The sequence below is a fragment of the Sorex fumeus genome, unplaced genomic scaffold (assembly GCF_029834395.1).
Source record: "Sorex fumeus unplaced genomic scaffold, SorFum_2.1 ptg000050l, whole genome shotgun sequence".
Lineage (NCBI taxonomy): Eukaryota > Metazoa > Chordata > Mammalia > Eulipotyphla > Soricidae > Sorex > Sorex fumeus.
This window is the reverse complement of record NW_026606107.1, coordinates 11,268,419-11,845,134: the sequence shown is the minus strand read 5'-3', so window position 1 is coordinate 11,845,134 and position 576,716 is coordinate 11,268,419. Positions and strand designations below refer to the sequence as shown.

The 576,716-nt window shown below is 39.0% G+C and overlaps 3 protein-coding genes, 2 non-coding genes and 1 pseudogene across 5 annotated transcripts; 3 read left to right on the top strand and 3 right to left on the bottom strand.

Moving 5' to 3' along the window:
- The first annotated feature begins 56,810 nt into the window (after positions 1-56,810).
- On the top strand, positions 56,811-58,622 carry PABPC5 (poly(A) binding protein cytoplasmic 5). Its single transcript, XM_056124181.1, has one exon. It carries the CDS (start codon positions 56,876-56,878, stop codon positions 58,022-58,024), a length of 1,149 nt encoding a protein of 382 aa, XP_055980156.1. The 5' UTR covers positions 56,811-56,875; the 3' UTR covers positions 58,025-58,622.
- Positions 58,623-182,972: 124,350 nt separating this feature from the next.
- Positions 182,973-513,919, top strand: PCDH11X (protocadherin 11 X-linked). The gene is made up of 5 exons (XM_056124116.1): positions 182,973-183,122; positions 237,202-237,785; positions 295,985-298,468; positions 380,346-380,544; positions 513,251-513,919. Exons 2-5 carry the CDS (start codon positions 237,246-237,248, stop codon positions 513,442-513,444), a joined length of 3,417 nt encoding a protein of 1,138 aa, XP_055980091.1. The 5' UTR covers positions 182,973-183,122; positions 237,202-237,245; the 3' UTR covers positions 513,445-513,919.
- On the bottom strand, positions 225,224-226,082 carry LOC130032596 (kidney mitochondrial carrier protein 1-like; annotated as a pseudogene).
- LOC130032694 (U6 spliceosomal RNA) lies at positions 288,987-289,093 on the bottom strand. The gene has a single exon (XR_008793870.1). It is a non-coding gene; the product is annotated as a U6 spliceosomal RNA (small nuclear RNA).
- LOC130032702 (U7 small nuclear RNA) lies at positions 295,331-295,390 on the top strand. Its single transcript, XR_008793876.1, has one exon. It is a non-coding gene; the product is annotated as a U7 small nuclear RNA (small nuclear RNA).
- Positions 513,920-533,336: 19,417 nt separating the features above from the next.
- Positions 533,337-535,633, bottom strand: NAP1L3 (nucleosome assembly protein 1 like 3). Its single transcript, XM_056124099.1, has one exon. The coding sequence runs from the start codon at positions 535,577-535,579 to the stop codon at positions 534,203-534,205; it is 1,377 nt and encodes a 458-aa protein (XP_055980074.1). The 5' UTR covers positions 535,580-535,633; the 3' UTR covers positions 533,337-534,202.
- Positions 535,634-576,716: the final 41,083 nt, after the last annotated feature.

Here is a 576,716-nt window from a genome sequence, read left to right as displayed (position 1 = left end):
TAATCCTATCACAGGTGTCAACTTTCCTCTATGTCCCAGGTTCCCTCTTCCAGTACCCACAGTGTGCTTTCTTGATAAGACATTTTTAAGTTTGATTATTTTATCTTGGCTCTCATAATATCTCATATTGTTCTGTAGTCTATACATTTAGATTTGTTTTTATGGTAGGGTGGAATACTAGACAATGGCTAGGATTAAGTCCACATGTAGACATACCTGTAAGTCCAACCTAAATTTCTATGTGTTGCACGGTAGACTAGGTGCTCTGAGGTGCTGAGACAAGGACCTCGAAGGAAATTATGGTTCATGGAGAAACAGAGATTCCCTCAGGTCTTGTGACAAAGAGCATTCCTTTCAGACTCCTTTATTTGCTGACTTTTTGTAATAATGTCCAATGAAATGCAACACCGTAGGAAGAATCACCAATGAAATTCAACAGCTTCAACAGCGTGGGAAGAACAAAGACCCCAGATAATGAAAACATGATCAATTACAGGAAGAAAAACTTAGTTATAAGAAGAAAAACATGGTCAGTTACAGAAATGAAAATTTAGTCAATTACATGGGTCACGACCTTCTCACACCTGTGGTCTGTGATAAATAGGAGAAGATGTTTACATCTAAAATTTAGCTAGGTCTGAAATATGTGAGAAGGGGAAGCAGTTGCTTTGTGCTGCAGGAATTTGCGGGCCACAGAGGAACAGTTTTGCTTTTCCATATCAATCAGACTCTCAAGCTCGCCTACTTAATGCAATATGGGGTCCGGGTTCTGCTTCCTGCTTGCAGGGCAGCATCCAAGAACTCATCTTCATGATATGGTTGGACACCAACAACTATGCTCAATTGTTGTTCTCAGATTTAAATATTGAACATTTCTTCTAAGGCAAGTGGCAAGGGAAAGGAAATCCACTCAATACTTAGTAGTAAAGAATGTTAGAAGTCTACTTGGTACTTAGTAGTTAAGTTTATTTTCTTAATTTTGGTTAAATTGTTTTTTTAATATAGGAATACTGCAACAAGGTTAATACCTTCACTATTTGAAAACTTAACAGTGTTTCTGTGTTTTAAGAACATTTAAGTTATAGACTCTTACTAACTTTCAAATATATAGTATAATATTTAGTATAATTAATGCTAGTCAACATGGTATACATTAAAGCCTTCTAAAAATTATATTTGTAAGAAATCTTGAACCAACAGATTCCCCCTTTCATTTCTATACAATCCCTGGCAACAACTTTTTTTTTCTTGTTTTCATGAACTCAGATTTCTTAGATTCCACATATAAATTAAACAGTGCATGTCTTTTTCTATCTGATCTATTTAACTTGACATCATGTTCTTAAGGTCCACCAAGATGGCAGAATTACTGACTCCATATTAATAAATAACATATATTACACATATAAAATTAAATAACTTGAATGAACAAATGATGTACATGTTATAAAGAATTTGTACAATTTATACATATAGTAATATATGCTAACATTTTCTTTTTCCTTTATTCTGTTAATGGGCACCTTTGTTTATTTCATGTCTTGTATTTTGAATAATGCTGCAGTAAATGTAGGAATACAGATATGGTAGAAGATACATATTTAAATTTCTTTGGATATATATTCAGAGGGGCTGGAGCGAGCCCGGCAAGCTACCCAGAGTATTCCACCTGCACGGCAAAGCCTGGAAGGCTACCTGTGTCATATTTGATATGCCAGAGACAGTAATAACAAATCTCACAATGGAGCCGTTACTAGTGCCTGCTCGAGAAAATCGATAAACAATGGGAGGACAGTGCAGTGCTATATATTCAGAGATGGGATTACTGAATCACATAGAAGTTACAATTTTAATTATTAAGCAATCCCCACACTATTTTTATATATGTGCCAGTTTACATATGGGTTCCTTTTTCTTTATATTATCACCAAACACATTTCTCCTGCCTTTTTTACATTAGTGCTCTAATGGGTGTTAGATAATGTAGTATTGATTTTATTTTTTATTAATAGTATGTTTAATATAATTTCACATACCTGTTGACAACTTGTAAAGATTTGGAAAAATCTTGTGTGGTTTAATGTAACATTTATAATTGTATATTTTTGCTCTTGAGAGTTCATTATGCGTTCTGGATGTCAACCCCATGTCAGATCTATAGAATGCAAATAGAACTTTACCATTATGTAAGTTGACATTTTATACAGCGATTCTTTTTATGTTTAGTTTTAGGTAGGCCAATTTAGCTTTTTTTTTTCTTTGGAGGAGGCGTATACCTTTGCTGCCATATGAAATTATTTACTAAGAATAAGTCAGAGACTTTTCACTATTTTCTTATAAGAATTTTAGAGTTTTACTTTATTCCACTTCAGTTTCTTACCTGACGTATAAAATAGAGGTTTTATTTCACAGCGGTTTTCTGAACCCCATAAGGTTCCCTGAGTACAGCCAGGAGTGAGCCCTGAGCTTTGAGCCAGGAGGAAGCCCTGAGCAATTACATGTGGCGAAAAAGTGAAGAAATAAAGATATTCCCCAGAATCTTCCTCCCTCTACAAAAAATAAGAATTTTCTAAATGGGCACTGATAAAGGTTTGGTTTTTGGAACAATATACACCTGAAACTCAAAACAAATATCTTTGTAACTTAGTAATTAACAATTATTCAACTAAAAATAAAGAAACTCTTCAAAAATAAAAATGAATGGTTAAAATTAGTACTTAAGAGAAAAGGAAAATTATAATTACCAGCAGCTCCTACTGGCTATAAGGGAAAATTACATTAAAGAAGGAACAAATGAAGGAAAATTTTTTTTAGCTATTTAAAAGATTGTACAAGGGCTCCACAGTGGTGCTGAGTGTTGGTGATTTCTTCATTATATTAGACCTTTGAAATTCAGGCCTGAAAGTCTGATGCTCTAGTTCTCTGATGCAGTGTTGTTCAGGCCCAGTAGTTCTGGGATCTACATGGTCTACCCCTACTTTGATAATGGACCACCAGAGTTAAACTCAGTGGGGACTAAGGAATATATAATGCTGAATTCTGGGCCCTACATATACAATACCTGTGCTGTCCTGCATCCATTTAAGCAATGTGTTTATCCCCTATTTTGCTATTCTTACTGATTTTACACACAGTGATATATATCAAGAGATATCTACAGAGAGATAAAGAAATGCATATAAGATATATATATATATAAAGAGACTGAAATATGTATACAGTGGTTTTAACTTATGGATAAATGAAATAAAAGACAGCAAAAATAACATGAAAGAGAGAAATTAGGAATATTTTATTATAGGTACTTTTAGTACTTGTAAACTACATAGAACTATTTTTTGTTGAATCATGGTGAAATAGTTACAAGCTTTCATGATTGAGTTTCAGTCATACAATGACTGAACACCCATCCCTCCATCAGTGTACATTTTCCACCACCAATGTCCCCAGTAGCCTTCTCACCTATCCCATTGCTCCACCATCTCCTATGGCAGACAATTTCCCTTCTTTCTCTCTACTTTGGGGCATTATGGTTTGCAATACAAATACTGAGACGTCATTATGTTTGTTCTTTTATCTACTTTCAGCATACATCTCTGATCCCAAGCGATCCCTCCAAGCATCATTGACTTAGTGATCCCTTCTCTATACCAGCAGCCTTCTCCACCCAGTTTATGAGGCAGGTTTCCAACTATGAAGCAATATTCCTGCCCCCTTTTTAGCTATTTAAAAGATTGTACAAGGGCTCCACAGTGGTGCTGAGTGTTGGTTATTTCTTCCTTATATTAGACCTTTGAAATTCAGGCCTGAAAGTCTGATGCTCTAGTTCTCTGATGCAGTGTTGTTCAGGCCCAGTAGTTCTGGGATCTACATGGTCTATCCCTACTTTGATAATGGACCACCAGAGTTAAACTCAGTGGTGACTAAGGAATATATACTATACTATATATAATCTTAATATATACTTATGTATATAAGGAATATATACTATACTATATGTAATCTCTACTGTCCTTGGGTGTTCGTCTCATATTATGGTATTTTGTATTCCACATTTGAGTGCAGTCATTCTATGTCTGCCCCTCTCTTTCTGACTCACTTCACTTAGCATGATACACTCTCTCTCCATGTCCATCCACTTATAAGTAAATTTTATGACTTCATCTTTCCTAACAGCTGCATAATATTCCTTTGTGTAGATGTACCCAAGTCTCTTCAACCAGTCATCTGTTCTTGGGCACTTGGGTTTTTTCCAGATTTTGGCTATTGTGAACAGAGCTGCAATAAACATACAGGTTTGTATGTAATTTTTACTGTGCTTGCTTGCACCCCTTGGATTCCCAAATATATTCCCAAAAGTGGTATTGTTGGGTCATATGGAAGGTCAATTACTAGTTATATGATGAATGCCCATATTTTTTTCCAGAAGCACTGGACCACTTGGCATTCCCACCAATGTGAGAGAGTCCCATTCTTGCCACAGCTGCACCAGCACTGGTTGATCTTGTTCTTTTTGATGTGTGCCAGTCTCAGTGGTGTAAGATGATAGCTCATTGTTTTGATTTGCATCTCCCTGATGATAATGGTGCAGAGCCTTTTTTTAATGTGCCTTTTGGTCATTTGCATATTTTGAGGAAGTTTCTGTTCATTTCTTCTCCCCATTTTATGACTGGGTAGTGGGATTTTTTGCACTATTCTACTAATGTCTTGTTATCCTGTATATTAACCCCTTATCTCATGAGGTATTTCTCATTCAGTGGGCTATCTATAGAGATATTTTAAATTTATCTTGTTTTTTATACTGTTACAGCATAATGCATACACTAAATAGTTTTTAAAATATATATGCTAGAAAAATAGATATTATTCAAATGCTTTGTTAAAGAAAGATTGTAAAAAGTAGAAGGCATAAACAAAAATACAGAAGACACTGTATGGGAAATAGTAACAAACGAAGTACACATTAATAAAACCTGTTAGTAACCATTCTAAACATCACTGACCTCTATTAACTGAAGTAATCATCACTGTGAAATGATTTTGAATTTTTTTAGATGACACCCGGCAGTGTCCATCCATCATTGTTGGCTCTGCATTCAAAGATCACTCCTGGCAGTGCTTTAAAGAATATATGGGTGCCAGGGATCAAACCGGATCAGCCAATGTGCAAGACAAATGCCCTAGGTGCTATACTATCACACAGGTCCTTGGCTAATATTTTTAACAGACAGAACAATGCCTTAACCTACAACTAAAGGATATATATGGTTAGTATGGTTTTTTGGTTAGTATGTTTTAAAAACAAAGACTCAAAAATATGTTCACTTAATCACTTAATCCCCGTTATTCATCAATTTATTCGAGCGGGTGCCAGTAACGTCTCCATTCATCCCGGTTGAGTGCTAGCATAGCCCAATGGTATCTGTTCATTCTAGGAACATGCAGAGCCTCAAACCGATCATTTAGGGTCTTGACGAAGAAGTCTGACCATCTTATAGGTGGGCGTCCACGTGATCTTTTGATGTCCCGTGGAATCCAATCAGTATTGGCTCTAGTCCAGCGGTTGTCTGTAAACCTCATTACGTGTCCAGCCCATCTGATTTTTGATGTCTTGGCAAATGAGACAGCGTCCCTGATTCTTGAGCGTTGACGAAGATCAGAACTCCGGATTCTATCTCTCATTTGAGTGAATCGTGATATTCCAAGCATAGTTCTTTCGATTCCTCTTTGAGAGACCCGAATAGCGTTCTCATCCTGTTTTCGTAGGGTCCAGGTCTCTGAGGCATATGTTAATGCAGGAAGAATAGTGGAATCAAAGAGATGTGCTCGTAGCTGGAGGTTCTTTGTTCTTTTAGTTATTTCTTCAATGCTCTTGAAGGCATTCCAAGCCACTCTCTTCCTCCTGCGCAACTCAGGTGTCAGGTCATTCATCATATTGATTTCTCGACCTAGGTATATATAAATGTTGCATTCGGAGATGGTGGTTCCTTGAGAGCGAATGGAGCGTCAGGAACAAGGCTGTTTCTCATAAACATTGTCTTCGTAAGATTCAGCTGTAGTCCGACATTTCCACATTCACGTTCAAAGTCGTTCAGCATTTGTGCCGCTTGGCTGATGTTTGGTGTTATTAGAACAATGTCATCAGCAAAGTGGAGGTGGTGTAGTTGCCGATCATCTATCTTCACTCCCATGTTTTCCCATTCCAGTCATCGCATGATGTTCTCGAGGGTGGCACTGAAGAGTTTTGGTGAAATGGTATCACCCTGCCGAACCCCTCTCTTAATATGGATGATTACTTCTTTGTAGAATGGTGAGATCTTGGTAGTGAATCCGCAATAGAGCTCACGAAGGATCCTGATGTATTGAGTTTGTACGCCCTGATTGGCTAGGGCTTCCATGACCGCTTCCGTCTCAACAGAATCAAAGGCCTTCTTTAAATCAATGAACGTTAGACAGAGCGGCATCTTGAACTCCCGAGATACCTCAATGAGCTTGGTTATTGTGTGGATATGTTCGATGGTACTGAATCCTTTTCGGAATCCAGCTTGTTCATATGGTTGTCCTTCATCTAGTGTTCTGCTAATCCTATTCAGGATGACTCGAGTGAATAGTTTGTAGATGACAGACAATAGGCAGATTGGGCAATAGTTGCCAATGTCGTGGATGTCTCCTTTCTTGTATAGTAGTACAGTCCTGCTGGTTTTCCATTGGGATGGAACCTTGTATTCAGACAGGTAGCATGTGAAGAATCGAGCCAATGTATTGATGAGTACTGATGGTAAGTTCTTCAGGTGTTCAGGTCTGATCTTGTCTGGGCCAGGTGCTCTTTGTTTCTTTACCGACAAGATGGCATGTTGGATTTCGGAAGGGAGAACATTGGGAACGACATATCCATCATGTGGTATGTGGTATGTGGGCAAGTGGATGTGGCTATTAAAGAGATCTGAGTAGAAGTCATGAATAATCTTCTCCATTGCCCTTCTGGAAGATGTGATAGATCCATCATGATGTCGGAGGGCAGTCATCTTGGTTTTGTAGTTGGTGAAGGACAGGCAGGCATTACGAATGTTTTTCCCAGCTTCTGCTGCATCTACCAGTACTGCTGCTCTCCTGTTTTTGAGGTCATCCTTGATGGCTTCTCTGCACTGTTTTGCCAGTTCGGATGTTCGCTTGTGGTTGCCTGAGGCATGTGCCAAGCCACGTTGGCGAATAAGTTCAAGAGTGTTCGAAGAAAGACGGTTTTTTGTGGTTATCTCTCTCTTGGCATTCCTTGCACAATCATGGAGGTGCTGAATCATTCGATCGTATTCCTCATCAATGTTTTCAATGACGGCATCTTCCCATGTTGCCGCAATAGAGCCAAAGATCTCCCAGTTGGTGGTTGTTCTGGGAGTCCTCTTCTTAAACCTTGCATTCTTTTCTCCTCGTTCTGTGAGGTAGAATTTTGCACGAAGAAGACGGTGGTCTGATCCCGTTTGGAATTTTGGGACAACAGCAACATCGGTTAGGCAAAACCGCCGATTGAATATGATGTGGTCTATTTCATTGTGGAACCGTCCATCGGGAGACTCCCATGTCCAACGTTTAGATTCAGCCTTTTGGAATTGTGAGTTACCATGGAAGGTTTTGGTTGACATGATGAACTCAGACAGTCTGTCACCCTGTTCGTTCCATTCCAGGACATGGGTTCCGATGTGGAGTTCATCGACTGATCTTCTTGGTCCTATCTTGGCATTAAAATCACCGACAATGATCTTGTAGAAGGTGTGATCTTCTTTATAGAACTTCTCCAGCTCCATGTAGAATTTCTCAGTTTCTCTTTCACCATAACTGGATGTTGGTGCATAGACAACAAAGATAGAAACTGCCGGTAGTGAGCCACATTTATTCAAGTGTAATCGTCCGATTCGGGTTGTTAGGCATTCGAATGAGTCAATGCTCGTGACTAAGTTTGTGTTGACAAGGATACCGACACCACCGACACCTCTTTTATCACATGTTCCAAGGAACAGTTCTTCTCCAGTGTCGAAAACAGCATGATGGGATTGATGTCTTCTCGTTTCGGTCAGACCAATGATGTCGTACTTGATCTTTCGTGCTTGTACCATAAGGTCTTCAATGGATGCAGCAGATGCCAGCGTACGAGCATTAAAAGTATAGACAATCATTTTTGTTTTTCTGCGTTTTGGCAGCCTATGTCTGCCTTGGTGTTTTATCAGCCTCTCCTTCCATATCCTTCTCGACTCTGCATATTCAGGGTTAGGGAAATGAGATCCATTTATTACTGGATTTGGCATATCAATTTGGTCTATTTGGCATAGACCACGGATAGCTTGCCAGGCTCTGTCGTGCGGGTTGGATATTTAAGGTACCCTGAAAACTTAGAGAAAAGTATATAAATAGTTGCGCGGCCGCGATTGTGGCCGCGCGCTCCCAGGAGCTTGTTGTGATAATCTCTGGATCCTGGCCGTTGTTGGGGTTACACGGCAGTTGGAGGGTGTAACTGTCTAGCTACTGACAGGTCCAGTCCCAAACCATGCAGGCTTGGAGATCTCAGCCCCGGGTCCCACACACCTGGGTTCCTCTGCCAGTTCTGTTATGTCTGAGGCTTATCCAAGTGTGTGGAGAGTGGCCCCAGTAAGGCCTTGGTTGGGGCCTGGAGGTCTTCAGCTGTTGGGCCCTGGCGAGGATAGTCAGACACAGGGTAGGAGACTCTGCCTTGTGCTCTCCCGGGAGCTTGTTGTGATAATATGTTACCTACAAGAAATATATTTTAAATATAAAGACATATACAACAAAAAATAAAGGAATAAAAAGATATAGCATAATAGTAAACAAGAGAAAACAGTATAGTTATAAAGTTATCATCTGAGTGAGGAAACCTATTAAAATTAAAGAGATACATTACATATGATAAAGGAATCAGTAATTGAGAAACAGGAAACTTTTTTCATTTTTAAATTGAATAGCATAATTGCATCATTATATATATTATATATATATTTCAGGAGTGCTTTCTTACCTCTTCATAAGTAAGTTGCCACACTATACATCCATCATACTGTAAAAAATGTCCTTTCACGATTGGACATTCACCAACCTTTATGCTTCCTACTCCCACCTGCTCTGTAACCTTATTTCTGCATTCAAATCCAATGTTAGTTATAGATTAACTGTGTCAGTTCCCTTGTTGAGTTTCTCCTTTTTGACTTTTTGGGTCACATTGGCAATGCTCAGGGATTATTACTGGCTTTGCACTCAGGAATCCGAGCATTTCTCGGAGAACCAGTGGGATACCGGGGATTGAACCCTGGTCAGCTGCATGCAAGGCAAATGCCGTGCCTGCTGTAGTATAATTCCAGCCCTTGTTGAGTTTCTTTATATCTCACATATAAGTGAGAACATCTGGTATTGATCCTTCTCTTTCTGACTCATTTAACTTTACATTAAACTCAATAATTTTATCCACGTTTCTACCAAGTGGCAATAATTCATCTTTTCTTATAATTAAGCAATATTATATTTTGTGTATTTACTAGAATTTCATTATTGTCTTATCCATCATTCAACATTTGAAGTGTTTTCATAACTTTTATAATGTACAAATTGTTTCAATAAACATTGGCATACCTATATCTTTTCACATTCATCATTTTTATTATTGTTCATGTAGATACAGAGGAGTGGAATTACTGGACTGTAGACTAACCTATTTTAACATCTTGAGAATCTCCTATACTGCATTTAAAGAAGTTGACTAGTTTATGTACTACTCAAGAATACACAAGGATTCATTTTTCTTCACAATTTCACCAATTCCTATTTCTGTACATTAAACTATACAGATGATTCTGATCGATGTGAGGTGATATCTCATTGTGCAATTTTTACATATTTTAGTAGTGATAATTTGTGATTATTCATGGGCCTGTTGATCCATTTGTTGTAATTAAATAAATGTCTATCAATTCTGGCCATTTTAAAGGTTTTTTTGTTAACATTTCTGAGTTATTTATATATTTTAGATATTATAACACTGCAGAATGTATGATGGACATTTTCTGCATTCAGTATAATATCTTTTCACTTTACAATCATTTATTTGATTATGCAGAAAAAAATTTTTTTAATTAGTGAAACACCATGAGGTGCATTTGTAGATTTACAATTTTTTGTGCTTGGGTTTCGATTATACAATGATCCCTCCACCATCCCTCCACCAGTGCCCATTTTCCACCACCATGGATAATATCCCTCTCACCCCCATTCCCCCCATCCCACCCTGCCTCTGTGGCAGGGAATTCCCTTTTGTTTTCTCTCTCCTTTTGGGTGTTGTGGTCATGCAGAAAAAGTTTAGTTTGACGTAACACTATCTTTACATTTATTCAGTTTGCCTTGCAAATGGTATCATGTCCACAAAAACAAGACTGAAACAAATTGGGTGAATTGACTATATTTTTTAATTTGTTTTTAATTTTTTTAAATCACAGTGAGATACAGTTACAAAGTTATTCATGATTTTCAGTCATAGAATGTACCAACACCTGTCCCTTCAACTGTCATTTCCCACCACCAATGTCCCCAGTTTCCCTCCACAGTCTCTCTCTGACTCTGTCTCTGTTGTTGTCTCTGTCTCTGTCTCTCTCTAATTTTGGGCCTTATGGTTTGCAATACAGATAATGGAAATTATCAGGTATATCCCTTTACCTATTTTCAACATTCGGTTTCTGTCCAAAATGATCATTTCTAATTATAATTTTTATACTGGTCCCTTATCTATCCTAACTACACTTTGCCCCCCAGACACTCCTGTGGCACACTTCCAACCACTGACCACTCCTTCTAGCCTCTCTCTTTCCTGGCATGGATATTAGTCTCATGTACTATATAATTTTTATATCCCACAAACAAATGCAATCATTCCATCTCTGTGCCTCTCCTCCTGACTCATTTCATTCTGGATGTTACTCTCCCTGTCCATCCATTTATAAGCAAATTTCATGACTTCATTGTTCCTAACTGCTGCACAGTATGCCATTATATATTAGAAACTCTACTAAGAGTTTCTTTATCCAGTCTTCTGTACTCGGGTATTTACGTTGTTTGCAGATTCTGGCTATTGTGAATAGTGCTGCAATGAACTAAGGTTCAGATAACATTTCTATCGTGTGTTTTGGGTCCTTAGGGTATATTCCCAGAGGTATTGCTGGGTCACATGGGAGCGCAATTCCTGGTTTTTTGAGGAATGTTCATATTGCTTTCCAAAAAGGCTAGACCAGTTGGCATTCTAATCAACAATGAAGAAGAGTTACTTTCTCCCCGCATCTGCACCAGCACTGGTTGCTTTTGTTCTTTTGGATGTGTGGCAGTCTCTTTGGTGTAGTATGATATCTCGTTGTTTTCCTGATTAGTGATATAGAGCATTTTTCATGTGCCTTTTGGCCATTTGAATTTATTTGTTGAGGTAGTTTCTGTTCATTTCCTCTCCTCATTTTTAATGGGGTTGGAGGTTGTTTTCTTGTAAAGTCCTACCAGTGGAATTGACTATATTTTCAAATATTCATTTTATTGTTTTAAATTTAAGTTTTTAATACACTATAAACAGATAGAACTGAATAAATAAACATAAAAATCTGATATTATATTTGCAGACCTCAGTATCCCACTATCAGTAACAGAAATTTCCAGTAGAAACGACATAATTACATACACAGCTGAACTCAGTAGCATGATCCCATTTATCTTTAAATTCTAATAGAATTTAATTGGAACTTAAATTATGCTTTACACAACAACAGCAAAAATACAAATACCTCTTACACTCACATGGTACATAGAGTAAACCAAGAAAACAAACCCATAGATTCGGAATGAAGGGGTAAGGTTATCAAAAAAAAAGATTAAATGTGGAGAAGGTTTCAAGGGAATGTTCCAGAGAGACATCATTATTTTGAAAGTGTTTATAACAATGCCCAAAAGGGAGAGACAGAGAGAGAAAGTGGCTGCCATAGAGGCAGGCTGGGTGGTGATGGGTAGGGGAGGTAGGAGTAATACTAGGAATATTGGTGGTGGGGAAAGTACATTGGTGGAGTGATGGGTGTTGGAACATTGTATGACTGAAACCCGATAATGAAAGCTTTGTAACTGTGTATCTCACGGTGATTAAGTTAGAAAAAGAAAGTAGTTATAGGTTGCTAGCATATATTCTGAAGAGGTATGATATTGTATCTCTGAATCATGCAGTCATATGGATTGTTACCTTTTAAAAATAATAAACACAGGTGGAGGCAAGGGTGGTGGAACACTGTATGACTGAAACCTAACCGTGAATAGCTTTGTAACTGTCTATCTCACAGTGATTCAATTAAAAAAGAAATTGTAAAGGAAAAACAACAATATAAAATATAAAAATAATAAAATACATAAATAATTAAAGACGATATTTTCAGCTAAATGAACTAAGTTCAATTTATCAAAATTTTTAGAATGCAACAAAACCATATGAATTTTCTTAAGAGAAAACTTATAAAATTGTATGCAAATAGAGAAAAAATAAAGATATGAAATCAGTAAAAACTTACACATTAGACTATAAGAACCAGAGATATTAAATACAAAATTAAGCAAAAGAAATCAATTAATTAAAATTAGGGTAGAAATCAATGAAACCAGAAAGCATTAATAAAATTTGTAACTTTAAGCCATGGTACCTAAAGATAAATAGAGAAGAAAAAAGCAACTAATATCCAAATTAAATACAGGATGACACTAAACACATATTTAACATTCAAATAATAATACAAAATATTATGAACAGCTCTATATCCACAAATTTGATATATGTATGTAATGAGTCACTGCCTTAAAAGACAAAATATGGGCCATGTAAACTCATCAATCAGCCTAGGTCTACAATTCACAACTAAATCTCAGAAGACATGTAAGCCAAACCACTAAAATTCTCGGGTACATGGGTCTCCCAGCTGAAAACTCTAGGTTGCCCTTGAGAGGTGGGCAGAATAGTTTTGCACTCCTGAAGCCCTGGCAGCTGTACCCTTCCCCACGGCTGCAGCCATACCAACAGCCCAAACCCTCTGCCTCATGACTAATCTTCATGGAGATATCAAACTAACAAAAAATCCAAATACACTGTTTTTCAGACTGAAAACTTTGGAGACTTCTCAGTCTGGGGCAGGCATCCTCCTCCAACCCACTCTATAATTGGAAGCCCTAGCAGCCATACCTACATTCCACATACCTACATTCATCACCTCCCAGATGAAACTAATCTATCCCAGTACTACAGATACTGGAGTTCCCAGACACCTCCAAATTCCACAAAACTGACATCTCAGTAGGAGCACACCAAATTAGATGGGAAAATAACACAGAAGCCAACTAAGCACTATAAACAGGAAAAACAGTAACACGAAAGATTCAACTAGCAAGGAACAGCTTTGTTTAAAAACTCAGACAAGCACAAATGACATCATAATGAGATGTAACAATTTTCACTTACTAAAGCATGTTTTTTAATAATTCCATTAGGCATTTAATTATAACAAGCAATACAAAACAAATTATTTTGTATATGCAAAGGGGGTCAGCTTGGGAGTGGTTGGGAAAATGCAGACAATAGTGGAAGGAAGGTCATACTTGTGGTGAGACTGGTATTGGAACATTGAATGCCTGCAACAACTGTATTGTAAACAACTTCGTAAATCATAGTGTATAACTGAAAATTAAAAATAAAAAAACAAAATATTACAAACACACACTCAAGGATGCCTATAGCTAGAAAAGTAATCGAATCAATTTAGTAACTTTAAAAATAGAGAACAATGGTCATAGATAGCTTCACTGATGGATTACTACAAACTTTTAAGGAAATATCCTAATTATCTGCGTTATTATAGAAAACAGAAGCAGAGGAGTCATACAGTAGCTTATTCAATAAGGCCAAAACCAGGTGAAGACATTTAAACCAGGTAATGCTATAAAGCAATATCTCTCTGAACACAGAAATAAAAGCTCAATAAAATATTAGCAAATTAGACACAATGTTGTATTTTAAAACTGCAAGATTCCAGTGAACATTTAAAAAGGAATGAAAACAATCTATCACATCAACTGACAAAAGAATAAAAGTCATATAAATACATCAACTGATATAGGAAAAGACATAACTCTAGAGCCCTTTTATGATAAATATGCTCAACAAGATAAGTATAATGAAAAAAATCTTTAACTTCATTGATAAAGTCTATTTAAAAAAGCTATTATCAGGACCAGAGCTATGGTACAGTGGGTAGTTCATTTGTTTTGCACACAACCACCTGGGTTTGGCCCCCAGCATATCACGTGGTCGCCTGAGCACTGGCAGGAGTAATTCCCAAGTAAAGAGCCAGGAATAACCTCTAAGCATCGCTGAGCGTAGCCCAAAATCAAACCAAACAGAAGCCTATTATCATAATTAATATAAGAAACTATATGCTTTACCACTAATGCCAGAAAGAGGGTAACAATGATTCATATCATAACTCCTATTCATTGTATTACTAAAAATCCTCAGTAATGAAATAATTCTAGAAAGGAGCACAGTGGGTCGGGCGTCTGCCTTGCACGCAGCCAACATGGCTGACCCAAGTTCGATTCCTCCACCCCTCTCAGAGAGCCTGGCAAGCTACCGAGAGTATTCGATATGCCAGACACAGTAACAACAAAGTCTCCAATGGAGACGTTACTGGGCCCGCTCGAGCAAATCGATGATCAACGGGAGGGCCTTTACTTTACTACTTTACTATAAAAGGAATATATTAGCTATGTTTATAAATGTTATGATTACTATGCAAATAATCCTAAAATGTATAAAAATAAAAAGAAGCAACTACTGAAAATAATATTAATTGTACCAAGGTTCCAGGAAACATAACCTTTTGTAAAAAATGCTTAGAAAAGTCAACTGCTTTCCTCTATGCTTAAGAATAAAGGCTGCTCAGGGCCAGAATGATAATACAGAGGGTAGAGTGTTTGCCTTGTATACGGTTGACCCAGCTTTGAATCCCTGAATAAAGTCCCCCAAGCACTGCCAGGAGTGATTCCTGAGTGCAGAGCAGGAGTAAGCACTGAGCACCGCTTGATATGGCCCAAAAAACAACAAAAAAGAGGCTCCTCATCATCAATTATTTTTAAATAGGGTTGGGAGATAATATAGGAGTTAGATGATTTACCTGCACATAGCTGGCCCACTTTGATTCCTGGCATCATATATGGTTCCCAGAGCCCAAGGTTTACCAGCTATGATCTCTGAACACTGAATCAAGAGTAAACCCTGAGCACAAACATGTTCGATTCCAAAAAGAAACCAAAACAATAAAATAAAGCAATTGTGATTTGAAGGTAAAAACAGAGACATTTTACATAACAACCAAAGTACAGAAATTTTTTGCTAACATTACTGTGTTTCACAAAGTATACAAAAGTCCTCCATAATGAAATTTTAAAAATTATGATTAAAGGAATCAAAGTAAATGAACGGAGAAATTTACTATTTCTTGAATGTAAAGATTAAATACGGTGAGCTGGCTTTAGTTACTAGCTTAATATACAGATTCACTATAGTACAAAAAATAGGGATTGGAAAGATAATACAGGGATTAAGGAACTTTCACTGCTGGATATGGTCCAAAAATTAAGACAGAACTCAGTGGGTTAAATATGATGTGCATACTTTGCCTGCAGGAGTCCTAGGTTCTATCCCTGGCACCGCATAGCACCCAAACACTGTTGGAGTGTGACTCCCAAGTACATAGCCACGAGTAACCCTGAACAATACTGGATGTGGTACCAGAAAAAAAAGTATAATATTGGCAAAGGCATAAACAGAACAATGTAATAGACTAAAGAGCTGTAAAATGAACCCACACAGATAATCAGTCAAATAATACTTGATAAAGAAAAAGCATAAAGTGGGGGTATAGTGCACCAGCAGGTCAATCTCTACCTGTGAGGCAAGTGCATCAGCAGCCTGATGGCGCCTTCAGACTTCCAGATACCCCCAAATTGCTGCTGTGCCTTTGGCCAGACCCCAAAATCTTGGGGTAAAGTTTACCAAGAAATAAAACAACCAAAAGTTAGGTATGTGGGAGATACACCCACAAACCACCTCCAGCACAGCTATATAATTGGAGGCATGGCCTTTCTGGTTCCCAATCTAACTGCTTAATAGCCATGATTCCAGAGACTCAGAAACAAATCTTAAAACCCAATGGCGTTTGGCAGAAATGCGTCCAGTCCCTGCAGTAGGTTACAGGCGCTGGGCCACCCCAGGTGGGAATAGGTTTCATGCCTTGGTCTGTTCCCCCTGGCAGCCCGGTGGCCACCATCCTCCAGAGGCCACTGGACAGTTAGTTTGTGCTCGCAGTGACAAGATACGTGAGGCCTCACTGGATGGGGGTGGAGCCAGCCCTTTCCTACCCATCCCAACGAGACCCTGAGTCGCCTCCAATGGACGGCCTTTTTGGCTCCTGATCAAGCTGCTTAACGGCCATGATCCAAGAGACTCAGGAACAAATCTCGGAACCCAGTAGGTTTTTGCAGAAATCCCTCCAGATTTAATTGTAAAATTTCAGAATTTCAAAATCGCATGGCCACTACTGCAGGCGTGTGATATCATATATGTTATTCATAGCCAGCAATAGAAAACAAATTGTCCTCTGTTGTCTTTTCTGCAGACTTGAGTGTTGGGGTAAAATTGCAAATAATAACAGTGGGTCTGGTGTCAAAATAATGAATGTAATCAAAGCAGAGAGAGAGTAATGTGGAGATCATCTGTCCCACAGGTAGGAGGAGGTTGTGGGATGGGGATATACTGGAGTTTTGGGGGGTGGAGAATGAGCACTGGTGAAGGTACAGATGTTTCATTGTATGACCGAGACTTAAACCCAAAATCTTTGTAAGTGCTCTCACAGTGATTCAATAAATAAAATTATAAAAAATGAAAAAAAAAGTAAGGTAGAGTTCATGCCCAATTCAATCAGTTAAACAGTGGCTGAATAAATAGCAGTATTCCTACATTAAAAAATAAAAATAAATTTAAAAAGCATAAAGAATTTAACAGATAAAATAGTTCTTTAAACAAATGATGCCAAAAAAAGGACACTCACATACAAACTCAAAGATACTCAACATTGCTGCAACACAAAGATCCAAAGGAAATGTAATGGGACTACTGGTCCATGCAATTGAGTTGGGAGGGTGATTGGAGGGAGTGATTTTGGGGTTCTTGGTTGAGACTTATTTCATGCAAAAAATCATAAATAGTTTTATAAGCCTACAATAATAATACAATTAAAAAATAAACCTTGGAACGTGAGCACAGATTGCACATCTTTTATAAACACTATTTCATAATGAAACATAGAAATGAATGCAAATGCATTAAATAAAAAATTCCTAAAGTTAATTTGGAATATCTTGAAAATCTTCAATTTAGCAAAGACAAAGGTATGAATCTATTAAGAATAAAAATGGACTGTGCGTTAACCCATGGTACCATGCCTCCCCGCTAGGGAAAGGGTGTCACTCCCTTCTGCCTCCCCCGCCCCCACAGCAAGGTTGCTGCCACCTCAGAGCTTGTTGGAAAGCTGGGTATGAGCTGGTGGTGACGGGGAAACTGCAACCTCATGGGAAGGGGTGCGTTCCAGCTCGTCCTTCACTCCCTACCGAGGTCATGAGCAGCCCCCACAAGTGGCTCTCTGCCATGGCCATGGCTCCAGAGCCACAGAAACCAATCTCGTAATTATCTAGCTCTTGGCAGAAATCCCTCCAGATTTAATAAGTAAAATATCTAAATGCAAAATCGTGCGGCCGCTATTGCGGCCATGCGATATCATATGGTCCTCATAACTAGCTGTAGAAAACAAATTATTTCACTATACCTTTTCAGCAGTTCTGATTGTTGGGTGGAAACTCTAAACAATAATGGTATATCTTTTGTCTGAAGTGATGAATGGAATCAAAGTAGATAGAGAGTTAAGTAGAAATCATCTGCCTCACAGGCATTGGAGGGGTGGGAGGGGGTATATTGGGGTTCTTGGTCATGAAAAATAACTACTGGTGAAGAGAAAGGTGGTTTATTATTGTATGACTGAGACTTATAACCTGAAAGCTTTGTAACTCTTCCAACAATGATTCACTAAATAAATATAAAAGAAAAAGAATAAAAACTGGACTTCTATAAATTTAAGTATTCTCCTTAACTTCAGTAAAATAGGAATGGTTATACTATACTCTCCAACTAAAAATGATATTACCAAGCTATAATAGTTAAAGCAGTATTATACTGGAGTCAAAATAGACATACAGAGAATCCAGAAAAAAATCCACACACAAACTGACAGCTAATTTACAACAAAGGAGCAAAGACTAGAGAATAGAGAGAAGAAAATATCTTCAAAAATCTTTGTAATCTTGATGAAATTAAAATGTCATATGAAAAAGCATAAACTGATCAGTATTTCACGTGGTACAGAAATATACTTCAAAATAAGTGAAAGAGTTAAATTTAAGAACTGACACCATAAGTACATAGTCAGAAACATAAGCGATACACTCCTGAGGTTCTAGTGATGCTTTTAAGGATTCAATTTCAACATCAACAGACCTAAAAATAAAGAAAATGAACTATATCAAACTGAAAAAATTCCTGCTTAGTGGATGACATTATCTATAAAATAAAAGTTACTATTGAAAGAGACGACCTCCACTACCTCCACTACCCAGCCACCGCCATGCTCCAGGCTGCTTTCCAGACACTCTGGCTGAGATTCACGCACAAGTGAAGCCCAATAGAAGCATATAAGCGGAACTTTGTGACCTTGGACTCCAGGCTTAACAGGACCTGGAAACAGAGATCCTCTGCCTGCTCCCACCAATCTCCGGAGACCCAGGGATCAAACCCAAAAGCCCCACACTGCCCTGCCTTCCTGCTTCCACCAATCTCTGGCGACCCAGGCAGGGATCACACCCAGAAGCCCCACTCTACCGGTACCAGATAAATACCTCATCAGCAGACCTCCACTACCTCTACTACCCAGATGCCAACATGCTCCAGGTCGATTTCCAGACAACACGGCCACAAAGCGGCTGCACAACACATCATAAGACACTTAAAACCCATCTTCCAAGATTACCACACCATATTTAATGGGGTTCAAATATGGTTTGAACTATGGGAACACATTCCAGAGCGATAAGAGGCCGCCCTAAAAGCCTCCATCCCTTTCGGAGAGCCTGCAAGCTGTCGAGAGTATCCTGCTCACACGGCAGAGCCTGGTAAGATATGCATGGCCTATTCGATATGCCAAAACATGATGAAATACAATGGGTCTCATTCCCCGGACTATGAAAGAGCACCAATAGGGCAATGTTAAGAAGGATGAGGAAGGAGAGGCTGATAAAATCTCAAGGCCGAACTAGGCTGTCAAAACTTCGAAGGACTAAAATGACAGTCTGTAATTTCAACGCATGTATGCTGGCATCAGATGCATCCCTCGAGGACCTGATGGTACAAGCGCGAAAGACCAAGTATGACATCATTGGTATGACTGAGACAAGAAGGAATCAACCAAATAATGCCATTTTTGATACTGGAGAAGTACTGTTCCTTGGTACATGTGACAAAAAATGGCATCGGTGGTGTCAGTGTCCTTGTCAACATAAACTTGGCAATGAGCATTGATTCATTTGAATGCCTAACAACGCAAATAGGATGGCTACACATGAATAGATGTGGCTCACTGCTGGCAGTTTCTATCTTCGTTGTCTGTACACCAACATCCAATTGTGATGAAAATTGAGAAGTTCTACATGGAGCTGGAGAAGTTCTATAAAGAAGAACTCACCTTCTACAAGGTCATTGTCGGTGATTTTAATCCCAATATAGAAGATAGAAGCTCGCCTGAAGAACTCTACATCAAGACCCATGTCCTAGAATGGAATGAACAAGAAGAGAAATTTTCTGAGTTCATTATGTCGACCAAGACCATCCATGGTAACTCACAGTTCTAGAAGGCTGAATATAAACGTTGAACATGGTAGTGCCCTGGTGGACGGTTCCACAAGAAAAATGACCACATCATATTCAATCAACGGTGTAGCCTGACCGATGTTGCTGTTGCTCCAAAATTCCAAACGGGATCGACCTACCGTATCTTTCATGCAAATTTCTACTTCACAAAGCGGGGAGAAAGGGCTGCAAAATTAAAGAAGAGAACTCCCAGTATGACCACCAACTGGGAGCTCTTTGGCACTATTGTGGAAACATAGGAAGATGCCGTCATTGACAACATTGACGGAGAATACGATCGACTGGATCAGCACCTTCATGATTGTGTGAAGAACTCCGAGAGAGAAATAGCCATAATAACTTCTGTCTTCGAAAACACTCGAGCTCATTCATCAATGTGTCTTGGAGCAAGCCTCAGCAAGCAAACATCCTGAGCTCACAAAGCAATGCAGAGAAGCAATAAAGGAAGACTTCAAAGAGAGAAGAGCAGCAGTGCTGGCAGATGTGGCAGAAGCTGAGAAAATCATTTACAACGCCCGACTATCCTTCGGGAATTACAAGACCAAGATGACTGCCCTCTAACATCCTGATTGATGTATCACATCTTCCAGAAGGGCAATGGAGAAGATTACTCATGACTTCTACTCAGATCTCTTCGATAGCCACGTCCACCTGCCCACATACCAAATTCCGCAGGATGGATACGTCATTCCCAAGATTTTCCTGTCCAAAATCCGACACGTCATTTCGTAGGTAAAGAACAGCACCCGGCAAGACAAGGTCAGAACCGAACACCTGAAGAGCCTGCCGTCAGTAATCAACAATACACTGTCTCGGCTCTACACACACTACCTGTCTGAATGCAAGGTTCCGTCCTGATAGAAAACCAGCAGAACTGTTCTACTGTACAAGAAGGGATACATCCATGACATTGGCAACTATTGCCCGATCTGCCTGTTGTTCATCGTCTACAAGCTGTTCGCTCGAGTCTTCCTGAATAGGATTGGCAAAACACTAGATGACAGACAACCATATGAGCAAGCAAGGTTCCGAAAAGGATTAAGCATGATCAACTATATCCACACGGTAACCAAGCTCATTGAGGTTTCTCAGGAGTTCAAGATGCCGCTCTGTCTAATGTCCCACAGAGGCAGGGTGGGACGGGAGGGATGGGGGTGGGAGGGATATTATCCATGGTGGTGGAAAATGGGCACTGGTGGAGGGATGGGTATTTGATCATTGTATAATAGAAACCCAAGCACAAAAAATTGTAAATCTACAACTGTACCTCATGGTGTTTCACTAATAAAAAAAATGCAGAGTCAAGCAACAAACTGGGAGAAGACATTTCTTACAAGTCAAAAATAACAATATTAACAACCCAATTAAAAATGAAAAATATATATCAACTCTTTCTGATAAATAGCAAAAGTGGGAACACATAATTATTATTAGTTATATTAGGGGGGTGGCACACCCAGTAATTCATGGTTCACAGGGCTTATTCTTAACTCTGCACTCACAGAACACTACTGGCAGTGCTCAGAGGACGACATGTAGTTCTGGGGACTGAATCCAGGTTGCTGCTTGCAAGTCAAGTACCTGACCTACTGTCGTATCTATCTGGCCCCTTATGTTAGTTATTAACAGCGATAACTAACTCTCTGTTCCCATAGTATACATGTTTAAGTTCCAATAGCAGTGTTTGAGGATTGCAATTTCTCCAGAACACACTTACTTTTGCTTTCTTTTTTTAAGTTAATCACCGTGAGATACAGTTACAAAGCTTTCATGTTTGAGATTCAGCCATACAATGATTGAAAACCCATCTTTCCGCCAGTGCAAACTTTCCACCACCAATCCCCATTATTCCTCCGACCCCATCCTAGTCCTCACCCTGCCTCTATGACAGAAAATTTCTCAGATACTCTCTATTTACTTTGGGGCATTGCACTTTTCTCAAAATTTCCCACCATTATTCAAGCCTGCCTCCCAGGGTCAGATACTAAATCATTTATTTTCCATTTCTCATTTTGCATATCATGATAGGTTAGACGACCACATAAGTGGGCACACTTCTGAAATTCTAAGATTGTAGATGGTTGGGTTTCAGACACATCTCTGTAGGAAGTTAATTCATTTTCAGATTCAATAGGGAGTTTCTGGGCCCAGGCTGTTGGTGTGCTAAGATGGCACACAGAGGCGGGTTATGGGCATGACATCTGGCATCGGGAGTGTACCAGGAGATAGGAGAGATGGCCCGGCTCCACTGCTGCTATGCGCCTTGGAGAATTAGTTCTGGAACCCACATACCTGGGCTTTGCTTGTGTAAGCTCATAGTCTCCAGGATTCCATCTGGAGTAGGCAAGGAGACTGCACCTGCTCCATCTAGGGTGCCCTGGTGAAATCGGCTCAGTATGGGGCCCAGAGAAACCTCCAGTGTTGTGGTGCCCTCAGGGATAAACTGATGCCTTGTCTCTTACTTTTGCTTTTAAAAATAAAAATGCACCTACATCTGCTTTTAAAAATAATAATACTGAAGACGAATAGGCAATACAAGCCAATGGTGATTCAATCCATGGTCCTATATATAATACCTCATGCATCGACCTGGTTGATCCCTGAGCACACAGCCAGAAGTAAGCCCTGGATACTGATTGGTGTGACCCAAATACAAAAATAAACAAATAAAACCATAACGACAATACTGACATACATGAGACCATATATTGCTATGATTTTGATTTGCATTTACCTAGAGAATAGTTATGAGGATTTGTTTGCATACATTTTGGGCATTTGTAAGACATCTTTGGAGAAATATATGTCTAAGGCTTTTTCTCATTTTAAATTTAAGTATTAGCAGATTTATTTGTTTGATTTACTGTGAGTCATAGAATTTCCTTATATATTTTGGAGGTTAGTCCTCTACCAAATAAGTATTTTGAATATTTTTCTTCCACTTGCCAGAAACTTTAGCTCTCGCGAATTCAAGGAAATGCTAATAAGAATGACAAAATTAACAAATTAATTCATTGAAAGATAAACATATAAAGAAAGATCTACTTTTATTCATAGGGAGATTCTTTCTTAATTACTGCTTCAGTGTCTTTACTTGTAATTAGTCTGGTCAGGATTTCTACTTCCTCCTGATTTAAGTTTTGGGAAAAGTAAAAAATATATAAGTTAATTATATTTTTTTAGGAATTTGTTCATTTCTTCTAGGATCTCCAGCTTAACAGAGTAGAGCTATTCATAGTAAAGTCACATGTTGTCTTGGATTTCTGGGTGTTCTGTTGTAATTACTTTCATTACTGATCTGATTTATTAGAACTCTCTCTTAACTCATGAGTCTAATCAACTGGTTGTCTATCTTTACATTCTTTCAAAGAGCTAGCTCCTGGTTTTATTGATTCTTTGTACTGCATTTTTGGTTTCTATGTCATTAATTTCTGCTCTGGTTTTTATTATGTCTTTTCCATTACTGCTTTGGATTCATTTGTTGTGGGCCTGCCAGACATTTAAGGTGTGCATTTAAGTTGCTGAACTTATCTTGTTCTTTCTTCACATAGGCCTGTACTGCTATGAGTTTCCTCCTAATTATTGCTTTTGCTGTGTACCATCTGGTAATTTGTTTTTCCATTATCATTATTTCATTATCATCATTAAGGAATTTTGTTATTTCTTTCTTGATTTCCTCTTTGATCCAAATGTTGTGTAGCAGCATGTTTTTCAGTCTCCAGGTGTTAGATTCATGAAGTCTTCTTATGTTAATTTCTATTTCCATGGCAGTATGGTTTGATAGATAGTTTGATATGATTCTTATGTTTGTGGATTTATGTAAGTTATACTTATGTAATGAAATAACATCTATTCTAGAGAGTGTTTCAGGTACACTACAGAAGAGCTAGTATTTGGCTTTCTAAGGATGAAAGGACCTATATAAATCCATTAATCCTGTCTCTTCTTCCTAGTAAACAATGCTGAAATCATGAGACCCAAACTTTAACAATCAAACTTAAAATGGTGAATGTCAAGATAACAGGCTGGTGGGAGGGAGTTTGGGAACTTTGGGGGAGAGAAATTGTCACTGGTAGTAGAATTGGTGTTGAAACACTATAAGTTTATAAACCAACTGTGAGTAAGTTTAAAACTATACAATCACAGTGCATTAACAAAGAAGAAATTAAAATGTTTAAAAATAAATAAAAATAAATTTCCTGCTAGCTGCCGACTACAGAGCACTGAACTAACTTCTCCAAAAAGGTGTGGGGACCCCAGTGGCCTGGGCTGTCAATGCTCCCACCTGAATTACGGGCCTCCACCCTAAGGAAAGCTCCTGCTCCCAGAATCGTGTCTGAGAACTGCCCTTGCCTGTCAGCCGTCAGCCCAGAGAGCCCAACTAACTTATCCAAGCAGGTATGTGGACCCCTAGTGTCACCCCTCCAGATCTATCCCTGACGGCATATACTTAAAATCTCTAACCACAAAACCAAATAAGTTATTTTGTCTGCACCCCACATATGAAGTAGTAGTGAACCCAAGCCTTACATTTATTTACCTACCTATAAGCCACGGTAACGCACAAAGATTGCCCCACTGCAGGGGCCAAAACATACAACAACACATGGCAAAAAAAATTCAAAATGCAAAGGTCACAATAGTAAAACAATACAGAAACTCGCCAGGCTTAGTTATTGAAGTTGCTAGCCCAGATTCAAAAAGTAATAGTGAATTATATAATCTCTTAGCTAAGGAACTTGAATGTAGCTTGTAAGGATATATAAGGAGCTCAAACAAGCAGAGGAAGGCACTGCTGATAAAATACAAGAGGAAATGAAAGTAGAAGTGAGGAAAATGCAAATGAAAATACAAGCAGAAATGACAGACCTAAAAAACTGGGTAGATGAAATGAAAAACTCAGTAGGAAAGTCCCAGCAACAGAATAACAGCTGCTGAGGACAGAATCAGTAAGCTCCAAGATAAGGTGCAGGGACCCTGCAGAAAACAGCAGAAAATAAAAGGATCCTCAAAATAAACCAATAGATGTAAAGAGAAAATAAGGATGAAGTCAAGAGGAAAAACATAAGAATCACTGAAGTCCCAGAGGGACAGGAAGAAAACCCCGATGAAGAAGAAACTGTCAAAAACATAATTGAAGAGACATTCCCAGAACTGAAGAGCACATGCAAACAGATTCAGGAGGCCCAAAGTGTACCAGCTAAAGGAATGCCAAATAAAAATACTGCAAGACACACCCTTATCAGCATGACAAAAACCATAGATAAAATTCTGAAAGAGCAAGATCAAAGACTGAAATTGCTTATAAAGGAGCATCCTTAAGATTCACAGCAGGCTTATCCAATGAAACTCAAAGGGCTCAAAGACAGTGGTTGGATACAGAAAAAAACTCAGTAAAATAAATACCTCACCAGAATATTTTATCAAATTTATAGCTCCGGAAGCATTTCTCAGGAAGGAAGAAAGGGCCCACAAAAATTACTTGACTTTACAACTCAAGATATTAGAAAAGGACAAACAAAAAGAGCCCAAACCAATCAGGAAGAAGGAACTAATAAAACTTAGAACAGAAATTAATGACATGGAAACCCAAGAAACAATCCGAGAGATCAATGAAATCATACACTGGTTCTTTGAGAAAATAAACAACATTAGTAAACCAATAGCAAGACTCACAAAGAAAGAGAGAGATAACTATAATAAACCGAATCAGAAATGAAAAGTGGGGCATCACTACAGAAACCAAAGAAACTCAAAAGATCATTAGAGATTATTTGAACATCTGTATGCCATGAAACAAGAGAACCTAAAAGAAAATGGATAAATTCCTGGATTTCTATAACCTCCCAAGGCTGAGCCAAGAAGATTTGGAATACCTGAATAGATCACCATAAAGGAAATTGAAACAGTAATCAAAATATTTCCCAAAACAAAGGCCCAGGTCTGAAAGGATTCACTAGTATATATTCCTAGCATTTAAAGAAGACCTCTAGACCAAACATGATTGTCACCCATTGCCTCTTTTGCGACCGACAACACCCAATAAGAGAGAGAACAAAAGGGAATGCCCTGCCACAGAGGCAGAGTAGGATGGGGGCTATGGGGGGTGGGAGGGATACTGGGATCCGTGGTGGTGGGAAATGGGCACTGGTGGAGGGATGGGCATTTGATCATTGTATAATTGAAACCCAAGCACAAAAATATGTAAGTCTACTACTGTACATCATGATGTCTCACTAATAAAAATTAAAAAATTAAAACATACAAAAAAAATAAAGAGGACCTACTGCCAGTCTTTTTCAAGATTTCCAAGAAATTGAAGAAACAGAAACTCTGTCACCAAACAGTTTCTATGAGGCACATATCACCCTAAACAAAAGCGACAGAGACATCACACACAAAAAAATTACAGGCTGATATCCCTGATGAACACAGATGTAAAGATCTTCAACAAAATATTAGAAAATAGAATCCAATATCTCATCAAAAAGATCATACACCACACCCAAGAGGGATTCATCCCAGGGATGCAAAGATGGTTTAACATTCACAAGTCAATCATCATAATTCATCATATCAATAAAAGAAAAGATAAAAACCATATGATCATATCAAGAGATGCAGAAAAAGCATTTGACAAGGTCCAGCACCTGTTTATGATGAAAACTCTCACCAAAATGGCAATTGAAGGAATTTTCCTCAATATATTCAAAGCTATTTCCCACAAGTCCATAGCAAGGATTATTTTCAATGGGGAAGGACTTCCTCTAAGATCATGGAAAAGACAAGGATACCCACTCTCACCACTTATATTCAATATAGTACTGTTATTACTGACCATAGCAGTCACAGTCACAGTCACGGTCCTCCCGTTGTTCATCGATTTGCTCGAGCGGGCCCAGTAACGTCTCCTTCGTGAGGCTTGTTGTTACTGTGTTTGGCATTTTGAATATGTCACGGGTAGCTTGCCAGGCTCTGCTGTGCAGGTTTAAGGACATCTGGATTTGAATGGAAGAATCAAGCTCTCACTATTTGAAGATTACATGATACTATACTTTGAGAACCTTAAAGCCTCTACCAAGAAGCTCCTAGAAAGAACAGACTTGCACAGTAAAGTCATGGGCTATAAGATCAACACGCAAAGGTCTGTCTTTCCTATATATAAAAATGAGAGAGAAGAAAATGATATGTAAAAAACTATCCTGTTCACAATAATGCCTCAGAAAGTCAAGTACCTCAGAATAAACTTAACGAAAGAGTTAAAGGACCTATACAAATAAAACTACAAAACGCTATTTCAAGGAATAAAAGAAGACATGAAGAAATGGAAACACATTCCCTGCTCATGGATAGGGAATATTAACATTGTCAAAACGGCAATAGTCCCCAAAGCATTATACAGATTCAATGCGATCCCTATAAGAATACCCATACCATTCTTCAATAAAACTGATCAAACACTCCTAAAATTCATATGTAACAAGCCCCATGAAGAGCTAAAGCAATTATTTGGGGCAGGGGAGATGGGAGGCATCATCCTCCCCAACCTGAAACTGTACTACAAAGCGTTAATAATTAAAACATCATGATATTGGAACAAAGGCAGATCCACAGATCAATGGAATAGGGTTGAATATCCTTACGCACACCCTCAAGTATATGATCAGGTAATCTTTAATAAGGGAAGAAGAAATATAAAGCGGAGCAAAAAAAGCCTGTTTAACAAATGATGTTGGTAAAACTGGACAACTACTTGCAAAACAGGGCTCAGAACTCTAAATCCATTCAAAAGAGTCATATCAAAATGGATTAAAGACCTCAACATCAGACCGGAATCCATAAGGTACATTGAAGACAAGTTGGCGAAACTGTCCACGACACTGAAGCTAACAGTATCTTCAAAGATGACATGCCACTGGCCAAGCAAGTGAAAACAGATATAGAAAAATGGGACTATCTTAAACTAAGAAGCTTCTGCACCTTCAAAAGAAACAGTGACCAAAATACAAAGACAGACTACAGAATGGGAAAGGATATTCACCCAATACCCATCTGATAAGGGTTTGATGTCAAGGATATACAAAGCACTGGTTGAACTCCACAAGAAGAAAACATCCAAACCCATCCAAAAATGGGGTGATGAAATGAACAGAAAATTTCTCAAAGAAGAAATCCGAATGGCTAAAAGGCACATGAGGAAATGCTCTACATCAATAATCATCATGGAGGTGCAAATCAAAACAACAATGACATATCATCTCACACCACAGAAACTGGCCCACATCCTAAAGAACAAAATCAACCAGTGTTGGTGCAGATATGGGGAGAAAGGGACCCTCCTTCACTGCTGGTGGGAATGCCAAATGTTTCAGCCCTTTTTGAAAACAGTATGGACGATTCTGAAAAAAATTAGAAATTGAGCTCCCATTTGACCCAGCAATACCACTCCTGGGAATATATCCCGGAGACACAAAAAGTACAGTCAAAATGACATCTGCACTTCTATGTTAATTGCTGCACTATTCACAATAGCCAAAATTTAGAAAAAAAATCTGTGTCTGAGAACAGATGACTGGTCAAAGAAACTTTGGTACATCTACGTAGTGGAATACTATGCAGCTGTTAGAAAAGATGAAGTCATGAAATTTACATACAAGTGGTTCTAATGAAAAGTATCATGCTAAGTGAAATGAGCCAGAAAGAGAGGGACAGACAGAGAGAGTCTGCACTCATCTAGGGAATGTAAAGTAACAGAGTGGGAGACAAACACCCAAGAATAGTTGAGATAAGTAGAAGGAGGTCTGCTCCACAGCATGGAAGCCAGCAGCACATGCTGGGGGAAAATATCTCGGATATAGAAGGGAAAACCAAGTAAAGGATGTTTTGAGGATTCTCTCGGGATACGAGATGTGTGCTGAAAGTAGACTATAGACCGAACACGATGGCCACTCAATACCTCTATTGCGAACCACAACACACTAAAGGAAAGAGAGAGCAAAAGGGAATACCCTGTCACAGGTGGGGCGGGGTGGGGAGGGATAGGGTGGGGGTTAGGAGGGCTACTGGGATCACTGGTGGTGGAGAATGGGCACTGGTGGAGGGATAGGTACTCAATCATTGTATAACTGAAACCCAACCACGAAAGTTTGTAAGTCTGCAACTGTACCTCATGGTGTTTCACTAATAATATATGTATATATATATCTTTTATTGAGTAACATTGTATTAAACAATATGCTTCTATGTACATCATTCAATATTACTATATGTATATACTGCAGTAAGAATAGTATTGAATAGCCAGAATCTGGAAAAAACCTGAGTGCCCGAGAACGGATGACTGGTTAAAGAAACTTTGGTACATCTACACAATGGTGTACTATGTAGCTGTTAGAAAAGACGAAATCATGAAATTTACATACAAGTGGTACTACATGGAAAGTATCATGTTAAGTGAAATGAGTCAGAAAGAGAGGGATAGACACAGAAAGATTGCATTCATCTGGGGAACATAAAGTGAAAAAATAGGAGACTAACACCCAAGAATAGCCGAGATTAGTACCAGGAGGTTTACTCCATGGCTTGGAGGCCAGCCACACATGCTAGGGGAAAACGCAGCTCAGATAAAGAAGGGAGCACCAAATGAAGGGTGATGGGAGGATCCTCCCAGAATGGGAGAAGCATGCTGAACCGTAGACTATAGACCATACATGATTGCCACTCAATACCTCTTTTGCAAACCACAACACCCAAAAGGAGAGAGAGAGAGAGAGAGAGAGAAAAAAAAAGGGAATGCCCTGCCACAGAGGCAGGGTTGGATAGGGGGGATGGGAGGTAGGAGAGATACTTGTATCTGTGGTGGTGGAAAATGGGCACTGATGGAGGGATGGGCATTTGACCATGATATAATTGAAACCCAAGCACAAAAATTTGTAAGTCTACAACTATATCTCACGGTGTTTCACTAATAAAATTTTTTTAAAAACTTGGTTCAAAACATTTTCCACAAAAAAATAGTATTGAATAACATAAGAGAGTAGGTATATAATTTTTTATAATAGTGGTAGAAATAGTAAGAAGTTTTATAAATTTATTAATATTTTTGTGATTATCTTCCCAAAAATACAGAAAGTACATTCAATAATGAAATCATTTTACTTTAAATCACTTATCACTTAACTTCCCGTTAGTCATAGATATGCTCGAGCGGGCGCCAGTAACGTCTCCATTTGTCCCTGTCGCGTTCTAGTGTAGCCCAATGGCATCTGTTCGCTCCGGGAACATGAAGGGCCTCAAACCAATCGTTCATGATCTTGACGAAGAATTCTGACCATCTGGTAGGTGGGCGGCCACGTGGTCTTTTGAAATCCCGTGGAATCCAGTCAGTAACAGCTCTAGTCAGGCGGTCGTCTTTAAATCTCATTACGTGACCAGCCCATCTGATTTTCGACCCTTGGCAAATGAGACAGCATCCCTGATTCTTGATTGTGGACGGATGTCAGAACTCCGGATTCTTTCTCTCATTTGAGTGAAACATGATACTTCAAGCATAGCTCTTTCTATTATTCTTAGGGAGACCTGAATAGCGTTCTCATCTTGTTTGCGTAGGGCCCAGGTATCTGAGGCATATGTTAATGCAGGAAGAACAGTGGAATCAAAGAGATGTGCCCGGAGCTGGAGGTTCTTCGTCCTCTTGGCTATTTCTTCGATGTTCTTGAAGGCGTTCCAAGCCGCTCTCTTCCTCCTGCGCAGCTCGGGTGCCAGGTCATTTGTCATGTTGACCTCCCGACCTAGGTACACATAGCTGTTGCATTCGGAGATGGTAGTTCCATTGAGAGCAAATGGGGCATCAGGAACAAGGCTGTTTCTCATAAATATTGTCTTCGTAAGAATCAGCTGTAGTCCTACCTTTCCACACTCATGGTCAAAGTCGGCCAGCATTTGTGCCGCTTGGCTGATGTTTGGTGTTATTAAAACAATGTCATCAGCAAAGCAGAGGTGGTGTAGTTGCCCAAATGATCGTCTGTACTTTCAATGCACGTACGCTAGCATCAGATGCATCCATCGAGGACCTGATGGTACAAGCGCGAATGATCAAGTACGACATCATTGGTCTGACCGAGACAAGAAGGCACGAATCTCACCATGCCATTTTCGACACTGGAGAAGAATTGTTCCTCGGAACATGCGATAAAAGAGGTGTTGGAGGCGTTTGTGTCCTTGTCAACACAAACTTGGCCAAGAGCATTGATTCATTCGAATGCCTAACAACCCGAATCGGACGTTTACATTTGAATAGATGTGACTCACTGCCTGCAGTTTCTATCTTCGTTGTCTACGCACCAACATCTCATTATGATGAAAGAGAAATCGAGAAGTTCTACATGGAGCTAGAGAAGTTCTATAAAGAAGACCACACCTTCTACAAGATCATTGTGGGTGATTTTAATGCCAAGATAGGACCGAGAAGATCAGCTGAAGAACTTTATATCGGGACCCATGACCTAGAATGGAACGAACAGGGTGAGAGACTGTCTGAGTTCATCATGTCGACCAAGTCCATTCATGGTAACTCACAGTTCCAGAAGGCAGAATCTAAACGATGGACATGGGAGTCTCCCGGTGGATGATTCCACAACGAAATAGACCACATCATATTCAATCCACGGTTTTGCCTGACTGATGTTGCTGTTGTCCCAAAATTTCGAACGGGATCGGACCACCGTCTCCTTCGTGCAAAATTCTACTTCACAGAGCGGGGAGAAAGGGCTGCAAAGTTCAAAAAGAGAACTCCCAGAATGATCACCAACTGGGAACTCTTTGGTACTGTTGCGGCAACATGGGAAGATGCCATTGTTGACAACATTGACGAGGAATACGTTCGACTGGTTCAGCACCTCCATGAATGTGCAAGGAACGCCAAGAGAGAGATAGCCACAAAAAATCGCCTATCTTAGAAAACTCTTGAGCTAATTCGCCAGAGTGGTTTGACGCATGCGTCAGGCAACCACAAACTAACGTCCGAGCTTGCAAAGCCATGCAGATATGCAATCAAGGAAGACCTCAAAGAGAGAAGAGCAGAAGTACTGGTAGATGCGGCAGAAGACGGGAAAAGTATTCGTAACGCCCGCCTGTCCTTCACCAACTACAAGACCAAGATGACTGCACTCCGACATACTGATGGATCCATCACATCCTCCAGAATGGCAATGGAGAAGATTATCCATGACTTCTACTCAAATCTCTTCGATAGCCATGTCCACTTGCCGACATACCAAATTCCACAGGATGGATATGTCGTTCCCAACGTTCTCCCTTCCAAAATCCGACACGCCATTTCGTCCGTAAAGAAACAAACAGCACCCGGCCCAGACAAGGTCAGACCTGAACACCTGAAGAACCTGCCGTCAGTACTCATCAATACACTGGCTCGGCTCTTCACTCGCTACCTGTCTGAATCCAAGGTTCCGTCCCAATTGAAAACCAGCAGGACCGTACTACTGTTCCAGAAGGGAGACATCCATGACATTGGCAACTCTCACCCTATCTGCCTATTGTCTGTCATCTACAAGTTGTTCACTCGAGTCATCCTAAATAGGATTGGCAGAACACTAGATGAAGGACAACCATGCGAGCAAGCCGGGTTCCGCAAAGGATTCAGCACCATCGACCATATCCACACAATAACCAAGCTCAATGAGGTTTCTCGGGAGTTCAAGATGCCGCTCTGTTTAATGTTCATTGATTTAAAGAAGGCCTTTGATTCTGTTGAGACAGAAGCGGTCATTGAAGCCCTAGCCAATCAGGGCATTCAAGCCCAATACATCATAATCCTCCGTGAGCTGTATTGCGGATTCACTACCAGGATCTCACCATTCTACAAAGAAGTGATCGTTAATGTCAAGAGAGGGGTGCGGCAGGGTGATACCATTTCACCAAAACTCTTCAGTGCCACCCTCGAGAACATCATGCGACGACTGGAAAGGGAAGGAATGGGAGTGAAGATAGATGGTTGGCAACTACACCACCTCCGATTTACTTTAAAATTGTATTCTTAATGTTTTGGCAATGGAGAGTCACTAAACAATTCAAAAGTCAAATGAAAATGAAGACATTTCACGCACAAATTAATATTCACTTAATGCAAATACTGTTGTTTATAAAAAAGCATGAAGATAATTATTAATTTTGAAAAAATTAACTCATATTTTCTATTGTTTATTATAAGAGAATGACCAAGAAGTATGCCAGAGAGATCCAGAAGCTTTCAAAATAATTATCTGAATGGTTTCACCCCTGGTCTGCGCGGGACAGGCACGGAGGCCCAGCTCTGGGCAACCAAGCTGAACGGCTTGTATTCCAACCAGGTACAGCCCACCCCCATGGGCCTGGGACCCTCTGTGCGCATGCACAGCTAGCTCTACCTCCTCGAAAGCCGGTTTCACCCCTGTTCTGCGCGGGACAGGCACGGAGGCCCAGCTCTGGGCATCCAAGCTGAACAGCTCGTATTCCAACCAGGTACAGCCCACCCCCAAGGGCCTGGGACCCTCTGTGCGCATGCACAGCTAGCTCCACCTCCTAGAAAGCCGGTTTCACCCCTATTCTGCGCGGGACGGGCACGGAGGCCCAGCTCTGGGCAACCAAGCTGAACGGCTCATATTCCAACCAGGTACAGCCCGCCCCCAAGGGCCTGGGACCCTCTGTGCGCATGCACAGCTAGCTCTACCTCCTCGAAAGCCGGTTTCACCCCTGTTCTGCGCGGGACAGGCACGGAGGCCCAGCTCTGGGCAACCAAGCTGAACAGCTCGTATTCCAAGCAGGTACAGCCCACCCCCAAGGGCCTGGTACCCTCTGTGCGCATGCACAGCTAGCTCCACCTCCTAGAAAGCCGGTTTCACCCCTAGTCTGCGCGGGACGGCCACGGAGGCCCAGCTCTGGGCAACCAAGCTGAACGGCTCGTATTCCAACCAGATACAGCCCGCCCCCAAGGGCCTGGGTCCCTCTGTGCGCATGCACAGCTAGCTCCACCTCCTAGAAAGCCGGTTTCACCCCTGGTCTGCACAGGACCGGCACTGAGGCCCAGCTCTGGGCAACGAAGCTGAACGGCTCGTATTCCAACCAGGTACAGCCCGCCCCCAATGGCCTGGGACCCTCTGTGCGCATGCACAGCTAGCTCCACCTCCTAGAAAGCCGGTTTCTCCCCTGGTCTGCGTGGGACGGGCACGGAGGCCCAGCTCTGGGCAACCAAGCTGAACGGCTCGTATTCCTACCAGGTACAACCTGGTCCCAAGGGCCTGGGACCCTCTGTGCGCATGGACAGCTAGCTCCACCTCCTAGAAAGCCAGTTTCACCACTGGTCTGCACGGGACGGGCACGGAGGCCCAGCTCTGGGCAACCAAGCTGAACGGCTCGTATTCCAACCAGGTACAGCCCGCCCCCAAGGGCCTGGAACCCTCTGTGCGCATGCACAGCTAGCTCTACCTCCTCGAAAGCCGGTTTCACCCCTGTTCTGCGCGGGACAGGCACAGAGGCCCAGCTCTGGGTAACCAAGCTGAACAGCTCGTATTCCAACCAGGTACAGCCCACCCCCAAGGGACTGGGACCCTCTGTGCGCATGCACAGCTAGCTCCACCTCCTAGAAAGCCGGTTTCACCCCTAGTCTGCGCGGGACGGCCACGGAGGCCCAGCTCTGGGCAACCAAGCTGAACGGCTCGTATTCCAACCAGATACAGCCCGCCCCCAAGGGCCTGGGTCCCTCTGTGCGCATGCACAGCTAGCTCCACCTCCTAGAAAGCCGGTTTCACCCCTGGTCTGCACAGGACCGGCACGGAGGCCCAGCTCTGGGCAACGAAGCTGAACGGCTCGTATTCCAACCAGGTACAGCCCGCCCCCAATGGCCTGGGACCCTCTGTGCGCATGCACAGCTAGCTCCACCTCCTAGAAAGCCGGTTTCTCCCCTGGTCTGCAAGGGACGGGCACGGAGGCCCAGCTCTGGGCAACCAAGCTGAACGGCTCGTATTCCTACCAGGTACAACCTGGTCCCAAGGGCCTGGGACCCTCTGTGCGCATGGACAGCTAGCTCCACCTCCTAGAAAGCCGGTTTCACCCCTGGTCTGCACGGGACGGGCACGGAGGCCCAGCTCTGGGCAACCAAGCTGAACGGCTCGTATTCCAACCAGGTACAGCCCGCCCCCAAGGGCCTGGAACCCTCTGTGCGCATGCACAGCTAGCTCTACCTCCTCGAAAGCCGGTTTCACCCCTGGTCTGCACGGGACGGGCACGGAGGCCCAGCTCTGGGCAACCAAGCTGAACAGCTCGTATTCCAACCAGGTACAGCCCACCCCCAAGGGACTGGGACCCTCTGTGCGCATGCACAGCTAGCTCCACCTCCTAGAAAGCCGGTTTCACCCCTGATCTGCGCGGGATGGGCAAGGAGGCCCAGCTCTGGGCAACCAAGCTGAACGGCTCATATTCCAACCAGGTACAGCCCTCCCCCAAGGGCCTGGGACCCACTGTGCGCATGCACAGCTAGCTCCACCTCCTAGAAAGCCGGTTTCACCTCTGGTCTGCACGGGACGGGCACGGAGGCCCAGCTCTGGGCAACCAAGATGAAGGGCTCGTATTCCAACCAGGTACAGCCCGTCCCCAAGGGCCTGGGACCCTCTTTGCGCATGCACAGCTAGCACCACCTCCTAGAAAGCCAGTTTCACCCCTGGTCTGCGCGGGATGGGCACGGAGGTCCAACTCTGGGCAACCAAGCTGAAGGGCTCGTATTCCAACCAGGTACAACCCATCCCCAATGGCCTGGGACCCTCTGTGCGCATGCACTGCTAGCTCCACCTCCTAGAAAGCCAGTTTCACACCTGGTCTGCGCGGGACGGGCACGGAGGGCCATCTCTGGGCAACCAAGCTGAACGGCTCGTATTCCAACCAGGTACAGCCCGTCCCCAATGGCCTGGGACCCTCTGTGCGCATGCACAGCTAGCTCCACCTCCTAGAAAGCCGGTATCACCCCTGGTCTGCGTGGGACGTGCACGGAGGGCCAGCTCTGGGCAACCAAGCTGAACGGCTCATATTAAAACCAGGTACAGCCCGCCCCCAAAGGCCTGGGACCCTCTGTGCGCATGCACAGCTAGCTCCACCTCCTAGAATGCCGGTTTCCCCCCTGGTCTGCGCAGGATGGGCAAGGAGGTCCAGCTCTGGGCAACCAAGATGAACGGCTCATATTCCAACCAGGTACAGCCCACCCCCAAGGGCCTGGGACCCTCTGTGCGCATGTACAGCTAGCTCCACCTCCTAGAAAGCCGGTTTCACCCGTGGTCTGCACAGGACCGGCACGGAGGCCCAGCTCTGGGCAACGAAGCTGAACGGCTCGTATTCCAACCAAGTACAGCCCGCCCCCAAGGGCCTGGGACCCTCTGTGCGCATGCACAGCTAGCTCCACCTCCTAGAAAGCTGGTTTCACCCCTGTTCTGCGCGGGAAGGGCACGGAGGCCCAGCTCTGGGCAACCAAGCTGAAGGGCTCGTATTCCAACCAGGTACAGCCCGTCCCCAAGGGCCTGGGACCCTCTGTGCGCATGCACAGCTAGCTCCACCTCCTAGAAAGCCGGTTTCACCCCTGGTCTGCGCGGGATGGGCACGGAGGCCCAGCTCTGGGCAACCAAGCTGAACGGCTCATATTCCAACCAGGTACAGCCCACCCCCAAGGGCCTGGGACCCTCTGTGCGCATGCACAGCTAGCTCCACCTCCTAGAAAGCCGGTTTCACCCGTGGTCTGCACAGGACCGGCACTGAGGCCCAGCTCTGGGCAACGAAGCTGAACGGCTCGTATTCCAACCAGGTACAGCCCGCCCCCAATGGCCTGGGACCCTCTGTGCGCATGCACAGCTAGCTCCACCTCCTAGAAAGCCGGTTTCTCCCCTGGTCTGCAAGGGACGGGCACGGAGGCCCAGCTCTGGGCAACCAAGCTGAACGGCTCGTATTCCAACCGGGTACAGCCCGCCCCCAAGGGCCTGGGACCCTCTGTGCACATGCACAGCTAGCTCCACCTCCTAGAAAGCCGGTATCACCCCTGGTCTGCGTGGGACGTGCACGGAGGGCCAGCTCTGGGCAACCAAGCTGAACGGCTCATATTAAAACCAGGTACAGCCCGCCCCCAAAGGCCTGGGACCCTCTGTGCGCATGCACAGCTAGCTCCACCTCCTAGAATGCCGGTTTCCCCCCTGGTCTGCGCAGGATGGGCACGGAGGTCCAGCTCTGGGCAACCAAGATGAACGGCTCATATTCCAACCAGGTACAGCCCACCCCCAAGGGCCTGGGACCCTCTGTGCGCATGTACAGCTAGCTCCACCTCCTAGAAAGCCGGTTTCACCCGTGGTCTGCACATGACCGGCACTGAGGCCCAGCTCTGGGCAACGAAGCTGAACGGCTCGTATTCCAACCAAGTACAGCCCCCCCCCAAGGGCCTGGGACCCTCTGTGCGCATGCACAGCTAGCTCCACCTCCTAGAAAGCCGGTTTCACCCCTGTTCTGCGCGGGAAGGGCACGGAGGCCCAGCTCTGGGCAACCAAGCTGAAGGGCTCGTATTCCAACCAGGTACAGCCCGTCCCCAAGGGCCTGGGACCCTCTGTGCGCATGCACAGCTAGCTCCACCTCCTAGAAAGCCGGTTTCACCCCTGTTCTGCGCGGGACAGGCACGGAGGCCCAGCTCTGGGCATCCAAGCTGAACAGCTCGTATTCCAACCAGGTACAGCCCACCCCCAAGGGACTGGGACCCTCTGTGCGCATGCACAGCTAGCTCCACCTCCTAGAAAGCCGGTTTCACCCCTAGTCTGCGCGGGACGGGCACGGAGGCCCAGCTCTGGGCAACCAAGCTGAACGGCTCATATTCCAACCAGGTACAGCCTGCCCCCAAGGGCCTGGGATCCTCTCTGCGCATGCACAGTAGCTCCAGCGACGTTCCCAACTCCTCGCTCAGTGCCAGGGAGTCTTTCCCGAGCCAGAAATATTTTCCCACTATATATACCTTAGGAACCATAAGCTACCTTCTTCGATGGAAACTTCTCTAGTTTAGCTCAGTCACTAGAAACACAGTAGCCAATAACTCATCAGCCTATCTTGACTCACACTGCATATCAAGCAGAATAGTAACAGTGAATGTTAAGGACTAAACCACAGTTTTCACAATGGTAAAGCAATGCAAAAGCCCACCAAACTTTCTTATTGAAGAGTCTAGCCCAGATGTCACCAACAGTACTGCAGTGTTAGACAACCTCTCTGACAAGGAATTCAGGAGGGAGCTACATAGGATGCTTAGCGAATTAAAAGAAACAATGGAAACCAATGCCAATAGAAGACAAGAGGATTTGAAGGCAGAAATGAGGAAAATGCAATCAGAAATGTCAGACCTGAAAAATCTCGTAGGCGAATTGAAAAACTCAGTGGAAGGCCTCAGCAGCAGAGTAACAGCTGCTGAGAACAGAATCAGTGAACTCGAAGAATAATTTCAGAGACTATCCAGAAAAGAGCAGAAAATGGAAAAGAGACTCACAATTCGGGAACAGATGGCAAGAGAAGATCGTGATGAAGCCAAGAGGGGTAACATAAGAATTATTGGAGTCCCAGAGGTACAGGAAGAAAACCCTGATGAAGAAGAAACTTTCAAAGACATCATTGCTACAACGTTTCCAGAGCTGAAGAAAACTTGTGACCACATTCAGGAGGCCCGAAGGGTACCAGCTAGAAGAAATCAAAATAAAAATACCCCAAGACACATTCTGATCAAAATGCCCAAAACCTTAGACAGAGACAAAATTCTGAAAGCAGCAAGATCGAAGAAAGAAATCTCTTACAAAGGAGCATCCTTAAAATTCACAGCTGATTTTTCTGATGAAATCCTTATGGCCCGAAAACAGTGGTGGGACATAGTGAAAAAACTCAATGAAATAAATGCCTCCCCGAAAATACTTTACCCAGCGAGACTCTCATTCATAATAGAAGGAACAACACACAATTTCACAGACAAACAACAGCTCAGGAACTTCATAGACTCAAAACTGTGGTTACAAGAACAACTAAATGGGCTACTTTAAGGCAAGAAAGGCCCCTCAAATACACCAAATTTCAACAGAACAATGGGACAAAATCCCATAACAATAATCTCTCTCAATGTCAATGGGCTAAACGCACCAATTAAAAGATATAGAGTGGCAGGATGGATTAGAAAATTGAACCCAACATTCTGCTGCCTGCAAGAAACACATCTCAATAGTCAAAGCAAACACAGACTCAGAGTCAAAGGCTGGAAAACAATCCTACAGGCAAACAGCTCCCATAAAAAAGCTGGTGTAGCCATCCTAATATCAGACCACATCGAATTCAGAGTGAGGAAGGTCATAAGAGACAGTGAAGGCCATTTCTTATTGATCAAAGGATCTGTACAACAGGAAGAACTTACAATAATAAATGTATATGCACCTAATGAGAGACCAGCAAAGTACTTAAAACAACTACTCATAGATTTGGAAAAAGACATCAACAGCAACACAATACTAGTGGGAGACTTCAACACTGCTTTGTCACCTCTTGATAGATCAACCAGACTCAAGCTTAGAAAGGACATACTTCATCTGAGGGAAACAATGGAAGAAAGGGACTTAGTAGATATATACAGGACACTTCATCCACAAAAAGATGAATACACATTCTTCTCAACCGTACATGGAACATTCTCCAAGATAGACCACATGCTGAACCACAAAACATGCCTCCAAAAAATTAAGAAGATAGAGATTGTATCGACAATCTTCTCAGACCATAATGTGCTGAAATTAGAAGTAAATCACATACAAAAACAGAAAACTAAATCAAACACCTGGAAATTAAACAGTGCTCTACTGAACAATGAGTGGCTTAGACAGGAAATCAAAGAGGAAATCAAAAGATTCCTAGAAACGAATGAATATGAGGACACGAGTTACCAAAACTTATGGGACACAGCAAAAGCTGTGTTAAGAGGAAAGTTTATAGCTCTACAAGCATTCCTCAGGAAGGAGAAGGGAGCACACATAAGTAACCTAACCTCACAGCTTAAGAGCTTGGAGAAGGACCAAAAAAGGAGCACAACCCGAACAGGAGAAAGGAAATAATAAAACTCAGAGCAGAGATTAACGAGATGGAAACCCAAAAAAACAATCCGAAAGATCAATGAAACCAAGAGCTGGTTCTTCGAGAAAATTAACAAGATTGATAAGCCTCTAGCAAAACTCACAAAGAAAGGGAGAGAGAAAACCCTAATAAACCGAATCAGAAATGAAAACGGGGTCATTACAACAGAAACTACAGAAATTCAAAGGATCCTCAGGGAGTAATTTGAGAAACTGTATGCCACGGAACATCAAAACCTCGAGGAAATGGATAAATTCCTAGACTCCTACAGACTCCCAAGGCTGAACCAAGAAGACCTGGAATACCTGAACAGACCTATCACCATCAGGGAAATTGAAATGGAAATAAAAAGTCTCCCCAAGCACAAAAGCGCTGGTCCGGATGGATTCACTAGTGAATTCTTCCAAATCTTTAAAGAGGACTTACTCCCAATCTTCTTTAAGCTTTTCCACGAAATTGAAATATCAAACACACTTCCAAACAGTTTCTACGAAGCAAATATCACACTGATACCAAAAGCAGACAGAGATACCACAAAGAAAGAGAATTACAGACCGATATCGCTGATGAACACAGATGCAAAGATCCTCAACAAACTACTAGCAAATAGAATCCAACTACTCATCAAAAAGATCATACACCATGACCAAGTAGGATTCATCCCAGGGATGCAAGGATGGTTCAACATTCGGAAATCAATCAACATAATCCATCATATCAAAAAAAGAAAAGATAAAAAGCATATGATTATATCAATAGATGCAGAGAAAGCATTTGACAAGATCCAGCACCCCTTTATGATGAAAACCCTAGCCAAAATGGGTATAGAGGGGACCTTCCTCAACATAATTAAAGCCATCTACCACAAGCCTACAGCAAGCATCATCCTCAATGGGGAAAAACTGAGAGCCTTCCCTCTAAGATCAAGGACGAAACAAGGATGCCCACTCTCTCCACTGCTGTTCAATATATTACTGGAAGTACTTGCAATAGCGATTAGGCAAGAAAAAGATATTAAGGGCATTCAGGAAGGAAAGGAAGAAATCAAGCTCTCACTATTCGCAGATGATATGATACTATACTTAGAGAACCCAATAACCTCCACCAAAAAACTCCTAGAAACAATAGACTCGTATAGTAAAGTTGCAGGCTATAAAATCAATACCCAAAAGTCCATGGCTTTCCTATATGCAAACAGTGAGAGAGAAGAAAGCAACATGAAAAAAACAATCCCGTTCACAATTGTGCCCCAGAAAATCAAGTACTTAGGAATCAGCTTAAATAAGGAAGTAAAGGACCTATACAAAGAAAACTACAAAACGCTACTTCAGGAAATAAAAGAGGACATGAGGAAATGGAAAGATATCCCCTGCTCATGGGTCGGGAGACTTTGCATTGTCAAAATGGCAATAATATCGAAAGCATTGTATAAATTCAATGCAATCCCTATAAGGATACCCAGGACATTCTTCAAAGAAATGGAGCAAACACTCCTGAAATTTATATGGAACAATAAGCCCCCACGAATAGCTAAAGCAATTCTTGGAAAAAGAAAATGGGAGGAATCAACCTCCCGAACTTCAAACTGTACTACAAAGCAGTAATAATTAAAACAGCATGGTACTGGAACAAAGGCATAACTGCAGACCAATGGAACAGGGTTGAATACACTGACATCTCCCCTCAATCATATGATCATCTAATCTTTGATAAAGGTGCAAGTACTGTGAAGTGGAGTAAGGAAAGCCTCTTTAACAAATTGTGCTGGCATCACTGGAAGGATACATGCAAAAAAATGGGCTCAGAACTCTGCCTAACACCGTGTACAAAAGTAAGATCAAAATGGATTAAAGACCTCAACATCAGACCAGAAACCATAAGGTACATTGAAGATAAAGTTGGCAAAACCCTCCATGACATTGAAGCTAATGGTATCTTCAAAGATGCCATGCCACTGTCTGAGCAAGTGAAAACAGAGATAGATAAATGGGACTATCTTAAACTAAGAAGCTTCTGCACCTCCAAAGAAACAGTGACCAAAATACAAAGACAGTCTACAGAATGGGAAAGGATATTCGCCGAATACACATCTGACAAGGGGTTGATATCCAGGATATACAAAATACTGGTTAAACTCCACAAGAAGAAAACATCCAACCCCATCCAAAAATGGGGCAATGAAATAAACAGAAACTTTCTCAAAGAAGAAATCCGAATGGCAAAAAAGCACATGAGAAAATGCTCTACATCATTAATCATCAGGGAGATGCAGATCAAAACCACAATGAGATACCATCTCACACCTCAGAGACTGGCCCACATTCAAAAGAACAAAAGCAACCGATGCTGGCGCGGATGTGGTGAGAAAGGGACACTCCTTCACTGTTGGTGGGAATGTCCACTGGTTCAGCCCTTCTGGAAAACAGTATGGACGATTCTCAAAAAATTAGAAATTGAGCTCCCATTTGACCCAGCAATACCACTCCTGGGAATATATCCCAGAGAGGCAAAAATGTATAGTCGAAGTGACATCTGCACTTGTTTGTTCATTGCAGCACTCTTTACAATAGCCAGAAACTGGAAGAAACCTGAATGCCCAAGAACAGATGACTGGTTAAAGAAACTTTGGTACATCTACACAATGGAGTACTATGTAGCTGTTAGAAAAGATGAAGTCATGAAATTTACATACAAGTGGTACAACATGGAAAGTATCATGCTAAGCGAAATGAGTCAGAAAGAGAGGGATAGACATAGAAATATTGCATTCATCTGGGGGACATAAAGTAACAAAATATGAGATTAATACCCAAGAATAGCTGAGATCAGCACCAGGAGGATTACTCCATAGCTTAGTGGCCAGTCGGGCATTCTAGAGAAAGGGCAGCTCAGATAGAGAAGGGAACACCAAATAAAGGGTGTTTGGAGGATCCTCCCAGGAGGGGAGATATATGTCGAAAGTAGACTATGGACTGAACATGTTTGCCACTCAATGCCTCTTTTGCAGACCACAACACCCAAAAGGAGAGAGAGAACACAGGGGATTGCCCTGCCACAGAGGCATGGGGGGATGGGGGATGGGGGTGGGGGGATATTATCCATGGTGGTGGAAAATGGGCACTGGTGGAGGGATGGGTATCTGATCATTGTGTAATCAAACCCAAGCACAAAAAATTGTAAATCTACAACTGTACCTCATGGTGTTTCACTAATAAAAAAAATTTAAAAAAATAATAATTATCTGAGAATTTAATGATCTCCTTAGGCACAAACAGGGATTTGAGGGGAATGGGAATTTCAAAGAGAAAGAAACTATGATATTGCCATCTATATTGGTTAAACAATAGCACATTGCTTAATATTAAACTCTATGTTAGAAAAGGAGAGGCCAGAGAAACAGCACAGCAGGTAAGGCACTGGTCTTGCACACTATCTGAATTCAATACCCAATACTGTATACAGTCCCCTGAGCCCTGCCAAGAGTGATCCCTAAGCAGAGACATTAGTAAGCCCTGAGCCCAGTGTGGCTCAAATCTCCTATACATGAAAAAAAGAAGAAAAGGAAAGTAAAATTAGGAATTTTCCATAGTCTTCTAATTATGTAAAATTTCAGTTTTTCCTTATCTGTGGAAAACTGTTCTCCATGCCTAAGATTCCTAAAATTGACAGTTCAGAAAGTAAAGACATTATATTTTAAAAAGACTGTCAGTCTCTGAAAAATGTTCTGTTTTTCATGTCATCTTAAACCGAAAGTCCTAAATTATAATCTGATTATATATCACTTATAAAATATTTAACCTATACTGAAAATTCTCCTACTTTCACACACACACACATCTATACCTGACTCATTATTTATTCAAATTCTATGACTACATGAACTGATCATCTATTTATAATTTTATAGTTTGAATAACTGGGCTTCAGGGAATTCTGGCTTTGGTATAATATTGTAAAGTGATTAGGGAGCTCTTTGGGACTACAAATATTCTGAAAAACATTGGGCTTACATATAATTGCCAAAATTTTATATATAACAGTGATCAACGGTTAAACTATATGTGCTTATTTGTTTTTATCTGTAAGAATTCTCTAATATGTTCTATGACAGTTGTTGACCCACTTCACCTTACATCAATTTTATTATTGTTTTGCTAGAAATGTTATTTCCTTTAATTTTCACATTGTTGATAAAAATAAACTGCTGTATCATTTTGAAATGTCTGACATGCATATTAACATTTAATATACTCATACCATTTTTTCATATGAGAACCTACAAATATAAATAGCATTATAAAATATTATGTAAATAAGGATGTTAATTATAACACTATGAGCAATGAAAATAAAATAATGAAAGAGGTTGTATTGATAAGAAAGGAGAATTAGACACTTGTCTTGTATACATCTGACTCCAGTTAAATTCCTAGCTCTGAATATGGTACCACAAACACCACTAGGAGTAAACTCTGAGCTCCACAGGGTATGGCTTATTCCTCTGAAAAAAAGAAAAGTTTTAATGCCCAATAAAAAGAATTTATTTACATATTTTAAGTATCATATAAAGCAAAGACTAATGTGTATAGCTTCTTCTTGCTAAGATAAAAAGTTCAGAAGATGTGTCGTAATGCACAATGTCAATGTACCTAATGTCCATGAAGTTTATACTTAAAACTTGTTAAAATTATAAATTTCATTGTGTTTATTTTTACCGCAATTAAAAAATTTGTAAGTCTACAACTGTACCTCATGGTGTTTCACTAATAAAATATTTTTTAATTTGAAAATAAAGAAGTTGAGCATGAAGTTTACATTTGTTACAGATAGTTTTATTTCTTGTCTATATCACATGTAATTAATCACTGTCACTGTCCTCTCGTTGTTCATCGATTTGCTCGAGTGGGTCCAGTAACATCTCCATCGTGAGACTTCTTGTTACTGTGTTTAGCATATCGAATACATCAAGCTCTGCTGTGCAGGAGAGATAATCTCGGTAGCTTGCCGGGCTCTCCAAGAGGGGCGGAAGAATCGAACTCGGGTCAGCCGTGTGGGCGGCATGCAAGGCAAACGCCCTAACCACTATACTACTGTTCCAGCCCATGTAATTAATATAACTCAATAATTGTAACCAGTAAATGCATCCTGTTTGTGTGTGTATATCTTCTTTATTGAGGAATGTATTCAGTTAACTGGTCTTAGTAAGGAGAGAGAAATCTGTTTGAGATTATAATGCAACTTAAAAGGCAATACTTTTATTCTTCACTATACTGAGTCCAAGTATACTGAAAGATGAATATATATCAACTGCATAAATTCACATATAGTACCTATGAATTTATTTTAGAGAATGCTATATAATTTAAAGGGAAACCTAAGGAGACACCTAACTAAACCAAAGTATATAAAATTTCTTATTTTATTATTTTTAATTCTCTTTTTTTTGCAGATGAATGCATTACATTTCAATTTAACTTTGAGACAAATAAAATTAGAATACAAGTATCAAGCTGTTTTATAAAAGTATTTTTAAATTTATAAAAAAATCTGCTAATGTTATAAATGTATAAATTATAGATAAAACCTTGACTAGATAGAATTATGTAATTTAAAATAGTGAAATTTCATATATTTATTGAAGGATGATATATTCTGGTTCATTAACAACATAATATAAACCCATTATTGCATAGTTATCTAGCCAAAGCTTTCTGTTTCACTCAGTTTCTCAATTTAGGAAGCAAATTTACAAATAAAATGTAATATTTCTTTGATCATTAGTCTTATCAAAATGCCTTAATGTCTTCCAGAGCAGAAGTAATCATACCTTGGAAAAGAATATTCTAAATTGAGTAAAACTGGTATCGAATCCAAAAATTTCTGTAGAAATAAAAGTTTATGCTATATTCTTCAAGCCATATTTTTCCTTGTAATTTTATGCTGTATCTAAAAAGGAGTCAAGATAATAAAATATTTAATTATAATATTTTATCATCTCCCACTTTATTCAAGAAAGCAATAAGATTATGTTCATAGTTAAGTCCCAGCAATTTGCACAACTGAGACTTTTAATTAAGAATTTGGGCTTCGAGAGCAGACTGCAAGCTAAAGGAACTATGGTAAATCTACACAATGGAATACACTGTGGCTGTTAGAAAAAATGAGATCATGACGTTAATTTATAAATGAATGGACATGGAGAGTATCATGCTGAGTGAAATGAGTCAGCTGAAGAGGGACATATAATCGAATAATTGCACTCATTTGTGGGATGTAAAAAAAATAATATGAGACTAATATCCAAGTACAATAGAAACAAGGGTCAGAGGGATTGGTTCACAGTTGAAATCCTGCTTCAACTGCTTGGGGAAAAGACAGTTGGGATAGAGAAGGGACAACTATGACAAAGATAGTTGGAAATTATCACCATGGATAAGACCTGGTTGTTGCAAGTAAGCAAAAGGAACAACGGGAGGACAATGCTACAGTGCTACAATATTTATTAAATATACTCTTCAAACTACATATTAAAATAATAAAGCAATAGTTTAAAATTTCTCATTTTTAAAAATAAAATTCTGTTTAGATGGAATTCTACTAAAGTTTATTTAAAAACTAGAAGAATTTCTGATTTTTCAATTTGATAAAATATCACTGGCTAATAATATTTATTCTGCATTGTAGCCATTTTCTATATATCTAAATGCACCCAAACTAGCTTTAAGGTGTAGGAGGGAGATAATTTTGAAACAATTATTTAAAAAGCAAATTTCTGAGGATTTTTTAAATTTTGGGTTTTGGGCCATACTAGCAGTCCTATGGAATCACTCTCCTACAAGGAAAGCAACCTACCTTCTGTTCTATATTTCCAGCCCTGAGAACTCAAATTTCTGCATAATATTTAAAAATGTGGACAACACATAAACACATAGATAAATAAAATAATGATTTGTTTCACTTAAGGTCATATTCTTTTTGTAGCTTTCTCTCTCTCAGTGTTCCTCACACAATCATGGATGTGCTGAACTAGTCAACAGTATTCTTCATCGATATCGTCAACGATGCCATCTTCCCATGTTGCCGCAATAGTGCCAAGGAGCTCCCAGTTGGTGATTGATCTGAGAGTTCCGTCTTCAGAAACTCTTGAGATCATTTGTCAACGTGGCTTGGCGTGAGCCTCAGGCAACCACAAGCTAACATCTGAGCTCGCAAAGCAGTGCAGAGAAGTGATAAAGGAAGACCTCAAAGAGAGAAGAACAGCAATGCTGGCCGATGTGGCAGAAGCTGGTAAAATCATTAGCAATGGCTGCCTGTCCTTCATCAACTACAAGACCAAGATGACAGCTCTCCGAAGTCCTGATGGATCTATCCCAGATTCCAGAATGGCAATGGAGAAGATTATCCATGACTTCTACTCTAATCTCTGATAGCCATGTCACCTGTCCACATACCAAATTCTGCAAGATAGATATGTCATTGCCAACATTTTCCCTTCCGAAATCTGACATACCATTTCTTCTGTAAAGAAGCAAACAGTACCTGGCACAGACAAGGTCAGACCCAAACATCTGAAGAATCTGCTGTCAGCTCTGTTCTTCACACGCTACCTGTCTGAATGCAAGGTTCCGTCCCAGTGGAAAACCATCAGGACCATTCTACTGTAAAAGAAGGGAGACAGCCACGGCACTGGGAACTATCGCCTGATCTGCCTGTTGTCCATCATCTACAAGCTGTTCACTTGAGTCATCCTGAATAAGATTGGCAGAACACTAGATGAAGGACAACCATGCGAGCAAGACAGATTCCAAAAAGGATTCAGCACAATCAACTATATCCACACAGTAACCACGCTCATTGAGATTACTCAGGAGTTCAAGATTCTACTCTGTCTAAAGTTCATTGATTTAAAGAAAGTCATTGATTCTGTTGAGACAGAAGCAGTCATTGAAGCCCTAGCAAAACAGGGTGTTCAAACTCAATGCATCAGGATACTCCGTGAGCTGTATAACGGATTCGCTACCAGACTCTCACCATTGTACAAGGAAGTGATCATCAATATAAAGAGAGGGGTTTGGCAGGATGATACCATTTCACCGAAACTTTTTGGTGTGACCCTCGAGAACATCATGCAATGACTGGAATGGGAAGAAAATGGGGTGAAGATAGACGGTCAGCAACTACACCACCTCCGTTTCGCTGGTGACATCATTCTAATAACACCAAACATTAGCCAAGCAGCACGAAGGCTGGCCGCATTCAAGCCCAATACATCAAGATCCTCCATGAGCTGTATTGCGGATTCACTACCAGGATCTCACCGTTCTACAACGAAGTGATTGTTGATGTCAAGAGAGGGGTTCAGCAGGGTGATACCATTTCAACGAAACTCTTCAGTGCCACCCTCGAGAACATCATGCGACGACTGGAATGGGAAGGAATGGGAGTGAAGATAGATGGTCGGCAACTACACCACCTCCGCTTTGCTGATGACATTGTTTTAATAACACCAAACATCAGCCAAGCGGCACAAATGCTGGCCGACTTTGACTGTGAGTGTGGAAAGGTAGGACTACAGCTGAATCTTACGAAGACAATATTTATGAGAAACAGCCTCGTTCTTGATGCCCCATTCACTCTCAATGGAACGACCATCTCAGAATGCAACAGCTATGTGTACCTAGGACGAGAAGTCAACATGACAAATGACCTGGCACCCGAGCTGAGCAGGAGGAAGAGAGCGGCTTGGAACGATTTCAAGAACGTCGAAGAAATAGCTAAGAGGACGAAGAACCTCCAGCTCCGGGCACATCTCTTTGATTCCATTGTTCTTCCTGCATTAACATATGCCTCAGAGACCTAGGCCCTATGCAAACAGGATGAGGACGCTATTCAGGTATCCCAAAGAAGAATAGAAAGAGCTATGCTTGAAATATCACGTTTCACTCAAATGAGAGAAAAAATCCGGAGTTCCAACATCCGTTGACGATCAAGAATCAGGGATGCTGTCTCATTTGCCAAGGTGTCAAAAATCAGATGGGCTGGTCACATAATGAGATTTAAAGACGACCGCTGGACTAGAGCTGTTACTGACTGGATTCCACGGGATGTCAAAAGACCGCGTGGCCGCCCACCTACCAGATGGTCAGACTTCTTCGGCAAGATCATGAACGGTCGGTTTGAGGCTCTTCATGTTCCCAGAGCGAACAGATGCCATTGGGCTACACTAGCACGTGACAGGGACAAATGGAGACGTTACTGGCACCCGCTCGAGCAAATCGACCACTAACAGGAAGTTAAGTGATTAAGTGATTAAGTGATGAGTAGCAACAACTTATACCTCTCTTTAATTTGCTTAGACTAGATCCCCAGGGTTGGTTGACATTTAAATTCCTTTCAAGTTATCTCTAGCTAAATTCCTTTGTTGGACAGAGAGATCGGAGAAAGGGTTCCTGCTTGAGGGTTGATTTTATGTTATAGTCCTCCAGAATCTTAAAGTTCTTTCACTGGTAGGTTTTCCTTGTACCCTTTCTACTGAAGTCAGTGGCTCATGGGACATACAAGAGAGGGGGTACATCATCACAGAACCAAATTTTCATACAGATATTAAACAGTACAGTCCTCACAGTAGAGATTTTTTCCCAAACAGCATACCCCACAGGAGATTTTCCTCCTTCCTCTTGAAGTTCTTCACTGCATCATTATTTCTTTTTGGTTTCCACTTAAAGATGCCAGTGGAGTTCCTGGGTGACTCATGTGAAGTTGAAAGGAGAGAAAAGGCAGACTTGAGAAGGAAATCTACCACTTTCTCTCCACCTCTGCCACCCTGAGAATGGCTGGGGAAATCTAGGACTGGTAAGAGTCTGCTGTGGCATAAATGCCATTTGCATTTCTATATTAATTATAGCACAACTCACAATAGCGAGAATCTGGAAATAACCCAAGTTTTGGTGAACAAACACTGGACAAAGAAACCATGGTACATCTACACAATGGAATAATACACAACCATCAGGAAAAATGAAGTCATAAAATTCATTTATAAATGGATGGGCATGAAGAGTATCTTGCTGAGTGAAATGAGTCAGAAGTAGAGGGAAAGACATAGAATGATAGTACTCATTTGTGGGGCACAAAAAAAACATAATATGAGATTATTATTCAAGGACAGAGGAAACAAGGGCCAGGAAGACTTACCCATGGTTGGAAGCTTAGACTGACCCATGATTGGAATCTTGCTACAAATGTGTGTGTAGTGAGGTGGGGTTGGGTGGGGAGTGAGAGCAGTTAGGACAGAGAAGGTACCACTATGACAATGATAGTAAGGAATGATCACTCTGGACAAGAATTGAGTCTTGAGACTTGATAAAGGGATATACATGGTAAACTTTCATAATCTGTACTGCAAACCAGAATGTACAGAAAGGGAGAGCACGAGAGTCAGACAGACAGACAGACAGACAGACACAGAGAGACAAAAACAGAAAGTCAGAAAGAGAGAGAGAGAGAGAGAGAGAGAGAGAGAGAGAGAGAGAGAGAGAGAAAAGAAAAGTACCTGTCTGCTGTAGAGGAAGATCGAGGTGGGGATAAAGGGAGGAAAACTGCGGACACTGGTGGTGGAAAATGCACACTTGTGAAGTGAAGGGAGTTAGAGCATTGTATCACTGAAATTTAATCATGAACAACTCTGTAACTATACATCTCACTGTGATTCAATTGTAAAACAAAAGAAAAAGCCAAACAAGAGGTGGCTGTGGGCCTTGCTCCCCACAGGAAAGGAAAGTCAGGAATAAAACACAACCACCAGGAAAATTGAATTCATGAAATGTGTCTATAAATGGACAGACATGGAGAGTATCTTGCTGAGTGAAATGAGTGAGAAGGAGAGGGACAGACATAGAATAATAGTGCTCATTTGTGGGACACAAAAATAAACATAGTATAAGATTATTATTAAAGAACAGAAGAAACAAGTGCCAGGAAGACTTACTTACCCATGGTTGGAAGCTTAGACTGACCCATGATTCGAAGCTTGCCACAAGTATGTATGGAGTGAGGTGTGGTGGGGTGAGGAGTGAGGACGGTTAGGATAGAGAAGGGACTACTATGTCGATGATAGTAGGGAATGATCACTCTGGACAAGTGCTGAGAGTAGATAAAGGGATAAATATGATAAACTTTCAGAATCTGTACTGCAAACCAGAATGCACAGAAAGGGAGAAGCGAGAGCAAGAGTCCTATTACCCAGGACTTTTGGGTCTTCGCCTTTCTGTCAATTTCAGGAGGAGCCAAGAGGTAAAGTGCAACAGATTTTATTTGAAAATTTTGAGTAAGGGTTGCGAGAGAGAATAATGCCCTCAAGAGAAAACTGGGATTTCTTCAAAGGGGGATAGACTCCTAGTACCCATCCCAGCATTAAAGTATGAAGGTTTGAAAGGATACATCTCAAGATGGGAGACAGGTGCTCAGGTACCACACGCAGACAGCAGCAACACATGGTCACAGGCAGCACATCGACTCAGGCAGCATATGTGCCAAAAATAGAACAGTTCAATGTTCTTTCCTTTTTAAAAAACAAATGAGGTAATGTACTGTAAGAATTCTATTCAATCAGCTTAACTAAGGAAGTAAAGGATCTGTACAAAGAAAACTACAAAAACGCTACTTCAGGAAATAAAAGAGGATACAAAGAAATGGAAAAATATCCCCTGTACATGGATAGGGAGAATTAACATTGTCAAAATGGCAATACTTCCCAAAGCACTGTATAAATTCAACGCGATCCCTATTAGGATACCCATGACATTCTTCAAAGAAATGGAGCAAATACTCCTGAAATTTATATGGAACAATAAGCCCCCACGAATAGCTAAAGCAATTCTTGGGAAAAAGAAAATGGGAGGAATCAACCTCCCGAACTTCAAACTGTACTACAAAGCAGTAATAATTAAAACAGCACAGTACTGGAACAATGGCAGAGCTGTAGACCAATGGAACAGGGTTGAATATACTGACATCTCCCCCCAAGCATGCGAGCATCTAATCTTAGATAAGGGGGCAAAAAAAGTGAAGTGAAGCAGGGAAAGCCTCTTTAACAAATTGAGCTGGCAAAACTGGACGGCTACATGCAAAAAAGTGGGCTCAGATCTTTGTCTAACTTCATGTACAAAAGTAAGATCAAAATGGAATAAAGACCTCAACATCAGACCGGAATCCATAAGGTATACTGAAGAAAAAGTTGGCAAAACCCTCCATGACATCGAAGCTAATGGTATCTTCAAAGATGTCATGCCACTGGCCAAGCAAGTGAAAACAGAGATAGACAAATGGGACTATCTTAATCTAAGAAGCTTCTGAACCTCCAAAGAAACAGTGACCAAAATACAAAGACAGTCTACAGAATTGGAAAGGATATTCGCCAAATAGACATCCGACAAAGGGTTGATATCAAGGATATACAAAGTACTGGTTGAACTCCACAAAAAGAAAACATCCAACCCCATCAAAAAATGGGGAGATGAAATGAATAGAAACTTTCACAAAGAAAAAATCCGAATGGCTAAAAGGCACATGAGAAAATGCTCCATATCATTAATTACCAGGGAGATACAGATCAAAACCACAATGAGATATCATTTCACACCACAGAGACTGGTCCATATCCACACAAACAAAAGCAACCGGTGCAGGCGCGGATGTGGTGAGAAAAGGGACCCTCCTTCACTGTTGGTGGGAATGCCGACTGGTTCAGCCCTTTTGGAAAACAGTATGGACGATTCTCAAAAAATTAGAAATTGAGCTCCTATTTGACCCAGCAATACAACTCCTGGGAATTTATCCCAGAGAGGCAAAAAAGTATAGTCGAAGTGACATCTGCAATTGTTTGTTCATTGCAGCACTCCTTACAATAGCCAGAATCTGGAAAAAACCTGAGAGGCCGAGAACAGACGACTGGTTAGGAAACTTTGGTACATCTACACAATGGAGTACTATGTAGCTGTTAGAAAAGACGAAATCATGAAATTTACATACAAGTGGTACTACATGGAAAGTATCATATTAAGCGAAATGACTAAGAAAGAAAGGGATAGACATAGAAAGATTGCATTCATCTGGGGAACATAAAGTAACAAAATAGGAGACTAACACTCAAGAATGGCCAAGATTAGTACCAGGAATTTTACTCCATGACTTGGTGGACAATTGACACATGAAAAATTGCTCATCAAAACTTGTTATCAAGTAATTACATATCAAAATGACAAGATCACCTCATGCCAGTAAGAACTGCCTATATCCCAAAAGAGCCAAAAACAGTAAATGCTGACAGGAGTGGGGAGATAGGAACCCTCTTTTACTATTGATGGAAATGCAATTTGAATTAGCCAATATGCAAAACTGCATCTACATATCAAAAATAATAAAAATAGAATTACAATAAGATCCAGGAATTATTCTTCTAAGCTTGTATCCCAAGAATTTAAAAAAATACTAATATATAAGTATGCATGAATACATGTCATTGTTGCAGTGGTGTTTATAGTATCCAAAATCTATAATCAATCCAAGTCCCCTACAACAGATGAGTGGATAAAAAAGATGTCTGTATACACAATGAAATGATGCTGATCTATATCAGAAAGTTGAAATATAGCTTTTTGTTACAGACTGGATGGAAATGGAAGGTGGTGTGCTTAGCCATTAAATCAGAAAAAGAAAAACGAGTACCTAAGATCTCACTCAGAGAGAGAGAGAGGTAAGTGGAAGAGAAAATGTTCGCTGAAGCAAACCATTAAAGCCTCATCACACAAATAAGGTGTCAAGGGGAGTAGATGTAGGCTAATACAATCCAATGGATTAGTGTTATTTACATTTTGGTGATAGGCATGGTGTGGTAAGGTTGTACCCCTAAAAACTATAATCACGCTTGTAAAACAATTTTACCTCAATGAAAGATAAATAAAAACATAAAAGGCCAGGGGCTGGAGCGATAGCACAGCGGGTAGGGCGTTTGCCTTGCATGCAGCCAACATGGCCGACCCAGGTTCGATTCCCAGCATCCCATATGGTCCCCCGAGCACCGCCAGGAGTAATTCCTGAGTGCATGAGCCAGGAATAACTCCTGTGCATCGCCGGGTGTGACCCAAAAAAAAGCAAAAAAAAAACATAAAAGGCCAGAAAGATAGTATAGAGGTTAAGGTGTTTGCCTTGTACTGGTCAATTCTGTTCCCAGATACTACATAAGGTCTACACTGCCAGATACTATATAAGGTCTACACTGCCAGGAGATTCCAGCACTGCCAGGAGTGATCCCTGGACAACATATATATGCACATACATATGCATTATGGGGTTAAATAAAGAATATTAGCGTATATTTGGGTAGAAAAGGAGGGATTTTCTGAAGTCAACTATACATACCAATTAAAAATGTAACTGAAAAATAACAAAGATGATTATATTTTTAAATATAAACTATAAAAAACAAGACATTAATTTAGCCTATTTAGTCTAAGAATGTTGCCTTAAGGCAATTCTTTTTGGGGTGATGTCCTTCTCTTGCCTTCTTTTTCCCAGGTTTTTCATCTCAATAGTATCAATGAAGGGTTTCTTTTTTTGGAGATGACTAGAAGAAGTGTTGCATGTTATGAACATAGGATTTTTTTTCTATAGACAGAGGGGGAAAATTCCTATCCAAAACAATTTCCACAAACTAAAGAGAGATGTTTTTGGAAAACCTGAGTTGATCTTAACCTTACAGAATTCTTCTCTGAAAAAAACTTTTAGTTGAGAATTCAAGTTGAAACTAGTGATTGTATAAAATATCTAAAAACTATGTGTTGATTTTATCTACAAATATTAATTATGTATTTTGTATTGATTCTTCAGCTTTTATCTTTTAAACTGAGATTTTATAATTTTTTAATTATGGAGGCAGCAACCCTCAACACTTTTGTGGCACAGAATACTATTAAAATCTATTTTATAGTTCTCCAATCATTAAAATAGCATTACTGGAACAGTTAAAAAGAAGTCTTTGCCCACTGGTGGGGGCAAATGCTACCCATATGTGGTAGTTAGTTTAATGGAATAAGGGAAAAAACCAAGCAGGGCGCTGTGTTTTATTTGACCCTCTGATCATTCAACTCTTCACTGGGAGTCCCTTACAGCTGTCAATGTTGACCTTCCAGTGCACTCAAGAAAGTATACAACCTGTGCCCCAGTTCATAGACAAAAATGACTTTGGAAATTAATCTTTTAAAAACGTTTATGGAAGTTTTCACCTACCTCAGAGCTTCCTTATTTGATTTTGAAATCGGCAGCCTAAAAACAATATTTTTAAGGATAAAATGTCAAAAATTGAGGAAAGAAAAAAAAAACTAGGAACATTTTTTAAATCTTTTTTCTTCTTTTAAAAAAAAATCTTGGCACTCGGCAAGCGGGAAGTTACTTAGCAAGGTTCCGGGTTCCCTCCTGCCCCGCCCGCCAGCCCGCCCGCCCGCCCTACCACAGCTTTTCTTCCCCGGGTCGGTCTGTCCTGCAGAGTGCAATCCTTGTCCATCCTCGCGCGCTCTGCCCGTCTGCAGCGCGTCTGCCGCGCGTCTGCCATGCTCTCCTGACTCCGCCCCTCATCTGTCCGGAACCACCTCGCGACTGAGCTGACCTAGTGCACCTCTGCCAGTCAGTCCTTCCGGACCTGCTGCGAGTCTCAGGCTGCCGAAATCACCACGCGTCACTCGGTCCGTACCCACTGGGCATCTTGGGTATCTGGGCGGTCTCCGGCGCCCCGCGCTTGTGTCTGTCTGTCTCTCTGTCCGATCCGCCGGCGGCAGCCTGCCTGCCGGCCCTCACACGCCGAATGTCCAGTCTTCGCTGTCGCTGACGCTGAGTCTGTGCAGCGGCCTTAGCTGCTAGACCGCCTGTGGCCGACCGGGCAGCCGGCGGAGGAATACCCATTTTCTCGGCCCGTGCCCCTGTTGCTATAATTTTAAGCCAACGGGAGCTCACGGCCTATATCTAAGCGAAAAAGAAAAGAAAAGAAAAAGAAAGAGAGAAAGCAGAAAAGAAAGAAAGAAAAAAAACGGGTAGAGAGGCCCTCTGTCAGCAATGCTCAGTGTGGGGAGCCAGACAGCTGCTTGATGATTTCTTAGAATTTAACAGGGAAATGTATTTCCTACTACTATCTTTTGAAACTGATTTTAAATATGAATGAGTGGAAATTATAATGTCCTTTAAGGATAAAAGCTTCGCTGTTGGTGGGGGGCGGGTGGAGGGGGGGATGCTTTTTGTTTTATGTGTTTGTTCTGAGCTTGCTGACCAGCTGTTTCCGAACTTCATTTTCTCAGCCTCATCGCTGATTCTGGGTCGGCTTCTATCTTCCTTTCGCACTGCCTTTTTCTGTTCCTGACCATAGCTTAGAGAAAGCAGCTCTCTCTCTCTCTCTCTCTCTCTCTCTCTCTCTCTCTCAATCTCAATCTCTCTCTCTCTTTCTCTCTTTCTCTCTCTCTCCTCTCCTCTATTTCTTCCTGGCCTCTTTCTCCTTTCTCTCTCCTCTCTCTCTCTCTGTGTCTCTCTCTCTCTCTTTCTCTCTTCCCAGACAGCAATCTCCTGGTACTCAGAAAGATGGGAAGTGGGGAGCCTAATCCTGCTGGTAAGAAAAAGAAGTACCTAAAGGCTGCTCTATACGTGGGTGACTTGGATCCAGATGTCACTGAAGACATGTTATATAAGAAGTTCAGACCTGCTGGCCCTCTGCGTTTCACCAGAATCTGTCGTGACCCTGTGACCCGCAATCCTCTGGGCTATGGCTATGTTAACTTCCGTTTTCCTGCTGATGCAGAGTGGGCACTGAACACCATGAACTTTGATTTGATTAATGGCAAACCATGCCGCCTTATGTGGTCTCAGCCAGACGACCGCTTAAGAAAATCTGGAGTTGGAAATATATTCATCAAAAACCTGGACAAATCCATAGACAATAGGGCCCTTTTTTATTTATTTTCTGCTTTTGGCAACATTCTCTCCTGCAAAGTCGTATGTGATGATAATGTTTCTAAGGGTTATGCCTATGTTCACTTTGACAGCTTAGCTGCGGCCAATCGGGCCATCTGGCACATGAATGGAGTAAGACTTAACAACCGCCAGGTGTATGTTGGCCGATTCAAATTTCCAGAAGAAAGGGCAGCTGAAGTAAGAACCAGGGATAGAGCAACTTTCACCAATGTTTTCGTTAAAAACTTTGGAGATGATATGGATGACGAAAAACTGAAGGAGATTTTCAGTGAATATGGGCCAACTGAGAGTGTTAAGGTAATAAGGGATGACTTTGGGCAGTCTAAAGGCTTTGGATTTGTGAGATATGAAACGCACGAGGCAGCCCAAAAAGCTGTGCTAGACCTCCATGGAAAATCCATTGATGGGAAAATCCTATATGTAGGGCGAGCACAGAAGAAAATTGAACGCCTGGCTGAATTAAGACGAAGATTTGAACGGTTAAGATTAAAAGAAAGAAGCCGGCCTCTGGGGGTGCCAATCTATATTAAGAACCTAGATGAGACCATTGATGATGAAAAACTGAAGGAGGAATTTTCTTCCTTTGGATCAATTAGCCGAGCCAAAGTTATGCTGGAAGTAGGGCAAAGCAAAGGGCTTGGGGTCATTTGCTTCTCTTCCTTTGAGGAGGCAACCAAAGCAGTGAAGGAGATGAATGGTCGTATAGTGGGCTCTAAACCAGTGCATGTCACCCTGGGCCAAACCAGGCGCAGGTGGTGAGAAAAAGAATTTTCTTTGTTTCAGCCTTAAACTGATGCCTGCTTAGTTTGGGCTACTTTGTGATAAGAGTTTATTTTATGCCAAACCCAGTTTGTTTGCTTTTTTTAAGTGGATGCTTTCTTTTGGAAAAAAAAAAAAACTAGAAGACTTTGTTTGTTTTAGTGAAGAACATAATTTCTAATTTTAAAATTGTCATTTTGTACTATTTTTTATATAATATCCTTAGGAATTCTTAAAATAAAGTTTATTCCTCCACTCATTTTTCTGAAAAATAGTCAATACTATAGATAAGTATATTTCCTTCCTTATTTCAGAAATAAGACCATACTTAGTTACTTCTATAAAAATGTTATCAAAATGAATTTTAGGAATATATCACAGTGAAAGCATTTAGTTTGCTTTAAAAATGTCATTGGGGGTATGTATATTATCCAATTTACATTTTTGCATAATTTCATTTTAAATTACTATTTAAAATTGATATACTTTTAAAAACATGTTTTCCTCTTCCCTTTATTTATGATTTTAATAATATATTATTATTATCTTTATTTGGGGGCCACACCTGGCAGTACTCAGGGTTTACTCCTGGCTCTATGCTCAGCAACCATTCCTGATAGTTCTCGGTGGATCATGTGAGGTGTGCCAGGGATTGAACCTGGGTCAACTGTGTGCAAGGCAAGCACCTTAACCCAAAACTGATACCATCTTTTAATAAGTGTTGGGGATTTTCTTTACTAAGTTTGTGCCCAGAGAAGTAACCATATTAATGTTTTCTCAATACTTTAGAAATTTAATATTAAAAGGCAATTATTATTTAAATTTTGAGTTACATCTTAAAAACCTTTCCTGAGATATTCAGCTAACTAAGAAAGAATAATAACTGTACTGGGTTAACTTTACATTTGGATACTTTTAAGATGTTTTGCCTTCAACTTTTAATAAGTTTCCAAATGAAAGATAAATATTCCATTTAATGATATTTAAAAGCAACTGTGACAAACATCTATTGAACTTGCCATTACCTTTAAATTGTTGAATATACCCTTGTGATAATATTCACAGATGTCTTGAAGTTAAGAAAACTGTTACTTCTCAGTTAAATCACATGGCTCCATCTATTACATGAGTGTTATTAATCCAATATAGTTCTCTTTATGTATGGCTGCTTGGATGTTTTAACAAATGCTATGGTCTACATTGTAGTTGCATTATTTAGTGTGTAATTTCTATATTACACTTACTATGTGTTTCACTTACAGTTCCCTCCTGCTTCCAACTACTTTCTATCTGTATGTCAATTATTCTTATGTGTTTTTAGATGTTTTTAGATTACCTTTATTTTAATATATGCCAGTTCAAATCCAATTTTACTGGAGAAATAAATTGTAAAATTTAAGTAATTACTTTTTAAAAATAGGACTCATTACAGATCCATCTATAATAATGTTTTGTCTCTACTCTGAGTGGTCTTTTTCTGGCTTATGTAGAATGTTTGCTTCATACATAATATTACATAAATATATGATTTTGTTAGTATTTTTGTCAGCTATTTACCATATAGTGAAAAAAGCTGTTTCTGTGTGATTATTGAGCTGCAAAGGTCATTATATTTATTATCAAATATTTCAAAATGTAAACCGCTGTTTTGATGGGTTATAAACAAAATAGATATTCATTGAAAATATATACAATGCAAAATTTATAAATAAGGAAGTACATTCCCACAGTTCAGAGATAGTCAGCGTTAATATTTTCTTTCTTCTTTCCGTTTTTGGGCCTTATCCCAGTTGTGCTAAGGGGCTACTCCTGACTCTGTAATCAGGGGTCACTCCTGGCAGTGCCAGGTATTAAACCAGGGTAGGCAGCATGTAAGAAAAGTGCCGTAGCTCTGAATTATCTTTGGGCCCACTGTTGACATTTTCAATGCATGAAATCATTCTTTTCTTTTTTTCTGTATATGCACATACTTTTACCAAAAATACTATATATATATATAGTTACTTTTTACATTTTTCAGTGAGAACATTGCTTCATGTTAATAAATTAATCTGTATCATCATTTTAATGATAGCATAGTATTCCAGTATGTACTAATGCTTATCAAAGTGGTTCATTAACAAATATAATTTGTTTTTACTGTATTTTATATTTGTAAATAATGCTGTGACAAACCTTATTGCTTAAAATCAGTGTTATATGGACTTGAGAAAAATTATCTAAAGCATGCAAAATATTAAATCTACTAGAAACATTAAAATGCACATATTGGTATATGTATCAAAATTTTGAAACACATTGAAGATACATTCATTGAAATTTAAAAAAAAAAGCTCAAAGCTAATGTGAAATAATTTTCCTATGTGTGGGCCTACTTGCTTTACACCATTGTGACCATTAAAAGTATATGAAAATAATGCAACTCTGAATAAAATTTAAAGGAGTTACATTGGTAGTTATTTATCATATGTGCTTTATGTTATTTTTAACTCATTGCCAGGTTTTATTTAAATTTATAAATCGAAGCTTCAGTGTTAACCTATAAACTTTACAAATGCTTTGACTCAATATAAATATAAACATTTCTAGAAGGTAAAAATCATCTAGTATAAGAATACATTTTTTGAACTATGTTATTACTCATTTTTAAATTTTCAACCAGTATGAGGACAACATAAAATATGCCAAAAGTATATTAAATAGACATGCTAGAACACTGTATCCCGTTGAAACAACTATGAGTTAACTTGGGAAAATGCAGGGGGAAGTTTAAAAGAAAGATAATCTCTATTTGAACACAAACACCTGGTTTACTTTTTAATCATAAGCCTTTTTAGCTGTATTTAATTGATTCTAAATAGTTAAGGTTTCCAAGGAGGAGTAAAACAACTGAACTGCTTAAATCAGTAACAAAGAATTTTTTAAAAGGTTCATTAATAAGCAAAAGATACTTTTTTAAAAATCTAAGTATGGCTATAATCTCAATTGTAAGTTTAAGAATAGACTTTTGATATGCTTTTGTTTGTGGGGACAGGTCTGCTTTTTTGTTTTTTCTGGGTCACACCCAATTGTCCTCTGCACTCAGGGATCACTCATGACCAGCTCAAGGGGCCATATATAGTGCTGGAAACCTTCCCCTCCGACCCTTTCTACTTTTTGTTCTAATATTTTAAATTTTTTGGCTTTTAAAAATCACTACTTATACAAATTTTAAATGTTCCTATGGAGAAGAAAATTAGAAAAGCATTCCTTTGTGGTTGCATATAGACAATTAAAATTTATATTAGAAGGGTTTTTCTGTATAGAATGCTTCACACATACTTATACCTCTCTGTAGGTGGATATAGGAAAAGTGAAATGTTACATATCTATGTGATAGTTTTACTTTTGCTTTTTAACCATTTTATTGAAATACCATGATTTACAGTACTGTTAATCGCACTTTTTTTACACACACCATTCAACACTGCATTCATCACCAGTGAGCACATTTCCCTCCACCAGTGTCCCAAGGACTCCTAACAATCCCTGCACCACCATAAAAGCTTAGTTTGATAGACAAAATCTTCCATTTTGTTGACTTTGACCATTTGTTGCTTTACTATATTTATTTTTTTATCCCACATATGAAAGAGATTTCTTAGTGTGTGTGTGTGTGTTAGGTTGTGATAACTATACAAGCATAAATTAATAGAGATAATCTCCTGAAATTCCACAAAACTATAAATAAATGATATATTAATAATTTTTTTCAAATCCTAAATCCTTTTCTAACTAAATTTTATATCTTGCTTCACTAATAAAAACAATATTTTAGATCTATATAAATTTAAAGAATGAGTATTATAAATAATTTTTCTTTACTGGTTCTTCATCAAATTCACCTTCCTGTTTCTCAGGGACTCTGATAATTCTTAACTTTTCCTCTGGAGCTCATTCCATAGTTTTCTTGTGTGCTGTTCATTTATTTTTAGACATTTAAAAATCTCCTCATATGAGCTTTGCTCATTGAGCTTGGTTTACATCTCTGCGTCTTCCCATTGGTTTTCCTTTATTCCTGATGTGCTGAGGGGTGTCATTTTGGTTAATCCCCCTGGGAGACTCTTAAGAGATTACACTGAGAGTTGTTCTTTTCCTTCCGTGATCATCTTCACATACAGTCAGGAAGTATAACTGTGAATAATGTGAAATTTGCTGAGTGGAACTGTAATTTGCTGAGTAGTGCTTAAAGAGCTGTCACATAGACCTGCTAATGTGGCATAGGTTGGGTGTGGAAGCTGCTGGGACCTAGCCAGAAGGAAGCTGTTCTGCCTCCTTTTACAAGTAGGGCCAGTGATGTCAACCAGTGATAAATCTCACAAAGCATAATGTGGCATGGGTGAATTCATATGGTGGAATTTGGCTATTTATGTGATATTTTACCCCGGTAAAACAAGAATTCTTACTTTTATAAGAAGTTGCTTAGGAATGGAATGAACATCATCTTACCTATAAACAAATTGTCTTATTTAAGGGAATGGTCAGAAATGAATCAATAAGGGACTGGAGAGAGATGAGACAAGTGTTCCAACACCTATTCCAGTGCCTAGATTATGATGAGCACCCCACAACTACTTGAATGCATAATCTATAGAATATTCCATTTAGAGCTTTAAATTGTAGTATTTGACAGATTAAGTACATTTTTAAATGATCTTGGGTTTTTTTGTTTGTTTGTTTGTTTTTGCACCATTACCTTGGTGCTCAGGGCTGATATCAAGTTCAGTGCTTGGAGGTTGTTCTTTGTGAGCTTTAGGAACCATGCTGAGTCAACCATGTATTCTGCATGCAAGACTTGTTTTATGGCCTTTTGAGCTATCTCACCAGCACAGAATAGCCATTTTAATTCAATTTCATCCAATGAAAAAAATTGATAAAGTATTAGCAATATAGATTGATGCTCACAACACAGTGTTACTGGTAATGCAGAATCATATTTATAGTGTTCAGATGTTGACATTGCTTTAAAACTACTTGTGCTAGTTTTGCATTTTTTTGGTTGCATGTAATTGATGACCCTGTTTCAGACAAAGCTTCTGGTATTTGACATTTTATAAATAGAAATATATTTGAGTGACAGTTTAAAAATTAATAGAGAAGTGCTGAGATATAGTATGGAGTTACGGTGCTTGCCTTGCACTCACATGATCCACGTTCAATCTGCAACACATTGCATGGTCCCCTGAATTCCAACAGTAGTGCTGAGTACAGTCGTGTGTGGCCCATAAACCAAAATTACAGTAATAGTTTTGGTTTGAGGGCCACACCCAGGCACTTCTCAGGGATTACTCCTGCTCTGAGTTCAGAAATTATAATGGGGGCTTAAGCAATAGCACAGTGGGTAGGATGTTTGCCTTGCATGCAGCCAACCCAGTTTCGATTCCCAGCATCCCATATGGTCCCCTGAGCACTCCAGGGGTGATTCCTGAGTGCAGAACCAGGAGTAACCCCTGTGCATCACCAGGTGTGACCCAAAAAGAAAAAAAAGAAAACGGGAGGAGCTTGGGGGAACATACTGGATGCTTAGGAGGGCCCTACCTGCTGTGCTGTTGTTCAAGAAAATTTCAAAATAAAATACCAGGACTTATATTCACAGTCAAGACCGTTTTATAAGGTTTTACAGCTATTTTTAACAAAGTGATCTGAATAAATTTTTAACACTAGAGTTGGCACATGTGAAATGAATTGATGGTTACATATAACAGGCAATATTTTCTTGCCATAAGTAGTCCCATTACAAATAGTTTCTAAGAAACTTTGGAGTGTTAATGTATCCCAGTTGACTCTAGGGAGTTGCAGTCACTATTTAGAAATTATTTAGCTAACAATTGAAATTTGAGAAGAGAAATATCTAATATATATATACATATATATATATTATGGTCATGGTCCTCCCGTTATTCATTGATTTGCTCAAGCGGGCCAAGTAATGTCTCCATCGTGAGACTTGTTGTTACTGTGTTTGGCATATTGAATACATCATGGGTAACTTGCCAGGCTTTGCCGTGCGGGTGAGATACTCTCAGTAGCTTGCCAGGCTCTTCAAGAGGGGAGGAGGAATCGAACCCGGCTCTGCCGGGCTGGCTGCATGCAAGGCAAATGCCCTAACGCTGTGCTATCACTCCAGCCCGATATTATATATATACATATTGAAGAAGTAATGACTATAAAATTTAAATAACTCATGCAAAAATATTTTATCCTTAAAGGCCAGGCTGGAATGATAGCACAGCAGGTAAGGTGTTTACCTTGCACACGGCTGACCTGGGTTCAATTCCTCCGTCCCTCTCAGAGAGCCTGGAAAGCTTCCGAGACTATCCCTCCCACATGGCAGAGCCTGGCAAGCTCCCTGTGGCATATTCAATATACAAAAACAGTAACAACAAGTCTCACAATAGAGACGTTACTGGTGCCTGCTCAAGCAAATCAATGGACAATGGGAGGACAGTGCTACAGGGCTACAGTGCTTTAAAGGCCAGAGTCATATATATGTCAGATATGTATCCACCAACTATAGATAACTTTGTAAATTAGATTAAATAACCATGATTTACAAAGTCATGGTTATTTAATCTAATAGAATTTTAATTGAAATAAGAAAATAATAAAATGTAAAACAAAGTCAAAGTCAGTTTTAAATTATTTTCCATTTGGCACACAGAAAATATCACATTTTAACTAAATGTCTCAACAAAAATGTGAGAGCTTCATTTAGTTAATTTTTCTAAATACTTATTATTTTAGGGAATCTCTAAGGAAAGGAATAAGGACTGATATTGTGTGCCATGATTGTCTCACTTAGCAACGTAAATTACTATTTTAGAACTAATTGTAAGTAAAACAGCAGATGTTGTCATTTATATAAAATAAGTCTTTATAATTAGAGTGATCTACATAATTTTGAGGTTGATTTGACACTTTCATAAAGGTAAGTTATATTTTTGAAAAAATGAGGACATTGATGTGTGTTTAAGAAGAAATTTAAACTGGTTTATATAGAACAGAAAACAATCCTTATAGGTTACCTGACCATATTAAACATGTGAAGAGAAAATCTTCAGAGACTGCTTTATAAGCTCTCCCCTTTTCTCCATTTTAAGAATCTAAAATATTTCATTAATTGGTTTTATGGGACGAAAAATATATGTTAACATCCTTAAAGTAGTAAATACAATTTTTATGTTGAAGGGCTGCTAAATTTCATTACAGTAAGGATGTAACAAAGCAATGTAAGCCAAGGCAAAGAATATGAAATCTTTTCCCAAAAATCAAAAATAATGTATTTTTAGTTTCTTAAGAATAAATGCAAGGAGCATGGGCAAAGTAAGAATTTAGTCGAAGTGTTCAAATGTAATTCAGTACTGAAAAGAAAACAAAATTTTGCTAATTAACTTATCCACTTTAAGACGAAGCATGGTGACATTTCTGATCTTAATACTTATGTGAATGCAGCATGAATACTGAATTTCAGACACAGTTCATTTGTAAGTGAACTGATTAATAACTGGTCCTAGTCTACTCCTAACTATGCTCTTACCTCTGTTACCTACTCTCAACCCACATACATATACCTTGCTCAACAGTGAAGTTAATATAAGGTATTTCTGATTTAAGTGGCTTGTCTTAACATATCCTCAAAAATTAGCTATGGCTATTATATTTACAAGTACGTCTTATTTAGCATATGTTTGAGATAAAGTTTCAGGACTTGTAGTTTAAACCATAGTAGGTGGGTGAATGTACCTAGCTGAAGACATTCTTTAAAAACTTAAATACAAAAATTATGCTAGTTTAACAAAAAACTAATTTATAAAATGTATTTAGAAATTTTATTTCATTCCTATACATGTTCTACAGCATCTCAGTACCAAAGATTCATCAATGCAACTAGAAGTATGATTGCTACTTTAGAATAAAATTTTAGATATAAAAGCAATGTTACAGAGCTAGAGAATCAGAACAGAATATAAGGTGCTTGCCTTGCACATGGCAGACCCAGGTTTAGTTCCAGGCTCTGCACTTTATCCCTTAAACTCTGTCAGGAGTGATTCCTGAATACAGATCTAGGATTAAACCCTGAGCACTGCCTTACATGTGCCGACCACCCCCCCCCGCCCCCAAAAAAGAGCCACTTTAGAAACTTAACAAGGCATAATGCTAAAGAGTACTGGCTATCTTTCCTGAACTGTCAACATAAGCAATAAGATACACACTACAATAATGTGATTTCTCTTGGGCAGAGTAATGTTGTATAGAAAGGCAGGTTTTTTTTTGTAATTTCTATAGTAGTTTATATAAGTGAAACAGACTGAAATAATGTAAAAGAAGTATGAAATAGGTATGTCTGTTGCCTTAGTCTTCAAAAGGAAAAAAATTTACTTTAAGCAGAGTGATTTCTCAATCACGGAGGTATTTTCATATCTTTATCCTGAGATTTTGAGAGGTACTTATTTGTAATTATATTAGTGGTCAATGAAAAATGCATGTCACAAATGTATTCTTTATGATTTTCTATATGCATGTATAGACTGAAAACCTCACAACATTTATTTAACAGCAAATTTCATCATAGTGATATTTAAACTAAGTTTTAATGCAAATAATTTCTTGCTTGAAATTTGAATTTGGGACCAAGAATTCAAAACAGCAAGCATTGCTATTTGTTGCATATATTTAAAATAAAACGTTCAGACCTCTTTGTCTTACTTAAGCTTACAGGAACATATCTAGATTAAATTTAAAATGTCATTATCTATTTGAAACAATAGGGTATTTACCCCTAAAAACAAAATTAAGTTCCACTGAATAAGAACACATTATTGAAAGTTTTTGCTACTAAGAATTCTTCAGTAAAAGAGAAAGGAGTTTCAAACAAACTGAATATACATTTTGAAATTAATAAAAATAAATTAATAGTTTGTCCATTAACTCTGGTTAAAGCTTCTATAAAATATGTAAAAATGATTATTGACTTAAGGAAATGGCAGAAAAGTAATAGAAATCCTTAACTGCGGCAGAAATTTCCTCCAATGCCTGATAAAAATCCTAGCAACACACCTTGGAAAATGGGTAAACACTGGTATATTATGCTAACAGACCTAGCAGAGTTCATGCTCCAAAAGAACTGGGTTCTGAACAAAGGGAAAAGCTCCATTTTATAGAGTATTTGATGGGAGTTAAGGCATTCACAGGCAGCTGGAAAGAGAATACAGAAACAGGAATTTCCAAGCCTGTTTTGCAAAGCAGTGTCTGGACCATCTCAAGGACATGAGCGCGTTTGGCATACATTCCCAGGTTACCAAGGCTACAAAGCAAGCTCTTACCATCTCAAGGACCTCCCATATGCACTCTATGGTTATGTTATGTCTCCCTGACTCAGCTACCCCTTGGTAGGTCCTCTCTCTCATATAAGATTGAAGTTATAATAATGGGGAAAGTGGAGGCCATAAAGCAATTCATTACCTACATTTTAGAGGGTATTCCTGGGAATACAAAAAAGGTAACATTATATGTAATACAATATGCAATAGTACGGCAGACAGGACACTTGGCCTTGCACATAGTGGAGCCAGGTTCCATTCCTGATGCCCTATATGGTCCTCTGACCCCTGTCAGGATTAATCCCTGAACACAGAGCCAGGAGAAATCCCTGATCACTGTCAGGTGTGGCCCCAAAGAAACAAAAAGAAGACTACATGCATACACCCCTATCATTGGTGGTATTATAAAACAAAGAAAATACAATAAAATACTTAAAAGTTTATTAAAATAAAGGAAGTGACTATTGTAATGAAACTCAGACCAGTCAGTTCGTAGGAAGACAGACAGGAAACCTTTGAGAATTTTACCTTCACCATATGAACAGAGTAGAAAGGAATGCACTTTTAGCTCATTTCTTTGTCACTCTAATCCTGATATTCAGAAGTAGCTCCACAATTTATAAAAGGAATCAGAGTCTCCTATGTCAGACCTGGTGGAAGGGGAAGAAAGGTAGTTTTTACTTTTTTAATGTTTTCCTTCTTTCTTTCTTTCTTTCTTTCTTTCTTTCTTTCTTTCTTTCTTTCTTTTTGGATCACAGTGAGATACATAGTTACAAAGTTGTTCATGATTGAGTTTCAGTTTATAATGTTCCAACATCAGTCCCTTAACCAGTGTACATTTACCACCACAATGTCCCCAGTTTCCCTCCCATCAATTTTGACTAAGATTCTGTGTTTTATATAGTAACAATGTTTTTCGTGCACATAATTACAACACCGCCCTGACCAGGGATCCGGCAGCCAAAGACCTCCAGGACCAGCCACCACCATGCTGAGACCACTCTCCGCACACATGAAGGTACTGGCAGAGGGACAAAGTCATGCGGGTTCCGGGGCTGAGATCTCCAAGCCTACTCGGATTTGGGCCGAGCATCCTCCACCCAGATCCTCCAAATTCCAGTAGGCGGGGGTCACACACAGCAACTGGCCCCCTGGCGCTGTGTAATCCCATCAACGGCCAAGACTCAGAGACTATAAAAAACCAGATCCCGGAAGAGAAGAGTGCAGTCTTTTGCCCCCGCGCCTGACTGTCCTCGCTCGCCGGGACCCCTTGGAGGGGAGCGGGTTGAGCTTTCCTCCCCGCCCCGACCAGGGCTCCGGCAGCCAAAGACCTCCAGGACCAGCAACCACCATGTTGAGACCACTCTCCGCACACATGAAGGTACTGGCAGAGGGACAAAGTCACGCGGGTTCTGGGGCCGAGATCTCCAAGCCTACTTGGATTTGGGCTGAGCATCCTCCACCCAGATCCTCCAAATTCCAGTAGGCGGGGGTCACACACACCAACTGGCCCCCTGGCGCCGTGCAAATGCAGCCGCGCGACATCTTATTATGACATCTTATTATCTCATTCCTACTTTGGACAAACTGGCAGGTTACCGAATGTAGCCTGCCCACAGGGCAGAGTCTGGCAAACTCCCCTTGGTGTACCCAATATGCCAAATACCGGTAACAATTATGGGTCTCATGCTCCTAAAGAGCCTTGAATATAATCTCAGGGCTAGGATGAAGGAGACGTTACTGGGGCCTGATCGAGGCAATCGACAAATAACAGGATGATTTGTGATTTGTGATTTGTGAATTTCAACACCATACCCATCACCAGTGTACCCAACTTTCAAATTCTCCCTCTCACCCTATCCTCCTTCAAACTCAGTTGTGTGTATCAGTTATCCCACTAAGTTCCCTTTTGACTTTCGTTGTTACCTTGATGTGTACTTTTAAGTCAAAAATATAAAAGAGATATCCTGTGTTCATTTCTTTCAGTCTGAATAACTTAACTTAGCATAATAAAAATGATATTCTGTATCTATCCTCATCCTTCTGACTGACTTCATTTAGTGATGTGATATCCTCTAGTTCCATCCATGTTGCTGCAAAGTCCATCCTTTTTTCTTTACTAGAACTGCATAGTATTCTATTTGTATATATACATCACAACTTCATCTATTCATCTGAAGTTGGGCATTTTGTCATTTACTTATCTTTACTATTGTACTAAGTATAGCAATTAACATATATTTGCATATATCTTTTTTAATTATTGTTTTTGTGTTCAAAGGATAGATGCCAAGAACTGCTGTCACTGGGCTGTATGATAGTTCTATTTCTATTTTTCCCAATAGATTTTCATATTGCTTTACATAATGTCTGAACTGGATGATATTCCATCAACAGTGGATGTGGCTTCCTTTCCGAGCACAACCCTGCCCAAACAGACTGCTTCCATACTTTTTGATAGAAAGCAAGTTATTTTTGAAAAATGACAAGAAAAATGAGATGAGAATTGAGGTAAAGGAGACCTGAAAAGAAAGTTTCCTGGAAAGGCAGGTTCATATCTTACCCATACAGCATACAGAAATAACTTTGGAGCCTCTTTTCATTTGGTTTCAGGGTAAGAGAGGTCATTCTTGAGCCCACAAAATTTGCCTACTGTAAGGGAAAGGGACACTGGAAGGAAAATAACCCCCACCACCCTAAAGGCATAAGCTGAATTCTTGTCGATACCTACTCCTCCTGGCAAAGATCATTAGGAATGAGGAATGCTAGGCTATATCTTGGTCATGGTACCACTAGACGATGAGCTGATCACCAGTCTTCTGGATTCCCAGGATCCCAGTAATGGTGAAAGGTTAAATATCATCTTAATTTCAAATGCTACTGAAACTGAATAAATTTTATATTGGTTTTACAATATTTGTTACTTTGATTAAATATGTATTACTTTGTGGAATTTGTGTGCTTAACCTGTGAGAGAAAGCTTCCTGAAAATAAAATTTTTAAAGCAGAATAAAATCTTAATTGTTAAAAAGTAAAATGAATGAAGTCATTATAAGAGTTCCTAAGACATCTGATTATATTTTTCTCAATGGAAGGGGAAATACATGTCACTTAGGCCCACTGATATACTGAAATGTCATGGGAAACTCCTAAATTAATACGTTCTAATCATTACTTAGTATAATTTTATGATGTCAAGTTGAATAAACTGCTGTTAGTGAACAAAAGCTCTCATATATCCATTAGGTTTACCATTTGGGCTGGAGTGATAGCACAGCACGTAGGGTGTTTGCCTTGCATGTGGCCGACCCAGGTTCGATTCTTCCTTCTCTCTCTAAGAGCCCAGCAAGCTTCTAAGAGCATCCCGCCCTCATGGCAGAGCCTACCAAGCTCCCCATGACATATTTGATATGCCAAAAACAGTAACAACAATTGTGACAATGGAGACATTACTGGTGCCCACTCAAACAAATCAATGAACAAGTGGAGGACAGTGTTTTCTTTTACCTTTTGAGGGTACTATTTTGATACTCTGTATTTATTCATGAATTCACAAGAAAGAACTCTGACATACACTACACAGTTCAGATATGTATGGAACTAAAAAATACAATTATAGAAGAAACAAAAATACCTCGATGATTGAAAACTTTAGGTCTAGATTTCTCCACAGGACTTAATAAACTATCAAAAAACCAATATATTTTAAGATTTTTGCTAAATGATAAATATTACTCCTGCAGGCATGAAACTTTTTCTCATTTAATGAATACCTATAGGAATCTGATCACATATCAAGAGACAAATCTGAAACACCTGATCTTTGTTTCCGTGATATCATTTATATACTTTGTGGCAGTATATTTGCATAAGTTTGAAAAATAAATCTTCCCGTAATCTTAAGTTTGAAACCTGGACACATTAACAAAACTTTAATTTCAATTTCTGTTTGGAGAAATTAATATTGAAGTTAGAACCAAAGGAGAAACAGTCCAATGCCTTGTTTGTAGGGTCCTGACCCTTTCTGGGAGGCAACAAAGGTTTTAATCCCTTGACAGGATTAAAAATCCCAGGACTATTTTCAAACCCCAAGAATTTGGGTTCTTAATTTTTGTATGCAAAATTAGCATAAAGAAATCCCAAGGAAGATGATATCAAAATTTCTTTTTATTTGGAGTTGGGGTCATTGGCGAGTTGTGGGGTGGGTGGGCGAGGGGGTTGAGCCACACTCTCTGGTATTCAGGGCTTCTCCTGGCACTATGCTCAGGGATCTCTCCTGGTGAATCTGTGGATTCTATCAGGATAGGCTGTGTGCAAGGCAAGCAACTTACCCTCTATACTATCTCACTGGCCCAAAGTTTGTTTTGTATAGTGTAAGTAGATAGTTCTAGGTCCCTTCCAGATGTTCAGGCCTCTCTCTCTCACTCTCTCTCTTTCATTATCCGTCTCTCTTCCTCTCTGGCTCCTGCACTCTCCCTCTTTCACTATCTTTTACCTAAACGCACACACATCCATTCCCGAAACATTCTGTGAGGCCTTGTGTCTTTCACTGTCACTGTCCTCATATAAATTCTGTTGCTCTTTAGTCTGTCCTTTGGGCCTGCCTCTCGAGTTCTATAGTCCCATGTCTCTCTGTCCTTATATTTTCAGGTCACTTGGGTGAGAACTAATCTATACTGCCCTTTGTCATGGCAAGCAAAGCTTCTTTTTATTTGGAGTTGGGGTCTATGGCAGGGTCGGAGAGGAGTGGTGAAAGAGGAAGTTACAAGCTCCTTGTTTCACCCCCCTTTAAATGTTCTAATTCTCATTTCCACTTTTTAATCTGATTGGTTATACTTATTTTGGGAACATTTAAATGATCAGTTGCAACTGAATTACATGGTGCTCCAGCCTTCCTAACTTTATCTCTACAACAACAGTCTGTTCCTGTGGGCCAGAAAGTTAAAACAAGAGGTACCACCAAACTAGGTTTAAATCTTGGCTCACCATATGATCTACTGAGCAACACTAGAAGTGATCCATGAATGCAGAGCCTAAGTATTCCTTGAACACCAACTGGATTTGTCCCGTCCTACAAAAAATTGTTTCTGTAACTATTTGGTAATATAAGGGTAAAAGTGGAGAGAAAAATTATATTTCAGCAATGCGACTCTGTGGAAGTTCAATACCTTAAAATGATCATTTAAATACTTCCAGTTTTCTAATGAATTTCTTCAATTTGACTCCTCAGAGCCCCTGAGAGTTATAATGGTTGCACAATGACCACAGTCCTCTGGAAAGATAAACTAATCAAACCCTAAAATAATATCTAATTAAGACATGCCTTGAAATCCACTATCACTGGGTTAAGAGACTGCAATTAGCTTTTATCTCAATCATGGCATAGGATAAGTTCTTTTGAAGTAATGTATGGATAACCAATTATAACAGTGGATATCTTTTGTGACAGTAGAGAAGTGTCATCTCCAAGGGTATCACCTTCAAAATAGGTCAACATTGGCAAAACTCCAGGGAATAGGCACAAAATTTCTACCTGCACCAGTCCAAGACTTAGAAAACACATGCTTCAGGGTGAAATATTAGGTGTTATTACAACTGGAAAAGTTCAGAGACCAGACCTTCATTTTATTTTTATTTTACTATGAAATGTTCTTGTCTGCATTTAGTTATTCTGTCCACAGAAACTGCCATCAAGGTATAATATCTTTTCACTTGGATTCAAAACTCATGGACTAAGCTGTACAATTTCCCAATGTCTCCCGTTGGAAAAATAATTATCCTACAGCTGTGAACCAATAGGGCATCTCATATGCATCTCTTTTCCAACTTAGCTGTGGGTGGCCAATGTGCTCAGGAGGGTGAAACCATTCCAATCCTTCATAAGTATATATAATCTTATCTGTTACATTTCTAGAATTTTGTTAATCATAAATAGACAAAGAAATTATAGTATAAGTAACTTCACCCCAGCTATACAGAGGTTCAGGACATCGAAGTCACTCCCATTCACCCTCACCCCTCTGGGAGGTCATGAACTTAATCACAGGCCCCCATTCAGAAGGAAAAATCTACAGACAGAGTTTCATATATCCAGCTAGATCCAGTAACAAAGTGAGACCTCAATATCCCACAGTATTCCATAATTGATGTATGCCAGGGTAAAATTTATTTTCTACGGTTTTCTGGTCTTTTTTTAAAATTTTTATTAGTGAGACACCATGAGGTACAGTTGTACACTTACAAATTTTGTTCTTGGGTTTCAATTATACAATGATCAAATACCCATCACTCCACCAGGGCCCATTTCCCACCAACACGGATCCCAGTATCCCTCCCACGCCCCATCCCCCCATCTCAACCTGCCTCTGTGGCAGGGCATTCCCCTCTGTTCTCTCTCTCCTTTTTAGTGTTGTGGTTTGCAAAAGAGGCATTGAGTGGCAATCATGTTTGATCCATAGTCTACTTTCAGCATGCTTGTCCCATCCTGGGAGGATCCTCCTAACACCCTTTATTTGGTGCTCCCTTCTCTATCTGAGCTGGCTTTTCCCCTAGCATGTGTGGCTGGCCTCCAAGTGATGGAGCAAAATTCCTGGTACTAATCTCGGCCATTCTTGGGTGTTAGTCTCCTATTTTGTTACTGTATGTTCCCCAGATAAATGCAATCTTTCTATGTCTATCCCTTTCTTTCTGAGTCATTTCGCTTAACATGATACGTTCCATGTAGTACCACTTGTATGTATGTAAATTTCATGACTTCGTCTTTTCTAACCGCTACATAGTACTCCATTGTGTAGATGTACCAAAGTTTCTTTAACCAGTCATCTGTTCTCAGGTTTTTTCCAGATTCTGGCTATTGTAAAGAGTACTGCAATGAACAAACAAGTGCAGACGTCACTTCGACTATACTTTTTTGCCTCTCGGGGATATATTCCCAGGAGTGGTATTGCTGGGTCAAATGGGAGCTCAATTTCTAATTTTTTGAGAATCGTCCATATTGTTTTCCAAAAGGGTAGAACCAGTCGGTATTCTCACCAGCAGTGAAGGAGGGTCCCTTTCTCGTCACATCCACGCCAGCACCGGTTGCTTTTGTTCTTGTGGCTGTGGGCCAGTCTCTGTGGTGTGAAATGATATCTCATTGTGGTTTTGATCAACATCTCCCTGATGATTAATGATGTGAAGCATTTTCTCATGTGCATTTTAGCCATTCGGATTTCTGCTTTGAGAAAGTTTCTGTTCATTTTATCGCACCATTTTTTGATGAGGTTGGATGTTTTCTTCTTGTGGAGTCCAACCAGTACTTTGTATATCCTTGATATCAACCCCTTGTCAGATGTGTATTTGGTGAATATCCTTTCCCATTCTGTAGACTGTCTTTGTATTTTGGTCACTGTTTCTTTTTTCATATTTTTTTTGTTTTTTGCGTCACACCCGGCAATGCACAGGGGTTATTCCTGGCTCTGCACTCAGGAATTATTCCTGGCGGTGCTCAGGGGACCATATGGGATTCTAGGACTCGAGTCAGCCGCGTGCAAAGCAAACGCCCTACTGGCTGTGCTATTGCTCCAGCCCCGGTTACTATTTCTTTTGAGGTGCAGAAGTTTCTGAGTTTAAGATAGCTCCATTTGTCTATCTCTATTTTCACTTGATTGGCCAGTGGCATGACATCTTTGAAGATACCATTAGCTTCAATATCGTGGAGGGTTTTGCCAACTTTTTCTTCAATGTACCTTATGGATTCCGGTCTGATGTTGGAAGGTCTTTAATCCACTTTGATCTTACATGTATGCATGGTGTTAGGCAGAGAGCCCACTTTTTTGCTTGTAGCCGTCCAGTTTTGCCAGCACCATTTGTTAAAGAGGCTTTCCTTGTTCCACTTCACTTTTCTTGCCCCCTTATCAAAGATTAGATGATCATATGCTTGGGAGGAGTTGTCAGTATATTCAAGCTTGTTCCATTGGTCTACAGCTCTGCCTTTGTTCCAGTACTATGCTGTTTTAATTATTACTGCTTTGTAGTACAGTTTGAATTTAGGGAGGTTGTTTCCTCCCATTTTCTTTTTCCCAATAATTGCTTTAGCTATCGTGGGTGCTTATTGTTCCATATAAATTTCAGGAGAGATTGCTTCATTTCTTTGAAGAATGTCATGGTTATCCTAATAGGGATCACGTTGAATTTGTACAGTACTTTGGGAAGTATTCCCATTTTGACAATGTTAATCCTCCTGATCCATCAACAGAGGATATTTTTCCATTTCCTCGTGTCCTCTTTTATTTCCTGAAGTAGTGTTTTGTAGTTTTTTTTGTTTGTTTTTTGCAAAGGTGATGTGAAAATTGCTTTTATTTTTTTTATTTTATTTTATTTTTTTTTAAAGTTGTAGATTTACAATTTTTTGTGCTTTGGTTTCAATTATACAATGATCAGATACCCATCCCTCCACCAGTGCCCATTTTCCACCACCATGGATAATATCCCTCCCACCCACATCCCCCCATCCCCCCTGTCTCTGTGGCAGGGCAATCCCCTGTGTTCTCTCTCTCCTTTTGGGTGTTGTGGTCTGCAAAAGAGGCATTGAGTGGCAAACATGTTCAGTCCATAGTCTACTTTCTACATGCATCTCCCCTCCTGGGAGGATCCTCCAAACATCCTTTATTTGGTGCTCCCTTCTCTATCTGAAAAGCCCTTTCCTCTAGGATACCCGGCTGGCCTCTAAGTTATGGAGTAATCCTCCTGGTGCTGATCTCAGCTATTCTTGGGTATTAATCTCATACTTTGTTACTTTATATCCCCCAGATGAATGCAATCTTTCTATGTCTATCCCTCTCTTTCTGACTCATTTCGCTTAGCATGATACTTTCCATATTGTACCACTTGTATGTAAATTTCATGACTTCATCTTTTCTAACAGCTACATAGTACTCCATTGTGTAGATGTACCAAAGTTTCTTTAACCAGTCATCTGTTCTTGGGCATTCAGGTTTCTTCCAGTTTCTGGCTATTGTAGAGAGTGCTGCAATGAACAAACAAGTGCAGATGTCACTTCGACTATACATTTTTGCCTCTCTGGGATATATTCCCAGGAGTGGTATTGCTGGGTCAAATGGGAGCTCAATTTCTAATTTTTTGAGAATCGTCCATACTGTTTTCCAGAAGGGCTGAACCAGTCGACATTCCCACCAACAGTGAAGGAGTGTCCCTTTCTCGCCACATCCACGCCAGCATCGGTTGCTTTTGTTCTTTTGAATGTGGGCCAGTCTCTGAGGTGTGAGATGGTATCTCATTGTGGTTTTGATCTGCATCTCCCTGATGATTAATGATGTAGAGCATTTTCTCATGTGCTTTTTTGCCATTTGGATTTCTTCTTTGAAAAAGTTTCTGTTCATTTCATTGCCCCATTTTTGGATGGGGTTGGATGTTTTCTTCTTGTGGAGTTTAACCAGTATTTTGTATATCCTGGATATCAACCCCTTGTCAGATGTGTATTCGGTGAATATCCTTTCCCATTCTGTAGACTGTCTTTGTATTTTGGTCACTGTTTCTTTGGAGGTGCAGAAGCTTCTTAGTTTAAGATAGTCCCATTTATCTATCTCTGTTTTCACTTGCTCGGCCAGTGGCGTGGCATCTTTGAAGATACCATTAGCTTCAATGTCATGGAGGGTTTTGCCAACTTTATCTTCAATGTACCTTATGGTTTCTGGTCTGATGTTGAGGTCTTTAATCCATTTTGATCTTACTTTTGTACATGGTGTTAGGCAGAGTTCTGAGCCTATTTTTTTGCATGTAGCCGTCCAGTGATGCCAACACAATTTATTAAAGAGGCTTTCCTTACTCCACTTCACATTACTTGCACCTTTATCAAAGATTAGATGAGCATATGATTGAGGAGAGATGTCAGTGTATTCAACCCTGTTCCATTGGTCTGCAGTTCTGCCTTTGTTCCAATACCATGCTGTTTTAATTATTACTGCTTTGTAGTACAGTTTGAAGTTCGGGAGGTTGATTCCTCCCATTTTCTTTTTCCCAAGAATTGCTTTAGCTATTCGTGGGGGCTTATTGTTCCATATAAATTTCAAGAGTGTTTGCTCCATTTCTTTGAAGAATGTCATGGGTATCCTTATAGGGATTGCATTGAATTTATACAATGCTTTCGGTAGTATTGCCATTTTGACAATGTTAAGTCTCCCGACCCATGAGCAGGGGATATCTTTCCATTTCCTCATGTCCTCTTTTATTTCCTGAAGTAGCGTTTTGTAGTTTTCTTTGTACAGGCCCTTTACTTCCCTAGTTAAGCTGATTCCTAGGTATTTGATTTTCTGGAGCACAATTGTAAACGGGGTTGTTTTCTTCATGTCACTTTGTTCTCTTTCACTATTTGCGTATAGGAAAGCCATGGACTTTTGGATATTGATTTTATAGCCTGCAACATTACTGTACAAGTCTATTGTTTCTAGGAATTTCTTGGTAGAGGTTTTTAGGGTTCTCTAAGTATAGTATCATGTCATCTGCGAATTTTGAGTGCTTGATTTCTTCCTTTCTTACCTGGAAGCCCTTAATATATTTTTCTTGCCTAATCGTTATTGCAAGTACTTCCAGTACTATATTTAACAGCAGTGGAGTGAGTGGACATCCTTGTCTCGTCCCTGATCTTAGGGGGAAGGCTCTCAGTTTTTCCCCATTGAGGATGATGCTTGCTGTGTTCTTGTAGCAGATGACTTTAACTATATTGAGGAAAGTCCCCTCTATCCCTATTTTGGCGGAGGTTTTCATCATAAACGGGTGCTGGATCTTGTCAAAGGCTTTCGCTTCATCTATTGATATGATCATATGATATTTATATTTTCTTTTGTTGATATGATGGATTATGTTGATTGATTTCCGAGTGTTAAACCATCCTTGCATCCCTTGGATGAATCTAACTTGGTCATGTGTATGATCTCTTTGATAAGTAGTTGAATTCTATTTGCTAGTATTTTGTTGAGAATCTTCTCATTCGTGTTCATCCGGGATATAGGTAGTTTTCTTTTCTTGTGGTGTCTCTGTTTCCTTTTGGTAGTAGAGAGATATGTGCTTCATAGAACCTGGGAGAGTTTCTGTTTTTCCAATTTCCTGGAAAAGCTTGAGAAGAACTGGCAGTAGGTCCTCTTTAAATGGAAAAATTCGCTAATGAATCCATCTGGACCTGGGCTTTTGTTTTTGGAAACAATTATGATTACTGTTTCAATTTCCTTGATGTTAATAGGTCTATTCATGTACTCTAAAACTTCTTTATTCAGCTTTGGGAGATGATAGGAATCCAGGAATTTATCCATTTCTTCTAGGTTCTCTTGTTTCGTGGCATACGGACTTTCAAAGAAGTCTCTGATGGTCTTTTGAATTTCTTTGGTTTCTGCTGTGATATCCTCATTCTTATTTCTGATTTGACATATTAGGTTTCTCTCTCTGTTTCTTTTTGAGTGTTGCTAGTGGTTTATCTATCTTGTTTATTTTCTCGAAGAACCAGCTCTTGGTTACATTCATCTTTTGAATTGTTTCTTTGGTTTCCATGTCGTTGATTTCTGCTCTAAGTTTTATGATCCCTTTCCTTCTGCCTGATTTGGGCTCTTTCTATTGGTCCTTTTCTAAGGTCTTGAGCTGTGAAGTCATGTTATTCATGTGCATCTTTTCTTCCATCCTGAGAAATGCTTGCAGAGCTATAAATTTCCCCTTAATATGGCTTTCGCTGCGTTCCATAATTTCTGGAAGCTCGTGTCTTCATTCTCATTTGTTTCCAGGTATCTTTCGATTTCGTCCTTGACTTCCTTTCTGACCCACTCGTTGTTCAACATTGAGTTGTTTAATTTCCAGGTGTTTGATTTGGTTCTCCGTGTCTGTGTGTGATTCACTTCTATCCTCAGTGCATCGTGGTCTGAAAAGGTGGTTGATATTATTTCTATCTTCCGGATTCTATTGAGGTATATTTTGTAGCCTTGCACATGGCCTATTTTTGAAAATGTTCCCTGCACACTAGAAAAGAATGTGTATTCTTTCTTTTGGGTGTGTAAATCCCTGTATAGGTCTATAAGCCCTTTCTCTTCTATTTCTTCTTTCAAATTCCTTGCTGAGTTTTGTTCTTGTTGATCTATCCAGAGCTAATAAGGCAATGCTGAAAACTCTAACTACTATTGTGTTGCTAGCAATGTCCTCCTTAAAATCTGTTAGCAGTTGTTTTCAATATTTAGTGGTTCCCTCATTAGGTGCATATACATTTAAGAATGTGATTTCTTCCTGTTGTACATATTCCTTGATGAAGAGAAAATAGCCTTCGCTATCCCTTCTAATCTTTTTCAATGTGAAATTAATGCTGTCGGGTACTAGTATGGCCACCTCAGTTTTTATGAGGGAGCTCTTTGCTTGCAGAATTGTTTTCCATCCTTTGACTTTGAGTCTGTGTTTGCTCTGGCTGTTGAGATGAGTTTCTTGTAGGCAGCAGAATGTTGGGTTCTGTCTCTGCATCCATTCTGCCACTCTGTGTCTCTTAAATGGTGAATTTAGATGGTTGACATTGAGAGAGATTACTCTTGTGAGGTTTTGTGTCATCATTTTGTAATGGTCTGCTGTGGTTGTAGGTTTTGTCTTGTCTTATAGTAGCCACTTTAGCCCTTGTTTTAGGTTTGGTTTTCAGTCTATGAATTTCCTGAGCTGCTATTTATCTAGAAAATAGTGTACAGTTCATTTGAGTTTGAGTGAGAGTTTAGCCGGATAGAGTATTCTTGGTGAAGCATTCATTTCAGTGAGTTTTTTCACTATATCTCACCACTGCCTTCGGGCTTGGAGCTTTTCCGCTGATAGATCTGCTGTGAATCTACTAAGGGGTGCTCCTTTGTATGTGATTTTCTTCTTTGACCTTGCTGCTTTCAGTATTGTGTCTCTATCGGCGGCATTGATCAGTCTAACTATGATATGTCTTGGAGTGTTTTTGTTAGGGTCTCATTTAGCTGTCACGCTTTGGGCTCCTTGAATCGGAATGTCTGCATTGTGGAGCTCTGGGAATTTTTCAGAGATGATTTGTTTAACCGTGTCTTTTTCACTGGGATTGTTTCCCTGAGCTTCTGGTAGTCCAATGATTCTAATGTTGTTCCTCTCTGAATCGTCTCCTAGGTCTCTGATTTTCTCTAGAACTATTTTGAGGTCCCTTTCCATTGTTTGTTGTTGCCTGTTGGCTTGTTGCAGCTGATCTTCCAGCTCACTGGTTCTTTCCTCAGCTGTGATCATTCTACGTTTGAGGGCACAGACTGAGTTTTTTATTTCATCTACGAAATCTTTGATTCATGACATTTGTGTGCATAGCTTTCCAATTTCTGCTCTCATTTCTTCCAGTATGTTCTCGATTGTCTGATCCATTGTTTCTTTCATATCCTCCTTCAATTTACTGGATATCTATCTGAATGTTTCGTTGAGTTCATTGAACATCTTCATGACTTCATATCTGAATTCTTTGTCAGAGAGGTCCCTTAGGTAAGCAGCACCTATAGAGGCTTCTGGACTCTTCTCATCGAACTTCCCTTGTGGTGGGGATTTACGTTGTTTCTTCATGTTGCCGTGTAAGTGTGGGGACTTGATTCCTTGGTATGACTACACTACCTGTGGCCGCATGACTGTTGGCCTGCTGAAAATTAGGCCACGCCCACTTCTAAAGTGGGCACACCCCCACAGGAACCTGGTGTGTGTGGGGTGGAGTAAAGACTGGGTGGGGGAGAAGACCAGCTCAGCTTGGGGAATGAAGAGGAAGAAGCAGAGGTTCAGAGCTGCTTTGTCTCCCAAAGTCCGAAAGGACACCTGGCGGGCTTGCAGGGAGATATCCAAGTTCCGGTTTCTAGAAGCAGCACATAAACTGACCTGGGTGGGGGGAAGAAGACCAGCTCAGCTTGCGGGATGAAGAGCCAGGTTGAAAATTTTTATTGTTATTACTGTTTTTTATTATTTACCACATATTTGTTAATATATTTTGATATTCCATATTCTGAACAGAATACCACTCTTACCACTCTTTTCATGCTACATTTAACTGCTTATGCTCTCAGGCAAAGACAAAAGTCCCTTTAAATTCCTGCCAACTTCACAATTTCCTTTCCCCCTTTTCTTTATTAAGTGGTAAAAGAACATTTTTATCCCTGTGCTCAACCAGACAACAGATTACTTCACTGCAAAGTTCTTTGTCACTGTTGGATATATCCCAAGCCAGACGTTAATATGAACCAGAGGCAGCAGTAGCTTCTTTGAGAACTTGAATTCTTCTTTATCTCCAGATATTAATTTCTGTTCTGTCTTGAAGGATATACCTCTTTTGTTTGAAGAATTTCTGTGCTCCTTAGTTTGGAGAAAGAAAAGTGACTTTCAAAGTTTAGTTCTGTCACGAATTTTTTTTTGATGTCTATAGCAATCTCGCCTGCCCAACAAAGCCTGGCAAGCTACCTATAATATATTCGATATGCCAAAAACAGTATCAACAAGTCTCACAATTTGTTGTTAAATGTTACTGGTGCCCACTCGAGCAAATATATGAACAATGGAAGGACAGTGCTACAGGACAGTGCTACAGTGGTACAGTCTATAGCAATAGTCCAGTAGCTTGGGGACTATTCTGCTGACACCAGCACTGCTGTATGCAGCCAAAACGAAACAGAAAAAAGAATTTAGCATTCATAGAACATGTTTTTTTAAATGTCAGGCTGTGACTAAAAATCTCCTATTTATCAGAAGGGGCTGAAAATGTAAATTGGGTGGGGTAATTTAATCTATACTCTTCTATGTTCAAAGGAAACATTTTCTCGTTTGCCAAGAAAATGGCCTGCATGAGAATTCACCTTTGACTTCTGTGATTATTTTTCTTACATTTAAAAATTTTTAAATTGAAATAGTGAATCACCATGAGGTACAGTTACAGACTTACAAACTTTCAGGCTTACTTTTCAGTCATACAATGATCGAGTACCCATACCTCCACCAGTGCCCATTCTCCACCACCAATGTTCCTAGTATCTCTCCCACCATCCCCACCACATTACCACCACCCCCCCGCCTTGTGGCAGGCATGTTTCCTTTTACTCTATCTCTCTCCTTTTGGGTGTTATGGTCTGCAATACAGTTATTAAATGGCCATCATGCTCGACCTATAGTCTATTTTCATCAAACATCTACCATCCCTAGTGGGCCATCCAAGCATCATTACTTGGTGGTCCCTTCTCTATCTGAGCTGCCTTTTCCCCCAGCATGTGAGGCTGGCTTCCAAGCCATGGAACAATCCTAATGGTCATTTATCTCTACTATCCTTGGGTGTTAGTGTCCTATTGTGTTACTTTGTATTCCACAAATGAGTGAAGTCCTTCTATGCCTGCCCCTCTCTTTCTGACTCATTTCATTTAGCGTGATAGTCTCCATGTTGATCCACTTATATGCAAATTTTATTGCTTCATGTTTTCTAACAGCTGCATAGTATTCCATTCTGTAGATGTACCAAAGTTTCTTTAAGCAGTCATCTGTACTCGGGCTTTTGGGTTTTTTCCAAGATTGTAGCTATTGTGAAAAGTGCTGCAGTGAACACACAAGTGCATATGTCATTTCTACTGTACTTTTTAGCATCTCTGGGATGTAGTCCCAGAAGTGGTATTGCTGGGTCAAATAGGAGCTCAGTTTCTAATTTTTTAAGAAACGTCCATACTGTTTTCCAAAAGGGCTGAACCAGTCGGCATTCCCAACAGCAGTGATGAAGAGTCCCTTTCTCTCCACATCCGCGGCAACACCAGTTGCTTTCGTTCTTTTGAATGTGTACCAGTCTCCATAGTATGAGATGATATCTCATTGTTGTTTTGATCTGTATCTCCCTGATAATTATTGATAAATTGCAATTTTTCATGTACCTTTTGGCCATTCAGATTTCTTCTTTGAGAAAGTTTCTGTTCATTTTGTTCCCCCATTTTCTTATTGGATAGGATGTTTTCTTCTTGTAGAGTTTAACCAGTGCCTTGTATATCCTTGATATCAAATACTGCTATATAAACTTATGGTAAATGAATAAAAATGAATTAAAAAGAGTTAAGATTGACTGCTTAAAACTGAAACGTACTATAGTGTTTTGAGTTTTTAAATCTATGTTGTACCGTATTTATTCAGATTTACCAACATTTTCTCTTCCCAGTACACACTGATAAATTTAGAAATTTGTTGTTACAAAAGCAGGAGATGATACTTATTACAAATTCACTATTTATTATTTTGTGGATAAAAATTAGTGCTAATTCTAATGAAGTTCGAATCTTTTGTTTGCTGGGAAGTTAATTGGATATATATTACCTCTAAACTAAAATAACACTGTTTTGTGGATTAAAAGGGATACTTTTCAGACATTAATAGTTATTACTGACCCAGATCAAGATACAAATGGAGACCCTCCCATAACTGCCGTTATGTCGACTCACCCACCAGCCCTACTTTTCAGATTCAAGGACTAAACCTTCAAGGAGATGCAAGCCACAGAGCTGAAATTCATGGGAACTTGTTACTAGGCTCATAACTCTGGGGTGTCATTGGGAAGGGCTCAAGCAGAGTTCCTCCCCTGTTGAAGCTTTAGCAATTGCACCAACACCCCAATATCGCTGCCAGTGCAATGGCCCAATTCCATGGCTTCACTAAAGTATCTCTGCAGACTCATCTCAGTTCTACAGATTCTGAAATTTCTGAGCCCGAGACACTTCCAAATTACACAGAACTGAAATTCCAGCAGGAGTACATCAAATTAGATAAGATAGTAACACAGACATCAACTAAACTCAACAAACAAAAGCAATGACACAGAATGTTCAACTAGTGACTAACAGATTGGTAAATCCTCAGACAAAGATTTAACTGTGGGGTAAGATACAAAAAAATTAAGAAATTTTCTTTTACTGAAAAATTTGATAACTCCTTTAGCCATTTGGTTGTAACAAGCAATATGAAAGAAATTATTGTGTGCCTGCTAAGGGTACAGTCTTGTTGGGAGAGCAGTGGAGAAAATGGGTAAAATAGTGGTGGTGGGATTGGTGTTGGAATGTCAAAAGCCTCTAACAATTGTATTAGGAAAAACTTTGTAAACCATGGCGTTTAAATAAAGTTAAAATATAGTGGAATGATATGTGGGGAGTAATGAAGAAATTGACTAGAAGTAACATAAAGACATTGCTAGAAGGTCCTATACACTTTGGTAGTGAAATATGATAACTATATATAGCAAGATCTTAAATATCAGTATTTTTGCAAACATGTTAGGTAAACTGTAGCACTGTAGCACTGTCCTAGCTTTGTTAGGTAGCACTGTAGCACTGTTCTCCCATTGTTCATCAAGTTGCTCAAGCGGGCCCAGTCTCCATTGTGAGTGTGTTTGGCATATCGAATATGTCACTGGTAGATTTGTTAGGTAAACTGTAATAATAAAATTAAAAGTTGTCAATAATTAATTGATGTTACAGGTATAGGGCATCTTTTCATTTAAGTGTTAATTCAAAAAATAAAATTATTTAAATTAATTCAGAAAAAAATGTTAATAGCAGTGTGTTTAGTTACTGCACCATCACCACAATGCAAACTTAATGTGTATATATATAATTTTCACAGGTGTAACAGTCTCAATAGATGATTTTTTTATTACAAAGTAATAAAAGGAGTCAAGTATTTGTCTTTCTAGTTCTTTTTAAATTTATTATAGTTTAGGTTATGTGCTTACCATAGTGTTGACATTTATGGCATGGTGTACACAGTTACCTTAATACCACTAAAGTTTCTATGATCCACTTTCATGAACCTGAGATATTTTTAGTCCAAATAATCTCACACAAAGCTGATATTCTAAGTTGTACTCCAGTAACCAGTTTTTTTTTAATTCAACTAATATTTTCTATATTCTCTTTGCTTGGTGGGTTCACACTTGGCTGTATGCAGGACTTACTCCTGGCTATGTGCTCAGGGATCACTACTGGAGGATTTGGAAGATTATATGGGTGCAAGGCAAGTGCCCATCCCACTCACTATACTATTGCTCTAGCCCCTCTCTATATTCCTGTTTTGTTTCCCTATACACAGATGTGACATTGCCCGTTGCTTGTCCTTCTAGCTCTGGCTTATTTCATACAATATACCTTAAAGTTCCCTCCCAGTTGCCAACAGTGCATCTATTTTAGATCTGTTAGCAGTTGCTTTATAAACTTGCTGAACCCTCATTGGATTCATATATGCATATGAGTTAAGTCCTGTTGATCTGTTGTCCTTCTGTTTGAGTGCAGCATTAGATTGCATGCATGATTCCCCCCCCCCCCCCGCAAATCACTTTAAGCCTGTGATTTTATCATGCAAATCAAATACATTGTGTTTGATTTTTCTCATTCATCCAGCTACTCTGTATATTTTGATATGAGAGTTAAGTCCACAAACATTGAGAGAAGAGGTTGATTCAATAGCCATTGTTCTAAGAATATTTTGGTTGTCTTTCCAATTGTTATCTGGTTTATTGTTGTTTTAATTTTATTTATTTACTTATGTTTAATATATTTATTTTTAATTGAATCACAGTAAGATACACAGTTACAAAGGTGTCCATGATTGGGTTTCAGTCATATAATATTTCAACACCTGTCCCATCACCAGTGTGTATTTCACACAACTAGTGTCCTGAATTTATTATCTGCCCTCCGTTCAGCGTCTATGGCGGAACTTTTCTTCTCTCTTTCTTTCTCTCTCTGTCTCTCTGTCTCTGTGTCTGTATCTCTGTCTCTGTTTCTATATCTCTCTCTCCTTTTGGCCATTATAGTTTGCAATACAGATACTGAAAAGTTATCAGGTACATCCCTTTACTTACTTTCAACAATCAGTTCCTTTCCAAAGCGATCATTTCCAGCTACTATATTGGTCCCTTTATTATTTGTTTTTTATAGTAGGTCATTCAGAATTCTTTTCAGAATTGATATAGATGCACTAAATATCTTTAGTTGCTATTCGTTTGAGAATGTTTTTATCCTCCTGAATTTGTGGAGTAGAGGGCTCTTATTTGTTCCTTCCAATCAGTATTTTGAATATATCATTCCATTCATGTCTTGTTTTTATAGATTCACTTTCAATATCTGATGTAAATTTTACATTATTTTCCTTGTATTCGAGACTTTGTTTTTCTATTGAATCTTTCATTAGTCTATCTCTTTAGTTCTTGCCATTTTGATAGAATGTATCTTCGGGTTGTGTTTGAGTTTACTTTTACTTGTTTTGGCATACTATAATTAGTTTAATTTTGTTATTTAAAATGATTAAGTTTACATACTATATATCATTAAAGATAATACATAAACTTCTTCAAAATAATACTATACTCACTCAATTAGCATTCCTATTCATCGGGTTTAATCACTTGATCACTTGACTTCCCGTTAATCATCAAGTTGCTTGAGCGGGCACCAGTAAAGTCTCCATTCGTCCCTGTAGCATGCTAGTGTAGCACAATGGCGTCTGTTTGTTCTAGGAACACAAAGAGCCTCAAACTGATCGTTCAGAGACTTGACAAAGAAGTCTGACCATCTTGTAGGTGGGCGGTCACACAGTCTTTCGATGTCCGATGGAATCCAGTCAGTAACAGCTCTAGTCCAGCAGTCCTTTCCAAATCTCATTACGTGTCCAGCCCATGTGATTTTCGATGCCTTGGAAAACGAGACATTGTCCCTGTTTCTTGACCATCGATGGAGGTCGGAACTCCGGATTCTTTCTCTAATTTGAGTGAAGCATGATACTCCAAGCATACCTCTTTTGATTCCTCTTTGGGAGATCTGAATAGAGTTCTCATCCTATTTTATTAGGGCCCAGGTCTCTGATGTGTATGTTAATGCAGGAAGAACAGTGGAATCGATGTGCCCACAGGCGGATGTTCTTTGTCATCTTAGCTATTTCTTTAATGCTCTTGAAGGCATTCCAAGCCGCTCTCTTCTTCCTGTGCAACTCAGGTGCCAGGTCATTCGTCATGTTGACTTCTCTACCTAGGTACACATACTGCTGCATTCGGAGATGGTCGTTCCATTGAGAGTGAATGGAATGTCAGGAACGAGACTGTTTCTCATAAACATTGTCTTCGTGAGATTCAGCTGGAGTCCGACCTTTACACACTCACCGTCAAAGTCGGCTAGCATTTGTGCCGTTTGACTAATGTTTGGTGTTATTAGAGCGATGTCATCAGCAAAGCGGAGGTGGTGTAGTTGCCAACTATCTATCTTGACTCCCATTCCTTCCCATTCCAGTCGTCTAGGATGTTCTCGAGTGTGGCACTGAAGAGTTTCAGTGAAATGGTATCACCCTGCTGAACCCCTCTCGACATTGATGATCACTTCTTTGTAGAATAGATTTAAATAGAGTTTAATGATTTGTTTTAATGATCTGATAGTTATACTTTCTATTGTTACCATCAAATGATTATCTTAAAATATGGATGTATAATAACTTATGACATTTAGAGTTACTTCTGCTATGGTTTTCTTTTACTAAGAATAAAAATAAAGAAAAAAATTACCCAAGATTTTTTGTTTTCCACTATAAAAATACAAGATTTCTATTACCACTCGTCATCAAGAAACAATTGTTCTTACTGAAAAATTGATAAAGCTATTTAAAATTCAGTATTCATGTATCAATTTAATACAGAAAATGATATCCTAAACTTTTATTTCTTGGTTTCTAATAACACAATTATAAATCTACTATAAATATCATCTCAGTTTAGATACTGTGAAATAATTCTCAGAATGAAGTAGCACAGTAGCACTGTCGTCCCATTGTTCTTCGATTTGCTTGAGCAGGAACCAGTAACATCTCCATTGTGAGACTTGTTGTTACTGTTTTTGGCATATCGAATACATCATGGGTAGCTTCCCAGGCTCTGCCGTGAGGGCGGGATACTCTTGGTAGCTTGCTGGGCTCTTGGAGACGGATGGAGGAATCGAACCCAGATCTGCCATGTGCAAGGCAAACGCCCTACCCGCTGTGCTATCATTCCACCCCACTGTGCTATTGCTCCCTCCCCACCTCCCCGCTTTCCTTAAAAGCGAAAGTACCTGAGTCTCTGGGATCATTGCTGCTAAGCAGCTTGATCAGGAAACAGAGAGGCTGTTCATGGGTGGTGACTCGGAGTCTCATTGGTGCGGGGAGGAAAGGGTCAGCACCACCCCATCCGTGAGGCCCCACCTGTCTCGTCACTGTAGGCCCAAAGCTGACTGTCCAATGGCTCTGGAGGATGGCAGCCAGGCCAAGGCATGAAACCTATTCCCACCTGCGGTGGCATGGCACCAGTAACCTACTGCAGGGACTGGACGCATTTCTGCAAGAAGTCGCTCGATTCCGAGATTTGTTTCTGAACCTCTGGAATCATGGTCGTTAAGCAGCTTGATTAGGAGCCAGAGAGGCAGTTTGTTGGTGCCAACTCGGGGTCTCATTGGGGCTGGGAGGAAAGGGCCGACTCCACCCCCATCCCGTGAGGCTCTGCGTGTCTCGTCACCATGGGCCCAAACATGACTGTCCAATGGTCTCTTGGAACCCAATTGGTTTTGGCAGAAATCCATCCAAATTTAATTGTTAAAATTTTGGAACTCCAAAATTTCGCTCCACTACTGTGGCTGCGTGACATCATATGTTATTCATAACCAACAATAGAAAACAAATTTTCTACAGTTGCCTCTTTGGAAGATCTGAGTGTTGGGGTAAAATCCCAAATAATAATGGTGGGTCTGGGGTCAAAATATTGAATGAAATCCAAGTAGAGAGTAATGTGGAAATCATCTGCCCCACAGGTAGGGGGAGGGTGTGGGATGGGGTGTACACTGGGGGTTTTGGTGGTGGAAAATGAGCACTGGTGAAGGGACAGGTGTTTCATCATTGTATGACTGAGACATAAACCCGAAAGCTTTGTAATTGTTCTCACAGTGATTCAATAAATAAATTTATAAAAAAGAAAAATTAATAAGTAAAAGTGAAAGTACTCAGAATGAAGTATAATTATAACACCAAGTTCAATAAGTCTGGTTGGGATGGTAACAATAAGCTGTTGCTAATATGCCTTGATTCAAGGGATGGAAAGTTACCTGTAAGGGGAGTAGTGTCAGTGGTAGTGCCAGTTAAGCTCTGGAATTCATTCTGCCACCATTCATCCAACTGACAACCTCCTGTGCCAGCCCTTCCAGGATGTTCACAAGATTGGATGTACTGGTACTGTCCCTGTGGGCTGAATTGAGACTAGTGTTATCTCACTTTAGTCAATGTTACAGTCTTTTGAAATGCACCATGAAATTTTCAGCAAAGCCCTTCCTGGTGCAATGTGGGCTTCAATGTCAAGAAATGTTAAAGATGTTTGTCTTGGCAATGTGGCTGGTGTCAGCAAAAATGATCCTCCAGGATGTGGTAAAAATGAATTCTTATTCACTGCTGGCAGTAATGTTGTCTGGTACAACCTCTGTGGAAAACAGCATGGAGAGTTCTCAGTAAACTTAGAAATGAACTACCAAATTGCCCAGCAATAACAGTTTGGGCATATACCACTGAGATATGAAAACACTAGCTCAATAGAACATATTTACACCACTATTCATTGCTTCACTCAGTACAATAGCCAAGATACAGTATCAACCTAGATGTCCAATGACAGAAATAGATTATGAAGATATAGTGTATACACAATGGAATGCTATGCCACTGCAAGAAACAATGAAATCATGCATTTTGCTGCAACATGGTTGGAACTCAATAATAACATGTTGAGTGAAGTAAGCTAGAAGAAGTAAGAAAAACACAGGATGATGTTACTTATATGTAGTATATAGAATACTAGATGAGGAAATGTACTGTAGTAAAAGGGGTTGCTTAGGTCACCTTTGACACCCGTGTTTAGAAAGGAGAAAAGCAGAGAAGGAAATAAGTCTAAGGGGGGAATAAGAAAACAAGAAATAATGGGTGAACATGCATCAGCAGGGCTTCAGTTATACTGATGATATGGGTTAGTGGTATAGCCATATATCCAAGCCACAGCCTCAACAAATATGAAAACAGGAAATATTAAAAGGTAAAGGTAAAGGCCCTCCCGTTGATCGTCGATTTGCTCGAGCGGACCCAGTAACGTCTCCATTGGAGTCTTTGTTGTTACTGTGTTTGGCATATCGAATACTCTCGGTAGCTTGCCGGGCTCTCCGAGAGGGGCGGAGGAATCGAATTCGGGTCGGCCATGTTGGCCGCTTGTAAGGCGAACGCCCTACCGCTGAAACTTTGTAATGTACCTGTAAAATTGACAGGTGGGGATAGGGTGGGTGTTGTGGTGGGGAGAGAATATAAGAACACTGATGGAGGGAATTTTATGCTGGTGGTGGGGGTTAGTATTGAAATATTATATACCTAAAATCACAGTTATTTAATGTTTTAAAGGAAAAGGAAAGAAAAAAGAAAAATGGGGGGGAAGAGGCAGAAAAAAAGAACCCTCCACTAGCAGCAGCAGACTTCACATCTCAGGTGATTATCCTGAACCACCCAGGTCAAATCATTTTTAGTAATGCACTTGTGCTATTTTGTCACACAGCCAACAGTTTTTCAAGTTTGCTGAGCTAAAGAACATTTATAGTCATTCTTGGAAAAAGTTGGAAGGTGGACCAAGTTCTTGAAATCTGGTGATGCTGCTATTGTTGATATGGTTCTTGGTAAGCCCATGTGTGTTGACAGCTTCTCTGACTACCCTCCTGTGGGTCGTTTTTCCATTTGTGATATGAAGCAGACCACTGTTGTAGGTGTCATCAAAGCAATGGACAAGAAGGCAGCGGTAGGCAAAGTTACCAAGTTTGCCCAGAAGGCCCTATAGACTAAATGAATATTGTCCCCAGTACATGCCATCTCAGTCTTAATCAGTGGTGGAAGGATGAGCTCAGTAAAAGTTTGTTTCAATTGACCGATTAAGTTTTATAGTAAAAGACTGGTTAATAATAATGTGTAATAAAACCTGTTGAAGAAATGAAAATGTTTGTGGATAATTGGCTTATTTGAGGGTGTGGCAGTTTAAGTTATTGGTTTTTAAAATCAGTACTTTTAGTGTAAACAACTTGACCAAAAATCTATCACAGAGTTTTTATACCCAAAATCTATCACAGAGTTTTATATTAAAAACAATATTTAATGAGAAAAATAGTAATACTAATTAAAACACTATTACTGATCCTATGAAACAGTCTAAAATATTTTAAATGTTTATTTTATCTGGTAAGAGCTGGAGCGATAGCACAGCGGGTAGGGCGTCTGCCTTGCATGCAGCCAACATGGCCAACCCGAGTTCAATTCCTCCACCCCTCTCAGAGAGCCCGGCAAGCTACCGAGAGTATTCGATATGCCAGACACAGTAACAACAAAGTCTCCAATGGAGACGTTACTGGGCCCGCTCGAGCAAATCGATGATCAACGGGAGGGCCTTTACTTCCCTCTCGGAGAGCCCGGCAAGCTACCGAGAGTATTCGATATGCCAAACACAGTAACAACAAAGTCTCCAATGGAGACGTTACTGGGCCCGCTTGAGCAAATCGACGATCAACGGGAGGGCCTTTACCTTTTACCTTTTTACCCCTGCCAACTGTTCTTCTTTGACCCCTCCTTTATTTGCCAAAAGTTTTTCACTATTTTTTAAATAATTTTTATTAGTGAAACACCATGAGGTACAGTTGTAGACTTACAAATTTTTGTGCTTGGGTTTCGATTATACAATGATCAAATACCCATCCCTCCAACAGTGCCCATTTTCCACCACCATGGATAATATCCCTCCCACCCCCATCCCCCCATCCCACCCTGCCTCTGTGGCAGGGCATTCGCTTTTGTTCTCTCTCTCCTTTTGGGTGTTGTGGTCTGCAAAAGAGGCATTGAGTGGCAATCATGTTCCATCCATAGTCTACTTTCAACATGCATCTCCCATCATGGGAGGATCCTCCAAACACCCTTTGCTTGGTGCTCCCTTCTCTATCAGAGCTGCTCTTTTCCCTAGAATTACCGACTGGCCTCTAAACCATGGAGTAATCCTCCTGGTACTGATCTAGGCTATTCTTGGGTATTAATCTCCTATTTTGTTACTTTATGTCCCCCAGATGAATGCAATCTTTTTATGTCTATCCCTCTCTTTCTGACCCATTTTGCTTAGCATGATACTTTCCATGTAGTATAAATTGGATGTATATTTCATGACTTAATCTTTTCTAACCGCTACGTAGTACTCCATTGTGTAGATGCACCAAAGTTTCTTTAACCAGTCATCTGTTCTTGGGCACTCAGGTTTTTTCCAGATTCTAGGTATTATAAAGAGTGCTGCAATGAACAAACAAGTGCAGATGTCACTTTGACTATACATTTTTGCCTCTCTAGGATATATTCCCAGGAGTGGTATTGCTGGGTCAAATGAGCCCCCCTCCTTTTTTGCTCCCCTGGTAATCCTATAAATCTGTGATTATTCTTTTTTTATTAGTGAAACACCATGAGATACAATTTTAGACTTAAAAATTTTTGTGCTTGGTTTTCAGTTATACAATGATTGAGTATCCATCCCTCCACTGGTGCCCATTCCCCACCTCCAATGCTCCCTGCATCCCTCCCACCTCGCCACCACCCAATCCCACCCCACCCCACCTCTGTGGCAGGACATTCCCTTTGGTTGTCTTTCTCCTTTTGGGTGCTGTGGTTTGCAAAAGAGGCATTGAGTGGCAATCATGTTCGGTCTATAGTATATTTTCAGCATGACTCTGAGATCATTCTTCCTGAAATGTAAAATATCCTACATTTTACATTTTCTTCATTTAAAAAATGCTAGTCTCCGTATTTAATATGCTATTAATGGTAGGGTTTCATGCATAAAACATGCTGCGCAACATCCTCCACCAGCATCCATGCTTCTTTGAGCACTATTTCAGTTTCTCTCCCATTCTACTGCCTCTGCTGTGGTCAGCTTCCTACTGACGACCAGTTATCAGTTTCTGTTGCCTCTGAAAATTATTTATTTCCGTATTATGTTTTTAATATTCCACTTATAAGAGAGATCATTCATAATTTTCCATTCAAACTCCTGAGTAACTTCACACTCTCTGGTGTTCTCCAGATCTTCATATTATAATCTGTTTTCTATTACTTATTTTTTATCGTAACTTCGGTTTTTCTTTTAGATTACTGATTCTGTTTTTTTTTTCTTTCTCAATTTTGCTGATGTACTTGCTATAGTATTACTAGCTCATTCAGTATGTATGATTTACAGTATAGGTGGACCGTGCTAAAAGACCCAGTGTGGTTCTGTAAAATAATGAGGTAAAAAGAACCCTGCCCACATTTCACAGGTGATAACTTTAGGCTGACTAACACCACAGAGCAAAACCTATCAAATGTAGATATAATCAAACTATGAAGAACATTTGGGATGTCCTTGAAGTGGTCAGAGTCTCTCTTTGCAATCTTGGTACCTTAGTAACGTATGGCAAATGTGCTCATGTCCTTGAGGTGGTCCAGAAACTGCTTTTCGAAATATGCTTAGGAATTTCTGCTACTGTACTCTCTCTTGTCAGCTGCCTGCAAATGCCCCAACCCCAGTCAGATATTCTATAAAACAGAGCTTTTGCTGTTGTTCAGAATTCAGTTGTTTTGAAGCATCAGCTCTGCTGGGCCAAGTAGCATAATATAACAATATTTTTACAATTTTCAAGGTGTGTATCTTGTTTTTTTCTTGCTATTATAGGAGTTTCTGCAGAAATGCAATGGTAAAAATTTAACAGTTTCATGTTGAAAAAAATCAGATTGTAAGTCAAAAGCACTTGCTTCAATTCCTACCTTGACACTAACTGAAATATAATTCCCCTGATCCTTATATTTTACTCCTGAGGTCCATCCAGGTTTTACCTGTAAAATATGCATGGTGGACAAAAGCTTGTGATCATTAAAACTCTAAAAACCTGATTCTGTGAAATAACTTACAAAATTGAGTATAATTATCTTATAAAACCAATTTCAGTCAGTTTAACAAAGTTAATAAAAGGAACCTCTTATTTCTTTGTTGGCTATATATACACAATTAAAACATACACATTATTTATCACATATTTGGGTAGTAAACATATGTCTATTTATAAAATTCAAAGCATTCATAATTACTGCCTTTAAAATATCTATATTATTTCACACAAAATCAGGAAATTACCATTATAATTCTGGTAAACTGAGTGTTCAGTGTATTAATTACTAATCAGAGCTAATGAAAAATGCATGCATATTATTAAAAGTTCTATTTTCAAGTGCAGATATACTCTAATACAACTAATATCTTTTTTTAATGTAGAAGTACTGCTATTTATTCAGACACTGATTAGGTTGATTGAATTGGGCATGAACTCCACCTTACTTTTTTATTTTTTATAATTTTATTTATTGAATCACAGTGAGAGCAGCTACAAAAAGCTTTTGGGTTTAAGTCTTGGTCATACAATGAAACACCCATAACTTCACCAGTGCCCATTCTTTACCACCAAAAAATCCAGTATACTCCCATCCCTCACCCTCCCCCTACCTGTGGGACAGATGAATTCCACGTTACTCTCTCTCTACTTTGATTACATTCAATATTTTGAAACCAGACCCACCATTATTATTTGGGATTTTATCCCAACAATCAGATCTATTGAAAAGGCAATAGTAGACAATTTGTTTTTTATTGCTGGTTATGAATGACATATGATGTCACACGGCTTCAGTAGTGGCCGCACGATTTTGAAATTCCAAAATTTTAACAACTAAATCTGGAGGGATTTCTGCAAAAACCTGCTGGGTTCCGAGATTTGCTTCTGAGTCTCTGAGATCATGCCCCAAAAGCAGTTTGATCAGGAGCCAGAGTGGCCGTTTGTGGGTGGCGACTCAGAGTCTTGTTGGGACGGGAGGAAAGGGCCAGCTCCACCCCCATCCATGAGGTCCCGCGTGTCTTGTCACTGAGGGCCCAAACCTGACTATCCAATGGCCTCTAGAGAATGGCAGCCTCCGAACCACCAAGGGGGAGAAGGCAGAGGGACAGCACCATTTCCCCCCTGGGGTGGCCTGGCAGCAGTAATCTTCTGTGGTGTCCGGACACATTTCTGCAAAAAGCCACTGGGTTCCGATTTGTTTCTGAGTCTTTGGCATCATGCCCATTAAGCAGCTTGATCAGAATCCAGAGAGGCCGTTAGTTTGTGGCAACTCAGGGTCTCGTTGGGGTGGGGAAGAAAGGGCCAGCTCAACCCCCATCCTGAGAGGACCCGCATTTCTTGTCACTGTGGACCCAAACCTAACTGTCCAGTGCCTCTGGAGGATGCTGGTCACCGGGCCGCCAGGGGGAACAGGCCAAGGCACGAAACCTTAACCTACTGCAGGGGCCGGATGCATTTCTGCCAAAAACCGCTTGGTTCTGAGATTTGTTTCTGAGTCTCTGGGATCATGGCCATTAAGCAGCTTCATCAGAAGCCAGAAAGGCTGTTTGTGGGCGACGACTTGGGGTCTCTTTGGGATGGGGAGGAAAGAGCCGGCTCCACCGCCATCCCATGAGGCTACACATGTCTCCTCACTACGGGTCCAAACCTGACTGTCCAGTGGCCTCTGGAGAATGGTGGCCACCAGACTGCCAGGGGAACAGGCCAAGGCACGAAACCTATTCCCACCTGGGGTGGCCCAGCACCTGTAACCTACTGCCGGGACAAGATGCATTTCTGCCAAAATCCACTGGGTTTTGAGATTTGTTTCTGAGTCTCTGGGATCATGGCTGTTAAGCAGTTCTATTAGGAACCAGAGAGGCCATGCCTCCAATTATATAGCTGAGCCGGAGGTGGTTTGTGGGTGTGTCTCCCACATACCTAACTTTTGGTCGTTTATTTTCTTGGTAAACTTTGCCCCAAGTTTTTGGGGTCTGGCCAAAGGTACAGCAGCAATTTGGGGGTATCTGGAAGTCTGAGGGCACCATCAGGCTGCTGATACACTCGCCTCACAGGTACAGATTGACCTTGACGGCACCCTACCCCTGCAACTAATGTCTTTTAATGAAATATTACATTTCTGGAGCCCAGGTATCAAAAAGAAATCTATGGCACCAGTGAAAGATATTCATGATTCCTCTCTAGCTCAAACAACCATGGTCTAGGCTAGATCACACTATGAGTTTCTCCTTCCTCTATAAGCATTGTGTAAAATAATAGGAAATATCACATTTAAACAGTGAAGTTCACCAATATCCTGAGTGAAGACAATATAAAAATATAAAGAGATAAAACAATGACTCTAATAGCTTTCTATATAAATTATATTTTAGCAAATATTCACAGTACAAAGAAGTCATTTATGACAGAAACTCAGGAAGAATCAAAATTACTAATCATTTGTTTTTAATGCTAGTAAAACAGAAGTGAATGTACAAAAATATTACCATAATATAAAACTGAAATTTATAAAGAGAACATATTTTATTTTAATAAGAATAAAACCATGAATAACTTGTAGCATTTCTTTAAAATATGAAGCATACTCCTTTTCTGAATTAAAGTTATTTTAACCTGTAAGGTGATGGCCTTATTAATAAAGAGAACACCTGTTAATGGTAGTGGAGAATTGCCTGTTAGAATGGGTGGAAAGTGGGGACTACAAATAAGAGGTCTGGGTTAACAGTACTGAGTATTTCTGAAAATAAATACTGAAGAAAATTGCAATTAAAGTTGCTTCTTCATTGCACCATTTTACACATATTTTTACAGCATTTTTACACATGTTTTCCATGGTCTTAATGGTCCAAGGACATTCACAGAAAAAATATCAATTTTTGAGCTGCTCTTAGGGAGAAGTATTCTTGAAGGGTTGTTAAAAACCTTCAAATAACATACACTAGATATGGGATTCTAATGTTCTTGAACTGAAATAGGAGGTTAGATATCTTTAATTCACCCTTGAAAATTTTTGAAAGGAACAGTTTTGTTTCTTTGAGTAATCTCTCCAGTCAGATTAGCCAGTGCTACAAAGAAGAACACAATGAACAGAATCAACCAAAACAAGAAACTGCTTGGGGAAAATAGGTTCATGACAGGTAATACATTTTTTGCAATCACTTAATCACTTAACTTCCCGTTAGTCGTCGATTTGCTCGAGCGGGCACCAGTAACGTCTCCATTTGTCCCTGTCGCGTGCTAGTGTAGCCCAATGGCATCTCTTCGCTCCGGGAACATGGAGGGCCTCAAACCAATCGTTCATGACCTTGACAAAGAAGTCTGACCATCTGGTAGGTGGGCGGCCACGCGGTCTCTTGACATCCCGTGGAATCCAATCAGTAACAGCTCTAGTCCAACGGTCGTCTTTAAATCTCATTACGTGACCAGCCCATCTGATTTTCGACACCTTGGCAAATGAGACAGCGTCCCTGATCCTTGATCGTCGACGGATGTCAGAACTCCGGATTCGTTCTCTCATTTGAGTGAAACGTGATATTCCAAGCATAGCTCTTTCTATTCTTCTTTGGGAGACCTGAATGGCGTTCTCATCTTGTTTGCGTAGGGCCCAGGTCTCTGAGGCATATGTTAATGCAGGAAGAACAGTGGAATCAAAGAGATGTGCCCGGAGCCGGAGGTTCTTCGTCCTCTTAGCTATTTCTTCGACGTTCTTGAAGGCGTTCCAAGCCGCTCTCTTCCTCCTGCGCAGCTCGGGTGCCAGGTCATTTGTCATGTTGACCTCTCGACCTAGGTACACATAGCTGTTGCATTCGGAGATGCTCGTTCCATTGAGAGCGAATGGGGCGTCAGGAACAAGGCTGTTTCTCATAAACATTGTCTTCGTAAGATTCAGCTGTAGTCCTACCTTTCCACACTCACGGTCAAAGTCGGCCAGCATTTGTGCCGCTTGGCTGATGTTTGGTGTTATTAAAACAATGTCATCAGCAAAGCGGAGGTGGTGTATTTGCTGACCATCTATCTTCACTCCCATTCCTTCCCATTCCAGTCGTCGCATGATGTTCTCGAGGGTGGCACTGAAGAGTTTTGGTGAAATGGTATCACCCTGCCGCACCCCTCTCTTGACATCAACGATCACTTCTTTGTAGAATGGTGAGATCCTGGTAGTGAATCCGCAATACAGCTCACGGAGGATCCTGATGTATTGGGCTTGAATGCCCTGATTGGCTAGGGCTTCAATGACCACTTCCGTCTCAACAGAATCAAAGGCCTTCTTTAAATCAATGAACGTTAAGCAGAGCGGCATCTTGAACTCCCGAGAAACCTCAATGAGTTTGGTTATCGTGTGGATATGGTCGATGGTGCTGAATCCTTTGCGGAACCCTGCTTGCTCACATGGTTGTCCTTCATCTAGTGTTCTGCCAATCCTATTCAGGATGACTCGAGTGAACAACTTGTAGATGACAGACAATAGGCAGATCGGGCGATAGTTGCCAATGTCATGGATGTCTCCCTTCTTGAACAGTAGTACGGTCCTGCTGGTTTTCCATTGAGATGGAACCTTGCATTCAGACACTACTTCCACTACCCAGCCGTCGCCACACTCCAGGACGCTTTCCGGACCCGCGCGGCAGCTCCGGCCGAGACCCACGCACAACTGAAGACCCACAGAACAAGGTAAGCGGAACTCTCTGAGACCTTGGACTCCAGGCTCGGCGGACCCAGGGACAGAGCTTCTCTGCTTGCTCCCACCACCACAGGTGACAAAGGGATTCTAATCAGGAGCCCCACCCTACCCTGCCCTGTCTGCTTCCATCAACCACCCAGGGATCGAATTGTGCACAGGAGACCCACCCTACCCAGATAAATACCCCACTGGCAGACTTCCACTCTCGACACTACTTCCACTACCCAGCCGTCGCCACACTCCAGGACGCTTTCCGGACCCGCGTGGCAGCTCCGGCCGAGACCCACGCACAACTGAAGACCCACAGAACAAGGTAAGCGGAACTCTCTGAGACCTTGGACTCCAGGCTCGGCGGACCCAGGGACAGAGCTTCTCTGCTTGCTCCCACCACCACAGGTGACAAAGGGATTCTAATCAGGAGCCCCACCCTACCCTGCCCTGTCTGCTTCCATCAACCACCCAGGGATCGAATTGTGCACAGGAGACCCACCCTACCCAGATAAATACCCCACTGGCAGACTTCCACTCTCGACACTACTTCCACTACCCAGCCGTCGCCACACTCCAGGACGCTTTCCGGACCCGCGCGGCAGCTCCGGCCGAGACCCACGCACAACTGAAGACCCACAGAACAAGGTAAGCGGAACTCTCTGAGACCTTGGACTCCAGGCTCGGCGGACCCAGGGACAGAGCTTCTCTGCTTGCTCCCACCACCACAGGTGACAAAGGGATTCTAATCAGGAGCCCCACCCTACCCTGCCCTGTCTGCTTCCATCAACCACCCAGGGATCGAATTGTGCACAGGAGACCCACCCTACCCAGATAAATACCCCACTGGCAGACTTCCACTCTCGACACTACTTCCACTACCCAGCCGTCGCCACACTCCAGGACGCTTTCCGGACCCGCGTGGCCGCAAGCGGCCGCGCGACACATTATAAGACACTAAATACCCATCTTCTGGAATTGTCGTACCATATTTGATAGGGTTCAAATATGGTAACACCTACAAGGGTGATTAGAGGTCACCCCAAAAGCCTCTATCCCTCTCGGAAAGACTGGCAAGCTACCGGGAGTATTCCGCCCGCACGGAAGAGCCTGGCAAGCTATCCGTTGTGTATTCGATATGCCAAAACCAGTAACTACAACTGGTCTCATTCACCTGACCCTGAAGGCTTCACCGACATGGCAGCACTGAGAAGGATGAGAAAGGAGAGGCCGACAAAATCTCAAGGCCGACCTAGGCTGCCACAACGAAGGAAGACAAAAATGATCGTCTGTACTTTCAATGCACGTACGCTAGCATCAGATGCATCCATCGAGGACCTGATGGTACAAGCGCGAATGATCAAGTACGACATCATTGGTCTGACCGAGACAAGAAGACACGAATCTCACCATGCCGTTTTCGACACTGGAGAAGAACTGTTCCTCGGAACATGCGATAAAAGAGGTGTTGGAGGCGTTGGTGTCCTTGTCAACACAAACTTGGCCAAGAGCATTGATTCATTCGAATGCCTAACAACCCGAATCGGACGTTTACATTTGAATAGATGTGGCTCAATGCCTGCAGTTTCTATCTTCGTTGTCTACGCACCAACATCTCATTATGATGAAAGAGAAATCGAGAAGTTCTACATGGAGCTAGAGAAGTTCTATAAAGAAGACCACACCTTCTACAAGATCATTGTGGGTGATTTTAATGCCAAGATAGGACCGAGAAGATCAGCTGAAGAACTTCACATCGGGACCCATGGCCTAGAATGGAACGAACAGGGTGAGAGACTGTCTGAGTTCATCATGTCGACCAAGACCATTCATGGTAACTCACAGTTCCAGAAGGCAGAATCTAAACGATGGACATGGGAGTCTCCCGGTGGACGATTCCACAACGAAATAGACCACATCATATTCAATCGACGGTTTTGCCTGACCGATGTCGCTGTTGTCCCAAAATTTCAAACGGGATCGGACCACCGTCTCCTTCGTGCAAAATTCTACTTCACAGAGCGGGGAGAAAGGGCTGCAAAGTTCAAAAAGAGAACTCCCAGAATGACCACCAACTGGGAACTCTTTGGTACTATTGCGGCAACATGGGAAGATGCCATTGTTGACAACATTGACGAGGAATACGATCGACTGGTTCAGCACCTCCATGAATGTGCGAGGAACGCCAAGAGAGAGATAGCCACAAAAAATCGCCTATCTTCGAAAACTCTTGAGCTAATTCGCCAGCGTGGTTTGGCACATGCCTCAGGCAACCACAAGCTAACGTCCGAGCTCGCAAAGCAGTGCAGAGATGCGATCAAAGAAGACCTCAAAGAGAGAAGAGCAGAAGTACTGGTAGATGCGGCAGAAGCCGGGAAAAGTATTCGTAACGCCCGCCTGTCCTTTGCCAACTATAAGACCAAGATGACTGCCCTCCGACGTCCTGATGGATCCATCACATCCTCCAGAACGGCAATGGAGAAGATTATCTATGACTTCTACTCAAATCTCTTCGATAGCCATGTCCACTTGCCGACATATCAAATTCCACAGGATGGGTATGTCATTCCCAACGTTCTCCCTTCCGAAATCTGACATGCCATTTCGTCGGTAAAGAAGCAAACAGCACCCGGCCCAGACAAGGTCAGACCTGAACACCTGAAGAACCTGCCGTCAGTACTCATCAATACACTGGCTCGGCTCTTCACTCGCTACCTGTCTGAATGCAAGGTTCCGTCCCAATGGAAAACCAGCAGGACCGTACTACTGTTCAAAAAGGGAGACATCCATGACATTGGCAACTATCGCCCGATCTGCCTATTGTCTGTCATCTACAAGTTGTTCACTCGAGTCATCCTAAATAGGATTGGCAGAACACTAGATGAAGGACAACCATGCGAGCAAGCAGGGTTCCGCAAAGGATTCAGCACCATCGACCATATCCACACGATAACCAAGCTCATTGAGGTTTCTCGGGAGTTCAAGATGCCGCTCTGTTTAACATTCATTGATTTAAAGAAGGCCTTTGATTCTGTTGAGACGGAAGTGGTCATTGAAGCCCTAGCCAATCAGGGCATTCAAGCCCAATACATCAGGATCCTCCGTGAGCTGTATTGCGGATTCACTACCAGGATCTCACCATTCTACAAAGAAGTGATCGTTGATATCAAGAGAGGGGTGCGGCAGGGTGATACCATTTCACCGAAACTCTTCAGTGCCACCCTCGAGAACATCATGCGACGACTGGAATGGGAGGGAATGGGAGTGAAAATAGATGGTCGGCAATTACACCACCTCCGCTTTGCTGATGACATTGTTTTAATAACACCAAACATCAGCCAAGCGGCACAAATGCTGGCCGACTTTGACCGTGAGTGTGGAAAGGTAGGACTACAGCTGAATCTCACGAAGACAATGTTTATGAGAAACAGCCTTGTTCCTGATGCCCCATTCGCTCTCAATGGAACGAGCATCTCCGAATGCAACAGCTATGTCTACCTAGGTCGAGAGGTCAACATGACAAATGACCTGGCACCCGAGCTGCGCAGGAGGAAGAGAGCGGCTTGAAACGCCTTCAAGAACGTCGAAGAAATAGCTAAGAGGACGAAGAACCTCCGGCTCCGGGCACATCTCTTTGATTCCACTGTTCTTCCTGCATTAACATATGCCTCAGAGACCTGGGCCCTACGCAAACAGGATGAGAATGCTATTCAGGTCTCCCAAAGAAGAATAGAAAGAGCTATGCTTGGAATATCACGTTTTCACTCAAATGAGAGAACGAATCCGGAGTTCTGACATCCGTCGACGATCAAGGATCAGGGACGCTGTCTCATTTGCCAAGGTGTCGAAAATCAGATGGGCTGGTCACGTAATGAGATTTAAAGACGACCGTTGGACTAGAGCTGTTACTGATTGGATTCCACGGGATGTCAAAAGACCGCGTGGCCGTCCACCTACCAGATGGTCAGACTTCTTTGTCAAGATCATGAACAATCGGTTTGAGGCCCTTCATGTTCCCGGAGCTAACAGATGCCATTGGGCTACACTAGCACGTGACAGGGACAAATGGAGACGTTACTGGCGCCCGCTCGAGCAAATCGACGACTAACGGGAAGTTAAGTGATTAAGTGATTAAGTGATATGATATCCACTGGAAGAAACACTTAGCAAGAAACCTTAAAACCAAACATAACTAGTATATTCTTTGATTTTGGGGATAAACCTTTAATTCATGTCTTTGCTCTTCAGTTTTTGTTGTAATTTTCTGCTTCCTGTGCCCATATTAAAGAGATATGTGATTAAGTTAATGAGTTAATGAGAGGTAAACATTTTTATTTCTATGTATTTAACCATAAGTTGTACACTCATTACAGTTATAACTAATACATTTGAAAATAAATGATTATGAAGTGAAAGTATTCTAGAACACAATTAAAAATTAAATTGCTGGTATAACAGAGAGAATCATGAATTATAATAATTTAAATATCTATAAGGATATTTTACTAGTTAAAAATGTATATTACAGGCATGTGGTCACAAGTTCAAATCCTTAGTGTGTCACATTTGCCTACAAAGTTATGACCATTGCTATTTGATCTTGACAGCTCTGTTCTCTGTGATCCACAGGACTTCAAGGTATTTATGGCCACATAGCTTCCAGGTATGTGCAAACACAACATAGATTAAACTTCTAGTGACTATAACAATTAAAAAAATATTCATGAGTATGATGGCCTGCAAATGTGTGAGCATATGTGTGAGCACCAGAGTGATTCGTGCTAAGGACTGCCAACCATAACTTGAATAACTCAACTAAAAGTCCAAGTCTTGGTAACTACATGTGCATTCTCTATAACTAAAAAGTAGAAACTTTGCTGAGAAACATGAATGAATGTACAAGCGCCACAGCCTGAAGTGCAACCCCTTACAAATAGCATAGCCAGGCATATATGCAATCCTCGGTCATCACAACATTAACAATAACAAGGGGAAGATATATGGGAAGGAATAAAATTACTTAAATCAAAAAATTAAAGAACTAAAATACTATTATTTAAGTATAACAGATTTTAGAAGTGTTGAGAAGGGACAAGGAGAGGAAATTGCTCAAGAGAGAACATAGGCTTCACCATCATGGAGAAGAACCCCCCCCCCCCCGTACACATCATAGCCTTAAAGTATGAAGGTAGAAAAGTTCACATCTCAAGAGAGAAGATGTGACATGTGCTCATGTACCACATTTGCTTGGCAGCAACACATGGGTATAGATAGCACACAGACTTGGGGTAACCCTAAGTATCACCATGTGTGGCCCAAAAACAAAGAACAAAACAAAATTTTAAAAGCTGTTCAACATATTAACCATCAGAGAAAAGTAAATCCAAACCACAGAAAAGACTACTTCATACCTATTAGGAATGATTTCCTTTTAAAATAACCACTTGGGCAAATTGGAAAGCTCATACCTTAGTGGTAGAAACGTAGAATGATGCAACTCCTCTGGAAAACAATCTGGCAGTTCTTCCAAAGATCAAACATACCAGAGAGAGCTTAAAGAGATTAAAAAAGATGACTAGCTTGCATGCAAACCAAGCTGGTTCAATCCCCAGAACTACATATGTCCCCAAGTACTATCAGGAGTGATCCTTGAGTACAGAGCCAGGAATAAGGCCCACACACTGACAGGTGTGACCCAAACCCTGCACAAAAAAATAAAACACAAACAAAATTGCCATGTAACCCAGCAATTATATCCCTTAGATTTACTGTTGGGTTCGGGGCCATATCTGGCTGTATTTGAGGCATAATCCTCGCAAGACTCAAGGGATAGTATAAAGTGTTGGGATAAATCTGGGTTGGCCACGTGAAAGATGAGCGGTCTACCCATTGCACTACTCTTGCCCCAGGTTTTATTCCCTTTTTTGTTATTTTGTGATTGCTTTATAAATTTGGCTATTACTCATTATATCATCTTTTCCTAGTGATCTATTGCAAACAGTGCTGCAACTAACACTGGAATGGGCTGTGGATGCGGTTCAGAGGCAGAGCACCCCAAGCAGAGGGCATGTTCGGGCATCCCTGTGTGAAAGGTGGCTGGTCTGGCACTGCCCAATGGGGCTGGAGCGCTAAATAGGAGGTTTGTGTATGGAGAAGGTGATGGCCCTCACTCCCCAAGAGGTCATACCCAAAGGCCATTTCTTTTGAGACCAAGTCTGTCCCTAACGTCCTCCCATATCTCAGATTCAGCTGGACAGCGGCACCCCGGCACAGTCCCATCCACAAGAGCTTGGAAACCCCAGTGTCCATCAGCTACCCTCTGTGTAGTCCTCTGACTTATCTGCAGAATCTGATAGACTCTCCATGCAGCTCATCCTCCTTTACCATCTGCTTGAACCATCCCAACTCCATGTCCCACATGTACTTGACAGTCACCTTGAATTCTGCTAGGAGCTTTCCAGGCCCTTCCGTGCAGGCAGGATACTCTCGGTAGCTTGAAGTCACTGTTGGAAAATCCACTTACTACCCCAATCCTTCTCCAAGCTGACAAAATTAATTATAGAAAGATCTTGAGAGTCTTTCAAAACTGCATCTGCAGCTCAGGTGTTCACAGGGTCCTTTGTTTAATGCCTTTGAGGGGCAATTGTGCTGAATGAGCGTCATTCATTCCCTGGCTTGTGAATACCATGGAGCACAACAGCACAGGCCAGTGAAGACAGGAGTGCCTGATCTCTTCTTCCTTTTGCCTTCATCAGCCCCCATCCCAGTGTGTGCCCTTAGCAAAGAGTTGTCAGGGAAGCCTGAAATCAGATGATGCTTGGCCTTAGGAGTTCCTCTCCATGCCCTATTCATTTCCAGAGACAAACCTTGACCTATTGAGATACTGAACCTGACTTCTTGGAAAAGGAACCCACCTAAACTGGCGGAGAGATAGACCCTTCATGGGGTTTCCTAGCACCTAGGTAGTACTGACGGCTCCTAAAGGCATGTGCTGTTTTGCCCAGTCTAGAATGTTTGCATTTGAATACAGAATCCTCCTGTATGTTTTCTAGAATCACTTCATCACTTGATCATTTGACATCCTGTTACTCATCGATTTGCTCGAGCAGGCACCAGTAATGTCTCCATTAGTCCCTATATCATGCTAGTGTAGCCCAATGGCATCTGCTCGTTCTAGGAACACAAAAGGACTCAAACCGATCATTCAGGGTCTTGGTGAAGAAGTTTGACCATCTCATAGGTAGGCAGCCACGCGATCTTTTGACATCCCATGGAATTCAGTTGGTAATGGCTCTAATCCAGCTGTCGTCTCCAAATCTCATTACGTGTCCAGTTCATCTGATTTTCCACGCCTTGGAAAACGAGACAGCATCCCTGATTCTTGACCATCGATGGAGGTCGGAAGTCCGGAATCCTTCTTTCATTTGAGTGAAGCGGGTTACTCCAAGCATAGCTCTTTCGATTCCTCTTTGGGAAACCTGAATAGCTTTCTCATCCTGTTTTTGTAGGTCCCAGGTCGCTGAGGCATATGTTAATGCAGCAGGAACAGTGGAATCAAAGAAATGTGCCTGGAGCCTGAGGTTCTTCATTCTCTTAGCTATTTATTCAATGCTCTTGAAGGCATCCCAAACTGCTCTCTTCCTCTTGCGCAACTCAGGTGCCAGGTCATTCATCATGTTGACTTCTTGACCTAGGTACACATAACTGTTGCATTCGGAGATGTTCATCCCTTTGAGAGCGAATGGAATGTCAGGAATGAGACCATTTCTCATAAACATTGTCTTCGTGAGATTCAGCTGTAGTCCGACCTTTCCACACTCACGGTCGAAGTCAGCCAGCATTTGTGCCACTTGGCTAATGTTTGTTGTTATTAGAACGATGTCACCAGCAAAGCGAAGGTGGTGTAGTTGCCAACCATCTATCTTCATTCCCATTCCTTCCCATTCTAGTCGTTTTCTAGAATATAGTAGGAGAAAATATTCACAATGTACATTTAAAGTTTCTATTCATTTAATTTAGATTGTTGAAAAAGGGTTAAAGTTTATGGCATCAATGCAAAAAATTGCTGTACTAACTATGACCAATGTTCTCATGGTCCTCTAGCAATGTCCCTATGTGATCTATTTACCCATAAGTCCCCAATAGCTTTTTAGTAAATTTGGTAATCTAAGGCCAACAATATATCATTGTTTGAAAACGTTATTCTCATGCTTTCTCTCTCTATTCCACAGATGACTGAGATGATATGAAATTTTCTTCCTCTGACTTAATTTTCTTAATGTGATATTTTTCAGTTCCAAACACAGTGATATGAACTATATAATGTAATCACTTCTTACAGCTTACATAGTATTTCATTGTTTATATATACCACAATTTATCAATATATTTTCTGTTAGGCCATTGTACTGATTTCATATCCCGGATGTTTTACTAAGTGCTAAAAACAATATATGAATTCATATATCTCTATTTTTTAAATTTTTATTAGTGAAACACCATGAGGTACAGTTGTAGACTTACAAATTTTTGTGCTTGGCTTTCAGTTATACAATGATTGAGAACCCATCCCTCCACCAGTGCCCATTTCCAACCTCAAATGCTCTCAGCATCCCTCCCAACCACCCACCCCCCCATCCCACCCCACCCCTCTGGCAGGGCATTCCCTTTTGTTCTCTCTCCTTTTGGGTGCTGTGGTGTGCAAAAGAGGCATTGAGTGGCAATCATATTCGGTCTATAGTCTACTTTCAGCTTGCATCTCTCTTCCTGGGAGGATCCTCCCAAAACCCTTTACTTGGTGCTCCCCTCTCTATCTGAACTGCCTTCTCCCACAGCATATGCGGCTTGCCTCCAAGCCATGGAGTGTTCCTCCTGGTACTTATTCGGCTATTCTTGGGTGTTAGTCTCCTATTTTGTTACTTTATATTCCCCAGATGAATGCAATCTTTCTATGTCTGTCCCTCTCTTTCTGACTCATTTCACTTAGTATAATACTTTCCATGTAGTACCACTTGTATATAAATTTCCTGACTTCATCTTTACTAACAGCTGCATAGTACTCCATTGTGTAGATGTACCAAAGTTTCTTTAACCAGTCATCTGTTCTTGGGCACTCAGGTTTCTTCCAGATTTTGGCTATTGTGAATAGTGCAGCAGAATTCATATATCTTTAAACAAATTATCCATCACATATTATATACATAGATCTGTTTAAGAAAGCTATTTATATTTCTTCTGGAAGGGAGCATAACATGAGCCCTGCCATAGCCATGCCACCGGACTCTGTGCCAGGCTGTTGCAATTGGGGAGCCCCAGCGGGGAGCACATGAGAGCCCTCCCCATCCTAAGGGACCCAGCCCCTCATCCGAAAACCTCCAGAACCCAACCACTGCCATGCTCAAAGCTGCTCCCCACATGCTCGGGCTGAGCCTCAAGCATAAGTGAACATATTCTTGGACCACGTGGCCAATTTTGTGGCCGAGCGACACATCATAAGACTCTCACTACCCATTCTCCATAAGTACCACACCACATTTGATGGCTGTCAGATAGTAGACAACAAATCATAGAGGGAAATATATATTCATATATTCATATATACATATTTTCATACATACATGTATATATACAAAAGCTCACATCACTCAACCTTTAACAACATGTTAGTGATATCCTAAAGAATGTCTTAATGGCTCCTGCCAAAATAGAAAAATCTTTACACCGTTTCCGTATGAATACATTTTTGTAAGCATTTTCAGCGGTTCTTCATAATAGACAACACAAAATATATTATTTCCGTTGTGCTTTGGAACAAGGATTAGGGCTTGAGATGGAAACATTCCAAATTAGATGGTGGGAAGGTGTAATGGTGGTGGGATTGGTGTTTGAATGTTAAATATAATCAAATATTGTAAACTACCTTATAAAATAAAAAATAAATTAATTAAATAAAAATTAAAAAAACATTCCAAGGATAAGTCTATCTTGTATTTGTATGCCGCAAAAAGAAAAGATAAAATTAGAAAAAATGAAAAAAGAAAAGCTCTTTAAAATTGCTAAACATAAAAACCCTCTAGCGTTTTTAGAACAGTTTAATTAGCTTTTTGAACAGTAGGAAACTACTGGATTATTTACAAATAATCACTTCTATATTTCTTGAGAATTTTCCAAGTTTCAAAATAACAAATATATTTAAATTGGACATAGAAACAAAGTGGCATTTAAAAAGATTTAATAAAAAATCTGTGATTTACAAACAGACCCACAAACCAATTGAACAGAGTTGAATATTTGGTCACAGACTTTCAAATATTAGATCAATGAATCCTTGATAAAGGAGCACGAAGTGTGAAGTAGAGCAAGGAAAGCCTCTTCAACAAGTTGTGCTGGGAAAACTGCACAGCTACTTGCAAAAAATGAACTCAGACCTCTGTCTAATGCCCGGAACAAAAGTCAGATCAAAATGCATTAAAAGCCTTAATATCAGATCTGAATCCATAAGATACATGTAGGAAAATATAGGCAGAACCATCCATTACATTGAAGCTAGGATTAAACACCACTGACCAAGCAAGTGGAAACAAACCTAACGAAATGGGACTACATTAAACTAAGAAGTTTCTGCACCTCAAAAGAAACAGTGACCAAAACACACAGAGAGAGATCCCACTGAATGGGAAATATTATTTGCCCAATACCCATCTGATAAGGGTTTTTAATATCAAGAATATACAAGACATTAGTAGAACTTTACAAGAAATAAGCCTCCATCCCCATCAAAACTGGGGACAAGAAATGAACAGAAACTTCAGCAAAAAAAGAAATACAAATGGCCAGAAGGCAAATAAAAAATGCTCCACAACACTAATTATCAGAGAGATGCAAATCAAAACAACGACGAGATATCATCTCACACCACAGAGACTGGCACACATGAAAAAGATCAAAGACAATCAGTGCTGGTGCGGATATGGGGAGAATGGGACTTTCTTTCATTGTTGGTGGATGCCTACTGGTCCAGCCCTTCTAGAAAACAATATGGGCATTCCTCAAAAAAACTAGAAATTGAACTTCCAGATTACCCAGCAATACCACTTCTGGGAATATTATCACAGGGGTGCAAAATAGCACAATATAAATTACATCAGCATTTGTATGTCCATTGCAGCACTGTTCACAGTAACCAGAATCTGAAAACAACCCAAGTGCTTGAGAACAGACAACTGGTTGAAGAAACTTTGGTACATATACAAAAAGGAATACTAAGCAGCTGTTAGGAAAGATGAAGTTATGAAATTTGCTTACAAGTGGATGGACATGGAGAGTATTATGCTAAATGAAATGAGTCAGAAAGAGTAGGGCAGACATAGAATGACTGCACTCATTTGTGAAATATTAAATATGATAATATGAGACTAACACCCAAGGTCAGTAGACACAAGAGCCCGGAATATTGCTCCACGCTTTGAAGCCTGCCTCATGAGCTGGGTGGGGGAGAAGGCTGCTGGGATAGAGAAGGGATCATTAAGTCAATGATGGTTGGAAGATCGTTCAGGATGGGAGACTTGTGCTGAAAGTAGACTAAGGATCAAACATGATGGCCTCTCAGTATCTATATTGCAAACCATAATGCCCCAAAGTAGAGAGAGAGTATGGGGGAAATTGTCTGCCATAGAGGTAAGAGGAGGGTTGGGATAGGGGGGATCGGATAATTGTTATCATAGACGCAGGGAGTGAATTTGTGTGAGGGTGGTGGGATGAATACTGGAGACATTGGTGATGGAAAACGTACTCGTGGAGGGATGGGTGTTCAATCTTTGTATGACTGAAACTCAATCATGAAAGCTTTGTAACTACATTTTATGGTGATTCATTAAAATATTTTTTAAGAATTTAAAAAACTGATTTACAAATTTATTGATAGCTGAGTTTTAGACATATAATGTTTCAACACCAATTTTACCACCAGTGTCAAATTACCTTCACCAGTGTTCCCATATACCACCCCCACCTGCTCAAATCCCCCATCACCTGCCTTTGAACTTGACAGGCACATTACGAAGTTCCAATGGTTGCAGCTTAGATTTCATGTTTTTAGTGCTGTTGAGTCTGTGTTTTGGATATATATGGCTAGACCGCCCACCCATATCACCAGTTTAATTAAAGCCCTGATGCATTTTCACCAATTACATCCTGTTCCCCTCTTCTTTTCTTGATTTCTTTCCTTCTCTGTCCTCACTAAACACTGGGGTCAAGAGTGATCACCCCTCCTTTACTACAATGCATTTCCTTATCCAGTATTTTATATACCACAGATAATTAAGATCATTCTGCGTTTGTCTTTTTTACTGGCTTACTTTTCTCAATAGGGCTGGAGTGATAGCACAGTGGTAGGGCATTTGCCTTGCCCGCGGCCGGCTGGGCTGAGCTGGGTTTGATTTTACCGCCCCTCTTGGAGAGCCCTGCAAGCTACCGAGAGTATTTCGCCAAACACATTCAATATGCCAAGTTGATATCGATACTCGATATGCCAAACACAGTAACAAGTCTCACAATGTTACTGGTCCCACTAGAGAAAATCAATGAACAATGGGAAGACAGCGACAGTGACAGTGATATCATCCCGAACAGCAAAAATAATCAGCTTTAAAAAGTCATTTGTACTTTTATCCATTGCTGCACGTTTACAATCGTCAAACTCTGGGCCGAACCCAAGTATGCAAGGCAGATGACTAGGTAAAAAAACTATTGCATATATGCATAGTTAATACTACTCAAGATATAAGAAAAGATGAAATAATGCAATTTGTTGCTATGCAGATGGATTTGGAGGGTAGCATGTTGAATAAAGTTAGTCAGAGAGAGAGAAGGGCAGACACATCTTGATCTCTCTTATATTTAGAATATGACGATACACAGTAGAAGAAAGACTATGCCCAAAGGCAACAGCAACTAAGAATTTATTTTCAGCAGGAAGCCACCACATGGGAGTGAAGGGGTTTTAAGTGGGGGTGTACACTGGGACAATGGTGGAGGGAAGAAGCCACTCTTGGAGAAGGTGAAGTAGAGGACTGTGCTGTGCATACAAACAAATCATTGGTATTATTGTAAAGCACAGTGTTATAATAAAATGCAAAATAAAATATAAATAAATAAGCACAAGACCTGAAAAAATAGATATACAAAAATGGATGCAGCTGGTTTAGAGAAACATATAAAGATGTTGAACTTCATTTGTTATTAGGAAAATGTAAACCAAAATCGTAAAATGATATTACCTCACACTAGGATGAATTGGTTTGGAAACAGTGTTAGCAAGAATATGGAGGAATGGGCCATTGAAAGGACAGTAAGTATGGCATTTGCCTTTCATGCAGCATACCTGGCATTCGATGTGATCTCTTAAGCCCTGACATATGCAGTACAAAGTGGTAGTAATTAAAACAGCAAGATATTGGAATAAAGACAGAGCCTCATATCAATGGAGTCGAGATGAATACCTGAGAAAGATCGTCAGGTATATGATCAGTTAATCATAAAAAAGGAGCAAAAAATATGAAGTGGGCAAGGAAAACCTTTTCAATTAGAGGTGTTGAAAAAATCAGTTAGATCCATTTAAAAAAAATAAATCTCAAACCTCTTTCTCATCTCATGCACAAAACTCGAATGAAAATGGACTAAATACCCTACAATTAGACCTAAATCATAAGGTACATAAAGGAAAATATAGGCAGAACACTCCATGACACTGAATCTAAAGGCATCTTCAAAAATGAAATACCACTGACCCAGGGAGGAAAAGAAAAGATATACAAATGGGACTATATTTAAATTAAGAAACACCTGCCACTCAAAGAAAATGATGATCAGAATGAAAACACAGCAGAATAGGAAAAATTATTTCCCAATATCCATCTGATAAGGGGTTAATATCAAATATCTATAAGGTACTGGTAAAACTTTACAAAAAAACTCCATCAAATTCCATCAAAAATGGGGAGAAGAAATGAACAGAAACTTCCTCACAAAAGAAAATAAAATGGCCAAAAAGCCATGAAAAATGCTCCACATCACTAATCATCAGGGCAGTGAAAATCAAAACAAGAATATCATCTAATGCCAGAAACTACTAGCACACATTCAAAGGAATGTGAAAAATCATATTGGAGGAGATATGGGGAGAAAGGAACTCTCATTCTTTGCTGATTGGAAAGTTGATGGCCAAGCCTTTTTGGAAAACAATATGATCATTCCTCAAAAAACTAGATACTGCACTTCCATATGACCCAGCAATATTGCTCCTGGGAATATAATCTATAGCCCAAACTACAATGCTGAAAAGTCATCTGCACTCCATGTTTATTGCAGCACTATGCACAATAGTCACAGCCTAGAAACAACTCAAGTGTTCAAGAGCAACGGTGTGGGAAAATAACTACGGTACATCTACACAGTGGAATGCTATGCGGCCCTAAAGAAAAATAAGTCATAAAAATTGATTATACATGGATGGACCTGGAAAGTATCATGCTGAGTGAAATGGTTCAGAGGGAGAGGCATAGACATAGAGAGACTGCAGTCATTTGTGGGATATGAAAACATGGTATGAATAGTAATACCCAAAGACAGTAAAAAGAAGGGCCAGGAGAACTACTACATGATAGCAAGCTTGCCACAAGTGTGAGGGGTACAGTTAGGTTAGAGAAGGACCCCTATCACGGTGATAGTTAGAAATGACCATACTTAACAAGAACTGAGTGCTTAAAGAAAGTAAAGTGATATACATGATAATCTTTTAGTAGTATTAGTGCAAATCACAGTGCATAAAAAGAAAAGAGGAAAGAGGGAGAAACAGAGGGACAGACAGGAAAGAAAATTGTCAGGGGTATGGTGCCACCAGAAGGTCAAGCTGCAGGGCGAGTGCATCAGCAGCCTGATGGTAACTTCAGATTTCCTGATACCCCAAAATTGCCACTGTACTTTTGGCCGGACCCCAACAACTTGGGGCCAAGTTTACCAAGAAATTTAATAGCCAAAAGAATGAATCTATAAAAAATGAAGGTCAGGGTGGCTAGAGAAATAATAAGGCAGGTATAGCACTTTCCTTGAATGTGGGAAACCAAGGTTCAATCCCTTGCACCCTGTATGGTCCCCGGAGCCAGCCAGGAAAGACTCTTGAGTGCAGAGCCAGGAGTAAGCTGTGAGCACTACCTGGTATAGTAAAAAAAAAGATGTTGATTATTGGGGGCTAATAATTAAATCTTATTGAATTGTGAGCCACCAGAGACATACACAGGCACCAATGTGTTAAAATGACAACTTCACCCAAAATATAAGTAGATTCAGTGTAATAATCATTAAAATTCCCATGGCATTTTTAGGAAGTTTGAATAAATTCTGCTTAACTGGAGCTGGGCATTAAACCTCTTGCATTGCATAAGGCTGGCCATAGTTCAATCCCTGACGGCACATACTGTTTTCTGACCATGGTCAGAAGTGGCTTCTGAACAAAGAACAAGGAGTAATCCCCAAGAACTAGAGGATATCATCCCCAAAACAATAAAGAATACTACTGAACTGTATATAGACCAATGAAAATCACTGAATAGTCAAAGAAATCATGAAAAAAAGAAAATAGGAAGTATTTTCCTTGAATTTACGTTATATAATAAAGGAATAGTAATTAAAACTGTGAAACTAGAATAAAATCAGACTATCAGACAGAACAGAGTTAAAACACAGAGATAAATCTTCAATTTACAGAGATAGAGAGCTAATATACTGTGTAGGGAGTTTATCTTGCAAAAGAACCTGGGTTCAAGGGTCCAATATCCAGCTCCACGAGGAGGGATCCCTGAACCCAGAAATCTCTGAGTATGACCAGATGTGTCCCAGAAACAAAAAAAAATTAAAAATCCTCAGTTTATGAACTTTTAATGTATGACAAAGGAGAAAGGTTTATGAAGTGGAGCTAGAAAAGTCTTTTCAACAAATCGTGCTAGGAAAATTGTTTAGCTACAAAAAAAATGTATTCTCGACCCCTATCTCACATCACATATAAAATTAACACAAAATTCATCAAAGATCTTTATATTAAACACAAATTCATTGTATGTATCAAGGAAAACATTGGCAGAACTCTCCATAGATTGACTTTAAAGGCATCTTCAATGATTTGATGCCATTGGCTAAGAACAGTAAAATAAATTAATACCAATAATATAGCATTGATAAGAGATTTTTCATAATGAAATAAATGGCCAAAATAAAAGATACCTTACTAAGAGTGAGAAAATATGTTTTCATCACACATCTGAAAAAGGGGAATATTTAAATATATAAAGCACAAAATTCAAAATAACCCCATCAAAACCATAGCACTGTAGGACTGTCCTCCCGTTGTTCATTGATTTGTTCAAGTGGGCAATAGTAACGTCTCCATTGTGAAACTTGTTGCTACTGTTTATGGCATATCTAATACGCCATGGGGAGCATGCCAGGCTCTGCTCTGCGGACGGGATACTCTTGGTAGCTTGCCGGGCTCTCTGAGAGGGCTAGAGGAATCGAACTCTGGTTGGCCGCGTGCAAGGCAAATGCCCTACCCGCTGTGCGACCGCTTCAGCCCAATCAAAACCATAATGATCAAAATAGTGAAGAGATGAACAGATACATCCCCAATGAAGACATGCAGATGGAAAAAAGAAATATTTTAAAGTGTTCATCATCACTGTAATCAGAGAATATAATGAAACAATGAAAAAATGATCACTTTACACAGAGAGAATGGATTATTTTTATTTTAATTGAGTCAATGTGAGATAACAGTTACAGAGCTGTTCATGGTTGGGTTTCAGTCATACAATGTTCCAATGCCCATTCCTCCATCAATGTACATTTCCCTCCTCGTTGTCCCCCTCCCCCAGCCCCCGCAGCCTGTCACTATGGCAAGTACCTTCCTCCCTCCCTCCCTCCCTCCCTCCCTCCCTCCCTTCATTCTTTCTCACTCTCCTTTTAAGGATTAAAGTTTGCAATACAGAAACTGAGAGGTTATTACATTCATTACCTATTTTCAGCATGCACATCTTATCCAAAGTGATCATTTCCAGCTATCATTGTCATAGTGGTCCCTTCTCAATCCCACTACCTGCTCCTCCCAGCGATTGAAGCAGGCTGCCAATCATGTATCACTCCTCCTGGATCTTGTTTCAAACAGTCTTTGGGTATTAGTCTCATATTATGCTTTATATATTCCACAATTTAGTGCAATCATTCTATGCCTGTCCCTCTTATTCTGACTCATTTCACTCAGCATGATACTCTCCATATCCATCCATTTATAAGCGAATTTCATAGCTTCATTTCCCCTAGCAGCTGCATAGAATTCCACTGCCCACTGTGTGGAATAATTTCTTTAACCTGTCATCTGTTGTCAGGCACACGGGTTGTTTACAGATTCTGGCTATTGTGCTGCAATGAGCATAGACAATGCATATGGCATTTCTGCTGTATGTTTTGTACCCCCCAGGCTATATTCTCAGGTTATCAGATTTAGTATTCCTTGGTCATATGGAAGCTCAATTTCTAATTTCTCGAGGAATGACCTTATTGTTTTCCAAAAAGCCTGGACTAATTGGCCTTCCAACTAACAACGAAAGCGAGTCCCTTTCTTCCCCCATCCACTCCAGCATGAATATGGAAATAACAAATGCCAAAGGCGAAAAAATATTTACCCACCTAATAAAGGTTACTGTCGTTCTTACTGGTGTGTGTGTGAATCTCTATGGTGTTAGATCATATCTCATTGTTCTGATTTGCAACTCCCTGATGATTAGTGATGTAGAACATTTTTCTTGTGTATTTTGGCCATTTCTGTTTATTCCTTGAGTAAGTTTTTGTTCAATTATTCATCCCATATTTTGATGAGATTGGATGCTTTTTCTTGTAAAGTTCTACCAGTGTGTTATATACTGGATCAATAGCACTGTCCTCCCATTGTTCATCATTTACTCAAGTGGTCCTAGTAACATCTCCATTGTGAGACTTGTTTTTACTGTGTTTGGCATATCAAATACGTCACAGGTAGCTTGCCTGGCTTGCCGGGCTCTCCAAGAGGGACAGAGGAATTGAACCTGGCTCGGCTGGGCCAGCCGCGCAGAAGGCAAATGCCCTATCGCTGTACTATCACTCCTTATCAGATGAGTATTGGGTAAATATTTTTTTTGCCTTTCACATTTGGTATTTCCATACTCTGCTTCTTCATATCCCAGATAAAAGAGATATATTTCTTTGTCTGTTCCTTTTCTGACTTCACTGAGCATAATACTTTCCAACTCCATGCATGTAGCAGCAGATTTGGTGATTTTCTTCTTTCTTATATCTGAGTAGTACTCCCCTGTGTGTATGTACCACAGTTTCTTTACCTAGTAATCTAATCTTAGACATGTGGTTTACATCCAAATTGGGGCTATTGTAAGCAGTTCTGCAATGAACCAGTAAACCAATAAAAGTTGACTATTTGGACTCTTTATGTTGACGATGAGAAGTGAAATGCATGGGTCATCTGGAACCTTAAAAACTAGTTTTTTTAGAAATGTCCATACTGTTTTCCATAATATTTTGACTAGTTGACATTCCCAACTGCAGTTAATACGGGTCCCTTTCACCACATCCCATCCAACACTTCTTGTTTCTATTCTTTGTGATGTCTGCTAGTCTCACTGATGTAGGAAGATATCTTGTTTCATTTTTCATTCCTCTGATGATAAGTGATATGGAATATTTTTCATATACCTTTTGGCCATATGTATGTCTTCTTTTAGCAAGTTTCTATTTATCTCTTCATCCCATTTTTATTTTTTCATTTTCGTAGAGTTCTACTAGCACTTCATATATTTTGTATATCAACCATTTATCTCATGAGTAGCAGCCAAATATCTTCTTCCAGTGTGTATAATGCCTTTTTATTCTGGCTATTGCTTTTGTGTGTGTGTATGTAAAAGATTCTTATTTTGATATAATCCCATTTCAGTTTGCTTCAACAATTGTATCAAGTCATGGATGATACCTCTGCCTTTAAATTTATGAATTTTTCTACCTGTTTCTTTAATGTAATTTAATGATGTTTACTTATGGAGGCTGGAGCTATAGCATGGGCTGGAGCTATAGCATAGCAGGTAGGGCATTTGCCTTGCACACGGCCAACCAGGGTTCATTTCCTCCACCTATCTTGGAGAGCCCGGCAAGCTACCGAAAGTGTCTCGCCCACACAGCAGAGCCTGGCAAGCTACCCATGGCGTATTCAACATGACAAAAACAGTAACAACAAGTTTCACAATGGAGATGTTACTGGTGCCCACTTGAGAAAATTGATGAAGAACAGGAGGACAGTGCTACAGTGCTTACTTATGGAAGCAGTAAGCAAGATTAGTTGGGTGAGAAGAACCACCTAAGCAAGCCACCCTGGTAAGAGAGTGGAACCAGCAGCAACTTGGCAGATTTTGGTACTATGACTGCACTGATTTGGGTGCCTCAACTGCAACAGAGGGAGCAGAACAAAGAAAAACTGGCCATAGTTTCAAGAAAGATCAAGGAAAAAACATTGTCTCCTGGCACAAAGAGGAATAGAAACATTGCTAAATGTTTCTAATCTCTTTATGGAAGTTGTCTGAGTATAGCAACTCCTAAGTCTATATCTGAGTACAAATGAGAATGAGTCAGAGAGAGAAAAAAATACAAAATAATCTCATTCGTATGAGGAATATAAAATGCGTAACAAAGAAGTTAACAATAGCCCATTGTACCAGAAATCAAAATTCTATGTAGTTACATCTGCTAATATGGGATTGCGGAAAAGAATAGAAACCTAGAATCTGTAGTTGAGGTAAGCACATACTCTGGCCTTGAGTGTGGTATTGTATTTATAACCATAAATATTAACACAAATAACATTAACATAGTATCTAGGAATAACGAATAATATATACTTCTACTATTGTTTTAGAGTTTTCAGGGGCCAACTGAGTAAGAAGTCACTCAAAAGTATACATTACTTTGTCCCTTTAAAACACAAACCCTTGGATTGGAACAATAGTATAGAGGGTAGGGCACTTGCTTTGCACATAGGTTCAATCACTAGCATCCCATATGCTCCCACAATCTGACTGCAGTGCCCAGAGTAACCCCTGAACATCGCCAGGTGCAGGTGCAAAACCAAAAAAAAATTTTACAAATTAAAAAATAAAACCTAAGGTCCATAGAGATAATAGAGTGAGTAGCAATTTGCCTTGCATGCAGATGACCACTGGTTTGTTTGTTTGTTTATATAATGTAGGAGCACTTCTATTTATTCAGCCATTTATTAAGCTGATTGAATTGGGCATGAACTCCACATTACTCTTATTTTTAATTTTTTTAAATTTTATAAGTTAGTTCACAATGGTGGCTGGAGCGATATCATAGCTGGTAGGGTGTTTGCCTTGCATGCGGCAGACACGGCTGACCAAGTTTGATCCCTCCACCCTTCTTGGAGAGCCCAGCAAGCTACTGAGAGTATCTCGCCCACACGGCAAAACCTGGCAAGCTACTCGTAAAGTACTCGATATGCCAAACACAGTAAAAAGTTTCAAAATGTTACTGGGCCCGCTTGAGCAAACTCGATGAACAATGGGACGACAGTGACAGTGAGAGTTCAAAATGATGGTTCACACCTCCATGATTGTGTGAGGAATGTTGAGAAAGTGATAGCCACAAAAGATGCCTGTCTTAGAAAACTCTCGAGCTCATTCACCAACATGGCTTGGCGCAAGCCTCAGGCAACTGCAAGAGAATGTCCAAGTTTGCAAAGCAGTGCAGAGAAGTGATAAAGGAAGACCTCAAAGAGAGAAGAGCAGCGGTGCTGACAGATGCAGCAGAAGCCGGGAAAAACATTCGTAATGCCTGCCTATCTTTAGCCAACTAGAAGACCAAGATGACTACCCTCTGACATCCTGGTCGATCTATCACATCTTCCAGAAGGGCAATAGAGAAGATTATTCATGACTTCTACTCAGATCTCTTTGATAGCCACGTCCACCTGCCCACATACCAAAACCCGCAGAATGGATATGTCGTTCCCTAAGTTCTCCCTTCCGAAATCCGACATACCATTTCTTCCGTAAAGAAGCGAACAGCACCTGGCCCAGACAAGGTCAGACCCGAACACCTAAAAAAACTGCCATCAGTACTCATAAATACACTGGCTCGGCTTTTCACATGCTACCTGTCTGAATGCAAGGTTCCGTCTCAGTGGAAAATCAGCATGACTGTACTACTGTGGAAGAAGGGAGATATCCACAATATTGGCAACTATTGCCTGATCTGCCTGTTGTCTGCCGTCTACAAGTTGTTCACTCGAGTCATCCTGACTAGGACTGGCAGAACACTAGATGAAGAACAACTATGTGAGCAAGCTGGGTTCTGAAAAGGATTCAGCACTATCGACCATATCTACATGATAACCAAGCTCATTGAGGTTTCTCAGGAGTTCAAGATGCCACTCTGTCTAATGTTCATTGATTTAAAGAAGGCCTTTGATTTTGTTGAGACTGAGGCAGTCATCGAGACCTTTGAAACAGGAAGTTCAAAGTCAATAAATCAGGATCCTCCATGATCTGTATTGAAGATTCACTACCAGGATCTCACCATTCTACAGGGAGGTGATCATTGACAACAAGAGAGGGGTTCGGCAAGGTGAGACCATTTCACCAAAACTCTTGAGTGCCACCCTTCGATAACGCCAAACAATAAATGGAATGGGAAGGAATGGCAGTGAAGATAGACGGTCAGCATCTACACCATATCTGGTTTTCTGATGATATCATTCTAATAACAACAAACATCAGCCAGGCGGCACAAATACTGATCAATTTCGACCGTGAGTGTGGAAAGGTCGAACTGCAGCTAAATGTCATGAAGACAATGTTTATGAGAAATGGTCTCGTTCCTGACATTGCATTCACTCTCAAAGGGATGAACATCTCCGAATGCAACAGTTATGTGTACCTAGGTCTAGAATTCAACATGAGGAATGACCTGGCACCTGAGTTGCTCAGGAGGAAGAGAGCAGCTTGGAATTTCTTCAAGAGCCTCGAAGAAATAGCTAAGAGGATGAAGAACCTCTGACTCCTGGCACATCTCTTCGATTCCACTGTTCTTCCTGTATTAACATACGCCTCAGAGACCTGGGCCCTATGAAAACAGGATGAGAATTCTACTAGGGTCTCTCAAGGAGAAATAGAAAGAACTATGCTTGGAGTATCACGTTTAACTCAAATGAGAGAACGAATCTGGAGTTCCGACCTCTGTCGATGGTCAAGAATCAGGGACGCTGTCTCATTTGCCAAGGCATCAAAATCAGATGGGCTGGACACGTAATGAGATTTAGAGATGACCGCTGGACTAGATCCATTACCGACTGGATTCCACGGGACATCAGAAGATCGCATGGCGGCCCACCTATGAGATGGTCAGACTTCTTCATCAATACCCTTAATGATTGGTTTGAGGTTCTTTGTGTTCCTAGAATGAGCAGATTCCATTGGGCTACACTAGCACGCAACAAGGACGAATGGAGACATTACTCGCGCCCGCTTGAGCAAATCAATGAGTACCGGGATGTCAAGTGATCTTGTTCACGATGTTTGATTACTTTCAATATTCAAACACCAATCCCACCATAATTATACCTTCCCACAACCAAATTCGTGATGTTTCCATCCCAAACCTCATTCCCTGTCCCAAAACAAAACTGGAATCATATATTTCATTTTGTCTGTTACAAAGAACTGCTGGACATGCTTACAAAAATGTGTTTATATAGGAAACAGTGTGAAGATTGTTCTATTTTGGCAGGAGGCATTAATACATTCTAAAGGATATCACTAACATGTTGTTAAAGTTTGGGTGATGTGAGCTTTGGTATATATATACATATATATATGAAAATATGTATATATGCATCACTTAATCACTTAATCACTTAATCCCCGTTATTCATCGATTTATTCGAGCGGGTGCCAGTAACGTCTCCATTCATCCCGGTTGCGTGCTAGCGTAGCCCAATGGTATCTGTTCGTTTTAGGAACATGTAGAGCCTCAAACCGATCATTTAGGGTCTTGACGAAGAAGTCTGACCATCACGTCCACGTGATCTTTTGATGTCTCGTGGAATCCAATCAGTAATGGCTCTAGTCCAGCAGTTGTCTGTAAACCTCATTACATGTCCAGCCCATCTGATTTTTGATGTCTTGGCAAATGAGACAGCGTCCCTGATTCTTGAGCGTTGACGAAGATCAGAACTCCGGATTCTATCTCTCATTTGAGTGAATCGTGATATTCCAAGCATAGTTCTTTCGATTCCTCTTTGAGAGACCCGAATAGTGTTCTCATCCTGTTTTCGTAGGGTCCAGGTCTCTGAGGCATATGTTAATGCAGGAAGAATAGTGGAATCAAAGAGATGTGCTCGTAGCTGGAGGTTCTTTGTCCTTTTAGTTATTTCTTCAATGCTCTTGAAGGCATTCCAAGCCGCTCTCTTCCTCCTGCGTAACTCAGGTGCCAGGTCATTCATCATGTTGATTTCTCGACCTAAGTATATATAACTGTTGCATTCAGAGATGGTGGTTCCGTTGAGAGCGAATGGAGCGTCAGGAACAAGGCTGTTTCTCATAAACATTGTCTTCGTAAGATTCAGCTGTAGTCCGACCTTTCCACACTCACGGTCAAAGTCCGCAAGCATTTGTGCCGCTTGGCTGATGTTTGGTGTTATTAGAACGATGTCATCAGCAAAGCGGAGGTGGTGTAGTTGCCGACCATCTATCTTCACTCCCATGTTTTCCCATTCTAGTCGTCGCATGATGTTCTCGAGGGTGGTACTGAAGAGTTTTGGTGAAATGGTATCACCCTGCCGAACCCCTCTCTTGATATGGATGATTACTTCTTTGTAGAATGGTGAGATCTTGGTAGTGAATCCGCAATAGAGCTCACGAAGGATCCTGATGTATTGAGTTTGTACGCCCTGATTGGCTAGGGCTTCCATGACCGCTTCCATCTCAACAGAATCAAAGGCCTTCTTTAAATCAATGAACGTTAGACAGAGCGGCATCTTGAACTCCCGAGATACCTCAATGAGCTTGGTTATTGTGTGGATAATGTCGATGGTACTGAATCCTTTTCGGAACCCAGCTTGTTCACATGGTTGTCCTTCATCTAGTGTTCTGCTAATCCTATTCAGGATGACTCGAGTGAATAGTTTGTAGATGACAGACAATAGGCAGATTGGGTGATAGTTGCCAATGTCGTGGATGTCTCCTTTCTTGTATAGTAGTACAGTCTTGCTGGTTTTCCATTGGGATGGAACCTTGCATTCAGACAGGTAGCGTGTGAAGAGTCGAGCTAATGTATTGATGAGTACTGATGGTAAGTTCTTCAGGTGTTCAGGTCTGATCTTGTCTGGGCCAGGTGCTTTTTGTTTCTTTACCGACGAGATGGCATGTTGGATTTCGGAAGGGAGAACATTGGGTACGACATATCCATCATGTGGTATGTGGTATGTGGGCAAGTGGATGTGGCTATTAAAGAGATCTGAGTAGAAGTCATGAATAATCTTCTCCATTGCCCTTCTGGAAGATGTGATAGATCCATCATGATGTCGGAGGGCAGTCATCTTGGTTTTGTAGTTGGTGAAGGACAGGCGGGCATTACGAATGTTTTTCCCAGCTTCTGCTGCATCTACCAGTACTGCTGCTCTCCTGTTTTTGAGGTCATCCTTGATGGCTTTTCTGCACTATTTTGCCAGTTCGGACGTTTGCTTGTGGTTGCCTGAGGCACGTGCCACGCCACGTTGGCGAATAAGTTCAAGAGTGTTCGAAGAAAGACTTTTTTTGTGGTTATCTCTCTCTTGGCATTCCTTGTACAATCATGGAGGTGCTGAATCATTCGATCGTATTCCTCATCAATGTTGTCAATGACGGCATCTTCCCATGTTGCTGCAACAGAGCCAAAGAGTTCCCAGTTGGTGGTTGTTCTGGGAGTCTTCTTCTTAAACCTTGCATTCTTTTCTCCTCGTTCTGTGAGGTAGAATTTTGCACGAAGAAGACGGTGGTCTGATCCCGTTTGGAATTTTGGGACAACAGCAACATCGGTTAGGCAAAACCGCCGATTGAATATGATGTGGTCTATTTCATTGTGGAACCGTCCATCGGGAGACTCCCATGTCCAACGTTTAGATTCAACCTTTTGGAATTGTGAGTTACCATGGAAGGTTTTGGTTGACATGATGAACTCAGACAGTCTGTCACCCTGTTTGTTCCATTCCAGGCCATGGGTTCCGATGTGGAGTTCATCGACTGATCTTCTTGGTCCTATCTTGGCATTAAAATCACCGACAATGATCTTGTAGAAGGTGTGATCTTCTTTATAGAATTTCTCCAGCTCCATGTAGAATTTCTCAGTTTCTTTTTCACCATAACTGGATGTTGGTGCATAGACAACAAAGATAGAAACTGCCGGTAGTGAGCCACATTTATTCAAGTGTAATCGTCTGATTCGGGTTGTTAGGCATTCAAATGAATCAATGCTTGTGACTAAGTTTGTGTTGACAAGGATACCGACACCACCGACGCCTCTTTTATCACATGTTCCAAGGAACAGTTCTTCTCCAGTGTCGAAAACAGCATGATGGGATTGATGTCTTCTCGTTTCGGTCAGACCAATGATGTCGTACTTGATCTTTTGTGCTTGTACCATAAGGTCTTCAATGGATGCAGCAGATGCCAGCGTACGAGCATTAAAAGTACAGACAATCATTTTTGTTTTTCTGCGTTTTGGCAGCCCATGTCTGCCTTGGTGTTTTATCAGCTTCTCCTTCCATATCCTTCTCGACTCTGCATAATCAGGGTTAGGGAAATGAGATCCATTTATTACTGGATTTGGCATATCAATTTGGTCTATTTGGCATAGACCACGGATAGCTTGCCAGGCTCTGCCGTGTGGGTTGGATATTTAAGGATATTTAAGGTATCCTGAAAATTTAGAGAAAATTAAATAAATAGTCGCGCGGCCGCGAATGCGGCCGCACGCTCCCGGGAGCTTGTTGTGATAATCTTTGGATCCTGGCCTTTGTTGGGGTTACACGGCAGTTGGAGGGTGTAACTGTCTAGCTACTGACAGGTCCAGTCCCAAACCGTGCAGGCTTAGAGATCTCAGTCCCGGGTCCCACACACCTGGGTTCCTCTGCCAGTTCGGTTATTTCTGAGGCTTATCCAAGTGTGTGGAGAGTGGCTCCAGTAAGGCCTTGGTTGGGGCCTGGAAGTCTTCAGCTGTTGGGCCCTGGCGAGGATAGTCAGACACAGTGTAGGAGACTCTGCCTTGTGCTCTCCCGGGAGCTTGTTGTGATAATCTTTGGATCCTGGCCTTTGTTGGGGTTACACGGCAGTTGGAGGGTGTAACTGTCTAGCTACTGACAGGTCCAGTCCCAAACCGTGCAGGCTTAGAGATCTCAGTCCCGGGTCCCACACACCTGGGTTCCTCTGCCAGTTCGGTTATGTCTGAGGCTTATCCAAGTGTGTGGAGAGTGGCTCCAGTAAGGTCTTGGTTGGGGCCTGGAAGTCTTCAGCTGTTGGACCCTGGCGAGGATAGTCAGACACAGGGTAGGAGACTCTGCCTTGTGCTCTCCCGGGAGCTTGTTGTGATAATCTTTGGATCCTGGCCTTTGTTGGGGTTACACGGCAGTTGGAGGGTGTAACTGTCTAGCTACTGACAGGTCCAGTCCCAAACCGTGCAGGCTTAGAGATCTCAGTCCCGGGTCCCACACACCTGGGTTCCTCTGCCAGTTCGGTTATGTCTGAGGCTTATCCAAGTGTGTGGAGAGTGGCTCCAGTAAGGCCTTGCATAGACATATATATTTCCCTCTGTGATTTGTTGCCTACTATCTGAACTTCATAAATGGTGGTGTGGTAATTATGGATAATGAGTAAGGAGTGTCTTATGATGTGTCACGTGGCCACTTTTGCGGCTGCATGGTCCAAGAGTACATTTACTCATATGTGAGGCTCAGCATGAGCGAGTGGGGAGCAGCCTTGAGCATGATGGCAGCGGTTGGGTTGTGGAGGTTTTGGGCTGCCAGAACTGGATCCCTTGGCTTGTGGAGAGTTCTCACCCACTCCCTCTAGGGTGCGCCATGTGAAACAGTCTGGTGAAAGTCCGGTGGCATGGTTATGAGGGCCTAATATTATGCTCTCTTTTTGGAGAAGCAGTCATGCAGCCTTGACGGTGGCTAATGGCAAAATCATCTGGTGCCAGCAGGAGGTGACTTATGTGCATGACCCCTTGGTCTCCTGAGACTGGGGAAAACAGGCAGAGGATCTTTACTCCTGGCCCTGTTGAGCCGAGAGTCCAAGATCACAAAGTTCTGCATTACCTGGGTTCCTCAGGACTTCACTCATGCTTAAGGTTTCGTCTGAGTGCATAGGGAGAGGCCTCGAGGGTGGCGGTAGTTGGGTTTTGGAGGTTTTTGGCTACTAGAGCTGGGTCCCTTGGGGCAGGGAGGGCTCTTGGTGAAGACAGCCTGGCGCAGGGTCAGGACATTCTGCGGTGCTCTCTTTCAGGGGTTTTAGTTTATAGTCCCTGGGTCTTGGCTGTTGATGAGATTACATGGCACCTGGGGTAATTTGTGGGTGTGACTGCCAAGCTACTGGAAAACAAGGGTCCTAGGGGGAGAAGGCCCAGTACTGATCCATGTGGGCCTGGAGCTCTTAGTCACGGGTTCCCACCTACATCTGTGCTATAGGCCCTAATTGCGTCTTTTGATCTCTTTTGAGATTTATGGGTCTCTGAAATAAGGTCAATAAATGAGCTTATATAGCTGAACTGGAGGTGGTTTGTGGTTGTGTCTCCCACATACCTAACTTTTGGCCATTTACTGTCTTGGTAAACTTGGCCCCAAGTTATTGGGGTCTGGCCAAAGGCACAAGAGCAATTTTGGAGTATCTGGAAGTCTGAAGGCACCATGAAGCTGTTAATGCACTTGTCCCACAGGTACAGATTGACCTACTTGTGGCACCATACCCCCAACTTCTGGTTTAATCCCTGGGATCCCATACTCTTCCCCTGAGAATAACCAGGAGTAATTTCTGAGAACAGAGCCAGGAGTAACCCCTAAACATAGGAAAGTGTGGTCCCAAAAACAAACTAAACAAACAAATAAAATTCAAATAAAGTCCAAAACTTTAGGTTTATGTACTTTTGTCAAATAGGCTATCTTCAGTAGAGGAGAAATTTACATCTGAAGTGATTCAGGAAGGTACAAAGAATTGATCTTTTGGTGGACATCTGTTTTTTCTAACACACAGCTGATCAAAGACCACTTTTGGGTAAGTCTAAGGTCAGATAGACTCGATGTAAACAAAATGCAAACTTTGAAATATAAATTTAATATTCAAAACATGTTAAAAAGATTTTAGTCTTTAGGGCCTACTTGTTAAAAGTAGGGCCTACTTGTTAGAAGATCCTACTTAACTCAAGAGGCTTAACTTGTACAATTGTTAGGGGTTTCTCAGTCCTATGCTCAAGAGAAGGTTTTTTTCCCTTTTAAGGCAGCACTGTCTGGGAACAATCGACTGGTTCAGTGTGTAAACTCACACAAGGGGGGGGTGGCATGGCACACAGCGGCAGTGGCTCTGTCTCTCCCGCCACCCGCGTTCGGTAGTCTCACCCTTCTCCCACCCCGGGGAGGTCGATGGCGATGGTCAGGTAGAGGAAGAAACGAGGGCCAGGCTGGTTGGCAGCAGTTTATTCTGATCCTCTCTTCATCTCTGACTCTGCTCCCTTGTCTGTCTCTGCTCCCCGCTTCCTCCCCCATGCTACTTCATTCTCCTTCTCCATCCCCCTTCATCCTCCTTCTCCTCCTTCTGATCTCTGCTTCTTCCTTCTCCCCCCTAGCCCACTCCTACAGTACAGTTAAATCCCAAAGCATGAGGGGTTGGGGTAATAATTACACATAGATATGGTCACAATCAATAGGGGAAGAAATCTTAGCCTCAGGGAAGGCCGCTCCTAGGACAGATCCTTTCTCAGCAGAAGGACCCACCCTAGAGCAGAATCCCATGGGTGTGCCTCTCCTCTCCTTGTCCGACAAGCATATAAGCATTTCATCATTTCATTTCATCATCCTGTTAATCGTCGATTGCCTCGAGCAGGCCTCAGTAACGTCTCTTTCATCCTAGCCCTGAGATTCTATTCACGGCTCTTTAGGAGAATGAGACCCATCATTGTTACTGGTATTTGGCATATTTGGTAGGCCACGGGGAGTTTGCCAGACTCTGCCCTGTGGGCAGGCTACATTCGAAAGCCTGCAAGTTTGTCCAAAGTAGGAATGAGATAATAAGATGTCATAAAGAAAAGTTTTGATAAGATGTCGCGTGGCCGCGAATGCGGCCGCGCGGTTCCGGGATCTGGATTTTATAGTCTCTGAGTCTTGGCCGCTGATGGGATTACACGGCGCCAGGGGGCCAGGTGGTGGGTGTGACCCCCGCCTACTGGAATTTGGAGGATCTGGGTGGAAGATGCTTGACTCCAATTCGAGTAGGCATATAAGCATATATAATATAAATCATTTTGTATGGATACAGTAAGAAATATCTTAAACTTATAGAATTGCTCTCCTAGGGCCATCTAGATCTCAGACTACAGTGCTCAGGCCAGATAGTCTTTCTCACCCCTAGCAGGATCCTAGTCTCGTCGTTACCTTTGGATCATGACAGCATTTGTCTATGATCAAACTCTTAACTTATAGTTAAGAATCATGGCACTTTGGCCTGGCCCATTTTGATGCCAGCACAGCTCCCCTCTTGCCCTGGGTCCTTTCAGTCCCGCGTCGGGACCCTGCTTTTGGGGTGTTAGGAACTAAGGGCAACTGAGGCTTAAGTCGAGAAAGCAGATGCCCGGGAGTGAATAATATTCAAAGCCAATCAAATCCTAAGTTACAAAGCATAATATTAATGGTCTTCCTGTATCTATACAAAAAGGATATTACTTTAAGGTAAACTGTTCATAAGGCATAGAGAGAGGAGAAAGGCAATATTTCACTCATACATATAAAATCATAGATTTCTGGGAAACTGATCTTACAAATTAACAAAGTCTGATTAAGGGGAAAACTGATTAACTGGGTGGGAAGGAGAGCATAGGGAAGACTGCTTACAGATAAACACAATGGAAGTGCTTCAGGAGCACTGTAACGGGTGTAACCAGATTGATGGGTGTAACCAGATAAACCTAAGCTTCTTGTGGAAGGACAAAGCAATGTTACCCTAGAGTTCAGCACCTCTATGATTGTGCAAAGAATACCGAGAGAGATAACCACAAAAAATGCCTGTCTTTGAAAACTCTTGAGCTTATTCGCCAACGTGGCTCGGTGCATGCCTCAGGCAACCGTTAGTGAATGTTGGAGCTTGCAAAACAGTGCAGAGAAGTGATCAAGGAAGACCTCAAAGAGAGAAGAGCAGCAGTGCTGGCAGATGTGGCAGAAGCCGGGAAAAGCATTCGTAAAAACCGCCTATCCTTCAACAACTACAAGACCAAGTTGACTGCCCTCCAAAGTCCTGATGGATTTATCACATCTTCCAGAAGGGCAATGGATAAGATTATTCATGACTTCTACTCAGATCTCTTTAATAGCCATGTCCACCAACCCACATAACAAATTCCGCAGGATGGATATGACGTTCCCAACGTTATCCGTTTTGAAATCCGACACAGCATCTCGTTGGTAAAGAAACAAAGAACATCTGGCTCAGACAAGGTCAGACCCGAACACCTGAAGAACCTACCGTCAATACTCATCAATACACTGGCTCGGCTCTTCACGTGTTACCTGTCTGAATGCAAGGTTCCGTCCCAGTGGAAAACCAGCAGGATTGTACTACTATACAAGAAGGAAGACTTCCACGACATTGGCAACTATCGCCCAATCTGCCTATTGTTTGTCATCTACAAGCTGTTCACTCAAGACATCCTGAATAGGATTGGCAGAACACTAGATGAAGAACAACCATGCAAGCAAGCAGGGTTCGGAAAAGGATTCAGCACCATCGACCATATACACATGATAACCAAGGTCATTGAGGTTTCTTGGGAGTTCAAGATGCTGCTCTGTCTAATGTTCATTGATTAAAAGAAGGCCTTTGATTCTGTTAAGATAGAAGCGGTCATAGAAGCCCTAGCCAATCAGGGCGTTCAAAGTCAATACATCAGGATCCTCTGTGACCTGTGTTATGGAATCACTATCAGGATCTCACCATTCTACATAGAAGTGATCATTGATGTCAAGAGAGGGGTTCGGCAGGTTGATACTATTTCACCAGAACTCTTGAGTGCCACCATCGAGAACACCATGTGACGACTGGAATGGGAAGGAATGGGAGTAAAGATAGATGGTCGGCAATTACACCACTTCTGCTTTGCTGAGGACATCATTCTAATAACACCAACATCAGCCAAGCGGCACAAATGCTGACTGACTTCGACCTGAGTGTGGAAAGGTCGGATTACAGCTGAATCTCGCAAAGACAATGCTCATGAGAAACAATCGTGTTCCTGACGTTCCATTCAGTATCAATGGAACAACCATCTTCAAATGCAACAGTTATGTGTACCTAGGTCGAGAAGTCAACATGACGAATGACCTGGCACCTGAGTTGTGCAGGAGGAAGAGAGTGGCTTGGAACGCCTTCAAGAGCATCAAAGAAATAACTAAGAGGAAAAGAACCTCCAGCTTCGAGCACATCTCTTCGATTCCACTGTTCTTCCTGCATTAACATATGCCTCAGAGACCTGGGCCCTACAAAAACGGGATGAAAACTCTATTCGGGTCTCTCAAAGAGAAATCGAAAGAGCTATGCTTGGAGTATCACGCTTCACTCAAATGAGGGAAAGAATCCGGACTTCCGACCTCCGTCAACGCTCATGAATCAGGGATGCTCTCTCATTTGCCAAAACATTGAAAATCAGATGGGCTGGACACGTAATGAGATTTAGAGATGACTGCTGTACTAGAGCCATTACCGACTGGATTCCACGGGATGTCAAAAGATCACGTAGACGCCCACCTATGAGATGGTCAGACTTCTTCGTCAAGACCCTGAACAATTGGTTTGAGGCTCTTCATGTTCCTAGAATGAGCAGATGCCATTGGGCTATGCTAGCATGCAACAGGGATGAATGGAGACGTTACTGGCGCCTGCTCGAGAAAATCGATGAGTAACGGGATATCAAGTGATCAAGTGATTATTTTTGACATTTTATTTTTTATTGAATCTCCATGAATCACAAGTTGCAAAGATATTTATGATTGAGTTTCAGGCATACAATACTCAACATAAATCCCTTCACCAATGTCCACTACCCTCCACTAATGTCCCTGGTCTCCTTCTTGCCCTTCAGCATGCCTCTGTGGCAGGCACATTTCCCCTCCAACATTTTCTTAGTTTTCCCTTCCGTAACTTATTCCCCACCACTACTTCCCCAATAACAAACTTCTTAGGAAAAATCAGTTCTGCTCTTAGTTTCTACTGCCTTTTTGGTATTTGATATTCCTCTAGGAAGTTACTTTATGACCTCCATATGAGATAGATCATTTTGAGTCCGCTCCTTTCCCTCTGTAGATTAATTATTATTTTGTGGTTTACTTGTTTAATTGGTGAATTGTGGCACTCCATGGATATTAATTACATATATGTATAACATACAGTTCCAGAGCCCTGCCAGGAGTGATCTCAGAATGCAGACACAGGAAGAAATAAATCCCGAGCACCTCTGCGTGTGGCCCAAACACCTGCATACAAAAAGGAGCAATTAGAATCATATGCATCGTTATTTTTGATCAAGCAAGATATTTTTCATTGAAACTTGTTTAGAAAGATGTGAGGGGAAAAAGAAAAGTATATGTTCAAGAAAGAATATAAGCTCCTCCAGAGTGGAAATAGGCAAGCACAGAAACATAGAGATTAGCAAGCAAGGTATGTGTTTAAGGGACAATATGGGCTTGAAAATCAAGTCTGTTTTCATCATTAAGCAAAATGATAGCCCATATAATTAAATAAAAACTTTAACTTTCCAGGAAGGAAATTCAGAATTGAATCACATTTTAACTTCCAAATGATCCATATTAGAGGGTAAGTTTCAAATGTTACATACTAGAGAACAATTTTCCTCATATAAATATCGCTATATTTTTTAATTTAAAACATTGTAGTATTGGGGCTGGAGAGATAGCAAGCAGGTAGGGCGTTTGCCTTGCACGCAGCTGACCCGGGTTCGATTCCCAGCATCCCATATGGTCCCCTGAGCACCGCCAGGAGTAACTCCTGGGTGCAGAGCCAGGAATGGCCCCTGTGCATCGCCAGGTGTGACCCAAAAAGCAAAACAAAAAAATTGTAGTATTACCACAAGACCAGTTAAGATATTCATAGGCTGTTACCATATACTAATTTTGTTACTCTGCATTTTCATGAATTACATTTCCTTTAATCTAATCTTTAATTTCAATCATTTCTCTATCAGAGAATATTATAAATAATAGGGCAGAACTTGGGGGAAAAGAGATAATACAATGGGTAGGATATTCGCCTTGTGACCAGCTAACCCACATTTGATTACGAGCACCACTTATGGTCCCATGAGCAATGCCAGGAATAAGCGCTGAGAACCACTATGGCTTAATAAAAACAGATAATGGGGGTGTTGTTGGAATTATGTGCACGATAAACCATTATTAACAGCACTGTAAACCACAAAATCTCAATTAAAATTTAAAATGAACTAGAAAATTTTCAAGTAGAAAAAAGATCAAAATACTATAATATTTCAACTGTGTAGAATAAAATTATTGTAATTTTTCTTGTCCATTGTCATTTAAAATATAGCAAAAATTCTAACTGACCTGAAAAAGTGACTGTATGTTTGACTGATGCTTTTTGTGAAATATAATATATTTCTATAACTAAACCAAAATTCAAGTGTTTTCTGCTCAAAAATCAATTATTAGAGTGAAAAGTACTGATGGAAAAACGGGTTTATTAAAGTACTAACAATGTGAAAAGATTTCAGATTTGTCCCTGAAACCATTTACACTCAGGAAGACTGATATTGAGCTGTTCAAAAGAAGTTACAAGAAATTTATTGTAGCAAGTTACGTAGTAGTCAGTCCTGCTTAGAGGCAGTTTGGCTCATGTCACGGTTAAAGACTTTCCTAGGAATGATGTTCCATTCCTTATAAAATACTGAGATAAGTTGGTTAAACACATGTTGAAGAGCAAGTACAGGGGTAGGGTATTTGCCTGGTGTGGCCAACCAAAGTTTAATCCCTGGCACCCAATATGGTTCCTGAGTTCTGGCAGGATTCACCTCTAAAGACATTGCCAGGAGTAGGCCCTGAACACTGGCATATGTGGCACCAAAAAAAAAAAACCAAAAAATGATTTAAAAATCTATCTCTAGGATCTGTGTCATAACTGAAAATCTTTCCAGATGGCAATGTGTTTTATTTTTTCCCCTATATTCATAAATCAACCTTGTTTGAGAAGAAAGATGGAATGTATGATAACATCCTTTAGGATTAGGATTCAGGATATAGACCGGGGATGGGGGTGAGAAGTTTGAAGATGAACATATGTAGAAAACAAAGAGAATCCTAATGATTGCCTGGCTTATACTTCTAACAATGAATGTATGGTTCCATTTAAGGAATAATCAATAATGATATGGTTACATTTTAACAGAGAGTTTTATTGGTCAAAAAATAGGACAGAGGTTGAGGTTCTTGGTCTTCAATGAAGACATCTCTGGATCAATCCCTGGCGAAACATATGGTGCCCTGAGTATCATCACCACAGAGTCACTACAATAAGCCCTGAACACTGTCAAGTATGGCCACAAAAAGAAAGAAAATGAAGAAAGAAGGAAAGAAGAAAAGATGGAAGCAAGGAGGGAGGGAGGGAGGGAAGGAAGGGAGGGAGGGAGGGAGGGAGGGAGGGAGGGAAGGAGGAAGAAAGAAAGAAAAAAGGAAAGAAGGAAAAATGAAAGAAAGAAAAGAAAGAGAGAAAGGAAGAAAGGAAGGAAGAAAGAAAGAAAGAAAGATGAAAGAAAGAAAGAAAGAAAGAAAGAAAGAAAGAAAGAAAGAAGAAGAAGAAAGATAGATTACACTTTATTAGTAATAGATTTGGAGACGGGCTCTTGTGCTCAAATTAACCATCTTGAATGCATGGTAACTATGAGCAGTTTTCATAGAAAAAGGAAGCACATTTTTGCAGGGAAGCATATTTTTAGGATGGGTGGATCGCAGACTAGTGGGCACCGGAGAAAGATCAATAAATTCCCTCTTGGGCTACTCCCTTGAGTCACAGTCCATCTTAACTGCAAACCTAAGCCAAAGGTTTCTGAGTAATTGCTGAATCTGTTCTTATTTTAGTTAAGGGAGGAGGAACAAGATAAGGAAAATTGTCCCTGTCCAGAAGAACAAGTTGGATTTGAAGTTTGAATTCAACTTTTAATTTCCTTTAGGCTGATTTTCTACCTAGTGGGGCATAGTGAAAAAAAATCCAATACCAGATAAATTTTTCATCATAGAACTAATAGGAAAGATGAATTTCATAATTTTTTATTTTATGCTCAATACAAAATTCTATTTCAACTCCTTGTTTTATCAGTAGTTTTATATATCTTTCAAACATGTTATATAATTAACTGAAAATAAAAATGTCCTATGATCAAAAGTTCAAATTAAAAAATTAAGATTTCCTGCATGATAAGGGGCACTCCCAGTTTATAGAGCTTCATATTGTACACATTACATGTTTCATTTCTTTCCTTTAAAGTTATGTTTCTCAACCCAGGGCCATATGACCCCTTCTCGACCCCCAGGATATTGTAAGGGAGTCACAATTTAAAGTCACAGATTAAATTCTGAAATAGTAAAATAGGGGAAACAAGGGTGGAAACAAGGTGAGAAAACGTTTACAGTCAGAAAAAGGTTACAAAACACTGCTTTAAAAGACTAAAATCTCTTCCATAAATATATGGCTGTGCATTCTTTTATCTTTCATTCTTTTTTTTAGTTTCCCCTTGGATATTAATGTGGCTATGAATAATATCCTAGAAAGCTATGAGGAAATATTAACTTTTGCAGAAATAAAAAAAACTTAGTTTTCTTTGTAGGCCTAAATTAAACAATGTGGGAAAAAATGAAACTGGCCACAAAAAGAATTGATAATTATAAAATGATCAAATTATTAAAAAGATCATACACCACGACCAAGTGGGATTCATCCTAAGGATGCAAAGATGGTTTAACATTCACAAGTCAATCAGCATAATTCATCATATAAATAAAAGAAAAGATAAAAACCATATGATCACATCAATAGATGCAGAAAAAGCATTTGACAAGATCCAGTACCCGTTTATGAAGAAAACTGTCATCAAAAAGGGAATTGAGCCCTCCCCTCTTCACTCCTCATGCAGCGCCCATCTCAACCCAAACCCAGGTCAGCTCAGCCACCAGATCGTGACCCCGGGACTTCCATCTCTCCCTTCAAGACCCCAGTTGTCCCCCCAGATGCCTGGAGAAAAGCAGTTCTGAGCATCTGCCCTCCCCTCTTCACTCCTCACGTGGCGCCCATCTCATCCCAAACCCAGGTTTCCGTAGAGGCGTGTCCTCTTCACAAGTGGGCATGGCCTATTTTCCGGCAGGCAGCTGATAACGCGGCAGCAGGTTGTTTACCCATTCTAAGGAACCTAGTCTCCAAGGAATCTAGTCCCCAACCAACTCAGCAATATGAAGAAACAAAGAAAATCCCCACCACAAGGGGAGGACAATGAAAACAATCTAGAAGATTCTCTGGATACTGCTCACCCAAGGGACCTCTCTGACATAGAATTCAGATCGAATGTCATGAAGATGTTCAATCAACTCAATGAAACAGTCAGACAGACAGACAGTAACACCACAGAAAAAATCGACAAAATACGCGAAGAAATGGAAGCAGAAATGCCACGTTTTAAAAGATTCCGTAGATAAAATGAGAAACTCAGTCTCTTCTCTTAACAATAGAATGACCGCAGCTGAAGAGAGAATCAGTGAGCTGGAAGATCAGCTGCACCAAGCCAACACGCAACAAAAACAGTGGCAAGGGACCTCAAAATAGCTCTACAGAGAATCAGAGTCCTAGCAAATGATTCCAAGAGAAAGAACATTAGAATGATGGGACTACCTGAAGCTCAGGGAAACAATCCCAACGGAAAAAAAAAATACACCGTCAAACAAATCATTGCTGAAAAATTCCCATAGCTCCACAATGCAGCCATTCAGGTTCAAGGAGCCCGAAGAGTGCCAGCTAAAAGAGACCCGAACAAATATACTCCAAGACATGTCATAATTAGAATGATCGATGGTGCCGATAGAGACACAATACTGCAAGCAGCAAGGGCAAAGAAGGAAATCACATACAAAGGATCACCCCTTAGATTCACAGCAGACCTATCAGAGGAAATCCTCCAAGCCCAAAAGCAGTGGTGAGATATAGTCAAAAAACTCAATGAAATGAATGTTTCACCAAGAATACTCTATCCGGCTAAACTCTCACTCAAAATCGAAGGAATGCTACACTATTTTCTAGATAAAAAGCAGCTCAGGAACTTCATAGACTCAAAACCAAACCTAAAACAAGGCTTAAAGGGGCTACTATAAGACAAGACAAACCCTACAACCACAACACACCCGCACAGAAACATGACACAAAAACCCATAACCATACTCTCTCTCAATGTCAATAGTCTAAATTCACCATTTAAGAGACACGGAGTGGCAAAATGGATACAGAGACAGAACCCAACATTCTGCTGCCTACAAGAAACTCATCTCAACAGCCAGAGCAAACACAGACTCAAAGTCAAAGGATGGAAAACAATCCTGCAAGCACACAGCTCCTTCAAAAAAGCTGGGGTGGCCATACTAGTATCAGACAACATTAATTTCGCATTGAAAAAGATTATAAGGGACAGTGAAGGCTATTTTCTCTTCATCAAGGGATACGTACAACAGGAAGAAATCACATTCTTAAATGTATATGCACCTAATGAGGGAACAGCTAAATATTTAAAACAACTACTAACAGATTTTAAGGAGGACATCGCTACCAACACAATAGTTCTTGGAGATTTCAACATCGCCTTATCACCTCTGGATAGATCAACAAGAACAAAACTCAGCCAGGAATTATTGGCTCTGAAAGAAGAAATGAAGAGAAAGGGCTTATAGACCTATACAGGGATTTACACCCCCAAAAGAAAGAATACACATTCTTCTCCAGTGCTCACGGAACATTTTCCAAAATAGACCATGTGCTAGGACACAAAACATACCGCAACAGAATCAGGAAGATAGAAGTAGTATCATCCATCTTTTCAGACCATGATGCACTGAGGATAGAAGTGAATCACACACAGACACAGAGAACCAAATCAAACACCTGGAAATCAAACAACTCGATGCTGAACAACATGTGGGTCAGGAACGAAGCCAAGGACGAAATCAAAAGATACCTGGAAACAAATGAGAGATACAAACTAACAGAAATTATAGGATGCAGAGAAAGCTGTATTAAGGGGAAAATTAATAGCTCTGCAAGCATATCTTAGTCTGTAGAAAAGATGCACATAAACAACTTGACCTCACAGCTCAAGACCTTAGAAAAGGATCAGCAGAAAGGGCCTAAATCAGGCAGAAGGAAAGAGATCATAAAACTTAGAGCAGAAATCAACGACATGGAAACCAAAGAAACAATCCGAAAGTTCAATGAAACCAAGTTCTTCGAGAAAATAAATAAGATAGATAAACCACTAGCAACACTCACAAAGAAACAGAGAGAGAGAGAACCCTAATAAATAGAATCAGAAATAAGAATGGGAATATCACAACAGAAACTAAAAAAATTCAAGAGATCATCAGAGACTACTTTGAAAATCTGTATGCCAAGAAACAAGAGAACCTAGAAGAAATGGATAAATTCCTGGATTCCTATCATCTCCCAAAGATGAATCAAGAGGATATATTGATTCAAGAAGATATATTGATATTCCTATTCACATCAAGGAAATTGAAACTGTAATCAAAAGTCTTCCCAAAGACAAAAGCCCAGGTCCAGATGGATTTACTAGCGAATTTTTCCAAACATTTAAAGAGGAAATATTGCCAGTTCTTCTCAAGCTTTTCCAGGAAATTGAAAAAACAGAAACTCTCCCAAACAATTTCTATGAAGCCCATATCTCTCTAATACCAAAAGGAAACAAAGAAACTAAAAGAAAAGAAAAATACAGGCCAATATCCTTGATGAACACATATGCGAAGATTTTCAACAAAATACTAGCCAATAGAATTCAACAGCTCATCAAAAAGATCATACATCATGACCAAGTGGTATTCATCCCAGAGATGCAAGGATGGTTCAACATTCAGAAATCAATCAACATAATCCATCATATCAACAAATGTAGAGATAAGAACAATATGATCATATCAATAGATGCAGAGAAAGCATTTGACAAGATCCAGCACCCATTCATGATGAAAACCCTTGCCAAAATGGGGATAGAGGGGACTTTCCTCAATACAGTTAAAACCATCTACCACAAAACTACAGCAAACATCATCCTCAATGGGGAAAAACTGAGAGCCTTCCCCCTAAGGTAAGGGACGAGACAAGGATGCCCACTGTCTCCACTACTGTTCAATATAGTACTGGAAGTACTTGCAATAGCGATTAGGCAAGAAAAAGATATTAAGGGCATCTAGATAGGGAAAGAAGAAACTGACCTCTCACTATTCGCAGATGATATGATACTGTACTTACAGAACCCTAAAACCTCTACCAAGAAACTCCTAGAAAGAATAGGCTTGTATAGTAAAGTGGCAGGCTATAAAATCAATACCCAAAAATCCATGGTTTTCCTATACGCAAATAGTGAAAGAGAAGAAAGTGACATGAAGAAAACAATCCCATTCACAACTGTGCCCCAGAAAGTCAAGTACCTGGGAATCAGCTTAACTAAGGAAGTAAAGGACCGGTACAAAGAAAACTACAAAACACTGCTTCAGGAAATAAAAGAGGACACGAGGAAATGGAAAAATATCTGTTCATGGATGGGGAGAATCAACATTGTCAAAATGGCAATGCTTCCCAAATCACTGTACAAATTCAATGCAATCCCTATAAGGATACCCATGACCTTCTTCAAAGAAATGGAGCAAACACTCCTGAAATTTATATGGAACAATAAGCCCCCACGAATAGCTAAAGCAATTCTTGGGAAAAAGAAAATGGGAGGAATCAACCTACCTAACTTCAAGCTCTACTACAAAGCAGTAATAATTAAAACAGCATGGTACTGGAACAAAGGCAGAGCTGCAGACCAATGGAAAAGAGTTGAATATACTGACATCTCCCCCCAAACACATAATCATCTAATCTTCGACAAGGGGACAAGAAAAGTGAAATGGAGCAGGGAAAGCCTCTTTAATAAAATGTGCTGGCAAAACTGGACGGCTACATGCAAAAAGTGGGCTCAGATCTCTGCCTAACCCCATGCACAAAAGTAACATCGAAATGGATTTATGACCTCAACATCAGACCGTAATCCATAATGTTTATTGAAGACAAAGTTGGCAAAAATCTCCATGATATTAAAGCTAATGGATTCTTCAAAGATGTCACGCCACTGGCCGAGCAAGTGAAAACAGAGATAGACAAATGGGACTATCTTAAACTAAGAAGCTTCTGCACCTCAAAAGAAACAGTGACCAAAATACAAAGACATCCTACAGAATTGTAAAGGATATTCACCAAATACACATCCGACAAGGGGTTGATATCAAGGATATACAAGGTACTGGTGAACTCCACAAGAAGAAATCACCCAACCCCATCAAAAAATGGGGCGGGGGAATGAACAGAAACTTTCGCAAAGAAGAAATCCGAATGGCAAAAAGGCACATGAGAAAATGCTCTACATCACTAATCATCAGAGAGATGCAGATTAAAACAACAATGATATATCATTTTACACCACAGAGACTGGCCCACATCCACAAGAACGAAAGCAACCTGATGCTTGCGCGGATGTGAAGAGAAAGGGACCCTCCTTCACTGCTAGTGGGAATGCAGGCTGGTCCAACCCTTTTGGAAAACAGTATGGACAATTCTCAAAAAATTAGAATTTGATATCCTATTTGACCCAGCTATAGCACTCCTGGGAATATATCCCAGAGAGGCAAAAAGGTATAGTTGAAGTGACATCTGCAATTGTTCGTTCATTGCAACACTCTTTACAATAGCCAGAATCTGGAAAAAACCTGAGGGCCTGAGAACAGATGACTGGTTAAAGAAACTTTGGTACATTTACACAATGGAGTACTATGTAGCTGTTAGAAAAGATGAAGGTATGAAATTTACATACAAGTGGTACTACATGGAAAGTATCATGTTAAGCGAAATGAGTCAGAAAGAGCGGGATAGACACAGAAAGATTGCATTCATCTGGGGAACATAAAGCAACAAAACGGGAGACTAACACCCAGGAACGGCTGAGATTAGTACCAGGAATTTTGCTTCATGACTTGAAGGCCAGCCACACGTGCTAGATGAAAAGAAAGCTCAGATAGAGAAGAGAGCACCAAATAAAGGGTGTTGTGAGGACCCTCCCAGGGTGGGAGAAGCATGCTCAAAGTAGTCTATAAGACCAAACATTATTGCCACTGAATGCCTCTCTTGCAAAACACAGTACCCAAAAGAAGAGAGAGAGAGAGCAAGGGGGAATGCCCTGCCACAGAGTCAGGGTGGGACGGGGGGGATGGGTGGTGGGAGGGATGCTGGGTCCCGTGGTGGTGGAGGATGGGCACTGGTGGAGGGATGGGTACTTGATCATTGTATAACTGAAACCCAAGCACAAAAATTTATAGGTCTATAACTGTACCTCATGGTGTTTCACTAATAAAAAAATTTAAAAAAATGGGAATTGAAGAAATTTTCCTCAATATAGTCAAAGCCATCTCAAACAAATCCACTGCAAGCATGAACCTCAATAAGGAAAAAATTAAAAGCCTTTCCTCTAAGATCAGGTACAAGACAAGGATACCCATTCTCACCACTTCTGTTCAATATAATACTGGAATTATTGACCATAGCAGTTAGGCAAGGAAAAGATATAAGGGCATCTGGATTTGAAAGGAAGATATCAAGCTCTCACTATTTGAAGATGACATGATACTATACTTTGAGAACCCTAAAGCCTCTACCAAGAAGGTTCTAGAAAGAATAAACTTGCATAGTAATGTCACGGGCTACAAAATCAACACGCAAAACTCTGTAGCTTTCCTGTATAGAGGAGAAGAAAGTGATATGAAAAAAATCTATCAGTTTTAACTAAGGAAGAAAAGGACCTATACAAATAAAACTACAAAACGCTACTTCAAGAAATAAAAGAGGACATGAGGAAATGGAAACACATCCCCTGCTCATGGGTTGGGAATATTAACATTGTCAAAATGACAATGCTTCCCAAAGCATTATACAGATTCAATGTGATCTGTATAAGAATACCCATGCCATTCTTCAATGAAATTGATCAAACACTCCTAAAATTCATATGTAACAAGCCCCATGAATAGCTAAAGCAATTCTTTGAGACGGGGGAGATGTGAGGCATAATCCTCCCAAACCTGAAACTGGTCTACAAAGCATTAATAATTAAAACACCATGGTATTGGAACAAAGGTGGATCCACAGATCAATGAAATAGGTTGAATATCCTTACACACACTCTCAAATATATGTTCACCTAATCTTTGATATTGGAGCAAGAAACATAAATTGGATCAAGGAAAACCTGTTTAACAAATGGTGTTGGTAAAACTGGACAACTACATGCAAAGAAAAGGGCTCAGAACTCTACCTAAATCCATGCACAAACGTCAGATCCAAGTGTTTTAAAGAACTCAACATCTGACCAAAATCCATAAGGTACTTTGAAGAAAGTTGGCAAAACCCTACAGGACATTGAAGCTAAAGGTATCTCCAAAGAGGAAATGCCACTGACCAAGCAAGTGGAAGAGAGATAAACAAATGGGACAATCTTAAACCAAGATATTATCTGTCTATAGTTTTTGTCATGCTGATAATGGTGTGTGTTGCAGGATTTTTATTTGGTATTCCTTTAGCTGGTACCCTTTGGGCCTCCTGAAACTGTTTACATATGCTTTTTAGCTCCGGGAATTTTTCTTCAAATATGTCGGATTTACGTTTTAGTTTCTACTCTTTTTTATTTTATTTTATTTACTTTATTTTGTTTTAAATTTTTTAATGAATCACCGTGAAGTACAGTTACAGACTTAGAAACTTTCCTGCTTACAGTTCAGTCATACAATTATCCAGTACCCATCCCTCCGCCAGTGCCCATTCTCCATCACCAATGATACCAGTAACCCTCCCAATGATACCCCATCCCCCCACCCTACTCCGCCTCTGTGGCAGTATATTCCTCTTGCTCTCTCTATCTCTCCTTTTGGGTGTTGTGGTTTGCAATATAGGTATTGAGTGGTCATCATGTTTGGTCTATAGTCTACTTTCAACTCGCATCTCCCATTCCAAGCGGGCCCTTCTAGCACCCTTTACTTGGTGGTTCCTTCTCTATCTGAGCTGCCTTTTCCCCCAGCATGTGAGGCCGGCTTCTAAGCCGTGGAGTAAATCTCCTAGTACTCATCCCTACTATTCTTGGGTGTGAGTCTTCCATTCTGTTACTTTATATTCCACAAATGAATGCAATCTTTCTATGTCTGCCCCTCTCTTTCTGACTCATTTCACTTAACATGATACTTTCCTTGTTGATCCACTTATACACAAATTTCATGACTACATCTTTTGTAACAGCTGCATAGTATTCCATTGTGTAGGTGTAACAAAGTTTCTTTAACCAGTTATCTGTTCTTGGGCACTCGGGTTTTTCCAGATTCTACCTATTGTAAAGAGTGCTTCAATGAACACACAAGTGTAGATATCATTTCTACTATACTTTTTTTGCATCTCTGGGATATATTCCCAGAAGTAGTATTGCTGACATGGGAGCTCAATTTCTAATATTTTGAGAAAAAACACATTAGCTTTAACTTTTTAATATACTTGAGAAAAGTGCCTTCTCAGGAAGATGGTAAAATCACCATATAATCCAAAGCTTTATGCAAATTTAATACAATGATTCTCAAATATACAATGACATTCTTCAAAGACATAGAACAAATTGCACTAAAATTTTTATGAGACCACAAAACTCCCCAAAGTGCCAAAGCAATTCTGAGAATAAAGAAGATGGATGGCTTTCACTGCTTGACCAAAAACTACACTGTAAAGCTATAGCTATAGAAACAATGTGGAAGAGCATTAAATTCAATGTGGAAGAGCGTTAAATTCAGACCTTCAGACCAATGGCATAGATTGGAGCCAGAAATAAACCCTCAGATATAGGGACAGCTAATATATGACAAAGAATTTAGGTACAAGGAAAGTCTTTCTTAAACACAATTGAGAAAAATAATCAGTCACAAGGAAATGACTGAAATTGGACCATACACAAGTTCACTTGAAATGTATTAAATACCTCAATGTTAGAATCGTATCCATAACCTCAATCATATTAAACATATCATAACTCCTATGATAGTGACTCAAAGGTGTATTCAATGATTCAACATCCTTTGCAAAAAAGAAACAAAAATAAGCAAATGAAACATCATTAAAGAGTTTCTGCACTGTGAAACAAATAATGCCAACATAAAAGACACCTTGTGGAAAAATACCAAAATATTCACATGCCATATATACGGCAGAAGGCTAACATCAAAAATATATAAAGCAATCTCAAGACATATTTTTAAAACTTTTCTATTTACTTTTTTTTTGCTTTTTGGGTCACACTCGGTGATGCTCAGAGATTACTTCTGGCTCTTCACTCAGGAATTATTTCTGGCAGTGCTTGGGGGACCATATGGGATGCTGCGGATTGAACTCAGGTTGGTTGCATGCAAAGCAAACGCCCTACCTGCTGTACTATCACTCCATTCCCTAAAAGTTTTCTAAAATGAAAAAAGGAGATGAATAGATGTTATCCTAAAGAGAAAATACAGACAACCAATGGATATATGAAAAGTGTTTTATCATCACTGATTATCAGGGAAATGATACTGAAAATGACAGTGACATATCATTTCAAGCCAGAGAGAATACCCTACATTTTAAAAGTTCAGACATAGTTAATACTTGTGGAGCTGCAGTGAAAAGAGAGTCCTCTCTCACTACTGGTGAAACTTTTTTTATTATTGAAGCATTAAGGAAAACAGTATGGAGAGTTATCAAAAAAAAAGAAACTACCACAAAATCTAGAAATGCCACCATAATAGCTAGAAATGCCCCCAATAAGACCTAGAAATTTCACAAGAACATAAACACATTACATTGAAAAGATCAGGCACATCTGTGTTCATTACAACTATATAGTAGAGAAAATTTAGATACAACCCAAATGCCCAAAGTCAGTTGAATGGATAAAGAAATAGTGGATTTCCCAAAGCATTATGCAAATTAAAAGCAGTTCCTATAGTGATACCCATGATATTTTTTAAAGAAATAGATCAAACACTCCTGAAATTTATACGAAACACAGTACCACCTCAACCATCCCAAATTTTCAAACCAATTCTTGGGGAAAATAGATGGGATGCATCACTTTCTCCAATTTCAAAATGTAATACAAAGCAATAGTAATTTAAAAGATGACACTGGAATAAATATGGAGCCTCAGATCAGCAGAATAGAGCTGAATATCCTGAGACAGAACCTCTGGTGTATATTCAGTTAATATTCAATAAAGGAGTGAACTAAACATAAAGTGGAGCAAGGGAAAACTCTTCAACAATAGTACCAGTAAAAAATGGTCAGCTCATAAGAAAACTGAACTCAGACCTCTTTCTAATGCCATGCACAAATGGTCAATCAAAATGGATTAAGCATGCTGAAAGTAGACTATAGACCAAACATGATTGCCACTCATTGCCTCTTTCGCAAACCACAACACCCAATAGGAGAGAGAGAACAAAAGGGAATGCCGTGCCACGGGGGAAGGGTGGGATGGGGGCTATGGGGGATGGGAGGGATACTGGGATCCGTGGTGGTGGGAAATGGGCACTGTTGGAGGGATGGGTATTCGATCATTGTATAATTGAAACCCAATCACAAAATTTGTAAGTCTACAACTGTTCCTCATGGTGTCTCACTAATAAAAATTAAATAAATAAATAAAAAATAATAATTAAAAAAATTAATAAAAAAAGGATTTCTCCCAAGACCAAAAAAAAAATACCTTGATATGAGTCCAAAGTCATAAGGTGCATAGAGAAAAATACATAAAGTACCCTCCATGACATGGCAGCTAGAGGCATCTTTGAGGATGAAACATCACTGATGAAGTAAAGGGAAGCAAAGATAAACAAATGGGACTACATTAAATTAAAAATTTCTTATGCACTTCAAAGGAAACAATAACCAGAATACAGACACAGCTCACAGAATGGGAGAAATTCTTTACCTAGTACTCATCTAAAAGGGATTAATATCCAAGATATTAGAAGGCATTGGTAGCATTTTTCAAAAACACAAGAACATCCAAATCCATGAAAATATGAACAGAAATTTCCTCAAAGAAGAAATACAAATGGCCAAAATGCACATGAAGAAACGCTCTGCATTACTAATAATTAGGGCGATGCAAATCAAAGCAACAGTGAGAATTTTTTTATATTAGCACCATGAGATACACAGTTTTAAAGTTGTTTATGTTGGGTTTCAGTGATACAATGTTCCAACACCTTTCCCTTCACCAATGTACATTTCCCCACCACCAATGTTCCCTGTTTCCCTACCACCATCCCCTCCCACTACCCGCACAAATACATCAGTCTGCTACTGCATCAGGCACTTCTCTTCTTTCTCTTTCTTCTGCTCTCTTTCACTCTCTTTCTCTCTCTTTCCTTCTGGGCATTATAGTTCATTCAGGCATTCAGTACCTGCAGTACAGGAGTGTAATATTATCATCTTTATCTGTTTACCTATTCTTAGCACTCAGTTCTTGCACAGATTGATCATTTCTGGGCAAGGTATCACTGTGATAGTGGACTTGTCTATCCTAACTGCCCTCCACTCTCCACCACTTGTAGCAAGTTTCCAACTGGGGGCCAGTCTTCCTGGCCTTTGTCCTTGTATATTAGTCTCATACTATGATTTTTCATATCTCACAAGTGAGTGTAATCATTCTATGTCTGCCCATCTCCCTCAGCTCTTTTCACTCAACATGATACTCTCCATGTCCACCCATTTATAAGAGATCCCTATTAGGATACCGTGACATTTTTCAAAGAAAAAAATTAAGCACTCTTGAAATTCACATGGAAAAATAAGCCCAACCTAATTGCTAAGGCAATCCTTGGGGAAAAGAAGACAGGAGGCATCACCTTCCCCAATTTCAAACTGTACTGCAATGCAGTGCTAATTAAAACAGCATGGTATTGGGATAAAGGCAGACCCACAGATCAATGGAATAGAGTTGAATATACTGACAATAACCAGCTAATATAGATTCACACAATCTTTGATAAACAAAAAATATGAAATGGAACAAGGAAAGCCTCTTAAACAAGTGGTGTTGGGAAAATGGGCAATGACATGCAAAAACTATGAACTCATACCTCTTTCTAACGTCAGGCACAAAAGTCAGATCAAATGGATTAAATTCCTCAATATCATACCTGAATCCATAAGGTACATAGAGGAAAACATAAGCATAATTTTCCATGACATTGAAGCTAAAGCCATCTTCAAAGATGAAAAACCACTGACCAAAAATGTGGAAGAAAAGATAAAGAAATGGGACAGTCATCAATATACAAAGACAGCCCATGGAATAGAAATATTATCTATTTAATATTTATCTGTTAAGTGGTTAATTATAAGGCACTGAGAACATCACAAGAATAAAACATCCAATGCCATAAAAACTTAGGAGAAGTAGTGAAGAAAAGCTTCCTCAAAGAAGAAATACAAGTGGCCAAAAGGCACATGAAAAAATGTCCAACATCACTAATCATGAGGGAAATGCAAATCAAAACAGCAATGAGATATCATCTCTCACCACATAAACTGGCACACATAAAAAAGAACAAGAGCAACCAGTGCTGGCATGGGTGTTGGGAGAAAGGGACTCTCCATCATTGTTGGTGAGAATGCCAAATGGCCCAGCTCTCTCAGAAAATAATAAAGGCATTCCTCAAAAAAATACAAATGAGGTTCCATATGATCCAGCAATACCACTTCTTGGAATATACCCCGGGGATCCAAAAACATACTGCAGAAAAGCCATCTGCACTTCTATGCTCTTCACGGCACTATTCAAAATGCCAGAATCTGGAAACAGCCTGAGAACAGATGATTGGATAAATAAACTATGATACGTCTACAAAATGAAATATTGCACAGTCATCGGGAACAATCAGATATTATCTCACACAACAGTGTTTGTGTGGATGCAGGAAGATAGGGATTCTTAACCACTTCTGGTGAGAATTGTTGAGTACTCCAACCCTTCTGGAAAACAATATGGACATTCCTAAAAAAAATCTAGGAATTTATCTTCCACTTGACTCAGCAATTCCACTTCTCAGAATATACACCAAGGGCCCAAAAATAAAATGAAGAAAAGACATTTTCACTTCCATGTTCCTTGTAGTATTATTCACAAAAGCCAAAATCTGGAAACAATCCAAGTGTCCAGGAATAGATGACTGGATAAAGAAATTATAATATATGTACATACACAAATGCACACACACACGATAATGGAATATTAGTAGGCCATAAGAAGAGATAAAGTCATGCATCTTGCTGCTGCATGGAGGTACTTGGAAAGTATGCTGAGTGAAGTTAGTCAAAAGGAGAAAGATTGATACAGAATGATCTCTGTCTTATGCAGAGTATAAGGAAACATAATGGAGGAATAATAAGTGCATAAAGACAAATGAAACAAAGAACATGAAAACTGGTCGTCAGTGGGAAACATACCACCTGAGGTATCTGGGAAATAGGACAGGGAAGAGGCAATGACTATTGTGGAGGGAATATCAGCTGAAAGAAGGAAGTGGTGCTAAAAGGAAGTAAAGTGTTATATATGAAACCACATTGACAACAATACATTAATGAACAACGCTAAATAAATACATGAGTAATTTTTTAAAGTTTTATTGCAAGAACCACAAATCACAAACCAGGCTTTTAGAAATGTAAGGAAAAGTTTTCAAAGCAAAATAGAAAAGAAATAGTGGAATATACATAAAATGAAATATTACTCAGCTATAATGAGAGGTGAAATATGTCCAGTTACTACTCCAACTGTACCTTTCCCAATAAAAATACTGAACGCCATGAACAAACACGGTGACCTCTTATAACATGTATTTCAAACAACAATGTACAAAAGTGTGTGTGTGTAGAGAGAGAGAGAGAGAGAGAGAGAGAGAAGAAAGGTGATTGCTATAGATGCAGGGGGCTTGGGGGGTTGGGGGTGGTGGGAGGGAAACTGGGGACATTGATGGTGGAAAATTTACAATTGTGTAGGGCGGGGGTTTTCGATCATTATATGACTTAAATTCAACCATGAAAGCTTTGTAACTGTATTCCATGATGATTTAATAATAAAAAATATATTTTTTAAAAAATTTTATTAGTGAAACACCATGAGGTACAGTTGTAGACTTACAAATTTTTGTGCTTGGGTTTCAGTTATACAATGATCCAGTACCCATCCCTCCACCAGTGCCCATTCTCTATCATTTACATTTTTTTAAAATTTTTGTTAGTGAAACACCATGAGGTACAGTTGTAGATTTACAAATTTTTGTACTTGGGTTTCAATTGTACAATGATCAAACAGCTATCCCTCCACCAGTGCCCATTTTCCACCACCACGGGTCTCAGTATCGCTCCCACCCCCATCCCCCCGTCCCACCCTGCCTCTGTGGCAGGGTATTCTCTTTTGTTCTCTCTCTCCTTTTGGGTGTTGTGGTTTGCAAAAGAGGCATTGAGTGGCAATCATATTTGGTCTGTAGCATACTTTCAGCATGCTTTAAAAGCCACCTGTGGACATAGGAACTAAATCCTGGTAAGATCTTTACCTGGTCCCAGCACAGACCCAGAGAAGGCTGGATTCGCCCTATGTGAAGCTCCAATAGGAACAAAGTCCAGGAAAGGAAAATCAAAGACCATCACATACTCCCAACTCCTTGGCAGCCACCTGTCAATGGACTCTTACCTAGATAGAAAGCCCAAGAGGGGCAGCTTGTGAGAAAGCCTACCAAAGCTAACTTCAATAAAGGAAGCATATGCATAAGCTGCCCAAGTGCATATGCTTCCCAGAGCCATGCGTTGCTGCTGAGCACATGTGGTGCCCGAGCACATGTGTCACTAGCATCTCCCCTCTTGAAATGTGGTATTATGTGCCTTCATACTTCAACACTGGGATTTGTCCTGAGGCTTTCACTCCACTCTGGGTAAGTGTTGGAACATTGTATGATTTAAACCCAAACTTGAACAGCTCTGTTATGGTCTATCTCATGATGATTCAATAAAAAGTAATAATAATATTTTTAATTGAATCACCATAAGAAGTTCCAAAGCTTCCATGTTAGGATTCAGCTGTACAATAATCGAACACCCATCCCTCCACCAGTGCGTACTTTCCACCACCAGGGTCCCCAGTATATTCCCTCTACCTGTCCCAGTCCTCACCCTGCCTCTATGGCAGGAAATTTCCCAAATACTCTCCCTCTACTTTTGGGCATTATGTTTTGCTCGAATTTTCCCATCACCATTCAAGCTTGCCTGCGAGGAGCAGGTGCTAGATCATTTATTGTCCATTGCTCATTTTGAATGTCATGGGTTCCACGGCTGTGTGATTCTGGAATTCTAGATTTTAAATGGTTGGGTTCCAGAGACATTTCTGTGGGCCACTAATCTATTTTGGGATTCGATTGGTTATCTCTGGACCAAGGCTGTTGGTGAGCTTGATGGCATCCAGAGACACATTGTGGGTGTGACAGCCAGACCTACAAGTAGGCGGGGAACTAGGGAGGGATAGCCTGGTGTGTCTGCCACCATGCAGCATGAAGATTTAGTCCTGGAACCCTCATACCTGGGTCTTTCTTGTAGAAGCTCTTGGTCACCAGGATTCCATCTGGAACAGGCAGGGAGAGTGCACCTGCTCCTTCTGGGGTGCCCAGTGAAATAGGCTTGGTATGGGGCCCAGAGAGATCTCTGGCTCTGTGTTGTCTTCCAGAACTTGCTGCTGTGTCTCTTTTTATCTCTTTTGAGATTTATTTATGTATCTCTAAAGCAGGCAGTAGTAGAGTTTACAGAGTGGTGCTGGAGTTGGTTTGTGGGGGTGACTGCCAGTGTTTCCATGGGAAGGGGGGAGGTAGCCCACCCCAACTCCATGAAATTTTGGAAATTTCAGTCACAAAACCTGCATACCCGAATTTTCAGCAGATTATATCTTGGTGAGGTCAGTGCTGAGATGGTGGAGTCAGGCCGGGGTTATGGCGGTGATTTTGGATTGTGGAATCAAGCAGCTGCTGGGGACTCTTTTTGGGCAGGCACAGGCTAACCAGTCCCCCTCCGATTTACCTCTTTCTGTTCAGCCATGGATGGGTCCAAGAATAACTATGACTTTTCATCTACTTCGAGATTGATCTATGAGTCTCTGAAATAAGGACAATAAATGAGCTTGTATAGCTGAGCCGGAGGTGGTTCATGGGCCTGGCTCCCACATACCTAACTTTTGGCCATTTACTTCATTGATAAACTTGGCCCCAAGTTATTGGGGTCTGGCCAAAGGCACAGTGGCAATTTTGGGGTGTCAGGAAGCCTGAAGGCCCCATCAGGCTGTTGATGTACTTGCCCTGCAGGTACAGGTTGACCTGTTGGCGGCACCATACCCCTCCAAAATAATAATATTTTATTTAAATAATAAAGAAGATTGCCAAACAGTAACAGAAAACACCCCAGTGATACACACTGAGACGTTAAAATTAGCATGGCAAAAATAAAAGATAATTAGAGAATCTTAAATAAACAGAATGAAAACAAAATAACAATATATGAATAACTGTCTATAAGACTATCAGCTTATCCATAGAAGTCAAAGGTGACTGATTTGGTAAAAACCACTGAGTGAAACAGGATTCAAAAAAACCCCACCACTACACATTTGCTTATCACTCCAATTTGAATAAGTATATATTCCAAAATAGCAGTTAAAGTAATCCATTACTAATAAACCATCTCTCTGAGAATTACTTAAGGGACCTTAATAAAATGAAAAGAACCACAGTTGAAAGTAGCAAGAAAAAGATGTCTTCTCTTGTTAGGACTCTAAGAATGAACTGAAGAGTCACTTCCTTTCTGTTTAAAATAATTTATAAGCTTAAATAATAGACATATGCATTAGAGGTATCTCAGAATAAAATCACTCAGACTAAATATAGAAGAAGAAAACATTATAAAAAAAGAGGATATATAAAAATAAAAGGAAACAAAATAACAGATGTAGACACTAAGCAAATTATTGCTATAAGTACCCAAATTCATAAATAAAAAACAATTATTTTTACCAATAGTTTCACTAAAGACAAATGCATAACTTCCTTAGTGGAAAGACATAATGGCCATACGGATCAGGAAAATAAATTTCCTGTTCTCTTCTCTAAACGACGCCACTTGAACTACAGTGACAAATAGAGACTCAAAGTAAAAGGTTGGAAAATAATAGCAGAGGAAAATTATGGACAAAAAAGCAGGGACAGGCATAAGTAGATCAGACAAATCAAGGTAGTAAAGACATTACATTATAATTAATAAATAAATCCTTCAAGAGGATTTAACAGAAAAGTGTGTGCATTCGTGTGTGTGCACACAGACACATATATTTGATCTATATTTTACACAGCGAAGAATCATAAAAATATATTAAGCAACTAATAACTTGCCTAAATAGACATATAAGATAAGTAGTAGAGGACTTTAATATCCCACTACTCTAGTCCAACCAGAAAACAGCTCAAGAAACAAACAGCCAAAATGAGGAGTTGTAGCACATGGAATTAATAGACATTTACAGGATTCTCAGTTCCCAAAATCTGCATGGACAATGTTCTAAAGTGAAAAATTGTACTATTTCAATTTGGGTCTAAAAAGAATATGATTATAAATAACTTTTTTCTTTTGAGGTTAGATTGGCAATACACAGGGCTTACTCGTGGATCTGCACTCAGGAATTACTCCTGGCGATGCTCTTGAGGACCATATGGGATATTAGGAATCAAACCTGGGTTGGCCGTGTGCAAGGCAAATGCCCTACCCACTGCACTATCACTACAGTCCCATGAATAACTATTTTTAATGAAATCAAAACAGGTTTTATTTGCAGGATTTTGAGCAAGGGGAATGTGAGTTCACAAAGTAAAATGAGGGGGCACTGCTGAGACACATGTGCGTGTGTGTTCTGTGGTCCAGAGCTGCCTCCCCACCTCCCCAGGGCTCCCCAGCAGAGAGCCAGAGAGACACGGAGACAGGAGATGGGGGAAGACCACAGGCTCATGGGGAAAATGGCCTGTTTAATGCAGAGCTGCTAGCATACTTATAGAACATCTGAAGAGGTGTTGAGGTAAGGATATAGGTATGATTGATCATTTACATAGATAAACATTTGGTAGAGGGAATTCTCTTGGAGAAGATTAACTCAAGGAAACATTCTGTGTCCCAGGGACATCCACATTTTTTTTATCTTTCCCTCTAGTTGTATAAGTTATCAATATTTGCAGTTGTTTGGATAAACACAGTACGAGACGAAGATCCCAACACTTAGTTCTCTGGGTTGAGAGCAAGCAAGATTTTTAACAGTTCTCTGGGCTCTGATAGCAAGCAAGGATTTTACAGTAAATCCCAGGCTAAGTCTTCAGGTCAGTTCAGCTTGTCGTTCCCCATGGGGGTCCTATCTCTCAAGTTATAACAGTTTGCATCAAGATCATGCATTTGTGCTTTCTAGAATTTTTCGTTTCGATGCTAGGGTAGCTTTGCCACTTGCCCCAGGTCTATCCCAGTCCCACGGGGAGAACCTCCCTTTTGGGGTGTTAGGAACTACAGCAACTGAAGCCCGGCTCAATTAATTATGACCAAGTAATTATGCCCAGAAGTAGATATATTTCAGAATCAATCAACTCCCAAATATTAGGAGTAAATTAATGGTCTTTCTGTGTTTAACCAAAGAACATTGCTCCATAGTAAAATATAAAAAGGCTATAGGGGAAATAGAAAAGTAGGTACAAATACACAGCACTTCAAGTACAAAGCAGTACAAATACGAAGTTCAGAATTACCAGAAAGTTTTGGCTTATAAATAATTAAGACTGACTTGAGGGACTGAGACAATGAGAGCTAAAATACAAAGGAAAGGTTAATGATAAACTTTAACTAAATTAGGGATGCTAGCAAGGACACAGTAAGCTTTTCTGGGAGGAGGGAAAGGGGCAATTCACAGATGAAGCCTAAAACACTTTGGGTTAATATCCAACAGGGAGGAGAGAGAGAAAGCGAGAGAAAGTAGTGCACTAGAGAGAAAAAATTCTAAAGACAAAGAGAGCCATGGATAACTATTGAGACAAGGAGGAATGAAAGAGGAAACCAAAAACACTTGAAAACTGGCAAGAATGAAATCATCACCTATCCGAGAATATAAAACACAGAAAAAACAATACTAAAAAGATATTCAAGTTATTACAGACTCACATGTAAAGAAGATACATCACAAACTAAAAATCTAACTGCGCATCTAAAGGATTACATAAAAGAACAAATGAACCCTAAAGTTAGCACATGAAAAAAAAAAGAATAAAAATTATGGCAGAAAAAAATTAAGTATAACTTGAGAGGACATTACCAAAGATCATTGAAATGAAGACATGCTCTTTAAATATAAAATAGACAAAACTTGAACTAAAATTGAGTAAAAGAAAAGAAGAAAACTATAGCAATTAGGATGAGAAATGAAAGGAAAGTATACTATATCCCACAGATGTACAATGGACCTTAGAATTCAACAGCTTTATGCACTGCTTCAAAACTTAGAATAAATGTTAGAATCACTGTCACTGTCCTCCCGTTGTTCATCAATTTGCTTGAGTAATGTCTCCATTGTGACACTTATTACTGTGTTTGGCACGTCGAATACATCACGGGGAGCTTGTCAGGCTTTGCCGTTAGGGCAAGATACTCTCGGTAGCTTGCCGGGCTCTCAGAGAGGGGTGGAGGAATCGAACCTGGGTGAGCCAGGTCAGCCGCGTGCAAGGCAAATGCCCTACCGGCTGTGCTATCGCTCCAACCTAATGTTAGAATAAATGTTTGAATTCTTAGAATACACTTCATCTCAAGATATTGTAGAAACAAATATACCCCAAATTAGACCATAAGCAGATAGTTTTCTTCTATCGATATTTGAAGCATAACCTATTGTTACTATCTTCTGCAAGTTGAATCTCCTTCTCTCATTTCTTTTTCATTTCCTCAATTTTCATTCTTTCCCTCCTTTAATTTCTTTTCCTCTCTTTTGTATGTTTCTTCCCTTTTCTTTTCCTTTATTTCTTTTCTTCTTCTTTCTCTTTCTCTCATTCTTCTTTCCTTCCTTTCTCTCTTTTTCTTTCCCTCTTTCTCTCATTTCTCTCTTCCTTCCTCCCTCCTTCCCTCCCTCCCTCCCTCCTTTCCGCCCTCCCTCCCTCCCTTCCTTCCTCTCTCACTTCCTTCCTCCACCCCTCCTTCCCTCATCCCCTTCCTTATTTTCTTCCTTTCTCTCTTTCTTCCCTTTCTTTCTTCCCTTTCTTTCTTTCTTTCTTTCTTTCTTTCTTTCTTTCTTTCTTTCTTTCTTTCTTTCTTTCTCTCTCCTTTATTTCTCTTACAAGTCTGAATCCCAGGGTTCATACATTCAGGATATATGCTTTACAGCTTTGTCAGAATATTTCATTCAGAGGTTTTCTCCCATTCATTAGTATGTCTTCATCTTGATAATAATGTCATTTACTGTGCAGAAACATTTCATTTTCGTGTAGTTCCATTGAAATTTGTATTTTTTGTCATAGCATTAAATCACCTATTGTTTCTTTAATGTGAATTTATACATATATATATATATACTTAAAGGTGACTTACCAGTCAACAGTGAATGATAGCTTCATTTCCACCACATCCCTACCAGCTCTGATTTTTAACATCTTTCTTTTTTCACTGCATGGAGCTAAACCAGGTATCATACACTCGAGGCATGCACTTTACCACTGAGTACATTCATCAGCCCTTGTTCTGGTATTTTTGATACAGGCCATCCTCATAATTATGGGTTGAAAACTCTGTCATCTTGATTTTTATTTCCCTGTTAATAAGCAATGATGAACATTACCTACCTATCTGTAGGCATACAGCAGTAGGTAGGTGTACTACCTTCTTCTGGCTCTCAATAGTATTACGTTTTTATAAGAGTCTGTTACCACCTCAGTACCACAATTTTTTAATTTCTGTAACTTTATAGTATAGCTTAAAGTTATGGATTGAAATGTCTCCCATTTACTTTTTTTAATATTTTTTATTTATTTGTTGAATCACCGTGAGAACAGTAACAAAGCCTTTCAGTTCAAGTCTCAGTCGGTCATACAATGATCAAACACCCGTCCCTCCACCAGTGCACATTTTCCACCACCAAGAACCCCAGTATACAGTATACCCCTTTCCCACCCACCTCCCACCTGTGTTGCAGATTTCCACTTTACACACTCTCTCTCTCTCTCTCTCTCTCTCTCTCTCTCTCTCTATTGATCACATTCAATATTATGACAAAAGACCCACCTCTGTTATTTGAAATTTTCCCCAACATTCATACCTGTCTGTTCATTAGGCTCTAGAAAATGCAGGACACCATGTTGCCGGCACAGAGGGGAACAGGCGGAGGGACAGACACCCTTCCCCTCCCAGGGTGGCATAGCACCATAGTTAAATACACTGTCCGGATGCATTTTGGTTGGGCATTATCTTTTGCTCAGATTTTCCCACCACCATTCAAGCCTGATTTTCAGGGAGAAATGTTGGATGATTTACTTTCCATTGATCACTTTGCAGGGCTGGAGTGATAACACAGCGGTAAGGCGTTTGCCTTGCACACAGCCAACATGGCCAACCCGAGTTCGATTCCTCCACCCCTCTTGGAGAGCCCGGCAAGCTACCAAGAGTATCTCGCCCGCATGGCAGAGCCTGGCAAGCTACCCGTGACATACTCGATATGCCAAACACAGTAACAACAAGTCTCATGATGGAGACGTTACTGGGCCCGCTCGAGCAAATCGATGAACAATGGGAGGATCGTGACCGTGACCGTGACCGTGATCACTTTGCATATAAGGAAATGTCTGTAGCCGCTTATGCGGCCATGTGGTTCAGAAAATTGCCCTGGTACCCGCATGCCACAGCCATGCTTGTAGAAGCTCATGGTCACTGGGATTCCATCTGGAGAAGGTGAGACTGCAGCACATACCCCATCTGGGACCTCCCGGTGATATCAGCTCTGTTTGGGGCCCCGAGCATTCTCCCTCCCATTTACTTTTCTCTTAGAATTTCTTTTGCTATAGGGCCCTCCAGCTGGTTTTCGTCTTTGCTGCTGTGTGCTTTAAGATGGCTGGGGGGGGGGGGGGCGAGTTGTGGGCATGACTTCCTGAATCAGAGGTTGCCTGGGAGCCGGGGTGGCCCCATTGCAGTTCGGAAAAATGTCCTGGTACCAGGATGCCAGAGCCATGCTTGTAGAAGCTCATGGTCACCAGGATTCCATCTGGAGAAGGTGGGATGGCAGCACCTACCCCATCTGGGACCTCCTGGTAGTATCGACTCTGTTTGGGGTCCAGAGCATTTTCCCTCACATTTACTTTTCTCTTAGATATTTTTTTGCTACGCAGGCATTTTTATGATTCCACACAAAATTTGTTAGTATTTCTTCTAAATCCTTAAAAGTATATGATGGCATTTTGATGATTATTGCATTGAGTATACATAATAATTTGAGTGGGGCACATCATTTTAACAACGTTAATTCTTCTGATCTAGTATGGAGAGAAAAGAGAATACAATGGTTAAGGAACAAGCCTTGCATGTGTTCAACCCAGGTTCAAACCCAGTCACCATATAAGGTCCCATGAGCACTGCTAGAAGTGATTTCTGAGGGCAGATCCAGAATCTTTGATCACTGCTGAGTGTGTCTCCAATGTCCCCTGACCCCTCCCTACAAAATCTTTTAATAGGAACATTTCTTTATTTTCTATATCTTTTTTATTTTTGTTTAATGGTGACTTGGTGTATAAGTGTTTATTTCCAGTGTTCAGTTGAATACTAGATATGTGTCCACATTGTAAATGAAGTTGTTTTTCACTCCCCCTTATAGTTAATTGCTGAATATAAAAATTCAGCAGATTCTGTTTGTTAATATTTTATTTTGCTATTTTACTGTGTTAGTTTATTCTAAATATTATGTAGAATCTTTAGATTCTTCTGTGTAGTTCAAATTTTTCTTTTCCAATTTAAATTCCTATGATTTTATTCTTTTTTTCTTTTTTATGTAGGAGTACTGCTGTTTATTCAGCCACTGTTTAGCTGATTGAATTGGGCATGAACTCCACCTTACTGTTTTTTTAATTTTTATTATTTTTATTTATTGAATCACCATGAGAGAAGTTAAAAAGCTTTAGGGTTTAAGTCTTGGTCATACAATGAAACATCTGTACCTTCACCAGTACGCCTTCTCCACCACCAAAAACCCCAGTATACTCCCATCCCACCCCCCTCCTCCTACCTGTGGAGAAGATGATTTCCACATTACTCTCTCTCTACTTTGATTACATTCAATATTTTGACACCAGACCCACCATTATTATTTGGGATTTTACCCCAACACTCAGATCTGCAGAAAAGGCAACAGTAGACAATTTGTTTTCTATTGCTGGCTATGACTAACATATATGATGTCACACAGCTGCAGTAGTGGCCGTGCGATTTTGAAATTCCGAAATTTTACAATTAAATCTGGAGGTATTTCTGCAAAAGCCAGCTGGGTTCTGAGATTTGTTCCTGAGTCTCTTGGATCATGGCCATTAAGCAGCTTGATCAGGAGCCAGAAAGGCCATTAGTGGGCAGCCACTTGGGGTCTCATTGGAGTGAGGAGGAAAGGGCCGGCTCCATAACCATTCCGTGAGGCCCTGCGTGTCTCATCACTGAGGGCCCAAATATGACTGTCCAATGGCCTCTGGTGGAGGGACAGCACCCTTTCCCTCTGGGGTGGCCTGGCAACAGTAACCTACTGCGCAGTCTAGATGCATTTCTGCCAAAAGCCGCTGGGTTTCGAGATTTGTTTCTGAGTCTCTGGCATCATGGCCATTAAGCAGCTTGATTTATTTTACTTGACTAAGTACTGTGACTAGGACTTTCAACACTACATTGAATACTAACAGTGAAAGTGGACTTCTTGCCTTGTGCCTTGTCTATTTGAAAGGCTTTCAGAATTTCACCATGAAGTATAATGTTAGCTATGGAGTTGTTGTATACTGTTTTTTTTTTATATTGAGTTAAGCTACTTTTATCCCTATTGAGTTGAGAGTTTTTATTCTGTTTGAGTACCGAATCTTGTGAAGAGCTTTCTCTGTATCTATTACCATGATCTTATCATTTATATAGTTTTGTTGATGTGGCATCACATTAATTCATTTGTTTAATTGAAACTTCCTTGCATTCTTGGAATGATCACCTTTGATAATAGATCTTTTAGATACAATGTAGAATTTAGTTTGCTAATGTTTCATCATTGACATTTATATATCTGTGTTCATAAGAAATATGGATCTGCAATTTCTTTCACAAGTGTCAATGCTTGATTTTGGTGTTAGAATAATATTGCCATCATAGAAACTGTTAGGAAGAATTTCTGTTTCTTTTATTTTGTGGACGACCTTAGAAGTATAGATCTTCTTTGAAGCATTTCTAGAACTCACTAGTGTACCTGTCTTGAAACATGCTTCTGTTTTGTGGAAGATTATTAATTGATCTTCTAAAATATCTTAACCTTCCACTTGCCATACCAAAGCCCTTGCAGCCAAAAACCTCCAGAATCCAATTGCCATCATGCTCGAGGCCAGACTCCACAGGTTCACAGGAGCCTCACTCATGAACGAATCTGTTGAAAAATTCAGGTATGCAGATTGAGTGACCAAAATCTCCAGGCTCCCATAGAGTCTGGGATACATGACCTAGGATCCCCCCATCCTCCAGTTCTTCTGGGAGCCTGGAATTCATGACCATGAACTGGCTTCTGTGCTGAATAAGCTCATTAACCAGCCGTGATCCCGAGATTCATTAATAAATCTCGAAAGAGATCAGCAAGCTGCAGAGGTGCTTCCAGACTCCAAAGTTACCATCAATCTGTATCATCTCATCAACATTTTAGAATTCCTGGATCAACATTTCCTACTATGCATCACTGATATACCAGGAGTAGCATACCACATTGGATGGGATGGAAAGTAGAAGGCAACCAATCTTGATTAAGAAAATATTAATACACAAGGTTTAACGTTAACAACATGTTAATAATCTTTTATACAGGAACTTAACGGATTCAGGGATAGATACAACAATCTTCACAAACTTTCTTCTAAAGAAATCCTTTTTGATCATTTTTAGTGAATTAATCAAAGCAAGCAATGCAAAATGAATTATTTCCTGTCTGCTGTTGGAATAGTCTTGGATGGTGGTTGAGAAAATAGGAAATAATGGTGGAAAGGTATAATTGTGGTGGGATTGAGGTTGGAATATTGAATACAATAAACCACTGCAAATAATTTTATAATGATAAAATTAAATTTAAAAATAAATAAATAAAACAATATGTTTTAACTAGTATTTTAAATGTTCAGGTTTTCTAATTCCTCATGATTGAATCTTTGAATGTGGTAAAATTTTAACCATTTCTTCAAGGTTGTCTAGCTTAGTGTAATAAAGTTGTTGATATCAACCTCTTATAATCTTTTAAAATTTAGATGTATCTGTTGTACTTCTCCCCTTTCATTCCAAGTATGATTCATTAGAGTGTTCCCTTTTACTCTTCATAAGTCTAGCTGAATGTTTGTCAATCTTATTCTTTTACAAAAACTGCTCCTTAATTCCATTGACCTTTTTGCCCTATGACTTTCTTGATATAGGAATCAAGGATTAAACCAGGGTTGAATTCAATTCAATTCAAGGCAATTTACTTCAGTTCAGTTCAAGGAAAACCTCTTTACTATCTCTGCCAGGTTGGCTGTATTCAAGACCAGCACCCTATCTGCTGTTCTATTTATCTAGCCTGTTTATTTTTAATCTCTATATTGTGGTCTGAAAAAGACTTGATATAATTTCTATTTTCATGATTTTATGAGCCTCTTTTTTATGTATATGCCTGGCCAAAATTTTTCTATGTGTACTAGAAAAGAAACTGTATTTTACTTTGTGAAGGTGAAAAACCCTTTATATGTTTATTAATTCCAGCTCTTCTAATTTTTTTAACTTAGTAGTCTTATTTCTTTGTTGATTTATGTTTTGTTTGTCTGTTTAATGATAAGAACTGGTGTCAAAGTCCCCAAATACTATTGTGTTCAGGTAAAAGTATCTCCTAAGGTCTATGAATTGACTTATAAGCTTAGATGCCCTTCCATTTAGTAAATATTTGTTGATAAGAATTAAGGCTTCTTGATCTATTGACAAGCAATTTACAGTATATAATGTTCAACCATGAGTCTTAATACCTTCTTGAATTGAGTGCTATTTGCTGATAAAAGTATGGATATCCCAATTTTCATTGACAGCCATTGTCTATATGATAATTTTCCAAATTTGCATTCTGAGCCTGCTACCTATTATGAGAGTTCAATGTGTCTCTTTAAGTATCAGAAGGTTGGATTTTGTTTCCTGATCCAGCCAGAAACTCTAGGTTTCTTTGTTGTTGTTTATATTTTGTTAATTTTTAGCGTTTTGGATTTTGTTGCAGAGAAGAGGCAAGTGTTGCTCATGGGAATTGTTGGACATCCCCAGCAATTCTCATCCACTGAACCAGTGGTTCAATGTAAGGGATAGAGTATAGGATGCTATTTTGGACCTAATATAACTTGAACTACCATGATCACACACACCCTGTGATGCCCATGTATCTCCAGGACTTCATTCAGCCATGCTCCCCAAACCATCAAATGCCAGGAATTATACTAGTTCTCGTCACATGCCTTAACCTCTATACTATTTTCCTGGTTCATGCTGTATGCTTTTTGGATCTGGAAGTTAAGGCAATTAAAACTAAGTGAAATTACTGACATAAATGATTGTACTTACATTTTAAAAAAGAGAATATTGGACGACTTTGCAATTTGGCTTTATTAATTTGACTTTTTTGTTTAGTTTTAACCTGAACTTTGATACTATGTAGATATTTGCTTTTTGTTTCCTATCTTAATTTGTTTCCTTTACTTATTTTTGCTTGAGGTTACTATGTAATTTTATTTTTTTATTTTTCATTTATTTTTATAATTTTTATTAGTAAAACACCATGAGCTACAGTTGTAGACTTACAAAATTTTTTGCTTGGGTTACAGTTATACAGTGATAGAGTACTCATCCCTCCGTCAGTGCCCATTCTACACCACCAATGATCTCAGTAGCCCTCCTAGCCACCCTCCATCTTTCTGCCCCCACCCCCTGCCTCTGTGGCAGGGCAATCCCTTTTGCTCTCTTTCCTTTTGGGTGCTGTGGTTTGCAAAAGAGGCATTAGGTGGCAATTATGTTTGGTCTAGAGTCTACTTTCAGCATGCATCTCCCATCCTGGGCAGAACCTCCCAACACCCTTTATTTGGTGCTCCCTTCTCTATCTGAGCTGCCTTTTCCCCCAGCATGTGCAGCTGGCCTCAAAGCCATGGAACGAACCTCCTGGTACTTATCTCGACTATTCTTGGGTGTGATTCTCCTATTTTGTTACTTTATATTTCACAGATGAATGCAGTCTTTCTATTTCCGTCCCTCTCTTTCTGACTCATTTAACTGAACATGATACTTTCCATGTTGATCCACCATTTGTTAAAGAGGTTTTCCTTGCTCCACTTCACATTTCTTGCTCCCTTATCAAAGATTAGATGTTCATACATTTTTGGTTGTCTGTAAGGATATTCCACCCTGTTACATTGGTCTGAGGCCCTGCCTTTTTTCCAGTACCATGCTGTTTTAATTATTATCACTTTGTAGTAGAGTTTGAGATTGGGGAGTGTAATGCCTCCCCACGTCTTTTCCCCAATAATTCCTTTAGCTATTCTTTGGCGTTTTTTGTTCCATATGAATTTCAGGAGTGCTTGATCTATTTCTTTGAAGAATTTCATGGGTATCCTTGTGGGATCTCATTGAATCTGTATAATGCTTTGGGGAGTATTGCCATTTTGACAATTTTAATTCTTCCTATCCATGAGCAAGGGATGTGTTTCTATTTCCTCGTGTCCTCTTTTATATTATGGAGTAGCGTTTTGTAGTTTTTGTTGTAGAGGTCATTTACCTCTGTAGTTAGGCTGATTTTGAGTTACTTGATTTTCTATAGCATGATTGTGAACGGGATTGCTTTTTACATATCACTTTCCTCTGTCTCATTATTTGCGATCATTATGTAAGATCACTAATTGTTTCTTCAGCTGTAGTCATTCTACTGCTGAGGGCACCCACTGAGTTTTTAATTTCATCTACCAAATTCTTTATTTGTGACACTTCTTTTTGTAGCTTTCTTATTTCTGCTCTCATTTCTTCTTGTATTTTCTCAACTATCCATTCCACTTTTCCTTTAATTTCTTCCTTTTATTTTCTGGATGTCTGCCTCATTGATTCTTTGAGTTCCTTGAACATCCTCAGCATTTCATCTTGGAATTCTTTATCAGAGAGATCGTATTTGTGGGTAACCCCTGTTGAGGATTTGGGACTCTTTTCTTTGTCCTCCTCTAGTAGTGGAGATTTGAGCTGTTTCCTCATGCTGTTGTGGTTGTATAGAGGTAAAATCTTCAAGTTTACTAGCACTGTTTCCTCTTATTGCAGGAAAGGATTCTAAATAAGGTCGGTCAATGGTGGTCACCCTTCTCCCCTTCTAGAATATCTGGCGCTACAGCACAGCGCACACCTGCGCACAGGGGGACTGCCCGGGAAGCAGGGATGCTGGGGGCGGGGCTCTGATTCAAGGGTGCAGGTCCTGGGGGAGTCTTCTGTGGTACTTCACCAACCTGTCACGGGAAGCAAAGTCGTGGCGCTGCAGCACGGAGCACTACTATGTAATTTTATATGAAGTTCTAAACTTAGATTTTCTTGTACATTTAAAGTACAGCTTGAATTAATTCTGGAAGTCCATTTGATTACTCTCTATCATTCACCCATTTTTTTTGTCTTTTATGAGTCTTTTTGCTTCTGGTGTTTTTTTTCTTTTTATTGAAGACCATTTAATATTTATTACAGAGGTTAGAAGAAATAAATGACTTTAGCTTTTTTCTAAAAATTGCTTTATACTCTTTCAAACTTGATAATAAGGATAGAAGTTTGATTTGTAGTCTTGGTTGGATTTTTTCTCTATATAATTCAAAACTTTGGATATATTATGTTTCTGGCCTATAAGGTTTCCCCATGAAATTCAGTGTAAGTTTTATGGGGCAAAATTATATGTAAACCTTTGCTTTTCTCTTGCTGTGTTTGAGTCTATCTCTCTCGTTTATCTTTATTTCTCACTTCTTGTCTTTTTTATTATATTTGATCATAGTGTGTCTTGGTTTTCTTCTATTTGATTTTGTTTGAAATTCTTTGAGTTTCCTGGATCAAACTACACATCTCCCTTCTCTGACTGAGGGGAATTCTCAATCCTTATTTTACCATTTTTAATCTTTCCTTTCCCCTTTTCTTTTATTCTTTTTTGTTTTGTTTTGTTTCTTTGCTGTTTGGGTCACAGCCATTGATGCTCAGGGTTACTCCTGGCTCTGCACTCAGGAATCACTCCTGGTGGTGTTTGGTGCTGGGAGGACCATATGGGATGCCAAGGTTTGAAAGGGTGAGCCACGTGAAAAGCAAATGCCTTACCTGCTAAACTATAGATCCAGCCCCTACTTTCTGCTTTTTCTTTGTTCTTCTTCTGGTAGATCTAAATGTGTTTTATAATTCTTATATCTATATACATATACATGCATACATTCTTTTTAACCTTTGAACTTCCTCTTTTTTATTGAATCACTGTGAGGTACAGTTAAACATCTTTTGTGATTGAGTTTCAGTCATACAATGATCAAACACCTATCCCTCCACCAGTGCACATTTTCTATCAACAATGTTCCCAGTATCTTTCCCACCACCACCACCCAACCAATCCCAACACTGCCTCTGTGGCAGGCACCTTCCTTCCTACTTTCTACTTTTGGACATCATGGTTTGCAATACAGATACTGAGAGGTCATAATGTTTGACTTTTAGACTACTTTCAACACACATCTCCCATGCCGAATGATCCTTCCAACCATCATTGACTTAGTGGTCCCTTCTCTATCCCAAATGCCTTCTTCCCCAGCACATGAGGTAGGCTTCCAAACTGTGGAGCGATTCTCCTGGCTCCTTATCTACTGTCCTAGGTTGTTAGTCAGTCTCATATTGTGTTATTTTAACATATATATTCTCATATATATAATTCTTATATATAAATGGGGTCTTATAGGGCACAATTACATGTAAGACTTTGCTTTTCTCTTCCTGTGTTTAAGTGTATATCTCCTTCTCTCTCTCATTTCTTGTCTTAGTTTATGATTCTTCATGCCTTTTGCTCAAGGTCATTGATTCAATTTTTGGCTTCTCTGACTCTGCTTGAGTATTTTTAATTCAGCTACTCTATTCTTTTCCTGATTCTTTTTGTTTGAACTGATTAATACTTTCTCTTATAGTTTCTCTGAAATTATTGATGGTCTTTTGAACTGATTTCTTCATTTCAATGAAAGTTTATAACCCTGTCATTTTGAAGATTTCCATGGACAATTTAGGAGTTTCTGATGTAGTTAAATACTTTCTTGGGTTTTTGCATTCATCCATAAATGTGACTGAATTTATACCTTTTTATTATGTGTGGTGCTACAAGAGAATTTTTTTTTTCATTTCATCACCCTGTTATTCGTCGATTGCCTCAAGCAGGCCCCAGTAACGTCTCTTTCATCCTAGCCCTGAGATTATATTCAAGGCTCTTTAGGAGAATGAGACCCATCATTGTTACTGGTATTTGGCATATTTGGTACGCCACGGGGAGTTTGCCAGACTCTGCCCTGTGGGCAGGCTACATTCGATATCCTGCAAGTTTGTCCAAAGTAGGAATGAGATAATAAGATGTCATACAAAGATGTCCTGATAAGATGTCATGCGGCCACGAATGCGGCCGCGCGGTTCCGGGAGCTGGATTTTATAGTCTCTGAGTCTTGGCTGTTGATGGGATTACACGGCGCCAGGGGGCTAGGTGGTGGGTGTGACCCCCACCTACTGGGATTTGGAGGATCTGGGTGGAAGATGCTCGACTCCAGTCCGAGTAGGCTTGGAGATCTCGGCCCCGGAACCCGCGTGGCTTTGTCCCTCTGCCAGTACCTTCATGTGTGAGGAGAGTGGTCTCAGCATGGTGGTGGCTGGTCCTGGAGGTCTTCCGCTGCCGGATCCCTGGTCGGGGCGGGGAGGAAAGCTCAACCTGCTCCCCTCCAAGGGGCCTCGGCGAGGAACAGCTGGGCGCGGGGGCAGAATTAAACCTGGTATTAAAAAGTACCAGAGGCTCATGATGTGCTGGTAGCTATGGAAGGGAGTTTGTGTTAACTTGGATGGTTGCTTTGGTTTTGTTGGTACAAGTGCCCTTTTACTACTAAAGAGCGGAGATATAGCTGACCTTTGCTCTGGTCCTGGGTTCTCAGTTGCTGGTTTCAATTGATATAGAGTAAAATCTGTTTTGCTTGAGCAGTAATTTGAAATTGTGATTATATGTTCCAAGTAAAGGCTGTTCAGTATGCTGATCTTTCCATTTGCCTGTATATGCTTACCATTAATGGTAGAGCTCAACAGACCTAGGTAGTCACATATGGTGTAATGTGATTGTTTACAGACACCCTTGCTGATTCCTGATGAACTAGTTTATGTGCATCTATCCATGAATACCTAAGTTCTATGTTTTATCAGGTCTGGAAAATGGTCAGGAGGCACAGTCTATGTACTATTTCATAATTCTGTGAGAAGTTTGAGTGGTTGTATTGGACCAACTGGTATACCAGATTTTGAGTTACAAGCACTGATTTGACCAGTTTTTGAAGGATCTAGACAGTAATGAAGAGGTACTTTGGGTTTCATCATGGCGAGGGAGAACATAATTAAGATTCCTTCAAACGTTGGCAATCAGAAATAGCCAAAGTCCCTGATTACTTACACTGAGTAGGTGTGATTAGCAGATAAATGTTCTCTGTCCCAGGCCTTTGAGACTGATACCTGTCTTGTTGTGTTCCATAATAGGTCTGGGTGCCGGCTCCTTGCTGGATGCCAATGCTTAAGAAGTTCTGTATACTTGTTATATAACCAACATAAGATTTTCAGGTCTGAGTCTGTAGGCTAGACTAAGGAAGTGCCAGTCAGTTGAGATCATGCTCAGCTGCAGATTGGATGGGAAGGGCTCACCTTTGAAAGGAAAGGCTGCCCCCAGTTGAACCACCAATGACAATAATAATAGTGCCCGTGATAGATCCATCCAGGTTTCACTTAGTTGCTTTCCAATTCAGTAAATTCAGAATGAAAACTGGGCTTCCAGAGAAACTATTTATTCAGCAAACTCTAATTTCCACCTCATTTCTCAGTACTAGCTGAAAAAGGTTTGTTCCTGGACCACTACAGGTCAGCTATAAGCAGTATAACTGCTCTTCATCCTGTCTTTCCAGCGCTGCCTACACTTCCACTGTGGAGCCCCTCACTGTGCAGGATGCCCAGATTCTGACACTTTTGATACTGGGCTCAGCCCTCAATTCAATATTCAGCGTGTATTTTTCCATGGTATATTGTTAGATGGATTCCACATTATTTTTCAGCTTCCAACTAAATTGCAAAGTTGATTTAACATTTTATGATATTTTATTTATAATTTTTTGATTTCTACATTTTATGATTTTTGGAGAGAATATAATAATTGATGAGATGAAATGTGGTTGGCTGGTAAATATATTGTACCATTACAATAATAAATAATATTTAAATAGCATCACTAATAGCTATTTTGAATTGTAAAATTCCAAGAAAGTCTACTGACTTCATCATCTTCCATGGAGTAGATAATATAAGAATAAAAAGCATAATATGTGACACTACTATAATGTTATGTTGGTATTTATAGGACAATTTCAGGAAAGTTGTCCTGAGAGAGACATTAGAGATAGTACTATCTTGCCCTGTCTGTGGTCTAGCTATATTCAAACCTCAGCATTCCATATGGTCCCTCAAGCCAAGTTAGGAATAATCCCTTAGCACAGATAACTGTCGCCCTAAAACAAAAAAAAATGAAATGAAAGTTGCCCTCAAGCATAGAATTATTGCACTCATTTGTGGTATATAAAAAAGCATGACATGTGAGTAATACCCAAAGATATAGAAACAAGAGCCAGGAGGATTGGTCCACGGCAGGAAGCTTGCCAGAAAAGGGGAGGAGGAATGAAGTTACAACAAAGAAAGGACCACTATGATATTGATATTTAGAAAGATCACTTTGGACAAAACCCGAGTGATGAAAGGAGGTAAGTGACATGTATAATATCTCCTCAATGATAGTTTTGCAGACCATTGTGTCTAAAAGGAAAGGTGAGAGAGAAACAGAGAGTGAGAGAGAGAGTGAGAGAGAGAGAGAAAATAAAAGTGTCTGCTACAGAGGCAGACTGTGGGAGATAAACTGGAGGGTGGCAAGCAGGAGGGACTGGAGACATTGGTAGTAGGGAATGTGCACTGCTAAAGGGATGGGTGTTGGAATATTGTATGACTAAAAGTCAATCATGAACAACTTTTAACTTTATATCTCACAGTAACTTAGTAAATAAAAAGAAAGTTGCCTGTTCAGTTTATGACTCTCAGTCAAGTACATCATGTCTTTCTGATACTCAACCTAAGGCATGATGGAAAAGACTTTTGAAAATTAGCTAGAATGACAGTTCTTTTTTATCCTTGGCAGTTGTTTTATTAATTTTCATTAGTGAAACACCATGAGGTACAGTTGTAGACTTGGGTTTCGATTATACAATGATCAAATACCCATCCCTCCACCAGTGCCCATTTTCCACCACCATGGATCCCAGTATCCTTTCCAACACCATCCCCCCATTCCACCCTGTCTCTATGGCAAGGCATTCCCTTTTGTTCTCTCTCTCTCTCTTTTTGGGTGTTGTGGTCTGCAAAAGAGGCATTGAGTGGCAATCATGTTCAGTCCATAGTCTACTTTCAACATGCATCTCCCGTCCTGGGAGGATCCTCCAAACACCCTTTATTTGGTGCTCCCTTCTCTATCTGAGCTGCCCTTTCTACTAGAATGCCCGGCTGGCGTCTAAACCATGGAGTAATCCAGCTGGTTCTGATCTCGGCTACTCTTGGGTATTATTCTCCTATTTTGTTACTTTATGTCCCCCAGATGAATGCAATATTTTATGTCTATCCCTCTTTCTGACTCATTTTGCTTAGCATGATACTTTCCATGTAGTACCACTTGTATGTAAATTTCATGACTTCATCTTTTCTAACCGCTACATAGTACTCCATTGTGTAGATGTACCAAAGTTTCTTTAACCAGTCATCTGTTCTTGGGCACTCAGGCTTTTTCCAGATTCTGGCTATTGTAAAGAGTGCTGCAGTGGACAAACAAGTACAGATGTCACTTCGACTATACTTTTTTGCCTCTGTGGGATATATTCCCAGGAGTAGTATTGCTGGGTCAAATGGGAGCTCAATTTCTAATATTTTGAGAATCGTAGAATGACAGTTATTCAAGTGACTATCAGAGGCTACACGTTGTTGTTAATAATAGATACTGGAGTGTCACTTGGGTTGCCAATATACACAAATAATTATACAAACTGTACACTCTTGTTATATTTGTAATAAAACTTGGACTTGTTTAACTCACTGCAAGCACCCTGAATACAGGGTTTTAAAAGATACAGAGGGACCAGGGTGTTGTTCAGTTTTAGAAAACCTGCATTGCAGACTTTAAGCTACACCTTGTACCCAACAACACCCCCGCATCATTGATTGTTATCTCAGGTACTGTAAGGAGTGTGCAGCTCTTTGGTGAGCACCACATCCAAATGTACAACCCCTGGTGACTATTGTAATCAATCAAGTGTGCATACACCACTAACCAAGTGTGTGGCCCATGCACATTGTAACCAAAATGAAGAGAATGAAAGAGAGGGGAAAAGGAAACATAAATTTGAAAACTCATAACTTGACAGGGTGGAGATATTTTTAAGGATTTTTTTAATGTAAGAATTTGTTTCAGCCTAAAAGGGTAGTTTATTTTGTACTCTGAGATCCAACTCAACTAAAGAAAATGCAGCTTAGCAATGAAGACATTCTCAATGAGAAAATCCAGAAGTAATGTTCTATATTCACTGTCAGTCCTCTAATATAATATTACCACCCCCTTAAAAGGAAAATATTGCTATGCTCCAAACACATTTCATTTAAAAAGATAACATGTCAAAAATAACCACAATAGGATCAATACTACATCTAACTACATTTATGATTTTATTTTATTTAGAAGTTAATTGAGAGCTAATTGAAAGATTCAAGACACATGTTTTGCATGCAAATCAAATGATTGATCTAATGTGAAAAGAACTCTAAAAGAAAAATTGCATTTTGTTAACTGAGAAAATTTTGGTATCATACTGTATCCAAAAACAAAAACTAGCATTCGTATAAGTTGCAGTAATAGTGAAACAAGATGTAGTCCATCTTAAAATAAAAATTCTATATTGGTTATATTAGTGCAAGCTTAATAACTTAAAATGAAATTGAGGCAGTGTTCAGTCAACGAAAAATGACCGTAAATTAAACATAACGTTATTATAAAATAACAGTATATTAAACACTTTGGGATTAAATTGCGGTCAGGATTGGTAAAAAAATAAAGTCAAACAATTTCAATGCAATACACAATGCATTGCTTTTATTTTTTATTTATTTTTTCTGAGAAGTTTTTAAATTTGTATTGAGTCAGTGTGAGATACATAGTTACAAAGTTGATCATGGTTGGGTTTTAGTCATACAGTGTTCTATACCTATCCCTCCACCAGTGCACATTTCCCTCCTCCAGTGTCCTCAGTTTCCCCTCCCACCATCCTCACCCCAGCCTGTCTCTAAGGCAGGCACTTTCTCTCTCTCTCTTTCTCTCTCTCTCTCTCTTTCTCTCTCTCTCTCTCTCTTTCCTGAGACTTTTAAATAAAAATTTATTGAATCAACGTGAGGTAGTTACAAGCTTTCATGTTTGGGTTACAATCACAGAATGATCAAACACCCATTCCTCCACCAGTGCACATTCCCCACTACCAATATCCTCGGTATACCCTCCCTTTCTTACTCTCCCCCTGCCTCCATGACAGACATGGTTTCCCATATTCTCTCTCTACTTTTGGGCATTAGGGTTTGCAATACAGACCCTGAGAGGTTATCATGTTTGGTCCTTTATCTACTTTCTGCACACATCTCCCATCCCTACCGATTCCTCCAGCCATCTTTTTCTTAGTGATCCCTTCTCTATTCCAGCTGCCTTCTAGCCTTTGCTCATGAGGCAAGTTTCCAGATATGGAGCAATCTATATGTCCCGTGTATCTACTATCCTTAGGTGTCAGCTCATGTTATGTTGTTTTATACTCCACAAGTGAGTGCAGTCCTTCTATGTCTGTCCCTATCTTTCTGACTCATTTCACTTAGCATGATACTCTCCATGTCGATCCATTTATAAGCAAAGTGCATGACTTCAATGCTTTGCTTTTATAGATAATAAAATACAACTAATTTCATAAACCATAAACAAGTTAGTAAACAAGTGTTAGATATAAGGATCACTTGATCACTTGACTTCCTGTTAATCATCGATTTGCTCCAGCGGGGGCCAGTAACGTCTCCATTTGTCCCTGCCATGTGCTGTTCATTCTAGGAACACGAAGAGCCTCAAACCGATCATTCATGATCTTGATGAAGAAGTCTGACAATCCGGTAGGTGGGTGGCCACACGGTTTTTTGACATCCCGTGGAATCCAGTCGGTAACAGCTCTGGTCCAGCAGTCGTCTCTATATCTCATTACGGAACCAGCCCATCTAATTTTTGACACCTTGGCAAACAAGACAGCATCCCTGATTCTTGATCATGGATTGAGGTCGGAACTCCGGATTCTTTCTCTCATTTGAGTGAAACGTGATATTCCAAGTATAGCTCTTTCAATTCCTCTTTGGGAGACCTGAATACTGTTCTCATCCTGTTTGCGTAGGGCCCAGGTCTCTGAGGCATATGTTAATGCAGGAAGAACAGTGGAATCAAAGAGATGTGCTGGAGCCGGAGGTTCTTCATCCTCTTAGCTATTTCTTTGACGCTCTTGAAGGTATTCCAAGCCGCTCTCTTCCTCCTGCGCAGCTCGGGTGCCAGGTCATTTGTCATGTTGACCTCTCGACCTAGGTACACATAGCTGTTGCATTCGGAGATGGTCTTTCCGTTGAGAGTGAATGGGGCATCAGGAATGAGGCTGTTTCTCATAGATATTGTCTTCGTAAGATTCAGCTGTAGTCCGACATTTCCACACTCACGGTCAAACTCAGTCAGCATTTGTGCCGCTTGGCTGATGTTTGGTGTTATTAAAACAATGTCATCAGCAAAGCGGAAGTGGTGTGGTTGCCGAGCATCTATCTTGACTCCCATTCCTTCCCATTCCAGTCATCGCATGATGTTCTCGAGGGTAAAATGGTATCACCCTGCCGAACCCCTCTCTTGACATCAATGATTACTTCTTTGTAGAATGGTGAGATCCTGGTAGTGAATCTGTAAAACAGCTCATGGAAGATCCTGATGTATTGATATAAGGATGCTTATAAGGAAATGAAGAATTATTGCTATCGTTTTAACCCAGAATTATTCTAAAATGTATAATTTTGAAATTGCAATATATTATTTGGTAATGTGATTGTTTCATGTCAGCATATTTCCTAAATTTATATCAGTAGCTGATACCTACTTTCTATAAAGATTATCATATAGATCATGTATAATGGAAAAAATTAAATTTCATTGTGAAGTAACAGAGCTTTGCTTTCACCTTCCCACCCAAATTTCTTTGAATCTTTCACATGAGATAACATCTGAATAACTGAATTTTTGAAGTTTCTGAAGGAGTAAAGAAAGATAGAGGTCATTAAAAAAGACACATTATTTCCCACCCATGTTATTCCATTACAACTCAGTCAAATAACATGCAGAAATAGCTAATCCTGTACAGCTTGTAACTATTCATCTATAGAGAATATAAGACTGCAGCACGAGAAACATATTCTATTGTAGAAAAAGTAACTTTAAATACACTACATACCTTTACTCAACTGCACCGATTTAAGCATTCAACAAAATTCAACCATTACATAAGACAATAAAGCCGAAGTTTCTATTAAAAATTTTAGCTGTAATTTCTGTCCTCTGCAAAAAAATAAAGCAAAGAGAGAGAGAGAATCATATGGTCATATGACTTGATTACCAAATTCTGTCCCATCGCTATCTAATGAAAAGATTCTTGGTTTCAGGATTCCCTACCTTTATTTCACAAAAAGCCTTATCCAGGTATTTTCTTCATTGTCTCTCCTCCTCGAATTTTAGACAAATTTTTCCTCATAGTTCTGAATTATTTGAAAGGTTCTCCAATTTTTTTTTCAAGCACTCTAGCAAGGTGCAATACTGTATTATTTTGGTAATATTGTAAAGACCAGTCCCAGTTTAGAAGAAAACAAACATAACAACAACAAATGCTGAAAGTAATATCCAAGAAGAAATGAACAAGTGTTAGTGTTAATTTTATTTCACAGAACAACCCCTTTCAAATTTTTATGATCTGTATTGGTAGAGATGTTGAAGACTATTCATCCTTCTAGCTCTCACCAATAGCACACTCTAGTGTCTCCAATTTAACTCTACATTTTGTATATCAGCTAGGCATAATTATTTCTTTAGTTAAACTATTGAAAGTCCGTAATAATTAAGCTTACCACCTTTCTACTATATTAATATTTATATTTTCTGTAGAAACGATATGACTTCCGTGAAACTGCACCAATTTCTGCCAAATTTTCATTTAAAACTGGAATCCTTCAACACTAGAAATATTTGCCATTAAATCTGAAAGTGCCTGGGCAAATGATGTCAAAAATGATTAGAACTGAAAAATTGTTTTTAACTTTTCAAAATATTTGCATATACATATTTTTCATGTCAAAATCTTGTCACTTCCTTCAGCACTTAATCACTTAATCACTTAACTTCCCATTAATCGTCGATTTGCTCAAGCGGGTGCCAGTAACGTCTCCATTTGTCCCTGTCGCGTGCTAGTGTAGCCCAATGGCGTCTGTTCGCTCTAGGAACATGAAGAGCCTCAAACCGATCGTTCATGATCTTGATGAAGAAGTCTGACCATCTGGTAGGTGGGCAGCCACGCGGTCTTTTGACATCCCGTGGAATCCAGTCAGTAACAGCTCTAGTCCAGCGGTCGTCTCAAAATCTCATTACGTGACCAGCCCATCTGATTTTTGACACCTTGGCAAACGAGACAGCATCCCTGATTCTTGATCGTCGACGGATGTCAGAACTCCGGATTCTATCTCTCATTTGAGTGAAACGTGATATTCCAAGCATAGCTCTTTGAATTCCTCTTTGGGAGACCCGAAGAGCATTCTCATCTCTTCCTTCAGCACTATATAAAATATGTATGCTATATTCTATTTTTAGAGAGATAAATAATGAGATAAACTTCATCTTAAAGAGAAGTTTTTAGTTCTTATGCCATTAAGGCTTGGTTTTTTAAATTATTTAACTTATTTATTTTCTTAATTTTCTTTAATTAAAGAATTGTGATTTAAAAAGTTAATAATATTTGAGTTTTCGGTATATAATATTTCAACACCAATCTCACCACCAGTGTCAAATTGCCTCCACCTGTGTTCCCTTACTCCAACTCCCCACCCGCACCTATACCCCCACCTTGAGCCCTATCTGACCTGCCACCTTGACAGATACATTACAATGTTCAGTGGTTGCAGCTTAGATTTTATTTCAGTGTTGTTGAGCCTGTGTTTTGGAAATATAGCGTACCACTCTCCCACATCACGAGTATAACTCAAGTCCCAACCTCTGTTTCCCCGTAACTTCCCTTTTTCATCTTCTACATTTATTCCTTGATTTCTTTCCTACTCTGACCTTCTGCCTAAGTTCTGGTTCAAGGTTGATTTAGGAATTCCCCCTTTACTACATTTTCTCATCAAATTATTCTACATTCCACTGGTAAGTGAGATCATCCTGTGTTTGTCCTTCTTCTGACTTATTTCACTCAATGTGAATATCTTTACTTCTTAACTCTTAGAAGTAAAGAGTAAAGAGTTGAAGTGTCCTTTTTCTTAAGAGTAGGAAGCATTACTCTCAGAAGTGAACCCAGGCAAGGCCTCAAATATATAAAGCATATGTTCTATCACTAAACTGTATCCCTAATTGAAAGTGACAATTATTAGCTTAATATTAGGTACTGTTAACTTTAGATGAACTCTCTTTTTAAATATTACTACAATCATTTGAGATGACTATGATAATCATCCCCATTTTATTTAATTTGTGGGGTGGCACACCCTGTAGTGATCAGGCTTACTCCTGACTCTGAGCTCAGGAATCACTCTTAGCAGGACTCGGAGTACTATATCTGGTGTCAGGAATCAAACCTGGGCCAGCTGCATGCAAGAGAAGTGCCCTGCACATCAATTATTCCAGCCTCTAACTGAAACTATCGGTAAAATAAAGCCACATATATAGGTTTTCACATTTTCTGGCAAGTACATTGAAAACTGTTTAAAACGAAGAGATGAACCATTTTAGTATGCATTAAACTATTTACTTTAGATATCATTTACATAATTTATGTAATGAAGTTGCCATTTTTATGTAGTTTTGGGGAAACTACATGTGCTGAATCTTTTAAAATAGATGCGTAGGGTTGACGAGATAGCTCAAAGGATTGGAGTGTATGTTTCACATCATGAGATCTTCAGATTTGATCCCAGCACTGTGACTTCCTAAGCACTGCTAGATACAGTTCTGGTAGCCCCCAGAACTACTGGGGAAATTGCACATAGAAAAGAAGGTATGCAATTTAAACTATTAGTATATCTCACTTTCAGTTAGCCAAGTTTTAAGTGCTCAATGGCCACATGTGGCTGTTGGCTATTTCATTGTAAAGATCTTGAAGATTACTTTCTCTATAAAAAATGCCAAGGGAGGGGGCCCAAGTGATAGTACAGTGGGTAGAGCATTTGCCTTGCACGTAGCCGACCCGAGTTAGATCCCTGTCATTCCATATGGTCCCCCAAGCACCACCAGGAGTAATTCCTGAGTGCAGAGCCAGGTGTTACCCCTGAGAATTGCCGGGTGTGATCCAAAAAGAAAACAAAAGAAAAACATAAAAGAGAAAAAAAAGAAAAGAAAAAAATTCCAAAGGATATACATGATAAACTGTTGGAATATACTTGACATAAACTGTTAGTACCTGTATTGCAAACTGTAGTGCCCAGAAGGAGAGAGAGAAAGAGAGAGAGAAAGAAAGTGGAGGTATAGAGGCAGGCTTGAGTAAGGGTGGGTTGGGGATGATGTCAGGAGGGAACAAGGGACAAATTCCAAGGGATATACATGATAAACTGTTGGGGTATATTTGATATATCCTGTTAGTACCTGTATTGCAAACTGTAGTGCCCAGAAGGAGAGAGAAAGAGACCGAGAGAAAGAGAGAGAAAAAGAGAGAGAGAAAGAGAGTGGAGGTATAGAGGCAGGCTTGAGTAGGGATGCATTGGGGATGGTGTCAGGAGGGAACAAGGGACATTGGTGGAGGGAACTATACACTGCTAAAAGGGTGAGTATTGGAACATTGTATGACTTAAATCCAATCATGACAACTTTGTAACTAAAAAGATAAAAAGACAATACTAAGATGTAACTTCACATATGACCTAAAGCCAAAGTCCCTTTGTACACACTTGATATCACTGCTTCTTCCTAACTAAAATGGTTGCCAATAGTTTAATATTTAATATAAAAATATGGAGAGAATTAACTTATCCAGCCTTATAGTTTTGTATCCACAAATATATCTTCACTTTTTCAATAACTATGGTTTCTTGATTGCAACATTTATTTGAAGTGTATAGTACAAGTTATGTACAGAAAGATGGATGAGTTGAATTTGATGGAGAATAACTATGATACAAAATACTCATTCTCATGCAAACAGCACTGGTCTTTCTGCCCTCTGACTACATGGGGAGGTAAATTATATTCAGATGGCAGACTACTTGATAAGTGTTGTTTCAAAGTAAGAGCAATTGAAATCTCAGTATGTGCATACAGGGGACTCAGCTTCAAAACCTGGCACCATATATGGTCTCCAAAGCACCTACAGGGGTTATAAATGAAATAGAACCAGTTTTAGTCCTTGGACACAACCAGCCATGACAAAAACTCCTCTTCCACCCACCCTCCAGAGAAAGAAATCTAAGACTAATTGACCTTATTAGCCTTGTATAAAGGGTGGCTGGACGATCAGATAAAAATGGATATGAATAAGAGTTGCCAATACTGACATTTATTCTACCTTTTTAAATGTGGGTCTATATAGATAATCAATCCTGCTTCAGATTAGCACTTGTCTTTGTTTTAATCATTTCGCAGAGGCCTAAGAAACAACTTTATGCACTGATGCATACAATATGCATTGATGCACATTATATTTTATTTATTTGTTTATTTTTATCTTTATTGGCTGAAGTATTATGAGTTAAATACTGTTAATGGTGGTGTCATGTGTACATAGTTCCAACAGCAGGTCCATCATCAGAATATCCACCCCTTTATGGTTCCTTTAGGTATTTTTAAGTATTTCTCTAATTCATTGTATGAATTAATAATATTTTTTACAGATTAGGCATACTTTAATGTTTGTACATTCTTATGTACATATTTATAATATATATAAATTTCCATAACATCATAATTTCACTATTATTCTATCAACAGAATCCTGGTTCAAACTGTAAAACAAACACAATGCAATAAATATCTATCATAGTCTTTTCAGGACATCTTTAAAAAACAGGTGCTTTTTATTTTATTTTACTTTTATTTTATTTTATATTTTTTAAGCCTCTTTGTTGTCCACTTAGTAGAGAGTATTTAGGTTCTCTTATCTATTCTGGATTCCGTCTGTTGAAATGCGATTTTTAAATTTTTGGTTGAAAGGGTATGCAATTGGAAAAGAAGGGGATATGGTAGTCTTTTCAGATGACTACGGATAATATTTGATGCTATTACCATATTTAAAATTTATTTACTATTTCGATTTTGGACCACACCATTGGTGCTTGGGGTTGGCTTCATGTGAGGCAAGCACTTTAATCTCTCTGCTATCTCTCTGGCTCCCACTATAGTTGCAATTTATTGTTTATGTTTAGGTTTTTTTGGTAGGTTTTTGGCCACATCTGGCAGTGCTGAGGGCTTACTCTTTGTTCTGCTCCCTGGATCACTCTTATTTGGCTCAGAGGACCATATGGATGCTGGGGATTGAACACAGGATCATCCATGTGCAAAGCAAGTGCCCTATCTGCTATACTATCTCTCTGGTCCTATAGTTTTAATTTAAAATAACTGACAATGCCTAAAAGTTTAATGGCAATGCAAAATATAAAACATTATCAATGAATATTTTCATCTCTGAACACTAAAACAGACCCAGTCACGGTCACGGTTCTCCCGTTGTTCATTGACTTGCGCGAGCGGGCCCAGTAACGTCTCCATCATGAGACTAGTTGTTACTGTTTTTGGCATATCAAGTACGCCATGGGTAGCTTGCCAGGCTCTGTCGTGTGGGCGAGATACTCTCGGTAGCTTGCCAGGCTCTCCGAGAGGGGTGGAGGAATCGAACTCGAGTCAGCCATGTTGGCTGCGTGAAAGGCAAATGCCCTACCGCTGTGCTAAAATTGGTTATATGCAGACATTTTTTTATTATTGAATAACCATGAGGTAGACAGTCACAATGCTATTCATGATTGGGTTTCAGTAATACAAGTTCCAACACCCATCCCTCCACCAGCTGTGAGGGACACTGAGGAATAGGTGCTGGGAAACCTATGATTTTTAACTTTGAGGACTTACATAAATTTCAAGCTTTTATTACTTATAAAGTTTTAAATACTCAAAATGCAAATTACAAAAATGATTAAACATAGTCTGAGGATTGTGTGCTAAAGTTTCCAACAGTGGACTGCAAATAACTTTCCCTAATTCAATTACATTATTGAATTAATTCAATTCCCTAATACTATATAAACCTGGGCATGTTATCTAGTCTCTGTGTCCTCATTTATTAAATGAAATACAGTCAGTAATACCTATGTAGAGTGGTTCTGAGGATTAATAGGAAAATGGATCTACTGTAGATGGGAAATAAGAGACATTCAATCAAGTAATCCTTTCTTTGTTTAAGAATAGCAAGGTCCTTATTGATTCTTTTACTGTTAGGGCCCAGAGTTGTTTCCAGGTGTTCTGGCTTTTTATTATTTCATTGCTCATTGGTGCCACTCTCAGACAAAAAAAAATAACCCAGGAAAAATAGGGGAAACATTTTCGTTATTTTCATGTGAATTTCTGTCAATCTTATCAACAAACTGAGTGTTTCTCAAATGATTTACTGGGTTTTTGAGTTACAATAGTGATCTCAGTCTATAAATAATGTTTCTGCTTTTCACAAGCATGATAGAGGTGAGTGAAGTTGGATATACTTAAATACTATTAATTTATTAAATAACAATCCACACAATTAATACATCACTAAAATCATACATATAAGTAAGCAATTCCATTCATATAACTAATACAACATTCCAAATCATATCCTCTCCTCTAGTTGACTGAAGCCACAGCCCAGGTGCTCTTAATGTGAGATTTTAGGTGTCAGATAAGCTCCACCACAGTGTCAACTCAGAGTAGTCTCGTTCACCCGATGCAAGGTTGGCAGAGGGATGGAGGTTGTCAGAGCTGCCATCCCCTCAAACAAGTTGGAGACAAGTTGGGCAGAGATGTCCTCAGTCTCAGGCACATTGGGTACAAGGTGGAGATCCAGAGCTTCAAAAAACTACTCTCTTAGGATCATATTCTACTGAACTACACACTGAAAGCTAAAGTCTGTATCATGTAGTATATAAGAATCTAGATTAAATATAAATTAATTTTATAGTTAAATTTAGGAATTATACACTATGAATAGGTATTCTATTCTGTTAACTCGGTACTAATTGTCTTCTGTGAATTTCAGTTTTTGAAATTGTAAAATTTGGATCAAAATTTTAACCTCATGAATTTGTCAAATGGTTACTATAAAGGTTTCATAACATTCACTGAATCTTTCCCTGCTTTGGATTTAAAAGAAAAGCTTAAGAAAACAATTAATTTGTGCATAATATGAATGCTGTGAATGATTATTAGTGTGCTGAGAGTTCTTCCATGAGGTGACTTTGCCACAAAGTCCTAGATTAGTCAGTTTGTGCCAGCTCCTGTAACAGAACATTATTTAGCAGTGTAAAATACTCAATTTCTAATTTTTGGAGAAGTGTCCTTATTGTTTTCCAAAAAGATTGGAATGATTTATGAAAGAGATCAACATCAACACTGTTGTAAGCCACAGTATTGTAAACAATGTGCCTAAAATAAAATAAAATTTAACAAAATAAATTTAAAATATGAGATCCAGAACCTCACAACATTAAAAAATATGTCCAAGCTGGAACAATTTGTCAAGTACTGATTTCATCTTCAAGGCACTTTCTACTCCTAAGAGGATAATGAACAGAAGAAAATGTAATAGTAAATATTTCCTTATCCTTTTTAATTCTGAACTGCAATGAATGTTACTGATTATGTGCTCAGTAGTGGTTTTGCTCGATTTGCTCGAGCGGGCCCAGTAACGTCTCCATTGGAGACTTTGTTGTTACTGTGTCTGGCATATCGAATACTCTCGGTAGCTTGCCGGGCTCTCCGAGAGGGGCGGAGGAATCGAACTCGGGTGGGCCATCTTGGCTGCGTGCAAGGCAGACGCCCTACCCGCTGTGCTATCGCTATGTACTAAAATATGAAAAGAGGTGAAAAAGGAATTAAAAATGATGTGGTGAGAACGGATATATAGAATAGCAGGCAAGGTATTTACCTTGATCAATGTCTACCAGGTTTGATCCCTGGCACTCATATGCCCTCCCACACTAAACCCATCAAGAGTAATTCTTGAGTTCAGAACCAGGAATAAGTCCTGAGCACTACCAGCTGAGGCTCCAAAACCAAAACAAAAAAGTACTAAGAGAAGCTGAACCAGAAAAAGTGATGTGAGGATGGTTTGAATCAAGGTCTTAACATTTCAAAACAACAGTAATTGAAAAGAAAACAGTTATGAAGATGGAGAGGGACATATTGTGGTAAGTCATAAAGATGTAGCCTTTAATTTAAAAGTTATTTTAAAAAATTAAAGCGTCTATGGAGACACTTTTACAGAAAATCAAATCATGCTAATTGCCAAAATTTCCTTCTTGATGTTCTATCTCTATGCAAATTAATTTTCTCTTTATATCGCATAAGAAGAAAGGAGAATGAAGAATGAAGAATAAAACTATGGTTTTAGCACATAAAACAGTATCTACTTCTTTTATTTTGGAACAGAAGCCTCCTCCTTCCCAGGAGTAAACCCTGAGCACCTCCAGGTATGGGCCCAAACAAAAACAAAATTTAAAATATAAAAATTAATTGTTTTTAATTTTAATTTTTCAATTTTTATTTTCTAGATAAAATGATCTAAAAGTGTATTAGATTCTATATCAGCTTTTGTATTGTTTAAGTGTGGGAAATGGATCTCCCTCCCACTGCTACCCCATGCCTGTCCCACACGCTGCACCTATCTGGAGATTTAAAGGAATGACATGTTTTATTCTCATGCCTTTTAAGGACTTCTCCCTTAGATCAGGCATCTAGTAGACCAGATGAGAATAGTTTGGCTGCTTTTGCCATTTTTTTTTCAAATCTCGTGCCAGGGACAGGGGGATTATTCACTACTTCTGGATACTCACAATTCATCTGATTCACAACCCAGCCACCTGCCCAGCCTGGTTCTATTGGTCTAGGAAGACCTGGTACCCAAAAGCCTACCCCATCCTCTTCCCCCTTGACTCCTAATATCATAGACTAGGCAGCCAGAACAGTTGTCAAGCTCCAATTTATCCTCTTTCCGCAAGGTTCCTCCTTTCTTGCATTCTTTCCTACCTCTTAAAGGTGCAGCCCAGGGCCGAGAGTGACCTGTCCCAGGCCTTGAAGCAGAGGGACCCCACTAGAGCAGCAGTAAGCCACTGATCTGCTTAGGTTCACTGTACTTGTTCTCTGGGTTAGTCAGAGAGACCTCCATTCTCACCCTTCTTCTCAACTGCCTCTGGTCGATTTTTCTTAAAGACAAGAGAGGTATCAGACCCGCTTGGTACAAGAGATAAATGCAGTTGGCTCCAACTGCGGGTTTGCTGGGCTCCTAGCCTTATTTCCTCTATCATTACTTAAATATCCTTTGTTAGAGAAAATGGATGCTGAGTCTGGGAAGCCAGAGGAGTCTCAGGAAAAGCACACGAAACAAGAAAAGGAAAACTTATGCAAGGTAATGTGAATGAAAACTTAAAGGAAGCCTAAAAGAGCAGCGAGAAGCGACCGAATGGAGCAATGCCCTTAGAACGGGGCTGCTTTCCTCAGCAGCTTGTCCCGCAAGCTAGTGCTCAGACTACGCCTTCTCCTGCGCTCTCTAACAGTAACTTCCTGAGCTAACCTCCATATCGCCCCCAACCTTCTCCACCCCCCACCGCCCTCTCTCTGTCAGCAGGGAGAACCCTCCTCAGAGCTGTGGGGGATGTGAAATTCAAGAGAGTGGGGACCAGAGGGGGTACTCAGCAGTGGGTGTTGCGCCATCCCTATCCCAGCAGGCGGCCTGGACACTGGTTCACTTTCTCCCCACCTCCCTTCCACTCACTCACCCCCTTTTATTCCCCCCCTTCTCCTCCTAGTCTCTAGTCCCTCCTCCTCGCCATAGAAAGGGGCGTGCTCAGCGCTGACTCTTCGCAGTTGGCGAACTGGCAGGGCGGGAGGAGCCGGGAGTCAGAGCTGCTGCTGACAGCTGCATGCTCTGCAAAGCAGAAAGCGAGCCGAACAAAGTGTGCTCAGTGGCAGTGGTTAGCGGTGACACCGGGCAATACAAGGCAGCCCCAGAAACCCTGTAGGCCCGAACAGCCTCAAAGACATCTTCGACAGTTGTAGCCGTAGAGCGTTCTACAGCAATCGCAGTTACAGTGGAGCTGGCCGAAGCCTTTTCTGTTTTTCACTTGCCACCTCATTTCTACTCTTGAGGCTTCCTTCACTGGGTAAGTAGCCCTTCCGCTGCTGCGGCATTGGAGTCAGAGTCCCTCCCTCACTTAGTGTGGGGAGGCTTCCTGCTGTCAGCGCCTGAGGTCTTGATATAACCGCGGCGTGGTTAGAGGGATACTTACCAGCTCCCTGCCTGTCCTCTTCCCTTATCCCTTCCCCCGGGATAAGAGAAAGAGCAAGCCTTGGAGGTGAGCCCAGGGGGAAAATCATCCTTTGGATACCAGCACCGCTAGCTTGGCTGGGCCTTTCTGGGGGAAATTCTCACTTATGTCAGAGAAGTATCTGACGCATGCATGCCTCTGACATTGACCCTGCAAAGGGGGCTTACATTTGAATTAACACAACCAACTTCAAAGATCCTGAGAGAAACTCTAAGCTTGGGGCAGAGGATGTGGCTGAAATCACACATTGACCTGGAAGAGTGATGTGAAATGAAGGGCAGTATCCTTATCTGAAAGCCTGTCCCCGTCCTGGCCTTCCGCTGCCCCCCCCCCCCCCCGCTGCGTTCTTATCTCAGGGCTTTGGGCTTTGGAGCCCTGCCAGGCCTCCTGGAGCCTTCCCCGAGGCGCAGAGCACAGGAGAGTACCATGTGTCATTGAAAGCGCAGGTTTCCCGGGCTATTCTGCCTAGCGCACACATCCCTGCCTTTCCTTCCCGCCCTACTTAGGCAGTTATGCTGAGCCAGTACCGACTGGATGTGGATGTGGCTGTGGAAATTTCTGACTAGCTTTTGCTACAGTAAGTTCTTCTAATTCTGCAGCCGAAACGCTGAGGCCTTTTCTGTTTTTAAAAGCTCTTTCTAAGAACGTCTTAAATGGTTGCTTTCTCTTTCTCTAAAGAAAGGACTTGTAATTCCCTAATTACTTCCCCAACCCACCCCCATCCCCCCCTCCTCCTTCCCCCATTCCTTAAGTGAAAGACGTTTACCAAGAACCCAAAAACTGTCTTTCGCTGTACAGAGGAACTATTTTTTTTTTAAATCTCATTGCCAGAAAATGGCCCCTTTTCGTGAAAAGAAGTGCCTTTAATACGAGTCTCATCTGGAAAAGTGATCTATTAAAAGCGCATAGCTTCAAATGGGTTCTTTAGAATTTAGAAGAGTGGATTGGCAGGCAGCTTAGGTTTGGGGACAAGACTTAAACATGAGTCTTCAACAGCGAATTTTGCAGCTTCCCTCGCACTCTGTATCCTTAGAACCAGCTCATTTCTTCTCCCAAGTAAAGACTTTTACAAAGGGCCTCCTCTGTTTCAGAATGAATTTCTTGATTTTCTAAACCTACCAGGAGTAATAGGTATTACTGAGCACAGAGCCAAGAGTAAACCCTGAGCACATGCCCATGCCGGGTGTGGCCTAGAAAAACAAAAAGAAACAGAAAAAAGAAGATTGAATTGCTTTTTGCTGCTTGGTTTAGGTGAGTTTTGCAGTTAGGAATCCCTGACCTTAAAAGCTTTGTGTGAAATGCTTGTGCTTCTGCGCATCTTCCAGTCAACCCTAGAGCCTCAGCCTGGAGTGCTCTTTCAAAAGGTTAACTGAGGGGGCTGGGAATTGCAATTTGCACTACAGACAGACACACCCATAAAGCAAGGACCAGAGGAAAGAAAGGCTTGGAGGAAAGGAGTTCATTTAAAATGGCCAAAGCGAAGCAACATCCTCAGAATGAATTTAATCCTGAGGGGCTATTCTTGTTTTAAGAAAAGTATGTTGAAGTAAATATTTAAAAAGCCAATGAGCACGGAAGAAGTCAGCGCCTACCTATAGGGGGACACCCACCCTCTGCTCACCCCATTCCTCAAGGTGAAACTGGCATGACTCAAAAAGAGGTGGGGAAGTACTTGCTGACACAATTCTGAATTTAGTAAAGACTAATTGGAATTACACTGTCAATCTTGATTGAAACTAATGATCTGGGTTGTCCTTCTCTCTCTCTCTCTCTCTCTCTCTCTCTCTCTCTCTCTCTCTCTCTCTTTCTGTGTGTGTGGTGGGGAGGTGGGGAGGAGGACATTTGGAAGAAAGTCTGATAGAATTTTGTAGTTTCCCTTTGTCTTTGTGCTTCATTTGAAGAAAATGAGAACAGTGTGCTGGCATTCTGGATAAACTGAGAAATGGGCATGAAAAGATCTAAACATTTCTTTCTTCCTCTGCTAAATTAAGAACTGCTTTGTGCAGCTTAGGCAGTACATGTCCAACAGCCTCTGCCATGGTGTTGTGCTTGCCAAGAGGGAGTGCCTCCTCCAGCAAGGCCAGAGAACCTTGTTTTCCAGTTCCCTTAGCACAGGCAGCTCCTCCTTGCTACACTGCCTGCCCTGGAGAGGCTCAATGGGCTGAATGGAGGACTAGTTGCAAGTTATGGACTACAGTGGTAGCCTCCCTGCCTTGAGCAGACACCTCATTTCCTTTGGCTCTTTTTTAGCAATGCCAATCTAGCTCTCTGCCCCTCCTTGCACTTTATTTATCCCCTAAAGTTGCTCAGAAGTGGTTAAGGAGGAAGGCACTGCGGTTTAGATTCGGAATGTGTCTTTTGAACATTCAGGATCAAACATAAATAATGAGGTCTTATGGATTTCCTTCCCTCCTGCAACTACTTCTGTCCTACTTCTTTTCAGTTTGCACACCCCTGTTTACAAAATATACACATTATAGATGGCAAGTTCTTCGGATGAAATAGTAATAATCACTCATGTTAGGTTTCCACTGTTTTCTTTCATCCCCCAGTATTAACAAAGGGAAATGTGCAGAACAGCTAAAATCCCCATGATTGTCTCTGCTTCTGCAACTGTGCAAACTCCCTAGAAGGCAGAAAAAGGGTCAAATAACCAAAGAAAAATGCTATAGGGGTGGGGGCAATGGAACATCAAAGCACTGGGTGGGGAGTGACCTTGACAGAAAGAGAGTACAGGAAATTGGGAGTTGGCTGGGAGAGGGTGGGGGTGGGGGACTCTAGCAGCTGTTGGGGGCAGGGGAGAAATCACCTTGCTCAAGGCTAGCTGGCACTTCTAACAACCAGCTTGTCAAATTGAGAAAATTCCTGAACAGGATTTTACAAGCTTTCCATATGGCTTCCTTGTCTTTTGATTTGCTTTTGATTTAAGGAGCAACACCTGTTTTTTTTTTTTTTTTTAGAATTTGAGGCCAGTCTGCATGATTCCAGACAATTCTTTCTTTAGCTTGTACTGAGGGAGGAGCTTAGCAGTTGAGAAGCATGCTTAAGGGCAAGAATAAGGGGGTAAGTCAGTAGGGGGTAAGTGGAGGCATGGAAGGCTTCGTTATATCTATTTTGCTAAGGTTTAAAGGAATCTCTACTTCAGTAACAGTACTGTAAACCACGGTGTGAAAACTTATATATAAAAAGCCTTTCATAGAAGCAGACTGGTAGGAGGGAGGCAAATTGGTGGCAGGGGTTTGGAGGACATTAGTGGAGAAAAGTGAACACTGTTAAAGGAATCAGAGTTGTAAAATTGTATGCCTGAAACCTAATAATGAATAACTTTGTAATTTCACAGTGACTAAAACTAAATAAATAATTTATAAGCAAATATTTTAAAAAACGTTCTCTACAAACTGTTTACCAACTGTATTTTGTTTTGGAAGCAGATGATAGATATGATGATAAAGGAGCAGGAGCAAATTCATTTATTTTGTCGGTCTGGTTATTTTTTTAATTATTCCCTTTCATAAAGTTTCCCTAACAAGATATATTGCATTGCAGGCTGCAAATTTGCAGATATGTGCGTTTCAAATAGGTATGGGAAGGCAACCCAAGTCTATAATAAAAACACAATCAATTTTTAGAGTTCAGATCTTTGTTCGGGGTTGAAAGGAATCTTAAGATATTCTTTTGTTATTTTATTATTAAAATTATTAAGTTCTCCTTAAGTAATTCTGTATGTGTTCCTGGTGAACACCTAAGTAATGTTGGGGTCAGGTTTATATGAATCATATATGAATCTTCCTAGAAGAGATTGAAGTTTCAGATTTTCTCCTTTCTTTATGTTCAAAACTCATTTTCCTCCAATTTAAAAGTCCTGGTATTTTCAGAATGCTGATGGATGGGAGAAAGCTAGTAAGAGATTTAGAAAGCAGAATATTTTCGTTTTCTTATATGTAAGCTGTCCAAAATAGCTTTTAGCCAGGATTTATAATGTTCTGGGGGGAAGGCATACCAACATAGAAACATCCTGTAAGCCACTGATTTTAAAGTTTATTAACAAAATATGTATGGCTGCCACGTTTTCTATTAGCTGGAAGAAAAATTATTTGGAGGGTGAAACTTTGAGATCTAATTGTCTTCAATAGTTTTCTTTCATGTGCTTTTGAGAAAGTGTCATATGTTTATTTGTTAACCAAAATATTTACAAACATTACTAAACTAACATCTTAAATAATTTCTGCACTTTTAAAGTAAGAACACAAATTATTTCAGAGTTGTAGAAGTCTCACAGTGAATCCTATAGTTTCATAGTCATTTAAGCACATATGTCAGATTGTAATAGTTTTTACCAAGCAGATTACCTTTAATAAATAGAGGGGGGATTTATATTTAAAGTAAATTGGAAAAGGACAGTATTTATCTTTTGGCAGGATCCTGATCATTCCAACATCTTAGGTGACCAGTATCAATTAACATTTTGGGTTTTTTATTTTTGATTTGGGGGCCTATACCATGCTCTGCTCAGAAATCATTCCTGGCTCTGAGCTCAGGAATCATTCCTGGGCAGCTCAGGACCATATGGGGTGCCAGGAATCAAACCTGGCACCCCACTGTACTACTGAAGTCTGTCGACCCCCATGGGTGGCTTCTATGACCCTGGGACCTGTTTAGTGGGAACACTTGGACTGCTAAAGTATGCATGAAGCCCTGCACAGCCAGAGCCCTGCCAGCTCTTCCAGGTAAGAGTCAAGCCACACCTGATATCTCCTTGGTCTTCTGGGCATGGGAGTTAATACCCAGCACCTGATCCCCACCACCTGATCTTTCTGGGAGCTGTGGACTCAGGCTGGAAGGAAGAATTGATTTTTGCAGGAAAGAAAGCCAGATCTAGGCCTTACCCAGGGTTTCCAGGTACTTTGTCCTGTCTTACATAAAAGATTTTCAGGAGTGGACAAGCAGTGAAGGAAAAATATATTTTATTTGGTGGTATTTAGGAAGGGGAAGGAGGTAGAGAAAGTGAGAGAGAGAGTAACACACTCAAGAAAGAACAGAGGATTCTCCAATGTTGGAGAGAGAGCCCCAGTACACATCTCAGGAGATGACACAAGGGCAACACATGTGCTTGGGGCCACGTAGGGCACAAGCAGGACATGAGCTTTGGCAGCATATGTGCTTGCTTTTCTCAAGGTTCTTCCAACCTGTCCCCCCCCCCACACACACACACATGGTTCTTTATAGCTAGGTAAGAGTCTTTTGCTAGGATGGTTGCCAAGGTGGGATGGTATTTGAAATTCCTTTCATGGCCATGGCCTTTGATCCTGCCAGAGCCTCTCAGAGAAGCTGTACCTCATGGTGTTTCACTAATAAAAATTAAAGAAAAAGATGTGTGGTTTTTTTGACAAAGGATGCTTTTGAATATGTTTTACCCAAATACTTAAACAATAGGAACAAAATGCTTAGAAAGCTGGAAAATAAGGGGTAACTTTATGTTCATTCTTATTTTATTTACTTTTATTTTTATTAGTAAAAAACTGTGAGGTACAGATATAAACTTACAAATTTTTGTGCTTGGGTTCCAGTTATACAATGATCAAGTACCCAGCACTCCACCAGCACTCATCCTCCACCACCACGGGTCCCAGCATCCTTCCCACACCCAACCCCTCCATCCCATCCTGCCTCTGTGGCAGGACTTCCTTTTTGTTCTCTCTTTCTATCCTTTTGGGTCCTGTGGTTTGCAGGAGAGGCATTGAGAGGCAGTCATGTTTGGTCTATAGTCTACTTTCAGCATGCTTCTCCCATCCTGGGAGGATCCTCCCAACACCCTTTATTTGGTGCTCCCGTCTCTATCTGAGCTTCCTTTCCCCCTAGCACATGTGGCTGGCCTCCAGGTCATGGAGCAAAATTTCTGGTACTAATCTTGGCCACTCCTGGGTGTTAGTCTCCCATTTTGTTACTTTATGTTCCCCAGATGAATGCAATATTTCTGTGTCTAGCCTGCTCTTTCTGACTCATTTCGCTTAACATGTTACTTTCCATGTAGTACCACTTGTATGTACATTTCATGACTTCATCTTTTCTAACAGCTACATAGTACTCCATTGTGTAAATGTACCAAAGTTTCTTCAGCCAGTCATCTGTTATCGGGCACTCAGGTTTTTTTTTCCAGATTATGGCTATTGTAGAGTGCTGCAATGAACAAACAAGTGCAGATGTCACTTCGACTATACATTTTTGCCTCTGTAGGATATATTACCAGGAGTTGTATAGCTGGGTCAAATGGGAGATCAAATTCTAATTTTTTGAGAATCGTCCATACTGTTTTCCAAAAGGGTTGGACCAGTCGGCATTCCCACCAGCAGTGAAGGAGGGTCCCTTTCTCGCCACATCTGCGCCAGCACCAGTTGCTTTTGTTCTTGAGGATGTGGGCCAGTCTCTGTGGTGTGAAATGATACCTCATTGTTGTTTTTATCTGCATCTCTCTGATGATTAGTGATGTAGAGCATTTTCTCATGTGCCTTTTAGCCATTTGGGTTTCTTCTTTGCAAAAGTTTCTGTTCATTTCCTCGCCCCAATTTTTGATGGGGTTGGGTGTTCTCTTCTTGTGGAGTTCAACCAGTAAATCCTTGATATCAACCCCTTGGTGGATGTGTATTTGGCGAATATCCTTTCCAATTCTGTAGACTGTCTTTGTATTTTGGTCACTGTTTCTTTTGAGGTGCAAAAGCTTCTTAGTTTAAGATAGTCCCATTTGTCTATGCCTGTTTTTACTTGCTTGGCCAGTGGCGTGACATCTTTGAAAATACCGTTAGCTTCAATATCATGGAGGGTTTTGCCAACTTTGTCTTCAATGAACTTTATGGATTCCGGTCTGATGTTGAGGTCATTAATGCATCCGGATCTTACTTTTGTGCATGGAGTTAGGCAGAGATTTGAGCCTACTTTTTTGCATGTAGCTGTTCAGTTTTGCCAGCACAATTTATTAAAAAGGCTTTCCCTGCTCCACTTCACTTTTCTTGATCCCTTACCGAAGATTAGATGATCATATACCTGGGAGGAGATGTCAGTATATTCAACCCTGTTCCATTGGTCTACAGTTCTGCCTTTGTTCCAATACCATGCTCTTTTAATTATTACTGCTTTGTGGTAGAGCTTGAAGTTCGGGAGGTTGATTCCGCCCATTTTTCCCAAGAATTGCTTTAGCTATTTGTGGGGGCTTATTGTTCCATATAAATTTCAGGAGTTTTTGCTTCATTTCTTTAAAGAATGTCATGGGTATCGTAATAGGGATTGCATTCAATTTGTACAGTGCTTTGGGAAGTATTGCCATTTTGACAATGTTAATCCTCCTGATCCATCAACAGGGGATATTTTTCCATTTCCTCGTGCCCTCTTTTATTTCCCGAAGTAGCGTTTTGTAGTTTTCTTTGTACAGGTCCTTCACTTCCTTAGTTAAGCTGATTCCCAGGTACTTAATTTTCTGGGGCACAATGGTGAATGAGATTGTTTTCTTCATGTCACTTTCTTCTCTTTCACTATTTGCATATAGAAAAGCCATGGATTTTTGGATATTGATTTTATAGCCTGCCATTTTACTATACAATTCTATTGTTTCTAGGAGTTTCTTGGTAGAGGTTTTAGGATTCTCTAAGTATAGTATCATATCATCTGCGAATAGTGAGAGCTTGATTTCTTCCTTCCATACCTGGATGCCCTCAATATCTTTTTCTTGCCTAATCGCTATTGCAAGTACTTCCAGTACTATATTGAACAGTAGTGGAGAGACTGGGCATCCTTGTCTCGTCCCTGACCTTAGGGGGAAGGCACTTAGTTTTTCCCCATTGAGGATGATGTTTGCTCTAGGCTTGTGGTAGATGGCTTTAACTATTTTGAGGAAAGTTCCTCTCTAACCCCATTTTGGTGAGGGTTTTAATCATAAATGGGTGCTGAATCTTGTCAAATGCTTTCTCTGCATCTATTGATATGATCATATTGTTCTTATTTCTACATTTGTTGATATGATGGATTATGTTTATTGATTTGTGAATGGTGAACCATCCTTGCATCCCTGGGATGAATCCCACTTGGTCATGGTATATGCTCTTTTTGATGAGTTGTTAAATTCTATTTGCTAGTATTTTGTTGAGAATCTTCGCATCTGTGTTCATCAGGGATATCGGCCTATAGTTTTCTTTTCTTGTGGTGTCTTTGTTTCCTCCTTCTGCTAGTAGAGAGATATGGGCTTCATAGAAACTTTTTGGGAGAGTTTCTGTTTTTTCAATTTCCTGGAAAAGCTTGAGAAGAACTGGCAATAGGTCCTCTTAAAATATTCGGAAAAAATTCGCTAGTGAATGCATCTGGACCTGGGCTTTTGTTTTTGGGAAGACTTTTGATTACAGTTTCAATTTCCTTGATGTTAATGGGTCTATTCATGTACTCTATATCTTCTTGATTCATTTTTGGTAGATGATAGAAATCCAGGAATTTATCCATTTCTTCTAAGTTCTCTTGTTTCGTGGCATACAGACTTTCAAAGTAGTCACTGATGATCTTTTGAATTTCTTTGGTTTCTGTTGTGATATCCCTATCTTATTTCTGATTCTATTTTTTAGGGTTCTCTCTCTGTTTCTTTGTGAGTGTTGCTAGTGATTTATCTATCTTATATATTTTCTCAAAGAACCAGCTCTTGGTTTCATTGATCTTTCGGATTGTGTCTTTGGTTTCCATGTCGTTGATTTCTGCTCTAAATTTTATGATCACTTTCCTTTTGCCCAATTTGGGTGCTTTCTGTTGCTCCTTTTCTAAGATCTTGAGCTGTCAAGTCAAGATGTTTATGTGCATCCTTTCTTCTTTCCTGAGATATGCTTGCAGAGCTATAAATTTTCCCCATAAAACAGCTTTCGCTGCATCCCATAAGTTCTGGTAGCTCGTGTCTTCATTCTCATTTGTTTCCACGTATCGTTTGATTTCGTCCTTGACTTGCTTAATGATCCACTCGTTGTTAAGCATTGAGTTGTTTGATTTCCAGGTGTTTGATTTGGTTCTCCATGTCTGTGTGTGATTCACTTCTATTCTCAGTTCATCATAGTCTGAAAATATTGTTGATACTATTTGTATCTTCCTGATTCTATTTAGGTATGTTTTATGACCTAGGACATGGCCTATTTTGGAAAATGTTCCGTGCGCACTCGAGAAGAATGTGTATTCTTTCTTTTTGGGGTGTAAAGCCCTGTATATGTCTATAATCCCTTTCTCTTCTATTTCTTCTTTCAAAGCCAATGTTTCCTTGCTGAGTTTTGTTCTTGTTGATCTATCCAGAGGTGATAAGGCGATGTTGAAATCTCCAGCTACTATTGTGTTACTAGCAATGTCCTCCTTAAAATCTGTTAGCTGTTCTTTTAAATATTTAGCTGTTCACTCATTAGGTGCATATACATTTAAGAGTGTGATTTCTTCCTGTTGTATGTATCCCTTGATGAAGAGAAAATAACCTTCGCTGTCCCGGTTTGGGACTGGACCTGCCAGTAACTAGACAGTTACACCCACCAACTGCCATATAACTCCAACAATGGCCAGGATCCAGAGATTATCACACTCAGCTCCCGGGAGAGAACAAGGCAGAGTCTCCTACCCTGTTCCTGACTGTCTCCACCAGAGCCCAACAGCTGAAGACCTCCGGGGCCCAGCCAAGGCCATGCTGGGACCACTCTCCACACACTTGGATGAGCTTCACGCATAAAAGAACTGGCAGAAGAACCCAGGTGTGTGGGACCCGGGGCTGAGATCTCCAAGCCTGCATGGTTTGGGACTGGACCTGCCAGTAACTAGACAGTTACACTCACCAACTGCCGTATAACTCCAACAACGGCCAGGATCCAGAGATTATCACACTCAGCTTCCGGAAGCTTATAAGTTGACATCTAATCATCTCATTCCTACTTTGGACAAACTGGCAGGCTACCAAATGTAACCTGCCCACAAGGCAGAGTCTGGCAAACTCCCCGTGGTATACCCAATATGCCAAATACCAGTAACAATGATGGGTCTCATTCTCCTAACCCTGAAAAAGCCTTGAATATGGCACTTTTAAAAAATCTCAGGGTAGGACGAAGAAGACGTTACTGGCACCTGCTCGAGGCAATCGACGAACAACAGGGTGGTCGTGATCATGATGGTCCCTTCTAATCTTTTTCAATGCAAAATTAATGCTGTCGGATACTAGTATGGCCACCCCAGCTTTTTTGAGGGAGCTGTTTGCTTGCAGGATTGTTTTCCATCCTTTGACTTTGAGTCTGTGTTTGCTCTGGCTGTTGAGATGAGTTTCTTGTAGGCAGCAGAATGTTGGATTCTGTCTCTGAATCCATTTTGCCACTCTGTATCTCTTTATTGTTTATTCTTTAAGTATTTGGACAAGTGAGTTTCTTGGTATAGAGAGTGAAGCAAGTAATTTACGAAGATACTGTAATACACAGAAAAGGATATGTCAAGAAGACTGAAAGTAAATTGTTAGAATTGAAGTTGTGAAGTTTAGGTTCTACTGCTACTCCAGGAACCATTCAATCTATAAACAATATAACAGGTAAATTTATTAAGCAACAAACTGGCAGCTTGAACTATTACAGACTGATTTACATCCTCAGAGTGAATTGCCTGAAGGGGAACAAGGAGCACTTTATTTTGCTTTTTGGGTCACACCCAGCGATCCTCAATAGTTATCCCTGGCTCTGCACTCAGGAATTACTCTTCTGACAGTACTTGGGGGACCATATGGGATACCAGGTAACTGATTGCAGGTTGGCCATGTGCAGGGAAAACCCTCTACCCACTGTATCATTGCTCCTGCCCCTGAGCACAATCTATGGAAGGGAGGGAGGATGGAAGGGAGGAAGAAGGGGTAGAAAAGAACTTGTGAATAAGGGTTATTTCTTGGTAGACTTTTTGGGGAAGGACAAAATAAGTGAATCATTCTTATTTTCTCAACTCTCTATATTCAGAAGAATTTGTTAATTTTAAAATTATGTATGCTTTTTCCTGTGGCAATAGGAATTGAATTCAGAGTCTTCAATATGTGAAGTAAGTGCTCTCTTTTTTGAACAAGCCATAGATTTAAATTTTTTTGGCTCTTCGGGTCACACCAGGCAATGCACAGGGGTTACTCCTGATTCTTCCCTCAGAAATTAATCCTGGCTGTGCTCAGGGGACCATATGAGATGCTGGGAATCGAACCTGGGTCGGCCGTGTGCAAGGCAAATTCCCTACCTGCTGTACTATTGCTCCAGCCCAATAAATTTAAATTTTAAATTCAATTCTAAATTTTAAAAATTATTGGTTATATTATTGGAGCGATAACACATCAGGTAGAGCGTTTGCCTTGCATGCGGATGACCCAAGTTTGATTCCTCCATCCCTCTCGGAGAACCTGACAAGCTACCGAGAGTATCCCGCCCACATGGCAGAGCCTGGCATGCTTCCTGTGGTGTATTGATATGCCAAAAACAGTAATAACAAGTCTCACAATAGAGATGATACTGGTGCCCACTCGAGCAAATTCGTGAACAACGAGAGGACAGTGCAGTGCTATTGGTCATATCCAGCTGTATTCATAGCTTATTCCTGTGTATGCACTCAGGCATCACTTTGGGAGGCTAAGGGGACAATATGGGGTGCTGTGTGCAAGACAATCCAATCCCCTAACACTCTGTACCATCTGTCCGGTCTCAAGTTCTGAATTTCTCTTGGTTTGGTTTCAGGATTAAAAATGGAAGTTTAGGAAAAAAATTTTTAGTCATACTCAGATCTGTGCTGGAGCAATAGCACAGTGGGTAGGGCCTTGCATGCAGCCGACTCGGGTTCTATTCCTCCGTCCCTCTCGGAGAGCCCGGCAAGCTACCAAGAGTATCCAGCCCGCGAGGCAGAGCCAGGCAAACTACCCATGACGTATTCGATATGCCAAAAATGGTAACAACAAGTCTCACAATGGAGACATTACTGGTGCCCGCTGGGGCAAATCGATGAACAACGGGAGGACAGTGCTACAGTGCAGTGCTACTTGTAGATCTACTTAAATATTTTGTATTCGTCTCATCTACTTCATTCAGACTCCCAAATTCCCCCATCTTCCATCATCAGAAGTAAACTTCTTTGGTTACTTTAAAGGACACTTAGTTTACCCTGAAAGCACTTAATTTCTGGTATACTTTACTCTATCATTTATGTGCCTTACATCATCTCTCCTGTCATTTATTTCATCTTTCTCCACAAACATTCTTTCTTATTATTTCTTTCTTATCACTGTTCTTAATATAGATTCTGGTTTCTCCTCCCCTTCAGTGACTCCAAAGAACATAAAAACAAAACAAAACAAAAACAGAAAAAAATCCACCTCTATTATACTTCAAACTCCCTTGTAAATTTTACAAATTTTCCTCCACTAGGCTGTGTCTTGTTGTCTATGTGTCTTTTGCTATTTTATTTCAAATAGGATTTATAATGGAATTCCTCAGATACATATTTTATTTCACCTGCAAATGTATGTTTGATTTTGGTTACAACTTTGGGTTTAAATATCTACATTGGAAAATATTTTCAACTTTTCTTGGTTTTCTCACTACATTTTCCTGAAACTTCTGAATCCCATCCTTTTCTTACATGTCGTTTTATACTAAGGGAAATTTATTTTATGTTTTAAGTGAAAGTCTCTTTCTTTATGTGGAAGTTGGGAGGGCAGGGTATGCACTCCTTACAGTGTTCTGGGGCTACTTCTGTACTTTGTCTTGGGGCCAGCAGTCATTCCTGGAGGTGCTTGTTGTTGGGGGACTCATGCATTCCTAAGGTTGAACCCAGGTTTTCTGTATTGCAAAGCATGTGTTTAAGATCATTAAACAACCTCTCTTGCCCTTCTTTCTTATTTTTATCCCCCTAACTTTTCCTTTTGTGGAATTGTCATAGTGGTTCAAATTTAATTATGTAAAAAAAGCACAGTGCATAGGAAGAACTAAACACACATATTTTTATGACCTTTGTCAAATTGTGTTCATATCAATACACATCTACCATGTTAGTCTTCAAAGTCAAAGAAACCCTTCAATATATTTCCAAAAACATATGCAAGTGTTGTCTCTGAGAAAGTAAAGCATATTTTAGGAGTGACTTTAAGTTAGAGCATTCCACATTATATGTCATCATCTAAACAAATTTCTATTATCTCATGTTTGTTGATTTGATTATACAGAATCTAGAATGAAAAGAGCTAGGTAATATGACTTGATATACCAAAGTATTTGACATAATAAAATTAATCCTGTTTCAAATAATATTATTTTTTGGTAGAAATTAATCACAAAGGCATCATCTCAAAAATGTGGGCATCTTTTGTTAGGAAAATACATAAAAGTATGTTATGGCCCCATGAGATTCATGCTCAGTGAAACAATGATTGGAAGTCACAAGTTTATCAAATGGAAAAAAGTTATTATTACTTTTGGGGACACATAGAGTGGTACTCAGGGCTTACTCCTGACTTTATGCTCAGGAGTCATTCTTGTCAGGGCTTGGGGAGCTATATGGGGTGTTGGAACTTAAATCTGGGTTGGTGGTATGCAAAGCAGGTAGTTAGTACTACCCTCTGTACTAACTCGATTCCCCCAGAAAAACACTATTTTAACGTGAAAAGTTCCTTCTGAGATTGAGTGACATCCATGGAAAGAGAACGTTGATCAAATAGCAAAATGAAATAGTCTCATTTATGTTTCAACTTAGAGTAACTTGTCAGAAACCATAAGTACTTCTATTATCTAAAAATCCTCAGCTGGTCAGAAAATATTGTACAGGGGTAAAGTGCTTCTCTTGCATTCTTCTAACCTGGGTTCAATATCTGGCACTAAAATTGTGACAAAACACAATCCAAATTGTACCCTCTGTACTGCCTGAGTAGTATAAGACTGATATGTTAAATATATATTATCAGTTAATTGGTTAAATGTAGCCTGCTTGTCTCCTATTTAGACTTTTTGTGAGTGAACTCTAAAAATTATCTGATAGGAGCCAGAGATATAGAGAACTTGCCTTGCATGTGAGACTTGATTTGTATGTGATTTTGATTCCTGGTATCACACACACACATATACACACACAAATATCCCTTCACACACATCCTAGTTACCATAACCTTTTGTTCTTCTTGGAGCTCCTTTTCTGAGGGAATTCACTTTTACCTGAGTGATGTCTCAGTTTCTGCACCTAGGTAGTGTCCTATTTTTCTTCAAAGAACTCAGTATTTGTGTCTCAAAGGGTTATGGTATCCATGCCTCTGGGCTTCAGGATTTGTGTAAAGCCAGCTTCCTTAAAAGCTCCTCCCCCACCCTGTTGTCTCTGCCTGTTGCCTTTCTGCAGGTTCAAATTGTTTATGTAGCATAGGAGCTCCTGTAGACTTTTCCCAGTCCTGCCCTCCCTAGGCACTCACCCCAAAGACAAGACAGATGCTCAAAAAGTAAGACTGAGTAGCTAAAGAATCAAAGTACTTTAGAAAGAAACAATATCAATATGTAATTTCTAATCAGCTCCATTGCTTGATATTTTAACTCCAGTTTCTAGGAAAGTGTGTTCTATTTATGTGTTTAAGAATCTTTAGTTTTCATATCCATAATATGAGAATCTATTGAAATGAAGGCATTTTGTAAAAATGCAGGTTATGGTTCAGTAATTTAAGGTGAAACCTAAAACTCTGCCTGTTATAAGAACTTTCTGAGGGTTTAGATGCTGTTACTACAAAACCTGCTCTGAGGGGTGAGGATTTGGTATTCAATCTGGAAAACAAACATTTAAAAAATAAAGAAAAAAAAACAGGTTTTTGTTTGTTTGGGGCCATGCCTGGTGATACTCAGGGACTATCTTCAAGTCAGTGTTCAGGGAATTTTCTGGCAGTACTCAGAGGTTCTTGAGGTGATAGTAATCAAACAAGGGTGAACAGCATGCAAGGATGCACTTAAATATTTTGAGCTGATCTTAAATGAGTTTTTAAATTTTTTTAAGTATTCAATTTGCAAAGGATGAAATATTTAAAATATCGGAAATATTTAAATATAAAATATTTAAAATCAATATAAGGGGCTAGAGCAATAGTACAGCAGGTAGTGTGTTTGCCTGGCATGTGACTGACCCAGGCTCAGTCCTTGGCACCCTCTATGTTTCTCTGAGCCCAGCAGCAGTTATTTGTAAGCACAGAGCAGGCACAGTCCATGAGCACTATCAGATGTGGCTAAAAAGCAAGCACAGTTTCATATTTTTATCTGCACACGGATAGGAAAAATTGAGTTATTTAATTATAAAATTTTCTCTGTTATTCAAATGGAAAGTTCAAAAGCAGAGAAATTAAAGTCAAATCATGGATATCAATCTTGATCCTATAGGAATCAGAGAAATAGTAGTCACTTAAGGTGATGGATGGCCTTGCACTAGGTTGACTCGTTTTTCATTCCCCACACCACATTAGTTGTGAATTAGTCTAGGAATTTTTTGACATGGAAATTGTTTGTTCCCTTGGTTTATTTATTTATATACCACATATCAGTGAGATAATTTAATAGTAGTTTTCCTCCTTCTGACTTAGTTTGCTTAGCATGACAGTTGCCAGTTCCATCCATGCTAAAAGAAAACTAACCATATAAACACTATTATATTGTATACACATAATACATTGTATATATATATGCACACATCACATATTTACAACTCATATTTTGTTGGATATTTTAGTTGTTTCAGATCCTGATTTAAACACAATTCTATAATTAATATGTGTATATATTCCTATTAAATTAATGTTTTTATGTTCTTGGGATAGACACCAGGAGTGAAATTGTTTTTCATTATGTTACCACGCTACATACAGATCACTTAAGTGCTGATATCCTTCCACAGTTGTATATACGACTCCTGACATCCACATCTCCCTTTCATAACCACATAAGGGTTTTTCCACTGTGCATCTTTTATTCCCTTTGTTTGTTATTCTATATACAACATATGAAATGGATCATCTGGTATTTGTTTTTCTCCTTCTGACTATTTGAGCTGAATATAATACCCTATTGTACCATCTTTTACTTACTGATTAATATTCTTCTGTTTTTATATATCACAAAGGAATTGTGATTGCTTATATATTGTTTATGTTGTTTATACATTCATCTGATCTTGGGCACTGGGATTATCCAACCCCCTCCCCTACCAACCACACAAAAATCAGAATTTGGCTGTTAAATATTTGACTGCATTGGTAAGGATGTGTGTATATATTATCAAATAAATGTTTTTGTGTTCTTGGGGTAGACATGACAGTTGCTAACAGGCACATGGGAAAATGCTCATCACTGATTATGAGGGAAATGAAAATCAAATGAGAATGTGATATCACTTCACATATATTAGAATGGTTTGTATCAAAAAGGCTGGGGATATGGAGACACAGGTTACTCATTCCCAGTTTGGAATGGAATGGAATTGTTGAACCATATTTTTTTTCTACTTGTATTGTTTGGAGAAGTCTCTACTGCTTCCCAGAGAGGCTGAAACAGTTTACATTCTCACAAACTGGAAATGAGTAACGTGTGTCTCCATATCCACAGCCTTTTTGATACAAACCATTCTAATATATGTGAAGTGATATCACATTTCTCATTTGATTTTCATTTCCCTCATAATCAGTGATGAGTATTTTCCCATGTGCCTGTTAGCAAACCCTGTATATTCTTTGTGAAAATAAATATCTGTTCTCTTCTCTTTTTTTTAAATACTTGGGATTGTTTGCCTTTTTACTATTGTTAAGTTTAGTGAGTGTTTTAAGTATCTCAGATATTAACCCCAAGTCAGATGTATGATGCGTGACTGTGGGAGAAAACATTCAAGAGGATGTCCTTTGTTTTACTGATAGTTTCATTCACTTAGAGACTTTTTAAAAAATTTTAAAAAATTTTTTATTATTTTTTTTTTCATTTTTATTAGTGAGACACCATGAGGTACAGTTGTAGACTTACAAATTCTTGTGCTGGTGTGCCTTGCATGCGGCCGACCCGGCCAACCCGGCCAACCCAAGTTCGATTCCTCTGCCCCGCTGGGAGAGCCTGGCAAGCTACCGCGAGTATCTTGCCCGCATGGCAATGCTTGGCAAGCTACCTGTGACGTATTTGATATGCCAAATACAGTAACAAATCTCACAATGGAGACGTTACTGGGCCTGCTTGAGCAAATTGATGAACGGGAGGACAGTGCTACAGTGCTTTCTTGGCAATAAAGTGGAAGCATTGAAAGCACCTCTGAAGTCAGTATTATGGAGTGTCTAACTTACTGTTTTTAGTAACTTTCATGAATTTGGTTTTAATATCAAGATCTTTAATACATTTTGACTTGTTGCGTTTTTGTATCATCTCGCACATGGTGTTGACCAGTTTTTCCAGCACTATTTGTTGAATAGGATTTCCTTTCTTTGTATTATGCTTTTGGCTACTTTGTCTTATATAAACTGGACTGCAGCTGATTTAACGACAGTGGGACATGGTCTTGAGCAGTCTGATAGTAGCACTGTAGCAATGTAGCACTGTCCTCCCGTTGTTCATCTATTTGCTCCAGTGTGCACCAGTAATGTCTCCATTCTGATACTTGTTGTTACTGTTTTTAGCATATCAAATACACCACGGGGAGCTTTCCAGGTTCTGCCATGTGGGCAGGATACTCTTGGTAGCTTGCTGGGCTCACTGAGAAGGACTGAGGAATCGAACCAGGGTCAGCAGTATGCAAGGCAAACACCCTACCTGCTGTGCTATCACTCCAGCCCTTTACTCCTTTACTCTGGTAGTAAAGCTACCGTAATTTTTACACCAACATTATAAAAGTTAATACTAATATAATCATGTTAACTATATTACAATAAACCAACTTAAAAAAATAAGTAAAATAAAATGTCCATATATTTGACTTTTTTTGTGTGTGGAATTACAATTCCATTTCATTGTTCTTTCCCCCCAGGACAATATTATTTTGATTATTATAGTTTTATTTATTGTGTAGTTTGAATCAGAGGTTCCCTAATTTATGTTGCTGACCCATTCCTTTTACCAAAAAAGAAAAATTACTCACTCTTCTCTAGAAATTTATTTTCTTTGAGTGAACAAATTTAAAGTACCTTTTAATCACATCCAAAGTCACTGCTTTCTTTGCAGATAGAAGCCTGCCTCATGAGCAAAGGGGAGAAGGCAGCTGGAATAGAGAAGGGATCACTAAAAAAATGATGGTTTGAGGAACTGGTCGGATGGGAGATGTGTGCAGAATTTAGATAAAGGACGAAACATGATAACCTCTCGGTGTCTGTATTGCAAACCATAATGCCCAAAAGTAGAGAGAGAGTGTGGGGAATATTGTCTGCCATGGAGGTAGGGGGTGGGTGGGAAAGGGAGTGTATACTGGGTATATTGGTAGTGGGGAATGTGTACTGGTGGAGGGATGGGTGTTTGATCATTGTGTGATTGTAACCCAAACATGAAAGCTTGTAACTATCTCACGGTGATTCAATAAAATTTTAAAAACAAAACAAAAGAAAACAAAGTCACTTCTTTCCCACCATGGTTCTGTCTAACACTTTCTCTGCCTCCCCATGCCCCAGAAAGCAGTATTATCCACTTTGGGGAAGACAAGTTTAAATTTAGGGATGGTGATGCTTCCTATTTCCTTTTATATATGGACAATTTTGGCTATATGAGTAACCATTCATATAACCTGTTCATTTGATCTTGTCAATCAGAATTTAAAAATATGGTTCATTAATTTACAGTTAAGGTTATTTTGTAATCAGTATGTGCGATTTATAAATTTATTCTTTCACTTTTAAAAATTGATTCATCATTATTACAGTAGTGTTAATTATTGTCAGTGCACCTCAACACCACCCACATATGACATTCAAAATAAATTTGGCCACATTGGGTAAGCAAATTGCCAAAATCTTTGAATTTTTACCAAAGATGTTATTAAATTTAAAGAATAAAATAACTGCTTCCATTTGCCTCTTTTGAAGCTATTATTTTTAATTGTTTTACTACTGTCACATTTTGCAGGAAAACAGCAATAACATTATGAGACATAGTATAGAGGATTTAAAAAAATACTTACTCTTCTTCTGATTCCTTTCAAAGCAGAACAAGCAGGAAATTAGGTAATATGCTACTTGATAATGTTCTTCAACACCTATACTAAAATGTTAAAAATATTAGTCAGCCATCTTCCAACCTACCAGCATGTTGCCAATAAAACACTTATTTTTGTCTGGTCAAAAAATGCAGAAGAGAGTTTAATCTAAGTGAACTTTTCATCCACAATTAATCTAGGAGACAAATATTCAGTTTCATTTCTTTATGTGAATTTCCATCTTGTTATGCCGTGTCATAATAAAGTTAGCTTTTAAAGTAGCTATCAAAATAAATGATGTATAAGTGTTTAAAAGTTTTTGGGGCTGAAGCAATAGTACAGAGGGTTGGGTCTTTGCTTTGCACTATGGTTGGCTGGGTTTGCATCCCCAGCATCCCATGTGGCCCTTCGAGACCACCAGGAGTGATCCCTGAGCAGAGAGCCAGGAGGAGTGAGCCCTGAGCACCACAGGTTTGACCCAAAAACAACATGGTTGCTTTTTAGAATTTATATTGAGATTCTATCAGGATTTGGAAAACATTTGAATAAGTTTTTACTACAGATGTGAGATTCATCTCTTAATTATGACCTTGGGACTTAGAAGTCACCAGTTTCTAAATGACACTTCATTAGTCTATTCTAAGCTCTGATACTTTTAACAGCAACAGTAGAACAAGTTTGGTGTTGAGGATCCCAGTGAATAAAAGGATCAATGGGTATTAAAATTTTTTGTAAGGACTACATGAATTCGATCATTCTTCTTGACATTAAAAATCTTACACCTGAACTTGGTTCTGTGTACTTGAGGAGATATAGGTAGCATCTTTTGTTTAATGGTACCACATATGGGGAAACTCCAAAATATTCAAGAAAAAAAAAAGAATATGGGAACAAAACAGAAAAAAGATGAAAAAACTGATCTCTTCAAATTCTGTTTTCCAAGATGCAGATAAAAACTCAGTTTATAAAATGTAGAAGCAGAGTTATTTGTTCTTCAACTGCCCTTCATATATTTAAACAGAGTAAGAAATAACTGAGCTATTTATAAAGACATGAACTAAAAAAGTTACATGAAAACTAAATAGTGTAATAAATTAAGTTATTTCATGGTCATGATAACTGGAAGGAAAATTGGAGATAATTTCTTGAGCTCCTAGCAAATATTACAAGTTCTGTGAATGCTAAACAAAATGCTTTTAGTAAAATATTTAAATCCTGTGGTGTAACTTTCATTCTAGATCTGCCTCTTTAATGTAGTACTGTGGCACTGTCCTCCCATTGTACAATTTGCTCGAGTGGGCAACAGTAATGTCTCATTGTGAGACTTGTTGTTACTGTTTTTGGCATAGTGAATAGGTTACAGGGAGCTTTCCAAGCTCTGCCGTGTGGGCAGGATACTTTTGGTAGCTTGCCCAGCTCTTTGAGAGGGGCAGAGAAATTAAACCCAGTCTGTCGTGTGCAAGGCAAACACCCTACCCACTGTGCTATCCCTCAAGCCTCTTTAATGTATTAGAGGAAATATGATCTTAAAACAAGATTGATTTTTAATTATGGAAAGTATTATTAACTAGAAAAAATTAAGTTAATTTCACAGATTATTTTAAGAAGATTTCAGTAAACTAATTTTAAACAAATTAGGCAACAAATCATAGAAATATATATGTACATATACATACACACACATACACACACACACACACACACACACACACACCTCTTGGAGAGCCCGACAAGCTACCGAGAGTATCCTGCCCGCACAGGCAGAGCCTGGCAAGCTACCCGTGGCTTATTCGATATGCCAAAAACAGTAAAGATAACAGGTCTCATTCCCCTGACCCTCAAAGAATCTCCAATTGTTGGGAAAGAAGAGTGGGGAAAGGCTGCTAAAATCTCAGGGCTGGGAAAAGAGAGAGATTACTGGCACCCTCTCGAGTAAATTGACAAACAATGGGATGATAGTGATACAGTGAATTTTAAACACAGGTGGCTGGGATTAAGACACATGCCTTGTATGCAACTGACCCCAGTTTATAAAAGGGAATACTTAACATTGTGTTTACTTAATTTTTTAGAAGTTTTGAATTTGTACTATTAAAATTTGGCAAGCATTCTTTGAGACTCTTACTAAGAATGGCTGGTTTTAGTAATCTGAAAAATGTGACAAATATATAATGATGTAATAGCAATAGTTGAAAATAAGTATTTGATTAAAATAAAAATTTGATTTGATAAAATTAAATAATGGCTAGGTAATATGATAAATCTTTTCTAGGGAAAAAAATGAGGATTTTTTCTAATTCACAATATGCTTAGAATCCAGAGTAAGATTCCATGAACTTTTTATCTATATGAAGATAAAACTGAGAGAATAAGTAAAAACTTAGGACATTTGGGAGGGGAAAGGAAAAATTATCATGGCTACAGTTGACTTAAATAGAATGGTAAATAATAAAATACGGTATATTGCTCTTGCTATGTCCTGCCAAAGCTTGCAACCCAGAACCCTTAGAGGTTTCATATTTCTAATTTTATCTAAACTACATTACGGCATTTCTCTAAAATAGATTTTGATAATAGTAGTCAACCACATGGGATGAATAGTTTATTCCACTGGGAAATCATACATTATTTCTCTTGGAAGTACTAGATTATCAGAAGACAATACAAAAATATCTTTTGTTGTCAGAGAAACAACCCATGTTTAGTACACTTAATGAATCTCATGAGATAATTTGGAGATTTGAAAAATAGAAATAATGATATAGTCTACCAGTATGAAAATAGTATGAATATAAAAGAAAAGCATTACCTTATTGTAAAATCTCCTTAAAGTTAATGTTTCTCTACATAAAATATTTGGTTTATTATTTTATACATATAATTATACAGCACTCAAAATAACATGGAGTTAGGTATAACACATATTCTTATCACCTATCCTTCTAATTTTTCTTTTTTTTGAAATAACAATCAGAATAGTCAAGAATTAGTATACCTAACATTGCCAAGGTAATAATAATTTAAATATTTTTTACTCTTTAATTATGCTTATAAATTTGGTTACTTGCTATAGATGTTCATCCTGATAACTATGCAATGATTGGAACATTTTATGAAAAGAGAAATAAAAAAAGAAAAAGTTATTTTCTTAGATATGGATTCTAAAAACCATAGAAATGTTAACATTTCTTTTCAGAGAAAATAAGCATTTTCTGAAACTACACTCAAAATTGGTTGAATTAGTAACATACTGAAGTAACATAACTATAGCTGTTTTTCTTTTGTATGAGTACTGCTATTTATTCAGCCACTGATTAGCTGATTAAATTGGGCATGAACTCCACCTTAATTTTTAAATTTTTTTTCTTTTTATATTTATTTATTGAATCACTGTGGGAAAAGTCACTAAGCTTTCAGGTTTAAGTCTCTGTCATACAATGATCAAACACCTTTCTCTTCACTAGTACTCATTTTTTACCACCAAGAACCCCAGTATACCCCCCTCCCATCACTCCAAATGCCTGTGAGGCAGATGATTATCACTTAACTCTTCTCTACATTGATTACATTCATTACTTCAACAAAAGATGCACATTTATTGTTTAGAATTTCCCCCCAAACAATCAGAATTGCTGAAAAGGCATTGTAAAATATTTTGTTTTCTATAGCTGGTTATGGGCTGGAGCGATAGCACAGTGGGTAGGGCGTTCGCCTTACAAGCGGCCAACATGGCCGACCCGAGTTCGATTCCTCCGCCCCTCTCGGAGAGCCCGGCAAGCTACCGAGAGTATTCGATATGCCAGACACAGTAACAACAAAGTCTCCAATGGAGACGTTACTGGGCCCGCTCGAGCAAATCGACGATCAACGGGAGGGCCTTTACCTTTACCTTTTATAGCTGGTTATGAGAATCATATAATGTCACGTGGCCACAATTTTGGATTTCTGCAAAGAGCCAGACAATGACGAGATTCGTTTCTGTGTGTCTGGTGTTATGGCCGCGCCGGAGAGCCACTCCTGGGGGGTAACTCGTGACCTCGGTAGGGAGTGAAGGACGTGCCGGTACCGCTCCCCTTCCCATGAGAGTGCAGTTGCCCCGTAACCACCGGCTCATACCTGGCTTTCCTATAAGCTCTGAGGCGGCCGCCACCTTGCTGCCAGGGGGGAAAAAGGTGGAAGGGAGCAACACCCTTTCCCTCCTGGGAAGGCATGGCACCGTAGTTTAACGCATGGTCCATTCACTTTTCTTCTGCAAGCTGCTGGGCTGTGGACTAAGTCCTTTTGCCTCTGGAGCCATGGCCATGCCAGAGAGCCGCTTGGGGGGGGGGGGGGGCAACTCATGACCTCGGTAGGGCGTGAAAGACAAGCCAGTACCGTCCCCCTTCCCATGAGACTGCAGCTGCCCCTTCACCGCCGGCTCATACCTGGCTTTCCAATAAGCTCTGAGGTGGCGGCTACCTTGATGCCAGGGGGTGGGGGAAGATGGAAGGGAGCAACACCCTTTCCCTCCTGGGGAGGCATAGCGCCATAGTTCAACACATGGTCCGTTCACTTTTCTGCCACAAACTGCTGGGTTCTGGATTAAGTCCTTCTGCCTCTGGAGCCATGGCCATGCCAGAGAGCCGCTTGTGGGGGGGCAACTCATGACCTCGGTAGGGCGTGAAGGATGAGCCGGTACCACCCTCCTTCCCATGAGACTGCTGTTGCCCCGTCACCGCCGGCTCACACCTGGCTTTCCAATAAGCTCTGAGCCGGCGGCCACCCTGTATGCAGTCCAGATGCATTTCTGCCAAAAGCCACTGGGTTTCAAGATTTGTTTCTGAGTCTCCAGTATCACGGCTATCAATCAGCTTGATCAGGAGCCAGAGAGGCCATCTGTAGGCGGCGACTCAGGGTCTCATTGGGATGGGGAGAAAGAGTCAGCTCCACCCCCATGTGGTGAGGCCCCGCATGTCCCACCACTGCAGGCCCAAACCTGACTGTCCAGCAGGCTCCGGAGGACGGTGGCCACCAGGCCGCCAGGGGGAACAGGCCAAGGCATGAAACCCACCCCCACCTGGAGTGGCCCAGTGCCAGCAACCCACTGTAGGAACAGGACGCACCTCTCCCAAAAGCCTTTGGCCTCCGAGATTCGCCCCTGAGACTCTGGGATCATGACCATCAAGCAGCCTGATTAGGAACCAAAGAGGCCATGCCTCCAATTCTATAGCTGAGCCGGAGGTGGTTTTTGGATGTGTCTCCCACATACCTAACTTTTGGCCGTTTACTTTCTTGGTAAACTTTGCCCCAAGTTTTTGGGGTCTGGCCAAAGGCACAGCAGCAATTTGGGGGTATCTGAAAATCTGACGTTGCCATCAGGCTGCTGATGCACTCACCTCAGAAGTACAGAGTGACCTGCTGGCGGCACCATACCCCCACTATAGCTGTTTTGAAAAATATATTTTTGTTGTATTCCCCTTCTATTCTTATTATTAATATTTCTGCATAAAGTGTACATATTCACTCATCTGTTCATTAATAGGCCTATATAATATATTTCGCTCTCATAGCTTTTTTTTTTTTAGTTTGGAGTGCCAGTACTTGTTCTCTAAGCATTAAAACTCAAATGTTGTTTTTATGAAATAATCAACTACACATTCTTAGGGTTTTTTGTTTTCCAGAAGGCTCTATTCTTTTTTGAAGTTATTTATTCAATGTCACAAGAACTAGTTTGTCTATTTGTATGGTATCCAAATATGTGTGGTTTTCTTTGTATTTTATTGTATCATTGTTTAAATTTTAATTTTGTTAATAGATTGGATAGTAAATATGAAATAATAATGTTTGGGTTATAGCTGAACAGTAAAATTTATACCTTCCTGCTTTGCATGTGTGAGAATTATAATCAATACCTAGCACTGCACACAGAAAGGGAGAAATAAGCAAACACAAGTGTATTAAACAGAAAAAAAGATGAATTTTTGGTCTCATTATTTTTTTATTTTTTGATTTTAGTTTAGTTTTTGGGTCACACCTGGCAGTGCAGAAGCTTTACTCCTGGCTCTATACCGAAGGATAACTCCTGGCAGGGCTCACGGGACTGTATATGGTGCTGGGGATTGAACCCTGATCAATTGTGTGCAAAGGAAGCACTCTACTCATTGTACTATCAATCCAGCCCCTTGAAGACTTATTAATTTGTTAGTAATTTTTTCTGATTGAGCCTTAATTTATAAGGGAATGTTATGTAGTTTATAGTTATGTTTCTTCTTGGACATTAGTTAATCACATGACATTTTTGTACTTACATTTAAGGGTTGCTAAAATTTCAGTAACATTTTTACTACATAGTCTTCTATAAAAGACAAACACTGTTTGATAAGTACTGGGATACTTAAAACACAAATTGAAGCAAAAGAAGAGAGTTTAATGTGGTCTAGGGAAATGTATTCAAGGTTCATGTGTTTTGAACTTAAGATGTACTATATACTCAGGACTTCATGTGCTATGTACTCAGGACTTCAGAGTTAAGTAGCACAGAATTCTTCAGACAAACACACTTAAAAGGTATAACAAGGTGAAACAAATGCAAACTGACCACAACATAAAGGACACCACTCTATGTACATGGGAATCAAGTAAAAAAAAGGCCAAAGAAACCAATGCAATTTCACAAACACCCAAATTCATATGAAAAGATTCCAATAAATTCCTTTGTTTTCGTAATTTTTATGATGTAAATGTCCTGAACTTATCAACCAATAACCACAGAGTCTCAAAAAACAAGAGAGAATCAAAAGCCACAGAGAATCAAAAAACAAGAACACAAAACACAACAAAAGACACATTTGAACTGCCATGATAAACATAGACTGGAAAACAATCATAAACATGTAACTGGTAGGATACCACTCACAATAGACTTAAAACTGAAAAAGATAATAGTGGCTAGACATGAGCAAGTGAGACTTAACATGAACATATATTCATCCAATTAAAGAATATCAAAATATATAAACAACTACTAACAAGAGTAAAGAAAGATAACACAACAACACAACGGTCACGGTCACGGTTCTCCCGTTGTTCATCGATTTGCTTGAGCGGTCCCAGTAACATCTCCATCAGGAGACTTGTTGTTACTGTGTTTGGCATATTGAATACGTCACGGGGAGCTTGCCAGGCTCTGCCGTGCGGGCAGGATACTCTCGGTAGCTTGCCAGGCTCTCCGAGAGGGGTGGAGGAATCGAACTCGGGTCGGCCATGTTGACCGCTTGTAAGGCAAATGCCCTACCGCTGTGCTAATTGGATAGATCAACAAGATAAAACATCAATAGTAAGCATTAGTATTAGCTTCAATGTCATGAAAAATTCTGCCTATGTTTTCCTCTACATACCTTATGGATTCAGGTTGACACCAAGGTCTTTAATTCATTTTGATTTGCCTTTTGTGCATGACATTAGAAAGATCTGAATTTAATTTTTTCTCTTTTGCATGTAGCTGGCCAGTTTTCCAAGCACCACTTGTTGAAGAGGCTTTCCTTGATCTACTGCATATTTCTTACTCCCTTATCAAAGACACTGCCAAGATTATTCAGTGATCCTTGGCATGGTAGGGTCTATTGAACTACTGGCCCAGATGGGGAGGTATACCAGCCAGTGGCCTTGAGGCTATCAGCACTTCTTGGGAAAGGATTCCTGAGCACAGAGCTGGTACTGAGCCAGGTGTGTCTCAAATCCTCATTCCTGAAAAAAAGGGCCAGAGAGATAGTACAGTGGGAAAGGTGTTCACCTAGCTTAGAGCCAACCCGTGTTTGATCCCTGGCAACACATTTGGTCTCCTGAGCCCTGCCAGGAGTGACTCCTAAATGCAGAGCCAGGAGTAAGTTCTGTGCCCTGCTGGTAATGGCACCCAATCAAACAAACATAAAAGAACAAAAAGGAGCCTGAGGTATGTAAGAGGAAAGTAATAAAAAATAGTTTAAATCACAATATAGAAATCCGACTCGCAATATAAATCATTAACAAAATAAATTTGAGAATACTTTAAGTATATGCTGTACACTAGCATGAAATATAGTTTACTGCAGGGATATAAGAAAGGATCAGAATATGCACATCCTTGAGAAAGTCATTGAATTCTTTTATTTGTTTTTGGATCATTTTGAATCACCATGAGATAGAGCATTACAAAGCTGTTCATGATTGGGTTTTAGTCATACAATGTTCCAACACTCATTCTTCCACCAGTGTAATTTCCCAGCACCAGTGTCCCCAAGTTCCCTCCCACCCCTCTAAGCCACCCCCCACTCCTGTCTGCCTCTATGGCAGGAACCTCTTCCCTCTCTTCTCTCTTTCTCTCCCTCTCTCTCTGTCTCTCTCTCTCCCTCTCACTCTATCTCGTTTCAGGAATTTTGGCTTGCAATACAGAGGCTGAAAAGGTTATTATTTGTATCTATTTACTTGCTTTCAGCTCAGTTCTTATCCAGAGTGATCATTTCCAACTAATGTTGTCGTAATGGACCCTCCTCTATCTTGACTATCCTCCACCCCCACACTCTTATGGTAATTTCCAACCATTGACTAGTTATCCTGGCCCATTTCCCCTGGCCTTGGGTATTAGTTTCATACTTTTTAAATATATCCCACAAATAAATGCAGTCATTCTATATCTGTCCTCCTTCTAACTCATCTCACTCAGCATGATGCTGTTCAAGTCCATCCATTTGTAGACATAATTCATGACCTCATTTTCCTAAAGGCTGTGTAGTATTCCATTGTGTATATGTTTCTTTATCCATTCATCTGCTCTTGGAAACTCACATTGTTTCCAGATTCTAGCTTTTGTGAATAGTGCTGCAATGAACTTAGAAGTGCAGATGGTGTTTCGGCTATGTGTACTCATTGGAATTTTGATGGGAGTTGCTCTGAATCTTTATAATGCTCTGGTTATGATGGTCAATTAGAAGATAATGTTAATTCTTCTAAGTTGTGAACCCGGAAAATTTTTTCCATTTCAATTTCTTTCAATAGTAGCTAACAGTGTTTAATGTGCAGTTCTTTCACATATTTTGTTAAGTTGATTTCCACATACTTGCAAGTTTTTGTCACTATTTTAAATTGAGCTGTTATAAAAAATCACTTTCCTTCCAGTTTGAAGTTTGTATATAGAAATGCAGCATATAATTTTTGTTTTGGGGGGTCACATCAGATTGTGTTTAGTGTTTACCTCTGGCTCTGTGCTCAGGGATCACTTCTGGCTCGGCTTAAGTGACAGATGCAGTACCCAGGGTTGAACTCTGCTTGGCCACATGCAAAGAAAGAGCCTTACTTGCTGTGCTCTTTCTGGCTCTGCAACATGTTTTTGTGTATTGATTTTGCAGCCTGTTATTTTTGCTGTAGTGGTTTGTTATTGTTGAGCTTTAAAAAACTGAATTCCCACTGAATACCCCAGGAAAAGTGACAGTTAAATATGCAAAAAAAACAACACAAAAACCTTATACCTCCTTTTAACCCCCTGTACAAAAATCAGATCAATATGTATTAAATGTTTCAATATCAGACTTGAATCACAAGGTACATAGAGAAAAATATCCATGACATTGATGCTGAAACAAGTCCATGACATTGATTCTGAAGGCATCTTTAAGGATGAAACACCACTGACCAAAGTAGTGGAAGCAGAGATAAACAAATGGGACTACATTAAACTTAGAAGCTTCTGCATCTCAAAGGAAAGGATAACAAGGATACAAAGAAATCCCATGGAATGGGAAAACATATTTGCTCAACACCCATCTGATAAGAGGTTAATACAATACATATATATATATGTATATATATATATACTATCACTGTCACTGTCCTCCCGTTGTTCATCGATTTCCTCGAGCGGGCCCAGTAACGTCTCCATTGGAGACTTTTGTTGTTACTGTGTTTGGCATATCAAATACATCACGGCTAGCTTGCCAGGCTCTGCCGTGCAGGCGAGATACTCTCCGTATCTTGCCGGGCTCTCCGAGACGGGCGGAGGAATCGAACTAGGGTCGGCCATGTTGGCTCTGTGCAAGGCAAATGCCCTACCACTGTGCTATCGCTCCACACCCAGTGACATACACATATACATCTCTCTATATATTTGTGTGTATATACTATATATATGCTATATACTATATATACTATATATAGTATATACTACATATACTATATATACTATATATACACAAATATATAGAGAGATGTATATGTGTATGTCACTGGGTGTGGAGCGATAGCACAGCGGTAGGGCATTTGCCTTGCATGTGGCTGACCCGGGTTCAATTACTCCATCCCTCTCGGAGAGCCTGGAAAGCTACCGAGAGTATCTCGCCCGCATGGCAAAGCCTGGCAAGCTCCCCGTGGCGTATTCGATATGTCAAGAACAGTAACAACAAGTCTCACAATTTGTTGTGAGACATTACTGGTGCTCACTTGAGCAAATTGATGAACAATGGGAGGACAGTGCTACAGTGTACAGTATATGGCACTGGTAGAACTTTACAAAGAAATAAACATAACCCTATCAAAAATGAGAAGAAATGAACAGAAACTTACTCAAAGAAGAAATACAATGGTCCAAAGCACATTATAAAATGCTCTACATCACTAATCATCAGACAGATGATTAAGAGCCTTGTTAAAAAGTGGAGTCTTTCCATGTATATTATAACTTCAGTGATAGTTTAACTACTTTTAAATTTTTGTCTTTTGCTTTCATGCCTGACTGCGGTGGTGAAGATTTCCAAAGCTATATTGAATAATAGGGGAGAAATTAAGCATTCCACTTTTGCCTAATCTTGGAGCAAGCTTTCTTTTTTTCCCCTTGAATCTTGATAATCGTGTGTCATCATTGTCTATTCTTTTGAAAATAAAAAACACCTAATTTTATCTACCCTTTGTATTGCTTTTATCATTTCTATATAACTAATTTATGGACTGTTTTTTTCAAATGTCATTCCTTCTTCCCTTTTAGGATTGTTTGTACTTTTCCTAGCTTCTCAAGTAGTGAAGTTAGTTTATTTTTTGAGATTTTTGTTGTTTCCTAATGTAAGCCTGTATTGTTATGAAATTCCCTTTAGCATTTGTTTTGAGTATCCCATAAGTTAATTTTGTTTCCTCATTTGTTACAAGAAATCTCTTTATGTCTTCTTTAATTTTCTCTTTGACCTAATAGTTGTTTAACAGAAGTTGTTCAGTTTCCAAATGTTAGAGTTCCCTCAACTTTTATTTTTTGTTTTATTTCTCTCTTTTGGCATTATGTTCTGAAATATACTTGATATACCTCCTAATTTCAGGACTTTATGGGTATGAGCATTGTTTCCCAGCATATGGTATACCCTGCAGAATGTGCCCTGGAGAATAATATTTAGTTAGCTTTTCAGGGTGGAGGGTCTAGCTCTTTGAATTCTTCAATTAGGGTCTTATTTCACTATTGATTTTTCTTCTGGTTGTTCTATTAAAGAAAATATTGAGGTGATAAATTGTACCACTACTATTGTTTTTTAATCAATGCATCTTTTCAGATTCAGTAGCAGTTGTTTTATGAACTTTACTGCTTCTTTATTTGGTGCATATATTCTGATAGGTGTTAATATTTCTTGATCTATTATCTCTTTAACCTATGTGTAATATCTATCCATATCTCTTAAAAGTTTGAGTGTCATTTTGTCTTGAAAAATGCATGGCTATCTCTGAAATTTATAGCATAATATTATACTTAATGATTATTTTCCATCTTTATATTCTGAGTTGTGTCTATTGTGAATTTATGTGTATCTCTTATAAGCAGGGAGTGGTTGAATCTTGTTTTCTGATATATCCAATCACTGTTCTTTTCTTTCTTTTTTTGGTTTTGGGCCACACTCAGTGGTAGTCCAGATTACTTCTGGATGGTCCTCAGGAATCACTCCTAGAAGGCTCGTATGGGATGTTGGGAATCAAAGGGTTGGTCATATGCTAGACCTACCCACTGTACTATCACTCAGGTCCCAATTCTATTATTTTTATAAATAAAAATCATTCCATTGATATTTAGAGAAATTATTGATATGATAAAATTTCCCTATCATTTTTAACGAGAATTTTGGTTCATTGTTCTATATGATACTTAAGTTTTTTAGGGGAACATTCAGTATTCTTTTCAGAGCTGACTTAGAGCAACAAGTATGTTTTGCCACAGTTGGTCTGAGAATGTTCTTATTGATACTTCAAATCTTCAAATATGAGTGATAGCATTTCAGGGTAGAGAACTCTTCTTTGGGGTTCTTTTTGGATCATACTTTGAATATGTCATTTTGCCTCTTTCTTGATTATTCAAATTTACTCAACTGCTAAGTCTTATGGAGTAAAGTGACCCATAGAAATGTTTGTTTCTTCTTGGAGAATTAAGGAGTCTATGTCTCCTGTTCTTGCAGTTTTTTTAAAATATATAATTGTGTTTTCTATTTCAATTTATTTTGCTTGCCATTCCTTGGACTTCATGGATCATAAAATATATCTCCCTCTTAAGATTGCAGAAGTTCTCAACAACTATTTCTTCCATTAGCAATTCTTCCCCCTTTTATTATTCTGGAATTTCTGCTTCAGAGGCTGTTTTTTTCATGTTTACCTCTACACTATCTTCATTATTTCTCACTTTCTTTTACGTCATCATTTTAAAAAAACTATTATGGTTTTTAGACCACACCTGATTGTGCTGAGGGCTTAATCCTGCCTCTGATCCAGGGTCATTATGTAGTGCTGGTGACTGAATGCTAGTCACGCAGACACAAGGCAAATACCTTACTATCTCTCTTATGCTACATTGCCTGTTTTCAAAAGTGAAGCAGAATGATTTTATTAAAATAAATTTAGAGAAAAGAGAAAGAAACAGACAGATAGATACATGTTCAACAGAGAATGCGGGCATGTCCAGAGTGTAAAAAAAACTATTGACATTCAAAAAAATTAATGATGCCTTGTACCTTATGTTTGAGGCCACTGATTAAATTTTTGGCTTCTTCTGTTCTGATACTGAGTTCTGATATTGTGTTTTTAGTTTCTTCCTTGTTCTTTTATTTTGCACCCATTAAATTTCATTGAACTTAATGATTCTATTTAAGTGTTTTTCCCCAGACAATTTAATATTGAATGTTGCTCTGAAATCTGATTACAAATATCTGTTTTAGTTGAGAATCTCCCTGGACAGTTGTGGCCAGCTATTGATGTGACTTAATTCCTAATTTTTTAACCACTCCTGATTGTTCTTGAGGGTGGACCTCCATGTTGGCCTGAGTACTGATGTAGTTCATCTATTCTGAAGATCTGGTTAGTAATTAATCACAATCCTGACATTTGGCAGCCACAAGAGCCCTTTTAACAGTTATGGAAGAACAGGATGCTCACAGCCAGTGAATTCAATCTTGTGAATGATAACGGATAACTGTGAACCAAGTTTGTTCAATCTTGAGGTTAGTATATTTCAGATTAGAATTTATCCATGTTGTGAAGGTCTGATGGGTGGATAGGAGTAGAGGTGTCCATTTCTAGTGATTTGTCAGATGCTCTATTCCTGTGCAACACGAGCAGTTTGCTTGCAGTAGAATGCCTAATTTAAAAAAATGACTATTATTTTAAAGTTGTTATTTGAGTAATTTAAGTTTATTTTTCATTCTTTTTGTTATTTTTTATTTATAATTTATTTTTAATTCATTTATTTTTTGCTTTTGGGGTCACACCTGCCAATGCACAGGTATTACTCCTGACTCTGCACTCAGGGATTACTCCTGGCGGTGCTCAGGGGAACATATGGGATGCTGGGAATTGAACTCGTGTTGGCTGCGTGCAAGGCAAATGCCCTACTCACTGTTCTATCACTCCAGCTCCTATTTATTTATTTTTAATCATTCTGAGATACACAGTGACAAAGTTGTTCATGATTGAGTTTCAATCATATAATGTTACAACACCCATTCCTTTTCCAGTTGTATATTTCCCACGGTCAAAGCGACCAGTTTTTTTCCTGCCAATTCCTCCTCCCAGGCTGTCTCTATGGCAGGATTTTTTTTCCTTTCTCTCTCATTCTGTCTCTCTCTTTCTTTTTGGGCTTTATGGTTTGCAATACACGTACCGGAGGTTGTCTGCTTTCAGCACACTTCTTGTCCAGAGTGATTATTTCAACTATCATTGTGATAGTGGCCCCTTGTCTATCCTAACTAGTATAATGCTAAATGAAGTAAATCAGAAGAAAAAAATAACATTATTTCACTCATTTGTGCTATAAAAAGAAACAAGGAAATGTAACAACAAATACCAAATGAAAACAAATGCTTAGATTCTGACAACAGAACTCAGGTAACAAAGGAGGGGTTGGCCAGAGTCCTATGGACATTGATAAAGGAATCCTGATACTTTGGTGGTGGATATGGTATGGTAACATTGTATCACTAAAATGCATGGACATTTGCACTTTTGTGAACAATTACAATCCCAATAAATACTTAAAAATCATGAATAAAGGTTAAATATAAGTATGCAGATATTTTGAACTTGCATATTTAACAAAGATTATATAAGATAGAAGATTTTTCTATACTTGATCACTTGATATCCTGTTACTCATTGATTTGCTCGAGAGGGAGCCAGTAGCGTCTCCATTCATACCTGTTGCATGCTAGCATAGCCCAATGGCATCTGCTCCTTCTAGGAACATGAAGAGCTTCAAATCGGGTCTTGACGAAGAAGTCTGACCATCTCGTAGGTGAGCGGCCATGCCATCTTTTGACGTCCTGCGGAAACCAGTTGGTAATGGCTCTAGCACGGCGGTCATTTCCAAATCTCATTTCTTGTCCAGCCCATCTGATTTTTGATGTCTTGGCAAACGAGACAGTGTCCCTGATTCTTGAGCGTTGGTGGAGGTCGGAACTCCAGATTCTTTCTCTCATTTGTGTGAAGTGTGATACTCCAAGCATAGCTCTTTTGATTCCTCTTTGAGAGACCCGAATAGCATTCTCGTCCTGTTTTTGTAGGGCACAGGACTCTGAGGCGTATGTTAATGCAGGAAGAACAATGGAATTGAAGAGATGTGCTCAGAGCTGGAGGTTCTTCATCATCTTAATTATTTGTTCCTTGCTCTTGAAGGCCTTCCAAGCCACTCTCTTCCTCCTGCGCAACTCAGGTGCCAGGTCATTCGTCATGTTGACTTCTTGACCTAGGTACACATAACTGTTGCATTCGGAGATGGTTGTTCCATTGAGAGCGAATGGAGTGTCAAGAACAAGACTGTTTCTCATAAACATTGTCTTTGTGAGATTCAGCTGTAATCCGACCTTTCCACACTCAGGTTGAAGTCGGTCAGCATTTGTGCCACTTGGCTGATGTTTGGTGTTATTAGAACGATGACCTCAACAAAGTGGAGGTGGTGTAGTTGCCGACCATCTATGTTCACTACCATTCGTTCCCATTCCAGTCGTCGCATGACGTTCTCGAGGGTGGCACTGAAGAGTTTCGGTGAAATAGTATTACCCTGCTGAACCCCTCTCTTGACATCGATGATCATTTCTTTGTAGAATGGTGAGATCCTGGTAGTGAATACGTAATACAGTGCACGGAGGATCCTGATGTAGTGAATTTGAACGTCCTGATTGGCTAGGGCTTCAATGACCGCTTCCATATCAACAGAATCAAAAGCCTTCTTTAAATCAATGAACGTTAGACAGAGCAGCCTCTTGAACTCCCAAGACACCTCAATGAGCTTGGTTATCGTGTGGTTATTTATGGTCGATGGTGCTGAATTCTTTTTGGAACCCAGCTTGCTCGCATGGTAGTCCTTCATCTAGTGTTCTGTCAATCTTATTCAGGATGACTCGAGTTACAGCTTGTAGATGACAGACAATAGGCAGATTGGGCGATAGTTGCCAATGTCGTGAATGTCTCCCTTCTTGTATAGTAGTACAGTCCTGCTGGTTTTCCATTGAGATGGAACCTTGCATTCAGACACGTAGCATGTGAAGAGCCGAGCTAGTGTATTGATGAGTACTGACAGTAGGTTCTTCAGGTGTTCGGATCTGACCTTGTCTGAGATAGGTGCTCTTTGTTTCTTTACTGACAAGATGGCATGTCGGATTTCAGAAGGGAGAACGTTGGGGACGACATATCCAACTGCGGAATTTGGTATGTGGGCAGTTGGATGTGGCTATTAAAGAGATCTGAGTAGAAGTCATGAATAATCTTCTCCATTGCCCTTCTGGAAGATGTGATAGATCCATCAGGATGTCAGAGGACAGTCATCTTGGTCTTGTAGTTGGCAAAGGACAGGCAGGCATTACAAATGCTTTTCCCAGCTTCTGACCCTTCTACCAGCACTGCTGATCTTCTCTCTTTGAGGGCTTCCTTGATTGCTTCTCTGTACTGTTTTGTGAGCTCTGATGTTTGTTTGCGGTTGCCAGAGGGGCATGCACCAAGCCACCTTGGGGAATAAGCTCAAGAGATTTCGAAGATAGGCTTTTTTTGTGGTTATCTCTCTCTTGGCGTTCCTCGCACAATCATGGAGGTACTGAACCAGTTTATCTTATTCCTCATGAATGTTGTCAATGACGGCATCTTCCTATGTTGCCACAACAGAGCCAAAGAGCTCCCAGTTTGTAGTCGTTCTGGGAATTCTCTTCTTAAATTTTGCATTCCTTTCTCCCCGCTCTGTGAATTAGAATTTTGCACGAAGGAGATGGTGGTCGATCCCGTTTGGAATTTTTGGATAACAGTAACTTCAGTCAGGCAAAACCATCGATTGAATATGATGTGGTCAATTTCGTTATAGAACGGTCCATCGGGAGACTCCCATGTTCAACGTTTAGATTTGGCCGTCTGAAACTGTCAGTTACCATGGATGGTCTTGGTCGACATGATGAACTCAGACAGTCTCTCACCCTGTTCGTTCCATTCTAGGCCATGGGTCCTGATGTGGAGTTCTTTGACTGGTCTTCTCGGTCCTATCTTGGCGTTAAAATCACCGACAAAGATCTTGTAGAAGGTGTGGTCTTCTTTATAGAACTTCTCCAGCTCCATGTAGAACTTCTCAATTTCTCTTTCACCATAATTGGATGTTGGTGCATAGACAACGAAGATAGAAACTTCCAGCAGTGAGCCACATCTATTCAAGTGTAATTGTCGGATTTGGGTTGTTAGGCATTGGAATGAATCAATGCTCATTGCTAAGTTCGTATTGACAAGGAAACCGGCACCACCCACGCCTGTTTTGTCGCATGTTCCAAGGAACAGTTCTTCTCTAGTGTTGAAAATGGCATGATGTGATTGATGCCTTCTTGTCTTGGTCAGACCAATGATATCGTACTTGATCTTTCGCACTTGTACCATCAAGTCCTCGATGGATGCCAATGTATGTGCATTGAACAGACAGTCATTTTTGTCTTTGTTTGTTTTGGCAGCCTACTTCGGCCTTGATATTTTGTCAGCCTCTCCTTCCATATCCTTCTCAACGCTGCCTTATTCAGGGTCAGGGGAATGAGATCCATTGTATTTACTGGATTTGGCATATTGAATATACCACGGATAGCTTGCCAGGCTCTGCTGTGTGGGCGGGATATTCTCGGTAGCCTGAAACACAAATAAACTTTACATATTCAGGCATATGTGCTGATATGATACTCTCAGTAGGCTGCCGGGTTCTCTGAGAGCGAGAATTAGAGAATATGAAGTCACGTTGCCGTGAATGCGGCCACGCACTTCCAGGAGCTTGTTTTGATAGTCTCTGGATCCTGGTCGTTGATGGGGTTACACGGCAGTTGGTGGGTGTAACTGTCTCGCTACTGGAAGGCACAGTCCCGGACCATGCAGGCTTGGAGATCTCATCCCTGCATCCCGCACACCTGAGTTCCTCTGCCGATTCCTTTATGTATGAGGCTCATCCAAGCATGTGGAGAGTGGTCTCAGCATGGCTTTGGCTGGGTCCCGGAGTTCTTCAGCTGTCAGGCCCTGGTGAGGACAGTCAGGCACGGGGGTAGGAGATTCTGCATTGTCTTCTCTATACATGAAAGTTAAATTGTTTCTGCATGTGAAACATTAACTATAGTTATCCATTTGTTTTCATCTAGTATATGAGTCAGTTATAACTTTCTCATTAAAACTAAGACCCCCTGTAGACCAATGGAACAGAGTTGAATATTCTGACATCTCCACCCAAACATATGATCATCTAATCTTTGATGAGGGATCAAGAAATGTGAAGGGAATCAAGGAGAGCTTCTTTAACAAATTGTGCGGGCAAAACTGGATGGCTGCATGCAAAAAATGGGCTCAGATTTCTGCCTAACACCATGTACAAAAGTAAGATCAAAATTGATTAAAGACCTCAACATCAGACTGGAATCCATAAGGTACATTGAAGACAAAGTTGGCAAAACCCTCGATGACATTGAAGGTAATGCTATCTTCAAAGATGTTACACCACTGACTAAGCAAGTGAAAACAGAGATAGACAAATGGGACTATATATTTTTAATTTGTTAAAAATTTTTATTAGTGAAACACCATGAGGTAGAGTTGTAGACTTACAAATTTTTGTGCTTGGGTTTCAATTATAAAATGATGAAGTATCCATCCCTCCACCAGTGCCCATTTTCCACCACCAAAGATCCCAGTATCCCTCACACCCCCCATCCACCCATCCCCTCTGCCTCAGTGGCAGGGCATTCAAATGGAACTATCTTAAACTAAGAAGTTTCTGCACCTCAAAAGAAACCGTGACCAAAATACAAAGTCTACAGAATGGGAAAGAATATTCGCCCAATACCCATCCAACAAGGGGTTGATATCAAGGATATACAAAGTCCTGGTTGAACTCCACTATAAGAAAACATTCAACCCCATCAAAAATGGGGTGACGAAATGAACAGTAACTTTCTCAAAGAAGAAATCCGATTGGCTAAAAGGCACATGAGAAAATGCTCTACATCATTAATCATCAAGGAAATGCAGATCAAAGCAACAATGAATTATCACCTCACACCACAGAGACTGGCCCACATCCAGAAGAACAAAAACAACCAGTGTTGGCGGGGATGTGGTGAGAAAGGGACCCTCCTTCACTGCTGGTGGGAATGCTGACTGGTCCAACCCTTTTGGAAAACAGTATGGACAATTCTCAAAAAATTAGAAATTGAGCTCCCATTTGACCCAGCAATACCACTCCTGGGAATATATTCCAGAGAGGCAAATAAGTATAGTTGAAGTGACGTCTGCACTTGTTTGTTCATTGCAGCACTGTTTACAATAACCAGAATCTGTAAAAATCTTGAGTGCCTGAGAACAGATGACTGGTTAAAGAAACTTTGGTACATCTACACAGTGGAGTACTATGTAGCTGTTAGAAAAGATGAAGTCATAAAATTTACATACAAGTGGTACTACATGGAAAGTATCATGCTAAGCAAAATGAGTCAGAAAGAGAGGACAGACCTAGAAAGATGGCATTCATCTGGGAAAAATAGAGTAACAAAATAGGAGACTAACACCCAAGAATAGACGAGATAAGTACCAGGAGGTCCACTCCATGGCTTGGATGCCAGCTGCACATGCTAGGAGAAAATGCAGCTCAGGTAGAGAAAGGAGCACCAAATAAATAGTGTCGGGAGGATTTTCGCAGGATAGGAGAAGCATGCTGAAAGTAGACTATAGACGGAACATAATTGCCACTTAATGCCTCTTTTGCAAATCACAGAACCCAAAAGGAGAGAGAGAACAAAAGAGAATGCCCTGCCACAGAGGAATGGCAGGAGTGGGGGAATGTGGGGTGGAAGTGATACTGGGATCCATGTTGGTGGAAAATGGGCACTGGTGGAAGTATGGGTACTCGATCATTTTTTATTTGTACCTCATGCTGTTTCACTAATAAAAATTAAATAAATATAAATAAATCTATGACCCCTTTTGACACTAACATCGGCTCTTGTAAAAGGACAATTTTTCAATCAAACTGATCCTAACATAAATATAACCATTTATCTATTTGGTGTAAGAGATGTATTGGCTCACACTTAATTTTTAAGATTTTTTTAATGAAAAAGACATGATTTTCTAAAAATTTTGTGAATCATTTATAAAATAAAATTTTAGTTAATTTTAATTTTAAATAAAATTTTAAAATTCTATTTAGAATTAAAATAAAGTGATCTTTCAATATAAATTTTTTATAATTTTATAAAATATAAAATTTATAATTTTATAATTTTAAAATTATAAATTTTAAATTTTTATAAAATTTTATATATCGCTGGAGTGATAGCACAGCAGTAGGGCGTTTGCCTTGCACGCAGCCAACATGGCCGACCCGAGTTCGATTCCTCTGCCCCTCTCGGAGAGCCCGGCAAGCTACTGAGAGTATCTCGCCTGCACGGCAGAGCCTGGCAAGCTCCCCGTGACATATTCGATATGCCAAACACAGTAACAACAAAATCTCCAATGGAGACGTTACTGGGCCCGCTCGAGCAATTCGACGAACAACGGGAGGGCCTTTACCTTTACCTTACCTTTCAATATAAAATTATTTATGTTTTCTTTGGAAGAGAGGTAGACACAGCTAGGCTTAGGGATTACTCCCAGTGATGATCAGGGACCATATGTAGTAGAGGAATCAAGCCTGTGTCAGCCCTATACAAGGCAATTATCTTATCCAGGCAATTTTCTCTCCAGTACATTATGAGAATCTTATTTCATTTTATTCAAAACATTTTAATAAATTTTTTGAGATATTTGATTTACAATACTTTTAATCACACTTTTCATGCATGCATAATTACAATACCATGTCCATCACCAGTGAACCTACTTCCTTACATAAGGATTCCAAGAACACCCACCTGTCAACCCAGCTATACTATGTCAATACATTTCTATAAAAAAATCTTCAGTTCTGATGACATATTGACCATTTCTCGTTCCATTATTATGTTTCCTTTTTTTATTCCTACATATGGAAGAGATCTCTGTGTGTGTAATTGGTGATACCTACACACATTTAAGTGAATGAAGCTCATGGCTTGAGATTCCACAAAATTGCAAATCAGTGATAGGTTGATAAAGTAAATTTCTTTCAAAAGGTATGTATATATATATATACACACACATATATATATAAATCACATGTCTAAATAAAATATATAAATAAGAAATTAATATTGTCGATAATTCTGTTCTAATATGTTTTAAATTTTATATGAAATAGGTAAATCCTCCAAAATGAAAATTTACTAAGGGTGAAGAAAATTTAAAAGGTACAATCTGAAAAGAATTATAAAACTATTTTATCCTTAAAATGGAATTCTGACTTTATGTTGGAAAATATTATAGATATTGTTTAAGTTTCTCCATTAATAAGTAAAATATTGTAATAATCTCTATAGAGTAGAAAATACTGATTAGATATAGAATATTCTATAAATTTGTTACTAAAATGTAGATTCTGTTTATTTTTAATGAAATGTTAATTATTTAAAATGTACAAAATCTCTTATCAATGTAGAAATAAATCTACATATATTTCTTAGTCTAGTAGAGGGCACCCATAAATGCCTTGAGTGCGTTCCATACTCAATTTAACTTGCTAGGAAGTTTGTATTCTCTTTTAATGAAGATCCTTTAACCCTTCTTGCAAAACTGTTTTCAAGGCCAACAATTCCCTAAGTTCATGCCTGTCCACGAAACTCTATAATGCTCTTTCAAATATGAATTGTAATTGAGCTGGATAAAATATCCTTGGTGAGGTGTTCATTTCATTGAGTACTCTATCCCTTTATTTCAATCTCTTTCATAAAGACTCATTTGATAGATCTGTGGTTCACATGGGCCTTCCTTTTTATGCAAATTTACTTTTTGCTGTTGCTGTTTTCAATAAAAAAAAAGGCCCTCCCGTTGATCGTCGATTTGCTCGAGCGGGCCCAGTAACCTCTCCATTGGAGACTTTGTTGTTACTGTGTTTGGCATATCGAATACTCTCGGTAGCTTGCAGGGCTCTCTGAGAGGGGTGGAGGAATCGAACTCAAAAGAATATTTTCAATATTCTTTTTTAAATAAAATTGGATAAACAGATCTACTGAAGAAATGTTTTTTAAAACATAAGCAAGTATTTTCATCTGAACGAATTAACAAGTCCAGGGTAAGAAATAATTTAAAATTTTTCCCCAAACTAAAAGTCGGAAATGGTTTCCCAGATCCTGCCCCAGTAGGAAACTATAAAACAGTGCAAGTTTTCAAGGAATTCCTCTCCCTTAAGATTAAAATGATACGATTTATTCAGCTGACAAGAAGCAAAAGTTCCTGCCAGTGCCAGAACAACTCTGTTCTGGGTTATGCTGGGACTTTTTCAGGATAGTTTGGATTCTCAGGAGCTCTCTCGGGTGAATGAGGCTCTCTCTGAGGAGATCTGAGCTGATCTCCTGTCAGCTCAACACTCCTTCCAATTTTCTCGCAAGTTTTCTTCAGTAAGAAGGAAGCATGCACTCACTTCACATGCAGTCTCTGTGCTGAAGGGCACTTTAACCATCGGGACTAAAGTCTGGATGTGAGAGTGATGCTGATGCTACCAGTCATTGGCTGCAAGGCCTGACGCTTGCACACAGTCATTGGCACTAACCCGGTCTTCCTCTGAGGTTCACACCCATGAATCTGACCAGCCAAGTAGTGAGAAGCAGTGTGAAATACAAGGAGTGTCACTGTGCCAAAAGTGAGCATTTCCCAGAGGAATGTCTCAGTGCCGCCTAGACTTGTCACAAATCCAGTTTCTTTAACTGCTTGCATGTCACAAAGAAAAAGATTCCAAGGACCAAGTCTTAACCAATTTGACCAAAACCCTTTGTACAGAGCAAAAAATCCTTCTTTCTTCCATGTCTGTAACAGGCAGTCCAGGGTCGCTCTGTAGCCAGAGCCTCTGCCATCTCGAAGGACTCTGATTTATCATGCATGTTCTTACATTGACAGAGTTGAGGCCAGGGCCACAGCGAGGACATAGGCGAAGCCTGTCAGGACATGGGTACACAGAGTCTCCCACCAGAGAGAATGAAGTGCTTCTTGGTGAGGTTATTGATGGGTCCTCTGAGCAGTTAGGGACACACCCTTCCATAATCCTCTTGTTCCTTCTTGTTGGTAAATGTTGAAGTTGCCTATCATTCCACTTTGAATGGTGTTGCTCTGTGCCTGCATCTGTATTTTCAAAACATCAGTTGAATTAGCAATGGTTGAGGAGATGATTCCAGAGAGAATTCTACACACTACATTTATCAGTAAAGTTTCATCTTCAAGCCACTCTAAAAATAACTGCTTTAGGCTCTGGTAGCTGCAGACCTTGATGGTGTTATATGATGCCTGACACAGCATAGATGGGGTGATCCCTGAATACAGTGCTTTCAGTCCTTCTTCTGCATATCCTCACTAATGCAAGCAGTATTCCTTGCTACAGCATTACTCTGAACTTGGAGTCATTAGTTTGGCCTCGAATATGGAGTCGTGTCTTGGTTAAATCAATTGAAGTGTACCAGATTCTGTTGTAATGGAGGCCAGGCCTCCGTACACGAAGGGCTTCCAATGAAGGCTGACATTCTCCCTACCATCCCTGCTCCTTTGAGTCATGGAAGCATAGTCTCCAACACAGTGTTCCTGGGCTGCTGCAGTGGCCTAGCATCTCCTCCTAACCCGGGGTTAGCAGGACCCACAGACCGCAGTGGACATGAACGGTAGAAAAAAACTGTTTTCAATATTCTGTCTCTTTTGTCATTCTGAGCACACCATGTCTTAAAGTGCCTGTATTTTAGTCTACTTTTTACTGGAACATATCGAACGTCTTATACTTAGCTGTCTATATTCCTCAATTCTGTGAAAATCTTAACTATTATTATTTTAACTATTGGTTTTTCATCAAATTCATATTCCTACTCCTCAAGGAGTCCGATGATTCCTATATTGTTCTTCCTGAACTAATCCCATAGATCTCTAGAATGCTTTTCATTTCGTTTCAGACTTTTTCTCATCTTCTGTTGTTATCTAGATGTTTCTTCCATCTCAAAAAGAAGCTTCTCAATCATTTTCTATGTATCTGTCATTTTACTGCTCAGGGCATCTGCCAAGCTTTTATATCACTTGCCATGCTCTCTATTTCTGCATGCAGTTTTCTTATTTCTTCTCTCCTACTTTCGTGTGCCTTGCTAACTATCTGTGCCACTATTTCTTTGAGTTAATTATTCATATTCACCATGGTGACAATAAAATCATTTTCTAGGGATTTATGGAAGTGATTGGTGTTGGTTGTGCCTCCTGTGTTATTTTTTTTTCACTGAATTTGTTGGGCTTCTATGTCTCTTCTTAGTGTGTTTGTTGTTCTGAGGGTGAATATTTTAGGATCACCTGGGAGACTCAGAGGGATTAGGAAATTAGCTCCTCTTTTCCTTCTATACTGTGACAGGAAGTATAAGTGTGAGCAGTGAAATTTGCTCAATTAACTGTTTTGAGTCTTCATATGTGGCCAAGTGCTTCAGCAGATGTATTGCTAGGTTAGTTAATATGGCAGAAGTTGGGTATAGAAGTTGACAGATACTAGGCAAAAGGAAGAGTATCTGCCTCCTGTTCTGAATAGGGCTAAAAATGTCAGCCAGTTGATTAATCTCACTGGATTGGTGGGCAGCAAGCGGAGGGTCAGGAGATTTGTCTCTGGGCCCTTAATGTGGAGGATGTTCTCTCAAAAGAATAAAAAAAAAACTTTCAGGTTTTTAAAAGGAAACATTCATTTATTTCTGTTAGTCAATAAAGAATAACAACTTGAAACAAACTTATTTTTAGTGGGAGAGACACTTGGCTATACTGATGGTTTACTCCTTGCTCTATGCTCAAGGCTATACTGAAGGTTTACTCCTGGCTCTATACTCAGAAATAATTCCTGGCAGTGATGGAAGTATCATTCCAGGAATTAAATGCAGTATCAGGAATTTACCTTGGGTTGGCTGTATGTAAGGCAAGCGCCAAATTGGTTCTATTATTTCTCTGGCTTAAATAAGACTTTCTTTTTTTTCCCTCTTTTTTTTTTATTAGTGAAACACCATGAGGTACAGTTGTAGATTTACAAATTTTGTGCTTGGGTTTCGATTATACAATGACCAAATACCCATCCCTCCACCAGTGCCCATTTTCCACCACCATGGATCCCAGTATCCCTCCCACACCCATCCCCCCCCATCCCACCCTGCCCCTGTGGCAGGGCATTCCCTTTTGTTCTCTCTCTCCTTTTGAATGTTGTGGTCTCCAAAAGAGGCATTGAGTGGCAATCATGTTCGGTCCATAGTCTACTTTCAACATTCATCTCCCATCCTGGGAGGGTCCTCCAAACACCCTTTATTTGGTGCTCCCTTCTCTATCTGAGCTACACTTTCCCCTAGAATGCCCGGCTGGCCTCTAAGCCATGGAGTAATCCCCGTGGTACTGATCTCGGCTATTCTTGGGTATTAATCTCCTATTTTGTTACTTTATGCCCCCCAGATGAATGAAATCTTTCTATGTCTATCCCTCTCTTTCTGACTCATTTTGCTTAGCATGATACTTTCCATGTAGTACCACTTGTATGTAAATTTCATGACTTCATCTTTTCTAACTCCTACATAGTACTCCATTGTGTATATGTACCAAAGTTTCTTTAACCAGTCATCTGTTCTTGGGCACTCAGGTTTTTTCCAGATTCTAGCTATTGTAAAGAGTGCTGCAATGAACAAACAAGCGCAGATATCTCTTCGACTATACATTTTTGCCTCTCTGGGATATATTCCCAGGAGTGGTATTGCTGGGTCAAATGGGAGCTCAATTTCTAATTTTTTGAGAATCGTTCATACTGTTTGCCAAAAGGGCTGAACTAGTCAGCATTCCCACCAACAGTGAAGGAGTGTCCCTTTCTCGCTACATCTGTGCCAGCATCGGTTGCTTTTGTTCCTTTGGATGTGGGCCAGTCTCCGAGGTGTGAGATGATATCTCATTGTGGTTTTGATCTGCATCTCCCTGATGATTAATGATGTAGAGCATTTTCTCATGTGCTTTTTTGCCATTCGAATTTCTTCTTTGAGAAAGTTTCTGTTCATTTCATTGCCCCATTTTTTGATGGGGTTGAATGTTTTCTTCTTGTGGAGTTCAACCAGTACTTTATATATCCTTGATATCAACCCCTTGTTAGATGTGTATTCAGTGAATATCCTTTCCCATTCTGTAGACTGTCTTTGTATTTTGGTCACTGTTTCTTTTGAGGTGCAGAAGCTTCTTAGTTTAAGATAGTCCCATTTATCTATCTCTGTTTTCACTTGCTCGGCCAGTGGTGTGACATCTTTGAAGATACCATTAGCTTCAATGTCATGGAGGGTTTTGCCAACTTTATCTTCAATGTACCTTATGGTTTCTGGTCTGATGTTGAGGTCTTTAATCCATTTTGATCTTACTTTTGTACATGGTGTTAGGCAGAGTTCTAAGCCCATTTTTTTTGCATGAAGCCGTCCAGTTTTGCCAGCACCATTTGTTAAAAAAGCTTTCCTTACTCAACTTCACATTTCTTCCACCTTTATCAAAGATTAGCTGATCATATGATTGAGGGAAATAAGACTTTCTTAACTTTAACAAAGGCTCAGCAGAGCTGCATATTGTAATTGGATTGTAGAAATTTCTTTGATACAAACTGGTTGAAAGCATTTGGAAATTAATAGATTTGCACTTGATTCAATGGTAAGGAAGCAGTCAAGTGTAGTCTTCATAATACTGTAAGTCACATTTTACTATTTTTGTAGTGGCATAAATGTTTTAAAACTACATAATAATATACATAAGAGAATCATATATTTTATTTTAATGTGGGGAGATGTTTGGTTGACATCTTGCTGTACTCAGGGCTTGCTCCTAGTTCTGTGCTCAGGGGATTATATGTTGTGCCAGGAATAGATTCCTAGTCTGACACATGCAAAGCAAGTTCCTTACTTGGTGTACTCTCTGGCCCCAGGTAATTGCATATTTTAAAACTTGAAATAATTATGTACTAGAGGTACATCATACTCGGGTTTTATATGTAATAACACTGAATAGCTATTATTTGTTTTGTGAAAGTATTCTTTATTGTATATATTCATCATAGAATTCTGAAATATCAGGCTTTCTATATGAAATAAAATGACACTTGTTATAGTTCCCTGGGTGTTATGTATGACTAATAGTCATGCTTTGTTGGGAAAATGTTATCATTTGCATATGCAAGAAACTTGATGGCCAGCATATGTTAAATGTCTTAATTTGAGAGAAAGAATAAAATAGGGACTGATGTCGCAAGATAACGATGCAATATCCATGCATGTTATTGGGGAAGAGGTCACTGGGAAAAAAATACTTATCTGAGTCAATACAGAAAACTGTCCTTTCAAGTGGAGCACATACATTTCCTGATATTTTTGTATATAATTAAAATATATCGATAAACATGCAAATGATATTATTATATGCATACATTAGAAGAATAATCCTTTTAGGCAGAATACTCCAGCATATTGACCTCAGAGAAGTTTTTAAGTATATGACACTATTGGCAAAGACAACAGAAACAAAAGTAAATAAAAGAGATTGCATCAAGTTTAAAAATTTCTCCATGAAAAAATAAACACATATAAAATTAAAAATCGTCCTACAAAATGGGAGAAAATATTTGCACACAATATATCAGATAATGGGTTAATATTAATATGCAGGATATACAAGGCACTCATAAAGATCATCTTTAGTGGATTTTTAGCATCTATAAATCCAGTAACTGGGGTAAGAAAATTAACAGATATTTCTCTGAAGAAGATATAAGAATTACCAGAACACATAGGAAATATGTTCATTATCACTTATTAACATGGAAATCCCAAGAAAATACACAATTAGATATCATATCACAGCAGAGAGTGATGAAAACAGTACTCTCAAGCTCTGCTGGTGAGAATGCTGTCTGATTCAGCCATATGAAAACAATATGTAGATTTCTCAAGAAACTATTCCTTAGATCTTCCATATGATCTAACATCCCCACTGCTTGGCATCTACCCACAGAACAAGAAAATATACATTCAAAAAGGTATATGCCCACCTTTGTAGCAGCACTTCTTGCAACAGGCCCAACAATAGAAAAGTGGTTAATGAAGTTGTGATACATACACACAATGAAATACTATGAAGCCATAGGAATAATGTGAAACCATGCAGTTTGCTTCAACTTGAATGGAACTGGAGGATGTCATGTTAAGTGAAACAACATAGAAAGAAGGAGAAATACTAGATTCTCTCACCAATTTCTGGTATATTGGATAACATGTCCAGGAAATGAGCAAAACATTAACTCTCGATTACAAAAAATAGACATGCCAAGGAAGGAGAGACATAGTGGTGAATCAAGAAGAGGATAGCTGGAAGTCACATAGGAACAAGGGTCATGGGCCTTATCTGTGGTGTAGAGGAGAGGTATCTATATAGTGAAGACACTAGATCCCAAAATAATGAGAGCAAGGGGCCCAAATTACAATAATTAAAATTTAAAATGTATCATTAAGGAGTCAGATTGGGGTTGGGAAGAAGCCTGTGGTCATTAGTATAGGGTTGGGGTCATAGGGATGAAGGGTTGGAGGAGGTAACATTGTATGCCTGAAGTACTATTGTAAGCAGCTTTGTGTATTATAATGCCTAATGAAGAGCAAATAAACAAGGACTAGCAACAAGACACAATATTTCATAGGGAAATTAAGTCTGTTTTAATTTCAGTGCAAAATGACTGACAATTTAGTGTCTTAGCTTATTTTAAACTCTCAGATTAAAAAATATTAAATAAGAAACGTATTTTAACAAATAAATATGAAAAAGTAGCATTTACTTTTATCTAACCTTCTTCTTAATTTGTGGGTTACAGACTAAATCTGATTAAAAAGTAAAATATGAAGAAATTGTAAACTCTAGCCAACAGTTTATAGCAGTACCCTATGTTCACATAGAGTAGAAAGCAATGTGAACTGGGGAACAACAGATATTAAGAATGAAATAATTCTAGACTCCAATTCTATTCAGATATCAGGATACTAGATAGTATCTTTTATCATAGATAAGTATTATCGAATTGATATGTATACCACAAATCCACTACTCGTTAATTTGTTTTTTGGAACTTGGGTTGTTCCCAGATCTTGGCTATTGTGAATGTTTCAATAAAGATAGATGTTTAAATATTTTTGCAGATTACTATTTTAGTGTTCTTGGGGCTATATATCCAGGAGGGATAGTGTTGGGTGATGTGAAAGTTTTATTATATATTTTTGGCTGATACACCATGCTGACAACCAGGGTGTATGAGTTCCAACTCTTTTATCCAATGGTCCCCTCCCCAACTCCCTCAGCACTCTTTGGTCACAGTGACTGTATTTTAGGGTTGTTCTATTGGGAATTATCTAGGCCTTCATTTTGTTTCCTTTCACTCTGTAAATGAGTGACACTTCTCTTAAGATGACTTCAGTTCCCTTTAGGTTGCAGCTAACTGCATGATTTAATCTACTCTCAGAGCTGAGCAGTGTTCTGTTGTGGTTATATAGCCCAACTTCTTTAACTTGTTGAACCTGTTTTATCTATTGTTGGGCACTTGGGTAGTTTCAAGATCATGGTAAATACTGTTTCAGTTGTGTGCAAAGAAACTTTCTGATGAATGTTTTATGTTTGGAGAGTGGATGCTCAGGAGTAGGACTGTCGAGTCAAAGAAAAGTTCTATTCTTAACCTTTATATTTGGTTTTGGGGGACACCTAGCAGTGCTCTGGGCTTACTTCTGGCTCTACACTCAGGGATCCCTCTTGATTGGCTCAGGGTCCTGTATGGGATGCTGGGGATTGAACCTGAATCTTCCACATCTAAGGCAAGGGCCTTATCCACTATACTATTTTTCTGATCCCTCTATTTCATTATTTTAAGATTTTTAAATTTTTTTGAAAATATTTTAATTTAAACAGCCACAATTTATAATGTTATTGATAGTTGAGTTTTAGACATATAAGATTTCAGTATCAATTCCACCACCAGTGTCATCTTCCCTCCACAGTGTTCCCGTACTCCAATCCCTTCTAGTCCTCAGGCCCTGTTTGTCTCCTCTGTTATTTGCCTGGCCCCTCTATTCTTTTTCGTTGTTGTTTTTGGGGGGCCACACCTGACAGTACTCAGGAGTTAATCCTGATTCTGCATTCAGGAATTACTCCTGTTGGTGCACGGGGCATTTTATGGGAAGACTGAAATCAAGCCCTGGTAGACCACATGCAAGGCAGCAAGCACTGTACTATCAGCTGGACTGGCCCCTCTATTCTTAACTTTCTGAGAAGTCTCCAAAATTTGTTCTCCAAAGTGGCTGAATCAAGCAACTGATCCACAGCAGTGAATAAAAGTTTTTTTTTAATCACACCCACTACCAGAAGTTACTGTTTCTGGATTTTTTGATGTCAGGTACTTTGACTCAGATGAGGTGATGTTTTATTGCCGTTTTGATTTTCATTTTGCAGATAATTAGATATTCTTTTTATTCAAAATCCCACAATGTTCTAATGTTTTATTTTTCTTTTTTTCTTCTTTCCTTTTTATTCCTTTTGGATGGTTTAATGAATTTTCCTCTTTATTTTATTTATACATTTCTATGCTCCATCAATCTGCTTTTTATTGCCTCTATTGTATTTTTAGTTATGCTGTGCTATTTGGAGAGTTCTGTATTTGTCAGTTTAATTTCTGTAATGTCATTAAAGAAATTAATTATAACATCTAAATGGAAAAACATTCTATTTAATTGGTAGGAATAATAAAAATTTGTCATTCTTGTCTTTTTTATTTATTGTTGGTTTACAATATGAATTTCAGTGTTTTAGCTTCACACCATCACCCATCAGCAAAGATTTGTTCCCATCCAATCCCAAAATAATTTCCCATACACATTTCTTCTACCACAGTTCCACATTCTGTAATGAACACCATAGTTTTCACCATGCCTAGGTGTTGTTATTCTTATTTTTAGATGATTTGCTCATTTTAGTTATTCTTATTCATAATATGAGTGAAGCCATAAGCATTTGTCTTTTACTTATTTATGTAGAAGCCTATTCTCTTTAATATACATTTCTTTTATTCCAAAAGCATACTTTCATCTTTTTAATGACAGAGTAGTGCTGCACTGAATATATACACATGGCCTTCTTTATCTAGTCATTTGTTGATGGACATGTATTGTGATTCTATTCTTTGACTATTGTGAATAATAGTAATCATGACAGGAGTGAAAACATCCTTTTGAATCAGTCTTTGCATATTCTTTGAAAAAATTCCTACTGCTGAATCATGTAGAATACTCATTTTTAAAGGAAATTCTCTACCATTTCACACAGAAACTGTACTGGTTTACATTCCCAAGAACAGTGTATCAGACTAACATCTCCAAATCCTTCTCAGAAATTTTTTTGCTAGAGTTTTTTTTTGACAGATAATTCTCAGAGGTATAGGTTTATATCTCATTGTGTTTTTGTTTATATTTCCCTAATAATAAGTGTTGAAAATTTCCCCCTTTTTCTGTTGTCCACCTGTGTTTCTTCTTTATAGAAATAGCCATTTATATCTTTTGTCCATATATTAATTGAGTTGCTTGCTTTTCTATTGTGAAGTTATGTGAACTATTTATATATTTCAGATATAATCCTTCATCAGATGTGTGTTTTGCAAACATCTGCTCCAAGTTTCTTGGTTGTCTTTTTATTTTTGTGGTATTATCTTTTGCAGTTATTGGATCCTTTGTGGTTCCAGGCTATTTTTAAATGTCTTTAAGAGGTGCTATTTGAGTTTTAAAAGGAATTGAAATTTAATATGTAGATTGCTTCAAGTAAACTAGCCATTTTAAATACTCATTCTTCCAATCTGTCAACATATGCTTGTTTCCTGTTTCTTTTTGTCTTCTGTGTCTTTCAACATTGTCATGTTCTATCTGTATGATTCTTTCACTTACTCTGTGTTTGTGGTTATAAATTATTGTTTTCTTGTTATGTTTTCTTTTTTCTATTTTTTGGGGGAAGGGCCACACCTGGCTGTGCTCAGGGTTTAATTCTGGTGCTGCACTCAGATAGCACTCTTGTGGTGTTGAGATTTATCTCAATCTACTGCATATAAAGCAGCATCCTGTCTGCTATACTGTCTGCCCCTTTTCTTTTTTTCTAATTTTTTATTTGCACATAGAAATGCAATAGATTTAATAAATTGATTTTGCATTCTATCCCTTTACTAAACTTATTATTTTTAGTATTTTAGGATTTTAGAAGATTGAAGGTTTTAGGATTTTTGGACAGGGTATTTTAGAATTTTATTTATATATTACAATCCACAAATAGAAGTAGTTTCACCTATTCTTTCCTAATTTGGAATAAGTCTGTTTTACATAACCCAGCTCTGAACTGTTTCCTGACGTCTATACTTTTCGGTGATGATAGCGAGTGGGGGAAAAGAGAATGAGGAGTAGATAGGAGTGTTGTGGTATTAGTCTCAGACTAATATATTCCATCAGTACAGTATTTCATCTTTGTCTGGAAGGTATACTTTGATTTCTACAGTTTCATACTTTGCCAGTTTGCTTAGTTTAATTCTTACCATGTTTTTTGGTTTTTTGCCACACCCAGCAGTGCTTAGTAATAATGCCTGACTCTATGCTAAGGCATAGAGCTTCTGGTGGTGCTTTGGGACAATATGTGATGCCGGATGTCAGTTTGGATTTGGCAACTAGCAAGGCAAGGGCCCTACCCTCTGTATTAGTACTTTGATCCTTATTTTTTTTAAAAAATTTTTTGAATGCATTAATAGCTTGAGACAATTGGAATTGCCTAATTAGAAATTATATTTTCTGGATACAGCTTAGTGACACAAATTTCATTTTATGCTTATATAATATATTACCCACAAGTTACTTCCAAAATAATATTAAAATGTTTGTGTTGGTACTGAAAAGAGCTCAGTGAGCTGAATGAATGAAAGCATATGGGAAGTCTGAGTTTGATCATGACCTCCAAGCATTATTAGAAGCAATCCTCTCAACACAGATCCAGGAGTAGCCCTATCTACAGGTGAGGTCTAAGAAACAAAAAAGGAAAGAAAGAAAACCTGTCCCTTATAGTTAAGTATTTCATGTCATTTTATTTATTTATTTTTTTTATTTATTTAGGCTTTTCAGGTCACACTTGGTGATGCACAGGGGTTTCTCCTTGCTCTGCACTCAGGAATTACTCCAGGCGGTCCTCAGAGGACCATATAGGATGCTGGGAATCGAACCTGGGTCAGCCGTGTTTGCAAGGCAAACACCCTATCCTCTGTACTATACCTCCAGCTCCTCATGACATTTTATAGATATAAAAACCCCTTTTTACATGATCTACATGATCTACTATATAAACACATTCCTAGTGTTGGAATGCCTTTTAGTTTAGCTCTTCATTTAATGATATTTGGATCGTTTCTGTCACATAATTGCAGTTAGAATGTCTTCTAATCTATCTCTTCACGCAGTATTTGCAAACTTTCTGTGAAACTGAAGGTGTATAGTACCTCAAAAATATGAGAATTTTTATTTCTTTTATTTGTTTTGATTTTTTGTTTGTGTTGATTTTTTTGACAGGGGTGGGGTGAGGGTTAATCCCCAGTGGCAGTGATCAGAGCTTATTCCTGGCTCTGTGTTCAAGGATCACTCCTGTAGGACATGGGAAACCATATGGAGATATTAAGAATCAAACCTGAGACTAGTGAGAGCAAGGCAAGTGTCATAGCCACTGTACTATCTCTCCAGTCCTGAAATTTGTTATTTCTTGAAAACCTGATTTCCTCCAGAATACCTCAATAAGCAGTTATTTCTAGTTACCTAAAAGTTGTTTCCCTATAATTTGTGCCTATTCAATTTCAATTTTAATTGAGCTAATAATGGTGTATAACACTAAATTTTCATTGTGAGGATTCACAGCCCTTCAAATATATGAAAGCATACCCAGTTCCAAAGTTCTAAAAACCTTTACTCAACATTTAGTAACTAATACATATTCATGTTCTTTCTTCTAAATAAATAAAATTTAATCTCTCTTTTACATGGTAGTTTTTCCCTGTTAGTCACTTGTCATACTGAACCCACAACTCTTATATAGGACTTTTCTTCCATTAAATTTCCTGAGTTTCTCACATGATTCTTTGTCTCTTTTGCTGTAAGGAATTCCTACATTCTGATGTCCAGAATTGAACAAAGAGGATATTATAAAAGTAATTATCAAAAATTGAATAATTGCACTGGAAAGCCCATAGTAAAACAAAGAACAACAACTATATTTCATGATTGGCAGTAGATATCTTTTTACTTTATTGAATCAATATTACATTCATTTTATTGCCTTTCACTTATCTTCGCATATTCTATTATCAACTACACATTGTCCTTGGAGAACATTTAAAATCTACTAGTCTCTTAATTACTGGAGGTGACTTGCTTCATTTTTGTCTTAATACAAATGCATAATGTTTAATTCAAATCAGTTATAATTTATGTAATGGTGCCTATTGAGATGAATTTTTATTTAATTATTTAAAATTGAAATAGAACATTTAATGAATATGCATCAAATGTACTCTAATCTTACTTTCTTCCTATTTCTCTTTTGTTTCTTTTCTCTTTGACAGTTTTCTGTGGGTTGATACAAAGAATTGTTCCAACTGTGCCTGGTATGGACTTGTTGTCTGGGACGTATATATTTGCAGTCCTGTTAGCATGTGTAGTGTTTCAGTCTGGCGCCCAGGAGAAGAACTACACCGTCCGAGAAGAAATGCCAGAAAATGTCCTGATAGGCGACTTGCTGAAAGACCTCAACTTATCGCTGATTCCAGACAAGTCTTTAACGTCACCCATGCAATTCAAGTTAGTGTATAAAACTGGGGATGTGCCACTGATTAGGATCCAAGAGGGTACTGGTGAGATCTTCACTACTGGAGCTCGCATAGATCGTGAGAAATTATGTGCTGGTATTTCGGTGGAAGCCCGTTGTTTTTATGAAGTGGAGGTTGCCGTTTTGCCTGATGAAATATTTAGATTGGTTAAGATACGTTTTATGATAGAAGACATAAATGATAATGCACCATTATTTCCAGCCACGGTTATGAACATTTCAATTCCAGAGAACTCGGCTATAAACTCTCGATATGCTCTACCAGGGGCCATTGATCCTGACATTGGAATAAATGGAGTTCAAAATTATCAACTAATTAAGGTGTGTGTCTTAAAAATACTTTGCTAATGACATCTATATTTTTTAAAAAAGAAGGGTAGGTCTTGTTGTACTTAATATTAGAGATTGTCATCACCCCCTAACTGTAGTGGAAAATTTAGCCATTTTTACAATCGCATGGGGTTAAAAGTATTAGGGTTTTATGTACACATTTTCAAGAAGCTATTTGTGTTTACCTCAACAATCTATTATAAAGGGTTAAGTAAAATCCCTAGTCCTGCTACATACAAATTAATAACCTACCCAGTGTCTTACTTTTGGAGTGTTTAGTCACATCTCTGCCACAAATTTGGCATAAACAAAAAAATATAATTATTAAGAATAAATCCACAAACCTGTCAATTTTTCATAGCAATCATTTTTGACACAAACGTTTGTCTCATCACTTTAAAAGATGAACTATATATGTATTTAAGGAAGAACAGGTTATTTTTAACACTAGTATTCTATGCATGTATAGAATAATTATACATAAATTACTATTCCAGGCAAAATGAGATACTAAAATATCTCTAATCAAAATAAGGTACAAATAATGCTAAATACTTCCCCCTTTGTAAAACTTCTTTGATAACAAAGAACATTTTATTTGCTGTTAAACAATAAATATTTTAGCCAAAAGTTATATTTGATCTGTAGAACATATTTAGCCTTGGTTTGGGTTGCTGGATAGGGAAAGAAAAGGGAAAACTAAATTATTTAAAATATATGCAGAGGGGCTACATTTATCAAAAAAGGGCAATTCTTTTAATTATGTATGTATGTAAATTAGTAGGAGTCTCCAATTTGACTATATGAGTAGTGCAATGCACATGAATAACCTTAGTAAATGTGTATGAGAACAAATGTATGGGTTTCCTATAACCATGGACATGAGATTTTAAAAAGTTATATATTAAACTGATTGTTCATTGCCATTATTATTTGCTTAAAGAATTAGCTTAATGTTAAAAATATTTAGTAACACAGATACATATTTTGATGCATATCATCTGAAACTTGATTTAAAAATGTGCAATACTGGAGAATGCCTCAATGCATGCCTATAGGTTGTGAACATGTTTTCTGTTTAATGCACAAATTCAAAACTTTATTGATAAAAGCATTTAGAAATTTCAGTCTACAGAAGTTGCATGCACTGAAATGCAGGATTTTATGTCATACAAATTATAAAAACAAAGATTATATGTTGATGAATACCTTTAGCTTTGGACCTTGAAATGGTTTCTCCTTATTGCTGAAACTATAAAATATGAAAGAGACAGGATGGTATGGATCACAATTTTAGAATTATTAGTGTCTTGATATATTATGTCAATGTTTGTCTTTCTGAAATTTATTTTATTCAATTATAATATAAATATGATAATAGAAACAGAGTGACAGAATTTGGAAGATTAGCATTTAAGTAGCAAATACATATACCTGTATTTATCCCTCACTTCCCTATCCTATATCATTTTTTTGCTATTGTTGATGCGATGAACAAAATCAGACAATGGGCCTTTGTGCTCAGCAAGGCCTATATTCCTTTATTTCTTTTGCTTAAATTTGCATAATTACCCGGGGTTTTATTCCTTAGTTATGATTAAGCTCACACACTCGGATGCTCACTGGTAATGTTGTGCTCACACTCATGCTTACCAGCTGTCACATATCCTGACAATAGTGATCATATATGTGTTTTTCAGGGATTGCACTTTATGGGGATTGAGCACCTATATTAGTTGTAATGCTTGTGTGTCTGTTTCTTCTGTAGTTGTAGTGCACACACACATCTGGTTGTGGTGTGGCTAGAAATTACTTTTGATGATGGGGAACAAAGACAACAGGAATACAAGAATCATGTGTGGTGCAATGACAGCACTGGGGATTAGACTTCTGGCATTATGTTTGCAATGCAAAAATGAAGACACTGAACTATATACACTGGTGAATATAGTCTTCTGACTATTTTTAGAAGTGTGAAGCTTGTAACTTTAAATAGTAAGTTGCTTGGCAGAGTGGATTCAGTGGATAGATAAAGCAGTACAATGCTAGAGATTCTGTAATTTGTGTTATTATATGTGATTGCTACTGGATACACATAGGTATTCAAAATGTGATTACCAAGGAATATAGATTTAAACTTATTTCACTTTAATTTGTAAAAAAGATTACCTCTTCTTCTCTCTTTACTGTTCTATGATGCTTAGGACTGCAGAATTGGTTGCTGTTTTTAGACTTTTTAAAAAAAAATGTTTGGACTTGCTGGATCACATTCTTTGCATGCTTTTGGTTACCGTGCTCACCAAGGGTCAGACACTATATTTGCAAGTATTCACATATTTATGTGTGATTGCATTACATTGACATACTTGGTTGTCATGTACTGTATGTCACACAGTTTTATTGTAACATTACAGAGGTTGCTTATTTGTGCTGTAGTGTCAGGGATCCCAAACAGCAAAGTTTCTGTGATTGCACTTGTGTATGTGTGTCAGTGCTAGGAATCAAACTCCAGATCTCAGGCCTTATGCATACAAAGCAGGTACTCTACTCTACTAACAAGCTATTAGTAAGTAAGTAAGTAATGTAAAGGCCCTCCCGTTGATCATCGATTTGCTCGAGCGGGCCCAGTAATGTCTCCATTGGAGACTTTGTTGTTACTGTGTTTGGCATATCGAATACGTCACGGGGATGCTTGCCAGGCTCTGCTGTGCGGGTGAGATACTCTCGGTAGCTTGCCGGGCTCTCCGAGAGGGGCGGAGGAATCGAACTTGGGTCGGCCATGTTGGCAAGGCAAACGCCCTACCGCTGTGCTATCGCTCCAGCCCAAGCTATTAGTAAAATCTTAATTTTAATAGTCACATGTGAGTAGTAGCTACCATATTGAAACAACACAGCCCGATCAAGGTAGAACACTATATTAAGAAAATAAAAGTTAACAGGCAAAATGATACCTTACCAAATTTATTACTAGTAGTCTTATTTCTTATCCAACCATCCTGAAAAATGCATTGCTTTGAAATTAAGTGCTTGACTCGAATTTTTTCCCAATTTTTATTAAAGCAGTAGTGATTCGCAAAGTTATTCATAGTTTAGCTTTAGGCATACAATATTATAGTACTGGTCCCACCAACAGTGTCCACTTCCTTCTACCTCTCTTCCCAGGTTTCTGTGCATGTTCCTTCCCCACTACTCCCACTTCCAGCCAGCCCTATTGACAGGCATCTTTCTAAGTTTGGTTTTTAAAGTTTATATCTCTTGATTTTGGTGGTGTTGACTTTGTGGTTTGGCATTTGGCTTTATTATTCCTTAACACATACCAACTTTGTACATGATTCCCGTGCCCTGTCCCCTGTTGCTTCTCATGTCTGTTCTGCCCCTCCCCTCCAATCTTTCTTTCCTTCTTTTCCCTACACTGTGAGGCCATTTGATCATGGCATTGCCCCTTTAAAGCATTACACCCCCTCATCCAGTTATTCTTTCTAGCCAAACGCTTGTTTATCTTGTTTATTCTTTGGAAGAACCAGCTTAGATCCTGGTTTAATTGATTCGTTGCATTGCTTTCTTGATCCTGTGGCTTTTTATTATTTTTTTCTTCTACTAGTCTTTGGATATATCTTATTTTGATTCTCCAGACATTTTAGGTGTGACTTTAGATTGTTGCTTTTATTGTATTCTTCTTTTCTTACATAGGCCTGTATTGCTATAATTTTCCCCCTAAGCACAGATTTTGCTGTGTCTCATAAATTTTAGTAACTTGATTCTTCATTATTATAAGTCTAAGGAATCTTTTTATTTCATCCTTGATTTACTCTTTATTTCACCCATTATGTAGCAATGTGTTATTCTGTAGCTAGGTGTTACAGTTTCTCCCCATCTTCTTTTTGGATGACCTATTTATTTATTTATTTAATTCCATCACAGTGATACATACAGTGGCAAAGTTGATCATCATTGGGTTTCAGTCATATAAATGTTCCAATACTGGTCCCCTTATGAATATGCATTTCCCACCACCAGTGTCCCCAGTTTCCGTCCTTCTTACCCCCGCCCATTTCGATGGCAGGCACTTTTCTTCTCTCTCTCTCTCTTAACATAACGCACACACTCTTTCTCTTTTTCTCTCTACTTTTGAGCATTATTGTTTGCAATACAGATACTGAAAGGTTATCACGTGTGCCACTTTATGTACTTCTAGCACTTAGTTCTTGTCCAGAGTGATCGTTTCTAAGTACTTTTTTTTTTACTTTTTAAAAAAATCTATTTATTTATTTATTTATTTATTTATTAAATCACTGTGGGAGAAGTTACAAAGCTTTCAGGTTTAAGTCTCGGTCATGCAATCATCAAACACATTTTCCTTCATTTTCACCACCAAGAACCCCAATATATACCACTCCCAACCCTCCCAATGCCTGTGAAACAGATGAATTCTAGTTAACACTTTATCTACTTTGATTAGATTCATTGTTTCGACAAAAGATGCACCATTATTATTTAGAGTTTACTCCCCCAAATCAGACCTGCTGAAAAGGCATTGTAAAATAATTTGTTGTTTTTTTAAAAATTTTTTTTATTAGTGAAACACCATGAGGTACAGTTGTAGACTTACAAGTTGTTGTGCTTTGGTTTCAGTTATGCAATGATGGAGTACCCATTCCACCACCGGTGCCCATTCTCTACCCCCACCAATCCCAGTATCCCTCCCACCCCCCCATCCCCCATTCCACCCTGCCTCTGTGTCAGGGCACTCCCTTTTGTTCTATCTCTCCTTTTGGGTGCTGTGGTCTGCAGAAGAGACATTGGGTGGCAATCATGTTCGGTCCATAGATTACTTTCAGCAGGCATCTCCCATCCTGGGCAGATCTTCTCAGCAGTCTTTATTTGGTGCTCCCTTTTCTATCTGAGCTGACTTTACCCCTGGAGTGTGCGGCTGGCCTCTAAGCCATGGAGTGAACAACCTGGTATTTATCACAGCTGTTTTCGGTTTTAGTCGCTTATTTTGTTACTTTATGTTACCCAGATGAATGCCATCTTTCTATGTCTGTCCCTTTCTTTCTAACTTATTTCGCTTTGCATAATATTTTCCATGTAGTACCACTTGTATGCAAATTTCATGACTTCATTTTTTCTAACTGCTACATAGTACTCCATTGTGTAGATTTGGTACATCTACACAATGGTTTCTTTAAGCAGGCGAGAAAGGGACCCTCCTTCACTGCTGGTGGGAATGCCGACTGGTTCAACTCTTTTGGAAAACTGTATGGGCGACTCTCAAAAAATTAGAAATTGAGCTCCCATTTGACCCAGCAATACCACTCCTGGGAATATACCCTGGAGAGGCAAAAAAGTATAGTCGAAGTGACATCTGCACTTGTTTGTTCATTGCAGCACTGTTTACAATAGCTAGAATATGGAAAAAACCTGAGTGCCCGAGAACAGAAAATAATTTGTTTTTTTTTTACAGCTGATTACAAGAACCTAATGATGTTGTGCGCTGCATTCGCGGCCACGTGATTTTGGATTTCTGATATTTTACTTATTGAGCTGGAAGTATTTCTGCTGAGAGTCAGATAATTACGAGATTGGTTTCTGTGGCTCTGGAGCCATGGCTGTGCCGGACTGCCACTCGTGGGGGGCAACTCGTGACCTCGGTAGGGCGTGAAGGACGAGCCGGTAACACCCCCTTTCCCATGAGGTTTCAGTTGCCCCGACACGACTGGCTCATACATGGCTTTCCAAAAAGCTCCAAGGTGGCCGCCATCTTGCTGTCCAGAGGGAAAAAGGTGGAAGGGAGCAACACCCTTTCTCTCCCGGGCAAGCATGGTGGTGTGGATTAACACATAGTCCATTCACTTTTCTGCCTCAAGCTGCCGGGCTCTGCATTAAGTCCTTGTGCTTCTGGAGCCATGGCCGTACTGGAGAGCTGCTTGTGGGGGGCAACTCGTGACCTTGGTAGGGTGTGAAGGACGATCTGGGAAGGCCCCCCTTCCCATGACGTTTTAGTTGCCCCATCACGACCGGCTCACACCTGGCTTTCCAAAAATCTCCAAGGCGTTCGTCATCTTGCTGTCCAGAGGGAAAAAGGCAGAAAGGAGCAACACCCTTTCCCTCCCGGGCAAGCATGGTGGCGTGGATTAAAGCATAGTCCATTCACTTTTCTTCCTCAAGCTGCCGAGGTCTGCATTAAGTCCTTGTGCTTCTGGAGCCATGGCCGTGCTACAGAGTCGCTTGTGGGGGACTCTAAATACTTTTGTCATACTGGTCCATTTCTGTTTTAACTGCCCTTTGTCCCACACACACCAAACCAGTCTTTGGGTCCCCCCAGTTTCCTTGGCCTTGGATATTAGTCTTATACAACGTTTTCTATGTTGCATAAATGAATGAAGTCATTCTATATATGTCCCTTTCCTTTTGACTTATTTCAATCAGCACGATACTCTCCGTGTGCTTCCATTTATAAGCAAATTTCATTACTTCATTTTTAATAGCTACATAGTATTCCATTGTGTAGTTGTACCAGAGTTTCTTTATCCAGTTGTTAGTTCTTGGGTACTCGGGTTCTTTTAAGATTCAGGCTATTCGGAATAATTATGCAATGAACATAGAAGTAAAGGTGACGTTTCTGCTCTGTATTTGGGCCCCCAGAATATATTCCAAGAAGTGTTATTGCTGGGTCAAATGGTAGCCAAATTTCTAGTTTTGGGAAATTTGTCCATATTCTTTTTCAAAGGTTGGACTAATCTACATTCCGACCAACTACAAGTAAGAGTTTCTTTTTCCCTGCATCTGTGCCAGCACTGGTTGTTCTTCTTTTGGATGTGTGCCAGTCTCTGTGGTGTAAGATGATGTGTTATTGTTGTTTTGATTTGCATCTCCTTGATGATTAGTAATGTAGAACAATGTACTTTTTGGACATTTGAATTTACTCTTGAGTAATGTTCTGTTCATTTTTCTCCCCATTTTTTGTTGGAGTTGGACATTTTTTTCTTGTAAAGTTTGACCAGTGCTGCCTTACATCTTTGATGTTAACTGTTTATCAGATGCGTCATCGTCACTGTCCTCCCGTTGTTCATCGATTTTCTCGAGCGGGCCCAGTAACATCTCCATTGAGAGACTTTGTTGTTACTGTGTTTGTCATATTAACTGCGTCACAGGGAGCTTGCCAGGCTTTGCCTTGTGGGAGAGATACTCTCAGTAGTTTGCCGGGCTCTCTGAGAGGGGCGGAGGAATCAAACTTCCGTCGGCCATGTTGGCTGTGTGCAAGGCAAACACCTTACCCGCTGTGCTGGTTTTCCCATTCCGTGGGCTGTCTTTTGATCTTGGTGGAGGCATTAGGTCATTAGTCATTAGGCCCGTGCATCCTCCATTACAGAATCTGTGTTCACAGCTGCTTTTAGTTTGCTGGCCCCCAAGAAATATCCCCATACTATTTTTATGTTTAATTTCTTTGTCCGGGGCCGTTTGGTCTGATGGAATGCTTGAAATGATCCTGATGTTTGTGAATATATGTAAGTTAGACTTATATCCTAAAATGTGAACTATTCTGTAGAAAATATTTTTATGTACGGACTAGACATAATAGTTTACAACAATGATAATGGCAGAGTTTAATGCATAAAATATTCCAACACTACACCTTTTACCAAGCTTTCAGCTTCCTTCACCCATTGTCACAATATCTCCCCCACACCTCCCAAGTTCCCACCACAGTTAGGTAAGCTTCTAAACTAATTATCACTCCCTGTTGGCTTTGGGTGTATGTTATTTCCTTAGTGTTTCTTTGCATAAAACATATGTGAGAGATCAATCTGTAATTGTCCTTTTCCTGACTGATTTAACTCATAATGATAGTCTCCAGATCTAATTAGGTAGGAGCAAATAACATGATTTCACCTTTTCTTATAGCCAAGTAATATTCCACTGTGTATATATACATAATATCTTTATCTAATCATCTGTTCTTGGGTGTGGGATTGTTTTGATATTTTGGCTATTCTGAATAGTGCCACAGTGAACATAAGAGTGCAGGTGTCTTTTCTGAATATAGTTTTTGAACCAGAGAAATTGCTGATTTATATTGGAAACTGATTCCTAGATTTTGAGAATTGTCCAATTTTTTTTTTCAAAAAGGTTGGACCAGCCAACATTCCCACCAGCAGTGGATGAGGGTTCTTTTTTCCACACATCCACACCAACACCAATTTGAATCTTTGTAGTTTGAGTCAATTTCACTAGTGCGGGATGACATCTCGTTGTTTTGATTTGCATTTACCTGATGAATGATGCCCATCATTTTTGTATGCTTTTGTCTATCTTACAGCACAGCGGGTAGGGCGTTCGCCTTACAAGCGGCCAACATGGCCGACCCGAGTTCGATTCCTCCGCCCCTCTCGGAGAGCCCGGCAAGCTACCGAGAGTATTTGATATGCCAGACACAGTAACAACAAAGTCTCCAATGGAGACATTACTGGGCCCGCTCGAGCAAATCGACGATCAACGGGAAGGCCTTTACCTTTACCTTTTTACCTTACCTCTTCTTTGAGGAAGTTACAGTTAATCACTTTACCTCATTTATTATGGGATTGCTTGTTTCTTTCTTATAGCATTCTATCAGTACCCTATACATCTTAGATCTCAATCTTTTGCCAGATGAGTGGTGGGCAAATATTTTCTCCCAATCTGTGAATTGTCTTTTTATTCTGGCCATAGTTTATATTTTTTCAGTCCAGAGCCCTCTAGTTTGATGTAATTTAATTTTTTTATCTTTTATTTAATTTGGTTGACCAAGCGCATTAAATCATTGTCAATACCTCTAGATTAAATGTTGTGAAGGGCCCGAGAACAGATGACTGGTTAAAGAAACTTTGGTACATTTACACAATGGAGTACTATGTAGCTGTTAGAAAATATGAAGTTATGAAATTTACATACAAGTGGTACTACATGGAAAGTATCATGTTAAGCGAAATGAGTCAGAAAGAGCGGGATAGACACAGAAAGATTGCATTCATCTGGGGAACATAAAGCAACAAAACGGGAGACTAGCACCCAGGAATGGTTCAGATTAGTACCAGGAATTTTGCTCCATGACTTGAAGGCCAGCCACATGTGCTAGGTGAAAAGGAAGCTCAGATAGAGAAGAGAGCACCAAATAAGCAAATAAAGGGTGTTGTGAAGACCCTCCCAGGGTGGGAGAGACATGCTAAAAGTAGTCTATAGACCAAACATGATTGCCACTCAATGCATCTCTGGCAAAACACAGTACCCAAAAGAAGAGAGAGAGAACAAGGGGAAATGCCCTGCCACAGCGGCAGGGTGGGACGGGGGGGGGATGGGGGGTGGGAGGGATACTAGGACCTGTGGTGGGGGAGGATGGGCACTGGTGGAGGGATGGGTACTTGATCATTGTATAACTGAAACCCAAGCACAAAAATTTATAAGTCTATAAATGTACCTCATGGTGTTTCACTAATAAAAAAATGATAAAAAAATTATCAGAGATCTTTTCCCTCCATTTCAGAGCACATAATGTCTTACATTAATAATAAAATCATAATTTTAATCTGTTTGTCTTATGTAAAAAATAAATAAAAAATAAATGTTGTGAAGGTCTCTACCTATATTTTTCTCTTAATTTATAGATTCCAGCATCATATATGGCCTTTAATTCACTTATGTGACTGACCAGTTTTTCCAGCATCAATTTTTAAAAAGGCTTTTCTTGTTTGACTTTATCCTTTTTACTTCTTTGTCTATGATTAACTGTCCATATACCTGAGGATCCATCTCTTGATATTAATTCTGTTCCATTGGTCTGAGAGTTTGTCCTTATTCCAGTGCAACATTGTTTTTGTTACTAGAGCTTTATAGTATAATTAAAAATTGGTTAATCAGGGGCTGGATAGTTAATACAGAGGGTAAGGTTCTTGCTTTGCACGTGCCTGACCTGGGTTCAATCCCAGGAAACCCATATGGTTTCCTAAGACTTCCAGGAGTGATCTTTGAGTGCAGAGTCAGGCATAAGACCTGAGCACTGCCAGATATGGCCCCAAACAGAAAGAAATATCATTTGTGAAGGAAAAACCTCCAATCTTCTTTTTCCCAAGGATTGCTTTGGCTATTCTGGGTTTTTATTATTCCATTTGAATTTAAAAGTATTTTATCTATGTCTTTTAAAAATGCCATGGGTATTTTAGTTAGGATTTTAGTTAGTTTAGTTTAGTTTAGGGTATTTTAGTTCAATGCAGTCATTGAACAAGATTACCGTTTTAAAAATTTTGATCCTTCCAAACTATGAAGAAGGGATGTACTTTCATTGCCTCATGTCGTTTTTATTTCTTTGTAGTAGTGATTTATAGTTTTGGTTTTTTTTTTTTGGTGTTAGGTCTTTCACCTCTTGTGTTAAGCTGATTCCTAGATAATACTTGATTTACCTGAGGCACAATTGTGAATGATATATTAAAATTTTTCTTTCTTTTTGATTTATTATTTTCATTATACAAGTATAAGGATTTCTGTTCATTGATTTTGCACTCTGCCACTGTTTATTGTTTCTGGGATCTTTTTGTAGACTCTTTAGGATATTTTCACTATAGTATGCGAAAAGTAGAAGTTTGACTTCTCCAATACGAATGCCCTTAATAACTCATTCCTTCCCAATTGCATATTTCTGAGGGCGGCTTGGTAAAATTCCAAGAAATGTCTGGAAGCAGCTTAACAAGTATAATTTTTTTTTGGTTTTTGGGTCACACCCGGCTATGCTCAGGGGTTACTCCTGGCTCTGCACTCAGGAATTACTCCTGATGGTACTCGGGAGACCATATGGGATGCTGGGAATTGAACCCGGGTTGACCCCGTGGAAGACAAACGCCCTACCTGCTGTGTTGTTACTCCAGCCCACAAGTATATTTAAAAAAAAATCTTTGTAAAAATCAGTTTTGATATGAGTGTCTATGAAATATTGTTAACAAATGACAAAAACACTGGCTCACTAGGGCTTCTTAGGTTGTCTTAGACATAGATACGTTCTAATATACAATATGTTTCAGAATATTATGTTAAGACAGAAATGAATTACATTATGCATTAAAATTATCAGGATACTTTTATGACCCTGTAGATAAATACTGCCTTGACATGTTTTTCAAAATGAGTACGAAACCCATGCATGAGCAAGGCCATTCAGAAGACCAACTGAGAATACATTCACTTACTATTAGTAGACACTGTTTGTACCAGGGGATAGTCAAAAGAATGAAGAAAATGTCTTGCACAAGGCTCCAAATTTTGATCTCCTATAGCAGATGTCCCCACAAACACTTCTAGGTATAGCCCTTGTGGTATCCCACACCTCTGAATGCATGCAGCACATTATTACTGAACTTAGCACCTGACCATCAGGTCCACACAGCTGGGTTGTGTATTACAAGGAATGGCCCTCAGGCCTCCAAACACTGTTAGGGAAAATCCCCCACAAAAACATCTTGCTATGAATCTGGTATGCATGCAAAGGGAGATGAGGGCAAAGCATAAAGAAAGAAAAGAAGCATGTTATGGTTTATTGATAAACTATACTGTTAAAATTTAAAAGTAAGTAATCTGGGACTGGGGCAGTAGTACAGTGGGTAGGGCATTTACCCTGCACTTGGCTATCCTGGGTTCAATCTCCAGCTCACCACATGGCTCCCTGAGCCCACCAAGAGTGATCCCTAAGTTCAGAGTCAGGAGTTAGCCCTGAACAAAGCCAGGTGTGGCCCCACCAAAACAACCCCTCCCCCAAAAGAAAGAAACAAAGTATGCTGACCACAATACTTTATTTTAGGGCCAGAGAGATAATTTAGAGGGATAGGCACATGCTTTCTATAAGGGAGGCCTGGGTTCAATCATCAGCACCACCTCATCTCCCAAGCACAGTGAGCCTTCCCTTCTGGAGCAATAGTACAGTGGATAAGGCACTTATCTTGCACTCAGCCAACCTGAGTTCTATCTCTCACCCTGCCAGGAATGATTCCTGAGTGCAGAACCAGGAGTAAATTCTGAGTACCACTGGGTGTGGCCAAAAAATGTTTACAAATGAAATCTCTTTTCCTCACACTTAAAAGTAATAATCCTACAATAACAATTTCTGTTAAAATTCTCTTATGCATTTCCCTTACTTTGGACTACCTATGTGAAATATTTAAAACTAAATATTTATATGTCTGCATGTATACATGTGCATATAGCGTTTATAGTATGTGTCATTTACTTTCTATTATATATCCATATATTTTCTGTTATATAAGAAACATTGCTTATTAAATATTTATCATATAATACATTTTAGACATACTTATAATCAACTCATCTATATTGAGTTCTTGCAGTATTTGACTAAACTGTTTGGCAGGAGTATGAAACTGCCAACTAAGATCATTACCCTAGGATTTACCATTAAAATATAATTGATAAGTAAGTTATTTTTTCAGGTAAATTAAAAATATAAGCTTTGCACCACCATATATCTATTCTACAAAAAATAGTGAAAAGATTTCTACGTGAAAAGAAGAAATAAGACCACAGACTAATGAGCAATAATTAACATGGGGATAATAAATAATACAGTAAAATAAAAAAGCAATATGAGCCAGCAACAAAACTGTTAAATGATGAAAAATGGAAAAGAAATAGCAGAGTCAAATAATTTTTGAGTTAATAGTAGCACACAAAAAGATTTATTAAAATATATAAAATGTGTAATATAATTTTGGTAACTACAAAACAAAAAAATTTTAAGTAGACACATTTTCAAGAAAAGCTGAATAAAATGACAGAATTACCAGGGAAATATTCCACATGAAAATACAGAAGGACAGAACGATACGAAAGCGGGTTGGGGTGCTTGCCTTGCATGAGGCCCACTGGAGTTTGATCCCTGGCATCCCAAAATGGTTAGATGAACTTGCTAGAAGTGCTTCTAAGCACAGAGCCAGAAATAACCCCTGAGCACTGCCAGGTGAGACAACCACCAACAAATAAGAAAATATAGGTGGAAACAAATGGAAAAAAATATACGAAGCAATCACTAAAGACAAAGATAGAAGCGAAATGAATCTTATATATTAATAAAATTCCTAACAGTGAATTTTCTGAACTCAGCAGTCAGAAAAAGACTCGGGGTCCATGAAGATAGCTTCAGTTGTAGAATACATGCTTAATATATACAAGGCCTTGGGTTCAATGCCTGCCACTTCGTGCTTCTCAGACACGGCTGACTATGGACTTTATGACTCGCCCAAGTACTGCTGGGGCCAAAGACAAACTTTTCGGGCTCCCCTTGCTAGAACAAGTATCTCCAAGATTGGCCCTGGCTCCTCAATTTATTTCTATAAATTTTTTTTAACGACGGATGAATGGAATGTTTAAAAACAAAGGATCCATGTATATAATACATGCAAGAGCCTCATATGTGATATAAAAATAGTAATCATGAAAATTTTATAACTATATCTCATGATGATTCAATAACAAAAAAGAATATACTGGAGAAAAATAGCAACGTAACTTTAGTATACATAAATGTAGATAGGTATGTATTCACCAATGCCATAGATTTAGACACATATAAATGAACAGAAGCCTATAGTAAAATGTTGGAGGAAAGTGTTCCAAGAAATTAATGCAGAAAAAGAGGAAGGAATTACTATTCTTATCTCTGTTAAATGAGACTTTAAGCTAAAAAATGTAATAGCAGCAGACAAAGACTGCTATCATATATTTATCAAATTATCAATCCAACAAGAAGATGAAATTCTCTTCAGCAGAAAGACATCTAAATGGAAACACCCAAGTATGTAGAACAAGTACTAAATCTCAAAATACACATGGCAGCAAGAGAATCATGATAGGGACTCTCAACACAGCACTTACAGTGAAAGATCATCCTTATTAAAAACAATAACAAAAATTTTTAAAAAATAATAAAGGGATTAAAGAGATGGACATAATAGGTATTTATAGAAATTCCAATCAGAAAAGTCATGAAAACACTCTTCTCAAGTGTATGGACATTAGTAAATATAATTAATACAAAACCCATTTTTTTCATAATCAATAACTTACTAAAGCATATTTAATTTAAATTTATTTATTTTTATTTATTTAAATAACTGTGATTTACAAAGTTATTGATCAGAGACTATAAAATCCAGCTCCTGAAAGAGAACAGTGCAGTCTCCTGCCCCCGCGCCTGGCTGTCCTCGCTGGGGCCCCTTGAAGGGGAGCAGGTTGAGCTTTCCTCCCCGCCCCGACCAGGGCTCCGGCAGCCGAAGACCTCCAGGACCAGCCACCACCATGCTGAGACCACTCTCTGCACACATGAAGGTACTGGCAGAGGGACAAAGCCACGCGGGTTCCGGGGCCGAGATCTCCAAGCCTACTCGGATTGGGGCTGGGCATCCTCCACCCAGATCCTCCAAATTCCAGTAGGCGGGGGTCACACCCACCAACTGGCCCCCTGGCGCCGTGTAATTCCATCAACGGCCAAGACTCAGAGATTATAAAACCCAGCTCTGGGAAGCGTGCGGCTGCACTTGCGCACTTGCGGCTGTGCGACATCTTATTATCTCATTCCTACTTTGGACAAACTGGCAGGCTACCGAATGTAGCCTTCCCACATGGCAGAGTCTGGCAAACTCCCCGTGGCGTAGCCAATATGCCAAATACCAGTAACAATGATGGGTCTCATTCTCCTAAAGAGCCTTGAATATAATCTCAGGGCTTGGATGAAGGAGACGTTACTGGGGCCTGCTCAAGGCAATCGACGAATAACAGGATGGTCGTGACTAAAGCATATTTAATTTAAATTTATTTCTTTTTATTTACTTAAATAACTGATTTACAAAGTTATTGATATTTGAGTCTCAGGCAAACAATATTCCAACACCAATCCTACCACCAGTTTCAATTTTTTTCGACGAGTGTTTCCATGATCCTTCCTGCCTCCCCTCACTCCCCACCCTTTATTGCCACCTTGAAAGTCACATTTTAAAGTTCAATGTTTGTAATTTATATCTCATGTTTTCAGTGCTGTTGAATCTGTGCTTTGGATATTTAGCTATGACACTCTTCAATATCACCCACATGTCCTAAGTTCCTGACCTCTGTTCTCACATAGTTTTCCTTTGTCATCCTCTTCCTTCCCCCCTCAATTTCTTTCTTTCTCTGTCCTTCTCTTCCCTATAATCTGGGGTCAGGAGTGATTAATAATCTCCCTTTACTATATTGTATTTCCTCATCCAGTTATTCTATATACCACAGATAAGTGAGATCATTCTGTGTTTGTTCTTTTTCTTCTGGCTTATTTCACTGCACATATCTTCCAGTTCCAACCAGGTTGCAACAACTGCATGAATTCATTGTTCCTTGCAGCTGCAAAGTATTCCATTCTTTATATATATCACATATTCATAATCCATTCATTTGTCATTGTACATGTAGGTTGATTCTATATCTTAGCTATTATACTAAATGCTTCAATGAACAATGGTGTGCATATGTCCTTATAAATGAATGCTTTATTAGCATATTTACTTTTTAAAGGAAGTTTTATTTTTTGTTTCACATCTTTAAAAAATAAATATGCTTAGGAAAACATTCATTTAAAAGGACATATGCACACCATTTTTCATTGAAAAATAAAAAGTTTGTGCATCTGAGAGCTTTTACATCTGTGACTCTTTGGGGCAGTAAAATAGCAATAACATTAAGTAACCACATTTTTATGGGGAGCATGTATAGCTGGCTCCCCTCTTTCTGTTCTTTTGCAGATACAGACTTGTGGTAGTAATTCATGCTGCTATCCAAACTTTTCTGACGTAACACTACTACATCTACATTTCCTGATTCTCAGATGGTTGTATGGGGGTTATATGATATGCTTGTCCAATGGAATTGTCTGGCAGGTATTAAGAGAAGTGAAATCCATGGAAGAGATCCTCTCTGGACCTTTTCCTTCTTATTCTGTTGATTGGTTTATGTCCCTGAATGACATTGATGTGCAGCGCCACCTGCTGATAGGAGGTGATATTGCTTCTGAGTAAGAAATCCCTTTTTGCTTTTTTTTTTTTTTTTGGCACTGTAATTTACAATTATGTAAATAGCTGGATTTCATGCCTAAAGGATTTCAACACCACACTCTGTCAGAATGTCAGCTTGCCTCCACCACTGTCCCCCAGTACCCCCAGCCTCCTATAGTGATATGTATATTTCCTGTTAAATATCAGTTCTCAGTTTCTGTTGCCTTTGAGTATTTATTGTTTCTTTATTATGTTCTGTATATTCCATATTAGAGAGATCATTCTGCATTTATCCTTTCCTTCTGACTATGGTGAGTACAATACTCTCCTGCTCCACCTTCCATGGAGCAAATTGCATAAGTTTAGAATTTTCTATTTATTATTGAATCACTATCAGATACAGTTAGAAAGATTTCATGATTGAGTTTCAGCCATAAAATGATCGAACACCCATCCCTCCACCAGTGTGCATTTTTCACCACCATGTCCCCTTTATTCCTCCTGCTACCCCCACCCGATCCCACACCATGCCTCTATGGCAGACAATTATTTTCTATTGATGCATCGTGATTTATAACATATTTGATGACTGAGTCTCAGACATATGTTTTTCTAACGCCAATCCTTTCTTGACATAGTGTATTGTAGTTTTCTTTGTACAGATTCTTTACCTCTACAGTTAAGCTGATTCGAAGGTACTTAATTTCCTGAGGTACAATTGTGACTGGAAGATTTAAAAAATAACTCTCTTCTATTTCAATATTTGTACAGAGAAAAGCCATGGATTATTGTGAATTTATCTTATAGACTGTCACCTTAATATACAAATCCATTACTTCTAGGATATCTTTGTAGAGTCTTTAGGATTTTCTAAATACGTTATCATAACATCCACAATAAGTGACAGTTGACTTCCTCCTCTCCAATCTGGATGTCCTTGTTATATTTTTCTTCTCTAATTGCTATGGTGAGTACTTCTAGTACTATATTGAAGAGAAGGCAATTTTGTCTTTTGTCTGATCTTAGAGTGAATGCTTTCAGTTTTTCCCCATTTAGTTTAATGTTTGTTGTGAGTTTATGGTAAATGGCTTTGACTATGTTGAGGAAAGTTTATTCAATTTCAAGTTTTGCTGTTAGTTTCTATCATGAATGGGTATTGGATCTTGTCAAATGATTTCTCTGCATCTATTAATATATTATATGATTTTTATTTCCTTCTTTTTTTGATATGACAAATTATGTGGATTTGACTTATGTATGTTAAACCATCCTGTATCCCCAACTGGTCATGATATATGGTATTTTTGATGAGTTTGGGGTTCTATTTGCTAGTATTTTGTTAAGGACTTTGTATCTGTGTTCATTAGTGATATTGACCTGTAATTTTTTGTGTTATTTGTCTGCTTTTGCAAGCATCAGAGTGATATTTGCTTTATATATGTATATATAATCTACTAAACCCCTTTCTTCCACTTTTTCCTTCAAAGCAAGTATTTCTTTACTGAGATTTAGTCTAGTTTATCCATGGAGGCCTGGCATTGCAGTGTTAAAGTCTCCAACTACTATTGACTTGTTATCAATGTCTTTTTTCAAGTCTATTGGCAGTTTTTTTTAACTACTTTGCTCGTCCCTCATTAGGTAAATATGTTTATGAGTGTGAATTTTTCGTGCCATATATGTCCCCTGGTCATTAAGAAAAGATGTTCACTCTCTCTTTTACTGTTTTAAGCCTGAAGTCTATGTTGTCTGATAGCAGTACTGCCACCCTGAATTTTTGTGAGGGTTGTTTGCTGGAAGAATTGTCTTTCAATCTTTGACTCTTTTTTGCCTTAGATACCATTTAATACAAACTTTTCTCCCTTATTTTTAAAAATTAAATAATTGTGAGATAAGATAAGAAGTTACAAACTTGTCTTTGATTGGCTTTTGGTCATACAATTTACCAATACTCATTCCTCTACCAGTGCACATTTCCTATCATCAATGTCCCCAGTTTCCCCCCAAACAATCTTCTGGCTTGTTTCTGTGGCAGGCTCTCTCTCTCTCTTTCTCTCTCTCTTTCCCCTTTTGGGCATTATGGTTTGCAATACAGATACCAAAAGATTATCATGTTTGTTTGTTTACCTTTTTCAGCACACTTTACTTATCCAGAGTGATCATTTGCAACTCATTTGACTTTGATTCTGTGTTTGCTGTGATTATTCAAGTGTGTTTCTTGCTGACAGCAGACTAATGGGTTCAATTTTCTAATCTATCCTGCCACTCTCTATCTATTAATTCATACGTTTTGTCAACTGACATTGAGAGAGACTATTATCCAGGAGTTTTGTGCCATATTTCTGTACCAATTTGGTGTGCTTGCAGGATTCAACTTGCCGTAAAGTAGCCCCTTCAGTTCTTATAAAGAATGCTTTATATCTATTAAGTTCTTTGTATGTTGCTTATCCATTTAATTATGTACTGTTCCTTCAAATTTGAATGAGAGATGGGCTGGGTAATGTATTGTTGATGAGGTGTTCATTCCATTGAGTAGCTTTTTTTTACATACTATATTTCCCCGTTGCTTTGGGTTCAGAGGGTTTCATTTGGTAGGTCTACTGTAAATTGTAAGGACAAGCCTTTGTATGTAATTTCCTTCTTTGACCTTTCTTGGGTTGGAGAGATAGCACAGCGGGTAGGGTGTTTGCCTTGCACGCAGACCACTTGGCCCACCAGGTTCGATTCCTCCACCTCTCTCGGAGAGCCCTGCAAGCTACCAAGAGTATCTCGCCCGCACGGCAAAGCCTGGCAAGCTCCCTGTGACGTATTCGATATGCCAAACACAGTAACAAGAGTCACAATGGAGACATTAGTGGGCCTGCTCAAGCAAATCGATGAACAACAGGAGAACAGTGACAGTGACAGTGACCTTTCTTATTCTATCTGTATTTAGTGTTTTCTTCATGCTCATTAGGATTTGTCCTGGGGCATTTTTATTTGGAATCATTTTGCCGGTACCAAAATGCATCCAGCTGCATGTGCTCTTGAACTCTGGGAAATTCTCGGCAATGATGTTTTTGACTATTGTTTCTTCTTTGGGTTGTCTTTATGGCCTTCAGGGACTCCAATGATTTCTTAAAAAAAAGGAAATTATAACGAAGTTCTCTTGGCATCTGTTCATTTATTTTGAACCTTTTTTTTCTATCTCCCCCTGATGTCTGAAGGTTTTCTGTACATAGTCCTGGAGCTCACAGATTCTCTCCTCAGCAGGTGTCACTGCTGGTGAGGTCTTCCAGTGAGTTTTCATTTCACCTACAAAGTTTTTCAGTTTTGTCATTTCTGTTTGTACATTTCTCATTTCTGCTCTCATGTCTTTTTATGCTTTACTGGATGTCTGTTCCATAGTATATTTGATCTTGTTAAATATCCTAATAACTTCCACTCTGAACTCCATTTCAGAGAGATTATATAGGGGCTTGTTACTGATAGGGTCTTCAGGATTACAATCCACTAATTTTGTTGGGATTCTGTGCTGCTTTAACATGGTATTTTCTGTAGTCTTGAGGTATTTCTTTCTCACTTCACTGTCACCTCCCCAATGGCCACTGAGGTTTCTGGGAAAGATTTTAAAATATTATTATTATTATTATTATTATTATTATTATTATTTTGGCTGGAGCAGTAGCTCAACAGGTAGGGCGTTTGATTCCTCTGTCCCTCTCGTAGAGCCCGGCAAGCTACCAAGAGTGTCCCGTTCGCACGGCAGAACCTGGCAAGCTACCTGTGGCATACTCAATACAGTAACAAGTCACAAATGGAGATGTTACTGGTGCCCGCTCGAGCAAATTGATGAACAACGGGACAGTGCAGTGTTATTATTATTATTTTATTGGATCACTGTAAGATAGACCATTAGAAAGCTGTCCGTGATTAGGTTTCAGTCATATAGTGTTCCAATACCCATCCCTCCACCAGTGTGCATTTCTCACTACCATTGTACCCAATTTCCCGCTCATTATCCTTCACCCCACCCCTCCCTCTGCCTGCCTCTATAGTAGGCACTTCTCCCTTTCTCTCCCTTTTTGTACTGATAGCACAGCGGGTAGGGCATTTGCCTTGCACGTGGCCGACCTGGGTTCAATTCCTCCGCCTCTCTCGGAGAGCCCAATAAGCTACTGAGAGCATCCCACCCACACGGCAAAGCCTGGCAAGCTACCCGTGACGTATTTGATATGCCTAAAACAGTAACAAGTCTCACAATAGAGACATTACTGGTGCCTGCTCAAGCAAATTGTTGAACAACAGGAGGATGTGCTTCAGTGCTACAATACCCCTTTATCTGATGAATGTGAATAGTTCCTCCCATTCAGTTGAATGTCTTATTTTCATTTATGTTTCTTCTGCCATTTAGGAGCTTTAATTTGGTGTAGTGCCATTTATATATATTTTTTCTGTTGCCTTAGCCAATGAAATCATATCACTGGAAACAACTTTCGAGCCCAGATTTTGGAAATTTCTGCCTATATTTTCCTCATTTTATTTTTTGGATTTTAGTCAGACTTCAAGGTCTTTTATACACTTTGAATAAACCTTTGAATAAGGTGAGAGATATGAAGTCAGCTTATTTTTCTTTTTTATATGTGGTTATTCAGTTTTCCTAGCACATTTTATTAAAAAGGCTATTTTTACTTCACTTTATGGAGCTGGATTTTTGGTTGTAGATTAACTTACCATGTGCCTGAGGGTTTATTATTTGGATATTCGTTGTAACCATTGGTCTGACAGTATACCCTTATTCCAGTTTGATTACTATAGTTTTATAGTATAGTTTCAAGTCAGGAAATGCTACAATTCCCATTTCCTAAATTTTTAGAAATGAATTTGGCTTTTCAGTGTGTTTTATAGATTCATTTCATTAATGCTCTTTTCTTTTTTTTTATGTGGGAGTATTGCTACTTGTTCAGCCACTGATTAGCTGATTGAATTGGGAATGAACTCCACCTTACTTTTTTTCCATAATTTTATTTATTTACTTATTTTTCTTCTTATATTTATTTATTGAATTACTGTGGGAAAAGTTGCTAAGCTTTCAGGTTTAAGCCTCGGTCACGCAATGATCAAACACCTCTCCCTTCACCAGTACTCATTTTTCACCACCAAAACCCCCAATATACCCCCGCCAACCCCTCCCAATGCCTGTAAGGCAGATGATTTCCACTTAACTCTTCTCTACATTGATTACATTCATTATTTTGACAAAAGATGCACCATTATTGTTTAGAATTCCCCTCCAACAATCAGAATTGCTGAAAAGGCATTGTGAAATACTTTGTTTCTATAGCTGGTTATGAGAATCATATAATCTCACATGGCCACAATAGCGGGCGCAATTTTGGATTTCTGCAAAGAGCCAGATAATTATGAGATTGGTTTCTGTGCGTCTGGTGTTATGGCTGTGCCAGAGAGCTGTTTGTGAGGGCCAACCCATGACCTCGTTAGGGCATGAAGGACGTCCCCCTTCCCATGAGTCTGCAGTTGCCCCGTCACTGCCGGCTCATACCTGGCTTTCCAATAAGCTCTGAGGCAGCGGCCACCTTGCTGCCGGGGGCGGGGGGGAAAGGCAGAAGGGAGTAACACCGTTTCCCTCCCAAGGAGGCATGCCACCATAGTTTAATGCATCGTCCATTCACTTTTCTTCCACAAGCTGCAGGGCTCTGGACTAAGTCTTTTTGCCTCTGGAGCCATGGCCATGTCAGAGAGCCGTTCGTGGGTGGCAACTTGTGACCTTGGTAGGACGTGAAGGACGAGCTGGTACCGTCCCGCTTCCCATGAGACTGCACTTGCCCCATCACCGCTGGCTAATACCTGGCTTTCCAATAAGCTCTGAGGTGGCGGCCACCTTTCTGCCAGGTGGGAAAAAGGCAGAAGGGAGCAACACCCTTTCCCTCGTGGGGAGGCATGGTGCCGTAGTTTAACGGATGGTCCATTCACTTTTCTGCTGCAAGCTTCCAGGCTCTGGATTAAGTCCTTTTGCCTCTGGAGCCATCTGGTGAGGCCCCATGTGTCTCGTCACTGCAGACCCAAACCTGACTGTCCAGTGTCTCTGGAGGATGGTGGTCACTGGGCTGCCAAGGGGAACAGGCCGAGGCACGAAACCTATTCCCACCTGGAGTGGCCCAGCACCAGTAACCTACTGCGGGAACAGGACGCATTTCTGCCAAAAGCTTTTGGGTTCTTAGATTCATTTCTGAGTCTCTGGGATCATGGCCGTTAAGCAGTTCGATCAGGAACCAGAGAGGCCATGCCTCCAAATATATAGCTGAGTCGGGGGTGGTTTGTGGGTGTGTCTCCCACATGCCTAACTTTTGGCCGTTTGCTTTCTTGGTAAACTTTGCCCCAAGTTTTTGGGATCTGGCCAAAGGCACAGCAGCAATTTTGGGGTATCTCAAAGTCTGACGGTGCCATCAGGCTGCTGATGCACTCGCCTCACAGGTATAGATTGACCTGCTGGCGGCACCATACCCCCAATGCTCTTTTCTTAAGTGTCATTTAGTTCTTCAAGTAAAGGTCTTTCACCTCTTTTGTTAAGTTGATTACTTGGTACTTGATGATTTTGGAAACAATTTTGGATGAGGTACTCTCTTTGATCTCTTTCTCTTCTAGATTGTTATTTATGTATAAAAATAAAACAGACTTATTTGTTAATTTTGTAGCCTCCTACTTTGTTGTACTGGTTTATTGTTTCTAAATGTTTTTAGTATATTCTTTATTGTCATCTTTGTATAATATTATGTCATCTGAAAATAATCATATTTTCACTTCTTTTCCAAATTAGACCTAAAATGTTTTCTATGCACATAATTCTAACAACACACCCATCGTCAGTGTACACCCTCTCCCTCCCAGGAAACCTAAGACGCCTCCAAAGCCCTCCAACTCAATTGTGTGGGTCAGTGTGTACAGTGTATTTCCTTTTGTTTCCTTTGGCCGTTTTTTTTTGCTACATTGCTAATTTGCTAATTTGCTACATTGATGTATATTTTAAGCCTTATGGATGAGAGATTATTCTGTATCTATTCCTTCCCTTCTGACTGACTTTACTCAGCATGATATCCTTTGGTTCTATCCATGTAACAGCATGTTATATGGTTTTTATTTTTCCATAGAGCTGCATAGTATTCCATTGTGCATATCACAACTTCTTGATTCATTTCCCCTGTAGTTGGGTGTTTGAATTGTTTCAATATCTGGTTATTGTACTAAAAGTGGTGATGAACATAGGTGTGCATATATCATTTCGAATTAATGTTTTTGCATTTGAGGAGTAGATGGTGAGAATTGGTATGGCTGGACAATATGGTAGTACTATACTTATTTTTTGATAGATCTCCATATTATTTTCCATGAAGGTTAAACTAGATGAAATTTTCACCAACGGTGAGTGTGGGTTTCTTTATCAACACAACTCCTCCACCACAGGCTATTTCCAGACTTTTGGATATGTGCCATTCTCACAGGTATGAGATGATATCTCATTGTTTTGATTTTCATTTTCCCAATGATGAATGACAATGATCACTTTATATATGCCTATTGGTTATCCATATTCTTTTTGTGGGAAGTGGCTATCTACTCACCCCATTTATGGATGGGGCTCATTGAATATTTGGTTGTTTAGTTTTGCAAGTGCTTTATAGATCTTGGGTATTAATCTGATGTATTGTGTGTAAATATTTTCTCCATTATAGTTGGGTGTCTCTTTTCATAAGAGCTTGAGTTTTTTTGCTTTCAAATTTGATTTAGTCTCATTTGTTTAATTTGTTTTTTGCTGCCTTTGGCACTGTGGTCACCCCATTGAAGAGTCCTCTGCAGTCAATTTTCTGGAGAATTCTGCTGATGTTTTTTAAATGTATTTTCTGGATTCTGCTCTAATCTTGATATCCTTAATACACTTTGAGTTTAGTTTTGTTAAAGATGTGAAGTATAATTCTAATTTCATTTTTTTACATGTGGCTACTCAGATTTAGACTGGGTAGATTTTAAATTGGCAGCAGCTGGTCCATATTCCCAGTGGCTGCACCCTGGTTCTGTTTGGTGCATTTTATACACAAATAATGAGTTGGATAAAAGATGAATTAGTAATGATGTGGAGAATTTTCTCATGTGCCTTTTAGCCATTCGGATTTCTTCTTTGAGAAAGTTTCTGTTCACTTCATCACCCCATTTTCTGGTGGGGTTGGATGTTTTCTTCTTATGGAGTTCAACCTGTACTTTGTATATCCTTGATATCAACCCCTTGTCGGACATCTGCACTTGTTTGTTCATTGCAGCACTCTTTACAACAGCCAGAATCTAGAAAAAACCCGAGTGCTCGCGAACAGGTGACTGGTAACTTTGGTACATCTACACAATGGAGTACTATGTAGCGGTTAGAAAAGATGAAGTCATGAAATTTACATACAAGTGGTACTACATAGAAAGTATCATGTTAAGCAAAATGAGTCAGAAAAAGAGGGATAGACATAAAAAGATTGCACTCATCTGGGTAACATAAAGTAACAAAATAGGAGACTAACACCCAAGAATGGCCGAGATTAGTACCAGGAATTTTGCTCCATGGCTTGGAGGCCAGCCACACATGCTAGGGGGAAAGGCAGCTCAGATAGAGAAGGGAGCACCAAATAAAGGGTGTTGGGAGGATCCTCCCAGGATGGGAGAAGCATGCTGAAAGTAGACTATAGACCAAACATGATTGCCACTCAATGCCTCTTTTGCAAACCACAACACCCAAAAGGAGAGAGAGAACAGAGGGGAATGCCCTGCCACAGAGGCAGGGTGTGATGGGGGGAATGGGGTATGTGAGGGATACTGGGATCCGTGGTGGTAAATGGGCACTGGTGAAGGGATGGGTATTTGATCATTGTATAATTGAAACTCAAGCACAAAATTTATAAGTCTATAACTGTACCTCATGGTGTCTCACTAATAAAAATTAAATATATATACATATATATATACATATATAAGCAGCAATCCATATAGCCAAAGGATATTACTCCTGTGCATTTTTTCAAGGTAGAAAGAAAATAAGTCAAAATGAAAAATTTTACCCTATGCTTATAGAAGCATGAAGAGCCTTAAACCTATCGTCCAGGGTCTTGACGAAGAAGTCTGACCATCTCACAGGTGGGTGGCTACATGGTCTTTTGACGTACCGTGGAATTCAGTCAGTAACGGATCTAGTCCATCGGTCATTTCCAAATCTCATTACATGTACAACCCATCTGATTTCGACGCCTTGGCAAACGAAACAGTGTCCTTGATTCTTGACCATAGACGGAGGTCAGAACTCCGGATTCTTTCTCTCCTGTGGGCCAAACATGATACTCCAAGCATAGCTCTTTTGACTCCTCTTTGGGAGACCTGAATAGCATTCTCATCCTGTTTTCATAGGACCCAGGTCTCTGAGACATATGTTAATGCAGGAAGAACACTGGAATCTAAGAGATGTACCCAGAACCGGAGGTTCTTTGTCCTCTTACTTATTTCTTTGATGCTCTTGAATGTGTTCCAAGCTGCTCTCTTCCTCCTGCACAACTCAGGTGCCAGGTCATTCGTCATGTTGACTTTTCGACCTAGATACACATAACTGTTGTATTTAGATGGTCGTTCCATTGAGAGAGATTGGAACGTCAGGGACAAGACTGTTTCTCATAAAAATTGTCTTCGTGAGATTCAGCTGGAGACCGACCTTTCCACACTCACCGTCGAAGTCGGCCAGCATTTGTGCCACTTGGCTAATGTTTGGTGTTATTAGAACGATGTCAGAAGGGAGAACATTGGGAACGACATATCCATCCTGCAGAATTTGGTATGTGGGCAGTAGACGTGGCTATCGAAGAGATCTGAGTAAAAGTCGTATATAATCTTCTCCATTGCCCTTCTGGAAGATGTGATCAATCCATCAGGATGTCGGAGGGCAGTCATCTTGGTCTTGTAGTTGGTGAAGGTCAGGCGGTCATTACGAATGCTTTTCCCAGCTTCTGCCGCATCTACCAGCACTGCTGCTCTTCTCTCTTTGAGGTCTTCCTTTATCGCATCTCTGCACTGTTTTGCGTGCTTGGATGTTTGCTTGTGGTTGCCTGAGGCAGCGCCAATCCATGTTGGTGAATAAGCTCAAGAGTTTTTGAAGACAGGCAGTTTTTGTGGCTATCTCTCTCTCATACAGACACCACTGGGCTACTTGCACGTGACAGGGACGAATGGAGACGTTACTGGCGCCCACTCGAGCAAATCGATGAGTAACGGGAAGTCAAGTGATCAAGTGATAGAAGCATTATTCACAATAGCTATGACTATCAAGAGGTTAGTTGATAAATCATTTTTGATACATTTGCTCGGTGTCATATTTTAATATTAAAATGTTGAAAACATGGAGTTTGTTACAAAATTATGGTTCTTGAAGTAATTCTTCTAAGTAAAATAATTAAGGGAGTGAAAACTTTGCAGATTGTTTCATTCACATATAAAATACATAGATAAACCTGCAAAGAAAAATAATACTACTTCCAAGATTTAGAGAAAACTGGTGTCCAACAGTAGGGAGAAGGGAGGGATTGTGACGAAATAAGTAGAGGGCTCGTTTTTGTGTTGAGATCACTATGTCACTTTGGTGATGTGAGAGTGACAATTGTATGCATTAAGAGATGGGCTAAATCCCCAAAATTGCATAGTATTTCAAATTAAAAATAAGTAATTAAAAAAATAAAAGCAACTAAATTTTAAAATGGGGCTAGAAAATGGCTCAAAGTGGTAGATACAAGCTTACGTATGCTAGGCTCTGAATTCAATCTCTGGATCTGCATGACCCTCCCAAGGAATCAGTGTACCCAGAGTGCCCCGGAAACACCAGGCCCAATGACCACAGCACTGCTTCCAAGCACTAAACTGTCAGGTCTGTACTGCCAGGTTGTTTCACTGAGTGTGACTTTCTCCAGACCTTTTTGCTATGACCTCTATAATATTTTTCAGTATAGAAAGTGATGATGTAAATTGAGCTACTTGATAATAATCCAAATGAATTTATTCTGTAAATAATGTGGGAGTATGTGAATTGGGGATGGGAGGTGGGAGTGATACTGGGATCAGTAGTGGTGGAAAATATGTACTGGTGGAGAGATGGGTACTAGATGAGTGTATAATTGAAACTCAAGCACAAAAATTTGTAAGTATACAACTGTCCCTCATGGTGTTTCACTAATAAAAATTTTAGAAAATAAAATAATGGATTATAAGTAAGTTAAGCATATAACTCTCTATAGATCACTTTTAGTTGAACATAGTACTTTGCTATATTATCTGAGTTTATGGATGAACTTAAGAGGACATATAACTAAAAAGTTGCAAAACATGAAATTGTTACAAACTGTTCAATTATTTTACAATACTATTCAAGTATCTTACAATACTATTCAATTCATTCTCATATGATCAATTTCCTTCAATAAGAAAATAAATATAAAATTAAGATTCTTATGTCAGTTGAATACACCTCAAGTTTTTAAGATTTTGATGTTGCTTTATGTTCACTAGTGTTGCTTCTCTGCATTCTCATTGAGGACTTAATTTATATTGTGTGTTTCAGGAGGTATTTAACCCTATTTATTTACTCTCAGGAAAGTGGTTCTTAAAGGATCAGCTACAGATAATAATACTATTTAATATCATATTCCATTCTTAAGTAACATCCTAGGTTCCATACTTGGTCTAGAACACTATAATTAAAGGAAGTAAGTATTCATGATCTTTCTATCAATATTAAGCATTTAGGAACCATTGTTATGGTATGGAAACGTAGCTTTCTTTATCTTGATATTCAATTTTATTAAATTAATTTTCATGAGTGTATACTTTTAGAGACTGTTTGGAATATATCCTAACAACTCCATATGTGAGTAGAATTCATGATATTTGCCACCATGAAGATCTCTCTGCCCATTCCTCCTACACACACACACACACACACACACATACACATACACACTTACTCTTCCATTAACAGCTATAGGGTTTTTTTCAAGTCTAGCTGTTAATGGTGCTGTTTTCTGTTATTTAATAATTCACTATTTAGCCATAAAATTAATAGGATTAGAAAAGTGAAAATTTTCTTAGTTGGCATAGTACATATGATATTTAGTTAGAGCAAAGCTGGCAGCCTTAGCCATAGGCCAGAATTGTTTACCTGTAACTTTTAGAATCTTTGGTATTTTCTCTGAAAACATCTTTCTCTAGAAATATTTCCATGAATTTTCAGCTATATTTAGATGTCTACACTTTTGAAGTAGGTAAGCCTCCACTGATGCCTTATGTGAGACTGAGACTAGAGAGAAGGTCACTCTCTCCCTATGGGCATCTGCCACCCAGAGACTGGTTGGAAAGTTTAGGATTGATTAGGTCTGGAAAATCAGTCGTAGGCCTTACCCAGGGTTTATAGTTTCTTTGTCTTTCTTGCAGAAAGGAATTTCAGAAGTATATAAGCAATGAAGTAAAACAGATTTTATTTGAAGGCATTTAGGAAGGGGAAGTAGGAAGAGAAAGAAACAGTAATGCTCTCAAGAGAGAACACAGGCTTCTCCAAAGGTGGAGAGATCTCCTGCACGCATCACAGCATCAGATATGAAAACATGAAAGTACACACCTCAAGTGGTCATATGAGGGCAGTATATGTGCTAGGTTGCCACATGTGCTCGGCAATTTGGGCACAATCAGCACATGGGTTTGGTCAGAATATGCACGACGTTCCTTTTTTCAAGTTGACTTTTATAGAGTTTTTTCCAAAGTTCCACACATGAGGCTACAAGCTAAGAGTCCTTTACTAGGGTGGTTTTCAACAGGGTAGAGCTGGGGGTGGTGTAAAGTTGGGAGTGGTGATGTTCCTACTTGAAGTTCCTTTCCTGGCCTTTTGTTCCTACTGGAGCTTCTTTCAGCGTGGGAGATCTGGCCTTCTCTGGTCTGTTATTGGCTCTAAGAACATCTTATCAGGCTTAGGCCTTACTTAATTCTTGCAGCTTCAGAGCTATTGGATTTATTTTCTCAGAAATTCCATTGTCATTGAGGCCCTTCCCTGTTTAGTTGCCTACATCAGTTTTGCCTTAGTCCTTTAAATAAAATTTAGGATAAAATACATAATTTGTTGTGAATCCTGGCAAACAGGTACTATACCCTCAGTCACAGAGGCTGCTCATAGAACATGAGACAAACAAACAAAGAGGAGACAGAAAAACACACATGGGTTGACAAAGCTTTAGAGTCACTTGAGCAGACATGAGTGGTCTCACTAGCAGGTCATTTATTCAATACCTTATTGCTCCCTAACCTTTGCTGACCTTGTTGAAGCTGACAGACATTAACATGTAATAGGTACTTAAAGATCAGAGACTGGGGTATTTTACATAGCTAAACAGCAGACACCTTAAAAGAAAAGAGTGAAGTCTTGACAGTTTGACAATTTCCTATTCTAATTTTGCCCACTTAGTTGCTACAACTAAAAAACCCAAGTAGTCTTATTCTGTGCTTCCTTGACTCATTTTTGCCTCTGGCAGATATTTGTTTACTACTCTATTCTTTCCTGCTACATTTCTTTTTCTATCCTGGTTCCATTTTGCAAAACCATTGCATACTATCTAAACTATTTTACCTAGGGTCATATCTAACCTTGAGGATTTTTATTATGGAGAAAAATCCCAATAATAATTGGTAAAATTAATGTTTTTCACAAAAGCAGAATGCTTTATAGAAAATGAATATATATGTAAAGTAATAAAATTAATACAATTTATTTTTCATTACTTTTATGAGTAGAAATTTTATACCTTATTATTTATCTAATAGACATGACTTAGGTTATCTTTTTAATGTGGAGAATTTAAGTAACTTAAAATTTTCTCCACTTATTTAACGGATATTTTATAAATAGCATCCTCATTATAGCTATGTCTGATCTTCTATAATCTACTCAAAGAGGGTTGAGGCAAAAATAACTCTCCTCTGACATAATGTTCTACATAAACCACAAAATGGCTGCTGGCCTAATTTGGATAATGGTGAATATAAAAATAGTGTTTTAGCAAATAACTTTATATTGCCAATCAACAGCAAAGTTGGCAAGCATTTATTTTTCTCATTTTAAGGCATGGAACCTTAATTGGATTAGACATAGCTATAAATAAACGTAAGCTAATGTTTTCTATTACCTCAAAAATTATCTCAAGTATCACAATGCATTCCTCTACAATTTTATTTGTTTGGCAGTTGTCAGATTTACAAAAATCGTTAAGCATTCTTAAACTTGTGATGATTTCAATTACGTAGTGATAGTTGGTTCACCTGTTTAGTTTGACAAAATTTACAGTTAGTTTTCCCTAGTTATTTTCAGTGACAGCAGCTTTTATGCTTTAGTCACGTGATATTGATGTTTTTGCTTCTTTCTCTTTACTTTTCTCCTATACTCTACATTTTCAAACAAATCTAACAATTTCTGTTTTATAAATGAATTGCACTCCTAGTTGCAGCTAATTGTAGTTTCTTATAAAGGTAACACCTAACTTTTAATCATTGCTGAGGCAATAATATTTAAGTGTCATTTTCTCAAGTGATTTTGACAGTTGCACTTCAGACTCATTTTATAGATTATAAAGTTATATTTTTATGTCTGGACTGGTTATTTGTCATTTTGTATTAATTTTTCATTTGGTCTACCTAGAGCCAGAGATCTGACACTTCCTATATAACATTAAGTAAAAAATTACTTGCATAATGTCAAACTTCACTCTTCATCCTCTATTTATTTTAAAAGTTCAACTCAAGTTGAGTCAATTCAATGAGAAAAAGGTTAGTTTGTGTAGAATTATGTGGTAGAAAACATGAGGTCAGAAAATTTATATAGTGTCAATCATTTTGTCAACTGGCATTGTTCACCTCCTGTACGATGTAAGCTACAGAATGGTATGGAAAATGTGCTGGTGCAACCAGCGAATGAACAAAAACACGTAGCTCAGGATAGGATAGTAAGTTTATTAGAAGCTCAGCACTGAGGACCCCAAGGTGAGCCTAGTTGCTGAGAGGTTCTCTCTTTTACCCTCTTAAAGTGGACTACAATCTATATACATTCTTATCAGTGAAACAGGGGATACAGAGCCAAAAAAAAAATATAGAAAAATAATTAGTGCATCAATCGCACATGGTACAGCCTTCAGGCGCCCAAAAGAAAAACAGTCATTGTCAGTATATCTTCCCCATTTGCTGTGGCCTTCATGTGTTGCTTCCCATGTGGCCAATCTGGCAAGCCTAGTGCACTTTCATAAATATGTTGGGCGGGTGGGTCTTTAACTCGTTTGTTTGAGGTCATTAAAGGAATCCTTCTTCCTCCCTTCTCTTGTTTAACCTAGGGGTCAGTTTCAGTTTCCCAGTCCCCATTACATTTTCTTAGTTCTCATTACGATTTTATAATTCTCGTTAAATACAGCTTCTTATTTGTCATTACAAAAAACAGATATAGTTTTATTTTAAAGTATTTTATTCTATGCATCAGATTTACTACACCATTTTTAAGAATATGAGGGATGAAGACTCAAAAATAGGATATATTAGACTTTTGGCTAATAGTCTAGATAATTATGATTTTAAGATGTTAAAAGGTTTAATAAGTTTCTCCTTTCCAACACAATTCCCATAAATAGTTATTTATCCAGAGGCATTTGAATATAGATTGAAAAGAGGATGAATTTTTATGTCTGTTAAAGATCATAAGCCTTGAGCCACTTTGTAGGAGAATAGTGATTTTGAATGGAGTGTACTTTAGAATACTGTCAATAGAACAGTTTATATTTTCTTCACTGTAATGATTTGAGAATAATTTATATCATTGATGCAATAGTAATTTTTGTATTTTACTTAATATTTTGGGACATGTAGATATATGAATTTATATTCATATATGTATACATTCCTCTCACCCCACACACATAGTGGCTTGAGAGTGCCCAGTGTAGAAAGGCTAATCATTGTCCTAAGGATAAATTTAAATTTTTGTCCCCTCAAATGTTATATATTAATTAATTTATAGAAACAGATATGTTGCAAGTTTCTATTTTATTGCTTGAAATATCTTATTATTGAGGTGATGAGCTTACAATAGTCTTAATGTTTATGTATTTTTTGGTGTAAAGTTACTTCATCACATTGTTAGCCAGTTTTTCGATTCACCAAGATGTTAGCATGCTTCCGGGTTTTTGTTTCTGCAATGAAAGATTTAAATGCAAGACATGAGAATGTGAAGGCACAGGGGGGAAGAAGTTTTATAAATGAGAAACAGGAACAAGAAACTTGATTACAGAAAAAACTCCCAAAAGGAGGGGGTCTGAATATGGCTTGCTTCTGTGACAACAGAACTTCCTTCCTTCCTTCCTTCCTTCCTTCCTTCCTTCCTTCCTTTTGTTCTTTCTTTCATTTTCTTTCTTTCCTGCCTTTTGTCTCTCAAATGAGATTAGGGTCTATCAGTTGGCTCATACTTGAAATATTGTTATAGTCTTTGACTCTTTTTGATCTAATATTTCCTGCAGATATCAGGAGGGCATTATTAGTGATATTTGATAGCAGGATGTTTTAGATGGTAAAGAAGGAATGGAAGCCTGGTTTTGAGATTCTCTATCTTATTTGTTCCACTTCCAGTGTGTCCCATTTCTCTTTAGTACCATAACCACCAAACTGCCAAAGAACTTCAATCACTGTTGTGTCACCTTTAGTCCAATTCTTCCCTCTTTACTTTTCAATCTCATATTAGTCACCCCCTCCACTGTTGTCAGAATCTAAGGTTTCTTTTCACTAGATACATCTGATATCCTTGTTCTATTTCTTTATATATTACAGATAAGTAATATCATCTAACATTTTCCCCTCTCACTCTTGCTTCACTTAACATAGCATCCTCTAGTACCATCCAAGATGTATCAAAAGGCAAGAGTTTATCTTATTGTTTAATACCTATTATTCAATAAGTTATTTTTTATTTTGTTGTCAGACTCTGTGCTTGTAGCTTTGACATTTTCATGTTAGTATTCTCCCCAATAAGGGAAACATGCTTGATCCTATCACCAACACACTGGGCACACAGGCCCTGATGACATGTTTGTTTTAGATAGCCTATTAAAAATAATCTTATTTGGAAGACAAATGGCAAGAGAGTAAAGAAACTTATAAGAGAACAGTCCAGTTGGATCCCAAGCTGCAACTCTTTTAAAGATTCCTTCCACTTGGGAGCTTCTTGTATAATCTTAATATTTTTTTTGTTTCTCACTTATAATAAAACTTTTCCCCCTGCTCAACTATCTCATATCTTCCCTTCTAAGTTTTGTTCAAGGATACATTACCTGGAAAAGTGCAAACATTTCTAGTTAGTAGAATTAATAACTGCTAATATAAACCTAGGGCTGGAGCGATAGCACAGCCAGTAGGGCGTTTGCCTTGCAAGTGGCCAACATGGCTGACCTGAGTTTGATTCCTCTGCCCCTCTTGGAGAGCCTAGTAAGCTACCGAGAGTATCTCACCTGCACGGCAAAGCCTGGCAAGCTTCCCGTGACATATTGAATATGCCAAACACAGTAACAATTATCTCAATGGAGACATTACTGGGCCTGCTTGAGCAAATCGATGAACAACGGGAGGACAGTGACAATTCAGTGACAGTATAAACCTAAATATTTCTGGCAGTATAAAAATTAGTTTATGGGAGTTGGAAGATAGTGCAGTGGGTAGGGTTCTTGCTTTACATATGACCTTGCATGTGGTTACTACTGTTTGATCCCTGGCATCCCATATGTTTCTCCCAATCCCTGACAGAAGTGAACCCTGAGTGCAGAGCTAGGGGTAAGCCCTGAACACCTCCAGATGTTACCAAAAAGAAAAACGAAACAAGAAAACAGCAAAAAAAAATCAAAAAAGAGAATTTACAGGACCCCAAGAGATATTACAGGGCTTATGACACTTGCCTTCCATGTGGCTGACCTTGATTCAATCCCAAACACCATTAGATGGCCCCCTAACCTTCAATAGGAATGATTACTGAACACAGTGCCAGGAGTAAGCCTTGAGGACCAATTGTGGTCCAAACATCCCCCAAAATAAATTTACATAAGATATGTGGTATGGAGTTCAGCTAACTTAATTATATGGTGGTTTAAAAGTACCCATATGGTTTTAGAGTAACACTGTTGTGAAATGAATGTTGCTTATTATTGTTAAACTTTTCTGTGCATACATGCATGCGTGCATGTGGAAGTGTGTGTGTGTGTGTGTGTGTGTGTGTGTGTGTGTGTGTTTGTGTTTGGGGGTGGGTATTGTGCTACACCTAACTGTGCTCAGAACTTACTCATGGAAGGGACTTGGGAGCATATGTGGTGCCAAGAATCAAACTCTGGTCGTCCACAGGCAAGGCAAGAACAAGAACAAGATCATTTCCCCTTCCTTGTGCTATCTTTCCAATCAGTTTGTTTAATGCCATGTCATATTTTCTTCTACCCCTTAGAAATTTGTTAAATCACAAACTTTATTCTCAGATAAAAGTGAACATAAAGTTGGTATTTGCCAACTATTTAGTAATCTATCATAGGTTTTTCTATATCAATATATGATAATCAAAACATAAATTTTAAATTTAAGTAAATTGTATGCTTCTCCAATATATATTATTTTTCTTCAGAATGTCTTAAAATACTTTCATGATGCCATACTATTAACAGTATTGTAAACCACGCTGCTTCAAAAAATAAAATATTTTTAAAAGAGAAAGGTTCTTTTCAAAAAACTCCTACTTTTGGAAAACATGTATCATTATTCAATACAAGTATTTTCTAATACAGAATTATTCATGAGATTGCATAAATTCATATCCATTAGATACTTTTATGTTATAAATTAGCTTCCCTTAGTTCAGTTTAGTCTTGTAGCAGTCTTGTTCTTATTTTCTAGTACATATGGACTTCTAAATGAACAGGTTAAAAGAGTTTGTGCATTTATTTTGAATAGTAGGGAATTTGAAACCAATATTCCATTTCTTAGAAAAAAACATAAAGTTGTAAATATAGTTTTTTCCAAAAATAAATCTTTTTTAGTTATAAAAATTTAGAGAATATTAAAGATGATCCGTCTGGTACTAATGCATTTTAGAGTTTACATAAAATAAATAAATCCTACAAGTTTAGAATTTAGTAAAAGCAAAGAGAATTAAGAAAATTTAAAGGAGAAATATGTATAACACATTACAGTCATAACGTGTTTATAAAATTAAGTATTTTTTGTCTGTGATTTGAGGGATTTTAAATATAAGTTAACTACAAAAAGATATGTGCAAAAATTGGTTATAATTTATTTCAACTCTAGGAAAGTGAGGTTGATTCTAATGAACAAATATGATTAATGCAAAATATGGTTAGATTCAATTTATAATTCTCAGTGTTTCTTTCTGATTATTTGATGAGCCCTACTATTATAATTAGTTATGCTAATGTTAGAAAAATTATATTTGTTTGTGATTTAAGATCATAAATCTACATGTACTGGCTTATGGTTTCTAAATTTTGCCATCACTGACATTTGGACTGGATCGTTTTCTCTGGTGTAGGACATATAGGACAGGAATGTTCATTAAATGAAGTTGCTAAAAAACATTATGCAAGGAAGCATAATGTTAACTGATAGTTAACATTACAGCATTATAGCATTATAACATTACTAGCATAGTAATGTTAGAGAGAGCCTTCTTCTAATGTTAGGTGAGATAAATTTTAGGTGAGATAAAATAATTACACGTGGGTATTTTAATATTTATTTTGTTATATTTATTATCAAGACATTAAACTTGTTTACACTAGAAAATGTCAATTTATGTAATGAATTCATATAAATTGAAATTTTTTATTTGCCACATACATTTGTTCTTTGTTACTTTAACTTAAAAATTAGCAGTAAGAAAAAATATAAAAGACTGTATTTGTAAAATGCTGTAAAATATAGTTGTTCATCACATAAAGAAACATTTACTATTTTCATTTAAAAGTTATTTTTCATTTAAAAATCAATTTGTTAATATTTTTATTTTGGATTTTGGGACACGTCAGGACTTACTTCTGGCTTTGTGCTCAGAGATCACTCCTGGTAGTGCTTGGAAACCATCTGTAGTTTTGGGGATCAAACCTGGGTATTCCACATGCAAGACAAGCTCCTTATTACCTGTGGTATCTCTCTAGTCCCAGAATCATTACTTTAAAAAATATTACAAGTATTGGAAGTATAGGGGGAGAAGGGGAGAGTTATGTTAAGATACATGCTTAAGAGAGAATGTGGATTTCTCCAGAGTGAAGAGTCCAAAGTGCTTATCTCAAGATGTAAGATGCAACAGTAGGTATACCCTCAGGAAACACAGGCTGACAATATAAATGCTCCCTGGACAATACACATGAGGGCCGGAATCATTACTTTTTATATTTTATTTCATAACTCTAAATGTTACTATTAATGTTTTTATAAACTTTGAAAAAGCTATTTGTATATTTGGTATTGTTTCTGTGAATAAGAAATGTTAAAGAAACACCATATGAATGAAACACAATTCACACTGATATCATTGTCATAATTACCTTGTTAAAAGCATTTATTGGGTTTTTTAATTTTTTTAAGTTTGTAATTTATTTTAATTTTTAAAAAAAATATTGAATCACCATGAGATGGGCTGGAGAGATAGCACAGTGGGTAGGGCATTTGTCTTGCATGTGGCCGACCAGGCCAACCCGAGTTCGATTCCTCTGCCTTTGATTCCTCTGCCCCTCTCGGAGAACCCGGCAAGCGATTGAGAGTATCTGGCTTGCACGGCAAAGCCTGGCAAGCTCCCCATGGTGTATTCAATATGCCAAACACAGTAACAACACATCTCACAGTGTTACTAGGCCCACCCAAACAAATCGGTGAACAACGGGAGAACAGCGACAGTGACAGTGACACCATGAGATACTGAGTTATAAAGCTGTTTATGGACAGGTTTTAGTCATATAGGGCTAAAACACCCATCCTTTCACCAGTGCACATTTCCATCCCCAATATCCCCATGTTCCCTCTTGACAGAACTACATTCTGAAAGTTGGTGAAATTTATAAATTTTTTCATTTTTTTCACTTTTTGGGCACACCAAGCAGTGCTTAGAGCCTACTTGCTGCTCTCTGATGAGGGATAACTCCTGGAGAGGCTTAGGGGAACATATAATAGAGTGACAGGAATTGAACCAGGGTCTTCGATGTGTACTCTACCCGCTGTAATAACACTCCAGCCCAAGGCTTATATTTTTATTTTAAAGGCTTCTCTTATATTTAACATCTTTCTATTAGTTTTGTGGAGAACAAAAATATTTTGTCTGTGTCCATGATTTGTCAGGAACATTATGGAAATAATTATGTTAAAAATAAATCACTGTGGTTCATGATAAATCTATCATTGGTAAAGCTAATATATGAAATGTTAGTCTTTTCCTTAAGCATTACTTCATCTGTAGAGTAAGTGGCTGTTATTTAATAGGTTATTTATAGGTTTTTATATTCCTATCTCTTTGGAACTGCATTCAGTACTTACTGGAATTGAAAGCATTTTCTGGGCAAAGGTACCTAATTTACAACCGTAGAAGAATTGTTATTTATTACCTTCCAATAGTAACTGAAGTGGTATCTTAAATATACATTTGCCAAAAAATGTTAATGTTTGTGAATACAATGGTTAGGTAAGTTCTTTCTCTAAAAAATAACATTCTAGTTTTATATTTGGCAACAAAATTCTTTCCCCTCCTCCACCCACCCAAACAAACACTTCTTTTAGGAGTCTCATAGTTAACACCAGACATCTCTGATTTTACAAATCACTGTCACTTGATCATTTGATCACTTGACATCCCATTACTCATTGATTTGCTTGAGCGGGTACCAGTAATGTCTCCATTCATCCCTATCGTGTGCTAGTGTAGCCCAATGGCGTCTGCTCACTCCAGGAATACAGCCTCAAACCATTCTTTCAGGGTCTTGATAGAGAAGTCTAGCCATCTTGTAGGTGGGAGGCCACTCGTTCTTTTGATGTCCCATGGAATCCTGTTAGTAACAGCTCTAGTCCAGGGCTCATCTGCAAATCACATTCTATGTCTGGCCCATCTGATTTTCAGTGCCTTGGCAAACGAGACAACATACCTGATTCACGATCATTGACAGAGGTCAGAACTCCAGATTCCTTCTCTCACTTGAGTGAAGCGTGATACTCCAAGTATAGCTCTTTTGATTACTCCTTGGGAGACTGGAGTAGTGTTCTCATCCTGTTTTCATAGGGCCCAGGTCTCTGAGGCATATGTTAGTGCAAGAAGTGGAGTAGAAGAGATGTGCCCGGAGACAGAGTTTCTTCACACTCTTAGATACTTCTTTGACGCTCTTGAAGGCGTTCCACGCCGCTCTCTTCCGCTTGCGCAGCTCAGGTGTCAGCCAGGTTGTTTGTCATGTTGAGTTCCCAACCTAGGTACACACAACTGCTGCATTCGGAGATGTTCGTTCCACTGAGAGCAAATGGAACGTCAGGAACTAGTCTGTTTTTCATGAACATTGTCTTCGTGAGATTCAGCTGCAATTCAACCTTTCCACACTCATGGTCGAAGTCGGCATTCATGCTGCTTGGCTAGTGTTTGGTGTTATTAGAATGATGTCATCATTGAAGTGGAGGTGGTGTACTTGCTGACCATATATCTTTACTCCAATTCCTTCCCATTCCTGTCATCGACTGACATTCTTGAGGGTGGCACTGAAAAAATTTGGTGAAATGGTATTGCCCTGCTGAACCCCTCTCTTTGTGTCCATGGTGAGTTCCTTGTAGAATGGTGAGATCCTGGTGGTGAATCTGTAATACAGCTTGCGGAGGATCCTGATGTACTGAGTTTGAATGCCCTGTTTGGCTGGGGCTTCGATGACCACTTCAGTCTCAACAGAATCAAAGGCCTTCTTTAAATAGATGAACGTTAGACATAGTGGCATCTTGAACTCCCAAGAAACCTCAATGAGCTTGGTCACCGTGTGGATATGGTAGATTGTGCTGAATCCTTTTCGGAATCCGGCTTGCTCACATGGTTGTCCTTCATCTAGTGTTCTGTCAATCCTATTCAGGATGACTCAAGTGAACAGCTTGTGGACGACAGACAATACACCAATTGGGCGCTAGTCGCCAATGTCGTGGATGTCTCCCTTCTTGTACAGTAGAATGGTCCTGCTGGTTTTCCATTGGGACGGAACCTTGCATTCAGACAGGTAGCGTGTGAAGAACCGAGCCAGTGTATTGATGAGGAGTGACGGCAGGTTCTTCACGTGTTCAGGTCTGACCTTGTCTGGGCCAGGTGCTGTTCTCTTCTTTACCAATGAAATGGCATGTTGGATTTCGGAAGGGAGAATGTTGGGAATGACATATCCATCCTGCGGAATTTGGTATGTGGACAGGTGGACGTGGCTATTGAAGAGATCCAAGTGGAAGTCATGGATAATCTTCTCCATTGTCCTTCTGGAGACTGTGAAATAGACCCTTACAAAGCGGTTCATCATTTCAGTCATACAGTTATTCCAACACCCATCCCTCAACCTGTGTACCTTTCCCAGAACCAGTGTCCTCAGGTTCCTTCCCATCACCCGCACCCCCACCACCCCATGCCTGCCTTTATAGCAAGCGCTTTTCTTCTCTCTCTCTCTCTCTCTCTCTCTCTCTCTTTCACTCTCTCTCTCTCTCCTTCTTGCATGGTGGTTTGAATAGTGATACTGAAAGGTTATGATGAATATCTCTTTACCTACTTTTAACCCTCAGATCTTGTCCAGCGTGATCATTCCCTGCTGTTATTGTCATACTGGTCTTTTCTCTATCTTATATAACCTCAGTCCCATACACATTTGTGGTTAGTTCCAACCACTGACCAGTCCTCCTACCCCTGTTTTCACTGGCTGTGGATGTTAGTCTACTACTATATGTTATTTCATATACCACAAATGAATGCAGTTATTCTAGTTCTGTCCATCTCCTTTTGACTCATTTCACTCAGCATGATACTCTCCATGTCCCTCCATTTACAGGAAAATTTCATGACTTCATTTTTCCTAACAGCTACATAGTATCCCATTCTGTAAGTGTGTCATATTTTCTTTATCCATTCATCTGTTTTTGGGCATTCAGGTTGTTTCCAGATTCTGGCTGTGGTGAATAGTGCTGAAATGAACATAGAAGTGCGGATGGTGTTTCTGCTGTGTGTTTTTTAGGACCCCAGATTATATTCCCTGGAGTTGTTAGGCATATAATATTTCAATATGGATTCTACTACCAATGTTGACTTCCCTCCACCAGTGTTTACATATTCCCTCCCCACCTCAGCTCCAACCCCATCCCTAACTGTCAACTTGATAGACACATTACAAAGTTTCAGTGGTTGCATCTTAAATCTCAAGTTTTCAGTTTTGTTGAGTCTATGTTCTAAATATATGGCTACATCCTCACTTTTAAAAGGTGAACTAGATTTGAAAATTTTATTTGTTTGATCTTAATTAAATTTGAATATTGGCAAACTAAATAAGTATATAATGTATTGAGTCCACTAGTGATTTACTCATTTCTCCCCTGTTAGTTTTCCTTTTTATTGTTTATGCATATGAGTTTGACAGACTGGCATTTATTTTATTTTTGTCTTTTTGAGGAGCCATACCTGACAGAGCTCAGGGCCTATGTCTGACTCTGTGCTGGGATGCTACGATCAATTTTCATGGGACTCCAAACTGATGGGATGAAAATTTTGTAAAGCATGCGCTCTAGACCTTTGACTATCTCTGTGGCAACCCAAATGCAGAATTTTGTATTTTATACGTAATACACTGACCACTAAGAAGAAGTATTAAAACCTATCATCCTTTCTTTGGAAAATACAAGTAGATAGTACATTTTTACTAGACAATGTATTTCATTCCAGTGAGAAACCTAGTTATAAATAGTAGTCAAATATTCTCTGAGTACTTTGTTGTAATAAGTTAAAATCAGTTATAGTATAACATTATTCATATCCAAACAGAATGTTAAAACTAAAACAAGCAAACTCTTCCCTTTACTTTTATCTAACAATGTAGGAATTATCCATTTAATTAATGCATTTATTTATTTAATAAATGTTTATTGATTATATTCATGCATACTAGATGCTATAAATTCTTAGAGATTATACATATCAAGGAATCTTGAAGCCATCTTCTCCTATCATATCTATTACTATATGAAGGTTTATGTAAACTACCAAGTATATATACATATATATGATAGCTAATACTCTTACCAAAAATGGAAATTTGTAAATATTCAAGAGTTTTTTCCTCAGGTAATGTTTCTTTCTAAAAACAAGGTGCCATGCTCAGTGAAATGAATCAGATGGATAGAGACAGACAAACAATAATCTCACTCATTTGCCAGATATAAAGAAACATTATAGCTGCCCTAAGACAAAAAATAAAGAGTGGGAGAATTAGGTAGAATTGAATCTAAGAGTAGAAAAATTAGCCTACAAAGGGTAGGCCCTTTGTAGCAAGCTTGCCACACTGGAAGGAGGATGGTTAGGACAGGGAAGGGACCAATAAGACAGTAATATGAGACATGGTCAGTTTGGATGAGAACTGGGTGATGAAAAGAGGTAAAGTAATATGCATGATATCCATTTAGTAACAGTATTGCAAATGACAGTACCTAAAAGGAAAAAAGAGAGGAAAAAGTGGCTGCCTTAGAGGCAGGCTGGAAAGCAGGAGGGAAACTGGGGACAGTGGTGGAAGGAACAGACACTGGTAAAGAGATTGGTGCTTTATCATTATATGCCTGAAACTCAGTTATGAATAATTTTGTAACTTGCTAATTCACAGTGATTCAATATTTATTTTTTAAAAATAAGAGAAAAAACCAAGGTGAAGTGATTTTAATTAGTCTTAGAATTGAGAATACTTTAGGTCAGTTATTACAAATTTCATTGGGGCAGGTATAGGATGTGTCTATGTTAATGTTAACTAGGTGACAGATTAAGGGTTCATATGTCTTTATCTCCCTATTCACCTTGCCCACTATTCTCAAGTCATGTTCTGACTGTGACAAAGAGGTTCAGCTTCCATGTGAGTGTGAATGTTAGTGAAGTTGTCTTAGGTTAAAACTAATGTTGCATTCATGTATTAATAGTTTTCATTCCAGAAAGACAAGGCAGAGTTATTGTTTAAGAATAAACATCAATACTGATAGTAAACTCCTAATGGCAACAGGATTTGGCATTAAGTTTAGATATCTGGCAAAACTTAGTGGAAAAATATGTTTTACAAGCGGCAACTGCCACATTCCTTCAATAATACGAACTTTAAATATATGAACAAGCAAGTGCTAAACATTTGATGTAGATATGAAAGCAATCATTTGAAACCAGCTATTTTGGGGAGGGATGTGGTGTTGAATAACACTTGCTTTGCTCAGGGATTACCACTTTACTGAATCTGTGCTCAAGGACTACTGCTGGCAGTGCTGTGCTTGAGGAGTCAAATATGGTACCATTGATGGAACTACTGGTCCACTGGATGCAAGTCAAATGCCTTATCCCTTGTACTATATCTCTGGCCTTGAATGTAGAATTTTTAACATTTAAAACATTTTCATTTTATTAAAGTGTCATGTTTGACAGTTATTCATAGTGGAGTTTTAAACATGCAGAGTTTCAGCACCGATCTTTACCACTACTGTTAACATCCTGTCACCACTGCTCTCAGGTTCCCTTCCCAAGCACTCCCTGCACCCACCCCCACCACTTCCACCAGTCTGAATCTTCTTGACAAGCACCTTTTTAAGATTGGTTGTTAAAGTTTGGGTCTCATGATTTTAGTATTGTTGACTCTGTGGTTTGGATATTTAGCTGGACCCTTCATTTACACCACTAATATACCTGAATCCCCTTTACCTCAGTTCCCCCATTGCTTCCTGTTTGCTTTGTCCCCTCCTTCACTTTGGATTTTTTTGCTTCTTCCATTAATATACTAGTTCAGCCAATGGTGAACTAGTTTCTTCCCCCTTAAGATATTGCATTTCTCCTGTGTTGGCTGTTAACCCCAAGTGTTAACTCCAAGCTTTATCAGTGAATTGCCCTTTTTCCCTCTTCCAGAGTTTGCATTGCCCTTATCAGCACTCCTAATCCCCTGAGTCTGTCTTTAACCTTTCTTTTGTACTTTGCCTCTCTCTCTGTAGATACTAACACCTGCAAAAGCTGGGCCCCACCAAGGGATCTCTGAATGGACCTGAGGCAAACAGCAAAGCTACCCTGGCCTCAATGTGGAACAGTCTAGAAATCATAAATTGATACAAGTTGTAATGATGTAAAAGACAGAACCCCAGGGGTAGTAAATGCTAAACCTGCCTGAGGACTTAGTCTAGGATTTACGGTAAAAACCCAGCTGGCTTTTAACATTACCCTCTTCCCCCTTGCCCAACCCAGAGAACTAAGTTTTGGAATCTATATTTCTTTTTTTTTCCACGAAGGAAAGCATCAGTTTTAATAATAGTTTCCTGGTTACCATGTGCCAGATACTGGGATGTATTCATTTAGCAAATTTAATCCTTTCAACAGTTCTTTTTTTATATATATAATTTATTTCTTTATTGAATCACTGTGGGAAAAGTTACAGAGCTTTTGGGTTTAGGTCTCAGTCATGTAAATATCAAACACATTTCCCTTTACCAATACTTATTTTTAACCGCGAACCCCAATAGAACCCCACCTCCCATCCCTCCCAATTCCTGTGAGGCAGATGAGTTCTAGTTAATACTCTATCTACTTTGACTAGATACATTGTTTCAATAGAAGATGCACAATTATTGTTTAGAGTTTACGACCCCCCCCCGAATCAGACATGCTGAAACAGCGTTGTGAAATGATTTGCTTTCTACAACTTGGTTTAAGAATAAAATGATGTCGCACGGCCGCAATAGCGGCCGCGCGGTTTTGGATTTCTACTATTTTACTTATTGACCCTGGAAGAATTTCTATTAAAAGTTAGATAGTTAAGAGATTGGTTTCTGTGCCCTGGAGTCGTGGCTGTGCCAGAGAGCCGCTCGTAGGGGGCAGCTGGCGACCTCGGTCGGGCGTGAAGGACGGCCCATTACACCCCCCTTCACATGAGGTCCCTGCCGCTCCCACCACCCCCAGCTCAAACCTGCTGTCCACAAGGCTCCTGTGCGGCCGCCATCTTTCTTTCCAGAGAGGAGAGGGCGGGTGGGACAACACCCTTTCCCCTCCCGGCAGGCATGGTGGCGCGGTTTAACACATAGTCCATTTGCTTTTCTGCTCCAAGCGGGTGGCTCTCTGTGCTAAGTCCTTGTGCCTCCGGGGCCGTGGCCGTGCCGGAGAGCCGCTCGTGGGGGGCAGCTGGTGACCTCGGTCGGGCGTGAAGGACGGCCCAGAATGCCCCCCTTCCCATGAGGCCCCTGCCGTCCCCCGCCCCCAGCTCAAACCTGCTGTCCACAAGGCTCCCGTGCGGCCGCCATCTTTCTTTCCAGAGAGAGCGGAATCTATATTTCTTACTGTGTTTACCCAACTAACTGAAAATATTAATAAGGAGTAAACTTAATTTTTTAAAATGTGCTAGCAGCAAGGGAAAGAAAAAATGAAACATAGATGGAAAGTCACTCCTGGGAGACAATATCCTTGAGTTAATCCCCCCAAAGGAATTACCTACATTGAAATTGCTTTACCTCTGTAAATAATTAGTCACGCCTTCATGCAGTTTTGTACTTAGGACCCTCTCAGATTCTCTGTATTAGGCTATTTGGTTCTGATTAAACTGTCCATTGACCATCAGTTCATGGTTCCTGTCTCTGTTCCTCTGAGGAGGGAAACGTGTCATACCAAGGATTTCCCCTTTCCCATACACACACATTCATTTTTCTCACATCTGGCGTCTAACACCCTGTCCAGTTATTCTAATTGCCACATATATGTGAAATCATTGTGTGTTTGTCATTCTTATGGCTTACTTTATTTAACATGATGCCTTAAAGTCTATGCATGTTGTATTGAATTGCATGATTTCATTTTTATTTACAGCTGTGTTTTATTCCATAGTGTATCTATATACCACATCTTCATTGTCCACTTATCTATCAGTAGACATCTAGGTTTATTCTGTATCTTAGCTATAGTACTAGGTGCTGTAATGGATAATGGTGTGCATATATCTTTCCGAATTAATATTTTTGCATCCTGGGGGTACGTACCCAAAATTGGAATTGTTGAATCATATGGCAGCACAATTCTAAGTTTACTGAAAACTCTCAGTGCTGTTTGTTTTACACAGAGGTTAGGCCAGACAACATTCCCAGCAGCGGTAGAAAAAAAAGTTTCCTTTTTTATCATATCCCCGCCAACAAAGATTGTTCCCAACATTATTGATATGTACCATTCTCACTGGTATAAGATGATATCTCCTTGTTGTCTTGATTTGGATTTACCCAATGATAAATTACTTTTATGTGTCTTTTTTCATGCACTTTTACAAGTTTCTGTTAGCCATACATTGGTCTTCCTTGTAGAATTTCATGTTCATTTTCTCTCCCCATTTTATTTTTGTTTTTTTGTTTTTGTTTTTGTGCTTTGGGTTGATCATTGTGAATACTTTATATATCATGGATAGCAACCTTTTATCTGGTGTGTTGAATGTAAATACTTTTTCCCATTCAGAATGCCTTCTTCTAGTTTTGTCCCATGTTACTTTTGCCATGTCAAAATTTTTTAATTTGATGGAGTCTCACTTTTTTCATTTTTTTATTTTGTAGCCTTTACCATTGGCATCATATTGTTGTGTCTACCATTGAGGTCCAGATATTGAAATGTTCTGCCTATGTTTTCCTCAATGTATTTTATACATTCTGGTGTGTTCTCAAGGTCCTTTGAGTTGACTTTTGTGCAAGGTGTCAGATCTGGATCCAGCTTTAATATCTTACACATGGTTATCCAGTTTTTTCAGTACCATTTCTTAAAGAGACTGTCATTATTTCATTCATGTTCTTTGTGGGGTGTTTGCCTTGCACGCGGCCCACCCGGGTTCGATTCCTCCGTCTGTCTTGGAGAGCCCCGCAAGCTACCAAGAGTATACTGCCCACACAGCAGAGCCTGGCAAGCTCCCTGTGACATATTCGATATGCCAAAAACAATAACAAGTCTCACAATGGAGACGTTACTGGTTTCCGCTCAAGCAAATCGATGGACAACAGGAAGAGAGTGCTACAGTGCTATCTAATTTTAAATAAATCTAAATTTAAATACATGTGGCTAATTGCTATCTTATTGGTTAGAGCAGTTGCAGAAGACAGAACAATAGGTCACGGATATCTATTTGGTATGAGTATTTCATTATCACCTTGAAAATTTTAAAAAATCTATCTTTTAAGCCTGCTAATGCCTTAATAAAATAGTTAAATGACATGAAAATACTGTTATTGGATATTACTGGGGGGATGGTGAGTTTTGAGCCACACCTAACAGTCCTTTGGACTGTTTTGTGTGTCTGTGCTCAGGGCACTATATGCAGTTCTGGGGATCTAACTTGGCCGGGTGCATTGTTCTTGAACTTTTTAACTAACATAAACTTTATTTTATTTGGTTTTGAAACAATGCTCAATTCAAAATTTAAGCCAATATATTGGCTAAAATTGAAATATGAAAGCAAACTGTACAGATAAAATAAAAAATATGTACCATTTTTTTCAGGTGTATCATAATCATAAATTAAATAATTGGATCTTAAAGTAAAGATCTTAAGAGAACTTAAATGCTTTTATACTATGGTAGTTTAGCTTTCCCTTATGCAATATATTTTTAATATATTTTATACTTTATAATTGCACTATTACCTCTTAGTAAAGTATTTTCCTGGGCTGGAGAGATAGTACAGTGGGTAAGGTACTTGCCTTGCACGTGGCCAAACCAGGTTTGATCCCTGGTATCCAATGTAGTGCTCCTAGTACTCAGAGGAGTCATTCCTGATTGATGAGCTAGGATAACCCCTGATTATTGCCAAAGAAGAAATATTTTCTTAATATAAACCTTATAGGACTAAAACCACCAATAAATACTACTATAATCCCCCCATTAGAATTTAGTTTCCATCACATTATTATCCACTTTATCTCCAATATATTGAAGAGTGTATTAATTATGTAAACCAATCAAGATTGACCACGAAGAATTAAAAAAATAATTTCAAGTGCACTGAATTATTCCTAATTGCAATTTAGAAACTATTTTTCACCCATTAATAAGGTATTCTTGATTTAAATCTTCCTTAAGTCCTAGGAGCTGAAGATATAGTAAAGAGGACTTGCATTGCACATGGCTGATTTGATCCCAGACAGCATATACAGTTCCCTGTATCAGCTAGGGGTGTTCCTTGAGCACAGAACCAGGAGTCAGTTATGAGCACCGCTGGCTGTGCCTCCCCCAATGCCTTGTGAAATGCTATTGCAGAAGAAAATTGCCAATAAATTTATATATATGTCTAACTACAATGATAAATATAATACACATTTATGTTTGATTATCATTGAAAAAATTTTGTCTCAATATATTTATCTGGAGAAGCCCTGAAGAATAGCTCAGTGGCTTAGAATACTTCTCTCCTTGTGATTGTGAGTCTTAAAATCTCCTATATGCTTCTACATATGTAAAATATGATGCTGGTAGTTCACCCATAAATTGTTTTTTTCCAAAATTTTATTTCATTAAAGTACATTGAGTTACACAGTTATTCAAGATTGGGCTTTTTGATACATAATGTTTCATCACCAGCCCACAACCCTTAAAATTGAGCTACCCTATTACCCAGCAATTCCACATTTGGGTATCTAGGCCCCTTCCAGGACAGAAAAACATTGATTCAAAAGAATGTATGCACACCACTATTCATTGTATCACTCTGTACAATAGAATATTTGGAAATAGCCTAATACTCAACTGATCAGTATATCATGAAGATGTGGTAAATATACACAATGGAATATTATACAGCTGTAAGGAATGATTAAATCATACAATTTGCTGCAACATAAATGGAACTGGAAGATACCTTGTTTTTGATTGGTGGGGTGGTTCATACCCAGCAGTACTCAGGGCTTATTCTTGACTCAGTGCTCAGGGATAACTCCTAGTATACCATTTACTATCCCTAATGTTACAGTTGATTTCCAGCCATATTGCAGCCATGTAAGTTTGTTAGCACCACGGCAAAGAGATAAACCCCTCAATGAGCACCACAACTAAGCACCACAATCAGGAATTAAGATTGCTGGTATTTGTGTAAAGACTGTACTAATTCCTATTGGGAATATCTATCAGATTGTGTGTGAGAAATAAAATTAAATTAAAGAGTATAACTCTAAGCTAGCATGCATGCAAGCACTACAAGTAAAGGAGTGCAATCCTTCACTTGCACCTTGAACAAGTGTACTAGCACTACAACCTGATATGTGACCCTGGGGAAAAATGTGTGCACACCATAACAAGGCATGTATGTGAACCCTGGTTGTTGCAACAATAACATCAATAGCAAGGCAAAAGTGGAGAAGAAAATAAAATGATTTGTTTAAAGAAAATATTACAGTTTGCTAATTTTCATAATAATACAGATTTAACATGAAAAAGTATTTAATTTGAAATATACTTTATTCAAACATTGTCCTTTAAGTGATACTTATTTTTGGTGTATGAGTTAAAAACAATAATATAAAATTGCTTAGCTCATATAATTAAAAATTAATTTTTTTAACATTTTATATATTCATTTATTAGTGAAACACCATGAGGTACAGTTGTAGACAAACATCTTTTGTGTTTGGGTTTCAGTTATACAATGATCAAGTACCCATCACTCCACCAGTGCCCATTCTCCACCACCAATGAGCCCAGTAGCCCTCCCACCTCCCATTACCCTCACTCCGCCCCACCTCTATGGCAGGGTATTACCTTTTGCTCTCTCTTTCCTTTAGGGTATTGTGGTTTGCAATAGAATTATTGAGTGACCATCGTGTTCAGTCTATAGTCTACTTTCAGTGTGGGTCTCGCATCCTGAGCGAGTCCTCCAAACATCCTTTACTTGGTGTTCCCTTCTCTACCTGAGCTACATTTCCCCCCAGCATGTGCTTCCGGCTACCAAGCCATTGAGCAGACCTCCTGGTACTTATCTCAACTATTCTTGGGTCTTCGTCTCCCATTCTGTTACTTTATATTCCCCAGATGAGTGCAGTCTTTCTATGTCAGTCCCTCTCTTTCTGGCTCATTTCACTTAGCATGATACTTTCCATGTAGAACCACTTGTTTGCAAATTTCATGACTTCATCCTTTCTAACTGCTGCATAGTATTCCATTGTGTAGATGTACCAAAGTTTCTTTAACCAGTCATCTGTTCTTGGGCACTCTGGTTTTTCTAGATTTTGCCTATTGTGAACAGTGCAGCAATAAACATGCAAGTGCAAATGTCATTTTGACTGTATTTTGTGCCTCTCTGGGATATATTACCAGGAGTGATTTTGCTGGGTCAAATGGGAACTCAATTTCTAATTTTTTGGAATCGTCCATACTGTTTCCCAAAAGGGCTGAACCATTGGGCATTCCCACCAGCAGTGAACGAGGTTCCCTTTCTTGCCATATCCGCCCCAACACCATTTGCATTTTTTTTTTGGATGTGGGTTAGTCTCTGTCATGTGAGATGCTATATTATTGTTGTTTATATCTGCATCTCCTTGATGATTATTGATGCAGAGCATTTTCTCATGTGCCTTTTTGCCATTCGGATTTATTCTTTGAGAAAGTTTCTGTTAATTTTGTCAACCCATTTTTGATGGGGTTGGATGTGTTTTTCTTGTGGCGTTCAACCTGTACTTTGTATATCCTTGATAGCAACCCCTTATAGAATGGGTATTGGGTGAATATCCTTTCCCATTCTGTAGATTGTGTTTGTATTTTGGTCACTGTATCTTTTGCGGTGCAGAGGCTTCTTAGTTTAATATAGTCCCATTTGTTTATCTCTGTTTCCACTTGGTGGTCAGTGGCATGTCATCTTTGAAGATACCATTAGCCTCAATATCGTGGAGGATTTTGCCAACCTTGTCTTCAATATACCTTATGGATTCTGGTCTGATGTTGAGGTCTTTAATGCATTTTGGTCTGCCTTTTGTGCATGGTGGTAAATCAAGGTCTAAGCCCATTTTTTGCATGTGGTTGTCTAGTTATGCCAGCACCATTTGTTAAAGAGGCTTTTGTTGCTCCGCTTCACATTTCTTGCTCCCTTATCAAAGATTAGATGTTCATACATTTGGGGTTGTGTGTAGGGATATTCCACCCAGTTTCATTGGTCTTTGGCTCTGCCTTTATTCCAGTAACATGCCGTTTTAATTGTTAATGCTTTGTAGTAGAGTTTGAGGTTGGGGAAGATGATGCCTCCCATTGTCTTTTCCCAAGAATTGCTTTAGCTATTAGTGAGCGTTTGTTGTTCCAAATGAATTTTAGGAGTGCTTGATCCTTATAGGGATCACATTGAATCTTTATAGTGCCTATAGTACTACCCAAAGTACTGCCATTTTGACAATGTTAATTTTTCTTATCCATGAGCAGGGGATATGTTTCCATTTCCTCATATCCTCTTTTATTTCGTGGAGTAGTGTTTCATAGTTTTCTTTGTAGAGTTCCTTTACCTTCTTAGTTAGGTTGATTCCAAGGTACTTGGTTTTCTGGGGCACAATTGTTAACGGGATTCCTTTTTTCATGTCTCTTTTTTTCTGTGTCATTATTTTCATATAGAAAGGTCATGGATTTTTGGGTATTGATTTTATAACCTGCTACTTTACTGTTCAAGTCTATTATTTCTAGGAGTTTCTTGGTAGAGGCTTTAGGATTCTCTAGATATAGTATCATATCATCTGCGAATAATGAGATCTTGATTTCTCCCTTTCCTATCTGGATGCCCTTAATATTTTTTTCTTGCCTAACTGCTATTGCAAGTACTTCAGTAAATATACGGAATGCTTCATGAATTTGCATGTCATCCTTGAGCAGGGGCCATACTAATCTTCTCTGTATCGTTCCAATATTAGTATCTGTGCTGCTGAAGTGAGCACAGCTCATATAATTTTTAAATCAGATAAAAACTAGTTATCTTAATATTTCTCAAATGCTATCTAAAATTTCATAATAAACATCGAATTGTATTAATATTAAAATTCTGAATTTGAATAAAGATGTTGTTCTATGCATGCCCCAAATCCAAAAATTGGTATAAATATCTTTAAGCAATTCATGAGATAATAGGTATATTTTAATATGATACAAAATTATTTAATAGATAAGTATGGAACATGCTACATCTTATGGCAGAACACATAAATGAGAGATAAATAACTGCTTCTAGTCACATATAAGCAAGCGTTATGTTATAGAATATATTGGTGAATTCATACAAATGTTGTTAGTGTGCATACTATGTGTAGAGAATACAATTTAAGGTATAGAAATCATCCATGTACTAGGAATCTTTTAAAATTTTTAATTATTGTAATTTAAGTAAAATATGTACAATAATGCTAACATTTATGATTTTTACATATAACTTTTTAATATAGGACATATTCACTTGTTTGAGATAACGTCTCATTATAGTTCTGATATTCTTTCTCTAAGTGGTGATAAAAACGTTTTCATGACTAGTGATTGCCTGTATGTCCTCTCCCCATTTTTTCTTTGGAAGTTTTTTTAAATTTATTTTACCTTACTTAGCGATAGCACAGCGGTAGGGCGTTTGCCTTGCACGCAGCCAACATGGCCGACCCGAGTTCGATTCCTGCACCCCTCTCGGAGAGCCCGGCAAGCTACCGAGAATATCTTGCCCACACGGCAGAGCCTGGCAAGCTCCCCGTGACGTATTCGATATGCCAAACACAGTAACAACAAAGTCTCCAATGGAGATGTTACTGGGCCCGCTCGAGCAAATCGATGAACAATGGGAGGGCCTTTACCTTACTTAAACACTGACTTTCATCTTTCACTTTGATATGTGGGTGTTGCTGTCGGGGCTTCCAGGAGATGGGGGCTGGGGTGAGGCACTGCTCCTGTTCTGAGACAACCCCAGAGTTTTCAATCTGAAAACGGGTGTACCTGAAATTTTCATAGGATTGGTGTCTCTGCAGAGGTTAGTAATGAAGCATTGGAGTTAGGCTTTCATCACAAAGACACCTGTGAGATGTGGGTATATATTTCAGCCTATCTCTCTCCCAACGCCACCACAGAGTTTTCAGCTGGGAGACTGGTATACCCTTGAATTTTAGCAGCTTGGCTTGCATCTCTTCTGAGGTTTAGCCATGAATCTGCAGAGCTGGACCTGTGGATGAGTTTACATGAAGGTGACTATGGGATGTGGGAGAGATCACCTGGACTTCCTGAAGCAAGGGGGCTGGGTGGGGAGTAGGGGGTGGGAGGTTTCCCAACTCCCACTCTGAAAAGTCTCAGAGATCTCAGCCTGAAAACTGGTGTATCTTGAATCTTCACTGGTTTGTTATCTCTGCAGAGATTAGTTACGGAGTTGAATTAATAGAAAGTGTTAGAAATTATTCCTGTTTTTTTTTCAATATTTTGGAAGAACTTGAGGATTGCCAGTAATACTTCGAAATTTTGTAGAATTGGCTGCTATACTCATATGGACAGCAGATGTTTTTCTTGGAATATTTTTATTTTAAAATTCTTGTTAAGTTTAATTTTAAAAAATTGTTACTTTTAGTTTAGGTAAGAGAGTTATAATATTGTTAAAGTATTGAAGTACAAAATCATCCCCCCCACATTTCTAAGACCTACTACAGCTATCAATATATCAGTTCTAGTCCAATCTTTATTCGTACTTCCCTCCTCCTCTGCTGGTACTTGGTATTTAGTCCAAAGCTAAATCATTACGTGATAGTGTCTATTCTATTGGTTTTTTTCTCTATATATTTAACAAATGAGTGATGTCTGGTATTTGTTGTTCTTCCTTTTAGTCTACTTAATATGATACCGTCCAGTTCCAAATATTTTGTAGCAAACTCATGATTATTTTTATTATTTTATTATAGCTACATTGTATTTCATTGTGCTTATATGCCATGACTTCTGTATCCATTCATTTGTTATTAGAGATTTTGGGATGTTTTCATATCCTGTCTACTGTACTTAGCACTGAAATGAATACAGACATGCATGCATCTTTCCAAATTAGTGTTTTTGCATTTTGTGACTAGATGCTCCAAGTGGAATTGCTGGATCATAAAAAATTTCTATTTATATTTTTATGAGAAATTTCTATATTGTTTTTTATCTAAATTAAGAGACTGAATTAGATGATATCACTACAAATAGTGGTTAAGGGTTTCTTTTCCTCTACATTCCTCCAGCATTGATGGTTTCCAATCTTTCTGATATACGACATTCACACAGGCTTGAAATGATTTCTCATTCTTGTTTCATTTCGTTGGTTTTTGGGTCACACCTGACAGTGTTCAGGACTTATTCTGGCTCTGTGCTCAAGGATACTCCTGGCAGTTCTGAGGAGACTGTATGCAATGTCATGGGTGAAACCAAATTTGGGCACATGCAAGGCAAGCATCTAAACCTCTATATTATTGATCTGACCCTCTGTGTTGTATTTATTTGCATTTCCTTTATCGCCATTGATAATAAACACTTTTGCATATGCCTATTAGACATTTTTCTGCTTTCTTCAGAGAAATGCTTTCTCTCCCCATTTTTTATGGTCTAATTATTTTGGGGGTTGAGGTTTGTGAGTATGTTTCATTTGAGGATATTAGCCTTTTACGTGATGTATTGTGTGAAAATATTTTCTCCTATTCAGTAGGATATATTTATGTTAGCCTTAGTTTTTTTGTTTGACATAAAAATGGATTTGATATAGTATCATTTTTTTAGTTTTGTTTTGTTGTCTGTCCCTCTGGAATCAAATCACACATCTGAGGTTCTTGGGGAGGTTTTAAATTGCTATTTCAATTCACTCTTGATTGGTGTATTTGACTGTTGGACTTTCTTCTGACTTGGTCCTGAAAAGATGTGTGATTTTCAGAATTCATCAATTTCTCTTTGATTCCCAGCATAATGGCGTACACTTTCTCGTAGAAACCACTTACAATCCTTTGTATTCCTGTGGTGTCTGTTGTAATTTGCCTCCTTTCATATCTGATCCAGTTTATTTGGGTTCTCTCTCTTGTTCTTCATGATTATCTGCTTTGCAATTCTATTTATTCTCTCCGAAAGATAGCTTGTGACTTCATTGACCCTCTGTATTATTTTCTTGATTTCTGTGCCATTAATTTATTCTCTAATTTTGAAAATTCCCTTCCTTCTACTCACTAAGGATTCATTTGTTGTTCTTTTTCTGGTTTTTTACTGTTGGATAGGGGTGAAATTATTAATTCGAACACTTTCTGTTTCACTGATGTAAGCCTAAATTGTGACGAACTTTCTCCTTAGCATTGCTTTTGCTATAACATATAGGTTTTGGGTAATTTGAGTCCTTATTCTCTGTTTTGCAGAACTTTTTAGTTCTTTTTTGATTTGCTCTTTGATATAGTGGTTATTTAGCAATATTATCTTTAGTTTCCAAGTATAGTAATCTTTCCCAATTTAAAAAAATGGTTTATTTCTATCTTCAGAGCAACGTGGGTCTACAAAGATAATTGATGTGATTTTTATTTCCATGAATTTATGTTTACTCAAGTTGTCTCCCAATATGTGATCTATTCTGGAGAATGTTTCATGTCCACTGGAAATATTATGTTTTAGACATTTTGTGTGTGAAGAGTATTGTTTATATATTTTCTTTTCATGGTCAAATTAATTTTTTATTTTTTACTTTTATAAACATTTTTATTGAATCACTGTGAGATAGAACCTTACAAAGTTGTTCATGATTGGATTTCAGTCATAAAGAATTCCAGCACCAATCCTTCCACCAGTATACATTTTCCATTACCAGTGTCCCCAGATTCCCTCACATCACCCCCCAAGCCCCCCACCCCTGCCTGCCATTATGGCAGGCACTTTAATTCTTTCTCTCTATCTCTCTCTCTCTCTCTCTCTCTCTCTCTCTCTCTCTCTCTCTCTCTCTTCTTCTTCTTCTTCTTCTTCTTGTCATTGTGGTTTGCAATATTGATACTGAAAACTTTCAGTATCAATATTGTTTATATATTTTTATTCAAATTCTTCTCACTTAATCACTTAATCACTTAACTTCCCGTTAGTCGTCGATTTGCTCGAGCGGGCGCCAGTAACGTCTCCATTTGTCCCTGTCGCGTGCTAGTGTAGCCCAATGGCATCTCTTCGCTCCGGGAACATGGAGGGCCTCAAACCGATCGTTCATGATCTTGACAAAGAAGTCTGACCATCTGGTAGGTGGGCGGCCACGCGGTCTCTTGACATCCCGTGGAATCCAATCAGTAACAGTTCTAGTCCAACGGTCGTCTTTAAATCTCATTACGTGACCAGCCCATCTGATTTTCGACACCTTGGCATATGAGACAGCGTCCCTGATCCTTGATCGTCGACGGATGTCAGAACTCCGGATTCGTTCTCTCATTTGAGTGAAACGTGATATTCCAAAATTCTTCTCATATAGTACTTTTTTTTTTAAATTGATATTCTACCTGGTCAACCTGTGTAATGATCACATTGGAGCTTTATTTTTCTTTGTAGTCACTGTAATTATGTTGTCGTTTATCCTTCTCCTGAAGTCTATTATCAGTTGCTTTATAAACTTTTTTGCCCCATGATTTGATGTTGATAAGGACCTTTTGAGGGTTTCTTACCAGAAACAAAGAGGGGGAGAGCTAGGTCAGTAGCTTTATCTGGGTGGATACTGGGCCACGTTTTCTTCACAGGCACCTTGTGAGCTCACAGTAGGAGAACTATAGTGTGGAAAGATCAACTTAGATCTCAATCAGGGTAGAAGTATAAGAAAAAATAACTTATAGTTCAAAAGTGGTTGAATGCCCATAACTATGAATTTTTAATGTTGTCTTCTAAGCTTTTTGTTACCTACTACTACGATAGTTTCCCTCCCTTAATCTTATTCATTTCTCTCCCTGTGCTATGAATAATATTGGATGAATCTGTTGCAGAAGTTCAGACAAATTCATATGTTAATTAAATTAGTACAGCAGTATTTATCTTGTTCAACTCATTGTAGTTCAGAGTAAGGCTTTAAACATTCCCATTCTTGATGCCTTTTTCAAGGAGAAAATGCAACCAATGTATCATTAGCATGAACATCTCCATTACTTGACTAATTTTTAATTAACTTTGGGTCCATGCACTTTCAGAAACCTTTCACTGTTGCCAAACCTCCCACTTTTTTGCGTGACTGGCCCCTCAATTCACTTGCATGGCTTAAAATATTAAGAAGTGAGAATTTAGAATATAGAGTTTTAATTACTATATTTTATTTTAATAGATTGATTTTTTAATATTTAACATATTTGACTGTTTAAAAGACAAGATGATTGCCACTCAATGCCCCTTTTGCAAACCACAACACCCAAAAGGAGAGAGAACAGAGGGGAATGCCCTGCCACAGAGGCAGGGTAATATGGGAGGAATGGGGGTTGGGAGGGATACTGGGATCCGTGGTGGTGGGAAACGGGCACTGGTGGAGGGATGGGTATTTGATCGTTGCATAATTGAAACCCAACCACAAAATTTGTAAGTCTACAACTGTACCTCATGGTGTCTCACTAATAAAAAAATTTTTAAAAAAAGACAATAGTTTGAGACACTTTGCTTCCTTTTAAGTGGTAGGACTTTAAAGCCTGCTTTCACAATTATTTTACACAGGTATTTTACAATTTAATATTAATTGGAATACCTTCTTGATATTTTAGGTGGAGCCTGAACCAGAAACCTTCTCATGTATGACTTCATATCATAGGCATAAGGAAAAATACATTCTGTTTTATAATATTGAAAAATGTATCATGGAACAGAATGTTCTATGATACATTTTTCTGTTTTCCATTTAACATAGGAGCTAGAGTCCATTGCACTTGCTCATATAAAAGAAGAGACTAATTAAATTTATCTTTCAAAAGGTTATCTTCTTAAAGTTTATATATTTTCAGTCTCCAAGGCTTTAGCTATATTTATTAGGTGTGATTTATTGTGAATGAATATTTAAAGTTCGTTGTCCCATTTTCCTGGTGAAAGGACATTCTAGAGAACTAAAATCGACAGTTAAATATTTTAATTCATTTGCAGTAAGCACTAGTATTTTACCTAGAACTTCATTTCTGATGTGAAACTTAGAGAAAGTTTTAAAATACCTAAAGAAGTGTTACAGCTCTTTTATAATTTGTCTAGCAGGTTTTTCAATAGCTATAACAACCCCCCAATAAAAAATAAAGCAAAATACTCAAAGAATAAATATCAACACTATCTTAAACAACGTGATCTAAATTTAAAAATAAAGATCTTGTGACTGGAGCGATAGCACAGCGGTTAGGGCGTTTGCCTTGCACGTGGCCGACCCGGGTTTGATTCCCAGCATCCTATATGGTACCCCGCGCACCACCAGGGGTAATTCCTGAGTGCATAGCCAGAAGTAACTCCTGAGCATCGCTGGATGTGACCCAAAATCCCAAAAAATAATAATAAAGATCTTTATTGGATACTTAAAATGTAAAATATATAAGGGTAAATCACACATTTCTTCCTTTTGGTAGTTTACATAAATGAGTGATATTTATTACTATAAAATGCTGGAATTAAAGCAATTATTTAGTTGTACTCATGGCTGGAAATGTTAAACTTGCTGTGTTCACAATATTAGTATTAGTATTAGTATTATAGACAACATTGAGACTTAAAACTAAATAATCTAGCACTTTTTCTTTCCTAATTGATCTTTATCATGTGGCTTCAAAAATTAGAACTGGTTCTATGGTGCAATAATATAATTTAAATATGCTTGTTTTATTTTCCAGGGTCAAAGTATTTTTGGGCTTGATGTTGTTGAAACACCAGAAGGAGACAAGATGCCCCAACTGATTGTTCAAAATGAATTAGATAGGGAAGAGAAGGATACATATATCATGAAAGTTAAGGTAGAAGATGGTGGCTTTCCTCAAAGATCCAGTACTGCTATTTTACAAATAAGTGTTGCAGATACAAATGACAACCACCCAGTCTTCATGGAGAATGAGATTGAAGTTAGTATACCAGAAAATACTCCTGTAGGTACTTCAGTGACACAACTTCATGCCACAGATGCTGACATAGGTGAAAATGCCAAGATACATTTCTATTTCAGTAATCTAGTTTCCAACATTGCTAAGAGGTTATTTCACCTCAATACTACCACTGGACTTATCACAGTCAAAGAACCACTAGATAGAGAGGAATCACCAAACCACAAGTTACTTGTTTTGGCAAGTGATGGTGGATTGGTACCAGCAAGAGCAATGGTGATAGTAAATGTTACAGATATCAATGATAATGTGCCATCAATTGATATAAGATACATCATTAATCCGATCAATGGCACTGTAGCTCTTTCTGAAAATGCTCCACTCAACACCAAAATTGCTCTTATAACTGTAACAGATAAGGATGCTGACCATAATGGTGAGGTAACATGCTTCACTGATCATGAAGTACCTTTTAGACTAAGGCCAGTATTCAGCAATCAGTTCCTCTTGGAGACTGCTGCATATCTTGATTATGAATTCACAAGAGAGTATGCCATTAAATTATTGGCCTCAGATGCTGGCAAACCTTCTTTGAATCAATCATCTATGTTCCTCGTCAAAGTGAAAGATGAAAATGACAATGCTCCGGTTTTCACTCAGCCTTTTATAAGCCTTTCTGTTCCTGAGAATAATTCTCCTGGCATTCAGTTGACAAAGATAAGTGCAACAGATGCAGACAGTGGACGTAATGCTGAGATTACTTACCTGCTAGGAGTTGATGCTCCATCTGAATTCACTCTGGATCATCATACAGGTATTCTAACTGCAGTGAAGAAACTGGACAGAGAAAAACAGGAAAAATATTCCTTCACAGTTCTTGCAAGGGATAATGGAATACCTCCCATAATGACCAATGCCACAGTATTTGTGACAGTTCTTGATCAGAATGACAACAGTCCAATTTTCACCCACAATGAGTATAACTTTTATGTCCCAGAAAATCTTCCACGACATGGCACAGTAGGACTAATCACTGTAACTGATCCTGATTATGGAGAAAATTCTGCAGTCATTCTCTCCATTTTAGATGTGAATAAGGAATTCACCATTGATCCACAGACTGGTGTCATTAGACCCAATATTTCATTTGATAGAGAAAAACAAGAATCTTATACTTTCTATGTAAAGGCTGAGGATGGTGGTAGTATTCCATGTTCTTCAACTTCCAAAGTGACCATAAATGTGGTTGATGTTAATGACAACAAGCCAATTTTTGTTGTCCCTTCTTCCAACTATTCTTATGAATTAGTTCTACCATCCACTATCCCAGGCACAGTGGTTTTTACTGTAGTTGCTATTGATAATGACACTGGCATGAATGCAGAACTTCGTTACAGCATTGTAGGAGGAAACACAAAAGGTTTGTTTCTAATTGACCAAACAACAGGAAATATTACACTGAAGGAAAAATGTGTTGTTGCAGACCGTGGCTTACATAGACTGGCAGTCAAAGCTAAGGACTTAGGACAACCTGATTCTCTCTTCAGTGTTGTAATTGTTAATGTATTCATCAATGAATCAGTGAGTAATGCTACATTGATTCGTGAACTGGTACACAAAAACATTCAAACACCAGTGATCCAAAATATTGAAATAGCTGATGCATCCTTACCAACCAGTGACTATGTCAAGATTATATTTGCCATTATTGTTGGCACTATAACTGTCATTTTTGTTATTTTTATCACAGCTGTAGTAAGATGCCACCAATCACCACAAATTAAGGCTGCTCAGAAAAACAAGCAGAATTCTGAGTGGGTTACTCCAAACCCACAAAACAAGCAGATGATAATGATGAAGAAAAAGAAGAACAATGCCCCTAAGAACTTGCTGCTTAATATTGTTGCTATTAAAGAAACTAAGACAGATGAAACTGACAATGATAGAAACAGTGTCACACTGGACCTTCCCATTGAACTAGAAGAGCAAACCATGGGCAAGTACAACTGGGCTACTACACCCACGACTTTCAAGCATGACAGCCCTGATTTGGCCCAGCACTACAAATCTGCTTCTCCACAGCCTGCCTTCCAGATACAGCCTGAAACTCCATTGAATTCAAAGCATCACATTATCCAGGAACTACCTCTGGATAATACCTTTGTGGCGTGCGATTCCATCTCCAAGTGTTCCTCAGGCTGTTCTGATCCATACAGCATTTCTGAATGCAGCTATCCAGTGACAACTTTCAAGACCCCTGTGTCTGTACACACCAGAACGGTAGGTAATGTAATTCAAGCTGGAAAACGAATGTTTCTGAATTTACTTGTACTTATTTTTTCCTTAAAATAGAATTTTATAGTCTACTGACCACCAAAGGATCGAGATATTTTATCCACAGGAGCATATGAATTAATTATAAGCCTGATAGAAAACTAGGAGCAGTTAATATTAGGTTGTGGGGGAAGTTGTTTGTGAACAATGATTATAAAGGTGGAAAGTTTGTCTGCAGATGGCATTTTTCTATTTCTTGCTCTTTATTGTATTGGGAAACTCCAATATAAAGAATCATACCACTATCATCAGTACCACTAAGGACATAGAATCAAAGCAGTTGGGGTCAAATATATCACAGTAAACATTCTATAATGTGATAAGCAGTTCTTCATACTTAATTGCTTTGGTTGTTTCAGCTTTTAAAAACTGTATGTTCAAGAGAATTAGTTAATATGTCCTCCCTACAATCTTCAAATCCAACAGAAAAGATATCATTTCCAGACTAGAAATTCACCATTATTCTAGTTCATATACTCTATAATCACACAAGACAACAAGAATGGGGTTAAAAATGAAGTCTTTTTACTAATTTTTATCTTTAAGAATGACAATGAAATATACATGTAGACTTTATTTTGTATATTTTTCTATGTGTGTTTTATAATTATGCAAGGTATTGTGAATCCTTTAAAAAACATTTTTAACAAAAATTATTTTTTGAAAAATTAAACTTGTTTTGTTTCTATAATTACATAGAATATTATTGTGGCATATTAAGGCCCAAGAAATTTGTGCACAATATAAGTTAAATCCTATTAAATTCACGGACACAACAGTTTATGCAATGCTTTTATATGGATTCATGAAAAATTATTTAAATTTATAGGTAAATAAATTACTTAAGTGTGGGTATTTCCTTATTTAACTCAAGTGATGGAATTTACTATATTTTCCTTCCCAAATTATGAGACATATTGATTTTATTATTTTATCTCTATTGCTACTAAAAAAGGACTTCTTAGCTTTATTGAATAGAGCTTTTTTGGGTTTTATTTTGGGGTCATACCCCGCAGTGCTCAGGGCTTACTCCTGGCTCTGTGCTCAGGGACCAGTTTTGACAGGGCTAGAGGACCATATGGGATGCTAGGTATATAACAAGGGTTAGCCTCATGCAAGGCAAACGTTTTACCCTCTGTATTATCTCCCAAGATTACCTGCTGTACTGTCTTGAACATAAAATTTTGAAAATCTGTTCTGGCTTAAGAAAGTATAGCTCAGCACAATTCAGCACAGTACCCTCCAATTCCCCCTAAATTGCAGTGAACTGCTTGACTTTATTTTTCAGTTGTGACTGCATAGAAGTAACTATACATCAAAATCATAAACTTGAACAATATTGTAACCATAATACTTAAACTGACAAAAAAATTAAGAAAATGCTGCAAAGTGAAGTTTAAATAAGATTTCCTCAAACCAAAATTATCAATAATAAAGAAATTTAAAAAAGTAAAGGCCCTCCCGTTGATCATCTATTTGCTCGAGCGGGCCCAGTAACATCTCCATTGGAGACTTTGTTGTTACTGTGTTTGGCATATCGAATACGTCACGGGGAGCTTGCCAGGCTCTGCCGTGCGGGCGAGATACTCTCGGTAGCTTGCCGGGCTCTCCGAGAGGGGCGGAGGACTCGAACTCGGGTCAGCCATGTTGGCTGCATGCAAGGCAAAGGCCCTACTGATTTGGATTCAAAATTATGCTGAAAATAATTTACACCGGTTCAGAAAAATGTTTAAAAAACAAGTTTGTTTAAGGACATGCACCGTTAAATTTCATAACAGTTAATTGATCTTAATCACATGAAGAAGGTAAGATATTTCAGTTGTGAGTTTGTTTTGTTATAGTTATCCAATTGTGTTATTACAAACAATAAATTAGGATGCTTGCTATTGGGTAGAGTTTTGTTAATGGTATGAATAAATTTACAAGAGTAGTAGCTATTTTTATAATTCAAATGAGTTCCATGTTTTCCTAACTAGGGGAATCTTAGATGTCTTGAAATATTTTTGGTCATATTTAACCATTCAAAGAAGAGTCTCATTTTAAAATTAACATTGATCTTATTCTAATTATTGGAAATATTTCTGAGCCAAAATAGTATCCTTCCTAATTAACACTTTATGTATGCTGTGTTTCTTAAAAGTTCATGTTTTCATGGACTTTATCTGTGACTAAATCAATAGCATATATAGGTTAGGGTTTGTTACATATAAACATTATATTCAGATATTTCCTATAAACTTAGTAAAAAGAGAAAAATACGGTTTTTGCCTTTTTCTTAAGGTACGAAAATAGATGGGCTGGAGCGATAGCACAGCAGGTAGGGCATTTGCCTTGCACGTGGCTAATCCGGATTCTATTCCTCTGCCCCTCTCAGAGAACCTGGCAAGCTAATGAGAGTATTTCGCCCGCACAGCAAATCCTGGCAAACTCCCCGTGACATATTCGATATGCCAAAAAATAGTAACAACAAGTCTCACAATTTGTTGTGAGACATTACTGGTGCCCACTCGAGCAAATCGATGAACAATGGGAGGACAGTGCTACAATGCATGACAATAGATATTTTATAAGACTAAATAAATTTAGTTTATGAACATACAGTACACAGATAATAAGCATAGAGCAGCAGGAGCATTGTTGATAAAGGAAACTATTTTAAGGTATTTTCCAAATAGCACTCTAAATTTCATATTTTATTTGTTCAATTTCTAGTCCTTAATGAATAAATAAAATTAATGTTTTTTGTGTTGACGTTATCTTTTTATATAATACTTTTCTAAACAAATGAAAAATAACTCGATGAAAAAGACCACATCTGAAAAGTAAATGCTTATCAAGATAAGTTATTGGTGATTATTACGTTTATTAAATCCATTAATTTTGCTAACTAAAGGGACAATGAGAATTAGTTGAGTTATCAGATGACGTTCTAATTTTTTACATATTTAAAAATGGTTAAATTTTGTGTTCTATATTTTGGGTTACAATTTGTTGTTACTGTGTCTGGCATATCGAATACTCTCGGTAGCTTGCCGGCCCCCCCCCTTTACTGGGTTACAATTATTTAAGATTAATCACTGAGTTTCTTCTGGAGGTGAAATTAGCAAAATTAGACAAATACAATACTAAAATCCTTGAATATTTGCATTGGTAATGTATTTGCAACATACTTCAATGTTTCTATATCCCTCTTACTTTTTACCAAGAGAGAAATCTTACATTTACTGATGTTTGGAATTCTAAAAATCTATGTTAAACTTCAAATACCGTAGGTGTCTTTTAATTTGATAATTATTGATTCTTTCTAGGCCTTCTTGATAGTTTCATCCAAAGAAAGGAGAAAGTCAAACTTTGCATGCAGGAGTCTCAATTTTGATTCTGGTACAAATTGGTCCCAAAATATATAGTGAGAAATAGCCCCTGAGCACTTCTGGATGTGTTCCAAAAACTAAAACAAAAATTATGTTTCCTTAAAAGAAAGCTGACAGTGAAATAAAATACTAATTTTAGCAGAAGATATAAATGCAACAATTTTTTTTATAATTTATTTATTTATTGAATCACTGTGGGAAAAGTTACAGAGCTTTCGGGTTTAGTTCTCAGTCATGTAGATACCAAACACATTTCCCTTTACCAATACTCATTTTTAACCCCGAACCCCAATAGACCCCCACCTCCCACCCCTCCCAATTCTTGTGAGGCAGATGAGTTCTAGTTAATACTCTATCTACTTTGACTAGATAGATTATTTCGATAGAAGATGCACAATTATTGTTTAGAGTTTACGACCCACCCCCCACAATCAGACATGCTGAAACAGCGTTGTGAAATGATTTGCTTTCTACAACTTGGTTTAAGAATAAAATGATGTCGCACGGCCGCAATAGCGGCCGCGCGGTTTTGGATTTCTACTATTTTACTTATTGACCCTGGAAGAATTTCTATTAAAAGTTAGGTAGTTAAGAGATTGGTTTCTGTGCCCTGGAGTCATGGCCGTGCCGGAGAGCCGCTCGTGGGGGGCAGCTGGCGACCTCGGTGGGGCGTGGGGGACGGCCCACAAAGCCCCCCTTCCCATGAGGTCCCTGCCGCTCCCGCCAGCCCCGGCTCAAACCTGCTTTCCACAAGGCTCCCGTGCGGCCGCCATCTTTCTTTCCAGAGAGGAGCGGGCGGGCCGGTCAACGCCCTTTCCCCTCCGGGCAGACTTGGTGGCGCGGTTTAACACAAGTCCATTTGCTTTTCTGCTCCAAGCGGCTGGTTCTCTGTTTTAAGTCCTTGTGCCTCCGGGGCCGTGGCCGTGCCGGAGAGCCGCTCGTGGGGGGCAGCTGGCGACCTCGGTGGGGCGTGGGGGAGGCCCACAAAGCCCCCCTTCCCATGAGGTCCCTGCCGCTCCCGCCAGCCCCGGCTCAAACCTGCTTTCCACAAGGCTCCCGTGCGGCCGCCATCTTTCTTTCCAGAGAGGAGCGGGCGGGCCGGTCAACGCCCTTTCCCCTCCGGGCAGGCTTGGTGGAGCGGTTTAACACAAGTCCATTTGCTTTTCTGCTCCAAGCGGCTGGTTCTCTGTGCTAAGTCCTTGTGCCTCCGGGGCCGTGGCCGTGCTGGAGAGCCGCTCGTGGGGGGCAGCTGGCGACCTCGGTGGGGCGTGGGGGACGGCCCACAAAGCCCCCCTTCCCATGAGGTCCCTGCCGCTCCCGCCAGCCCTGGCTCAAACCTGCTTTCCACAAGGCTCCCGTGCGGCCGCCATCTTTCTTTCCAGAGAGGAGCGGGCGGGCCGGTCAACGCCCTTTCCCCTCCGGGCAGGCTTGGTGGCGCGGTTTAACACAAGTCCATTTGCTTTTCTGCTCCAAGCGGCTGGTTCTCTGTGCTAAATCCTTGTGCCTCCGGGGCCGTGGCCGTGCCGGAGAGCCGCTCGTGGGGGGCAGCTGGCGACCTCGGTGGGGCGTGGGGGACGGCCCACAAAGCCCCACTTCCCATGAGGTCCCTGCCGCTCCCGCCAGCCCCGGCTCAAACCTGCTTTCCACAGGGCTCCCGTGTGGCCGCCATCTTTCTTTCCAGAGAGGAGCGGGCGGGCTGAACAATTCATTTTTATGTTACTATAATAATGTAGCACTGTAGCACTGTCTTCCTGTTGTTCATGGATTTGCTCGAGCGGGCACCAGTAACGTCTCCATTGTGAGACTTGTTGTTACTGTTTTTGGCATATCGAATACGCCAAATACGCCACGGGAGCTTGCCAGGCTCTTCCGTGCGGACGAGATGCTCTTGGTAGCTTGCTGGGCTCTCCTCAAATGCAACAATTTTAAACACAGTGGAATATCTTCCATCTCCTCCAGTCCCCTTCCCTTCCCTTCCTTCCTCTCCACTCTCCTTCCCCTTCCTTCCTTCTTCTCCCCTTCCCTTCCTTCTGCTGTCCTTCCCCTCCCTTTCTTATACTCCCCTTCCCTTCCCTTCTCTCTCCCCTCTTTCCCCTTCCCCTCCCTGTTGTTTTTGAGCCACATCATGATCAGTTGCTTGCAAAGCAAGCACCTTATTCACTGAACTATATCTCCAAGCCCGAGAAATACAATTTTGAGGGGAAAGTTTTGGTTCATATTTGTATTTAGTCCATTATATATTTGAATAAAAATATGAAGTATGAGAAGTGAAATATGGGCCAAGGTGTGTGGCTAAGCAACAAAGCACATGGTTCATATGCATGAGATTTGGTCTTAATCTCTGCATAATGCATGCCTCCCCCTCAAAAAAAGAAGAAAAATTAAAAAGAAATATTCTTAGTAAACTGTAAAAGAGTAGGGGAACTTCTCAGAAATTATGTGTTTTTAAAGGAAATCTAATGTTTTAGTAAGATAAATTTCTAATATCTTGAAACAATAAGGAACAAACATTAGAAAAATATATTGCATAAGATAATTTATACCTAAAGAATTTAATATTCCTCTTTGGTAGGTTTTTCAAAGAACCCTGGAAATCATTTTTGTATATATGTTATAGAAGAGCAGCATATAATTTAAAGATGATTCTGAAATTTATATTTTATTAACATTCTTTAGTGAAAACAGATGTCATGTGTTTGTTATGTCTCTAGAAAGACAACAATTATTACCATTTTAGAATCATGTTTGGTCATATCATTTAAAAGATATACAGCCCAAAACAAGTCTTACAAACTTAATTCTCCTGTTAAAGTATTTTGACAAATATACACCGAAAATAGTAAACATAATAACTATGAAAGTCTTGTATATATCATTCACAGACTATGATATAAGTATTTAAGTTAATTAATCCCCTCCCCCCACACACCAAATTCTAATCAATTTATGTGATCAGAATTTAAATAGCCCTATAATTTTAGAAATGACGTTGAAAATGGTGAGAGTTTTGGACTGTTATAACTTATATGTAGACCCATGCTATTGGTATTGTTCATGAATTCAGAATGGTAACAATTGTCTGATTTAGCTTGTAATATAATTGCTATTCACTATAGTCAATTTCAGTTGGTTTTTATTTGTGCATCTGTTCTAGCAATTTGAATTTTGGTCATGTAGCATGTCTGGCAACTAAAACTCCTAGAATATAGGCACTGGATTTTAATAATGTTATTCTTCTTGTCCTAGACTGATTCCAGGACATCAACTAGTGAAATCTGCAGTGAGATATAATTTACTAGAAACATCATAGTTCTACTCTCTTCCAAATATTACTAATGATTTGAGATTTTAAAATTTGACTAAGATCATTAATTTTGTAATCTGGATTTCCCTTTATGAACATAATCAAACAAATGCTTTAACCATGATGTCCCATTGAATCTTATTTATTCTTTACTTTTATTGAAAAATAGTGTGAAAGAAATGGCTCAGTTTAATAGAAGAGTTTGTCTTTGTAGTTTTCATTTGTTTGCCTTGAGTGTCTGCAACTGTGATGTGACATAATGCTGTCTTATCGAAAAAAGTGATGGTTAATATGTCAATCATGAAACATAGAATTAGATGCCCTATATGACTTCTGAGGTATTTAAAAATAATCTCAGGGAGTTTAGAAATGAAGCCGAAATATGAAAGCTACCCTCTGAGAAGCATTCAGGGAAATGATTTTCAAGACCCCAAATTAACAACAAATAAATCACTTCAGCTCATTTTAGAAAATATTCACTAGTATCTGTCTGTCTTCCCGTTGTTCATCGATTTGCTCAAGCGGGCCCAGTAACTTCTCCAATGTGAGACTTCTTGTTACTGTGTTTGGCATATTGAATACTCTCGGTAGCTTGCCAGGCTCTCCGAGAGGGGCAGAGGAATGCCACTAAATAAATAATTATAACTGTTTAAAACTATAATAATGTTATTTCATTACTTTATTCATTAAAAGATATTATCAAATCATGTTTTTCTTTTCTATAATGATGAAAAGAAAATATAATTATCTATTTTGTTTTTCAAAAAGAGAGGTAAAATTTCTTATGATTACAGATTTTGAGAAAAATATGATGATATTCCTTGTGTTATAAAATAAAACTCCATGTATAATAGAAGAAAACAAGATTTAGACAAGATATTTGAAACATATTTTATAGTCAAATAGTTATTTCCCTTGCATATTGCTGACTGCAATTTGATCCTCAGCATTGAATCCCTCAAAAATCCCTCAAAAGTTTATATTAATTTTGAAATTACTGAGAAAATAAGTATTAGAGTGAAATAGAAATAGATCTATTTTATTTCTCTTGAATAAAATTACTGAATATGTTAAACTGCTTTTATTTAATTTGCCTTTTTCAATTATCTTTCACAGTATGCTATTTAATGCATTTCTTTTACAACTGGGAGCATGCTTCATATGTTGCATACAATACTGAGGAAAGAATTATTTTATACACTATTTAAGCTGTTTATGTTTATGCTCACACTAGTAACTTTTTTTCAAATGATCATCATTCCTTGGGAGAAAAGGGAGCATAAAGGACTTTTATAATCATCACATTACATATATCTGTTGAATTTCATGCTGAATCCTTTTCAGAATCTGGCTTGCTTGGATTGTTGTCCTTCATCTAGTCTTCTGCCGATCCTATTCAGGATGACTCGAGTGAACAGCTTGTAGGTGACAGGCAATAGGCAGACCAGGCGATAGTTGCCACTGTCGTAGATGTCTCCCTTCTTGTACAGTAGTACAGTCATGCTGGTTTTCCATTGGGATGGAACCTTGCATTCAGACAGGTAGCGTGTGAAGAGCCGAGCCAGCATATTGGTGAGTACTGACGGCAGGTTCTTCAGGTGTTCAGGTCTGACCTTGTCTGGGCCGGGTGCTGTTCTCTTCTTTACCAATGAAATGGCGTGTTGGATTTGGGAAGGAAGAATGTTGGGAATGACATATCCATCCTGCAGAATTTGGTATGTGGACAGGTGGATGTGGCTATTGAAGAGATCCGAGTGGAAGTCATGGATAATCTTCTTCATTGCTCTTCTGGAAGATGTGATAGATCAGGACGTCAGAGGGCAGTCATCTCTGTCTTGTAGTTGGTGAAGGACAGGCGGGCATTGCGGATGCTTTTCCTGGCTTCTGCCACATGTGCCAGCACTGCTGCTTTTCTCTCTTTGAGATCTTCCTTTATGGCTTCTCTGCACTGCTTTGTGAGCTCAGATGTTCGCTTGTGGTTGCCTGAGGCTTGCACCAAGCCACGTTGGCAAATGAGCTCGAGAGTTTTCGAGGACAGGTGTCTTTTTGTGTCTAGCTTTGTCTCTCGGCATTCCTTGCACAATCATGGAGGTGCTGAACCAGTCGATAGTATTCTTCGTCAATGTTGTCAACGACGGTATCTTCCCATGTTGCCACAATAGTGCCAAAGAGATCTCAGTTGGTGGTTGTTCTCTTCTTAAACTTTGCAGCCCTTTCTCCCTGCTCTGTGAAGTAGAATTTAGCACGAAGGAGATGATGGTCCTATCCTGTTTGGAATTTTGGGACAATAGCAACATGGATCAAGCAAAACCATTGATTGAATACAATGTGGTCAGTTTTGTTGTGAAACCATCCATTGGGAGACTCCCATGCCCAATGTATATTTTCTCCCTTTTGGAACTGTGAGTTACCATGGATGGTCTTGGTGGACATGATGGACTCAGATAGTCTCTCACCCTGTTCGTTCCATTCTAGGCCCTGGGTCCAGATGTGGAGTTCTTTGGTTGATCTTCTTGTTCCTATCTTGGCATTAAAATCACTGACAATTATAGGATGACATTGCTTTGTCCTTTCTCCCCTGCTACAAGGAGCTTAGGTTTATCAGGTCACACCCATCCCAGTGCTCTCAAGTCACTCCCATTCTTTTGTTTATTTGTAACTACTCCACTATGCTCTCTTCCCAAACCAGTTAATCAACATTTCCCCCTAATAAGATTCTGTTAATTTGTAAGGTCAGATCTTTCTAGGACACTGAACTTTTATTGTAAATTAATACTGCCTTTCTCCTCTCCTTATGTCTTTTGAATAATTTACTTTAAAGCAATTTATAGATACAAGAAGATCTCTTATTGTGTGCATACAAAAATAACTAGTATTGAGATGTTGATAGAGTTATTGGACTGAGGAAAGGAGAAAAACACCTTAGGAGGTATTTTGCCCTTGGGCAGTCAGGAAGGGCTTTTGAATACCTTTTAGGTGGTGTTCTCTTTGACCTTGGTGGGCCCTCAGGAAGGACTTTCTTATGTTGATTTTACTACCTGACTGAGTGCAGTGTCAGCCTAGAGAGCCAGGGAGTTGGAGAGGCAATGGAGCTGGAGACACAAGAGAGGGTGAGAGAGGAGAGAAAGCAGGGCAGCAAGATGGTCGAAGGAGAGGCTAGAAGGGTGACAGAGAAGAATGTAGAAGAAAGCACATGGGGAGAATGAGCCAAGGCTCGAGAAGGAGTGCAGAGAGATAAGTGGGAGACACAACAGGAGATGGAAATGAGGGGCAGTGGAGACTAGAATGGGAGGCTCAGAGAGACTGGGGCAGGTGCATGGGGAAATGGAATAAATAGCATCTGATCAATCAACTAACTTGGCCCCCGTCTCCTCTGCTGTCTGCTCCATGGCCTGGGCTGCCCCAGCTGGGGGAGAGGCTCCAGGACCCCCAGAACCTGGGAGGTGAGGGGAAGAGCCTTCGGGGTCACCCCTGGCCGCCCTTAAATATTTTATACAAACAATGATCTTGTAAAAGGTTTGGTCTTCTTTATAGATCTTCTCCAGCTCCATGTAGAACTTCTAAATTTCTTCTTCATCACAATTGGATGTTGGTGCGTAGACTACAAAGATACTGCCAGCAGTGAACCACATCTATTCAAGTGTAATCGTCCAATTTGGGTTGTTAAGCATTCAAATGAATCAATGCTCATGGCCAATTTTGTGTTGACAAGGACACTGACACCACCGATGGTTCTTTTGTCACATGTTCTGAGGAAAAATTTTTCTCCATTGTCTAAAATGGTGTGATGTGGTTGATGCCTTCTCGTCTTTGTCAGACCAATGATGTCGTACTTGATCTTTCACTCTTGCACCATCAGGTTTTTGATGGATGCATCCGATGACAGTGTATGTGCATTGAAAGTATAAGCAGTCATTTTTGTCCTTCATTTTAGCAGCCTTGAGATTTCATCAGCCTCTCCTTCCTCATCCTTCTTAACACTTCTGTATTGGTGGCTGTTTCAGGGTCAAGGGAATGAGACCCATTGTATTTACTGGTTTTGGCATATTGAATACGCCACGGATAGCTTGCGAGGCTCTGTCTTACGGGCTATATACTCTCAGTAGCTTGCGAGGCTCTCCAAGAGAGATAGAGGCTTTTAGGCGGCCTCTAATCGCCCTTGCAGGTGTTCCCATAGTTCAAACCATATTTGACTCCCATAAAATAATGGTGCAGTAATCTTGGAAGATGGGTATTAAGTGTCTTATGATGTGTTGCGGGGCCGAGAAGCTGCTACTTGGTCCAGAAAGCAGCCTCCAGGCAGCATGGCAGCGGCTGGGTAGTGGAGGTAGTGGTGGTAGTGGAGGTCTGCCAATGAGGTATTTATCTAGTACCAGTAGGGTGGGGCTTCTCGGTGTGGTCCCTGGGTCGCCGGAGATTGGTGGAAGCAGGCAGGGCCAGGTAGGGCGGGGCTTCTGGGTTTAATACCTGGTCACCAGAGATAGGTGGGGGCAGGCAGAGGATCTCTGTTTCTGAGTCCTGGAGTCCAAGATCACAGGGTTACACTTACCTGGTTCTGTGGGGCTTCACTCGTGCGTGAGTCTCGGCCAGAGCGTCTAGAAAGTGGCCTGGACCGTGGTGGCGACCGGGTAGATTCAGCCACTGTGATGAAAAGGATTCAGCATGATTGACCATATCCACACAATAACCAAGCTCTTTGAGTTTTCTCCGGAGTTCAAGATGCCACTCTGTCTAACGTTCATTGATTTAAAGAAGGCCTTTCATTCTGTTGATACTGAAGCAGTCATAGAAGCCCTAGCCAATCAGGGCTTTCAAACTCAATACATCAGGATCTTCCATGAGCTGTATTACGGATTCACTACCAGGATCTCACCATTCTACAAGTAAGTGATCATCCATGTCAAGAGAAGGGTTCGGCAGGGTGATACCATTTCATCGAAACTCTTCAGTGCCACCCTCGAGAACATCATGCGACAACTGGAATGGGATAGGAATGGGAGTGAATATAGACGGTTGGCAACTACACCACCTCCGCTTCGCTGATGATATCATTCTAATAACATCAAACATTAGCCAAGCAGCACAAATGCTGGCCGACTTCGACTGTGAGTGTGGAAAGGTCAGAATATAGCTGAATCTCACGAAGACAATGTTTATGAGAAACAGTCTAGTTCCTGACATTCCATTCGCTCTCAACAGATCAAACATCTCCGAATGCAACAACAGTTATGTGTACTTAGGTCGCGACGTCAACATAACGAATGACCTGTCACCTGAGTTGTTCAGGAGGAAGAGGGTGGCTTGGAACACCTTCAAGAGCGTCAAAGAAATAGCTATGAGGACAAAGAACCTCTGTCTCCGGGTACATCTCTTTGATTCCACCGTTCTTTCTGCATTAACATACACCTCAGAGATCTGGGCCCTATGGAAACAGGATGAAAACGCTATTCCGGTCTCCCAAAGAGGTATTGAAAGAGCTATGCTTGGCGTATCATGCTTCACTCAAGTGAGAGAAAGAATCCGATGTTCTGACCTCCGTCATCGATCAAGAATCAGGGACACTGTCTCCTTTACTAAGCCATCGAAAATCAGATGGGTTGGACACGTAATGCAATTTGGAGATGACCGCTGGACTAGAGCCGTTACTGACTGGATTCCACAGGACATCAAAAGATTGCATGGCCGCCCACCTACGACATGGTCAGACTTCTTTGTCAAAACCCTGAACGATCGTTTTGAGGCTCTTCATGTTCCTGGAGCGAGGAGACTCCATTGGGTTACAAGAGCACACAGCAAGGACGGATGGAGACGTTACTGGAGCCCACTTGAACAAATCCATGAGTAACTGGATGTCAAGTGATCAGGTGATCAAGTGTGAGTCCTGTGAATTATTTGGGCAGTACACACTTGAATCAACCTGTTAACTAATTGTATTATTTGAAGTTTTCTTTGATGTAAAGAGACTAAGAAGATATGTATGCTCCCTTTACAAGTTTAAATTAATGTAGCTTTAACCAATTACATGAAGAAGTATTTTTTACAATATTTACTTTCTTCTCTTCAACTTTCTTCTCTTCATTTAATGTGTAAATGTTGATAAGAGTTAAGTACTCTTGATATATTGATCCCTTAATCATTATGTGGAGTCCATTCCTATCTCTTATTACCTTCTTTAAAAAAATGTATTTCTTCTGTTACAATATGGTGATTTCTGCCTTCTTTTTGATTCCATTTTGCCTGCATGTTTCTTTTTTATCCTTTCACCCTGATTCTTCCGTTTTTGCTTTGACAACACGGTTTATTGTATATACAGTAAGTTTATTTTCCCCTTAACATTGAAATAAAGTAAATGCTGAAGTCTTTCTGAGAGCTTCCCTTGTTACCCTTATTACTTTCCTCCTTACCCTATTGTATTATTTTATATATCTTTCTGTTTCCAAGAGAGCACTTTCCATTTTGCCTACAATTTGCCTTTCTTTCTTCTCTTTGGGTATACTTTGTTCAGAATTCCTGGGTCAGGATCTATGTATTCCTCTTTACATTAGGAAAATTTTCTGCTAGTATTTCTTCCATTAGCAATTTCTCTTTTTTTCTCTTTATTAAGACATTTATTGTTGTAATGCTGTTCCATAATTTTTCTTTTTTTCATTTATTTTGAAAAATTATTTTTTCTCCTATGGAATGATTTCAATTATTGGTCACTGAGATGATAATTTGTTTGTTCCATTCTACTGCTCTTTCCCATTATAATGAATATGTAAACTACTATATTCTTTAACTCATTTGTTTCTGTTTGTTTTCCATACTTTCATTATTAATTTCTTTATGTTTATTATTGCTAATTTTCGCTTATGTCTTTTTATTGAATATCAATGGAACTGTTTCTTGGATATCTCTTTATGTAGTTTAAAAATGTTTGGTATATTTAAAGATCTTGCTGGAGTTTTTTGCTATCCTTCAATGAGGCTCAATTTTTCATTTGTTCATTAAATTTGCTGCTACATGAGGGCTAGGAGTAAAGAACCTAGTATGAGCTGGCCTAAGCAATGATCAGGATCCCATCATCTCAACATTGAGTGAGTTCCCGTGGATCTGCATTTTTGTTGGCCTAATGTGAACTGAAGATTTGTGGATTCAAATGCCATGTAACTTCTGCAATTGTGAGTTCTTTGGGGCTTGTTTATGACTCAGATTTCCTTGTGTCTGGAAGAAGGTATGAATTAGTTGTTCTGAGAACTTGAGAAATCATAGTTATCATGCTCATGTGCAATTTGGGGGCCTGAACTTTCACATCACATATGTGTCATTATGGATAATCACATATTGGTAAGGCCTGGTGGTAGTCTGGACCTCTATCGTGTCAGATACTGTTAGTCCCCAATATCCTCTATATTTTATATGTTTCTGTGTGTACAGGGAACCTGCATGGTGACTCATATTTTGCAGCAGTTGATATTTCCATTATAGCAAATAAACTCCCTCTAAAGTTTAATGTGTGCAGAGCAATCTTGGACTGCTTGTTATCTGTGAATACTTTGGAAGATGTGGACTGCTTGCTAACATAACAGTGGACTAGGGAAGTCAATTGGTTTGACTAATTGTCCATCCTCTCTTAGCTCACTCTGCTATTGGACTAGAAATAGCAGATCTCTAATCAAGAATGACAGCCCCCAACCAGAACAGCAGAGGCAACGGAAGAAAAACCCAAGGATGGTTCTGATTCAAACTTCATATTTTACTGCTCCCCAATTCAGTGTTTGTGAGAGCAGAGCTGGGTGTCTGGAAAACTTGAGTGCTCAGTGTATCTTCCTATCCCCAGAACCTTAAGAAGCTTGAAGCTAAAATCTGTTCCTAGACCACTAAGGTCCTGGCAGCTTTGCATCTGCATCTCCACTGATGAAATTACTCATGATTCCACAGCAAGTGTCATTTCCTGAAAGGAACAGTATGAGAAATTGTTTCATGATTTATGACTTCTGCTAAAACTTAGTTGAAGCTCTTTAGTTAATTCAGTTTTTTGTCTAGATACTGGAGACATCAAATCACGTGTGCCTAAGTCAGTAATCTTCTTTCTTTCTTTCTTTCTTTTTTTTTATTTATTTTTCTTTATTGAATCACCGTGGGAAAGGTTACAAAGCTTTCAGGTTTAGGTCTCAGTCATGCAAATTTCAAACACATTTCCCTTTACCAAAACTTATTTTTTACCATGAAGAACCCCAATAAAACCCCACCCCCCCACCCCTCCCAGTCCCTGTGGGCCAGATGAATTCTAGATAACACTCTATCTGCTTTGATTAGATTCATTGTTTCAATAAAAGATTCACCACTATTATTTAGAGTTTACCCCCCCCCCAATCAGACATGCTGAAAAAGCATTGTGAAGTGATTTGCTTTCTACAGCTGGGTTCAAGAATTAAATGTTGGTTTTGAATTTCTGCTATTTTACTTATTGACCCTGGAAGTATTTCTACTGAAAGTCAGATAGTTAAGAAATTGGTTTCTCTGCTCTGGAGACGTGGCCGTTAGTGGGGGGCAACTGGTGGTCTCGGTAGGGCATGAAGGGCGGACCGAAACGCCCCCCTTCCCATGAGGTTTTAGTCGCCCCCACTCCCCCGGCTCATACCTGCTGTCCACAAGGCTACCATGCGGCCGCCATCTTTCTTTCCAGAGAGGAGAAGGCGACTGGGGCAACACCCTTTCCCCTCTGGACAGACCTGATGGCCTGGATTAACGCATAGTCCATTCACTTTTCTGCTCCAAGCTGCTGGGTTCTGCATTAAGTCCTTGTGCTTCTGGGGCCATGGCCGTGCTGGAGAACCGCTTGCGGGGGGCAACTGGTGGCCTCGGTAGGGCGTGAAGGACGGACCGGAACGCCCCCCTTCCCATGAGGTTTTAGTCGCCCCCACACCCCCGGCTCATACCTGCTGTCCACAAGGCTTCCATGTGACCGCCATCTTTCTTTCCAGAGGGAGGAGGGCGGAAGGGACCAACACCCTTTCCCCTCCGGGCAGACATGATGGCCTGGATTAACGCATAGTCCTTTCACTCTACTGCTCCAAGCTGTTGGGTTCTGCATTAAGTCCTTGTACTTTTGGGGCTGTGGCCGTGCTGGAGAGCCGCTCGTGGGGGGCAACTGGTGACCTCGGTAGGGCGTGAAGGACGGACTGGAACGCCCCCCTTCCCATGAGGTTTTAGTCGCCCCTACACCCCCGGCTCATACCTGCTGTCCACAAGGCTCCCATGTGGCCGCCATCTTTCTTTCCAGAGGGAGGAGGGCGGAAGGGAGCAACACCCTTTCCCCTCCGGGCAGACATGATGGCCTGGATTAACGCATAGTCCTTTCACTCTTCTGCTCCAAGCTGCTGGGTTCTGCATTAAGTCCTTGTGCTTCTGGGGCTGTGGCCGTGCTGGAGAGCCGCTCATGGGGGGGCAACTGGTGACCTCGGTAGGGCGTGAAGGACGGACCGGAACGCCCCCTTCCCATGAGGTTTTAGTCGCCCCCACTCCCCTGGCTCATACCTGCTGTCCACAAGGCTCCCATGCGGCCGCCATCTTTCTTTCCAGAGAAGAGAGGGCAAATGGGGCAACACCCTTTCTCCTCCGGCAGACTTGATGGCCTGGATTAACGCATAGTCCGTTCACTTTTCTGCTCCAAGCTGCCGGGTTCGGCATTAAGTCCTTGTGCTTCTGGGGCCGTGGCCGTGCTGGGGAATCGCTCGTGTGGGGCAACTGGTGACCTCGGTAGGGCGTGAAGGACGGACCGGAACGCCCCCTTCCCATGAGGTTTTAGTCGCCCCCACTCCCCTGGCTCATACCTGCTGTCCACAAGGCTCCCATGCAGCCGCCATCTTTCTTTCCAGAGAAGAGAGGGCGAATGGGGCAACACCCTTTCTCCTCCGGCAGACTTGATGGCCTGGATTAACGCATAGTCCGTTCACTTTTCTGCTCCAAGCTGCCGGGTTCTGCATTAAGTCCTTGTGCTTCTGGGGCCGTGGCCGTGCTGGGGAACCGCTCGTGGGGGGCAACTGGTGACCTCGGTAGGGCGTGAAGGACGGACCGGAACGCCCCCCTTCCCATGAGGTTTTAGTCGCCCCCACACCCCCGGCTCATACCTGCTGTCCACAAGGCTCCCATGTGGCCGCCATCTTTCTTTCCAGAGGGAGGAGGGCGGAAGGGACCAACACCCTTTCCCCTCCGGGCAGACATGATGGCCTGGATTAACGCATAGTCCTTTCACTCTTCTGCTCCAAGCTGCTGGGTTCTGCATTAAGTCCTTGTGCTTCTGGGGCCGTGGCCGTGCTGGAGAGCCGCTCGCGGGGGGCAACTGGTGACCTCGGTAGGGCGTGAAGGACGGACCGGAACGCCCCCTTCCCATGAGGTTTTAGTCGCCCCCACTCCCCTGGCTCATACCTGCTGTCCACAAGGCTCCCATGCAGCCGCCATCTTTCTTTCCAGAGAAGAGAGGGCGAATGGGGCAACACCCTTTCTCCTCCGGCAGACTTGATGGCCTGGATTAACGCATAGTCCGTTCACTTTTCTGCTCCAAGCTGCCGGGTTCTGCATTAAGTCCTTGTGCTTCTGGGGCCGTGGCCGTGCTGGGGAACCGCTCATGGGGCGCAACTGGTGACCTCGGTAGGGCGTGAAGGACGGACCGGAACGCCCCCCTTCCCATGAGGTTTTAGTCGCCCCCACACTCCCGGCTCATACCTGCTGTCCACAAGGCTCCCATGTGGCCGCCATCTTTCTTTCCAGAGGGAGGAGGGTGGAAGGGACAAACACCCTTTCCCCTCCAGGCAGACATGATGGCCTGGATTAACGCATAGTCCATTCACTTTTCTGCTACAAGCTGCCGCGTTCTGCATTAAGTCCTTGTGCTTCTGGGGCCGTGGCCGTGCTGGAGAGCCGCTCGCGGGGGGCAACTGGTGACCTCGGTAGGGCGTGAAGGACGGACCGGAACGCCCCCCTTCCCATGAGGTTTTAGTCGGCCCCACACCCCTGGCTCATACCTGCTGTCCACAAGGCTCCCATACGGCCGCCATCATTCTTTCCAGAGAAGAGAAGGCGAATGGGGCAACCCCCTTTCCTCTTTGGCAGACTTGATGGCCCGGTTTAACGCATAGTCCTTTCACTTTTCTGCTCCAAGCTGCTGGGTTCTGCATTAAGTCCTTGTGCTTCTGGGGCTGTGGCCGTGCTGGAGAGCTGCTCGTGGGGGGCAACTGGTGATCTCGGTAGGGTGTGAAGGACGGACCGGAACGCCCCCCTTCCCATGAGGTTTTAGTCACCACCACTCCCCCGGCTCATGCCTGCTGTCCACAAGGCTCCCATGTGGCCGCCATCTTTCTTTCCAGAGAGGAGAGGGCGAATGGGGCAACACCCTTTCCCCTCTGGACAGTCATGATGACCTGGATTAACGCATAGCCCGTTCACTTTTCTGCTCCAAGCTGCTGGGTTCTGCATTAAGTCCTTGTGTTTCTGGGGCTGTGGCCGTGCTCCAAACTTAACTATGATTTTCAGAGAGAAGTGTTGGGTAGTTTACTTTGTATATATGGATCACTTTGTATGTAGAGAGATGTCGCGCGGCCGCGTAAGCGGCCGCGCGGTTTTGAGGAAAAGTCCTAGTTCCCGGATACTCGAGCTGTGGTTGTTGAGGCTTCTGGTCACCGGGGTTCCATCTGGGGGAGGCGGGATGCGGTACCTACCCCATCTGGGGCTTCCCGATGATCTCGGCTCTTTTTGGAATCTGTTTTTTTTTTTTTTCCTTCGGGATCTGTGGGTCCCGCCCTCCATGTTGTCCTTCTCTTTGGTGAATGCTGTAAATATGGCGCTGGGGGGCGGGCTGTGGGTGTGACTTCCGGAATCAGAGGTTACCTGGGAGGTGTAGTCCCGGGAGATTTGAGGAAAAGTCCTAGTTCCCGGATACTCGAGCTGTGGTTGTTGAGGCTTCTGGTCACCGGGGTTCCATCTGGGGGAGGCGGGATGCGGTACCTACCCCATCTGGGGCTTCCCGATGATCTCGGCTCTTTTTGGAATCTGTTTTTTTTTTTTTCCTTCGGGATCTGTGGGTCCCGCCCTCCATGTTGTCCTTCTCTTTGGTGAATGCTGTAAATATGGCGCTGGGGGGCGGGCTGTGGGTGTGACTTCCGGAATCAGAGGTTACCTGGGAGGTGTAGTCCCGGGAGATTTGAGGAAAAGTCCTAGTTCTCGCATACTCGAGCTGTGGTTGTTGAGGCTTCTGGTCACCGGGGTTCCATCTGGGGGAGGCGGGATGCTGTACCTACCCCATCTGGGGCTTCCCGATGATCTCGGCTCTTTTTGGAATCTTTTTTTTTTTTTCCTTCGGGATCTGTGGGTCCCGCCCTCCATGTTGTCCTTCTCTTTGGTGAATGCTGTAAATATGGCGCTGGGGGGCGGGCTGTGGGTGTGACTTCCGGAATCAGAGGTTACCTGGGAGGTGTAGTCCCGGGAGATTTGAGGAAAAGTCCTAGTTCCTGCATACTCGAGTTGTGGTTGTTGAGGCTTCTGGTCACCGGGGTTCCATCTGGGGGAGGCGGGATGCGGTACCTACCCCATCTGGGGCTTCCCGATGATCTCGGCTCTTTTTGGAATCTGTTTTTTTTTTTTCCTTCGGGATCTGTGGGTCCCGCCCTCCATGTTGTCCTTCTCTTTGGTGAATGCTGTAAATATGGCGCTGGGGGGCGGGCTGTGGGTGTGACTTCCGGAATCAGAGGTTACCTGGGAGGTGTAGTCCCGGGAGATTTGAGGCAAAGTCCTAGTTCCCGCATACACGAGCTGTGGTTGTTGAGGCTTCTGGTCACCGGGGTTCCATCTGGGGGAGGCGGGATGCGGTACCTACCCCATCTGGGGCTTCCCGATGATCTCGGCTCTTTTTGGAATCTTTTTTTTTTTTTTCCTTCGGGATCTGTGGGTCCCGCCCTCCATGTTGTCCTTCTCTTTGGTGAATGCTGTAAATATGGCGCTGGGGGGCGGGCTGTGGGTGTGACTTCCGGAATCAGAGGTTACCTGGGAGGTGTAGTCCCGGGAGATTTGAGGAAAAGTCCTAGTTCCCGGATACTCGAGCTGTGGTTGTTGAGGCTTCTGGTCACCGGGGTTCCATCTGGGGGAGGCGGGATGCGGTACCTACCCCATCTGGGGCTTCCCGATGATCTCGGCTCTTTTTGGAATCTGTTTTTTTTTTTTCCTTTGGGATCTGTGGGTCCCGCCCTCCATGTTGTCCTTCTCTTTGGTGAATGCTGTAAATATGGCGCTGGGGGGCGGGCTGTGGGTGTGACTTCCGGAATCAGAGGTTACCTGGGAGGTGTAGTCCCGGGAGATTTGAGGAAAAGTCCTAGTTCCCGCATACTCGAGTTGTGGTTGTTGAGGCTTCTGGTCACCGGGGTTCCATCTGGGGGAGGCGGGATGCGGTACCTACCCCATCTGGGGCTTCCCGATGATCTCGGCTCTTTTTGGAATCTTTTTTTTTTTTTCCTTCGGGATCTGTGGGTCCCGCCCTCCATGTTGTCCTTCTCTTTGGTGAATGCTGTAAATATGGCGCTGGGGGGCGGGCTGTGGGTGTGACTTCCGGAATCAGAGGTTACCTGGGAGGTGTAGTCCCGGGAGATTTGAGGAAAAGTCCTAGTTCCCGCATACTCGAGCTGTGGTTGTTGAGGCTTCTGGTCACCGGGGTTCCATCTGGGGGAGGCGGGATGCGGTACCTACCCCATCTGGGGCTTCCCGATGATCTCGGCTCTTTTTGGAATCTGTTTTTTTTTTTTCCTTCGGGATCTGTGGGTCCCGCCCTCCATGTTGTCCTTCTCTTTGGTGAATGCTGTAAATATCTTCTTTCTTTAAAACATTTATTTAAGAGAAGATTTTTTTTCAGTTCATGAAGTCCATTCCTGTGCTTTGTTTATATATCACATATGAGTGAGATCATCTGGTCTTTCTTTTTCCTTCTCACATACTGCTATGAACATAACCCCATACAGTACTCTCAATGCTGCAGCAATTGCAACATTTCACCTTTTTTTAGCTGAGTTCCATTTGGTGTGTATACACATTGTTAGTCAGTCAAATATTGTTAGGTATTTGAATTGAGTCTCCTGCCCCCGCGCCTGGCTGTCCTCACCGGGGCCCCTTGGAGGGGGAAGGGTTAAGTTTCTCTCCCCCCCACACCCCTAGCAGAGCCCCAGCAACTGAAGACCTCCCGAGCCAGCCACGGCCATGCTGGGACCACTCTCCACATGTCCGGATGGGCCTCATGCATGAAAGAACTGGCAGAGGAACACAGGCATGCGGGCTCCGGGGCTGAGTTCTCCAAGCCTACTCGGATTGGGACTGGGCCTTCTCCAACCAGACCCCCCCATCTTCCAGTAGGTAGGCGTCACATCCACCAGCTGCTAGCGCTAGGTTGGTCCCTTCAAGGACCAAGACACAGAGACTATAAAACCGAGCTCCCGGAAGCGTGCAGCCGCATTTGTGGCTGCGTGACATATTATTTTTTTTCCCTTTGGAGAACCTGGCAGGCTACCAAAAGTATCCTGCCCGCATGGCAGATTCTGGCAAACTTCCCGTGTCATACTCAATATGCCAAATACCAGTAACAATGATGGGTCTCATTATCCTAATCCTGAAAGAGCATTGAAATGGCTCTTCTAAAATATCAGGGCTAGGAAGAAGGAGGCGTTACTGGTGCCTGCTCGAGGAAATCAACGAAAAACAGGATGATCGTGATCGTGATTTGAATTGTTACAGAGTTTGCTAATTGTAAATAACTCTAAATGAGCATGGGTTTGCACATACAGATTTAAATTTGTGACCCCATACCTGAAATGTAATTCTTAAACATGTGGTAGTTCTATTTTTACTGTCTTGAAAAACCTCCATACTTTATTCCATGCTGAAACAGTTTGGATACCTATGAACAGTGAGTGGATGTTACTTTTTCTCCATATTCTTACCCAGCCTGCTTTTCTCTAGCCTATGTGATATTGGCTATTCTCGCTTGGGTGAGGTAATATCACGCTGTCATTATGATTGCTTTTCTCTGACAATCAGTGATGACTACTATATTTTCAACTGCCTGCTGGTCATTAGAGGGCCTACTCTGAGTAAATTACTTTTCCCATATTTTCTCCATTTTAAGGCTGTGTTTATTTTGTATTTGTTTTTGTGTAACACCTGGTAGTACACAGGGCTCTATGCTTAGGGATCACTCCTGGCTGTCTCAGAGTGACATATGTAGTGCTGAGTGTCTAACTGGACTTGGCTAAGTGCACGGCAAGTTCTTTCACCTCTTTAGTATCTCTATGCCACCTTTTTTGTTGATATTTGTGAACTTTTTATGTAACTTTTATACTAGACCTTTGTCAGCGTATGATGAATATTGTGTTCATGGTGTGTGAATATAATAAGAGTTTCATGGTAAAGTTTTTAAAAATCTATTTATTTTTGATTTTGTTTTCCTTGTTACTGAAAACACTATTAAATTAAATAACATGTAATTAACACTACTGAGAACCAAATTAAATATTAACACTATTAAATCAAATAATATAATACTAGTGAATCAAATAACTTGATTAATACTATTGAATCAAAGAACAGTGATTTTCGGTTGTGTATTTTTCAGTGTAATTTATGATTTTGGTTTTAAGACAATGGTAATCTATTTTAATTAAAATTTATATACTTTGTGTGATAATGTTCTATGTTTTTCATGTGACTAATATTTTCAACATGATTTGTTGATGATGTTTACCGTCTTTCATTTTATCTTCTTAACTTTTTGTAAATGAACTTCCTTGTATCTGAAAGTTTATTTCTGGGCTCTGAATTCTTTTCCAATAGTCAGACTTACAGTTTTTTCAAAAACACATGATTATTACATTTCATAGCATAATTTAAATTCATGAATATAGTGTTTCTCATCTTTCATTCTAAAACTACTTTGGAAATTTGGGGCCTTTTCTATTTCCATAAAGTTTTTTGTAGTATTTGTTTTGTGCCCCTTAGGGAATTACATTGGATAAATATTACAGGAGGTAAGGCTTATATGTGGTTGAGCCTGATTTAGTTCCTATGACTCCATATGGTATCCCAACACTGCCAAAAGTCATTCCTGAGCACAAAAGCAAGGATTAATCACTGAGAACCTCTGGGTGTGACCCCCAAACAAAATGTATGCCACTAGTATTTGATACGGATTGCAATGTATCTGTATAATGCTGTATATAGGATCATCGATCATCATTTTTATAATGCTGTTACTTCTGATTCATTCAAAATAACTATCCATGCTCCTATGTCTTCTATTTCTTTTAATAATACTTGGAGTTTTTGATGTATAGAACTTTCATATCTTTTATTTAGTTGATTCTTAGGTTCTTGAGTCTTGGTAACTTATTTAAACACTCATTACATGGTTGTTCCTAATAGAGTTGTTTTGGATTTTCAATATTCCAGAACCACTTCCACAAACAGTGTGATCCTCCCTCCATCACTGTCTCCAATTTTCCACCTAACCTCTAAATCCTGACCCCTGAAAGTCACAAAATTATTTATTGTATATTTTTTGTTACCACACAACACTTTCAAATCCATCAATACTGATAGTCTGTTAGGAGCACAGCAACTTAGATAGGAAAGTAGAATAGAAGCCAACTAGGCTCAATAAGTGAAAACAATTATTAACACAGAAGGCTCACCTGGGGGGGGGGGGAAATAGCCCAGTAAATCCTCAAACAATGACATAAGTAACTGTGAGATATTACATTTTTCAATTGTTCTTGTTTTCAGTGCATTTTAAATGAAATATTTTTTCTTTCCTAGCTTATCATGTATTACAGATCACAAATCATCCTGTTATTCGTCGATTGCCTCAAGCAGTTCCCAATAATGTCTCTTTCATCCTAGTCCTGAGATTATATTCAAAGCTCTTTAGGAGAATGAGACCCATCACTGTTACTGGTATTTGGCATATTGGGTACGCCATGGGGAGTTTGCCAGACTCTGTCGTGTGGGCAGGCTACATTCGGTAGCCTGCCAGTTTGTCCAAGGTAGGAATGAGATAATAAGATGTCATAATAAGATGTCATAATAAGATGTCGCGCGGCCGCATTTGCGGCCGCGTGGTTCCGGAAGCTGGTTTTTATAGTCTCTGGGTCTTGGCCATTGATGGGATTACACGGCGCCAGGGGGCCAGTTGGTGGGTGTGACCCACGCCTACTGGAGTTGGAGGATCTGAGTGGAGGATGCCCAGCCCCAATCTGAATAGGCTTGGGGATCTCAGCCCCAGAACCTGCGTGACTTTGTCCCTCTGCCAGTACTTTCAGGTGTGCAGAGAGTGGTCTCAGCATGGTGGTGGCTGGTCCTGGAGGTCTTTGGCTGCCGGAGCTCTTGTCGGGGTGGGGAGGAAAGCTCGACCCGCTCCCCTCCAAGGGGCTCCGGCGAGGGCAGCCAGGCACGGACACCTGAAGGCGGGGGTCACACCCACCAACTGGTCCCCTGGCGCCATGTAATCCCATCAACGGCCAAGACCCAGAGACTATAAACACCAGCTCCCGGAAGAGAACAGTGCAGTCTCCTGCCTCCCCCCCCCCCCCGAGCTTATCATGTATAGAGATACAGAATTTATAAAAATTTGATTAATTTGATAGCCTGCCACTTTGTTGGTTATTTTTTTTCTGACAACTTTGGGGGCAGCTTTTAAATATATCTATGTATATTATTATCTCATTGTCTACGAATAATGATCGTTTGACTACTTTCCAAATTGAATCAGCTCACTTCTTTTTCTTATTTGATTGCTAAATCTTGGATTTCCAATAATAATGTTCATTGATAGTGGTAAGAACAGACATCCCTGTCTTATGCCTGCAGTTAGAGTAAATGTTTTCAGGATGTTGTCACTAAATATTATATTATCATTAGATTTGAATAATAAAACTTTTATTATATATCATTTCCCATTTTGTTATTGTTTTGTTTTGGGACCACACTCAGCAGTGCTCATGGGTTAATTAATCCTAACTCTGAATTCAGAAGTTACTCCTGGCAGTACTCAGGGGACCATTTGGGAAGCTGGGGAGAGAACCCAGTTTGGCAGCATGCAAGGCAAGTGCCCTATCTACTGTACTATCACTCCAGCCCTATAGTTACTTATAGTTTAAATATATCCTTTATAAAGTTGATTACTAGGCACTCAAAGGTTTTTGGCACTGTCACTGTCACTGTCCTCCTGTCGTTCATAGATTTTGCTCGAGCAAGCCCAGTAACATTATGAGACTTGTTACTGTGTTTGGCATATTGAATATGTCACGGGTAGCTTGCCAGGCTTTGCCATGTGGGCGAGATACTCTCGGTAGTTTGCTGGACGGAGGAGTCAAACTCGAGTCAGCCATGTCGGCTGCGTGCAAGGCAAACACCCTACCCGCTGTGCTATCACACTTATTTATTTATTTATTTTAATGAATCATTGTGAGATGCAGTTACAGACTTACAAAGATTCATGATTACATTTCAATAAAAAATGTTCGAGTACCCATCCCTCCACCGGTGCCCATTCTCCACCACCAATGTTCCCAGTGTCCCTCCTGCCACCCCACCACTTCTCACCCCCTGCCTCTGTGACAGACACATTCCCTCTTATTCGCTCTCTCCTATTGGGTGTTCTGGTTTGCAATATAAGCACTTAGCAGCCATAAAGTTTGATCCATAGCCTATTTTCAGCATGCATCTTCCATCCCGAGTAATCCCTCCAACCATCATTTACTTAGTGGTCTCTTTTACATCTCACCTGACTTTACCCCCAGCACATTAGATCGACTTCCAAGTCATGGGCTCACCCTCCTGACCTTTACTCTACTATCCTTAGTTGTTATTCTCCTGTTATGTTACTTTATATTCCACAAATAGGTGCAGTCATTGTGTGTCGTCCCTCTCTTTCTGACTCATTTCGCTTAGCATGATACTCTCCATGTTGATCCATTTATATGTAAATTTCATGATTTCTAACAGCTGCATAGTATTCCATTATGTAGATATACCAAGTTTCTTTAACTAGTCATATTTTCTTGGCTGGAGCGATAGCACCGCGGGTAGGGCGTTCGCCTTACAAGCGGCCAACATGGCCGACCCGAGTTCGATTCCTCCGCCCCTCTCGGAGAGCCCGGCAAGCTACCGAGAGTATTCGATATGCCAGACACAGTAACAACAAAGTCTCCAATGGAGACGTTACTGGGCCCGCTCGAGCAAATCGACGATCAACGGGAGGGCCTTTACCTTTACCTTTACCTTATTTTCTTGGGTACTTGGGTTATTTTCAGATTCTGGCTATTGTAAATAGTGCTGCAATAAACATAAAAAAGTGCAGATGTCATTTCTAACTGTGTTTTTTTTTGCGTCTCCAGGATATATCCCTAGAAGTGTATTGCTGGGTCAAATAGGAGTTCAATTTCTAGTTTTCTGAGAAATGTCCCTATTGTTTTCCAAAAAGGCTGAACCAGTCGGCATTCCCACCAGCAGTGAAGGAGAATCCCTGTCTCCCCACATCCACGTCAACAGCAGTTATTTTAGTCTTTTTGGGTGTGTGCCAGTCTCTGTGGTGTGAGATGATATCTCATTGTTGTTTTGATCTGCATCTCTCTGATGCTTAGTAATGAATAACATTTCTGGGAGGATCCCACCAGGCAATGCTCAGGGGTTATTCCTTTGCACTTAGGAATTACTCCTGGCTGTGCTTGGGGAACCATATGGGATGCTAGGAATAGAAGCCGGATTGGCCATGTGCAAGGCAAATGCCCTACCAGCTGTACTATATTGCTACAGCCTCAAGAAGAACATTTTTAATTAAAATTTATATTTAATGTGCATTTTAGCCATTTGGATTTATTCTTTTTTAAAAATTTTTAAATTTTTTAAAAATTTTTAAACTATTTTTATTTTTTCAATTTTTAAATAATTATTTATTGAATCACTGTGGGAAAATTTACAAAGCTTTCTGGTTTAAGTCTCAGTCATGCAATGATCAAACACCTTTCCCTTCACCAGTACTTATTTTTCACCACCAAGAACCCCAATATACCCCTTCCCACCCCTCCCAATGCCTGTGAGGCAGATGAATTCTACTTAACTTTCTATCTACTTTGATTACATTCATTATTTCAACAAAAGATGCACCATTATTTTTTAGAGTTTCCACCCAACAATCAGAACTGCTGAAACGGCATCGTGAAATAATTTGTTTTCTATAGCTGGTTATGAGAACCAAATGATGTCATGAGGCCACGATAGCCATTTTGGATTTCTGATATTTTACTTATTAAGTCTAGAACGATTTCTGCCAAGAGCCAGATAATTACGAGATTGGTTTCTGTAGCTCTGGAGCCATGGCTGTGCTGGAGAGCCGCTCTTGGGGGCAACTCCTGAACTCGGTAGGGCATGAAGGATGAGCCAGGAACGCGCCCCCCCCCCCCCCCGCCTTGACCATGAGGTTGCAGTTGTCCCGTCACCACCGGCTCATACCTGGCTTTCCAATAAGCTACGAGGTGGCCGCCATGCATTTATTCTTTGGTGAAGTTTCTGTTCATTTCATTGCCCCATTTTCTGATGGGGTTGGATGTTTTCTTCTTGTAGAGTTCAACCAGTGCCTTGTATATCCTTGATATTTACCCATTATCTGAGGGGCAGTGAGTGAGTAACCTTTCCCATACTGTAGACTGTCTTTGTATTTTGGTCACTTTTTCCCTTGAGTTGCAGAATTTTCTTAGTTTAACATAGGCCCATTTGTTTATCTGTGTTTCCACTTGCTTGGTCAATTTGCTTTCGTCCTTAAAGATAACTTTAGCTTCAGTGCTGTAGAGGGTTTTGTTGACCTATTCTTCAATGTACCTTGGATTCTATTCTGATGTTAAGGTCTTTAATCCACTTTTTCACATTTTTTGCCCCCTTACCAAACATTGGGCTGGAGCGATAGCACAGCGGGTAGGGCGTTCGCCTTACACGCGGCCAACATGGCTGACCCGAGTTCGATTCCTCCGCCCCTCTCGGAGAGCCCGGCAAGCTACCGAGAGTATTCAATATGCCAGACACAGTAACAACAAAGTCTCCAATGGAGACGTTACTGGGCCCGCTCGAGCAAATCGACGATCAACGGGAGGGCCTTTACCTTTATCAAACATTGTATCATCATATAGGGTGTGTGTTACAATATTCAACCCAATTCCAATGGTATGTGGATCTGCTTTTGTTATAATACCATGCTTTTAAAATTTTTTTTATTAGTGAGACACCATGAGGTACAGTTGTAGACTTACAAATTTTTGTGCTTGGGATTCAATTATACAATGATCAAATACCCATCCCTCCACCAGTGCCCACTTCCCACCACGAAGGATCCCAATATCCCTCCCAACACCCATCTCCCCCATCCCACCCTGCCTCTGTGGCAGGGCATTCCCCTTTGTTCTTTCTCTCCTTTTGGGTGTTGTGGTTTGCAAAAGGGGCAATGAGTGGCAATCATGTTTGGTCTATAGTCTACTTTCAGCATGCTTCTCCCATCCTGGGAGGATCCTCCCAACACCCTTTATTTGGTGCTCCCTTCTCTATCTGAGCTGCCTTTTCCCCTAGACTGTGTGGCTGGCCTCCAAGCCATGGAACAAAATTCCTGGTACTAATCTCGGCTATTCTTGGGTGATAGTTTCCTATTTTGTTACATTATGTTCCCCAGATGAATAAAATCTTTCTCTGTCTATCCCTTTCTTTCTGACTCATTTCACTTAACAAGATGCTTTCCATGTAGTACCATTTGTATGTAAATTACATGACTTCATCTTTTCTAATAGCTACATAGTACTCCATTGTGTGAATGTACCAAAGTTTCGTTAACCAGTCATCTGTACTCGGGCACTCGAGTTTTTTCCAGATTCTGGCTATTGTAGAGTTCTGCAATGAATAAACAAGTGCAGAGGTCACTTCGACTATACTTTTTTGCCTCTTTGGGATATATTTCCAGGAGTGATATTGCTGGGTCAAATGGGAGCTCAATTTGTAATTTTTTGATAATCGTCCATACTGTTTCCCAAAAGGACTGAACCAGTCGTCATTCCCAACAGCAGTGAAGGAGGGTCCCTTTCTCGCCACATCCATGCCAGCACCAGTTGCTATTGTTCTTGTGGATGTGGGCCAGTCTTTGTGGTGTGAAGTGATATCTCATTGTGGTTTTTGATCTGCATCTCCCTGATGAATAATAATGTGGAGCATTTTCTCATGTGCCTTTTAGCCATTCGGATTTCTTCTTTGAGTAACCATGCTGTTTTAATTACTATCGCTTTGTAGTACAGTTTGAAGTTGGGGAAGTTGATGCCCCCCCATCTTTTTGGCACATTTTTTTAATGTTATAACTTTTATTATATATTGTTTGTATAATTCTATAATATATTGTTTGCTTATAAAAGGAAATGTATTTTTTGTTTTCCTTTTATAGCTGGCTTAAGTTGCTGTTTGTTAAAATTTTTTAATTAATTTTTATTAGTGAAACACCATGAAGTACAGTTGTAGACTTACAAATTTTTGTGCCTGGGTTTCGATTATACAATGATCAAATACGCATCCCTCCACTAGTGCCCATTTTCCACCACCAAGGATCCCAGTAACCCTCCCACCCCCATCCCCCACATCCCACCCTGCCTCTGTGGCAGGGCATTCCCTTTTGTTCTCTCTCTCCTATTGGGTGTTGTGGTATGCAAAAGAGGCATTGAGTGGCAATCATGTTTGGTCCATAGTCTATTTTCAACATGCATCTCCCATCGTGGGATTATCCTCCAAAGACCCTTTATTTAGTTCTACCTTCTCTATCTGAGCTCACTTTCCCCTAGAATGCCTGATTGGCCTCTAAGCCATGGAGTAATCCTCCTGTTACTGATCTCGGCTATTCTTGGGTATTAATCTCCTATTTTGTTACTTTATATCCGCCAGCTGAATGCAATCTTTTTATGTCTATCCCTCTCGTTCTTACTCATTCCGCTTATCATGATACTTTCCATGTAGTAGCACTTATCTGTACATTTCATGACTTTATCATTTCCAATAGCTACATAGTACTCCATTGTGTAGATGCACCAAAACTTCTTTAATCAGTCATCCGTTCTCGGGCACTCAGATTTTTTCCAGTTTCTGGCTGTTGTCAAGAGTGCTGCAATGAATAAACAAGTGCAGATGTCACTTTGACTATACATTTTTGCCTCTCTGCGATATATTCCCAGGATTGGTATTGCTGGGTCAAATGTGAGCTTAATATCTAAATTTTTGAGAATCGTCTATACTGTTTTCCAAAAGGGCTGAACCAGTGGGCATTCCCACCAGCAGTGAAAGAGTGTTCCTTTCTCGCCACATCAGCGCCAGCATCGTTTGTTTTTGTTCTTTCTGATGTGTGCCAGTCTCTGAGGTGTGAGATGATATCTCATTGTTGTTTTGATCTGCATCTCCCTGATGATTAATGATGTAGAGCATTCTCATGTGCCTTTTAGCCATTTGGATTTCTTCTTAGAGAAAGTTTCTGTTCATTTCATTGCCCCATTTTTTATTTAATGTGGTTGGATGTTTTCTTTTTGTGGAGTTCAAACAGTACTTTATATATCCTTGATATCAACCCCTTGTCAGATGTGTATTCGGCGAATATCCTTTCCCATTCTGTAGACTGTCTTTGTATTTTGGTCACTGTTTCTTTTGAGGTGCAGAAGCTTTTTAGTTTAAGATAGTCCCATTTTTCTCTCTTTGTTTTCACTCGCTTGGCCAGTGGCGTGACATTATTGAAGATACCATTAGCTTCAATGTCATCGAGGACTTTGCCAACTTTGTTTTCAATGTACCTTATAGATTCCGGTCCGATGTTGTGGTCTTTAATACATTTTGATCTTACTTTTGTACGTGGTGTTAGGCTGAGTTCTGCACCCATTTTTTATTGCACGTAGCCGTCCAGTTTTGCCATCACAATTTGTTAAAGAGGCTTTCCTTACTCCATTTCATATTTCTTGCTCCTTTATCAGAGATTAGATGTTCATATGATTGAGGGGAGATGTCAGTATATTCAACCCTGTTCTATTGGTCTGCAGCTCTGCCTTTGTTCCAGTACCATTCTGTTTTAATTATTACTGCTTTGTAGTAGAGTTTGAAGTTAGGGAGGTTGATTCCTCCCATTTTCTTTTTCCCAAGAATTGCTTTAGCTATTCGTGGGAGCTTATTGTTCTTTATGAATTTCAGGAGTGTTTGGTCCATTTCTTTGAAGAATGTCATGGGTATCCTTATAGAGATTGCATTGAATTTGTACAATGCTTTGGGAAATATTGCCATTTTGACAATGTTAATTCTCCCGATCCGTGAGAAGGGGATATCTTTCCATTTTATCATGTCCTCTTTTATTTCTTGAAGTAGAATTTTGTAGTTTTCTTTGTACTGGTCCTTTACTTCCTTAGTTAAGCTGATTCCTAGGTACATGATTTTCTGTGGCACAATTGTGAACAGGATTGTTTTTTTTTCATGTTGCTTCCAGTACTGTATTGAACAGCAGTGGAGAGAGTGGGCATCCTTTTCTCATCCTTAATCTTAGAGGAAGGCTCTCAGTTTTTCCAACATTGAGGATGATGCTTGCTGTAGGCTTGTTTTAGATGGCTTTAACTATATTGAGGAAAGGCCCCTCTATACCCATTTTGAGTAGGGTTTTCATCATAAAGGGGTGTTGGATCTTGTGAAATGCTTTCTCTTCATCTACTGATAAGATCATTAGCTTTTTTCTTTTCTTTTGTTGATATGATGGATTATGTTGATTGATTTCCGAACGTTAAACCATCTTTGCATCCCTGGGATGAATTCTACTTGGTCATGGTGTATGATCTTTTTGATGAGTCGTTGGATTCTATTTGCTAGTAGTTTCTTGAGGATCTTTGCATCTGTGTTCATCAAGGATATTGGCCTGTAATTCTCTTTCTTTGTGGTATCTCTGTTTGCTTTTGGTACCGGGTAATATTTGCTTCGTAGAAACTGTTCGGAAGTGTTTTTGATATTTCAATTTTGTGGAAACGCTTAAAGAGGATTGAGAGTAAGTTCTCTTTAAAGATTTGGAAGAATTCACTAGTGAATCCATCTGGGCCGGGACTTTTGTGCTTGGGGAGACTTTTAATGGTTCAGGTATTCCATGTATTCTTGGTTCAGCCTTGGGAGTCTGTAGGAGTATAGGAATTTATCCATTTCCTCAAGGTTTTCATGCTCCGTGGCATAAAGCTTCTCAAAGTACTCAGGAGGGTCCTTTGAATTTCTGTAGTTTCTGTTGTAATGACACCCTTTTCATTTCTGATTCGGTTTATTAGGGATGTTTCTCTCTTTCTTTGTGAGTTTTGCTAGAGGCTTATTGATCTTGTAAAGTTTCTCGAAGAATCAGCTCTTGCTTTCATTGATCTTTTGGATTTTTTTTGAGTTTCCATCTCGTTAATCTCTGCTCTGAGTTTTATTATTTCCTTCCTCCTGTTCGGGTTGTGCTCCTTTTGTTGGTCCTTCTCCAAGCTCTTAATCTGTGAAGTTAGGTTATTTATGTAGGCTCGCTCCTCCTTCCTGAGGAACGCTTGTAGAGCTATAAACTTTACTCTTAACAGAGCTTTTCTGTGTCCCATAAGTTTTGGTAACTAATTTTCCCTTCAAAGTTTGAAGTTCATAACTCTAGTGTACAAACTGTGAGTCATGGTTATTTTGTGCCATATTTCCCTATTTAATGACCTTTATGTATTTTGTTGCTTTATACTGGAGCTTCCTTGCTTTTCATAGAAGAATTTGATATTTCTTACAGTGATGGAGTAGAAGCAATAAATGCCCCAAGCTTTTGTTTGAGAATATTTGCTTTTTATTTCTCCTTTAATTGTTTATATTGATATATTGATAATATTAACTGCTAAGTGCCACTCCCCCCAAGAAATAAATCTCCTGTGAAGGAACTAGAGAGGCAATAGAGCAGGTAAGAATAAATCAGTTAAGGCACTTGCCTTGCATGCAGTTGAAGTGATTTTAATTCCATGAAACATACATAGTCACCAAGTAGTAGTTATTTCTCAGTGCAGAGTCAGTACTAAACCCTGTGCACCACTGAATGTGGCTATCAACCCTTCCTTCCCACAAAATGTCACAGATTGTGGGGGGGCCCGCAAAACCACTCTCTGGCCTGCGGAGGTGGCCCTAGGATCCGTAGGCGCAAGGAGGGATCAACCGAATGAACACAAGACACAAGAGACAGAATGCAGTTCAGAAACAGAGAGAAAAAGGGACAGACTTTATTGGGGGCAATCAGGGTATATATCCATTAGTGAGGCAGCTACACTAAAGGTCGTGCCCATATATGGTTAGGAAGGTTTGTTTTCACATATCACGCATAAAGTTTAAGCATATCTTGTACTAGACACGAGGTAGTTACACCAAGGGCCATGTCCATATGATTTACTAAATTTATACATATCACGTACCAGACACGAGATAGTTACTTCTTGTTATTACTGACAGCCATGACAGATGTTCTCTCAGGATAACCATACATCAAGATTACCATATATAGCACTGGCTTTGCCTGTTGCGGGGTCACGTAGGTCAAGACGAACATACATAGCACAGGCTGTGCCTGCCATGTGGTCGTAGGTCAAGATGACCATACATCACACAGGCTGTGCCTGCCGCGGGGTCGTAGGTCAAGATGACCATACCTAGCACAGGCACTTAGGCCCTTGGTCAGTTAACGGGCCAGCTTCCCACAACAGATAATCTTAGATTTTCATTTTTATTACACATACTATAAATAATTATAGAAAAATAATTATAAATGAATTTGGGGCAATCTCCAAAGAGATACTCAGGAGATCTGCGAGCCATTTCTGGTGACCAGCAATTCACTTCATACAGTTGAATAATATGGTGCCGATTCAATCTTGTAGTTTTATATTATCCAGAACCCCTGCAGTACTTGGGGTACTCCAAGACTGCAATCATGATAATCATGGTGCTCAGGAGGATATGGTGATGAAGATTGAACTAGGCTCAGCAGCATGCACAATATGGTGCATATCTTAAGATATGGTGCTTTAACTCATGTAAATCTTTTGTTTTGTTTGTTTTGTTTTAGGGTTACACCTAGCAATGTTCAGAGGTTAGTCTTGGCTCTGTGCTTAGATATTACTCCTGGTGGTGCTTGAAGGAAGTGAGCCCAGGTCAGCTATGTGCAAGACAAACATACCACCCACTGTACTATTGTTTGGGCCCAGCAGTGCTCAGAAATTACCCCTGGCTCTGCACTCAGGTATTACTCCTGGTGTTGCTAAAATGAAATGGGGATCAGACTAGGGTCACCCTTGTGCAAGACAAACAACTCATCCACTGTACTATCACTCTGACCCTTCATGTACTATCTTTCTGGACCCTAGATACATTTAAAATTATTAAAGCACCATAAAAGTAATTAATAGATGAATTTTAGACATAGTATGTTCCAGCATCAGTGCGATCTTCCCTGCACACGGATCCAAATTCTCTTCTACCTCCTTCCTTCTGCCAATCTGCCACTTTGACAGACACATTTTTTAGTTTTGTAGTTGAAGTTTGGATCTTGTTTGCAGTAATGACTCAGTGGTTCAGGTATGTAGCTATACCACTCCTTGACACCACTGATAAATTCAGCTCCCCTTAACCCCTGCTCCCTGTTGATTCCTGTCTATCTCTTTTATCCCCTTTGATTTCTTTAATTCTTTGTCCCTCTCTTCTTTATACTCTGAGATTAAGTGTGATCAGGGCATCCAAGTTTTAAAACATTTCATTTCCTTGGCCATTTAATCTATATACTATGTATAAGTGAGATCATCCCATGTTTGTCCTTCATCTGGCTTACTTTATTTAACATGATAACTTACAGTACCATCCGTGTTGCAGTGAGTTTTGCATAATTTTATCACTCCTGGAAGCTTTGTAGTATTCCACTTTCTATGTATACCACATCTGCATGATCCACTTATCTATCATTGCACACATAGATTGATTCTATATCTTAGATATTTTGTTAAGTGTTATGATGAATAATGGTGTGAACATGTCATTTTGAATGCTTATTTTTGTGTCCTGATGATAGATACCCAGAATTGGATTGCTGGGTCATATGGCAGTTTGTGTGGTTCTCTCAGGCACGTGTTCCCAGGTTCTCTAAGCACGTGTCCCCCAGAGAGCCCTGAAATCTCCCTTATATAGATCATGGTACCTCTAAAGGGCACAATATAGTGATATCATCAAAAAAGAGTTACAGAAAGAACAATGAGATGGCAGAACATACATTGTTTCTATACATCTGCAGGCCAGTAATCTTGGTCTCACCTTTCACAAGCTACAAGCACTTGGATAGCATATCAGAGACCAGCCTGCTAGAGCTTGGAATCTATATCTCAAAGACTAGCCTGCCTCTTACAGTAAGGTTTCTGTGAGATAAGGGAAGCTGCCTCTCCACAGTAAGGTCTCTTTGAGATAAGGGAAGCTGCCTCTTACTTACTGAAGGCAGATGAAGGGGAGAAATGCTCAGTCTCATCCAAGCTAATCAGGACACATGGGAAGGCTGCTTCTAGGACAGATTCTCATTTAGCAGATCAACCCACACTAGAACAGGATTCCCTGGGTGTGTTTCTCTTCTCCTTGTCTGACCAACATATAAGCATACATAATATAAGTCATTTTGTATGGACACAGAGATACTTTAAGCTTATAGAATTGCTCTCCTAGGGCCATCTCGATCTCAGGCTGCAGTGCTCAGGCCAGATATCTTTCCTATTCTTAGCAGCAGGGTCCTAGTCTCGTCGTTATTTTTGGATCATGACAGTATTTGCCTATGATCAAACTCTTAACCTATAGTTAAGAATCGTGGCACCTTGGCGTGGCCCATCACGATGCCAGGGTAGCACATAACTTACTGGCTTGCCCTGGTTCCATTCAGTCCCACGTCGGGACCCTGCTTTTGAGGTGCTAGGAAGTGAGGGCAACTGAGGCTTAAGTTGAGAAAGCAGATGTCCAGGAGTGAATAATATCCAAGGCCAATTAAATCTTAAGTTATAAAGCATAATATTAATTGTCTTCCTGTATCTATACAAAAAGGACATTGCATTAAACTATTCAAAAGACATAAGGAGAAGAGAAAGGCAATATTAACTTGCAGTGAAAGTTAATGAGACCTTACAAATTGGTTGGGGAAGAGAGCATAGAAGTGGTTACAGACAAACAAAGTAATGGGAGTGACTTGGGGGCACTTTGATGGGTGCAACCTAAGCTCCTTGTACTCCAACAGCAGTTCAATTCTTTTTGTTGTTATTTTTTTTCTGGCAAAATCTGTTAGCATGATATCTATCTTTCTCTCATTTTGTAACTGAATCGCTAAGAGATACACAGTTACAAAGTTGTTCATGATGGAGTTTCAGTCCTAAAATTTTCCAACACCCACCCCAGCTCAATTCTTAGTTTACTTATATATTACTGTTTTCTATAAAAGTTGAACTAGGCAGCATTCCCACAGCAGTGAACAAGAGTTCCCTTTAAACCACATCACACATATACAGATAATTCTAATATTTTTGATATGTGCCATTCTTCCTCATTTGTGTGAGATAGTTTCTCATTATCTTGATACATTTTGGGGGACTGTCACATCCAATGATGCTCAGGGGTTACACCTTAATTGGGCCCACCAGGGTCATGTGCTCTGTGAACATTAGTGCTAAAGACAGTAGTACTTCGGCACCTTCTGGGCAGCTAATAGAATTTGTGCTTCAAACATATAAGAAATGAACACATAAGAGATGATCTCCACCCTCTTATCTCCCTACTCCAGGTAAAGAATTATAAAATAATTTCTTTTATTTTATACTACCCAGTAAATTCTTTATAACGTATTTAGCAACTGTTTTTAAAGGCTCTATGCTATTTAGAATTGGATCACTTTAAAGTTTTAATATTACTCTATACATTTCATATTAAAATTATATAACAGGATTTATAACACATAGTTGTAATTGACTTAACTTTGTTTATAGATTGTACAAAGTCCTATACTATTATAGGTTTATAAGATCATAGTATAATAAAGAGGAATAATATGTATTTATCTCTACCATGAAACTAACTTCTCATCAAGGAAAATGTGAAATTTTGATAAAAAATAGCATTTTAAATTAATACAATCCAATCAAGTTTTCCCTATATTTTCCCTTAGAGTTTGAAATGATGCTATAATAATTAATATTAATTATCTCCATTACTTTAACCTTTTTATATTATATTTTATCATTGAAAAGTGTTCAGTCATCAGCTTTAAGGAAATTAGTTATATTTTATTGTACGTATGAGAAGCTGTGGCAATTAGGAATACAAGTTTTTTTTAGTAAAAACTTGCGTTACATTGAGTATCAGATAGTCAACTTGACTTAATGTAAAGAAAGTATTTCAAAGTACATTCTAGAAATATATATATATATATATATATATTTTTCTCTCTTCTGGAGATTACGTTTAAGGTTATTCACATTCCCCTATAGGAACAGTAATCTATATACCATAGATATATGGTATCATCCTGTGTTTGTCTTTCCTCTTCTGGCTAACTTTACTTAACCTGATTATCTCCCAGTTCCAACCACATTGCAGTAAATTGCATAATTTTATCATTCCTTGCAGACATGTAGTATTCCATTGAGTATGTATACAACATCTTAATAATACATTCATCTTTAATTGGATACCTAGATTGAGTCCATATCTTTAAGCTATTGTACTGAGTGCAGCAATGAATAATGGTGTGTATATGTCCTTATGAGAGCATGTTTTTATGTCCTGGGTTTAGATGCCCAAAAGTGGAATTGCTGGGTCATAAGGCAGTTCAATTTTAGGCTTATAGAGAACTTTTCATACTTTTCCTCTCGGGGTTGTACCAGTCATCTATTCTCGGGCACTCGGGTTTTTCCCCAGATTTTGGCTGTTGTGAATAATGCAGCAATGAACATAGGAGTGCAGATCTCATTTCGACTGTACTTTTTTGCCTCTCTGGGATATATTCCCAGGAGTGGTATTGCTGGGTTAAATGGGAGCTCAATTTGTAATTTTTTGATAATCGTCCATACTGTCTTCCAAAAGGGCTTAACCATTCGCCGTTCCTACCAGCAGTGAAGGAGAGTCCGTTTCTCGCCATATCAACATCAACACCGATTGCTTTTGTTCTTTTGAATGTGGGCCAGTCTCTGCAGTGTGAGATGATATCTCATTGTTGTTTTGATCTGCATATCCCTGATGAATAGTGATGTAGAGCATTTTCTCATATGCTTATTAGCCATTTGGATTTCTTCTTTGAGAAAGTATCTGTTCATTTTGTCTCCCCAGTTTTGATGGAGTTTGATGTTTTCTTCTTGTGGAGTGCAACCAGTACTTTGTATATCCTCCATATAAACCACTTGTGGGATCTGTATTGGGAGGATTTCCTTTCCCATTCTGTAGGCTCTCTTTGTATTTTAGTCATTGTTTCTTTTGAGGAGCAGAAGCTTCTTAGTTTAAGATAGTCCCATTTGTCTATCTCTGTTTCCATTTGCTTGGCCAATTGAGTGACAATTGGAAGATAGCATTAGCTTCAATGTTATCGAGGACTTTGCCAACTTTGTCTTTATTGTACCTTATGGATTCCAGTCTGATATTGAGGTCTTTAATCCATTTTAATCTTACTTTTTTACATTGTGTTAGGCAGAGATCTAAGCCCATTTTTTGCATGTAGCCGTCCACTTTTGCCAGCACAACTTGTTAAAGAGGCTTTCTTTGCTACACTTAACATTTCTTGCTCCCTTGTCAAAGATTAGATGATCATATGTTTGAGGGGAGATGTCAGTATATTCAATCCTGTCCCATTGGTCTTCAGGTCTGCCTTTGTTTCAGTCCCATGTTGTTTTAGTTATTACTGCTTTTTACTAGAGTGTGAAGTTAGGGAGGTTGATTCCTCCTGTTTTCTTTTTCCCAAGAATTGCTTTAGCTATTTGTGGGTGCTTATTGTTGCGTATGAATTTCAGGAATGTTGGCTCCATTTCTTTGAAGAATGTCATGGGTATCAAAATAAGAATCGAATTGAATTTGTACAATGCTTTGGGAAGTATTGCCATTTTGGCAATGTTAATTCTCCCGATCCATCAGCATGGGATATCGTACCATTTTCTTGTGTCCTTTTTTTATTTTCTGAAGTAGCATATTGTAGGGTTTTTTTTTTTTGTACAGGTCCTTTTATTCCGTAGTTAAGCTGGTTCCTAGGTACTTGATTTTCTGGGGAAAATTGTGAACGGGATTTTTTTTTCATGTCACTTTCTTCTCTCTCACTATTTGCGTATAGGAAAGCCATGGATTTTTGTTATTGATTTTTATTATTTATATATTTATTCAATCACCGTGAGAACTGTCACAAAGCCTTTCAGTTAGTGTCTCAGATGGTCATACAATGATCAAACACCCGTCCCTTCACCAGTGCACATTTTCCACCACCAAGAACCCCAGTATACCCACCTCCCCCCCCCGTGTGGCAGATTTCCACTTTGCTCTCTCTCTCTCTACAGTGATCACATTCAATCTTACGACAAAAGACCCAGCATTGATATTTTGAATTTCCCCCAACATTCAGACCTGTCCCAAAGACATCATTAGAAAATTTATTTTCTATTGTTGATTATGAAGAGTGTATGATATTGTGTGGCCACAGAGTGGCCACGCAAATTTGGATATCTGATATTTTAGTAATAAACCTAGAGGGTTTACTTCCAGGAGTCGCTGGGTTCCCAGATCATGGTTGGTCAGAAACCAAGGGTGGTAACCCAGAGCATTGTCATGGCGGGGAGCAGGGCTGATTCCACCCCATAATATGAAGCCCCACGTGCCTCGTCAATTCAGTATTATACCTGGCTATTCATTAGGCTCTAAAAGATGCAGGCCACCATGTCACCGTCGCAATGGGGGACAGGCGGAGGGACAGACACCCTTCCCCTCCCAGGGCGGCATAGTACCATACTTAAAAACACAGTACAGATGTATTTCAGTTGGGCATCATCTTTTTCTCTGATTTTCCCACCACCACTCAAGCATGATTTTCCGGGACAAATGCTAGATCATTTACTTTCCATTGATCACTTTACATATCAGGAAATGCTGTGCGGCCGCATAAACGGGCGCACAGTCCGGAAAATTTAGACCGTTGATGTTGAGAGAGATTATTGTTATGGGGTTTTGTGTCATCTTTCTGTAAGGGTGTGTTGTGATGGTAGGGTTTGTCTTGTTTTATAATAGCCCCTTTAGCCCTTCTTTTAGGTTTGGTTTTGAGTCTATGAAGTTCCTGAGCTGCTATTTATCTAGAAAATAGTGTACTGTTCCTTTGTGTGTGGGGGGTACAACCTGGGGAAGGAAGAATATTGGCACAGCGTTGAGGATGAACAGGAAGAGGTTCAGTAATGGTGAATGTCCCAGGGTCCTAGAAGACGTCTAAGGCGCATACGCAGAGAAAGCCAAGTCCCAGGTTTGAATACTGACAGACTAACTGACTTGGGAGAGTAAGAAAACTGGCACACCTCCAAATAACGGTTTTAACTGCATAATTTTTAAGATTTATGAAATTGGTGATTGGCATTTTAAAAGAGATTAAGATATCTAATTAAGAGAAATATAGAAAAACTAAGGTAAAGGCCCTCCCGTTGATCGTCGATTTGCTCGAGCGGGCCCAGTAACGTCTCCATTGAAGACTTTGTTGTTACTGTGTCTGGCATATCGAATACTCTCGGTAGCTGCCGGGCTGTCCGAGAGGGGCGGAGGAATCGAACTCGGGTTGGCCATGTTGGCTGCTTGTAAGGCGAACGCCCTACCCGCTGTGCTATCGCTCCAGCCCCAGAAAAACTAAATGAGATAATTTTTAAAATGAACAAAAAATGATGTAATACATCACTGTAAACTCTCTTCCATGTAGAGCAACATACCTAAAAACTATACAAGATAGCTATGCCAGTTTTTTTGTTTAATTTTATTGATTCACCGTGATATATAGTTACAAGCTTTCATGTTTGAGTTAAAATCACACAATGATCAAACACCCATCCCTCCACAAGTGCACATTTCCCTCCACCAATATCCCCAGTATACCCCCCTTTCCTACCCTCCCACTGCCTCTATGGCATTCAATATTCCCCATACTCTCTCTATTCTTGGGCATTATGGTTTGCAATGCAGATAATGAAAGGTTATCATGCTTGGTCCTTTATCTACTTTCGGCACATCTCTCCCATCCCGACTGATACCAGTATTTTATGAATAAAAAAAATCAGTATTTCATAAATAAAGAAAATCTGGATCTTAGAGAAATTCAAGAACTTTCTCAGATATAATTTTTGGTATTTAAATGTTCCTTTTTCTATCACAACTCTTTCAGAGCAAGAATTTCAGAAACATCATTTAACTGTCTTATTAGAGAGAGGATCTATGTTGAAGTTTTCCTTTTGAATTCTATCCCGTATATTATTTGCAGGAGCCAAGTAAAAATAGTATTACTTCAAACATTTGAACTTTAAAACTTTTTATATTTTAAGCATTTGAAATTAGAAAAAGCCTTTGTATTTTACACATTGCTAAAGCTGTTGTTTCATTCAGAAACCAGAAAATGAAGATTAGTCTCAGAATGTGGGTAATTTTCTTATTTTAATTTAATTTAATTTATATATATATTTTTTCATAATAGTTCCTTATTTATAATATTCAAACACCAATCCCACCACCGTCTACCTTCCCACCACCATAGAAAGAAAGTGTGTAAAGATTGTTGGATTTCATCCTGGAGCATATTTAAGCTCTTGCATAAAAGATTATAAGCATGTATGTTAAAACCAAACAAATGTATGCCACTTTTGATACATCAGTGGGCTAGAGTATGAGGTCATTCTGTGTTACTCTCTTCCTGGAGCTTTATTTCATAGTCTCTGGATCTTAGCCATTGATGATATTATATGGCAGTGGAGGCAGTTTTTGGGTGTGACTGCCAAGCTACTAGAAAACTAGGGAACTGCGGGTAGGAGGCCCAGTCCCGTCCTGAACAAACTCAAGGATCTCAGTCACAGGTTCCACATACCTGGGTTTTTCTGCAGATTCCTTCATAGGTGAGGCTTGTCCAACCCTGTCGAGAGCAGTCTTCATCATGGCTGCACAGTTGGCTTCTGGAGGATTTCATCTGCCTGGGTTCTTCTGAGTTGCCCTGGTGAAGACAGCCTGGCACCGAGTCAGGCCATTATATGTTGCTCTCGGATAATTTTCCAAGATCATATATACCAGTTTCCTCAAGGTCATAAAGTTGTATTTTATTTTGCTTCTTTGTTATCCTATTTATTTTTTCAATCTAATTATACTTTGACTTAATCAATAGTATTACTAAAGTCATTGTCTGAGGATAATAGGCCTGGTAGGTGCTAGTTGAGCCTTTTGTGTTATTGTTTTTGCTCTTTGAGTTTGCATGGGTCTCTATGCAACTTTCATATCGAATTTGTTGTGCTCCTACTGTGAAATTTGGAGATTCGGTTTTAGGAGATGTGAAACCAGGATGATGCAGCATCTTGGCAATACTGTAAGATTATCTATAGAGCTGGGACATTTGTATGCCAAGGAAGTCAGATGTAGGTGGGGCACTAGGGCTTCTAGCAGGTGACCTCTTTTTGAGAAATCTCCAAAGATGTCATCCTGGAGACTGACCCACCTGAGAAAACTAAGCAGTGGTGCCTCTTTCAGCACTTTTGACTTAATTAAATAAATTTCCTTTTAGTTTTTATGGGCTGGAGTGATAACACAGTGGGTAGGGCGTTTGCCTTACACTCAGCCAACATGGCCGATCTGAGTTTGATTCCTCCGCCCCTCTCGGAGAGCATGGCAAGCTACCGAGAGTTATCTCGCCTGGAAGGATAAGCCTGGCAAGCTAGCCCTGACGTATTCGATATGCGAAACAGAGTAACAAGTCTCACAATATTACTGGGCCTGCTCAAGCAAATCGATGAACAACGGGAGGACCATGATGGTGACCATTAGTTTTTATAATAGATCCTAAACATCTGTCACCATCCTCCCGTTGTTCATCGATTTGCTCGAGTGGGCCCAGTAACGTCTCCATTGGAGACTTTGTTGTTACTATGTTTGGCATATCTAATACATCACGGGTAGCTTGCCAGGCTCTGCCATGTGGGCGAGATACTCTCGATAGCTTGCCGGGCTCTCTGAGAGGGGCGAAGGAATCGAACTCAGGTTGGCCATGTTGGCTGCGTGCAAGGCAAATGCCCTACTGCTGTGCTATCACTCCAGCCCATCCTAAACATATGTAATAAAAATTGTTAAAATTATTGATTTATGTAGCACTCAGGGAAGCTGTAAAGCAGTCATTGGCAAGTCAGAGCCATTTTAGAAATGATGAGCTATAGTGACTCTTCTCTCATAAAAGAATAAAGAGAGAGACTTTGCCATGTATCTCCTTTGTTTGGACTGGAGTGATAGCACAGCGGGTAGGACAGTTGCCTTGCAGGCAGCCGACTGGAGTTTGATTCCTCTGCCCCTCTTGCAGAGCCTGGCAAGCTACTGAGAGTATCACGCCTGCACAGAAAAGCCTGACAAGCTACCCGTGATGTATTCGATATGCCAAACACAGAAACAAGTCTCACAATTTTTGTGAGACATTACTGGTGGCTACTCAAGCAAATCGATGAACAACAGGAGGATAGTGCAGTGCTACAGTGCTCCTATGTATAAGACATGTTGTGGTGGATTAATTTTTGAATCATGTGATAGAGTCTAACCCAGGTTTTGTGTTCTTTACCTCTTCATTAATGCATAAAACTTATATTTCTGAGTTTCATGAGTTTTCATCCATCAAAGTGTCAAAAGTTATGTAAAACTCAGGATCCTTGACAGAATTAAATTAGGCAAACTATATAATTTTATTGGAACTAAAAATAGCACTGGAAACCTTTATTTTTATCTATGTCTAAATCAATTATCCTAGTTATTGAGTGAACAACTAAATAGTGATACTAACTCTCAACAGTTTGCTTAAACACAGGTAAATGTTAAATCTGGAATATTTACCAAGATTGGCCTATGACTTAAAAGTTCATTCTCATTTACCATTCTGCCTCAATACTTAACACCTGTTCAGAGTTTAGTTAACACCTGTTCATAGTTTACAATCTCAGAAAACCCACGTTTTTATGTATAACCTTAAATTATTTTTTCCTTTAAATAATGAGCTGGGTTTTGCATACAGTGTTGTGGGACACCCAAGCTTACATCGGCAGAGTCAATATCATACTCAATGAAGTGGGGATACAAGGAACAAAATTCTGGGCCTCATATATACAAAACAGGTACTCCACCCTTGAGCCACAGCTGTAAGCTCTTACTTGGATGTTCAAGGATCTACTCAAAGAATTAATGGAGGAGATATCCATAAAACTAAAGGAAGAATCGAAAGAAACAATAGAAAGTTGAGAAAATACAGAAAGAAATGAGAGCAGAAATAAAAACGCTACAAAAAGAAGTGTCACAAGTAAAGGATTCGGTCGATGAAATTAAAAACTCAGTAAGTGCCCTTAGCAGTAGGATGAATACAGCTGAAGACAGGATCAGTGAGCTTGAAGATGAGCAACAGAAATCCCATAGGGAACAAGCTATGGGAAAAGACCTCAAAATGGATCTAAGGAGAATCAGAGACCTAGGGGATGACGCCAATAGGAACAACATTAGAATCATTGGAATACCAGAAGGACAGGGAGGCAACCCCAATGAAAAAGCCACAGTCAAAGAAATCATTGCTGAAAAGTTCCCAGAGTTAAATAATGCAGACATACAGATCCAAAGAATCAGAAGGGTGCCAGCTAAAAGAGACCCTAATACAAACACTCCAAGGCATGTCATAGAATGATGGATGCTGTGGACAGAGACACAATACTACAAGCAGCAAGGTCAAAGAAGGTAATCGCAAACAAAGGAGCACCCCTTAGATTCACAGCAGACCTACCAGAGGAAACCCTCCAAGCCCGAAGGCAATGGTGGGATGTAGTGAAAAAACTCAATGAAATGAACGCCTCGCCAAGAATACTTTATCCAGCTAAATTTCTCACTCAAATTCGATGGAACAATACACCATTTTGTAGATAAAAAATAGCTCAGGAACTTCATAGACTCAAAACCAAACCTAAAAGAAGGTTTAAAGGGGCTCCTGTAAGATAAGAAGGAAAACACTTATAAATACAACCAATCCCTACAGAAAGATGGCAGAAAACCCCATGACAATAATCTCTCTCAATGTCAATGGTCTAAATGGATGAAAAACTTTAAATGAAACATTTATTGGAGTTTATTCAAATCAAATCACAATTATTTTTGATAAATTAATTTTTCAGATTTTTTTCTTTTATTTATTTATTTATTGAATCACTGTGGGAAAAGTTACAAAGCTTTCAGGTTTAAGTCTTGGTCATGCAAATATCAAACACATTTCCCTTTACCAATACTTATTTTTCACCACGAAGAACCCCAATAAACCCCCCTCCCAACCCTCCCAATGCCTGTGAGGCAGGTTAATTCTAGTTAACACTCTATCTACTTTGATTAGATTCATTGTTTCGACAAAAGATGCAAAAGAATCTCCTTTCACAGAGGAGTGCAGTTATTCTTTAACTGTTCCACTCCTTCTGCATAATTTCACTCATAAGATTTATTTTTTATTTTTTATATGAATCACAGTGATTTAGACAGTTCCAATGTTGTTCATGATCGGAGTTCAGTCATATATAATTCCAACACACATCCCTACATCCCTTTACGAGTGTCCATATTCCACCACTGGTGTCCCCAGTTTCCCTTTGTGGCAGGAACTTTTGTGGCAGGAACTTTTGTTCTCTCTCTGTTTCCCTTTCTCTCTCTCTCTCTCTCTCTCTCTCTCTCTCTCTCTCTCTCTCCTTTCGGACATTATGGTTTGCAATACAAATGCTGAAAAATTGTCAGGTATATGCCTTTAATTACATTAAACACTAAGTTCGTTTCAAGAGTGATAATTTATAACTATTATTGTTATTCTCTATCCTAACTGTCCTTCACCCCACACACACCGGTGGCAAGCTTCCAGCATTTGACCAGTTCTTCTGGTCCCTGATTTTCTTGGTCTATATTTATAATCTCATGTTACATTTTTGTATCTCACAGAGGAGTGCAGTGATTTTTCAACTGCCCCACTCCTTCTGCATAATTTCACTCATCATTATACTCTCCATATTCATTCATAGATAAACAAATTTTGTGACTCCATTTTTCTTAACAGCTATGAAGTATTCCACTGTGTAGATGTACCATCGTTTCTTTATCCAGTCATATGTTCTCAGGTACTCAGATTCTTGTTACTGTGAATAGACCTGTAATGAATATAGAATATAGAAGTGTCAATAGCATTTCTGCTATGCGTGTTTGGGCTCCAAGAGTTTATTCCCAGAAGTGGTACTGCTGGGTCAAATGGGAGCACAATTTCTATTTTTTTGAGTAATGTCCGTATTGTTTTCCACAAAGACTGGGCTCATCTGCATTCCCACCAACAATAAAGGAGAACTACTTCTCCCCAAATCTGGAACAGAACTGATTATTCTTGTTGATTTTGATGTGTGCCAGTCTCTGTTTGTGAGATGATATGTCATTGTTTTGATTTGCATCTCCCTGATGATTTGTAATGCAGAACCTTTTTATGTGCCTTTTAATCCTTTGAATTTCTTCTTTGAGGAAGTTTGTATTCATTACATCTTTCCATTTTTTAAAATTTTTATTAGTGAGACACCATGAGGTACAGTTGTAGACTTACAAATTTTTGTGCTTGGGTTTCAATTATACAATGATCAAATAGCCATCCCTCTACCAATGCCCATTTCCCACCACCACGGATCCCAGTATCCCTCCCACCCCCCATCCCCCACATCCCACCCTGCCTCTATGGCAGGGCATTCCTTTTTGTTCTCTCTCCTATTGGGTGTTGTGGTTTGCAAAAGAGGCATGGCTTGGAGGCCAGCCACACATGCTAGGGGGAAAGGGAGCTCAGATAGAGAAGGGAGCACCAAATAAAGGGTGTTGGGAGGATCCTCCCAGGATGGGAGAAGCATGCTGAAAGTAGACTATAGACCAAACATGATTGCCATCTTTCCATTTTTTGATGAGGTTGGATCTGTTTTTTTTTGTTAAGTTCTACCAGTGTCTTATATATCTTATATATTAACCCCTTATCAAGTGAGTATTGGGTAAATAATTTTTCCCACTGTATGAGCTGTATTTTTATCTTGGTCACCATTTCTTTTGAGGTGCAGAGGCCTCATGGTTTAATCTAGTACTATTTATTTATCTTTACTTCCACTTGTGTCGTCAATGGTGTTTTGTCTTTGAAGATGCCTTTAGCTTCAATATCATGGAAGGATTTTCCTACATTTTCCTTCATGTGCCTTATGAATTTAGGAGTGATATTGCAGTATTTAATCAGTTTTGATCTGAATTTTGACCATGGCGTTAGATAGAAATCTGAGTTAATTTTATTTACATATAGCTGCCCAGTTTTCCCAGCAACAATTGTTGAAGAGTCGATCCCTGCTTTAGTTCACATTTCTTGCTCCTTTATTAATGATTAAATCATCATATATTTGAGGGTCTCTCTCAGGGATATTCGATTTTATTCCACTTATCTGCAGGTCCTTCTTTATTCCTATACCATGCTGTTTAAATTACTGCCACATTGTAGTTAACAAAATTTGACATTGGGGAAGATGCTGCCTTTCATCTTCTTTTTCCCAAGATTGCTTTACCTATTCGTAGAGTTTAGCTATTTGGGGTGGAGGTATTTTTATATGAATTTCAGGAGTGTTTTATCTAGTTCTCTGAAAATTGTCATGGGTATGCTTATAGGGACTGCATTAAACCTATACAGCTCTTTGGAGAGTATTGCCATTTTGACGATGTTAATTCCCCCTGCTCTATTCATTGACAAGGGATGTGTTTTCATTCCTAGTATCCTTTTATTTTTGAAGTAGTTTTTGTAATTTTATTTATATAAGTCTTTAATCTTGTTTGACTGATTCTGAGGTCCTTGATTTTCTGAGGCACAATTGTGAATGGGATTCTTTTTTTAAATGTCTCTTTCTTCTCTTTTATTACTTGTATATAGGAAAATCATGAACTTTTGGATATTGCTTTTGTAACCTGCCACTTTACTATAACCTTTTATTTCTAGAATTTTTAATAGAGTCTTTTGGATTTTCTAAGTGTACTATATGTCATCTGCAAATAGTGATAACATGCTTTCTTCCTTTCTTATTGAATGTCCTTGATATCTTTCCCTTGCCAAATTGCTATGGAAAGTACTTCCAGTAATGTATTGAATATGATTAATTTTTATACTGATAGAAAATTTAACAAATTGAGAACATAGGACTCAGTTTATAATCTTGTTGTCAAAAATTAATAGCTAAGAATTAGGACTGTTAAAATAACCATCCCGGCACTGGTGGAGTGATGGATACTTGACCATTGTATGACTGAAATGCAAGCATGGAAGTTTGTAAGTCTGTAATTGTACCTCACTGTAATTCACTAATGAAAAAAAGAAGCCAAAACTTAAATAAATAAAATAATCATCCTACCATAAACAGTTTCACAGCAATTAATAAAATTCTGATAACATTTCCTCAATGACTTAGAGAAAATGCTAACAAAATTTGCATGGTATCATAATGGTCTCTGAATAACCAAATGACTTCGGAGAAAAAAATATGTGAAGCATTGTACTTCCTGACTTCAAATTATACTATTAAGTACATTAATTAAAAGAGTCATGGTCACGGTCCTCCCGTTGTTCATCGATTTGCTCAAGTGAGCCCAGTAATGTCTCCATCATGAGACTTGTTGTTACTGTGTTTGGCATATTGAATACATCACGGGTAGCTTGCCAGGATTTGCTCTGCGAGCGAGGTACTCTTCTGTAGCTTGCCAGGCTCTCCAAGAGATGATTCTCTACTACTGTCACTTCTTGTCCAATCTTCAATCCCCTAACTCTCCCCACACCTCTTGGTAATCAGTTTTGTAATCCAAGGCCAAGGGTTTATTCAATGTTCTCTATTACTTTGTTTTGTCTCTCTATATTCCGCTACTGCACTAAAAAATAGACATTTTACATTTACATTTTTTACTTTTCAATAACTGTTCATACTGTCCATTTCTTTATACAGTTATGAGATTTTTCTCCATTTCCCTTAGATTATATAAACTATTAACATGCTATTATAACATGCTATTATTTATAGTAAAACTCCTAAAATCCTTTTTTCTCTTTTTTTTTTTAAGTTTTGATTTTGGGCCACATCCAGCTGAGCCCAGGGCTCACTCATGGGTTTCCTCCCTGATCTTAGGGGGTAGACTCTCAGTTATTGCCCATTGAGGATGATGCTTGCTGTTGGCTTGTGGTAGATGGCTTTAACTATATTAAGGAAAGTCCCCTCTATACCAATTTTGGCGAGGGTTTTCATCATAAAATGGTGCTGGATCTTGTCAAATGCTTTCTCTGCATCTATTGATATGATCATATGATCTTTATCTTTTCTATTGTTGATATGATGGATTATGTTGATTGATTTCAGGGTGTTAAGCCATCCTTGCATCTCCGGGATAAATCCCACATGGTCATGGTGTATGATCTTTTTGATGAGTAGTTGTAAACTGCTTGCTAGTATTTTGTTGAGAATCTTCGCATCCGTGTTCATCAGGGATATTGGCCTATAATTTTCTTTTCTTGTGGTGTCTTTGTTTCCTTTTGGAATTAGAGAGATATGGGCTTCATAGAAACTCTTCGGGGAAGTTTCTTTTTTTCAATTTCCTGGAAAATGTTGAGAAGGACTGGCAGTAGGTCCTCTTTAAATGTTTGGAAAAATTCGCTAGTGAATCCATCTGGACCTGGGCTTTTGTTTTTGGGAAGATTTTTTATTACAGTTTCAATTTCCTTGATGTTAATATGTCTATTCAGGTACTCTATATCTTCTTGATTCAGCTTTGGGAGATGATAAGAATCCAGGAATTTATCCATTTCTTTTAGGTTCTCTTGTTTCGTGGGATACAGACTTTCAAAGTAGTCTCTGATGATCTTTGGAATTTCTTCAGTTTCTGTTGTGATATCCCTCTTCTCATTTCTGATTCGGTTTATTAGGGTTCTCTCTCTCTGTTTCTTTGTGAGTGTTGCTAGTGGTTTATCTATCTTGTTTATTTTCTTGAAGAACCAGCTCTTGGTTTCATTGATCTTTCGGATTGTTTCTTTGGTTTCCATGTCGTTGATTTCTCCTCTAAGTTTTATGATCTCTTTCCTTCTGCCCGATTTGGGCTCTTTCTGTTGATCCTTTTCTAAGGTCTTGAGCTGTGAAGTCAAGTTGTTTTTGTGCATGGTTTCTTCCATCCTGAGAAATGCTTGCAGAGCTATAAATTTTCCCCTTAATATGGTTTTTGCTGCATCCCATAAGTTCTGGTAGCTCATGTCTTCATTCTCATTTGTTTCCAGGTATCTTTTGATTTCGTCCTTGACTTCCTTCCTGACCCACTTGTTGTTCAACATTGAGTTGTTTATTTCCAGGTGTTTGATTTGGTTCTCCGTGTCTGTGTGTGATTTACTTCTATCCTCAATGCATCGTGGTCTGAAAAGATGGTTGATACTATTTCTATCTTCCTGATTCTTTTTAGGTATATTTTGTGGCCTAGCACATGCTCTATTTCTGAAAATGTTCTGTGCGCACTGGAGAAGAATGTGTATTCCTTCTTTTTGGGGTGTAAATCCCTGTATAGGTCTATAAGCCCTTTCTCTTCTATTTCTTCATACAAAGCCAATGATTCCTTGCTGAGTTCTGTTCTTGTTGATCTCTCCAGAGGTGATAAGGCGATGTTGAAGTCTCCAACTAGTATTGGGTTGCTAGCAATGTCCTCCTTAAATCTGTTAGCAGTTGTTTTAAATATTTAGCTGTTCCCTCATTAGGTTCGTATGCATTTAAGAGTATGATTTCTTCATGTTGTACCTATCCCTTGATGAACAGAAAATAGCCTTTGCTGTCCCTTCTTATCTTTTTCAACCTGAAATTAATGTTGTCACATACTAGTATGGCCACCCAGCTTTTTGAGAGAGCTGTTTTCTTGCAGGATTGTTTTCCATCCTAAAACGTTGAATCTTTGTTTGTTCTGTCTGTTGAGATGAGTTTCTTGTAGGCAGCGGAATGCTGGGTTCTGTCTCTGAATCCATTTTGCTACTCTGTGTCTCTTAAATGGTGAATTTAGACTGTTGACATTGAGAGAGATTACTCTTATGGGGTTTTGTGTCATCTTTTTGTAAGGGTCTGCTGTGGTTATTGGGTTTGTCTTGTCTTATAATAGCCCCTTTAGCCCTTCTTTTAGGTTTGGTTTTGAATTTATGAATTTCCTGAGCTGCTGTTTATCTAGGAAATAGTTTACCGCTCCTTCGAGTTTGAGTTAGAGTTTAGCCGAATAGAGTATTCTTGGTGAAGCATTCATTTCAGTGAGTTTTTTCCACTATATCTTGCCACTGCCTTCTGACTTGGAGGGTTTCCTCTGATAGATCTGCTGTGAATCTAAGGGATGCTCCTTTGTATGTGATTTCCTTCCTTTACTTTTCTGCTTGTTGTATTGTGTCTCTATCGGCAGCATCGTTTATTCTAAATATGATATGTCTTGGAATGTTTTTGTTAGGATCCTTTTAGCTGGCACCCTTTGGGCTCCTTGAATCTGAATGGCTGCATTGTCGAGCTCTGGGAATTTTTCCGCAATGATTTGTTTAACCACGGCTTTTTCATTGGGATTGTTTCTCTGAGTTTCTTGTAGTCCAATGATTCGAATGTTGTTGCTCTTGGAATCGTCTCCTGGGACTCTGATTCTCTCTAGAGCTATTTTGAGGTCCCTTGCCATTGTTTGTTGTTGCCTGTTGGCTTGATGCAGCTGATCTTCCAGTACACTGATTCTTTCCTCAGCTGTGGTCATTCTACTATTGAGGGCACACACTAAGTTTTTAATTTCATCTATGAATCTTTAATTCGTGACATTTCTGTGCTTAGCTTTCCAATTTCTGCTCTCATTTCTTCCTGTATTTTCTCGATTGTCTGATGCATTGTTTCTTTCATATCCTCCTTCAATTTACTGGATATCTGTTTGACTGTTTCATTGAGTTAAATGAACATCTTCATGACTTCAAATCTGAATTCTTGGTCAGGGTGTTCCCTTAGGTGAGTGGCACCTACAGAGACTTCTGGACTCTTTTCATCGACCTACCCTTGTGGTGGGGATTTACGTTGTTTCTTCATGTTGGAGTGCAGGTGTGGGAACTAGATTCCTTGGTATGACTAAACTACCTGCGGCTGCATCAGTGCCCGCCCCCTGAAAATTAGTCCACGCCTACTTCTACAGAAGCCACACCCACTTCTAAATTAGCCACACCCCCACGGAAGCCTGATGTGTGGGAGGGGATTAAAGACTGGGTGGCAAAGAAGACCAGCTCAGCTTGGGGTTCGAAAAGGAAGAGGGATTGGCTCAGAGCTGCTTTGTCTCCCAAGGTCGGAGAGGACGCCTGGGGTGTTTGCAGGGAGAAATCCAAGTCCCGGGTTCAAGAGGCGGCAGATAAACTGACCTGGGTGGGGGAGAAGACCAGCTCAGCTTGGGAGACGTAAAGGAAGAGGGAGAGGCTCAGGGCTGCTTTGTTTCCCAAGGTCCAAGAGGACGCCTGGGGGGCTTGCAGGGAGAAATCCAAGTCCCGGGTTCGAGAGGCGGCAGATAAACTGAACTTGGTTGGGGAGAAGACTTGCTCAGCTTGGGGGACGAAAAGCGCTAAAAGTATCTTAGGTATAGCAAAAATAGATATATAATTACTGTTATCTCTAAGTATTTGATGCTTAAGATAAGTGTAAGATAAGTGCAATGAATACTATATATGTCTTTATTCTATTGTAAAATTGCAAAATGTAATAGTTGTTAATTTTTGTATTGAATCACCATGAGATACAGTTACAAAAATTTTTGCGTTTGAGTTTCAGTCATACAAAGATGGAACACCTATGCTCCACCAGTGTACATTTTCCATCCCCAATGACCACAGTATCCCTTCCCCATTCCTACCTCTCCCCCTGTCTCTATGAAACTCAATTTCCCTCTTACTCTCTACTTTTGGGCACTGTAGTTTGCAATACAGATACTGATGTTCATGTTCAGTCCTTTGTCTACTTTCAGCACACATATCCCATTCCAACCTATCTCTCCAAGCATCATTGACTAAGTGATCCCTTTTCTATCCCAGCTGCCTTCTCCCCCAGCTTGTGATTCAGGCTTCCAACTGTGGAGCAATCTTTCTGGCCCTTATTTCTACTGTCCTTGGGTGTTAGTCTCATATCTTGTTATTTTATATTCCACAAAAGAGTGCAGTCATTCTATGTCTGCCCCTCTTTTTCTGACTCATTACACCTAGCATGGTGCGCTCCATGTCCACCCATTTATAAACAAATTTCATGACCTAATCATTCCTAATAGCTGCATAGTATTCCATTATGTAGATATACCAATGTTTCTTTTAGCAGTCATCTGTTCTTGGGAACTTGGGTTGTTTCCAGAGTCTGGCTATTGTGAATAGTGCTGCAATAAACATACAATTGCATATGTCATTTTTACTTTGTTTTTTATATCTCCAGGATATATTCCCAGAGATGGTATTTCTAGGTCATATGGAAACTCAATTTCTACTTTTTGGAGGAATGTCCATATTGTTTTCCAAAAATGCTGGACCAGGCATTCATACCACGAATAAAAGAGAGTCAATTTCCTCCCACATCCACGCTAGCACTGGTTGTCCTTGTTTTGTTTTTTTGTTTTTTTGGTTTATTTTTTTGGTGAGTGCCAGTCTCTGTGGTATGAGATATCTCATTGCTGTTTTGATTTGCATCTCCCTGATTATTAGTGATGTAGAGTATTTTTCCTGTGGCTTTTAGACATAAGTCATTCTTGTTTGAGGAAGTTTCTGTTCGTTTCTTCTCCCCATTTTTGATTGAGTTGGAGGTTTTTTCTTGTACAATTCTACTAGTGTCTTGTATATCCTGGATATTAACCCCTTATCAGATGGGTATTGGGTAAATATTCTTTCCCACTATGTGGGCTCTCTCTGTATTTTGGTCACTACCCCTTTGTGGAGTATAAAATAACATAACATGAGACTGACACCCAAGGACAGTAGATACAAGGGCCAGGAATATTGCTCCATGGTTGGAAGATTGCCTCATAAGCAGGGGCGTGGCGGGGGAGTGCGGGAGAGGGCAACTGGAATAGAGAAGTAATAACTAAGAAAATGATGGTTGGAGGCATAAGTTGGGATGGAAGATGTGTGTTGAAAGTAGATAAAGACCAAATATGATAACCTCTTAGTATCTGTATTACAAACCATAATGCCCAAAAGTAGAGAGGGAGAGTATGGGGAATATTGTCCGCCGTGGAGCCAGTGGGAGGGTAGGAAAGAGGATATTGGTGGTGGGAAATGTGCGCTGGTGGAGGGATGGGTGTTTGTTCATTGTGTGATTGTAACTCAAACATGAAAGCTTATGACTGTATCTCACGGTGATTCAATAAAAAATAAATGCATACAAGTGCCATGCATTTTTATACATATAATCTAGAGAAAAGAAAAATAAAATACAACTCTACTTAAAAAAGCATCCCAACACATTCATTGCTTAGGTATAAACTTAACAAAGGAGATGAAGGAAATAAGAAAACTTGTCCATTCAAAAACTACAAGATACTTTTGAAATAATAGAAGAGAAAACTAGGAAATGGAAAAAATCTTATGTATAAATTGTAAGACTTAACTTTTACAAAATGATCGTTCATCCTAAAGCATTATTCAAATTGAATGTGATGCACTTAAAAATACTAATGGCATTGTTCCAAGATATAGAACAAATGTTATTAAAATGCCTATGGAATCATAAAGCTCTGAGAGTAGGCAATTAAATGTTTTTTAAAGGAAGATGTGAAGTAGCACATTCTCTGATTTCAATACACACTCTAAAACTCAAGTAAGTAAAGAAAAAAATAGTACTGGAAAAAGAGTAAACTTTATGACCAGTCAAATAGAATTGAGAGCCCAGAATTAAGCTCTCAGATATTTGGATAAATAATCTATGGCAAAGGACTTGTTTAGATGAAGTTTAAGAAAAAGTCTCTTAACCAATTGGCAATGATAAATTAAAAAGCTCTACTAAAAAAGTGACACTATATCTTCATTTCACATCACATATAAAATTTAATTCAAAATGGAAAACAAGTATTGAGATTAGACTTAAATCTATAAAGCATACTGAAGAAACATAGGTGAAACATTCCAATATTAGCCTTCCAAGATATATTCCGTGATTTGACACTTGGCAAAGCTAACAATAAGTAAAAATATGTGGGTCTAATTCAAAGTTAAAATTTGCATGGGAAAAGAAAGGATAAAATTTAAACATGCTCTTCTTATAGTGTAAATTATTTGCACATCATCCATCAGATAAAACTCTAATTTCTGGGGCTGGAACGATAGTACAGAAGGTAGGGCACTTTCTTTGCATGCAGCCAGCGGGTTTCAATTCCTGGCATCCCATATGATCCGCCAAGCACTGCCAGGAGTAATTCCTGAGCACAGAGCCAGGAGTAACCCCTTAGCATCGCTGGGTGTGACTTAAAAATGCAAAAAAATAACACCCTTCTAATTTCCAAGGTATATGAAGTGCTCACTAAACTCAGTGATAAAAATAAATAATATCAAAAATGGGTAGAAGAAATGAACAGATACTTATCCAAAGAATTCATATGGTCAACCAAAGGCACATGAAAAGGTGTTCATCAACACTTATTTTCAAAACAACAATGAGTTTTGATTCACATCAGTGAAATGGCATATATCAAGAAGACTGAAAGCAAGCAGTGTGTGCAGGCAGTAGAAAAGAACTTTCATTCATTGTTGCTGAAAATGTTATTTGACTCAGCCTCTCTTGAAAATAGTACAGAGATTACACAAAAAAGTTAAGAGTTGAACTCTTATTTTTCCTGTCAGTTTCACTTCTTCATGTCCACGCTTCCCCACTGCCAATGCAAGAAGATTAATTTGAAAAGATATGTGTGCACTTACGTTCTTTACACTTCATAGTACAATAGGCAGTATATGAAAACTACTCAAACGTCCAATGGCAGATGACCTAATAAATAAGTTGTGATATTTGTATACAATGAGATTCTATACAGCTGTAAGAAATAAAGTAAAATGAAATTTGTTTTAATGTGGATTGCACTGGAGGGTGTCATGTTAAGTGAAACTATTTGAAGTGAGAAGAACAAATAGTGGATGCCCTCACTTATCTGTGGTATGTACAGACACAAACAAGGAATTAAATGTATAAAATAATTACAAACCCTAATTATAAAAAATGTGAGTACAAAATTCCTAATACCAAGCAATACAGGTAAGGTTTGGAGGGAGGGACAGTGGGGGTATTGAACACTGATCATGGTAGGGTACAGTAAATTTGTAAGTCAATACCATCTATACAATACTACTTTTACCATGCTTCTCATATATATATATATGATATCAGAATATGGAACGAATTATCATTCACTCCCTTTTCAAGCTATTATTTAGGCAAGATTGAAAACATGTCAAGTCACTCTGAGATGTAGTACAGACATTAAGATGCTTTCCTTACATCAGGTGACTCCCCGGTACAGGTAGCCTCTTGATTGATCTCTGGCAAAAATGAAATAACATTTGTATATACTGCATTAACAAATATGTATATGTTTATATATACTGTGTGTATAATTACATTTTGTTGATGGGGCACAAAAACTATGCACAATGGTACTAAAAACTTTAGTGTAAATTTTAAGTTTAAAATAATTAATTTTAAATTTTAATAAAATTGGGCAATTAAAATTTTAAATTAAATTATTATTTTATTTTATTTTTTATATTTATTATATAAGAATTTTTTATTTTCTATTTATTTTTTTATTGGTGAAACACCATGAAGTACAGTTATTATTTTAAACTTAAAATTTACACTAAAGTTTTTAGTACCATTGTACATAGTTTTTGTGCCCCATCAACAAAATGTCCATGATTCTCTACTATTGTCACTTCTTGTCCTATCTTCAATCCCCCAACTCTCCCCACACTGCTTAATAATCAGTTTTGTAATCCAAGGCCAAGGGTTTATTCAATGTTCTTAATTACCTTGTTTTGTCTCTCTATATTCCGTGACTGCACTAAAAAATAGACATTTTACATTTACATTTTTTACTTTCCAATAACTGTTCATACTGTCCATTTCTTTATACAGTTATGAGATTTTTCTCCATTTCCCTTAGATTATACAAACTATTAACATGCTATTATAACATGCTATTATTTATAGTAAAACTCCTAAAATCCTTTTTTCTCTTTTTTAAAATTTTTTATTTTGGACCACATCCAGCTGAACTCAGGGCTCACTCCTGGGTTTGCTCGAAGAGATTACTCCTACTGGTCTCAAGGGACAAAGTTAGGTAATGGGGATTGAATCCTTGCAAGGCAAGCACCCTACCCATTCATTGCACTATAACTTTGTACCCCAAAAACTTATTTCTGTAAAATGTTTTACAATGACACTTTCATTTTTAATTTTAGTTATTTTATTTTCATTTTTAACTCATTAAAGGGCTGGAGTGATAGCACAGCGGGTAGGGCATTTGCCTTGCACGCGGCCGACCCAGGTTCTATTCCTCTACGCCCCTCGGAGAACCTGGCAAGCTACCGAGAGTATCTCGCTCATACAGCAAAGCCTGGCAAGCTACCCATGACATATTTGATATGCCAAAAATAGTAACAAGTCTCACAATTTGTTGTGAGATGTTACTGGTGCCCGCTCGAGCAAATCGATGAACAACAGGAGGACAGTGCTACAGTGCTACAGTGCTATCTCATTAGAATTAGTAAAAGTCTGTCAAGATTGTTATTTGATTTGCAATTGCCAACTATTCTTATATTTTCAATTATTTTTCTATTCTCTTTTATTTTACTCTATTAATCTGACTTTTTCCTCTCATATTAGGTTTTGGCTTATTTCATTCATTTTATAATTCCTTGAAGTATAAATTTTGGTTGTCGATTTTATGTATTTCTTAGCATTTAATGTAACACTACTGAGAGCAAACTAAATTTAAAGCCTGTCCTAGCACTTTTTTTCTCATCATTAATCATGTTTCCATTTTTATCACAGTCACGGTCACGGTCCTCCCGTTGTTCATCGATTTGCTCAAGCGGGCCCAGTAACGTCTCCATAATGAGACTTGTTGTTACTGTGTTTGGCATATCATGAGATTTGTTGTTACTGTGTTTGGCATATCGAATATGTCACGGGTAGCTTGCCAGGCTCTGCCGTGCAGGTGAGATACTCTCGGTAGCTTGCCAGGCTCTCCGAACCGGGCGGAGGAATCAAACTCGGGTCAGCCATGTTGGCCGCTTGTAAGGCAAACGCCCTACCACTATGCTATCGCTCCAGCGTTTTTATGTATATTTTAAATTGCTCGCGTGACTTTTAGTTGCTGTTATTCACTTTACAGATATGTAATAATTTCCTAGTTTTTCTTCTTCTGACTTCTGGATATATCCCTGAGATTATTTTTGCAAAAAATTTTTACATGGTTTGTAAAATTTAAGTGTATTTACTTTTTTTTGACCAAAGGTATTATCTAACCAGAAAACTAATTTAGTGTACTTCAGAAATATATGTAATCTGATGACCTATTTGTATATTAATCTAAAATATTAAAAATGTTCACTTCCTCAATTTTAAAATTTACTTCTATAAATAAATTGATTTTTCCCAAATATGTTATTTTGCAGACTTAATCTTGTATGTTTTAAAATCATTTTTATCGCATATTGCAATTATTATACCTATATTTCTTTGTAATGACATGTATTCATTGGCAATGTACTAAAATTAATTTTATATAAAATTTATTTTTGGTAAATAAGTAAGTGCCATGTAATTTTAACGTAGATGGAAATTGTTGAAAGAAGTCATGAATATCCTGGCCTGAACTATGTAGATAAATGGATACATAGCTTTGTTTTTCTTTACTTCTTTATTTCTTTTTCTTTTTTCTTCTATTTAGGCCATATCAACTGTACAGACAGCTCCTAGCTCTGTGCTCAGGAATCATTCTTGGCAGGCCTCCTGAGACCATATCTTGGTGCCTGGGATCAAACTTTGGTCAGCACACACCATCACGGATGCAGTCTTTTAGGTCCAACCTTGGTTTTCCTAAGGGTATTGTAATCACAGGAAAATGACTTATAAATGTAGTGAGATTCAGGAGGTTACTATTCCTTGCAAATATTATTGTGGAAGAAATCTTAAACTAAATTATTTAACATGTAGTTGCAAACTAACTTCAGTTGTTAAAACATGCTAATTTCTTAAAGGTCGTCTTTACTGTTTTCTCACCTTGTTTATTATATTTGAACAAGAATCATTGTCAATATGCATGTGTTCCTGGAATTCATGGCACCCTCTCGCTATTAAAATATAAACAAAATATAATCAGCACTAGAAATGTTGCTCTTCCTTTCTTGAGTCCTTTCATGGGAAATAGCTGTGGTGGCTGTGGACCTTGAATCATTGACAGAAGGGGAGAATGAAAGCTCAACTGTAATGTGATAGAAAGTCTGGCGAATCCAAATCCGGAGACCATGTCTCAGAAAAGAGTCCCATCTCCCTCACTTGCCTATGAGCTGATAAATAACATAATTACATGTATTTGTATCTAGCTTTACAGTCCCTAAAGGTAGATTGGGATGCCCATATTTTTTTTTTAATTTTTTTTTATTTATTGAATCACCTTGGGAAAGGTTACAAAGCTTTCAGGTTTAGGTCTCAGTCATGCAAATATCAAACACATTTCCCTTTACCAATACTTTTTTTTTTTACCATGAAGAACCCCAATAAAACCCCACCCCCCACCCCTCCCAGTCCCTGTGGGGCAGATAAATTCTAGTTAACACTCTATCTGCTTTGATTAGATTCATTGTTTCAATAAAAGATTCACCACTATAATTTAGAGTTTACCCCCCCCCCCCAATCAGACATGCTGAAAAAGCATTGTGACGTGATTTGCTTTCTACAGCTGGGTTCAAGAATTAAATGTTGGTTTTGGATTTCTGCTATTTTACTTATTGACCCTGGAAGTATTTATACTGAAAGTCAGATAGTTAAGAAATTGGTTTCTGTGCTCTGGAGTCGTGGCCGTGCTGGAGAGCCGCTAGTGGGGGGCAACTGGTGGCCTCGGTAGGGCGTGAAGGGCGGACCGAAACGCCCCCTTCCCATGAGGTTTTAGTCGCCCCCCCACTCCCCCGGCTCATACCTGCTGTCCACAAGGCTCCCATGCGGCCGCCATCTTTCTTTCCAGAGAGGAGAAGGCGACTGGGGCAACACCCTTTCCCCTCCGGACAGACATGATGGCCTGGATTAACGCATAGTACTTTCACTTTTCTGCTCCAAGCTGCCGGGTTCTGCATTAAGTCCCTGTGCTTCTGGGGCTGTGGCCGTGCTGGAGAGCCGCTCGCAGGGGGGAAACTGGTGGGATGCCCATATTTGAAATCATGCTGTCTCCTTGACTACTATTTGCTACAAAAAATTTTTTTTTGCCTTTTTTCAAAAACTTCTGTGATTGGCTTCAGTACACAAGCTACCAGAGGTTCAAAAATCACAACTATTATTACAAATATTCAATGCATATTTTTCTCCTCCACTTTCCTCAGTATGCACATTACTGTATGATTTCATATCCTCTGACTTGATCACTTGACTTCCTCTTACTCATTGATTTGCTCTAGCGGGCACCAGTAATGTCTCCATTCATCCCTGTCATGTGCTAGTGTTGCCCAATGGCATCTTCTCGCTCCACGAACATGAAGAGCCTCAAACCGCTTGTTCAGGGTCTTGACGAAGAAGTGTGACCATCTTGTAGGTGGGTGGCCACACTATCTTTTGACGTCCTGTGGAATCCAGTCAGTAATGGCTCTAGTCCAGCGGTCATCACCAAATAGTATTATGTGTCCGGCCCATCTGATTTTCGATGCTTTGGCAAATGAGACAGTGACCCTGATTCTTGCCTGTCAACGGAGGTCGGAACTCTGGATTTCTTCTCTTACTTGAGTGAAGCGTGATACTCCGAGCATAGCTCTTTCGATTCCTCTTTGGGAGACCCGAATAGCGTTCTCATCCTGTTTTTGTACGGTCCAGGTCTCTGAGGCATATGATAATGCAGGAAGAACAGTGGAGTTGAAGAGATGTGCCTGGAGTCGGAGGTTCTTTGTCATCTTAGCTATTTCATTGATGCTCTTGAAGGCGTTCCAAGCCGCTCTCTTCCTCCTGTGCAACTCAAGTGCCAGGTCGTTCTACATGTTGAGTTTTTGACCTAGGTACACATAACTGCTGAATTCAGAGATATTCGTTCCGTTGAGAGTGAATGGGAATTCAGGAACGAGTCCATTTCTCATAAACATTGTCTTCATGAGATTCAGCAGCAGTCCGACATTCCCACACTCAAGTTCGAAGACGGCCAGTATTTGTGCCGCTTGGCTAATGTTTGGTGCTATTAGAACGATGTCATCAGCAAAGTGGAGGTGGTGTAGTTGCTGACCATCTATCTTCACTCCCATTCCTTCCCATTCTAGTCATTGCATGACGTTCTCAAGGGTGGCAGATATCTTCTCAGCTTCATTAAATTTTTTAAGTATAATTTATTAATTCACTTGAGAATAGAAGACTTAACTTTCTTCTTGCAAGTTGCCAGGAGTGGCTCATCTAAGTTGTTACCCTCGTATATTCTAAACATTCCTGCAGTTTCCTGGGGATGTCCTCAAGATTATGGAATTTCATAGTTTACCGAAGACCATATATTCTGGCCAGAACTGTCTTCACTGGAGACTAAGAGATAACACGCTTCATCTAGGCAAAAAGTTAAATATGTAATCTAAACGATCTTAAATAAAGAGATAGTCCCAGTAGCCTAAGTGGGAATGAAAGATATTAATCTTATTTTAGTAACATAAATGGACCCACTATTGACCAGACACCCCTGAGTAACAAAGGAGAATCTTCATGATTTTTTTCTAATTAAGTTTTATTTTCGGCACCATTGTTTTCAAAACTGTTCATACATGAAATATTTAGCACAGCAGTAGGGCGTTTGCCTTGTGCACTGCCGGCCCGGCTGTACCATGTTCAATTCCTTTGCCCCTCTCGGAGAGCCCGGCAAGCTACCAAGAGTATTCTGCCCGCACGGCAAAGCCTGGCAAGCTACCCATGACGTATTCGATATGCCAAACACAGTAACAACAAGTCTCACAATGGATACCTTACTGGGCCCTCTTGAGCAAATCAATGAGCAACTGGAGGACCCTCCACCAGAGCGCCCCCTCCCTTTTGACAATGTCTAAGAGACCCTCCCCGTCCAACCCTCACTGTGGTAAGTTTTATATTGGAAATAAGTTCTCAGTTTGTGTTGCTTGGGGAGATCAGTTATTTCCCTACTATAATCCTTTATATTCCACATAAAAGAGATCATTTTGTATCTGTCTCTCCTAACCTGACTCATCACAATACTCTTCAAATGCATCCATATAGTAGCTAGATATATGATTTCATTTTTTCCCTTAAACTTAGCTTTATTTTACTGTGTATATGTAGCATACTTTCTCTATCCAGTCAACTGTTCTTGGAAAGTTGGATGTTTTCCAAATTTCAGCTATTGTGAATAGTGCTGCAGTGAACATAGGAAAACAAGTGTCTTTTCTGAATAGAGTTCTGGGCTATTGGTGTATAGGCCAAGAATTGGGATTACTAGGTCATATAGAAGCTCAATTTGTAGCTTTTTGAGAAGTGTCCATATTATTTTCCTAAAAGACTACCAATCAACATTCCCACCAATAGTGAATAAGAGTCCCTTTTCCCTCACATCCACACAAACACTAGCAGTTTTTGTTCATTGTTATGCGTGCCAGTTTCACTGGTGTGAAATTTCTTAAGCTCCCTGTTCTTTATAAGTACCACAAAAACTCAATATTCCAGTAAAAACTCTACACAAGGATCTAGTATCTTATTTCTATGCTAAAATCCTCCCAACAGGAAGGGGTTTTTTTTTTTCAGGGGTTTTCAATAAACTTTTCTGTTTCTAAATCCAAGTCTTTTTTCCCCAATATTTCATTGCAGAAAAATTTAAAACTGGAGAACTTTAATCATCAGAAATTTCATTCCTATATTACTATACTGTAAAAAATCCCATGATGGTCTCATTTAAATCTATAATTTTAAAAGAGGAAATTCGAACTAAGTATCTGATGGCCATGTTGTTGTAGTCATTTTATGTATTTATTCATTTAGTTTTGGCGCCACACCTGGTGATGCTCAGGGTTTACTCCTCACTCTGCACTCGGGAATCACTACAGGCACTGCTAAGGGGACCATAAGGGAAGCTGGAGATCAAACCTGGGTCAAAGGCATGCAAGTAAAGTGCCCTACCTATTGTACTGCTGTTCCACACCACTGTAGTCATTTTAAATCATAATTCTTAGATAGTATCAAATTATTATTTATTAAATGTTCCCAGGAATACATAATCATGTTAAAATATAAACATAAAACTAAAATATTTCTTAAATTTCATTACAGAATTTTGATATTGTAAAAATATATTTGATATTAATAAACACTGTAGCATTGTCCTCCCATTGTTCATAATTTCCTCGAGTGAGCACCAGTAAAGTCTCCATTTTTAGACTTGTTGTTACTGTTTTTGGCATATTGAATATGCCACAAGGAGCTTGCCAGGCTCTGCCGTGTGGACGGGATACTATTGGTAGCTTCCTGGGCTTTCCAAGAGGGATGGAGGAATTGAACCCGGGTAGGCTGCATACAAGGCAAAAGCTCTACCCACTGTGCTATCGCTCTGGCCCATGGTATTAGTTAGAGTAAGAAAATTGAAATTTCAAATAATCTTTTTTTTTAAATTAATGAGACACCATGAGGTACAGTTGTAGACTAACAACTTTCGTTTTTGGGTTTTAGTTATACAATGATCAAATACCCATCCCTTCACCAGTGCCCATTCTCCAGTTGGCTTCCTGCCCTCTCAACCTCCTACCCCATGTCTATGGCAGGGCATTCCCTTTTGTTCTCTCTTTCCTTTAGGGTGTTGTGGTTTGCAATAGAGGTATTGAGTGGCCATGATCTTTGGTCTATAGTCTACTTTTAGCACACATCTCGCATCCTGAGCAAGTCCTTCAAACACCCTTTACTTGGTGTTCCCTTCTTGATCTGAGCTGCCTTTCCCCCCAGCATATGCTGCTGGCTTCCAAGCCGTGGAGCAGACCTCCTGGTAATTATCTCAACTATTCTTGGGTGTTCATCTCCTACACTGTTACTTTATATTCCCCAGATGAGTGCAGTCTGTCCATATCTGCCCCTCTCTTTCTGACTCTTTTTACTTAGCATGATATTTTCCATGTAGAAGCACTTGTTTGCAAATTTTATGACTTCATCCTTTGTAACTGCTGCATAGTATTCCATTGTGTAGATGTACCAAAGTTTCTTTAACCAGTCATCTGTTCTCAGGCACTCGGGTTTTTTTTTTCCAGATTTTGGCTATTGTGAACAGTGTGTCAATGAACATAAAAGTGCAGATGTTATTTTGCTATACTTTTTTTGCCTCTCTGGGATATATTCCCAGGAGTGGTATTGCTGGGTCAAATGGGAGCTCATTTTCTAATTTTTTGAAAATCGTTCATACTGTTTTCCAAAAGGGCTGAACCAGTGGGCATTCCCACCAGCAGTGAACGAGAGTCCCTTTCTCGCCACATCCGTGCCAACACTGGTTTCTTTTGTTCTTTTGGATGTGGGCCAGTCTCTGTTGTGTGAGATGATATCTCATTGTTGTTTTGATCTGCATATCCCTGATGAATAGTGATGTAGAGTATTTGCTCATGTGCCTTTTAGACATTTGGATTTATTCTTTGAGAAAGTTTCTGTTCATTTCATCAACCCAATTTTTGATGGGGTTGGATGTTTTCTTCTTGTGGAGTTCAACCAGTGCTTTGTATATCCTTGATAGCAACCCCTTATAGGATGGATATTGGGTGAATATCCTTTCCAATTCTGTAGATTGTCTTTGTATTTTCATCACTGTATCTTTTGAGGTCAGAAGCTTGTTAGTTTAATCTAGTCCCTCTTGATTATCTCTGTTCCACTTGGTTGGTCTGTGGAGTGTCATCTTTGAAGATACTGTTAGTCTCAATATCGTCGATAGTTTTGCCGAACTCATCTTGAATGTACCTTATGGATTCCTGTCTGATGTTGAGGTCTTCAATCCATTTTGATCTGACTTTTTTGCATGGTGTTAATTTGCGGTCTAGGCCCATTTTTTGCATGTGGTTGTCCAGTTATGCCAGCATCATTTGTTAAAGATGCTTTCCTTCCTCCATTTCACATTTCTTGCTCCTTTATCAAAGATTAGACGTTCATACATTTGGGGTTGTGTGTAGGAATATTCCACCCTGTTTCTTTGGTCTTTGTCTCTGCCTTTGTTCCAGTACCATGCTGTTTTAATTGTTAATGCTTTGTAGTAGAGTTTGAGGTTGGGGGGATGATGCCTCCTATTGTGTTTTTCCCAAGAATTGACTTAGCTATTCGTGAGCATTTGTTGTTCCAAATGAATTTTACGAATGCTTGATCCATTTCTTTGAAAAATTTCATGGATATCCTTATAGGGATCACACTGAATCTGTATAGTGCCTTGCAGGGTATTGCCAATTTGACAATGTTAATTCTTCCTATCCATGAGCAGCGCATATGTTTCCGTTTCCTCATGTCCTCTTTTATTTTGTGGAGTAGCGTTATGTAGTTTTCTTTGTAGAGGTCCTTTACCTCCTTATTTAGGCTGATTCCAAGGTACTTGATTTTCTGGGTCATGATTGTGAATGGGGTTGCTTTTTCATGTCTCTTTCCTCTGTCCCATTATTTAGTATATAAAGGCCATGAATTTTTGGGTATTGATTTATAGCCTGAGTCCTTTCTGTACAAGTCTATTGTTTCTAGGGGTTTCTTGATAGAGGCTTTAGAATTCTCTAGTTATAGTATCATATCATCTGTGAATGGTGAGTTCTTGATTTTTTCCTTTCCAATCTTGATGTCATAATATCTTTTTCTTACCTAACTGCTATTACAAGTGCTTCCATTACTACATTGAATAGAAGTGGTGAGAGTGGGCATCCTTATCTTGTCCCTGATTTTAGAGGGAAGGCCCTTAGTTTTCCCCCATTGAATGTAATGCTTGCAGTAGGTTTGTCATAGATGGCTTTGACTATCTTGAGGAAAGTTCCTTCTAAGCCCATTTTGGTGAGAGTTTTCATCATAAACGGGTGTTGGATCTTGTCCAATGCTTTCTCTGCATCTATTTATATGATCATATGGTTTTTATCTTTACTTTTGTTGATATTATGGATTATGTTGGTTGATTTCCGAATATTCAACCATCCTTGCATTCTCGTGATGAATCCCACTTGGTCATGGTGTATGATCTTTTTCATGAGTTGTTGGATTCTATTTGCTAATATTTTGTTGAAGAACTTTGCATCTGTTTTCATCAGAGACATTGGTCTGTAATTTTCTTTGTTAGTGATGTCTTTGTTTGTTTGCTTTTGGTATTAGGGAGATATGTGCCTCCTAGAAACTGTCTGGGAGACTTCCTGTTCTTTCAGATTCCTGGAAAAGGTTGAGGAGATCTGGGAACAGCTCTTCTTTTAATGTTTATAAGAATTCAATAGTGAATCCATCTGGGCCTGGGCTTTTGTTTTTGGAAAGATTTTTGATTACAGTTTCAATTTCTTTCTGAATGGGTCTATTCAGGTATTCCAAGTCTTCTTGGCTCAGTCTTGGGAGATTGTAGGAATCCAGGAATTTATCTATTTCTTCTACTTTCTCTTGCTTCGTGGCATACAGACTCTCAAAATAGTCTCTTATGATCTTTGGAATTTCATTTTTTTCTATTGTGATGTCCCCTTTTTCATTCCTGATTAGGTTTGTTAGGGTTTTCTCTCTCTCTTTCTTTGTGTGTCTTGCTTGTGGTTTATAAATCTTGTTTATTTTTTTCAAAGAAACAGCTCTTGTTTTCATTGACATTTCGGATTGTTTTATGGATTTCCATGCCATTAACTTCTGCTATAAGTTTTATTATTTCTTTCCTTTGGCCGGGTTTGGGTTCCTTCTGTTGCTCTTTTTCTAAGATCTTGAGCTGTGAAGTCAAGTTATCTATGTTATCAAGTTGTCTATCTATCCTTTCCTCCTTCCCGAGGAACGTTGCAAAGCTATAACTTTCCCTCTTAACAGGGCTTTAGCTGTGTCTCATAGGTTCTGATAGATCGTGTCTTCATTCTCATTTGTTTCCAGGTAACTTTTGATTTCTTCCTTGACTTCCTTCCTGACCCACTCTTTGTTCAACATTAAGTTGTTTGGTTTTTAGGTGTTGGATTTGGTTCTCGGTGTCTGTGTATGATTCGCTTCTACCTACAGCACATTGTAGTCTGAAAAGATACTTCATACAATATCTATCTTCCTGATTCTATTGAGGTATGTTTTGTGACCCAGCAGGTGGTCTATTTTACAGAATGATCCCTGAGCACTGGAATATAATATGTATTCTTTTTTTGGGGGGTGAAGCTCTGTATAGGTCTGTTAGCCCTCTCTTTTCTATTTCTTCCTTCAAAGCCAGTTTTTCCTTGCTGAGTTGTGTTCTTATTTATCTATCCAAAGGTGATAAGGTGATGTTGAAGTCTCCGACAACTATTGTATTGCTGGCAGTGTCCTCTTTAAAATCATTTAGTTGTTGTTTTAATATTTAGCTGTTCCCTTATTAGGTACATATACATTTAAGAGTGTGATTTCTTCCTGTTGTACATATTCCTTGATGAATAGAAAGTGGCCTTCGCTGTCCCTTCTAATATTTTTCAATCTGAAATCTATGTTATTGGATACTAGTACGGTCACCCCAGCTTTTTTGAGGGAGTTGTTTGCTTGCTGGGTTGTTTTCCTTCCTTTAAACCTGAGTTTGTGTTTGCTCTGACTGTTTAGATGAGTTTCTTGTAGGCAGCTAAATTTTCCTTTCAGTTTCTGGATCCATTTTGCCACTCTGTGTCTCTTGTTTGGTGCACTTAGACCATTGGCATTGAGAGAGATTATTGGCATGGGGTTTTGTGCCATCTTTCTATAAGGGTTTTTTTTTGTGCTCATGGGTGTTTTTCTTCTTGAATTACAGGTGCCCTTTTAGTCCTTATTTGAGGTTTTGTTTTGAGTCTATGTAGTTCCTGAGTAGTTGTTTATCTATAAAATGGTGTATCATTCCATCAAGTTTGAGTGAGAGTTTAGCTGGATAAAGTATTCTTGGTAAGGTGTTCATTTAATTGAGTTTTTTCACTATTTCTCATCATTGTCTTCAGGCTTGTAGGGTTTCCTCTGATAGGACTGCTGTGAATCTAAGAGGTGCTACTTTGTATGTGATATCCTTCTTTAACCTTGTTGCTTTCAGCAGTGTGTCTCTATCCACAGCATCCATCATTCTGACTATGATATGCCTTGGAATGTTTTTATTAGGGTCTCGTTTAGCTGGCATCCTTTTGGCTCCTTGTATCTGGATGTATTCTTTAACTCTGGGAAGTTTTCAGCAATGATTTTTTTCACTGTGGCTTTTTCATTGGGGTTGCCTCTCTCTCATTCTGGTACACCAATGATTTTAATGTTGTTCCTCTTGGAGTCATCTCTTAGTTTTCTGATTCGCCTTAGAGTTATTTTGAGGTCTTTTCCCATTGTTTGTTGTTGCCTGTACGATTCCTGTTGCTCATCTTTAAGATCACTAATTGCTTCTTCAGCTGTAGTCATTCTACTGCTGAGGACACTCACTGAGTTTTTAATTTCATCTACCGAATCCTTTATTTGTGACACTTCCTTTTATAGCTTTTTATTTCTGCTCTCATTTCTTCCTGTATTTTCTCGACTCTCTGTTCCACTGTTTCTTTCATTTCTTCCTTTAATTTTCTGGATGATTCCTCCATTGATTGTTTGAGTCGTTCCTTGAACATCCTCAACATTTCATCTCGGAATTCTTTATCGGAGACATCGTATTTGTGAGTAACCTTTGTTGAGGACTTGGGACTCTTTTCTTTGTCCTCTCTTCATAGTGGAGGTTTGCTCTGTTTCTTCAGGCTGTTGTGGTTGTCTAGAGGTAAAACCTTGAAGTTCACTAGCACTGTTTCCTCTTACTGCGGGAAAGGATTCTTGGTAAGGTCAGTTGATGGTGGTTACACTTCTCTCCTTCTAGAATCTGTCCTTCCTCTCAGACATTAATCTGTGGCTTATGATAAGCATCTAGTAAGGTGTTGGAGGAGGAGCGCTTTTATATTGGGCTTGTACAGCTTCTTGCGTACTGGTCTTTTGTTGGAATTGGAGTAGGCTGGTGGATTGTTGTCATATTGTGTTTGAAGTGACCAGGACTTTTCCCACACAATTAGATGATAAATGTTAGTATGTGAGTTGAGAGGGTTGGGAGTGGGAAATACAACTGTGGCCGCCTGCCTCGGAGTCGTCCACGCCCACTTTTGAGGAGGCCACGCCCCTGCGGTGGAGGCCACGCCCCCAGTAGGTCCTGATGCTAGTCCACAGACCTGGTCCCGAAGGCCTGTGCAGAGGAATGGTGGGGCCTGTGTGGGCTTGAGTGGCGGAACTTTGGAGAGGGCTCTCAAAGGACTGTGCAGGTAGCAGGCCAGTGGGGAGAGTGCGCTCAAAGGACTGTGCAGGTAGCAGGCCAGAGCGGAGTGTGCACAGGAAAGGACGCACCTGTGCAGAAAAAAAGGTGGGGGCTGGGTGGGCATGCATGACAGAATTCTGTAAGTGCTAGAGTAATCTTTTTATAAGAACAATTCAATATAATTTTTCAAAGAGATATTTGATAATTGTCTTTCACTAATTTTATAAAAATTAATAATTTTGCAAGATGTTTTTTAAAAATACTGAAGATATAAACTTGCAGATCATATGTTACAACAGGGATCAAAATCAGTTGGCCATGTATTAGAAAATCACCTTAACACTTGTATTATCTTTCAAACCCAAGATAAAAAAGTTGTGTAAATGTCTTCTTAGATTTAGTTGTTTTTTAATATTTACTTATATCAAGCTACCGAGAGTATCTCACCCACATGGCAAAGCCTGGCAAGCTACCCGTGATGTATTCAAAATCCCAAACACACTAACAACAAGTCTCACGATGGAGACATTACTGGGCCAGCTTGAGCAAATCGATGAACAATGGGAGGACTGTGACCATGACTGTTAATATTATCAAAGCATATTAGCTATGTTTTTGACTTTCACTTCCCCTAGCGTACATTTTGTTTTCATGTTATGAAGTCATAGTTAACAGTAGCACTGTAGCACTATAGCACTGTCCTCCTGTTCATCTATTTTCTCGAGCGGGTACCAGTAATGTCTAACAACAAATTGTGAGACTTGTTGTCGAACCCGGGTAGGCCATGTTGGCTGCGTGCAAGGCAAATGTCCTACATGCTGTGCTATAGCTAATAGCAGTTAGTTTTTTTTACAAATTAATTTATCTCTCTCATGATGTCTTATATGCGGGACATAGAAAAACCATAATAATGGGATAATGAACACTCAAAGTGATAAAGGAAGACCCCAAAGAGAGAAAAACAGCAGTGTTGGCAGATGCGGCAGAAGCCAGGAAAAGCATTCGCAATGCTCACCTGTCCTTCACCAACTACAAGACCGAGATTACTTCCCTCTGATGTCCTGATGGATCTATCACATCTTCAAGAAGGGCAATGGAGGAGATTAGCCATGACTTCTACTCGGATCTCTTCAAAACCCATTTGCACCTGCCCATCTACTAAATTCCACAGGATGGATATGGCGTTCCCAACATTCTCTCTTCCAAAATCCGACACCCCATTTCATCGGTAAAGAAGTGAACAGCACCCAGCCCAGACAAGGTCAAACCCAAAACACCTGAAGAACCTGCCATCAGTACTCATCAATAATCTGGCTTGGCTCTTCACACGCTACCTGTCTGAATGCAAGGTTCCATCCCAATGGAAAACTGGCAGGACTGTACTACTGTACAAGAAGGGAGACACCCACGACATTGGCAACTATTGCCTGATCTGTCTGTTGTCTGTCGTCTACAAGCTGTTCACTTGAGTCATCTTGAATAGGATTGGCAGAATACTAGATGAAGGACAACCAAGCGAGCAAGCTGGTTTCCAAAAAAGATTCAGCACAATTGACCATATACACATAATAACCAAGGTCATTGAGGTTTCTCAGGAGTTCAAGATGGATGCTACTCTGTCTAACATTTATTGATTTAAAGGCCATTGATTCTGTTGAGACGGAACCAATCATCGAAGCCCTAACCAAACAGGGTGTTCAAACTCAAACCATCAGAATCCTCTGCAAGCTGTATTGCGGACTCACTACCAGGATCTCTCCATTCTTCAGGAGGTGATCATTGACGTCAAGAAAAGTGTACGTCAAGGTGATACCATTTCACAGAAACTCTTCAGTGCCACCCAGAGAATGTCACGCAATGACTGGAATGGGAAGGAATGGGAGTGAAGATAGACGGTTGGCAACTACACCACCTCCACTTTGCTGATGACATCGTTCTAATAACACCAAACATCAGCCAAGCGGCACAAATGCTGGCCGACTTCAATCGTAAGTGTGTAAAGGTGAGACTACAGCTGATTCTGACGAAGACAATGTTTATGAGAAACGGTCTCATTCCTGTCGCTCCATTCACTCTCAATGAAACGACCATCTCTGAATGCAACAGTTATGTGTACCTAGGTCGAGAAGTCAACATAACAAATGACCTGGTACCTGAGTTGTGCAGAAGGAAAAGCGTGGCTTGGAACACCTTCAAGAGTGTCGATGAAATAGTTAAGCGGATGAAGCACCTCCGGCTCCCGGCACATCTCTTTGATTACACTGTTCTTCCTGCATTACCATACACCTCAGAGACCTGAGCTCTATGAAAATAGGATGAGAACACTCCCAAAGAGGAATCGAAAGAGCTATTCTTGGAGTATCATGCTACACTCAAATGAGAGAAAGAATCCGTATTTCCGACCTCCATGGATGATCAAGTATCAGGGATGCTGTTTCAGTTGCTAAGGCATCGACAATCAGACGGGCTGGAAATGTAATGACATTTGGAGACAACTGCTGGACTAGAGACATTACCGACTGGATTCCACGGGATGTCAAAATAGTGTGGCCGCCCACCTATGAGATTATCAGACTTTTTCGTCAAGACCCTGAATGATCGGTTTGAGGCTGTTCATGTTCCTAGAATTAGCAGAAGACATTGGGCTACACTAGCACATGACAGGGATGAATGGAGACGTTACTGGTGCCTGTTCGAGCAAATTGATGAGTAATGTGATTTCAAGTGATCAAGCAAACACTCAAAGACAATGGAAAGAGAACATAAGAAATGGTATTAAGTAGGACACATGCCACTTGAGGGGGCTGGCGATTATGACAGGAATGGACAATAGTTATGTTAGAGGGTAGCGTTTAACTGGCAGGAGGAGTTGAAACTGTGGGAGCAAATGGGGGGCATTGGTGGAAGAAAGTGAACGCTGTGAAGGAATTGGTGTTGAAATACTATATGCCTGAAACCCAATTATGAAGGACTTTGTAATTTCATGGTGATGAGGTAAAATTTTAAATAAATAAATAAAATGTAAAAACTGAAATTAAATACTATACATAAGATTGATAAACCTTAAGAGGTTAGACTGCATGGGGAATTAATTATATGCAACTATACATAATCAGTCTTTTCTAGCTCGTATCAGCCACATTATATTGTTTATATTTTAAAATATTTTGAATATAAGTATTTTCAAAATATAAAAATATAATTTTTTTTGCTTTTTGGGTCACATCTGGTGATGCTCAGGGGTTACTCCTGGGTTTGCACTCAGGAATCACTCCTGGCAGTGCTTGCGAGACCATATGGGATGCTGGGAATCAAACCCGGTTGGGCCGCGTGCAAGGCAAACGCCCTATCCACTGTGCTATTGCTCCAGCCCCCCAAATATAAAATATTTTAAAAATATAAAAATATTTTGGAAAATTGTGTATTTTAGGTGGGATATATTGGGCCACATCCTGACTCAGAAACCACTCCTCATGGTGCTGTGGGACCATATGTAAGATAGGCTGTGTGTAAGTTTCCAAAAGGAAAAAATATGTGATGGGAGCATGCAGAACTCGAACGTTTGGTGGCCAAGAGCCGCCTCCCCAGGCCGGTCTATGGGGACAGCATATGATGATGGGCAAAGAACAGGAAAAACTGAGGAACAGGAACTGGGACCCAGGATGGACAGTAGTCGGTTTTCCTCCTCTTTGCTCTTTGCTCCCGGTGTAGTTTGATCTCTCCCCTTAAGAAACAGTTGTAGTCATCATTTTGGTCGTAATGCTCTTCATCAGAGTTCCATCATCCTAGTCTCCTCAAAAACCTCAGAGTCCTCTCCTTTGTTACCTCTTCTTCCTCGTCTTTACATAGTCTCAGTCCTCTACTTCTAGGTATCGTCATCATATGTTTCTCCTTCTACTCCTTGCAGACCTCAAAGTTCAAAGTCTCAGTTCTTCTCAAGTCTTCAATATCTAGTTTCAACCTTCTCGTTCTCAATATCATCTTCTCAGTATCTCATCCCCCAACGTCTAGTCCTAATCTTGTTCCTGTTACCTCTTACAGCATAGTTATATAGAAATCATTAAGGGTGGGGATACAAGGTGGAGTTAAACATTATCATAAAAACAAAGAGATGTAAAGCCATTCCTTCAGGAATTTAACTCAAGGACAAAATCTCATCAGAGGAGATTACTCCAGGTTACTAGGAGTTCCGCTCAAGGGCAAGATTCCATCCAGGGTATATTGCTTTCTTCTTTCCTCAGCTAGTAATCCATTTAAACAGTCATAATAAATTTACTTCTTATAATATTTCTACCAATGTAATTTTGTATGAATACAGTAAGAGATATATTAATCTTAAAGTTTGGCTCTTCCTGGGGACATCTCTCTGTATATTCCAGACCATAGTCCTCAGGCCAGGTTAGTCTTTCTTAACCTCAGTAGGGTCTTTATTCAGTTATTTCTTTTTGGGTCATGACAGAGTTTGTCGATGGCTGTGCTCTTAATTTATGGTTAAGTATTATGGAGTTTGGCCTGGCCCATTTTGATGCCAAGGTAGCTCTCAGCTTGCCCTGCGTCCAATCCAGTCCCTCCTCGGGACCCTGCTTTTAGAGTGCTAGGAACCAAGGGCAAATGAGGCTTAAGTCAAGTAAATACGGATGCTCAGGAGTAAATATTATTTTGGAGTCAATTAACTCTCAAATTACAAAACATATCATGAATGGTCTTCTTTTGTCTATACAAAAAGTACACTGATAAATCGTGCAAATGGCATAAAGGAAAGAGAAAAGCAATATAGGATTATTAGGGCTTCATGAAATTGGATGTGCCTGAGTTATACTATTTTGGTAGTGGTTCAATAAACCTTAAGCTCCCTGCAGGAGGAGCAAGAACAACCTAATGTTATCCTACACTGGGGATTGAATTAGAGTCTGCTGTGTGCAAGGCAAGCACTTTACCTTCTGTACTATCTCTCTACTCCCTTAATATATGCAGTTTCAATGGAGTAAAATGACTTTTAAGTGGTCAATAAATATTAAGTCAATCTAGTTAGTAATATAAATTTTGAAAAAATATTTACAGGGCGATAGTACAGCGTAGGGCATTTGCTTTGCATGAGAACAACCTGGGTTCGAACCTCAGAATCCCACATGGTTCTCCCAGCACTACCAGGAGTAATTCCTGAGTATAGAACCAGAAGTAACCGCTGGACAGTTTTGGGTATAACCCCCAAAACAAATATATATTTTCTAAGTTTTTTGTGTGCTTTTATTTTACCCCAATTAGCTTAAGCTCACTATCGAATAATATAGCTTTTATAATGTAGCAGTGGTAAATATTTAAGTGAATATAAGAATTTAATGAACATAAGAATTGCTCAGGATACACATAAAATATGTATTCTAGACTATATAACCCAAGATTTAAATTTAGTAAGTCTCTTATAGAGTCTAGCAATTTGAATATTTTATTCAAGTCTATCACTTCACCATTGGTGTCACTACTATTAAACCACGTAATGAGAAATACCTGTTTAAATTATGAAAATTCCATGCAACTTTAAGTATCTTAATACAGGTATTTGTGGTCAGTTAAAGAGCTTACTGCTTTAATTTAGCGTTCCTAAATTCAATATATTTACCTCAATGATCTCACACAGATATATTTCATTAATTGCTAATAAATGCATTCAAATATTGATAGTGGATAATAAAATTATGCTCCAAAGACTTCTTTTGGTGTTAAAGAAAAAAAATAAAAATAGTTCTCTTAAATAGATATTTTTAATCTTAAAATCTCTAAAAAATTAATTGAAGTGTCTTTTGTTAGAGGAGACTAAGAAATATGTATCCCTTGAATAATTTTTCTAACAGGTTACAAATTATATTTACAGACGAGAATTGTTAATCCTCAAAATACACCTTTATTCCATATATAAAATTATGTACACACAATTAAATCCTCATATTATTGCCAAGTTACAGCAGAACTGGCTAGTTAATGAGACAGCTTCAGTTAGAAGACAAGAGATAATTTTTTAATGTTTTTCGGCCCCACCTGACTATGGTCAGAAATTACTCCTGGTTCTATGCTCAGGTATCAATCCTAGTGACCTCTGTGAACCATATGGAGTGCCAGGGATTGAACCTGGGTAGTCCACATGCAAGTCAAACAAACACCCTATCTGTTGTCCTATCTGTCCAGCCCCAAAAGACAACTATTAAGGTATCCCATGGATGTCAGTAGAAGAATGGAGGATGAATCTCCATTAAAAAAGCATTCCTTATATATAAGCAAATTGGACATGGGAATGTTAGTGTAATTTGTAGTTCAGTAGATGAGTGTACTGTTCATATATGCAACCAGAGGATTTAGTTATTTAGGCCATTCAGACCTAGGAGTTTCTATTCTTTGTACTTATCTGCATTGGTATCTGGCTTCTCTATTTGTATTGATAACAAATTATCTGGGTCAGAGTTTTCAGTCTTCTGTCCTGAGGAACATATTAATCTCTTCAGCTCCAGTGTGATGGATCTAGCTTAGGATTCAAGGAACTTTGGTGGCTATGGTAGTAGATAAATGGAGCAGAAACACTACTTTCCAGAAAGCTCACAATTTTGATGAATGTATTTCAGCACAGTAAATTTTAATTAATATCAAAGTGCCTGGTAGTAAAGAGGTATCCAGGAAGATACTTGAAGTTCAGGAATTGCATGTTGACCACAGCGTTTTAGAACATGCTTGAAAGAATTGAGAGAATATGCCTTTGCATCAAGGAACACTAAGAGTAAAATAGTAAATTGGGGCAAATGAATGGTCTACAAATGACTTTGAAGGAGCTAAGACCTCAGTCAGTGGAAAGGGCAGTGCACATATGAAGATTAAGGTAAAAGCTGCAACCAGCTTTGAAAAACATAACTTATCTTTCTGATTTGTGTCTTTAGTAGGGTCTGACTTATATTCTCCATTTTATGGATTGAGTTCCCTAGGCAAAATATAAATGATACTTTGAACTACCTCCAGACTGAGGAAGGTAGTTTCTTACCTGTTGCGACTCCTCTCTAGCCGCGGAGGCTCCAACCTGGAAAGCCTCTTTTCTTCCCCTGGGAGGGGGGAATTCCCATGCCCTTTCTGTGCATCATGCCCCGTGCCCCTTAGATGTGCCATGAGATGAGGAAAGAATGTGTCTCTAGTGAAAGCATGACTTTAGGATCATGGGATATGTTGTTACAAAAAATGTCATTGGTTACTCCTTTTTAAATTTTATCTTATTGAGATTTTGTGGTTTACAATAGTATTAATAATAATATTCCCTTGTACATTACTGTTAAAGCACTTGGTATCTTTGATTTTTTGTTGGGCTGTCTTTTTTACAATATTGGGGAGTAACATGGGGATTTTCATGTTTTTAAAAGGCCATTAACCAATAATCTTTCAGTTGTTGGCTGTAGTTCTGCCTCTGCTTCACATTTTAAGAGGTGTTGGTATGTTTAGGAAGTGGTTGGGGTCCCTTAGCTGGATGCATGCTGGGTTTGTTTTGTTTTTGCCCTTTATTATCTCCCTCATGTGCATCCTCCACATGGCATTTATAAACTCTGTGTTTGGGCAAAAAAGGATGATCTGCACCCAGAAATCTGAGAGAGATTGAAACCTTTATGTTCTCCAGAGTATCTCTCTCCAACAGATTATATGACCAGTTGGTAAAACCAAAACAGTAATAAAATTATGGATTGCTATACAAACGCCCAAAGAGTTGGGTATAGCATCATGTCCTATCACTCTCTTTACTCAAAAACTTTACAGGTTTTGGAATATAGCACTGTAGCACTGTCCTCTCGTTGTTTATCGATTTGCTCAAGTGGGCCCAGTAATGTCTCCATTGTGAGACTTGTTACTGTGTTTGGAATATCGAATACTTCACGGGTAGCTTGCCAGGCTTTGCCGTGCGGGCGATATACTCTCAGTAGTTTGCCGCGCTCTCTGAGAGGGGTGGAGGAACCGAACCTGGCTTGGCCGGCCAACCACGTGCAAGGCAGATGCCCTACTGCTGTGCTATCGCTCCAGCTCTTGGAATATAAGGACCAAAAATATGAATGTAATACTGGAAGGTGGCTTCTATATCAAAAATGAAGACAATAGTCTTGTCTGTTAGCAATATTGCCAAAAGTCTTGTCTGTTACCAGTATCTGATACCAAGAAGGGTATCTTTTCATATTACTTATCAATTTTCTGGGAGCTACCAGAGGCTGAAGGTCTCACTATCTTCTGGTGAGATTGACTGGCCTGAGACCATTCCATCCTGCGGTATTTGGTGACCTAGGTGACAGTCTCACAGTGAGTCATACCTCTCATACTGCAGGCAGAGTTCCAATGGGAACAAGTTTTGGTGGCTGTTCCTCAAAAGTCCTTCTTGGTAGTGGTTATAACATCCCTTTGACATAGTTCTGGAAAGGCCAAATGGCTGGATTGGGTCTAAGAGCTGCAAGCAAGAGATCAGTTTTCCCTTTGTTCTTTATAAAAATCCTTTGAACTACCTCCAGAATGAGGAAGGTAGTTTCTTACCTAGGCTAATCTCAGTACCTCTAATGTCTGTTTTTAAAGGTTTCTAATATCCAGGAAAGTCTGTGTTATGAACTTAGACACAACAAAAAAGGTGTTTTGAAGGAAAGTGTCTCACTTATTAAAGTTGCTTTTTCTCTGAGTTAGACCCCCAGGAGCAAAGCTCACTGAAACTGTTTCCCTGGGAATATTCTCCCTCTACTGCAGGGTCAGAAGATAGCACTTATATAGCTGAGAGTGCACAGGGTAAACACCCAATGAAAGACTAGGATTCTCAATCTTTGGTGGTGGGGTCAGGAAGCCATTGCAATAGTGCTTGGAAATTGCTGAATTATCTGAGGTGAGCAGAACAGGAAACCACTACCCTTGGTTAAACACTGCCTGTATGGCCTAAAACCTGGTGACTTCAGTGCTGGAGCTGTAAAATATCTGTTAACAATATCAACAAATAGTCATTCTTTGGATGCCCTGGCGTGGAGCCAGAAGATGGAGTCCCATGGAACACTAGAAGCAAGACCAGGATCAACTGTTCCAAGCATCAGCATCCTTGGATGCTCTGGAAGTTGGTGAATAAACTAGGCAGTAGCTTAATCCTTGGGCTAATCTGTACAATCTGGGAACATGGGAAAGAAGGGGACCAAACATTGTTCAAAATGCCATAGGACTGGCATATCAGCTCAAGGACTTTACAATGGTGATAAACAATTAACATGATCAAATTTTATTGTCTAAATAGAGTGATAGCTAAATTCCTTACACCTGAGGGGTGAAAGTGGTCTTCTTGGAAGGGTTCCTTTGGGCATCAAAGAGAAGAGGTACTTAGAGAGTATACGCTGATAGATAAATGTTCAAATATGAGGAAGTTTTCTATATTTGAAGTCTGTTTGAATGCACACTGGACTTTGGGAGGGTTTTCATAGGCCTCTTGCCCAGGTACTAGCATGGGACTTTATATTTGATACTGGAAAACCACTGCTGCCATGTGGCACTGGATGCTGCTGGGATGTCAGTAAAGCCTCAAGAGAGGAAGTTTCCTTCTGCTCACTCTTGAACTATTCCTCTATTGCCTGCACTGGTCTCCAAACTATGACTTTCTGGGTCACTAGACAGCTGTTAATTACCCTGTGTTAGACACTAAATATGTTACAGCAGAACTGGCTAACTTTACAGTCCTTGGAACCAGTGTGTAAGAATAACATGCAAATCACCAGATGTCCTCAGTGTTATGACATCTATTTAGCAACTCATGTGTGTTTATCTCTGTGGGCTATAGCAACCCCAGAATCAGGAACTCCTACATCAAGTACAGCAACTCAATTGTCATTCCACCTTGCTCCTATGACTTTCCCTGCTTGGAATCACAGGCTATTTACCAGTTCTCTTACCATTCACATCACCCTAGTCTTTGGCTACTGGTGATGTGAACTATATTCTCTGGCTACAGTTGTTAACTGGTTGCTGGTGCCAATCACTGGTTTGTGTTGTCATCTTCTTTTTTGTCTTCTTTGTGTGTTGATCTGCATTATCTGTCTATAACATCTTCCTATCATCTCTCCTCTGTAGTGTCCTGTATAAATATATATTGCCTATTCCCACCCATAGACATTTCTGCTGATTGGTTACACCCGATGTAACAGAGATTTAGCATGACCATTGGGATTGTCTTGATTATCCGGTACCCCTATTTTACACTTCCTGCATAACACTAACACAATAATTCAATATTTGGTTTCTCATATTTTGCATGTGTTATCTCTTAAGATGAAACCACAATTAACCAGGGGAGGCAAAGACTGCCAGTGACCATGACTAACACAGAAATTAAGAATTTAAATTAATGTGATATAAGAAATAAGAAAAGGGAAAAAAGTTTATTTATAGATTATACATAAGAAAGAAGTTTTAGATCTCCTTTTTGTCAGCAAAGGTCAAGATGAAGTGTGACTAATCGTGTATTGAACAGTAGAAAGCAACATAGATGGGTCCAGAGAGATAGTCCAAAATTAAGTCACTGTCTTGCACTTGTCTAACCCTGGTTCAATTTATTATACCACATGCTAGTTTCAATGCTGGTAGTCACAAGAAATAATCCCTAAATGGAGAGTCAGGAGTAAGTTGTGAGCACTCTGTCAGCGCTCATAATTTGTGGCCCATAACTCCTCCACTCCCCCAAATTAGGTGAAATGATTGACCCTCAAATATTATTTGAATTAAAAATGTAGGAGGTTTTGTAACTAAAAACTACAGTGTCAAGGTATTATTTTATTACGAAACATGTCATATGGGAATTTATACTGATAATTAAGGACTATGAGTGAGGCATATACTTTAGTTATATAATTTAGATAACAATCACAAAGATAGTTTCTAGGAAATTTTTACTTGGTTATGTAATGAAATGTGTAGTTTCCTAGAAACTAACTTTCTGATTGTTGGCTGTATTATATAAATGAATTAATTTTGCTATGATAAAATGCACAAGAGTAAAATAAATTGATTCTTTGCTTTATGTGTTAAAAATAGGTTAAAATTGTTTCACACTCTGAAACTGTGAATTGAGAAAGAAATAAAAGACCCAAAGTGTAGGTTAGATTTTGTCTAATTTATCATAAGATAGAGGCCCTCATTACTAAAGAACAAACACACCTTAGTCCCCACTTGAAGCATTTTATTGTATAATTACCATTAACAGGTATTCTTACCACTTAACTATTTTAATTTTTAGGTTTTAGAATTAATTTGCTCGAGCGGGCCCAGTAATGTTTCCATTGGAGACTTTGTTGTTACTGTGTCTGGCATATCGAATACTCTCGGTAGCTTGCCGGGCTCTCTGAGAGGGGCGGAGGAATCGAACTCAGGTCGGCCATGTTGGCCGCTTGTAAGGCGAATGCCCTACCCGCTGTGCTATCGCTCCAGCCCGGGATTTGGAGTCACATCTGATCATGTTTAGGGCCTTTCCTGCATTTGTGCTCAGGTGTGACATAATGACCACTGTTGATGCTCAGGAATACATTTGCAGTGCCAGGGATGGAAACGCTGACTGCATGCCAGACAAGTGTCTTACCGCCTTACAGTCTCTCTGACCCTGGGACGAATTTAAAGGAAAGAAAAAATAAGTACAATAGGAAGTTTCCTGCAAACTTCTTCTGAAAAACTTGTATTTCTACATTTCTAAGTCTATATGACTGAAAACATTAATGTTATTATTTACTATTTCAGCCCACCAAAATCTTAAGATATAGAAATTTTGTTATATTTATTTATACAAGAACAAATTATTGCCTAATAATGAAAGAAACTCATGTTCAAATAAGGATTAAAATTTTCTACGTGCTAAAATGTTTATGAAGCCTGAGATCCTCTTTATTTATAATAAGCTGATTTTTCATCTAGATATGGCCTTTTAAAAATAAAATAATAGCCACTTTTCTCCCAGATGAAGCAGGTTTGAATAAAGAACTGAATGTCCACAAACCCTAAAAATGTTCACAACTCAAGGAAATGTTAATGTGACTTCACTAATTAGCTTAAATAGAAAAATTTATAAATTTAACTCATTAAGAAATAATTAGATAACAGCTGAAAACCTATAATTTTCTTTTCTTAGTCTCAGCGGCACGTCACATTTCACTTACCAGAAGGCTCTCAGGAAAGCAACGGTAATGGAAGATTGGGGGACCATGATGAAGGCAGTCTTTCCAGCATATTCCACGCCTTACAGCATGGTTGTCCTCAGGAAGAATACTTTGACCATGCTGCACCAAACAACCGTACTGAAGGGGATGGCAACTCTGATCCTGAATCTAGTAAGTTACCAACCCCAGTCCTGCAATATTAGTGGAATTATAGTATTTTCAAGTCAGTCTTTTAATATCCAGTATGACACTGGCAATTGAATTATGTTCATGTTAATAATAACACAAAAAGAAAAAGTAATAATACGTGTTTAAAAGTAAAATACATAGCTGAGTGACATACAAATTTTGTATTATTGAATTGTGTTATCATATGCATCATTAATAAAACTTTAAAATAGGACTGAGATGATAGTACAACAGGAAAGACCTTGCTTTGCACATGGCTGACATGGCTCCAATTCCCCGTATCATCCCCCAAGCTTTCCAGGAGTGATCCCTGGGCATAACCTTGAGCACTGCTGGATGTGACCCCCCCAAACAAAAAATAAAATAAAAATTAAATTAATCAAAATTATTTTGTCTAGACATACATAGTTATACAAATACACACATGTATAACCAATCACTTAATTGTATTCATTTATTTGTGTAAATATAACTAAAACCAGGAATTTCTATATTTTATTTCTAGTAAAGATAAAATGTAAATTTTAAAGATAATTTAAGTATTTCATATTTTAGGAGAAGGAAGAGATTTGATCCATGGTGTAGAGCAGTTAGCCTAATATTTCCAATATTATCTTAAAACTATGTTTTGTGCCATGCTATCATTTAGAAAGACATTCAGATTGGGAATTGTGACTGAAATCATGAAAATAACGCTTTGAAAAAGTACAAGATATAAAACTCAAAAAATGATTATTAAGATGTTACTAAATAGAGAACTGTATTATATTCATTATCTTGAACATATGTGTCTATTTTTATAACATTTTTGAAAACAAATATTGGAGGGCTGAAGAGAAAATACAGATGTTAAAGTGCTGCCCTTTTTCTATCCCAGCACTATACAGGTCTCCCAAACACCACCAAGATGATCCCTGATTGCAGAGTCAGGAGAAAGTCCTGAGCACAGACAATTGTGGCAAAAAGAAATTCATAAACAAAAACCAATTAAGTGGAAATTGCCATTCACTCTTTAGAAGAACTTGAGAAGGTTAAGAAATAGGCCTTCTCAGGCTTTTTATTTTCTTTTCTTTAAAAATAATTTTGTTTATTTAGTCATGCTTAGTTTGGGGGCCATATCTGGCAGTACTCAGTGTTTAAGTTTGGCTCTGTGCCTGGTATCACTTCTGGCATGTTTTGGAGGACATATGTAGTGCCAGAGAGCGAACCACAGGTTGACCCTGAGCATGGCAAATGATCTACCTGCTGCGCTAGCTCTCTGACCCTCGAGCAATAATTTAAATGTTATTTAAACTTTCATGCTCATATCTGATCTCTTTCTGTTTTCTAATTTTTGCTGATTCAATCTTCAGCAGCTCTAGGATCTGAAAAATAGCCATTTTATCCATATTATGCAATCTAGCATCAAAGAGTTGCTCGTGAAATCTTGTGTGATCTTTTGCATTTCTATGCACTCTGTTGTTAATTTTCTTTCATTTCTGATCGGATTTAGTAGTTTCCTTTTACTCTTTTTTATTATAGTTAATGATTTGTCAATCTTGTATATTCTTTCAAAACATCACTCATGTTCCTTGATCTTTCATGCATTGTTAATTCATTATTGAATTCTGCACCAATTTTAAAGATTCCTTTCTCTAATTCCTTTGTAATTCCTTCATTATTTTTCTATATTCCTTTGCTGTGGCATTAGATTTTTTTACTTGAACTTTTTTTTGTTCGTTTTCTGATTACATTGAACTTTTAGTAGCGTTTTTGTTATTTTCCATATGTTCTGATCACTATGTCTTCATGTTTTCATTCTAATATTTTTCCCGGAATGTTTTTATTTCTTATTTGACTTTGTATTTGACCCAATGGCTTTCTAGTAAGTAGCAAGGTATTTAGTTTACAGATATTTCAATATTTCCAAGCTTTGTGATTTATTTTCCCCTTCAAAGCATTGTGGTCTTAGGAGATACTTGATGTGTTATAAATATGCCAAGCAGGAGCACAAGTTTTTCACCACGGGATTGAAGATAATTTTAAATTCCAGAAAAGTTACTTAAGAAAAATATTTATGAAATTCAATGTAACGTGGAAAGCATATAAAGGAGATATTAATTTATAGATTTTAATTTATATTGTAATAATATAAAAAATGAAAGCAAGGGCAGAGAGGTAGTACAGAGTTAAGTCACTTGACTTGTGCATGGCAGACCCTGGCACTGCAAATTATCCCCTGATCACTACTAGGATTAATCCCTGAGCACAGAGCCACAGTCAAATCCTGAGCAATGCTGAGTTGGACCCAATCCCCAAAAATTTGATGGTAAAATTGCACTAATGACTCTAATGGAAGAAGGAAGGAAAAAATTCTAGAAAAACTGAAGTAGGCCTATGAAAAATATTAGACTTCATAGGCAGAGTAAACACTGAATTATAATAATGTCCACAAGTTAAGGGTTTTAAGTGAGAGGACAGCAGGCAGGATGTTTGCTTTGGATACAGACAAACTAGGTTCAATTTTTGCCACCACGTTTGGTTCTCCAAACCCCATTATGTGTGATTCCTGAGTACAGAGAAAGGGATAAGCCCTAATCTCAGCCAGGTGTGACCCAAAATGAAAAATGGAAAAGGAATATGGAAAGTTAGAAGAGCAGGGACTAGAGAGTATATTCAAAGAAGTAATAGAAGAAAACTTTCTAAACAGAAGGAAAGAAATAGGTTCCCAGATGAGAGAATATTGACATTTTATTTGTTTGTTGAGCTAAACCTGGTGGTGCTCAGAGCTTATTCCCAGTTCAGGACTTATTTCTGTTTTTGTAAATGTGAAACACCCACACACATCCAGTTCAGTTGTGAGGATGTCCAATGCTTATGTAGTCTGTATCACAATGGAAGCAAGGGAATTCAGGATTTTTTTGTGTGTTGAGCATAAACAGTTGACACAGATTCATGGACCATGAGGGTTAAGTTCAGTATGGACCACTCTAGGAGTTGAAAACCAGGAGAAACAAACAAGAAGAAACCTAGTAAATGGAATAACTTATAAGAATAATTTTTTGAAAACGATTATCAGACATGTCCATTGAATTTCAACCATGACATCCACCATCCTAGGAGAATAACAAGTTATTTCTTATTGCAATCGGGGACAAAAGGAATGTTCTAGAAATGACCCAAGATTCACAGTTGTTTCTAAGTGGCCATGTGATTACTTTTCTAGTTAATAAGAAATGTTCCTTAGGTTTTGTTTTTGTTTTTGGTGTACACCCAGTAGTACTCAGGGCTTATTCCTATCTCTGCACTCAGAGATCACTCCTGTCAGGGCTTTAGGAACTATGTCTGTCACTGGAGATTAATCCAAAGGTGAGTCTTGTACAATGCAAATTACCTACCTGATATATCTGGGCTTGAGGACATACAAATTTTAAAATCCGTAACAATTTATACCAATAAATTACATCATTGAATTATCAAAAGTTAGTGAAAAAAGTTACTAGGTAAAAGAAAAAAGATAAAAGAAAAAAAAGTAATATATAAAATATCTTTAGAAAGCTCTCATTAAACTTCTGAGCAGAAATCACCATGCAAAGGATAGTAAGCAATGACATTCACTCACACTGTAAAAATATTAAAATGTACCACAGAGGCAGGGTGGGGTGGGGGGATGGGGTGGGGTTGGTGGGAGGGATGCTGGGACCATTGGTGGTGGAAAATGGGCCCTCGGTACTTGGTGGGTACTTTATCATTGTATAACTTGATGGGTACTTGATCATTGTATGACTGAAACACAAGCACAAAAGTTTTTAAGTCTGTAACTGTACCTCACGGTGATTCACTAATAAAAAATTTTAAAAAATGCAAAAATGCCAACAAAGATTACCAGGAAAAATTATCATGCAGTTAAAATATATAAACAAAAGATTTTGGGGGCCCTCTAAAGGTTTCAAAAGCTCAAAAGTTTGCCACCATCATACCTACTCTATAAGATCTGTTAAAAGGAATTTTAAATATAAAAACAAATGATTATAACATCTTGAATAGTGGGATAAGTAACAATGCAGTAACAGAAACAAAAAAGTGATGAATAAATTAAAAATATGGGAGGTATACTGGGACCCGTGGTGGTGGAAAATGGGAAGTGGTGGAAGAATGGGTACTTGATCATTGTATAACTGAAACCCAAGCACAAAAATTTGTAAGTCTACAACTGTACCTAAGGGTGTTTCACTAATGGGAGGGATACTGGGATCTGTGGTGGTGGAAAATGGGCACAAGTGGAGGGATATGTACTTGATCATTGTATAACTGAAACCCAAGAACTAAAATGTGTAAGTCTACAACTGTATCTCATGGTGTTTCACTAATAAAAATTAAAAAATAAAAAAAAACATGTGTGTCAAAAAAACCCTGACAGAACTGGTAAAATCAAAAGATGAAAAGCAAACTCACCAAAAAGACTTTTGTAGTCACTGAAAGTAAGGTACAATTTCTATTCTTAAAACCAAAAAATAATATCTGTAGCAGAGACATTTCAAAAAAGAAATACAGAGAGTTTTCAGTGAACTCTTTGCATGAAAGGATAGAAAAATATGGGGGAATTGCAATATAAATATATATTTTTAAATTTTTATTAGTGAAACAAAATGAGGTATAATTGTAGACTTACAAATTTTTGTGCTTGGGTTTCAGTTATACGATGATCGAATACCCATTCCTCCACCAATGCCCATTCTCCACCACCAATGATCCCAGTAACCGTCTCATCCTCCCACCCCCCCCCATCCAACCTTGCCTCTGTAGAAGGGCATTCCCTTTTCTTCTCTCTCTCCTTTTGGGTGTTGTGGTTTGCAAAAGAGGCATTGAGTTGCAATAATGTTCAGTCTATAGTCTACTTTCAGCATACATCTCCCATCCTGGGAGGATCCTCCCAACACCCTTAACTTGGTGCTCCCTTCTCTCTCTGAGCTGCATTTAACCCTAGCATGTGCGGCTGGCCTCCAAACCATGAAGTGAACCTCCTGGAACTTATCTAAACTATTCTTGGGTGTTAGTCTCCTATTTTGTTACTTTATTAATTTTTTTCCTATTTCATTACTTTATATTCCCCAGAAGAATGCAATTTTTCTCTGTCTGTCCCTCACTTTCTGACTCATTTCACTTAGCATGATATTTTTCATTTACTACTACTTGTATATAAATTTCATGAGTTTATCTTTTCTAACAGCTGCATAGTACTCCATTGTGTTTATGTACCAAAGTTTCTTTAACAAGTCGTCTGTTCTCGGGCACTCGGGTTTTTTCCAGATTTTGGCTATTGTGAACAGTGCAGCAATGAACATAGAAGTGCAGGTGTCATTTCGACTATACTTTTTTGCCTCTCTGGGATATATTCCCAGGAGTGCTATTGCTGGGTCAAATGGCAGCTCAGTTTCTAATTTTTTGAGAATCGTCCATACTGTTTTCCAAAAATGTGGTGATGAAATGAACAGAAACTTTCTCAAAGAAGAAATTCGAATGGCTAAAAGGCACATGAGAAAATGCTTTACATCACTAATCATCAGGGAGATGCAGATCAAAACAACAATGAGATATCTCATCCCACAGAGACTGGCTCACATCCGAAAGAACAAAAGCAATTGGTGTTGGCATGGATGCAGAGAGAAAGGGATTCTCCTTCACTGCTGGTGGGAACGCCGACTGGTTCAGCCCTATTGGAAAACAGTATGGATGATTCTCAATATAAATATTTATTGTTTGGGTTTGAAGAGGAGCACACCATAATGCTGCTCAGAGCTTACTCCTGGCTCTGTGGTCAAGGATTATTCCTGGCATGGCCTAAGGAATTTTATGCAGTGCTGGCAAGGAAAATTCCCTACTTTTTCTACTATCCCTCCAGGTCTCACAAACAGAAATGGTTTAAATAAGCATAAATCAATGGTTAGATTAAGAACAAGCAAACGCTCTTTCATGTTTAATGTGAGTGAACTAGTCAGCATTCCAAAGACATAGAATAGTTGGATATATTAAAACCAAAGAAATTAAACAAAATAGGACTAAAATCTGGAAGACAGGACAACAATCAGGACTCCACCTATCTAGAAAATTTCTGACCCAGGATCGATCTGGCATCACATGGTCCCTTGTGCATTACCAAATGCAGCCCTGAAGGCTTGAGTGCTGGCAAATTGTAACCCTGGAGGACCACAAGCACTGTTGGAGTTGTCCTTGTAATCCAGAACTAGTGTATCAGAGCAGCACTCCATCCGCAGGCCCTTCCATAGAACCTTGAGCAGGTTGGCTTTATATATATATATATATATATATATATATATATATATATATATATGTTTATATATACATTTGCGTGAAAGGCTGTTACATGGTGGTTCATGTCAATACTGGAGAGAAAAAGGAAGGATCTGTTATTTTCTTATAACATACTTTCGACAAAAAGGAAATAAAATATGTATATATACATACATACATGCATACATACATACATACATATTAAGGAACCAATTCAGAAAGAACATATAATGGTGATGAACATATATGCACCATAATGGAGGACACAAAATACTCAAAAAAGTCATTCACATATCTCAAAGTTGCACTGCCAGCAGCACAGTAATGTAGGGGATACATAGCTTACAGAAATGGGCAAATGAGCTCAAAAAAATTAACAATTGATTGGCAGAATTGATAGTACTGCATTAATGGCATTCATCTTGCATTCAGCCAACACAGGCTCAATCCTTGGCAACCCATATTGTTCCCCAAGTCTGCCAGAAGTGATCCTTGAGTGCAAAGACAGGGGTAAGCCCTGAGCGAAGTTGTGTATCTCCCCTCTCCCAGAAAAACAAAACAAAACCAAAAGAACCGGAAAGACTAATGGCACCAAATGAAGCAATTAAAGATATAAATATACACATAAATTTCTACCCCAAAAGAAACAAATAAACAATATTATAAAGTATTTATAAAACATTCTCAAGGCTAGAACATATGTTAACACACAAGAGAAGTATTAACACATATGTTAAAATTGAAGATCAAAAAAAATTCTGAACATAGGTATATAAGACTAGAAATAAAAATAAGTGTGGTGCATAGGAAACATCTGGAAACTAAAAAGCATGCTTCTAAATTACCTTCAAGTCAAAAATCAAAGCAAAACTTTAAAACAGTATAATTAGAAAACACCAAAAATAAAGAGATGATTTATCAGACATTTTGTGATGAATATAGTACACTAGTTGTTTGGAAGTATGTTGCTATATAAGTCTATATTAAAAAATGAAAGAAAAATCTCAAGTAAATTACCTGAAATTAAATTTGAAAAAATTAATTTTTGTAATGAAGGAAGCAAAATCCAGTAGAAGACAGGAAACAAAAAGTATAATAAAAATAAAATTTAAAGTGTGATATGAAAGAGCAATTATATCAACAATAAATTATTTCGAAATATAAACAAAAACAATAAACCTCTTACTAGGCTCATCAAGAAAAAAATGAGAAAAAACTAACAGAAAGAAAGTATTGAAATGGTGTAGATCTCTCTCTCTCTATATATATGTATATGTATATAAATTAAAGATATAAATATATATATATATATATATAAAACCCAGGTCGGCCGCCTACAAGGCAAATGCCCTACCCGCTGTGCTATCACCCAGCCCCTGAAAATATCTTTTAAAGAGCCAGAGTGATAATACAGAGGGGAAGACTATTGCCTGGCATTTGGCCTTGCAGGTGGGTTTGATTACTGGCATTCCATGTGGACCCCCAAGCACTGCCAGGTGTGATTGCTGAGTGCAGAGCCAGGAGTAAGCTCTGAGCACCACCAGGTGTGGCCCAAAATGACAACAATTTTTTTAAACATCTCATGCTGGGGCTGGAGCAATAGTAGAGCGGGTAGGGCATTTGCCTTGCATGCAGCTGACCTGGGCTCAATCCCTGGCATCCTATATGGTCACCTGAGCACTGCCAAGAGTTATTCCTGAGTGAAGAGCCAGGTATGAGTTATTCCTGAGTGCAGAGCCCCTGAGAATCATCAGGTATGATGCAAAATCCAATAATAATAATCACGATCACGATCACGACCACCCTGTTGTTCGTCGATTGCCTCGAGCAGGTGCCAGTAACGTCTTCTTCGTCCTAGCCCTGAGATTTTTTTTTTAAAGTGCCATATTCAAGGCTTTTTCAGGGTTAGGAGAATGAGACCCATCATTGTTACTGGTATTTGGCATATTGGGTATACCACGGGGAGTTTGCCAGACTCTGCCGTGTGGGCATGTTACATTTGGTAGCCTGCCAGTTTGACCAAATTAGGAATGAGATGATAAGATGTCGCGTGGCCGCGCGCTTCCGGGAGCTGAGTGTGATAATCTCTGGATCCTGGCCGTTGTTGGAGTTACACGGCAGTTGGTGGGTGTAACTGTCTAGTTACTGGCAGGTCCAGTCCCAAACTGTGCAGGCTTGGAGATCTCAGCCCCGGGTCCCACACACCTGGGTTCCTCTGTCAGTTCTTTTATGCGTGAGGCTCATCCAAGTGTGTGGAGAGTGCTCCCAGCATGGCCTTGGCTGGGCCTCGGTGGTCTTCAGCTGTTGGGCCCTGGTGGAGACAGTCAGGCATAGGGTAGGAGACTCTGCCTTGTTCTCTCCCAGGAGCTGAGTGTGTAATAATAATAATAATAATAATAAATTTCTCATATCATGTTTATGTACTGTTTCCTCGTACTGTATATGGTTCCCTGTGGAGTGATGCCCAAGCAATGCTAGGTGTGTCCCAAAAGCCAGAAACATTGAAAAAACTAATCAAAGTTTATATGATAGACCCAAAAGGCCTAGAGCATTTTCCTCAATTATACTATTTTTTTTCAAGTTAAGCTTCAACATGAAGGAAAAAGAATAGTTTAGGTATTTATGACTACCATGTCTGAGCCTGGCAAGCTACCCATGGCGTGTTCAATATGCCAAAAACAGTAGCAATAACAGGTCTCATTCTCCTGACCCTGAAAGAGCCTCAAATACAGCAGCATTGGGAAAGGCAAGTAAGAAGAGGCTGCTAAAATCTCAGGGCTGGGATGAATGGGGATGTTACTGGTGTCCGCTCGAGTAAATAGATGAACAACAGGATGACAGTGATACAGTGATACAGTGATATATCTATATCTATAGCTATACCTATATCTATATTGAGTCACCGTGAGATACAGTTACAAAGCTTTTATGTTTGAGTTTCGGTCATACAATGATCAAACAACCATCCCTTCACCAGTGCACCTTTTCCACCAACAAAGTCCCCAGTATCCCCTAATCCCAACCCTTCCCCTTCCTGTGTGGTAGACAATTTCCACAACTCTCTCTCTCTCTACTTTAATTACATTCAATATTTGAACACCAGTCTCACCATTATCATTTGGAATTTTCCCGTCACCACTTAAATCTGCCAAAAAGGCAATGTTAGACATTTTATTTTCTATTGCTTGTTATTAATAACATATGATGTCACATAGGCGTGAGAGTGGCCATGCACTCCTGAAATTCTAAAATTTTAATAATTAGGGTCTGGAAAGATCTCTGCAGCGAGCTGCTTGCTTCCAAGATTCTTTTGTGTGTCTCTGGATCACGGCCATTAAGGACCTTAAGTAGTAGCCAGAAAAAAGCAGTTGGTAAGTGTTATCTCAAGGTCTCATCAGGGAGGGAGGTTGAGAGGGACCGGCTCCTTCCTCAGCCCGTGAGGCCTGCCATTTGCTATTATTGCTCCTGTGTACCTGAACTTCTTATTGGCTTCTGGAAAATGGTGGGCACCAGGATTCCTAGGGGACAGGGAGAAGGACAGCACCTGCTCCTATCTGGAGTAACCTGGTGAAATGGGCCTATTGCAAAAACCTGAGGCATCTCTGCAGCTAGCTGCTCAGTTCTGAAATTCTTCTGTGTGTCTCAGTTTGCTAAGATTTTGTTGGAGAACTTTGCATCAGGTGTATCAATGGTTTTTTATTCTCAATCTATTTCAAGTCTCTAAACATACTAAATCATAAATTCTTTTTTCTATAGAAATTCCTATTGTAAGCTGTATTTAAGTGTTTTCCCCATTTTTAGGTTTTTGACAATTTTTTAAAAATTTTTTTTTAATTTTTTTTTATTAGTGAAACACCATGAGGTACAGTTGTAGATTTACAATTTTTTTGTGCTTGGGTTTGATTATACAATGATCAGATACCCATCCCTCCACCAGTGCCCATTTTCCACCACCATGGATTATATCCCCCCCACCCCCATCCCCCCATTCCCCCCTGCCTCTGTGGCAGGGCAATCCCCTGTGTTCTCTCTCTCCTTTTGGGTGTTGTGGTCTGCAAAAGAGGCATTGAGTGGCAAACATGTTCAGTCCATAGTCTACTTTCGACATGCATCTCCCCTCCTAGGAGGATCCTCCAAACACCCTTTATTTGGTGTTCCCTTCTCTATCTGAGCCGCCCTTTCCTCTATAATGCCCAACTGGCCACTAAGCTATGGAGTAATCCTCCTGGTGCTGATCTCAGCTATTCTTGGGTATTAATCTCATATTTTGTTACTTTATATCCCCCAGATGAATGCAATCTTTCTATGTCTATCCCTCTCTTTCTGACTCATTTCGCTTAGCATGATACTTTCCATGTTGTACCACTTGTATGTAAATTTCATGACTTCATCTTTTCTAACAGCTACGTAGTACTCCATTGTGTAGATGTACCAAAGTTTCTTTAACCAGTCATCTGTTCTTGGGCATTCAGGTTTCTTCCAGTTTCTGGCTATTGTAAAGAGTGCTGCAATGAACAAACAAGTGCAGATGTCACTTTGGCTATACATTTTTGCCTCTCTGGGATATATTCCCAGGAGTGGTATTGCTGGGTCAAATGGGAGCTCAATTTCTAATTTTTTGAGAATCGTCCATACTGTTTTCCAGAAGGGCTGAACCAGTCGACATTCCCACCAACAGTGAAGGAGTGTCCCTTTCTCGCCACATCCCTGCCAACATTGGTTGCTTTTGTTCTTTTGAATGTGGGCCAGTCTCTGAGGTGTGAGATGGTATCAAATCATAAATTCTTATGGTTCAGTGAATTTCAGATAAACTTTATTTGATATTTTTAATTTGGAATTTTGTATAAACAATGTAGAATATGCAAATGTAATGTTTTTGTTTTTTAATATTCATTGCAAAAATAATGCAATGTTTCAGAAACACTTAGTAGTGAAAGACATGGCAAACCAAGGTCATGATGGAGAAATATATTAACATTGTAATAGCAATGTTTTATACAAAAATATGGCTAAGAGCCATACAAAAATAGGGCTGGAGTAATAGCACAGCGGGTAGGGCGTTTGCCTTACAAGCGGCCAACATGGCCGACCCGAGTTCGATTCCTCCGCCCCTCTCGGAGAGCCCGGCAAGCTACCGAGAGTATTCGATATGCCAGACACAGTAACAACAAAGTCTCCAATGGAGACGTTACTGGGCCTGCTCGAGCAAATCGACGATCAAAGGGAGGGCCTTTACCTTTACCTTTACCTTATGGCTAAGAGATTACTAATTCTTTTTTGTTTGAAAGGTTGAGAAATGGGTTAGGTAGTAGAAGTAGAGAGATCTATGAAGTGGCCTTTTGATTTCTTTTCTTTTTTTAATTTATTTTCATAAAAACATTTTTTTTATTTTTATGACACACTTAGGTGTGCCTAGGTCTCACCACTGTCTCTGCACTCAGGGATCATTCTTGGTGGTGCTGGCAGTACCATTTGGGGTGCCAAGGATTGAACTCAGGTGGCATGGAAGGCCTTACCTTCTATCTCTCCATCTCAAGTCCCATCTGAAACTTTTAAGTTTTGCCCATATATTTAGGTGTCATGTGGAAATTGTGGTATATTGATGCTTAGTTACATGTTTATAATTTATTCAACATTTATTAAACTCTGAATAATATGAGGTATTTTATACTATTTTTAATATTTTTCCTAAATATATCAGGCTGAATTATCCTTTAACAAAAGTAATTGCTAAAAATATTGTGAATTAAATAATATATGTTCCTGCATGTATTGTTTATTTTTTCTCCTAGATAGTTGAATTTTGATTATATTTGTTCTGATATTAGTTTCACTTCTGTAAGTGAAAGTATCTGACCTGATTGATAAATATTGAAAGGAATTCTAAATGTAAAGAAACAGAATAACATACAATATTTAGCAACCTGATAATGATAAAACAGTACAGAAGTCAAAACAGAATATCATAAAAATTTTTTCAAACTAATAATGGTTATATAGTGCAGAAGTCAAAACAATTGTGATATTACACAGTAACAAAAAATAAAAGTACAGGAATAAATGAATTGAATCAATATTTCAAAATAATAATAAGTTGATACTATTGTCATATAAATTTGTTCTTAAAGGATATCATATACTATTAATATTCTAGGTTTAGTGACATGTTTATTCACTAATATCTGAATTACCTCCTTTAATATATAGGGCTGATAATTTCTTTTTTAGGTTAGGTCATTATTTTTCAATTCTATCCTCTTTCTTATGTCACTTATTAAAATCATTTGAACTCAAGAGCAAAATATTGACTGAGAAGTGTCATGCTTTTTTTCATTTATCAAAATGAAGGGATTATTTTTCATTTATCAAAATGAAGGGATTTTGTCACATATTTAAAGAGTTACTGATACTTTTATATGCCTTTTTGTTGGAAAATTATTGGTGTAGTATCCTTTAATCATGCTGCTATTAAACTAACTACATACTGGGAACAGCACTGTACCACTGTCCTCGCGTTGTTCATCTATATGCTCGAGCGGGCCCAGTAACGTCTCCATTGTGATACTTGTTGTTACTGTGTTTGGCATATCTACTGCACCACAGGGAGCTTGCCAGGCTCTGCCGCGCGGGTGAGAGAGGGGCGGAGGAATCGAACCCGACTCGGCCTGGCCGGCTGCGTGCAAGGCAAATGCCCTACCACTGTGCTATCCCTCCAGCCCATGAGGGGGGGGGGATACTGGGACCCATGGGGATGGATGATGGGCACTGGTGGAGGGATGGGCACTTGATCATTGTATAACTGAAACCCAAGCACAAAATTTGTAAGCCTATAACTGTACCTCATGGTTTTTCACTAATAAAAAAAGAAAAAAAAAGAATCTTTGCATATTCTGAATAGTCACCTCTTGTTAGACATACGATTTGTAAATATTTTCTCACATCCTATGGGTTGCCTTTTTACTCTTTGACCTTGTTTTTTGAGGAACAATTTTTAATAAATATTAAGATCAAAAAAAAGTTTAAAGAACTGAACATAATTAGAAGTTCATGTATTTTATTTTAAAATCACATATCAACTTATTTTATCTTAGTCAATCTATGGAAATGGTCTATTTTATTTAAAACAACTTTTCAATGGTAGGTAAGACACTATAATGGTAGGGAACTTGCTTTGCTTATTTTTGCTCAACCTGTGGCACTGCATACATTCCTGGAGTCCTTTCAGGAGTGGCCCTGAGTACAGAGCCAGTAGTAAGACTCGACTACTGTTGGATATGTGTGCCCACATGTGTACTACACCCCCCTAAGTAAACGGCCTCTCTGAAACTACTTAAGTAGAAAAAAATATTTTTGGACTGGAGCGATAGCACAGCGGGTAGGGCGTTCGCCTTACAAGCGGCCAACATGGCCGACCCGAGTTCGATTCCTCCGCCCCTCTCGGAGAGCCCGGCAAGCTACCGAGAGTATTTGATATGCCAGACACAGTAACAACAAAGTCTCCAATGGAGATGTTACTGGGCCCGCTCGAGCAAATCGACGATCAACGGGAGGGCCTTTACCTTTTACCTTTAAATTGTACTGATTATTTTTTAAATCAGTATACTATTCTTTCTAACACAGTTGAATCCAGCTATAATATTTCAATTATAGGGCAAATTTCAAAGTAATTGACTGCTGCAGTTTTTAAAACCCCACAGATTAAATTAGTGTATAGTGTCATACTAAGCTAAAAAAGAGTATTTCCATAAAATATTTCTAACTCCTCAAAATGAGTATTCAAATGTGACAAGCAAATTAACACTTCTATCAAAAGCTAAAATATTTCTACCATCTGACCTGCTTGATAAATATTGGAAGGAATTCTAAATGAAGAAAAGAGAATATCATACAATTTTTAGCAAACTAATAGTGTAGAAGTGAAAACAAATGTGATATTAGATAATGACAAAAAATAAAAGTACAGGAATAAATGATCTGAATCAATATTGTAAAATGACAATAAGTTGATATTGGGAAGCAAAAAGGAATTTTTATACACAGAAATTATGGTGCAATCTCAAGATCACTACAAAACAAAACTATCAATCATCAATATTTTGAAGAAAAATTACGTGGGAATAATTAACCAGGTAAATTACACATTGAAAAACAGAAATAATGGCTAGAGAGATAGTACAGTAGGCAGAGTGTTTGCTCTGCATGCATCTGATCCAGATTCCATCCCCAGCATCCCACATTGTCTCCCGAGCACCACCAGGAGTAATTCCTAAGTAGAAAGCTAGGCGTAACCCCTGAGCACCACTCGGTGTGACCCAAAAAACAAATTTTTTTAAAAAAGACAGAAACAAAATGGAAAAATATCAAATAGAAAACAAGATTGCAAATGTTAGTTTGTAAGTTCTTTTTATCTATGGTCCCCAAAAAAGATGAATGGCCTGTACCCATCAGTTAAAAGCAGAGTGCATGATTGCTTTTTTAAATTTCTATAATATGCATACAAAACACTCATATCAAATGTAAAGAAAAATATAACATCAGAGTGAAAGGCTTGAATAAGGATCCCAAGCCAACAATGCACAGAAATGTCTACGAACTACATTTCTTATAGCAGATAAAACTGATTTTCAATGGACAATCCAATTAGATAACAGAGTAGGTATTATACATTGATCAAGACATCTTTTCTTCAAAAATGTACATGGTTATCTATATCTGTCTATATTTGCTCAACATATGGAAAATCAAACATAATACAATTATTAACTGACCTCTAGGAATACATTGACTGCAAAACAAATATTGTAGAGGATAACAACTTATCTCACCACAGTGAAGAAATCAGGCACATAAAAAATTAAAAACCAAATAATGACATAACTTGATTTTACCAAAGAGATGAGTAGGTATAGAGAAAAATGTTCACCCACATATGAATGAATACACATTCTTCTCAAATGTACCTGAAACATTTCCATAGTTGATCATATGTTGGGACACAATAATATGTGAATATTGAAATTATACCATGCATCATATCTAATCACAGTGTTATTAGACTACCAATCAACAAAGAAAATTGGAGATACTTCAAAAACATTTTCTGTATACTGATAAGCCTTGGAATGCCTTCAAGAGCATTGAAGAAATAACTAAAAGGACAAAGAACCTCCAGCTACGAGCACATCTCTTTGATTCCACTATTCTTCCTGCATTAACATATGCCTCCGAGACCTGGACCCTACGAAAACAGGATGAGAACGCTATTCGGGTCACTCAAAGAGGAATCAAAAGAACTATGCTTGGAATATCATGATTCACTCAAATGAGAGATAGAATCCGGAGTTCTGATCTTCGTCAACGCTCAAGAATCAGGGACGCTGTCTCATTTGCCAAGACATCAAAAATCAGATGGGCTGGACATGTAATGAGGTTTACAGACAACCGCTGGACTAGAGCCATTACTGATTGGATTCCACGAGACATCAAAAGATCACGTGGACGCCCACCTATAAGATGGTCAGACTTCTTCGTCAAGACCCTAAATGATCGGTTTGAGGCTCTACATGTTCCTAAAACGAACAGATACCATTGGGCTACGCTAGCACGCAACCGGGATGAATGGAGACGTTACTGGCACCCGCTCGAATAAATCGATAAATAACGGGGATTAAGTGATTAAGTGATTAAGTGATAAGCCTTAATTCATTGAATGAATTAAAGGAGAAATAAAACTTTGCTGAAAACCAAAATAAATAATATATTAAAATCTATGGGACGAAGTTAACAGTCATAATAAGAATGAAGTCTGTCAAAGGCCTACCCACATCAAAAACAAACATCTCAAATAAACAGTTCTAAAATTATAGATGAATGGTCTAGGAAAGTAGGAACAAGCAGAACAAAATCTCAACAGAAGTAACAAGTAAAATATTGTGGAAATAGATATAATATTAACAAAATAAAATATAATGGATTAATAAAATCAATACCTTATTCTTCTAAAGGATTGATACAGTTGATAAACATCTCACCTGATTCACCAAGAAGAGAGCACATCTTGGGCTGGAGTGATAGCACAGTGGGTAGGGCGTTTGCCTTGCACGTGGCCGACCCCGGTTCGATTCCCAGCATCCCATATGGTCCCCTGAGCACCGCCAGGAGTAATTCCTGAGTTCAAAGTCAGGAGTAACCCCTGAGCACTGCCGGGTGTGACCCAAAAAGAAAAAAAAAGGAGAACATCTTGATCAAAGAAATCAAAGATGAAATAAAGGTGAAATTTGACTGATGTTTGAGAAATACAAAGGGTAGTAAGATACTGCATAAATCAAAAAAAGTAGTATATTTTCTCCCTAAGAACAAAAGCTTGTGACCAAATTACTTTGTCAGTGAATTCTATAATACATTCAAAGAAGTAATACCTATGCTACTCTTCCAAAACTTTAATGAGGTGGGGAACTCTCCCAAACAAGTATATGGAGGCCAAGACCACTGTAACTCCAAAACCAAGTATCCACATTAAAGTATGATATTTAGTAGTATCTCTCTATATATATGTGAATATATGTGTGCAAAACTCTTCAGGATATTAAATTATGATATTGACTGATATATCTGATATGATATGATATGATATGATATGATATGATATATGTACATATATATATGCAAAACTCTTCAATCTTGGCAAATCATGTCCAACAATATATCAAGACAATCTATCTTCATGATGACTGGATTTATCTCATGGATGTAAAGATGATTTAACCTAAGCAAATCAATAAATATAATATATATCAAAATTAAAGTATATATTGCATAATCCTATCAATAGATGACAAAAAAGCATTTTATAGAAATCAATATATATTTATGATAAATCACCTAATGGAATATGAATAGCATAAACATTACAAACAGTATATATATGTGAATCATATGCAATAAGTTTGATTTAAAAAGGAATTAATTCAGAGAATAGTTATTGCTCTCTTTTAGTAGTGAATTTGCACTGGAACTTTGATGGTAATAGTAACTTCTACAAACAGAGGTGGGATGTTTGTCAATGAATCTTCATAACATTACTTGGGAAACCCTTGAATCACCCTCCCCCCCTTTAAAACAAACTATATGTAAAATGCTGAACTACTGTAATTCCAGAAATTATAAAGCAAATGGTTAATGAAAAATAAAAATTAAAAAATATTCTACTTGAATAGCTGTCAATAGTTTAAATCCCCATTATCACATATCAAAAAAAGAAAAACTTATATGTGTTATATAAAATACATCTTTGATACAAGATAAAATTCTAAACATAATCACTATTTCAACTTTTATGGTAATAATTTGTAAGATTTGCTCGAGCGGGCCCAGTAACGTCTCCATTGGAGACTTTGTTGTTACTGTGTCTGGCATATCGAATACTCTCGGTAGCTTGCCGGGCTCTCCGAGAGGGGCGGAGGAATCGAACTCGGGTCGGCCATGTTGGCCGCGTGTAAGGCGAACGCCCTACCGCTGTGCTATCGCTGGAGAGAGTATTCGATATGCCAGACACAGTAACAACAAAGTCTCCAATGGAGACGTTACTGGGCCCGCTCGAGCAAATCGACGATCAACGGGAGGGCCTTTACTTTACTTTTACTAATTTGTAAGAATTTAAATATTTGTAGGTTTATGGGGCCAATTTACCACAACACACTCATATACGTGAGAGCATATGACATTTATCTTTCTCCTTCTGACATGTTTCACTTGGCATTACATGCAGTCCATTAATGTTGTAGCAGAAGACAAGTCTAATTGCTGAGAAGTAATCCATTAATACAACTATATTATTATAATTGCATTAATATATTACTGTATGTTGCATGAAGTGATACATCAATCAATAGGAGGCACAGAGATAAGACACGTGAGCGTAATGTAGAGAGCATGGAGGGCCAAGGCTTGCTTAGGCTCAAGTCGAAGAGTGACTGCCAGAGGCCTCCTTTTTTCTATTTTTTATCAGTTACATACTAATGACTTTATTACAGAGAAAGACTCACTAACGAGAGTACAAATAGTTATAGGATGAGCATTCGTCAAAAGAACATCGGGGTATACATTGTCTTGTCAAAGCTATGTTGTCAAAGCTGTGTTGTAATGATTAAAACGTCAGAGGAATATACGCTATCCTCCCGTTGTTCATCGATTTGCTCGAACGGGCCCAGTAACGTCTCCATTGTGAGGCTTCTTGTTACTGTATTTGGCATATTGAATATTCTGGGTAGCTTGCCAGGCTCTCCACAGAGGAATATATGGAACTGAAAATGTAGGCTCTATAGATTACATCCCCCACATTCTTGTGGTCAGTTACACATAGGGCAAAGAGAAGGCTCATACTGATACTTGAAGGTCAAACCAGATTAAGGATATGTAAGAGAGGGGGAAACTGTTGCTTTGTACTGCCAAGATAATGTATGACCAGGCGGGTGTATGAGAGCATGCTGTACTTCTCCAGATGATCTAGACTCACAAGTTTATCTTGCCCACTTAATGTAAAATTGGGGCCTTGGTTCTGCTCCCTGCTTGCAGGGCAGCCTCCAGAGGCTCAACCTAATGCCCGTTTTTAGCACCAACAACTGTATAATATATAACTGCATTTAATTATGGAACTCAATTTTATAGATTTATTCAGTTGACAGTCTTGGGGCATTTGGATTTTTGTAGATGTTGGTTATAGTAAGTAGCTCAACAACTAACGTGTGTGAAGATATCTTTTCCATTTATCATTTATTTTAGTATAGTTGGAATTGACATCTAGAAGGGAAATTTCTGAACAATATATTAGTTCCATTATAATTTTTCAGAAATCTTTATATTGTTTATCCACATATAACATGTAAATTTACAATCTCACCCATCATGAGTAAGGGTTTCTTTTTTCTCCGCATCCTCAGCAGCACTTATTCTTTTGGATAGAGGTCATTCTTAGCGGTATAAGTGATTTGTCATTTTGATTTTCACTACTCTGATAATCAGTGACCCTGAAAAGTTTATATGGCAATTGGACATTTGTATGCATTATTTAGAGAAGGCTCTGTTTAGCTCTTCTGTTACTATTTTTTATGTTCTTGCTCTTGGGTTTTCTTGAGTTTTTAAATATATTTTGGATATTAGATATCGGCTAGAGTATGATTTGTGATTTTGCTCTCCTATTCCATAGAGTGACTTTGTTGTATTAGAATTATGAACGAAATATGGCAGTATAAGTTTGAGCCACACCTGGCTATGTTCAGGACCAGGTGAAATAGTAAATTTCTTTTTAAAATTTAATTTTAGCTTTGGCATCGTGGTTTACAATAATGTTAGGTAGGGTTTCATGTTTAAAACATTCGAACAGCACTCTCACCACCAGTGTCTGATTCCATCCTACCAGTTTACCTTCCCCACCCCACATCATTTTTTTTTTCATCCCCATACCCTGGTAAGCTTACTAATGAAGACTAGTTCTTACTTTCTTTTGCCTTTGGACTTTTGTTATTGTATTATGTTTCTTTATATCACCTATTTGAGAAAGATCATTCTGTTTCTGTCCCTGTGCCCCTGAATAACATCACTTAGTGTAATACTTTCCTTATCTGCCCTATAGCAGCAGATTGCATGATTTCATGTTACAGCAGAGCAGTATTATATTGTAAGCATGCAACATGGTCTATCCAGTCATCTGTTTTTGAACAACAGGATTGTTTTCAGGTTTTGGCTACTGTGAATACTGCTGCAATGAGCATAGGAGCACTAATATATTTTATGAATATAACTTTTGGACCCTTGGGGTAGATGCTAAGAAAGTAAATTGCTGGTTTTATGAGACATGTACTTATTTTTTTCCAAAAAGGATGTACCAGTTAATCTCCCCACCATCAGTGAATGAGGGTCCCTTTTTTTCCATATCTATACCAACACTAGTTGTTTCAGTTCTTGTGATGCATGTAATACCACTAGTATGAGATAATATCTTATTGTTTTCATTTTCATTTCCCTGGTGTTAAGTGTTGCAGCAAAGTTTTCAAATACATTTGTCCTTTTGCATGTCTTTATTATTTTTTTTTTGAGGAAACTTGTTCTTCTCTATCCTGCATTGTTAAGTTTTTCTTGTTAAGTACTACCAGCGCTTTATGTATCTTGGATACTAACCCACTGCCAGATGAGTGGTAGGCAAATAGTTTCTTTCACAGTGAGAAAGTTACAAGTTTGATCTAATTCCATTTGTTTATTTTTTTCTTATATATTTTTGCTTCGCCTGGTGTTGCTCAGGGTTTAACCCTGGCTCTGTGCTCAGGAATCATTCTTGGCAGGGCTCAGGGGACTATATCAAGTGCCAGGAATCACATTCTAGTTGGCTGAAGATACTAAGGAGCCAGTATTATGCCATATTTCAACTATGTTTTCTTCTGTCTATCTTATGAATTGGAGTCTAACATTGGTCAGGCTGCCTTTATTCCAATATCACAAATTTAATTTACATAGATTTACAGTATATTTAAAGTTAAATGGGATGCTGCCTCCAATCCTTTTAATCACAATTCCTTTGGCTACGTAGGGAGTTTATTATCTCATACAGACTCCAGTATTTAAATATTCAATGGCCTTAAAGTATGCTACTTGAATTTTGATAGGTATTGCGCTGAATCTGTTCAATGCTTTGACTTATATGGTCATTTTAAAAGTGTTAATTCTTTCAGTCCATGAATATAGGATATTTTTGCATTTTTTTCTTCTATTTAACAGTGATTCCTCAATATTTAAGTACTTTATCTGATTTTTAAGCTACATACAGTGCACTTATAGATGTGCAGTACCAATAACATCAATTATTGATTGATAATAACACAGCGGGTAGGACATTTGCCTTGCAAGCAGCCAACATGGCTGACCCAAGTTCTATTCCTCCACCCCGCTCGGAGAGCCAGCAAGCCCGAGAGTATCTTGCCCTCCCGGCAAAGCCTGGCAAGATACCCGTGATGTATTCAATATGCCAAACACAGTAACAAGTGTTACTATGGAGACGTTACTGGGCCCGCTCAAGCAAATCGGTGAACAACGGGAGGACAGTGACAGTGATAGAACATATTATAGAAAACAAAAACTGTCACTGCAAGTTTATTTCAATTTTAGTATTCAACTGTATGTATTATTAACTATGTTTCCCATATTTAAATGGATATATTTAGAGCATTGAAATGTTGATTGTGACAAATATACCTATATAATCCAAATTATTCCATTAAAATGTTAGGAAATATTTAATTCATGCAAATTTGAATCAACTAGTGTGGAATTATTCATACTATTAATTTTTAAATTTTTGTAACTGTAAAAAAGCAAAGCTTTGACAAAATATTTTATGAACTTGAGTCTGGTGCCTTAGACCACTCAACCATCCTGAACTTGGACTGATCGATAGCACAGTGAGTAGGGCATTTGCCTTGCATGAAGCTGACACGGGTTCAATTCCTCCATCCCTTTCAGAGAGCCCCGCAAGCTACCAAGAGTATCCCGCCCATATGACAGAGCCTGGCAAGCTCCCTGTGGTGTATTAGATATGCCAAAAAACGTAACAACAAGTCTCACAATGGAGATGTTACACCTCTACCTAAATAGCCTTTGCTTTCACTAGAGTATACTAAAAATTCTACATATATGGGGGAGTGTATTATAATTTAAATTTTAACTTAGAATAATTTTTGTAAAAGTATGTGAGTGATATAGGAAGATAGAAAAATTATTATATAAGTGTTGAATATTCATTCCAATTATATTGGTATATTGCTTGCGACTTTCTCTGTGTGAGGTAAATAAAAAGAAAGACCTATTAAAGTGGGAATATTGGGGAATAGGGGTAATATAATTATATTCAAAAAATCAATTCTTATTTAGAAAATCAATCCTCCCTAGAGCACTGTTCGTTCTTTTTATGCTTGTCTAAAAGGTAAAGGCCCTCCCGTTGATCGTCGATTTGCTCGAGCGGGCCCAGTAACGTCTCCATTGGAGACTTTGTTGTTACTGTGTCTGGCATATCGAATACTCTCGGTAGCTTGCCGGGCTCTCCGAGAGGGGCGGAGGAATTGAACCTGGGTCGGCCATGTTGGCTGCTTATAAGGCGAACGCCCTACCCACTGTGCTATCGCTCCAGCCCGTGCTTGTCTATATTAGTATTAAATTATTTTTATTTGTAGGCTAAATATCTTATAATTCAAAATGTATATTTGGTGTATATATCAATGACAACAAATGCTATACAACGCTCTCTCGATATTTATCACTGCGTAGAAATACAGCTATTTATATCATTTTTTCTATCATTGACCTATTCATTTTCTTTAGGTAATTTTATTATTAGTTTTATAATATTGTAATTATATTAAATTTATTTTAAGAAAGTTCAATTTTGTTATTTTTATTTCATAATTTATTTTATTAGGCATAACAAATGATTTTATTGCTTTCCTCAAATTTACAAATTGTGAGTTTTAAGTTCATTTGTGCTAATTAACAATATTCAATTTTTAAAACCATCTATTTTGTCTAAGTTACACTAATTTGTATTAGGTTAAAAAACATTTTACATTTTTTTGAGAACAGTTTCTTAGATCATTTAGCTGAAAAATATTTAAAATGACCTGTAATCAGATAAAATTTAACTGTGAAAAATAAATCATATTTCACCTATAAAAATTGTTGTCGAAAATATTTCCTAACATTAGAAGTACTATTGGACCATAGTCATATTAGGATTTGTTGGTTTAAGTTATTCCCACTACCTTTTTTCACATCAGATCTGATAGCAGAACTACATTCAAAATAAAAAGCAGTGTTTTAAACTGCGTATTTTGTAGGTGGTTTCATAAGAAAACTACATTTATTTATTTATCTCCTATTTATCTTTATTATTTGAAACTCATTTTGATTTCTTCAAACCAGCTTGATTTCTCCACCAAAAATGTGGACAATATATGTTAAAATTAAAGTTTTTAAAACACCTGTCATAGCATATTTTGAATGTATATACATGCATTTTAATATGCACATGTACATATATTGGAATACATGAATGTAATATTATCAAAACTAGACGTAACTGACACTCTATACAAAACTATTGATAAAGTGAATCTAACATCACAGCTTAATTCAAATATCTTTACATTGTTATACTAAAATAATTTGAGAAGAATATTTGTTAATTGTAGGCAGTATTTTCTAATTCTGATCACAATATAACTTATAATTCATTTATTTTCTTTATTTTACATTTTTTAAATTTTTATTAGTGAGACACCATGAGCTACAGTTGTAGACTTACAAATTTTTGTGCTTGGGTTTCAATTATACAATAATCAAATGCCCATCCCTCTACCAGTGCCCATTTCCCACCACCACGGATCCCAGTATCCCTCCCACCGTTCATCCCCCCCATGCCACCCTGCCTCTGTGGCAGGGCATTCCCTTTTGTTCTCTCTCTCTTATTGGGTGTTGTGGTTTGCAAAAGAGGCAATGGGTGGCAATCATGTTTGGTCTATAGTCTACTTTCAGCATGCTTCTCTCATCCGGGAGGATCCTCCAAACACCCTTTATTTGGTGCTCCCTTCTCTATCTGAGCTCCCTTTTCCCCTAGCACATGTGGCTGTTCTCCAAGCCATGGAGCAAAATTGCTGGTACTAATCTTGGCCATTCTTGGGGGTTAGTCTCCTATTTTGTTACTTGATGTTCCCCAGATGAATGCAATCGCTCTAAGTCTATCCCTTTATTTCTGAGTCATTTCACTTAACATGATACTTTCCATGTAGTACCACTTGTATGTAAATTTCATGATTTCATCTTTTCTAACAGCTACTTAGTATTCCATTATGTATATTTACCAAAGTTTCTTTAACCAGTCATCTGTTCTTGGGCACTAAGGTTTTTTCCAAATTCTGGCTATTGTAAAGAGTGCTGCAATGAACAAACAAGTGCAGACGTCACTTCTATTATACTTTTTTGCCTCTCTGGGATATATTCCCAGGGCTGGAGCAATAGCACAGTGGTAGGGCATTTGCCTTGCATGCAGCTCACATGACCAACCCAAGTTCGATTCCTCCGCCCCTCTCCGAGAGCCTGGCAAGCTACTGAGAGTATCTCGCCCGTACGGCAGAGCCTGGCAAGCTACCCGTGATGTATTCGATATGCCAAACACAGTAACAACAAAGTCTCCAATGGAGACGTTACTGGGCCCACTCGAGCAAATCGATGAACAACTGGAGAACAGGACAGGACAGGGATATATTCCCCGGAGTGGTATTGCTGGGTCAAATGTGAGCTCAATTTCTAATTTTTTGAGAATCGTCCATACTGTTTTCCGACTTAACCAGTCGGTATTCCCACCAGCAGTGAAGGAATCTTTCTCGCCACATCCGCGCCAGCACTGGTTGCTTTTGTTCTTGTGGATGTGGGCCAGTCTCTGTGGTATGAAATGATATCTCATTGTGGTTTTGATCTGCATCTCCCTGATGATTAATGATGTGGAGCATTTTCTCATGTGCCTTTTACGCATTCGGATTTCTTCTTTGAGAAAGTTTCTATTCATTTCATTGCCCCATTTTTTGATGTAGTTGGATGTTTTCTTCTTGTGGAGTTCACCCAGTACTTTGTATATCCTTGATATCTACCCCTTGTTGGATGTGTATTCGGCGAATATCCTTTCCCATTCTCTAGACTGTCTTTGTATTTTGGTCACTGTTCCTTTGGAGGTGCAGAAGCTTCTTCGTTTAAGATAGTCCCATTTGTCTGTCTCTGTTTTCACTTTCTTGGCCAGTGGCATGACATCTTTGCAGATATCATTACCTTAAATGTCATGGAGGGTTTTGACAACATTTTTCATGTAACTGTTTTCTTTGTGTAAATATCTTGACATGTGTACATGCAGCTACTAAATACACCTGATTTCTTACCACTGTAGCACTTTAGCACTGTCCTCCCTTTATTCACTGATTTGCTCTAGTGGCCCCAGTAACATTTCCATTATGAGACTTTTTGTTACTGTTTTTTTGCATATTGAATATGTCACGGTTAGCTTGCCAGGCTTTGCCCTGTGGGCAAGATACTCTGGGTAGCTTGCAGGGCTCTCCGAGAGGGGCAGAGGAATTTAACCTTGGTTGGCCATGTTGGCTGCTGGCAAGGGAAATGCCCCTTACTGCTGTACTATCGCTAGAGAACAGATTGATAACATTTTAAACAAATGTCTTTAAGTGGTGGTGAATATCAGCATCTTATAAAAAAATCACTCTTTTTAGAGGGGCTGGAGCGATAATACAGCGGTAGGGGGACGTTTGCCTTGCCAGCAGCCAACATGTTCCACCCAAGTTCAATTCCTCCGCCCCACTCGGAGAGCCAGGCACGCTACCCAGAGTATCTTGCCCACAGAGCAAAGCCTGGCAAGCTAACTGTGATGTATTTTATATGCCAAGCACAGTAACAACTGTCACTATGGAGACATTCCTGGGCCCACTCGAGCAAATTGATGAACAATGGGAGGACAGTGATAGTGACAGTGATCTTTTTAGAGATACTATAATAAAGTTTTATAACTCTCACATAATCCTGTTTTGCATCTTAAATGTAAATATTACATTGCCAAATATTAGAACTTAGTGTGACTATAAAGTGCTTTTCTTAGCAAATCTTTGATTAAACAAAATATAATTTTTCAATTACTAGAAATATAATTTATATTCTTGTTTAAAATGAAATTTAAAAATACAATGCTAAATGATTTTTTTTCATAATTTGGCAGCATTTTTTTATCAAGAACTGATTTATAAAGTATTAATAGTTGAATTTTAGGCATATAAGATTTTGAAACCAATCTCACCACCAATGTCAACTTCCTTCCACCATTGATCTAATGTTTTAGTCTAGTTTAAAATGTGGAAAACATAAGCAAGAGAATAAATTGCAAAAATAGCAGTTTCTGTTGTTCATTTTCCCACACTTAAAGACTTATGATCCACTGCACTTGTTTGTTCATTGCAGCACTCTTTACAATAGCCAGAAACTGGAAGAAACCTGAATGCCCAAGAACAGATGACTGGTTAAAGAAACTTTGGTACATCTACACAATGGAGTACTATGTAGCTGTTAGAAAAGATGAAGTAAAAAAATTTACATACAAGAGGTACAACATGGAAAGTATCATGCTAAGCGAAATGAGTCAGAAAGAGAGGGATAGACATAGAAAGATTGCATTCATCTGGGGGATATAAAGTAACAAAATATGAGATTAATACCCAAGAATAGCTGAGATCAGCACCGGGAGGATTACTCCATAGCTTAGAGTCCATCCGGGCATTCTAGGGGAAAGGGCAGCTCAGATAGAGAAGGGAACACCAAATAAAGGGTGTTTGGAGGATCCTCCCAGGAGGGGAGATGCATGTTGAGAGTAGACTATGGACTGAACATGTTTGCCACTCAATGCCTCTTTTGCAGACCACAACACCCAAAGGGAGAGAGAGAACAAAAGGGAATGCCTTACCACAGAGGCAGGGTGGGCTGGGGGGTTGGGGGTGGGAGGGATCTTATCCATGGTGGTGGAAAGTGGGCACTGATGGAGGGATGGGTATTTGATCATTGTATAATCGAAACCAAAGCACAAAAAATTGTAAATCTACAACTGTACTTCATAGTGTTTCACTAATAAAAAGAAAAAAAAAAGACTTATGATCCAAAGAAAAACAAAACAAAAAGACAAAAAATAAAACCAAGTTATGTCCCAGACCCTGTTCCTTTAGTTAATATCTGGTTATCATTAATATCGGTTATCTCAAAAGGTGGAGTTTTACATAAACTTTCCCATCCCAATTTTCTTAAGATTTTAAAACAAAGAAATCAAGGCTATTTCATAAGTTTATTTATTTAGTTAACAAAACGCTAAAATGTGTAAAAACGGTAGTATTTTTAGGTAATGCTCTTACCATAAAAATTTTAAAAGGGTGTAAAATGGAACTACTAACACTTTTTATTAGTGTTAATATTAAGATTATTTCTCTTTCATTTTTTGAATCCATCTGGCGAAATTTAGAGTCAGATTTTAACATCTATGGTTCTATTGTCCAATATGATAATCACTGCTATGTGGTTACTAATTTTTGCAATGTGGCTAACTCAGACAGAGTCTTCAATGTAAAGTCACTGTATCACTGTATCACTGTCATTCTGTCGTTCATTGATTTACTTGAGAGGGTTCCAGTAACATCTCCATTTGTCACAGCCCTGAGATTTTAGCAGCCTCTCCTTACTCGTCTTTCCCAATGAAACTGCCATATTGGAGGCTCTTTCAAGGTTAGGGGAATGAGACCCATTATTGTTACTGTTTTTGGCATATTTAATACACCACAGGTAGCTTGCCAGGTTCTGCCATGCAGGCAGGATACTCTCAGTACTTTGCCGGGCTCTCCGAGAGGCACATATATTATCCCTCTATGATTTGTTGCCTACTGTCTGAACCCCATCAAACATGGTGTGGTAATTATGGAAAATGGGTAGGGAGTGTCTTATGATGTGTCAAGGAATATGTTCACTTGTATGTGAGGCTCGGCCTGAGCATATGGAAAGTGGCCTGGAGCATGGAAGAAGTTGGGTAGTGGAGGCCAACTGCCGGGGCTGGGTCCTCTAGGGGTGGAGAGGGCTCTCACCTGCCCCTCTCTGTGGCGCCCTGAGTGAAAACAGTCTGGCACATAGTTTGGTGGCATGGTTATGGGGGCCTCATTTTATGTTCCCTCCTGGGAGAAGCAGCTGTGAGTTCTAGAGGGTGGCCAATGAGGAGATTATAGCTTGCAGGAGGTGGCTTATGGGTGTGACTCCTGGGTCACCAGAGACTGGGGAAGCAGGCAGAGGATCTCTGCTCCCAGGTCCCCTTAAGCCGAGAGTCTCAGGTCACAAAGTTCTGCATTACCTGGGTTCTGTGGGACTTCACTCATGTGTAAGGCTTGACCTAAGCGTCTGGAAAGTGTAGTGGAACTTGGCAGCAGTTGGGCAGTGAAGGTCAGCTGCTGGGTCTGGGTCCCTTGGAGCGGGAAGCCCGTCTCTGGGGCACCCTGAGTGAAAATAGCCTGGCGCAGAGTCTGGTGGCATGGTTATGAGGGCTGGAGCAATAAGCACAGCAGGTAGGGTGTTTGCCTTGCACTGCCAACTGGGTTCGATTTCAATGTAAAGTAAATAATGGAAATTTAAAGACATGATACTACAAAATTTAAATATATTTTAGCTTTTAAATTGATTGCATGTTTAAATGATATTTAAATATCATCCTTTAGGTATAATATTAATATTCGGATATAATTACTGTCACTGTCACTGTCCTCCCATTGTTCGTCAATTTGCTCTAACGGGTCCAGTAATGTCTCCATTGTGACACTTGTTACTGTGTTTGGCATATCGAATACGTCACGGGTAGGTTGCCAGGCCTTGCCGTGAGGGTGAGATACTCTTGGTAGCTTGCCAGGCTCTCTGAAAGGGCAGAGAAATCGAACCTGGGTCGGCCAGATTGGACGCATGCCTGGCAAATGCCCTACCCGCTTTACTATCACTTCAACCCTATTCGGATCATGATCACGATCACGATCACGATCATCCTATTGTTCGTCGATTGCCTCGAGCAGGCACCAATAAGGTCTCCTTCGTCCTAGCCCTGAGATTTTGACAAGTGCCATATTAAAGGCTCTTTCAGGGTTAGGAGAATGAGACCCATCATTGTTACTGGTATTTGGCATATTGGGTACACCACGGGGAGTTTGCCAGACTCTGCCATGTGGGCAGGTTACATTCGGTAGCCTGCCAGGTTGTCCAAAGTAATAATGAGATAATAAGATGTCTGGGAGCTGGGTTTTCTAGTCTCTGGGTCTTGGCTGTTGATGGGGGGGCAGTTTGTGGGTGTGACCCCTGCCTACTGGAAGATGGAGGATCTAGGTGGAGGATGCTCAGCCCTGATCTGAGCAGGCTTGGAGATTTCAGGCCTCTGACCCGCATTCCTTTGTTCCTTTGCCGGCACCTGGGTTGCTCTTCCGGTTCCTTTATGTGTGAGACTCATCTAAGCGTGTGGAAAGTGGTCTCAGCATTGCTTTGTCGGTGTCCTGGAGGTCTTCAGCTGCCGAGCCCTCATGAGGACAGTCAGGTACGGGGTAGGAGACTCTGATTATTCAATAAAATAAAATTTAAAAAATATAAAGATTCAATCAAGAGAACTCTCAAAAAAAACAAGAAAAGATAAGAAAATAAAGATAAAGTGATTCAAAATCTATTTAGAGTCCCATCCCTTCCCCGCCCCAATGGAGCTAGCCCCGGCAGCCAAAATCCTCGAGAACTTGAAAGCCATGATCATGGCCGCTATCCACATGTGTGGACAAACCTCATCTATGTGCGAATTTGCAGAAAAACTCAGGTATGTGGGACTTCTGACTGAAAACTCCAGGCTCAAGGAAATCAGAGAATGAGTGTCCTCTCCCCAACTCCCCCTGTTTCCAGCAGCTTGGCAGTCACACCCACAAACCACCTCTGGCACCATATAATCTCCTCAATGGCCGTGATCCAGAGATTCAACAGTAAATCTCTCAGAAGAGAGTACAGAACAATAGACCATAGACATGCCCCTAGACCCCATGCCAGCCTGTTTTATTCAGGGCATCCCAGAGGGTGGGTGGGTGAGGTCCAATGGAGCCAGCCCCAGCAGCCGAAAACTTCTTCCTTCCTTCCATCCTTCCATCCTTCCTTCCTTCCTTCCTTCCTTCCTTCCTTCCTTCCTTCCTTCCTACTTTCCATCCTTCCTTCCATCCTTCCTTCCTTCCTTCCTTCCTTCCTTCCTTCCTTCCGTCCCTCTTTTCTTCCTTACATATGTCTTCTTTCCTTCCTTTCTTCCTTCCTTCCTTCCTTCCTTCCTTCCTTCCTTCCTTCCTTCCTTCCTTCCTTCCTCTTTCTTTTTCTTTCTTCCTCTCAGTCTTCCTTTCTTTCTTCCATTTGCTAATTAGGGATCAGCAAATATTTTCTATTTAAAAAACTACACATAGTAAATTGGTTACTCTTTGAGGATCTGTTTCTGTCTCTTCTCATCTCTGCAGTTGTAGTATGAAATCAGTCCCCAGACTCTTGGGTGATCCTTCCCCAGCAATGTTCCTGATTCTGTATTTGCACTGACTCCTACTGGCTCATCTTTTTTTCACTTCTAAAATATATTTCTGCTCCAGCACTGAGCAATAATATAGGGGTTAGTTAATATATTAATATTCCATGTGACTGACCCTGGTTCTATCTCCAGCTCCACATATATGGTCCCATGAGCACCACCAGGGGTCACTCCTGAGCACAGAGACAGGAGTACCTGAGTATCACTGGGGCTTGCCCAAAACCTCTCTCTCTCTCTCTCTCTCTACACACACACACACACACACACACACACACACACACACAAACACACATACATAATACACACACACACACACACTTCCTGGACTATCCGGATTGATAGTACAGTGAATAGGGTGCTTGCCATCTATGAACACAATCCTCCAGGGTTCTAGGGACCATACGTATTGGGATGCCAGGGATTGAATCCAGGTCCACCATTTGCAAGGCAAGTGCGTTTCCCACTGGATTATCACTTTGATCCAGATGACGATACTATTTTAAATTACAACTGCCTTCAAGTATTTCTTGTGTTCTTTCTGATTCTTTTTATAGGTCCCCAATTATCACACACTACTCAGGATTTTCTAATAGATGGTATAATTTGTTGATCACAATAATTGGTTATAATCTGTCTAAATTGTTTCTCATCTGCCAAATCGAATTGTCACTTTGAACATCCATTCAGAAGTGGTCAGTCACAGAGAATGAGACAAACACAGAAGTAGAAAAACACGCGGATTGGCGAAGCTTTAGGGTCACCTGTGCAGCCATCAGGGTCTCATGGCAGGTCAATATAATGCAATATTTCTCCCCCAACCCCAGCAGATCCCAACAGGTGAGCCATTGTTGGAGTTGACAGAGACATCAAGGACAGTTAGCATGTATATATATGCCACAGGGACATGGAGGGCAGAGGCTAGTGTAGTTCACAGAGAATCAGTAGACATCCGTAAAACATAAAGTTGTTTGCGCAGGATTGATAATGCAGTGGCAGGGTACCTCTCTTGCACCCAGTCTACCGAGCTCCTCCAGGACTGATTCCTGAGTGTGGAGCCAGGAGTAAGCCCTGAGCATGGCTAGGTGAGGACCCAAAATCAAATAGATAAATCAAAGATTGTGAAAGTTGTTTATTCTAGTTGGGGCTATATTGTCCGCAAAATCTAAAAGACCCTACAAAGTATTAGTCTATGTTTGCCGGGCACAAGTTTACAGCTGGCAGATACTTTGTCATCTATTCTATCCTTGCCTACTATTCTTTTATGGGTGCATGTTTGCTAACGGAACACCCTAAACTTAGGGGTTTCTGTTAGGGGAAGATTTCTCATAATAATTCATCATTTCCTAACCCTAAAGTAAGTAATAATGTATATTACAAAGCATTAACATAAAATTTAATGTTATTAAACATTATACAAAATACACTAGTAGTAACTTAGTGTTATTGCTTAACTAGGCAATATAAAGTATTACGTAGTAACTGTTGATTTATTAATGAACTATGTAAGATCATCAGTATAATAGGAGCATTTCCCTAACCTAAGAGTCTGAGGAAGGTGAAACTGTTATAACTGTCTTGTAAGATTCCATCTCTCTAGCCTGCTTAAGTCTACCTCTCAGTCTATCCAATCTAGTCTTCTTCTTGGGAATCTGAGCTCCCTATTGGCTAGCCTCTACCTTTCAACTGCCTGCTTTATGACATCATTCTCCCACCAAACCTACCAGCACCTGGTAGAATCTTCGGGCTACCATCAGTTGTTTGTAAACAAGTTTGGATCATTGCAAGTGACCAGTGACCAATGACCAATCACCAGTGATCAGTCATAAGTATTGGACACTTGTGGACTTCTGCTTCAGTGTTCAGGCGTATTCTCATATTGTCTCCTCTTCTCATTTACCTTTCCTTGATATTTCCTCTTTTCTGATCATGTCAGGTAAGGAATAATATTATTCCTTATTATTCCTATTCGGATATAATAGTAAAATTAATTTTCTTCATTTATTGGTTTATAAAACAATTTAAATTAGATATATGATCTTTTCTGTTTTTTGTTTATATATTTGTGCAGAAGGATTCTTGCAAGCAATGCCCAGGTTTCCCAGGATCCCATTTGGCAATTCTTGGACAATGGGGCAGCAGTTCCAGGCAAGAGCCCAAGTATGGAATGTTAGGGTTACCCAAGCGACACTGGTTTGCTCAGGGACCTACAGGGCTATGCATTGTGCCTAAGGCCTGCCTCTAAGGCACCCAGCATTGCACATGGTGATGCTCAGAGTCCATGTGTTGCTGCGGATTATATTGAGTTCATCACATGTAAGGCATGCACCTTACCCCATGATCTTACGTTTTTGTTGGGCTACATTTATTTGGAGAAAAAGAGTAGTTTATTCAGCCTTATTGAACAGAAACAGAAAACACAAAAAATACTGAGGCCATGAGAGTACACAATCTTCTTGAGATTTTATTGAGTTAATGCTGCACTTAAAAAATATGTGTTGGTAGGGGTGTGGTGAAAAAGAACTCCCCATTCACTGTTGTTGAAATGTCACCTGGTTTAGCATCTATGGGGAATAATAAGAATATTTCTCAAAAAATATGCCATAGTTGTGATTCTATTTAATCCAGCTACCCTACTTTTAAGTATCTTATCCCAAAACACAAAAATATTAATTTGATAAGATATATTTGCCCTATGTTCATTTCAGTGCTTAGTAAAATATCCAGGATATGGAAGCAACCCAATGTCCATTAACAAAAGTAGTGGTACATACACATAATAGAATATTCCATAGCCTCAAGAAAACTCAAAATCGTGCAGTTTACAGCAACTTGTGCATAACTAGAGGGCATCATTTTGAGAAAAATAAGCCAGAAGCACACATACAGTATAACTTCAATCATATATGATATATAGTATAAGGTATGGACTATATAAATTGACAATAAACAGTGGACACTGTAATACAGACCTAAGACTGCCAGGTCTTGCGGCAGTGGGGAATAGCTACTGGGTTGACTAGAAGTAATTCAGAAACATAGGTGGAGGGTATGGAATGCATAGGTGGGGTAAGGGAACCAACAACATATTCTTAAGTCAAAAATGGAGGAGGATTGGTGGTAGAGAAAGATTTTAGATCCGGAGTGACATAGGGATGGAGAGGTGGATTGTCTTGGTGACGTAAGTGGCAGTAGTGTGCAGTAACCTTGTAGATCAATGCCATAAATTTTCCCACTATTGAAAACCTATAGTAAAAAGCAAATACAATATAATAAATTACTTAATAAAACATGATATTCCACAGCAATATCTATTCTAATTATATTCTTGAGCACTTTTTCAAATATCGCAGGTCAATGGATATGCAGTTTATGTATGAGTGATTACATAGATAGATTTATCTATTTATAGATTGACCCATATATATATATAAACTTTTATATACAAATGAGCAGTGAGCACACTGTTCTTATTTTATCCATGATCCATTAAACTTAGTCTTTTTTAAACTTATAAATTAAATATAGTTCAAATTAATATCAGATTCATGCTGAAAACAAAACTTTTATTTCTGCTACGTTACTGGGCCCACTCGAGCAAATCGACAAACAACGGGAGGGCCTTTACCTTTACCTTTATTTCCATTAAAATCACAGTGTGTGTAGATATCATCAAAGATGACTATGGATCTAATAAACTATACTATAAACATGTTATGATAAAGTATAGTTTAAATATTTTCTCTTTTCTGAGACAGTTCTATATATGCAAGCATACTGTTAGAGCAGATCAGAAAAAAAGAAGCGTTAGGTTATTCACCTAACAAATCACTCAGGGATTCTATTGTGTCACAGCAGATATTGTTAACTGTGTGGTGGTTCTTGTGAACAAGTGTAAGCATAGCACTGCAAACAGCAAAGGTCTTAACCTGTCACAGTTTATTTTACAGTAGGTCCCATGTTCACACCATAGTGCAAGAGAACCCATCCTTCCCCTTCAACAGTGAGAGCTACCAACAAAAAAAAGACAAAAGAAACAGAAGTATTTTCAAAAAACTGAACAAACCAAGAGGAAATAATAAAACAGGGGTCTAAACAATAGTAGGTAGATAGAAGTCTTACATTACATGTGGCCAACCCAGCTTTGATCCCTGGCATTTTTATGGTCCCCTGAGCCTACCAGGAGTGATTTTGGAATGTATAACCAGGAGTAAGCTTTGAAAAACATTGGGTGTTATGCAAAAAAACCCCATGTAAAAAAAAAACTCAATTTCAAAAAACTGCTGTTTCCCTTTCTCTGTAACATTACTACCTATACTTACTTTTCACCATTGGCTTTCTAAAATATTAAACTGAATGTATATTAAACAACTATCATTTCCAAGAAGGCATATTATTAATTTTTGTTTATTTAAAATATTTTATAGTGCTAAGGAAGTGACCAAGATAGCAAAACCACATGATTGATTACATAAGCTGTAAGAATGCAACACAGACTATTTAAAATCAATTAAAAACAAGTAAATATATAAAAATTCACCTACTGAAATGGGGGATAATATACCTGCAAATAACTTACCTTTTGCATTTGAATTAATGCTTAACATGCATATCTTAACTATACCTTTCCTTAAAATGCTTTCCACCTGTTCCCAAACCTGTTTGTCTAGTGTAGTGTTGACTTTAAGCCTAATTTAGAAATCAGCTCTAGGAAGACATTTCTTATTGAAATATTTGAGACTCTTACCTTCTTTGTGTTACCTAGCAATTCTCTATTGCTCAAGAAAATCAGAACTTGGTAGCAATTAAAGCAATAAGATCAAAGCAGGATTGGGTGGAATGGGATGTGACTCACTAATAGAGCATATGTGAGGCCCTAGATTTATCTGCTGGCACTGAGAAAAACAAACACTTCTTTAGGATAATACGCTTGTGACAGAGGAAAGTTTGTCTCAGTAAAGTCACTGTCACTGTCACTGTCCTCCCGTTGTTCATCAGTTTTCTCGAGCGGGCCCAGTAACATCTCCATTGTGAGACTTTGTTGTTACTGTGTTTGGCATATCAAATACATCACGGGTAGTGGGCAAGATACTCTCGGTAGCTTTCCGGGGACTGTGCCAAATTCTGAATATGATAAGGACTGTAAGGTATTTACAATCAAACAGGCAGGCTGAGGAAGAGGGGGTGGGTAGATATAAACTTACTAAGTGAATCTAAAATAACAAAAAACTATTTTAAGGGAGGGGGAAATTTTTCTAAACTGACCAAAAAGTCTTGTTCGGGAAATTAGATATAAATGTTCATGCCTGAAAAGAGTTTAGAAGCTCATCAAAGTTTGGGCAAGAAATGTGTCTTTACTATTATTAATTTGTCACACTGAACTTTTAAAAAGTTTTTTAAAATATTTTTGCATATTTCCGATTAGACTGGGATATTTATGAAAGTAAATAATTTTTATATTCTCACAAATAACAATGCCTTGCACATAGTAGCAATTGTTAAGTGTTTGTTGAATGGAAAATGAAAATACAACTGCTAGGTGTGGTCAAAACACCAAAGAGAGAGAGAGTGAGAGAGAGAATAACTTTTATTGCATAAAATATTCCCAGCGATTTTAAATGGAGCACTACTAACAGACACTGGGTTTTTATAATAAAATAACAATTTTAATTTAAATTGCAACTTTTTAGTAAAATATTTACAACAAATATAAACATGGAAATTAACATTTTTTTTAAACTTTATTTTTTATTTTTTATTTTTTTGCTTTTTGGGTCTCACCCAGCGATGCACAGGGGTTTCTCCTGGCTCTGCACTCAGGAATCACCCCTGGCGGTGCTCAGGAGACCATATGGGATGCTGGGAATCAAACCCGGGTTGGCAATGTGCAAGGCAAATGCCCTACCCACTGTGCTACTGCTCCAGCCCCAGGAAATTAACATTTTCGTTTTATCATTTTCTTCTTTGATGACTTTTCTTCCTCCCCAGTTTTGATTAGTTTTTAATTGAATTTTCCTGAGTTAAAAAGTGACCACGTTAGACATGATTGAGCTTCAGGGGTACAGTATTTCTTCTCCAATGTCCACTTCCTATATAACCCAGCAATTTTATTCCTTGAAAACTAACCTTATCACTTAAACTTTTAATATAACTTCCCTTTAAATTACATATGACAATAATAGGGGAAGATCTCATTTATATTAAAAATAAAGCTTAGACATGGCTAGAAAAATGTCTCATGTTATTTGCCAGGGAGGTCCATATTCTAAACTACCAAATTTCTATCTAATAACCTATTAAAAAAGATTTTCATGCATTAAGATATTCCATGTAGATGTTAGTCATTTAAGAAGAATGTGTAGACTCCTTTTCACAAGACTGAGTATTTATAGCACCTCAGTGGCTAATTTTGGTGGCAGACTTGGCTTCACTTCCGAGGGCATGTTGGATGGGCATGCTGGTCTGTGGGACACTTTTTTGTCTGAGTGCTAGGTCAAGGTATGTTGTGCTTTTTGATCTGGGTAGCAACCACTGTGAATGCCTTCAGGTTGAGTCCTTTCAGTCAAAGTTATGCAAGTTCCAGGGAAGTAAGTTATGCTGTCAGTACTGGGTATGCTGGGTGCAGGAGGTGTGGGACTAGCAAGTGACTCTGCATTCTGGTTTTAGTGCCAGTGATTTTAACTCCATCCACCTGAAGTCCCACCATAATGTTTTCTTTTTGTTGTACCATACTGCCATACAGGGGAACTTCAGGTCAAAATACATGGGTGCTTTTCTCGTCACACCTAATGGCCATGTGCCACACAGAGGAAGAAGCCAAAACACTAGTTCAGGAGGTAGAGGTTCAGGATGACCGCAATGATGATGGGGAGATGTTTATAACGCCAATGAAGCTGTCTCACTACTTCATTAACTATATTGCAAACCTGATGCTGCTTCAGCAGTCAACAATGTGGCACAGCCCCCTCCTAACAGCTAAATTGCAGGATACAGAAATGATGTCAACTAGCTCGTCTACTGCTTAACAACTACAGTAAGCTATAAAAGTGTCTCTACCTCAACCACCCCTACTTTTCTGGCTAGGCCAGTAAAATTGTTTCTTAAATCTACAATGTGGCTTTGGAACTTGAAAATAGTATCCCAACTATAGTGCCCTGGGCAGTTAAGGGTATGTGTATCTTCCTGCGCAGGGCACAAGGCATCTGAGTCAGAGCATGACCATCACAAACATTTGGGGCTCAAGATACTGGTGATTATAAGCCCTCTGCTTCCTTTGGTCTAGCCTTAAAGAGGTATAAGTGTTAAGTCCTGTAAAGCAGGAAGCAGGCATGTCACCCACCCAATTGATCCTGCCCCAAAGATTATCTTGCTGTCTTTCCTAGAATAGCTCTTAATTCATGGAACTGCCATGGGCCTGCCTTGGCATCAGTTGACCTTCTTATCTGAGACCTTCTTCCTCTGGAACAAGATAACAGGGATAGGATCCTGCCCTCAAACTTGACAATTTTCAGTCTTAATCAGGAACAAAACCTATAAACATTAAAATATCTCAAAATAGAAATGAAATATTAATAAACAGTATTTTCCAAAGTGTATGATGCATGAGGTACAATAGAATGATCCCAGAAGTGGTAGTAGCCTGAGTACTAATTATTCATTTAAAGAAGGGTTATTTCTAAGTGGGAGGGTCTTATTTTTTTACTTAAAAAAGCAGGTGATAGGCAAATAAATTAGGGAATCTTTCAAATCTTAATGGTGATAAAATAATTGATTTGTCATGTGAGAAATTAGTTATTTATTTTAAATTTAGTTTTTGTTTTTATTTATTTATTTATTTATTTTTTACTTTCTTTTTTTTTAATTTATTTATTTATTTATTGAATCACTGTGGGAAAGGTTACAAAGTTTTCAGGTTTAGGTCTCAGTCATGCAAATATCAAACACATTTCCCTTTACCAAAACTTATTTTTTAACATGAAGAACCCCAATAAAACCCCACCCCCCACCCCTCCTAGTCCCTGTGGGGCAGATGAATTCTAGTTAACAGTCTATCTGCTTTGATTAGATTCATTGTTTCAATAAAAGATTCACCACTATTATTTAGAGTTTACCCCCCCCCCCAATCAGACATGCTGAAAAAGCATTGTGAAGTGATTTGCTTTCTACAGCTGGGTTCAAGAATTAAATGTTGGTTTTGGATTTCTGCTATTTTACTTATTGGCCCTGGAAGTATTTCTACTGAAAGTCAGATAGTTAAGAAATTGGTTTCTGTGCACTGGAGATGTGGCCGTGCTGGAGAGCCGCTAGTGGGGGGCAACTGGTGGCCTCGGTAGGGCATGAAGGGCGGACCGAAACGCCCCCCTTCCCATGAGGTTTTAGTCGCCCCCAGTCCCCCGGCTCACAACTGCTGTCCACAAGGCTCCCATGCGGCCGCCATCTTTCTTTCCAGAGCGGAGAAGGCGACTGGGGCAACACCCTTTCCCCTCCAGCAGACCTGATGGCCTGGATTAACGCATAGTCCGTTCACTTTTCTGCTCCAAGCTGCCGGGTTCTGCATTAAGTCCTTGTGCTTCTGGGGCCGTGGCCGTGCTGGAGAGCCGCTCGCGGGGGGCAACTGGTGACCTCGGTAGGGCGTGAAGGACGGACCGGAACGCCCCCCTTCCCATGAGGTTTTAGTTGCCCCCACACCCCTGGCTCATACCTGCTGTCCACAAGGCTCCCATGTGGCCGCCATCTTTCTTTCCAGAGGGAGGAGGGCGGAAGGGACCAACACTCTTTCCCCTCCGGGCAGACATGATGGCCTGGATTAATGCATAGTCCTTTCACGTTTCTGCTCCAAGCTGCTGGGTTCTGCATTAAGTCCTTGTGCTTCTGGGGCTGTGGCCGTGCTGGAGAGCCGCTCATGGGGGGGGGGGCAACTGGTGACCTCAGTAGGGCGTGAAGGGCGGACCGAAACGTCCCCCTTCCCATGAGGTTTTAGTCGCCCCCAGTCCCCCGGCTCATACCTGCTGTCCACAAGGCTCCAATGCGGCCGCCATCTTTTTTTCCAGAGAGGAGAATGCGACTGGGGCAACACCCATTCCCCTCCAGCAGACTTGATGGCCTGGATTAACGCATAGTCCGTTCACTTTTCTGCTCCAAGCTGCCGGGTTCTGCATTAAGTCCTTGTGCTTCTGGGGCTGTGGCCGTGCTGGAGAACCGCTCGTGGGGGCAACTGGTGACCTCGGTAGGGCGTGAAGGATGGACCGGAACGCCCCCCTTCCCATGAGGTTTTAGTTGCCCCCACACCCCTGGCTCATACCTGCTGTCCACAAGGCTCCTATGTGGCCGCCATCTTTCTTTCCAGAGGGAGGAGGGTGGAAGGGACCAACACCCTTTCCCCTCCGGGCAGACATGATGGCCTGGATTAACGCATAGTCCATTCACTTTTCAGCTCCAAGCTGCTGGGTTCTGCATTAAGTCCTTGTGCTTCTGGGGCCGTGGCCGTGCTGGAGAGCCGCTCGCGGGGGGCAACTGGTGACCTCGGTAGGGCGTGAAGGACGGACCGGAACGCCCCCCTTCCCATGAGGTTTTAGTCGCCCCCACACCCCCGGCTCATACCTGCTGTCCACAAGGCTCCCATGTGGCCGCCATCTTTCTTTCCAGAGGGAGGAGGGCGGAAGGGACCAACACCCTTTCCCCTCCGGGCAGACATGATGGCCTGGATTAAAGCATAGTCCATTCACTTTTTATCTCTAAGCTGCTGGGTTCTGCATTAAGTCCTTGTGCTTCTGGGGCCGTGGCCGTGCTGGAGAGCCGCTCGCGGGGGGCAACTGGTGACCTCAGTAGGGCGTGAAGGACGGACCGGAACGCCCCCCTTCCCATGAGGTTTTAGTCGCCCCCACACCCCCGGCTCATACCTGCTGTCCACAAGGCTCCCATGTGGCCGCCATCTTTCTTTCCAGAGGGAGGAGGGCGGAAGGGACCAACACCCTTTCCCCTCCGGGCAGACATGATTGCCTGGATTAACGCATAGTCCTTTCACTTTTCTGCTCCAAGCTGCTGGGTTCTGCATTAGGTCCTTGTGTTTCTGGGGCTGTGGCCGTGCTGGAGAGCTGCTCGTGGGGGGCAACTGGTGACCTCGGTAGGGCGTGAAGGACGGACCGGAACGCCCCCCTTCCCATGAGGTTTTAGTCGCCCCCACACTCCCGGCTCATACCTGCTGTCCACAAGGCTCTCATGCGGCCGCCATCCTTCTTTCCAGAGAAGAGAGGGCGAATGGGGCAACCCCCTTTCCCCTCTGGACAGTCATGATGGCCTGGATTAACGCATAGTCCTTTCACTTTTCTGCTCCAAGCTGCTGGGTTCTGCATTAAGTCCTTGTGCTTCTGGGGCTGTGGCCGTGCTGGAGAGTCGCTCGTGGGGGGCAACTGGTGACCTCGGTAGGGTGTGAAGGACGGACCGGAACGCCCCCCTTCCCATGAGGTTTTAGTCGACCCCATTCCCCCAGCTCATGCCTGCTGTCCACAAGGCTCCCATGTGGCCGCCATCTTTCTTTCCAGAGAGGAGAGGGCGAATGGGGCAACACCCTTTCCCCTCTGGACAGTCATGATGGCCTGGATTAACGCGTAGTCCGTTCACTTTTCTGCTCCAAGCTGCTGGGTTATGCATTAAGTCCTTGTGTTTCTGGGGCTGTGGCCATGCTCCAAATTTAACTATGATTTTCAGAGAGAAACGTTGGGTGGTTTACTTTGTATAGATGGATCACTTTGTATATAGAGAGATGTCGCGCGGCCGCATAAGCGGCCGCACAGTTTTGAGGCAAAGTCCTAGTTCCCGTATACTCGAGCTGTGGTTGTAGAGGCTTCTGGTCACCGGGGTTCCATCTGGGGAAGGCGGGATGCGGTACCTACCCCATCTGGGGCTTCCCGATGATCTCGGCTCTTTTTGGAACCTGTTTTTTTTTTTTTCCTTCTGGATCTGTGGATCCCGCCCTCCATGTTGTCCTTCTCTTGGGCTGAATGCTGTAAATATGGCGCTGGGGGGCGGGCTGTGGGTGTGACTTCCGGAATCAGAGGTTACCTGGGAGGTGTAGTCCCGGGAGATTTGAGGCAAAGTCCTAGTTCCCGCATACTCAAGCTGTGGTTGTAGAGGCTTCTGGTCACCAGGGTTCCATCTGGGGGCAGCGGGATGCGGTACCTACCCCATCTGGGGCTTCCCGATGATCTCGGCTCTTTTTGGAACCTGTTTTTTTTTTTTTCCTTCTGGATCTGTGGATCCCGCCCTCCATGTTGTCCTTCTCTTGGGCTGAATGCTGTAAATATGGCGCTGGGGGGCGGGCTGTGGGTGTGACTTCCGGAATCAGAGGTTACCTGGGAGGTGTAGTCCCGGGAGATCTGAGGCAAAGTCCTAGTTCCCGCATACTCGAGCTGTGGTTGTAGAGGCTTCTGGTCACCGGGGTTCCATCTGAGGGAGGCGGGATGCGGTACCTACCCCATCTGGGGCTTCCCGATGATCTCGGCTCTTTTTGGAACCTGTTTTTTTTTTTCCTTCTGGATCTGTGGATCCCGCCCTCCATGTTGTCCTTCTCTTGGGCTGAATCTAGTTTTTGTTTTTAAATTTCTTATCATAATGTGTAAAGACACATTCATTGCTTGTTGGCCTAACTGCAAAATATAATAAACATTTGGATAGAGTATAATGGTGTATCCATAACAGGACCATTATTACCTCAGATATTCACAGTTTAGTAAAGAGAGTCTCATTTTCCTTGTTTTGAAGTTAATTTATGATCAATTTCATTTAACTAGACAATAGTGTGCTCAATGATTAAATTTATTTGACAAAAGCGCTATTCTACTGAGACATCATAACACTGATTTAACAATGTGTAAATGCTTACATATTTTACCACCACAACAACCAAACTGTGAACATCCATCCACGACAGTTCATTGACCATTTTATTCTTTTGCCAACCTTGGTAGCTCAGTGCTATTGTCAAAATCTAAGGAGTTTTTTTTTTACTGGACATTGTTTATTCTCTTGATTTATTTCTTTCTATATCAAATATGAGTGACAACAGCTGGTATTTGTCTATTACTGTTTCTTCATAGCACAGCAGATTCAGTGCCATCTTATAGTGGAAAAGGGCAAGATTTCATGTTATTTTATTGCCGAGTTGTATTCCATTATGTGTGTGCGCGTGAATATGTGTTTGTGTGTACTATAACTATATTCCTTATCCCCTCATTTGAGGTAGGACACTGGAACTGTGTACAGTGTTTCTAGATCTTGATGAGTGCAGTCATTCATATGTCTTTATAACTTAAGATTTCATGTGTGTGTTCTAAGGTTAGACAACTAGGAGTAGAAGTGCCTGACCTAACAGACAGATCTAATAGATAGATCCACCTAATAGGTAGATCTAATTTTTGAAAACTTTTGGAGAGAGCTTCATTCCTTTTCCGATAGAAACTGAATTAGTTTATATTCACATCCACTGTGAATGAGAACACATTTTTCTTCACATCTCTACAAGAGTTTCTTGTAGCAAACTTATGATATAGGCTATTCTCACATTGGTGAGAGCCAATAGCTGAGCACTTATGGTTGCTTTATTGGGCCACAGCAGCAGTACTTGGGACTTCCTCCTGATTCTTTAAACCAGGATCACTCCTGGTCATGATAGTGGAGCAGATGCAGGGTCAGACAAGTAAGACAAGTGCCTTATCCCCTGTACTTATCTCTCTGGTGCCTTATTGCAATTTTGATTTACATTTCCTGATTAGTAGAAGTGAGGATCTTTCTAATTTCATCTGCCTCTTGGCCATCTGTATGCTTTGGATAAGTGACTGTTAAACTCTTCACTCTATGTTTTATTTTTTATGTTATGTTGTTTTATTCTTGTTATTGAGTTTTAACTCCTTAAATATTTTGGACATCAGATCTGTGTGTATAGTATGGTGTGATTTTTTTTTCTGTTTTGGTAGGATGTAAGATAACTTTTATTGTAGTGATAAAGTTTCTCTCCTGTGCAGTGAAGAAACATTTTAGTGATGTTTCCAATTTATTTTGTGTGCTTTTGTTTTCCTTGCCATGGGATTGAATCACTGAAGACACCACCAAAGGGAATGTTATTAATTATTTTGCCTATGGTTTCTCCAATGTCTTTTAAGGATTATAATGTAGCATCTTCGATTTTAATACATTTTAAACTAGTTATTGAGCATAGTGTAAGATTTTGGCACAATTTTATTCTTTGCTTGTTACTACTTCTACCAATATCATTTATTGAAAAGAATCTTCCTTCCTCTACTTTATGCTCTTAGCTTATTTACTGTAAGTATATTTAATATAAATTATAGCAAATATATCAAAGAATATATATCTGGGCTCTCAATTATATTCCATTGGGCCAAGTTTCTTCCTTTATTCCATTTCTTTTCATTTTAAAAAACTTTAATATCTTAATTAATTTTTAATGAAATCACCTTGAGATACACCATTACAAAGTTGTTCATGATTGGGTTTCAGTCATACAATGTTCCAACACCATTTCCTTTACCAGTGTACATTTCCCATCACCAATGTCTCCAGTTACCCTTGCCCCTTCCACCCTGACTGTGGCAGGTACTATTCTTTTTTCTTCTTCTTCTTCTTCTTCTTCTTCTTCTTCTTCTTCTTCTTCTTCTTCTTCTTCTTCTTCTTCTTCTTCTTCTTCTTCTTCTTCTCTCTCTCTCTCTCTCTCTCTCTCTCTCTCTCTCTCTCTCCTTTTGGACTTCGTGGTTTGCAATACAGATACTGAAAGGTTATCATGTATATCCCTTTACTAACTTTCAGCAATCAATCCTTGCCCAAAGTGATCATTTCCAACTTTCATTGTCACAGTGTATCCTTCTCTATCTTAACTGCCCTCCACCCCATTTCATCTGTGTTTAAATTATTAAACTGTTATACCATAGCTAAAGTCAAGGAATACAATGCCTTTCTTTCTTCTTCATTCTTAGTATTGCTTTGTGTATTTGGAGGATATTTTTTCTGTTCCAGAAAAATATTAGTAATATTTGTGCTACATTCTTAAGAATTCCACTGAAATTTTGTTTGGGATTGCCTTGAATCTATATAATAACTTGGATAGGATTCTTATCTTGAAAGTTAACTTCAAATTCAGAAATAATTTATGTTAATCTAATATTTTATGTAATCTCAAATATTTTATATAATCTCATGTATCTTAACAATGGCATTGCTTTGGAATAAACAGCTTTATCTTTTGTTAAGTCAATTTATGGGTTCTTGATTAATTTTGAGCAAATGTAAATGAAATTTTTGTCAGTTTGTTGCTTGAGTGAAAAAAGAGACTTTTGCTTTGCATTTTGTCATCTGCAAGCTTACAGTATTACTTGACTTTACCCATTAATTTTTAATGAAAACATTATAGGATTTCATGAACATTAATATGTCTTATTTATATAATTATTAATAGTTAAAATTTCACTTCTTTTCCAAATTGAATCTCTTTGATTTGTTTTTCTTGTCTAATTGTTGAGGCTTAGACTTTTACTCTATATGTATTAATCACAGTGAGGAGAATAAACATCCTAGTTTTGTGACTGACCTTAGAAGAAACACTTTTTAGTTTTCACTGTTGAGTATTATGCTTTTTGTGGACTTAATGTATACAGAATTTATTAGATAGGGTAAAATCTTTCAATTGTCATGTTTCAGTTATTTGTTATCCATGATTATATGTGAAATTATCATAACAATTTCATCTATTTGTATGATGACATGATTTTATATTTACATTTACTGTTTTGTTGCATTGTATTAATTTATTTGTATATGTTGAATGATTCATGCATTTCTGGAAAAAAATTTGATCATAGTGTGTGAATCATAGTTATCATTTAAAGCATTTTCCTGCCATTTTTTCAGAATCCTTGCATCCATGTTCATGAGAATTATTGATTTGTGGTTTTTATTTTTGGTTGTATCTTTCTGATTTGATATGATATCAGACACAAAGAAACTATTTTAAAGAATTACTATTTCTTCAATTTGGTGGATAATGAGGCGGGTGCATGAATAGTCGGCCATTTTAGAGGGTTTGGTTAAATATGCTAATAAAATAATGTTGACATAGCCTTTGCTTTAGGTTATGCTACTGATTGCAAATTTACTTCTATGTTGTATAATTTGTCTCTTCAATTTTTATTTCCTTATGATTAATTTTTGGGGTCGTGTATGTTTATAAAAATTTAAGCATTTCTTCTAGGCTCTCTAATAATGGCTAAAAGATTTCCCCAATACTCTTTTAAGATATTTGTATTTCTGTTGCATGTGTTGTAATTTATTCTCTCCCACTTATGAGCCTATCTATTAAGAATTTCTTTATATTGTTTTTCTTCGTGAATCCATCTAAGAGTTTGTAAGTCTTGACTGTTGTAAAACTATTTCTTGATTCATTAATATTTTGTTTTTAATTAATATTTTATGTTCTGCTGAATTTTATTTTATCTTCTTTTACTGAACTTGCAATTTCTGTTTAGCTTTTTCTTCACTTGAGATTTTCCTCATTTCCTGTTATAATCCATAGTTTTTATGAACTTTCTTCTTAGTATTACTTGTATCATCATTCTTATTTCCAGAAAAATTTTTCTTCCTTGGTTTCATCACAGGCAAAATATTTGTTCAGTATATCATTTTAAAATGGCAAGGTTTGTATTTTTCCCAGGATTTTATGGATGATTTCTAACTTTATAACATTATGCTCTAAAAACATATTTTCTATTTTTCTATCATTTTATTTTTCATCATTTCATGACACTCATTTTGTCTACTAGCTTATGTAGTATCAGTAAAATTACCCAATGTAGTAGAGAATAATATATATTTAGCTTCTGTTGTAGTGAAGTTCTCTGTAAACATTTATTAAACCTAGCTTTCCAACTTTAAAACTGCTTTTCCTTATTGCTCCTCTATCTAGTAGATCTGTCTGGTGTTGATAATGGGTTATCAAAATTCCCTACTACTTTTGTGTTACAACTTTTCTGGTATGTTAGTAATTTTTTGTGCATTTAATATCCTTAATTTGGTGCATATGTAATAATGAGTGCTAAAACATCTTGATCCCTAAATAATGCTCAGTCGGGTCTCCTATTTCGCATCTAATATTGAAATCAGCTTTCTTGTAGAACTATGATTAACCATGCTTTTTTTACTCTATCTTTTCCCTGTATCAGTTTTACAATCCACTACTTTAAGCTCACTGAAATTCAAAAAGGTCTCCTATAAACAGTTAAAAGTTGGACTTAATTCCCTTACCATTTCATCAGTGTGGGCTCTTGTGTGTGTGTTTGTGTGTTTTAGCCTACTAATATTTAATCAAATTATGGACCTGAAATAATACCTTGCTATTTTTCTAAATGAATTTTTTGTGTTTTTGTAAATCGTCTTTGTTCACTTGGTCTTCTCGTCCATTCTTCCATTGTACTTTATATCTGCTTGTTGTGTAGTGATCAAATTTAATTTGTCACTTTTCCCTTTCCTCTAAATGCTTTTGTCATAAGTTATCATGAAGTTTGTCAGTAGCATAATAAGCTCATATCTTCATTAATTTTAAAGGACTAAGTTTCATGTTTATTGTAAAAACCAACTATTAATCTAGTTTTTCCCACATTGTACGTTTTTAATGTATATTGCTACTTTGAAATGGTGTTTCTTTTCCTTTTACAGAATCCGCTTTAATCTATTTTGTAGAACTGTTAAAGGCAATTTATTTTTAACTATATTTTGTCTAAATATATTTCAATCATTACCCCAAAACACAAAAATATTAATTCAAATGGATACAAATACAGCTGCATGTATCTGTTGCAGTAAAATAAACAGTTATGTAAAGAACCTTCATGTCCAGGTATGTATAAATAGATTAAGAAGTTGTTTTAAGATGGGGAGATGAACACCCAAGAATAGTCGAGATAAGTACCAGGAGGTCTGCTCCATGGCTTAGAAGCAGGCAGTACATGCTGGGGGAAATGGCAGCTCAGATAGAGAAGGGAACACCAAGTAAAGTGTGTTTGGAGGACTCGCCCGGGATGTGAGATGTGTGCTAAAAGTAGACTATAGACCGAAAATGATGGCATTCAATACCTCTATTGCAAACCACAACACCCTAAAGGAAAGAGAGCAAAAGGGAATGTCCTGCCACAGATGTGGGGCAGGGTGTGGGGGGATGTGGTGGGGGGTGGGAGGGCTACTGGGTTCATTGGTGGTGGAGAATGGGCACTGGTGGAGGGGTGGGTATTTGATCATTGTATAAGTGAAACTCAAGTATGAAAGTTTGGGTTTAAGTCTACAACTGTACTTCATGGTGTTTCACTAATAAAAGAAGTCGATTTATACATACAGATCGGAATACTACAGATCTGTAAGGAAAATGATATTATCCATTTTACCATTAAGTGTGAAAGGACCATGCTGATTGAAGTTAGAAGGAGAGGAAAAGGAAATCTACAGTTCGAAAAATAATGATGTGATATAATCAATTTGTTGAATGAAAAAAATGAAATCAATGACATATCAAAACTTTATTTTAATGTTAAAAGAAATAAAAGTAAAAGGAACTCTAAAACAGTTACATGTTCATGCATTGCCAAAATTATTATTTAAAAAATTTCCTTTCCTTTTCCCAAGGGAAGTTTAGTTCTGTAGATCACTCTTCGGTTCTATTACACTTGACCATTCGTTACTCTCTTACTATGCATCTTCAGGGGCCAGAGAGGTAGCACAGAAGGTAATGAACTTACCTTGCATGTATCCAACATAGGTTCAGTATGCAGCACCCCATGTGGTTCCCCAAACTGCACAGAAGTGATCCTTGAACAAAGTTAGAAGGAAGACCTGAGCACAGCTGGGTGTGACCCAAAACCAAAAAAAAATAAATAAACAGTATGTTGAGGTTATGCTTGTTTACAAAAGGATTAATGTTTATGTTTATGTTTTAAGAATCCAATGTTACCACACCATGTCCATCACCAAAGTTCCAATGTCTCTCCATCACTATAGATAAAACCCATCCCACTGGAAACAATTTTTCTGTTGTCAGAATCTAAGGACTATTATGTCCATTTTTGACTTAACACTTAACATTTGGCTTTTCTCTTTTCCTGCATTGTTTCTGTATATATCACATATGAATGAGACAAACTAGTGTTTGCCTTTCTGGTCCTGACCTACTTTGTTGAATATGACCCGCTCCATCCCTTTTCCATTATAGAAAAATGCAATACTTTATGTTTTCTTATAGCTGCATAGGATTACATTGTGTATATGTGTAAAAAATTATTGATTAATCTGCTGTTGAATATTTAGGTTGATTACAAATTATAAGAAGAGTCAATTGCAATGCATTGGACATAGGTATGCCAGTATCTTGTCAAATTACACTTTTTGTGTTCTCTGTATAAGTGCTTAAAAGGAAAGTTGCTGGATAATATGATCATTTTTAAATTTTTGAGAAATTCATACATGTTTTTTATATTGGCTGAACTACTTTATATCCCTACCAGTAGGGGTGAGAGCTTCTTTCTTTACATCCCCAACAGCACTTGTTTCTGGATTTTTTGACAGGCATTTATCCTATCAGTTATATGATATAATCAATAAGATCAGTGTTATTTTGATTTGTATTTCTGTACTAATAAGTGATAATGAACTATATTTTATGTGCCTGTGGTTCTCAGATACATAGGTTTTGGTGAAGTGTATATTCAACTCTTCTATACCTTCTTTAATAGTGTTGGTTTTGAATGTTGTGAGTTTTGAAAATACTTTATCTTGAATATCACCTCTTTGTAGGATATATGGTGTGTGACTGTTCTCCTACTCAGTATGATGTATTTTTGTTAAAATAATTGAAATAATAATAGCTTGTAAGTACAGTAATGTTCCGATGAATTTTAGCTTTAAATAGTCCTATTTTTAAATTGTTCTTTTTTCCTTGACAGTGGACTTGAATCACTAAAAATACTCAAACCCAGTATCACGGAATATTTTGCCTATGACCTCTTCTGTGTATGCTAAGTATTTGGGTCTATCATCTAAAGGGTTTTTTTGTCCATTTTTGACTTAACACTGCATAATGTGAGATAATTGTCTGATTTCATTTTCCATTTGGTTGACTCGTTTTCTTATTATGTCTTCTACTTTATGTTTTTGACTGTGTTTTCATAGATTATTTATACATATGTGGATTTATCACTGCTCTTTCAACTTCATCCCACTGATCTGAATATCTGTTTTGGACAGCCAGCTTCTTTGCTTATGTTAATTTTATTGTAGAGTTTAAATTTGTAGATGGTGATAGCATATCTTTTTTCCTTCCAACTGCTTTGGTTACTTGGGTGGATTGTGATTTCATAAAAAACTTTAGTAATGCTTGTTCTACATACTTGAAAAATATCACAATTGCATTGTTATTGCATTGACTATATCAATTTAGTGAGTAGGGGTGACCATTCTGAAAATGCTAAATTTTTGCAATGTATGAATATGGAATTGTTTCAGAGTTCCTCTCTCTTCTATTTCTTTCAACATTGACTTATATATTTTTGGTATATTATGTATTTTAGGTCTTTTTCATTCAACAAATTGGACATTACTTTTTGGTCTGTAGAATTTCATTTGATAAATCTGTTATAACTATTCTGAAATTTCACTGTATCTGACTGTCTTTAATTTTTATTTTTATTATTATTAGCTCTCTTTTTTGCTTTAGTCATTTTAATGAGAATTAGTATTGTTTTGCTTATTTGGGCTGATGTTGTTTGGAAATATTTGAGTTTCTGTGATCTATATACCCAATCCTATCATTAGACTGGGAAAGTTCTCCGCTACTATTTTTCTAACTAAAGATCATCAGTCATTTCTCATCATTTGGAAAATTTATGATGCTGCAGTTCATTTACTTGATACTGTCCCAAAAGTACTTCTTTTTTCTTGATTTATTTAAATGATTTATTCTCTGTCCTGCTGTTTATATGGTGTTTTTAACCTCATTTTTGAAATCATTGATTAATTTCTTAGTCTCTGTATTTTGGATATTAAACACATCTGTTTTAAAAGTTTATTCTATTCTCGAGCTCCAAAATTTGTTTGGAATTTTCAAGTCCTTTCTCTAATACTTTTGTTGTTGTTGTTGGAGTCCTTTTCTATTATTCTCTTCATTTCAGTGATTATGCTTGATTGCTACTTTGAAATATTTTATTTAGTTTTTTGGCTTTTGGAAATATCTGGCAATGTTCAGGGCTTACTCTTGCTCTGCACACAGGGGTATAATATGGGGTGCCAGGGATTGAACGTGGGTTATCAGTGTGCAAGCCAAGCCGTACTAATCTTTAGCAGATCAGACTACTTTCAAGGCTTCACAATTGCTGACGTCTGTTAGTATCTTCGATTTAGAAGTCTCATGGGCTTGGGCAGGAACTAGAGTTTGTAGCCACAGGTGTTCAATAGCAAATGTAGTACCCAGCTCATACAACTGGATAACAAAAAGAGTATTTGTGTTTGTCAGCACCTATCAACAACCTTAGTTGCAGGGAAGTATATGTAGTGCAACATTATAAGTATTTGATAAGGTCTGCAGAATAAATTTTTAGCAAGCCTGGATTCTATCTCAGTTTTTAATATAATAGGAGCCTCAGTGCTCTCACAAATCATAATTAAGCGAAGTCAAATGATGGTTAAATATGTGAAGATCCAATTTTTAAACAATCGCTATGTCTGAATCACTGTATCACTTATCAATGTCATCCCATTGATCGTTGAATTACTCGAGCTGGCGCCAGTAACGTCTCTATCCCTCCCAGCCCCGAGATTTTAGCAGCCTCTTTTTTTTTTTTAAATTTTATTGAATCACCATAAGATAGTTACAAGCTTTCATTACAAGCTTTTATGTTTGGGTTCAATCACTCAACGATCAAACACCCATCCCTCCACCAGTGCATATTCCCCACCACCAATATCCCCAGTATACCCCCCCTTTCCCACCCTCCCACTGCCACCATGGCAGACAATATTCCCCATACTCTCTACTTTTGAGCATTATGGTTTGCAATACAGATACTGAGAGGTTATCATGTTTGGTCCATTATCTAGCTGTCTCCATTTTTCAATGGAGTAATTTGTTTCTTGTTGAGCTTTGAGAGGGCATTATGTATCCTGTTTATTAGTCTTTTTTTTAAATTTTTTTCCCTTTATTTTATTTTATTTTTTTTAAAGTTGTAGATTTACAATTTTTTGTGCTTTGGTTTCAATTATACAATGATCAGATACCCATCCCTCCACCAGTGCCCATTTTCCACCACCATGGATAATATCCCTCCCACCCCCATCCCCCCATCCCCCCTGTCTCTGTGGCAGGGCAATCCCCTGTGTTCTCTCTCTCCTTTTGGGTGTTGTGGTCTGCAAAAGAGGCATTGAGTGGCAAACATGTTCAGTCCATAGTCTACTTTCGACATGCATCTCCCCTCCTGGGAGGATCCTCCAAACATCCTTTATTTGGTGCTCCCTTCTCTATCTGAACAGCCCTTTCCTCTAGGATACCCGGCTGGCCTCTAAGTTATGGAGTAATCCTCCTGGTGCTGATCTCAGCTATTCTTGGGTATTAATCTCATACTTTGTTACTTTATATCCCCCAGATGAATGCAATCTTTCTATGTCTATCCCTCTCTTTCTGACTCATTTCGCTTAGCATGCTACTTTCCATATTGTACCACTTGTATGTAAATTTCATGACTTCATCTTTTCTAAGAGCTACATAGTACTCCATTGTGTAGATGTACCAAAGTTTCTTTAACCAGTCATCTGTTCTTGGGCATTCAGGTTTCTTCCAGTTTCTGGCTATTGTAAAGAGTGCTTAGCAGCCTCTTCTTACTCGTCTTTTCCTAACGATTGGAGGCTCTTTCAGGGTCAGGGGAATGAGACCTGTTTTCGTTACTGTATTTGGCATATCAGATACCCACAGGAAGCTTGCCAGTCTCTGCCTGTGGGGGCAGAATAGTCTCCGTAACTTGCTGGGCTCTCTGAGAGACATATATATGTCTGAATAAGCTCGTGGAATAAGAGCGGTACAAAATAGAGTGCCTATAGCCACCTGTGCCCCAAATTCAAAGGATTTGAGTTCCAGAGCCCAGGTATTCAGGCTTGTACACTGCCTCAGGGAAGCTGTGTCTCAGTTTGCACTTCTTGAGGAAGCCACCTAGAGTTGTCAATGGGGATGTGTGCATTGGGAAATTAAGACTGGCAAAATAAGTCTGTTGCTATCGCCACCAAAATTCAGAAGCTCATCTATACATCACAGAAGAAATATCCAGAAAAAGCAGTTAATGAAGAAGATTATATTCACAAACTGCCACCGGCGCCATGTAATCTCATCAACAGCCAAGATCCAGAGACTATAAAACAAAGCTCCTGGAAGAGAGCTATGCAATATGTCCTGGAGGCCTCAAAAGCCTCCATCCCTCTCGGAGAGTCCCACAAACTGCCGAAAGTTTTCCACCTGTATGACAGAGCCTAGCAAGCTACCCATGATGTATTTGATATGCCAAAAACAGTAACAATAATGAGTCTCATTCCCCTGACCCTGAAAGAGCGCCCGGTATGTCACTGGGCTATACTATCATGCAACAGGGACAAATGGGGATGTTACTGGCTCCCACTCGAGCAAATCGATGAACAACAAGATAACAAGTGACAAGTGATATTAATAGGAAAGAATAAAGAATGACTTTTATTAAAAGAAAAGAGGCCCTGGAGATTTGCTAAGGATAGAACAGGCAACATATTAATTAAAACATTAATATTTTACTGTCATGTGAGTATTACCAAGGCATGGCCATTGCAAAGATGAGGTGATAAGATAAGCATTGTGACCTGAAAGTGTCATTGGACACCTCAGTCTTCTCATTTGAGTGGTCTGGCATTACAGGATCCCATCCCATCCATCTCCAGGGTTGATTCCCAGGGAATTTTCTTGAGATTGAAAATAAGGCCTCGGCATTATTAAGAATCTGGAAATTTTTTGCTTTTATAGCAGATTTCAGTTTTTCCTTGATGGGGCCTACTGTATGGTCTCCCTGAGGTTTGCAGGGCACTAGTAAAATAATTGTTTATGTTTGACCTACTCTTGTCATTTAAACTGATCTCCTTTGGAGCCAGAGCAATAATACGGTGGGTATGGAATTTACCCTGCAGATGCCAACCTGTGTTTGATCTCTGGTGCCTCATATGGTTCCCTGAGCCAGTCAGGAGTTATCTCTGAGCATAGAGTCAGGAGTAAACCCTGAATGCTTCCAGGTGAAGCTTCAAAATCTAAATAAATAAACTGATCTCTTTGAAATCAGTTTCCCTGGAATAAGGCTTTGAGGTCTTATAACTGGCTCTTGAAAATTTCATCTATTATAGAAGCATATCCTGCATCAGAGAGTAAAGACTTCCTTTCTGAATTTATGTGAACTAACAGTATTGCCTTTTAGCAATTTAAAAAGATATATAATATAGGTGTGAAGAAGAAATAAGGTCAAACATCTTACTTATTATAAGACAAAATGTACCCATTGCTGTGGGTCATACATAGACCAAAGAAGAATTGTTAAAATCTATAGAGGCAAAGCATACAACAGTATTATATTTGTTTAGTTCATTTAGTCCTGTGTTGAAAACCTTAATATCCTGTAACTTTTTATTTACCATGACAATTCTGTACCCTACAGTACTTCTTAAAGATTTGTTTCTACAGATGTTTTGAACACAAAATATTAGAACAAGTTTTAAAATTACAAAAAGCTTCATAATGCTTATAACTAAAGATCTCATAATATACAAACACATTTGACAATAAAGTTTTTTCCACATTGTTAATTAACCATAACATATTAGTTTCTTCCTTATAATTCTTATTTTTTAGGAAAGCACAGATACCACAGGGTTTTAAACACTCACATGGAACAGTGAAGTATTTTATACTTTTATTTTTATTTTTTTTTAAATTTTTATTAGTGAAACACCATGAGGTACAGTTGTAGACATACAAATTTTTGTGCTTGGGTTTCAATTATACAATGATCAAGTACCCATCCCTCCACCAGTGCCCATTTTCCACCACCACGGATCTCAATATCCATGGTTTTTTTTTCCACTAAAAAAGTAAAGTAAAAAGTAAAGGCCCTCCCATTGATCATCGATTTTCTCGAGCGGGCCCAGTAACGTCTCCATTGGAGACTTTGTTGTTACTGTGTTTGGCATATAGAATACGTCACGGGGAGCTTGCCAGGCTCTGCGTGCAGGCGAGATACTCTCGATAGCTTGCCGGTCTCTCCAAGAGGGGCTGAGGAATCGAACTCGGGTCGGCCATGTTGGCTGCGTGCAAGGCAAACGCCCTACAGCTGTGCTATCGCTCCAGCACCACAAAAAAACATTTTATTTTATTTTTTTTCCAGACTTACACATTTTGTGCTTGGGTTTCAATTATACAATGATCAAATACCCATCCCTCCACCAGTACGCATTTCCCACCACCACGGAACCCAGTATCCCTCCCACCCCCCAGCCCCCATCCCACCCTGCCTCTGTGGCAGGGACTTTCCCTCTCTCTCCTTTTGAGTGCTGTGGTTTGCAAAAGAGGCATTGAGTGGCAATCATGTTTGGTCGATAGCCTACTTTCAGCATGCTTCTCCCATCCTGGGAGGATCCTCCCAACACCCTTTGTTTGGTGTTCCCTTCTCTTTCTGAGTTCCCTTTTCCCCTAACATGTGTGGTTGGCCTCCAGGTCATTGAGTAAAATTCCTGGTAGTAATCTCTGCCATTCTTGGGTGTTAGTTTCCTATTTTGTTACTTTATGTTCCCCAGATGAATGCAATCTTTCTATGTCTATCCCTTTATTTCTGAGTCATTTCGCTTAACATGATACTTTCCATGTAGTACCACTTGTATGTAAATTTCATGACTTCGTCTTTTCTAACAGCTACATAGTGCTCCATTGTGTAAATGTACCAGAGTTTCTTTAACCAGTCATCTGTTCTTGGGCATTCAGGCACTTTCCAGATTCTGACTATTGTAAAGAGTGCTGCAATAAACAGACAATTGCAGATGTCACCGGCTATACTTTTTTGCCTCTCTGGGATATATTCCCAGGAGTGGTATTGCTGGGTCAAATGGGAGCTCAATTTCTAATTTTTTGAGAATCATCCATACTGTTTTCCAAAAGGGTTGAACCGGTCGGCATTCCCACCAACAGTGAAGGAGTGTCCCTTTCTCACCACATCCGCGCCAGCACCGGTTGCTTTTGTTCTTGTGGATGTGGGCCAGTCTTGTGATGTGAGGTGATATCTCATTGTGGTTTTGATCTGCATCTCCCTGATGATTAATGATGTGGAACATTTTCTCATGTGTCTTTTAGCCATTCGGATTTCTTCTTTGTCAAAGATTCTATTCATTTCATCTCCCCATTTTTTGATGGGATTGAAATCAAGCTCTCACTATTCGCAGATGATATGATACTATACTTAGAAAACCCTAAAACCTCTATCAAGAAACTTCTAGAAACAATAGGCTTGTATAGTAAAGTGGCAGGCTATAAAATCAATACCCAAAAGTCCATGGCTTTCCTATATGCAAATAGTGAAAGAGAGGAAAGAGACATGAAGAAAACAATCCCATTCACAATTGTGCCCCAGAAAATCAAGTACCTAGGAATCACCTTAACTAAGGAAGTAAAGGACCTGTACAAAGAAAACTACAAAACTCTACTTCAGGAAATAAAAGAGGATACGAGGAAATGGAAAAATATCCCCTGTTCATGAATCGGGAGAATTAACATTGTCAAAATGGCAATACTTCCCAAAGCACTGTATAAATTCAATGCAATTCCTATTAGGATACCCATGACATCTTCAAAGAATTGGAGCAAACACTCCTGAAATTTATATGGAACAATAAGCCCCCACGAATAGCTAAAGCAATTCTTGGGAAAAAGAAAATGGGAGGAATCAACCTCCCTAAATTCAAACTCTGCTACAAGGCAGTAATAATTAAAACAGCATGATACTGGAACAAAGGCAGAGCTGTAGACCAATGGAACAGGGTTTAATATACTGACGTTTCCCCCCCCCCCCCCAAGCATACGAGCATCTAATCTTCGATAAGGGGGTAAGAAAAGTGAAGCGGAGCAGGGAAAGCCTTTTTAACAAATTGTGCTCGCAAAACTGGACGGCTACATGCAAAAAAATGGGCTCAGATCTCTGCCTAACTTCATGTACAAAAATAAGGTCTAAGTGGATTAAAAACCTCAACATCAGACCAGAATCTATAAGATACATTGAGGAAAATGTTGGCAAAACCCTTCATGACATAGAAGCCAATGGTGTCTTCATAGATGTCACACCGCTGGCCAAGCAAGTGAAAACAGAGATAGACAAATGGGACTATCTTAAACTGAGAAGCTTCTGCACCTCAAAAGAAACAGTGACCAAAATACAAAAACAGTCTACAGAATGGGAAAGGATATTCACCAACTGCACATCTGATAAGGGGTTAATTTCAAGGATATACAAAATACTGGTTCAACTCCACAAAAAAGGATTTTATACTTTTAGATAAAACTTATTTCTTTTAAAACTAAGATAAGGTTAAAAGACACATATTAACAAAACTGACATTAAATAAAGTAATTTTTATTATTGATTTGGGGGCCACACCAGTGGTGTTCAGGGATTACTCCTAGATCTGAGCTCAGAGATCTCTTCTGGTGGGGCTTGAGGCACCATATGTGGTACCAAAGATCAAACTCAGGTCAGCCACGTGCAAGACAAGCAACTTACCTCACTGTACTATCTCTCTATTCTTAAATAAGTTATATTAATTTAACATATATTTCCACATTTTTCTCCTAGTCTTTTTTTCTTTCAGTAATTACTAAAGTGGCCTTTTTTTTCTTTTCCATCCAGTCTCTTTTAGCCTCTCCATCAGCAAACAAATAATAAATTCCCTGGGCTGGACATTTCCTCCTGGAGGGAGGGGTGAGAACTGGACCTAAAGTACAACTTTCCATATACACATTGAACCTGTGGATTAGTGCTTATCAGTGTATTTCTCAAGCACCCTAAAAAGAAGTTATTTAAGTACTGAGACCTAACCTTCTATATCTTGCTGTGATTATGCAAAACAACGTTTCAAGTTTATTAAAAACAAACTATTTGGTAAATGAGGAGAGGAAACTACATTTCAGTAATGTGGCTTTAGGTAATAAATCAGATTCTAATGCTTGAGAGTTGTCAAACTTTTGCCAGTGGGGGGGGGGGAGTGTTGATGAGAATATAAAATCTCTATGTCTATGGCACAAATTGCTAAACAAATGGATCTTTCTTTCGGATTTGTACTTAATTTTTAGGACCAATTTCTGTCCAAAGACTACAAAGCGGTTATTCTCTAGCTATGCCACTTCAAACTAAAAAGCAATTGAGGGCCTTTTGGGGTATGACAGGATTTTGTATAGTTTTTTTTATTAGAATACCTATATTTAATTCGCATTATACATCTTTCATGATTCAGGCACCTCCCATCTTTTTTTTAAATTTTTATTAGTGAAACACCATGAGGTACAGTTGTAGGCTTACAAATTTTTGTGTAAATGATGGAGATTTTATATACTTTGGATCAACAACTATGCATTATAGCAAAACCTCTTTATGAGGCACTATAGATCACTGATTTTGAGCTCCTAGGCTAGCATTTCACATTCTTAAAAATTATTTAGTTTCAGCTCCAGTTTCAGCTTCAGCACCCTTTGGAAACCTGTTAAAGTATAGATCACATGGGCATACAGTGATTGAACAAGTACATTAATATGTCTGATTTAAAAGATACACTTCTGAATCTATCACTATCACCCCATTGTTCATGATTCGCTTGAGCGGGCCCAGTAACATCTCCATTCGTCCCTGTCATATGCTAGTGTAGCCTGATGACATACTGGTGGCTCCTTCAGGATCAGGGGAATGAGGACCATTCATTGTTACTGTTTTTGACATATCAAGTACGCCACGGTTAGCTTGTCAGGCTCTCCTAGAGGGTAGCTTGCCAGGTTCTCCTAGAGGGATGGAAGCTTTTGGGGCAGCCTCTAATCACCTTTACAGGTATTCCTAGTCAGGCATATAGGCAGGTATGATACTCTCAGTAGCCTGCCAGGTTCTCTGCCAGTGACAACTAGAGAATAAGAGGTTGCGCGGCCGCAAATGCGGGAGCTTGGTTATAGAGTTTTAAAGAAAGTTTTAAAAAAACTTTTAGAGTTTGGTTTTAGAGTCTTTGGATCTTGGCGGTTGATAGGGTTACATGGCAGTTGGTGAGTGTAACTGTCTAGCTACTGGAAGGTGGGGGAGCTGGGTGGAGGAGGCCCAGTCCCGAACTGAGCAGGCTTGGAGATCTCAGCCCCAGGTCCCGCACATTTAGGTTCCTCTGCCGGTTCCTCGTCCAAGTGTGTGGAGAGTGGTCTCAGCATGGCTTTGGCTGGGTCCCAGAGGTCTTCATCTGTCGGGGCTCTGCTCAGGGTGGAGAGGGAAACTCAATCCACCCTCCTCCAAGGGGCCCCGGTGAGGACAGCCAGGCACGGGGGCAGGAGACTCTGCCTTGTTCTCTTCTGGGAGCTTGGTTTTAGTCTCTGGATCCTGTCTGTTGATGGGGTTATACGGCAGTTGGTGGGTGTTACACTTCTGAATAATTCAGATAAACATGGTTCACTGATGAAAGTAGCTGAGCTCATAAAGAGGCTTGAAAAAATAGCTGCATATGCTTGTGAGTCTGACTAGGATAATGAAAGCTAAAGCCTTGCTAGACATAATTTAAGCACACAAGTGCAGAATTAGTTGCTCTTTCTTGAGCCTGCCAATTGGATAAAGGACTTAGCTTAAACATCTACATGGATTTTCAAGATGTTTTCTTAGTTTTATATGCTCTTTCCACAATATAAAAGGAAAGGGGATACTTAATAGATATAAATTATCCAACAAATCATAAACATTAATATTATTAGAGGCTGTGCAGGCCCATAAAGAAATAACAGTTATGCATGTCAGGAACCATCAAAAAGGAAATCCTGACAAATTAAGAGAAATAGCCACTCAGATGCCATAGATAGAAAAACTGCTCTTAATTCTCGTTCAATTATTGGACATATATCCCATGCAGAGAATATTTCCTCTTAGCCAAAGTACTCTGAATGAGAGGAACAAGAGGCACTGCGATACCATTTCCAAAACGAAACTAATAGATGGTTTATCAAACAAGAGCAGCTACTTATTCCTGGTCCAGTGCATTGGAAAATAGTTGAAAGATTACATGAGGCTTCCCACTTAGGATAAGATGTTTTTCCAGCATTAGTAAAGACTATTTTCTATGGGAAGAGGATAGTAAGAGAAGTAACTCCAAGCTGTGCTTTGTGTGCTGTTATTGAATCTGGTGGGAATCCAGGCCTCCTCTCTTGGTACCACCTGTTCAGCATCAAATAACCTATGCAGGGAGGACTTCACTTCACAAAAATGCCTAAATGTTCAGTATACAATTATTTGGTGGGTAGAAAATTTCCCTACCCGTATTGAGAAAGCCAAATAAGTGTCTTAAGTGTTACTTAAAGAAATAATTCCAAGATTTGGCTTACCCAGGAAGGACTGCATAAGTCAAATCTTATACACTGACAATGGTACTGACAACGGTCCTTCTTTCATTTCTAAAGTCACCCAGATGTTGCCTTTGCTTTAAAAATTATCAACTGAACACAGCACTGTACCCCCAATCATCAGGAAATTTAGATACATTTAATCATGCCCTAACATAGATATTAAGGAAACATAAGTCTTGGTGCTCTCTCTCTGTCTCTCTCTCTCTCTCTCTCTCTCTCTTGCCTATTCCCCTTCTCAGATACAGAGTTGTCCCTCAGTTGTCCCTTTGAGCTATTTAATGGTAGGCCCTTCATAATAATACACGTCTTGTTGCTCTCAAAGAGCTTTAAATTTAACTACATATTTCATTAATTTAGAATAGATGCAGTAGGAAATTCAAGAATATGTAAATCTTGCCACTACCAAAATTCAGCTTTGTTGAGTCTTACTAAAAATATGGGAAACTATACCCTACTAATCAACTACTGCCTAAATGAAAGGGACCTTATCAAGTTATCTTAAGCACTCCCACTGCTGCGAAAGTTAATGGTATTTCTGGTTGTGTTCATTTTTCCATGATAAACTCAGCTCCATCTACATCTTTAGAGATCAGACCCAGATAGCAAATGAACTATTCCTGTGAACCCATTAAAGACTTGAAATATCTATTAAAGAAAACCCTATGATAAAAATCTAAGTTCTATGTTTGTTAACTCTGAACACTTCTTTATAGTTGGCCAGTAAAATCAGAAACTAGTGGTGCAGATGTTGCAGAAGCAGCAGCAGTGGTTCTTGTGTGCATTCAAATTCCTAGGTTCTTCAATATTTTTAAGAATGAAAATATTGAGAAATAAAAATATCCATACTCAGAGTTATTGGAAAGTAGAAAAGGTTATTGACAAATATAAGATAAAAGAAAGAAGTCCCCAAGTGGAGAGCACCTTAGTGAAAGGAATATGTTTAAAGGGAATTTTGTGTGTGCCTTTAAAGACTCCTTGCATTCCTTATCAGTTAGTAAGTGTCAAAAAAGATGCCAGAAAATCATAGGGATATCTAGCTAGTATAAATCTCTCTGAGCATTCGTGCCCCTTATTTTCGTCTCCCTATTGGCCTAATCTTCAGGACTGAGTGTTATGGTCCTGGAAAGCTCTAGGAACACTGGTACAGACTTTGGGGATGCAATGTGTGTCAGGTGAATGGGAGAAAGGTGGAAAGTGGAAACTGTGGCTTCCTTTTTCACTGGCAAGATGAAACAAATCTCCAGGCATAATTGCCCCTTACCTTAGATTCCCCGTTAGCCTAGGCTCCAGGATTGCCCATTATCTTTGTTTCCCTATAAGCCTAGAATCCAGGGTAGAGTTTTATGTTCCTGGGAAAACCCAGTAATGCTGAGACAGAACCTTGAGGATGGAATGTGTGTCAGGTTCATGGGGAAGAGATGAGACATCTAGATAAACTGTGGTCTCATCTCTTACTTGGCAAGGGGAAACTAAAATAAGTTAAAAAAGAATTACACATCACATATCATGAGTTGAAATGTGAAGGATTGCAGAACAGAATAGATGTAATTTTATTTAGTGAAGTATGTTTTATATGGTTTTACAAATTCCCCTGACTTGGGTCTTTCTACGCAAATGAAAGTCCATTGCTAGGGCATTGTCAAGAAAAGAGAACTTTGGGTATTTTGAGTATCTATCACCAAATTTCAATGGCCTTTATCGTGGCCTTTAGTTGCTCAAATTTCTCTTCTCCTGAGAGTGTCCAAACTTCTCAAGACTGGAGCTGGTATCAGTGTCTGATGCTGCATCTCCAAAGAGATATTAAATTCTCACTTTTAGACTGTTTTAGGCTAACAGTATTATAACTTCTTTTCATTCTGGCAACGAAGTAATTTCTCTACCTACTATAATATATTGATTTTATCACTTCATGTAATTCATTACCAAGCACCTCCTAACAACTTGAGTCTTCTCTGATCTTGAAGATCCTGAACTTTGCACTCTACTTAGACTTCTTAGTGACAATTTAAGTTTATCACCACCACCTCATCCTTGAGCATCTCTGTTATGGTCACACAATCCTGCATGTAGCTCAGTAACAGGAGTCAGAGTTGAGCTTAATAAAAGGCTTGGGAGCAGAGCAGGAGAGATAATATAGGAGGTAAACCACTTGCTTTGAACACAATTGACTGAAATTCAATCTACAGCATGTCATATTCCTAAGCATGAAGCCATGAATAAGCTATGAGCACTTATATGATGTTTCCTTCACCCCTTCCCCAAAAAGAAACAAAACAAAACAAACTGGGACCTCAGTCACAGTTCATACATTCTGGAGCTTAGTGGGAGAACAGCTCTCATGGGGGTTCCCATCTAACTATGCTATGTTTTGGGAAGTTGGCTAAGTATTTTCTAACTCTAGCTATGGGTGCTGTTTACTAGCACTAGTATATATACTTGGAGGAGTTGGGTCTATTTGATTAAGCTTAAGCAATGTCACTGAGCCCTTTCTTTAATATGGATGAATTGTTTTCAATTCAGGAATTTTTCTTCAGGATCTGTTTTTCTTTTTAAGAAGAGAAACCAAAATTAGTATCTCCTATCAAAATTGAAAAAGAACCCCACTGAGTTGAAGCTTGCTGGTCATTCAAACTCTTACATATCTTATAGACTCTTGCCTTACAGACTGATGTTGTAAAACTATAATTGTGGTTTGGGGTCCATGATTGCCTTAACTATATATTTTCTGAAAGTAGAGTTCCATGGGTATGGGAGGTCTTTTCTGATTTGTGTGTTGTTTCAACTTACCCATTTCATGGGATGGGGTTGAGCAGTTTAATCTTTTCTTCAGGATGGCAGCTTGTTGCTATGCAGTGAAACTGAAGTTGGTGGGCCCCCACAGGTGGCTTTTGTGAGGCAGATAGGAGAGCGACAGTCACTTTCTCCCAATCTGCCTCTGCCACTCCAGACAGGCAGGGAACACCCCTAGTCAGGATGGAGCAAGGATTTGCTCTTAGCAAGAAAGGAGAGTCAGTCCTAGGTCTTAACTAGGGTTTATAAGTTCTTGTCTCACAGAAATGAATTTCAGGAGTAGACAGCAGTGAAGTAAAGATAGATTTTATTTGGAAGCTTTCTGGAAGGGAAAGGAGAGAGAGAGTGAAAGGGAATGACACACTTCAAGGGAGAATGTGGGCTTCTCCAAAGGTGGAAGAGCCCAAGTACACATCTCTAGAGGAGACATGGGGGAAAGGTATGTGCCCAGATGCCACATGTGTTTGGCCACATGGGCACAAGCAGCACATGGGCTTGAGCAGCATATGTGTGCCCTTCCGTTTTTTCAAGGTGGCTTTAATAGGGTCTTTCCCAAGGTGCCCCATGTTGGGGCTTCCTAGGTAGGTAAGAGTCTGTTGTTAGTGTGGTTGCCAAACAGGGGTTGCCTTGGTCTGGAGTTTCTCTGGCAGAGGTGGAGATCATTCAGGTGTCATAAATCTCCCTCAGGTCCTTAACTGCAGTCTCTGTCTCTGCTGAAGTCTGTGAGGTCCAGTCTCCTCAGGATCTGTCACTGGCTCCAGGCAGATCTTATCAAGCCTAGGGCTTAATTCTTGTAGCTTTGGGACTATTTAATGTATTACTTCTCAAAATTCCATTGCCATGGGTCCTCTCCTATCTATCTGCCTACTGCAAGACATTGTTCGAAATGAGGAAATCACTGAGCTTCCCCATGTCTTGTTTAATGAAGTTTTAGACAGAATTCTGGATTTAATTCAAGTTTTGGTGTGGATTTTTCGATGATTACTGGACAGTTCTTCACAGGTTCTTCCAATTCTTGGTCCCAACCTCCTACTCCTAGTTTTCATTAAACACTGTATATATCATGCTGTTTCTTTCTTACATGTACTTTCACTTTACAAATCCTCTGTGACTCTTGTATGAGTTTTTTTATAAATTACTCTACTTTTATCTAGCTACTGTTTAGGACTCTATCGCTATCTTGACTTTTGCTATTTTTGTTAGAATGTTTATTGGTGTACATCTGTTTAGGTTTATTTTGTCTGAAACTCATTGAGATTTTAAAATCTAGTTTCTGTCATTCCTCAGTTTAAGGTAGATCTTGGCTATTTTTACTTCAACTAAGAATTCTACCTCTCAAAGCAGAAGACATAGTTTAGTTGGTAAGTTACTTGTTTTGTACATGGTGAACCTGGGTTTTACCCCTGGTATCCCATATGGTTCTCTGAGCACTGCAAAAGTGATTACTGAGTGAGGAGACAGGAGTAACTCCTGAACATTGTCACATATGACCCACAAACAAAAGCATAGATAGAATTCTATCTCTTTTTCTAGTTTCTTTTTCTTTTTGGGTCACACCTGGCAATGTACAGGGGTTACTCCTAGCTCATGCACTCAGGAATCACTACTGGTGGTGCTCGGGAGACCATATGGGATGCTGGGAACTGAATCCAGGTCGGCCGTGTGCAAGGCAAATGCCCTATCCACTGTGCTATCACTCCAGCCCCCCACCCTTTTTCTAATTTTTCTTCTTCTGGAACTCCAAAGATGTGAATGTCATTCTGCTTTTGGTATAAACATCTTATATTGTCTTCATTTCTTATTCTTTTTTTAATGCTTTTTGGTGATATTTGCTGTTCTTTTGTCTTCTTATTTGTAAGCTCACTGATTCAATGTTCGGTTTCTGCTATCCAGCTGCTGAGTTTCTCTATTGGATTTTATAGATCAACTCTTATTCTTCAGTAATTTTCATGTTTGGATAGTTCTCATACTTTTTCTATTTATTTCAATGTTCTTTTACATTAATTTTTCATGTCAGAGAAAATCATTGAATTGTTACATAGAGTCCTTCATTGGGGAGTTTAGAAATATCTGATATTCTAGAAATATTGTACTCATCTGTGGAATATAAAGTAAACAGAATGTGAGACTAACATCTAAGAATAGTAGAGATAAGGACCAGAAAGTTTACTTCACGGCTTGGAAGCCAGCCTCAAAAGCTGGGGGGAAAGGCAACTTTCAGATAGAGAAGGGAACACTAAGTAAAGGGTGTTTAGAGGACCATTCTGGTTGAGAAATACGTGCCCAATATGGACTATAGATCACATACAATGGCAACTCACTGCCTCTTGCAAACTACAACACCCAAAATGAAAGAGAGAACAGAACGGAATACCCTGCCACAGAGGCAGGGTGGGCTGGGGGGATGGAGTGGGGGTGGTGGGATAGATACTGGGATTATTGGTGGTGGAGAATGGGCACTAGTGGAGGGTTGGGTACTCAATCACTGTATGACTGTAACACAAGTACAAAAGTTTGTAAGTATGTCACTGTACCTCACAGTGATTTACTAATAAAAATATCTGATGTTCTTGGTTTCCTTCCTGTGTTATGTTTGCATTCATTAGTATAGGTGAATTCTGTGTCTTCACAATGCCTGGACCTATATTATGGCTTGAGGTATTGAAGTAGGGCTATTGATAGGGTTTCAAAGTTCAAATTTTACATATTACTTTATTCATGTTAGAGAAAATCATTGAATTGTTACATAGAGTCCTTCATTGGACAGACTGTGACTCTGTGTTTGTGTTGACTTGGACAACCATCAGGAAAGTTTTTATCACAGGTGCACTAAAGACCTGAAGACTAGTGGCACTGAACCAATTTTCATAGTTGCTAGTGCTTTTCTGTAGCTATACTATTGTTCTCAAGCTTCTGTGACTGGGTTTCATTATTTCCTCTACCCAATGCCAGTTATAGAACAGAGAATTGTGCACTTATGGAGATTTTTTCCGAGAATTTTCCATAAACTCTAAGGCCAAACATAATGACCATATGTGACCTTCTGTGATATGAGGTTATTAGTGTTTGGCAAGATCTTTTGCAACAATTTTGTTCTGGTCTGGTTTCCTAGGGGCACTCTTATGTATTGACTTTGAACAGCCGAGGATAATGAACATGATTTTTAGTTCTCAATTGCTGGGGGCCAACTTATCCCATTTTCAAACAAACTTGCAAAACTACTGGCAGTTAAGTTTCCTAGTGACTTGATCAACCTAGATACCAAGTTTGAACAAGCCTGGAAGGTAATCAGGGTTGCACAGTCATAAGTACACTGTGACAACTCCTTTCCAAGATCAGACAGGTTGCCTAGGATATAAAACTTTTATTGCCAATGGAAACCTGTTTGCCAAATATCTGGGCATCATAGTTCAGGAGTTCAGCTTGTGTGTACATTGGATAACTGTGCTTCAAGATCAAGAGAAACTAAGTAGACAGTGGTGTTACAAATTTGCCAGTGCCTTGAAGCCTTTAGGCTATTCTGACATAGTCACAGCTGGATATGACTGTGAGGCTGGAGAAGGGTGTGACTAAGACTGTAATCTCTATCATAGAGCACATTTCATGGACTTGAATGAGAATAGGCAGACTATGCTTTGGGAAGTTCATGGAATGCAGTTTGACCGTAGTTCTGCGATTTTATTTCCTAGCAGTCAGCTGAGGATTTAGAGGACTGTGTCTATTTGGCTAGTCTTAAGCAAAAATGTCTTATCTTGAAGTTAGTTCATGTATGTATTTACTTGGGGTGAGTGAAAGTTACCTCAGGAATTGTCTGTTAATAAAATCAGCTAATAGGAAAAGCTATCCAATATGGTATCCACAAGCAGGGTTATGAGAGACCAACATAATGAGACCTGAGGGTTTTTCTGATCACTGTATCATATAGTCTATTGCCTCTCATTCCCATGTTGTCAAGGATTATATAATGAAAGTCAACTGTGTAACCCATTGTTTCCCAGGAAAAGTTCCACTCCTTATAAATCTGATCCTAACTTGTTGCTTCACAGTGGGGTTTCTCTGTTGGTGAGGTCTTTCCTATGACTCCAATTAATTTTGGAACTCCCCGTATATTTTAGTTGTTGGGGTATTATGTAAGTTACTATGATTAATCCATATTTTGATGTATAATTTTAAGTTATCACTGGAGGACGCAGCATAGGTTATCCTTATTTTGTCATGTTCAAATTCTCATAGAATATCTCACAGAATACCTTCAATTTTATGTATATCTGAGTTATTTTGGAATATAAATATAAGATGGGACAGAAGATATTTTAACATGCTTGAACAACATTTAATTTTCTTAATTTTAAAACCAAACAAGGATTTTAAAGTTTGTTCATTATAGCTGAATAGACAATGTGTGGCCTAAAAGGTAAAGTTCTGTCAATTTTTTAATGAGTCAGTGTACATTTATTCATAATTTTCGAAAAATAATATGACTGTTGTTAACTTCCATTCTACTACTATCATATTTGACAAAAATTTATATATCTGCTCCAGAGAGATAGTATAGGGGTTGAGGGTGCTTGCCATGCATGTTATCAACCCTGGTTCTATCTCTGGCACGACATGCTTCTCCAGTAAGCAGCTGCTGCCTTATAGACACCTCAGCTTCAGGGTGACCCATGAACGGCCTTTCTGGCTCCTGATCAAGCTGCTTGATGGCCATGATCCCAGAGACTAAGGAACAAATCTTGGAACCCAGCATTTCTGGCAGAAATCCCTCCAGATTTAGTTGTTGAAATTTTGGCATTCGAAAATCACGTGGCCACTGCTGCGGCTGCACAACACCATGTTGTTGATAGTCAGCAATGGAAAACAGATTGTCTGGTGTTGTCTTTTCAGCAAATCTGAGTGTTGAGGTAAAATCCCGGATAATAATGGTGGGTCTGGTGTCAAAATGTTGAATGTGATCAAAATAAAGAGAGAGAGTTATGTGGAAATCATCTGCCCCACAGGTAGGGGGAGGGTGTGGGATAGGGGTTAATGGGGTTTTTGGTGGTGGAGAATGGGAACTGGTGAAGGTACAGGTGTTTCATTGTATGACCGAGACTTAAACCCAAAATCTTTGTAACTGCTCTCACAGTGACTCAATAAATAAAACTATAAAAAATGAAAAAAAAAAGTAGGGTGGAGTTCATGCCCAATTCAATCAGATAATCTAGTGGCTGAATAAATAGCAGTACTCCTACATTTAAAAATTCTTTTATTTACAAATAATCTAAGGAATCAACTTATTAATGAAATGAATTTCTTGCACTTTTACATGAGATGTACATAGGTCAGAAAAAGGAAATATTCAAGGGCCTGATTCATATAAATTCCTATTTTGCCAGCTAAAGCCTTGAGAATACACCTAGTCATGGAGCGTCAAAAAGTGACTAGTTAATATCTTTTCAGCCATGTGAACATAATTCTGCTTATTTAATCGAGGCATAACTATTACCTTGCTTTTATGTTTTATAAAACTGATTGCTGAAGTAAAAATATTCTAGTCATAGGCAGCTGCAAAATCATAGCAGGAAGAAGATGATGATTTTAAATAAAAAAGGAATAGAACAAAAATCTTGGTATGGAGGATTAATGTCCAAGAAACTTTCAAAACTTAACTACAAAATAACTAACATCCCCATAAAATCGTGAGAATTGCTTACCAGAAACTTCCTTAAAAAGAGTTACAAATGGTCAGTATGTATATGAAAACTACTATTCATCACTTCCTAACAGGGAAAAAGAAATCAAAACAATGAAATGTCACTTTATCATATTGTGATGAGATTGACATCCATCAAAATGAGTAAAACCTCCTGGTTCCCAAAACAATATTTGAAAAATATTTTTGACTTCAGCAGTGCTATTCACAGAAATCAAGATCTTGGTTCCATCCAGTTCTAAGAATAGATAAGTGGATAAAGAAACTGATGCACATATAAACAATTGAATACAATTTAGCCAAAGGAACAAACAAAATCCTGCAATTAGTTGTTGCATGGATATATTAGGATATATTAGATGATATTATGCTGAGAGAATACAGTCAGAGGGAAAAGGGCAAATACGGAAAGATCTATCTCATATGAAGGACATTACAAAATACAAGGGAATTCAAATGCCCATTGTTAACAGCTTTTAGAATTATCAATACCCAAAAATCCATGGCATTCCTATACGCAAATAGTGAAAGAGAAGAAAGTGACATCAAGAAAATAATCCCATTCACAATTGTGCCCCAGAAAATCAAGTATCTAGGAATCAGCTTAACTAAGGAAGTAAAGGACCTTTACAAAGAAAACTACAAAACGCTACTTCAGGAAATTAAAGAGGACACGAAGAAATGGAAAAATATCCCCTGTTCATGGATGGGGAGAATCAACATCATCAAAATGGCAATACTTCCCAAAGCACTGTACAAATTCAATGCAATCCCTATAAGGATACCCATGACATTCTTCAAAGAAATGGAGCAAACACTCCTGAAATTTATATGGAACAATAAGCCCCCACGAATAGCTAAAGCAATTCTTGGGAAAAAGAAAATGGGAGGAATCAACCTCCCTAACTTCAAACTCTACTACAAGGCAGTAATAATTAAAACAGCATGGTACTGGAACAAAAGCAGAGCTGCAGACCAATGGAACAGAGTTGAATATACTGACATTTCCTCCCAAACATATAATCATCTAATTTTTGATAAGGGGGCAAGAAAAGTGAAATGGAGCAGGGAAAGCCTCTTCAATAAACTGTGCTGGCAAAATTGGATGGCTACATGCAAAAAAGTGGGCTCAGATCTCTGCCTAACACCATGCACAAAAGTAAGATCAAAATGGATTTATGACCTCAACATCAGACCAGAATCCATAATGTTTATTGAAGACAAAGTCGGCAAAACTCTCCATGATATTGAAGCTAATGGTATCTTCAAAGATGTCACGCCACTGGCCGAGCAAGTGAAAACAGAGATAGACAAAAGGGACTATCTTAAACTAAGAAGCTTCTGCACCTCAAAAGAAACATTGACCAAAATACAAAGAGAGCCTACAGAATGGGAAAGGATATTTACCAAGTACACATCCGACAAGGGGTTGATATCAAGGATATACAAGGTACTGGTTAAACTCCACAAGAAGAAATCACCCAACCCCATCAAAAAATGGGGTGAGGAAATGAACAGAAACTTTCGCAAAGAAGAAATTCTAATGGCAAAACGCACATGAGAAAATGCTCTACATCACTAATCATCAGAGAGATACAGATCAAAACCACAATGAGATATCATTTCACACCACAGAGACTGGCCCACATCCACAAGAACAAAAGCAACCGGTGCTGGCGCGGATGTGGCGAGAAAGGGACCCTCCTTCACTGCTGGTGGGAATGCCGGCTGGTCCAACCCTTTGGGAAAACAGTATGGACGACTCTCAAAAAATTAGAATTTGATCTGCCATTTGACCCAGCTATAGCACTCCTGGGAATATATCCCAGAGAGGCAAAAAGGTATAGTCAAAGTGACATCTGCAATTGTTCATTGCAGCACTCTTTACAATAGCCAGAATCTGGAAAAAACCTGAGTGCCCAAGAACAGATGACTGGTTAAAGAAACTTTGGTACATTTACACAATGGAGTACTATGTAGCTGTTAGAAAAGATGAAGTTATGAAGTTTACATACAAGTGGTACTACATGGAAAGTATCATGTTAAGCGAAATGAGTCAGAAAGAGCGGGATAGACACAGAAAGATTGCATTCATCTGGGGAACATAAAGCAACAAAAAGGGAGATTAACACCCAGGAATGGCTGAGATTAGTACCAGGAATTTTGCTCCATGAATGGAAGGCCAGCCACAGGCTCTAGGTGAAAAGGAAGCTCAGATAGAGAAGAGAGTACCAAATGAAGGGTGTTGTGAGGACCCTCCCAGGGTGGGAGAAGTATGCTAAAAGTAGTCGATAGACCAAACATGATTGCCACTCAAAGCCTCTCTTGCAAAACACAGTACCCAAAAGAAGAGAGAGAGAACAAGGGGGAATACCCTGCCACAGAGGCAGGATGGGACCGGGGGGGGTGGAATGAGGGGTGGGGGGGGATGCTGGGACCCGTGGTGATGGATGACGGGCACTGGTGGAGGGATGGGCGCTTGATCATTGTATAACTGAAACCCAAGCACAAAATTTGTAAGCCTATAACTGTACCTCATGGTGTTTCACTAATAAAAAAAGAAAAAATAAAAAAAATAAAAAAATAAATATAGAGGGCAAATAAAAAAATAAAAGTATGCGGTGAAAATAAAATAAAAGTATAGGGTGAGTGAAATGGGAATGGACTCGGGAACACTATTGAAAGAATACCAGCATTCTGTTGGTGAATGTGTTGTTGGAATATTGTATTATCTAAACACTATAGTTAGCAGTATCTAAAACTTGGTGTTGAAATAGAAATTGAAATAAATTGGAAAGTTTAGGAAAGATTAAATATGGAAAGTTTAGGAAAGATTCTGTTAAGTACCTATTAGCCCCTTGTGATATTAAAAATCTTTCAAAAAGCTTTATTTCTCAGTCTAATTGAAGTTTGGCTTAATTATGGGGTTTATTCTGCTAAAATAATTCAAATGTGAGGGAAAATTGGATTTATCTTGTAAGAAAGAAAGAATTTTGACAAATCTCTTCTAGTTCATATGGTTTAACAATGAAAACATGCTAAGATTGATAAAATCTGATGAAGTAAGCATTGAATCATACAACCAAACTATGTTTTATAGGTAGGCTTATATCAGTAATTTATAATTTCAAGTTTTATCAGTATTCCTGAGTCACATAATTACATAATTTCATTATTGTGTGCCAGAGATGTAGAAGATAAGGTATGTAGCCCACTAAGCTTGATTCCCGGTATCACAGAAGCTTCCCCAGCCCTGCCAAGAGTGATTCATAAACACAGAACCAGAAGTAAGTCCTGAGCACAGCCACTTGTGGCCCAACAGCCCCCCAAAACAGTACCAAAAATATGAACAACGACTCCCTTATTTATTGAGTTCTGTTAATCAAAATTATTTCATTTATATTTAAGTAATATAATTATGTAGAGATAATAAATTGCTAAATGCACACAAAATTTCTTTAAGCACTTATTGTTAAAATTCTGTTTTTGTTTCTCTGCATGTTTTCTCAATTTTATACTAATATTTAATAAGAATTTTAGGAACTTCCTTATTTGCCCATTTTTATTATTTTTCCATCAGAAGAATAATAATATACAACTCTGCATTTTATCTCTTGTCCCTTTTGTCTCCTTGTGTGACCATTCGGACATTTTTAGCTATTGTGAGCTACTGTTCTAGGAAATCTCATGTTTTTCAATTATATTCTTAATTCCTTCCTGTGACATAAAAGAAAATATACAAATCAAAATGCAAATCAAAAAATCTAAAACCAACAATATAAATCTCAAAATTTTATTTGTTTCAGAAATAGTAACTTTTTTGACAGTCAGAAGCCAAATGCAGGTTTGGTTTTATGTGTGCATTTATCACCGAGTCACATCCCTGAAGGTCAGAAATAGTAACTTTATATGATTTTTCATCTACCACCCTCAGAAATGATTGAGAAATTAGGTGACTGAATGTGCAAACTACGATAGTCATGCACTAAAGGGATCTACGTTAAGCATGATTGGTTATTTTCTGATAATTAATTTGCTGAATAAGAGAATAATCTTTGGTGAAACATTTTGAGAACCTAAGCCTAGGTTAATATATGTGAGATGCTGACTGAACTTACTATTAGATAAAAATGTCTTGTCATCACTGTCACTGTCCTCCCATTGTTCATTGATTTGCTCGAGTGGGCCCAGTAACATTGTGAAACTTGTTACTGTGTTTGGCATATCGAATACATCACGGGTAGATTGCCAGGCTCTGCCGTGGGGGTGAGATACTCTTAGTAGCTTGCCGGGCTTTCCGGGAGTGGCAGAGGAATCGAACTCAGGTGGGCCGTGTCAGCCGCGTGCAAGGCAAATGCCCTATCTGCTATGCTATTGCTCCAACCCGTCTTGTCATACTCATTATTACTATTATGTTTTCTTTCAAAAACAAATTAGAAAAATCATACATAATCTGAAACCAGCCCAATTTTTATCCTATATAGGGGATATTTTTTCTTCTTATGTACATATTTCTATTTTATTTTTTATTTATTTATATTTTGCTTTTTGGGTAACACCCAGCAATACATAGGGGTTACTCCTGGCTCTGCACTCAGGAATTACTCCTAGAAGTGCTCAGGGGACCAACTGGGATGCTGGGAATCGAACCCGGGTCATCCTCATGAAAGGCAAACGCCCTACCCGCTGTGCTATCACTCCAGCCCCTGTACATATTTTTAAAAGAGATTAATAATTTGAGTATGTGTGCTTGTGTATGTATGAGGTGGAGTGAAAGAGAGAGAGAGACAGAGTACAGAGTACACATATGTGTATGTCAGTTATCAAAAGTGAATTTGAGTAGCATCAGAAATCTTTATGCAGGTCCAGAGATAGTATAGGGATAAGGGACATATCAATATTGTCCTTGCATGGGGTATGATACTTGTTTCGTACCCAGAACCACGTATGGTACCCCACCACTGTCAGGAGTCATTGCTGAGCACTGAACCAGGAATAACCTCTGAGAACACCCAGGTTCTGGTTTAAAAAAATAGAAAAATAATCTTTCTGCAAACCACTTCAGACTGGAGAAAATGATTGGTAGTTATACATGTTGATAGCCAGACATGTTTATACATCAAAATAACATTTGTTGCAATATTAATGACATCATTTTTATTTGCCCCAAATAATTCAAATATACTTCATCTTATTTACATGTGCCTTCTTGTCTCGGTCAGACCAATGATGTCGTACTTCCACTACCCAGCCGTCGCCACACTCCAGGACGCTTTCCGGACCCGCGCGGCCGCTTGCGGCCGCGCGACACATCATAAGACACTAAATACCCATCTTCTGGAATTGTACCATATTTGATAAGGTTCAAATATGGTAACACCTACAAGGGTGATTAGAGGTCGCCCCAAAAGCCTCTATCCCTCTCGGAAAGACTGGCAAGCTACCGAGAGTATTCCGCCCGCACGGAAGAGCCTGGCAAGCTATCCGCTGTGTATTCGATATGCCAAAACCAGTAACTACAACTGGTCTCATTCACCTGACCCTGAAGGCTTCACCGACATGGCAGCACTGAGAAGGATGAGAAAGGAGAGGCCGACAAAATCTCAAGGCCGACCTAGGCTGCCACAACGAAGGAAGACAAAAATGATCATCTGTACTTTCAATGCACGTACGCTAGCATCAGATGCATCCATCGAGGACCTGATGGTACAAGCGCGAATGGAATGATCAATTTACATGTGAAAGTAAAATAAGAAGCGTTAGTCAGATTGTTAACGTTTAAAACCTTGTATTGTGCAGACGTGTTTGGCTTTTCTTATCTGGTGGTAATACTGGTTTGACCAGAGAGAGATGCCATCCTGGTTAGAATGCGGCAAAAGGCACCTGTCTCAGGATGAGAAAGCAAGAAAGTTTAGTCATCACCTTTTGGTCAACTCTGTTGTTTCTGTGTATTGATGAGTTCCTGAGGCCTGATGTCATTCCCATATTACTAGTTTAGAGGGAATTGAAAGATGAAATTATATGGCTGGAGAGGTACTACAGGGTTTAAGGCACTTTTTTCTGGGACTGGAGCAATAGTACAGCAGGTAGGATGTTTGTTTGCTTTGCACAGGGCCGACCCAGGTTTGATTCCCAGCATCCCATATGGTCCCCTGAGCACTGCCAGGAGTAAGTCCTGAGTGCAAGGCCAGGAGTAACCCCAGTGCATTGCTGGGTGTGACCCAGAAAAGCGAAAAAAAGGCACTTGTTTCTATATGGTCTATGCAAGTTCTATCCCCAAAACCACATACAGTCCCCTAAGAGTCATCAAAAGTGACCCCTCCCCCGAACACAGAGTCAGAAATATCTCCCAAGCACCTTCTGGATTTGACCAAAATATTCAAACACTTACCCACTAAAAAGTTGGATGTAATAGGCAAATATTCTGTTGTATGGCTAGAATTATAATGAGCATGTTTATAAAGTGGCATGCTATTTTGAGAGTCTGTATGTCTAATTTGGAATAATTAAGATACATTCTAGGGGGACAGAGTGGCAGTGGATAAGGTTGATGAAGTTTGGCCCATTTTGATTATATGACCCAGCTGTCCCCTATGTAAATAACCATGAAGAGAACCCCGTCTCAGTCAATGGGAGTGCCCACCTTTGATACTTGCCTTCTTTTATCATGTTGTTTAACATACCAGAAATAAGTGATGTCATCAGGGTTTTTTTTTATTTTGTTTTTCAAATTTCATTTTTAAAATGTGATTTATGAAGTTATTGATAGTTTATTTTTAAACATACAGTATTCTAGAACCAATTCCTCCACCAGTGTCAATTTCCCTTGACCAGTGTTCCCAAATTCTCTCCCACACACTGCAGCCTATCAGGGATTTGTCTTTGACCAGAGTTTTTCAAGGTTGACCAGTAGAATTGCAGATCTCCCCCTTGGCCAGAAGGTGGTGCCACAACTCCTTTTTCCCTAAGGGGGTTTCATGTGTTTTGGATTCTCCTGTGAAGAAGTAAAACTAACAGCCCTAGATTATTGAAATTAAAAGTTCAGTGAAGGAGAAAAATGGAGGAAGAAGAAAGAAGAGATGGATGGAAGGGGCCTTGGACACATTGACGGTGTAGAGGTGTGGTATATACATATTTTTAAACCACAGTGTCACCAGTACTGCAATCATGGGAAACAAACTACAACAATCAAGCTGTAAAATGTGCCTATCATTCATTTCATTCATTCATCATCCTGTTATTCGTCGATTGCCTCGAGCAGGCCCCAGTAACGTCTCTTTCATCCTAGCCCTGAGATTATATTCAAGGCTCTTTAGGAGAATGAGACCCATCATTGTTACTGGTATTTGGCATATTTGGTACGCCACGGGGAGTTTGCCAGACTCTGCCCTGTGGGCAGGCTACATTCGATAGCCTGCAAGTTTGTCCAAAGTAGAAATGAGATAATAAGATGTCATAAAAAGATGTCCTGATAAGATGTCGTGCAAACCACTTCAGACTGGAGAAAATGATTGATAGTTATCCATGTTGATAGCCAGACATGTTTATACATCAAAATAACATTTGTTGCAATATTAATGACATCATTTTTATTTGCCCCAAATAATTCAAATATACTTCATCTTATTTACATGTGAACGTAAATAATGTGCCTATCAAGGCGGCAAAATGGAGATTGTAGTTAGACTGGTAACCTTGGTGGAATCAAGGTAACACTGATATTGGAATATTTTTGTCTGAAACACTATTATAGTATTGTAAATCACAGTGTCTTGATATATAACATATTAATCCAGTCAATTTTTGGCCAGGTAAATGGAACCACCTTTGTCCAGAGATACCAGAGACACCTAACATACCTACAAGTCAAGGGAAAGAACCAAAACTTGGATGAATTTTGAAGCTGTATAAAATCACCTGGCACACTTCTCAATCACTGGCAGATCCATCTATGGATCTATCTGGAAGTGAAGAGGGAGAGAGAGAGAGGAAAGGGGAGAGAATGTTTTGCTCCTTCCCATTGACCAAATGAATCAAAATGAAAGGATGTATAATCTCCAGGCAGCTAGAGGGAGACCCAGTCCTCTCCCCCAGCTGGGGCGCCCCGTGCAATAGGCAGACAGAAGAGGAAACGAGGGCCAAGCCATTGATTGATCAGTTGCTATTTTTTCCCTTTTCCCCACGCGCCTGTTCCAGTCATTCTAAGCCCCCCATTCTAGTCTCACACTGCTCCTCATGCCTGTCTCCTCCTGTATCTCCCACTTACGTCCCTGTGCACCATCTCACAGCCTGGGATCTCTCTCTCCACATGCCTGCTCCTGTATTCTTCTTTTACATTCTTCTCCCTCTGTCCCTGTTGCTAGTCTCTCTGCACTCCATCTTGCTGCCTCTAATCTCTCTTCAACTCTCCAGTCTCTCTCCAACTCATCAGTACTGGGGGTAGATGCTAAACCTAGTCTGGTAGCAAAATCAACATAAGAAAACCCTTTCTTTGCTAAAGAGCAAAATACAACTTAAGGTGTTTTTCTCCTTTCCCTAGTCCAATAACTTAACATCTTCATTAACATCTTATTTCTATTTCTTAATATTATTTTGTATTTATACAGTAAGTAATAGATTGAGCTTGTAGGGTGGCTCTCCTGGGAACATCTCGCCACAGACTCAGACTACATTGCTCAGGGCAGATTAATCTTTCCTAACCCTATCGGGGTCCGAATCTAGTATTACTTTTTGGATCATGACAGAATTTGTCCATGACCATGCTCTTAACTTATAGTTAAGTATTATAGTGCTTTGGCCAGGCCCATTTTGATACCAGGGTAGCAAATAGCTCACAGCTTGCCCTGGGTCCATCCAGTCCCCCGTCGGAACCCTGCTTTGGGGGTGCTAGGAAGTAAGGGCAACTGAGGCTTAAGTCGAGAGAACAGATGTCCAGTAGGTAAATATTCAGAGTCAATTAACTCCCAAGATAAAAAAGCATAGCATTAACTGTCCTCTTGTGTCATACAAAAAGGACATTGCTCTGAATTAACTATGCAAAGGACTTAAGGAGAAGAGAAAAACAATATTTACAAGTCAACAGAGCACAAAGAAAGAAGTTAAAAATAGAGAGGAATAGGAGCACTGTGATGGGAGTAACCCAATGAACCTAAGCTCCCTGTGGCAAGGTGGAAAGGACAAACCAATGTTATCTTACAAAAGCGTAACTCAGATGCAGATTCTGAAGACCCTGATTTGTGAGTTAGTAGAAGAATTTACCCCAGCAAGACATTTTGACAAGATTTTTTTTGACATGCTGAAAGGATTGTCACAGTTTGGGCGAGCTTATTTATTGTACTTTTGGGCAAACTTTCTTTTAGGCATATCCTGTAGATAGGGTTCTCACATGCTAGGGATTTCCCTTTTGAAATTCAATCAAACAGAAAATTTGTGCTTAGGGTTATGTGTTTGGGATTTCAACACTGACTATTAACAGAGTGGGAAGTTGAACCGTTAGCTTCACTCCTTCTCAGAATACTTGGGCTGTGTTACAACAGGTTCATGTTTCTCTAAATTGGGTTCTTTCATAATGTCTAAGCTAAGGTATGTGTGTCAAATTGCAGACTCAGCCGCCTCACTGTTATATCTGAAGTTCGGTACAGGGCCTGTGCTTATGTTTCTGGTTAGAACCATTTTTTCTCCATAACTTTCAAGAATTTATCTTCATCTTACTTTCCCTCAAATATATAAATAAACCTGACAATTAGAAAAAGCTTTTACAGAAAGGGTCAGAGACATAGACTTGCATGTAACTGTGGCAGCCTCAATATTGGTTTAAATCCCCAGCAACACATATGTTTTCCTGAGCTCTTCCAGGAGCAACTCTTGAACAAAGAGTCAGGAATAGCCCCTGAGTCACAGCTGTGGCTCACAAACAAAAAAAAGCTTTTTCTTACTCAGTTAATAAAGTACCAGAAAAGAATTCTTAATGGAATCTTTGAATATTATATGGCCTCAAACCACAAAAATGAATTTAATTTTCATTTCTATTTCTGTTATGATTAATGTAACATATTTTCTTCCACTTTGATTTCTCTTTTTAATAATTGCTTTTTCTTCCCAACTGTGTGTTCTTTGTCAACTTGGTAAGAATTTGACTGCTTTTTTCCTTAAAAAAACATGTTAGGAACAAAAAATGTAGCAAAATGGGTAGGCATATAATTACAAAATATTCCATTTTAATTCCATCAAAGTAATTATCTTGTTTTTTCTTGATCAGTGCAGTACACAAATGCTTATTAAATAATTAATATGTTCTCTATCGACTCTACTTTTAAAGCATCCTAAGAATAAGCATTCTTGAAACAAGTCTGCTAAATTTTCATGACCATTTGAAAGAAAAATATTACAATGATAATATAATTTTAGGTAAAGCATATAATTTATATTTGAGGTTATTTTAAAACTACTACTTTTCTGTTTTTAATGGCAAATATAAGGCAGAGTGGTATTATGTGACCTAGGAATTACTTGTAATGAAATGTTAAGAAAAAGAACTCAATATTTAGGCTTTGGATTCATTGCTTTTTTCACTCAGCAAGTATGCTTCAAGCGCTAAAATACAATAGGTCTTTATCTTAACATTTAAGGAAATACATGGTTTTTTGAGATAAAAATCATTCTTAAGTTACCTAAGGAGGTTTATGTCCTTGTGAACCGATTTTAGCATTGCCTTTCTTTCTTCTTCTACCAACTACAGCATTTGATATACGATCCCACTGCTATATTAGCAACTTTTGGAGTACTGTGTGTGGTAGAAGCTGAATGAAAAAAGAAGAAATCTGTGATTCTTCCACGAAGTGGATACTTCAGGTGAATAAGGTTTTTGCTTATTTTTGTATGAGCTCTCCTCCACTTTCTCATTCAATAGTTGACATTTACATGGGAAGTCACTATTTTAGACTGTTTTGTGTATCACACTTTAAAACAAACCACACCCCATATTTAATGAAAGTTGGGGCTCTGATGTGATAGAATTGTGAAAAGCAGAAATAAATTTATAATAGAATATCTTGAAACCAAATATTAACTACCATAAATGAGATTTATTAAGAAAAGGAGCATATGCTAATGTATATTTAGTTTCAGAGAAAAAAGAAAGATATATTATTCTATCTGTAATTTTTTATCAGTTTTAAATTATAGCTAATTTGACATGCATACTTTCTAAATATCTTTAGCATTTTAATTTACTTCATGCATTTACCTAAAAAAGTTTTTCATCTGGTGTAACCTTTATGATATGTGTTGAAAAGCTTGGAAGGGTGTTTTGTATAGTACCCAATTAGAATAAAATTCAAAGTATTTTTGTTAAAACAGAAATAGCTGAGGAATATCATATATTAATAAATGCACCTTAGAATTAATAGTACATCAAAATAAAATCATTGTGTTATTTTTAAATTATGATAATAGTATTATTTCACCTTTGAAATTATTGCATGCATATTCTCTTTTTGCACTTTATATAGTGGTGTGTTCTCACATATTCACATAGTTTTAAAAAGTCTATAACCTATTTTAAGATGTTTGAGACTTTGACAAGTTAGTATTATTGAATATAAGTATCATTTAATTTAATCAGGGAAATTTCCCAGTGTAGTGTTTTTTATGTTAATGTTATTTAAGTTATTTGACATAAGCTGGGAATTCTATTAGTCTTAGTCAATATAAGCTGGGAAATTATTAGTATTGTTTAATATATGATGGGAAATTTGCCCTAAAATTTATAAATATATACAATGTAAAGTTAAAAATACTCTTCTTAAAATTTTCTTTTTGGGCTATACTCAGTTGTGTTTAGGATTTACTCCTGGCTCTTCATTCAAGCATTATTCCTGGCAGGATTCTGGGGCTATCTCTGCTGGACAGGATTAAACCCTACCCACTATACCACCTTTCTAGACCCATAAACACATTTAAAAATATAAATATGACACATTTTGAATATGGGTCCAAGGTGACCAAATACAAATAGACTGTGTTCACAGAAAATTATACCAAAATTTAACTAATCTGCCCAGAAATTGAACTGAAACCAGACAATGTGTCCCTTCCACATAAAGGGACAAAACACAGAATCAAGACGAATTGGGTACCAAGACCGAGAAAGAAATCCCATCAGATAGCAACAAACATGAATTAGGAAGAGATTTTTCAATGTATAATTTTACTCTGTAAAGAAGGGGTAGAACGTTGTCAATTCTACTTCTATACTTAAAGCCCTGGTAGAATAAGAAACAGATTGGAAACAGAGGTCAGGGTCACTCATTGTCTTGTCAAACTCTCGCAAACTTACTCTTCGTAGCAATAGACTCTGAATGAGAATCCTTGAGAGTCCCACATGTACATAGCAAATGGCTGAGCTAGATGAGGACTGAAATAGTTATCATAAGTGCATACTCCTAGCAGACAAACTCAGCCCTACCAATTCATACTTCTTTGCTAGGAAACAGGCATATACCCAACTGTCAGAATAGGATATGCTGGTCTCTGAATCTAATCTCTTGCACATGTGTGGCTCTGGTGATTCCTAAGCACACATCAACCTGAGAACAACACCAACCACTGAGACTGAGCACTGAACCCTCAGGATCACAGTGCAGTGCCAAGCACCTCAAGAGGTGGTCCTGGGCACTCTGAACCATGCAGTTTTTGATCCATATTAAAAGAGAGGATAGCCCATTCATATGATAAATTATAGAAGAAGAATGAGAGAGGATCAGAATGTTAATTTATAGTATATACCAAAGAATTCTCCTAAACTAAGGATGGCAGTTATTCAGGTACAGTTCGGATTTCCAAACAACATAAACCTAAGCAGATGGGTACTGGGCCATATTATAATTAAAATGATAGAAATTGAAAATAAAGAATTTTGAAGGCAACTGGAGGGAAGCAAAAGTTCACAAACAAGGATCCCTACATCAGATTTCTCAGAAAAAATTTTGCAGATCAGGAGTAAAATGTATGGTGTAGTCAATATACAGAGTGGATAAGATAGCAACCATGCATAAACAAATGAGTTTTTGTCACCGATACCTGTTGAATAGCTTTACAGATAAACAAAGCTTTACAGGCAAACAATTGTTCAGTAAGTGCATAGCTACTAACCTAGCTCTGCAAAAAGTACTAATGGGTCTTTTAGAATAGGAAAAGATATACAAATTAAAAGCTGTAAGATTGAACATCCATCATATGTCAAAAACGCAACTATGAGTAACTTTTGAAGCAGATATATTTTTATTAGCCAATTTCCCTTTTTGGTCATTGTTTCATGTATTCACATTTTCCTATAAACAGGTTAAAGAAGAAATAAATGTCTTAAGGGCTGTATAATTTTAAGGCTATTTTAATTAGATGCTTAAGTTATTCTGGGAGAAAATACAATACGTATGCCTAACACAGTAACAACAAGTCTCACAATGGAGACGTTTCTGGGCCCGCTCGAGCAAATCGATGAACAATGGGAGGACAGTGCTACAGTGCTATCACTGTTTCAACTTTCTTACCAGTAATTGGTTTGTTCAGGTTTTCTGTCATCCTGATTCATTCTTGGGTGATTGTACAAAATGACTGTAATGATTATACAATCATGATTGTAATGATTGTACAAATCATTAGAAATATCTCATATCTTCTAGGTAATCCAAATTAAATTAAATTAATGGTGCAAATTTGTTCTTGTAGTTGTCACTGTCACTGTCCTCTTGTTGACATTGATTTGCTCGAGTGGGCCCAGTAATGTCTCCATTTTGAGACTTGTTATTACTGTGTTTGGCATATCGAAGACGTCACGGGTAGCTTTCCAGTCTTTGCATGCGGGCGAGATAATCTTGGTAGCTTGCCAGGCTCTCCGAGGGCAGAGAAATTGAACCCGCCTCGGCTGGGTTCGCTGCGAGCAAGGCAAACGTCCTACCACTGTGCTATAGGCTGGAGCGATGTTCTTGTAGTTATGTTTGATTTTTTTGCACTTCTGTGGTACTTGTTATAACTTTTCTTTTTTCATAAAAGCAAATACTCTGATCAATTTAATAGAACGGTAAATGCAAAAACAAACCCTCAGCTACATGAACAGTTAATTTTTTTAATTTTTTAATTTTTATTTTTATAAGGTTGTTCACAATAATTTATTGCATTCAATATTCTAACATTATTGCAACTTACTACCACCATTATTTTGCATTTTACCACCACCCATGCCTGCCCCAAAGGCAGATCCTAAATAATTTATTTTGTATTGCTTCTTAAGAATGATATGCTAAAAATGATCCAAAGGTTTCCTTAGAGAAAAGTATATGAAAATGATTGTATCTCATCTTACAGCCATTAAGCCCTTGTATAAGAGATTGCTAACATATTGTTACAGGTTGAGCCCTGTGTGCTATAATATCTATAATGTGTATTATTATAGATTTTTTTGATCGGAATCAGATGCCTTCTACTTTTCACCCCATCAAATGTGGTGTGGTACTCTTGGTACATTAGTGGCCTAGAGTGTCACGTGGTCACATGTTCCAGGAATTTTGGAACTTTAAATAGGGTGATGCAGCTGGAGTTAAATGAATCTCTGCAGTTTGTTGCTCTCTTCCGAGATTTATTTGTGAGTCTCTGGATCATGGCCGTTAATGAGTTTATACAGTACCCAGAGGCTGTCCAGGAGCATGGTCTCCAGGACCCGGAAGAACAGGGAGATAGGGGGAGATGGCTCATTCCCAACTCCATGTGAGCTTCAGTGAGTTTTAGTCACAAAACCTGAGTTTTTCAGCAGATTCATTCTCATGCGTGGGAGGCTCGTTCCAAGCCTGTGAAGATCTGCTATGAGCATGGCAGTGATTGGGTTCTGGAGGATTTTGGCTGCCAGGGCTCTGTTGGGGCAGGTGGTGGGCTCACCTACCCCCCCTGCAGGTAACCCCAACAAACTCAGCGGGGTGTAGAGGTATCTCTGCTGCTTATTGATCTCTTCTGAGATTTATTTGTGAGTCTCTCTAACTGAAATTCAAACTATCTTTTCTAAGGAGGATACTGGAGCCTACATTCTTCTCATCTGGCTGCTGTGTGGCCCGGTGTCCCTCACCACACCAGGGACTGCTGACAGCAGAAAACCATTCTTCAGTAGCAGGGCTTTGGAGGGTCTAGAACAGTTAACTTAGAGGAAAGGAGAGCTAGAGCACAAAATAAATGGTATTTAACGCTGTCATTCCTTAGCACTATCGATGTACCTGAATCCTCTTCCATCATGCCTATATTGCTTCTCATCATTCTTTTCTCCCTTTCCTCTTCACTTTATTTTTTCCTTCTATTCCCTATACTCTGTGGTCAAGGGTGATGTAGGGTTCCCCTCTTATAGCACTGAATATTCTCTTGCAGTTTCTCTAAATATAATATATAAGAGATATTATCTTGTGTTGATTCTTCTTCTTGCTTACATTTACCGTGATATCTTTCAGTTCCATCAATGTTGTAGCAAATTACATGATTTCATCATTTATTATAGCTGTGTAGTAGACTGAGGTGGGGGTGGGCTTTAGGAGTGAGAATTTGGGAACACTGGAGGGAAATTGACACTGGTGACAGGTTCAGTGATTGAACATCCATCCTATGTCAAAAACCCAACTATGAGTAACTTTTCAAGCAGATATATTTTTATTAGCCAATTTCCCTTTTTGGTCATTGTTTCATGTATTCACATTTTCCTATAAACAGGTTAAAGAAGAAATAAATGTCTTAAGGGCTGTGTAATTTTAAGGCTATTTTTAATTAGATGCTTAAGTTATTCTGGGAGAAAATACATTCTCCTAAGCATAAGGTTCTATGAAGAGAACATGGTATTGAATATCTGGCATCTAATAACCCTATGCCAATCATGAACACAAGTTTTTGAATAAGGCAAAACATTTGTTTGCTACAGAAAGTACAAGCAAGTTAGATACCAATATCTCAAAAAATAGCGTCTCAAAAGTCCCAAGAAGGCTCTTTTAAGATTACTCATACATTATTGATCAGCTTGTGGGTAGGTGAGGTCAATCACTTGTCATTAGTTAAGTCACAGGATTTGGTTTCACCAAACTTTGTGGCATCTTGAAAGTTGTAGATCATACATTCTCCCATTATTCAGTTCATAGTTCAAGAAAGACAGCCATTTTCTAAGAACTGATTCAGAAGGGTGAAAGGAGCAATATTAATTTTGATTAAATTTGGTCTACATTTCAACAAGATTAGTGTCTGGTGTTCTGGGAAAATAGAGACAGTTCTGCTAACAGTAATCAATAAATTGAGAAAACATAGCGAAAAAAACCACAAGGCCTCAAGGAATTATAACACACAGACCTTGGAGAATAAAATAAAAGTACTTACTATATGTAGAAAATCATAGCAAAATAATTTATCTTTATGTTTCTTTAAATAGAGAGTTCATAAGTGACAGAACTCTATGAGATTTAGTTAGGAAGGGATATATGCTAACATATATATAATATATATGTTACCAAAGTTAGATGTTAACCAAATGAAAAATATGCTATGTATGGATGAAAATAAAACTTAATTTTTTTCAGAGTTTAAAGTTGCCCAGAGTAAGAAAATTTTGAATAAGGATTTTGCTTGTCAACTATCCCAATACAGATCTAATAAAACATTGTATGAAACTATTTCCCAAGAACAGTAGAAATGTGGGAGGACTGGTTCATGGTTGGAAACTTGGTACAAGTGTGAGGGAGAGGGCAGTTAGAACAGAGAAGGAACCACTATGACAATGATAGTTGGAAATCATCACCCTGGACAAGAATTGAGTGTTGAAAGTAGGTAATTTTAGTATCTGTATTGCAACACAAAATGCCCAAAAGGAGAGAGAAAGAGAGAGTGGTAGAGAGAGGGAGAGTAAGAGAGAGAAAAGAAGAAGAAGAGAAAAGTTCCTGCCATAGAGGCAGACTGGGGCGGGGGGGGGCGGCAGTTGTTGGTGGCAGGAAGGTAACAGAACATTGGTGGTAGCAAATGTACACTAGTTAAGGGACAGGCATTGTATGACTGAAACCAATCATGAAAAACTTTGTAACTGTGTATCTCATGGTAATTCAACACAAAAAGAAATGAAAAAATGCATTTGGATTTTGAGATATGAGGCAGGATGCAATTCAGGTAGAGGAAGTGGAAATCAAAAAGTAATGATATATCATTGATAGAAAATAGTTAGACTTCACACTCTAGTTATTAACTGTCTCTATGTTTTTACTAGGATGGTCTCAACAAGATTTTGGAATGTAAATAAGTAAGATCCATAACAGGACTTTTTATAATTACAATAATGATTTTTATGGATCAATAAAAATGAAGTCTATTCAAAATTTACCTCTTCCCAAGTTTTATCCCATAACTAACAACTCAGATTCATTAAAAGTAATGAAACTTAGAGGCCTAATTGATTTCAATAGATAATGAATTATTTTTCATTTGGGCTCACAAGTGAATTTTTTAGAGAACTGTAAGATTTCTAAAGACAGAAAGAGGGTAGAAAAGAATTTCCAAAAAGAATAGATTATTCGAGGTAAAGCTACCTTCTCTTACTGAAAAGTAGGGGCTCCTTTTCATGCATATTTCTTCAACGGATCTCTCTGAATTTAAGACTAAGTTGTTGTTGGTGATGAGGGTGGATGGTGGCAGAGACATAGTATGATGATGGAATAGGCTATGAGCACAGCCATGTGTGTCCCAAACTGTCCCAAACTGCCCTTCCCTAAGATTACACTTTAGATACTTAACTAAAGTTTTATTGAGGGTTAAATTTGGAACTTCATATCTTTATGAATGACTTTATTTTGGTGCCTTTTTTTCTTATTTGTGTTGGTTTATTGAGACTCTGATTTCCAAAATTATTCATCTCAGGTATACACTATTCCACACCAACTTATGTCCCCAGGTTCCCTCCCTACCTTGGCAGGCACATAACACATTAATTTCATATTACTTAGTCCAATTATACTTTTCTAATTTGACTCAAGGAAATTCTGTGTTGGTTTTGGTTTTTTATGTTATCTTATTATCTTTTCTTATTGTTTTGTGTGAAAAGTTTTCTTTGGAGATATTTTAAATTTGTTACTAAAATAAAGTATTGCTAGTTATATTACAGCATTAGGGCACTATCCACAGTCCTAGTACATTTCTAATTGTGCCTTTAGTTCCTGATTCTTGTGCTCTCCCTATGAAGGATTTTCTGTGAACAGCACAAAAAAGTAAGCATACATTTAGGAAAGATACACTCACACAAAAGCAAGAGTTCAGTAAGGGTTAAAAACAAAGAGAGGGGCTGGAGCAATAGCACAGGGGGTAGGGCATTTGCCTTGGCCCAATCCCTTTGGTTCCCAGCATCAGTTTATGGTCCCATGAACACCAGCACCCACCAGCACCACCAGGAGTAATCCTTGAATGCAACGCCAGGATTAACCCCTGTGCATTTCCGGGTGTAACTCAAAGAACAAAAAAAGGGGGGGGGGGTGGAAGGAAATAAAGGGTTAAAAAGAAAATGATGAAAGAAAGTCTTTTTTCCCTTCAAGGAGGTGGTGTAGAATAGACAGTGTTTTGTCCTTCCCTTTAAATTTTTTTAGGCTTCCAGCTCCTCCAGCCTCCTCAGATTCACATTTCTAAGTGGGTGGAGATAACTTTAATTGCAAGGTCTTGACCATATTTGTCCACGTGTTTGGTTTCCATGGCAATTATAAGACTGCATCACTGGTTGTGGGAGTGATTTTCATAAGAGGGCGAGATTTTTCAGTTGTTAAGCTAATATAATGAGTTAGAGTTCACCCAGCTGTCACTTAAGGCTGATGGTGAATTTGTTCCCCTGGATTATAATAAATAGCTAAATCTTTTAAAGGGCATAAATGTGAGTGGAATTTTCATCTCACCATAAATCCTACCTCCTCATCACTCACTCAGCAGGGCATTTTTAAAACACTTCTCCCTGGCTTTTTCTTTCTATGACCTCAACTATGCCATTAACTATCTAAGTACCTAAGACATACATAACATTGAATCTATTTTCAGAAGTTAAAGTATGTTAGTGATTTGGGGGGCTGCCACAGCCATCTCTGCTCACTCTGCACTTAAGGATCTATCCTGGCAGGACTTAGAGAACCATATATTGTGCCAGGATCAAACTTGGAACATCTGTATACAAAGGAAAATCCTTAACTTCTGTACAATCGCTCTAGCCAATGATTTGTTAATTTATATGAAACTTATTTTTCTGAATTTTTGATAAAAATTTAATAGTTACAGAGTATTATGGATGCACTAAGGAAGAAATCAGATCGAAGATTTTTCACTAAATACAGAGTTCTGGTTTCTGTAGTTTTGACAAATTGAGGATAAACTTACATTTAATGTAAGTTAAAAAGAGAGTATTTATCTTTGATTGGCTAATAGTAATGGCAGCATGCTGGATGATCAACTACTGCACTTATATTGGGGCGGTGGGGGAGGGGTGAGACAAGATGCAACTTAGGTGTGAGAAAAATACAATCCTTGATAGAGGGCCAGTTGTTAAAAAAATCTATTTAATGGGAAAGGCTGATTGTAAATTGAATTTTTAGCTCTTCATTACTCAAAGAAAAATGTTTTTCTCCTGGAAAAAGAAAGCCTCTGGGCAAAATCCCTTTTACCTCTCCAACTATTTTTTAAAGGCAATGATCTGATTCTATGGATGCGCAAAGACTGAACAAATAAAAACATGGTGGTTGGTTAAGCCAGCAACTTAGAAGATGGGAGACTTCAGTCCTCAAAGAAATCATTCTGTCTGCATGGTTCTCAAGGAAACGTTTTCAAAAGGAAAAAGCAAGGCAAAGCATGTATATTAATCCCCATCCCCAGAGGTACTCTGTTTTTTTAAATGTAATTAATTTTTTATTGAGTCACTGTGAGATACAGCTACAAAGCTTTCATGTTTGAATTTCAGTCATACAATGATTGAACACCCTTCCCTCAACCAGTGCACATTTTCCACCACCAATGTCCCCAATGTCCTCCTCTCATCCCACCTCTCTTCCTGCCTTTAAGGCAGACAGTTACCCACTTACTCTTTATCTACTTTTGGAATATAAAATAACATAATATGAGAATAATACCCAAGGACAGTACAGACAAGAGTCAGAAAGATTGCTCCACGTTTGAAAACCTGCCTCATGAGCTGGGGGAGAAGGCAGCTGGGATACAGAAGGGATCACTAAGTCAATTATGTTTGGAGGGATTGCTCAGAATGGGAGATGTGTGCTGAAAGTCGATAAAGGATTAAACATGAGGTACTCTGTTTTATCTGCAAATCTAAATAAAGCAAGCTTTAGGTTTGGGGAGGAAAAAACAACACTATCCTTAACTTCAGGTTACTGGGAGAAAGATGAATTGAGGACAAATTGTCCTTATTTTTAGTGTTAGGGGCAAGGTTACTTTTCCTTGTCTAATACTGGGCTTTGGAACAACTCCATTCCCACTGCGAGTTTTCACTTCCACTTTTATGGAATTTGAGGCATAGAATCAAAACCAACTACTTCATGCTAAAATAAACATTTGTTCATTTCTTGGGGATTCTAGTATAAGGGAGCACTTTTTTTTCCATGAGATATTTCCTTTTATCCCTAGCTGTTTAGGTTTCCACTTTCAGGGTTTTTTTTTTAGCAGTGTGTTTCCTTATATCTGGCTTTTTCTTCTGAATGTTGGGCACGAGAGTGATACCCACAAAAAAATGTAGGTCTTAGGTTAAGTGATATAAGTCTTGGGGCTAAAATCCTTGAGAGGCAGATTGTGGAGTGTGAAGGATAGATCATTGGACCTCAAACCAGGAGAGCAATGAACATGGCATCTCAAAGCAGAAAACAGTGTGGTACAAGATGAGTGGCACTGTACACTGAAAAAGTCAGCCTGAGGACAGAACGAATCTTGTCCTTTTTTAAGAAGTAAGGAAAGATACCCGAACATCAGGAAGGGATCTAAAACAACCTCCTTAGACTTCACAATAAAGAAAGTTTCATATCATAAGCATTGGGCATTTGGTATGCCGATTTTGCATAAAAAATCAAGTGTCCACTCAGGAAACAATCAATTTAGTGGTAGCAATGAGAAGATATAGAACAGAACAAACTGATTCAGGAGGAAAATATTAAGGAAGTTCTATCTTTAGGATCCCTCAATAAAAATAACCTTTAACCCAATTCATATTTGGGGAAGTGCATATTTTTTCCTTTTTTACAGCCCAGACTCTAGAACTTCTTGACGTTTCATAATTCAGAAATGTTTTTGTCCAATTATTTTATAGAAACATTCATCAGTATTAAGAATCTATCAGTCTGTTTAAATATTTGTGTCAAAATCCCTGACAAAAAGAGAAAAAAAATAAATGAAATTAAACTGAAAATCAAGTCAACATCTCTAAGAACTGTTTATTCTCTATCTCAGTCAGAACATCTTCAGACAACAATTTTTCCTGGTTTATTATCATTGATAGCTCTAGGCATTCAGAAAGATGGCATTATCCCTGTTTCAATATATGTGATTTATATATCGACTTCTCCATCTCTGAGACCTTGCATGGTATCAAGAAATAAACAATGAGAATTCTCAACTATAAAAAATTGAAAACACTAATAAAAATATTATAAATATTCAGGTTTAATTCCATTTTGCACATACTCCTCCACACACCAAATAAATGACTAAAAGGACAGAATATGATCTCCTCAGAACAGTTTGTTGCTGACATATTTATTTTTCTCCCCGTTTATACAAAATTGCTAAATACTAGTGATAACAAATTAACTTTACTTCCAATAAGCATGACCGATATTTTGCATTGGAACAGTAGGAAAATGTATAATTAAGCAGATTCTTTAACATGAATCTCACAAGTTAGTTTACCTAAGTTGGAAATTTACATTAACATTCTTGGATAAAATCAGCAAAAACAACTTCATCTTGTCTCCATACTAGTCAAAAATCTTGTAAGATCTAGTCAGTTACTTGCTGAATAATATGAGTCATCTCTGATTAGTACATACAGACATGATAACAATTTTGTATCCCATTTAATGTTTTGGGGGACCTGCGTGTTTAAAAGTAAACTGAGCATTTTGTTTAAAACTAGTTTTCATTTACCAAAATTGTGTTTTATCACAAATATTTTGGGTCAGATATTTTATTTGGTTTGGGGGCTATGCCAGTAGTGCTCAGGGTTTACTCTTGGCTCTGCATTCAGGGATCACTCCTGGTGGATTTGTGGTGGATATGAGATGCCATGGATTGAACCAGGATCAGCTGCATGCAAGGCAACCACCCAAACCACTGTACTATATTTCTAGCCTATGGGTCAAATATTTTAACAATTCCATCCAGAACAAACGTGATAATTGGGGAGATGCACAAACTTACACTCAGATTTAAAAAACCCTTAATTTTCTTTTTCTTTATTGATCAAGAGGGGTTATTCTCAAGTTGTGGTCAGAGGAACAAGTGGATGCTCCTGCTGGTTCTTGGCATCTAGGTCAGTGGTCAAAGGATGCAGTGCTGGTATGACTCTACTGTGCTGGAGAAAACCTTGGCTCCTTGGCCATAGAGTGCTTGTGGGCCTCTAGTGCTATTCCCAGTAATATGTTGAGATCATGTGATACCAAGAATGAAACTGGAGTCTAGAAGATGCAAGATGCACTTTAATCCCTATGCAATATCCCCATCCCAGAATTATCTTAGTTTTCATTAAAATGTCTGACCTAGCAATTCCACTTTTGGTCATCTATCTCCAGAACTTCAAAACATTCATTCAAAAGGACATAGGTACACCATTATTCATTGGTACATTTAGTATAATATCAAAGATATGGAATCAACCTAAGTGTCCAATGACAGATAAATGGATTATGAATATATAGTATATGCACACAATGGAATACTCAATACTATACAGCTATAAGGAATAATAAAATTATGCAATTTGCTGCAACCTGGTTGGAACTGGCAGATATCATGTTGAATGAAATAAGCCAAAAGAAGAAAGACAAACACAGGTTAATATAAGTTACCTGTACTATATAGAATAATTAGATGATAAAATGTATCGTAGTAAAGGGAGACTTCCCAGAACACCCTTTTTCCCAGACCTTAAGGAGGAGAAGAACAGAGAGGGAAATAATTCAAGGCATGAAAGATGAGAAAGGGAAGTACTGGGGAGCAGGGATTGGCGTTTCAATTATACTGATAATGTAGGTGAGTGAAATAGTTATATATCCAAAGCGCAGACTCAACAACACTGAAAGCATGAGATCTGAGCTGAAACCACTTGACTTTGTAGTGTGCCTGTCAAGGTGGCAAAGGAGATGGGGGCAATGATTGGGGGGTATAGAGTTTGGGAACACTGGTAGAGGAAAGTGACACTGGTGTTGAAACATTATATGCTTATAGTTCAACTATTAATGATTTTGTAAACCACAATTCTTTGATTAAATAACATGGTTTTTTTTAAATGCCGTATACAGAAATAGCTTGAAAAAGTATATTTGAACTTAAATGGTTGGGTTTAAAAAAACTGTGCGAAGGTGGACTTGGAATTTGGGCCACACCCAGCAATACTCAGGGCTGAATCCTGGCTCTTTGCTCAGGGATCACTCCTACCAACCTCAGAGGACCATATTGGGTGCCACGGCTCTAAACCGGGTCAGCCACATGCAAGGCAATTGCCTTACCTGCTGTACTATTGCTCTGTACCCTGGAATTGTTTATTTCTGTCTTTATTTTTACTTTTTATTTTATTTTGGGGGGCTGACCCTGGCTATGCTTGGGGCCGGCTGCTGGTTTTGTGCTCAGGGGTCACTCCCAGCAGGGCTAGGGGACTTATGGAGTGCTGAAACCAAATTGGTTCCTTTCATTGACCCCCTGTAAGATCTCACCAACCCCAAAAGATCAATCCTTATTGTTTTAATTTTTGTTGAATCTCCGTGAGATATACAGTTACAAAATTGTTTGTGATTGGGTTTCAGTCAGTGTTCTAACACTGGTCCCTTCAGCAGTCTCTCTCTCTCTCTCTCTCTCTCTCTCTCTCTCTCTCTCTCTCTCTCTCTCTCTCCTCCCTCTCTTTCTTTGTCCCTCTCCTTCTTCCTTTACCCCTGCTCTTTGCTCAGGGATCACTCCTACCAACCTCAGAGAACCATATCGCATATAGGGTGCCAGGGTTCTAAACCGGGTTCTCCCCCTGCATTATGGTTTGTTCTTTAGGTACTGAAAGGTTATCATATTTGTCCATTTACCTAATTTCAACATGCAGTTCTTGTCCAGAGTAATCATTTCCAATTCTCTTGTTTTGGTGGTCCCTTCTCTATTCTAACTGCCCTCAGCCCCCACCACTTGTGGCAAGGTTCAATTGTGTACCAGGCATCATGGCCCTTGGTTTTACTGACCTTGCATATTAGTCTTGTATTGTTTTGTGGTTTTTTTGATAAAATATTTTTCCTTACTCTCTCTGAAGACATGCCTTCATCCCTAAAACAATGATAACCTAAATCCTAGATGAACCTGGCTCTTGGGTTAACATAATATAATAATAACATAATAATAATAACATAATCCCAACAGCTATTTTTAGATAATGAGCACTGTAGCACTGTCCTCCTGTTGTTCATCGATTTGCTCGAGCGGGCAGCAGTAACGTCTCCATTGTGAGACTTGTTGTTACTGTTTTTGGCATATTGAATACGCCACGGGGAGCTTGCCTGACTTTTCCGTGAGGGCAGGATACTCAGTAGCTTGCTGGGCTCTCCGAGATGGGTGGAGGAATCGAACCCAGGTTAGCCACGTGCAAGGCAAATGCCCTACCCACTGTGATATTAGACACAAACAAAAGCAAAAAACAAACTTAGATCATGAGATCAAGCTGAATATCTGTCAACCAAGAGCAAGAATACTTAATGATTCTTGAATCAAGTACTCTCATGATTTTCCCTTCCTGACATCACAAGAGAGAGATTATGGACCAAAGGCAGGCACAGAAGATAGACAAATTTTATTTTACTTTCTGTAGTTCCTAGACCTTAATTTCTCCATTCCATTGTGTTTCTTGTCTGCTTAATGTAGCACAATTTTTGTTCACTATAACTTAGAGGAATTTTTTGATTATTTGATATTTCTGCAAAGGCCATAAACTTTGTTAATACATAATCTGAGACTTTTCTGACTATGTTAGTCTCAAATTAGTTATTTACATTTTTATCTCCTTAGATTAAGGGGGTAAATATTTTTCCCAGTAAGAAATTTGAGTGAAAGCCCTATTTTTTTTATATAGCCAATAGTCATTTCAGAGGTCTTCGGATTTAATTATAAAGAAATCAACAAAAATATCTTTATGTTTATCCCAAAGATCCAAAGTTCACTCACCACATAAGAATTAACAAAAAGAAGAAATTAAAGTGCATTAATAGTTTTAGTTAAGCTTGGGTATCATGGAATCAAGAATTGAAAAATCAGACCCACACAAAATAAAAGGTCTCCAAAGCTTGGGTTTCACAAACATGTGGGGTTCCACAAAATAAGCAAAGCACTATGGGAGGTCAAGTTGTGAGTATAAGTAAGAGAGACCTATCTCCTTCAAATTGCTTCCTATGTTTCCAGAATTCCCATTATTCTGGTCTACAGCAATAATTCAGTCTGTCCTCTGTCTTAACTGATTAAATCAGATCATAGGGACACCATGGTTTCTACGCTAAACTAACCTGACCTCAACCTTTCAGCATTTTTACAAGCTAGTGATGTATTGAAAAGACCAAAGTTTCCCTTTATCAACATGCTTTTATTTCTGGGAGATTATAGGCACCAAAGCAGTCACACAGAGACAGATGAATCAATTCACAGATATGAGTAAAAGAAATCAATGATACCTATATTTTAAAGGTGTACCACTAACATAAGTGCTTACATGGTTCTAGAGGGCAACCAAGAGACACAATGATGGGTCAAGAAAACTACTGACAACAAGCTGGCAGATTGGATGTTGGTGAACTCATGTCCTCATCTTTACTTCAGCAGTCACCAAAAACAAAAACAAACAAACCAAAAAAGCTCTTCATAGGAAAAGAGCAGGGAGGGGTACAGACTAGTTGGAGCTAGAATGAGGAAATTTCCATGAGGACATTTTTAGTCCATATTAAAAAGAATTCTGCTATACTCCACATCGCTTCTGATGTCACTTACTTGGGGTGGTTTAGACTACTTCTTTTCTGACATTAATTTCCTGGTGCTTTTGTTCACTTGGAATCCTAACCACAAAATCTATCCTTTTTTAGTATATTTGGGCCTTCTTGTGTGACACCTTATAGGCACACTTTGTGAACTTGTTCTAAGAATAATTCTTTGTTTGGGCTAGCAATCAGAAAGTAATCACATACATATTGTTAAAGGATTTCATAATTTTAAGGTAGAAAATGCTGGGCTAGGCACTCACTAAATGAAGTGAGAGAATTTTTAAAATTCTGAGGCAGCAGTGTCTAATAATACTAGGAAATAGGTTTTTTCTGGATTTTTCCATTCAAATGCAAAAAAGTGAGCGATAATTATATTTTCTAAAGTTTCACAAGAGAGGGTAAATTTTGCTTACTCTTAAGCTCTGTGTTCCCCTTGACTACGTATCTTGTTTTTCTCATTTCTTTGCTCATCTATTTCCACTATGGAGAAACCTGTGCTCCCTCTTGAACAAATACTTCTCCCTTTATATTCACTTACATCTTTCTAAATACATTTCAATAAAAGCTATCTTTCTTCAACTACCTCCAAACGAACAAAAGAAAGTATTTTTGAAGCACAGCACAGAAAGCCATTCATAGTCTGCAGAAACAATGAATAAGAGAGTGTGTGGATTGGAAACTCTATAGTATATATACCCTGAGGTAATTTATGGCCCATAAATCCTGTACAAATCTGTACTATTCTGAGTGATTTTTTTTTTTAGCTTTTTGGGTCACACCCGGAGATGCACAGGGGTTACTTCTGGCTCTGCACTCAGGAATCACTCCTGGCGGTGCTCGGGGGACCATATGGGATGCTGGGAATAGAACCTGGGTCGGCCACGTGCAAGGTAAATGCTCTACCCACTGTGTTATCACTTCAGCCCTCTGAGAGAATTTTTTTATCTTTTTTTTACTGGTAGGATGGAGTGTATGAGATGTTCTAAGGACACTGTCATGGTCTTTTCAGTTCATTGTCTATGATTTTTGTAAGCAATGACCAATTCGACCAGCAGTGCCTCACTTTTAAGAACATTCTTTCTTGAGCTAATAGTGTTCTGTTTAAACAATGTAACAGGAGTTGCATTGATATCCTGTCCCAGGATCCCATTAACCCATACAGAAGTTCCAAAGAGATTGATTCCTCTAATGATCAGAATCCTTGCAATAGTAACTGCAGAAGCGGGCTATTTTCCAGCAGTGTTTTGCCTTTCAGCTTTTCTTTTGCACTGAAAGAGAAAGCTGTTGGGGCATTTAATTTGCACAGGAAATCATGTTTCATGAAGGCAGATAGGACAGTCAGACATGTACAGGATCAGGCATGTACAGGATGCTGTGTGAAAAGTTTTCACCCACAATTTTACATCTCAAGTGTTACAGCAGAGGTCTTTACTGGGGCAATATGTCACACCAATTACTGTAATTGTTTTGGGACTAAAAGAAGTTAAATAGTAATATTTAGTTAAAAAATGAGCAGTCAGATACAAAAATAATTTGTTATCAATCAAAAAGTGTATTAATTGAGATCCCACTGTCAATTGTCCCAGGTCTCCTATGTGATAATGGGAATCAGATCCCCCTTTAGTTCCTGGAAGCCTGGGACCCATCAGTACTCTTCACTATTATGCACCAGAGATGACAGTAGTCCTCCTTCTCCTCTTCTTTATCTCCACTTCTTCATCATCCCCCACTTTTCTTTTTGTTTTGGACAAATTATTTTCCAGTGCTCCATTTGCCTGCAGTAATAAATATTTCTCTACTGTAGTAAAAAAGATAAGTAACAACAGATAAGCAACTACTTATCTTTCCTGGGGTCAGTGGGATTGATTTTTCAGCTCTGTTCATAGGCAGTCACCTGACCAACTGGTTACTCTGGTTGAAATGACTTATCAATTGGGTATTCTGTTCCCATCTCACATTATGCACTTGAAATGTAATGGCCACTAGCTCTAAAGAATTCATGCTATGCATTCACTCAACCTTTTGCAATTTGCTTCTAATATGTTTCACTTTTCTCAGTAAAAGTCTTACTCACCATTTTGAGTTCTTCTGAAGCCTCTCAATTTGCATCACTGTATTTATGACAGATCTTCTGAATGTCTTCTAGATACATAAAGGGAGGCATTCCACCTTTGTAGAGTTTCTTCTTACTCATTTTGGAGTTCCTCGATCTTTTTATCTACTATTCAGAAATTATATTGTTTTTTATATCACCTCCCAGGTTTTTCATTTCTTTTATTTCTGAGTGTACTTCTTTTTTTCTTTTGTTTTTACTTCAATTCTTTATATTTTGTTTTGCTTTTCTCTCTGTGCCATACTTAAACTCAAGAAACTACATGTCCCTGGGATGCAAGGATGGTTTAACATTCGGAAATCAATAAACATAATCCATCATATCAACAAATGTAAAGATAAGAACCATATGATCATATCAATAGATGCAGAGAAAGCATTTGACAAGATCCAGCACCCGTTTATGATTAAAATCCTTGCCAAAATAGGTACAGAGGGGACTTTATTCAATATAGTTAAAGCCATCTACCACAAGCCTACAGCAAGCATCATCCTCAATGGGAAAAAAACTGAGAGCCTTTCCTCTAAGATCAGGGATGAGACAAGGATGCCCACTCTCTGCATTGCTGTTCAATATAGTACTGGAAGTACTTGCAATAGAGGTTAGCAAGAAAAAGATATTGATGGCATTCAAGTAGGAAAGGAAGAAATCAAGCTCTCACTATTCCCAGATGATGTGATACTATACTTTAGAGAACCCTAAAACCTCTACCAAGAAACTCCTAGAAACAATAGACTTGTATAGTAAAGTTTCAGGCTATAAAATCAATACCCAAAAGTCCATGGCTTTCCTATATGCAAACAGTGAGAGAGATGAAAGCGACATGAAAAAAACAATCCCATGAACAATTGTGCCCCAGAAAATCAAGTACCTAGGAATCAGCTTAACTAAGGAAGTAAAGGACCTGTACAAAGAAAACTACAAAACGGTACTTCAGAAAATAAAAGAGGACACGAAAAAATAAAAAGATATCCCCTGCTCATGGATTGGGAGAATTAACATTGTCAAAATGGCAATACTTCCCAAAGCATTGTACAAATTCATTGTGGTCCCTATAACGATGCCCATGACATTTTTCAAAGAAATGGAGTAAATACTCCTGATATTCATATGGAACTATAGCCCCCACGAATAGCTAAAGCAATTTTCGGGGAAAAATGGGAGGAATCAACCTCCCTAACTTCAAACTCTACTACAAAGCAGTAATAATTCAAACGGCATGATACTGGAACAAAGGCGTAGTTGCAGACCAATGGAACAGGGTTGAATATAATGACATCACCCCCCAAACATATGAGCATCTAATCTTTGACAAGGGAGCAAGAAATGTGAAGTGGAGCAAAGAAAGCCTCTTTACCAAATTATGCTTGCAAAAGTAGACGACTACAGGGACTGGAGTGATAGCACAGCGGGTAGGGTGTTTGCGTCGCACGCAGTTGACCCGGGTTTGATTCCCAGCATCCCATATGGTCCCCTGAGCATTGCTAGGAGTAACTCCTGAGTACAGAGCCAGGAGTTATCCCTGTGCATCACCACGTGTGACCCAAAAATCAAAAAACAAATAAAATGGTCGGCTCCATTCAAAACTTGGGCTCAGATCTCTGCCTAACACCATGTACAAAAGTAAGATCAAAATGGATTAAAGACCTCAACATCAGACCGGAATCTATAAGATACATTGAAGACAAAGTTGGCAAAACCCTCCATGACATTGAAGCTAATGGTATCTTCAAATATGTCACTCCACTGACCGAGCAAGCGAAAACAGAGATAGATAAATGGAACTATCTTAAAGTAAGAAGCTTCTGTGCCTCAAAAGAAACAATGACCAAAATACAAAGACAGTCTACAGAATGGGAAAGTATATTCACCTAATACACTTCAGACAAGGGGTTGATATCAAGGATATACAAAGTACTGGTTGAACTCCACAAGAAGAAAACATCCAACCCCATCAAAAAATGGGGCAATGAAATGAACAGAAATTTTCTCAAAGAAGAAATCCGAATGGCAAAAAAGCACATGAGAAAATGCTCTACATCATTAATCATCAGGGAGATGCAGATCAAAACAACAATGAGATATCATCTCACATCACAGAGACTGGCCCACATCCAAAGGAACAAAAGCAACAGGTGTTGGTTTTGAAACAATAAGAAAGGGACCCTCGTTCATTGCTGGTTGGAATGCCGACTGGTTCAGCCATTTTGGAAAACAGTATGAACGATTCTCAAAAAATTAGAAATTGAGCTCCCATTTGACCCACAAGTACTACTCCTGGTGATATATCCCAGAGAGGTAAAAAAGTATAGTTGAAGTGACATCTGCTCTTGTTCGTTCATTGCAGCACTGTTTACAGTAGCCAGAATCTGGAAAAAACCTGAGTGCCCGAGAACAGATGACTGGTTAAAGAAACTTTGCTACATCTACACAATGGTGTAATATATATATATATATATATATATATATATATATACATATATATATGTCATTTTTAGAATAGTTGAAGTCATGAAATTTACATACAAGTGATACACCATGGAAAGTTTCATGCTAAGTGAAATGAGTTAGAAAGAAAGAGACAGACATAGAAAGATGGCATTCATCTGGGGAAAACAGAGTAACAAAATAGCAGACTAACACCCAAGAATAGCCAAGATAAGTACCAGGAGGTTCACTCAATGGCTTGGAGGCTAGCTGCACATGCTAGGGGAAAAGGTAGCTCAGATAGAGAAGGGAGCACCAAATAAATGGTGTTGGGAGGATCCTCCCAGGATGAGAGATGCTTGCTGAAAGTAGATATAGATAGAACATGATTTCCACTCAATGTCTCTTTTGCAAACCACAGCACTCAAAAGGAGAGAGATAACTAAAGGAAATGCCTGCCACAAAGGCAGCTTGGGATGGGGGTATGGGGGTGGAAGAGATACTTGTATTAGCGGTGGTGGAAAATGGGCACTTGTGGAGGGATGGATACTCAAACATTGTATAATTGCAACCCAAGCACAAAAATGTGTAAGTGTATTACTGTACCTCATGGTGTTTCACTAATAAAAATTTTAAAAAAGAAACTACACGTCACCCACAAATGTGCACCCTGTTTTTTTTGGTGAAGGCAAGCAAAGTAAAAAGATAACAATCCCAGATTAATTCCTCAATATCTTCAAGAGTTTCTAACTACAAACACATATTCCTGCACAGCAAAAACACTAGAAAACCAATAGGGAAAACACACATAGAATCCCACTAAGTTCGATGAGTAGATATAATAGCACCTAAAACATCAACATCAACGAGTTCAGTAATTCATCTCTTGCTTTATCTAACATTATGGCCCCTTGTTCCCACTTAATAAGATATTCAAATGAGCCCGGATCTATCCCATTGGGGCAGTGAGTACTAAAGATGTGTTAAATGATTCAATCATTATTATAATTCATGTATCTTGTTCACTGTGTCTTTTGAGGTGCAGAAGCTTCTTAGTTTAATATAGCTCCATTTGTTAATCTTTACTTGCTTCCACTTGCTTGGTCAGCAGCTTTGAAGATGACTTTAGCTTCAATGTCTTGGAGGGTTTTGCCCAAATATTCTTCCATGAAGCTTATGGTTTCAGGCTTCATGTTGAGGTATTTAATGTATTTTGATCTGACTTTTCTGCATGGTGTTAGATAGTGATCTGAGTTCATGTTTTTACATACCGCTGTGCAGTTTTTCCAGCACCACTTGTTTTTTGTTTGTTTGTTTGTTTTTGTTTTTGTTTTTTAGTGAAACACCATGAGGTACAGTTGTAGACTTACAAACTTTCATACTTGAGTTTCAGTTATACAATGATCAAGTACCCATCCCTCCACCAGTGTCCATTCTCCACCACCAATGAACCCAGTAGCCCTTCCCCTATCCCCCCCCACCCCACCCCACCTCTATGGCAGGGCATTCCCTTTTGCTCTCTCTTTCCTTTAGGGTGGTGTCGTTTGCAATAGAGATATTGACTGGCCATTGTGTTCAGTCTATAGTCTACTTTCAGCATGCATCTCACATTCCGAGGGAGTCCTCCAAACACCCTTTACTTGGTGTTCCCTTCTCTATCTGAGCTGTCTTTTCCTTCAGCATGTGCTGCTGGATTCCAAGCCATGGAGCAGACCTCCTGATACTTATCTCAACTATTCTTGGGTGTTTGTCTCCCATTCTGTTACTTTATATTGCCCAGATGAGTGCAGTCTTTCAATGTCTGGACCTCTCTTTCTGACTCATTTCACTTAGCATGAATCTTTCCATGTAGAACCACTTTTTTTTGCAAATTTCAAGACTTTATCATTTCTCACAGCTGCATAGTATTCCAGTGTGTAAATGTACCATAGTTTTTTTTTAACCAGTTATCTGTTCTCGGGCACTTGGATTTTTTCCAGATTTTGACTATTGTGAACAGTGCAGCAATGAACATACAAGCCAACACCACTTGTTAAAGAGGCTTTAGTTGCTCCACTTCATATTATCTCTACTCTTATCAAAGATTAAATGTTCATGTATTTGATGCTGTGTCAGAATATTCAAGTTTAATCCATTGTTCTTGGTGGGGGTGTCTGTCTTTATATCAATATCACACTGTCTTATTTACTACCACGTTTTACTATAGTTTGAAGTTGGGGAAGGTGATGCCTCCCATCTTCTTTTTTCAAGGATTGCTTTAGCTATTCTTGGGGGTTTATTTTTCCATATGAATTTCAGAAGTGTTTGATGAATTTCTTTGAAAAATGTCATGGGTATCCTTATAGAAACCACAATGATTATGTATAATAATTTAGAGAGTGTTGCCATTTTGACAATGTTAATTCTCCCAATCTATGAGCAGTGACTGTGTCTCCATTTTCTGATGACTGCTTATATTTCTTGAAGTTGAGTTTTGTACTTCTCTTTGTACAGATCCTGTACCTCCTTACTTAAGCTGATTCTGAAGTACTTGATTTTCTGAGGAACAATTTTGAATGAGATTTTCTATATAGTATCACTTTCTTCTCATTCATTATTTACATAACAAAAAGCCATAGACTTTTGGTTTTTGATTTTATAACCTGCCACTCTACTATGCAAATCTATTTTTCTCAAACCTTAGGGTTCTCTAATTATAGTGTCATGTCACCTGCAAATAATGAGAGTTTAAATTCTTCCTTTCATATCTGGATGCCCTTAGTATCTTTTTCTTTCCAAACTGCTATGGCAAGTTAATATAGTAGTTTCAGTACTATATTGAATAGAAGTGGTGAGAGTGGGCAACCTTGTCTTATCCCCAATCTTATAGGAAAGGCTTTTAGTTTTTCCCCATCAAGAATAATGCTTGCTGTGGGTGGCTTTCACTATATTGAGGAAAATTCCTTCAACTCTCAATATATTGAGAGTTTTTTTCTTTTTAATCATGAACGGGTGCTGAATTTTGAACAACTGCTTTCTCTGCATCGATTGATATCATATGGTTTGTATTTTTTCTTTTATTGATATGACGTATTATGCTGATGGACTTGCAAATCTTAAACCATTCTTGCATCCTTGAAAAAATCCCAATTGGTCATAGTGTATTATTTTTTTGACTAGTCATTGAATTCTGTTTGCTAGTATTTTGTTGAAGAACTTTGCATCTGTGTTCATCAGGGATATCAGCCTGTAATTTTCTTTTTCTTTTTTGTTTCTTGTGGTTTCTTTGACCTCTGTTGATACCAGGGTGATATGTGTCTCACAGAAACTTTTTGGAAGTGATTCTATTTCTTCAATTTCTTGAAAAAGCCTGGAAAGTTCTGGCAGTAGCTCCTATTTTAAGGTTTGGAAGAATTCAGTGCTGAATCCATCTGGACCTAGGCTAAAGTTTTGGGGAACACTTTTGATTATCATTTCAATTGACTTGATAGTGATAAGTCTGTTCAGGTATTTTAGTTCTCTTTTGTTCAGTCTTGGGAGGTTATAGAAATCCAGGAATTTATACATTTATTCTAAGTTCTCTTGGTTTGTGGCATACAAATTCTCAAAGAAATCTGTGAGGATCCTTTCAATTTCTGTGTTTTCTGTTGTGATATCCCTCTTTTCATTTCTGATTCAGCATACTTGAGTTCTCTTTCTTTGTGACTCTTGCTAGAGCTTTATTGATCTTGTATACTTTTTAAATGAACTAGCTCTTGACTTCAGTGATATTTCGGATTAGTTTGTGGGATTCCAATTCATTAATTTTGCCTCTACGTTTTATTTTCTTCCTCCTGCCTGGTTTGGGCATATGTATTATTGGCCATTTTCTATGATCTTAAGCTGTGAAGTCAAGTTTTTTATGTGGGCTCTTTGTTCCTTGCTGATAAATGCTTTCAGAGCTGCAAACTTTCCTCTTAACACTGTTTTAACTGTGTCCTGCAAGTTCTGGTGGCTTGTTTTCTCATTCTCATTTGTTTCCAGGAATCTTTTGATTTCTTCTTTGATCTTTTGATTTCCTCTCTAACATAGTGGTTGTTCAGTAGTGAGTTGTTTGATTTTCAAGTGTTTGTTTTCATTCTCCATTTCTCTGTGTGATTGACTTCTTTTGTGTTTCCCATTTTAAACACCAGTTGACAAATAATAAGCATAGATATGTCAGACACCTAACTGCCTATAGTTTTTTATACCAGAAAATAGATATATTGCCTGATCAGAGCAAGACGGGAGTCCAGAAACCAGAAACTAGAACTGTCTTTATCCACTTGGTTGTGATTCTGCTCAAAAGCCACCTTTGATTTTCCAGAAGGGTCAATAATGCATAACAAGATGGAGAGAATCAATGGCCTTGGATTGCACAGTTGGGAAACTTACCAGGGTGCAGGGATGTCAAAAACCCAAAAAGATCATTTATCTTCTTTCAAATGCTGGTGGAAATTCCAGGAGTGTGAGTTTCCCTCAGAGTAATAATGGACTCCAACAGCTGCTGGGGAGTATCTAGCCTTTAATCTTTACTCTCCTCTCAGAGAGCCTGGCATGCTACCAAGAGTATCTCACCCATATGCCAAATACAGTAACAACAAGTCTCAAAATGGAGACATTACTGGGCCAGCTCGAGCAAATCGATGAACAATGAGGGGGGGAGGGGGCAGTGTTTGCTTTTGTTTGTAATCTTTGACCCTCCAGCAATTTCTGGCAGAGACATCCAGCAATAACCCCTCAATTACCTTTTGTTGTTGAGGATCTTTGTGGTATGAGCCAGTCTCACTGGTATGAAATGTGACTTACTATTTTGATTTGCATTTACCTGATGATTAGTGATGCAGAGAATCTTTTCATGTACCCTATGTTCATCAGCACATCTTTCTTGAGAAGTTTCTGTTCATCTCTTCACTTCATTTTTCCCAATAGTTGTTTTATTCTTGTAAAATTTTACCAGTTATTTACATATATTGAATGCAAACCCTTTGTCAAATATTTTTCTGTATCTCAGGTCTTTATTTTTTTCAGGTTTAAAGGTAGTGTTTTCTCATTTTTTCCCTTAATTTAAAATCATATGATGGAGAAAAATAAAGTACTATAACTGAATTACAAACACTTTTATTATGTATTCACTCTTTTCATTCATTTCTTCTTTTTTGGGGGGTGGGGGCTTGGTACCATACAGGTGCTAAGGTTGGCCATATGCAAAGCAAGGCACCCTGCTATACTATCATTCTGGTCCCAATTAACTCTCATTTGTTTCTAAAGAATGTGTCAGAAGAAAAGTTAATGAAACTTTTAGCTTCAAACATTTTGTGGTGGTCGTATTTTCACAAAATTGAAAGTCTTTTCTCTTTTAAAAAAGTATGTTTTAACTATAAAAATAATCTACAAATTTACAAACTTTGATATATAAGAAAGAACTTTTATTATTTTTGAGATTTTAGAACTTTCATGAGAGAACAAAATATTATGGTTTAGTGGTGGAAAAACAATAATCTTTTGCACTCTAGTTCTCTATGTTTTGTATCTACTAAAGACACATTTTTAAATGTCATATTGATTTGATAATATTTTATAATAGATATTGATTTACCTAACCTATTTCATTATAATGAAATTAGAATAGGCTAACTTTTTGCATCATTCACTTGTCTCAAATTTGGTCTGGTACTTATGACCACTTGTATCTGTGCATATTCTAAGTAAAGCATGTATATTCAACTATCAAACTTTCAATAATATTCCTTTCAGTTAAATTTACTATTATTTGTCAAAAAACATTCATATGCTCTTAATTCTCCAATAAATATATCAGTAGTAGTAGTAATTAAACTTACTTCTCTATTAATCACTTAATCACTTAATCCCCGTTATTCATCGATTTACTCGAGCGGGTGCCAGTAACGCCTCCATTCATCCCGGTTGCGTGCTAGCGTAGCCCAATGGTATCTGTTCGTTCTAGGAACATGCAGAGCCTCAAACCGATCATTCAGGGTCTTGATGAAGAAGTCTGACCACCTTGTAGGTGGGCTTCCACGTGATCTTTTGATGTCCCGTGGAATCCAATCAGTAATGGCTCTAGTCCAGCGGTTGTCTGTAAACCTCATTACGTGTCCAGCCCATCTGATTTTTGATGTCTTGGCAAATGAGACAGCGTCCCTGATTCTTGAGCGTTGTTGAAGATCAGAACTCTGGATTCTATCTCTCATTTGAGTGAATCATGATATTCCAAGCATAGCTCTTTCGATTCCTCTTTGAGAGACCTGAATAGCGTTCTCATCCTGTTTTCGTAGGGTCCAGGTCTCTGAGGCATATGTTAATGCAGGAAGAACAGTGGAATCAAAGAGATGTGCTCGTAGCTGGAGGTTCTTTGTCCTTTTAGTTATTTCTTCAACGTTCTTGAAGGCATTCCAAGCCGCTCTCTTCCTCCTGCACAATTCAGGTGCCAGGTCATTCATCATGTTGATTTCTCAACCTAGGTATATATAACTGTTGCATTCGGAGATGGTGGTTCCGTTGAGAGCGAATAGAGCATCAGTAACAAGGCTGTTTCTCATAAACATTGTCTTCTTAAGATTCAGCTGTAGTCTGACCTTTCCACATTCACGGTCAAAGTCGTTCAGCATTTGTGCCGCTTGGCTGATGTTTGGTGTTATTAGAACGATGTCATCAGCAAAGCTGATATTAATTCTCTATTAGTTTTCAGTAATTATTTTTTTTGTATTATAAATAATTGAAATTTATGCATTTTAAAACTTTCCTGTGCTTTCTATTAGAGACACTCTGCTTGACTCTTCTAGTGAAATATAAACTGTGCGTGTACTTGTCATGGAAAGCTTTCTTGCTTTCTTGTCTGGATGACTTTCAACCATGCCCATTGTCAGCATTCCCATTTTTATACTTTATTAGATCCTCCTTTATGTTGCTGGCAGCCAAACTTATCTATATCATTGAATTATTGCCATATTATATATTTAGTTATGGAATGAACATATGTTGCCCATTATCAGAGTCTTAATGGCAGAGATCCATTAACCGTACATTATTGGTGGACACACATGGCTGTTCTTGGGGCTTACTACCGGCTCTGAACTCAGAAGATTATATGAGTGACAGGATCAAACACAGTTCAGCTGTGTGCAGAAAAACACTTTACCTGCTATACTATCTCTTTGGTCCCTATACCTTCACTTTAAAATAATAGTGAGGCCCAGATCAAAAATTTATCTGATAAGTTAATATAGATTGTTTTTTGTTCGAGGTGAAAGAACTTTTTCATTTCAAGTGTAATTTTTATCTGTCCTCCCGTTGTTCATCGATTTGCTCGAATGGGCCCCGTAACATCTCCATTGGAGACTTTGTTGTTACTGTGTTTGGCATATCGAATACATCACGGGTAGCTTGCCAGGCTCTGCCGTGTGGGCAAGATACTCTTGGTAGCTTGCTAGGCTCTACAAGAGAGGCGGAGGAATTGAACTCGAGTCGGCCATGTTGGCTGCGTGCAAGGCAAATGCCCTACCGCTGTGCTATTGCTCCAGCCCTAAGTGCAATTTCACAAAATCACAAAATCACAAATCATCCTGTTAATCGTTGATTGCCTTGAGCAGGCCCCAGTAACGTCTCCTTCATCCTAACCCTGAGATTATATTCAAGGCTCTTTAGGAGAATGAGACCCATCATTGTTACTGGTATTTGGCCTATTGGGTACACCGCGGGGAGTTTGCCAGACTTTGCCGTGTGGGCAGGCTTCATTCGGTAGCATGTCAGTTTGTCCAAAGTAGGAATGAGATAATAAGATGTCATAATAGGATGTCGTGCGTCCTCGAATGCGGCCGCGCCGCGGTTCCGGGAGTTGGTTTTTATAGTCTTTGAGTCTTGGCTGTTGATGGGATTACACAGCGCCAGGGGGCCAGTTGGTGGGTGTGACCCCCGCCTACTGGAATTTGGAGGATCTGCGTGGAGGATCCTCGGCCCCAATCCGAGTAGGCTTGGAGATCTGGGCCCCGGAACCCGCGTGACTTTGTCCCTCTGCCAGTACCTTCATGTGTGCGGAGAGTGGTCTCAGCATGGTGGTGGCTGGTCCTGGAGGTCTTTGGTGGTCTTTGGTGGCTCCTCGCCACCGGGGCCCCTTGGAAGGGAGTGGGTTGAGTTTTCCTCCCCTCCCCGACCAGGGCTCCACCAGCCAAAGTTCAATTTAAAAGACATAAAATATGGTTGATCTGTAGAATTTTTCAAAAATATGCGCTATGAATCATTATGGTTTCTAAACATCCAGATAAAAGCATTCAGTTTATGATGGGGATATATTTTTGTTTCAGCTTTAAAATTTGACTTGACTTGAAATTTTGTCAGAAAATACATAATATTTTATTGAATATGAATCATACATATTGGAAATATTATGTACATTCAGTTTAGGCAGTCCTTTAAGTTTAGAGCTATCTGAACTTTTTAGGTAAACACTTAAAATTTTGAACAATTAGCTCTAATGCTTTCCAAAACAAAATTTTCCATAAAAATCAGCTGGTTACCCTGGTGTTGGCATGGATGTGCCGAGAAAGGGACTCTCCTTCACTGCTGGTGGGAATGCCAACTTGTTCAGCCCTTTTGGGAAACAGTATGGACGATTCTCAAAAAATTAGAAATTGAGCTCCCATTTGACCCAGCAATACCACTCCTGGGAATATATCCCAGAGAGGCAAAAAAGTACAGTCGAAATGACATCTGCACTTCTATGTTCATTGCTGCACTGTTCACAATAGCCAAAATCTGGAAAAAACCTGAGTACCCGATAGCAGATGACTGGTTAAAGAAACTTTGATACATGTACACAATGGAGTACTATGCAGCTGTTAGAAAAGATGAAGTCATGAAATTTACATACAAGTGGTACTACCTGGAAAGTATCATGCTAAGTGAAATGAGTCAGAAAGAGAGGGACAGACATAGAAAGATTGAATTCATCTGGGGAATATAAAGTAACAAAATGGGAGACTAACACCCAAGAATAGCCGAGATAAGTACCAGGAGGTTCACTCCATGGCTTGGAGGGCAGTCGCACATGCTTGGGAGAAGGCAGCTCAGATAAAGAGGGGAGCACCAAGTAAAGGGTGCTGGGAGGATCCTCCCAGGTTGAGAGACGCATGCTGAAAGTAGACTATAGACCGAACATGATTGCCACTCACTGCCTCTTTTGCAAACCACAACACCCAAAAGGAGAGAACAAAAGGGAATTCCCTACCACAAGGGTGGGGTGGGTTGGGGGTTGGGGAATGGGAAGGATTCTGGGAGCATTGAAGATGGGGAATGGGCACTGGTGAGGAAATGGGCACACAATCATTGTATAACTGAAACCCAAGCACAAAAATTTGTAAGTCTACAACTGTACCTCATAATGTTTCACTAATAAAATTTTTAAAAAATTAAGAAATAAAAAAACAAAAAAATTTAAATTTAAAAAAATCAGCTTGTAACATTTGTATAGAATTGACATTTTCATTATTTTTGGTCAATTTTATCAAGGTTTTGTCTTTGTCTTAGTCAAAACAAAATTTATCAGAATAATTAATTCATAACCTTTAAAGGTTCTTTTGCCTAAATAGTTGCATAATTCCCAAGTGACTAAATATCTGGATGTATATCATTAAATAATTATACTTTAAATATAACATTGGCCTTTCCTTGTTTATGCTTTCATAAAATGCTGACTACATTTACTCTTAACTGTCAATTTTCATGTAAACTATATATTTTTTTCCTCAAATGATTCATAGGAAAAAATTAACTTATTGAATCAATGAAATAAATCACTTTTAGACTCTAAAAAACCATACAGAACAAGCATACAAAATTGGTTTTACAGTGTGTGTATGTCTGTAAAATGTCAGCTCCAAGCACTCTGATAATATACTGATATTTTAATAACTCTGAAACTTTGCAGAATGATTTTAAATAGCTATTTTAAAAATAATTTTATATTTATCATAACTATTTTATCATGAAAGCAGGCAACCTAAAATGTTAAATTGTGTATATTATTTTATAATAAGTGTGAAAAAGGATAAATGTGGAAACATTTGGGCTGGAACAATAGTACAGTGAGTAAGGCATTTGCCTTGCACATGGCCAACCCATGTTCAATTGCTGGCATCTTATAGGGCCCCCCAAGCACCACTGGTGATGATTTTTGAGTGCACAGCCAGGAGTAAGCAATGTACACTGCCAGATATGGCTTCAAACTAAAACAAAATAGAAGGAACCATTCAAGGAAGTCCGATCAATTACAGGATAGATTACTTATATGTCTTTTAAATATACTGCCGGATGATTATCAATTTTTAAATTCTAAATAAAGCAAAATTCATTGAATAAAATAAATTATGGCTTAAATGATTATATAACAATGTTATTGAAAATATTTGGGGGCTGGAGTCAATTTTTTTGTTTTGTTTTTGGTAAATTTTTGGAGATTCAAGAGAAGATTTCTTGGTTTCTGCTTTCTTCTAGGCTGGTAAAAGAGAGTATCAGATTGATAAAAAAAATAATAATAATGTTATGGAGAAAGTGAGGAGGAAAGGCCAGTTATTAAAGACTTATGATCTTACAAAATCTCATTTCTATAGATCATATGCAATCTGGTTGTTTCTACAAAACCTTCTTTATGTAGGGTTCAATATGATAACAAAAACAGTTAAGGCTAATGATAGGTAATATATATACATATATGTATATATATACAGATATATAAACATGTATCTCCGTCTTGCAAGAGAGCAAGTAGACAGTAAGATAAAGAAGAAAAGACAGGAAACACAGACTGCACAGTCTGTGAGAGTGATGATGCAGATGGTTGCAAATGACACAGCTTAGATAATGAGATATCTAGATGGCCAAGAAGGAAATAATAGCTGTGATTGGGGTTGCTGACCCAGTTGCAGAGATATACCTATATTATCTGCAAAAATAGCTGTAAAATAAACTAGATGTAACACTCGAAACATTTGGTGGGCAATGTGATAATCTTACATGAACCCAGAAGCTAGGTAGATCTTCCATAATAATAATGTATTTCTCCTTCTCTTACATGGAAGAGACCCAGTAAAATAGAATAACTAATCCACATTGCTTTGTTTAGCATCCTAAATAATCTCAGATAAAAATAAAATAAAGTGGGGGCCAGTGAAGTTGAAATTTGGGAGGTTAATAGGAAAGGCAAAGTTATTCAAAAGTATGATGATTTTTAAGTTTAATTTGTTTGGTTTGTTGTCTCAACCAATAGAAAATTTTTGTATTTCTTAGCTAGTAAAGGAGACTCACAAAAGGAACATTTTTAAATATTCTGTTCTAACACCATCCACCAAGTCTTCTAAGCTTCTCTGTAAAATAATCTTTTTGCTACATTCGTGTATTTGGGGAGGGACAGAATTTTGTTATGTTACATTTCCTTATTCTTTCTTTCATGCCAGGCTATAAAATACAACATTTTAACCATTAACTTTGCCCAGGAATGTTTCAATTATCAATATAAAACTTCCATATTTATTAATCTTGCATTTTAGTGAGGAACGGCCACACTCAGTGGTTCTCAGGGTTTACTCCTGGCTCTGAACTCTGGGATCACACCCATGGCACTGCTCAGGGAACATATGTGGTGCTGAAGATCAAGGATCAAACTGAGGTGAGCCATGTCCAAGGCAAGCACCTTAGCTATACTATTCTTACTAGCCCAGTGATCTTAAGTTTTAATAGAAATAAGTGATGGAGTGTTCCATAGTCATCATATGTATAACTACGTCATTAATTCATCGATTTGCTCGAGCGGGCCCAGTAACATCTCCATCGTGAGACTTGTTGGTACTGTGTTTGGCATATTAAATACATCATGGGTAGCTTGCCAGGCTTTGCTGTGCAGGCGAGATACTCTCGGTATCTTGCCGGGCTCTCTGAGAGGGATGGAGGAATCAAACCCAGCTAGGTAGGGCCAGCTGCGCACAAGGCTAATGCCCTACTGCTGTACTATTGCTCCACCCCGCGTCATTAATTACAGAGAAATTGTGCTAAAATGCAAAGGCCATGGATGTCATTTTACATCTTCAACATCATTTAACTTTGTTAGTAAAAATTTAAGCTTTTCAAAATATATGCTATATCAACGAATTTTAAATTATTTTAAACTTTTACTATTTGGGTATTGGAGGGGTGACACCCAGTTGTACTCAGAGGATATTCCTGGTTCTGTGCTAAGGAATGACTCCTGGCAGTGCTGAGGAACCATATTGGTGTGGGGGACTTGAATCTGGGTGAGTTGCATGCAAGGAAAACCCCTTAACCTCTGTGCTATCTCTCTGGCACTGTCAATGAGTATTTATATTCATGTACTTTATTTTTTACACAGTGAAAGTGTTTATTAATAGACCTTTGGATAACACAAATTGTAACACTAATTGATATTTCCTATTCAAGTATTATATATGCCACCGCAATATATTTACATATATTAGCATATTTAAATTATTGGTCATGGACTGCATTTCCTGATTAAACGATGAGAACATTAAATTTTGGTAAATATTAAGAACAAGCCCAAACTCACACAGATTTGGGGTCAGCTTCAGGGATTGTAACAGCTACTCTATGACAAATAAGAGAGCATGCTGAAAGTAGACTATAGACCAAACATGATTGCCACTCAATGCCGCTCTTGCAAACCACAACACCCAAAAGGAGATAGAGAGAACAAAAGGTAATGCCCTACCACAGAGGCAGGGTGGGATGGGGGATAGGGACTGGGAGGGATACTGGGACCCGTGGTGGTGGAAAATGGGCACTGGTGGAGGGATGGGTATTTGATCATTGTATAATTGAAATCCAAGCACAAAAATTTGTAAGTCTACAGCTGTACCTCATGGTGTTTCACTAATAAAATTTTTTTTAAAAAAGGCCCTGATCAGTGATATACCCAGGGCCTAGGGCAAAGGGAATGATAGACTAAAAGACAGCCAGAGGGATGAAGCAGCAGACTTGCCTTTCCTTGGCTCTGGTTGAAGTAGCAAATGGAAATTAATTCCATAAGTCATCTGTCTAATATAGGATAAAACCTATTTCTGTTATTCAATTTCTAGTATTCCAAACCATCATCTTGTTGGACTGTGCAGGAGCATACTGTAAGCTTGCCAAAATATGTAATTTGAGCATAAATTGCAAAATTTTCAAAATAATTACAATTTTATCCCCTCTTATTCCGTCTGTGAGTTTTACTTTTTTATTCAGTTTCATCTGTTCATGTACTCTATTTTTAAATTTAATTAATTTATTCTTTGTTTTGGGATGTGCTCAGGGCATTTCCCTGACTTTGCACTCAGGAATAAATTCTGGGGAATTTATTTATTTATTTATTTATGATCCTCCGCGGATCATATAGGATGCTGAAGATAAAAAATGGTCATTTTTTTATTTCTCTGGACCCCAGTACTCTATTGTTTCTAAATGATGCAAGTTAATTTTTACTATATTAAATAAAAGTGATATCTCAAAGTATATATGTATGTTCTTCTGTGCATACTTTGTTTTAAAATTTGAGTTAATATTATTATATCTTGGAACTATTTTAACTCTTATTTTATTAAAGACAATTATAGAAAACACAGTAAGAGAAAAATAAATGCATTGTCTAGAATGAATTTCTTAACTGAGCTAGTCCATTGGTTGATAGTTTTCGATTTTTTATGGATTAATGGTTTGTTTGAGAACTAAGTTATTTGTTTATTATCACGTTGTTCCTTTAAGCTGCCATTAGTAAACTATGATTATTATGAAAAATCAGTTTAATGATTTTTCTGGTCTTTATAGTTTCGTGTTAGCAGGAAGAGAATAATTTTTAAAATGCAATCTATTTTAATAATGTAATCTTGCATATTTTACATTTATTAACCTTATTAACATTTATGTAACCCTGGATATTTTACATTTATTTTCCCTACACTCACCTCAGACTACTATAGTATTTCATTTTTATCTTTCAAGCAGGCCAGTTGGTGAAAAGCCTTTCTTGATATGACAAAGAGTCTCATCACAATCTACATTTATTTTTAAAGTCAGGTATTCAATATGCACTATGTATAACATATTAAAATATTAATATACAGTATATTGATGTTACATTAATGTTTATTATACATTACATATCTTAATGTAATATATAATGCCAACGTGATATTCAATGGAATAAGTGAGCCATAAAAATTAGCTATAGAATATAGATGAATTTTTATTCAATTGCCAGATAATAAAGAAGACTTAAGAACAAATGATGCACCTTCTAGTGCCTCATTAGCATTCTCTGAAGCATCTGTAAGCTATGAACTGTACAGCATCAGTAAGTTCTCTGAGAAATTTAGGCATCTTAATGTGATGTGGCGCCTAGTTTCATCCTCATTCTTTTCAATCAATAAGATCCAGAAAAAGTGCCTTGTGAATTACAAGTAAAATTATTAGAAAAAGAAGACCATCTTTTTTCTTACTTAACCCTGTTAATTTTAAAACAAAGTAGCTGCGTGTAGTAAAGGAGAACTGAAACTAAGAGCTGCCTGTGATTGAAAAGAGCAATATAAAGTGAGTTATGGGGCCAGAGAGATAGATAGAAGGTAATGCAATTGCTTTGCAAGCAGCTGACCCAAATTCAATCCCTGGTACTGCATATGGTCAACTGAGCCCCAAAGCAGTGATGCTTGAGTGCAGAGACAATAGTGAGCCCTGAGCACAGCCAGGTGTAGCTCCAAATCCAAAAATCAGACAAACAAACCAAAAAAGTATATTCTTAACTGACTCTCCTACATTCCTTCACATGGAATTTAATTTCTAGAAGAAAATAAACAGCATAATAACTGTGTAAAATAAAAAATAGAGTTATCTTTTGATGTTATGGAGTTCCAGAGGTTAGCTTCACAACAGTATATGTATATATGTGTATGTTACTCAACACCAGTACTCAACACTATCAAAGTTCCAGTGTTATTTCACCTCCCAAAAAATGGTCTACACCATTTTTTCATGGAATCACTGGGAGATAGACCATTACAAAATTGCTCATGATTGGGTTTCAATCATACAATATTCCAACACCCATCCCTCCACCGGTGTAGCTTCCCAGCACCAGTGTTCTGTTTTCCAACCATCCCTTCAAGCCATCCCCCAACCCCAGCCTTCCTTTATGAGAGTTACCGCTCTTTTTTCTTTCTTTCTCACACACACACACACACACACACACACACACACACACACACACACATGCTTCCTTATCCAGTCATCTTCTGATAGGCATCAAGGTTTATTCCATATTTTGAACATTGAATATTGTCCTTATGGACATAAGAAGTAAATGTCTGTTCAGTGTATGGATGGCCATGATTATGCTACTTGCTTCTCAGGTTAGTTTCAACTATGCCTACTTAAGAGCTAGGCATGATTCATCAAAGATTATGCAACTGCCTATTATGTAAACACAGATTTGCATGTGCCAGAGATGGGGTCAAGCAGGTCCCCTGGTCCTGTGGTGGAGTTTCCACTTCATTATATAATGTCAGTACAACACAAACACGTTTGGGCAGTGTTGGCTGTGGCGGCAGTAGCTAGAATAAAGGCATGTCAAAGGCCCGGGGGCTCCTCACATCTTCAGGTTGGCTGAAACTTGGAAGTTGGTGTCAGGAACAGAGCTTGTGTCCAGCAATATCTGTTTAATTTCATTTTTTAAATTCAAATAAATTCTTAGGAATATATTTGTGTAATACTGAATTTCAGTTTTTAGATTTCTTAAAGAAATCATCACATTGATTTCTAGAGGGTGCATTAATTAACCTTCCTGTTAGTGTTCCATGGTTTCTTTTTCTCCACTGCATAGAGGCTCCACCAATTAACAGTCCTATTCAACAATGTTCCCAATTTCTTTTTCTCCACTCCTAGACGCTGCACTAATTAAGACTCCTATCAATAGTGTTCCAAAGTTTCTTTTTCTCCATTCCACAGGGGCTGCACCAATTAACATTCCTATCAATAGTGTTCCATAGTTTCTTTTTTCTACTCAATAGAAGCTGCAACACTTAACATTTCTATAACAGTGTTACACAGTTTCTTTTTCTACATTACCTAGCCAATATGTTGTTTCCAATATTTTGGACATAGGCAATTCCAGCAGGTGAAAGTTGATTTTTAGGTTTTTTTTTAAATTTGCATTATCCTAGTGAACGATGTTTTACATGTTTTATGTCTGTACCTGTGAGCCATCTGCAAGAGTTATTTTTAAAAGCATCTATTTGGGGGCTGGAGCGATAGCACAGCGGGTAGGGCGTTTGCCTTGCACGCAGCCAACATGGCCGACCCGAGTTCGATTCCTCCGCCCCTCTCGGAGAGCCCGGCAAGCTACCGAGAGTATTCGATATGCCAGACACAGTAACAATAAAGTCTCCAATGGAGACGTTACTGGGCCCGCTCGAGCAAATCGATGATCAACGGGAGGGACTTTACTCTTTTACTCCTTTTTGATTAAGATATGTAAGTGGGACATATCCCCATCAGTACTTGGGAATTAAAGTCAGGTCTTGCACATGCTACTCCTATTTGAGCCACAAACCAGCCCTTTTGTCCATTTTTATGATCTGATGCTTGTTCAAATATTTCATTGTTTTGGAGTAGTGAGTTTATATTATATTTCAGATATATAGTGTAGAAATATTTTCCCCATTTGCTAGATTGCTTTTTGTTTCTGCAGTGGTTTTTTTAGGTAAAAGCTTTTAAATCCAATGCAATTCCACTTGTTCTTGCTTTATTTCTATTGCCATTGGAGTTCTATCTCCAAAATATCTTTGATGTTTAATTTTACTGTATTACATCTGTGTTCAACTATTTTATGAGTTGAACACTGATATATATCTTTAAATTTTTGAGGTTATCAATCTGAATGATGATAATGATTCAATTAACATCCCCACATATGTCAATCCAGTTTTCCAAACATCATTTATTAAAAAGTCATTCATTTCTTGAATATAGTATATGAGATGCTTTATATTATATATACATGCATGTGTGGATTTATTTCTAGGATAACTCTAGTCTCTTTCATTGAATTAAGTGTCTGAGTTTGTTCAGTTATACTTTTAAAATTACTATTACTATGTGAGCACAGATAGAGGCCAAAGAATGCCAACCAGAGTAAACCCAAAGATAACTAGAACAAGGCATTTTGTAATCAGAATTTCAAGAACTAAAGACAGACACAGACTCCTTATGGCTGAGATACAGAAAGAAAACCAAACAGACAATGAACATACATCAGATTCACCACCGATTTCTCTATCAAAACTCTAAAAGCAAGAAAAGATTACAAAAACATGTTCAAATTGTGGAAAAGAACTTGCAACCAAGAATCCTCTACCCAGCAAGTCTTCATCAGAATGAAAGGAGGAGCATTCTCAAACTAAAAGCACTTGAAGACATATATGGAGTATAATCCATCCCTGGAAAAGACACTGAGAAGTTACCTATAAAATTTTAATATGCATAAAGCAAATAAATACTGTATATAAGCATAGCAACAAATACCTTCATATCAATAATTTTCCTGTCAATGGGAACTTACTCATAAAATGACACAGTAGCAGGACAGATAGGAAAACAAAATCCAACCCTTTTTTACTTACAAAGATGCACTTAAATTCCCATGATAAACACAGACTCAGAGTCAATGGTCAAAAGACAATTGTAGATGTACCCTAGTTTCTTTAACAAGATGTCTATTCTCAGGCACTCAGATTGTATCCAGATTTTGACTATTTTTATAGTGCTGCAATGAACAGAGAAATGCAGATGGCACTTCTGCTGTGTTTCTTTGTGCACCCAGGGTATATCCCCAGAAGTGGTATTGATCAATGTCAATTTTTTGAGGAATGTCCACACTGTTTTCCAAAAAGGCTAGATGGGTAGGCATTTCCACCAACAATGAATGAGAGTCCCTTTTTCCCATCATTTGCGCCAGCAATGATTGCTCTTGTTCTTTTTAATGCATGCCAGTCTCTGTGTAAATTGGTATCTTATTTTGATTTGCATCTCCCTGTAATACTATGCAGCTGTTAGGAAAAATTAAGTCATGGAATTTGCTTATAAATGGATGGACATGGAAAGTATAATGATGAGTGAAATGACTCAGAAGTAGAAGAACAGACATAGAATGATTGCAGTCAAATGTGGAACATAAAAAAATACATGGCATGAGACTATACCCAAGAGTAGTTAAATCAAGGACCAGGAGGAATGGTTCATGGTTGGAAGCCTGCCTCAAGTGTTGCAGGAGAAAGCAGTAAAGACAGAGAAGGGTCCACTATGACAATGATAGTTTAAAATGTTCACTCTGGATAAGAACTACGTGCTGAGAGTAGGTAAAAGGACAAGCCATGATAACCTCTAAGTACCTGTATTACAAACAATAATTCCCAAAGGGAGGGAGAGGAAAAAGAGAATGAAGAAAAGTGCCCAACATAGAGGCAGGATGCAGAGTGGGGTGGTGGTGAGAGGGATAGTGAAGACATTGATGGTGGGAAATGTACACTGGTGGAGGGATGGGTGATAGAACACTGTATGATTGAAACCCAATCATGGACCTCTTTTTAACTGTGCATCTCTCAGTGATTCAACAAATAAATACATAAACAGAAAGAAAGAAAGAAAGAAAGAAAGAAAGAAAGAAAGAAAGAAAGAAAGAAAGAAAGATTTATGGCAGAAATAATAAACCAGTCATACCATTTTCAAACCAATTACCAATTTTAATAAAAAAGATAAGAAAATATGTCGAATAACAATGCACACTGATCACGAGGACTGAACTCTCATCAACATATATGCACCAAATGAAGGCTCAGCAATGTTTGTAAAGAAATTGCTAAGAGAATTGATGAAATGCATCAATGGCAACACAGTCTTTGTGGGAGACTTCAATTCTCCATGATCATCATTGGAAAGAAAATAAGACAAAACATTCCTGATAAGCAGTATTCCTAAATAACAAACTGGAAGAATTGGGTCTAATAGACATATTCTGGTGCTTCAGTGCTCTAAAACTGAAAACATATTCTGCTCCACATCATATGGGACATTCTCCAGGATACATCACGTATTGGGACATAAGTCAAACATCTCTAACATCACATACGAAGAGAAATCATCTTAGGTAATCTTCTCAGACAACAAAGTCACAAAAGTAAAAATCAACCATAAAAAAGAAAGTGCCAAAAAAGGACTAAATACCTGAAAACTTAACGACATTCTGCCAAATAACAATTGAATCAAAGAAGAATCATAAAAGAAATCTCAACATCCTTTGAAACAAATGAGAATGAAGATACCAATGATCAGAATGTGTAGGAGACAGTAAAAGCAGTGATGAGGGGAAACATTATTGCTCTTCAAGTTCACACCAAGAAGAAAAGGCTCAAATGAATACTTAACATGTCAAGTAGAGAAGCTAGAAAGGGAATAACAAATGAATCCCATAACAAATAGAAGACAGGAGACAAAAGGGAATAACAAATGAATCCCATAGCAAATAGAAGACAGGAGACAAAAAAGACAGGAGACAATAAAAATAGAGGAGAAATCATATGATATGAAAAACAAGAAAGTAATATAAAGCATCAAAGAATCCAGGGGTTGATTCTTTGAAAATATAAACAATATTGACAAATGGACAAGCACTAAGAAAAGAAGAGAAAACCCAAATAAATAGGACAAATAAATAACCAAATAAAGATGACAGAGGTGAAATAATGAGATACCTCAAAAATCAAAAACATCTTGAGGTTACTAGAAACCAGTTCATGCCACTACACTCAATACCCTAACAGAAATAGATGAGTATGTACTCCAAATATTGAGGAAAGAGTAAACCTGAATAATTTTGAGCAAAGAAATTGAAACATTAATTAAAAATCTCCTCAATTACAAAACCCCATGTCCAGATGGATTCACTAGTGAGGTCTACCAAATTTTCAAAGAAGAATTAGCTCACATGCTCTTCAAGTTCTTCCAAAATATTGATGACACAGGAAGCCTCCCTAAAAGATTTTATGAACATCAAAATTATATGTAAAACAGAAAAATTACTAAAAGACAAAAATTACAGACCCAAATCCCTTATGAACATTGGTTTAAATATCTCAATAAAATTCTAGCTAACCAATTCCAGCAATACATCAGAAGGACTACACACACTGATCAAGTGGGGTTCAACCCAGGGATGGAAGGATGATTCAATACTTTCAGATCAATTAATGTAACATCATATCAACAAAAATAAAAAAACAATGTGGTCATATTAATCAATGCAAAGAAATCTTTTGACAAGATGCAACACCCATTATGATGGAAAAATTCCAAAACATAGGAATAGAAAAATGTATTTAAAGATAGTATGGTCATCCACAACAAACCCACAGCCAGTATTATACTCAATAGTCAAAAACTATTAAAAAAAACTTTATTCTGATATCAGGCACAAGACAAGGGTGCCCACTGTCACCACTATTGTTCAACATAATTTTGTAAATCCATGCCACCACAGAAAAGAAAGATGTCAAAGGAACCTAAATTGGAAACAAGTCAAATTATTCTGATGTACAGATGACATAATTCTATATATTGAAAACCCTATACCAAAAAACTATACCAAGAAAACTCTCAGAAATATTAAACAAATACAGTTTAAGTATCAGGTTGAAAAATTGCAGGGTACAAGAATAAAAAGACCGAGGAAAAATTGAACTGAATTGAGAGTCCTAAATTAAGCTCCCAGATATATGTCTAGCTAACCTATGACAAAGTAGCTATATATATGAAGAGGAGAAATAAAATATTTTCAACTAATGGTGCTGGGGAAATTAGCCATATATTAAACTAGAAATTACAACCATACCTCTATCATAAGTTTCAGTGATACCACTTCCTAGTATCTATCCCTTAAACTCTAAAACATTATTTAGAAATGATTATGTTCATCAGCACACTTTGTACAAATAGTGAAGGTATGGGAACAAATGAAACATTCAACTACAGATTAATGGATCTAGAAGTTGTAGTATATATAAACAATGGAGTACTATGCAGATCTAAGAAAGAACAAAATCATGCAGTTTTCAGCAACACAGATGGAGCTAGAAGAACATGCTGACTGAGTCAGTCAGAAGAAAAGTGATAAAGAATTATCTCTCTCATATGTGGGACTAAAAGATGCACAGCAAGGTCATAACAAATGTCCAAAGGTAACACAATGGGAGAACTGATCCAAACAAATGAGTTTGGGGGTTGAGAGGAAAGTGTCTTGCGGTCCTTGGAAGATGGAAGATGTATACTGGTGATGGGTATGGTGCATTAGAAACCATCACATTACTATTATTATGCAATATAGTTTGAAGTCTGGGCACATGAGCTGAGCCTCCTTTCCTTTCTCTAATATTGCTTTGATTATTCAGGGTCTTTTTCCATACAAATTTTAAAATTATTTTTCTTTATAAAAAGTTGTGGGCATTTTTATATGGATTACACTGAATATGTAGAGTTTTAGGTACAATAAAAACTTTTATGTTTACTTTTCTATCCATGAGCCCATTGCTAACACCCTACCATTTTGTTTAGAAATAACTTTATGTAGTTTTTATATAGGTTTTCTTTATATTGATCTTTTAACAACTGTGTTAGATTCTTTCCTGGGTCTTTTATAATTTTGTGCAATTATAGGTGAGATTGTTTTGCTACTTTTCCTTTCCTTCAACGTGTTATTTATATATAGAATCATGCAACATACTTAGGTGTATTAATTTTGCATCCTGCCATTTTAATGTACTCATTCATTTTTTCCAGATCTTTGGGGTTTTCTATACATTTTATGGCAGCCACAAATTTTAATGTTTTTATCCTTTACAAATTTGAAGTGATTTTTTGTCTTTTTCTTGCTGAATTTTGTCTAGGAATTATGTTATCATTATTAACTTTTGCTCAGGAATTATCCTTGTCTACAGTGGGATAGTAAAGAAAGAGTTCTGTGTTTTTCACCAGTACATTGCTAGTTGTATATTTGTTATATATGACTTCTATTATGTTGCTTTGTGGCCCTTGTATTATTAATTTATAGGATTTTTTTATCCTAAATGAAAGTTAAAACTTGCCAAATGCTTTATAAAAAGCTATTTATGTTACCAGGGGACTTTAGTCTTTTTTTATGTAGTTACTTACATTAACTGACTTGTATAAGTTAAACCATTCTGGCATCCATAAAGTAATGCAAGCTTCATCATTATAACCGATAATCTGCATGTATTTTTGTAATTAAGTTGTCAAGGCTTTTAGTTTTGTTTGGGGCCACACCTGGAGGTGCTCAGCGATTGCTCCTGGCTCTGCATTAAGAGATCACATATGGCGAGCTCCAAGAGTTCGTCTGCAGGGTAAGGGATCGAACCCTTTGTATATTCAATATTGAATTTATCTGATGTTGGGGTTTTGCCCTTGGGGAAACTTTTTACAGTTTCAATTACTCCAGTGTTTCAATTTCTGTATTTTTGTTATTATGATTAAGTTATCAGTTTTTTCCTGGATCATCTTAGAAGTTTGTGTTATTATAAAAATCTATGTCTTTTTTCTAGGACTGCCAATTTGTCTATGTGTGTTACTAGTTTGTCTCTTTATGATCCTTTATCTTACTGCAATATCAGTCTTAATTTTGTTTTATTTCTGAATTTTTATCAGTTAATTTTTCCTATGTGATTAGCCATAGATGAGGATTTAATTTTATCAATCCTTTCAAATAACCACCTTTTAGTTGCACTGTTTTCTTTATTCCTCTATCCATGCACTAATTTTAATTACTTGTTAACTTCTACTAACTTTTGTTTCTTTTTGCTCCTCCTTTCTAGTTCTTTTGGGTGTACAACTATTTTAATAATTGTCTTGTTTATTGAATTAATTTTTCTGTTTGAAACTGTGTTTGCTTTTACAGTTCAGCTCTTTGTCTCATTATTCACCAAGTTATGTATGTCATTTTTTGTTCTGAAATGTATCAGAATTATGTTTATTAGTGTCCACATTTTACTTTTAAAATTCTTTTTCTTTTTAAATTAATCCTTTTAGTTTACAATACTATTAGTAGTGGTTTCTCAAGGACAGAATTCTGACACCACACCCATCACCAGTGTACTCATCTCCCTCTCCTCCCTCTCACCTAATCTTTCTTATGCACCCCCAAATTCAATTGTGTGTATCAGTTTCAATGTTACGTTTCTTTTGGATCCCTCTTGCTGCCTTGCTATGTATTTTAAGTACCACATTGAGGGAAATCATTCTGTGTCTGTTCCTTTCATTCTGACTGACTTGACTCAGCATGATAACCTCTAGTTCTACCCATGTTGGAGCAAATTTCGTGAATTTATTCTTTTTCATATCCACCTAGTATTATGTTGTGTATACATACTACAACTTCTTGATCCATTAATCTGTAGTTGGACATTTGGTTTGGCTTAGGCTATTGTATTAAGTGTGGCAATGAACATAGGTGTGCATATATCCTTTCAAGTTAATGATTTTATGTTTTGTGGATAGATCCCAAGAGGTGGTATTGCTGGATCATATGAGAGTTCTATTCCATTTGCCTTGAGAAATCTTCATATAGCTTTGCATAAAGTTTGAACTAGATAACATTCCCAACAGTAGAGGAGAGTTCCTTTCTCAACACAACTTCCATCAGCACTAGTTTCCAGATTTTTGACATCTACGATTCTCACAGGTGTAAGATGGTACCTTGTTGCTTTGATTTGCACTTTTCTAATCATTAGTTATCAAGAGCACTTTTCATATACCTGTTGGTCATCTGTATGTCTTCTGCGGGAAAATGTCTGTTCATATCCTTACACTAACTATGGATAGGATCATTGATTTTTTTCCATCAGTTTAGTAAGTGCTTTACATATCTTGGATATTAACCCTTTTTTAGAAGTATTGCATGAAAATATTTTCTCTGATTCAGTTGGGTGCTCTTTCATTACAACTTGAGTTTGTTTCACTGTGCAGAAGCCTTTTAATTTTATATAATCCTGTTTGTTTATATTTGTTTTTGTTGTCTTTGTCCCTGTGGTCATCTCATTGAAGATTCATCTGCATTCAATTTTCTGGAGAGTTTTGCTGAAGTTTAATTCAATGTATGTTATAGATTCTGATATAATCTTGAGATCTTTGATACAATTTGAGTTTACCTCTATTTGAGTTTTTCATATTTTCTTTATGTTGAGTTATAGTCCCATTGTTCATGAAATTTAAGATTTCAATTTTTGTACCAACCTACAAATTTTGTATCAACCACTTTAGAATGTATGCTGACACTTAAAAAAAGCTTGTTTCTTTTGCAAAAGGAGTTTTGGTATATAGTAAGTTCAACTCATTGATTATTTTTTTTTTTTTGCTTTTTGGGTCACACCCGGCGATGCACAGGGGTTACTCCTGGCTCTGCCCTCAGGAATTACTCCTGTTTGTGCTCAGGGGACCATATGGGATGCTGGGAATCGAACCCGAGTTGGCCGCATACAAGGCAAACACCCTACCTGCTGTGCTATTGCTCCAACCCCGATTATTTCTTTTAATGCCATTATTTTATTGTTTATTTGAATAATCTGTTCATTGCTATCAGTGCTTTATTTTGATCTTCTACAAGTATATTTCTACAAATTTTTATGTTGATGTATGTTAATAATTATTTTATATATTTGGGTGAACCCACTTCATGCATATAATTATGTTTATAAGTAAGTATATTGATCGTGATGTTTTATGACAGCTTAAACCCTTCATTAATATTTTTCATAAAATTCTCATATTTAAAATATAAATTGCTTCCCATCTTCATTTCTCTGATCACTGACTTGGAATATATTTCTCGGTGTTTTATTCTAAGTCTATATGTCTATATTGATGTTCCTGTATTCACAGTATAAACTTATTTTCACGTTTTCACCCATATACCCACTTGATGCTTTTTTATTAGTGAGTTCAAAGAATTCACATTAATGTTATTATTTATTATTGATGGGGTTAGTTATTAGCATTATGAATATATATTTATAAATACACACACCTATGTCGTTTCTTTTTCCATTTGATTCCATCTCCTTTTAATGTCAATGACTTTCTTTAGTGGTTTTAGCTATTTCTATTTTTCTTCCAAGTGTCTTTATTCCACAATGTTCTGTGGTTATTATGAGACTTATAAGAAAGTTACTATATTTTAAAATAATTTTCCCATTCCAGAATAGTATTTTGTGATGCTATCGACTCATTTTTATTTGACTATACAATCTCTGTTCCGTTTATTTTCTTGTGTTATATTTATACTTACACCATACAAGGATATTTTCATTAATCAAACTCCCTTCCCCCCTTTATCCTGGGTTGTTATCATTCACCTCAATTACAGTGAGTGATACAAAGTAACTAGGCAAACCAAAGTGTGAGTTGTGATTTTTGTGGGTGGTGCGATGTTGATTTGGAGGATCTTTTTTACCATGGTAAAAAGGTGCTTTTTACATTTTTCCCATTTTTTTAAACATCACTGTTTACAGAGTTGCTCATGGTGCATTTCTTACAGACATTCAATAGTCCAATACCAGTTCCACCGTCACCGTGACCTTCCCTCCACCATTGTCCCCATTTTACCAACCACTCCTCAAGCCTGCCCCTTAGAAGGTCCAATATTATTTGTTTTTTATTGCTTGTTAGCACTAAATATATAATGGATTTATCAGAAAATACTTTGGTAAAAGAAAAGTTGTGAAAATTATTGCATCTGACCTTGACACATTTAAATCGTTGTCTGGGTGTTTACTAACATGTTGTTGCTAGTTGAGCCTTCATTTATAGGGTTTTTGTTAATTGAGCTTTGTTGACTTCTACCTTACATTCCCATCCATTCTGGTGTGCTCCATTATTACAAAGTTGGGATGTGATTATTGTAGAATTTGGAGATGTCACTTGAGAAAATCCAAAATATTCAACTGAGCAGAGTTTACATGGTGGTGGCAGTAGAATATGGATGTGGATTCCAGGGCTTTCAGATGTATGGGGGCAGGGGAAGAGTTTACCCATCCCAACTCTGAAAAGTTCTGGAGTTTTCAGTAAAACTCCCACCTACCTTCACAGCTGAATTTTTCTATGCTTCATTATCTGTGGGGATCTGTCATAAGGTGGTGAAGTTGGGCCATAGGCATAGCAGCAGCTCTTGGGATGTGAGTGAAGCTGCCTGGGATTTCATCAGGGTGGCAACTTGGCCCACTTTTGGGGGGAATCTTAGCATACTGGAGTCTATTTCATAATACTCCAGAACTTCTTCCAAATAGCTTATTTTAAATTCAAGAGGTTGCTAGTTCTATGAACAAAACCATCCTAGGTATGAGGAAAATAAAACTAAGAGGTAAAGCTGATAGATTTTTAGGTGGATATTTTCATCCTGTTTTTATAGCTACTGTGATCATTATCTTCATGTAATTTGTGCAGCTAGAATTTATTGATGGAATTCTCGAAGCTCTCACTGTCCAAAAGAAAGGGCTTTTTTCCACAGGTGATTAAAATCCTTCTTCTGTGACCAACTACACAACTACTTTGCCTTATGAATAGTGCTGAATTACTATAGACCATAGAATTTATTATTGATAGTGTGGACCAAATAATGATTTTCTAGCTCCAATTTTCTTCTTAAGACTTGAGCAGTATCTCATTGTGTAGATATACCACAACTAATTTACCTATAATATATAATTAGATATTTGATATTTGGGCCATTTCGGTAGATGCCAAAAGTAGAATGTCTGGATAATGAGGAAGCACTGTTCCTGTCGTTTTTTGAGAAATATCCATGATATTTTTTTTATTGACTACCAGATGACATGACCACAAGTAGTGAAAGAGGATTCTCAGGTATTCTTTCTTCTACTAGCTTCCTTTCTCCCTTTCCTCACATTCTGTATTTCATATAATTTGAATGTTCTTCCTCTTGCTATTTCCAAATAAATATATACAACTCTTTCATTATTTTTATGTTTTTATACCCTCTCCTTTATTAATGACATAATATCCTTTTCCTTCTAAATCGGTGATTTAATTATTAGATTATTTACTACTGTTGCTGAGATATGCTACTATATTAGTTAATAGCTTTCAATTATATTTCTGTGGTTCATTAACTATCAAGAGGAATATTACTCTAAGGTCAATCTCAGACAAGGCTTTGATATAATTGAGTACTTTTCTGGGTTTCTTTCCCCATTTATTTCTGTGACTAATTCTTTCATTTTTGTCACTATTTCTTTTGCTTCTTTGAAGTTAAGGATGGAATTTTAAGTTCCAGGTGGTCTGAGCAATATGTTATTCCCTTTCACAATGCCACCATAATGTCTATGGTTCTACTGATTTCTACTCTATAAGGATTAGTCAAATTCTTTCAAGTTCAATATGACGGCTTGAGGCTTTATTTGAGAGCACTTATAAGAGGATATAGTCCAAGGGGCCTTGTTGCATGCATGACATACACAGGGCTCTAGATTTGATCCCTACCACCACATGGTTTCCCAAGTAGCACTGAGAATAACCATGTTTGTCACACAGATGCTTCAGCGATCCAAAGACATTAACAAAAGCCAAATAGATTAGGCTTCTAAAACTTGGGATATGTTAATTTAATTATGTAAAAAGTGATCTTCTGAAAATAGGGAACACTATCAAAAATAACATTAAGAAACTTTAGACAATAAATGGGCTGGAGCGATAGCACAGCGGGTAGGGCGTCTGCTTTGCACGCAGCCAACAAGGCTGACCCGAGTTCGATTCCTCTGCCCCTCTCAGAGAGCCCGGCAAGCTGCTGAGAGTATCTTGCCCGCATGGCAAAGCCTGGCACGCTCCCCGTGACGTATTCAATATGCCAAACACAGTAACAACAAGTCTCACAATGGAGACATTACTGGGCCCGCTTGAGCAGATCGATGAACGACGGGAGAACAGTGACAGTGACAGTGAGACAATAAATAGAACTATAAAAACTATAAAAGTGTGTGCAGGGCAATAGATATTAGAAACACTGTATCACACAAATTAAAAAGTTGCATCCTCACCATAAGTCATGCATAAAAATTAATTCAAGTTATTTGACATAAATTTAGTGCTAAAATTAGAAAATATTAGAATAAACATAGATTGAATTTGGTACTTTGGATTTGTCGAGATTTCTTGGATAGATCATCAAATAGACACTCTAAAATTAAACAGATAAAATGAACTATAACGAAAGGGGGGAAGGCAAAATATTTGTACATTAAGAATGCTATTAACAGCCAGAATCTGGGAAAAAAATGAGTGCCCGGGAACAGATGACTGGTTAAAGAAACTTTGATACATCTACAATGGAGTACTATGTAGTTGTTAGAAAAGATGAAGTTATGAAATTCACATACAAGTGGTACTACATGGAAAGTATCATACTAAGCAAAATGAGTCAGAAAGAGAGGGACAGACATAGAAAGGTTGCATTCATCTGGGGAACATAAAGTAACAAAATAGGAGACTAACACCCAAGAATAGCCGAGATAAGTACCAAGAGGTTCACTCCATGGCTTGGAGGCCAGCCGCACATGCTAGGGGAAAAGGCAGCTCAGATATAGAAGGGAGCACCAAATAAAGGGTATTAGGAGGATCCACCCAAGATGGGAGAAGCATGCTGAAAGTAGACTATAGACAGAACATGACTGCCACTCAATGCCTCTTTTGCAAACCACAGCACTCAAAAGGAGAGAGAGAACAAAAGGGAATGCCCTGCCACAGAGGCAGGGTGGGATGAGAGGATGGAGAGTGGGAGGGATACTGAGATCAGTGGTGGTGGAAAATGGGCACTGGTGGAGGGATGGGTACTCAATCATCGTATAATTGAAACCCAAGCACAAAAATTTCTAAATCTACAAGTGTACCTCATGTTGTTTCACTAATAAAAATTTTAAAAAAGAATGTTATTACCTGGGTCAAAATGAACACATACAATATGAAATGATCTGAGAATATCATATATATGATAAAGATTAAAGTTCAGAATATAATTAATTTTAAAATTTCAACTCATAAAACTCAATTAGTAAGGAGACAAAGAACCGGTTAAATGTCTCCAAAGGTGACGCACAAATAGCTAATAGACAGAAGAAAAGATGGTGCACATCAATATTAATTATGGAAATGATAATCAAAACCACAGTGAGATACTATTTCACATTTATTAGGATAACTTTTGCTAATAAGCAAAGAAAAAGTAATGAAAATAAAACAATGTTGAGAGTTTGGGTTAATTTGAGCCTTTGTGCATTGTTGATTGGCATATTGAGAAATAACCTTAGAGAAGAGGCCCAGCTTTTGAAAAGAGGGCTATTGACAATTTATGGTATGCATTATCTAAAATGTTCAATCTCTGACAAAAATGTTAGACATGAGAAAGGCAGGAAACTATGACATATGTAGAGGGGAAAAAAGTTACCAAAACTAATTAAATGCTTCCTGATAGTCAAGTAAAACAGAGTTCAAAGCAGGCATTATAAATGTAGTCAAAGATCTAAAGGAAATAACTGTTAAAAGTGAACAGGAGGTAGTATTAAATTTTTTTCATTACATACAGAACGGTAATAAAGGAAAGATTATTTTTAAAAGACCAAATAAAAAATCTGGATAAAAATTCAACATAATTGGAGAACTGATGCACCCAATTTTAGTTGGGGGAAGGAGATGGGTACATTTGGTGATGGGTGTGGTGTTGGAATTATGTACAAGATAAACCATTATTAGTAGCAATGTAGACCACAGAATCTCAATTAAAATAATCAGAAATACCTCTGGATTTAAAAGCTCCAATAACTGAAATAGAAAGTTCACTAGAAGAGGATAACAATGTATTTGAACTTGCATAAGAATCAGAAAATCTTTATTTTGATGATTATGCATTCTAAAGTTTAAAAAGAAAAAATTAAATGAAGTAGAGTAATAAATATGAATCATGCCATAAGTTGGCTGGAGCTATAGCACAGCTGGTAGGGCATTTGCCTTGCAATCGGCCGACCCAACTGACCTGAGTTCTGTTCCTCCGCCTTCAATTCCTGGGCCCCTCTCAGAGAGCCTGGCAAGCTACAGAGAGTATCTAGCTTGCACAGCAAAGCCTGGCAAGCTACCCGTGACGTATTCAATATGCCAAACACAGTAACAAGTCTCACAATGTTACTGGGCCTGCTCGAGCAAATCCATGAACAACAGGAGGACAGTGACAGTGACATAACATAAGTATACCACCAATTCTTATGTAAATAGTGTATCAGAATGAAAAGAGTGTGGAAGATATATAATATTCACACTAATAGCACTAATTGTAGTTTGAAATAAACTAAAAATTAAAAGTTAATTTGGGCAAAAAACTGGATAAGTTCTAAATATGATTAACACAAAGATCCACACACAAACTCTTATTCATAATATCAGAGACAAAATGAAACTTCGTAATGCAGCAAGAGAATAACTTTTTGTTTAAAAGTGAAACATAATATGACTTAAAGCAGACTACTTATCAGAAACATTGCATACCAGAAGACAGTGAAATGACATGCTCAGTGTACTGAAAGAAAATAATGATTAGATTTGCATATTTAATTTTCTGTAAAAAAACAAAAATGAAAAATTTTCCCTCGATTAGCCACAGGCTGAAAAAAATTCACTGCTAACATCTCTACATTAAAGGACATGATAAAGAAGTTTATTGAAATTAAAATGTAATAAAAGTAATTATGTGAAATCAGAGCTGGAGCGATAGCACAGAGGGTAGGGCATTTGCCTTGCGCATGGCCCACCCAGGTTTGATTTCTCTGCCCCTCTCAGAGAGCCCAGCAAGCTACCAAGAGTATCTCATCTGCATGGCAAAGCCTGGCAAGCTACCTGTGACATATTTGATATGCCAAAAACAGTAACAACAAGTCTGACAATTTGTTGTGAGACATTACTGATGCCTGCTTGAGCAAATCAATGAACAACGGGAGGACAGTGCTACAGTGCTATGTGTAATCATAGTGACAGCAACATTTATATTAATTCTAATCCTCCCGTTATTCATTGATTTGCTCAAGCTGGCCCAGTAACATCTCCATTTTGAGACTTACTGTTACTGTGTTTGGCATATTGAATACATCACAGGGAGCTTACCAGGCTTTGCCTTGCAGGCGAGATACTCTCGGTAGCATGCCGGGGTCTCCGAGAGTGGTGGAGGAATCAAACCCGGCTCGGCCGGGCTGGCTGCGTGCAAGGCAAACACCCTACCGCTGTGCTACCGCTCCAGCCCATTAATTCTAGTAAATTAAAAATATATTAAGCTTTTATCTACCTCTCTATTTATTGTATACTGCGTCTATAACATATATAAACAAAACTATATATATATATATGCACACATATATTTGATAAAGGTAAAAGGTAAAGGCCCTCCCGTTGATCATCGATTTGCTCGAGCGGGCCCAGTAACGTCTCCATTGGAGACTTTGTTGTTACTGTGTTTGGCATATCGAATACTCTCGGTAGCTTGCCGGGCTCTCCGAGAGGGGCGGAGGAATCGAACTCGGGTCGGCCATGTTGGCCGCTTGTAAGGTGAACACCCTACCCGCTGTGCTATCGCTCCAACTGTATATAAATACTGGGCTTTATATATGTGTATATGCATAGGCATAACTAATTTAAATAAAATAAATATGAACATACATAATAAGATATGCCTCTGCAATATCTATTTAAGTATGAATGAGTTTAAGTATATAAGGTGGTTTTTCTATGTTTCACTGTAATTAGGGTATAAGATGTCAAACATAAGCTTATAAGATATAAATTTATAAGCTCATAAGCTTATAAGATATAAAATGACTCTTTTGAGTTCAAAGGCCCAGCAATAGACAAACAACACTCATAAGGTTATGTGTTTATATATGTAAATATGTTTATATGTCATTAATTACATTACATATGAATTAATAGAAAAAATCATTGAAGGGATTATAATAAGAGTCAAAGACATAGTACAGTGGGTTAGGCACTTCCCTAGCATGCAGCTCATCTGGACTCCATCCCTGGCATTGCATATGGTTCCCAGAACCCCTCCAGCAGTGATCCCTAAGCAGACAGTGGGAGTTAGTCACCACCACCCCCAGTTATAATACTACAATAGAAAATATTCGTACCTTATAAAAGAAAAAACAAAAGAGAAATGGTGGAATAAATGACATAAAAATGACTAAAAGGAAAATTAACTGATAGATATAAATCCCTTTTATTAGTAACAACATATGAATTAGTGTTCCAGTACAAGGAGAAATTATCAAATTTTTTTAAAAAAGAGGTTTAAAATATAAATTCTGTAGGATTTAATTCGTGTAGTATACATACAAAAAGATTCCATGCAAAATGTTAGCAAAAATATATTATGCAAAGAGAAACCATGATAATTCCTGATTGACAAATATAATTACATTTAATTTTAAAAGACTTTAAATATTACTAGAGATAAAGAACTTTTAATACAGATTAAGACTAAGCATAATTTTTAAACAAGAATCTATACTATAGTCTCTGATATATTATGATTTCAAAAAATAAAGAATGCAGAAATCTTGTAAGTACAATTTTATTTCATTTTGGAAGGTATATCTTAAAGCTCAGTAAATGGTATTCTTAATTACCTAATATTAACTCTCAGATTAATTAATTGGGTTCTTAACCAGTGGGATAGCTAGAGTAGATTAGTTCATTTTACATTTTAGGACTATTTTTCAGATTTATTTTAGTTATTTGTCCTCTCTTGATTTTTAAAAGCCAAATTTCAACTGGTGTATAAAGAACAATGATCATAGTTTATGGTCACAAGCATAATTAGAAATATCTATATTTGGGAGAGTAAAATAAGACCCTTCTTATTACTTATGCTTTTCTGGGAATTATTTCTGGACTAGTAAAGTATGAGTGATTAAATTATTGCAATCTTGAATGTATGATGCATTGGTGTATAGATTATTAACTTTCCTGTTATATTGTGAATTATAGTAAGCAATAGAAACACACATTTGAATGATAAATTTTATCATTTTTCCCACCCCCACAGCTGCAGAAATAACAGTTCAACTAACTGTGGAAGAGGCTTCTGACAACTGCACTCAAGAATGTCTCATCCTAGGTCATTCTGATGCCTGCTGGATGCCATCTTCGCTAACCCATTCCAGCCCTTCACAATCACCGCCTTTTGTTCTATGTCACCATACCAGCCCTTCACAGTCACCACCCATTGTTCACCACTGACTCCTGAAAGAGGTCTCTGCTTGCCACCTAGTTCACCGTTGGCACAATCCACTGCTCTCTGTCACAGTACTCTCAGTGACCCAGACAGTCACACCATGCTAGGAAGCCTTCAAAAATACTGGCTGTATACCACAATCTATGTTTAGCACAGGCACTGTTTTTTGTCACAGATCCCTGACCAGCAAAGTCTTCAGCCCTCTTCTATAGTTCTCCCTAGGCACAGGCTGCAGCAATTCACCACAGCCCAATTTTGCTACAGGCTGCTGCCCCTCTTTGCAGCATTGCATCATCTGGATGTTTGAACAAGACGGATGTAAGGTATTGGAAATAATGAACTATTTATGCTTGATGAATATAAAGTAGTATAAAATCTGTTTTATACCACGTCTGAAAGATTTCATCTTAGTGATAATTCAATTGATGCCGTTCTTTTGAGACTTTCACTGAGGGTCAACAAGCCAGACCCCCTAAAGGTGAAAATATCATTATAGAAGAATGTCCCTTAAAAATCTTAAGTGGTTATTTCACATTTTGCAACAAAATGTAAATAATAAAAGTTTAATTTTACTGTTCAATTTTAATGCATATGTAAGACTAAGGTTTTAAATAACTCTGTAAATATAAAAATATGCCAGATCAAAGTCTACAGCAAGACCCCTAGTTAATACTCAAAAATAAATTTACAGTTTGTCTTAACTTCATTATAAATGATAAGAAAAGTTCTTAATTCTTTGCATAGAAATAATGTTAATGATGGGTATTAATATGTAGTATATATTAATTTAGTACATTAATTTTTTTATATTTTACAAATATGCACAATATTGTGGATTTTCTTGCATTCTGATGTTTGTGGACCCAGGACAAAGCAAATGGAAACTTAGCAAGTATCTAATTTTTCAAATAATCTTTAGTTTATGTAAACTTCTATTCATATAGAATTAGAAAGCTTAACATAGTAGCCTATTTGTCTTTTTGTTTGAAATTTGTTTGAAGTTTATCTCCAATTTTTTAATGTTGCTATCTTTGAAAATGTATAATAGAGAGTGTAAATTTCCCTCATAAAATTGACTTTTTATGCCTTCTAGTTTTATTTTAAGAATCTATTTTCTGTTGATAATATCTGTATATATATATTTCCAATTAAGAACATATGTAACACATTTCTCTACTCTTTAGTAGAGTTCGAGACACAAAAGTGCAATATTGTGACCAAATCAATCAAGTATTTGCTAAAATGGGCCTTTGTTTATTTTGGTTTTGGGGCCACACCTGGCGGTGCTCAGAGCTTACTCCTGGCTCTGCACTCAGGGATCACTACTGGCGGGGCTCAGGGGACCATATTGGGTGCTGGAGATTGAACCCGTGTTGGCCATGGTGCAAAGTAAGCGTCCTACCCACTGTACTATCGTTCCAGCTCCAGATAATGGTGCCCTTTTTAATTTACCTTATAATATAGTGTAAAGGTATATCAGAAATCATATTTCATCTACTATTTAAACTTACATTTCAATATAAACTGCGTTATTAATTTCTGGAATTTACATATAGCAGGTTAGAAAGTCACAGGCAAAATATATCAATTTAATGCATGATTCATTTACTACAAATTACTATAAATTATATTTTAGAGAATACCAAGAATGCTTCGTGTTGATTTGCCAGCTAAATACATTATTACTGAAAGAGGTTCAGTAAACATAAACAAAAATAAGTTTAGATAAAACTACACACTTGATTAGATAAGATTTGTTTTTAGTTCTAGCTCACCTTACTAAAGAAATCCACTGATGTAAGATTTAAGTCATAGGAAATCTTTCCAAAGACTTAATTATACAGCTACATCAAATGTCTTACAGTATAAAATAAAAGGTGATGCACAGGAAATATAATGTTCATCATTTCTTGATGTCAATTCAAAATACCCAAATAAGAACACAAAATCCCAACAAAAGAAAAGCTAAATTATGAAGCAAGTATGATCTTCCAAGGAAGAATACTATAGTACTATTCCAAGAGGACATTAGTTTCCTTCTGTTGCTGTCTTTTATTGTCATATTAACTGGAAATTGTATTTGTATGATTGTTCATCAATTTATAGAAATACTAACTCAATTTTTCTCCATAGAAAAAAGGAGGAAATAACTTGTTTTAATATTACACTTAAACCAAGAGACAACTGATGTTTTAGTTGGGGCTGTGAATGCATATTTCTGATTAAATTATAGTCTTTTTTAATGTATAACATAAAATAGATAATTTATGGTTAATTGGTGTATAAATGTTTTTATACAAACTATTGTAAATATTTAAATTGGTGAAGGTATACATTGAATGTTGATAGTTTTCTTTCATGTGTACAATAGGTTATGTAGAATTTTGAAAATGCATTGTTCCCATTGTGAGGCAGTTTTAATCATACTTGATTTGTTGTGTGGAATAACTTCACAACCTTTAACAATTAGTATTTAATGATATTTCAAGCTACTTAGTATTATTTACCTTTTCACTTCAGTGTTTATTAATGTCTTAAGGGCATTTGGAGCATATTGATATTTTAGATGCATGGAATAATTCCTGTTCTTTTTTAGCATGTGCAATTTTAAGGTCTAATGATGTTTAAAACTTACTGATATATGAATCTGTGTATGTGTTGTTATTGTTATTGATGATGGCTTTAAATCTAGGGTAGATAAGAAAATTCAGAATGACAAAATCAGAGCTTCCAGTATATTTTAGAACATTTTTCTCTCTAAACACTTGTAAATATAAGTGAAAGTTTTCCTTCTATTTTAGTTACTTCAATTTTTCTCCATATATTTACTTAAGATCTATATACACATAAAATAGCTAAAAAGTGGATATAAAACAAGAAATGGAAATATTTTAAAATAATTTTAGTGGTATAAATAGTTGCTATCTATCATAATGAAAATCAGAATAGGGGTAACAGTTAAATATTTAGGATTTTTCTGATGGTGTGATTTATTGAGTTATAAGTAGCTTTTAAGATATACTTAAAGTTTTATTAAGATTTTATACAGGAATGATAAAGATACAGGAATGAACAAATAGACTTTTCTTGTTCTTTCTAACTCTGATTGTATGATCAGAATTAGATTGTGTTTATAATATTAAATAAATGGTAGCCTCTTCTGGGTCTGTACCCGAAAGACTTTAAATGAAAGCAGGCTAAAAGCAACAAAAGAAGCAAGGGATATAAGCCCAGTTACCTTTCCCTATGCATTCTCTTCCTAAGCTTCCTCTGAGTCCTATCTTGGAAACCTGCAATTTATAAAGTTTCATATCCTTCACGGTCTTTTTCATCACACTGCAAATTCTTTCTATGAGTGGATATCTAGAGTTATATGTTATCAAAGACCATATCAAAATGGAATTCATAGTATATTAGTCCTAGAATTACAAGAAATTAATTTTTTCAGCAATAAAGAATATTTCCTTGGAAAATTATTTGATTTATTTTGAAATATATACTAACATACAGGTCTGAAAATGGTGTCCACCAATGAAAAATAGACAAAGTTGTTATTCTATATTATGGCTATACTCAATTATATGCAATTATTAATATTATAATTTAATATGACAGTTATAAGTAGGTATTCACTGTATCTCAATAAGATACCAATTGTGATCTGTCATAGCAAAATTAAATAGGCTTAATCCACATGTATATTTTAAATATTACTTTTTATCTCTATTAAGGCTGAATATTTGAATATATATCTAATATTCATTTATGAACATTCTGATTTCTATTTCAGTTTGTTTATTGATATTTTATTCATGTTTGTTTCAAATCAATTTTGTAGTCATATTGAGGTAAATTTCTTACCACAGTTATTAGATTTTTAAGTTAATTCAATTGGCATAATTGATCTAAAACACATAGAAGTATGAGGAAGTTAAATTTTATTTGGACTGCAACCCCTTATACACGATGTGCCAATTATCACACCAGAGCAATTTTATGCGAAGGCCTTATAAGAGTCATTGATATTGACTTTCTTACACTAACCATCAATGTGCTTTAAATAAGTATGTTTTTTAAAACCAATGCAAATATATAATAGCAGAGCAATAAAAAGACTACCCAGATAAATGTGTGTGGGCAAAAGAAAAAATGCGAAGGCAATAATTAAGTGACTTTATGTGATGCTTCTGTGAATATTATATAATTTATGCTATCTGTGCTTTAAGTATTTGGATTTTTGTTAAATACATATTCATGTTTGGATTCAGAGAAGATTTTACCTCTTTGATACCTTATATCATCTCACAATGAACATACTCCAAAGCAGATCTTGGCATGCTTTGGAAATAAGAAGGTAGGAAATTGTATGGCTCAGGATGGAATTTTGTAGTTTAGTGGTAAATGTGTATTAATTACTCAGTTTCAGATTCTGTATTGCATGTTTTTTATTCACTAATATATGTATTAATAAAATAATTATGAAAAATAAAGATGTGTTTCTATTGCCTTTTTTAATTCAAAACCCAAAAGCTTGTTTCATTTAAAATTGGTTCTTAACTTATATAGAGTTTAATATAACTTTTTTGTTGACATTTCTGTTAGCTCTCTTTATTGCTTACTATGTTAGTCCTTTCAATATAACACATTGTTTTGCACATTATTTCAATTTATTTATTTATTTTATTTTGCTTTCTGGGTCACACCCGGCGATGCACAAGGGTTACTCCTCGCTCTGCACTCAGGAATTACTCCTGGTGGTGCTGGGATCATATGGGATGCTGGGATTCAAACCCGGGTCGGCCACATGCAAGGCAAACGCCTTACCCACTGTGCTATCACTCTAGACCCCTTTTAATTTATTGTTCAAGTTGCTGTACCATACATTAATGTTTTAGGACTCATGGCCAGTTTTTTTGTTTGTTTGTTTGTTTGTTTTTAAACAACACCCAGAGGATCTCATGTATAATATTGAGAGTATTTATGTAACAAAATAGCTTAATTCTAACTTAATTTTCACTTTAGCAAAATGGAGAGCCCCACTATATTAAAAACTCAAATTCACAATGTCAATAAATGTTTAATTTTATTTTGCAATTTATGAGTCTTTAAGTTGAACTAAAAGTTACACAGAATGAAATTATGTGCTCAAAATGCATACAATATATAGAATTTATAATATAGTTCTTTTTGTCTCTTTTTTAATTTTTGGACCACAACCAGTAGTGTACAAAATTTATTCCTGTCCCATGGGTCATTCCATATGTGGTGCAGGGGACAGAAGCAGAGTCAGCTACATGTAAGACAAGCATCTTAACTGTGTCCTCTGTACTATGTTCCCAATTCCTTGTATTTTTTCTCACACATCTTTCTATTACTCCCCTGCTAATTTATGCATTATTTCCAAATAGTACCTAATGGTGTAATACAACCAAATTTAAGCAATTTTAACATCTGGAAAAGGAAATTGAAATTTAAGAAGTATGATATATGTATAGTCTCTGGGTCTTATTATCTCATTCTTACTTTGGACAAACTGGCAGGCTACCGAATGTAACCTGCTCATATGGCAGAGTCTGGCAAACTCCCTGTGGTGTACCCAATATGCCAAATACCAGTAACAATGATGGGTCTCATTCTCCTAACGCTGAAAGAGCCTTGAATATGGCACTTTTTAAAAAATCTCAGGGCTAGGATGAAGGAGACGTTACTGGGGCCTGCTCGAGACAATTCACAAACAACAGGATGGTCGTGATGGTGATTGTGATATATATGTTAATTAGTGTTATTTAACTTTATGACTTTAACCATCCGGAAAAAAGCAAAAGCTTTAGTGAATAACATGTTAACACATATGAAAAAATATTTATATATAAATACTCTATAAAGCTTTGATATAAATTCAGTAAATCTGAAAAACTATGCAAGAGAATATAGACTTTGTGGGTAAAAACAGGCCATACTGTAAAAGATACTTGAAATTGTACAATGTTTCAAAAAGTAGAAAATTACTGAACTGAAACTCAGTTGATTTAACAGCACTACTGACACATAGACTATATGAGTGAGATAAATCCCTGGTTACTAACACAAGTGCAGAAACCAAAAAAGTAAGCAGAATTCTACCAAACAAAAGCTCAGAAGCATTGTTTTCTGAGTGAATTCTACAAAACTTTCAAAGAACTAATAGCTCTGTTGATCATCAAACTGCTCAAAAAAATTTAAGAGGGAGGAATTCTATCAAATGTATTTAATATAGGGCTGGAGCGATAGCACAACGGTAGGGCATTTGCCTTGCACGCAGCCAACATGGCCGACCCGAGTTCGATTCCTCTGCCCCTCTCGGAGAGCCCGACAAGCTACTGAGAGTATCTCGCCCGCACGGCAGAGCCTGGCAAGCTCCCCATGACGTATTCGATATGCCAGACACAGTAACAACAAAGTCTCCAATGGAGACGTTACTGGGCCCGCTTGAGCAAATCGACGAACAACGGGAGGGCCTAGCCTATAAAACAAATTTTTGAAATAAAAACAACAAGGGGGGTCCAAGAGATAGTACTTTGGGTATGATGCTTGCCTTGCATGCGGCCAACCTGGGTCCAATCCCCAGCACCCAATATGGTCCCCTGTGCCTGCCAGGAGTGATCCCTGAGCATAGAGCCAGGAGCACGTCCTGAGCATAACCGGAAATGGCCCCCAAACAAACTCAAAACCCCAAAACCCCAAAAGCCAAGGAAAAGAGCACACATAAAAAGAAAGTAACTCAAATGAACATGAATGCAAAAATCTTCAACAAAATCTTACAAATATTCCTGCTCCAAAATTAAATAACAATAATTACCTTTTCACATACAAGAAGTACGGCAATTACAGCAAAAACAATACCATCTGTAATCTTTTCTTTGTTTATGAAAATATCTTGAAATAAAAATCAATATACTAGATTAATACTAGTTATTGTTGATTATTGTAAGGTTTTTTTAAAAAAATGGAGTCACCATAAGATATAGTGTCAAAGATGTTCATGATTGAGTTTCAGTCATACAACGTTCCAACACTCATTTCTTCAGTACACATTTTCCAACACTAATGACCCCAGTTTCTCTCCTGCGTACCCCTGCTCCCCCACGCACACACAGCCTACCTGTATACCAGACCCCTTTCCTCTCTCTCTCCCTCTCTTTCTCTCTCCCTTTTTCTCTCCTCTCCTCCCCCTCTCTCTGCAGCCTACTTCTATGGCAGACAATTTTCCTCTCTTTCTTTCTCTCTTCCCCTCCCTTTCTCTCTCTTCTCTCTCCTTTCTCTCCTCTCTCTCTCTCTCTCTCTTTCAGTTAGGCACTGTGGTTTGTGGTTTTCAGTAATGTTACTGAAAGGGTATCATGCAAAGTTCTTTACAATTTATACTTGTTGAAATATTTAATAATCCAAGATAAACATAAACATATTTGAAATAATTTATCATGCATCCAAGATATTTTCACAATATAACCAAAATTTCCTAAAACCAGAGAAGAAATTTCAAGATGTTTCCTCATTCAATACTTAGTTCAATTACAAAAAGTCATAGTTTATTTTCCTAAGACCTCTTTATCTAGATAGATTTAATATAAGAGTTGTATTTTTCATCTAGCCCTTCAGTCTAATTAATTCTGTAGTCTTTGCGTGTGCGCGCACACACACACACACACACACACAATTCTATTCTAAATGATTATTAGAAGCCTGCCCATAGAAATAAGGACATAAAAGTCCAACTCTTCCCACTTTTAAAAATTCAGTTGCACTTTTAAAATGCTTTCCTTGTAGTTTGGGGGGACGGTGCCTGTTTGTTTTTGATCCACAACCAACAGTGCCCAAGGCTTATTCGTGACTCAGTGCCCAGGGATCACTCTTGGTGTTGCAAGGGGTACCATATGTGGTGTCAAAGGTTCAAGTTGGTATTAGTTCCCTGCAAGGCAAGCACTTTACCTTTTATACTAGCTCTCTGGTCCCCGCATACCAAAATAACAAAAATAAATGGAATAAAATCTGCCCTGATGCATATCAGTCTTCTAATCTAAAGACTGAAGAACTCTAAAGTCATTTTAATTAAACTTAAATAATTATATGCAATTCATATTATCTGCTTAATATTTCTTATTGGATTTACGGTCACATTTTCTCTTAAAGCCAGGCAGGCTGAGTTGAGTTAAAATCAATTTTAGCAGAAAAAATATTGTGATATTATATCTGAAATTACAATGGTAATATTTTTTTTTATTTTTAGTGAAACACCATGAGGTACAGTTGTAGATTTGCAATTTTTTGTGCTTGGGTTTCGATTATACAATGACCAAATACCCATCCCTCCACCAGTGCCCATTTTCCACCACCATGGATAATATCCCTCCCACCCCCATCCCTCCCATCTCACCCTTGTGTTCTCTCTCTCCTTTCGAGTGTTGTGGTCTGCAAAAGAGACTTTGAGTGGCTAACATGTTCAGTCCATAGTCTACTTTCAACATGCATCTCCCCTCCTGGGAGTATCCTCCAAAGACCCTTTATTTGGTGCTCCCTTCTCTATCTGAGCTGCCCTTTCCCCTAGAATACCTGGCAGGCCTCTGAGCTATGGAGTAATCCTCCTGGTGTTGATCTCAGCTATTCTTGGGTATTAATCTCATATTTTGTTTCTTTATATTCCCCAGATGAATGCAATCTTTCTATGTCTATCCCTCTCTTTCTGACTCATTTCGCTTAGCATGATACTTTCCATGTTGTACCACTTGTATATAAATTTCATGACTTCATCTTTTCTAACAGCTACATAGTGCTTCATTGTGTAGATTACCAAAGTTTCTTTAACCAGTCATCTGTTCTTGGGCATTCAGGTTTCTTCCAGGTTCTGGCTATTGTAAAGAGTGCTGCAATGAACAAACAAGTGCAGATATCACTTCGACTATACATTTTTGCCTCTCTGGGATATATTCCCAGGAGTGGTATTGCTGGGTCAAATGGGAGCTCAATTTCTAATTTTTTGAGAATCGTCCATACTGTTTTCCAGAAAGGCTGAACCAGTCGACATTCCCACCAACAGTGAAACAGTGTCCCTTTCTCGCCACATCCGCGCCAGCATCGGTTGCTTTTGTTCTTTTGGATGTGGGCCAGTCTCTGAGGTGTGAGATGGTATCACATTGTGGTTTTGATCTGCATCTCCCAGATAATTAATGATGTAGAACATTTTCTCATGTGCTTTTTTGCCATTTGGATTTCTTCTTTGAGAAAGTTTCTGTTCATTTCATTGCTCCATTTTTGATGGGGTTGGATGTTTTCTTCTTGTGGAGTTCAACCAGTATTTTGTATATCCTTGATATCAACCCCTTGTCAGATGTGTGTTCGGCAAATGTCCTTTCCCATTCTGTAGACTGTCTTTGCATATTGGCCACTGTTTCTTTTGAGGTGCAGAAGCTTCGTAGTTTAAGATAGTCCCATTTATCTATCTCTGTTTTCACTTGCTCGGCCAGTGACGTGGCATCTTTGAAGATACCATTAGCTTCAATGTCATGGAGGGTTTTGCCAACTTTGTCTTCAAAGTACCTTATAGTTTCTGGTCTGATGTTGAGGTCTTTAATCCATTTTGATCTTACTTTTGTACATGGTTTTAGGCAGAGTTCTGAGCCCACTTTTTTGCATGTAGCCGTCCAGTGATGCCAGCACAATTTGTTATAGAGACTTTCCTTACTCCACTTCACATTACTTGCACCTTTATCAAAGATTAGATGATCATATGGTTGAGGGGAGATGTCAGTGTATTCAACCCTGTTCCATTAGTCTGCAGTTCTGCCTTTGTTCCCGTACCATGCTGTTTTAATTATTACTGCTATGTAGTACAGTTTGAAGTTAGGGAGGTTGATTCCTCCCATTTTCTTTTTCCCAAGAATTGCTTTAGCTATTCGTGGGGGCTTATTGCTCCATATAAATTTCAGGAGTGTTTGCTCCATTTCTTTGAAAAATGTAATGGGTATCCTTATAGGGATTGCATTGAATTTATACAATGCTTTCGGTAGTATTGCCATTTTGACAATGTTAAATCTCCCGACCCATGAGCAGGGGATATCTTTCCATTTCCTCATGTCCTCTTTTATTTCCTGAAGTAGTGTTTTGTAGTTTTCTTTGTACAGGTCCTTTACTTCCTTAGTTAAGCTGATTCCTAGGTACTTGATTTTCTGGGGAACAATTGTGAACGGGATCATTTTTTTCATGTAGCTTTCTTCTCTCTCACTGTTTCTGTATAGGAAAACCATGGACTTTTGGATATTGATTTTATAGCCTGCAACTTTACTATATAAGTCTATTGTTTCTAGGAGTTTTTTGGTGGAGGTTATTGGGTTCTCTAAGTATATTACCATATCAACTGCGAATAGTGAGGGCTTGATTTCTTCCTTTCCTACCTGAATGCCCTTAATATATTTTTCTTGCATAATCGCTATTGCAAGTACTTCCAGTGCTATATTGAACAGCAGTGGAGATAGTGGGCATCCTTGTCTCATTCCTGATCTTAGAGGGAAAGCTCTCAGTTTTTCCCCATTGAGGATGATGCTTGCTGTAGGCTTGTGGTAGATGGCTTTAACTATGTTGAGGAAAGTCCCCTCTATACCCATTTTGGCTAAGGTTTTCATCATAAAGGGGTGCTGGATCTTGTCAAATGCTTTCTCTGCATCTATTGATATGATCATATGCTTTTTATCTTTTCTTTTGTTGATGTGATGGATTATGTTGATTGATTTCCGAATGTTAAACCATCCTTGCATCCCTGGGATGAATCCTACTTGGTCATGGTGTATGATCTTTTTGATGAGTAGTTGGATTCTATTTGCTAGTAGTTTGTTGAGGATCTTTGCATCTGTGTTCATCAGGGATATCGGCCTGTAATTCTCTTTCTTTGTGGTATCTCTGTCTACTTTTGGTATCAGTGTGATATTTACTTCGTAGAAACTGTTTGGAAGTGTTTTTGATATTTTAATTTCGTGGAAAAATTTAAAAAGGATTGGGAGTAAATCCTCTTTAAAGATTTGGAAGAATTCACTAGTGAGTCCATCTGGGCCATGACTTTTGTGCTTAGGGAGACTTTTTATTACCATTTCAATTTCCTTGATGGTGATAGGTCTGTTCAGGTATTCCAGGTCTTCTTGGTTCAGCCTTGGGAGTCTGTAGGAGTCTAGGAATTTATCCATTTCCTCGAAATTTTGATGTTCTGTGGCATAAAGCTTCTCAAAGTACTCCCTGAGGATCCTTTGAATTTCTGTAGTTTCTGTTGTAATGACCCCCTTTTCAATTCTGATTCGGTTTATTAGGGTTTTCTCTATCCCTTTCTTTGTGAGTTTTGCTAAAGGCTTATCAATCTTGTTAATTTTCTCGAAGAACCAGCTCTTGGTTTCATTGATCTTTCGGATTGTTTTTGGGTTTCCATCTCATTAATCTCTGCTCTGAGTTTTATTATTTTCTTCCTCCTGTTCGGGTTGTGCTCCTTTTTTGGTCCTTCTCCAAGCTCTTAAGCTGTGAGGTTAGGTTACTTATGTGTGCTCGCTCCTCCTTCCTGAGGAATGCTTGTAGAGCTATAAACTTTCCTCTTAACAGAGCTTTTCTGTGTCGCATAAGTTTTGGTAACTCGTGTTCTCATTTTCATTCGTTTCTAGGAATCTTTTGATTTCCTCTTTGATTTCTTTTCTAAGCCACTCGTTGTTCAATAGATCACTGTTTAATTTCCAGGTGTTTGATTTAGTTTTCTGTTTTTGTGTGTGATTTACTTCTAATTTCAGCGCATTGTGGTCTGAGAAGATTGTTGATACAATCTCTATCTTCTTAATTTTATGGAGGCATGTTTTGTGGCTTAGCATGTGGTCTATCTTGGAGAATGTTCCATGTACGCTTGAGAAGAATGTGTATTCAGCTTTTTGAGGATGAAGTGTCCTGTATATATCTACTAAGTCCCTTTCTTCCATTGTTTCCCTCAGATGAAGTATGTCCTTGCTAAGCTTGAGCCTGGTTGATCTATCAAGAGGTGACAAAGCGGTGTTGAAGTCTCCCACTAGTATTGTTTTGCTATTGATGTCTTTTTCCAAATCTATGATTAGTTGTTTTAAGTACTTTGCTGGTCTCTCATTAGGTGCATATACATTTATTATTGTAAGTTCTTCCTGTTGTACAGATCCTTTGATCAATAAGAAATGGCCTTCACTGTCTCTTATGACCTTCCTCACTCTGAAATCAATGTGGTCTGATATAAGGATGGCTACCCCAGCATTTTTATGGGAGCTGTTTACCTGTAGGATTGTTTTCCAGCCTTTGACTCTGAGTCTGTGTTTGCTTTGACTATTGAGATGTGTTTCTTGCAGGCAGCAGAATGTTGGGTTCAATTTTCTAATCCATCCTGCCACTCTATGTCTTTTAATTGGTGCGTTTAGCCCATTGACATTGAGAGAGATTATTGTTATGGGATTTTGCCCCATTGTTCTGTTGAAATTTGGTGTATTTGAGGGGCCTGTCGTGCCTTAAAGTAGCCCATTTAGTTGTTCTTGTAACCATGTTTTTGAGTCTATGAAGTTCCTGAGTTGTTGCTTGTCTGTGAAACTGTGTGTTGTTCCTTCTATTATGAATGAGAGTCTCTCTGGTTAAAGTATTTTTGGAGAGGCATTTATTTCACTGAGTATTTTCACTATGTCCCACCACTGTTTTCGGTCCATGAGGGTTTCATCAGAAAAATCAGCTGTGAATTTTAAGGATGCTCCTTTGTAAGAGATTTCTTTCTTCGATCTTGCTGCTTTCAGAATTTTGTCTCTGTCTCAGGTTTTGGTCATTTTGATCAGAATGTGTCTTGGGGTATTTTTATTCGGATTTCTTCTAGCTGGTACCCTTCGGGCCTCCTGAATGTGGTCACAAGTTTTCGTCAGCTCTGGAAACGTTGTAGCAATGATGTCTTTGACAGTTTATTCTTCATCAACGTTTTCTTCCTTTCCCTCTGGGACTCTAATAATTCTTATGTTACCCCTCTTGGCTTCGTCACGATCTTCTCTTGCCATCTGTTCCCGAATTGTGAGTCTCTTTTCCATTTTCTGCTCTTTTCTGGAGAGTCTCTGAACTTGATCTTCGAGCTCACTGATTCTGTTCTCAGCAGCTGTTACTCTGCTGCTGAGGCCTTCCACTGAGTTTTTCAATTCGCCTACCAGGTTTTTTAGGTCTGACATTTCCGATTGCATTTTCCTCATTTCTGCTTTCAAATCCTCTTGTCTTTTATTGGCATTGCTTTCCATTGTTTCTTTTAGTTCCCGAAGCATCCTAAGTAGCTCCCTTCTGAATTCCTTGTCAGAGAGGTTGTCTAACACTACAGTACTGTTGATGTCTTCTGGGTTAGCCTCTTCAATAATAAAGTTTGGTGGGCTTTTGCGTTGCTTTACCATTGTGACAAGTGTGGTTTAGTCCTTCACGTTTACTGTTACTATTCTGCTTGATATGTAGTGTGAGTTGAGATAGGCTTATGAGTTATTGGCTACTGTGTTTCTAGTGGCTGAGCTAAAATAGAGAAGACTCCATCTAAGAAGGTAGCTTATGGTTCCTAGGGCATATGTAGTGAGAGAATATTTCTCTCCGGAAAGTGTCCCTGCACTGGTACCTGATTGGAAGGAGGAGAGGGGTCCCCTTCAGCTTTGTTGCCGAGCCGTGGGGATCAGTTCCCGTCCCGCGCAGATCCCACAATGGTGATATTTTAAAGAAACTATTACGAGGTTTTCCTCTTCTTTTGAGTCCTATTTCTTACAGGGTATTTAAGTACATGCCATCTGATATGCAGTTAGATGTATTTCATCTTTTGTATTCTATTAAACTTATGCAACTTATTCTTTAAAATTAACTTTCTGACCATAAGAACATTTAAAAAAGCAGAGTTATAAATCATTGACCTGTCTTCTATGTCCCCTGTGACACCTTGGACAAAACTTGAACTTGTGAGTAAAGCATTCTGTGCTGGAAATCATTTCTAAATATCTCACATAGAAATGGGTACCAGGAATCTGGAAATTCACTAGTTTATCGAACATTACTAAAATATTGATTTAGAGAAGGAAGATCCAAGAGATAACGAAATCAGTTACATAAAATTAAAGAATTTTTTCCTTGAAATTATACTTGGATTATGTAATATCAGTTTTATACTTTTAATAGCTTGATGTTTTACCTGGAATTCGAAGTAAATATTATTTACCCTAATTACTGCAATAATAATTACTTGAATGGTTGTTTAGTGTTAAACACCATGTCCGTTGTTTGATTAATACTATCTCATTTAGGCTTTGCCATAAATCTATGAAGAAGTTGAGTAATAGCATCCCATCATACTCCATATATGATAAATGAGGATTACAGAGGTTAAAAGCTTGCATAAGTTCACACAGTCAAAAGGTGATAAAACTTGGAATCTATACCAGGTCTATCAGAACTAAAATTAATGCCCTCTACAATGCTCAAATGATACAGTGTTCAAATTATGTCGCTTTGAAATTTGCTTAAGAATACTAAGGAATCGATATTTTTCTTCTACATCTATTCATGATTTTAAAATATATTTATTGTTACCAAGTACATCCAGGAGCACAGCGGTAGGGCGTTTGCCTTGCACGCAGCCAACATGGCCGGCCCGAGTTCGATTCCTCCGCCCCTCTCGGAGAGCCCGGCAAGCTACTGAGAGTATCTCGCCCACACAGTAGAGCCTGGCAAGCTCCCCATGACGTATTCGATATGCCAGACACAGTAACAACAAAGTCTCCAATGGAGACGTTACTGGGCCCGCTCGAGCAAATCGATGATCAATGGGAGGGCCTTCACTTTACTTTCACTTTATTGTTACCAACTACAAAAAAAACAGATAGGGAAACAAAATTTAAGAAATTTAATAGGTAAAATAAATATTTTTAATAATAACAGGCCATTCTGTATTTAAGAATAAATCGACAAATCAGTCTTCATCATCCGCTGTTGTATGATGGCTATGATCTTTGGGTTGGTCTCTCCCAGAAGTCTTACATAACTACAAACCTTGACAAAGTTACCTGGACATGAGCTATAAGAATCTTGGAATTTGCCATGGTGATCAATTAGTTGTTCTCTATAAGTGGACATTCACTTCACACCCAGGTTGCACTTATTTCTCTCTTTATTATCTCCTTCCTGGCAGAGCCATAGCACAGTGGCAAGGCACTTGCCTTGCACGCAGCTGACCCGGGCCGCCTGGCCAACCCCAGTTCAGTTCAACTCCTCCGCCCCGACTCCTCTGCCCCTCTCAGAGAGCCCAGCAAGCTACCGAGAATATCGCGCCCCCACGGCAAAGCCTGGCAAGCTACCCGTGAGGTATTCAACATGCCAAACATAGTAACAATAAGTCTCACAATGGAGGTGTTACTTGTGCCCGCTCGAGCAAATCGATGAACAACGGGAGGACAGTGCTATACAGTGCTATACAGTGCTATTCTCTCCTTCCACAGGCCAATATCTAGTTCTGAGTATTGACAAAGAAGAAAATTCTTTAGGTGGAGAAGTATGCTATTCTTTCTTTTACTTGAAAAGTCGTTTTTGTATTATTATAGTTAGGAAATAGGATTACAATAGTGTTTAAGCTTGTAGTAATAATGCAAAAAATTGCTGTATAAAACAGCAACCTGAGTGCCAATCAACTCTGGCTGTCACCGTTGATCTGATATTTCTTCTCTACTGATCTTCCCACTGTTTATTAATTGACAATTATGGGTTTGGCACATGCTGTAACCTCCCTTAGCCACTATCCATGTGCTCCAGACACTTAACCTATGCCTCTATGCTACTTCAAGTAAACATAAATCTTACCCTCCTCCTACCATTCATTAATTAATCAATTAACTATGAATTGTCTGTTAATTAATGTCATCCATCCCTTGATTTGTTTCTCTATATGGCACATATCAGTGAAATAATCCTACATTTGTCTTTCTGCCTCTGGCTGGTTTTGCTCAGTATGACACTTCCTTATTTCATTTATATTAAACTTCACATCTACCCCTAGTTTTGGGCAATCACTTACATGTTTTCTGTGTCAATATATTTATATAAATAGAAATGTGTGAAAATGTAATCATACAACATAATGTGTACTGCATCTGAGCTTAGAGATTCTGGGCTTCATCTGTAATAGAATGTGAGTTTTTTTAAGTCCTGAATAATATTGCCTTGTACAAATATAGTGTGGTATTCTTCACTGCTGTTATGAACAGTCTGGTTTTGAAATTGTTATAAACTTTATATCACTTTATAAATATTTGTGTCAACTTTTATAATGGGAAGGTGACATATTTTACTAGAGCATGTTAACAGTAAAAATTCTTATGAAGGAGAAAACATACAAATATATTTTCCTTAATCCAAAAATAGTGCTTAGGGGCCAGGGATGTCCCACTGTGGTAGAGAGTTTGCCTTGCACGTGTGTCTGGGTTCAACCACACACACACACACACACACACACACACACACACACACACAGAAAACAAAAACCAAGCAAACAAACAAAACACCAGACACGAAACAAAGAAAATGCTTATGATTACTAACCAAAAAAAGTTTCTTAACCTAAGTGCCTGTATGAGACTTGTAAAGTAAGTTACAGTATACTTATTTATTGGATGGCAAAATCAGGTGTGTACATGAACTAAATAGAAACTGAGAATGATAGAATAGTAGTAATCAATGTAGTAAAGCAAATACAGGCATTTCAATATGATTTTTCAGTATGTGAGAAAAAGAAATCATAATTATATCCAGTTACTAAAACTTTTCAGTTATCTTATATTTTTGTATGTAGAATGCTTCCAAATTTTCTATGATGTATTTTATAACAAGAAGATGCAATGAAATACTAAAACTGGTAACATTAGTAAAGGATAAATGTGCTTAATTCTCTAGTTAAATCATTTGAGTAAAAAGATGAGAAAAACACTTGCTAACGCTTTCACTATTACTAGATTAAGAAGTAACAGCTTTATTATTTTTTTATTATTTATAAACCACAACACAAAATTAACAAACATAATCAAATAGGTGCTATATGTTTTTGAAAATTCTTAACTTTATGCTACTTTGTTCGTGTGATAAATGTTTTGTAATGCACCATCACATAAGTGTCACATTTATATAACACAAAATGAAGGTGCACCTGTCGAATATTTACTTAAAGTCTTTACACCTTTGAGCTGGAGACAGAGCAGGAACTTAAATGGGCTCTTTAAATACTTTTGTTCGCAAGTAAATAATACTTTCAGTGAAATTTATAATTTTCATTTACTAACAGGTTTTTTTTTACTAGAGGTATCATAAGGACCAAATTAGACACCAATAAAGATAACTTAAAATTTTGCTGTTTTGACATAAATTGAAAATACATACTGGGTGTTTTAATGCTCAAGTATTTCATTTATTTAGCCTTTTAAAAATATACAAAAACGCAAAATAATTGAAGCTATGTATAACGTTGTTTAGCAGGATGTCTTAATACATTAGTCAATGTAAAGAATCACCTGGATGACACTTTATGCTTCATTCTGTAAAAAAAAAGAATTCAAATTCTGCTTCTGTCATCCTTCACTGACTCCTGAAGCTCTCTGAACAGGAGAGAATGATGCATTTGCATCACCTGACCAACTGTGTTGTCACGTTTTTCACTTTACTGGACAATTTCTTCTTTTCCCTCTTCTTTGGTATCCCGGGTGACTGCTTAGGAAAGTCCCTTTGCTACGAATTTTAAAAGAACAAAATCGGACGCTCAGTTCCCCCAAAATAGGATTGTGAAAAACAAATGGCTGCAGTGATAAGAGAGGATGTGGGGAGGACCCTCTGGCCCGAGGGGCTGGGGGCGGGCAGCAATACGTCAGCGAGCCTCGTTTTGGAGCCACAGCAGAAAGAAACTGCGCACAGAAAAGGCTTTTCAGTACGCGGACCCTACAAAGGGATTTTCTCCAGCCGCGCCCTTCCCCAGCCCCCGCTTCCGGCTCCAGAGCTCTTTTCCAGGCGGCTCTTCCTTTTGGTACCATTCATTGGCTCAGGATGTGAGATGGACAAGTTGTTGACCCAATGACTGTGTAAGCCTTGGGCCTAATGCGTTTTATCTACACACTCTGCGGGTGATAGGTCCGGTATAGCACACAGCATGTTTGCTTCTGCATAATCCTGCTACTACTCTGACGCACATGTCCGTGACAGGTCCTGCATCCTCCCTCCCCCTATTAAACTGAAAAGGAAAAATAGCAGCAAGATATCTTTTCAGTTTGTTCTCTTGCTTCTACCCGACTTGAGTTCACCTTTGATTTTGAGTCGACCAGAGCAGAGGAGTTGTGATAAAAGCCCAAACTCACCCACCACTTCCCTCCCCCACCCGAAAGCCTCCTCGGGAGATAAACTGGGAGAAATCCATCTATTATTTATACGCCCATATTTGTGTAGCGTGCTGCTGAATGATTTTATTTGCGGCTTTTCAGCTTCTCTTTCGCAAATATTCTGTAAGAGGCTAAATTCTCCAGTGTTCTAAGTATGTACTGCGGATGTTGCATTCCATATTGGCGGTTTAAGGGAAGGACTCTGCTATCTGCCATGTTTGGCAAGCACAGTTCTGGTTTAGGCACCCTTGTAGCAGTGCACCTTTGTAGCAGTGGAACAGGAACATAAATTTATAATACTCTAAGTATGTAAATATGTATGACACACCCAGTCATGATGGTTGCAAAAATCTAAGAAATCAAAACATGCTCAAAATCCTGTTGATTTTGTATAAACTATGACACGTTAAAAAATCAAACATACTTGCTTGATAAATATAGATTTGTAATGTTTTCACGTTTATAGATAAGAAGGGGGTGCTTGTTAACAGGAAAAAAGCAATATACTAAATTATATATGGTGGGGTTTGGGGACCCTATTAGGTAATTTTACAGCTGAAGATTCAGAAATCTTCAAATTTTGCCTCCTTGCTTCTGCTTTTTAATGCAGTAAAGTCTTGAATGAAATATTATGTAGGCAGTGGAAATGGAAAAATGTGAGATAAAGCACTGCTTTATAATTTGTTGTACTTGTTAGTACCTTTGCCCCCATTTTAAAGCTCTCTTACAAATTGACTTTAAGGCTCTCCCTTTCCATAATTTCAAGCTAAAAAATGGGATCTAAATATCCTGCAACCTGCTGTGTGATACTGAAGAGATTAAGAGCATGATGTCACCTATAAAAATGAGCTATGGTAGTGTGAGCCTCCCAAGTCAGGAGGGTGGCAATGAATTATTTTCTCATCCTACTCTTGGAAGTGACAGAGAGCTTTTCTTTTTTCTTTTTTAACTTTCTTAATTTTATTTTTCTAAATAGATGGCTTTCCTTGATCAGAAATTTCCATTTTGGTTCCCACTTTTCCCCAGCCCCGCCCCCCACCATCATTTCCCTGTATGCTTCCCTTCACCCACTACACCCTTTTCCCATTCCTCCTTCCTCAAAATTCCCTTTTTCTTCACTTGGTCTTTTCTTTCCTCCCCACTGGCTCTCCCTTCCCTCCTCCCTTCTTCATCTCCTTCCCCTTTTTCCAAACTCCTATCCTGTTCACATACTTACTCCCTTTGCCTTACCTCCCTTGCCCTTCCTTTTCTTTGTCTTCTTCCACCATCTTGCTGTTTCACTCACCCTCCCTCCACCAATTCTCCTCTCCCCTCCCTTGTCTATCTTGTCCCCTATGTCATTTCTCTTTAACTACTTGGTTATATGTTCTCCGAATAATAGCTAAGATCTGGGGAAAGTCTTGAAATATTCATAATAATTATAATTGTCAAGTCCCATTTCCCTTAATATTTTCAGTTTTGTTTTTAAAAGCACCAAATTTGGGAGCACAATACACTTTATTTGACATGTAATTATTTTAGGATGCAATAGAGAACATGAAAAATATCAAATAACACAAATTGAACATTTTCATTGAAAAGAAAATTAGCACATATTACAAAGAAAATGTTACTAGTAATTTTAGATTACAATTAAACAGTATAAGATAAAGAGACTTTTGCCATAAAATACTATATCATATTAACACTTCAGTGGTAAACAATAACTTCATTATAACTAAATTTATACACCACTATTCACATAAACAAGCTCAGTCACATTCTACATGGTATTAATAAATATCCTTAAGTGTATTCTAATTTTTTCAGGCAAATTTCACAATACTCTCTAGTAGTTAAACGTGTTGTATTTCTATAGCAAAGAATGCACTGCCAGTGGAAGCATATTTAAATCCTTAGTCTTCAGAGCTGAATAGGAGAAAACAAAGAGCTGTGTTTTTAGCTCAGGAAATTACTTTTTCAAGCTTTTTAAAAAATCTTAGTTAACAATTCTGAGAATAATTCTAACAGTTTTCACAGTTAAATTATAATAGGAACATAACAAAAGGACTTCACAAGAAGCAAAATCTATAGAATCAAGCTAACATGCTTTAGGTAACTGACATTTTACATATCTCTTAAGAATATCACATTACAACAGGTTACAACAGAATATAAATAATAAACTAATACTTAGACACTTTTAAAGAAATTTTTAAAATACCAAGAAAATATAAAAGCACAAGACAGCAAGGGATATTAGTATGGAGATTACAGGGCAGGTTTTTTTTTTTCTCAAAGCTATATAAACCTGCTTCACTTCAATTTTGAAATTCTTGAAAATTCTTTCAGGCAACTTTCCTTTTTATTTTCGGTATCTTCTATTTCTGTAATAGGCACCATTGATTTCTCCAGTGTAGTAATAGACTGATTTCAGGATGACATTATCATGTAAAATTTGACCAATTTCAAAGTCCTCATCAAGGATTGCATCTTCTCGTGGTTCCAGCTTTCCGATTTTGGGAATCTCTGGAGGGCTAAAGAAATTGAAGAATGATGCATTAGGAACGATTCTCGGCTTGATTTCAATTTCCCCAGTAGCAGTTGTGCGACTGTAGGTGGTTGTCACGGTGACATCCTTTCCTCTTCTCCAATCTATTTTACAGCCTTTACAATCTTCAATTTCCCATCCGCAAGAGAAGAAAGGATCGTTGTGATCTGGCTTCGAAGTAATTACGTACGACTTCGTTAGCACTTCATTTCTGAAGTACGGATTCGGCAGAAAATGGAATTCAAATGTGTAGCTTATGGGCTGGCCAGGTTTCGAGAACTTCAAGCTGACATCTGACAAATACTTCAGAATTGGCTCATCATACTTCTGAATCTTGGTACCGAGCTTCTCCACATTTCTTAGAACTGTTAGCCAATAATTAGGGATGCCTTTGGGATCTTCTCTTCTGGACTTTCTCTTATGAGCTCTTTTACGACTTGCTCTTTCTTTAAGCCTCACCTCTGAAGCTCTTCTAGAAGATTCTCTCCGGGCATCCCTTGATTCCTTTGGTTTACGCCGCCGTTCTTTGTCTTCTGCTTTTGCTTGGGGTAAATCTTTAGCATCTTCTTTTACTTCAGGCTTTGCCTCCGGAAAATCTTTAGCTTCTGCTTTTTCCTTTTCAGGATTTTCCTTGGGAGCCTCCTTTTCTTCCGCTTTCGCCTCAGGCTTCTCTTTTGGCTTGTCTTCTTCTTCACCCTCTAAGGGAGGCATTTCACTACAGCTGTCTTCCTGGACCTCCTCGTCACTGCTGAACTCCTCATCCTCCGAATTCCATTCACATTCTTCTCTTGTCGGTTCGTAGTCTGCATTGACAATTTTGCATCGCTGATCGTATATAGGTTTGTTGAGAACAGCGTATTTTTTTTCCAGGTCATGAATTGCCTTCAGGAAAAGGGTGTCGACCTTGTCGCATTCCGTTTGAATATTTCGGAGTGCCTGCACACGATTTCTAACTGCCCGTGGAAGGCGATCCAAAAAATATCTACCCGAGGAACGTGACCTCCTGGAAGGCTCGTGTTTCCTTTTCTTGCTGTACAAGAGGCTGAGACTGCTGCTGCTGCTGCTGTCACTGCTGCTGGAGGAGCTGCTGTCAGATTCTTCCCCAGAATTACTAGACGAGCTAGCCTTCGCTTCTTCGGCCACCCCCGGGGCCGCAGGTTCCGGGACCTTATTAGCATCAGCTTCTGCCATTTTGCAAGCCTGCAAGCTTTTCAAAGTGGGACTAAGACAGAGACCCCGCGCCCAGAGCTGAGCAAAAGACTCACGGATCGTTGAGTCGCAACCGCAGAGATCCTGGCGCAGGTGGAAGTGGTCCGGGTCGAGACAGCGCGGGACTGGGCAGGGCCGAGTTGCAGGGAGAGCGCCGAGGTGGCAGTGGCGGCGAAGGCCTGGAGAGCAGGGAAGGCGGACCTGGCGAAGCCTCTCCCAGCGGCGGCTGTTGCGGGCAGAGGCTTGCCGCAGTGGAATGGCGCAGTGCGAGGCCCGAGGATCTCTTCGCTGTTTACATCACAAGCCCCCTACCCTTTCGGTCAGACCACCAGCTAATTTGGTTTACAGAGTGCCTGAAGCTCACACCTCATTTGCTGGGGAGGGTTGATTGACAATTGTTAGCTCCAATGAACGATCAAACCCAATAGCCTCCCCCCCGAGGTCACGCCTTCTTCCCAATGCTGCCTAGTAGCAGAGGCACACGTCTCTGTAAGGCTTTTTTAAAATAAAAATTCCCCCCAAATTCAATTTATATATCTTTAGAATAAAAAAAAGATGCTACGACTATTATATCCGAGGGAAAAAGACTATCAATAGATCCTAACAGAGGGAAAAGAAGTGTCCTCCCACCCGTTCAGCATAAATTCCCCTTTGGTTGATCAAACCTGTTAACAAAAAACGTTTATTAAAACATGAATTAAAATACTCCACCGGTGTTATCTGGTAGTCTTATTGTGGATGACTTTCCGAAGTACGTCTATTTTATCTAAATATCCTGCGACCATGTTTTTACTCCGCGGGGAATGAATAAAATGCCGAGTTAGTTGTTACAGAGTGGGGGATGGGCTAGAAAGCAGGCGTAGTAGCTTTCACACTCCACCAGCAGCTTTTCCCAAGGCTGTCTCGTAATTGACAAGTCTAGTTTATATTCATATACAAGATTTGCGGATCAATTTTACTGGGAGTTCGTTATAGCAATTTTTAGTCTATTTCCCTTTTTTAAGCCGGCATATAATACACCCTAACGTTGTTGCCGATTTGTCAAATACCCTCACTGCTTATAACAACCTTATAGGGAAAATATAAGAGCATTCAACCATTACGTAATACTTAAAAGCAGGCTTTTTATATGCTTTGGTACAACAGTTTTAAAATCTAGGAACAGCGGAACGGGAGGGGGAATTTGCTCTACTAAAAACGTATCCTCAATCAGGGAATATTTTAAAAAGTCATCTACCATCAATTTCCTTCTAGTATAGTAAAATTTTATCCAAATTAAAGTGTTATCTGCAAGTCCAGAAAATATTGGACAGATATTTGCGACATTAAGGTTAAAAACATGTATCTGTTATTTTGTTCACAGGCTTCTGTACTGCTTTAGGACCTACTCCCTTGGTAAAATCCCAAAACAGAATTTGCATTTCATTGAAAGGTAAGATGCGTTGTAGACCATTTTTATAAAAAAAATTACTTATTCGTATTTTAATAAAAAATACACTGGATATTGTCTTCTAAAGATGTACTTGGAAGATGTCGGTATTTCCACGGTAGCAGAGAAATCCACATTGATACGAATGTAGAGGATAACATAATTACTTTCACAAGAAAACCTATTCATAGAAAATATGTACTAGATGAAATACAAATTATGATGTATTATTCACTTCAAAATGAAAAATATTACAGTAGCTTTTGATATTTTTATTATAGGGTTTGTGATTTGTTATATGTGTTAAGTTGGGAAAATTATTTCTGATCATCAAGGTATATAAGCACTATATAAAAACTTACATTAAAGAAAATGCTGGTCATAGTAAAAATATACAATATTAGCTAAATGATAACCATTACTAGAATTTTGATGAATATCTTTCAGATTTTTATCTTACATATACAAACCTGCAGTTCATACTTATTTTATTTACTCCCATTTTATTTATGTGAAAGTATAATTTATTATTGCTGATGTCAGTTAATGTCAGTTATAGTTTCAGTGTGAATGATTGGTGTCTTATTTTGAAAACATGCATATTTCATGGAATTAGTTGCCTTAATATATCATATTTCTATTTAAAGCAACTATTTTCCACACCCACTTCTCACTAATGTACAATTATTATTATAAAAACTATACATAGCTAGCTACCATATGCACCCATGAAAATATAATAGGATAAAATCTAGAAAACAGTGTTATAATAAATTGTAAGTTCATTTTTTTTTGTTATGTGGTGCCAAGCTTCTTTCCACCATAATGTGCAGTACCATAAACAATATATAGGAAATCATTTATTTATAATTACTAATATGTATTTGTACCTGTTATGTTCCAAGCACATGTGGAGAGGAAGATATTATGGTGCTGAATAAAATGTAATGTGTAATTATACTTTTATTTAATAATTTTAATCAAATAGATACTATAGGAGTATAAATAGGGCTTTTAATCAATGTGTATGTGTCATGAATTTTGCTGTGCAACTTATTCATTTAAAATGTTGAGTGCCTTTAATGAATGCTCTTATATTTTATAGTGCTTTAGTGCTTCATATACTTGTTAAAATTTGTACCATCAGGAGTTAGTATTTTGGAACAATCAATAAGCTATAGGTCCAGGTTTTTTAGTATTTTCATTAGCTTGAAAAATTTTGTCATACCATTTATTCACTAATATTTCTGTCGCACATTTAATTAAAATACCATTTTTATCATATTAACTAGATTTCTTTTTGCATATGCTGTTAATAATCTCAAAAAATATTAAAACAACTTTTAGGTAATTTTGTTTTGTGAAAATTGTATGTATTTATTGAGAAAGGGTAGATAGTACATTGGAATCATAATAGAAAATAGGAAGTAACACAAAACACAAAGAGGAAATACCTATTAAATTTCTTCCACTATTTATATTTCTTAGGTTAGTGATAATATTCAATGTTTTTAACATGTATATTATTTATTTGAGAATTGTATTTTAATTTACTGTTTTTTTACAAGATTTCAAAAGAAATTAATCTGTGCTGAAATTCTAAAGGTAAAATACTATCTACTGAAAGGGCTTTTTAGGAACTTTTCAAGAATTAGTACTTGATTACTCATACTGGTACTAGAAAAGTTTGGAACAGGAGAGAAAAACATAAGTAAACAGAAAATAGAATATTTTACAGACCTCAAATAAAGATAACAAACTATTCTGAGCCTGGAAAATATGTTCTCATCCCATAAAACTCTAGGCAGATGAAATCTAGCCACAGTGTTCTACTTTTTTTTGATGTGTATGCACTATCTTAGGCATCTCATAACACACTACTATTATTGTAACTTTTTTGATGTATTATTAAAGTTAATTTTATTACAGTAGGTTCTCAAAATAAGATAACTCTTTCTTCACATTTATCATATGTAGAACACATTTTCTATTGCTACCATTTGGTGGGTATTAGTTCTATAATAAGATGTGTTCATTTTTCTTTATAAAGTTGCCCATATATTACATGCACATCAATGCGTTGTTTTAACATATTACTATATTCTTCTGGGGTGTTAAAGATTTACCTTTATACATGAGATGATGCTTAACATAAAACTGTAGGTACACTCAAACTGAGCATGATTCTGATAAGCTTACATTTTGCCTGATATGTACAAATCACATCTTGTTCCCATTCATTACCCTTGTCACACAAACACACACACATAACATACAGCTTCAAGTGCTTCAGTGTAATTATTTGCTGTATAAATTAAAGTCAAATATTGCAAGTTCGTGTTTTTTCAATATTTTAATTTTGTTTGTTTTGTGTCATCTAGAGACATTTTATCTGAATACATAAGTTTTGTTTTATACAGTTTTAGTAAAGTACAAAAGAAACATAAGAGACTATTGTAGATAAAATGTACATTATGATGTCTTGATTAATCTTTTCATGTGTGAAGTTGTCATCATAGTAAAGTAATTAGATTGTTCTTTATTCTTCCAAATATTTTCCTGCAATTTTGTCATCCTTCTGTATGTCTGTGTGTAGCCATTCAACTTCCTTTGTCCTGTCTTATCCTTTCATGGTATGTAAATATAATCATACATTGCTTTTTGTACTTTATTTAATTTTTAAAAATTTTTAAAAATTTTACTTGCATCCAGTCTTGTTTTTTTTTAATTGAAACACTGGGAGATGTGAATTTACAAAACTGTTCACGATAGGGTTTCACTCATACAATATTCCAACAGCCATCCCTCCACCAGTGTCTTCTTTCCCATACCTCCACCAGTTGTTTCTTCTTCTTCTTCTTCTTCTTCTTCTTCTTCTTCTTCTTCTTCTTCTTCTTCTTCTTCTTCTTCTTCTTCTTCTTCTTCTTCTTCTTCTTCTTCTTCTTCTTCTTCTTCTCCTTCTCCTTCTCCTTCTCCTTCTCCTTCTCCTTCTCCTCCTCCTCCTCCTCCTCCTCCTCCTCCTCCTCCTCCTCCTTCTTCTTCTTCTTCTTTTTCTTCTTCTTTCTCCTCCTCCTCCTCCTCCTCCTCCGCCTCTTCCACTTCCTCCTCTTCCACCTCCTCCTCTCCCTCCTCCTCCTCCTCCTCCTCCTCCTCTTCCTTCTTCTTCCTTTCTCCTTCTCCTTCTCCTTCATTTTATTGAATGACATTGGTTTATAAGAATGTAAATGTGTATGTGCTGTAGGGGCACAATATCGCTTTGCCATGCACAGCACCACAGTACCAAATTCTCTTCACCAGAGTCCACTGGACCATTCATCCTGTCCCCCTATTGATAACATTGGTCCTCTGGTTAATTTCAACATTAGTTTTCTCATTTTATTTCTTTACATTACATCTATGAATGTGATCAGTTGGTGTTTGTCTTTTACCATTTGAAATATTTTTCTTACATAAAATTCTCTAGATAGATTAATGTTGCTCACCCTTTTTAGTGACTGAGGAATATTCCATTGTGGTTAAATGTCATGGATTCTTTATCCACTAACATGTTCTGGGACACCTGCACTGATTTCATATCTTGACTATCATCAAAAGTGCTGCAACAAATATGGGCGTTAATAAATAGTTTTGATTTAGTGTTTTTGTGTTAGTTGGATAGATAAATAGAGGTGAGGTGCTGGAGAATATGCTAATTCTTTTTTTTCCCTTTATTTTATTTTATTTTATTTTTTTTAAAGTTGTAGATTTACAATTTTTTGTGCTAATTCTTTTGTAATAAATATTTTACTTAATCTCTGCACGGTTTTCCATAGAGAGGGAATCAAGTTTACTTTCCCACAAACAGTGAATAAGGATTCCCTTTTTACTCCATCCACATTAATATTTGCACTTGTTATTTCTGGGTGTTTTTTTTATCATTGTAGGATATCTCATTATCATCTTGATTTTATTTCCCTGATATTCAATTCTATGAGAATTTTTTCATATGCCTGTTGGTGACATGTGTGTAGATTTTGGTAAGTAGATCTAATCAGCTATTCTTGCTTGTTTTAATAGGGTTTTTATTTTATTTTTTTATTTTTTTTTTATAATTTATTTATTTATTGAATCACTGTGGGAAAAGTTACAGAGCTTTCGGGTTTAGGTCTCAGTCATGTAGATACCGAACACATTTCCCTTTACCAATACTCATTTTTAACCCCGAACCCCAATAGACCCCCACCTCCCACCCCTCCCACTTCTTGTGAGGCAGATGAGTTCTAGTTAATACTCTATCTACTTTGACTAGATAGATTATTTCGATAGAAGATGCACAATTATTGTTTAGAGTTTACGACCCACCCCCCACAATCAGACATGCTGAAACAGCGTTGTGAAATGATTTGCTTTCTACAACTTGGTTTAAGAATAAAATGATGTCGTGCGGCCGCTATCGCGGCCGCGTGGTTTTAAATTTCTGCTATTTTACTTATTGACCCTGGAAGAATTTCTATTAAAAGTTAGCTAGTTAAGAGATTGGTTTCTGTGCCCTGGAGTCGTGGACGTGCCGGAGAGCCGCTCGTGGGGGGCAGCTGGCGACCTCGGTGGGACGTGGGGGACAGCCCACAAAGCCCCCCTTCCCATGAGGTCCCCGCCGCTCCCCCGAGCCTGGCTCAGACCTGCTGTCCACAAGGCTCCCGTGCGGCCGCCATCTTTCTTTCCAGAGAGGAGCGGGCGGGCCGGTCAACGCCCTTCCCCCTCCGGGCCGGCTTGGTGGCGTGGTTCAACACAAGTCCATTTGCTTTTCTGCTCCAAGCGGCTGGTTCTCTGTGCTAAGTCCTTGTGCCTCCGGGGCCGTGGCCGTGCCAGAGAGCCGCTCGTGGGGAGCAGCTGGCGACCTCAGTGGGGCGTGGGGGACGGCCCACAAAGCCCCCCTTCCCATGAGGTCCCCGCCGCTCCCCCGAGCCCGGCTCAAACCTGCTTTCCACAAGGCTCCCGTGCGGCCGCCATCTTTCTTTCCAGAGAGGAGCGGTTAATAGGGTTTTTAAATTTTTGTGTGTGTTTGGTTAATGCTTTATATATCTTGAATATTAGCACTTGTCGTATATAAACTATATAGATATTTTCTTCATTTAGTAATGTGTCTTTTTTTCTGGGTGAAGTACCACACCCAGCAGTGTTTAGGGCTTTGCTATCAGGAATGACTCTTGGGAAGGCCCAGGCCATACAAGGTGCTGGGGATCATAACTGGATCAGCTGTGTGCAAGGCAAACACTATACCTACTGTACCATCTCTCTAGCTCCAAGTCTATGTGTTTTTCTTTTTACTGATAGTTTCTTTCCCAATGCAATTTAATTTTATGCTACCATAAGTGTTTAAATGTTCTAGGGCTGTCATTTTACTACACCACACCCTCCACCAAGTCCCAATTTTTGTCAATCATTGTCAGTCTTAACCATCCCTTATTACTCCCTCAAGTTCTGGGGCCAACCTCTAAGAATTTGTCTTAATTGGACTTTGTATATTCACTTTATTTATTGATGTACAACATATGAATGAGGTCATTCAGAATTTGTTTTCCTCCTCCTGAATTATTTTCCTTAACATGAACTAGAAAGTTCAATTTATAGTATAGCCCAAAAGCATGATTTTATCTTTCTTATGTAAGCCTAGTATTCTATTATGTATATAGAGCAAAACTTCTATGCACAGCAGGCACTTGTAATTAAATAGGGATGAATGTATCTTTTTGCATTAATATTTGCAAGTTATTGGAATAGATGCAAGGAGTAGAATAGCGAATTCATATGGGAGTTCTATTTATAACAGTTTATGACAGAAAAGCTAGGTGCGTTTAATGGGGGAATAAAAGCTTCAACAAATGGTACTGGGAAAGCTGGGAGCCACATAGAAGAACAATGATATTGGACTGCTATCTTACACCATAAACAAAAGGTAATTTAAAGTGGATTAAATACAACTAATCTCCATATTGTTTTACATAGAAACTAAATAAGAGAACAGTCCAACTAACGGTATTTTAGGTTCTTTTTTCACTGTATCCACTGCAACAATGGTTGCTTGTGTTCTTTTCAATATATTAAATTCTTACTGGTGTGAAGTGGTATATTATTGACACTTTTACCTGAATTTCACTGATAATAAGTAATAATGAACATGTTTTCATATGGCAATTTTGTCTTCCACAAAGAAATGTCTGTTCACCTCTCTATGTCTTGACATTTTTATCGTTGGTCTTTTTGTTGTTGAGTTTTGTGAGTACATTATAACATGGATATTATCCCTTTGTTATGTGCATGATATGCAAATATTCCCTCCACTTAGTAGTATCTTTTAATTCTAAACATTTTCTTTCACAGTGCAAGATTTTTAGTTTGATATAACCCCATTTGTTTGCTGTTAACTTTGTTTCTTTGACAAAGAACTTTGAATCATTGAAGTCAATTCTGAATCTGATACCAGGAGAATTATTTCCACATTTTTATTCAATATATTTTATGCATCTGATTTTCATAAGAGTATTTAATCCACTTTAAATTACCTTTTGTTTATGGTGTAAGATAGCAGTCCAATATCATTGTTCTTCTATGTGACTCCCAGCTTTCCCAGTACCATTTGTTGAAGCTTTTATTCCCCCATTAAACGCACCTAGCTTTTCTGTCATAAACTGTGTATGTATATATAAATAAAGTTATAGCTGTACTATAAATTAGACTCCATTTTTCTAAGTTTACTTTTTCCCTACTAATACACTTTTGACTATTAACATTATAATTCAGTTTAAAGTTGGGGAACACAATTCCAAGAATCATTTATTCCACCTGAGATTATTTTTGAGTATTTGATTGAGATTTGATTATTATGGGGCTTTGGGGTTCCACGCAAATTTGCTTGTAGATTTTCTATGTTCTTCATAAATGCCATAGAGTTTTGATAGATAATGTAATTAATTTGTATCATGCTTTGGGAATGAAAAATCTCAGTAAAATGATACTTTTAAACTTTTTTGTTGAAAACTGTGAGATAGAACCTTACAAAGCTGTTCATCATTTGATTTCAGTCATAAAATATTCCAGCATCCATCTCTCCACCAGTGTACATTTCCCCCTACAATGTCCCCAGGTTACCTCTCATCACCCCCACCTCTGCCTGCATCTATGACAGGCACTTTTCTTCTCTCTCTCTCTCTCTCTCTCTCTCTCTCTCTCTCTCTCTCTCTCTGCTTTTGGGCATTATGGTTTGCAATATTGATACTGAAAGGTTATCAAGAATATCCCTTTCCCTACTTTTAGCACTTAGTTCTTTACTAGCATGATCATTTCCAGCTATTATTGTAATACCGGTTTCTTCTTTATAAAATGATAATTTTAGTAATATCCATTATTTAAATCTGTAAAACACAATATTTCTCCATATATTTGTGTCTTTATTTAAATAGAGCTCTAAAGTTTTTCATGTATAATCACTTTCACATTTAAAACAAGAAAGTCTTTGGGGCTGGAGTATAAGACAGTGGTAGGACATTTGCCTGGTGTATAGCTAGCACAAGGTTTGATCCCTGGCATTTCATATGGTTCGCAGAGTCCACCAGTAGAAATTCTTGAGCACAGAGTCAGGAGTAACCACTGGGCATCGCTGGGTGTGGCCCCAAGACCGATACAAAGAAAGAAACTCCAAAACAAGTCTTGACTCTAAAAGATATTTTATTACTTATGAATTTAATTAACTGTTTACATAATTATATACATCATAAAATATAGTGAAATACCTAAAACGTGTAAAATAATGGCTTCTGGTCTCAATATTGCTAAATTTTCTTTATTTTACTTTTTGTGTTATATAATATTTATTTGTATTAATTTTTAAAATTTCAGTTTAGAATCCTTGGATTATAAAACCTTTAATGTAGGGTTTCATGCATAAAACATTCAAACACCACACCCTCCACCAGAGTGTCCACTTTCCACCACTAATAATGTATTAAGTTTAGAGCACCATACATTATTACTTAATTTTATCCACCTAATATAATTTATTCAGTTATATATTTTACCCTAACCACTACCTTTTTATTGAATCACTTACAGATACACAGTAACAAAGTTGTTCTTGAATGGGTTTCAGTGATACAATGTTCCAGCACCCATTCCTTCATCTGTATGCATTTCCCACCACCAATGTAAGAGACAAATACCCAAGGACAGTAGAAACAAGGGCCAGAATGACGAGTCCATGTTTGTAAGTTTGCTTCAAGTGTGGGGGAGAGGGCAGTTAGGATAGAGAAGGGACCATTATGACAATACCATTTATTTTTGTTTTAGTTTTAACTGTTACTTGGAGTAATGATCTCAAACATATCGAATTCATAAAATATTGCTCTTGTTGGATGCTAAAGAAATCTTCAGGACTCAGTGTTCTTATACATATGGGGAATTGATATATATATATATATTAGATATGCAAGGCATTTGCTACCACAAATAGTTCTTCAGTTAATTTTTATATATATGTATATATAGTCTGACACATTCTCAGTTTATTCTACTTTCCCTCCCCTACATTTTTATTTTATTTTAGTAGCAGGTAAGTTGAGGAATAAATAAATATTGTTCAGGTCATGTAATAATGGATAATTTTCCTAAGCATTATGTTGTGTTTGTAGTTGTCACTGAACAAAGCCTTCAGGAATTTTATTTTTTGTAACAAGAGATGGTAATAGTAACTCCCACATAGAGTTATCATATAAGAATCAAGGGGGTTCGTAAAAAGCCTTAAGTGGTGCCTTGCATGTGAAAACCCTGGTTTGATTCCTGGCACCACATAGGGTCCCTGTGTACCACCAGAATGACCTCTGAGCACAGAGACGAAATAAGTCCTAGGCAGTATTGACTGTGCCCTATCTTCCATAAAAAATTAAGGATTTATCTATATATATATTCTCAATCAGGCACATAAAAGCTCAGTATTGTCTGTTATGATTATACCTTTCACAGTGCGACATATGGATTGCTATACCACTTAAATAATTCCTCAAGGATTCCAGGGTCAGACTTATGAAATTAATCAACTTAAATTACTGTGTGTTTTTTGTGAAAATCCCATTCAATTTCACTTAATCACTTAATCACTTAACTTCCCGTTAGTCGTCGATTTGCTCGAGCGGGCGCCAGTAACGTCTCCATTTGTCCCTGTCGCGTGCTAGTGTAGCCCAATGGCATCTGTTCGCTCCGGGAACATGAAGGGCCTCAAACCGATCGTTCATGATCTTGACGAAGAAGTCTGACCATCTGGTAGGTGAGCGGCCACGCGGTCTCTTGACATCCCGTGGAATCCAATCAGTAACAGCTCTAGTCCAGTGGTCGTCTTTAAATCTCATTACGTGACCAGCCCATCTGATTTTCGACACCTTGGCAAATGAGACAGCATCCCTGATCCTTGATCGTCGACGGATGTCAGAACTCCGGATTCGTTCTCTCAATTGAGTGAAACGTGATATTCCAAGCATAGCTCTTTCTATTCTTCTTTGGGAGACCTGAATGGTGTTCTCATCTTGTTTGCGTAGGGCCCAGGTCTCTGAGGCATATGTTAATGCAGGAAGAACAGTGGAATCAAAGAGATGTGCCCGGAGCCGGAAGTTCTTCGTCCTCTTAGCTATTTCTTCGACGTTCTTGAAGGCGTTCCAAGCCGCTCTCTTCCTCCTGCGCAGCTCGGGTGCCAGGTCATTTGTCATGTTGACCTCTCGACCTAGGTACACATAGCTGTTGCATTCGGACATGGTCGTTCTATTGAGAGCGAATGGGGCGTCAGGAACGAGGTTGTTTCTCATAAACATTGTCTTCGTAAGATTCAGCTGTAGTCCTACCTTTCCACACTCACGGTCAAAGTCGGCCAGCATTTGTGCCGCTTGGCTGATTTAATTTACCCATTCAATTTAGAAAATAAATTATGTTTACCTTATTGTTCAATCACATTTTGATGTTAAACTGAGAATTTGTATACTTAGTTTGATTCTTTTTCTTTTTTTTATGTAGGAGCACTGCTATTTATTCAGCCACTGATTAGCTGATTGAATTGGGCATGAATTCCACCTTACTTTTTAAAATAATTTTCCTTTTTTATTCTTATATTTATTTATTGAATCACTGTGGGAAAAGTTACAAAACTTTAATGTTTAAGTCTCGGTCATACAATGATCAAACACCTTTCCCTTCACCAGTACTCATCTTTCACCACCAAGAACTACAATATAGCCCCCTCCCACCCCTCCCAATGCCTGTGAGGCAGATGATTTTTACTTAACTCTTCTCTACATTGATTACATTCATTATTTTGACAAAAGATGCATCATTATTGTTTAGAATTCCCCCCCCCCAACAATCAGAATTGCTGTAAAGGCATTGTGAAGTACTTTGTTTTCTAAGCTGGTATGAGAATCATATAATGTCATATAATGATTTTGGATTTCTGCAAAGAGCCAGATCATTACGAGATTGGTTTCTGTGCATCTGGTGTTATGGATGTGCCAGAAAGCCGCTTGTGGGGGGCAACTCGTGACCTCGGTAGGGCGTGAAGGACGAGCCGATACCACCCCTCGTCCCATGAGACTGCAGTTGCCCTGTCACCACCAGCTCATACCTAGCTTTCCTGTAAGCTCTGAGGCGGCAGCCACCATGCTGCCGGGGGGAAAAGGGACTGAAGGGAGCAACACCCTTTCCCTGCTGGGGAGGCATGGTGCTGAAGTTTAATGCTTGGTTCATTCACTTTTCTGCCGCAAGTGTTGGGCTCTAGACTAAGTTCTTTTGCCTCTGGAACCATGGCCGTGCCAAAGAGCTGCTCGTGGGGGGCAAGTCGTGACCTCAGTAGGACGTGAAGGAAGAGCCAGTATCGTCCGCCTTCCCATGAGACTGCAGTTGCCCCGTAACTGCCGGTTCATACCTGGCTTTCCTATAAGCTCTGAGGTGGCGGTCACCTTGCTGCTGGGGGTGAAGAAGGTGGAAGGGAGCAACACCCTTTCTCTCCTGGGGAGGTATGGCGCCATAGTTTAACGCATGATCCATTCACTTTTCTGCTGCAAGCTTCCAGGCTCTGGATTAAGTTCTTTTGCCTCTGGAGCCATGGCCATGCCGGAGACCCGCTCATGGGGGGCAACTCGTGACCTCGGTAGGGCGTGAAGGACGAGCTGGTACCATCCCCCTTCCCATGAAACTGCATTTGCCCTGTTACCACCAGCTCATACCTGGCTTTCCAATAAGCTCTGAGGCAGTGGCCACCTTGCTGCCAGGGTGGGGGTGGGGGGGCGGGGAGGCAGAAGGGAGCAATATGCTTTCCCTCTCGGGAGGCATGGTGCCATAGTTTAACGCATGGTCTATTCACTTTTCTGCCACAAGTTGCCGGTTTCTGGATTAAGTCCTTTTGCCTCTGGAGCCTTGGCCATGCTGGAGAGCCACTAGTGGGGGGCAACTTGTGACTTCCGTAGGGTGTCAAGGATGAGCCAGTATAATCCCCCTTCCCATGAGACTGCAGTTGCCCTGTCACCATCGGCTCATATCTGGCTTTCCAATAAGCTCTGAGGCGGCGGCCACCTTGTATGCGGTCCAGATGCATTTCTGCCAAAAGCCGCTGGGTTTTGAGATTTGTTTCTGAGTCTCTGGGATCATGGCCGTTAACCTGCTTGATCAGGAGCCAGAGAGGCCATTTGTAGGTGGCGACTGGGGGGTCTCATTGTGATGAGGAGGAAAGGGCCAGTTCCACCCCCATTTGGTGAGGCCCTGTGTGTCTCATCACTGTAGGCTCAAACCTGACTGTCCTGTGGCCTCTGGAAGATGGTGGTCACTGGGCCACCAGGGGAACAGGCTAAGCACGAAACCTATTCCCACCTGGATTGGCCCAGCGCCAGTAACCTACTGTAGGAACAGAACGCATTTCTGCCAAAAGCCTTTGGGATCCGAGATTCGTTTCTGAGTCTCTGGGATCATGACTGTTAACCAGTTCGATCAGGAACCAGAGAGGCCTTGCCCCCAATTATATAGCTGAGCCGGAGATGGTTTGTGGGTGTGTTTCCCACATACCTAACTTTTGGCAATTTACTTTCTTGGTAAACTTTGTCCCAAGTTTTTGGGGTCTGGCCGAAGGCACAGCACTAATTTAGGGGTATCTGAACGTCTGACGGTGCCATCAGGCTGCTGATGCCCTTGTCTCACAGGCACAGACTGACCTGCTGGCGGCACCATACCCCCAGTTTGATTATTTTTAACTCTGGGATATTTTTTAAATTAAATTTTATCATTATATTGTAAAAATGATTGCTTCATCAAATCTCACATTAATACTTTTGGGGTGAAAATAACTAATATTTCACTGTTCTCCAATCTAGCAATGAATAGGAGGTAATGAATTGTATGTATCAAAGCTATAAATGATTAAATTAACAGGGTTGGATGCTAAATGCTCATTGGGTTTTTTGTTATAATTTAAAACAATACTTCATCCAGAGAAAGACATAAGAAATAGAGCCATTAATTCTCCATATTCATTAATTTAGTTTGGTGAGTTTATTGCAATATATGGAACCGTGTTTCAAAATTATAATACTGAGATTAATCTGTCATCTCTTATAACCACCATTTGTTCACCTAAAAACTGTGTATTTTTTAGCAATGACCAAATGCTCTAAATACAGTGATTTCATTATCTGACATCATGAACTTCTGTTCAGTCTTCCTGTAAGAAATGTTAAAAATTACAAGGTAAAACATGTGTAAATTTGACCAAATCAGCAATCTGCTTGAAGCAGATTCCAGCCTATCTCTAGTTTCTAGTTTATATGTTGACAAGGCACATTAATTTACTACATGTTCAGGATATAAATATTTAGTCTTGTAGTAACTAACTTCTCTATGCTAGTTACTCACATACATTTTTGTTGGGTTTTGGGCCACACCCATTCGCGATCAGGGATTACTCCTGGCTCTGCACTCAGGTATCAATCGTATCAGATTAGAGGACCTTATGGGGTGCCAGAGATGGAAATTGGGTCAACCGCATGCAAGGCAAGCATTTTACCTGTTGTGCGATTGCTCTAGCATCACATATATTTATTTTGAATTGCTAGAAGACCACAAAAAGTCAAATTAATTATATTTTTAATATAATAATAGTGTATAATTAAGAAAATCAGAGAGGCAGTACAGAGGGAAAGTCAGTTGCCTTGAATGAGTCTGACCTGGTTTGATCCCTAGATGACCACATGTGATCCCTGAGTATCCCCAGGTGTAAACACTGAATAGCGCCAGAAATGGCTTAAAATGTGAAAAGAAAACAAAAAATGCAAATAAAATCAAAACATTTGCTTACTTAACCCTGATGTTTCAACTTTCATGTATATTGGTTATGTTCTTAAAAAAAATTTAGGCACCATGGTTTACAATCATGTAAATGATAGGGTTTCTTACATAAATAATTCCAGCACTACACTCTCCACCATGGTGTTTGCTTCCCCACCCCTCAACTTTATTTCCCCAGTGGTAACCTTCCAACAGAAGACCAATTCTTCTAGAAAAATAATTATCTGAAAATTTTTTTACAAATAAAATACATTGAAGGGAATAGATTAACTATCATGGTGCCTATCTTCTTTCAATACATTGTACTATGTGCTTTATAAACATGGTTATTAAAAAGTTTCATTCAAGATAAAGTTAAGATTAAAATAAATTCTAGAGAGCTATTATTAAATATTATAACTGAGAGTCAGTAAAAATGTATTGAATACTTAAATTTTGTTAAGAGAATAGATATCATCTTAAGAGTCTTGCCATGAGAAAAATTATTTTTTAAAACCACTAATCAGAAAAGCATTATTTGCATTTTCCTTTTCTGAGCCTTGTTTGAATTAGCTTTACTTACGTATGACATGGTCTGGAGTGATAGCACAGTGAGTAGGGCGTTTGCCATGCACGTGGCCAATCTGGGTTCGATTTCATTCCCTCTCAGAGCGAACAGCAAGCTACTGAGAGTATGTATCCCGCCCGCATGTCATGCCAAAACAGTAACAACAAGTCTCACAATGGAGGTGTTACTGGTGCCTGCTCGAGCAAATTGATGAACAACGGGAGGACAGTGCTATGTATGATATAATATTTTCTTTCATTTTAATTGTTTAAAAATACTATTGAATACCAAGATTTAGCTCCTTTTGTTGGCAATTCTCCAAGCTCTTAAACTGTGAGGTTAGGTTACTTATGTGGCCTTGCTCCTCCTTCCTGAGGAATGCTTAGAAGGACTGCACTCATTTGTGGAGTATAAAACAGCATAACATGAGGCTGACACCTAAGGATAGTAGATACACAGGGCAGGAAGATTTCTCCATAGCTGGAAGCCTGCCTCATGAGCAAAGGGGAGAAGACAGCTGGAATAGAGAAGGGATCACTAAGAAAATGATGGCTTGAGGAACCGGTTGGGATGAGAGATGTGTGCTGAAAGTAGATAAAGGACCATACATGATAGCCTTCTCAGTGTCTGTATTGCAACCCATAATGCCCAAAAGTAGAGAGAGAGTATTAGGAATATTGTCTGCCATGCAGTCAGGGGGAGGGTGGGAAAGGAGGATATACCAGGGATATTGGTGGTGGGGAATGTGCACTGGTGGAGTGATGGGTGTTTGGTCATTGTGTGATTGTAACCCAAGTATGAAAGCTTGTAACTATCTCACAGTGATTCAATAAAAATTTAAAAAAAGAATATCAAGATTTTTTTAATACCTAAAACTGGTAACAGTGCCACCCTCGAGAACATCATGCGACGACTGGAATGGGAAAGAATGGAAGTGAAGATAGATGGTCGGCAACTACACCACCTCCGCTTTGCTGATGACATTGTTCTAATAACACCAAACATCAGCCAAGTGGCACAAATGCTGACCGACTTCGACCGTGAGTGTGGAAAGGTCAGACTACAGCTGAATTTTACGAAGACAATGTTTATGAGATCCATTCACTCTCAGCGGAACCACCATCTCTGAATGCAACAGTTATATATACCTAGGTCGAGAAATCAACATTATGAATGACCTGGCACCTGAGTTGCGCAGGAGGAAGAGAGTGGCTTGGAATGCCTTCAAGGGCGTTGAAGAAATAACTAAGAGGACAAAGAACCTCCAACTACAAGCACATCTCTTTGATTCCACTGTTCTTCCTGCATTAACATATGCCTCAGAGACCTGGACCCTACGAAAACAGGAAGAGAACGCTATTCGGGTCTCTCAAAGAGGCATCAAAAGAGCTATGCTTGGAATATCACGATTCACTCAAATGAGAGATAGAATCCGGAGTTCTGATCTCCGACAATGCTCAAGAATCAGGGACGCTGTCTCATTTGCCAAGGCATCAAAAATCAGATGGGCTGGACACGTAATGAGGTTTACAGACAACCGCTGGACTAGAGACATTACTGACTGGATTCCACGGGACGTCAAAAGATCGCGTGGACGCCCACCTACAAGATGGTCAGACTTCTTTGTTAAGACCCTGAATGATCGGTTTGAAGCTCTGCATATTCCTAAAATGAACAGATGCCATTGGGCTACGCTAGCACGCAACAGGGATGAATGGAAACGTTACTGGCACCTGCTCGAGTAATTCGATGAATAATGGGAGATCAAGTTATCAAGTGATCAAAACTGGTAACATCCAAAACTGCTGTTGAAGCATTTAAATGGTCTGGTAAATGGCAGAAATCTGAGATTTAGAAAATTTCTGCCTTGGTAACTATGAACAAATGAGGTGGTTCTTAAAATGTGCAAAGATATGTACAGAAGAGTGTCATATAAAAAAGACATGTTGCAAAATAACAAATTCAGTGTTTTCTCAGCTATACAAAAATAGCGATGTAATTGTGTGTCTGCGTTAATGTTTATAGAAAAATAACAGAAAATATACACACTAAAATAATCAAATAGAAAGGAGAACCTTAAGTTTTTGTTTTTCATACTTAAGTTTTTCAGAATTTATGAGCAATAAGTTTTTGGTAGCCTTTTATAACAGGAAGATACGTAAAAATCACCCTACTATAACACTAACAAAATCAGTTTGTGGAACTGGAGTGATAGTATAAGGCACTTATGCAATGTGGACTGGGTTCGATCCCTGTCACTCCATAAGCCCCTAAGTCTGCATGGAAGATACCTGAGCTTAGAGTCACGAGTTGACTGTAAGTATGCCCCCCCCCCAAAAAAAAACAAAAAAAAAAACCAAAAGAAAAGAAATTGTCACCCCTCGAGGTTAAGATTTAGTTTGGGGAGCTAGGAGACAGAACAGCTAATAGGGCACTTGCCTTGCATATGACTGACTCAGTTTGATCCTCAGCATCCCATATGGCCCTCCAAACACTTCCAGAAGGGATTCCTGAGTAACCTCAAAGCAGTATCTGGTGTGCTCCTTCCCCCAAAAAAAACAAAATAAAACTAAACTAAAATATGATGATTTAGTTGGTCTTCCCTGACTTTGAGAAATGTATATCAAGTAATATTAACATTATTTATGTAGACATTTTTCAAAGTTATATATACTACTAAATATTGAAAATGAGAAAAATTTTAAACTTTAGCTCTTTGCATTAGTAGTTATAAGATAATTATATATTACCTAGATAATATTTTATGAAAATTAAAATATTTTCCAAATTGATTCTTTCAACAGAGACATATTAACCATTTATATATTTTCTTTATGCTGGCTTAATAATTGTATATGTTTCTCTTAAAGATCTGATGCTATGCAATTTGGTTACAATGGTGTGAAGAAAATTGGGCCTCACACAAACATCTTAGGTAAGAAAAGGGTGTTTTATAGATCTCTAGACAGAATTATGGAGAAACCCAGGAACCCTGTGACCACAATTTAAGTTACTGTTTTATAATATCTATTGCTGTCATCAGGGTCTATGTTGATCAGTCTGTGTTGAAATTAACGTTTAGAGACATAAAGGAAAGTAGAAAATCAATTTATTTTCCTAATTATTCTTGGATTATAAAATCATTAAGTTGTATCTCAATATAGCTCTTTGATTACTTTGTAAATGTTAAAGCATAAAACAAAGGTCAGAGTGTTGGGACAGAATTTTGTCTAATAAAATTTAATGAAACAATTGAGGCTATATTTTCATTGAGGAAAGATTTTTCAGTTAGTCATGAGGTAAGACAATTAGTTGACCAATTATGGATAAGATCATGTAGTGATATGTAGTAGTTATATTAAGTGATTATTTACTATCTACCAAGCAGTGACAGTTAATAGTGTAAAATATCAAAGGAAAACAGTACATTTAATCCAGGTTGTTATAGTTTCCATTTCCTTTCTTGATGATTATAGTCAACACTAGTCTTTAAGTATCCCAATACTTGTATGTGTGAAAGGGAAGGATAAATTTGAATCAGATCTGGCTATCAGTTCCTTAAATAAATTCATTAGTCAGAAAGTTCTGATCATAACATATTATTACTTTACTTGAATAGAACCACTTCTAATTAAAATACCTCTTAAAATTTGGTTATTTTATGGGCTGCTTTTCATTCTGTAACATAATATTTACTGCCAACATAGTACAATCATTCTAACAAATATTATCTCAACTCATTTATTTCTGGTCTAAGTGGAAGAACCTGAAAAGGATACTGTAAAGAAGCAGCTGGAATGATGAGAAGTACATGAAAAGTGTGTGCAGTCATTAAAGTCAAGTGAGGTAAATGTTTCAAGGAAAAAAGATTGATGTATTCCGTCCCTGATACTGATTGATGATATCTAGATAAGGAATTATAATTGAGGGTCAGGGAGCTAACTAAAGTGAGATGAAAATATCTGGTATGCATAAGGTCCCACATTCAATATTTGGCACTGCATGTCTCTCTGAGCACTTCTAGGTATAGTTTTGGTGGGCTCTGAGCAGTGGGAACCAAGCAAGCAATACTGTTTTGTCAGAGTAAGTGCTGAATCATCATGCCCGTACTGCTGGCAAAGTATCAAGTAATTGACAAGTACCTTCGAAATGCTGCTGGAAATTAACTTTTACATTTAGTTACATGGGCACCATTAGTGACTAGAACAACTTCCATGGAGTGGTTGAAAATTGGAAAGCTCTGCTAGAGTATATTTAAGATACAATGGAAACAGAGGAATTGCAAACTGTATGAACAGCTCTGACTAAGCCTTTTCTTAAAAGAGGGCAACAGAGAAATGCAACCGTAGGTAAGACCGGAATAAGAAATAAGAAGTGGTTTTTGTTGGGTTTTATTTGTTTTAATTAAAACTTTTGTTGGTTTATCATTGATTTATAATATTCTATGTCAGGAGTACATCTTTATATCTGTTTTTTTTTTTAGATTGTTTTCTGTAGATTGGGAACCTCACCTCGTATTGGCCAGATGATTGTCTGTGCTCTGTGCTTGGGAATAATTACCTTGGTGGTGTTTAGGAGACTATAGCGTGCTAAGGGAATACATATCTCTTAGCCTTCAATATTGTTATTTTTATGGGAGAAACAAAATCATCTTAATGTGCTGAATTTTTGAGTCTTGGTCATGAGCATAACAGACCTAGATGAATATAGAACCTATAATTTACTGTGGCACCACACATGCTCCTCTGACCTCATAATGAGTAAGTAGCCTCTGAGCACCTCTGAGTGTGACCCCAAAATAAACAAGAATTCAAAGGTTATATAAGGTACTTTTCTTGCTTATTCCTTGTGTTAGCCATGAATGTGGTTCAGATTCCTGGCACTGCATATGCACCCATGAGCACAGAGCCAGGAGTAGTCCTTGAAAACTATTGGGTGTGGTCTAATTTTCCTTCCCTCAAAAACTGTTTTGGGACATTGAAATGTATAGGGAAAAGGCGAACAGCCTTGCAGGGAATCTATCCTAGTTTAAATCCCGACACTGCGGCCATCTTTACAACACACAGCCAAAGAGAAGGACCACATGGAGGGCGGGAACCACAGATCCCGGAGAAAAAAAAAACAGGTTCCAAAAAGAGCCGAGATCACCGGGAAGTCCCAGATGGGATAGGTACCGCATCCCGCCTCCCCCAGATGGAACCCCGATGACCAGAAGCCTCTACAAGCACAGCTCGAGTATGCGGGAACTAGGACTTTTTCTCAAATCTGCCGGGACTACAGCTCCCAGATAACCTCTGATTCCGGAAGTCACGCCCACAGCCCGCCGCCCAGCGCCATCTTTACAACATACAGCCAAAGAGAAGGACCCCATGGAGGGCGGGAACCACAGATCCCGGAGGGAAAAAAAAAAAACAGGTTCCAAAAAGAGCCGAGATCACTGGGAAGTCCCAGATGGGGTAGGTACCGCATCCCACCTCCCCCAGATGGAACCCCGGTGACCAGAAGCCTCTACAAGCACAGCTTGAGTATGCGGGAACTAGGACTTTTTTTCAAAACCGCGCAGCCGCTTACGCAGCCACACGACATCTCTCTATATACAAAGTGATCAATGGGAAGTAAACCACCCAACCTTTCTCCCTGAAAATCAGAGTTAAGTTTGGAGCACGGCCACAGCCCCAGAAACACAAGGACTTAATGCAGAACCCAGCAGCTTGGAGCAGAAAAGTGAATGGACTGTGCGTTAATCCAGGCCATCATGTCTGCCCGGAGGGGAAAGGGTGTTGCCCCATTCGCCCTCTCTTCTCTGGAAAGAAGGATGGCGGCCGCATGGGAGCCTTGTGGACAGCAGGTATGAGCCGGGGATGTGGGGGCGACTAAAACCTCATGGGAAGGGGAGCGTTCCGGTCCATCCTTCACGCCCTACCGAGGTCACCAGTTGCCCCCCACGAGCGGCTCTCCAGCACGGCCACAGACCCAGAAGCACAAGGACTTAATGCAGAACCCAGCAGCTTGGAGCAGAAAAGTGAATGGACTATGCGTTAATCCAGGCCATCATGTCTGTCCGGAGGGGAAATGGTGTTGCCCCATTCACCCTCTCCTCTCTGGAAAGAAAGATGGCGGCCGCATGGGAGCCTTGTGGACAGCAAGTATGAGCCAGGGGTGTGGGGGCGACTAAAACCTCATGGGAAGGGGGGCGTTTCGGTCCGCCCTTCACGCCCTACCAAGGCCACCAGTTGCCCCCCACGAGCGGCTCTCCAGCACGGCCACGACTCCAGAACACAGAAACCAATTTCTTAACTATCTGACTTTCAGTAGAGATACTTCCAGAGTCAATAGGTAAAATAGCAGAAATCCAAAACCAACATTTAATTCTTGAACCCAGCTGTAGAAAGCAAATCACTTCACAATGCTTTTTCAGCATGTCTGATTTGGGGGGGGGGGGGTAAACTCTAAATAATAGTGGTGAATCTTTTATTGAAACAGTGAATCTAATCAAAGCAGATAGAGTGTTAACTAGAATTTATCTGCCTCACAGGGACTGGGAGGGGTGGGGGGGTGGAGTTTTATTGGGGTTCTTCATGGTAAAAAGTAAGTATTGGTAAAGGGAAATGTGTTTGATATTTCCATGAATGAGACCTAAACCTGAAAGCTTTGTAACCTTTCCCACAGTGATTCAATAAATAAATAAAAAAAATGTGAGATATAGGCCATAATAGCTTTATATCACTGAAAAAGAAGATTAAAATAATAAGGAAATAATAACAATAATGTGTATAATAATAGTCATCATTTTTCAGGTCCTTTTCGCACTTAATATCCATTTTTAAATTATTTTATGGACTGAAGTTACTACTGAACTGTAAAATATAACTTTCACATGTTGTTTCCTTCCAAAAAAAAAATCCCGACACTGCAGATGGTCCTTGCACATTACCAGAAATGTACCCGGAGCAAAGTCAGAATTTATCCTTATGCACTGCTACCTGTGACCCCCCCCCCCCCCACGCCTCTCTCTTCATAATCTACCCAGGGTAAATATAACAAATAATAATACAATGATTAGATAATTTGATTATGACAATGGCAGTGAATATTTTTAGGGACAATAAGAAAGACTTCTTTAAGGCCCTAGATAGTACAGTGATTGGTCATTTGCCTTCCAGATGGCCAACCTGGATTCAAAGCCCGGCACTCCATATGGTCCCCCATCAGGAATGATCCATGAGTGCAAACACAGGAGTGAGCCCTGAATACTGCTGGGTATTTCACTCTTTTCAAGGGAAATTTTTATTTTAGGCCAATGATACCATGTTTCCCTTTGGAAGGTAAATGGTGCATACAAGAGCTCTAGGTAAAAGGACTTTGCACATCAGAGATACTGAAAGGAGTCATAGAGATAGCGCTTGGGCTAAGAACTTGACTTGCATGCAGTCTTAGTTCAGTTCTTGGCACTGAACTAAGTGAATTATGATCAAGGAGATAGTAGTATCTCCTGAGTACTGCTTGGTGGCCAAAAAAACCAAACAAAGAAAATTGAATGCCAAGTGTAAAGTGTAGAACAGGAGGAGGATAAGGGAGACAAAAGGTAAGATTGAAAAAATAAGCAGTCATCTGATTATTTAGCCTACAGACTAAGCTAATTTATTTTGTTTTAATGCCAAGAACAATAAGTACCCTCAAATTTTATATGCTATTTATAAAGTAAGTAAAGGCCCTCCCGTTGATCATCGATTTTGCTTGAGCGGGCCCAGTAACGTCTCCATTGGAGACTTTGTTGTTACTGTGTTTGGCATATCGAATATGTCACAGGGAGCTTGCCAGGCTCTGTCGTGTGGACGAGATACTCTCGGTAGCTTGCCGGACTCTCCGAGAGGGGTGGAGGAATCGAACTCAGGTCGGCCATGTTGGCTGCGTGCAAGACAAACGCCCTACCGCAAACTAGTCAAAACTAAAAGAATGTATAGGAAATAGAATAGAAACTGAATAGTATGACCACTAATTATACTGCTACAGATAGAATATTAGACCAAATATATATGACATTATCATTTATGTGTAGTTTCATAATCAATTATTTTAAAATATATTGAATTTATCAATTGTTTGTCAACTGAGAGACTTTTGCCTTACTGATAAAATCATAGCATAAACAGGTCAATTTTTAAAGCCAGGTAAGGACAGAGGATCATGTTATGACTTAGTTAAAATCTTTCAATGACTTTATCCCTTTCTCCTGCTTAACAAAACAGTTTGCAACTGGTCACTATGAAATTTTTAAACACACTGAGAAGCCAAGTGACTCTTGGAGTGAGCACAACCTAAAGACTAAGAGATTTTTTTAAAATTTTGTTCTGTTTGCTGAAAGTAAGTTACAGCCCATGTGATAACTCATGTGCAGGTATTTCAGCATATGTATACTAAAATTATAAAATAAGAGTCTCCTGCCCCCATGCCTGGCTGTTCTCACCGGGGCCCCTTGGAGGGGTGGCGGGTTTCCCTCCCTGCCCCGAGCAGAGTCCCGGGATCTGAATACCTCCAGAACCAGCCACAACCAAAACCACTCTCCACACATCCAGACAAGCCTCATGCATGAAGGAACTGGCAGAGGAACCCAGGCATGTGAGTCCCAGGGCTGAGATCTTCAAGCCTGCTCGGATCGAACTGGGCCTTCTTCACCAAGATCCCCCATCTTCCAGAAGGTAGGCATTAAACCCACCAGCTGCTGCCGGCACCAGGTGGTTCCCATCAATGGTCAAAATCCAGAGACTATAAAACCCAGCTCCCGGAAGAGAACAGTGCAGAGTGTCCTGACCCCGTGCCTGGCTGTTCTCATCGGGGCCCCTTCAAGGGGGGCGGCTTGAGTTTCCCTCCCTGCCCCGAGCAGAGTCCCGGCAGCCAAAGACCTCCAGAAACAGCCACAGCCATGCCGAGACCACTCTCCACATGTTCAGACAAGCCTCATGCATGAAGGAACCGGCAGAGGAACGCATGCGGGTCCTGGGCCTGAGATCTCCAAGCCTGCTCAGATCGGAACTGGGCCTTCTCCACCCAAATCCCCCATCTTCCAGTAGGTAGGCGTTACACCCACCAGCTGCTGCCGGCGCCAGGTGGTTCCCATCAATGGCCAAGACCCAGAGACTATAAAACCCAGCTCCTGGAAGCGCATGGCCGCACTGCATCTTATTATCATGTTTTTCCTTTGGAGAACCCAGCAGGCTACCGAAAGTATCCTGCCTGCACAGCAGATTCTGGCAAACTTCCTGTGTTGTACTCAATATGCCAAATACCAGTAACAAAGATGGGTCTCATTCTCCTAACCCTGAAAGAGCATTGAATATGGTTCTTTTAAAATCTCAGGGCTGGGAAGAAGGCGAAGTTAGTGGTGCCTGCTCGAGGCAAGCGAGGAACAACAGGATGATCGTGATCGTGATTATATACTAAAATTAAGAGCACTCTGATTTCTTCCACACTCTAATATCTAAATGTTTAGGGAAGCTAATTTCCTCATACTATAGAACAGCTTTTAATTAGATATTTCCAAATGAACTCTCAATTCTTCCTTAGTAGCTTTATTGGGGTAAAATTTTCATGCAATTTGATTATAAATTGGATTCCTGAAGAAAGGAATGGTTTAGGTATATGCACATTTAGAGAAGTTAGCTAATTTGTCATAATTTTGTAATATTTCTATCATCCTAAAAGAAACCTCATATATCCTTTATTTATTTTAATGAAATGGGATAAATTAATGGTTCAGACATAACATTTAATTTTTAAATATTTTAGTCTAATATGGCTTTTTAATTATTGGGTAATATTGGTTTACAAGTGTATAAATGTTAATATGTCATACGAGTACCCTATACACATACTCCCAATTATATTTCTTAAAAATTTAATTTTCTGGAATAATCTATTTTTTTTTAATTAGATATTAATGTGTTTCCCTCCCCGCCCCGACCAGGGCTCCGGCAGTCGAAGACCTCCAGAACCAGCCACCACCATGCTGAGACCACTCTCCACATGCATGAAGGTACCAGCAGAGGAACAAAGGCATGCAGGTCCCAGGGCTGAGATCTCTAAGCCTGCTCGGATCGGGGTTGAGCATCATCCACCCAGATCCTCCATATTCCAGTAGGCAGGGGCCACACCCACCAACTGGCCCCCTTGGTGCCGTGTAATCCCATCAACGGCCAAGACCCAGAGACTATAAAACCCAGTTCCCGGATGCAGCTGCGCGACATCTTATTATCTCATTCTTACTTTTGACAAACTGGCAGGCTACTGAATGTAACCTGCTCACACAGCAGTCTGGCAAACTCCCCGTGGCGTACCCAATATGCCAAATACCAGTAACAATGATGGGTCTCATTCTCCTAACCCTGAAAGAGCCTTGAATATGGCACTTTTAAAAAAATCTCAGGGCTAGGATGAAGGAGATGTTACTGGGGCCTGCTCGAGGCAATTGATGAACAACAGGATGTTCGTGATCGTGATCGTGATCTATTTTCTCTTCCTCTCCCCCTATACCTTTTGGGAAAGACTGTTTGTTTTATAGAATGTGACATTTTCCTCAAAGCCACCTGTTTCCTCATAATGTTATTTAACTTGTTCTTCAATATCTAATCATCACTTAGTATTCTCTGTTTAAATCTTTAATCTTCTATGAGATTTATTCAAGTAGCACTGTAGCACTGTCTTCCCGTTGTTCATCGATTGCTCGAGCTGGTCCAGTAATATCTCCATTGTGAGACTTGTTGTTACTGTATTTGGCAAATCGAATACATCACGGGTAGCTTGCCAGGCTTTGCCCTACGGGTGAGATACTCTTGGTAGCTTGTTGGGCTCTTCGAGAGTTGTGGAGCAATCAAACACGGGTCGGCCGGGTCAGCCGCATGTGCTATCGCTCCAATCCAAGTTTTATGCATATTCAGACATATTTCAATAAAATACATTTTTTTTCATTCTCTCCCTCCTCAGAAATGTAATCCTCATGAATTCATGGGTTTTGTTTTGTTTGAAATTAATACCTGGTTCATGATAGGATCTCAATATTTGTCGAGTGAATAAGAAAGCCACCTAGAGCCAGATTATGTACTTTTCATTTAAAATTATATTATGATTAAAATTAAATCATACTTTTTGCCCTGAGAATTAAACCCAAATCTCATGTATACAAGCCATGCCCTTTACCGATGAAATTCATCCTCTTTCCTATGAAATTAAATTATAGAACCATATTCTAGGCCAACAATTAGACTAATGAAAAACACAACATAAACATTCTAGGCATTTCTATACTTTTTTGAATATCAATTTTACTTCCATTATGTATTTTTTTTGTTTTGTTTTTGTGCCATATCTGGCTGTGCTCAAGGCTTACTTCTGCCTCTGTGCTCAAGGATCACCACAAGCAGTGCTCAGGGGACGACATGGAGTGCCTGAGATTGAACCTAGGTTGGCTATATGCATGGCAGTTACCGTATGCACTTTACTATTTCTACAACCCCTGTGATGAATAATTTAATACCCATAAATAATTTTGATGAATTTGAAAAAAATATATTACAAGGTTTTGATAGGCTACTTCTCAGAAAATTTAAGGGATTATATAAGTAGCCTATACACCCATATGTAGGGCTATGGAGGAATTTGGGGATAGAATTGGCCACTTCCATAGACAAAACTATTATCTAGATTTACTGAGTTTGTAGTAAATTAAGAAAATTAACTGAAATCTTAAGATGCACAATTAAAGGTGTCATATAACCAGATCATTCCATTGTCAGTCGAAGAGGAAAAAAACAGGAGTCTAGGTTTAAACAGCTGAATTCAGATGAAATGTTGAAAATTCCTATGTTCTCGAAAACCACCCAACAACTACTTCTATCAATGGTATAATAAATAAGTAAAAAGTAACTGAAATGGGGGTATGGTGCCGCCAGCAGGTCAATCTATACCTGTGAGGTGAGTGCATCAGCAGCCTGATGGCAACGTCAGACTTTCAGATACCCCAAAATTGCTGCTGTGCTTTGGCCAGACCCCAAAAACTTGGGACAAAGTTTTCGAAGAAAGTAAACCACCAAAAGTTAGGTATGTGGGAGACACACTCACAAACCACCTCCGGCTCAGCTATATAATTGGAGGCATGACCTCTCTAGTTCCTGATCGAACTGCTTAATGGCCATGATCCCAGAGTCTCAGAAACGAATCTCGGAACCCAAAGGCTTTTGGCAGAAATGCGTCCTGTTCCTGCAGTAGGTTACTGGCGCTGGGCCACTCCAGGTGGGAATAGGTTTTGTGCCTTGGCCTGTTCCCCCTGGAGGCCTGGTGACCACCATCTTCCAGAGGCCACTGGACAGTCAGGTTTGGGCCTGCAGTGATGAGACACACGGGGCCTCACCACATGGGGGTGGAGCCAACTCTTTCTCCCCATCCCAATGAGACCCTGAGTCGCTGCCTACAAACGGCCTCTCTGGCTCCTAATCAAGCTGATTAATAGCCATGATACCGGAGACTCAGAAACAAATCTTGAAACCCTGCAGCTTTTGGAAGAAATGCATCTGGACTGCATACAAGATGGCCGCCGGCTCAGAGCTTATTGTAAAGCCAGGTATGAGCCAGCGGTGACGGGGCAACTGCAGCCTCATGGGAAAGGGGGCGGTACCGGCTCATCCTTCACGCCCTACCGAGGTGACAAATTGTCCCCCACAAGTGGCTCTCTGGCACGGCCATGGCTCCAGAGGCAAAGGGACTTAATCCAGAACCTGGCAGCTTGTGGCAGAAAAGTGAATGGACCATGTGTTAAACTACGGCGCCATGCCTCCCCGGGAGGGAAAGGGTGTTGCTCCCTTCCGCCTTTTCCCCCCCGGCAGCAAGGTGGCCCTCACCTCAGAGCTTATTGGAAAGCCAGGTATGAGCTGGTGGTAACAGGGCAAATGCAGTCTCATGGGAAGGAGGGCAGTACAAGCTTGTCCTTCATGCCCTACCGAGGTCATGAGAGCCCCCACAAGAGGCTCTCTGGCAAGGCCATGGCTCCAGATGCAAAAGGACTTAGTCCAGAGCCCAGAAGCTTGCAGAAGAAAAGTGAATGGACCATGTGTTAAACTACGGCACCATGTCTCCCCTGGAGAGAAAGGGTGTTGCTCCCTTCCACCTTTTTTGCCCCTGGCAGCAAGGAGGCTGCCGCCTCAGAGCTTATAGGAAAGCCATGTACGAGCCAGCGGTGACAGGGCAACTGCAGTTTCATGGGAAGGGGTGGGGGTGGTACCGGCACGTCCTTCACACCCTACTGAGGTCATGAGTTACCCCCCATGAGCGTCTCTCTGGTATGGCCATAACACCAGTCACACAGAAACCAATCCCATAATTATCTGGCTCTTTGCAGAAATCCAAAATAGTGGCCGCGTGACATTATATGATTCTCCATAACCAGCTATATAAAACAAAATATTTCTCAATGCCTTTTCAGCAATTCTGATTGTTTTGGGGGAAATTCTAAACAATAATGGTGCATCTTTTATAGAAATAATGAATGTAATCAACGTAGAGAAGAGTTAAGTAGAAATCATCTGCCTCACAGGCATTTGGAGGGGTGGGAGGGGGGTATACTGGGGTTCTTGGGGGTGAAAAATGAGTACTGGTGAAGGGAAAGGTGTTTGATCATTGTATGACCGAGACTTAAACCTGAAAGCTTAGTAACTTTTCCCACAATGATTCAATAAATAAATATAAAAAGAAAAAAAGAAAAAGAAAAAATTAAGGTGGAGTTCATGCCGAATTCAATCAGCTAATCAGTGGCTGAATAAATAGCAGTACTCCTACAAAAAAATAGTAACTGAAAAACTAGCTTTGTATTTCATGGTGTTAGGTTAGATGTTAGGTTAGCAAATTTTATCTTGCAATATCTGTCAGAACAGTTAATAGAACATAGTAGTTTAGTCAGTGTTATAAACTTTATTCATTTATGGGTCTTCAATACAGTACTCTAACCTGAAGTAAAAAATAACAATTAATCTACAAATATAAATGGCAGGAACATAGCAGGTATATAGACTTACAGATACTCTACTAAGTAATGTGAAATGTAAAATTAATTGATTCTTAAAAAAGTTAATTCTGGCTGTTTCAACTAGTTTACATTTACTTTTTAAAATTTTTTATTTTTTAAAAATTTTTATTAATGAGACACCATGAGGTACAGTTGTAGACTTACAAATTTTTGTGCTTGGGTTTCAATTATACAATGATCAAATACCCATCCCTCCACCAGTGCCCATTTCCCACCACCACGGATCTCTCCCACCCCCCATCCCCCCCATCCAAACTTCGGTACATTTACACAATAAAGTACTATGTAGCTGTTACAAAAGATGAAGTAATCAAATTTACATACAAGTGGTATTACATGGAAAGTATCATGTTAAGGAAATGACTCCGAAAGAAAGGGATAGACAAAGAAAAATTGCATTCATCTAGGGAACATAAAGTAACAAAATAGGAGACTAAAACCCAAGAATGGCTGAGATTAGTACCAAGAATTTTACTCCATGGCTTGGAGGTCAGCCACACATGCTATGGGAAAAAGGCAGCTCATATAGAGAATCACTTAATCACTTAACTTCCCGTTAGTCGTTGATTTGCTCAAGCGGGCGCCAGTAACGTCTCCATTTGTCCCTATCGCGTGCTAGTGTAGCCCAATGGCATCTCTTCGCTCCGGGAACATGGAGGGCCTCAAACCGATCGTTCATGATCTTGACAAAGAAGTCTGAACATCTGGTAGGTGGGCGGCCACACGGTCTCTTGACATCCCGTGGAATCCAATCAGTAACAGCTCTAGTCCAACGGTCGTTTTTAAATCTCATTACGTGACCAGCCCATCTGATTTTCGACACCTTGGCAAATGAGACAGCGTCCCTGATCCTTGATCGTCGACGGATGTCAGAACTCCGGATTCGTTCTCTCATTTGAGTGAAACGTGATATTCCAAGCATAGCTCTTTCTATTCTTCTTTGGGAGACCTGAATGGCGTTCTCATCTTGTTTGCGTAGGGCCCAGGTCTCTGAGACATATGTTAATGCAGGAAGAACAGTGGAATCAAAGAGATGTGCCCGGAGCCGGAGGTTCTTCGTCCTCTTAGCTATTTCTTCGACGTTCTTGAAGGCGTTCCAAGCCGCTCTCTTCCTCCTGCGCAGCTCGGGTGCCAGGTCATTTGTCATGTTGACCTCTCGACCTAGGTACACATAGCTGTTGCATTCGGAGATGATCGTTCCATTGAGAGCGAATGGGGCGTCAGGAACAAGGCTGTTTCTCATAAACATTGTCTTCGTAAGATTCAGCTGTAGTCCTACATTTCCACACTCACGGTCAAAGTTGGCCAGCATTTGTGCCGCTTGGCTGATGTTTGGTGTTATTAAAACAATGTCATCAGCAAAGCGGAGGTGGTGTAGTTGCCGACCATCTATCTTCACTCCCATTTCTTCCCATTCCAGTCGTCGCATGATGTTCTCGAGGGTGGCACTGAAGAGTTTCGGTGAAATGGTATCACCCTGCCGCACCCCTCTCTTGACATCAACAATCACTTCTTTGTAGAATGGTGAGATCCTGGTAGTGAATCCGCAATACAGCTCACGGAGGATCCTGATGTATTGGGCTTGAATGCCCTGATTGGCTAGGGCTTCAATGACCGCTTCCGTCTCAACAGAATCAAAGGCCTTCTTTAAATCAATGAACGTTAAGCAGAGCGGCATCTTGAACTCCTGAGAAACCTCAATGAGCTTGGTTATCGTGTGGATATGGTCGATGGTGCTGAATCCTTTGCGGAACCCTGCTTGCTCGCATGGTTGTCCTTCATCTAGTGTTCTGCCAATCCTATTCAGGATGACTCGAGTGAACAACTTGTAGATGACAGACAATAGGCAGATCGGGCGATAGTTGCCAATGTCATGGATGTCTCCCTTCTTGAACAGTAGTACGGTCCTGCTGGTTTTCCATTGAGACGGAACCTTGCATTCAGACAGGTAGCGAGTGAAGAGCCGAGCCAGTGTATTGATGAGTACTGACGGCAGGTTCTTCAGGTGTTCAGGTCTGACCTTGTCTGGGCCGGGTGCTGTTTGCTTCTTTACCGACGAAATGGCGTGTCGGATTTCGGAAGGGAGAACGTTGGGAACGACATATCCATCCTGTGGAATTTGGTATGTCGGCAAGTGGACATGGCTATCGAAGAGATTTGAGTAGAAGTCATGGATAATCTTCTCCATTGCCGTTCTGGAGGATGTGATGGATCCATCAGGACATCGGAGGGCAGTCATCTTGGTCTTATAGTTGGCGAAAGACAGGCGGGCGTTACGAATACTTTTCCCGGCTTCTGCCGCATCTACCAGTACTTCTGCTCTTCTCTCTTTGAGGTCTTCCTTGATCGCATCTCTGCACTGCTTTGCAAGCTCGGACGTTAGCTTGCGGTTGCCTGAGGCATGCGCCAAACCACGCTGGCGAATTAGCTCAAGAGTTTTCGAAGATAGGCGACTTTTTGTGGCTATCTCTGTCTTGGCGTTCCTCGCACATTCATGGAGGTGCTGAACCAGTCGATCGTATTTCTCGTCAATGTTGTCAACAATGGCATCTTCCCATGTTGCCGCAATAGTACCAAAGAGTTCCCAGTTGGTGGTCATTCTGGGAGTTCTCTTTTTGAACTTTGTAGCCCTTTCTCCCCGCTCTGTGAAGTGGAATTTTGCACGAAGGAGACGGTGGTCCGATCCCGTTCGAAATTTTGGGACAACAGCGACATCAGTCAGGTAAAACCGTCGATTGAATATGATGTGGTCTATTTCGTTGTGGAATCGTCCACAGGGAGACTCCCATGTCCATCGTTTAGATTCTGCCTTCTGGAACTGTGAGTTACCATGAATGGTCTTGGTCGACATGATGAACTCAGACAGTCTCTCACCCTGTTCGTTCCATTCTAGGCCATGGGTCCCGATGTGAAGTTCTTCAGCTGATCTTCTCGGTCCTATCTTGGCATTAAAATCACCCACAATGATCTTGTAGAAGGTGTGGTCTTCTTTATAGAACTCCTCTAGCTCCATGTAGAAATTCCCGATTTCTCTTTCATCATAATGAGATGTTGGTGCGTAGACAACGAAGATAGAAACTGCAGGCAGTGAGCCACATCTATTCAAATGTAAACGTCCAATTCGGGTTGTTAGGCATTCGAATGAATCAATGCTCTTGGCCAAGTTTGTGTTGACAAGGACACCGACGCCTCCGACACCTCTTTTATCGCATGTTCCGAGGAACAATTCTTCTCCAGTGTCGAAAACGGCATGTTGAGATTCGTGCCTTCTTGTCTCGGTCAGACCAATGACACTACTTCCACTACCCAGCCGTCGCCACACTCCAGGACGCTTTCCGGACCCGCGCGGCCGCTCCGGCCGAGACCCACACACAACTGAAGACCCACAGAACAAGATAAGCGGAACTCTCTGAGACCTCGGACTCCAGGCTCGGCGGACCCAGGGACAGAGCTTCTCTGCTTGCTCCCACCACCACAGGTGACAAAGGGATTCTAATCAGGAGCCCCACCCTACCCTGCCCCGTCTGCTTCCATCAACCACCCAGGGATCGAATTGTGCACAGGAGACCCACCCTACCCAGATAAATACCCCACTGGCAGACTTCCACTCTCGACACTAATTCCACTACCCAGCCATCGCCACACTCCAGGACGCTTTCCGGACCCACGCGGCCGCTCCGGCCGAGACCCACGCACAACTGAAGACCCACAGAACAAGATAAGCGGAACTCTCTGAGACCTCGGACTCCAGGCTCGGCGGACCCAGGGACAGAGCTTCTCTGCTTGCTCGCACCACCACAGGTGACAAAGGGATTCTAATCAGGAGCCCCACCCTACCCTGCCCTGTCTGCTTCCATCAACCACCCAGGGATCGAATTGTGCACAGGAGACCCACCCTACCCAGATAAATACCCCACTGGCAGACTTCCACTCTCGACACTACTTCCACTACCCAGCCGTCGCCACACTCCAGGACGCTTTCCGGACCCGCGCGGCCGCTCCGGCCGAGACCCACGCACAACTGAAGACCCACAGAACAAGATAAGCGGAACTCTCTGAGACCTCGGACTCCAGGCTCGGCGGACCCAGGGACAGAGCTTCTCTGCTTGCTCCCACCACCACAGGTGACAAAGGGATTCCAATCAGGAGCCCCACCCTACCCTGCCCTGTCTGCTTCCATCAACCACCCAGGGATCGAATTGTGCACAGGAGACCCACCCTACCCAGATAAATACCCCACTGGCAGACTTCCACTCTCGACACTACTTCCACTACCCAGCCGTCGCCACACTCCAGGACGCTTGCGGCCGCGCGACACATCATAAGACACTAAATACCCGTCTTCTGGAATTGTCGTACCATATTTGATAGGGTTCAAATATGGTAACACCTACAAGGGTGATTAGAGGTCACCCCAAAAGCCTCTATACCTCTCGGAAAGACTGGCAAGCTACCGAGAGTATTCCGCCCGCACGGAAGAGCCTGGCAAGCTATCCGCTGTGTATTCGATATGCCAAAACCAGTAACTACAACTGGTCTCATTCACCTGACCCTGAAGGCTTCACCGACATGGCAGCACTGAGGAGGATGAGAAAGTCGAGGCCGACAAAATCTCAAGGCCGACCTAGGCTGCCACAACGAAGGAAGACAAAAATGATCGTCTGTACTTTCAATGCACGTACGCTAGCATCAGATGCATCCATCGAGGACCTGATGGTACAAGCGCGAATGATCAAGTACGACATCATTGGTCTGACCGAGACATATAGAGAAGGGAGCACCAAATAAAGGGTGTTGGGAGGATCCTCCCAGGATGGGAGAAGCATGCTGCAACTAGTTTACATTTACTTTTTGATGATCATAGTTTATGCGGGGTCTTTTGGTTTCTTTATTTAATTGGTTTGTGGCTACACTCTTGCAGTGCTTATGGCTTACTTATGGCTCAGTACTCAAGGATAATTTTTGTTGGGATTGGGGACCCTATGTGGTACAGGAGATCAAACTCCAGCTCTGCTTTACTCAAGTCAAGCATCTTACCTATTGTACTATCAACCCCCCATATTTCTTTGTTTAAATTTTATATTTTATTGTACCAGTTTACTCCATCATATTCTAATTTTTTTCTCTTTTGGAAGGGGGTTTTGGCCATACCTGACTGTGCTCAGGTCTTAGTCCTGCCTTTGGGCTCAGGGCTCACTCCTGGAAGCTTCGGGGTGGGGGGATAGGCATAAGAGGTGCTGGCATTAAACCCTGATCCGCGGCATGCAAAGCAAATGTCCCCCTCTCTGTACTGTTGCTCTAGCACCCATATTAACTTTCACTTGCATATGTTCAACGACTAATGTTATAGAAAAATTATTTTCAATAAAGAGACATTCATGATAGCTGGTTCATAAGGGTATAATAATTGTATTGAGGTTTTTGCTTTCACCTCAGGATTTGCACCACATATTCCTTCTGCCTAGATCATTTAATAAACTTGAGCTATTTTAATTATGGTTGCTCTATTTTGACCCCTTCCCATTAGCAAGCTCTGACTTATTAATTAGGTCTGAGACTATTTATCAAGATCTTAGATTTTACCCTTCATTCTGAATTCAGGTTCCCATTTCTTCGTTAACATTCTTTTTATTCTTCATTCTAATACTGAATGTAATTATACACTCATTTTCATATCTGCATAATGCATACTTAACTATATCACAATATGTACAGTAGCTGGTGCATAATAGATTATCTAAAGGGATTGTTATAAAAATAGACATTTAATTATTATAACATTAGATTACACAGGAATGTCACAATTTACATCTATTTTATATGAAATTCACGACAAAGCCTGGCAAGCAACCCGTGTGATGTATTCGATATGACAAACACAGTAACAAGTGTCAAAAAATGGAGACATTACTGGGCCTGCTTGAGCAAAATCGATGAACAATGGGAGGACAGTGTTATATGAAATTAACATAGTTCGTGTATAAATGAAGAGAATCATATTTATTTTCTGTTACAGAAAAATAAGGTAAGCCATAACATGTTTACATATTTATTTATTTATTTTGAATACCCATCCCTCCACCGTGACCATTTTCCAAAACCACGGATCCCAGTATCCCTCCCACCCCCTACCCCCATCCCACCCTGTCTCTGTGGCAGGATATTCCCTTTAGTTCTCTCTCTCCTATTAGGTGTTGTAGTTTGTATAAGAGTTAAGCCTGATTTTCAGGGAGAAACGATGGATGATTTACTTTCCATTGATCACTTTGTATATGGGGAGATGTTGTGCAGCCGCATAAGCGGCCGCAAGCTTTGGAGTAAAAGTCCATCCAAGTCCTGGTTCCCTCATACTCGAGCTATGCTTGTAGAGGCTCATGGTCACCGGGGTTCTATCTGGAGGAGGTGGGATGTGGCACCTACCCTATCTGGGACTTCCCAGCGATCTCCGCTCTTTTTGGGACCTGGTGCATTCTCCGGGAGCTGTGGACCCCCCCTCCCCCGCGGCCTTTCTTCTCTGTGGCTGTGTGCTGAAAGATGGCGCTGGGGGGCAGGTTGTGGGCATGACTTCCAGAATCAGAGGTTACCTGGGAGCCGGGGTAGTCCCGGCAGTTTGGATTAAAAGTCCAAGTCCTGGTTCCCGCATACTCGAGCTATGCTTGTAGAGGCTCATGGTCACCGGGGTTCCATCTGGAGGAGGCGGGATGTGGCACCTACCCCATCTGGGACTTCCCAGTGATCTCCGCTCTTTTTGGTGCATTCTCCGCATAACATGTTCAAAACAAAGATTATTTGAACAATAGTCGTTGCTGGGATTTTTATCTTTTAGTCTTTATGTACTTTGTTTTTGGGCCACACCTGGATCTTCTCAGGACTTTCTACTGATTGTGAAAGCAGAGATCACTTTTGGCGGTGCTCAGGGGATAATATTTGGTGAGAGAGTTTGAAACCATGTTGACCATTAGCATTGAAAATGCCTTTCCTGCTCTACTATCTTTATACCTTCTTTCTCTGTTATCTTTTGAGAGAGGAACACAAAACGTCTGAACATATGAAAGACTTGAAATTCTGTCCTTGGTAATTTACTTTTTCCCATTAAGACTTCCCTCACCCCTCAGTAACTTCTAATCCTATATATTTAATTCAGACCACTTTCCAGAGAGTAACACTCATACATAACAATTTTCTCTATAAAACTTAATTTAGATTCCTCACAGACACCTAACTCAAGTTTTATTTCCACAAACCTAGAGCTTTTTTCAATTTATTTGTAATTTCCTTTATCACATATTCATTGGTATGGCTTTTATCTAGCCTGTGAAGCCAGAAACTTACTCTAGATTACTTTTTCTTTCTCACCTTTTCCATACAATTGGTTATTAAATTCAGTTAATATTCTCAATATGCCTCATATATTTCCAACTACTTTCATTCACAGTGCTACTCCAAAAGTTCATATCATTTTACTTCTTGCCTCATAAATATTTGGGTGATTTCATTTCCTTTAGTATTGCCTGCCTATACTTCATTTATGTTTCTGTAAAAAATTTCTCTTTTAAACTCCCCTTCATAAAATATTCAGTGTCTCAACTTCACCTTCTATGTAGCTATCATTATATAAATTGATCATCTCCACACTCAAAGTCTCTGTAAACAGACCTTTACCTATCTTTTTACCTTATGTTAGGAATAGTCTATGTCAGGAATTTCTAATAGAAATAGAATCGATTCTATTTTTGTCAGCAGATAGGGTCATGTATATAGCTCAGTAGTAGAGGGCTTGTCTTGTGTGTTTGAGGCTGTGAGTTTGATCTCCCCTACACTGAAAAAAAGCAAAGCATTATCACCAGTAGTCACATAAGCTTTTGTGACTTTAGCCTTATATGATGGGTAGGTATTTTAGATTTGCTTAATAGGTTTAATGTCAAGATGAAAACTGACAGGGAAACAAATCTATGTTTTGGTCAATCATTTATTTTCTATTTAAAAGTCTTTATTGGCTGGATAGTACAGCAGGTAGGGCACATGCTTTACACAAAACTGACCCGGGTTTGATCCCTGGTACCCCACATGGTCTCCTGAGTACAGAGCCAGGTGTAAGTCCCAATAACTACTGGGTGTGGCTCAAAAACAACAACAATAAAAATGTGATTGAATTACTAACAACTAAATGGTGAAACCCAAGATGTTAAAATGACTTAAGAGGTCCTTCATGTTTGGTTTATTTAGTTCATATCCAATCTCATGTCTTACCACTGCCTTCTTACACACTAGACTCCTTTGATGCTAAATGGATGTTGCTTTCTCAGATCTTTGTGTTTTTTTTACATACTCTTTCTTCAGTCTGGAATGTCCTTTATTTTCTTATTTTCAATACTGAGCAAATATTCAGTGGGACAAATGCTACGTTAAGTACAGAGAATACTTTAGTGAATAATACATATAGTAACTTTTAATATGGTTAATATTTTAAATGAGAGGTTTGGGTACATAAAATATGAAAAAATGCATGATACTATTTCCGATCATTCTTTATGGAAAAATGAAATGTGTTGTATCTTACACTGTGCTGGTAATTAGGAACCAGAGAGGTTTATAATATCTTTTAACCTAGTTAACAGCTTTATTAAATTGTAGAAAAGAGAGGTATATACCATTACTGAATTTAACTTTATAATTTTTTACACATATATCACATAAATAGTATTTCCATCTACATCATTTCCCTATTATAAAATGATTTGTGTTTGCTATAACAAATTACCACAAACTTGTGACTGGCAACCCTAATTTATTTTCTCAGATTTTAGGGACTAAAAGCCCAAAAATATGCTTCACTAGTTATATGTCAAGATATTGTACTGGCAGTATGGTAGTACTGGAGATTTTAGAGAGATATTCCACTTCTTTCTAACTCCAAATACTTGTGTTCTCTTCTCTGGCCTTGTCATTCAAGTATTTGCCATCTTGGTGGTGATGTGATAGTACAATTAGCAAGGCTAATGCCCTCGTCATTGTTAACTGGGATTCAATCCTTGGCAACCCACATAGTTCCCCAAGGCCCATCAGGAGATATCCCTAAGCACAGAGCCATGAGTAAGCCTTGAACATCACCTGGCGTGTTCCCCCACCAATCCCCCTCACTAAATAAAATAGATGTCACTCTTTTTATGGATGTTTTATTTGTCTTACTTACTGTCTCATCTTTTCCTAACTCCTATGAGGAGTCAGGCACTTAGATTTAGGGTTCATCAGAAACATTCAGAATACTTTCATGTCAAGACATTTAAATTGCAAGGATTTGTACCTCAAAGCTAAGGAAAAATATGCAGAATGGTTTTTAAGTTATCCTATAGAAAATGAGAAGATTCCAGGCCCTATGAAGATTCAAGAAATTGTGTATGCTTGGATATAGTGTGACCTGAGAGTTTTGGGGTAAAATGAGGTGTGAGATATCAAATAATTGAGCATTACTAAAACATAAGTAGAAAGTCACAAGAAGGATAGTACCACTAAGATCATGCTTTCATGGGTGAATACAGTATCTTTCTATCATATATAATAGTATTTCTAAGAAAAATACCTCTCATTTTTAACACTTGACATGTCAGTTGCCACCATGCTACAGTAATATCATTACTGTCCATTATTAACTATATACTTTTAGTTATCTGGACACTCTTTATTGCTTTTTAATTATAATATTTGGTTTGAAAATATCAAAATACTATATTCACAAGGGGAAAGGAAGTTTCAATTAATACCATTCTTATCATTGCCATCATCATCTTTTAATTGTGAAATATCTGCAAAAAGAATGACAGTTGTGTTCAAATAACAAATAATGCCAAAACACTTTAAAATTCAAAACTCACAGGAACATAAAGTCACCATTATTGCCTCAAGCCACTGTTTTCACATCTGGAGTAAAGTTTACCTTAACTTTTAAGAGCATAAAATACTTTCAGCAGTTTTAGAATTTAAACAAATAGAATCATAGGTTTTGGTGAGTCTGTAATTTTCGAATCAGAGTTATATTTGTAGGAACTCAGATTTGGGGGGGTTAATTGTAGATCATTGATGTTAATATTTAACATCCCAGTGCATTATTATACCACATTTTCTTTAATTATGTGATCTTCTGCTAATAAGCATTCAGACTTCCAATTTTAAAAACGATTGCACATAGTGTTGCTGGATACATTCTAGTAGATACCTTTTTGTTGAAACACATTCCACATTTCTGCTGAGTTTCATTTCAATTTAGACCAAGGATTTCAGTACCATGATTATAAAAATATGTTCAACGTTGGTGCTACTAAAATATTTTTACAAACTTACTAACAATGTATAAGTTAAAATTTCTCCACAACCTTGTCAGGACTTAAATTTTCTTTCATTTCAGACTTTCTCATGGCTATGTAGTTGTATTATTTGCAGTTTTAATTTATCCCAGATAAGTAATTAAGTGAAACAAAATTCATATGTGTATTGTTTATTTGTATAACATTTTATCAGAAAGCTGCTGGTCTAGTCTTTGCTCATTTTTCTATTGTGCTTTCCATATTGTATTCAGAATGGTTCTTATGACAGATATAGACACTATAGATAACTTCCAATCATTTTTTGCCTCTTTACACCCTTAATGGTGTACATCAATGGAAAGCAAAATTTTGTTAGCCTATAGAAATTGTTGAATTACAGCTTTACACATATTTCCGTTAATGAATCAAACATATCCCTCCAATCTTCTTTATATATATATTTATTTTCTTAAATTTTTATTAGTGAAACACCATGAGGTACAGTTGTAGACTTACAAATTTTTGTGCTTGGGTTTCAGTTATACAGTGATCGAATACCCATACCTCCACCATTGCCCATTCTCCACCACCACCAGTCCCAGTATCCCTCCCACCCCCCATACCCCCATCCCAACCTACCTCTGTGGCAGGGAATTCCCTTTTGTTATCTCTCTCCTTTTGAGTGCTGTGGTTTGCAAGAGACATTGAGTGGCAATCTTGTTCGGTTTATAGTTTACTCTCACCCCGCATATCCTATCCTGAGAGGGACCTCCCAACACCCTTTATTTGGTGCTCCCTTCTCTATCTGAGCTGCCTTTTCTCCTAGCATGTGGCTGTCCTCAAAGCCATGGAGTAATCCTCCTGGTACTTATCTCGGCTATTCTTGGGTGTTAGTCTCCTATTTTGTTACTTTATGTTCCCCAGATTTCGTTATGGAATCGTCCACTGGGAGACTCCCATGTCCACGCGGGACACAACTAAAGCCATGTTAAAGGAAAAATGCATAGCTTTGCAAACATTCCTCAGGAAGGAAGAAAGGGCCTACATAGAACACTTGACTTCACAGCTCAAGATTTTTAAAAAGACCAACAAAAGGAACACAAACCCAGCCGAAGGAAAGAAATAATAAAACATAGAACATGAATTAACCACATGGAAACCCCAAAAACGATCCAAAAGGTCAGTGAAACCCCTTTTTCATTTCTGATTTGGTTTATAAGGGTTTTCTTTCTCTCTTTCCTTGTGAGTCTTGCTAGCGGTTTATCAATCTTGTTTATTTTCCCAAAGAACCAGCTCTTGATTTCACTGAGCTGCCAAGGGGGAGCAGGCAGAGGGACAATATCCTTTCCCCCCCTGGGGTGGCCCAGCGACAGTAACCTTCTTTGGGGTCTGGATGCATCTGCCAAAAGCTGTTGGGTTTCGAGATT

What these genes read in the sequence shown, in the direction of transcription:
- NAP1L3 (XM_056124099.1), bottom strand. Translation starts at nt 535,579, where the DNA reads ATGGCAGAAGCTGATGCTAATAAGGTCCCGGAACCTGCGGCCCCGGGG.
- PABPC5 (XM_056124181.1), top strand. Translation starts at nt 56,876, where the DNA reads ATGGGAAGTGGGGAGCCTAATCCTGCTGGTAAGAAAAAGAAGTACCTA.
- PCDH11X (XM_056124116.1), top strand. Translation starts at nt 237,246, where the DNA reads ATGGACTTGTTGTCTGGGACGTATATATTTGCAGTCCTGTTAGCATGT. An exon ending in AAAATTATCAACTAATTAAG is followed by an intron (nt 237,786 to 295,984) that starts GTGTGTGTCTTA and finishes TTTATTTTCCAG; the next exon opens with GGTCAAAGTATTTTTGGGCT. An exon ending in TGTCTGTACACACCAGAACG is followed by an intron (nt 298,469 to 380,345) that starts GTAGGTAATGTA and finishes TTCTTTTCTTAG; the next exon opens with TCTCAGCGGCACGTCACATT.